This window comes from Dendrobates tinctorius, unplaced genomic scaffold (genome assembly GCF_039654945.1).
Source record: "Dendrobates tinctorius isolate UK_male_01 unplaced genomic scaffold, ASM3965494v1 ptg000079l, whole genome shotgun sequence".
NCBI lineage: Eukaryota > Metazoa > Chordata > Amphibia > Anura > Dendrobatidae > Dendrobates > Dendrobates tinctorius.
In genome coordinates, this window is record NW_027361747.1 from 8,809,828 (window position 1) to 9,386,543 (window position 576,716).

Sequence of the window (576,716 nt, forward strand, 5' to 3'; positions counted from 1 at the left end):
TTAAATATGGGCAACCAAATAATAGGATGTTCTGGAAGCTGAATCCTTTTTGGTTAAAGTTAATGGCGACTCCAGATAGAACGATCGATCAGTTGCATTGCTTCATCTCGTCCCACCCAGAGCCTCAAGATATCAATTTTTTTTTTTTGAGGTTGCTTATCTTACATGATTTCTTATATTAAAAAGGTAACCTCAAAGGAGGATGATGAAATGGAGCGGCGATTGAAAGATTCAGAGGCTACACATATATCTAACCAAACTAGCGGTAACAGGACTGAGTGGTTGGCTGCTCAGAGGTTATATGCTCAGCATAAGGACACTAAGTCCAAGCGTAAACTATTCTTTACTCGCCAGTCGTATTTTGAGCTGGGAAACCAGGCAAGCAAACTTTTAGCCTATTTGGTGAGCCAACATAACACCTCAAATACAATACTACAGATTCGTAAGCCGGATGATTCATTGGTATCTTCAACCAAAGAAATACTTGGCTGTTTTTATGATTATTACAGGTCATTAAATGAATCTAAAAGTGACTGTGACAGCTTGTGGTGTTTAGACTATCTGTCATATGTGATATTCCCTACATTAGATCCTGAACAACGGGCCCTTATGAACGCTGAATTTACTGTGGAGGAGATAGAAAATGCCATAATAGACATGCCCTCCGAGAAGGCCCCAGGGCCGGATGGATTCCCTATTGAATTGTACAGGAAATATAGGGATATATTAACGCCAATTTTAGTTAAAGTATTTCGGGGAATTTGGGAAGGGAAATCTATGCCTGAATCCTTTTATGAAGCTAATATCATAGTGCTTAAGAAGGAGGGGAAGGACCCTTTGGAATGTGGATCCTACCGCCCTATCTCGTTAGTAAATGTGGACTATAAAATTTTTACTAAAATTCTAGTTACTAGACTGAATTTGATTATAATGAGCCTTATACATTCTTATCAAACAGGCTTTATGCCTGGTAAGAACATTTCCATTAACATCAGACGGGTCCAGTCAATAGCCCAATATAGCTCTCTAATGCCAGACAAGTGGGCACTGGCATCGCTAGATGCTGCCAAAGCGTTTGACTCTCTTGAGTGGCCTTTCCTCTCTGCGTGCTTGCAAAGATATGGCTTTGGGGATAAATTAATCAAATGGATCAAAATACTATATATGAAGCCCAAAGCCCGTATTATAGTGGACAACTCCGTGTCTGAGCCTTTTCCATTGCGTAGGGGGACTCGTCAAGGGTGCCCCCTCTCCCCGGCCCTATTTGCCCTTGCGATTGAGGCATTGGCAATACATATTAGATCTTCCTCTGGTATTAAAGGTATAAATATAGCGGGTCGGGTAGATACCATTGGTCTATATGCTGACGATATGGTAATATTCATGGATGAAGCGGAGGAGACTCTACCACAAGTAATTGCCATTATAGATAGATTCAGTAAATACTCAGGTCTTTATATAAATTGGGAGAAGTCCGCTCTGCTACCCCTTTCTCACGCCCCAATGCCCCAGTTAGAAGCTCTCTCCTCGCTGCCTATTGTATCTAGTTTTAATTATTTAGGTATATATATATCTCAAAATAGTATGCTTGACTCACAACTCAATATTCACCCATTGCTGGAACTAGTTAAAATGAAATTCACAACTTGGAGCAAACTCCCACCGTCTGTGGCTGGACGTATAAACCTAATTAAAATGATATTACTCCCCAAGCTTAACTATTCCCTTCAGCATAGTGCTGTAATAGTACCCAAATCCTTCTTTGTAAATCTCAATTCCCAGATCATATCTTTCATCTGGGGGAAAACTAGGCCCAAACTTAAATTGACCACCCTGGAGAGACCAAAACAGGGAGATGGGGCGGCATTACCAGATTTTTTCTTATACTATTTGGCTGGGCAAGCTAAAGCTTTAAATAAATGGATGCCGGGTAGTTGCCTCCTCAATTCGGAAAGCCACCTACTCCATGCTGCGCGAACTGACTGCCCACTAGGTTTCCTTGAGTTGGAGAGGACTAATGTCCCTCGTCTACTACCCTTGCTCCGACTGGCGCGATTAGTATGGAGACAGATTAAGAAAGCGATTGGGTTTAAATATTTTATAGCTGAAATGCCCCTATGGAATAATGACTATTTCCCAGAACTACTGAACCACCCATCCACTGTTTTTTGGATGCAACATAATGTTTCCTCGATGGGAGACTTGTATGACCAGGGGTCTTGGTGTCTTTTGAGCAATTACAGGTTGCACATGATATACCGAGATCCCAGTTTTTTTCGTTATTTACAGCTGAGATCGGCTCTTCAATCACACATGAGATGTAGGGGTGTGGACCATACTATTTCATCTCTGCCTCTGATAGGAATCCTTAATTCGCAGGGTCCCCAGGGTCTCATCTCCTCTTTATACACGTACATGCTGTCGGTGGGAACGGAATCTGCTATAAGCTCTATTAGAAGGAAATGGGACAGACTCATCTCTGATGCTCAGGGAGAGGAGTGGGAGGAGATCCTGGAATCTCCGATCGGAGCATCACCATCTATTAATAATAGAATGATACAATTATATATATAATCAATCATACTTAACTCCGACACGACTTTTCAGGATGGGTCGACTTCAATCATCAGAATGTCTGCGATGTCGTTCACCAGATGCGGATTTTGTTCATATGATCTGGCAATGTCCCATTATTTTACAGTACTGGAAAGAGGTGACCCTGCTTTTTTCATCCTTGATGCAGGCCCCGATTCCTCTTGTACCACTGATCTGCTTGTTTGGGGTATGGGATGAGGAGAATTGGGGTCATTATGATGGGAATTTTCTGCGTGAAACACTATTTATGGCACAGAAGGTGTTGGCACTACGGTGGATGGGGGGGTTCATGTCCCTCCCTTAGAATGTGGATTGACCTGGTGAACTCGATTGTTCTATACGAACGTACGCTTTATCAAAATAGGGGATGCCCGGGCAAATTTGAGAATATCTGGGAGAGGTGGAATTCCTCTCACCTTACTTTGCAAAATTGAGACATCATATGTGAGATAACATGATATAAGATATTAGGCTGCACAGTAGTAGGTGTGGCGCCCCTGAGGGTTCAGTCGCCACAGAGGTACTGCACCTCCTCCTGAGGTGTGGTGCCCCACCATCCAGGTTAGGTGGAGACGCTTGACCACACTCCAACACCGGCATCCCACACAACATAGTAGTGTAGCAAAGCACCTTTGGTGGCTCCCTGCTTGGAACACGAAGAGTGCTGGGAGGTGTGTGGAGCTTAGTCTGCACCAGAGAGCGGGAGATTATTAGGACTAGGTCAGACAGTGAGAGAAGATCCCCTGAGTGGGATGGATGGAAGAAGGTGCTGCAGCAGTCTCCTGTGACCTGGAGCTGCTGGCACTGGAAAGAGATGTAGAAAGCCTGATTCTCCATAAGGAAGAAAGATTTGTACGGAACGTAAGGAGAAGAAGAGAATTAAGGACTAGGGTCAGAGCAGGGCCCTTCCTCAAGTTCGAAGCGCATGGCCGGGGTCCGGTCCCCGAGGTTGTATGGATACTAATGGTACTGCAGCAGACACCGGAGGAATAGAAGTTGTCACCACTTTATTCCCACACAAGACTTGGGGGCACAACAGCAATGTGAGTGAGCCGGGACTTGGTAGTAAGGAGTCCCCGAAGCAGGCTACAGCTGTCTGCCATACAAGTAGAATTCAAAGGAACATCTTAAAGGAGGAACTTGGGTTTAACACACAACCACAAGTACTTCATTACAAGCGTTAGAAAGGAGACGTTCAGAGAAGGCATATGTTGGAGGAGTGTTGGAATGGAGTACTTCATCTTGCCTGGAGTTTGGCTGAGCCCCTGACCTGGAGGACATGGCACCGAGGCGGGCACCTGTATGCACAACAGACTGTGAGTAAAGCTTTGGAACTACATGCCCTGGTGTCCTCCGCTTATTCCTGCGCCAACCCACTCAGCACTGCTACATCTCTGTGCCTAGCACTGCACCATTACGCTCTCCTCACTAGCTCTTCATCTACACTGCCTTGGGACTACGGCCCTACCTGTGGAGGGCCACAACATCATTGCTGCACCACACCATCTGTCCCAGAGAAGCAACCCTTCAGTGCTGGTCAAATTGACCAGAAACCACAGGTGGTGTCACAAATCATTCACTTATAAACTTTAATCAACTGCCACACTATTCCTTTTACATGCAAGGAGAAGAAAAGAGCAAACGGGTGAATGAAGTAAAAAATTCATCATTTTTATTAATTTAGTACATACAAGTATAATAACAAGTAATAATAATAGATAAGATCATAGAAACGACAATACCACAGGATGAGAGAACAGAAGCCACCCAGGCAAATAACAGCCACCAAGTGTGGAATGGCATACAAGTGCATACAATTCAGTTATAAATGCCACCACACTACATCCACCTGTATATCACTACACCGCAATGTGTAAATGTAGTGCACCAAGGGCGCTAAATGCGCCAAGTATGGAGAGCGGTATCTTACCCGGGATGGAAGCAGGAGCTGGAAAAGCCCGGGGCCAGGTAGGGGAAAGCCCGACGCGCGTTTCACGTGTCTAAACACACGCTTTCTCAAGCTTTCTCCTGCTTCCATCCCTGGTAAGATACCGCTCTCCATACTTGGCGCATTTAGCGCCCTTGGTGCACTACATTTACACATTGCGGTGTAGTGATATACAGGTGGATGTAGTGTGGTGGCATTTATAACTGAATTGTATGCACTTGTATGCCATTCCACACTTGGTGGTTGTTATTTGCCTGGGTGGCTTCTGTTCTCTCATCCTGTGGTATTGTCGTTTCTATGATCTTATCTATTATTATTACTTGTTATTATACTTGTATGTACTAAATTAATAAAAATGATGAATTTTTTACTTCATTCACCTGTTTGCTCTTTTCTTCTCCTTGCATGTACAGATTGTTCTTGGAGTGGGTGTTGTTGGCTCTTTGCTTAAGGGGGGCTGTTTATCCAGCCTCACCTTCTTTTTGACATTTTGATTATGTCACTGGGGTATATATGCTTACTATTCCTTTTACATGGACGCCCAGGGCCACAGACCAGGTCACCACTACCGTGACACTTCCCTCTGAGATACCGGCCCAGTACCGAGTACCCCACTGCCCTATCGGGTGACCCATAGGCACCAGTTGATATAGTTGTAGTTGTAGTTTAGGAATGTTCTTTATTATCTGAATGAATAATATGATAACAACTGGTGAAAGTCAACTGATATACATGCTTCACAATGTATAACCGGCTGTTTTCTGTATATTTGTAAGGGCTATGCGTGTATTTTATTATCATAAGCCAATATGTATGTTATTCTCCTTTTTGTTCAATAAACTAATTTTAAAAAAAAAATGATCACAAGGCTCGGTGTTCCCCATGTGCCATCACCACTTCATTCAAGTGATCAGCAGGGATCACAGCAGTTGGATCTTTGACTATCAGACATGGGAATGCATGTATATATTATCACCATTTTTATATTCTATGGACATGTCATTCATCAGATCAGTGGGGGTCTGGCACCGACATCCCACCGTTCAGCTCTTTGCAATGCAGGCAGTCAATCTGTTTCTATTATTTGATTTCAATTTTTTTGTCAATTATTATTCTTTCCTAGTAAAAGTATTTGGGGGCGCCAACAATTAGACAAATCTTTTTGTGCTGTGCTTAAATCAATGAAGTCATTTTGAATGTCCTGGAAGTAATTTTTTTTTGCAATCCCCTAAAAATTACCCCAAAGTCTTGCAGTAGCCTAACACTAAAACAACATTACATCTGTAAAGTGGAGGTATAAACGACATAGCATCCAGGCAGGAGGGAGAAAAGGAGAAAACAGGACATAATTAGCAGCCAAAGGCAAACAGTTATTTCTAACAGCAGACAATTTGTTTTAGCAGTTGTGGAGCTTGTAATAAATTGCACCTCTGACCCTTGTTCTGCACAGAATCCTAACACGTCCTAAACCTGGTAATTGACTCCCTCCAAACAGGAGCATGAATGGACGTATTCTCCGCATCTGCTGCAGGAAGCAATATGGTTCTGTTCATTTGCTGGGGTTTCTGACAGATTAGCCACTGTACACATAACAAGTTTAACCCATTGCTTACTTCTAAATATTTAAGGAAAAAAAAGGAAAAGCTGACAGCACTGTACATAAAAGGGTACGTTCATATGCTGCTCCTGGGCTCCTTATGTGGTCCTTATGGAAGATAAGGATGAGAGAAAGGGGATGCAGAAACTGTTATATGCCCCTTCCCCTTTAAGTCCGTCCCGGTTAATGTATGTATTTTGATGTACCTATTTCTGCTACATGTTTCTATGTAATGTATATATACTGATTAGATGCTGCTATGTGTTCTTGAGCATTGTACATATGTGTGGAGATTAAGGAGAGCGTAATACCCCTAATCGGACTCTAGATGGGGCACACTATAGTTTATTAGTAAGAGCCCTGTACATAGTAAATCTAGGAGGAGCCAGCCGTGGATAATCTAGGGGATTTCCTGTTTTCTTGTCAGTGAAGCTAGGGAGCCGAGACAGGCTAGTCGGGCCTGTAAACCCAGAACGGCCAGAGGGCCCATGTAGGGCGGCTGTACTCCATAATGCTCAAGGAAGATAGCCCAGCCATCCAGGACCTGTAGCGAGCAGCAGAGACAGCAGCAAAGACAACAGCAGTCTGACAACAGTGTGGAGTTTGAGAAGTGGACCTAAGCAGTGAAGGGACGAAGGTCGCTAATCATGTGGCAGATCATTGCGTGGGCTTATGCCCTCAGATGTGGGGCGAAACGGCTGAGGGAACCCCTAAGCGCAGAGAGTCTGAACAGGGAGGATGCTGCGTTACCACAAGAGGCGGTACAACCCCGTAATGTATTGAAGGACGTAGAAGGAAGTGCAGGGAAAGTAGAGAATGTGGACTATCTGTAAACTTTATGCTGATGCTGTATCTGAAAAGGATGTGCTGTGAAAACAAGAAAGTAAAGGGTTACGTTTTAAGTTTGAAATGGACTCTGTCTCTTTATGCGCAACAACGATAGCAGTGGAACTTCAGCCAGCCCGATGGGACTCTGACGGTGCAGAAGATGAAGCAGAAGGTATGCTGCAGAAGGGACAGTGTATTCATGTGACGGGAGACCAGGGCGTGTTAATGTACACACTCTGAGCCACGACTACGGCCCTGGCCCTCCCTCACAAGAGCACAAAAAACAGCTGACTTCATGTGGACGACACTCCGTCTTTCATAATTGGTTTCCTACAGTATGTTTTCAGGCATTACACTCCAAGGGTGTGTGAAGTTTCGGCCAATCAGCTGCAGCATGCGGCCACATCCCAAGCCTCAATTCACATGAGCGTTTTAAAAAATCATCCAATTTTAGTCCAGAAAAAAATGGACGATTTTCATCTCAATTGTTATCTGTATACAATCCTTTTTTATATACCAGCACTTATTAATCATTTACAAGATGAAATACATTTTCCTACGTTGAGGAATGGCAATATATCTGTAAAGACAGGCTGCTATATGGTTAATCTTCAGTATATGGCATCAGATTATTTTTTGCACATCCTTAGATTTGAATAGGTGAGTCTTATCGACATGCTGCAGTTTTTTACATGCATTGATTTGGTGCATGAAGAAAAACTCTCGTCTGAACAGCTGATTGAATAACATTGGTACTTGTGATGTCAATTTTTTCAGACCGCATTCAGCCTGAAGAGACGGTCATGTGAACTTGACCCAAGGGCTCGTGTACATAATCAATTCTTCTGTCCGAGATATGATATTCTATTGCCTGATTTTTCCCTCAGACCGAGTGGTCCACAAAAAGAAATATTGATATGTCCGATTTAGATCCCAGTTTCGGATCAAAATCATCAATGCAAGTCTATGGATCCATGAAAAAAATAGGACCGCACTCAGATGACATCCAAATGCTGTCCGATTTTCAGGGACTGACAGAATGAAGAAGGTGGGAACCTTTTTTGTTTTTTCTCACCATGTCTGTTAAAAACATACCACACTGATCAATCTCTGAACAAAGTCTGATCAGAATAGTCGGTTTTCTCAGATGTGTAGAGACCCTACCCTACGGGTTAGCTCACACTAGCATATAACTCGGATGAGTGCTATCTGATGTTTTATCCGCGATATCGCCTATCGTGTGGGCAGCACGGTGGCTCAGTGGTTATTATTGCAGGGCTGGCGTCCTGAGTTCAAATCCCACCAAGGACAACATCTGCAAGGAGTTTGTGTATTTTTCTTGTTTTTATCTAGGTTTCCTCCCGGTTCTCCGATTTCCTCCAACGACATACTGAAAGGGAATCTAGATGGTGATCCCTAATGGGGACAGCGATGATAATGTCTGTAAAGTGCTGCGGAATATGATAGCGCTATATAAGCAATGTATAATAAGTAAATAGATGATAAATTGCAATCTTGGTAAACCTTTTGTATGGGGTGTCTGTCAGTAGGATATACCCTCAGCTATTAACACAGACATGCAGTTCATAGAAAGTTGAACATCAGTCTTAATGAATCGATCACTGTATGTTAAATGTAGAGAATATCGTCTTAGCATTTGTTTTTGCCAGGGAAAAAAATGTGTTTTTCCAGCACCAGCAAAGTGAACAAAATTTCTGAAATCTCAGGCACATGCTTCCTATTGCGGTAATAAACCTGTGGAGAGGAACTCAGAAGAAAAAAAATAAGGGTGAGACCACACATAACAGCTGGCCTCATGTGGACGAGGCTCTGTCACGCTGTGACAGTCTTAATTTAAGGAAAGAGGGCCTGACTCTGGAACTGGGACCCTAACTATCCCTGTTCCAGGGGGTACTCTTAAAGGTAGAGAGTCTCCAACCTTACGATGCTCCTGGTAATGTCCTAAGGCCTCTTTCACACATCCGGTTTTCGCCGTCAGGTGCAATCCAGCATGTGTGTGAAAAAACGGATCGGGGTTTTTCTTTACCGCCGGATGCGTTTTTTCTCATTGATTATAACATGCGCCGGATCGCGCCGCATGTGCCTGCGTTTGTTATGATTTTTGCCGGATCCGGCTTTAATATGGTGTCCGGCTGCCGGACAGAACGCATGCTGTAACGTTTTTTCGTCCGGCGTAAAAAAACGGACAAGCGCAGATGCGGCGCTGCCGGCACTGTGTCAGCATGAAAGCGTATGAGGACTTCCGGCCGCCGGATCAGTGTATCGCCTGATCCGGCCACCGCTTTCAGGCTTTTGCCCTCTGCGCATGCCCGGATTGATTCTCACTCTCTCTCTCGCTCTCCCCCTCTCCTTCCCCTGTTCTGCACTGCTCTACTTCCATCGTGACAGGCGCCGTAAGTTGAACCCATACTGCGCGACTTCATGCCCCGTGACAAGCGCCGGAACTTCAGCCGCATCTCACTCTGGTGCATCCGTTCATGGCCGCTTCCGGCACTCCGGCTTTTCGCCGCACACCGCCGGAATGTCCCCGACGGAAGTGTGAAAGTAGCCTAAGCTGTCCCTTCCCACTCCCCTAGGAGACCTGGGACAGATATGTTAGTGTATAAACATGTAAGACAAACAGAGAAAACAAAAAGCAACTTACATGCAAAATCACTCACCAAGGGTAAAGAGGAATAAAGGGAAGGATAGGAAGGTGGGAATAGGATAACGGAGAAAAGATACGCCCAAAAACAGCATGCAACAATCTCCAGCAGTAACTACGAATTCCCAACTTCAGTACACCAACTCCAGCAAGCCAGGAAGCAAATCTATCACTGTCGGGAATGAAAGGGTCTGGCCAGGTTTTATAGAGGGAGGAAATGAGCAGGTCAGGAGCAGCTGTGAGATGAAGCTGCAGGTCTCTAACCAGCATACAAAGAGTCGTTTACCTCTTCAACGCCACAAAAAATGAAGTCCATTTAATATGAGGAACAAAACACACAGTCTAAATGGAAGACCTGCGATTTACAATACACAATGATCACCTAACCCCAGATCTCCTAGGAGGACGAGATACATTCGTGACAGGCTCCATGCATCACAATGTTTAATTGCTAGACAATTCCTTTTCACAATCGTTTGACCATTGGCACTACAAGGATGGGTGAAGCATTCATTGCTCTGTTTATCACAGCATGTGGCCAATCTCAAAGAGTTGTACTGTCTTATCAGAACAAGCTCACTGACGGATTTTCAGTTAACTCGGCTGGCAACAGATGCATCAAAGAAGCTACGGAAGGAAAATGATGCAAGATTTTTTTTTTTAGAGCCCCGATTGCAAAATGATTAGCAGACAAAAATATATGCATTCAAGTAAACTTTTGCCCCAGAAGATGTTTATATTCTTATGTGTCCACACACCTGGATGCACCAAGACAAGTAAAAGTAAGCCAACAAAGAGGTGGTATAAAGTAAAACTAAAGTGTCTATTGCTTACTAATGTGTATCATCCAGCACAAGCAACGTTGATAAATTTTATTCATCTTGTCTGAATTTTTGATGTGCAATCACAAAACTGTCAAATTATTTGTAATATAGTTCTTCTGGACTAAATAGTTACATTTCTTTGATCCTGATAGGTTCTGAATTTTCAGACATTCTGGAATGTGGGTTGGTCATAAAAAATGATATAACACTTAAACATGATGTTCTCACTGTTTGTTAATAGGATGAATCTCGTCATTTTCTCTGCTCAGTCATTTGCATCTTTTCTGTAAGATTCCAGTTCATTCTGAAACTCCTTGTTACAATTTCTGGACTACAAAATGGCAGATTATAGGAATCTTCCTGTATATTTTTACTGTGTCAAAGTAAAGTTATAATATGTATGAAGAAATCATTTACTAAATAGCTTGATGAAAGACAGAGCTGGAATCCAGCCCTTCTCACAGAAGTAACTTGTTAAGCAGTATGCAATGCAGCTGCTCTCGGAGTAAAACATTACCGTCAATCATTACCCTGAGCTCTACCAAAGTTTCGATGTGAATTATGTCATTAGGCTCCGTGTTAATCTAGAGCCACAGCATGCTTCATAGAAAAAAAATAAAAGTCCTTTTCTAAATATTCTGTGCATACATCACATCATTACCGGTAAATCTTTTCCTGGTGCGATTAGATTCCGGGCACACCTCTATAACCGAAATCTGGCAACTTCCAGGTGGAGTAAAGTTTGTTTACTCCCAGTAGCCGCGTTTTCAGTAAGGCCGCCAGACGCCATTAACCTGCAAATTAATCCTACATATATAGGGTAGTAACATTTGGGGACATGACAGGTTCCCTTTAAGGTTGGGTTTATTTCACAAATTTAAGATGCAACCAAAAGCAGTACTGTGCCCAACTTTAAGGCAGTTGTAAAAAAAAAATACTGCCAAGTAAGAATGCTTTCAGAAATTGAAGTGATAATAGTTTATTTTTATCAATTAACAAAATGTCCAGTAAATGAACAAGTCCAAATCAAATAATATTTTGTGTGACCGCCCCTCGCCTTCAAAGCATCAATTATTCTAGGTACACATCCACACAGTAAAGAAACTCAGCGAGAGGGTTGTTCCAATTATTTTTAGAACTAATCACATCTTCTGTGGATGTAGTATTGCACAAATCCTTCTTTATCTTCATGTACAGTGGGTACGGAAAGTATTCAGACCCCTTTACATTTTTCACTCTTTGTTTCATTGCAGCCATTTGGTAAATTCAAAAAGTTATTTTTTTTCTCATTAATGTACACTCTGCAACCCATCTTGACTGAAAAAAACAGAAATGTAGACATTTTTGCAAAATTATTAAAAAAGAAAAACTGAAATATCACATGATCATAAGTATTCAGACCCTTTGCTCAGACACTCATATTTAAGCTATGTGCTGTCCATTTCCTTGTGATTCTCTTTGAGATGGTTCTACTCCTTCATTGGGGTCCAGCTGTGTTTAATTAAACTGATAGGACTTGATTTAGAAAAGCACACACCTGTCTACTATATATAAGACTTCACAGCTCACAGTGCATGTCAGACTAAATGAGAATCATGAGGTCAAAGGAACTGACCAAGAAGCTCAGAGACAGAATTGTGGCAAGGCACACATCTGGTCAAGGTTGCAAAAGAATTTCTGCAGTCCTCAAGGTTCCTAAGAGCACAGTGGCCTCCATAATCCTTAAATGGGGAAGATGTTTGGGACCACCAGAAGTCTTCCTAGACCTGGCCGTCCAGCCAAACTGAGCAATCATGGAAGAAGAGCCTTGGTGAGAGAGGTAAAGAAGAACCCCAAGATCACTGTGGCTGAGCTCCACAGATGCAGTTGGGCGATGGGAGAAAGTTACACAAAGTCAACTATCACTGCAGCCCTCCACCAGTCAGGTCTTTACTGCAGAGTGGCCAGACGGAAGCCTCTCCTCAGTGCAAGACATATGAAAGCCTGCATAGAGTTTGCTAACACAATCCCAACAGTGAAACATGGTGGTGGCAGCATTATGCTATGGAGGTGTTTTTTAGCTGTAGGGACAGGACGACTGGTTGCAATTGAAGGAAACATGAATGCGGCCATGTACAGAGATATCCTGGATAAAAACTTCTTCCAGAGTGCTCTGGACCTCAAACTTGTTGCATCATTCCCAAGAAGACTCATGGCTGTGTAAGGAGTGTACCGGGACCGTGTGAGGCTCCACTCCCTTTTCTCGTCTATTGCCTTGTATATATAGATATTATTTATCTGTATGAGTATTGTTGCCTTATAATGCTCCTAGAATGTATATGATATATTGTATTTTAGGGAGATTGCAGTAATCTTATTTGGCCACTAGATGAGGCATGTTAGTAAACTTAGGATAGGAAGTTATTTAGGAGGAGCCAACCGTGGATATGATAGAGGGCTTTTCCTGGTTATAGTCAGTGGGGCCGTAGAGCCCATATAGTGTGGCTGCCTCCGCAACGTTTAAGTGAGAAGCTCAGCTGTCCAGGGTCAGTGGGACAGAAGGGCAGCAGTCATAACAGCAGTGGGAACAGAAGCTGTAGCCGAAGCCACAGCAGAACAGGGGCGCATCATGTGGCATCATGTGGCATCTTACTTCATGGGCAGATGCCCTCTTGTCTGGGGAGAAACGAACGAGGGAACTCCTGAATGTAGTGAATGTAGTGAAGCTCAACAGGGAGAACGCTGAGGTACCGGATGGAACTGTACGACCTGGGCACCCACTGAAAGACGTAAGGAATAGTACAGGGAAAGTGAAGTTTGTGAACTATATGGAACCCTATACTGATGCTGTATCTGATAAGAACGTGCTGCAAAAGGAAAGAAGTAAAGCTATTCATTTACAGTTGTAATTGGACTGTGTCTCTGCTTGTGCGCAATCATGTGGATGGGGTCTTCAGCAACACAGAGATGACCCTGAAGGTGCAGAGAGCAGAAAGGTAAGTACACTGACAAAAGGACATTGTATGTGACGGGAGACCAGGGTGCGCAAGAGCCATTAGTCTCAGCCACGAATATGGCCCTGGCGCTCCCTCACAGCTGTACTAGCTCAAAAGGGAGCTTCTACTCAATACTGAGCAAAGGATCTGAATACTTATGGCCATTTGATATTTCAGTTTTTCTTTTTTAATAAATTTGAAAAAAATTCTACATTTCTGGGTTTTTTTCAGTCAAGATGGGGTGCAGAGTGTACATTAATGAGAAAAAGAGAACTTTTTTTTAAGTTATCAAATGGATGCAATGAAACAAAGAGTGAAAAATTTAAAGGGGTCTGAATAATTTCCGTACCCGCTGTAATCCTACAAAGACTGGAAGATGTTGAGATCAGGTCTCTGTGGGGGCCATATCATCACGTCTAGGATGCTTTATTCTTCTTTATTCTGAAGATAGTTCTCAATGACATTGCTTGTATGTTTGGGGTAATTGTCCTGCTGCAGAATAAATTTGGAGCCAATCAGATGTCTCCCAGATGGCATTGATGACACCATTATTCTCTCTATACCCAGTATGATGACTCCTGCAGCTCACTATATACAGTATGCTGTTCCAAATGCCCTTTATATACAATTGGATGGCCTTATAACCCTATTGTGCAAAGAATGATGTCCCCACAACCCCTCTATACACAGTATGATGGCCCGCAAAGCCCGCATATGCACAGTATGATTTCCCACAGCCACTCTATACATAGTATGATGGTCCCCACAGCTCATATACACAGTATGATGTCCCCACAATCCCTCTACACACAGTATGATGGCCCACAAAGCCCCCATATGCACAGTATGATGTCGCCACAGCCCCTCTATACACATTATGAGGGCCTCCACTGCTCATTATACACAGCATGATAACCTCACAGCTCTTTCTATACAATATAATTGTTCCCAAACCCTCATACAGTATGATGTCTTCTCAGCCCCCTATACACAGTATGTTGGCTCTTACAGTCCTCCCATACATAGTTTAATGTCCTCACAGCTCTTTTATACACAAAATAATGTCCCCACAGCTCTTTATACACAGTATGATGGTTACAACAGCTCCCGATACACAACATGATGTCCTCACAGCCTCTCTATATGCAGTATGATGGCCCCACAGCTCCCTATACACATTATAATGACCTCACAGTTCTCTATACACAATATGATGGCAACCAATGCTCAATATATACATTATGATATCCCTAACATCTCCCTATTCGCAGTATGATGGCACTGCAGACCACTCATGTACTGTATGATGGTCCTTACAGTCCCATATATATATACAGCATGATGGCCCCACACCTCCTTATATAGAATATGATGGCCACCACATCTCACTTTATACAGTATAATGGACCCACACCTCCCTATATAGAGTAGGATGGCTACTACATCTCTCTTTATACAGCATAATAGACCCACACCTCCCTATATACACCTCGTTTGAGGTGCACTCCGTCCGCATCTACTCCCCCTCCAACCTCCAGCTGGTTGTCATCTACCGCCCCCCAGAACTAGCCATCTCCACCTTTCTCGACCACTTCACCACCTGGCTACTTCATTTCCTCTCTGCTGACATCCCCACTATCATCATGGGTGACTTCAACATCCCCATTGATGCTTCCACCCCAGCTGCCTCTAAACTTTTATCGCTCACTGTCTCCTTTAGCCTAAAGGGGCCTTTACACTTAGCAATATCGCTAGCGATATCGCTAAAGCGTCACCGATTTCGTGACGCAGCAGCGATATTGCTAGCGATATTGCTATGTGTGATACTTACCTCCGACCGGCTCCCCCGCTGTCTGTCGCTGATCGCGCGAGATCGTGCCGCTCCATTTCTCATCGGGGGCTTCCTGCTGGGCTTCCTGCTGGCGCCGACGAGCGACGCGTGGACGCGGGCGGGAGGACGTCAGGATCTCCGCGTCTGAAAGGTAAGTAACGACCGCTGCTGCGTCGCTACATCGCTGTGAGATCTGCCTGTGTGGCAGCTCACTAGCGACCATTTAGCGATGCACCAGCGATCCTGACCGGGTCGTATCGTTGTCGAGATCGCTGGTGCATCGCTAAATGTAAAGGGGCCTTAACTCAATGGTCCTCCGTGGCCACTCACAAAGATGGTCACACACTGGACCTTATCTTCACCTGCCTCTGTTCCCTTACTAATCTCACTAACTCACCCCTCCTCCTGTCTGACCACAACCTACTGATATTCTCTTCCCTCTCTTCTTCTAGTGCTCAACCCCCACTCCACAAACTCACTCACCCTCGCAGAAATCTCAAACACCTCAATTTACAATCGCTCTCTGCGTCCCTCCTCCCTCTTACAGACATATCTTCACTTCATAACACAGATTCTGCTGCCACGCTTTATAACACAACAATAACAGCAGCACTTGATTTGGCCGCCCCCCTCACGCATAGCAAAACTCGTACAATCAACAGACAGCCCTGGTTGATCAGCCTCACCAAAGAACTGAGACGGGCTTCCAGGGTTGCTGAGCAGAGATGGGACAAAGCCCGCTCTGCTGAGCACTTAGCCACATACAAGCAGTCCCTCACCAGCTTCAAGTCCACGCTCACTGCGTCAAAACCAACTTCTCATCTCTCATTTCCTCCCTGTCTCACAACCCTAAACAGCTTTTCAACACTTTCAATTCTCTACTCCATCCCCCAGCACCTCCTCCTTCTCCTTTCATTACCGCTGAAGACTTTGCCTCTTTCTTTAATCAGACGGTTAATACGATCAGAGAAAGCTTTGGTCCACAGCCCCCAATGCCCTTTTTAGCTGTTCAGCCCTGTTCCTCCAAAACCAACTTCTCCACCATGTCAGAAGATCAGCTCTCCATCCTCCTATCAAGATCACACCTCACCACTTGCATGCTTGACCCGCTCCCGTCCCACCTCATCCCTAACCTCGCCACAGTCTTCATCCCTACTCTAACACACCTCTTCAACCTCTCACTTACAAATGGTGTGTTCCCCTCATCCTTCAAACATGCCTCAATCACACACATCCTCAAAAATACCTCCCTTGACCCATCCTCTGTGTCTAGCTACCGCCCGATATCTCTTCCACCTTATGCCTCAAAACTACTATAACAGCATGTCCATCTTGAACTGTCCTCCCACCTCTCCTCCTGCTCCCTCTTTGAATGCTTACAATCAGGCTTCCGACTGCATCACTCAACTGAAACTGCCCTAACTAAAGTCACCAATGACCTACTAACCGCCAAGCGACACTACTCTGTCCTCCTCCTGGACCTGTCTTCTGCCTTCAACACTGTGGACCATTCCCTCCTACTACAGATTCTCTCATCTCTTGGCATCACAGGCTTGGCCCTATCCTGGATCTCATCATATCTAACAAACCGAACATACAGTGTCTCCCTCTCCCACACCACCTCCTCACCTCGCCCCCTGTCTGTTGGTGTTCCTCAAGGCTCAGTTCTAGGACCCCTACTCTTCTCCATCTACACCTTCGGCCTGGGACAGCTTATAGAATCCCATGGTTTGCAGTATCATTCTATGCCGATGACACGCAGATCTACCTATCTGGACCTGACCTCACCTCCTTACTTACCAAAGTCCCACAATGTCTGTCTGTTATTTCAGCTTTCTCCTCTGCTCGCTTTCTAAAACTGAACATGGACAAAACAGAATTCATAATCTTTCCCCCATCTCACTCTATCCCTACACCAGACCTATCCATCAATGTCAATGGCTGCTCACTTTCCCCAGTCCCGCATGCTCGGTGCCTCAGGGTGATCCTCGACTCTGCCCTCTCTTTCAAGCCACATATCCAAACCCTTGCCTCCTCCTGCTGTCTCAAACTCAAAAATATTTCCCGGATCCGTGAATTCCTTGACCATGAAACAACAAAAACACTAGTGCACTCCCTTATCATCTCCCGCCTCGACTACTGCAACCTCCTACTCTCTGGCCTTCCCTCTAGCACTGTGGCACCACTCCAATCCATCCTACACTCTGCTGCCCGACTAATCCACCTGTCTCCCCGTTATTCTCCAGCCCCTCCTCTCTGCCAAGCCCTTCATTGGCTTCCTATCGTCCAGAGGCTCCAGTTCTAAACCTTAACTATGGCATACAAAGCCATCCACAACCTGTCTCCTCCATACATCTGTGACATGGTCTCCCGGTACTTACCTACATGCAACCTTCAATCCTCTCAAGATCTCTTTTTCTACTCCCCACTTATCTCTTCTTCCCAGAACCGCATACAAGACTTCTCCCGTGCTTCCCCCAAACTCTGGAACTCTCTACCCCAACACATCAGACTCTCGCCTACCATGGAAACCTTTAAAAAGAACCTGAAGACCCACCTCTTCCGACAAGCCTACAACCTGCAGTGATCCTCAGTCTACTGAACCACCGCACGACCAGCTCTACCCTCTCCTAGTGTATCCTCACCCATCCCCTGTAGACTGTGAGCCCTTGCGGGCATGGTCCTCTCTCCTTCTGTAGTTTTGTGTGTCTTGTATTGCTCATGTTTATTGTACTTGTCTATATTTGCCCCTTTTCACATGTAATGCGCCATGGAATAAATGGCGTTATAAAAATGTATAATAATAATAATGATGGCCCCCGCACTTCTCTTAATATGGAATATGGGCCCGCGATAGCCCCATATATTCATTATGAGGCCCTAATATTGCTCCTACAAGTAATAAGCGATAATATAAATAACTACTCACTTATCTGCTCAGATCTCTTCAGCGTGTGGTCTAAGGCTCGGTGCTGCAGTCGTTATCCAGTGACATTATCGTGCCTGCTGTGTCCAGACTGAGATGCACAGGCTGAATGGTGAAGCAGGGAACCCTCCGCTCTCTCCTCCACCACTGTATTCAATGATGCAGAATGCTATGAAAAACAGATGCACAGCATGGGAGGATGGCTTGATCTAATTCAGCATTCCCCTGACTCAGTGGTCCCTTTACGGACACCTTTGAGAAGCCAGGGCAAACCAAAGGATTCTTTGGTCCTCCGGTGGGCCAAACTCTGTATAGACACCATGTCACCAAACAGCAGAGTGAGTATCTGAAGCCCTCTATACAGGCCCACTCACTGATTCCAAGATTGCACACACCTGTGATGCTAATTAGTGGACACACCTTGATTTAACATGTCCCTTTTGTCACATTATTTTCAGGGGTACCATCATTTCTGTCCAGGCCTATTTCATGAGTTTTATTTTTTTTTTAATTCTGTGGAAGCATGGTTGAAAAGCAATGTCTGACTTTCATTTGTTCATTATCATAGATTTTTTATTTATTATTACTTTTGCCAGATTCAAGTTATTTCTGTGACCATTGTCGGTTTATCTGTCATTAAACGAGGGGTACCAACAATTTTGACCACGTGTGTATATCCATTTAAAAAACTGAATCCGTTTGTCTGATTTATGAGACTCGGATCATGTCGTATTCGCATTCCTTTGATGTTTCAGACTTGCTCATTGAAGTCTACATGAAGTGATGTAACATTCATAGCGACAAATTACACATTGCTATGTGGCCTGTTAGGTGAAAGGAATCTGTGGTCATCTTGTAGTCGCAAAGTGTGAAATTAGTGATTGTTGTTGTGGACTGAAGAGTTGCCTTATGCTCATCAAATTGTTAGGAAACTTAAATCTTATGTGTATGGTAGGCTGTGCAGTAAGTCTGGATAAGATCGTTACCACTGAACTTTCATTCCAATGCCACTGGAACCATCTTACAAATGGCAAAGCAATTCACTAAAACGAAATACACACCTGTGAGCAATCAGTGTAATATGAGTGTTTTTGCTATTTGTTACAATGATTATGTAATTTTTATTCAAATTTTGCTGTGAATCTATTTAAATGATTAATTGAGTACACACTGCCCATTTGCCCTGAACAAAGCCGGAAGGACGAAACCCTGTTTAGGGCAAGTTACAAGAGTTGTGCTGTTTTATGGATGTTGTTTTGTGGATGCGGACAGTGATCCACGGATGTTTTAAGTGGAGACACCACTTGTGAGACCCTTCTACACAGTATAAAAACACCTGAAAGTGACCTATTATTTAAATCAACTTTTTGCGTTACATGTATTAAAAAAAAATGTAAAAAATTTTTTCACATTATTTTCTTTATATACAAAAAACAAATAGTAATCCCGCAATCTTCACACTTATCACTGGAACTTTGTTTAGCCTCATACTTCCTATTCTTTCAGGAGAATCTTACAGGACCCACATTATCAAAGGCTGGATTACAATGACAGGTATCACCTTTATGCACAACTGAAAACATCACTCACAATAGGTGATGGCACACCTGACCCTGCTCCTCCTATGCTCACAAACACCTTAGGCACATGCTCATTTGACATTTCAATACAAAACAGAGTTGAGATCGGACCATTGGTGCTATGCACCAATGTTATTTCCTGAAACAATGGGAAGTCTAAAAATGCCCCAGTGGCCAGTGTGAAAACTGCAAGATTTATTCTTTTTTAATACAGATTGTGACATGTAAAAATATTGTAAAAAAAATACATTTAGCACAAAAATGTGATTTAAAGACTAGGTCCTTTTCTGATGATACATTGATTTCATAGCAGATCACTGAGCCCAGAAGCTTTATCAGTGCCTAATAAGAACTTCCATAGAATTCCAAATAGAGGGAAAAGGAGAAAAGGAGACACAGTTCCACTACTAACCATCTGACACAAAAATCTTAGCCCAATGTTTTACCTAATTTCAGCTTTCCTGGATGCATTTCTGTTATCCAGCTTATATTGGATGAAACGAGATACAGATGTAAATTTTCCTAAACAAAAGCCAAAGATATCACAATGCAGAATTTTCATTCTCAACACACCAAAAGCCATTGAGTTTGTATATTTAGGTGTTGAGTCACACTATTCTGCATCAGGATATACTGTATTTTTCATTTCCAAAAATTCTACATCTATATACCTGTTCTGCTCGGGGCTCACATTATATGCAGTACATATAGAATATATAGGTGTACAGATAAGTTCTTTCCATAAAGTCAGGTAAATAAAGCTATGGCAATTAGTGCAGGGGAGCTGGATGTTCTGCTATTCCTAGTCTGTATGAAAGCTGCAATTGTTGTTCACAGATGGCTATCTATAAATGACTAGGAATGTTCACACTGTAAAGCGTGATGGAGCATCTGTCAGGATAAAATGAGGGAGTAGTACAGGAGTGGATGACGGGCAGGAACCACCAGTTAATAGAATACTGGTCAACAAATCATATATAAACCAACCCTGGGACTGGTCGCAGACAGGGCAAGCAATGATGTGGCTATGACTTCCAAGAAATAGCAATGACTGTTAATGATGAGAGCAGTTATATGCAGGAGCTGAAGATGTGACTTCCAGTCCACAGACTAATAGAAATAGAAAAAAACATTTTGTGCATATGAATGATAGCTAAAGATGCTGCTGTGCTGGATAGTATTCAACATGGAAATAATATAAATGGTAATTGTCATTTCAACAAACTTTGCTTGTATAAGCAAATATAAGAAACTTTGTAATGCCACACATGGTTCTTTCTTCATTTATGAGCCATTTCTCTTTCCCCTGCCTCCTCAATTTAGCATCTATTCTGAAAAAAATGTTAGCACCACACTGGATGCCGATACAGTTGAAAGCAGTGATCAAAGAGGGAGCATCAGCTGATGCTTCATCCTCCATAATTTTTCCTTGGTGTCTGATGTCTCAGTGAAATGTGCTGTACTTCTGAAGGCTTGTTGCAGAGACCTTAGCAGCAGGGGGATGAGGAGAGGTGAGTATTGCATTTTTTTAATCAGTAAATATATTATGTTGACCATAATACTGTATGAAGCTCTGTGGGGGGTGCATTATACTATATGGAGGACTATGGGAAGTGCAGTATACTATATGAGGACTATAAGGTGCATTATACTATATGGAGAACTATGGGAGGTGCTTTATACTATATGGATGACCTTGGTATGCATTATACTATATGAAGGACTATAAGGAGTGCATTATACTATAAGGAGGTCTATGGGGTACATTATACTCTATGGAGGATTATGGGATGCGTTATATGGATGTATATGGGGTGCTTTATACTGTATTGAGGATCATGGGGAGTGTATTATACTATATGGAGAACTTTGAGGGTGCGTTATACTTTATGGAGAACTATAGGGTGCATAATACTATATGGAGGACTATGGGGTGCATTATACCATATAGAGGACTATGGGAGGTGCATTATACTATATGGAGGACTAGGGGGAGCGCATTATACTTTTTGGAGGACTATGGGGTGCATTATACTATATGGACAACTATGGGATTCATTATTGTCACAGACCCGCCGCTGACATCGGTATGTCACGGACGGAGGGATGCAACGCACTGCCGACACATGGCTATCACAGGCACAGGGGGCTTATCTTAGTTATCCCACCGCTGGCACCACATGATAAAAAAAAAAAATTATCGCAGGGGGTTATTTTGGTTGTCCCACCACTGCCCACAATACTTCACGAAACTTTCAGTTCCACTTTGGAACTCGCAGCTCTCTGGCACCCCTCTTACCCTCAGGTCAGTCAGGGAACTACACCTGGGAAAATTGGTCACCGGCCGGCTGCTTCAATGAGGTCTGGCCACGCGGCTCGCTGCAGTGAGGGAATTATAAAATGCTCTGGCCGCAGCCACCCAATTAACTTATAAAATCCCTTCCGTCACTCTCTGCAGTACCCAGATAACACTTTGCCGCCACCAGCTCCAGAGTTTCTCTGATTAAGTTATAAACTTAATAGAGTGGTTCGAAGCCAACCCAAATCAGTAGCAATTATCTTAAAGGCACGTGTTCACTTTTAGAGCATGAAGACAGACTAATAAAGTTATAATTTATTCCCCAAAAGGGGGGCAGTGATTACACAGATAAAAGATGCTACAAAGTTGAGATATTAGGTATGTACAATGCAAATATAAAATAAATGGGATTAACATAGAAATCAACACTTACAGTTTCCTAATGGTTTTTAGGCTAACCATGTTGGGAGGCGGGGCCACATGTCGCCCTGCATCTGGGGTCCTTTTGGCATCAAACCTCCAGCTCGAATGAACAATTTTAGGGAGGGAGTGCCTTATAGCTTTGGGTTTGTGACATCACGAAAGGGGTGGTTTGGGAATGTTCCTCCCCTTCTCTTGGAGCTAGAATCTGACTACTAAACTTATAATGACTATATCTCACAGAGGGTACCTCGTATAAACACGCATATGGTATCATTTTCTTTAGTTTATCGGAGGGTATAAATCAAGACCAAACATGGAGTAATTATGTCACACCGTTTATTAGAAATCCAATTCTCGGTTTCTGTGGATGCTAGAACCATGAAAATGATGGGCCAGAACGCTAGGCCCATGCATTTTGCAGAAATGTAATTTTCATATCTCTGCCGCATGTAGTTTTCGCGATCCAGCCTCTTGAATGTTACCCATACTTGTTTCCAGCCGCATGGTGCTTCAAACAAAAGACATTCTTTTCCTGGCTGTGCAGGGAGGCGGGAAGCGGGAGAGAGAATTCTCACTGGGATCTCAGGTTACACAGAACTGCAGCTGCTTTGTGTGATAGCTAAGGAAGGGAAGGGGGGTCAAGAACCAACACTGACATAGCATGTGAATAGGAGCATGTAGAGAATGGAAGATGCTGGAATGTTCCAGGGATGTCATATCTTACTTATCATTACAATTATACTATATGGACGACTGTGGGGTGTATTATACTATATGAAGGACTATAAGGAGTGCATTATACTCTATGGAGGACTATGAGGTGTCCATTATACAATATCAAGGACTATGGGGGGTGTATTATACAATATCAAGGACTATGGAGAGTGCATTATATCAAATGGAGGACTATGGGTGGTGAATTATACAATATGGAGGTTCACGGGGAGTGCATAATACTATATGAAGGACAATAGGTGCAATATACTATATGGAGAACTATACTATAGGATGCATTATACTATATGGAAGACTATGAGATGCATTATATTATATGAAGGACTATGGGATGCATTATACCATATGGAGGCTTATGGGGTGTATTACACAATATTGAGGACTATGGGGAATGAATTATACTATATGGAGAACTTTGGGGGTGCATTATACTATATGGAGAACTATGGGTAGTGCATTTTACTCTATAGAGGACTATGGGATGCATTATACTACATGGAGGACTATGGGGTGCATTATATTATAAGGGTGACTATTGGGTGCATTATACTGTATGGAGGAATATGGGGTTGCATTATACTATATGAAGGGTTATGGAGTGCTTTATACTGTATGGAGGACTGTGGTGAGTGCATTATATGATATGGATGACTATGGGGTGCATTATACTGTATGGAAGTTTATGAGAAGTGCATTATACTATATGGAGGACTATGGGAAATGCACTATACTGTATGGAGGACTATGAGAAGTACAGTATACTAAATTAAGGACTATGAGAAGTGCATTATACTATATGGAAGGCAATATGGGGACCATTATACAATATGGATGGCTATTTGAGTCCCATTATACTATACAAAAGGCTATGGGATATAATATTTGGAGGGCTATGTGGGGGCCTTTATAATATTTGGAGAGCTATGGGTGCCATTACAATATTTGGTGGGTTATGCGAGGGTCATTGTACTTTATGCAAGCAATTATACTGTGTGAAGATTACACAGTGTGAAGATTTGTGTGGAAGCCATTATACTGTTTGGAGGGCAAGTGTGGGCCATTGTACAGTATGCAGCAGTGTGGGGAATGGAAGGCTGTGTGGGGGTCACAATTGGGGGATCATACTGTCTTGGGGGTCACCATATTTTGCCAGGAAAGTTGAGGTGGGTTACTGTAGGGTCATCATAATGTGCATCTGGAGGGTACTGTAGAGGAAATCACTGTGGGGTATTCAGCATTTGTGGGGTACTTTTGTTAGCATCTTATTTTATGGGTGCAATGAAAGGGGAACCTAGGGTTCAGGAGGAAACTTAAAGACTGAAAAGTTGTGTCACCCTTCCAAATATTAATTATTATTATTTTTTCTTTTTAGAGGGGAGAGCAATTAGAACTACAGCTATGGGTCCCCATGATTCCATTTATTCCCGTGGTGAAGGTCATATCATTACTTTCAGGACTCCTTGGGCCAGGTGTCCACGATCCGGAACTAGCAGCGCTTTGGGCATAGTGTATTTTCGCTGCTTTCAAAGTGATGCATTCTATTGTACGCAGGAGAATCCTCATGTGTTCACTGAACTGTGTGGATTTACTGCATCCAATACATTGTATTTATGTAATTTCTATGCAGAGTCTGGCGACGCATGTCCGTATCCGTGGGTGAGCTGCGGGCGTCTCTGGGCGCATAGTGGACATGGGATTTCTTGAAAACCCATCCACTATGCTGTAACATCTGGATGCTGTGGTTTTGACACTGCATGAATATGCAGCATCCAACCCACAACAACTCCGAATCATGGGCACATACTCTTGTTCTTCTTTATGCTGAAGATAGTTCTTAATGTCATTGGCTGTGTTTGAGATCGTTGTCCTGCTGCAGAATAAATTTGGAGATCATCAGATTCCTCCCTGATGGTATAGCATGATGGATAAGTATGCATATTATACAAATAAAAACCTTGACTGTTGCATTTCAGTGTCATATTGCCTGTTAAAATTCATTTTTTAATTTAAGAAACAAATCCATGGTGGATAACGTATTTATTTATTTTACTATTTCCATTAGTAATTTCAAAACATAATGGCATACATATACTTCTCCATCTAATATTTTTGTCTTTTTTCTTAACATACTTAATATCTTCTTAGCTGGGAGAAATAATAGTTAGTTTGCCATTGTGTATATTAATAGATAAGGTCATTTAGTTTGGGAAAGAAAGTGCCCACTGTAAAAAAAAAAAAAAGTAATGCACTAGTTAGTATTGGTACATTCGCCCTCTTGTGGTGAGATTATAAATTGCAAAACAACTATTCACATTTAGACTTTGTACTTTCAAGAGCAATTTAGAGTAACCTTGAATACAAATCATCCCACTTTGTATCTGCATGTTATACTGTGGTAGAGCAAGTATTTGAGTGGCCGGGCAGAAACTTGACTTCCAGTTTTCTTTATAGACATTGTCCAACTGATCTTCTAGTGGTGTCCCAGCAGTTGGTCTGTTAGTATATTTGGATATAGTGTACTCACTTATCACATACAGCAGTGCATTAGTATAGTGTACTCACTTATCATGTATAGCACAGTCCCTTAGTATATAGTGTACTCACTTATTATGTATAGCACAGTCCCTTAGTATATAATGCACTCATTTATGTATAGTACAGTCTCTTAGTATATACAGTTGTGGCCAAAAGTATTGACACCCCTGCAATTCTGTCAGATAATACTCAGTTTCTTCCTGAAAATGATTGCAAACACAAATCCTTTGGTATTATCTTCATTTAATTTGTCTTAAATGAAAAAACACAAAAATAATTGTCCTAAAGCCAAATTGGATATAATTCCACACCAAGCATAAAAAAGAGGGTGGACAAAAGTATTGGCACTGTTCGAAAAATCATGTGATGCTTCTCTAATTTGTGTAATTAACAGCGCCTGTAACTTACCTGTGGCACCTAACAGGTGTTGGCAATAACGAAATCACACTTGCAGCCAGTTGACATGGATTAAAGTTGACTCAACCTCTGTCCTGTGTCCTTGTGTGTACCACATTGAGCATGGAGAAAATAAAGAAGACCAAACAACTGTCTGAGGACTTGAGAAACCAAATTGTGAGAAAGCATGAGCAATCTCAAGGCTACAAGTCCATCTCCAAAGACCTGAATGTTCCTGTGTCTACCGTGCGCAGTGTCATCAAGAAGTTTAAAGCCCATGGCACTGTGGATAACCTCCCTAGATGTGGACGGAAAAGAAAAATTGACAAGAGATTTCAACGCAAGATTGTGCGGATGTTGGATAAAGAACCTCGACTAACATCCAAACAAGTTCAAGCTGCCCTGCAGTCCGAGGGTACAGCAGTGTCAACCCATACTATCCGTCAGCGTCTGAATGAAAAGGGACTGTATGGTAGGAGACCCAGGAAGACCCCACTTCTTACCCCCAGATATAAAAAAGCCAGGCTGGAGTTTGCCAAAACTTACCTGAAAAAGCCTAAAACGTTTTGGAAGAATGTTCTCTGGTCAGATGAGACAAAAGTAGAGCTTTTTGGGCAAAGGCATCAACATAGAGTTTACAGGAGAAAAAAAGAGGCATTGAAAGAAAAAAACACGGTCCCTACAGTCAAACATGGAGGAGGTTCCCTGATGTTTTGGGGTTGCTTTGCTGCCTCTGGCACTGGACTGCTTGACCGTGTGCATGGCATTATGAAGTCTGAAGACTACCAACAAATTTTGCAGCATAATGTAGGGCCCAGTGTGAGAAAGCTGGGTCTCCCTCAGAGGTCATGGGTCTTCCAGCAGGACAATGACCCAAAACACACTTCAAAAAGCACTAGAAAATGGTTTGAGAGAAAGCACTGGAGACTTCTAAGGTGGCCAGCAATGAGTCCAGACCTGAATCCCATAGAACACCTGTGGAGAGATCTAAAAATGGCAGTTTGGAGAAGGCACCCTTCAAATATCAGGGACCTGGAGCAGTTTGCCAAAGAAGAATGGTCTAAAATTCCAGCAGAGCATTGTAAGAAACTCATTGATGATTACCGGAAGTGGTTGGTCGCAGTTATTTTGGCTAAAGGTTGTGCAACCAAGTATTAGGCTGAGGGTGCCAATACTTTATTCTGGCCCATTTTTGGAGTTTTGTGTGAAATAATCAATGTTTTGCTTTTTGCTTCATTCTCTTTTGTGTTTTTTATTTAAGACAAATTAAATGAAGATAATAATACCAAAGAATTTGTGATTGCAATCATTTTCAGGAAGAAACTGAGTATTATCTGACAGAATTGCAGGGGTGTCAATAATTTTGGCCACAACTGTAGTGTACTCACTTATTATGTATAGCGATGTCCTAAGTTACATAGTTTCCTCTTGTATTATGTATAACACCGTCCCTTATTACGTACCATACTCTCTAATTATATATGGTGCCGTCCCTTATTATATAGCCTCCTCTACTGGTATGTACAATGCTGTCTCTTACATAGTGTATTCTTGTTATTTTTGTTATTCACATTGCCCTCTCTTATTACATAGTCCCCTCTCTTGTTAGATATAAAATGACTGCTGATGGAGAAACCGGTGACCAGACGACTAGTCCATCAGCTCCTCCATTAGAAAGAAGCTTTCCCATGCTCCATCAGCTATCATTGCATTATACATCTAACAAGGGAGGACAGTATGTATCAAAGACTGGGCTCTATATAATCCGATACATAAGGAACTGTGCTGTACATAACAAGAAAGGGCACTGTGTAATAAGGGACAGCAATATACATAATAAAGGAAACTATGCAATATATATACTGTATATATACACTATATATATATATATATATATACACTATCGTTCAAAAGTTTAGAGTGACTTAGAAATTTCCTTATTTTTTAAAGAAAAGCGCAATTTTTTTTCCAATGAAGCTAACATTAAATGATTCAGAAACACACTATATACATTGTTAATGTGGTAAATCACTATTCTAGCTGCAAACGTCTGGTTTGTAATGCAATATCTTCATAGGTGTATAGAGGCCAATTTCCAACAACCATCACTGATTAGAGAACCTATAAACCTGACCTTCCTTTGAGCTAGTTGAGAATCTGGAGCATTACATTTGTTGGTTCCATTAAACTCTCAAAATGGCCAGAAAAAAAGAACTTTCATGTGAAACTCAACAGTCTATTCTTGTTCTTAGAAATGAAAGCTATTCCATATGTGAAATTGCCAAGAAACTGAAGATTTCCTACAACGGTGTACTACTCCCTTCAGAGGAGAGCACAAACAGGCTCTAACCAGAGTAGAAAGAGAAGTGGGATGTCCCGCTGCACAACTGAGCAACAAGACAAGTACATTAGAGTCTGTAGTTTGAGAAATCGATGCCTCACAGGTCCTCAACTGGCAGCTTCATTAAATAGTACATGCAAAACGCCAGTGTCAACGTCTACAGTGATGAGGCGACTCCGGGATCCTGGCCTTCAGGGCAGCGTGGCAAAGAAAAAGCCATATCTGAGACTGGTTAGTGAAAGGAAAAGATTAATATGGGCAAAAGAACACAGACATTGGACAGAGGAAGATTGGTAAAAAGTGTTATGGACAGACGAATCCAAGTTTGAGGTGCTTGGATCACACAGAAGAACATTTGTGAGACGCAGAACTGAAAAGATGCTGGAAGAATGCCTGACACCATCTGTCAAGCATGGTGGAGGTAATGTGATGGTCTGGGGTTGCTTTGGTGCTGGTAAAGTGGGAGATTTGTACAAGGTAAAAGGGATTTTGAACAAGGAAGGCTATCACTCCATTTTGCAATGCCATGCCATACCCTGTGGACAGCGCTTGATTGGAGCCAATTTCATCCTACAACAGGACAATGACCCAAAGCACACCTCCAAATTATGCAAGAACTATTTAGGGAAGAAACAGGCAGCTGGTATTCTATCTGTAATGGATTGGCCGGCGCAGTCACCAGATCTCAACCCCATTGAGCTGTTGTGGGAGCAGCTTGACCGTATGGTACGCAAAAAGTGCCCATTAAGCCAAACCAACTTGTGGGAGATGTTTCTGGAAGCATGGGGTGACATTTCTCCAGATTACCTCAGCAAATTAACTGCTAGAATGCCAAAGGTCTGCAATGCTGTAATTGCTGCAAAGGGAGCATTCTTTGACAATAGTAAAGTTTGAAAGAGAAAATTATTTCAAATAAAAATCTTTTTTTTGAACCTTGTCAATGTCTGGACTAGATTTTAAATTCATTTGGCAACTCATTTGATTAATAAAAGTATGAGTTTTCATGGCAAACACAAAATTGTCGGGGTGACCCCAAACTTTTGAACGGTAGTGTATACATATATAAAGCTCTGAAAAAATTAAGAGACCACTGCAAAAATTTACAGTTTGTCTAATTTATCTCTTTCATAAGTATATTTTTGAGTAAAATGTAAATTGCTCTTTTATTCTATAAACTACTGACAACATGTCTTTGAATTTCCAAGCACTAAATTTTCTATTTATTTTCAGTAAATGAGAAATGGTCAAAATAACAAGAAAATGCAGTGATTGCAGACCTCAAATAATGCTAAGAAAACAAGTTCATAATCATTTAGAAACAACAATACTAATGTTTTAACTCAGAAAGAGTTCAGAAATCAATATTTTGTGGAATAAACATGATTTTATTCACAGCTTTCATGCGTCTTGGCATGCTTTCCACTAATCTTTCACACTGCTTTGGGTGACCTTATGCCAAATTTAAGCAGTTCTTCTTTGTTTGATGGCTTGTGACTATCCATCTTCCTCTTGATTACATTCCAGAGGTTTTCAATGGGGTTCAGGTCTGGAGATTGGGCTGGCCATGACAGTGATTTGATGTGGTGGTCCTTCATCCATACATTGACTGACCTAGCTGTGTGGCATGGCTCATTGTCCTGCTGAAAAAAACAGTCCTCAGAGTTGGGAAACATTGCCTCAGCAGAAGGAATCAACTGTTTTTCCAGGATAACCTTGTATGCGGCTTCAGTCATACATCCTTTGCAAAGATTAACCTGCCCAATTCAAGCCTTGCAGAAGCATCCCCAAATCATCACCGATCCTTCACCAAATTTCACAGTGGGTGCAAGACACTGTGGCTTGTACGCCTCTCCAGGTGTCCGTATAACCATTAGACAACCAGTTGTTGGGCAAAGCTGAAACTTAGACTCATCAGAGAAGATTACCTTACTCCAGTCCTCTATGGTCCAATCATTATGGTTTTTGGCAAACTTCAGTCTTGCTCTCCTTTGCTTCTCATTGATGAAAGGCTTTTTTCTAGCTTTACATGACTTGAGCCCTGCCTCTAGGAGCCTGTTACGAACTGATCTTGCCATGCACTTCACCCCAGCTGCCATTTGCCATTCCTTTTGTAGGTCACTTGATGTCATCCTGCAGTTGCTGAGTGACATTCGAATAAGATGACGGTCATCCCGGTCAGTGGAGAGTCGTTTTCGCCCTCTGCCGGTCTGTAGCTTTGTTGTCCCCAATGTCTGCTGCTTGACCTTGTTGTAATGGACTGCCGTCTTTGAAATTTTAAGGATGGAGGCAACATGACGCTCATGAATACCTCTGCTAGTAAAGCCAGAATTGAGCCTTTCTTTTCCCCACTCAAGACTTTTCTTTTCAACTCCTTTGGCATGGTTTAAAAGTTATTTTTTCATTCCTATTACTTTTGGGATATTACTAGCACTTTTTTTGCCATTCAGCTTGTCCTATTGCAAGAGGATTGTGAACACCACAGCAAGGTTTTTTATACTTTCCTTCATTAAATAAGATTTGGTTCAGGTGATCACCTAATCAGAAGCACATTAAGTAGAATGAGGTATATATACTCTGGCTGAAATTCAACTGACACTGGAATGGAATGGCTGTCAGACATGTAGAGAAGCTGATTTTTATAAAACTCTGCAGTGGTCTCTTAATCTTTGTCAGAGCTGTATATATATATAAATGCAGCTTTGTCACCATAAAAGGGGGGCCCAGACACATTTCTTACACAGGGGGCCTAAGCTGTCAATGTCCGCCCGATATTAAAATTTGGTATCCTGAAATAGGTTATAAATGTTTGTGAGAAAGCTCAAACATACAATTAGCCTTCATTCTGCTGCTCTTCTTCATTACTGATATGGTTGAGAATACAATAATTCTTCCCAGTTAGGCTACCTCTTGCCTTTTTTTTCTTGCCTTTCTGTATGTATATTCTTATTACTATATAACCGCAGCTCCACTGCTTGATAGATTTTCACATCAGAAATACTATGTCTGAACTTCATGTTTTAAAGCCATTGTTACATTCTTTTTTTTTCTTTTACAGAGGTAGATGGTACCTTTAGGCCACATTCACATGTTCAATATTATGTCAGTATTTGTAAGCCAAAACCAGAAGTGGGTGATAAATACCGAATTGGTGACGTGTTTCTATTATACTTTTTCTGATTGTTCCACTCCTGGTTTTGACTTACAAATACTAATATACTGATATAAAATACAGACCAAATACTGAATGTGAGGACATGATCTAAGAAACAAGAATGCTCAGTTGTATCACAGAATTATGGAATTGAGAGCTTTGTAAAGTTATTTGGACTTCAATTTAATTCCAGGTATTTTGGTTAACCGGGTATTCCCATCACCAAGCTCCTATCCCAATACGTAGTAGGTGTAATAATATTAGCAAATTCCTACAATTAGAAATGTACTATAGTTTTTCTGATTCACTATTTAGCTTACCCCATGTGCAGGGCATTGCAGTAGCTTAAGTATCCATGGCTACGACCACTCATATAGTGACATTTAGTTAGTTGTCAGTGTATACCTAAACTACTACAATGCCCTGCACATAGATTATCAGATGAACTATACTACATTTCTAATTGGAGGTATTTGCTAATATAATTATTATACCACCTACTACATATTGGGATAGGATCTTGAAGATGGGAATATTACTTTAGGCACAGTCAGTGTACCAAGTTAACGCCGATGTCATTTTTCGCAATTATCTGTGACTTTTCACTTCACATCATATTATTGCAGATTAGAGATAAGTGGATAGATTTGTGCAATTTTCTGATCTTCCTGGATTCCAGGCTCAACTTATGATTTGCTATGCTGGCGTGTCATCACCTATGCACCATTCATACGACATCACACAAGTTGACAAATCAAACGCCACATCAGCGATCCCAGGAGGTCAGGAAATTTGTGCAGTCTCTATCCTACATATAGTATAATGATCTGTGCCGGCAATCTGATCAGCTGTTTCTCACACTGAATGAGTTCAGAAGGCACAGGAAGAATTGTCTCATAAGTGGAGAAAAATTAATTCTCTCATAAGATACTGTCACGGGGTTACGACGACGGAGCAGAGACAGAAGACCGCAGCGTCTGGTTGCTCCTACTCCGGCGCTGAGAAGAAGCACTTCTTCATCCTATTAAACATATTTATTTCTTCCAGCAGAACAGGGGTTAACCGGCCATGTTGGAAATCGCTGTTCTCAGCTGTGCTCGGTTAGCCACTCCTTTTCCCTATATAATCTGGGCTTTATTACTAATCCTCGTCAGAGTTAGCTTTTCCTGCATGGCTAAAGGAGGGAGAGAAGTCGGTATGAGTAGGAGTGTTGGAGGAGTTATAAACGACTGTTGTTTGGTTTGTACGCTTAGTAATTCCTTATCCTTCCCCATTTTGGTTTCTTCCCCTTCCTACACACCCCGGTGGATTCTTCTATTATATGTAAGTGAATAATTTTTGTGTGGAGTTTTCAATTACCCCTTGAGTTTGTTGCCCTGTTTGTCGGGTTGGTGTAATGCGGTACACAGTAACGCCCCCTCTTCCCTGGGTGGGGGAAGAGAACAGACGGAGGGCTAACTTAGGAGATAAGGCAAGGGCGGAGGCCCCGGCGTCTTCGCCATCTGAAGTATCCCGGGGAACAGGACGAGCTAGGGTGCCCCCTAGTGTTAGGTCCAGGAAAGGAGCCCCTGGTCCGCAGTCACCTGACAGCTGTGTTGCATTTACCATTGATCCATACAAAACTTGTTGGAAGAACATTTCCTTTTCTATCACAATTATTCATGGACAAGAAGGGAATATCTGTGCCTAAGTTCAAAACTAATTGTAACTTCCATAGAAGTGAATGGACATGAATATGGACGTGAATGAACAGCATATTGGTGGGGCGGGGACTTGCTCTTCATGTGAGAAGTCGGTTGGCTGTGCTTCTCTGCCACCATTAGCCTCAATTATCCTGCACAGAGCCCGAACCAGCTAATTCCTTTACCAGGATCAGATGTCTGAAGGTCCCAGGAGTCAGGGGTGAGCTTCTGCCAGACTCAGAGAGACAGACATGGGCCGCAAAAGGCAGAAAGATGTTGGAGCCTGCAGCAGTGCCTCAGTCCAAGATGGTGCTAAGAGAGAGGAGGAGGCGGGAAGAAGAAACACAGCCTTTGCACAGAGGCTGGAAGTCTCAGCCCGGCTGAACAGGTATGTGAGGGGCATAGAGACAGATGAAGAAGGAAATGGAGGGAGTGAGAAGCACAGAGATGAGGAGGAAGACGATGAGGAGATGCCTGTGCTGAATGCAGAGCTGGAGCAGGAGGAAGAGGGGGATGGTGACACTGTGCAGTTAGCTGAAAGTGCAGATGTAGCAGAGCCCACCCTGCGGGATGTATTCCAAGCTGTCTTATACTGCAAGACTGCCTTAACTGCTCTAACAAAGCAAGTGAATTGCTTGAAAGAAGAAATGGGAGGCATGAAAACATCTATGCAGAAAGTTACAGCCAGATTAACTGAGGTGGAGGACAGAGTTGGTGTAACAGAAGATCACTTAACCTCAGTGCAAAAGACACAACAACAGCACACTCAGAGGATCACGGTAGTAGCCAATAAAAATGATGACCTGGAAAACCGGTCACGTAGGAACAATTTGCGCATTGTGGGCATCCCTGAGAGAGCTGAGGGTGCTGACCCCACAACCTTTATTGAAACCTGGCTGCTGGACAAGTTTGGTGCTGATAACTTGTCGAGAGTGTTTGCGGTGGAGCATGCCCATCGCATACCCATGAGACCCCCAGTGCCGGGAGATGGACCTCGCACGATGCTAGCCAGAATCCTGAATTGCAGAGACAGGGACACTATCTTACGAAAGGCTGCAAAGTTGACAGATCTTAACCTGGAGGGCAAACTAATCGAAATATACCCGGATTACTCAGCCGAGGTGCAAAAGTTGCGACTGCGGTATGGCGAAGTGAAGAAACAGCTCCGCACTTTGCATTTGAAATACTCTACAATTTATCCTGCTAAATTAAGAGTGGAAGCTTTTGGAAAGGTCATTTTTTTCCCGTCACCGGTTGAGGCTGCTTCGTGGTTGGAGCGCAACCGGAGCAAATTGAGAGAAGATAATGGCAATATGACCACATGACCCTGCTAGACTGATCACTGGACAGGGTTGTGGCACTGCTTTACTCTGCGAAATAGGAGCGCAGAGGAGGGGGAGAACTCCCCACTGGGATTGTCACGGGGGGCTTAGTTCAACTAAGGCTGTAACTCCCGGGGCCCCTGTGATGTCCCTATAACTAGGGGAAACCCTGTCTGGCCCTCAACCCAGGGTTTTTGCTGATGGTGCAAATGCCTGAGCCTCCACCCTTTCCTTATCTCCTGCTCAGCCCTGCACTTAACCCTCCACCCTCCACCCAGTGAGGAGTCACAACACCAAAGCCCCCACACAAATATGACAGACAGGGGGAACTTAAACTGCACTGCGCCGCACACACAGAGGAATAAACAGTAATGTGAACAGGGCACAACTAAACACAAATATGGGAAGGAGAAAGGATAACAACGGATCATACGCCACCAGACACGAATCTCTCTCTCTGCAACACCTCCACTCCAGACCGGAACCACTTGGTATGAAACACAAGCTATAATCGGCGACGCCCATAGGCCAGCATGACTATTTAAAGACCGTGGGCGTGACTAACCATCCAACCTGGTCTCCAGCAGGATTAACCCCCGAGAGCCTGAAGATCAAGCCGGCGCCACTGAGGCTATAGTGGCTGGAGGTGGAACTACCTCTGCCTGCCGGACGCAGTGGTGTGAACAGCGTCCGACATGACAGGGATCTACGTATTATGGTTAATTGTTTGACTAATGGTTCGGGACTATGCATACTGTTGACAATATGGTGGAGAGGCTGCCAATGATGGAGGAGGACACGACGCATGTTGAAGTGCGGAATACTGAGAAGTTGCTCAGGTTCTTTGAGCTCCCACTCTCACGTTGGGGAGAGAGTGACAACTGCAAAAGGGGAAGGGTGGGGGGAGGGGAAGCGGAGAGGGATGGGGGGAGGTGGGTGGGGCAGATTTGTAGGGAGATGGGGGTTTTCATGCTGTTTGACCGGGTATGATTGGGACCACAATGTAATGATGTTACTTGATGATGATGGATTGTTCTTTCTAATGCACATTGAGTAACCGTACTGTTCGGATGTTAAGTTGGAATGTACGTGGTATATCTGATAAGGTTAAGAGGGCGGCTGTTCTGAATCATATCAAATCCTGTGAACCTATGATCGCGTGCTTGCAGGAGACACAACTCACTAGAGACACTATGCAATGGTTGTCAAGAGCCTGGATACTAAAGACATATCATTCTACTTATTCCTCGTACTCCAGGGGGGTGTCAGTCCTAATACACAAAAACACACATTATGAAGAGCTGGAAGTGCATGTAGACAGTGAAGGCAGTATGTATGGATTGCTTGCAGATTGTTCGGACACAAAATGATTTTATTGGCTTTATATATCCCTCCACCTTACTCTAAAAAGAAACTACAAGCAGTACTGGAACTGACGGGCAGATGGGGGGAGACTCCATTGTTGATTATGGGAGATGTTAACAACACTATGAATGATTATTGGGATAAAGTACGACCGGCAGGTACGGAAGCTGGACAGGACAGGATGACTGCCTTTGGCAAGTATGTAGGGGAACTTAGGCTGGTAGATCTGTGGAGAGTATGAAATGAGGGTAAGAGGACTTTTTCATGTCATTCGGCAACACATGGAACACTGTCGAGGATAGACCTGGCTTTGGGGGATACCGCTATGGACGGGATGGTGGGGGAGGTGGAATACCTACAGAGGACTCTCTCGGATCATGGTCCTATGGTGGTCATGCTTCTGGTGAGATCTGCTCAGGGTCAGAGGGGAGGTTGGCGTCTTCACCCGGAGTGGCTTAAAGTGGTGGACATGGGTGGCATAACCAAAGAGCTAGAGCACTTCTTCCAAATGAACGAAGGGAGTACTGAGGCCACAATGGTATGGGATGCCATGAAGGCGTTTACGAGGGGACTTTTTATAAGTGAGATTGCGAGGTGTAAGACCAAAACTAAATTGGCAGATCAACAAATAAAGGATGACCTGACAAGAGCGGAGGCAGACATGATTTTGGCGCCAACGAGTGAAGCTCACAATAGACTAAAATTGGCTCAGGAGGCAGTTGATAAACTGCACATGATGCAAGCTGAGAGGAAAAGGGCATTTCAGCAAGCTCAATTCTCTGAAGAAGGAGAGAGAGTAGGTCACTTGTTGGCGGTGATATCTGCGGCACAAAGGGAGTCTTCCAGGGTGTATAAACTGAGAGATCAAACAGGGGCGACTCTGACAGACACAAAGGACATACTGGAGATCTTCAGGCATATTACATGGCACTGTACACTTCGAGAGCATGGGACACAGAGGGGGATGTGGAGAAATTTTTGGAAGGCATTTCACTACCTAAATTGTCTGAGGAAGATAGGTTGAGGTTGGAAGAACCTGTGAGTGTGGAGGAGGTGGAATGTGCAATACTGTCTATGCCCAATAACAAATCACCGGGAGCTGATGGTCTACCTGGGGAGGTGTACAGGGAGTTAGTGGAACTGCTGGCTCCGAAATTGAAATCTGTGCTTGATGAGGCTTTAGTGGCGGGGGCACTGCCGAGATCAATGGAGGAAGCGGTGATAGTAGTTCTGCCGAAGGAGGGAAAAGATCCCATGGATGCGGAGTCGTACAGGCCCATTTCATTGTTGACAACGGATGTCAAAATACTCGCTAAGATCCTGGCCACCCGGCTCACCGGGGTTGCGCATACCATTATACACGAGGACCAGTCGGGCTTTATGCCTAACCGCTCCACGGCTGTTAACTTAGGAAGATTATTTCTTAATATGCATCTGCCTGCTGATAATGGTGGCAGGAGAATAGTGATATCATTGAACGCTAGGAAAGCATTTGATAGCGTGGAATGGCAATACTTATGGAAAATCATGGAACTGATGGGATTCGGCCCCGCGTTCATGGCCTGGGTGAAGTTATTGTACTAATCCCCAAAGGAGGTAGTTAGGGTGAATGGAGAACAGTCCGGGATGTTTGACTTGCATAGGGGCACAAGGCAGGGGTGTCCGCTGTCCCCGCTATTGTTCGCGGTGGCAGTGGAGCCCCTGGAGGCCAAGATCAGAGCTGAGAGGGGAGTGGTCGGATTTAAATTTGGGAAGCTGGAAGAAAAAATATCATTGTATGCCGACGACATCCTGTTGTTTTTGGAAAGTGCAGGAGAGACACTGGGGTGCACGATGGATGTAATTAAACAATTTGGGAGCATTTCGGGACTGGAGATAAATTGGCACAAGTCTAATGTCATGGCTGTGGATAGAGCAATAGAAGCGGAGGAGATAGATGAGAGGGGGAAACAACTCCAGCTAGTTTCACAGTTTAAATACCTAGGGATATGGGTAGCTCTTCCACTGTCCCGATTCACGGGTCTGAATTTGGTTCCTCTGCTAGAGAAATTTAAAGGGAAAATAGGTGCATGGTGCAAATTGGCTTTAACGGTAACGGGTAGAACTAACCTGATTAAGATGGTCCTTATGCCACAACTAATGTACGTTTTGCACAATTCGCCGATATGGCTACCAAAAAAACGGTTTCGGGGCATTGATTCTATCTTCAGATCCTTGATATGGGGCAAGAAGCAGGCACGGATTAAATTTGGAACTCTGCAAAAAGGAAAGGAAGAGGGAGGACTAGCCGCACCAAATCCATGGGTCTATTTCTTGGCAGTACAGGGCCAGCATGTCAGGGGATGGAGAGAGCTCGATTGTGGAGGAGCAGCTCACCGGGTGCTGGTACATGTGACGGGGAGACGCCCACTTATCCAGGGTCTAGAGGATGGTACCTTTAAGAAACTGGGAGCACCATATCCTACCATAGGCATGATTCAGAAGGTATGGGACACCATTAAAAGGATCAGAGGGGTGGATGAGCTGACTAGGTACTCACCGGTGTGGGACAATGAGCATCTGCCGGAACTTAATAAGCTGCGTCAAATGGGCAATTGGAAGGCGAAAGGAGTAAGATATGTGTGCCAACTGCAGAGTGGAACGGACCTGAAGACCTTTGAGACATTGAGAGAGGAATTTGATTTACCTTCGGTATGGGGGTTTCAATACTATATGCTTCGACATGCTTGGAGGGCACAGTGTAGATTGGGAGCCATGACGGTTCAGGGCGACATTGTACTAGACTTTATGTGTATGAAGGGAGGGACGAGGGGAGTTATATCGAGCATATATCATGATCTACTACACTCCTATCTGGGGGACAATCACCTCACTGCAAAGAGTAAATGGGAAAGGGAGGTGGGTACCCTCACAACAGAACAATGGGAGGCTATTCTTGAATATGTCCCGAAGATCTCTCTAAGCGAGCAGGCACGGCTCTCCCAATTATATGTAATACATAGAACATACAAAACACCGCTGGTCCCATTCAAGGCGGGCTTGAGGGGAGACTCTAGCTGCCCTAGATGTGGCACAGACCAGGCCGGACTGGTACATATGTTATGGTCGTGTCCGCGGCTGGTGGCATACTGGCTGGTCGTTATCAACAAAATTGAGAGAGCTTATGCATGTACGCTCGACAGGAATCCAGTGCTGTGTGTTTTGGGGGAGGTGGATGGGATACCTGTCTCAGAACATTACAAAGTGGCAATAGCGAGGTTGCTGTATGTGGCACGCAAACTAATAGCACGAAAATGGAAGGATTCGGAACCCCCCACTAGGAGGGAATTTATTGCTCAGACATCTACGGTAATGCATTTAGAGGAAAGCATTTACAGGCGAAGGCATGGTGAAAGCACTTTCGAAAAAATATGGTCCGCCTGGATGGCGGTGATATGATTGCTAAGACTCTCAAGTATACCCGGCACAAGGAGTATTGGGGGAGGGGGGGATGGCTTTGATTGTATTACTACAAGATATGTGAATTGTTACATGTATATTGATATCCACTGTTTATTGTTTAAAATCTTTTGAAACCTAAATAAAAATAACTGGTTTAAAAAAAAGAACAGCATATTGGTAATGCATAAACTATGAATAGTTGACTTGGAAATATCCCTTTAAGGCCTCTTTCACACTTCAGTTGTTTGACGTCAGTTGAAATCCGCCGATTTTAGCAAAAAACAGATCCGTCATTTTTTGGGCGGAATCCGTTTTTTTTCCCATAGACTTATATTAGCGGCGGATTGTGACGGATGGTCATCCGTGCATCTGTTTTTTGACGGATCCGTTATAATTTTAGAAGCCGCCATCTGAAGTGGACGGACAAAGGAACGTATTTTTCAGCAGTGGTGTGGTAAAGGTAGGTACGCGGGATGCAGTGACGAGGCGAGAGACGGATCAAGCTTTAAGGTGTAACTTTTATATATATATAGATGCCGAAAGGGGCTATCTTGAGCAATCAAACAAGGTAACAACAGTTGTCCTCGCAGGGACCAATCACAGAAATACACTGATTATATGAACACGACTAACCCGGTGAAGGCCGGTCACTATAGGGCCGCGGTATGGCCGACTACTATGTGTCACTTAGCCCTCCTGACGTCTGATGGCGGGCTGTTCGATGGTGCTTCGGCGTCGCAGCCACTGGGCCCAGCCGACGAGGATCTGGCGAAGTCTTCGGGCGTTCCTACGCCCAGGCGAGGCAGAGGCACAACAGTCCCCTGGAGAGTTAGTTGGTGGGATTCCCCCCAGCAGAGGCGGCGTGACACCACCTGAGAGCGGGAGAATGGAGGCCGCAGCCACCGGACAGGGACAGCCAGCGGTGATGCTGAGTGGCGGCAGGTAGGCCACTGCCACAGCCCAAGGCTGTGCTAGAGGAACCGCGGATGGCAATGGGTAGGCCCCAGCCGCGGGCAGGGGTGCGGCGGTTGTGACCGCGGTGGGCGGCGGGCAGGCCACAGCCGCGGGCTGGAGTGAAGAGGCAGCGGCTGCGGGCGGCAGCAGACAGGCTGCAGCCGTGGGCTGGAGTGAAGCTGCAACGGCCGCGGGCGGTCGGGCGGTGTTCCTCTGCTGGACGGCTCGGTGCCATCTCCCGTCTGCCCACAGTGAGTCTCTCTTCCGTCCCTCCTGTCGCTGTCCTCCTCTCTGGTTGCTGTTGGAGGCTCTGGCTCTCAGGCAACCTCTCGGTCTCCTGCTTCTCCCCTGGTCTGCTGACTCACTCCGGCTCACATCTCCCGCCCCTTTTATATAAGCTTCTCCCCCAACCATTCTGGAAGCCTCTGCAGTCCGCCCTCTAATTGTCCCCCGGAAACAGTCCCCCTAGGAACCTTGGTGATGGTCCCCTTGGTTCCAGCCCAGACACGCGGCGGGGGCCCCTCCTCCTACACTGGAACCGCTTTCTTTAACTGAGCATGCCCAGAAGATTTTACCATGCAAGCAATTTAACCCTAAATGCCGTTCTGGAACAGACCAAAAAATCTCTCTCTCCACTAAACGGATCTGGTGCATCCGTTTTTTACAAAGAGGAAACGGATCCATTTTTTTTTACACATTGGTGGATTTCAATTGTTGTCAAAAAACTGGTGTGAAAGAGGCCTAAGAACAAGTAATGATAATTTCCCAAATTATATTAACTTTTCTAACAAGAATATGCTTTTTAAATTATTTAAGGTATAGTCATATTATCAGTATTCTGTCAGTCTGCATTGCCAGAGTTAGCTTCATTGCTGCATGGTTCATGAGTTTGGTGGAAAGTTGTTTTTGGAGAAGGCATTTGGTGTATTTATCTGACTGTTGCATGGTTTATGTTGGGTGCTAATTTTCTCCATGTACTTTGGTTTTTCCCCCATACTCCACTCCCCATTTTTTGTACTCTGTTTGTGTGTGCATATTTTTATGATTGGTATTTTCGCATAGTTCGTCTGTCGCTTCAGTATCTGATACACTGGAAGGGTTATGGTCTTGAAGAGGTCCTTCATACTGTTGTAGGTTTACAGCGAGAGAGAGAGGAGCCAGAAGACCGAGTTGTCCGATTTCTCCTACTCCTGCATTTACTAGAAGTACTTCTCCGTCTTATTAAATGGTGCAGCTTTCCTCTAGCAGTGCAGGGGTTAATATGCTCAGCTTACCTGCATTAAGGCTCTCAGCTGTACACTGTTGTCCACTCCCCTCTCCTATATAAACTGGACTCTGGCATGGAGGCATTGCCAGAGCAAGCTTCAGTGTTGCATGGTTCGGGAGTTGGTGGAAAATTCTTGTTTGAGAAGGCGGATTTATCTAAGACTGTTGCGTGGTTTAGGTTGTGTGCTAATCCTCTCTTCCTACTTTGGTGCTTACCCCATCCTCCACTCCCCATTTTTTTACTCTGTTATTCGTGTATGCGTATTTGTATGATTAGTATTTTCTTTTATCCCTATTCGTATTACCTTGTTAGCCTTGTTGGTGTACTGATATATACCACTACTCCCCTCTTCCCTGGGTGGGGAGAGGGAACAGACTGAGGGAGGATTCAGGAGCTCAGCAAGGTATGTGGCCCCCGTGTCTTCATCATTAGGGTACCATTACACGTAGCGATGCACCAGCGATCCCGACAACGATATGGATCGCTGGTGCATCGCTAAGTGGTCGTTAGTGAGCTGCCACACAGGCAGATCTCACCAGCAACATGGCAGTGGTCGGGGGTCGCTTCTTACCTGTCAGACGAGGCGATCCTGACGTCCTCCCGCCCGCATCCACGCGTCGCTCGTTGGCGCCACAGGAAGCCCAGCAGGAATTGGCCGACGAGAAATGGTCCAGGTCGTTCTCGCGCGATCAGCGATCATCGCGGGGGAGCCGGTCGGAGGTAAGTGTCACATGTAGCAATATCGCTGCAGTGTCACAAAAAACCCAGTGACGTTACAGTGATATTGCTAGCGATATCGCTACGTGTAACGGGCCCTTTAGAAGTAATCCTGGGAACAGGGATAGGCCGGCCCCAGCGTTAGGGACAGGATAGGAGCCCCTGGTCCCAGAATACCTGACAGCAGAGTCATGACAAAGTGTCAGTGTCTTTATTTCAAATAAATCACTTTATTCAGGGTATTTTTTATTTACAAAATGACTATGGGGTTAGTACTGGGGGTGTCATATAAATGCCTCTCCATTACTAACAGCATGTTAGCTGTCAATACCAAGCTGACATCAACTCAAAACCTATTACTCCACTTGCCAGCGCACAGGGCAAGTTGGAAGAGCAGAGGCTAAGCACCAGAATTTCTTGCGTGGCTGAGAGCTCATGTTTATGGCCCATTCCTAGCCTAATAATATCAGCCCACAGCTGTTTGTCTAGCCTTTGCTGGTTATTAATTATAAGGGGCCCCACATCATTTTTTTGTGGGGGTCACCCATTTTGCTAACCAATAAAGGCTAAGTATACAGCTGTGAACTGATATTAATAGCCTGGGAAGCTCCATGTTTATTACTCCCTACCCAGGCTAAAAGGCATTAGCCTCAAGCTGTCCGCTTTCCCTATGCAGGTTATCAAAATTTCAGTGGAACCTAAGCAATTTATTTATTTAATTTATTGATTTATTACTTAAATACATGTACAGTATACTGCACTAATTATATATGTCACTTAACAAAATTCTATCTATCTATGCAAAGGTGTAGCAAGGGGTTCAACTCAGGGGGGTCAAATTATCTGAGTTAACCCCTAACCAGAAAACCTGATCACAGCAACCCAGGTGGTGTACTCTAGTTGTGGGTATTGGGGACCCTGCTGTGATTAAGAAAAAGTCTATAGATGTCAGTTCTGCAGAACATGTAATAGATTACAGTACAGTTATAGATAATGACTTACAGATGACGTTCTTTCTGATAGTCGTTTCCATCTTACTCAGACCGGCATGACAACTTGTCTTCAGAGATTATAAGAAAAACACATCTGACTTCTCACATTTCCAGGACCGTCCCAATGTATCCCCAACCTGTACAAATCCCTCATCCTACTGAGCCGCTGCTTCTGTACATGTCACTATTACTGCATCTATTGTGTGGTACAAAAGCAAGGATCCTCTTACTGCTACACAAAGTCGTGCCACCACTGTGCTACTTACAGGGGTTGGACAAAATAATGGAAACACCTAACGTTTTGGCATCATAATCATTGAACATGCTATAAACATGCAAACCGTGACATATGGTAATGTTTTGTAGTTGATTATTTGTGTTATATGATATGTGTATGTAAATTAATTGTTTGTTTTGCAGAATTGTAAGAACATTGATGAGAACTTGATACCAATGGCAGACCTCTCGGATTTTAAAAGAGGCCAAATTGTTGGTGCTCGTATGGCAGGCGCTATTGTAACAGAAAGTGCCTGAATGCTTGGCGTGTCAAGTGGTACTGTCTCCAAAGTAATGACTGCGTTTGAAAGAGAAGTAAAAACGTCCGCAGCAAAGCACAGCTCCGGCCGAAAGTCGAAGTTGACTGAGAGAGACCGTCGGACTCTAAAGCGAATTTTGAGAGAGGATCTCAATGAACACCTACAGAACCCAGTTTCCATGAAAACTGTTCGTCGGGAGCTGCACAAATCTGGATTCCACGGAAGAGCTGCAATTAGAAAACCGCTGCTCTCAATGACAAATGTTTCCAAGCATTTAAAGTGGTGTAGAAACCTCCAGAATTGGTCCCTCGAGCAGTGGAAACATGTGATATTCTCAGACGAATCATCGTTTACCCTATTTCCAACCTCCGGCCGAGTGTAAGTTTGGAGACAGCCGAAAGAAGTATTCCATCCAGACTGTCTTCTCCCAATCGTAAAACATGGCGGAGGTTCTGTGATGAACTGGGGTGCTATTTCGTGGAGGTCCGATGGGCCAATGATATCCCTTCATGGAAGAATTAATTATTAATTATTAATTATTTAGGCATTTTGGGCGACCAAGTGCATCCTATGGTTCAAGCACTGTTCCCGGAGGGGAACGCCATCTTTCAGGATGATAATGCACCAATTCATACAGCTAGAATCATTAAAGCATGGCACGAGGAACATTCTAATTATTATTATTATGCATTTATTATTATTATGCATTTATATAGCGCCATTTATTCCATGGCGCTTTACATGTGAAAAGGGGAAATATAGACAAGTATAGTAAACATGTGTAAGACAAGGGACACACAAGTACATAAGGAGAGGGGACCCTGCCCGCGAGGGCTCACAGTCTACAGGGATGGGTGAGGATACAGTAGGAGAGGGTAGAGCAGGTCATGCTGTGGTTCAGAAGACCGAGGATCATTGCAGGCTGTAGGCTTGTCGGAACAGGTGGGTCTTCAGGTTCTTCTTGAAGGTTTCCGTTGATGGTGAGAGTCTGATATGTTGCGGCAGGGAGGTCCAGAGTATGGGGGAAGCACGGGAGAAGTCTTGTATGCGGTTCTGGGAAGAAGAGATAAGGGGGAGTAGAGAAGGAGATCTTGAGATGATCGAAGGTTGCGTGCGGGTAGGTACCTAGAGACCATGTCACAGATGTATGGAGGAGACAGGTTGTGGATGGCTTTGTATGTCATGGTTAGGGTTTTGAATTGGAGCCTCTGGGCGATAGGAAGCCAGTGAAGGGCCTGGCATAGGGGGGAGGCTGGGGAATAGCGGGGAGACAGGTGGATTAGTCGGGCAGCAGAGTGTAGGATGGATTGGAGCGGAGCCAGAGAGTAGGAGGTTGCAGTAGTCGAGGCGGGAGATGATAAGAGCATGCACTAGTGTTTTTGTGGTTTCATGGTTGAGGAATGAGCAGATCCGGGAAATATTTTTGAGTTTGAGGCCGCAGGAGGCGAGGGCTTGGATATGTGGTTTCAAAGAGAGCGCAGAGTCGAGGAACACCCCAAGGCACCGAGCGTACGGGACTGGGGAAAGAGAGCAGCCATTGACATTGATGGATAGGTCTGGTGGAGGGGTAGAGTGAGATGGGGGAAAGATGATGAATTCTGTTTTGTCCATGTTCAGTTTGAGAAAGTGAGCAGAGAAGAAGGCTGATATAGCAGACAGACATTGTGGGATTTCAGTCAGTAAGGAGGCAAGGTTGGGTCCAGATAGGTAGATCTGCGTGTCATCGGCATAGAGGTGATGCTGCAAACTGTGGGATTCTATGAGCTGTCCCAAGCCGAAGGTATAGATGGAGAATAGTAGGGGTCCTAGGACAGAGCCTTGGGGAACACCGACAGACAGGGGGCGAGGTGAGGAGGTGGTGTGTGAGAGGGAGACACTAAATGTTCGGTCTGTTAGGTATGATGAGATCCAGGATAGGGCCAGGTCTGTGATGGCAAGATGTGATTCTAATGAAGTTGATCATCTCATCTGGCCCCCACAATCCCCAGACCTCAACATTATTGAGCATTTATGGTCGATTTTAGAGATTCAAGTTAGACGTCAATTTCCGCCGCCATCATCGCTCAAAGAATTGGAGGGTGTTTTAACTGAAGAATGGGCTACAATTCCTTTGGAAACAATTCACACCTTGTATGAATCCATACCTCGGAGAATTGAGGCTGTAATCGCCGCAAAAGGTGGATCTAGACCATATTAAACTAACTTTTGTTGATGTTTTCCAGATGTTTCCATTATTTTGTCCAACCCCTGTACATAATAGAATGTCTCTTTTGTGCACTCACAGTAGCTTCCACACTCTTTAATGGTTTCCACAGTAACTAACACTCTGTCTAAAATCCCCCACAGTAGTCCCCAGTATATGGCAGCACCCACAGTAACTCTGACGCTGTATATAGGCCCCCACACTGTATGATAGCCCCCACAGTAGCCTTTAAACTGTACTGTATTATGGCCCTAGCATTAGCTCCTCATGCTGTATATTTACCCTGCATTAGCTCCCATGTTGTATAATGGCCCACAAATTAGCTCTCATGCTGAATAATGGCCCCTGCATTAGCTCCCATGCTATATACAGGGTGTCACGCCGTTCCGACATACTCACACGGCCTTCGCTTCCACACAGTCTCTGCATACTCACCCGGTCATCGCTCCCGCGCCGCAGCCCCCCGCCGCCTGACAGCCATGGCAGTCACCTGTGACAGGTGCGCATCCGACGGCGTCTCTGCATGCAATGCGCATGTGCCATAGGCCGCGGCCGCACCTCCCTTCTGCTTCTTGTGCTCCGGCTATGCCCTGACCCAGAAGCACCCCCTGACCAATGGCAGACCAGACAGGGGCATATCAGGCTGCTTCCCCCTGAGGGAGTCGCCTGATCGTTGTGTTTCCTAGCATACTGGGGCTCCCTTCTTCGTGTGCTCTGTGCAGTCTCCCAGTCCCGTTCTTGTTTACTCCCTGCAGCAGCCTCGCAGTCCTGCTATCCTTGTCCCCTGCTGTACTCCGCAGTCCGACTCCAGTCCTGACTTCGGTGTTCCTGTTCTATCCTGCTCCAGTCCTTCCGTCCTACTCTAGTCCTGCCTCCGGTGTTCCTGTTCCATCCTGCTCCAGTCCTTCCGTCCTACTCCAGTCCTGCCTCCGGTGTTCCTGCTCCAGCCATCCCTCCACGTTCCAGTCTACAGTCTTACTCCACTCCTGTCTCCTGTGTTCCAGCTCTGTCCTGTCATCTACACTTCAGTCCCACACTCCTACTTCAGTCCATCCTGAGCCGCCCCTCTTGGTACCGGCTACCGTGGTACTCGAACCCCTGGGCCTGCTCCTAACGGTCCCTGTATAGGGGTCGGTTCCACCTGGCAGCTGCCCGGGGCCCCTCGGTGCCACGGCCCAGAGGGTCCACTCCTGGAGATTCTGGCTCCAGACCTGCCTGGCGCCACCCCTATCGCTGATGCAACTTATCAGCATCATAGCCGCAGATACAGTTGAAAGAAGTGATGGAGGAGAGTGTGACTTAGCAGGTGCGCGATGATGACACTTCATCACTCGCCACTCTGTGCCAGCAGTGGAGCCAATGAGACCGGAGCAGAACCTGCAGCAGCACGTGAACAAAGAGGAGAGGTGAGTATTGTGTGTTTGAGAGTGTGGGGGCTGCATTATAGTGTGTGTGCACTATACTGTGTTGGGGGTAGCTGCACTGTATTGTGTGTTGGGGAGCTATACTGTGTGTTGGGGTAGTTGCACTGTACTGTGTGTTGGGGGGAGCTGCATTGTACTGTGCACCCCTGGTACGTCTTCTCTTTTTATCCCTTCTCTCCCTTTGTGGGTCTTGTTGCCCAGACTGAGCATATGTTCAGGGGCCTACACCTCTATGTGATCTTCTATACGCAAATACTGGCTGTTTGTGTTTTCTTCTATTTGGCTCTTTATCATATACTGTATATTCATCCTAAACTTTGTTGCAATTTATTTTTTTAATAAAAAGTTTTAAAACAAGGCTTTCAGGTTTGGCACCCTGCATCTACAATACGAAATGATAGGACCCTGACCCCGGCTATAGGACTACATCACATGGTGTGCGTACATATTTTTCTGTATAATATGTATATATATATATATATTTATATATATATATATACACACACACTGTATATATATTGTAGTGCCACAGTAGCACGCTGTGCACTGTGCAGTGATGAGGCAGTGACCCAACAAAGTTCCAACACAAAAGTTTCTTTAATGTGTCACAGCATTGTATGTCCAATTCACACAGGTGCATAGCAATTAATGTTCAGTTCACACGAGTACATATCCTTAGTGTCCAATTCATAGCACTATATAGTACCCAGTATCCTCCGAATAGCAGCCGCGGACATATACTCTGGGTTACACAGTCACAACACACGCCGGTCTACTTTCATGACCGGTTGCCATGGGAAAATGCACCGCCATGTCAATGTCTCTTTACTCATAGCTTTTCCACAGTACATGATATCCCTCAGCTTGCAGCCGTTACACATGCTAGTCCTCCTTTGAGCACAGGATAGTCTACCTCCGGGCACAAGACCGTCCACGTCCGAGACCAATTACCGTGGGTGACTGCCCCAATATATAAGCTGTGGGTGCCAGGCTATTCAGCTGCCTTGGCCATTTTGGCTCAGCTGGCCTGTGTTGCCTCACACAGGTTGAGCGCTGCAACGCTGACTTCTCTGCACAAACTGACTCTGGCCCTCACACACCCATACCCTTTACTGCAGGGATTTTAACTGGGATCTGTGGCCTTCAGCCACATTGAAAACCCGGGCTTGGAATGAAACAGACTGCACGACTACCATCCTGCAGACTGTTTCAAAATACAAAAACTCCAGAGCAGGTTTTACCAAACTCTGCCTTGGACATGAGCATGCCCAAGTCTTACACTTATTTTTAGTCTGCATCGCAATCACAGCTACGCCTGTGACTGCAATGCACTCTCGCGGCTTCAGGTGCCAAACCTTTTAGGCATATACCAAACCTCAATATAACAGCAAAAAAATGAAGGCAGCACTCCATTGAGACAAAATTTAGAAAATTGTGTTATAATAGCCCATTGGGACTCCGCAACGTCTCAATTCTAATGGAAAAAAGTTCATAGTAGAACTGAAACGTCACTGAGCCCCAATGGGCTATTAAAACAAAAAAAAATTATTTTGTCTCAATGGAGTGCTGTCTTCATTTTTTTGCTACTATATATTTATATACACACATATATAAAGAGGGACAGGGACTTTCTAATTTGTGCTGTCTTCACATCTATCAGTGCAGTGCATGATACTGACCACTCATGTCAGTCCCTCTATCTGAGGCACAATGAGATTTATGGCAGCTGCTTTGAAGTCTTTTATAGATCCTGTGATGCTCCAAGACAAGATAAGACACCATCCAGGACTTGTCAGGAGGGGAGCAGCATCCTGAAAGCTCTTCACTGTACAGACACCTCCGACCCTGGGTGCAGGCAGCAGCCTGAGCTCCTACTTACAGCACCATCCTGTCTTTTGCCCTGCTCCTCTCTGGTGGGAAGAACCTGGTGCCCTGCACGGAGACTTCTCTCCTGCAGACACAGAGTGCAATGTGGACTTGTCTGCAGTTGGCCGAAGGCAGCTTACAGGTCAGGTACAGTGCTGATATTCAGCGCCCCATAGGTGGGCATATGCTCATATGCTCCCCGGTCTACAGGACAGACAGGGGTGCAGGGAGATCTTGTCTCCCTGCATGTACTAACGTGGAGCTTAACTATATCGGCGTGCTGGGCATGCCGATATAGTTAACAGTGGCAGTAACTCCGGGTGGGCCCCTTAGAGAGCGAAGCCCAGGGCGTCCGCACCTTCTGCCTTCACGGTAGCTACGCTACTTTATATATGTATTAAAGAATATTTACTTTGAAAACTATCTTTGAATGACATAGAAAATTACACTATGAAAAAGCTAATGTTAAAATTGCATTACATACGGATCGCATTCGGATGTCATACGGATGCTAGATGAGAAAAATCTTGTACTTGCATGAAAATCATATACCACTTGCATGATAGTCGTCCGACTTTTCTGAATAAACATTGGACCAAATTTTTAAACGCTAATGCGCCTTAGCTGTAATAGAGACACTATCTGGAAGCTAAAGGTAGGAGACGTCTGGATGGCAAACATCTGAGCCTACAAGAGAAAGAAGGTACCCCACAGCAGAACAGTTTTATTTTTAGCTTGAGTCGGGCATAGCTATAGCAGTACAGAGGTAGCAGCTGTATCTGCGCCATGATATAGTAGACTGTTATGATTGAGTCACCGTAGGAGGCAAAAACAGAAATGCTAGCTAAGTCCTGAAAACCAGAGAAGTTGGCAACTATCAGATTGCAGACCCCTGAACCTATCAACACAACTAGCAGTAGCCGTGGGGGGTTCCTACGATGACCTAGACCCCTCGATCACAGCCGGAGAGATAAATAGGCCTAAAGAAGGAAAGGGGAAATCTAACTGCCCCAGAGCAGACCCCAAAGCAACAGGCAGCCCCCCACATATAATGACGGTGAAGCAAGATGAAAACACTTACACAGACAGAAAGACAGGCTGAGCAAAGACGGGGCCCAAAAACCACCTAGATAGGAACGGACAGGAAAGCCGCTGTCTGCAATCTGCCAAAACCCTATCAGAGACAAAAGCCAACAAGCTGATATAAAAAAGGCCCTGAAGCAACTAAGCTTCAAAAACTAAATCAGCACTCAGGTACCTTCAGAAGACAGAGCTCACGGAACACTGCACACTCCAGCAGGGAGTGGCAGAATCCAAAAAGCAAGAAAAACAAAAACAAATCTTAGATGCAAAAGGCAAAACAGAAAACTTAGCTTTAGGAGAGCAGGAATCAGACTGGTGTCCAAGAGTCCACAGAGAAATCACCCGCAGGGCAGAAAGGGCATAGGCTGCCTTAAATCCAGTCAGTGACTCCACTCAGCCAATCGTCTTCATTAGTCCCAGGTGTCTGATAATCAGGCTCACTACCTTCCTTCACTAGAATAGGGAGTTCACGAGGCCTCAGTGACGGAGGGGAAAATGAACTCACAACAGTACCCCGCCTTGAGGAGGGGTCACCGAACCCTCAACAACGCTACCAGGGCGATCAGGGTGAGCCCGATGAAAGGCACGCACCAATCTTTTGGCATGAATATCAGAGGCAGAGACCCAGGAATTATCCTCCTGACCATAACCCTTCCACTTAACCAAATACTGGAGTCTCCGTCTAGCCAGACGGGAATCCAGAATTTTCTCTACCTCATATTCCAAGTTACCTTCAACCAATACAGGGTCCGGAGGAGCCACCACAGGCACAACTGGCTCAACAAACCTCTTCAACAAGGACTTATGGAACACATTATGGATCTTAAATGTGACAGGAAGAGCCAAACGAAAAGAGACCGGATTAATAATCTCCAAAATCTTGTAAGGTCCAATAAATCTAGGCTTAAACTTAGGAGAAGCCACCTTCATAGCAATATTCTTTGATGATAACCACACCATATCACCAATCTTAAACTGGGGACCAATGGTCCTATGTCGATTGGAAAACCGCTGGGCCTCTTCCTGGGAGAGAGATAACTTATCCACCACTTGGTCCCAGATCTGGTGCATTCTCTCCACCACAGTGTCAACACCTGGGCAGGCAGAAGGCTCCACCTGCCCTGAAGAAAATCGAGGGTGAAAACCAAAGTTACAAAAAAAAGGTGACATCAAAGTGGCAGAACTAGCTCTATTATTTACAGCAAATTCGGCCAAGGGCAAAAATGAAACTCAATCATCCTGATCAGCGGAAATAAAACATCTCAAATACGACTCCAAGGTCTGGTTTGTTCTCTCTGTCTGCCCATTGGTCTGAGGGTGAAAAGCAGAGGAGAAGGACAACTGAATTCCCAACTTGGAACAGAACGTCCTCCAAAATTTAGACACAAATTGAACTCCTCTGTCAGATACAATGTTCTCAGGAATCCCGTGCAAGCGAACCACCTGTTGCAAAAACAGAGGCACCAACTCAGAGGAAGATGGCAACTTAGGGAGTGGTACAAGATGAACCATCTTAGAGAACCTATCACAAATCACCCAAATAACAGTCATTCTTTGAGAGACCGGCATATCAGAGATGAAATCCATTGAAATATGGGTCCATGGCCTCCTGGGGACCGGCAAAGGCATCAACAACCCACTAGAGCGAGAACAAGATTTAGACCGGGAGCAAGTCCCACAGGACTGCACAAAATTCCTGACATCATGAGACAAGGTGGGCCACCAAAAAGAGCGACTCACCAGATCTCTAGTACCAAAAATACCTGGATGTCCAGCCAATGCAGAGCAATGAACTTCAGACATCACTCTCTTCTTCCACTGGTCAGGAACATATAACTTTCCACTGGGGCAACGCTCAGGTTTGTCCTCCTGGAACTCTTGCAGAGCAAGTCTCAAATCGGGCGAGATGGCAGAAAGAACTACCCCTTCGCCTAAGATGGTGGCAGGCTTGGTCACCACAGGAGAATTAGCAAAGAAACTCCTAGAGAGGGCGTCTGCCTTGACATTCTTAGTTCCAGGAAGGAAAGAGACCACAAAATCAAAACGTGTAAAAAACAAGGCCCACCTAGCCTGTCTAGGGTTCAAGCGTTTAGCCGACTCTAGGTAAATCAAATTTTTGTGGTCAGTGAGGACCACAACTTGATGTTTGGCTCCCTCCAACCAATGTCTCCTCTCCTCAAATGCCCATTTCATGGCCAACAGTTCCCGATTCCCCACATCATAGTTACGTTCAGATGAAGAGAACTTACGGGAAAAGAAAGCACAGGGATTCATTTTAGATGTTACCGGATCCTTTTGGGACAACACCACTCCTGCACCAATCTCAGAAGCATCCACCTCTACCTGGAACGGGAGTGAGACATCAGGTTGCCGCAGAACCGGGGCGGAGGTAAATCTACGCTTCAGCTCCTGAAAGGAAGCAACCGCCTCCGGAGACCAATTCAACATATCCGCACCCTTCCTGGTCAGGTCAGTCAATGGTTTGGCAATACTAGAAAATTTTGCTATAAATTTCCGATAAAAATTAGCAAAACCCAAAAACTTCTGGAGGGCCTTCAAAGAAGTGGGCTGAACCCAATCATAAATGGCCTGTACCTTGGCCGGGTCCATTTCAACAGTTGACGGCGACAAAATAAATCCCAAAAAAGAAATTCTCTGTACTCCAAAAAGGCATTTTGATCCTTTGACATACAGAGAATTCTCTCTCAAGATCCGGAACATAGTCCAAACATGTTCCACATGAGAATCCCAATCCTTGGAGAAGATCAAAATATCATCCAGATAGATAATCAAAAATTTATCGACAAAGTCTCGGAAAATATCGTTCATGAAGCACTGGAAGACAGAAGGGGCATTAGTGAGCCCAAAAGGCATCACCGGGTACTCAAAATGTCCCTCCGGAGTATTAAACGCCGTCTTCCATTCATCCCCCTGCTTAATGCGGATAAGATTATACGCCCCCCTGAGGTCAAGCTTGGTAAACCAGCAAGCACCTCTGACTCTAGAGAATAGATCCGAAATCAGGGGTAACGGATACTGATATTTAATAGTAATTTTATTGAGGGCACGATAATCAATACAAGGCCTTAAAGAACCATCCTTCTTGGCCACAAAAAAAACCCGGCACCTAAGGGTGAAGAGGATGGTCTAATATGACCCTTCTCCAACGCCTCCTTAATATAGGACCGCATAGCCTCGTGCTCGGGTACAGATAAATTGAAGAGCCGACCCTTAGGAAATTTACACCCCCGGTTTAGTTCAATTGCACAGTCATAACTCCTATGAGGAGGCAAGGACGCAGACTCATTCTCACTAAATACATCATAGTAGTCCGCCAAATAGTCAGGAACCTCATGCGACTGAGAGGTGGAAAAAAACGGAGCCTCACTAAAGGTACACCGGCAACCCCAACTCACCACAGACACAGACTTCCAATCCAAAACTGGATTATGAATCTGCAACCAGGGAAACCCCAGAACAACGGCATCATGCAGACCATGCAACACCAAAAATCTGCAATTTTCTTGGTGGTCTGGGGCGACCCACATGACCAACTGGGTCCAAAACTGAGGTTTATTTTTAGCCAGAGGGGTAGCATCAATCCCCCTCAAAGGGATAGGCGTCTGCAGAGGTGTCAACGGAAATCCACAACGTTTAGCAAAATCCAAGTCCATTAGGTTTAGCGCTGCTCCCGAATCCACAAAAGCCTTGGCGGAAAATGTGGACAGGGAACAGATCAGAGTAATCGCCAAAAGAAACTTAGGCTGAATCCCACCAACAGAAAACGTGTGTGCAAAGCGTTTCTCACGTTTAGGACAAACAGAAATAACATGTGAGGCATCCCCACAGAAAAAACACAGCTTATTACGCCTTCTGAATTCCTGACGTTGCGCCTTAGACAAAACTCTATCACATTGCATAGGTTCAGACGTCTGTTCAACCGGTGGCAACACCTCTCGTGTAATCCTGCGTTCACGTAAACGCCGATCAACCTGAATGGCTAAAGACATAGAATCGTCCAGACCAGAGGGAACAGGAAATCCCACCATAGTATCTTTTACGGCTTCTGACAAACCCTTCCGAAAGAGAGCAGCCAAGAAACTATCATTCCAGGTAGTAAGGACCGCCCACTTTCGGAACTTTTGACAGTACAACTCTGCAGATTCTCGACCCTGGTTCAATGCTAACAGGGTCTTTTCAGCCTGATCAATAGCATTAGGTTCGTTGTACAGCAACCCCAAGGCTTGAAAAAATGCGTTCACATTAGTCAGAATAGATTCACCTGGTTTCAAAGAAAACGCCCAATCCTGGGGATCGCCGCGCAGCAAAGAGATGACAATTTTAACCTGCTGCACGGGGCTCCCTGACGAGTTAGGCTTCAAAGCAAAAAATAATTTACAATTATTTTTGAAACTCAAAAATTTAGATCGATCCCCAAAAAATACATCAGGTGTGGGGATCTTTGGTTCAACAGCATGTGAACAAGCAAGATAGGCGGAAATTCCTCACACTTCAGCAGCGAGCTGCTCCACACGATCAGACACTTGCTTTATCTCCATTGAGAAAAAAAAAATTCCCCCTATGGCCTCAGAGATATAGAGGAAAGAATATACACTTTTTTTTTTTTTAAACACAATTCTTTCCTGCTATTGAGTACCCCAGGATCTGCGGTTGGGCGGGTGATTCTGTTATGATTGAGTCACCGTAGGAGGCAAAAACAGAAATGCTAGCTAAGTCCTGAAAACCAGAGAAGTTGGCAACTATCAGATTGCAGACCCCTGAACCTATCAACACAACTAGCAGTAGCCGTGGGGGGTTCCTATGATGACCTAGACCCCTCGATCACAGCCGGAGAGATAAATAGGCCTAAAGAAGGAAAGGGGAAATCTAACTGCCCCAGAGCAGACCCCAAAGCAACAGGCAGCCCCCCACATATAATGACGGTGAAGCAAGATGAAAACACTTACACAGACAGAAAGACAGGCTGAGCAAAGACGGGGCCCCAAAACCACCTAGATAGGAACGGACAGGAAAGCCGCTGTCTGCAATCTGCCAAAACCCTATCAGAGACAAAAGCCAACAAGCTGATATAAAAATGGCCCTGAAGCAACTAAGCTTCAAAAACTAAATCAGCACTCAGGTACCTTCAGAAGACAGAGCTCACGGAACACTGCACACTCCAGCAGGGAGTGGCAGAATCCAAAAAGCAAGAAAAACAAAAACAAATCTTAGATGCAAAAGCCAAAACAGAAAACTTAGCTTTAGGAGAGCAGGAATCAGACTGGTGTCCAAGAGTCCACAGAGAAATCACCCGCAGGGCAGAAAGGGCGTAGGCTGCCTTAAATCCAGTCAGTGACTCCACTCAGCCAATCGTCTTCATTAGTCCCAGGTGTCTGATAATCAGGCTCACTACCTTCCTTCACTAGAATAGGGAGTTCACCAGGCCTCAGAGACGGAGGGGAAAATGAACTCACAACAGTAGAGCCTACTACATCTGAAGACTTCAGTATTACAAATGGCACATGGTAGATGAGGGGACCTAATACGGATTTTACATTGAGCCTCAAGCTTAGGCCACGATCACATGTTCAGTATTTGATCAATAATTTGCATCAGTATTTGTAAGCCAAAATCAGGAGTGGGTGAAAAATGCTGAAGTGGTGACATGTTTCCATTATACTTTTTCTCTGATTTTTCCACAACTGATTTTGGCTTACAAAAACTGATATAAAATACTGAGCAAATACTGAATGTGTGCACGTGGTCTTGGAAAAATGGTCTAGGAAAAATTTCCATTAAATGTAATTGGAGGCTAACAAATGCCTACCCTTTGGATTTATAGCATCTAGACCATGGAAAACTAAACCTTCCTTTGTTTGAGTAGTTATTGGCACATAGGCATGTCGTCAGATTTTTTTTTATGACATTATGTGGTTTCCACCCAGAAATGGAAGCATGTTGTGCTCCTTGGAGATACATCAAATATATTTCCTAATCCCTATAAAAGCAATGTGATAGATTGCAGAATCTAACCATTGGCCTGGGGTCCCATGGCAGTGAAAGTACATAAGTTTTTCCAGTATCTATATCAAGTACAGAAGAAAGGATGTTGACTTTGAGGACCTCGATGGGTAAATGTCAGTGGGGGGTCGACTGCATTCCAATCATTTCTGCTTCTTGAAGAATTTTTTTCTGTCCATCTTACACTTTGGGATAAAACATGGATTTAAATTGAAGAACTGCAAGCTTTTGTCTCTTTAGTAGGGCCAAAGAAAATCAGAGATGAACAATATTTGTACAAGGAGGTGCATATCAATTTATCAACTGTTTACAGACAATTGCCCATTACATTTTTATGGAGGATAAACATTTTCTTTTACCAGGAAAAAAGATGTTTAACTATATTGATTCCACTTTATAAACTTTGATCAAACAGACCTCTCCTCAGGAAAGTGATTGTTATTGCTTTATACTCATGTTATAGTATGTTCTGTTTTAGATTAGGGCCAACCAAGTAAAGTTTATGTCCTTATAAATTATTTACACTGTGTTCTAATGAAAACCTTTCACTTGTCAGGAGTTGATGTATGGAGCTAGCTCAGGATCTAGGCCCGTCCCATTCCCAACAGGGCCCATGCAGGTGAAGGGCCACCTCTTGGCTTTTGAATGGATAGATAGAATTAATTTCAATTTCTATTCATGATCTGAACTATGCTTCTTCTCTTTTCTTTGGAAATCTTCTTCATGGCTGCTCCTCAATTCAAACTAGTGACCTTTTGCTTGGCAATCAATGTAATAACACACTGAGCTATTAGGGGATATGAGAACAGGTTCTACTTTGTAATAAACAGGAAAAAAAATATATTTTTCCACCATCAAGAGAAAAACCGTAACGATGCACTGACATGACTTGAATCTGCATAACTAATCATATGCTAAGTAGTTGCAAGTCAAATTTATGTATGAGATAGCCAAGATGATTGTCTATAAAATGGTGGTAGTCACACGCTCGAAGCTGAAGTGGATGGTGAGATATGGAGCCTGAAATTCAAAAGTTAAAAACATTGTTACCCTTTTGCTCCTTGCTGTATACCCGGAAGGAGCCCAGGGTAAGAGACATATATGCCAGGATGGGGCCCAGGATAAGGGACATATATACTAGGATAGGGAACATATATACCAGGATGGGCCCAGAATGAGGAAGATATATACCAGGATGGGGAACAACATATATACCAGGATGGGGAACATATATAACAGTAAAACAAATAAGAAAGGAAAAAAGAACAGCACTAAGGCACACCTACTCACTGGTGGAGACTATTCCCTCTGAGCCTAATGTTGCGGATCAGAAAAATTAATAATGATAATATTATTTTTGGACAACAAATGCAGGATTTGAAGTTGCGTTTTTTGGATAGGGGCTATCCCTTGTCTATATTAGAGGAAGCGGCGGAACGTGTTGCCAGTTTGTCGCAAGCAGATATTTTGAGAATAAGTGGGAATAGTAATTGGTTCAAGGGTAAAAAACACTGATATGGTTCAGGATAAGTGTTTTAATTTTTGTTTCAAACATAGTCCTCTTGATAGAGCTATTCATGCGTCAATTTGGAAGAACTGGCACGTGTTGGAGGCAGACAAGGATCTGAATAAATTTTGTAAAATTAAACCTCAATTTACTTATAAAAGGACCAATAATCTCACTGATCTTTTGGTGCATAACCGGATTTCAAAATCGCATGATAATTGGTTAACAGTGAATCCTCCCAAAGGGAGCTTTAAATGTGGGGATTGCAGTTTTTGTCATTTGCCTTTAACTGGGAATTCTTTACAGGTTGGTCATATTCATCACTGGTACGTGATTTAATTACCTGCAAAACTAAGTTTCTAGTTTATATCTTATTTTGTCCATGTTTTTTCTATTAGGTATATTGGGAAGACAATAAGACCGTTATTTATGCGTTTCTGTGAACATTTTCGTTCTATTTCAACAGGAAAGGTGTCTTTAAAATTGATAAAACATATACAGGAGAAGCATCAATCCAATCCACAATATTTGCACTTTGCAGGTTTGGAAGTGGTCAAGTTCCCACCGTGTGGTGGAGATCATAATAAATTGCTGTTGAGACGTGAGGCAAAATGGATCATCAAGGCAAATGCGCAAGGACCATTAGGACTGAATGAAAGATTGGATCTTTCTGTTTTTCTGTGATATATAAATTTTGTGATAAAATATCTTGTTGCAATCAGTGATTTGTGTATATAATTACGGTTGTCTTTTTTAAAATTGTTTTTACTTATTTGTTATGCTGTTTTTGTATGCTAATTTTGGAAGACGTGGCCTTTATAAGGAAATGTCGTTTAATTTGTACAACTGGACCCGTGGAAGCATGTGTAACACAAAACGGCCGTCGTCCTGTTCTACTGCATGCCTGCACGTACCTAGCCCGTGTAAAACCTTGTCCATATCTTTGGCTTAATAAAGTACTATGGTTTTTTAAATGTATCCGGTGAGTGCTGGTCCCAGGATGAGAAACATACCGTATACACCAGAATGAAGGTCATCATGTATACCAGGATGGGGAACACATATATATACAGTTATATATATATATATATACTAAGATAGGCCCATGATGAGGGACATTACTACATAATCGGGCAGGGGGGAAACTGATAGGTTAAAAACGGGAAGACTGATTACTAGCGAATTACAGTAAGTAGACAAATCCTGGGCAGCCACTTAAAGTAAAATGTGTTGATTCAACCCAAGTTATAGACATGAAATGTTTAGCTAGCCAGGATAGAGACCCTGTTCACTTTTTCGAAGGACAGTGTTAATCTCCATATGGCTCCACCACTTCATAGTCTCCACAATGTTAAATGAACTGAGCAACGAGTAGACCGGAAGGTGAAGTGTGTTGGATGTGGTGGTAAGTCCGCTAGAATGACTAGCTAAAAAATTATTATACCATGAATATAGGTATATGGTGTATATATTCATAATTATCAGCTGTCTAGATCAGTTCTGCAGAATATTTAATCACTGCACAAGAAATAGTTAAAATTTCACTAGATAGCAGGAAGATATTTCTAAAAATGAACTGCCCATCAGCACAAATGACTACGTATCAAGTCAGTTGAGAAGAGGAAACAGAAGTGCTCTGTGCTATGAAAACAATGATTGATGGTTGACAATACTAGCTTATAAAAGTTTCAAACCTGCCAGCTGATTCACGCTGCCCAAACCATGATCAGCATGAAGAAGATACTGTGTAGCGCCCGCATCTCTGCCTGCAGTCCGTCTCTCCCTGCAGAGACAACAGCGTACTCACCGTACTCATTTATACATTACACTACACAGCTGCAGCATTACAGAACATACATTACATTCCACATTATAACACGAACACGGGCAAGGGGAGTGGGACACAAATTAGTCTTGGTACACCCCTTACACTTCTCCCTTCTTTTAAGAATGGTGGTCCCCGACCATATAGTGCTAGAAAGAGGAATAAAACTTTAATATATACAGCGAAATACTCCACACAGGGAGGTAAACGATCAAATAAGGTATGAAGTCTGTTAGCTCAGCAGAGGGTGCCGGAAATCACCCTCCGCTGCCACAGAAAGTCTTTTGGCTCAAATAAGAGTCTGTTTTCCTATAACAACTCTAAAACAGGTGCCTGGCTACAGTCCTCCAGTTAGCACCTCAAGTCCTTATTTAACTTATTGAATCATCTGGACCTTCCCATCAGGTCACCAGTCCTTGTGGGTTTTTCCCCCTCCCTCCCTTGCATGGAGTATGGCCATTTAAACATATGTGTGCTGCACTTTCCTAGGAATAAAACTTAAATTAGGCATGAGAAGTGTAAGACACAGTCTGTCACAGCAGCCATATGCAGTCCGCTTCAGTCCCAGGGCACATACCTTTGAGAGTTAAAGTCCTGCCATCCAGCAGGAGAAGCGCAACGAGCGCAAAAGAACTGGGATGGGGTTAATCAAAATCTCAAACCGGCCATATTGCACCCGACTCTGGTGTTCCAGGGCTCCTTTACCCACAGGGACGTGGAACAGTCCTGTTTTCCATTCCTTAGGTGCAACAAGCACAACTTTCCCTTTAAAGTTCAGGCATCACTTCAGCAACACGCGTCCTGTGCCACTTTATCCCACATCAGTCCTTGTGCCCGTGCTCCAACTGATGACAACTCTGAAGCCGCAGATGTCATGTGCTGCAATGACAAGGCAGTGGCAGAATTTGGCCATGCAGTGACAAGGGAACAGGGGGCTGACTTCACCTGTTTCAGGCCCACATAGAGTTCCAGGTCATCCTCCTGGCATAGTGTGACAGCCACTGCAAAATACCCCAGAGGGCTATCCTCTTTGAAAAAGGAGATCCAATCTCCTTCCCTCAGGGGCCTCCTGTACTTAGCTGAGGCGGCATTCAAGTATACCTTAGCGTTGGCGCCCACTTCACGAATAAATCCATATCCATGGTCGGTGTCTGTGTAAACCAGCTGCCCACTGGTGTGACGTCCGGCCATAGAGCCCCCTCCTGGTTGGCAGAGCGCTGCCCATACCCCTTTCTCCCGCTGCTTCTTGATGTCAACGATCCCCGCGATCCATGCGGCCTGGCCAGGGGTTGGGAAAGGGCCCTCTGCTTCCAGATGGTACCATGATGAGCCGAGGGACGGGGCGTGACCGGGCATGGGCTTAGGTTCTGGGGACTGGGATTGAAGCTCACTCACTACCTCCTGCCTCGGCTTCCTAGCCGCCACCGCTCCGCAACGGTCAGATCCTTCCACCACAGCAGCTGCACACTCTGGCTCCTCTACTTCCAGCTCAGGCTCCTCCGGGGCAAGTTCAGCTTCCTGTTCACCAGCCTCCTCCAACTCCCGATGACATTCCGGCTCCGGTGGATGCCAGCTCCGCTCCTCCACAGGTACGGGGGATCCGTTAGTCCAGTAGTCAACGGCGACTCCACTCAGCCTTCCGGGTCAGGTCTTTTCCTCCTCTCGATGCGGCCTATGCCACCGCAGGACCGTGTGCAAGAGTGGTCCATCGCTGCCGGTGCTGTGTCTTGCAATGGTACCGCACGGCTGCACACAGGGTTTTCTTCTGGACTCCACCCGTTCCAGGGTGGAGCTGTTTCCAGCTGCTCCGCCCGTTCTGCAGGAAACCATTGCCAGGAGCGAGGCTTTCTTCTCTTCCATCACACCCACTATGGGCGGGCACTATTCACCGGGGCAGGCATCTCCAGCTTAGGCAGCAGACTCTTCCCTGACAGAATTGCGTGCTATTTTCAGGTCAGGACGCCCACGAAGAGTGGGGTTAAAGTTGTCCTCCATCTTCGCGCCATTTTCAGCCATATTCAGAGTCGCCATCTTTTTCACAATCAGGGTATCAGTCACATTCAGGTATCAGTCACATTAAAGGCATCTTCACATTTCAATGTATTTGTCATATTCAATGCACGTTTCTTTATCACGTTAAAAGCATCCCCGCATTGCAAGGTTACCGAATCCTGTCAAACTACGCCAAGTGTAATGGGGACCAGAGCTGTAGTCATGGCTGATGGTGGTGGCTCTGTCACACCCTGGCCTCCCGCCATACACACAATGTCCCTTCTTCAGCATACCTTTTTGTCCACTTGCTTGTCCAACAGGGTCCTCTCTGGTCTGCTGAGGATCTCTTTCCTGAAGCGTACTTGATACTATTAATTTTTTCTTTAAAAAAATGCACATCATTAACATTGCAACAGCCGTTACTCTACTTATAGAGAAAAAAAAAGGAAAAATCCCTTGGCACAAACTTTGATCAGCAATACCGAAAGTATTGGAAAGTATTGGAAGTGCACACGTTACTTTTGCAAACAAAGTGCACCAAAAATTTAGCAGGGATGTTCAGCGCAAAATGTAATTGGTATGAGCACATGTAAAAGGCACAAAAAATAGGTGCACCAAAAATGCAACTGGTGAGTGGAGGATTGGTGTTGGGTGGATGAGGAGGACCTGGAACAGGGATCAGGAAATGTTCGTGATGTTGTAAGGGTTGATCACAGTTTACTGTATTGTTGGAGATTTGTAATGTAATATATGATCTGTCCAGTGGATGGCAGCGGCGCGAGGCCTGAGTTAGATCACAGGGGTTTTGGCAGTTGGTGAGCGGTTGGGGCGAGGCGAAGAAGAGACCGGAAGGAAGTGGAGGTGCTGATCCTTTGGAAAAGTCTGGATAGAGCGGTGCAACTCTGGATCTGTTGTTAGTGACTCCGGGACACATTCTCGGCTTCACACTAGCATCTTAGGCTAGGTCATTTGAGGCCTCATCTCTAAGGACTTAGGGAGGCCCTGCATTGGAGACATCGGCATTCCCTAAGAGTTTCAAGATGGCATTTCTGATTATTCCGGCAAAGAACCTTCTACTTCAGCCTCAGGATGTACCTATACAAATCTTTCATCTGAGTATAAATGCACTTACATAAATAATGTTATAGAGGTATAGCTAGGAAAAAAAAAGCCTCTTCTGTAAGAAACATTTTGAAAACTGCGATTAGGCGATAACTAAAGTTCTGGCACAACACTGTTGTTTTATTGATTTATGCATAGAAAGGGTTACTCACCTTGTATTTTGCTAGCATATAACTGTTAATTCTGTTTAAGTGTACCTGCGTATGTTGCATGACCGCCACTCAGTATATGAAGGCGATACAAAGGAAACATGAGTTCTTTTTGGAATCCTAGGGAAATCTTATTCAGGGTGACGATTAATTATAATTCTTCACAGTAGAGGGGAGGTATCGGTTCACAGGCTCACAGCTATGACACAGTTCAGTTGTGAGCTGAAGTTGATCACAGGGATTTTAGTCAAACATCTTTTCTTTTCTTCATCACAGAAAATCACTTCTCTTCATTCAATGTTCCATCAACATATATGAAAGTCTCTTCACAGATAACTTCTCTTCACAAATAGCTTTTATTTACACACAGTGTTTTAACCTAAGCAGAACTGTACTCTACACATGCAGTGAAGTGAGGGGAGGGTGATGAGTCCGGTGCTGTAGCTCTCTCACTTCTATCTTGAGGTAATAAAGATGCCCCTGGCTGTCCTGATTGCTTAAATGATAACAGCAATTGCTACCCAGGAAGAAATGGTCCATACATCTTGTCTGATTTCAGTCTGACAGGAGACTCTCTTAAGGGCCTGTCACACTAAGCGATATCGCTAGCAATATCGCTATAACTTGTGACGTTATAGCGATATTGCTAGCGATATCACTGTGTCTGATACTTACCTACGACCGGCTCCCCCGCTGGTTACCGCTGATCGCGCGAGAACGTCCTGGACCGCTTCTCGTCGTCAGCTTCCTACGGCGCTTCCTGTGGAGAGACGAGCGACGAGCGTGGAGCCGGGCAGGAGGACGCAGGATCGCCTAGTGTGACAGGTAAGTAGCGACCCCCGTCCCCAGCGATGTCGCTGGTGAGATCTGCCTGTTTGGCAGCTCACTAGAGACCACTTAGCGATGTACCAGCGATCCTGACCGCGTCATATCGCTGGTCGGGATCGCTGGTACATCGCTAAGTGTGACAGTACCTTAACTCACAACTTTCCCTTGGGTGTCCAGGAAACAATAACAACTTTCCCAGTATCCCCTGGGGCTGAGCTATCCACTCCTTGTGTGCTATAACTATGTTAACCCCCATAGTTGCTGGATAATTCTAAATCAACAGTGCAGCTTTTGTTACATGTATACTCTTAGTCGGTGTTATTGAGAGAGTAACTGCTGTCATTGTATTTGTTACTTAGACACTAATTACCTACCATCCTTTCCTTTGTTTTTATAAACTGGATAGTAAATATTTATATTATATTATCTAATCTTTGTGCACGTCTGCTGATTGCTGCTGTACCCCTCGTCCACCTTTCACTGTGATCACAGATCAGTCACATAGAGCACAGTATAGCAGGCAGCACAGGATAAGAACACAGCACAGAAGATAGGACATTCAGGATCGCCGGAGGATCGCAGCCACTTGCCATCAATTATCTCGGCACATAACGGAGCTCACACCAGATCTGAGAAAAATGTTGTACAGATCAGTCATCTTTTTAAATTAAGCTTAGGTCAGTAGCTATTGATCAGCCAATCAGCATCAAAAGGGTTAATAAACAGAGGTGACCCTGTGATCACAACATCCCTTTTCACTGCTATGATTTCTCAGACAGCAGCAATCATAGCTTGCCACATTCTATTTTTTCCCAAACTTTATTGCTAACACGTCATGATTGGCTGGTCAGAATTGACTGGCCAATCACAGCGATCACCAATGCAGGGAGGTGGCAAATTGCAGCAATTACCTACACATGGCCAATCTGTTCCTCTGTTATTGAGAAATCAGTGTTTCTATTGATATGCAAATGAATCTGAAGATCTATTTGTAGTGAATCTTGCATTGAACAGGGGGTTGGACACGATGACCCTGGAGGTCCCTTCCAACTCTAACATTCTATAATTCTATGATCCTATGCAGTCAGTGAAGCAAGAAGAGACACAGCTGGACGGGGAATAGAGCTGGAGTGACAGAGGCTTTAGATCTAAGGCAACTTTTGAGCCTGATTTGCATATGAATTCAATCACTGATTTCTGAGTAATGAGGGACAGACTGGCCATGTGGAATTATTGCTAGACTTGTTAGAGCCAGAGTGTGCAGCTGCTGTGGTGGAAGGATCTGACCGTTGCGGAGCGGTGGCGGCTAGGAAGCCGAGGCAGGAGGTAGTGAGTGAGCTTCAATCCCAGTCCCCAGAACCTAAGCCCATGCCCGGTCACGCCCCGTCCCTCGGCTCATCATGGTACCATCTGGAAGCAGAGGGCCCTTTCCCAACCCCTGGCCAGGCCGCATGGATCGCGGGGATCGTTGACATCAAGAAGCAGCGGGAGAAAGGGGTATGGGCAGCGCTCTGCCAACCAGGAGGGGGCTCTATGGCCGGACGTCACACCAGTGGGCAGCTGGTTTACACAGACACCGACCATTGCTATATGCCCATGTAAATAGTTTGAGGGTGAAATCCTGCTGACAGATTCCCATTAAGAAAACTGCATATTGATACTGACACTAACATGTTAACTTAATGAATATACACTATTAAGAAAATATTCCGAGGTCCATTTTTCACATGCATATCCTGTCTGTGTTTTGCATGGGCAGTACATGTATGCATTAAAGTCTATGTGAATGTTGAAAGGTCTGCTATTTTTTTTTTTCAGACAGCATGCCCATTTTAGATACAAGTCTATAGACCTGTTAAAATCATATACAGTATATGGATGTCAACAGCGTACAGTCCGGGTGCCGTCCGTGATTAACATTGTAATGGGTAGGAGACGCATATGATGAAAAGCATTTTTTTTTGGGGGGGGGGGGGGCAAAATGAAAATTTGATCCAGCACACCGATGGAACTCAGTCTGATTTATTTATGTACATAGAAAAAGCCTAAAGTCTGAATAAGGCGTACCGTACATGTGTGGTGGAATAGTCTGATCTTATAACGAATAACATGCCGTAAGTGTATTGCGGTTACATCTGTATTCCAGAAAGCAAGACGAAAAGGTTCTTTTGTTTCTGAATGTATAGTCACAAATAGAGATGAGCGACTTTTCCTTTTTTAGGGTCGAGTCGGGTTTCATGAAACCCGACTTTCGCAAAAGTCGGGTCGAACGGAATCGGCCGACTATAGCGAAAAGTCGGAGGCCGACTGAAACACGAAACAATGCAAGTTAATGGGGAAGCAAAGTCGGCAGGGAGTGGAAGACAGTAAACACACCTACAGTACCCATTTCAGTGCCAAAAACATCAATTCTTATTACTGAAGCTTGTCAACCTTAATTTACTTCATAATAATAGTTACGCATTGAAAACTGGGGGTGATTTGGCTAAAGTTGTGGGGGGGTTGGGCTGGCTCCAGGTTTTCGTGTGCCCTGGGCCAAAAAGTGTCAGTGCGCCCCTTTAACACATACCACAACTCATGATGCTCCGATACGGCACAGAAATATAGGTATAGTACAATGACAAATACTTCACTGCTTACATGACATGACTGATCTATTTTAAATTGTACAATAGCTCAAAAAAAGGACAGTATATTACTCCATACAGTATTATGGCCACCACATTGTGCGCCATACAGAATAATGACCCCCATATATTTCTCCATACAGGCTAATTGGTCACATATAATGTTCCATACAGTATATGATGAGCTCCACATAATGCTACAGTATATGATGGTCCCCATGGACGCTGCTCCAGTGTGTTATGGGCCCAAATAATGCTCCATATATAATAGGCCCCATTTGTAATGCTCTAGTGTATAATGTGCCCCATAGATGCTGCTCCAGTGTCTGATCTGCCCCATTTAGAATGCTCCAGTATATGATGGGTCCCATGGATGATGCTCCAGTGTGTTATGGGCCCAAATAATGCTCCATATATAATGGGCTCCATTTCTATTGCTCCAGTGTATAATGGGCCCTGTAAATGCTGCTCCAGTGTCTGATGTCCCCCATTTGGAATGTTTCAGTATATGATGGGCCCCATTTTTAATTAACCCAGGCATGGTATGTGAAAAGAGCTCCATGGAGTAATCTGAAGTGTATGCTGCCACATCCTTCACTTTTGGTGTGGGTGAAGTACACAAGGAAAAGGGTTGCTCCTGACCAGAAGCCTGCACTGATGACTCAGTGCTTGCATTTTTTTAAACTTCAGAAGAGGAGGCGATAGAGCTGGAGGCTGTTTTAGCAATGTAAGCCAAAAACAGTTCCTGATGCTCCGGCTTTAAAAGCAGTCTACCTACTCCCAGAAAAGGGAGCCTTACAGGCCTTCCAGAGCTACACCATGATGCAGGCTCAACACCTCCTGCCTTAGCTGCTATTGTGTTTTTGGCACTACCAGCAGATGCACCACCATCAGTACCAGGTAGCCCCCCCACTCCCACGTCCGCATCATCTTCCACCATACTTCCTCATGTTTTGGAAAATGGACCCAAAATACCAGCAGATATATGGTACTGTATCAGAAGCGTACAGCTCTATACAGTCTAGGGATAACAGTAAATCTCCGTATATATTTCATGAGTCATACACAGACGCTCACAGACTCAGTATGGAATACACAATAAAATAAAAAGTTGAAAAACTTTCACCAGATACAAACTATCACCAGATACAAGGTATATTCAGTGGGGCAAAAAAGTATTTAGTCAGTCAGCAATAGTGCAAGTTCCACCACTTAAAAAGATGAGAGGCGTCTGTAATTTACATCATAGGTAGACCTCAACTATGGGAGACAAACTGAGAAAAAAAAATCCAGAAAATCACATTGTCTGTTTTTTTTTTCATTTTATTTGCATATTATGGTGGAAAATAAGTATTTGGTCAGAAACAAAATTTCATCTCAATACTTTGTGATATATCCTTGGGTGGCAATGACAGAGGTCAAACGTTTTCTGTAAGTCTTCACAAGGTTGCCACACACTGTTGTTGGTATGTTGGCCCATTCCTCCATGCAGATCTCCTCTAGAGCAGTGATGTTTTTGGCTTTTCGCTTGGCAACACGGACTTTCAACTCCCTCCAAAGGTTTTCTATAGGGTTGAGATCTGGAGACTGGCTAGGCCACTCCAGGACCTTGAAATGCTTCTTACGAAGCCACTCCTTCGTTGCCCTGGCGGTGTGCTTTGGATCATTGTCATGTTGAAAGACCCAGCCATGTTTCATCTTCAATGCCCTTGCTGATGGAAGGAGGTTTGCACTCAAAATCTCACGATACATGGCCCCATTCATTCTTTCATGTACCCGGATCAGTCGTCCTGGCCCCTTTGCAGAGAAACAGCCCCAAAGCATGATGTTTCCACCACCATGCTTTAAAGTAGGTATGGTGTTTGATGGATGCAACTCAGTATTCTTTTTCCTCCAAACACGACAAGTTGTGTTTCTACCAAACAGTTCCAGTTTGGTTTCATCAGACCATAGGACATTCTCCCAAAACTCCTCTGGATCATCCAAATGCTCTCTAGCAAACTTCATACGGGCCCGGACATGTACAGGCTTAAGCAGTGGGACACGTCTGGCACTGCAGGATCTGAGTCCATGGTGGCGTAGTGTGTTACTTATGGTAGGCCTTGTTACATTGGTCCCAGCTCTCTGCAGTTCATTCACTAGGTCCCCCCGCGTGGTTCTGGGATTTGTGCTCACCGTTCTTGTGATCATTCTGACCCCACGGGGTGGGATTTTGCGTGGAGCACCAGATCGAGGGAGATTATCAGTGGTCTTGTATGTCTTCCATTTTCTAATTATTGCTCCCACAGTTGATTTCTTCACTCCAAGCTGGTTGGCTATTGCAGATTCAGTCTTCCCAGCCTGGTGCAGGGCTACAATTTTGTTTCTGGTGTCCTTTGACAGCTCTTTGGTCTTCACCATAGTGGAGTTTGGAGTCAGACTGTTTGAGGGTGTGCACAGGTGTCTTTTTATACTGATAACAAGTTTAAACAGGTGCCATTACTACAGGTAATGAGTGGAGGAAAGAGGAGACTCTTAAAGAAGAAGTTACAGGTCTGTGAGAGCCAGAAATCTTGATTGCTTGTTTCTGACCAAATACTTATTTTCCACCATAATATGCAAATAAAATGAAAAAAAAACAGACAATGTGATTTTCTGGATTTTTTTTTCTCAGTTTGTCTCCCATAGTTGAGGTCTACCTATGATGTAAATTACAGACGCCTCTCATCTTTTTAAGTGGTGGAACTTGCACTATTGCTGACTGACTAAATACTTTTTTGCCCCACTGTATAGTATAGTGTAAACATTAGGAATCTCCATATATATTTCAGGAGGCAGACACAAATGCTCTCAGGCCCAGTATGGATTACACAAAAATGAAAAGCTGTAAATGGGTAATGTAACACAAGCGTACAGCTATATACAGTGTTGGGGTAATCTTAAATCTCCAAAAATATTTCCAGAGTAACAGAGAGATGCTCACAGGCTCATTATGGATTACACCAGAATCTAAATAGCAAAAAAGGTTACTGTATCAGAAGCATACAGCTGTATACAGTATTGGCCAAATTTGAAATCTCGGTATATATTTCCGGAGTCACCCTCAGACGCTCACTCAGTCTGGGATTGACCATAATAAAAAATGTTGTAAAAAAGGTACTGGATAACAAGATAGCAAGTATATATATTATATGGTACAATTGAAATCTCTGTATACATAGTCCCGTAGTCACTCTAAGATGCTCACTCAGTATGGATTTGACTGTAATACTAAATGTCGAACAAAGGTACTGTATAACAAGATACAAGCTGTATCGAGTATAGAGTAAAAATTGGTATCTCCGATTCACTGTATATATAGAAGGTGTAAACCACACACGCTCACTCCCAATGGATGATACCGTAATAACAAATTTTTAACAAAGGTACAATATCAGCACATATCAGGTGTATCCAGTCTAGGGGTAATTGTAAATTTCCATCTTTACTTCCGGAGTCAGACACAGACACTCACAGGCTCACTACGTATTGCACCAGAATTTAAAAAGTACAAAAAGGGAAAGGTATTCGAAGCATACAACAGTATACAGTGTTATGGTACTTTTAAATCTTCGTTTATATTTCAAGCTCAGTAAGCCAGTCCAGACTCTCCGCTACTGGAATCATTCATGGATACAAGTACAGACGGAAAGTTGAGTGTTAGCAACCAAGTATTAGGCTGAGGGTGCTAATACTTTTGTCTGGCCCATTTTTGGAGTTTTGTGTGAAATAATCAATGTTTAGCTTTTTGCTTCATTCTCTTTTGTGTTTTTTCATTTAAGACAAATTAAATGAAGATAATAATTCCAAAGAATTTGTGTTTGCAATCATTTTCAGGAAGAAACTGAGTATTATCTGACAGAATTGCAGGGGTGTCAATACTTTTGGCCACAACTGTATTTGACCATAATCCAACAAGCAGATATACGGAACTGTATCAGAAGTGTACAGCTGCATGCGTTTTTTGTGTAACTAACAATCTCCGTATATGTATTTACCGAGTGTCACACACACACACGCTGACTCTGTATAGATGTGACTGTAATGCGAACGGCAGATATACAATACTGTTTGAGAATCGGACAGCTCTATACGGTGTCTGTATGGAAAATTGTCAATATCCGTCTATTTGTATACGGAGTGACACACGCTGTCTCTGTCTGGTTTTGACCGTAATCAAACAGCAGATTTACGAAACTGTTTGAAAAGTGGACAGCTCGCTAAGGTGTAGGTCTGGAAAAATGGAAAATCTCCTCGGCTTGTTTTTCCAGAGTCACACACAGATAGCTTCTATTTGTCCGTGATACAAGGCGGTACACGGTAGTGTGTGAGGAGCATACACCGCTATACGTTGTGTGAAAAAATGAACGCTCTGTAACTCACCAGAACAAAATAATAAAAGTTGGAGTGCTTTGAAAAAAGCAGTTTGAACAGCAGTGTGCACACAGCAATGCAGCTATCAGGTATCTTTAAAAGGCAGCCTAATCACCACCAGCGCTGCTCCACTCAACAAAAATCCTCCCTTTTCACTGCACACTAACTGTACAGTGAAAAGCGCTATCAGCAGAAGCAATTTTTTTTTCTTCTTCCCTGCCTAATGCTCTCCCTATTCAGAATCAGCAGCACCTCTCCCTATTCCAAGATCGGCAGAAGTAAGATGGCGGTCACGGCCTTTTATACCCACTGTGACGCCATACAAAGCCAGCCAATCACTTCAATGCCCTTCTCTAAGATGGTGGTGGCCGCTGCCCATGTCATCACGTTGCCCACAGTGTGCGTCCACCTTCATTGGCTGAGAAAAGGAGCTGGAAGCATTATTTGAAACACGAATTTGGCGCTCGGCGACCTCATGGCCGACCTCACGCTATGGTCAGGTTTCGATCGGCGAAACCCGACTTTAGCTAAAGCCGGCGTTTTTTTTTATTTGACCAACAAATAGTAACTTGTAATATTTTCTTTATAAGTCTACTCCCATTATAACTTTCAGAGCATTAAATGTCAATCCGCCATATTACGGAATTTTGATATCCTCGCTCACCCTCCAACTTATGGAAACGGTCATACAGTAATGAGCTCATCTAATATAATCTGCATGTTTTTGACCACACATTTGCCATTAAATCAGTCTCTATATTAATGTAATAATATGACTGTGTCTACTTATGACTTATTTATAGAAGATTTGCAGTGCAGGTGTATTGTGCAATATTTGATTAGTTTCTGCTCAAAGTATCAGAGATGATAATAGCAACGAGATCCATTTATTGATCGTATTTGTCATTCACTGCTACAGTCCATATGACAGTTAAAAAATTATGCTATGATGATCTAAAAAATTATGTTATGATGATCTAAAAAATTATGTTATGATGACCAAATGATTGTAATATTTTTTCTGAAGGTCTCTTTATCTATTTTCGTTAGATGTTCATTTGTTTTTCTTGGATTTGTGCTTGTCTGTATATTTTGATGTAATGACAATTGTTTTTAATTGATACATGTATTCACACTGTTTAAACAACAGCTGTGGAAGGAGGAGGTTTTGAATGACGTGATTGCTTCATAAATCCGTCACCTCCTTCCACAAAATGACCAGTTGAAGCGCTTTGATAGCCCGAAACGGCCGTTATCAGCTGTTTTTCCTCTCCTGATATCACTCCCCCGGCCGACATGTACCGCATGTGCCAATAAATCAAGCTTTATTCACACCAGCTCATGGAGTGCGGTCTCTATTTCCTTTTGGATATATTCGCATTGTGGATTTCCAGACCAGCACCCGAAGCTGCCAGCATCAAGTGCTCCGGATACCGCACACCACCAGAAGTTACATGGTAACAGCAGTGCCGTCTGCGTTTTTCTCTTTTTTTTTCCTCTTTTTTTTTCCTCTTTCTTCACATGTTATAAATATATATATATAAATATATACACTGTATATATTCGTGTATAAGCCGAGATTTTCAGTCCATTTTTTTTAGCTGAAAGTCCCCCTCTCAGCTTATACACGAGTTATATATCTGGGGGTCAGCGGGGGAGGGGGAGCGGGGGTGTCAGAGATCATACTGATGCCCCCTGGCGCATCTCTGCAGCCCCCCGCTTCTCCCGCAGTCTCCCTTCATTCAGCGGTCATGTGGTACCACTCATTAAACTCATGAATATGCACTATTCATGACTTTAATGAGCAGTACCACATGACCGCTGAAGGAAGGGAGACCGTGGGAGAAGCAAGGGGGGCTTCAGAGACCGCGTCAGGAGGGGGTAAGTATATCCAATATTCACATGTCCCCGGTCCTTTGCTGCTTGCTGCTGTCTGTTGCGCCCTCTGTCAGTGACGTTTAGGCTGAAGAGGGCGCGATGATGTGGTTAGTGCGCGCCGTGCCCTCTGTGGCCTGAACAGTCACTGACAGAGGCCGCGGTAGACAGCAGCGATGGAACGGGGACAGGTGAATATCTCAGGTACTGGGTCCTGAGCCAGCGGCGACACCTGCACCTGACCCACCATAGCGCACAGGTGTCTGTGCCTGTTCAGGACCCGACACCTGGCCCCCAGGGACAAGAGGTGAGTATATCATTTTTTTTGCAGCGGCAGCATATGGGGCATAATCTATGGAGCATCTTATGGGGGCATAATCTATGGAGCATTTTATGGGGGTATAATCTATGGAGCATTTTATGGGGACATAATCTATGGAGCATCTTATGGGGGCATAATCTATGGAGCATCTTATGGGGCAGCATATGGGGGCATATTCTATGGGGCATTTTATGGGGGCATAATCTATGGAGCATCTTATGGGGCATAATCTATGGAGCATCTTATGGGGCACAATCTATGGAGCATCTTATGGGCATAATCTATGGAGCATTTTATGGACCCATAACCTTTATGGAGCATTATATGGGGGGTATTTTCTATGGAGCATCTTATGGGGGCATAATCTATGGAGCATCTTATGGGGGCATAATCTATGGGGCACTTATGGGGGCATAATCTATGGAGCATCTTATGGGGGCATAATCTATGGAGCATCTTATGGGGGCATAATCTATTGGGCATTTTATGGGGGCATAATCTATTGAGCAGCATATGGGGCATAATCTATGGAGCATTTTATGGGGGCATAATCTATGGGGCATTTATGGGGGCATAATCTTAGGAGCATCTTATGGGGGCATAATCTATGGAGCATCTTATGGGGGCATAATCTATGGAGCATCTTATGTGGGCATAATTTATGGAGCATCTTATGGGGCCATAACCTTTATGGAGCATTATATGGGGTGTATCTTGTATGGAGCATCTTATGGGGCCATAACCTTTATGGAGCAGCATATGTGGCATATTATTCTATGAAGCATCTTATGGGGCCATTATTAACCTTTGTGCAGCATTATATGGGGTGTATTTTGTATGGAGCATCTTATCCGGCTCATCATGAACTGTTGGAGCATTATATGGGGCTCCTGATTCAATATGGATATTCAAAAACATTTAACCTACTGATGTCTCAATTTATTTTACTTTTATTGGTATCTATTTTTATTTTTTAAATTTACCAGTAGCTGCTGCATTTTCCACCCTAGGCTTATACACGAGTCAATAAGTTTTCCCAGTTTTTTGTCACAAAATTAGGGGAATCAGCTTATAATCTGGTTGGCTTATACACAATGTGATGCAGTAACCCCTGTGACAGCTAGGGGGCGCTGTATGGGCTTCCCAGGACATGCATGCAGGCGTTTCCTTTATTGTGATTGGGAAATGTTGAGCGATAGGATTGTAAATGGCTGATATGTATCACCGGGGTGGGTGCCCTGTGATGGAAGCCGAATCATGTTGTGATTAGCAGATCTACTGATAATGGGTTTTTTGTTTTATATGGGGCGGCTTTCAGATGACTTGGTGAGTCGGGTGGGACCAGTCACCTACAAACCCACCCAGGGGCATTTGTCTGAACACCCAGGATAAAGCCTGTGTGTGTGTGGCTGTGTGAAATAAGACCTTTAGTGAGGTCATAGCCTTTTGATCACCTGTGGGTGTGGCTACGGACCATATAATGTGCCTGAGGTAGGTCACATGGAGAAGAGAGTGTGTACCTGAGTGGCTCAGAGTGCAAGGTCCTGGTGAGGCCAGTGTGTTGGGAGTCCCTGGGAGAAGGGACGGATCCCTGAATAGCACCCGCTGAGGCCCTGGACCTGGTCAGGCCGGTGTGTTGGGAGTCCCTGGGAGTAGGGACGGATCCCTGAATAGCACCAGGACAGGCCATGTGTGTTTGCAGAGTCAGTGACGGCACTGCAATGGGGGAGCTACTGTCCATCTGTGGATCTGGACTGTCAGGTGGCCTGGTGAGCAAGGCGTTGTCTGGGACGGTGATCCCAGTTCGGCAGCTTCCCTGAGAGAGAGGACTACCAAAGAGTCAGCATCTGGAGCCGGAGCTCCTGCGAGGTAACCCCAGACATGGAGATATAACTGTTCGTGCCCGTGATGTTCTATGGACACTAATGAACTGAGAGAGCGGAGCTCTACTACGATCATTAAGGATTAATCTGTCTGATGCAAGACTGTATTCTTTGTGTTGCCTAACATGGTTTATGCTGTTTAATAAACCACATGGACTGTTTAAGTGAAAAGTGTTCCTGTGTGACGTGAATCCGCTGCCAAATGAGTGTCCCCCCAATACACTCAGTGAGCGCTACCTTACAACGAGTATATAGGGTGTGTGTATATATTATATATATATAATATATACACATATATATATATGCTGCTACAAAAATAAAGGGAACACTATTCCATTTGCAACAGGCTGTTTGTGTTCCCTTTATTTCTTTGAGCAGTATATATATATGCATATATATTTATGTATTTTACTCATTTATATAGCACCAATAATTCTACAGCGCTTTATAGACATTATCGGCACTGTCCCCGATGGGGCTCACAATCTAAATTTCCTATCAGTATGTCTTTGGAATGTCGGAGGAAACCGGAGTACCCGGAGGAAACCCACGCAAACATGGGGAGAACATACAAACTCCTTGCATATATTTATATATATATATATATATATATATATATATATATATATATATCTCCTTCAAACCACATATCCAAACCCTTTCCACTTCCTGCCGACTTCAACTCAAAAATATTTCACGCATCCGTTCATTCCTCACCCAAGAATCTGCAAAAACCCTAGTCCATGCCCTCATCATCTCTCGTCTTGACTACTGCAACCTCATGCTCTGTGGCCTCCCCTCAAACACTCTCGCACCCCTCCAATCTATTCTAAACTCTGCTGCCCGACTAATCCACCTGTCCCCCCGCTATTCCCCAGCTTCTCCCCTCTGTCAATCCCTTCACTGGCTCCCAATTGCCCAGAGACTCCATTACAAAACCCTAACCATGACATACAAAGCCATCCACAACTTGTCTCCTCCATACATCTGTGACCTCGTCTCCCGGTACTTTCCTGCACGCAACCTCCGATCCTCACAAGATCTCCTTCTCTACTCCCGTCTTATCTCCTCTTCCCACAATCGCATACAAGATTTCTCTCGCGCATCACCCCTACTCTGGAACTCTCTACCACAACATATCAGACTCTCACCTACCATCGAAACCTTCAAAAAGAGCCTGAAGACCCACCTCTTCCGACAAGCCTATAACCTGCAGTAACCACCGATCGACCAAACCGCTGCACGACCAGCTCTACCCTCGCCTACTGTATTATCACCCATCCCTTGAAGATTGTGAGCCCTCGCGGGCAGGGTCCTCTCTCCTCCTGTACCAGTTATGACTTGTATTGTTTAAGATTATTGTACTTGTTTTTATGTATACCGCTCCTCACATGTAAAGCGCCATGGAATAAATGGCGCTAGAACAATAAATAATAATAATAATAATATATATATATATTGTGGTGTAGTTACCACTATGTCAGCTAGGGGGCGCTGTGTGGGTGTCCCAGGACGGGTGTACAGGCACATTCAGTGTGGTAACAGGAGCAGGGTCCTAAATGACCATTATGGGTCTCAAGGTGGGTGGCCTTGGGATGCAGGCTCCAGGGTGTATTGATCAGCAGAGGTACTGCTGATCTTTCTGTTACACTCTGTCAGGGAAGCCTGTGTGTGTCTATACAACCTTTAGTGATGTCATAGCCATGTGATCACCTGTGGGTGTGGTTACAGGGCTATGTAATTGAGGTGTTTGGCACATGTGAGAGAGTGTGAGAGTGAGTCTGTCTGAGTGTGGACAGACTTCCATGTGTCCAGGTGGGACACTACAGAGAGTGTATATGGGGAGGACTACAGCTCCCAGCATGTGCTGAGACTCTCAGTCCGAGTCTGAAGCCACGGACATTTCTGTTCCTTTGCCTGAAGTGAAGGTTACATTTCAGTGTTATGCTGTCTATGGTTTATGGAGTAATAAACCTGGTGAAATTTTAAAGGAACGTGCCTCATGTTTGTCTCCCGCTGCACCTAAGCGAGTCGAATCCCTACAATTGGTGACAGACTGCGGGCAGCGACTCCCAGAAGCACGTGTGGCAGTGCTGGCGATTCTGAGCCAGGAGAGCAGACGGTCTGACAACCGTGAGTAATACTGACCGAGGTCAGAGAAAGTGACTGTGTTAATATTTGTGGGATACCTCTGAGGAGAAGAGGCGTCCAGGAACTGTGTGGCCGACACAGATAACAGACAGGAGTCTGTGGTGCACTGACCAGGGTCAGTGAGAGACTGTGTCCCTGGAGGGGTCAGTGTTGGGAGGAGCCCTGAAGCACGTGCTATGACCTTGGACCTGGTGAGGCGTGTGTTGGGCAGTCTCAGGTGGAGACGGATGTCCTGAAGAGCACTCGCTGAGCCCCTGGACCTGGTGAGACCGGTGTGTTGGGAAACCCTGGGAGGAGGGCTGCTCCCTGAATAGCACCCGGTGTGCGCCTGTGTGTTGGACGGTCTCAGGCGGAGACGGTACGTCCTGAACAGCACACGGACAGGACATGAGAGACTGTGCATGTGTTTTTTTTTTTTGTTTTTTTTTCCTCTGCAAAACCTGAAGGTGCTTGCTGTGGCTCAGTGGGGTCACGAAGGTCTCGCAGCACAGGGACCTGGTGTTTTTCCTTTTTTGGGATCTGCCCTGGGAGCATTGGTAGCAGACGCTGTCTGTCTACACCATCCTGCTGCAGCTTTATTGCATGTGACTAAGCGGATACAGTAGTTGTGGCTTTACACAACTATTAAGGGTGAGTACCCTGTATTATTGCTGCATAACCCATTATACCTGCACTGGTAAGGCCCTATGGGTGCACTTTTGTGGCTTTTTTATCTTTGAGGGTGACAAGCGGCTTCCAGTAACCCGGCGGGGTTACGAAGGTGACAAGCGGCTTCCGGTGGATCGGCGGGTCCACGAAGATGGCGCAGCAGGAGCTGCAGTGACACCAGCCGCTGTGTATGTGTGTGAACAGCAGCCGGAGGTGCCGGTGATCAGTGACAGCAGGAGCTGTGGTGGTGCCAGCAAAGACTTGTGTGGTATCGTTAAAAGATAAACTGTACTGTGTGAACTGTGGCCTAAGAGGTTCTGCAGGACGGACATGGGGAAATCCCAAAAGGGGGCGGTGACCCAAAAGGGAGTGCTAACCAAAAAAGGGGTGGAGTCCCAAAAGGGGGCAGTGACACAAATTGGAGTGGTAACCCAAAAAGGGGTGGAGTCACAAAAGGGGGCGGTGACCCAAATTGGAGTGGTAACCCAAAAAGGGGTGGGGTCCCAAAAGGGGGCGGTGACCCAAATTGGAGTGGCAACCCAAAGTGGGGTGGTAGTCCAGAAAGTGGCCAAGTGTGAAGAAGTGACAGCACTGGGTGTCTCAGTAGGTATGTCTGGAGTACCGCAGTTTATGTGCAGGTCTTTTTCAGAATGTGGAATATCCTTTCCGGGGAGTAATGATGGGCCACAGATGTGTACAGTGATGCTGCACCGGGAAGGAGCCTTTGGTCGGCTGGAATCAGAGAGTCAGGTGACTCTGACAGGAACTCCTCTCGTTTTCTCTCTGACCGAGAAAAACATCAGGGTTCGCTGTAAACACGGGGTCACGGTGAACTACACAGTAGACAGAGTAGTGTTTGAGGGGACCAAAGGTGGTGAGTGCCAAGGTAGAGGAATACCACGGGACTTAGTCTATGCCTGGGAGAGGGGCCGGGACTTTCTTTTGTTTGATGACGTTTGGTCTGACGATGGAGATGCTTCGACTGTGGGGCAAGCGGACACTGAGACAGTGACGGCTCCTGACATGGACAGGTCAGAGGTAGAACTGACCAGAGGAATAAGTACATCTGCCCAACTGACGGACCTGACGTCTCGTGATAAGACAGATGGTGGGCTGGGAGATGAGACGACTGGACTAGACACATTGGTGCTGGACGGTAACTGGAGGGTTCACTCGACTGGGGTGACTGACCCAGTGGTACCCTTTAACGATATAATTAAAGAGGTAGTAGTGAGACACGTGATGGACAAAAGAGAGCAGGATCGTGAGATACAGCTGATAAAGGAGACTGTAACAGAACATGTCGAACGGGAAAGAGTCCTAAGGCAAGCAGCTGAGCACAGAGTGGATGAGCTGGAGAAGGAAGTCTCTGAGCTCAGAGGTCACCTGTCAGCGTGTAAAACCATGAACAAGACCCTGTTGGAAGATATGGAGGTGCTCAGAGAGGCCCAAGAGAAGCATCAACAGGAGATTCTCAGGAGAGAGGATTAGCGTCGCTACCTGGCAGAGGAGCGAGATAAAGTTCTGCAAGAACTCAGTGGAGTAGTAAAAGGTCTTCTGCAGAAGAAGTGGATGGGCGAAGACGTACAGCGGCTGTGCCCGACTGATAGCAAGGCAGAACTGCCAAAGCCCATCTTGGAAAAGGGTCCTGAAGACTGTAAATCTCAGGAAGATGGTGAGCCAAGAGCTGCACAAGACAGTCACCCGGTCTTGGCAGATACCTTGAGGGAAGTGTCCGTGGGGAACCCAGAGCCATCTGTCCAGGATGAGAGCAAGTCCATGACCTTCAAGTGCGTGATGGAGGTACCCGAAGACGTGCGAGAAGCGTGTGCCAGCGAAGGTGTGCATGAGACCTTTAAAAAGGCAGTAAAGGCCTATAGTGTGAGCTGGGCACCAGAAACAGACCAGTTGGTGATACTGGCAGAAACAGAAGACACAGAGAGAAGGGTGGCTGTCCTGAAGGAGATGCACCTACAATGTCTCCGCACGAAACAGATGCTCGTGAAGCGTAATTGGAAAGCCGCTCGACGTCTGGAGCTTGCAAGGGAAGCACAAAGTCGGCTGGGCTTTGTGGAAGACATAATTCCGGTGCCCAGAAATCTGGTGGGGAAAGTCGTTGGCAGACTTGGAAAGGTGATGCAGGAGATGGTGAATCGATCCTGTGTGAAGAGAGTGAGGATCCCACCTGCTGGTGAAATCCAAGTCGTTATTGAAGATGACATGGTTCCTGTCATTGTGGTTGGTTCGGTGGAAAGCATTGGGAAGCTTCGCATGCTCCTGGAATATCGGGTAGCGTACCTGAAGGAGATTGAGCAGCTAAGACAGGATCGACTGCAGATGAATGAGCAGATAGAGAACGTCAGGTGGCGTCCCCCTCCAACCCAAGGTGTAAGGACCCGAAGGGATCCTCCAAGGAATGAAAGGACAGGTAGTCGAAGGCAAGAACGTCGAGAGTCCGCAAGTGGCCGTTCTAATCTTAGTAACATAGGCACGAGACTCGGTGGTGGACATAGCGACAGAGGGTCAGACTCAGACCAGCCAGTTGGCCCAGCTGGACGTGGGACTCATGACCGTGCGAACTGGGAGAGCCAGCCAGTGAGAGAAAGGTCGCGTGATGAAGCACACTGCAGACAGGTGGAGACTAAAGAGTGTCTGGTCACACTGATGGACGTTGACGGAAAGGCCAAAGCCCAAGGCCGAGATGCTGACCGCTGGGGGCAGGGGAGGCCTAACGTAAATATGCAGTATGACTACCGAAACAGACGGAGATGGTCCTCCCGACTGGTAGGGCAAGGTGACATGGGTGCCAGGTCTCAAGATCCCTGGGTGATGTCATGTGTTCAACCCCACAAGTTTGAACAGAGGGGGGAGGTATGTGGTGTAGTTACCACTATGTCAGCTAGGGGGCGCTGTGTGGGTGTCCCAGGACGGGTGTACAGGCACATTCAGTGTGGTAACAGGAGCAGGGTCCTAAATGACCATTATGGGTCTCAAGGTGGGTGGCCTTGGGATGCAGGCTCCAGGGTGTATTGATCAGCAGAGGTACTGCTGATCTTTCTGTTACACTGTGTCAGGGAAGCCTGTGTGTGTCTATACAACCTTTAGTGATGTCATAGCCATGTGATCACCTGTGGGCGTGGTTACAGGGCTATGTAATTGAGGTGTTTGGCACATGTGAGAGAGTGTGAGAGTGAGTCTGTCTGAGTGTGGACAGACTTCCATGTGTCCAGGTGGGACACTACAGAGAGTGTATATGGGGAGGACTACAGCTCCCAGCATGTGCTGAGACTCTCAGTCCGAGTCTGAAGCAACGGACATTTCTGTTCCTTTGCCTGAAGTGAAGGTTACATTTCAGTGTTATGCTGTCTATGGTTTATGGAGTAATAAACCTGGTGAAATTTTAAAGGAACGTGCCTCATGTTTGTCTCCCGCTGCACCTAAGCGAGTCGAATCCCTACAATATATATATAGATACATATACAGTATATATACACTGCTCAAAAAATAAAGGGAACACTTAAAGAACAGAATATAACTCCAAGTGAATCAAACTTCTGTGAAATCAAACTGTCCACTTAGGAAGCAACACTGGTTGACAATCAATTTCACATGCGGTTGTGCAAATGGAATAGAAAACAGATGGAAATTATTGGCAATTATCAAGACACACTCAATAAAGGAGTGGTTCTGCTGGTGGGGACCACAGACCACATCTCAGTACCAGTGCTTTCTGGCTGATGTTTTGGTCACTTTGGAATGTTGGTTGTGCTTCAACACTCATGGTAGCATGAGACGGACTCTACAACCCAAACAAGTGGCTCAGGTAGCGCAGATCATCCAGGATGGCACATCAATGCGAGCTGTGGCAAAAGGTTTGCTGTGTCTGTCAGCGTAGTGTCCAGAGGCTGGAGGCGCTACCTGGAGACAGGTCAGTATACCAGGAGACGTGGAGGGGGCCGTAGGAGGGCAACAACCCAGGAGCAGGACCGTTACCTCAGCCTTTGTGCAAGGATGAACAGGAGGAGCACTGCTAGAGCCCTGCAAAATGACCTCCAGCAGGCCACAAATGTGCATGTATTAGTTATAAACCTAGCACTCAACTTTGGTATATTCAGAAGAATATTTACCGCATGTGGTGGATACCGTATCCGGAGGCACGTTTGCCCCATCTACTGGCTACAATAAGCACATCTTGCAGGCTGTAGAACGGATCGCCCCAATTAAGAGCATATGAAGCTACACAATAGGTATACTACCTATTGCCACGTTATCTAGTACAGCACGTAACTGAAGGTCAAAATTTGACCGAAATGTTTGTTTGCGTACTACAATAAATATTCTTCTGAATATACCAAAGTTGAGTGCTAGGTTTATAACTAATAGCTACATGGTTTGGGAACCTAACCTTTAGCACCATTCCCTAGTTGTGCTCACGGTGTTTTCTCTAGAAATGTGCATGTGTCTGCACAGTTAGAAACCGATTCCATGAGGATGGTCTGAGGGCCCGACGTCCACAGATGGGGGTTGTGCTCACAGCCCAACACCGTGCACAACACTTGGCATTTACCACAAAACACCAGGATTGGCAAATTCACCACTAGCGCCCTGTGCTCTTCACAGATGAAAGCAGGTTCACACTGAACACATGTGACAGACGTGACAGAGTCTGGAGATGCCTGCAACATCCTTTAGCATGAACGGTTTGGCAGTGGGTCAGTAATGGTGTGGGGTGGCTTTTCTTTGGAGGGCTGTACAGCCCTCCATGTGCTCGCCAGAGGTAGCCTGACTGCCATTAAGTACCGAGATGAGATCCTTAGACCCCTTGTGAGACCATATGCTGGTGCGGTTGGCCCTGGGTTTCTCTTAATGCAAGACAATGCCAGACCTCATGTGGCTAGAAATGTGTCAGCAGTTCCTGCAAGATGAAGGCATTTAAGCTATGGACTAGCCCACCCGTTCCCCAGACCTGAATCCGATTGAGCACATCTGGGACATCATGTCTCGCTCCATCCACCATCACGTTGCACCACAGACTGTCCAGGAGTTGGCGGATGCTTTAGTCCAGGTCTGGGAGGAGATCCCTCAGGAGAGCATCTGCCATCAGTACCATGCCCAGGTGTTGTAGGGAGGTTATACAGGCACGTGGAGGCCACACACACTACTGAGCATCATTTCCTTGTCTTAAGGAATTTCCACTGAAGTTGGATCAGTCTGTAATTTGATTTTCCACTTTGATTTTGAGTATCATTCCAAATTGATATCTCCATGGGATATTAAGTTTGATTTACGTTGATCATTTTTATGTTTTATTGTTCTCATTACATCCCATTATGTAATGAAAAAAGATTTTCAACTGGAATATTTCATTTAGTAATATCTAGGATGCAGTATTTTAGTGTTCGCTTAATTTTCGTGAGCAAGCAGTGTGTGTATATATATATTATATATATATATATATATATATACACACAGTATATACTCTATATACAGTATGTATAAAGAATTGCATAGGATGCATCATACACATCCTGTGAAAATTCGGAGGAAGAGCATTATAGAGTACACACCATGGAAAAATTAAGAGTGAGGGCCACCTGGTGACACTCTAAAGATTTTTAGAGAGGGCCGCCTGATGACCTTATAAGGATTTTGAGTGGGGTCACCTGATGACTCTGATGATATGATAGAGGAAGAGAAGGAGGACAAGAGAAAGAAGAAACCATGAACTGTACACCCTTTTTTGGATGGGAAGGTGTGCATTGGAATACACCAGAAAAAAAGGAACATTTAAATTGGCTTTATGTTACACTGCTGTCATCAGGTAGGGTCTGGGCCAATACAGACGATGTTCATTGTGATAAGAGCCAGCCTGTCAGCATTTTCAGTTGACAGGCCAGCGGATGCACCTAGAGTATCAGTTATAATACGCCCGGCGGCATTAAAAACCCTTTCTGACCACACGCTAGTGGCAGGGCAGGCCAGCACCTCAAAGGCGTAGAGGCAGGGGTGGGATTCAAATTTTTAAAAACAGGTTCTGTGTTTGTAGGAAAACCACACCCATTTAAGCCACACCCATATTAAGCCACACCCATTTACACACCTTTTTCTCAAACATATACAAGTAGGGGCGCAGTCAAACAGTAGAAAAAAAATAAATTGGAATGAAATCAGAACAGTGCATATTCTGGCCAGTCCCCAATAGGCAGGTAAATGTCCCCAATAGGCAGCATAGGTCCCCAATAGGCAGGTAAATGTCCCCAAAAGGCAGGTAAATGTCCCCAATAGGCAGCACAGGTCCCCAATAGGCAGCATTGGCCCCCAATAGGCAGGTAAATGTCCCTAATAGGCAGCACAGGTCCCCTATAGGCAGCATTGGTCCCCAATAGGCAGCACAGGTCCCCAATAGGCAGGAAAATGTTCCCAATAGGCAGCACAGGTCCCCAATAGGCAGGTCCTGTCTAGTCTGGGTGCACCAATTGTTTAGTGCGTATAGAATACCATACTAACTTCTTGACAGCATATACTGAACTGGCGTTGATGTGGTACAGTACACAGTGACAGGCTGCATCTGAAGTAAGTCTCGCGGTTGACCAGGCCTCCTGGATGGCCCCCAGGCCCTGCACCGCATGCACCGTACGTCCTGCTCCACTGTGCACACACACACACTGGCAGCAAACCACCGCACGGTCCGCACCGGTGACCGGGCCGGGGTGATGAAGATGATCTGGCACAGGCAGGCCGCAGACTCGAGTCCAGCGCAGCTCACACTGGGTAGCGGCGCGTGGTGACTCCTCCAGCTCCAGATACTCAATAGCCGCTCTGCACTGCCGCAGGTATCAGTGCGCGGGGGCCGCCGGGGTCTGCTCAGTCCCAGTCAGTGCACATATCAGTGCGCTGTGTCTGGCGGGCAGGGCTAGGAAGCAGAGCAAGAGTCCTCCTCTGCTCCTCCTGCAACAAAGTACCAGATTGCGGCTCTGGATCTCCCGTGTTCGGGAAACCGGCTGCTTTTTTAACAACCAGTTCCACCGAACCGGGGAGAACCGGCTGAATCCCACCCCTGCTTAGAGGCCAAGTTCATGCCACGTGTACATCTTATATATCCAATAGCTGTACGGCACAGAGGAATCATGGATGACGCTGGTATGATTGGCTAGGTACTCTTTGACCATTTTCAAAAAGTTTTCCCTCCTTGTCAGACTACATCAGGGCCAGGGTGCTGGGAGGGTCTAACGAAACTGTCCCAGACCTTTGATAGTGTTCCCCTGCCTCTGTTGAACCTGGTGTGTGTCTCCCTCGTCTCTCCTTCTTGGTTGCCCAAGGATCTATGACCTCTGATGCGAGCATTGTCAGATGGGAATTTTTGTACTAATTGTTCAACTATGTGGTTCCTCCTAAGGAATATGTTTGCTAACTAATACAGGTGTTGAATTAAAACCACTTTGACATCTCTACACCACCTTTAGATCTTTATTATGGATACTCTATTAGCAGCGTAGCTTTATCAACTTTTTTCCCCAAGTTGAAATTTTACTAGAAGAAGCGGTGTCCATTATGTGTATTATAATACAAGAGAGATAGATATATAGATAGATAGATAACTGCTATCCAGTATGACTTTGGTATGGTTTCCCATTTTATTGAGTAAGATGTTACCCAATACAAGTGTTATCAATATATAATTTTACATATACAGTTGTGGCCAAAAGTATTGACACCCCTGCAATTCTGTCAGATAATACTCAGTTTCTTCCTGAAAATGATTGCAAACACAAATTCTTTGGTTTTATTATCTTCATTTAATTTGTCTTAAATGAAAAAAAAAAAAAAAAAAGAATTGTCCTAAAGCCGAATTGGATATAATTCCACACCAAACATAAAAAAAGAGGGTGGACAAAAGTATTGGCACTGTTCGAAAAATCATGTGATGCTTCTCTAATTTGTGTAATTAACAGCACCTGTAACTTACCTGTGGCACCTAACAGGTGTTGGCAATAACTAAATCACACTTGCAGCCAGTTGACATGGATTAAAGTTAACTTAACCTCTGTCCTTGTGTCCTTGTGTGTACCACATTGAGCATGGAGAAAAGAAAGAAGACCAAAGAACTGTTTGAGGACTTGAGAAACCAAATTGTGAGGAAGCATGAGCAATCTCAAGGCTACAAGTCCATCTCCAAAGACCAGAATGTTCCTGTGTCTACCGTGCGCAGTGTCATCAAGAAGTTTAAAGCCCATGGCACTGTGGCTAACCTCCCTAGATATGGACGGAAAAGAAAAATTGACAAGAGATTTCAATGCAAGATTGTGCGGATGTTGGATAAAGAACCTCGACTAACATCCAAACAAGTTCAAGCTGCCCTGCAGTCCGAGGGTACAACAGTGTCAACCCGTACTATCAGTCAGCGTCTGAATGAAAAGGGACTGTATGGTAGGAGACCCAGGAAGACCCCACTTCTTACCCCGAGACATAAAAAAGACAGGCTGGAGTTTGCCAAAACTTACCTGAAAAAGCCTAAAACGTTTTGGAAGAATGTTCTCTGGTCAGATGAGACAAAAGTAGAGATTTTTGGGCAAAGGCATCAACATAGAGTTTACAGGAGAAAAAAGAGGCATTCAAAGAAAAGAACACGGTCCCTACAGTCAAACATGGCAAAGGTTCCCTGATGTTTTGGGGTTGCTTTGCTGCCTCTGGCACTGGACTGCTTGACCGTGTGCATGGCATTATGAAGTCTGAAGGCTACCAACAAATTTTGCAGCATAATGTAGGGCCCAGTGTGAGAAAGCTGGGTCTCCCTCAGAGGTCATAGGTCTTCCAGCAGGGCAATGACCCAAAACACACTTCAAAAAGCACTAGAAAATGGTTTGAGAGAAAGCACTGGAGACTTCTAAGGTGGCCAGCAATGATTCCAGACCTGAATCCCATAGAACACCTGTGGAGAGATCTAAAAATGGCAGTTTGGAGAAGGCACCCTTCAAATATCAGGGACTTGGAGCAGTTTGCCAAAGAAGAATGGTCTAAAATTCCAGCAGAGCATTGTAAGAAACTCATTGATGGTTACCGGAAGCGGTTGGTCGCAGTTATTTTGGCTAAAGGTTGTGCAACCAAGTATTAGGCTGAGGGTGCCAATACTTTTGTCTGGCCCATTTTTGGAGTTTTGTGTGAAATGATCAATGTTTTGCTTTTTGCTGCATTTAATTTGTCTTACATGAAAAAAACACAAAAGAGAATGAAGATAATACCAAAGAATTTGGGTTTGCAATCATTTTCAGGAAGAAACTGAGTATTATCTGACAGAATTGCAGGGGTGTCAATACTTTTGGCCACAACTGTACATAAGAGGTCACACCAGGCACATTGAGCCACAGTAACATCTGCAAATAGTTTAAAGAATTTCTGTTCTGCTTTCTTTTTCTTTATACTTCTTCAAAGAACAATCTCATAGCAACAGGCACTCATCACATTGTCAGCCGTGTTTTGCACTTAGTCTGATGATTTCCATCGTAAACCCCCTACTTCGTTTCACTTTAGACTTTCTCCAAGATGCGTGGAATGCTTCCGAAAAGTCATGTAATCCAGAGAACTAAAGGATGTGAATTTGAAGAAGACAGAAAAAATTAATATTGAGAGAAGCAAAAGAGATCTGTCACTTCCACATCATACTACCTGGGCCTTTCTCTATCTGGTTTCTGATATTGCACCTCTTATCAATTTAATTAAATAAGACAGATCTACTATAGCAAACACAGGTCCCAGATTATGTACTGTTTCTGGAAGGAAAGCACACCCTTGGTTTTTAATTATGGGCAATCTCTTTAACCCCTTAGTGACAGAGCCTTTTTGCAGCTTAATGACCAGGCCAATTTTTATAATTCTGACCACTGTCATTTTATGAGGTTATAACTCTGTAACCCTTTAACGGATCCCGCTGATTCTGAAACTGTTTTTTTGTGACATATTTTACTTCATGTTAGTGGTAAAATTTCTTCTATATGACTTGTGTTTAGTTATGATAAGACGGAAATATGGTGAAAATTTAGAAAATTTTGCAATTTTCAAACTTTAAATGTTTATGCCCTTAAATAAGAGAGATATGTCACACAAATTTCTTAATAAATAACATTTCCAACATGTCTACTTTACATCAGCACAATTTTAGAAACAAAATTTATTTTTGTTAGGAAGTTATCAGGGTTAAAAGTTGACCAGTGATCTCATTTTTACATCAAAATTTACAAAACCATTTTTTTTAGGGACCACATCATATTTAAAGTCATTTTGAGGGGTGTACATGACCAAAAATACCCAAAAGTGACACCATTTTAAAAACTGGACCCCTCAAGGTGCTCAAACCACATTCAAGAAGTTTATTAACCCATTACATGCGTCACAGGAACTGAAGCAATATGGAAGGAAAAAATTAACATTCAACTTTTTTTTGCAAAAATTTACTTCAGAACCAATTTTTTTTATTTTCACAAATGTTAAAAGAGAACATGAACCACCAAATTTGTTGTGCAATTTCTCCTGAATATGCTGATACCCCATATGTGGAAGTAAACCACTTTTTGGGCACACAGCAGAGCTTGCAAGGGAGGAGCGCCGTTTGACTTTTTAACGCAGAATTGACTGGAATTGAGATCGGACGCCATGTTGCATTTGGAGAGCCCCTGAAGTGCCTAAACAGTGGAAACCCCCAAACAAGTGACCCCATTTTGGAAACTAGACCTCTTAAGGAACTTATCTAGATGTGTGGTGAGCACTTTGAACTTCCAAGTGCGTCACAGAAGTTTATAACGTAGAGCCGTGAAAATAAAAAAAAAATTTCCACAAAAATGATCTTTTCGCCCCCAAATTTTTATTTTTACAAGGGTAACAGGAGAAATTAGACCACAAAAGTTGCTGTGCAAATTGTCCTGAGTACACCCATACCCTATATGTGGGGGTAAACCACTGTTTGGGCGCACGGCAGAACTCAGAAGGGAAGGAGCACCATTTGATGTTTTCAATGCAAAATTGGCTGGAATTGAGATTGGACGCCATGTCGCATTTGGAAAGCCCCGATGTACCTAAACAGTGAAAAACCCCCACAAGTGACACCATTTTGGAAACTAGACCCGTTAAGGAACTTATCTAGATGTGTGGTGAGCACTTTGAGCCCCCAGAAGTTTATAATGCAAAGCAGTGAAAATAAAAAATCATGCAAAAATTATTTTTTAGCCAGCTACTTTTTATTTTCCCAAGGGTAACAGGAGAAATTGGACCACAAAAGTTGTTGTGCAACTGATACCCCATATGTGGTGGGGGAACCACTGTTTGGACGTATGGGAGAGCTCGGAAGGGAAGGAACGCCATTTTGGAATGCAGATGGAATGTTCTGCGGGAGTCATATTGCGTTTGCAGAGCTCCTGATGTGCCTAAACAGTAGAAACCCCCCCACAAGTGAACCCATTTTGGAAACTAGACCCCCGAAGGAGCTTACCTACATGTGTGGTGAGCACTTTGAACCCCCAAGTGCTTCACAGAAGTTTATAACGCAGAGCCGTGAAAATAAAAAAATCTTTTTAACAAAAGTGATTTTTTAGCCCCAATTTTTTTATTTGCCCAAGGGTAACAGGAGAAATTAGACCCCCAAAGTTGGAGTTGGTAAATAGAGGAAACCCCTCAATTCTAGCTCCAATCCTAACCCAAACCCCAACCCTAACCCTAAAGCTAATCCGTAACCCTAATCCTAACACTAATCCCAACACTAACCCTAACCCTAATTCCAACCTTAACCCTAATTCTAACCCTAACCCTAATTCCAACCCAAATCCTAATTCCAACCCTACCCCTAATTCTAACCCTAATTCTAATTATAAACCTAACCCTAATGGAAAAATGAAAATAAATATAATTTATTTATTTCATTATATTTCCCTAACTAAGGGGGTGATAAAGGGGGGGTTATTTACTATTTTTTTATTTTGATCACTGTGATAGGGTTTATCACAGTGATTAAAATACACAATGAATGAATGGAATCTGCCGGCCGGAGGAGGCAGGAGGGCCCGGGAGGTACCAGGGGGGGGATCGGGGACCCTATTTCTCTCTTCTCTGATGTGCGATCACATTAGAGGAGAGAGAAATTAAATGCAAAATCGCAGCTTTTTTTGCGGTCGCCACTATATGGTTAATAATGCCGATCGCAAAAGCGGGGTCGGTAAAAACCGACCCGAATCATGTTCTCTGGAATATTGGCTACCCCCGGCAGCCTGGACCCCGGAGAAAATCTGACTCTGGGGAGCGCTATTTACTTTCTCCACAGTGCCGTGAATTCACGGCGCTGTGGTTTAAGTACCCTTAACTACTGCCGTTAAAAGGCGTATCGGCGGTCATTAAGGGGTTAATTCTTGGTTTTGGCCTTCATACCAAACCTTTTTTTCACTCTTCTGTTGTTGTCACATTCCAGGAGCCATAACTTTCTTTTTTATGTAAGGTTTTTTTTTTTCCTAATGATTTCTTTTTGATTTGGAGCTCATAGAACTGAACAAACTTTTATTAACTCTTTATGGGAAGGAATTTAAACAAAACAACAATTAAGTACACTTTTTTGTTTTTTAAATGTTATGCTATTTGCCATGCCGCAAAAATAAAGTGTTAACGTTATTCTGTGAGTCAGTACGAATTTGGTGATACCAAATTTATATACTTTTATTTTTTTTATTATTTTTTTATAATGAATACAATCTTTAAAAAAAAAATATTTGTTTTAGCATTGCCATATTCTAAGAGCCAGAAGTTTCATAATTTTCCATCAAAAAGTCTCATATTTTGCAAAACAAGATTTAGTTTTGTGTCATTAATTGGTGGTATATGTGACATTTTGATGACTTTTTATTAAGTTTGGGAGGTAAAAAGACCAAAAAATACAGCAATTCAAATGTTTGCTAATTCTTTTTAAGCATTTTTAAACATCAAATAAAAAGTAATAAATTAGTTTAAGATTAACACACTGGTGCCAGTCCACTTGGACAGAGAAGGAAGGTCCACTATTCCCAGATGCAGCTGGTGAATAACAGGCTCTGTGCTGGTGCCTGTTTAAAAGAGCTAAAGCTGATAAGAAAAGAAATACACCGCGCTATACTGGGAAATGAAAAAATAATATAACTGAGTACTCACTTGCTGATATATGAAAAAATCACGTGGTGGTGAATGTATAGCAGTATCCTGAGACTATTCATCTTGTCATTGATGTATATTGCCTTTCATTTGGATGACAAAACTGCTGAGTAGATAATATAGGGTTAAATACTCACTTGAGTATGTCAGAACCATTTAAAAAACATGCTGTAAATGTAGCCCTTGCTAGGTATTAAGATTGGAATGTTGCAGCCTGTTTCTGATGTAAAAAAATATAATAGTTGAAAAAGATAATGAAACACCAAAAAAGAGGGGAATAAATAGATGTTTGGGACGATAACTGAATGCTGACCTTACTGCATGCCAATTTCAACAGGCAAGGTCAGAATGATTTATCCTGTACAAAACAAATGATGGCACAGGTCCTGCAAAGTGAATGAGCGTTAGTGACAGCTTGTGCCCGCTAGTGGAACGGGGTGCTTGATTCTGGTGCACTTACTTGCAGGGCCAGTGCTCAGTGAGGCAAGCTTGGGTGCTCAGCGTGGGGGCTGCTGCTACTCCGTATGGAAGTGGAGGGTTGATGAACCCTAATGAAGAGAGTAGCTATCTCTCGAAACGCGTCAGTATTGTGCCGCCTTTGAGCCACCGTCTTATCCCCAGTATGACTTCACGCTAGCCCCGCCCCATCACACGCCGACTCCCTCAGCGTTGGTCTTGGCCGGAGCGTGCAAGGCAACGGCAGTCTCCACTTGCATACGGAGTAACAGCAGCAGCCCCCACGCTGAGCACCCAAGCCTGCCTCACTGAGCACTGGCCCTGCAAGTAAGTGCACCAGAATCAATCATTCTGACCTTGCCTGTTGAAATTGGCATGCAGTAAGGTCAGCATTCAGTTATCGTCCCAAACATCTATTTATTCTCCTCTTTTTTAGTGTTTCATTTCATTTTTCAACTATTATATTTTTTTTACATCAGAAACAGGCTGCAACATTCCAATCTTAATACCTAGCAACGGCTACATTTACAGCATGTTTTTTAGATGGTTCTGACATACTCAAGTGAGTAAATTAAGCTTAGCTCATTTTTTTTTTCTCTGAAACACACTAACAGGCTCACCCCTATTTAACCCTATATTATCTACTCAGCAGTTTTGGCATCCAAATGAAAGGCAATATACATCAATGACAAGGTGAATAGTCTCAGGATACTGCTATACATCCACCACCACGTGATTTTTTTCATATATCAGCAAGTGAGTACTCAGTTATATTATTTTTTCATTTCCCAGTATAGCGCGGTGTATTTCTTTTCTTATCATTTTTAAACATCAATCACATATCAGTATAATTGTCATGTTATCTTTATTCAGAGGGTCAGCACATCTCAACAATAACAAATTTATGTAGATATTTTTTAAATTTTACTACTTTTTCATAAAGCATTCAATTTTTTAATATTTTTTTTTGCGTCAGCGTATTCTAACCTCCATTATTTTTTTTTTTCCATAGATGGAGGTGTATATCTGCTTGTTTTCTTGCCGTACAAGTTGCAGTTTTTACTGGTAACACTTTTTGGTACATACAACTTTTTGGTCACTGTTTAAGTCTATTTTTGGTAGGAGGCATGAACATTAGGGATGAGCAAGCACTAAATTGCTCGGATGCTCATTTTGAGTAACAAGTATAAATGGAGTCAATGAGAAATTCAAGCATTTCTCCAGCAGGCCCTACAAGGATGAAATGGATGGAAAAAGTGCTGAATGGAAGGAGGACAGGATGGGGAAGACCCATGGAAGCATCAATAGACCCTTGAAGGCAACAGCTGGTGGACCTCATTAGAATATTTTGAAAGTGCAGCATGTGAAATCTCTGCTTTGCAATCCAACTTGGCATTTCTTCTCAGTCTTCTTTGGTGGCATATAATTTTACTCCTCCCTACCACATTCTGCTAATCACAGATCAGCAGCTGATCTAGCAATCTATAAGTCTAAGATGCTCCTGTGCTGTGATTGGCAGTGTCTGGAAGGGTGGATTTAAAGCCCAGAGAAGACTGTGAATAGTTGGCCATTTGGAATGCAAAGCAAAGATTTCACATCTTGTCCTCCACAATGAACAAATTTGAATATCTCTGTAATTGACATAATATTAAAAAGAGCAGCAGAAGCAGGGGAACTCAAGGAATTTTACAAGGTATTTATCTCATTTTTTGAGCATGTGACATGTCCTCTTAACTTTAAATTAATGACATGTCAATTGTACTATACTGTTAGATATACTAGTGCATAGCCAATATTGATTGGACGCTAGTGATGAGCGAGTATACTCGTTGCTCGGTTGTCCTCCGAGTATTTTGGCGTGCTCGGAGATTTAGTTTTCGTCTCAGCTGTATGATTTGCGGCTGCTGGACAGGCTGAATACATGTGAGGAATGCCTGTTTGTTAGGGAATCGCCACATGTATTCATCCTGTCTACAAGTTGCAAATCATGCAGATGAGACAACGAAATCTAAATCTCCGAGCACACCAAAAAAATTGGAGGTCACCCGAGCAACGAGTATACTCGCTCATCACTATTGGACGCAACTTTAAAGGGAATCTGTCACCTATTTTTAACCCTATTAGCTGCCAACACCGCCATCAGGGGCTTATCTACAGCATTCTCTAATGCTGTAGATAAGCCCCCGATGTAACCTGAAAGATAAGAAAAATGAGTTAGATTATACTAACCCGGGGGTCCGGTCCGGTCCGATGGGTGTCGTGGTCCGGTCCGGCGCGTCTCATCTTCTAGGGTCTCAGGATGCTCGGGCTCCACTCCACTTCTGATTGGAAACTAGTGCATTACCAAACTAAGGTTGAGCATTGCCTTCCCTTTATGCGGCTATTTTTTAGCCAATACCACTTTATTTCAATGCGCTTGGTCAAACATGATAGTCTGAGCGGTTGTTAGGGAAATACATGCACTTCTAAGGGATTTGATCAATAGCATTGCATTAGTGTGTTATATAGGCCAGATACTGTTTGTGGGCTTTTTGTGCAATTTCTCACAGGTAAATTAGATCATATATATTTATTATAATTGGCTGATATATGGTTTATACCATCTCTTCCTGTGCATATAGCATATGTGGCTTTAATATTGTTTATTTTTCTGCTATTAATTGCCAATATTTGTATTTTTGGTGTGTGCATTTATTTATGAATGTGAGCCAGTTTACATGCAAAAACCTTTTATACTGTGGCATGCTATCTACATACATATTTGGTCTGTTATTGAGATGTTTTTATGTGGAGGTGAAGTTATGAGGGTTTGGTTCTATTGTGAACCTAGATGTTCAAGTCACATGTGTGACTAACTTTTAATGTTTTTAACAATTGGGTGTTTAGTTGTTTGTGTCTAAATAAATAAAGATTGTTACAAATTTTTGCTAAATCTTATATTGGGTGATCCCCATTGTGTGGCCTATTCCTTTCCTCTCTCTCTTCAATCAGCATCAATTTTGTATAGGTCTGGTTGGATCCCCATTAATGTCAGTGGTGCCCCCGTGTGTTTAATTTTCATCTTCCAGCGATGACGTCCTCCTTCTTACTTCTGCCGCGGCTCCTGCGCAGGCGTACTTTGTCTGCCCTATTGAGGGCAGAGCAGAGTACTGCAGTGCGCAGGTGCCGGGAAAGGTCATAGAGGTCCGGCGCCTGCGCACTGCAGTACTTTACTCTGCTCTCAATAGGGCAGATAAAGTACGCCTGTGCAGGAGCCGCGACAGAAGTAAGAAGGAGGACGTCATCGCTAGAAGATGGGAGGCGCCGGACCGCGACACACACCGCACCACACCCCCCGGTGAGTATTATATAAATCGTTTTTCTTATCTTTGAGGTTACATTGTGGGCTTATCTACAGCATTACAGAATGCTGCAGATAAGCCCCTGATGGCGGTGCCGGCAGCTCATAGGCCAAAAAATAGGTGACAGATTCCCTTTAACTCATTTTATTGTATCACCTCCAAATAATGCAGTCTTTGAATTTTCTTCATAAGACTAAAAAAAAGTGTTCATCCGTGATATAAACCCTTCTTCATGTTCCAATTTTTCATTTATGAGATTTACAATAGCAGATGTCAGAGAGATAAAACAAGTTGGACTATCCAGCAAATGTGATTGAGTCTAAATATAATTCTTTTTCTGTTTTTTTTCTCATGCTTCAGACAACTTTTAACACCATAAGGACACTGACAATTTTTGCCCATTTTTACCTTCTTGCACTCAGCCATATCTTTTTATTATTACTTGCAGTTGCTGGATGAGCCCTTATTATTATAGCTGCTATCACTCAGCAGAAAAACAGGTTCTAGACAAGAAAAAAAACCAAGGAATAAAACCCAGTTATTTATTAACCCCTTCGTGATGGAGCCAATTTACAGCTTAATGACCAGGCCAATTTTTACAATTCTGACCACTGTCACTTTATGAGGTTATAACTCTGGAACGCTTTAATGGATCCTGCTGATTCTGAGATTGTTTTTTCGTGACATATTATACTTGATGTTAATGGGAAAATTTATTTCTTTGATATGACTTGTGTTTACTTATGAAAAAAACGGAAATATGGCGAAAAGTTTTTAAATTTTTAAACTTTCAAACTTTTAATTTCTACGCCCTTAAATCAGAGAGATATGTCACACAAAATACTTAATAAATACACTGTTCAAAAAAATAAAGGAAACACTTAAACAACAGAATATAACTCCAAGTAAATCAAACTTCTGTGAAATCAAACTGTCCACTTAGGAAGCAACACTGATTGACAATCAATTTCACATTCTGTTGTGCAAATGGAATAGACAACAGATGGAAATTATTGGCAATTATCAAGACACACTCAATGGTGACCACAGACCACATCTCCGTACCAATGCTTTCTGGCTGATGTTTTGGTCACTTTTGAATGTTGGTTGTGCTTTCACACTCGTGGTAGCATGAGACAGACTCTACAACCCACACAAGTGGCTCAGGTAGTGCAGCTCATTCAGGATGGCACATCAATGCGAGCTGTGGCAAGAAGGTTTGCTGTGTCTCTCAGCGTAGTGTCCCGAGGCTAGAGGCATTACGAGGAGACAGGCCAGTACACCAGGAGACATGGAGGGGGCCGTAGGAGGGCAACAATCCAGCAGCTGGACTGCTACCTCAGCCTTTGTGCGAGGAGGAACAGGAGGAGCACTGCTAGAGCCCTGCAAAATGACCTCCAGCAGGCCACAAATGTGCATGTGTCTGCTCAAACGGTTAGAAACAAGCTCCATGAGGATGGTCTGAGTGCCTGACATCCACAGATGGAGACCCCCTGATGTTCCTAAATAGTGGAAACCCCTCAATTCTAACTCAACCCTAACCCAACACCCCCATAACCCTAATCCCAACCCTAACCATAACTCTAACCACAACCCTAACCCCAACCCACCCCTAATCCTAATCCCAACCCTAATCATAACCCTAACCACAACCTTAACCCCAACAAACCCCTAACCCTAATCCCAACTCTAACACCAACCATAACCCTAACCCCAAACCTAACCCCAACACACCCCTATCCCTAATTCCAACCCTAACCCTAATTTCAACCCTAACCCTAATTCCAACCCTAACCCTAACTTTAGCCTAACTCTAACCCTAGTGGAAAAATGAAAAAAAAAATATTTTCTTTATTTCATTATTTTTCCCTAACTAAGGAGGTGTTAAAGGGGGGGTTTATTTACTATTTTTTTTATCACAGTGATGAAAATGTACCTTGAATGAATTAATTAAATCTTGCCGGGTGCTGGCCGGCAGATCTCGGCAGGTGCACTGTATATGTGACCACCATTTTCTTCCTGGAAGAAGATGGCGGCACCCATGGAGGGGAAGCACGCGGCCCGAGGACCACCGGGAGGTACCGGGGACCCTATTTCTCTCTCCTCTGATGTGCGATCACATCAGAGGAGAGAGAAATTAAATGACACATCGGACTTTTTTTTTTTCTGCGGTCGCTGTTATATGGTTAATGACGCCGATCGCAAAAGTGGGGTCAGTAAAAACCAACCCAAATCATGTTCTCTGGGGTCTCGGCTACCCCCTGCAGCCGAGACCCCGGATAAAATTCGACTCTGGGGGGTGCTATGCATTTTTTCCACAGCGCCATTAATTAACAGCGCTGTGGTATAAGTACTCTTAACTACAGGTCTTTTGCAGACTCCAACAGGTTTTCTTCAAGAATGGTCCTGTATTTGGCTCCATGCATCTTCTTTTAAATACTAGAGTAGGACTGTCCCACAAAGGTTGCCGTGGCGTGGCGGGATGGCTTGTACATTATTTTGATCAAAATTATGTTTACTAAATACCCTTATTATTATTATTACTTTTATGCATTATTTGCAGTTTATTTTTTACTTTTTATTTCAGGATATTTGTGCTTTTTGCTTTCCATATAGTACATGATGGGCCCCATATAATGCTCCAAACAGTACATGATGGGCCCAATATATTGATTCAAACTCCAAACAGAATGGGCCCCGTATAATGCTCCATATATAATGGGCCCCATATGAGGCTCCAAATATGAGCTCCATATGATGTTCCATATATATTATGGGCCCCATATGATGCTCCATATATAATGGGCCCCTTATGATGTTCCAGTATATAATGGGCCGCATATTATGCTTCACAGCATAATGCATAGCAGTCTATATACAGTATACAGGTGATAGTGCAAGTGCTATACATACACAAAGTTTCCATATTGGGACTCACCCAGGTATGGAGATGGAAGAAGGATGAACAGCTGAGGAAGTGAGTAAAGTATCTAGTGTCCAGTGGTTTCCACCTCTCCAGTACTGTTTTTTGCCCCATTCATTAGTGTGTATCTAGGCTTTCCGCAGCTGAGTGCATGGACCCATTATACGGATATTTATAGGGACAGGTGCATGGTTACTAAAACTCATGCAGACCATTAAGGTCAGATGTACAGTTGCTAAGGGTACCGTTACACCTAGCGATGCACCAGCGATCCCGACCAGCGATATGACGCGGTCAGGAACGCTGGTGCATCGCTAGGTGGTTGCTAGTGAGCTGCCACACAGGCAGATCTCACCAGCGACATCGCTGGGGACGGGGGTTGCTACTTACCTGTCAGACGCGGCGATCCTGACGTCCTCCCGCCCGGCTCCAAGCGTCGCTCGTCGGCGCCACAGGAAGCGCCGCAGGAAGTGACCGACGAGGAATGGTCCAGGAGCTTCTCGCGCGATCAGCGATAACCAGCGGGGGAGCCGGTCAGAGGTAAGTATCACATGTAGCGATATCGCTAGCAATATCGCTGCAATGTCACAAAATCGGTGACTTTACAGCGATATTGCTAGCGATATCGCAGTGTGTAACGGGGGCTTTACACTTATGAAGATGTAAGTGACAGGCTTATACTTGTAACAAGCACACACCATGTTTCACTACTTTCAGTAATTATTTTTGGAAAATTCCAATGCACAGAAATTCTTAAAATTTGTCTGCCCATATCCATAGACTGTACATAGACCTTTCAAACACCATTAACCTCATTAATTGTAGCGCATCTTTTACTTTTATCAAGTCACCAAAATGAATATAGACTTCTGGCCAGACCCCAAAGTGAAGTCAGACATAAATCACAGCACTGAGAATAATTACAGTTGTCCTTCTAAATCATTTTGATGTACAAACTGAATTGCAAACCGAGACTAATCATATAAAGGTGCCCACTGCTTTTATAGTTAGATACGAGTCCTGTCCCAATACCAACATAAAATTACTCTTGACAAGTCTATTTCTCAAGTTTTCACTCTTCGTAAATCTGTGACCTCTTTCCGACCACGCTTTTAAGGTCAGTATCCTCCAGGAACATATTTTTTTTTTTTAGTGTATGACTTCGAGACAAATCTGCTTAATTTTTTTTCCCCAATGACAACCTTGTGCATTTCAGGTTTCTGCATTACTCTCTACTCCTTGTTAGCCCAAGTAAAGCTGGCCGACAGCTATCTGTGCTAACTCAAATACACATAAAAACATGTCTTCTCTTTGGGGAGACAGGAGTAAGGGCCCCGTCACACATAGCGATCTCGCTAGCGAGATCGCTGCTGAGTCACAAGTTTTGTGACACAACAGCGATCTCACCAGCGAGATCGCTGTGTGTGACAGCGATCAGCGACAGGCCCCCCTGCCGGTATCGCTGATCGCTGTAGGAAAGCCCAGGACTTTTCTTTGGTCGCTGGTCTCCCGCTGGCCAGCACGCATCACTGCGTGTGACAGGCGGGAGACCAGCGATCTGCTGGTAACTAACGTACACATCGGGTATCCAAGGGACGGGAGTCCCTTAGATACCCGATGTGTACGTTAGTTACCAGCTCCCTGCATCAGCGCGCTGGTAACTAACGAACACAGCGAAGCCGCGCACTCGGCGTCGCTGTGCTGATCGCTGGTGAAGCTGTCTGTTTGACAGCTCACCAGCGATCACATAGCGACTCACCAGCGATCCTGACATGTTGATATCGTTGTCGGGATCGCTGGTGAGTCGCTATGTGTGACTCCAGCTTAAGTCACTTACAGAATCATCTGACAAGAGGTTATCTGCCGGCAGAACAAAAGAAATTGGGCAACTGAATTGTAACTGCTGAAGCTTACCTACCCCAACATCATTTGTTGAAGGAGAATTAGGAGGCCCCTAAAGATAATAGATTGCTGGACAAATTCTGTTAAATATTTCTCGGCCGGTTTCTTAAAAAATTCTAAATTAGGACCATCCCATAGGGTAGATATTTTGGTACTTCATTGTTTTAGAAATATAAAAGGTTTGTGCCACTGAAATTCTAAAATATCCTTTACTCTGTATATGCAGGATAAGAGAAGTAGGACTGCACAGTACGGTGGAAGTCATAACTTTATATACATAGTGCATTGTTGACAGTTTTAAGGTTAAAAGAAGATACAAGTCCCTCGTTACTTAGGTTAAAATAATTAAACATCCACAGTGTTACGGGGATCTGTCAGTGGACACCTAGCAGCTCAAAAAAGGGCTACCATGGACAGGGCTTTGCATTAGCTATTTTGACTATCATATCTCCAGGGAGTCATGGCCTTTACCCATTAAAATTTACATTTCCAAAATTAACATGTTACCAACTTTAAAGGGATGTGGATTTAAACAGAAATCCTGGCGTGAGTCCTCGCAGTAGTTGCTGGCTGGTGGTGCAGGCTAGCAAGAATGGTCAGGCTGCCAGGACAGAACCAAAAGGGCATACAAGGTGCAAAATAGAAAGACAGAAGAATGGTATGAGGTTAGGAAAGGAATAATATAGGCTGAACAAGGACAAAGCAAGCTGCAACTAGAGGCAGTATGAACTATGCATTGGGCAGGAAATTGACTTTTATAAATTTAAATAGGGAACAGCCCTATGCATCAGTACTAACTAGCCAGGAATTAACTACCAAGCTTCTTGGCTAGGCAGAACCACAAGTCTCAGTAGTAAGCAGATCTACCATATAGTCACCCTGAATCACCCGACTGAAGCGGAAATAGAGTGGACAGGCACCAGCACAGATGTCACACACAGATTCCAGTCGCAGTTTCAAGAAGTTGTTGCAGATATCTGCTTCGTACATGTGTAAGGGTACCAGGGTGGTAGTTGTGGCAATGCACTGTTCTGTTCCCACACCCTGGTGCCCCACAGATAAAATGCAATGTCCCTTCCGCTGCATGTGCAGTGTGCGCAGCAGTGCACTCACGGTTACTGTCAGGATCCTCTCAGGTTCTGTCATTCTGGCTCCATGTTTCCAAGTTCCACAAAACATCTCAGAGTCACAGTTCTTTTCCAACAGTTTAACTGTACTATTCAGAAAGGCATTCATCACACTGGCAGCACAGGTTAAACACAAACATCTTATCTTTCCCTGCCGTCAGGCAGCCTCTATCCTTCCTAGCAGCTCTGTCTCCCTTCTCCCGGAAATCACTGCCGTATCTTTTGGACAGTCTGTGTCCCATCTGTGCCTTCATCGTCACCAGCTCCCTGTCAGCCCCTCATCCAGTTCAAATTGGGAAAGGTGCCAGGAACGCCATCTCATCTGCTCCCACCCCGGTCGTAGTTCCCGGATCCTTCTTGGGGATGGTTCTGTTGAGCTGGTGCCTGATTGCACTATTCTCCACCTGGGGCCGCTTACTGCTATAGCAACTTTATCCCAATGGCCGGCTGTTTGCTTCCTCTACTGCTCACACCTTGCCCTGGGCAAGCCTGCCCAGGTTCTGCTCACTATGCAGGAAGTCCCTCTCCTATATTCCTGGCTCTGCACTACCCTGCCCTGTAACTCCTCCTAACTGCTAAACCCCTATGCTAACCAACACTCTTATCTATTCTATCCTATTCTCTACGAGGCCCCCCTCTACTCTAATCCCCGATGGTCCTATGCTATTTCCTAATCTATCCCTAAGCTTATGCACAATACATAACAAATGCATCACATTACAGTACACACACACATTACTAAACCATTAATGAACGACGAGGTGCCGCATGTAATATGTGAACAGTGTCCAGGGGAGCGAAGGCAAGTGAGGGTCCTCCGCCACCTCCTTACATATGACACAAGTATTCTTTCCAACAAATGTTTCCAACCAGATCATTTCATTTATAAGTCACTATATCAAAATGACAATAAGTCAGAAGTTTACATACACCAAGATGATGATGCCTTAAACAGTTTGAAAAAATCCAGAAAATGATGTCATAGCTTTAAAATCTTCCGATAGGCTAAGTGACATAATTGGAGTAAATTAGAGGAGTACATGTGGCAGTATTTTAAATTCTACCTTTAATGCCTACTTGCCTCGTTTCTTGACATCATGGAAAAATCAAAACAAATCCGCCCAGACCTCCTCAAGTCTCATGCATGCTTGAGAGCAATTTCCAAATGCCTTAAGGTATCACATTCATCCATTCAAAAATAGTCTGCAAATGTAACCACCATGGGAACACAAGTCATCATAACATTCAGGAATGAGACAAGTTCTGTCTCCTAGAGGTGAATGTGTTTTGGTTCAATAAATACAAAATTATTCCAAGATCAGCAAATGATCTTGGTAAAAATGATCCTGTAACAGGAAGACTTTTGCTAGATAAACCTGGGACTGATTTCTATAAAGCTGCAAGTGTGGGGGCGACACATAATCAGTAGTTATAGTAGAGATCAATACAAAAAGGGTTTGAATAAGGGTCTAAATTGAAGAAGAGTCAAAAATATGACTATTAAAAAGTCTAAATCACCAAATGGCTCAAATATGAAATTAAAAATAATATCACATGAGACCGCATTTATTTTGCATATCGTATAGAGCAGGGCTTCTCAAACCTTTCCTACTCGGAACTCACCAGATAACCAAGTTGATAACTTGGCTTCACAAAACAAATGAGTTGGGCTTCACAATTTATGGCCAAAAGCCAGGTCAAAATATTTTTTTTTCCTTTTTATTTATCTCCCATATGGACAAAATAAATCAGTTATTTTGCTAAACCAGATATTTCTGCAGACATACAAAAGACAGTGCAATATAGAGTAAGGTACGGAAATATTCAGACATTGACACAAGTTTTGGCATTTTAGCTGTTTACTAAAACATATTCAAGATACAGTTATATAGTCAATATACAGTGGCTTGCGAAAGTATTCACCCCCTTGGCTTTTTGCCTATTTTGTTATAATACAACCTGTGTTTAATTATTTTTGCAATCCAGTTTATGTGTAATGCATTAGCACTAAATAGTCTAAGTTGGTAAAGTGAAGTGAGAACTATATAGGCATAAATTAAATTGATGGGATCAAATAACTAAAAAATGGCATGTGCATATGTATTCACCCCTTTTGCTATGAAGCACCTACAAAATTCTGGTGCAAGCAATTACCTTCATAAGTCACATGCTTAGTGAAAGGAAATCCACCTGTGTGCAATCTAAGCGTGACCTGGTCTGTCATTACATACGTACCTTTTCTGAAAAGCCACAGAGCACCATCAAATCCATCCCAGAGCACCATCATATTCATTAAATGGAAAGAACATGGTACCAGAACAAATCTGCCAAAAGAGGGCCGCTCACCAAACTCTCAGACTAGGCAAAGAGGGCATTAATCAGAGGCAACACAGAGACCAAGAGTAAGGGCCCCGTCGCACATAGCGACTCACCAGCGATCCCGATAATGATATCAACTTGTCAGGATCGCTGGTGAGCTGTCAAACAGGCAGCTTCACCAGCGATCAGCACCAGCGACGCCGAGCGGGCGCATCGCTGTGTACGTTAGTTACCAGCGCGCTGATGCAGGGAGCTGGTAACCAGGGTACACATCAGGTTTCTAAGCGGCGCGCGTCACTTAGAAACCCGATGTTTAGCTTGGTTACCAGCTCCCTGCATCAGCGCGCTGGTAACTAAGGTACACATCGGGTTTCTAAGCACCGCGCGCTGCTTAGAAACCCGACGTTTACCTTGGTTATCCGCACACTGATCGCTGGTCGTTGCTCTCCCTCTTGCCACACGCAGCGATGTGTGCTGGACAGCGGGAGACCAACAACCCAAAAAAAGTCCTGACCTTTCAGGAATGATCAGCGATAACCAGCAGGGGGGCCAGTTGCTGATAAGTGTCACACACAGCGATCTCGCTGGTGAGATTGCTGTTGCGTCACAAAACTTGTGACTCAGCAGCGATCTCGCTAGCCAGATTGCTGTGTGTGACGGGGGCTTAACCCTGAAGGAGCTGCAGAGTTCCCAATCAGAGATTGGAGTATCTGTCCATATGACCATAATGAGCCGTACTTTCCATAGAGATGGCTTTTATGGAAGCGTGGGCAGAAACAACCTTTACTTACACTAAAAATGTTAAAGCTAATTTTGAATTTGCCAAAAAACATGTGGGAGAATCCTCAAATGTATGGATGAAGGTGCTATTGTCGGATGAGGCAAAAATTTTACTTTTTGGTCACCAAGGTAAATGCTATGTCTGGCGCCAACCAACACAGCTCATCACCCCAAGAACAACATCCCCACAGTAAAATGTGGTGGCAGCATCATGTTTTGGGGATTTTTTTGGCAGCAGGGACAGGTAACAAGATCTGAGTTGAAGGGAAGGTGGATGGTGCTAAATACAGGGATATTCTTAAGCAAAACCTTTTTCAGTCTGTCAGTGATTTAAGACTGGGAAAGAGGTTCTCTTTCCAACAAGACAATAACTTGAAGCATACTGCTAAAGCAACACTCAAGTGGTTTAAGGGGAAATGTGTAAATGTGGAGTGGTTTAGTCAAAGCCCAGACCTTAATCCAATTGAGAATCTTCGGTCAGACTTGAAGATTGCTGTTCACCAGAGGAAACCATCTAACTTGAAGGATCTGAAGCAGTTTTGCCTTGAGGAATGGGCAAAAATCCCAGTGGCAAGATGCAGAAAGCTCAGAGACTTATCCAAAGCAACTTGCAGCTGTAATTGCTACAAAAGAAGGCTCTACAAAATACTGACTTTAGGGGGTTATAGTTATGAACACTGAAGTTTTCATTTATTTTGTCCTATTTATTGTTTGCTTCAAAATAGAAATAAAACGAAATGTTCACAGTTGTATACATGCTCTTTACATGATCTGACGCAACCCCTAAAGAAAAAAAACTGTGAAATTTTAGGTTGCTAGGTAGAAAAATGTAAAGGAAGAAGTGTGTGTGTGTGTGTATTAATACTTTTGCAAGCCACTGTAGGTCTAAAGTGCAGACTCTCTGCTTTAGGCCCGGGGTCACACTTGCGAGAAACCCACACAAGTCTCGCGTCTCAATACCCGGCACTGCCGCCAGCAATCGGGACCGGAGTGCGGCTGCATGTATTTCTAAGCAGCTAGGCGCTCCGATCCCGAGTGCCAGCGGCAGTGCCGGGTTTTGAGACGCGAGACTCGTGCGAGTTTCTTGCAAGTGTGACCCCGGCCTTAATTTGAGGGTATTCATATCCTAACTGGAGTAAGGGTTTAGGAATTACAACTCTTTAATATGCAGTTGCCTCTTCTTACAGGGACCAAAAGTAACTGGACAGTTCTCAAAAGCGCTTTAATGGACTGCATGCCCTCTTTAATGCCCTCATGTGGCATTTACATTTGCAAACTGTAGCTGTGAACCCTTAACATGCGGTCAAAGGAGCTCTCATTGGAAGAGAAACAGACAAACATTAGGCTGAAAAAAAGAAATCGATCAGAGAGTAAGTAGAAATGTTAGGACTGGCCAAATCAACAGTTTGGTACATTCTGCAAAAAAAAGAGCGCACAGGTGAGATTCGGAATTGAAAAAGACCTGGATATCCACGGAAGACAATATTGGTGGATGATCGCAGAATCCTTTCTATGGTAAAGGAGGTAGGTGTTTCATTATCTAAGTCTACTATAAAGAGAAGACTTCATGACTGCAAATACAGAGGGTTCACCTCAAGGTGCAACCCATTAATTAGCCTTAAAAATAGAAAGGCCAGATTAGACTTTGTAAAAAAAAAAATCTAAAGTTCTGAAAAGGCATTCATTGAACAGATGATACTAACAACCTGTACCAGTTATGGGAAGAAGAAATTATGGTGAAAGCCTGGAGCAGCTCATGATCCGAAGCACAAAACATCCTCTGTAAAACATGGTGGAGGCAGTGTTATAGAATGGGCATGCATGGCTTCCAATGCAACCTTCAAAAATGAAGATTCTTAGCACATAAATTGGCCAATTTATGTGTGCCCATCAACCACGACATGGTGACACTTCTCTGATGGGCAATTACTCTGATACTTAGCAAACATGCCTATCCTGGGCTATAAGCCTACATTTTAAATGGGCAAGTAGAATACAACACTGATTAAAAGCACCCTTGGGGTGATGGGAGGAGTGCAGAGTCAGAAAAGGAGGCAGTCACTAGCTCCAATAGCAAACTACAGAAAACCTGTATTTGTAACGCCTATGCTATTAGATCTGGTGTGCTGTCCAGAAAGTAAGTGCACCCCATAAAGACAGACACCTAAAGTTACCCAGCCATCATTAAAGGGGCCTGGCTACACGCTGCATAAAAATGGAACAATGTGCTATAGTAGGGTGAAAAAATGTATAAAATGTATGAGTTATTGGTTGATATTTTGGCTAAAATATGCAAGCTCACAAACCATGTCAAGGGTCCTCATTTTCTTATGAGTTCCTAAACTAAAATCAAAACCAATTCACTGATAAGAACACAAAATAAAAATAAAAAAATCACAGAAAATGTCAGCCTTACTTACCGACATCAGATCACAATACCAAAGTACAACAAGATGCAGCACACTCCAATCATAAAGGCGTTTTATAGTCACAGCAATTAGGATCCTGATCATGACCCGGAAAAAGCCAGAGAGAGCGAAACCCAAGGTCAGGCCGAATGAGCAGCGTGCAGCTACTTTTTTAATGTTTAACGTTTTTATTAAATTGTCTTATGATTATATGGAATTTAACATTTTACTACTTAGGTGGTCTGTACTATCGTATATGTCTTTTTCAGGTTTGTGGTGTTCGGAGAAAGTCCTTTGACTTCATGAACTTGTTACAGATATACCTTCTTGGAGGAGATAAGACAAGACCAATGCTAAGAATCTCCTATTGAACTTTCTCACCTGTATAATCAGTGATGGTTGTGGCTACATCATGACCAACCTAAATTGTGCCAATATGGTATGTCTCCCCACCCCCAATATGCCACCGACCGTGACATAATATAAATCAATGCAGACAACTTTACTATATGGAAACCAGAAATTTATGATAGTGACCAAGAACACAGTCGTCATATCCAATGATTACTTCCAGCAGGACAACATAAGAATTTATATGTTCTCCCCATGTTTGAGTGGGTTTCCGATCCTGCCACACTCTGAAGACATACTGAAAGGATAACTGACTTTATATTTAGATAAAAGATTGAAGGAAACTTTGTGTGATACCTGTATGCATTGCTATGGAATGTGTTTGTGCTACGCAGGCAACGTGAAACTGAAGTGTTCAGTGGAATTGGGTTTCCATAAAGATATGATTATAAACCAATGGTCTATACATAGACATCTTGATCTGCAAGCTAATAAATACATTTCAGATGTCATTGATTTTGGTGCCAGGGAGAAGAGGGCCAGACTGGTCCAGACAAACAAATCAAGGAATTTTGTTTACATAGTAAGGAAAATCATCAAGTGCAGAAAGAAAATAAATCACATTCTCAGAGATTTTCTCTTACTCAGTATCCCAGATACTTTTACTAATTAAATGCATTCAGATGCCAACCATGCCAGGATTCAGGGCAACAAAACATCTGCAGGATGGTTATAGAGCTGTTACAGTTCAAGATGAATATGATTAAATAAGTGAGTGACTATGGGAATCAAAAAAGTGACCTGCACTTCCAAAAAAGTAAAAGACAAGTGTGAACGGGTGCTAGCTAAGAAAGCCACTCTATATAACTAACAAATGAAAGCTGCACTCTGAATCGTTATAACATGTAAACATTGAATATATTAAATTGGAACTGCATTACTGTTGTAGAAAACATGTTAAAAAAATGAAGGTACTCAGCACACAAATTGGCCAATTTGTGCGAGCCCAACAGCCAGCAGCAAAGTGAACTTCTTTGTAGGGACCCTAAACCTAACATGATGCCTCTCCCGTGCAAAACAAACGTTAAAAAGTTTCAAACAAATTTTCAAAAAATTGCCCATCACAACTGCAGCGTTCAAGGACATGCTAAGGTTTACTTTGTTTTATTTTTGTTTCAGATTTATCAAAATAAAGTTAAATTAACTTTTTAATAAACTTCATAGTAACATAGTTAGCAAGGCCGAAAAAAAACATTTGTGCATCCAGTTCAGTATATATTCCTTCAGAATAAATCCCCAGAACTACGTCCTTCTAAAGAACCAAAGTTCGAGTTTCAATTCTTCACTATTTTCCAGACAAAAGTTTACTATGAGTGTAAAATAATATTCTTGGTTACATTCACAGCCAAAAAGAAGATACAATTGTATCCAGTCCAAGTAATGCAATGTTTACTTTACATGATTGTTCAGCTATATAGTCATGTAGACGGACTTCAAATAGAAATATGAGAAACTTAGTAACATGTTTTAATTATGCTCTATTTTCCAAGTTTCAGCATCAGTCCAGTGGGTCAGTCCGCTTCACTACTACAGAGAAGGGGACTAACAGGCCGGCTTCACATTTGCGTTCGGCAGAGCTGCGGAGGGCTGCGTATTTCCTCCGTGAAGCTCTGCCCACTGCCGCACCTCCTCTGGTCAGCTTCGCCTATGTCTGCATGCGGCCTGCGTACCTATCTTTAACATTGGGTACGCAGGCAGTGCGGATGTATGCGGATGCGTCGGCTTGCGTCGTTTTGACGCTGCGGCGACCTGTGTTGAATGCAACGTGTTGCATTTTGTTGCGGTCGCCGCGTGATTCTATGTGTGACCTGAAGTCTCTTTTACAATGCGAGTATATGGGGTCTTGTTCTGATGCCCCATAGGCTTACATTGTAAAAACTAATTCCAGGTCACACAGCACTGTGACGAGGTCAGCTTACGCTGAGTCGACTTTTTCTTTAGAGTGGACCCTCTGGGTCGTGGCACCCACCCACCTAGGGCGAACTCACCTTGTGAGGCACCACCCCCTATACAGGGAGTGTCAGGGGCAAGACAAGGGGGTGGAGCCACCACGACTGCTGGCACCAGACGGCCGGCTCAAGTAGACACTAGGTACGAGTGCAGGAAACAGGACAAGACAAGACGTAAGTTCAAGGTATCTTCATTAAGGCAAATTCAGGATAACATTCAGTGCAAAAACGTGATAACAAGCAAACACGGCAAGGTGCGTGCATGGCACGCCAAGGTCCATGGCATGGTACGTGCCAGGTGGCACACCTGGGTACAGGCAAGGGCTCAATGGCATCGGACTCTGGACAACTGGCAACGATCAACAGGATCAGGGCATCAGGATGCGGACATCAGCTCCGGACATCAGGCCGCACTCATCAGGCTTACAATCTCTGGCAGCGATCGGCAGGTTCCGGGCTTCCGGCAGGCAAACCAGGGTTCAGGCAAGGAGGCACGACAGATCTCCAGGCATGGTGCGTGTTAGGGAACACGCCAAGGTCCAAGGCAAGATTCCAGGCAGGGTGCGTGCTAGGGGCACACCAGGGTTCAGGGCAAGGCAAGGTGCGTGTGTAGGGGACATGCCAGGGTTCAAAGTTCAACATGCAAGACAGGGTGCGTGTGTAGAGACACGCCAAGGCACAAGGGACAAGACAGAGTGCTGCGCATGCAGAGAGACACGCCAGGGGTTCAAGGCAAGAGTCCTGCGCGTGCAGAGAGACACGCCAGGGTCAGGTTCAAGGCAAAGTCCTGCGCGTGCAGAGGGGCACGCCAGGGTCAGGTTCCAAGGCAGAGTCCTGCGCATGTAGAGACACGCCAGGGTCAGGGTTCAAGACAGTCCTGCGCGTGCAGAGACATGCCAGGGTCAAGGTTCAAGGCAGAGTCCTGCGCGTGCAGAGAGACACGTCAGGGTCAGGTTAAAAGCAGAGTCCTGCACGTGCAGAGGACACGCTAGGGACAGAGTACAGGCAAGGACCTGTACGTGCGAGAGGGCACGACAGGGTACATGGCAAGACCTGCACGTACTTTTACATAAGCACGGGGAGGTATGCCACGGGGCAGGTGAGGGCCTGCGTGTGCTAAGAGAAGCACGGAGAGCACAGTGCAGAAACAGCGTGAGTGCAAGGAAGCAGAGAGCACGGCTGGGGCACTGGCTAGCTGGACGGGCTGCAGCACAAACAGGCGGGTAAGACTCCAGTGAACCCGGCTGGGGCATAGCAGGCGACACAGCTGTCACTGACCGACGAGCACGGCTGAGGCACAAGCAGGAGGCTAGAAAGGCAAGGCGCATGCAAAGGGCACACGAAGAAACAAGGCAAGGCGAGGCGAGAAACAAGACAAGACAGGGTACAAAACACGGAGCGGAACATAGGCAGAAACAGAGAGCCAGGTCAGAGCGAGAACAGAGCTAGAAGCGGAGCGTAGGCCGAAGCCCAGAGCCGGGTCAAGGGAGAACCTTGAGACTAGCGTGGAAATGTGCAAGAGAGCACGATAGGACAGAGTCTAGCAGCGGAGCGTAGGCCAAAGCCCAGAGCCAGGTCAAGGGAGCACCTTGAGACTAGACATGGAAATGTGCAAGAGAGCACCATAGGACAGAGTATGGAAAACCAGGCAGAGAAAAGAAACATGAGAAGCACTACAAGGCTCAGAATAGCAAAGACCAGACATGGCGAAAGAGGCAAAGGCAGAGAACAGTGGAAGTACTACAAGGCAAAGCAAGGCAAGGACAAACATGGCACAAGAGACAACACAAGACATGGCACGAGACAAGAGGCAGAATACAAGCACAGAGCGTGTGCAGAGACGCACTTCAGAGCAGAGTGCAGGGGCACAGAATACAGGGAGCGAGCCAAGCAGCCATGCAGGGAAGCAACACGATACTCAGGCCCCACCCATAGAAAGGGGAGGTCTGATATAGCACCACAGCACCTGCACTTCCGGGTGAGGATCAGGGATGGACTTCCATTTCAGATCCTCCAGGATCATAGAGAGAGTTGCTAGATCAGACTGGGCTGAACCATAGAGAAAGTCACATGATCAGGGGTTCCAGGATTACATACAGGATTGCAGAATCAGACAGCGCTGGAACATAGGAAAGGTCACATGATCAGGGGTTCCAGGAATTCAGAGGATTGCAGAATCAGAGCAGAGACGGATGGTTACCTAGCAACGGCGTGCAGCCATGAGGTAAGGCGTGCGTGCACACCGCTCCAGGCATCTTGCAGCACGAGACATAACGGGCATGAGAATTCAGTGCACACCGCTCCAGGAGTCATGCGGCATAACAGACATGGCGGGCATGACAGGCATAACGGACATGACAGGCATAACGGACATGGCGGGCATGACAGGCATAACGGACATGACAGGCATAACGGACATGGTGGGCATAACAAGCACAGTGCAACATGGAGAGTCTGCAGTGCAGTGACGTTATTCAGAAGAGGAGCAGAACGGCGCTGGTACAAGTTTAGGGGAAAAAAATTTCACGGGAAGGCTTCCTTAAAGTATATTGTGGCGTCCCTGAGGCTCAGTCACCACAGAGGTACTGCACCTCCTCCTGAGGTGTGGTGCCCCACCATCCAGGTAAGGTGGAAACACCTGACCACGCTCCAACACCTGCACCCCACACCACAAAGTACATAGCACATAGCATAGTATAGCATAGCATAGCACATAGCATAGTATAGCATAGCATAGTACAAAGCACATAGCAAAGCACCTTCGGCGGATCCCTGCTTGGAGTATAGCAAAGTACCCCTTGGTGACTCCCTGCTTGGAACACGAAACGTGCTGGGAGGTGGGTGGAGTTTAGTTCACACCAAAAGAGAGGGAAGAGTTGAGTCAGTCAGTCAGTCTTACACTCAGTCAGTGAGTGAGGATGTAGAAGGACAGAATGTGAGAGAGAAGATCCCCGGGAGAGGGATGGAAGAAGGAAGTGCTGCAGCAGGCCACAGTGATCTGGGTCTGCTGGCCACAGGAAAGAGATAGAGAAAGGAAGCTTTATTCTCCATTGGGAAGAAGGATTAGCACGGAACGTGAGGAGAATAAGAGAACAAGGACCAGTGTTAGAGGAGAACCCTTTTCAAGTTCTAAGCGCAAGGCCGGGGTCTGGTCCCCGAGGTTGTACGGATACTAATGGTCCTGCAGCAGACACCGGAGGAATAGAAGATAGAAGTAGTGACCACTTTATTCCCACACAAGACTTGGGGGCACAACAGCAACATATTAGTGAGCCGGGACTTAGTAGCAAGGAGTCCCCGAAGCAGGCTACAGCTGTCTGCCGTACAAGTAGAGTTCTTAAGAACATCTGACAGGGGGAACTCCAGTGTAAGGCTGGTTTCACATTAGCGCTTTTTAAGCGCACGCACGGCCGGGGGTAGCTCTGCCCCCGAGCCGGCTCTCTGCCCGGCGTGCCCGCCCCTTGCTTGTAGCGCCGCCTCCTAGCGCACAGCGGCGCCTGCGATCGGCGCACCCTATCTTTAGCATAGGGTGCGCAGATCGTGCGCAGGCCGTGCGCTAGTTGCTCTTTGACCTGCGCTGCGCACTTTTGACGGTGCGCCGTGCGCGCCAAAATCAAACTTTTCGGATTTTGGCGCGCACGGCGCACCGTCAAAAGTGCGCAGCGCAGGTCAAAGCGCAACTAGCGCACGGCCTGCGCACGATCTGCGCACCCTATGCTAAAGATAGGGTGCGCTGATCACAGGCGCCGCTGTGCGCTAGGAGGCGGCGCTACAAGCAAGGGGCGGGCACGCCGGGCAGAGAGCCGGCTCGGGGGCGGAGCTACCTCAGGCCGTGCGTGCGCTTAAAAAGCGCTAATGTGAAACCAGCCTAACTCAGTACTAGGAGTACTTCACTCAAAGGCGCTATAAGAGGAGACGTTCAGAAAAGGCACATATGTTGGCGGAGTGTTGGAAGGGAGTCTTCCATCTGGCCTGGAGGTTGACTGAGTCCCTAACCCGGAGGACACGGCATGGAAGCGGGCACCTGTTTGCACAACAGACTGTGAGTAAAGCTTTGGAACTACATGCCCTGGTGTCCTCCACTTATTCCTGCGCCAACCTGCCCAGCACTGCTACATCCCTCGCGCCTGACACTACATCATCTAAGTGTCACTTCACCTACACTGCCTGGGACTACAGCCCTGCCTGTGGAGTGCTACAACATCACTGCTGCTCCACAACATCTGTCCCAGAGGATCTGTCTGCAGCGACGGCTTACATTTTTATTGCCGAATACCACAGGTGGCGTCACGAATCACTTATAAACTTTCACTACCATAAGCACACTGAACATTCTCCTTTTTACAATGAGCGCCCAGGGCCACGGGCCGGGTCCCAGCTGCCGTGACATCTCCCATCGAAGCTCATCGGGACCGGTACCGAGTACCCCACAGCCCTGGGTGTGAGGGCGTCCCATTTTGGCATCACAAACAGGATGACGAGACCCGATGCCTTTGGGTTCTGCGTGCCTGAGATCTGTTGGACTTAAAACTTTTGGAAATGTGCAGAAGACGTAATTTGATAGACTGAAATGAAAGCTAAAAATGGCCGCCGGCGTGGTGAAGGGCGTGATCATATGGGTGGTCCTAAGAAAAGACCACGAACTGTCCTGGGCCTTCCCTGTCTGAACTTCTATGCGACAGCGACATGGCCCACCCCCCGAGGGGTTCGTATACTGGCTTGGTATGGAGGAGTTGGGAGAAGACGCCGCCCCCAGAAGCAGGAACGGAAGCCAGTGGCGGGAAAAGAGCCGGAGAGGGAAGAACGCCAGAACGCCATATTGGAAGAATGGAGGAGGCCTGCGGAGCGCAAAGAGGTTGAGTTGAATCTCCACGGCGCCATGGCTGAAGGCTCTGACCCGGCTTCCAGGATGAAGCGCCAGCAGCTGGAGGACGAGATTGCCCAGCTGACGCAGTTTACGACTGAGGCAGGAAGCTTTATGGACCTTGGATCTGCAGCGCACCCAGGAGGGGCCTACACCCGCGGTACCCCAGTTACCGGTACCTACCATCTCTGCCTCGGATCTCCCCAGGCAAACCCTGTAGAGCCTGCGACAGCTGCAATACCACCGTCAGCATCCCCTGCAATCTCTCCATTGGCACCACCTCCGATATCCACCTGGACAACAACCCCGACCCCCGCTGCCACCAGGACCCACACCGTACTGGCACCGGAGCCGAGACTGCACCACCGGGAGGCACCGGGTATAGATGCTGGCCCTCCTAACGGGCTACCCCCCGAATTCTCATTGTCAGAGGCAGACCTGCTGGAGCTTGAAATGGGGGTGTTAGATGAGTCATCCGGGGGCACCAGGCTGACGGAGATGGGGAGATGGAAGAAATCCCTGCTGAGGAGGGTGTGGTTGGAACAGGCACGCGCCATACGACACCTTCAGGGCTTGGGAGAGTCTAGGCCGCTTTGGGACAGTGAAACGCGTCATGGGTTCTCTTGGCCACAGCTACAAAACCCCTGTGTAGCCTCCTACCAACGCCAACAGGCCACGGCATCCCTAGATGTTAGACCAAGGACCAGAACAGTGGTACCCGCTGAGGATGAAGAGTCTTACCCATTGGTACCAGCTGCCACTCCTACCGACTTACTGGTGGCGGAGACATCATCATCAACAGCCGATATGCCTACCCCAGCTGTACCAATCCAGCGTCCCTTGGTACAAATTTCCACTGAGGATCAGCAATTCCTCAGTCCATCTGGACACCCAAAGCATCTCCCCTGGAAGCAGCCCAAGCAACCAGCTTCCAGAACCCCAGGAGGGGATAACTAGCCTAATAACTAACTTTGTTACCTTGGAGGATATTTGCACCCTTTGCTCTTGTTTTCTATTTTTCTTTTTGGTTATCATGTTTTTGTTTCTTCCCAGTTTGATTGGCAGCCTTTACACTTGAACTGTGGAGGTCATAGACGCTGAGTGATCCCGAACTGTTAATGTACATAGTTTGCACCTCTTTAGGTGCTTTCTCTTGGTTTTACATAGGAACCTGCCCTTGGAACAAGGACTACCTCATAATAAGGACATTTCCAGACATGATGGCCGGTCCAATGTCTACTCTTTGCACTTATTGATAATGCTTAGTATTTTTGAACAAGAAACTAGAAAGTGAAAGTATTAATGACAGATTTCATAGGGTTTAATTGAGAAAGAAATACAGTGAATATTTTACAATGATTGAACAAAGATGTGAGAATTGAATAAAAATATGCAGATGACGAATCAGGCAATAGCGGTTGTCACTCCTAAGACAAAAGGAAAGAAGAGAGTAGAAAATGTGAAAGATAACAGAAATGTGTTGCTAGAAAATGTGTTACTCCAGCTGATAGTGAATTTGCTTTTATAGCACTTTAAATTAGGTAGTATAACTTTAAATATAGATAGACAGTTAAATTGCTTGTAACGTTCAAGAATGACTGCCTCTCATATTGAGATTAGATAAGAACTGTTTATTAGCATTATAAAATTTTGTATGTTCCTGTATTGACAACTTTGTTTCCTTGCAGCCCGCGGATGTGCTGTGTTTAACGGGGGGAGGGTATGTGGTGCCCCTGAGGCTCAGTCGCCAGAGGTACTGCACCTCCTCCTGAGGTGTGGTGCCCCACCATCCAGGTAAGGTGGAAACACCTGACCACGCTCCAACACCTGCACCCCACACCACAAAGTAGTGTAGCAAAGCACCTTCAGTGGCTCCCTGCTTGGATTATAGCAAAGCACACCTTGGTGACTCCCTGCTTGGAACACGAAACGTGCTGGGAAGTGGGTGGAGTTTAGTTCACACCAAAAGAGCGGGAAGAGTTGAGTCAGTCAGTCAGTCTTACACTCAGCCAGTGAGTGAGGATGTAGGACAGAATGCGAGGCAGAGAAGATCCCCGGGAGAGGGATGGAAGAAAGAAGTGCTGCAGCAGGCCAGTGATCTGGGTCTGCTGGCACAGGAAAGAGATAGAGAAAGGAACCTTTATTCTCCATTGGGAAGGATTAGCATGGAACGTGAGAATAAGAGAACAAGGACCAGGGTTAGAGAACCCTTTTCAAGTTCTAAGTGCAAGGCCGGGGTCTGGTCCCCGAGGTTCTATGGATACTAATGGTCCTGCAGCAGACACCGGAGGAAAAGAAGTAGTGACTACTTCATTCCCACACAAGACTTGGGGGCACAACAGCAACATATTAGTGAGCCGGGACTTAGTAGCAAGGAGTCCCCGAAGCAGGCTACAGCTGTCTGCCGTACAAATAGAGTTCATAGGAACATCTGACAGGAGGAACTCCAGTGTAACTCAGTACTAGGAGTACTTCACTCAAAGGCGCTATAAGAGGAGACGTTCAGAAAAGGCACATATGTTGGCGGAGTGTTGGAAGGGAGTCTTCCATCTGGCCTGGAGGTTCACTGAGTCCCTAACCCTGGAGGACACGGCACGGAAGCGGGCACCTGTTTGCATAAGACTGAGTAAAGCTTTGGAACTACATGCCCTGGTGTCTTCCACTTATTCCTGCGCCAACCTGCCCAGCACTGCTACATCCCTCACGCCTGACACTATATCATCTAAGTGTCACTTCACCTACACTGCCCTGGGACTACAGCCCTGCCTGTGGAGGGCAATAACATCACTGCTGCACCACACCATCTGTCCCAGAGGATCTGTCTGCAGCGTCGGGTTACATCTCTATTGCCGAATACCACAGGTGGCATCACGAATCACTTATAAACTTTCACTACCATAAGCACACTGAACACTCTCCTTTTTACAATGGGCGCCCAGGGCCACAGGCCGGGTCTCAGCTGCCGTGACATCTCCCATCAAAGCTCATCGGGCCCAGTACCGAGTACCCCACAGACCTGGGTGTGAGGGCGTCCCAATATCATATATAACGTAAAATACTACAGAAAAGGTTGCTTTGCAATTGATATGCATTACTTTTTTTATTGTGTAGAAACACGTTACTTTTGTGGAAGCGACTGCGCCCCCTAGTTATTCTTCTATATCCATCTTCAATATTGGAGGCAATGGTGGACCAGCCCTTTTACGGTCATTCTCCCTGACCCAGTTTGGATGTACGATGGTGATGCAGCTCAACAATATACAGTACCTTGCGAAAGTATTCGGCCCCCTGGAACTTTTCAACCTTTTCCCACATATCATGCTTCAAACATAAAGATACCAAATGTAAATTTTTGGTGAAGAATCAACAAGTGGGACACAATTGTGAAGTTGAACGAAATTTATTGGTTATTTTAAATTTTTGTGGAAATTCAAAAACTGAAAAGTGGAGCGTGCAATATTATTCGGCTCCTTTAACTTAATACTTTGTTGCACCACCTTTTGCTGTGATTACAGCTGCAAGTCGCTTGGGGTATGTCTCTATCAGATTTGTACATCGAGAGACTGAAATTCTTGCCCATTCTTCCTTGGCAAACAGCTCGAGCTCAGTGAGGTTTGATGGAGATCGTTTGTGAGCAGCAGTTTTCAGCTCTTTCCACAGATTCTCGATTGGATTCAGGTCTGGACTTAGACTTGGCCATTCTAACACCTGGATATGTTTATTTGTGAACCATTGCATTGTAGATTTTGCTTTATGTTTGGGATCATTGTCTTGTAGGAAGACAAATCTCCGTCCCAGTCTCGGGTCTTTTGCAGACTCCAACAGGTTTTCTTCAAGAATGGTCCTGTATTTGGCTCCATCGATCTTCCCATCAATTTTAACCATCTTCCCTGTCCCTGCTGAAGAAAAGCAGGCCCAAAGCATGATGCTGCCACCACCATGTTTGACAGTGGGAATGGTGTGTTCAGGGTGATGAGCAATGTTGCCTTTACGCCAAACATATTGTTTGGCATTGTTGCCAAAAAGTTCAATTTTGGTTTCATCTGACTAGAGCACCTTTTTCCACATGTTTGGTGCGTCTCCCAGGTGGCTTGTTGCAAACTTTAAACAACACTTTTTATGCATATCTTTGAGAAATGACTTTCTTCTTGCCACTCTTCAATAAAGGCCAGATTTGTGCAGTGTACGGCTGATTGTTGTCCTATGGACAAACTATCCCACCCCAGCTGTAGATCTCTGCAGTTCATCCAGAGTGATCATGGGCCTCTTGGCTGCATCTCTGATCAGTCTTCTCCTTGTTTGAGATGAAAGTTTAGAGGGACGGCCGGGTCTTGATAGATTTGCAGTGATACGATACTAGTTCCATTTCAATATGATCGCTTGCACAGTGCTCCTTGGAATGTTTAAAGTTTTGGAAATCATTTTGTATCCAAATCCGGCTTTCAACTTCTCCACAACAGTATCACGGACATGCCTGTTGTGTTCCTTGGTCTTCATGATGCTCTCTGTGCTTGAAAAAGAACCCTGAGACTATCACAGAGCAGGTTCATTTATATGGAGACTTGATTACACACAGGTGGATATTTATCATCAGTTGGAATACATGTATACACATAGTATAGGTATATATAATACAATCTGTGCTTTGGTCTGATGAGTCCAAATTTGAGATCTTTGGTTCCAACCACCGTGTCTTTGTGCGACACAGAAAAGGTGAACGGATGGACTGGTTCCCACCGTGAAGCATGGAGGAGGAGGTATGGCGGTGCTTTGCTGGTGACACTATTGAGGATTTATTCAAAATTGAAGGCATAGTGAACCAGCATGGCTACCACAGCATCTTGCAGCGGCATGCTATTCCATCCGGTTTGCGTTTAGTTGGACCATCATTTATTTTTCACAGGACAATGACCCCAAACACACCTCCAGGCTGTGTAAGGGCTATTTGACCAAGAAGGAGAGTGATGGGGTGCTAAGCCAGATGACCTGGCCTTCACAGTCACCAGACCTGAACCCAATCGAGATGGTTTGGGGTGAGCTGGACCGCAGAGTGAAGGCAAAAGGGTCAACAAGTGCTAAGCATCTCTGGGAACTTCTTCAAGACTGTTGGAAGACCATTTCCGGTGACTACCTCTTGAAGCTCATCAACAGAATGCCAAGAGTATGCAAAGCAGTAATCAAAGCAAAAGGTGGCTACTTTGAAGAACCTAGAATATAAGACATGTAAAGAACTAAAAGAGTTGTTGAGCTGATAATACAGATGTTTTGGAAAAGGCTCAGATTGCTATAAAAAAACAAAACTTGCAACTTTTTATCTCGGTTTCCTGTTTCTCATGAATATTGTCAGAGTAAAGAGGTCAGTGCCTAACTAGCCAATCACTGGCCACAATGAGTCTGAACCAAAGATTTCTTCAGTGTGGAATACTAGCCACTTGTGATGTGTAGAGACAAGACACGGAATCAGAGACTGGTGAGGACCTGGACCGGAATGAAACCTGCGGGCAGCATTGAGGGCGAGGTATTGATGGTTTTATACCAGTCTTCTTGACTTTCAGGGCTGAATACGAAGTCAGATTATTAATGATACTCCATACATATTTATGGCTTTGTGTTAGCAAAAATATACATGGACCAGGCACAATAAGTGAGGAGATCAAATTTTATTACAAAGAATCAAAGTTTACAGAAAACTGGGCCATTCCAGTCACCCACACACAGCCTTAGATGTATGTGAACATTGAGCGATTCTGGCACAGAAAGTCTACTGGCATCTCACAAATGTTTCATTTAGTTAGGCCCTCCCTTCACATGTCCGTGTTTCAGGTGTGTGTTGTATCCATTTGGTTTCCCCAAGGATGCCACACGTACCCAAAATAACCTTTACTGCTGTGCACGTTTTTTTTTTTACCGGCATCACAGATGACAAAGGCCAATACAAGTCTATGGGTACGTGTTTAACATTGAAAAGTATAGGAGAAGCTTTGGTACGGATTTTTCTTAAGCCATACTGGAAACCAATGGATAAAACACTGATCCAAAACACTGATGACATCGGCACTGGTTTTATATGGATGTCTGAAGGGGGCCTTACAAGACAGATGCAGAAAAGGTGAGAATGTCCAACAAGCACAAGGTGCCTACATAACGGAGAAACGGAGGTCAAATCCTACCAGACTATAATACAGGTCCAGATTTATACGGTCCCTTACTATAGGAAACAACACAATCATCTAAATGTGTTACGCAGCTGAAACTGAAACCTGCAGCATAATAAACCCTCCTTCCTGCAGCACAGCATTTTACCATAATTACATGTAAATTCCCAGCCAGGATGTTATTCCAGGTGCATCCCCTACAAGAGCAAACTCAATCACAGGAGTCTATAGTGTTGTAGTTGGACTTTCCTTCACCCAAGGAAATGTTTCAGTTGTCACTAATAGCCCTATGTCTTAATGGCCTCCCTAGAGCAGAGTAGCTTGTTGGCGCCGTGCTTGTCATCTAGCACAAGTGCCCTACCAGCTCCCTGTAGCTACAACCCTGCCACTAGTGCTAAACATTTTAAGGTCTAACAGAACTAGATTGGCCATAATTCTGTTTTTTTAAAAATAACTACAAGGGACGGAGAAGATGTGGCCCTGGGTCCTGACTGGTCGCTACAATAAATATTTTGTAGGTTGGCGGACTCCTTTACAGATTTTTTATTTTTGCACAGAGAACCAAGAACATGACAGATGAGATAGATATACATATATACAAAGAAATAATGCCCTAAATGCTGACCAATGGGACTGGAGATGTAGAGGGTCAAAAGGTCTATGCTTGGCAATAGGAATATACATACGTACAAGGCCCAACCTTGAGGTACTTAGTCTGAGATCAGCGATGTTCTAGTACTCACTGGTGCTCTAGCAATGTATGAGTACAGCTCTCACTCATACCACACTACAATATGCCAATGTGACATACCTAGGGGTAGAATTCACAATTAAATCCCCTGAGATGGGCACAATGATGCAGCAGAATGGGGCACTGAAGTTTTGCACCTCGATTTTTTGTCATCTATCAAAAAGAATTATATACAATCCTTTGTAGTTAATGTGATAATTGGAGCAGTTATACAGTTATAATATACAAAGTTACTGCCAATTTCTGACAAGCATAACGTGGCTGCAAATTGTGCTGGTCCGATCGCCAGAAATCACTAAAAAAAATCACCAATATTACGCATAGATGAAAACGGACTACATCACAGGTTTTTAGTTTAATGAGCGCATGCATACTTAGTACATATTAGTATTAAGACTTTATTATGACAACTCTTCCTTCCTTGTGTTACCGTACCACACTACTAAGGTGTCAGGAAGACTCGAAAACTGGTGTATGTTCAGCTCCTTAATGAGAATGTAAAAGATTAGAAAAGAGGACTGAGGCATTTTCTTTTATATTAATCGGCAAATGCCAAAAACAAGTATAAGTGTGTATCTATATACAGTGGCAAGTAAAATTTTGGGTACCCCTGGGCAAAATTACAGTTAAGCGAGTTGAAGGTGAAATGAAAATGATCTCTAAAAGGCCTAAAGTTAAAGATGACACATTTCCTTTGTATTTTAGACAAAAACAAAATTGTAATTTTTTTACATTTTAAGAATTATAAAAAAGAACTGGATATTCCTGTGGAAGACCCGCTGGCGATCGGAATGGCTAGAACTTTATATATAGCACGGAAAACTATTGCCTTGCACTGGAAGCAATCTGCACCCCCGACGGTGGAGGAGTTTATTAATAGAGTCAATAGTTCTACAGTGGGGCAAAAAAGTATTTAGTCAGTCAGCAATAGTGCAAGTTCCACCACTTAAAAAGATGAGAGGCGTCTGTAATTTACATCATAGGTAGACCTCAACTATGGGAGACAAACTGAGAAAAAAAAATCCAGAAAATCACATTGTCTGGTTTTTTTTCATTTTATTTGCATATTATGGTGGAAAATAAGTATTTGGTCAGAAACAAAATTTCATCTCAATACTTTGTGATATATCCTTTGTTGGCAATGACAGAGGTCAAACGTTTTCTGTAAGTCTTCACAAGGTTGCCACACACTGTTGTTGGTATGTTGGCCCATTCCTCCATGCAGATCTCCTCTAGAGCAGTGATGTTTTTGGCTTTTCGCTTGGCAACACGGACTTTCAACTCCCTCCAAAGGTTTTCTATAGGGTTGAGATCTGGAGACTGGCTAGGCCACTCCAGGACCTTGAAATGCTTCTTACGAAGCCACTCCTTCGTTGCCCTGGCGGTGTGCTTTGGATCATTGTCATGTTGAAAGACCCAGCCACGTTTCATATTCAATGCCCTTGCTGATGGAAGGAGGTTTGCACTCAAAATCTCACGATACATGGCCCCATTCATTCTTCATGTACCCGGATCAGTCGTCCTGGCCCCTTTGCAGAGAAACAGCCCCAAAGCATGATGTTTCCACCACCATGCTTTACAGTAGGTATGGTGTTTGATGGATGCAACTCAGTATTCTTTTTCCTCCAAACACGACAAGTTGTGTTTCTACCAAACAGTTCCAGTTTGGTTTCATCAGACCATAGGACATTCTCCCAAAACTCCTCTGGATCATCCAAATGCTCTCTAGCAAACTTCAGACGGGCCCGGACATGTACAGGCTTAAGCAGTGGGACACGTCTGGCACTGCAGGATCTGAGTCCATGGTGGCGTAGTGTGTTACTTATGGTAGGCCTTGTTACATTGGTCCCAGCTCTCTGCAGTTCATTCACTAGGTCCCCCCGCGTGGTTCTGGGATTTTTGCTCACCGTTCTTGTGATCATTCTGACCCCACGGGGTGGGATTTTGCGTGGAGCACCAGATCGAGGGAGATTATCAGTGGTCTTGTATGTCTTCCATTTTCTAATTATTGCTCCCACAGTTGATTTCTTCACTCCAAGCTGGTTGGCTATTGCAGATTCAGTCTTCCCAGCCTGGTGCAGGGCTACAATTTTGTTTCTGGTGTCCTTTGACAGCTCTTTGGTCTTCACCATAGTGGAGTTTGGAGTCAGACTGTTTGAGGGTGTGCACAGGTGTCTTTTTATACTGATAACAAGTTTAAACAGGTGCCATTACTACAGGTAATGAGTGGAGGAAAGAGGAGACTCTTAAAGAAGAAGTTACAGGTCTGTGAGAGCCAGAAATCTTGATTGCTTGTTTCTGACCAAATACTTATTTTCCACCATAATATGCAAATAAAATGAAAAAAAAACCAGACAATGTGTATTTCTGGATTTTTTTTTCTCATTTTGTCTCCCATAGTTGAGGTCTACCTATGATGTAAATTACAGACGCCTCTCATCTTTTTAAGTGGTGGAACTTGCACTATTGCTGACTGACTAAATACTTTTTTTCCCCACTGTATAAGGCTGGAAAAAAAGTGTATATTAAAAGAAAGGCTATCGGAAAATTTGATAAAATCTGGAGCCCCTGGCTTAATACCCCGGGTTTGCCATCCCAAATTTTGCCGCTGGAATATCTGTTCCCTATGCTTCGGTAATTATGGTACCCCTTATTCCCTCTTGGTTCCATATGATCTCTCGCTTTATGAATAGGTTTCATGAATATGTCTAGTGCTCATTTTGTACTATGTGCCTGACTGTTCATAGTTCTATGCTGTACAAGTCTTATCTTGTTTCATATTGTCCACCTTAAGAATTGTTTTTTTTTTGTTTTTTTCTGTACGATACATTTATAGGTCACATTCTAAGGGACCCACGGTTACATTAGCTATAATTTGATAATGGGGGGGGGGGTTGGGTATAAGAGGTATGTCTCAAATCTGTATGTTAAAACTGTGTGTGCCTTGTCTCGATTTTGTAAGTTAAAACTGTTTAATAAAAATAATCTGAATTAAAGAATTACAAAAAAGAAAATGGGTGGATACAAAAGTTTGGGCACCCTTGGAGAATTTGTGTGCTCAGATACCTTTGACTAAGGTTTCAGACCTTAATTAGCCTGTTAGATTCATGGCTTATTCACCATCATTGTTAGGAAAGGCCAGGTGATATAAAATTTCCCATCTTTATAAAAACCCAGCCTCCTCTAACCTTGTACCAAAAAACAGCAGCCATGGGTTCTTCTATGCAGCTGCACAGCACTCTGAAAATGGTGGCGGTCCACAAAGCAGGAGAAGGGTATACAAAGATAGCAAAGCATGTTCAAGTTGCCCTTTCCTCAGTTCGAAATGTAATTAAGACGTGGCAGTTTACAGGAACAGTGGAGGTTAAGATAAGGTCTGGAAGACCAAGCAAAATTTCAGCGAGAGCTGCTCATAGGATCGCTAGAGAGGCAAATCAGAACGTCCACTTGACAGCATCCTTGTATCTACATGCATTTTTTTACATGCTGACTATATTTATTTAAGCACTTTCTCTTTATTGCCCTCAATCTGTGCCGTTATCTTGTGGACATCACTTAATTCAGCATCCCCTCTGAGTATTTTATCTAAAAAAGCATGCATGAGGTCCGTGAACTGGAAGGGAAAATCTGGGTTCATCAGTGTCAGGATCAGGAGTCTCAAGAGGTATAGCTGATTGGAAAAGCATGGTAGGATAGAAGAGAGTAGGAGTCTGATAGCTGTGCTAGTGTGAGTTTTCCTTCATTATGTATCGCTCTGCTGTGTTACTTTTTGCATCATTATCAATCTTCTAAAGAGAGCGCTCTCTGCACTACACGTTGATCTTGGAGAGATCAAGCTGTTTAGGGAAGAGAAAGCCACCTTGAACAGTTTTAACGTAACAGTGGAGTGCAGTGTATTGGAGAGGCAGTCACTGCTGCTTAAAGATGAGAATTCTGGTCCTCACCCTAGCAGAAGCCTCAGCCTTCATTCTCCCAAGCTGAACATGAAGTCTCTGCCTCAGGCTGCAAGATAACACTTCTTTTGAGGTGGAAGATCAAGTTCAATGCTGAGGGAGCAACACTGAGCCATTAGGCATGCTGGGAATGTGATGACTTTCTACAGAAAGTACACCATTTGCACACCATATGTATGACATGCAAATTATCAATATTACTTTATCTATTTTTTTGTGCAAATTATATGTACAAAATTATTTATTTCTGATTTAATAAAAATGTCAGGGCTTTGTCTGGTATTGCAACTCATGTCCAGAATAAAGCCATGGCAGGCACTGTGCATCTAGAACAGTTCTCCAGGGGAAGTATCCTAGCAAATTGTTCCTTACCTCTGCTTATCCCAAGAGTAGGATCCCACCTAACAGTACCCTACCTCTGCTTATCCCAATGAAAGGATGCCATCTAATTAGTTCCTTATCTCTACTTATTCAAAGGTGAAGATCCGACCTGTCAGCACCCTACCTCTGCTTATCCAAATAGGAGGATCCCACCTAACAGCTCCTTCCTTGTATTTATCCTAAGGGGAGGATCCCACCGCACAACTCCTTACCTCTACTTATCCCGATAAAAGGTTGCCACCTAATTAGTTCCTTACCTCTGCTTATCCCAAGGCGAGAGTCCCACCTAACAGTTCCTTTATACTGCTTATAAAAGGAGGAGGAATCATCCAAAATACTCTTATTTCAGGTGAGAGATCAAAACAAACAGCTGCATAGCTTTGCATATACCAGGGGAAGGATCCCATCATACGGCTGCTCATCTCTACATATACCAGGGGGAGGATCCGTCAGACGGCTGCTCATCTATACTTATACCAGGGGGGGATCCCATCAGACGGCTGCCCATCTCTACATATACCAAGTGGAGGATCCCATCAGACGGCTGCTCATCTCTACTTATACCAGGGGGAGGATCCCATCAGACGGCTGCTCATCTCTACTTATACCAGGGGGAGGATCCCATCAGACGGCTGCTCATCTCTACTTATACCAGGGGGAGGATCCCATCAGACGGCTGCTCATCTCTACTTATACCAGGGGGAGGATCCCACCAGACGGCTGCTCATCTCTACTTATACCAGGGGGAGGATCCCACCAGACGGCTGCTCATCTCTACTTATACCAGGGGGAGGATCCCATCAGACGGCTGCTCATCTCTACTTATACCAGGGGGAGGATCTCATCAGACGGCTGCTCATCTCTACTTATACCAGGGGGAGGATCCCATCAGACGGCTGCTCATCTCTACTTATACCAGGGGGAGGATCCCATCAGACGGCTGCTCATCTCTACTTATACCAGGGGGAGGATCCCATCAGACGGCTGCTCATCTCTACTTATACCAGGGGGAGGATCCCATCAGACGGCTGCTCATCTCTACTTATACCAGGGGGAGGATCCCATCAGACGGCTGCTCATCTCTACTTATACCAGGGGGAGGATCCCACCAGACGGCTGCTCATCTCTACTTATACCAGGGGGAGGATCCCATCAGACGGCTGCTCATCTCTACTTATACCAGGGGGAGGATCCCATCAGACGGCTGCTCATCTCTACTTATACCAGGGGGAGGATCTCATCAGACGGCTGCTCATCTCTACTTATACCAGGGGGAGGATCCCATCAGACGGCTGCTCATCTCTACTTATACCAGGGGGAGGATCCCATCAGACGGCTGCTCATCTCTACTTATACCAGGGGGAGGATCCCACCAGACGGCTGCTCATCTCTACTTATACCAGGGGGAGGATCCCATCAGACGGCTGCCCATCTCTACTTATACCAGAGGGAGGATCCCATCAGACAGCTACTTATCTCTGCTTATACCAGAGGGAGGATCCCATCAGACAGCTCCTTCTCTGCTTCCTGGCTACTTGTGAGCATATATAGGCAGTGCAATATTAGGGTAAGCTGCAGTAACTCTTGGATTTTTAGGTTTTGAACAACATTATTCTTTAAATGGATACTAAACATCAGGCAAAATATTCTCTAAATATATACTACAATTTTGTCATTTCTACAGCATAATTAAAGTTAATTTTATATAAAAAAAAAAAAGCAAACAAAAACAATGCCAAAGCAGAGCTAAAATGGTGGACACTGAAGCCAAGCTCTGGTTGGTCCATGTGAACCAATAATTGAAATATATAGATTGGACAACAAAGAATATTTTAAGCAATGTAAACAGTTTTTAACAATTACATAACTATATATTTATATGGAAAAGCAAAGACACAAAACAGATGTAAAAGCTGTGCAATATGTATTGTCAGGCTATAGGATTCGTAATATTTTAAGAAGGGGAATAAAAGGATGGATTGATTGGCAGACTAATACAGATAATAGAACAGAATATTTCCTATAATTGTACAATTTCTCTATTTTAATTTTACATTGTGCAAGTGTTCATGTACAGCATATTATTCCCCTATATCGCACAGAATTAAAGATTTCAGCTTATCAAATGTTGATTTGAGTAAGGTAGAGTGTGAACACGGCCAGAGCGACAACACACACAGGCATTATTATATAATTCCTGTATTTCTGCCATACAGACGGCTGGATTTCCACTTCCTCTTTCTTTCTGTTCTTCCTCTTCTTTCCTTTCAGGCGATTCTCAAAAGCTTCTAGTTCAGCCTATAGACAGAACAAAATGCAATTAAAGGATTTGCGTCTTTACTGCTAGACTCACACCATTGGAAGAGTGTAAATATAAGGGGCATTTTAGGGCTTTGCTAAATAGTACAAGGTTGCATCGAGTATGGTTTGTAATCGAGGTTGGGTCACCAAGTATGACTTGCTCCATACCAGGGCATAACAGGAGAGTGACTTTTTCAGATACCATACAAAAGACCAGTCTTATGTTGGGTTTACAGGTAATGACCACCAGTCCATTACATACAAGATAATCTGTGGTCATTTAATGGCCTATTAAACCAGTCAACCGCGTGGCATAGAAGAAGCGTGGTTCTGACACAAAAACAGATGTTAGACTGTCTCTATGGCTTGATGTGTTAAAGCATTAAATTGCAAAACTATTAAATTGGTACATTGGATGATAAGAGACCCTTATTATGGCTTGGTTTTCTACTGATATATGTGAACTGTATTTCTGAAAATGTTATTTAAAGAGTTTGTCCACTACTTTAGCATTGATGACCGCTCTTTAGGAGGTCATCAATGTCTGATCGATTGGGGTCCAACACCTGGCACCCCCACTGATCAGCTGTTACCGGTGTACTCAATTGCCGTAAGTACTCAATTGCAGAGCTGCTCCATCTTTTGATAGTGGCTATACTATGGTGCTGACTGATTATGATTACTGTAGATTACTCACTGCAAAGATTTTCTGCCTGACAGTGTACACAATTAGTATTGCACTGACCACAGTATTGGTATTTGGTTCACAGATGACAGCAGTGATTCAAATTAAGCCACTGTTTGCTTTGCAGCAGAGCTCGACTTATATTTGTACAATGTCTTTTGTGACATTGTGTGTTCTTAACCTCTTTCCTACATTAGACCTACTATTCCGTCCATGTGACCTGGACCTAAGTCCCAAGGACGGAATAGTACGTCATAGCGTTCAGCGGCGCCCCCCGTGGGGAGCGCCGCTGGTCGCGGCTGGGTGTCAGCTGATTATCACAGCTGACACCCAGCACTGTGTGTCATGGGTGGTCACGGACCGCCCCGGGCACATTAACCCCCGGGCACACTGCGATCAAACATGATCGCAGTGTACCGGAGGATCAGGGAAGCATCGGCAGGGAGGGGGCTCCCTCCGTGCTTCCTTGAGACCCCCGCAGCCGCGCGATGTGCAGCGCTGCTGCGGGGGCCTCCTTCCCTGCAGGTCCCCGGATCCAATATGGCGGCAGGGACCTTCGGGGGCCTGCAGGGAGGCGTCTTTCTCAGTGCCTGCAGAGCGCAGGCATGAGAAAGCCTCCAGCAGTGCCTGCAGATCGCCGATATGACACACTGTTGCTCAAGGTGTCAGATCAGCGATCTGACATATTACTACAGAGGTCTTAAACACACGGCGCCTGAGGCAGGCATCTGCAGCCCGCGGTGCACCACGTCTCACTCCCTGAGGCAGGGGGAAGGCGCTCATTCAGGAGCCTGCGATTCGCGATGGCTGTGTTCTGTGTGCACTCTCTGCACAGGATCTGGGATGTGGTCACAGGAGGGGGAGGAGTCAGGGGTCACATGATCAGGGGCCTCCGTGTATGCAAGACGCTGCTGTCTGTGCTGATTGTCATGGTGCTGGATGAGGTAAAGTTTCTGTGTGGGGTCAGGAGGGGTTTACAGGGTGGATGTAGCAGAGCTGTGTGTGTACGGAGCGGAGCAGTGTGTGTATGATGTGTATGGAGTCATGTGTGTGTTTGGAGCAGAGCCTTGTGTACAAGGTGTATGGAGCAGAGCCAAGCCGTGTGTACAGAGCCGCATGTGAACTAGGTGTATGGAGCAGAGCCATGTGTGTACAGAGCCACATGTGAACGAGGTGTAAGGAGCAGAGCTGTGTGTGCGAAGTGTGCGGAGCAGAGCCGCGTGTGAACGAGGTGTACGGAGTGGAACCGTGTGTATACAGAACGGAGCAGAGCCGTGTGTGTACGAGGTGTATGGAGTGGAGCCGTGTGTGTACGAGGTGTACGGAGCGGAGACGTGTGTGTACGAGCTGTGCGGAGCGGAGCCGTGTATGAGGTGTGCGGAGCTGTGTACGAGGTGTACGGAGCGGAGCCGTGTGTGTACGAGGTGTACGGACCGGAGCCGTGTGTGTTTGAAGCGGAGACGTGTGTGTACGAGGTGTATTAAGTTTGAAAGGAATGCGGCCCCCCAGTTCATATTTTTCTCATGTGCGGCCCATTTACTCTGCCGAGTTTGAGACCCCTGTATTACAATAATGTCCCCCCCCCCCCCCCCCCGGGACAATGTAATAAAGTAAAAAAAAAAAAAAAAGATGTAAAAATAATTTATAAAAAAAAATCGCTAAATAAATTAAAAAAAAAATATTCCCTAATAAATTCATTTTTTGAAAAAAACAAAACAAAACAATAAAAGTACACATAGTTGGTATTGCCGCGTCCATAACGACCCACCCTATAACACTGTCCCACTAGTTAACCCCTTGAATAAAAAACGAGGCAAATAATGCTTTATCATCATACCGCCAAACAAAAAGTGCAATAACGCGCCATCAAAAAGATGGATATAAATAACCGTAGTACCGCTGAAACCGTCATCTTGACCCGCAAAAAACTAGCCGCCATACAGCGTTATCAGCGAAAAAATAAAGTTATAGCTCGTAGGATAAAGCGATGCAAAAAACGGTAATTAGACCTACCGGTAATTGTGTTTCCAGGAATCCATCCTGACAGCACACCTGGAGGACGTCCTCATCCGCAGTGGGACAGGAAACCACGAGAGTTTAAAGGGATCCTCCCCTTACCATCCCACAGTGATTTCACAAAGTAACACCTCTGGATGGATTCAAACAAAATTTTTTTTATTTAAATCAACATTCTCCATACACTTGTTACATCACAATTGCATGGATGCGTTTGTCGGTGAGGGAACTAATAGTGCTGTCAGGATGGATTCCTGGAAACACAATTACCGGTAGGTCTAATTACCGTTTTCCAGGTCACCACCTGACAGCACACCTGGAGTAGTACCAAAGAATAGTGGTCTTAGGGTGGGACTACCGCATGGAGTACCTTTCTCCCAAATGCCAATTGTGCGGAGGCCACGTCTAATTTATAGTGTTTAGAGAACGTACTGAAACTGGCCCAAGATGCGGCTCTGCAGATTTGTTCTGCCGAGGCTCCACCCCTCTCTGCCCATGATGTGGCCATGGCCCTAGTTGAGTGGGCTCTAAGACTCCCCGGGCGGCTCTGACCCTGTGCTCTATACGTTGTGCTAATAACGGATTTAATCAACCTTGCTATTGTGGATTTTGATGCCTTTTTACCCTTATTAGGGCCTCTAAACTGGACAAAGAGGTTACTATCCTGCCTCCAGGGCCTGGTTGCGTCCAGGTACCTGAGCACTGTTTCCCTGACATCCAGGTTATGGTAAGCTTTCTCCTTGCTATTTTTAGGAAACTGACAAAACGAGGGGAGCACTACCTCCTGATTCATGTTCGAGTCTGAAATCACCTTGGGGAGAAAAGCCGGGTCGAGTTTTAGGACTAACCGGTCGTCAAATATTTGTAAGTAGGGATCTTGAACCGATAGGGCCTGAAGTTCCCCTAATCTTTTGGCTGACGTAACTGCCACTAAAAATACTGTCTTCAGAGAGAGGTTACCGATAGATATTTCCACCCCTAGCTGGTATGGCTGTCTACATAGCGCGTTAAGGACTAGGTTAAGGTCCCAAGGAGGGACGGTCCTTCTTATCAAGGGCTTAAGTCTCTGCACAGCCCTTGAAAACCGGGCTATCCAGGGGTGAGCCGATAGGGTTGTGTCATAGAACACGCTTAAGGCCGAAATCTGCACTCTCAGGGTGCTGGGTCTGAGGCCTTTCTTGAACCCTGCCTGTAAGAAGTCAAGGATCTTCAGGATCTGGGGTCGGTCAGTATCGACTGTCGCCTCTCCACAAAAGCTGCAAAATTTTTTCAAAATTTTGTTATATATTGCTGCTGTTACGGGCTTCCTACTTGCTTGTAGAGTGGATATAACTTTATCCGATAGACCCTTTGTTCTTAGGACCTGCCGCTCAGGATCCAGGCTGATAGCTTGAGGGCTTCTGGCCTTTGTGGAAGACCGGACCCTGGTGAAGAAGGTCTTCTCTTTTTGGCAGAAGAATGGGATCTTCCCGTGATATCTTTCTGAGCAGAGGAAACCAGCTTCTTCTTGGGCAATAGGGAACCACCAATATGACCCTGGCTCTGTCCTCGTAGATCTTCCTGAGAACCTTTGGGATGAGAGCTAGAGGCGGGAAAGCGTACAGTAGGCCCCTGTTCCAGGACTGCGATAGAGCATCTATCCCTGTCTGGTTTCCTGCCGGGTTTAGGGAGAAGGCTTTGACCTTTGCATTCCCCTTGTCAGCAAACAGATCTACTTCTGGTTGTCCGGAGCGATCGCACAGGCTGCTGAACACTTCTTCGTTGAGTTCCCAGTCCGTTGCGGTTATTCTTCTTCTGCTGAGAAAGTCCGCCACCTGGTTGCTGGTGCCCTCCAGATGTACTGCTGAGACAGAGAGGACCTCTCTTTCCGCCCATCTGAAGATCTGCTCCGCCAAGCCCTGTAGTGCCGGGTGTTTCGGTCTGCCCTGATGGCAGAGAAAGGCTACTGTCGTGATATTGTCCGAAAATATTTTGACATGCTTGTTTTTCACCAGAGGCCAAGCAGCGAGTAGTACCTTCCAGACCGCCAGTAGCTCTCTGAAGTTGGAGGACCTGTTGCTGTTCTCCCGACTCCATCGCCCCTGATAGTACTCTCCTCCGATATGTCCCCCTGTCCCCCCCAGCCATATAGACTTGCGTCTGTGGTTACTACGATCTCTGGGGACTGAATCCACGAGACACCGGTTTTTAGGTTTCTCGGGATGGTCCACCACAGCAGCGACCTTCTGACCTGGGGAATTAATTGTATCTTCCTGTCTAGTGAGCCCTGTCTTCTGTCCCAGGACGCTAGGACTGCCTGTTGTAGTCTGCGGTAGTGGAACTGACTCCACCTGACACAGGAGATACACGAAGTCATCAGCCCCAGAATCCTCATTGCGTCTCTGATCGACACCCGGTTCTTTGAGAACTGGCGGATCTTTTTTGGTATGCTGGTCTGCTTTTCTTCTGGAAGACAGGACATTCTTCTTTCCGAATCTAGCATGACCCCTAAAAATTTTATTCTGGGCTTGGGTACAAGATCTGATTTTGACCAGATTATTATCCAACCCAACCTTTGCAGTGTGGCGATTGAGGATTGACAGTCGACTACGATCACGACGTCGTCTAAGTACGGGACCACCGTGATGTTTTGGGCTCTTAGGTAGGCCACGACTTCTACCATTACCTTCGTGAAAACTCTTGGGGCTGATGCTAGGCCAAAGGGGAGACAGCGAAACTGGTAGTGGTGAACCCTGCCCTCCTTCTCGACCGCGAACCTGAGGTATCTTTGGTGGTCTGGATGGATGGGGACATGGTAATATGCGCTTTTTAGATCTAACATGCACATTACCACCGCTTCTCCCAGGAGTGGAATCGTGGATCTTATTGATTCCATCTTGAAGCGTTTGTATGATACCCACTTGTTTAAGGGTTTGAGATTTATTATGGTCCTGGTCTCCCCTGACGGTTTTTTTATCGCGAAGAGGCTCGAGTAGTGTCCCCTTCCCTCTTCTTGCGTGGGAACTGGTATGATTGCCTCCATCTCTAGGAGGTCCTGGATATCTAACCACATTGGGGAGGCCGGACCAAGTCGAGAGCTGGTTACTAGGAACCTGTTTGAGGGTAGGGAATCAAATTCTATCTTGTATCCCTGAGAAATTACTTGCAGTACCCAGGGGCTGGTGGTAACCTCTCGCCATTCTTCCCTGAACCTGAGCAGTCGGCCCCCTACATTTGTGGCGTCATTTCTTCCGGGAGCTAGACCCTGGGCCGGAGAAGATGGTATCTCTGCTCCTATTTCTACCCTCACCCCCTTTGGGGTAGCTCCATCGACCTGACTTCCCCTTCCCTCTGTAGTCCGTTCTCTGGCTGTAACGGGGTCTACGAAAGGGCTGATACCTTTTACGTTTTTCTTCAGGGAACCCCTTTTTTTCATCTGACGCTTTCTCTAAGATATCGTCAAGCACAGGTCCGAAGACTCTACCTCCCGAGAAGGGAATTGAGCACAGCTTATTCTTTGACTGCATGACACCCGACCAACTTTTAAGCCAGATAGCTCTTCTGGCTGTGTTGGATAATGATTGGGTTCTGGCCGTAAATCTAACAGACTTTGCTGAGGCGTCAGCCAAAAACCCCATGGCTAATTTTAGCAAGGGAAGGGATTTTAGAATAGTTTCCCTCGGAGTTCTATCTGATAAATGCTCCTCTAAATCGTCTATCCATAGATGCATGGAGCGTGCAACCGATGTCGCGGCTATATTTGTGTTTATGACTGCCGCTGAACTTTCCCAGGCTCTTTTCAAGAGCCCGTCTGCCTTCCGATCTAGGGGCTCCTTTAAACTTGAGGAGTCCTCAAACGGAATGACTGTCTTTTTTGATACCCTTGCTACTGGGATATCGATTTTAGGGACCTCTTCCCAGACCTTGACCTCTTCTGGGTCAAACGGCAGGCGAAGCCTAAAGTCTCGGGGAATAGACAATTTTTTCTCTGCTTCCTCCCATTCATCCAATGTCATGGCCCGTATATGGGTATTTACTGGGAAGACCATTGAGGTCTGGGAGCGCAGCCCCCCGAACATCTCATCTTGCATCGAGACGGTAGTCGGGGGTTCCTCTATCTGCATAGTCTGGCGGGCTGCCCCTAATAGCTCGTCCGTATCGCCGGATGCAAAGAGGTAATTTCTTCCCCTCTCCGGGTGCTCTCTGATCTCCTCCTCCTCCTCTGCATCTGATTCGGACCGGATGTCCTCAGAAGACGTGCCCGACTCCCTCTGCCTCTTTCTGGATGCCTGAGGGTTCATCTGCGGGACTTGGGACATGGCTCCGGATACCGAGGCCTGTACTTCCTCTCTAATCATTGCCCTCATGTTCGACATGAGCGTAGCCTGTTCTTCCCCCCTTTGTACATGCGACGCAGAGGGTTTTTTGCCATGTGCCCTTTAGCTTCTTAGAGCAGACTGGACACTTCTTATCCTTCTTCCTTTCTGAGGTGGAGGTTCCCCCCTGGAACACAAAGTACGTGTTCTATGGGGTCTGTCTTACTGGGGCCCTGTCATGACCTCATTTGAGGCTACTCACGTGACCCTGGCTCTCCGTGCCTGTCTCAGTCTTCGCCTGGTCCTCCATCTTTAAATAGATAAGGTTCCCTGTGGCCGCCTGAGGAGACACCAGAACGTGTAAGTGGTCCAGGGGTGGTATCCGGTTCTTACACTGCAGGGCCCAGCATACCGCTCTCTCTCCTGCCGCGCTGCCGATCCGCTCCACCGCCAAAGTCTGCCCCCTCTCTGAGATGGTGCCGGCCCTTCCTGAATGCTGGGCTGTCGTTTTGAATGCCGCGGCCGGAAGTGACGTCCGGGCTCGGTGACGCGACCGGAAGTGACGACCGGGCCTGGTGACGCGACCGGAAGTGCGTCTGGGCTGGAAGTCCCGCCTGTCCTGGATGACGCGCGCGCCCTGCCTGGTATGGTGCTCTGGTCCCAGGCCGTACAGCGCCGGGGCAGCAGGATGGGGGAGAGGTGCGGCGATCCTCTGCCGGGGTCCGCTTGCGGGGCACGTGGAGTCCGTAGAGGCGGCCCCGGTACCTCCATCGGTGGTGGCAGTGGCGTCCGGGGTCGAGGGCCTCCGTCGGGAGGAAGCGACCCCTACTCCAGGAGCAGCGCTACACTGGAGGAGCTGAGGGACCCTGTGCCGGGTTTCAGCCTGCAGAGCTTCCAGGTAGGAAGGGAAAGGCTGTGCCCCCCCGATCCTGACCTTCTGCGCGGAACGGCTGGATCTTCCTCTCGTCGTTCCTATCCGCAGTGGGACAGGAAAAAACACTGTGGGATGGTAAGGGGAGGATCCCTTTAAACTCTCGTGGTTTCCTGTCCCACTGCGGATGAGAAGGACGTCCTCCAGGTGTGCTGTCAGGTGGTGACCTGGAAATAATTTTTTATATAAAATTGTTTTCATTGCATAAAAGCGCCAAAACAAAAATAAAACGACAAATGAGGTATTGCTGTAACCATCCTGACCCAAAGAATAAAACCGCCTTATCAATTTTACCACACACGGAACGGTGTAAACGCACGCCCAAAAGAAATTCATGAAATGCTGGTTTTTGTTCAATCTGCGTCCCAAAAATTGTAATAAAAAGCGATCAAAAAATGTCACGTGCCCGAAAATTGTACCAACAGAAACGTCAACTCATCCTGCAAAAAATAAGACCTCACATGACTCGGTGGGTCAAAATGTGTGAAAATTATAGCTCTCAAAATGTGGTGATGCAAAAACTATTTTCACAATAAAAAGCGTCTTTTAGCGTATGACAGCTGCCAAAAATAAAAACCGCCATAAACAGTAAATCAAACCCCCGTTATCACCCCCTTAGGCTAGTTTCACACTTGCTTTTTTTTGCAGCGCGTTTTTCCCGCAAAAAAACGCATTGAAAAAACGCATACATAAGCATACAACTGCTGCGTTTTTTTCAAGCATTTTTATGAGCATGCATGAAAAAAACGCAGCGTTTTTATGCGTTTGTATGCGTTTTTAGTGCGTTTTTACCGCGTTTGCGTTTTTTTCCAACATTTTTAGGTGGCCCCTCACACTACCCAAACCATGACTTTACTAACCCTAACCCTGACCCTAACCCTAACCCTGACCCTAACCCTTAACCAAATCATACTTAACCCTAACCCAAACCCTAAACCCTAACTAACCCTAACCCTAACCCTGACCCTAACCCTGACCCTAACCCTTAACCAAACCATACTTAACCCTAATCCTGACCCTAACCCTGACCCTAACCCTTAACAAAACCATACTTAACCCTAATCCTGACCCTAACCCTGACCCTAATCCTTAACAAAACCGTACTTAACCCTAACCCTGACCCTGACCCTGACCCTTAACAAAACCATACTTAACCCTAATCCTGACCCTAACCCTGACCCTAACCCTTAACAAAACCATACTTAACCCTAACCCTGACCCTAACCCTGACCCCAACCCTAACCCTGACCCTAACCCTGACCCTAACCCTTAACAAAACCATACTTAACCCTAATCCTGACCCTAACCCTTAACCAAACCATACTTAACCCTAACCCTGACCCAAACCCCAACCCTAACCCTGACCCTAACCCTAAACCCCCTTAACTAACCCTAACTCTAACCCAAACCCCTAAATTCCATGGTTAAAAAAAAAAAACGCATATGCAAAAAAACGCATACATGAGCATGCCAGTGCGCACATATGCGCATCCATAGGCTATAATGGCCATTTTTAGCGCAAAACGTGCGCATATGTGCGCATGCGCTTTTTTGCAGGGCCAAAAAATGCAACATGCTGCGTCTGGAAAATACCAACGCACACCCCAAAAAAACGCAGCGCATGAAAATCGCATACATGCGCTTACCAGTGCGCAGGTATGCGCACCCATGTTAAATATAGGGGAAAAAACGCATGCGCAGGTATGCATTTTTTTCCAGCGCTAAAAAACGCAAATGTGAAACCAGCCTTAGTTAGGCAAAAATAATAAAATAAAAAAAAATTATTTCCATTTTCCCATTAGGGTTAGGGGTGTGTTGAGGTTAGGGTTGGAGTCAGAATTGGGGGTTTCCACTGTTTTGGCACATCAGGGGTTCTCCAAATGCAACATGGCGTCCGATCTCAATTCCATCCAAAATAGTCAAATTGCGCTGCTTCCCTTTCGAGCTCTGCCATGCGCCCAAATAGTGGTTTACCCCCACATGTGGGGTATCAGCATACTCAGGACAAATTGCACAATAACTTTTGGGGTCCTGTTACTCTTGGGAAAACAAAAATTGGGGGTGGAAAGGTCATTTTTGTGAAAAAAATATGATTTTTTAATTGTACGGCTGTACGTTATAAACTTCTGTGAAGCCCTTGGGGGTTCAAAGTGCCCAGCACATATCTAGATAAGTTCCTTGAGGGGGTCTAGCTTCCAAAATGGGGTCACTTGTGGGGGGTTTCCACTGTTTAGGCACATCAAGAGCTCTCCAAACTACACATGGCATACGATCTGAATTCCAGCCAATTTTGCAGTGAAAAATTCAAACGGCGCTCCTTCCCTTCTAAGCTCTGCCGTGCGCCGAAACAGTGGTTCCCCCTCACATATCAGGTATCAGCGTACTCAGGACAAATTGCACAATAACTTTTGCAGTCTAATTTCTCCTATTACCCTTGGTAAAATAAAAAATTGAACCTGAAGTAATTTTTTTTGTGAAAAAAAGTTAAATGTTCGTTTTTTTTTTTTAAACATTCAAAAAATTCCTGTGAAGCACCTGAAGGGTTAATATACTTCTTGAATCTGGTTTTGAGCACTTTGAGGGGTGCAGTTTTTAGAATGGTGTCACTTTTGGGTATTTTCTATCATATAGACCCCTCAAAGTGACTTCAAATGTGATGTGGTCCTTAAAAATAAAATGGTGTTGTAAAAATGAGAAATCGCTGGTCAACTTTTAACCCTTATAACTTCCTAACAAAAAAAAATTTTGGTTCCCAAATAGTGCTGATGTAAAGTAAACATGTGGGAAATGTTACTTAAGTTTTTTGAGTGCCATATCTCTGTGATTTAAGAAAAGTTGGAAAATTGCGAAATTTTCAAAATTTTCGCCAAATTTCCGTTTTTTCCACAAATAAACGCAAGTTATATGAATGAAATTTTACCTCTAACATGTAGTACAATATGTCATGAGAAAACAATGTCAGAATCACCAGGATCCATGGAAGCGTTCCAGAGTTATTACCTCATAAAGGGACAGTGGTCAGAAATGTAAAAACTGGCTCGGGCATTAACATGCAAACCGCCCTTGGGAGTAAAGGGGTTAAACTTAACCTGACGGCTGATAAATGCTGCCTGTGGATCGTGCAGAAAGTATCTGGCACTGACTGTATGATCTCAGCCAGATATGTTAAACTATTTAAACTGTATGTGTATAAATATATATATATACAGTGGGGGAAAAAAAGTATTTAGTCAGTCAGCAATAGTGCAAGTTCCACCACTTAAAAAGATGAGAGGCGTCTGTAATTTACATCATAGGTAGACCTCAACTATGGGAGACAAACTGAGAAAAAAAAATCCAGAAAATCACATTGTCTGTTTTTTTTTCATTTTATTTGCATATTATGGTGGAAAATAAGTATTTGGTCAGAAACAAGCAATCAAGATTTCTGGCTCTCACAGACCTGTAACTTCTTCTTTAAGAGTCTCCTCTTTCCTCCACTCATTACCTGTAGTAATGGCACCTGTTTAAACTTGTTATCAGTATAAAAAGACACCTCAAACAGTCTGACTCCAAACTCCACTATGGTGAAGACCAAAGAGCTGTCAAAGGACACCAGAAACAAAATTGTAGCCCTGCACCAGGCTGGGAAGACTGAATCTGCAATAGCCAACCAGCTTGGAGTGAAGAAATCAACTGTGGGAGCAATAATTAGAAAATGGAAGACATACAAGACCACTGATAATCTCCCTCGATCTGGTGCTCCACGCAAAATCCCACCCCGTGGGGTCAGAATGATCACAAGAACGGTGAGCAAAAATCCCAGAACCACGCGGGGGGACCTAGTGAATGAACTGCAGAGAGCTGGGACCAATGTAACAAGGCCTACCATAAGTAACACACTACGCCACCATGGACTCAGATCCTGCAGTGCCAGACGTGTCCCACTGCTTAAGCCTGTACATGTCCGGGCCCGTCTGAAGTTTGCTAGAGAGCATTTGGATGATCCAGAGGAGTTTTGGGAGAATGTCCTATGGTCTGATGAAACCAAACTGGAACTGTTTGGTAGAAACACAACTTGTCGTGTTTGGAGGAAAAAGAATACTGAGTTGCATCCATCAAACACCATACCTACTGTAAAGCATGGTGGTGGAAACATCATGCTTTGGGGCTGTTTCTCTGCAAAGGGGCCAGGACGACTGATCCGGGTACATGAAAGAATGAATGGGGCCATGTATCGTGAGATTTTGAGTGCAAACCTCCTTCCATCAGCAAGGGCATTGAAGATGAAACGTGGCTGGGTCTTTCAACATGACAATGATCCAAAGCACACCGCCAGGGCAACGAAGGAGTGGCTTCGTAAGAAGCATTTCAAGGTCCTGGAGTGGCCTAGCCAGTCTCCAGATCTCAACCCTATAGAAAACCGTTGGAGGGAGTTGAAAGTCCGTGTTGCCAAGCGAAAAGCCAAAAACATCAATGCTCTAGAGGAGATCTGCATGGAGGAATGGGCCAACATACCAACAACAGTGTGTGGCAACCTTGTGAAGACTTACAAAAAACGTTTTGACCTCTGTCATTGCCAACAAAGGATATATCACAAAGTATTGAGATGAAATTTTGTTTCTGACCAAATACTTATTTTCCACCATAATATGCAAATAAAATGAAAAAAAAACAGACAATGTGGTTTTCTGGATTTTTTTTTCTCAGTTTGTCCCCCATAGTTGAGGTCTACCTATGATGTAAATTACAGACGCCTCTCATCTTTTTAAGTGGTGGAACTTGCACTATTGCTGACTGACTAAATACTTTTTTTCCCCACTGTGTGTGTGTATATATATATATATATATATATATATATATATATATATATAAATATAGATATATATATATATATATATATATATATATATAGATATATATACATACTGTACATACACACACACAGTTAGGTCCATATATACTTGGACAGAGACAACATTTTTCTAATTTTGGTTCTAGACATTACCACAATGAATTTTAAACAAAACAATTCAGATGCAGTTGAAGTTCAGACTTTCAGCTTTCATTTGAGGGTATCCACATTAAAATTGGATGAAGGGTTTAGGAGTTTCAGCTCCTTAACATGTGCCACCCGGTTTTTAAAGGAACCAAAAGTAATTGGACAATTGACTCCAAGGCTATTTCATGGATGGGTGTGGGCAATCCCTTCATTATGTCATTCTCAATTAAGCAGATAAAAGGCCTGGAGTTGATCTGAGGTGTGGTGCTTGCATTTGGAAGGTTTTGCTGTGAAACAAACATGCGGTCAAAGGAGCGCTCTATGCAGGTGAAACAAGCCATCCTTAAGCTGCAAAAACTGAAAAAAAACCATCCGAGAAATTGCTACAACATTAGGAGTGGCAAAATCTACAGTTTGGTACATCCTGAGAAAGAAAGAAAGCACTGGTGAACTCATCAATGCAAAAAGACCTGGGCGCCCACGGAAGACAACAGTGGTGGATGATCGCAGAATAATCTCAATGGTGAAGAGAAACCCCTTCACAACAGCCAACCAAGTGAACAACACTCTCCAGGAGGTAGACGCATCAATATCCAAATCTACCATAAAGAGAAGACTGCATTAAAGTAAATACAGAGGGTTCACTGCACGGTGCACTCATAAGCATCAAGAATAAAAAGGCTAGACTGGAATTGGCTAAAAAACATCTAAAAAAGCCAGCACAGTTCTGGAAGAACATTCTTTGGACAGATGAAACCAAGATCAACTTCTACCAGAATGATGGAAAGAGAAAAGTATGGTGAAGGCGTGGTACAGCTCATGATCGAAAGCATACCACATCATCTGTAAAACACGGCGGAGGCAGTGTGATGGCTTGGGCATGCATGGCTGCCAGTGGCACAGGGTCACTAGTGTTTATTGATGATGTGACACAGGACAGAAGCAGCCGAATGAATTCTGAGGTATTCAGAGCCATACTGTGTGCTCAGATCCAGCCAAACTGATTGGCCGCCGTTTCATACTACAGATGGACAATGAGCCAAAACATAAAGCCAAAGCAACCCAGGAGTTTATTAAAGCAAAGAAGTGGAATATTCTTGAATGGCCAAGTCAGTCACCTGATCTCAACCCAATTGAGCATGCATTTCACTTGTTAAAGACTAAACTTCAGACAGAAAGGCCGACAAACAAACAGCAACTGAAAACCACCGCAGTGAAGGCCTGGCAGAGCATCAAAAAGGAGGAAACACAGCGTCTGGTGATGTCCATGAGTTCAAGACTTCAGGCAGTCATTGCCAACAAAGGGTTTTCAACCAAGTACTAGAAACGAACATTTTATTTACAATTATTTAATCTTTCCAATTACTTTTGGTCCCTTTAAAAACAGGGTGGCACATGTTAAGGAGCTGAAACTCCTAAACCCTTCATCCAATTTTAATGTGGATACCCTCAAATGAAAGCTGAAAGTCTAAACTTCAACTGCATCTGAATTGTTTTGTTTAAAAATTTATTGTGGTAATGTCTAGAACCAAAATTAGAAAAATGTCTGTCCAAATATATATGGACATTATATATATATATATATATATATATATATATATATATATATATATATATATATATCCCCAAGAATGTAGACCAGCTCACTCCTGTGAACCACCTGGAACCTCAGCTGACCTGGTTAACTCCGTTGTGCCCGGATCTGGATGTAGGAGTTCATCCATACAAATATGAACAACGACAAAGCAAAGTCCAGCAATAACGTGAGCAATCCAGGATGCTGTTAAAAAATTTTTTGCTTTTATTCATAAATTCATTAAAATGCAATGGTCCAAGCAGTTCAAAACAGCAATAACGCAGGAAAGTCATGCAGATAGGACTACGCGTTTCAGCGGTAGAACCCGCCTTCTTCACGGTCCAGAATCTAATCTGCTTTCCAAACATGGAACCTTATATACATCCCACTCCCATCAGGGTAATTATAAACATATGTGAGAGACTTAAAAACATGTGCTATAAAAGCAGATCAAACATATAAACTATCCACATATTGATCAGTATACAACATGCATAAAGATTATAAGGAAAGAATTCAACATATTTGAGAAAAGTACATTAGGAATGTCCGATAACCTGACCATAAGATTTAAGGCCCTGTGCACACAGTGCAGACTCCGTGCAGTTCCGCAGCAGATTTGGCCCTGCAGAACCGCAGCAGAAAAGCAACAGAACTGCACGTGATGCACAGTACCATTTAAGGCTATGTAAAACAAAAAAGGCTGTGCACATGCTGCAGATTTTTCTGCGCAGATCTGGTGCAGAATAAAAGAAGCAGCGTATCGCTTCTCCTGTGCGGCTCTGCTGCAGATCTCCACCTGCTCCATTATAGAAATCTGCAGGGGAAATCCGCACAAAAACTGCACCAAATCTGCGACAAATCTGCAGGCAAAACGCAGATCATCTTACCTAAAGATTTAGCAAAATCTACGCAGAAAATTCCACAGCAGAATCCGCACCGTGTGCACATAGCCCCAGTGGTACAAAAACATAGAACAATAATATTAACCAGCATTATATAATACCAATATATCAATAGTGCATAATGATATCCAGGCGGTTATTAAAGCCCTGTGGCATGCGAGTCCCCAACTCAAATATCCACCTACTTTCTCTTGCAAGCACTTTTTTATGAAAATCTCCCCCTCTCAATGGTTTTTTTACATGCTCTATGCCCATAAAGGAGAAACCGCGTAAATCCCCATTATGTTTTTTTGAAAAATGTCGGGATACTACTGATGCACCAACCATAGGCAAATTACTAGCGTCTGATAGGTGTTTGCGGATTCTAGTTTTAAGGGGGTTCATCGTGCAACCTACATATTGCATACGGCATATATTGCAATTAATTAGATACACTACATTCTCCGTATTACAGTTTATAAAAGAACAAACATTAAACTGTTTTTTATTGGAGATAGATGTAAATATTTTAGATTTATTAGCAAAACCGCAGCACTTACAGATATTGGCACCGCATTTAAAAAATCCTGTTGTTTTTAACCAATTGCTAGGGGAAATTTTATCCGGATCTTTGAACATGCTGGGTGATAATAGTGTAGCTAAAGTCGGGGCTCTTCTTGCCACAAAGGCAATATCATTATTTTCCACAATATTTTTCAAAATATCATTCTGAGATAACAAGGGAAGATATTTTTTGATGATTTTAACAATAGAATTAAACTGAGGACTATAATTGGTACTGAAAACCACCCTAGATTTTTTAGAGTCAAACTGTCTTTTTTTCTCAGTAGATTCCAACAGCTTAACCCTATCCATGCCTGCTACCATTTTCCTGGCTCTGTCCAAGGACCAATTAGGATACCCCCTTTTTTTTTTAAATTATTACAGGTCATTTCAATTCCTTCCTCCAATTTGTCACTAGATGTAGTGTTCCTTTTTAGTCTAATAAGCTCCCCCACAGGAATATTCTGAATGACATGTTTGGGGTGATTAGAGGAAGCCATTAAAATACTATTGCATGCAATGGATTTTTTATAGGGAGATATCAGAACCCCATCATTGTCCAGATCTGCGGTCAGTTTCAAATCCAAGAAGTTAATTGATACCTCATGACCACTACTAGTAAATTTTAGATTGAAATCATTCAAATCCAAATAAGAAAAGAAACTTTTTGCAGACGAGAGACTACCCCTCCAGACAAATATCAGATCATCAATAAATCTCCCCAGCCACACAATATTATCCTTAACAACAAAAGTCCCATAAATGAGGGATATGAAGGAGACAAGGGACAACCCAGCTCCAACACCCTAAAGCAAGCTCAATAACATGTAGTACTTAGGAGAAAGAACATGAGAGCACGCAATAAATTCCATATAGAAAAAATATAAATTTTTTATTATTAAATAGTTTACAAAAGATGGATAAAACAAGATGTGCTCATAAACAATATGGACCATAAATCCCATGTACCGACCAAATCCCCTCCAGATGGAAAACCAGGTGAGAATATACTGGCGGCCTTAAATCATGTCCAGGAACTAAAAATCACCCCAGCAAATATAGAATCCACAAATCACGATAGCGGTAACTGGTATTACCAGTATCAATACACGCTAACAGCAGGGATCAAAGTGCTGGTGGACATGATAGATGACCATCAGAAAAGAGCCACCCCAGCTGATGTAAAATAAGTAGTCATGGAGGTAGAGGCTAGTAATACAAATGCCAAAAAATACACTGCCAATAGTATCAAAGAGCGCTGGTGGAGGCTAGTAATACAAATGCCCAAAATACACTGCCAATAGTATCAAAGAGCGCTGGTAGTGGTACAAAGTCAAATAAATAACAACTCACCAGGGAGGGGAAAGGGGGGGGGTCCAGTAGTGGGGTCTCCGACGCGCGTTTCGCGACGTCCCCCGCCGCTTTATCAAGGAGGAAAGTGAATAGGAAGATCCCAGTAGGGCCTTCAAATAGCCCCTGACCCCGGTCACATGACCGGCGTCAGCCAATCAAAATGGCCTAAGCGGCGCATGCGCCGTGGTGTCCGCAGGTCCTATACTGCAGTCCGGCGTCCACACACTGCGCATGCGTCGGTACCCGAGGCATAGCGCACTGTGTAAAAGGACGCCAACCGCAGCATGGAGAAGCACACAGCACGGCGATGCGCACAGCCATATAACGATTGAACTAGGACACAGTGTATGTAATCCCTGATCCAAGATTCCCTAGCAAGGGGCCAGGATGACATAAGAATGAGCCCCATAGTATCAGGAGCAATGATGCTGTATGAAAGTCCTAAAAAACACTATAAACAATGATCCACAAATAAACCCCCCCATCCGATAATATGTATATAGTATTGTACATTATATTAATTATAGGGAGTGAACAGAAGATCATTAATACATAAAGAGTGAAATACAACAATATACAGCAAAAAATTCAAATAAACAGCAATTTCGATGTTATTCAACCCCTGAATGGATGTTCTTGATTGTAGACAAGGGAAATCAGATCCAATATATAGGGCTACTTGAGGCAAAACCGGGACATATAAGATGATACTGAAAATAACAAAACACATATCTCAGAATTAAAAACAATAAGATTAGGAAAAAGATAGATTAAAAACAACCACTAAGGAAAAACATAGGAAATATAGAGTCCTGCGGGACATAAAAAAGACTGGGGAAACCATGTTACAATTCATTCAGGTTGGGTCAGAGAAGAAAAGGTAATCTCACATAAAGTGAGATGTTGTAAATGACCAGGGATCAGAAAAGGGAAACGGACAACCACAGAATTTTATTTGGCAAAATGGAATGTCACAAAAATGGAATAAAGCTCAAGGACTCATTCAGTCCCCTAGGTCTCATGGTGTCTAATCGGACAATCCACTTAACCTCCATTTGCCCAAGGATCTTTCTATGGTCCCCACCCCTTATGCCCATATGCAGAGCATCAATCCCCCTGATCTTTAATAGACTTGCCTCACAGTTATGATAAGCCCGGAAGTGTCTGGGGATGGTTTTCAATTCAGTGGGATCAGACATCGCCCTGGCTGCGCCAATGTCCCGCACATGTTCACGTGTCCGCACCCTCAGCTCCCTCGTGGTGAGGCCCACATAAATTTTAGGGCACGGACAGGTTGCATAGTAGACAACGTTAGACGTCCCACATGATATCCGTTGTCTAATTGTGAACTCCCTATTACCATCAGAGGAGCTGAAGGTGGAACAGCGTAGGACATTAGCACAAGCCAGGCAATGTCCACACTGAAAAGATCCCCAGACCGGGCCACTAGTCCCAAAGAAATTTCTGGGGGTGGGTACATAGTGGCTCCGAACCAAGAGATCCCTTAAGTTCCTGGATCTACGTGGCGTCATGGAAGGGGAGTGTCCAAGGACGGTCCTCAGGGCTGGTTCTGTCTCCAAAATGGACCAATACTTTTGTAGAATGGTACGCATATTGGACCATTCATGATTGTATGTTGATATAAAACGTATAGGTCCATCCTTATCTCGTCTGCCAGTCTTCATAGTAGATTGTAGGAGACCATTGCGCGGGGTACATCTTGCTCGATCATAACCCCTCTTAATGCACCTACGGCTGTAGCCCCTTTTGAGAAAGCGGTCCCTCATATCTTGGGCTTGTTTTTCAAATCGATCATTGGTGGAGCAGATGCGTCGCATGCGGAGGAACTGTCCGACCGGGATGGCCCGCACAGTAGCCGGATCATGGGCCGAAGATGCATGTAATAAAGAATTGACAGAGGTGGGTTTCCTAAAGACGTCCGTCTGGATACGCCGATCAATGTCGATCTCCAGACGGACGTCCAGGAAATCCACAACCCTGCCATCATGCTTATATGTCAAGCGAATATTATAATTATTGACATTTAATGACCTCATGAAATTCCCGAGCAGGTCGACCCCACCATCCCACAAAAATAAAATATCGTCAATAAAGCGGTACCAGCACAGCACATGGGAAGCGTCACGTGGGCCCCCGTCGCCAAAGAGATCCCTCTCCCAAGCCCCCAAAAAGAGGTTGGCGTACGAAGGCGCACAAGCCGCCCCCATGGCTGTGCCCCGCTTCTGCAAATAAAATTGGTCCTTGAAAACAAAAAAATTGTGGGTTAAGATGAAGTCGACCAGCTCAAGTACCAGCTCACATAGCGGGCCATCCAGGTCGGAGGCCCCCAAAAACAGGCGAACAGCATCCACTCCAACCGAATGATCGATACATGTATAGAGGCTCTCTACATCGGCAGTGACGAGAAGAGTGGACGGTTCCACAAGGATGCCATCAACCCGAACCAGGACATCCGTCGTGTCACGTATATAGGATGGCAGTGCTTCTACTAATGGCTTAAGATAAAAATCAATAAAGCGACATACGGGCTCACACATACTGCCAATCCCCGACACTATAGGACGTCCTGGGGGGTCGAGGGCATCCTTGTGGACCTTGGGTAAAAGATAAAAAGTGGGGGTTCTGGGGAATTTTACCACCAAGCCCTCAAAGACCTTCTTAGTTATAACACCGCCTTCAAATGCCCTCTCCAGGATCAGTCTGAGTTCATGCAAAAAACGACTCCCTGGATCAGAGGGTAGTTTTTTATATGTTTCTGGGTCCCTCAATTGGCGAAACACTTCTTTCTCATATTTCTGACTAGGCCATACCACTATGTTCCCCCCCTTATCAGCAGGTTTAAACACGACATCCTCCAATGATTGTAATTGGGAGATCGCCAACCGCTGTTTATGAGTTAGGTTATCCAATTTACGTCGTGGGGATAGTTTTTTAAAATCCTCACTCACCAATTTGGTAAAAATATCCACAGAGGGACACAGCGACAAGGGAGGGAACCTAGTGGATTTAGGCCCAAATGAGGGGGGGAACTTACTCATAGATGGACCGTCCTGTTCAGCAAGCAACTCCTCCAAATCACGAAGAGCCTCTATACATGTATCGATCATTCGGTTGGAGTGGATGCTGTTCGCCTGTTTTTGGGGGCCTCCGACCTGGATGGCCCGCTATGTGAGCTGGTACTTGAGCTGGTCGACTTCATCTTAACCCACAATTTTTTTGTTTTCAAGGACCAATTTTATTTGCAGAAGCGGGGCACAGCCATGGGGGCGGCTTGTGCGCCTTCGTACGCCAACCTCTTTTTGGGGGCTTGGGAGAGGGATCTCTTTGGCGACGGGGGCCCACGTGACGCTTCCCATGTGCTGTGCTGGTACCGCTTTATTGACGATATTTTATTTTTGTGGGATGGTGGGGTCGACCTGCTCGGGAATTTCATGAGGTCATTAAATGTCAATAATTATAATATTCGCTTGACATATAAGCATGATGGCAGGGTTGTGGATTTCCTGGACGTCCGTCTGGAGATCGACATTGATCGGCGTATCCAGACGGACGTCTTTAGGAAACCCACCTCTGTCAATTCTTTATTACATGCATCTTCGGCCCATGATCCGGCTACTGTGCGGGCCATCCCGGTCGGACAGTTCCTCCGCATGCGACGCATCTGCTCCACCAATGATCGATTTGAAAAACAAGCCCAAGATATGAGGGACCGCTTTCTCAAAAGGGGCTACAGCCGTAGGTGCATTAAGAGGGGTTATGATCGAGCAAGATGTACCCCGCGCAATGGTCTCCTACAATCTACTATGAAGACTGGCAGACGAGATAAGGATGGACCTATACGTTTTATATCAACATACAATCATGAATTGTCCAATATGCGTACCATTCTACAAAAGTATTGGTCCATTTTGGAGACAGAACCAGCCCTGAGGACCGTCCTTGGACACTCCCCTTCCATGACGCCACGTAGATCCAGGAACTTAAGGGATCTCTTGGTTCGGAGCCACTATGTACCCACCCCCAGAAATTTCTTTGGGACTAGTGGCCCGGTCTGGGGATCTTTTCAGTGTGGACATTGCCTGGCTTGTGCTAATGTCCTACGCTGTTCCACCTTCAGCTCCTCTGATGGTAATAGGGAGTTCACAATTAGACAACGGATATCATGTGGGACGTCTAACGTTGTCTACTATGCAACCTGTCCGTGCCCTAAAATTTATGTGGGCCTCACCACGAGGGAGCTGAGGGTGCGGACACGTGAACATGTGCGGGACATTGGCGCAGCCAGGGCGATGTCTGATCCCACTGAATTGAAAACCATCCCCAGACACTTCCGGGCTTATCATAACTGTGAGGCAAGTCTATTAAAGATCAGGGGGATTGATGCTCTGCATATGGGCATAAGGGGTGGGGACCATAGAAAGATCCTTGGGCAAATGGAGGTTAAGTGGATTGTCCGATTGGACACCATGAGACCTAGGGGACTGAATGAGTCCTTGAGCTTTATTCCATTTTTGTGACATTCCATTTTGCCAAATAAAATTCTGTGGTTGTCCGTTTCCCTTTTCTGATCCCTGGTCATTTACAACATCTCACTTTATGTGAGATTACCTTTTCTTCTCTGACCCAACCTGAATGAATTGTAACATGGTTTCCCCAGTCTTTTTTATGTCCCGCAGGACTCTATATTTCCTATGTTTTTCCTTAGTGGTTGTTTTTAATCTATCTTTTTCCTAATCTTATTGTTTTTAATTCTGAGATATGTGTTTTGTTATTTTCAGTATCATCTTATATGTCCCGGTTTTGCCTCAAGTAGCCCTATATATTGGATCTGATTTCCCTTGTCTACAATCAAGAACATCCATTCAGGGGTTGAATAACATCGAAATTGCTGTTTATTTGAATTTTTTGCTGTATATTGTTGTATTTCACTCTTTATGTATTAATGATCTTCTGTTCACTCCCTATAATTAATATAATGTACGATACTATATACATATTATCGGATGGGGGGGTTTATTTGTGGATCATTGTTTATAGTGTTTTTTAGGACTTTCATACAGCATCATTGCTCCTGATACTATGGGGCTCATTCTTATGTCATCCTGGCCCCTTGCTAGGGAATCTTGGATCAGGGATTACATACACTGTGTCCTAGTTCAATCGTTATATGGCTGTGCGCATCGCCGTGCTGTGTGCTTCTCCATGCTGCGGTTGGCGTCCTTTTACACAGTGCGCTATGCCTCGGGTACCGACGCATGCGCAGTGTGTGGACGCCGGACTGCAGTATAGGACCTGCGGACACCACGGCGCATGCGCCGCTTAGGCCATTTTGATTGGCTGACGCCGGTCATGTGACCGGGGTCAGGGGCTATTTGAAGGCCCTACTGGGATCTTCCTATTCACTTTCCTCCTTGATAAAGCGGCGGGGGACGTCGCGAAACGCGCGTCGGAGACCCCACTACTGGACCCCCCCCCTTTCCCCTCCCTGGTGAGTTGTTATTTATTTGACTTTGTACCACTACCAGCGCTCTTTGATACTATTGGCAGTGTATTTTGGGCATTTGTATTACTAGCCTCCACCAGCGCTCTTTGATACTATTGGCAGTGTATTTTTTGGCATTTGTATTACTAGCCTCTACCTCCATGACTACTTATTTTACATCAGCTGGGGTGGCTCTTTTCTGATGGTCATCTATCATGTCCACCAGCACTTTGATCCCTGCTGTTAGCGTGTATTGATACTGGTAATACCAGTTACCGCTATCGTGATTTGTGGATTCTATATTTGCTGGGGTGATTTTTAGTTCCTGGACATGATTTGAGGCCGCCAGTATATTCTCACCTGGTTTTCCATCTGGAGGGGATTTGGTCGGTACATGGGATTTATGGTCCATATTGTTTATGAGCACATCTTGTTTTATCCATCTTTTGTAAACTATTTAATAATAATAATAAAAAATTTATATTTTTTCTATATGGAATTTATTGCGTGCTCTCATGTTCTTTCTCCTAAGTACTACAATATTATCCTTGTATGGGTTATCAATATTAAAGATATAATTTTCTTCCCACACAGACATAACCAGGTTAGCTAGGGAAGGTGAAAACTTGGCACCCATGCTCACACCCTGTGTCTGGAGGAAATATCTCTCATCAAACACAAAATAGTTGTGGCGTAAAAGAAATTGAATTGAGGAGACAATAAACCTCTGAATGGAATCCTCATAATTGCTGTATCTGGACAAATAATATGTGATGCATCGTAACGCGACGTGATGGGGGATAGAAGGATATAACCCCACCACATCGCAAGATAACCACACATAATCAGATTGCCAATGAAATTTTTCCATAATCTGTATTATACTTTTGGAATCTTTAAGATGACTTGGTGTTAATGGCACTAAAGGTTGAAGATAAAACTCAACCCACTCCCCTAGTTTCTCACTAAATGATCCGATCCCAGACACGATAGGTCTGAGAGGGGGAGGAAAAACCTCTTTATGAACTTTAGGGAGTGAGTGGTATATTGGGACAATCGGTGTTTCACAAAAAATAAATTTTTTAATTCTGTCTGAAATAGCACCCATACTAATTCCCACCTGTAATAGATGTAATAATTCAGAGTTAAATGAATTAGTTGGATTAGATGGCAATTCAATATAGGTGCTACTGTTTTCTAAATCCAGCAAGTTCATTTTCTTATATAAACCAGCATTGAGAGCCACAATAGCGCCCCCCTTGTCTGCCTGGACAATAAGGAGATCGCCATTAGCCCTCAATTCATCAATTGCCCTATGTTCAGAAATACTCAGATTAAATTTAACCTCTTGATGTTCTACTTGATTATAAAGAGACACAAGCTCACTTTCAATTGTTTCCTGGAAAAAATCAAGGAAAGGAGGTCTCGATTTTACTGGGTAGAACATGGGATTACGAGTCTGAAACCTGTCATTTAGATTAACACCGATTGTCCCAATATACCACTCACTCCCTAAAGTTCATAAAGAGGTTTTTCCTCCCCCTCTCAGACCTATCGTGTCTGGGATCGGATCATTTAGCGAGAAACTAGGGGAGTGGGTTGATTTTTATCTTCAACCTTTAGTGCCATTAACACCAAGTCATCTTAAAGATTCCAAAAGTATAATACAGATTATGGAAAAATTTCATTGGCAATCTGATTATGTGTGGTTATCTTGCGATGTGGTGGGGTTATATCCTTCTATCCCCCATCACGTCGCGTTATGATGCATCACATATTATTTGTCCAGATACAGTAATTATGAGGATTCCATTCAGAGGTTTATTGTCTCCTCAATTCAATTTCTTTTACGCCACAACTATTTTGTGTTTGATGAGAGATATTTCCTCCAGACACAGGGTGTGAGCATGGGTGCCAAGTTTTCACCTTCCCTAGCTAACCTGGTTATGTCTGTGTGGGAAGAAAATTATATCTTTAATATTGATAACCCATACAAGGATAATATTGTTTGGCTGGGGAGATTTATTGATGATCTGATATTTGTCTGGAGGGGTGGTCTCTCGTCTGCAAAAAGTTTCTTTTCTTATTTGGATTTGAATGATTTCAATCTAAAATTTACTAGTAGTGGTCATGAGGTATCAATTAACTTCTTGGATTTGAAACTGACCGCAGATCTGGACAATGATGGGGTTCTGATATCTCCCTATAAAAAATCCATTGCATGCAATAGTATTTTAATGGCTTCCTCTAATCACCCCAAACATGTCATTCAGAATATTCCTGTGGGGGAGCTTATTAGACTAAAAAGGAACACTACATCTAGTGACAAATTGGAGGAAGGAATTGAAATGACCTGTAATCATTTAAAAAAAAAGGGGGTATCCTAATTGGTCCTTGGACAGAGCCAGGAAAATGGTAGCAGGCATGGATAGGGTTAAGCTGTTGGAATCTACTGAGAAAAAAAAGACAGTTTGACTCTAAAAAATCTAGGGTGGTTTTCAGTACCAATTATAGTCCTCAGTTTAATTCTATTGTTAAAATCATCAAAAAATATCTTCCCTTGTTATCTCAGAATGATATTTTGAAAAATATTGTGGAAAATAATGATATTGCCTTTGTGGCAAGAAGAGCCCCGACTTTAGCTACACTATTATCACCCAGCATGTTCAAAGATCCAGATAAAATTTCCCCTAGCAATTGGTTAAAAACAACAGGATTTTTTAAATGCGGTGCCAATATCTGTAAGTGCTGCGGTTTTGCTAATAAATCTAAAATATTTACATCTATCTCCAATAAAAAACAGTTTAATGTTTGTTCTTTTATAAACTGTAATACGGAGAATGTAGTGTATCTAATTAATTGCAATATATGCCGTATGCAATATGTAGGTTGCACGATGAACCCCCTTAAAACTAGAATCCGCAAACACCTATCAGACGCTAGTAATTTGCCTATGGTTGGTGCATCAGTAGTATCCCGACATTTTTCAAAAAAACATAATGGGGATTTACGCGGTTTCTCCTTTATGGGCATAGAGCATGTAAAAAAACCATTGAGAGGGGGAGATTTTCATAAAAAAGTGCTTGCAAGAGAAAGTAGGTGGATATTTGAGTTGGGGACTCGCATGCCACAGGGCTTTAATAACCGCCTGGATATCATTATGCACTATTGATATATTGGTATTATATAATACTGGTTAATATTATTGTTCTATGTTTTTGTACCACTGGGGCTATGTGCACACGGTGCCGATTCTGCTGTGGAATTTTCCGCGTAGATTTTGCTAAATCGTTAGGTAAGATGATCTGCGTTTTGCCTGCAGATTTGTCGCAGATTTGGTGCAGTTTTTGTGCGGATTTCCCCTGCAGATTTCTATAATGGAGCAGGTGGAGATCTGCAGCAGAGCCGCACAGGAGAAGCGATACGCTGCTTCTTTTATTCTGCACCAGATCTGCGCAGAAAAATCTGCAGCATGTGCACAGCCTTTTTTGTTTTACATAGCCTTAAATGGTACTGTGCATCACGTGCAGTTCTGTTGCTTTTCTGCTGCGGTTCTGCAGGGCCAAATCTGCTGCGGAAATGCACGGAGTCTGCACTGTGTGCACAGGGCCTTAAATCTTATGGTCAGGTTATCGGACATTCCTAATGTACTTTTCTCCAATATGTTGAATTCTTTCCTTATAATCTTTATGCATGTTGTATACTGATCAATATGTGGATAGTTTATATGTTTGATCTGCTTTTATAGCACATGTTTTTAAGTCTCTCACATATGTTTATAATTACCCTGATGGGAGTGGGATGTATATAAGGTTCCATGTTTGGAAAGCAGATTAGATTCTGGACCGTGAAGAAGGCGGGTTCTACCGCTGAAACGCGTAGTCCTATCTGCACCACTTTCCTGCGTTATTGCTGTTTTGAACTGCTTGGACCATTGCATTTTAATGGATTTATGAATAAAAAGCAAAATTTTTTAACAGCATCCTGGATTGCTCACGTTATTGCTGGACTTTGCTTTGTCGTTGTTCATATTGTTCATATATATATATATATATATATATATATATATATATATATATTACACAGACATATACACTGCAGTATTTCAGAGAGAAATGTCCTTTAAAAGGCGGATAGGCAGGCTGAGCCGACTCCAATTGAAGACACCACGTGCCCTAGATATTTGATTTCTGTCTGAAGCAAATGACACTTTCAGGGCTTCAGCTTCAGACCGTGGGCCTGTAGACACGTTATCACTTGTTGTACTCTTTGTAGATGGTGCTCAATGGGGGGTGCATGAACGATGACATCGTCCACATAGATCAAGATGGTTTCAAAATTCAGCTCTCCCAAACAGTGCTCCATTATCCACTGAAATGTCCCAGGTGCATTGGCGAGTCCGAAATGCCTTCTATTTAACTCGTACAGGCCCATTGGTAAAATGAAAGCCATCTTAGGCTTGTCTCATTCAGCCACTGGAACTTGCCAGTTGCCACTTGCCAGATCTAAGGTGAAGAAATAGTTGACCTGTCAAAGAGCCATCAGAGACTCTTCCATTCTAGGCAAAGGGTAAGCGCGTCTGACAAGGTGACACTAATCAACTTGAGTTAGGCTCAGAATCTCAAGCTTCTGTCCTTTCTTTCGAATGAGCACTTTCAGTGAGGCCCATGGACACTGACTTTCCCACACTACTCAGCATCTGTGTTACCATGGCTTTTACTTCTTGGTACAGGTTAGGGGGAATTTGTCAATATTGTTCACGGATTGGAGGAGTGTCTCTGGTCGGAATCTCGTGTTCAATGCGGGTTGTACATCCAAAATCGTCTTAATTTCTGGAGAAAGCAGCTTAAAACTCCTCACTGGTGTCCACACATTCAGAAATCTACAAGCCATTAACCCTCAGACACTTTCAGACTCCTTACACTCATCACAGTCCCAAATCTCCTCTTTTTCCTGTCCTGATCTGGCTTTTCATCACTACAACGACACCCTTGACCAAGTAGCTACCTTCACCCTCAGAACCTCCAAGCACAGAGTAAAACAGCCCTGGCTCACATCGCAAACTCAACTTCTCCAGCGATGCTCTAGGAGTGTTCAACGCCTATGGAGAAAAACACGCACACCAGAAGACTTCATTCACTTCAAATTTATGTTAACCCCTTCACGACCAACGACGCCACATAGGCGTCATGAAACCTGGTTCAAATCTGACCAGTGACGTCTATGTGGCATCATGACTTTAAAGCCCCCCTGCGGGTCGGGCGACCTAGGTCACTGAAAGGTCACCCGACCCGCAGATACAGGGGGCTTTGTAATTCACCACAGGGGGCGTGGCTTCGCCCCCACGTGGCTACGATCGCTCTGATTGGCTGTTAAAAGTGAAACAGCCAATCAGAGCGATAGTAATATTTCATCAATGAAAATTGATGAAATATTACAATCCAGCCATGTCCGACGCTGCTGTAGCATTGGACATGGCTGGAGACACTGATTCCACCCCCCTCCCCACCGGCGATCGCCCCCCGCAACTAAATGACAGCGGAGTCCCTCGGGTCCGGATGATGGGCGCCGCCATCTTAGAAAATGGCGGGTGCATGCGCAGTGCGCCCGCCTGAATCTGCCGGCTGCAGATTCCATTCTTTCATTTTGATCACTCTCACAGTGATCAAAATGAAAGAAAAAGTAAATAAACCTCCCGATTATCACCCCCATAGGTAGGCAGAACTAATAAAATAAAGAAAATGTTTTTATTTTTATTTTTCCATTAGGGTTAGGGTTGAAAAGAGGGTTAGGGTTAGGGTTGAAAAGAGGGTTAGGGTTGAAAAGAGGGTTAGGGTTAGGGTTGAAAAGAGGGTTAGGGTTGAAAAGAGGGTTAGGGTTGAAAAGAGGGTTAGGGTTGAAAAGAGGGTTAGGGTTAGGGTTGGAAAGAGGGTTAGGGTTGGAAAGAGGGTTAGGGTTGGAAAGAGGGTTAGGGTTGGAAAGAGGGTTAGGGTTGGAAAGAGGGTTAGGGTTGGAAAGAGGGTTAGGGTTGGAAAGAGGGTTAGGGTTGGAATTAGGGTTATGGTTAGGGTTGGGATTAGGGTTAGGGGTATGTTGGGGTTAGGGTTGGAATTAGGGTTAGGGATGTGTTGGGGTTAGGGCTGTGGTTAGGGGTGTGTTGGGGTTAGGGCTGGAGTTAGAATTGAGGGGCTTCCACTGTTTAGGCACATCAGGGGGTCTCCAAACGCGACATGGTGCAACCATTGATTCCAGCCAATTTTGCGTTCAAAAAGTTAAACGGTGCTTCCTCCCTTCCAAGCCCCGACGTGTGCCCAAACAGTGGTTTACCCCAACATATGGGGTATCAGCGTACTCAGGAAAAATAGCACAACAACTTTGGGGGTCTAATTTCTCCTGATACCCTTGGGAAAATAAAAAATTGGGGGCTAAAAAAATATTTTTGTGGAAAATTTTTTTTTTTTATTTTCACGTCTCTGTGTTATAAACTTCTGTGAAGCACTTGGGGTCCAAAGTGCTCACCAGGCATCTAGATAAGTTACTTGGGAGGTCTAGTTTCCAAAATGGGGTCAATTGTGGGGGGTTTCTATTGTTTAGGCACATCAGGGGCTCTGCAAACGTAATGACGTCCGCAGACCATTCCATCAAAGTCTGCATTTCAAAACGCCACTACTTCCATTCCGAGCCCTTACGTGTGACCAAACAATAGTTCCCCCCATAAATGGGGCACCAGCGTACTCAGGACAAACTGTACAACAACTTTTGGGGTCCAATTTATCCTGCTACCCTTGTGAAAAAAAAAATTGCTGGCTAAAAATCATTTTTTTTGAGGAAAAAATTTTTTTTTTTATTTTCACGTCTCTGCCTTATAAACTTCTGTGAAGCACTTGGGGGTTCAAGGTGCTCACCACACATCTAGATAAGTTCCTTGGGGGGTCTAGTTTCCAAAATGGGGTCACTTGTGGGGGGGGTTCCACAGTTTAGGTACATCAGGGGTTCTGCATATGTAACATGATGCCCGCAGACCATTCCATCAAAGTCAGCATTTCAAAATGTCACTACTTCCCTTCCGAGCCCCGACGTGTGCCCAAACAGTGGTTCCCCCCCACATATGGGGTATCAGCGTACTCAGGACAAACTGGACAACAAATATTGGGGTCTAATTTATCCTGGTACCCTTGTGAAAATAAAAAATTGCGCACTAAAAAATAATTTTTTGAGGGAAATTTTTTTTTTTTTATTTTCACGGCTCTGCGTCATAAACTTTTGTGAAGCACTTGAGGGTTCAAGGTGCTCACCACACATCTAGATAAGTTCCTTAGGGGGTCTAGTTTACAAAATGGGGTCATTTGTGGGGAGCTCCAATGTTTAGGCACACAGGGCCTCTCCAAAGACGACATGGTGTCCGCTAACGATTGGAAGTAATTGCATTTCAAAAAGTCAAATGGCGCTCCTTCCCTTCTGAGCCCTGCCGTGTGCCCAAACAGTGGTTCCCCCCCACATATGGGGTGCCAGCGTACTCAGGACAAACTGGACAACAAGATTTGTGGTCCAATTTCTCCTGTTAGCCTTGTGAAAATTAAAAATAGTGTGCTAAAAATCTTTTTTGAGGAAAAAATTTTTTTTTTTATTTTCACTGCTCTGTGTTATAAACTTTTGTGATGCACTTGGGGGTTCAAAGTGCTCCCTACACATCTAGATAAGTTCCTTAGGGGGTCTAGTTTCCAAAATGGGGTCACTTGTGGGGGAGCTCCAATGTTTAGGTGCACAGGGGCTCTCCAAATGCGACATGGTGTCCGATAACGATTGGAGCTAATTTTCCATTCAAAAAGTCAAATGGTGCTCCTTGCCTTCCGGGCCCTGCCGTGCACCCAAACAGTGGTTTATGACCACATATGAGGTATCTGTGTACTCAGGAGAAATTGCTCAACAAATTTTAGGATCCATTTTATCCTGTTGCCCATGTGAAAATGAAAAAACTGAGGCTAAAAGAAAATTTTTGTGAAAAAAAAGTATTTTTTTTTTTTTACAGATCAATTTGTGAAGTACCTGGGGGTTCAAAGTGATCACTATGCATCTAGATAAGTTCCTTGGGGGGTCTATTTTCTAAAATGGGGTCACTTGTGGAGGAGCTCCAATGTTTATACACACAGGGGCTCTCCAAACACGACATAGCAACCGCTAAATATTCCAGCATATTTTCCATTCAAAAAGTCAAATGGCGCTCCTTCCCTTCTGAGCCGTGCCGTGCGCCCAAACAGTGGTTTATGACCACATATGAGGTATCGTTGTATTCAGGAGAAATTGCTCAACAAATTTTAGGATCCATTTTATCCTGTTTCCCATGTGAAAATGAAAAAATTGATGCTAAAAGAAAATTTTTGTTGGAAAAATTAAAATGTCCATTTTTTCTTTCCACATTGCTTTAGTTCCTGTGAAACACCTGAAGGGTTAATAATCTTCTTGAATGTAGTTTTGAGTAGCTTGAGGGGTGCAGTTTTTAGAATGGTGTAACTTTTGGGTATTTTCTGCCATATAGACCCCTCAAAGTGACTTCAAATGTGAGGTGGTCCCTAAAAAAAATGGTTTTGTAAATTTTATTGTAAAAATGAGAAATCGCTGGTCAACTTTTAACCTTTATAACTTCCTAACAAAAAAATATTTTGTTTCCAAAATTGTGCTGATGTAAAGTAGACATCTGGGAAATTTTATTTAGTATCTATTTTGTGTCACATAACTCTCTGGTTTAACAGAATAAAAATTCAAAATTTGAAAATTGCAAAATTTTCTAAATTTTCGCCAAATTTCTGATTTTTTGACAAATAAACGCAAAAATTATCAACCTAAATTTACCACTAACATGAAGCGTATGTGCGTATATGCATGAAGCATATGTCACGAAAAAACAATCTCAGAATCGCTAGGATCCGTTGAAGCGTTCCTGAGTTATTACCTCATAAAGGGACACTGGTCAGAATTGCAAAAAATGGCCTGGTCATTAAGGTCAAAATAGGCTTGGTCATGAAGGGGTTAAGAACCTATAACACTGCCCTTCACCTCGTGAAACAGACCTACTTCACCACCCTGATCTCCTCACTAGCCAACAACCCCAAGAAACTTTTTGACACTTTTCACTCCCTCCTCCGGCCAAAAGCACAAGCCCCTATCACAGACATTTGTACTGATGACCTGGCCTCCCACTTTATAGTAAAAATGGATAATAACCGTCAGGAAATCTGCTCCCAACCAAGTGCTGTGACTCCCATCCCTTCCTGCATCTCCCCTGGCTCACTTTCCACATTTGATCCCATCACAGAAGAAGTCTCCAGACTCCTCTCTTCCGACTACATGCACTACCAACCCCATTCCCTCACCTCTCCTCCAGTCTCTCCAGTTGCCACAACTCGCCTAACTGCAATCTTTAATCTCTCCCTCTCCTCGTGCATTTTCCCATCCTCCTTCAAACACGCCATCGTTACTCCATTACTAAAGAAACCCGCTCTCGACCCATCCTGCACAAACAACTACAGACCAGTCTCCAATCTCCCTTTCATCTCTAAAATTTTGGAGCGCCTAGTTTACTCCTGCCTTACCCGTTACCTCTCCACTCACACCCTTCTAGACCCTTCACAGTCCGGTTTCCGCCCCCTACATTCGACTGAAACTGCACTCATCAAAGTGACCAATGACCTTCTGACAGCAAAACGTAACGGTGACCACTCTCTGCTCATTCTTCTCGACCTATCTGCAGCTTTCGACACTGTTGACCACCATCTCCTACTCTCTAGGCTCCAGTCACTAGGCATTAAGGACACTGCTCTCTCCTGGTTCTCTTCCTATCTTTCTGACCGCTCCTTCAGTGTTTTGTTCTCTGGCTCCACGTCATCTCCTCTTCCTCTCACTGTCGGGGTACCTCAGGGCTCAGTCCTTGGCCCCCTTCTCTTCTCTCTCTACACGACCCCAATTGGACAGACCATCAGCAGATTTTAGTACCATCTTTATGCTGACACACAACTATATACGTCATCCCCAGACCTTACCCCCGCTGTACTACAGAACGCCAGTGACTGTCTGTCCGCAGTCTCCAACATCATGTCCGCTCTCTATCTGAAACTCAATCTCTCCAAAACTGAACTTCTGCTCCCGCCGTCTACTAACCTCCCTAAATCTGACATTTCCCTCTCCGTGGGTGGCACCATAATAACACCATGGCAGCAGGCGCACTGACTGGGTGTTATGTTTGACACCAATCTCTCCTTCACATCCCATATACAATCTCTTGCCTGCTCTTGCCGCTTACACCTAAAGAACATCTCTAGAATTTGCCCTTTTCTCACCATGGAAACAACAAAAACCCTCACTGTAGCATTGAGCCACTCCCACCTGGACTACTGCAATGATCTATTAATTGGCCTCCCCGTTACTAGTCTATCCCCTCTGTCTCCAGTCCATACTTAATGCAGCAGCCAGGGTCATCCATCTGGCTAATCGGTACTCAGACACGTCCGCTCTTCGACAGTCCTTACATTGGCTGCTCATTCATTATAGGATCCAATTCAAAGTACTTGTTCTCACCCACAAAGCTCTCCACAGTGCAGCACCCCCCTACATCTCCTCCCTCATTTCTGTCTATCGGTCTAACCGACCGCTGCGCTCTGCAAATGACTTTCGACTAACCTCTGCAGTAATCTGCACCTCCCACTCCCGACTCCAAGACTTCTCCCGCGCTGCGCCAATCTTCTGGAATGCTCTACACAATAAATTAGGACTATCCACAATTGGCATAGTTTCAGGTGCTCCTTCAAAACACATTTGTTCAGAGCAGCCTATCACGTTCACTAATCAGAGTCATTCTATGTGTAAGTGTGCATGTGTAGCCCATTCACTATCTCCATCTATCCCTCACTCCCTCAAGATGGCTGGACCATCATTGTAAATAAACCATTGTAAATACACACCTGTACTTTGTATCTCCCCCAGCCTCATTGTAGATTGTAAGCTCTCACGAGCAGGGTCGGCTTATTTTGCTTTAATTATTGTATAGTTAATGTTGTTACTTATGACTTGTGTTTTGAAACTGTTAAACTGTAAAGTGCTGCGGAATATGTTGCACTATTGCTGTTCATTTATTTACTGCAGGGCATTTGCTTAATATCTTGGGTTTTGTCTGTTTAGTGGCCAATGTAAACGTGTGCTTACATGCTGCATGCATACCAACTTGTTTTCCAGTTCTTCTCTTTAGGTTTTTCGGCTTAATAAGAGACTAGAAACAAAGCAGTAATCACAACCTTAAGTCTGTTCTCACGATGAGCTTTTGGTGAGTCTCTGAACCATTTTTGCACCTATTAAGTAAAATAGGCTGCTTGCCGGATTTTATTGTGTTTGTGTGTATGGTTTTATCGCGTTTTTGTGTTTTTTTGTATCTTCTTGGTGTTGTGGTTTAAATAACGCTGCTTTGTATTTGATCCTTCCTTGTATTTGGCTTTGACCAAAATGTTCTTGATATTCATTTGCGGATTTCATGAGTTTTTAAGAGTCTCTGCTGCGGAAACTCATGTGTTTTTCACCTGTGGATTTTCAGCATCTAATGCAAGTCTATGGGGAAAATCTGCAATTAAAACTCTGCATACCAGCAAGAAAACTTTACATGTGGCAGATTTGAAACACGTACCGCAGGTCGGTTTATACGGAGTAAAAAAGAAGCACGGTGGGCAGGAGATTTCTAAAAATCCCATCCACTTTGCTATAACAGTAAGATGCCACGTTTTTGAAGCAGCGAAGATACTCAATGCCAAAAGCTTTGCACACGGCCTAAAGGGATGCTGTCAGCCAAAAATTACTGTCTAAACCCAGCCCAGTTCACCTTTGTTATGGCCTAACAGCTGAGTGCAATCTGCATTGTCTTCTGGCTCCATTAAGATCAGAGCTGTAAATTAAAAAAGAAGGAAGCAAAGATAGAGGAAAAAAAAAGTAGGTGGGATGGTGCACCAAACTTTTTGGCCACGCAAACGTTGCACATAGTACCTGTGCTTGGTTTGAACAGTCATTTTGTGCTGACAAACTCCCAGTAACTGATTTAAAATCAGAAATTCAGCAATGCTTCTCCTGTAACTCAGGTTCACACCAAGTGCTGTAAAGACTTCTTTACATGAGAGCAGATTGTATAAGATCCTAATAGCGATGTTGTAAAATATCAATACTACAATAACAGCCCACGTAGGCACAAAGCACACACTACAAGTCACAGGAAACCTCCTGAGAGGTGATAGGACAAATCTTTCATTAATGTAAATTATAGGGATGAAGTACAGTGTGTACAAAGGCTAGTGATCCCTCAAAGATTAACGACCTGAAAACAAAGCAAATAACTCTGGGGAAATATGGTTTCTGTTACACAACATTTGGTTTTGATCAATCTGAATGGGGGGAACATGATTTCTTTTATCTGGAGAGGATAAGAAAGAAAAAGTATGGCTAGTACCAGATGTAAGCTCCGGATCGCTCCCCATCAGTTACAGGCCCGTGGACGTGCGCTCGCATTTGCATTTATTTTTGCATTCCTGATGCAGGAGACACCGGTTTTAAATACAATCATGTTCTGCGGCTCGATGAGAAAATGCAAAATGGTACGTAGCTCTGAATATTTTATATATCATGATTATACCGGAGTGACATTACTGATGAATAAATCTAAGGTCTCTAGGCCATCCTTGTAGCCGTAGGATCATCTGCATGATGAATGTTATAACGTTCTTGTCCTGTTACACGAAGCCTGCAGAGAAGCATTGCAGTGCTGCCCTCATGCCCCAAAAGGGTGCTCTGCTTTGCTTTAAAATTTAACAGGAGGGCATGCTTAGAAAAGACAAAAAGACATTCTGACCACTGGATATTCCCCCAGCTTTAGGTATCTCAGATGAACAAGATGTCAAAGTGATGACTCCTGACAACCCGTCACCTGACCCTGCAGCCAGTCAGTGATCAGATCACTGGTGATCAGCTCAGGTCTAACTCTAGGGCAGGGGTCCCATTCTGGTGGCTTCTTTTTTTTTTCCTTTTACAAACCTGGACCGCCTTGAAAATCCACTTTAAAACTTCTTTTGTGCACATAGCAGTCTATTAATATCCCGGACCATCCACAATTCTCATGCTCTGTCACTTGCCAAACACTATTTTTATTTTTTTTTTTTAATAGGCGGTTCCTCTTCATCAGCAATCTGCCAGCACTATAGGAGCTGGAATGTTCTTTTCCTCAATTACCAAAAAGCATTACTACTTCCCAGCCTTGATTTGAAAGCTCTTCTCTCCTCTGAGCAAGCCAGAGAATAGTACAACCTGTTTTGTGCTGGAGTACAATGCAAATTTAAATACAAAATTACTAAAAGTGCACAAACAAATTTAGTAGTACTGGCAAGTAGTGTAAAAAATTGCAGATTTTATCTCAAACTAGCTGAAGAGCCCGGTGCTGCCCGGGCATAGTAACTAATTGTGGTTAGTTATAGCAAATTATAATTATCCTCCATCCCATAGTCCCGTGCCCATGTACCCATCATACATATCCTCCATCCCATAGTCCCATGCCCATATACCCATCATACATAGCCTACATGACATAGTCCGGTGCCCAAATACCCATCACACATATCCGCCATCCCATAGTCCCGTGCTGCACTCTCAAAATTTGATATGCTGAAAAAAAGGCAAAAATAGAGATAAATCTAGCAAGTGCTGCATAAAATTCTATAGATCACAATGGCTTAGCTGTGCGGTGCTACAGAATGGAGATACTTTTTGTGACAATTATTACCCTTTTCAAAAACAATAATAATAATAATAATCTTTATTTATATAGCGCTAACATATTCCGCAGCGCTTTACAGTTTAACAGTTTCAAAACACAAGTCATAAGTAACAATGTTAACAATACAGTAATTAAAGTAAAATAAGACGACCCTGCTCGTGAGAGCTTACAATCTACAAAGAGGTGGGGGAGATACAAAGTACAGGTGTGTATTTACAATGATGTATTTACATTGATGGTCCAGCCATCTTGAGAAGGTGGGGGACAGAGATAGTGAATGGGCTACATACTCACACTTGCACATAAAAGGACTTTGATTAGTGAACGTGATAGGCTGCTCTGAATAGATGTGTTTTGAGAGAGCGCCTAAAACTGTGCAAATTGTGGATAGTCATAATTTCTTGAGGTAGAGCATTCCAGAGGATTGGCGAAGCCCGGGAAAAGTCTTGTAGTCGGGAGTGGTTTGTGCGGATTAGTGCAGAGGTTAGTCGAAAGTCTTTTGCAGAGCGCAGCGGTCAGCTAGGCCGATAGACAGAAATGAGGGAGGAGATGTAGGGGGGTGCTGCACTGTGGAGAGCTTTGTGGGTGAGAACAAGTACTTTGAATTGGACCCAATAATGAATGGGCAGCTAATGTAAGGACTGGCAAAGAGCGAACCCGTCCGAGTACCGATTAGCCAGGTAGTTGACCCTGGCTGCTGCATTAAGTATGGACTGGAGAGGGGAAAGTCGAGTAGCAGGGAAGTCAATTAATAGAGCATTGCAGTAGTCCAGGTGGGAGTGGATCAATGCGACAGTGAGGGGTTTGTTGTTTCCATGGTGAGAAAAGGGCGAATTCTGCAGATGTTCTTTAGGTGTAAGCGGGCAAGACATTGTATATGGGATGTGAAGGAGAGGTTGGTGTCAAACATAACACCCAGACAGTGCGCCTGCTGCCGGGGTGTTATTATGGTGCCACCCACGGAGAGGGAAATGTCAGATTTAGGGAGGTTAGTAGATGGCGGGAGCAGAAGTAGTTCAGTTTTTGAGAGGTTAAGTTTCAGATAGAGAGCGGACATGGTGTTGGAGACTGTGGACAGACAGTCACTGGCGTTCTGTAGTTCAGCGTGGGTAAGGTCTGGGGATGACATATATAGTTGTGTACCATCAGCATAAAGATGGTACTGAAAGCCAAATCTGCTGATGGTCTGTCCAATTGGGGCCGTGTAGAGTGTAGAGAGAGAAGAGAAGGGGGCCAAGGACTGAGCCCTGAGGTACCCCGACAGCTAGAGGAAGAGGAGATGACGTGGAGCCAGCAAACAAAACACTGAAGGAGCGGTCAGAGAGATAGGAAGAGAACCAGGAGAGAGCGATGTCCTTAATACCTAGTGGCTGGAGCCTAGAGAGTAGGAGACGGTGGTCAACAGTGTCGAAAGCTGCAGAAAGGTCGAGAAGAATGAGCACAGAGTGTTCACCGTTACATTTTGCTGTCAGGTCACTTTGGTGAGTGCAGTTTCAGTCGACTGTAGGGGTTGGAAGCCAGACTGTGAAGAGTCTAGGAGGGATTGAGTGGAGAGTTAACGGGTAAGGCTAGGCCTAGAGTTAACCAGGCGCTCCAAGAGTTTAGAGATGAAGGGGAGATTGGAGACTGGTCTGTAGTTGTTTGTGCAGGATGGGTCGAGGGCAGGTTTCTATACTTTTATAGTACTATACTTTTATTGTATTATTATTTATTGTGTACACCGTACGACACAAGCAAAAGTACAGCAACCAGAAGCTGCAATGGTGCATGGCCCCCACCTGGAACAGAGTGAACCCTTTACTATCTAGAACCTTCCTGAAGACAGCAGAGAGGACAGATTTGTGGTGGGGCTGAGGTAATCTACACAATCTGCCTCATCCTGTACTATAACTGGGAGGATGGCGAGTGTCCGGATGACGTCGCAGGACTATTACTTTCATCTGAGTCACAACAACTTCACCCAAACGATGTGACTTGGTAGCAACGATGTCAAAGTTCTCCAGCAGTAACATAAGCCTGAGCCGAGTCATCACGTGGAGTAATGGCGGCCTCGGGCCTGACAATATTAGTAGCCTGGATCGTGTCTTCCCCCTCAGGCCATTATTTCATCTGATAAATTATCAGTACGGGCCAGCGAGAAGAAACTACTACTACTTCCCCCAACAAGACTAACAGGAAGAGAATCTCCCCTACAGATCTGGATGCTCTAGGTCAAAACCACAATTGTGAAAAACATGGACGGGCGAATGTCAGTGGCATCCCCCCCCCGCTCTTACCACTACCGTTGCCTTGTCTTCCCGTATTTTACTCAGTACTAAAGGGGAAGAGAGATATTGGTGGGAAGGCGTAGGCCAAATGATAACCCCAGGGTATCGTGAAAGTGTCTGGCGCTACTGGGCCTCCCCGGGGATCGATCGAGCAGAAGGTTTCAAGCTTCCAGTTCTGACTGTTCGCAAATAAGTCTATTTGTGGCCGGCCCCAGAGTTTCACGATCTGGTTGAAGATTAACTGGCCTAGTTCCCACTCCCCCTGTTTTAGACGTGTCCTGCTTAAAAAGTCCTCCGTTCGATTTTCTACACCTTTTATGTGAAGGGCTGTCAGGGATTCTAGATTGTGCTCTGCCAGGTGGAAGATGGATTTTGTTACCTCCATCAGTGGTCGAGATCTGGTACCCCCCTGGTGGTTTAGGTATGCCACCACTACCTGGTTGTCTGAGAAGACCCTTGTGTGATGGGAAGGAAGGGAGTCCAGAAAATCAATGAGAGCTAGTTTTACTGCCAGCAGCTCCCTCATATTAGAGGAAGCGGACTTTCTTCCCTGGTACCAGGCCCCCTGTGCCACTTGGTTGTCTAGATGTGCACCCCACCCCCAGGGGCTTGCGTCTGTAGTTAGGATCTTTGTCGCAGGCAATGTCCAAGGAACCCCCTTGACTAGGTTGGCTGGAATTGTCCACCACGTTAAGGAATGTTTTGTCTCTGGTGAGATGTTTAACTGCATGTCTAAATTCCCGGGTAGGGAAGTGTTTGCGTCTAATATTTCCCATTGTAAGTCTCGAGTATGGCTCTGAGCCCACTGAATTGCTGGCATGCAGGCTGTCATGGATCCTAACAGCGACATCGCTTTTCTCAGGGTAGTGTTTGGGGAGGCTATCATTTGTGACGCCATTTGTGTCATTTTTTGAACCTTTGCCTGCTGCAGATAACATTTCTGTTCGATTGAATCCAGTGTTATCCCCAAATAATCCTGCACCTGACTTGGTACGAGTTTGGACTTGGGCAAGTTCAGCATCCACCCTAGACTCAGTAGGGACCTCATGACTATGTCCAATTGTTGTTTGCAGTGGTGAGAGGTGACCCCTATTATTAAGAGATCGTCCAGGTATGGGACTATCAGAATGTTTTGCTCTCTTATGTGGGCCATTACCTCTGACATTACCTTTGTAAATACCCTTGGAGCAATGGCTAGCCCGAAGGGGAGGGCTCTGAACTGATAATGCCTTAACTCCCCCTGAATCGTCACCGCCACTCTGAGGTATTTCCTGTGGTCTCTGTGAATAGGCACATAATAATATGCGTCCCTCAAGTCTAATACGGCCATGAAGCAAGCTGGGGGAAGCATTTTTATACAAGATTTTATCGTCTCCATATTGAAGTGCTGAATTTCTAGAAATTTGTTCAGCCTTTTCAGATTTATGATCACCCTGTACGAACCATCTGGTTTCTTGCGAAGGAAAAGAGGGGAGTAGAAGCCTTTGCCCGTCTTGGTAGGGGACTTCTTGTAATACGTTTTTCTCCCTTAGGTTCTCTATTTCTTGTTGTAGAGCCAGCTGCTCTTGTGATGTCCTTTGAGAGGTTATCACGAAAGAGTTGTTTGGGAGGGAAATTAATTTCAGCCTCAGACCTTCCTTCCGCGCACCCCCATCCTCCGGTGTACTGCGCGTCCGGCGCAGGTTTCCTGCGGCCTCCCGGCGCTGCACACCTGGCTCCGGTGGCCGCCGCCGCACCCCCACTGTGCGCTGCAGAGGCCTGCCCGCTTCGCGGCTCTCGGTGGCCCCACCTCCGTCCCAGGTATGGCAGGCTCTGCTGTAAGGCCCTTGGTGACCGCCACCCGCCGCCACCTGCCCGGCCCCTTATCAGATCGGCTGGGCTCTCCTGTATTGAACGCCGTCACTATACTGAAGGAGGCCCCTTTTTTTTTTTTTCCCTTTTTTCCTGGGATCGGCAGACTTCCTGGATTCTTCACTGCCTCTCCCCATTCACCCTCAAGGCCCGCCGACCCCGATGGTGGTGCTTCGGGGGGGAGCCTGTTCAAAGCCTCGACCCAGCCGAGGCAGGGAGCCCCGCTGCCTATCGCTGGTCTGGATCGGTCCCTGGAATCCTGCAACGACTTCCACTTACGTGCTGTAGGTTCCCCGTCAGGGACAGGAAACCAACTGATGTGCGAGAGAGGTACCGCCTTTTTCATCTGTAGATTTCCTGTCCCTGAGGGCGGATCCCTCTCTCTCCGTGGTGCCGTCATGGGGGAAAGAGAAAACAGTCTTCGTTGCCCATGGCAACCAATCAGGGCTCAGCTTTCATTTCTCAGACAGCTCTGCGCTGTGATTGGTTGCTAAGGACAGTTTCTCTTTCACACAGTCTTGATAAATCTGCCTTAGTTTAGGGTGATGATCGCCGAGGTCAGGCCCTCACAGTCAGGATGTTGTATCCCGGTGATGTGCCGTAATATAACATGGAATACCCCAGCAGATATCTGTATTCAGTCATCTCCCTGAGCAACGGCGGCGGCCATAATTGTGTGTGATGTGGAGACGGCGATCTGTGTACAGAATCTGCAGAATACGTCGGCCCTATGGTGTAATAATAAAGCCTGTGACCTGTGCATGTATCCAAAGAATTTGTATTGTGCTGCCTGCAGTACGGCGCGGAGTTCATCCAGCGATAATATCTATCAAACAACACTCAGTGGGAGCCGCGTTACTGCCGGAAACATCTGGACAGCAGCTGCGAAGCTCAGCAGACGTTTAGAGGCGGCACATGTCTACAAATTGTGGCCTTTCACCTAAACTACTGCACGGCAACACCCGCTGCCACCCCTGTCAGTGACACCTACTGCCCTCCCAGCAACACCCGCTGCCACCTCTGTCAGTGACACCTACTGCCACCTCTGTTAGTGACACCTACTGCCACCTCTGTTAGTGACACCTACTGCCCTCCCAGCAACACCCACAACCACCACTGCCAGCGACACCTACTGTCCGCCCAGCAACACCCACAACCACCACTGTCCGTGTCCCCTACTGCCCTCCCAGCAACACCCACAACCACCACTGTCAGTGACACCTATTGCCCTCACCAACACCACACACAACCACCACTGCCAGTGACATCTACTGCCTTCCCAGCAACACCCACAAAAACCACTACCAGTGACACCCACTAACCTCACCAGCAACACACACAATCACCAATGTCAGTGACACCTACTGCCCTCCCGGCAACAAACACAACCACCACTTACAGCGACACCCACTGCCCTCCCAGCAACACCCACAAAAACCACTGCCAGCGACACCCACTGCCCTAACCAGCAACACACACAACCACCACTGCCAGCAACACCTACTGCCCTCACCAGCAACACCCACAACCACCACTGCCAGCGACAACCACTGCCCTCACTAGCAACACACACAACCACCATTGCCAGCGACACCTACTGCCCTCCCAGCAACTCCCACAAACACCACTGTCAGTGACAACTATTGCCCTCACCAACAACACACACAACCACCACTTCCAGTGACATCTACTGCCCTCCCAGCAACACCCACAAAAACCACTACCAGTGACACCCACTACCCTCACCAGCAACACACACAACCACCACTGCCAGCAATACCTACTGCCCTCACAGGCAACACACACAACCACCAGTGCCAGCAACAACCACTGCTCTCACCAGCAATACCCACAACCACCACTGCCAGCGACCACTGCCCCCGCTAGCAACACACACAACCACCACTGCAAGCGACACCCACTGCCCTCACCAGCAACACACACAACTACCAATGCTAGCGACACCGACAGCCCTCACTAGCAACACACATAACCACCAGTGCCAGCGACACTCACTGTCGCAACAATCAGTGACACCAACTACAGCTATCACCACCCACCATTACCAGCAACATCCACTGCCACCAATGGCATCAATACCCACTGCTGCCACCACCACTTATTGTCTCCACCACCAGCAACATCCACTGCTGTCACCTCCAGCAAAACCCACTTACCACCCCCAGCTAAACTAACTGCTGCCACCGCCAGGGACACCCACTGCCACAAGTGACACTGACTTCTAGCGTCAGCCAGCAGCACTCTATCGCCTTCACCATCTGCCACCTCCACTAGCAACACCCACTGCCGCCTTTGTCAGCAACACCTACAACCATTACTACCAGCAAAAACCCCAGTCACCACCACTAGTAAAATCCACTACCACCACCAGCAAAATCTACCGCTGCCATCGCAAACGCCACCCACTGAAAACAGTATCAGTGACACTAACATCGGGCCTACTCCAGCAACACTCTGCTGCCTTTACAATCTGCCACCTCTGTCAGCGACCCCCACTGCTACATCCGCCAGCGACATCCACTGCTACATCCACCAGCGACACCCACCAGGGACACTCGCTGATGCTCCCTCCACCAGATGAGTCTACCTGTTAATCAGGTGCCTAAACACATTGTAACTGATAAAGTATATGTGCACGTTGGATCTCAAATGGAAGCACGATCCAATTCTCACCTCGACCTTTTTTGGTAAAATCTCATCCACAATAATGCGTCTCTAATGCGCGGCAGATTTTGATGGAAAATCTGCTTCATTTGTGCCCTGTGTGCACAACCCTCAGCGTAGAATTGCAAAACTTTTTAAAAAAAGTCCTCTGCTCCAAAACTGAAATATACAGTATATGATCCATATTTACAGCAGGGGTGTGAATATGGTTGATTGTATGCTCGCTCTGGCCTACAGACCGCTGATAGCTGGGGGGGCGGTGGGGGCACTGGAAATGTCACTTTTCCTTTTCCCAGCCCTTTAATAGATTTCAATTGCTTCTGTAACTAATTTTCTGTATTTCAAAGTTATGTGCAGCAACATAATCATTTTTGAGTGACTAAATGAATTTGATATATAAAAGAAAGCAAATTTCTAGTTCTAGTTTTGTGCACGCAGCCCCTATGCAGACCTATTCATCTCTGAGGTTGCAGATTACCAACAAACTAAATAGGGTAAATTTCAGTGGTGTCCATAGAATCCAGAAGTCCCATATCAAAGGTCTGAATTTGTGGCACCGGCAGACATTAAATAAGCCATCAGGTTCCCATCGTCACATTGTGGGGGGTGCTAGAAAGTCTCCCCGTCTACCCATTTAGATGCCATGGTTGCTGTGTTAGGCCTCTTTCACACTTCAGTTTTTTGCATCAGTTCAAATCCGCCAAAAAGTCAGACAAGCGGATCCGTTCGGAACTGATGTGAACGGATGGCACAGGATCCGTTTTCAGACGGATCCTGAAAATGAGGAAATTTAAAGGAGAGAGAGATAGAGCACTGTCCGCACTGGCTACAGTGTATCAGTCTGGAGTCACAGAGCATTGTCTACACTGGATACATTGTATCAGTCTGGAGTCATAGAGCATTGTCTGCACTGGATACAGTGTATCAGTCTGGAGTCACAGAGCATTGTCTGCACTGGATACAGTATCAGTCTGGAGTCACAGAGCATTGTCTGCACTGGATACAGTATCAGTCTGGAGTCACAGAGCATTGTCTGCACTGGATACAGTATCAGTCTGGAGTCACAGAGCATTGTCTGCACTGGATACAGTATCAGTCTGGAGTCACAGAGCACTGTCCGCACTGGCTACAGTGTATCAGTCTGGAGTCACAGAGCATTGTCTGCACTGGATACAGTATCAGTCTGGAGTCACAGAGCATTGTCCGCACTGGCTACAGTGTATCAGTCTGGAGTCACAGAGCATTGTCTGCACTGGATACAGTGTATCAGTCTGGAGTCACAGAGCACTGTCCGCACTGGCTACAGTGTATCAGTCTGGAGTCACAGAGCATTGTCTGCACTGGCTACAGTGTATCAGTCTGGAGTCACAGAGCATTGTCTGCACTGGATACAGTATCAGTCTGGAGTCACAGAGCATTGTCTGCACTGGATACAGTGTATCAGTCTGGAGTCACAGAGCACTGTCCGCACTGGCTACAGTGTATCAGTCTGGAGTCACAGAGCATTGTCTGCACTGGATACAGTATCAGTCTGGAGTCACAGAGCATTGTCTGCACTGGATACAGTGTATCAGTCTGGAGTCACAGAGCATTGTCTGCACTGGATACAGTGTATCAGTCTGGAGTCACGGAGCATTGTCTGCACTGGATAAACAAAACAAATACACGATATGCAACAAGCTGACGGACGTTGCGGTTGACATTACCTGCTGTCTGCGCTTCTCTTCTTCATTTGCTGCCCTTTCTTCTTCTTCTTTCATCTGTCAGGGTTAATAGAAAAGGAATACAGTAATTTGTGGCTTTTTCATTGCTTCAGTAAGAATGCTACAACTTTCTGGGAGTCAGGAATATCCGGAGGGTATATTATTATGTTCAGGATAGGACTGTAACCCCTTCATGACCAAGTGACTTAACACTTTTGCTCTTATGTTTTCTCCCATTCTTTCAAGAGCAATAATATTTTTAATTTTTTTTTTTTATTTCTCTGCCAAAATAGCCACATGAGGGCTGTTTTTTCAGGGACTAGTTGTGGCTTTAAATGACATTTATTTTACCATTTAATGCACTGGAAAATGGAAATGCAGTAACATTGCAAACAAAACAAAACCCTGTGATTCAGCTATTTTATTTTTTTGGTGGGTGGGGAGGTTGTATTTAAGATGTTCATTCAATGTGTGGCAAAAATGACCCGAATGACCTGGCAGTATGATTCTCCATGTCAGTACGGCGACAGTGATACCAAACACGGTTATTAGGCTTTTTTTTTTTTTACTTATTACTCATTTTCAGACTTGTGACTTTAATTTTTCCATCTATGGAGCTTTTTGAGGATGTTTTATCCTGGGCAATCTGATTTTCATTTTAGGTACATGAAACACTTTATTCTTTTTTATTGCAAGCTTTTAGAGAGGTGCAACAATTCTGGTGTCTTGATTTTATTCTTATTACCATGTCGTGGTCATACCAAATATGCTTTTAATAAAAGATTTTATTGTAGATGTGAGAAAAGGGGTGTAATTAGAATTTTTACATAGATTTTTAAAAAATATATATTTTTATTTAACGTTATTTTTTTGATCCCCTGAATGGAAGTTGATCCTGTAATAAGCTCATCACTTATACTACATACTGCAATACAGACAAACAGTTTCATCTGCAAAACCATGCAGCCCTTACAATAGGATGTGGGTGTTTGCAATTACAAATCGTGACCGCTCTGTCTGGCTTTGTGATGAATTCACACAGCAGATTTTATTGTGCTGAAATTACGTTTCCGAGACTGTAAATCAGTCGTTTCAGCTCCATAACTGCAGAACTCTTTGCAGCAAAATCTGCAGCGTGTGAATCCACTGTTCAACATTGCGACAAATTATTGCTCCCGCGGTCACACGCCGACACAAAATATCATTGCTGGAGCTGCAAAAACAAGAATGGGCAAAAAACTACAGCAGCAGCGGCACCAGAAGGGCAGGGAATAGGCGAGTACTTCTGGGGGTGTGCGGTCTAAAACTACAAGTCTGCAGTCACTTGTGAATCCTCACATTGCGCACACTGAGTGCTGTGAGGACTTTCCAGTGTCGGTCATGTGACCATAAGTGTGTGACATCGCTCAATGCAAGTGTATTGGCTGCATCCATCTAGTGCAAATCACATACTTACACCCACATGACTGCTGCTCCCGAGGCCGGCACTGGAGAATTCTCATAGCTCACAGTGTGCGCAATGTGAAGATTAACAAGTCTGCAGTCACAGAGTGACTGTAGATTGTAATTTTACATTGGACAACCCCTTTAATAGGCCTCCTTACTCAACTAGCTAAATCGTTCATCTGACAGCTTTCACCCCTAACGCCCCCATGCACAAAACCGCTCGGCTGAGCGCTCCTGTGTTTTTAAGGAAACTCCTTTGGCAACAGCTTATCTCACAGAGACCAAAAGAATCCAACAGGTCAGATCCTTCTTTTATCCAGGAAGAGTTGCAAGTCGCCAATACTTATTAGACTATCAATTTCTCCGATACGGATGATGGTATCAGCCAGGTTTAGTCTAATGTGTATGGGGGCCATTACCCTATTTGGATTTCCAGGGGCCGAAAACCCTTAAAACATTAGTACTTATTAAAAGTAAACATATTATTTTTATTAAGAAGAAGAGTAATTTTTTTTTTTTAAATCTAATAACTTAAAGGGAATCTGTCACCCCATTTTCGGCCTATAAGCTGCGGCCACTGCCATCAGGGGCTTATCTACAGTAATAAAAAAAAGCAGAGTGTAAAAGAAAATCCCCTCTCCTTCTCTGCATCGATGACGTCACATAGTTAGTGCTGCAGTCAATCACTGAACTCATCAGCTTGTACAATCTGCATGACTAATGGGGTAAAACAGCAGAACATCGGACATCTGACCACCGAACTATGGACTTGGTACCTGGTTTTTAGCTATGACACGCTATGTTTTTACCCTCACTACTGGATTTATATTATTTCACTAATAAAGTAAAGGCTTTACCCCATGGAGCTAGATCTTCCTCCTCTATAATCTACATGTGCAGCGCCGCTGAGCTCAGCGATTGGCTGCAGTGTTGTCAATATGATGTCATGACTGCAACCAAACAACAGACATTGGGACAGCGGTGGAGAGCTGGTGCTGGAACCATTTTGCTACCATCTCAGGACATAGCAGAAAAATTCCTAAAAGAGGAAAACCTCTTTAAGCCCATAAGGAAAGTTCCTACCATATGTAGCTCATGTAACAAAAACCATATTAAAAGGAATTTACCTCCACAGCTTTTTTCCTTATTTCCAGGCACAGCGAATCACACTCTACAGAAACCTGACCTTCCCGCGCACTGTTACATTGTAGCTCCTAGGATGGGAACAAGCAAAACACAATGCTTTGATCAATGGTTCATAAGGGTCAGTTTATGAAACAAGCGCCGCATACTTAAAATATTCACGGCTTTAATGTCTGCACGTAAAAAATTGTCATAAATTATAGTAAAGATTATATTTAAAGAAAAAAAAAAAAAAAAAGGGAGAACAAGTCATATCTCCTCTGAAAGAAAACACAGAATTCCTGTTAACTCCATAGGGTATTTAGCAAATGTATGCATTTCTTCAGTGTTGCTGCAATAACCTCAGGAGGGGTGGGAGACCCGTTCTTGATATGTAGAGCTGACCGTCTACAAGACTTCTGACTGACCAAATCTGGCTTTTAGTTGTTCATTCAAAGTATGGATATAAGTGCAATAAAATGCTCCGATCTTTTGAAGGGAGGTCTATGTTAGAGTAAAAATCCTTTAAACGAATGGCAGAACAAAGCAGCCGCTTTCACCAGAACCACAGACCAATGAACCAGATGGGACCAAGTATTCATCCAAGAAGGAAGGGTCAGTAGAAGACCATCAAATATAACGTGCCTCCAGATGCGGTGTCCACTGGCCACCGGACACCACATCTGGAGGCAAAGAGTTTGCCCCTCTCCTATATACTGACAAGCTCATTACCTTAGGCCTCTTTCACACTTCAGTTTTTTGCATCAGTTATAATCCGCCAAAAATGCGGACAAGCGGATCCGATGTGAACGGATGGCACAGGATCCGTTTTCAGACGGATCCTGAAAATGAAGAAATTTAAAGGAATCGCTGGCCGGGAAGGAGAAAGAGAGAAAGAGAGAAAGAGAGAGAAAGAGAGAGAAAGAGAGAAAGAGAGAGAAAGAGAGAAAGAGAGAGAGAGAGAGAGAAAGAGAGAGAGAGAGAGAGAGAGAGAGAGAGAGAGAGAGAGAGAGAGAGAGAGAGAGAGAGAGAGAGAGAGAGAGAGAGAATTTTTTTATTTTTGTCCGGCACCCAGAAAGAATTTCGGGTTAAATGAGTGTCTGGAGGATCCGCCAGAGAAAAAAAACGTTACAAGCTCCGTTCTGAAATCTTTGAGGATGGTGACGGACAGCAACTTTTGGCGGATCCTCACAAAAAACGGATGCAACGGACAGCAATCCGTCACAATCCGCCATTAATGCAAGTCAATGGGAAAAAAACGGATCCTCAAAAAAAAATTGAGGATCCGTTTTTTTTTTCAAAACCTGGCGGATTGTGACTGATTGTAAAAAACGGAAGTGTGAAAGAGGCCTTAGAGAGATTATTCTCCTCAACGCTTAAAGTACCATCGTCATTTCTGATAGATGCCTATAAGCTCTACACAATCTATATACCACACGTAACTGAAGAAGGTCACATTGACCGAAACGTCTTTTTTCGTGTACTACAATAAACCGCCTTGCAGATACCTTTAAGTTGAGTGCTAGGTTTATATTTGTTCCTTTAACCCTAGAACGCATACCTGGGGCCTCGCAGGCCTGCCAGGTTACTTGTTTTCTATTTTCTGTAAAAGTACTTTAGTTAGAATTTTGAAAATCTAGGTAATCCTCAGGTATATAGTTGTTAGTAATTTCCAGTTATTCATATATTTTTATGTTACAGACATTTCGGTATAGCAACCTTTTTTTGGGACTACCCCATATTCACGCACCTGGGGCCTTTTAGGCCTGTACTAGGTTTACATGTGATACTCAGTCTTTTTGTCTGTATTGCTGCTGGGGAAGAACTTTTATGACTCTGCTATTGCTGGGAAGAGTGTGGGTTCTGCATGACAATTGTCCTAATTGCTGGAGAGACTTTGGAGGAAGAAGTCAGCTTTCTTTTGTCTGGAAATAGAAACTTTCTGAGCTCCAAAACCAGAGGCTTCTACTGCACTACAAGAAAGTGATCTGTTGGAGGTAAGAGGAGGGCGGCTGCACTTTACCTGCTTTATATCGCTTGGTGTGCCGGGACCCTAACAAAGAGTCTTATCACATACTGTTTACAGTGCACAAGCCTGATTGTAATCTTTTTTTTCTTTTCTTTTTAGTTTACGGACATCTAAAATTACAATGGCACAGTCTACTTCCAGGGGATTGACTGACCATGAAATCGAGGTGATTGTTTTCAGTAGTGATGAAGAAAGTGAAATTTCTTTGTCTGATGAAGAGTACATGCCACCAGCTAATGTATCAACTTCATCGTCCAGCGATTCTTCAGATGATGAAGAAGTAGTGGATCCAGCAGAACGTTCAAATAGAACATCTAAAACGAATATTTTTTGGAACAGTACTGCTGCGGCTCCTGCACGCACCCCATCACATAACATTATTAGAGTTGCTCAAGGAGCTGTCGGAATTCCCCAATTCATGTCCAAAAGAGATGTTTTCTGTAAATTTGTTTCAGATGATATTGCAGATGAGGTAGTTTTGTGTACTAACGTAGAAGGAAAATGTATCGCGTCAGGAAGAAAAAAAACATGGAAAAATATAACTAAAGAGGAACTATATGCTTATATTGGCCTTACTCTTCTGGCAGGGTCGACAAAATCATACGATGTTCCAATCAGAGAGTTATTTCAGAACCCATTTGCAGATCCACACTACAAAGCTACTATGTCCATTCATAGTTATGAACTTTTGATGCCTACTATGATGGAGAGAAGCAGCATGATATGCTTATCAAGGCAAACTACAGAGGCAATGATCCGATGTGAAATACGCTTTCTGGAACATCCAGAGCAAAGAGAAAAAAAAAAGAAAGCGCTGCTATATTTCTCCAGAAAAGAAGGAAAGAAAATCGGAGCGTTTCTGTTCTACTTGCGGACAAAATGTATGCAAGGAACATTCAGCCGAAAAAATGATATGCGAGAATTGTCGGGGGAATATGTAAAGTTACAAATAAATATTCCTGCACCAAGTTTGCTACAACCAAAAAAAAAATGTTTTCATAAAAAAATTGTATATAGAATGCCTATATTTGGCGTGCTCGCTTACTTACTTTTTTGTTGTTTTATGCACATAATTCTGTTTTGAAATATACACATCTTAGGCTGTGTTCCCAGTAGCGCTGGGGTTCGCCAGAAGGGGATCCATAATGGATCTGACCTCCTGGTAACTCCAGCTAAGGCTGCCGGAATGGCGGGATTCCTTAGCTGGGGTCACCAGAAGGTCAGATCCATTACGGATCACCTCCTGGCAGACCCCAGCGCTAGTGGGAATGCATCCTTACTTTGCAATTGTAAAATAAATTTTGAAAAGTATTTTTATTTGAGTTATTCCGTGTTATTTGCACACAGGCCTAAAAGGCCCTAGGTGCGTGAATATGGGGTAGTCCCAAAAAAAGGTTGTTATACCGAAATGCCTATAACATAAAAATATATGAACAGCTGGAAATTACTAACAACTATATACCTGAGGAATACCTAGAGTTTCAAAATTCTAATTTCTAACTAAAGTAATTTTACAGAAAATAGAAAACAAGTAACCTGGCAGGCCTGCGAGGCCCCAGGTATGCGTCCGCCAGCCTTAGCTGGGGTCACCAGGAGGTCAGATCCATTACGGAATCCCGTCCTGGCGGACCCCAGCGCTAATGGGAATGCATCCTTACTTTGCAATAAACTTTGAAAAGTATTTTTGAGTTATTCCATGATAATTGTAAACAGGCCTAAAAGGCCCCAGGTGCGTGAATGTGTAGATTTCTATGGGTATGCGTTCTAGGGTTAACGGTTTGGGAACCTAAGCTTAGCACCATCTTGAGTTGTGCTCACGGTGTTCTTACTATAGTAGAAGACCATTGACACCCAGGAACGCAGAGCTTTAATCACGTTTGGAGAGGGGCCACAGTTTCATTATGAACTCTATTTCAATGGCGCTAAAACAGGACATTCCCCTATGCATTCTTGTCCACTTGGGAGATGAATAAAAAAGGGGGGATGGCTTAGTTATTAAAATGAACCAGTCAGCCAGCCTCTCTCACCTACAGCACTAGTCTCCTGCGCAAAGCACAAACCAGAATTGCGAGAACCAAGGATCAACACTGAAACAGACATATTTGAGCTTTGGTAATAAAAGGATAACCTCTAATATATGACATGAATGTGAATAAACAGGTGTAATTGATACATTTGTAACAGCAATATTAAACAGTTTTTAACTCCTTTGTGCACCCTGAGGTACATGAAACATCAGCATCAGGGTGCATGTGTATATAGCGCTTGCCACATACAGGTGTCTGCAACAGAGGGCAGAAGACTGCAGTGTCTAGTTTCATGAACTGGTTAGAAGTACTTCACCATCGTATTAAACAGTGCAGGTTTTTTCCTTGCTGGTAGTGCAAAAGTTAATCTGTTCAATTGAAGCTCCTGGAAATTCCCTACTTGGATTGTCTCAGCTGTTCAGTGTTTGCCACTCCCCTCTGCTATATATGCTAGCCTCTAGCACTTAGGAATTGCCAGTGTTAGCTCTTACTGCCTGATTTGGAGTTGGAGGTGTAATTTGTGGTTGGAGTAGGTGTTTGAAGATTTATTCAGGAGATTGCTGCTTAAGAGTTTTGTTTGTGCGCTCATTCTCATCCTCTTCTAATTGTTTTCTCCTTCCTTAAACTTCTGTGTCCCACTCTGTTAGGTGTGTGAAGCTTGTATGGTTGCTATTTTCATTTATCCCTGTCCTTCCTCTCTTGTTTGTCTGGTTAGTGTTACCCTATACACTTCAGCTTTCCACTACCCTGTGTGGGGGAGGAGACAGGTAAGGGTTGATATAGGAGTATAGCAAGGCTTGGGAACCAGTCATGTCCACCTTCAGGAGTAATTCACGAGTCAGGGAGAGAATAGGGCACCCCCTAGTTCTAGGTAACTGGTTAGTACCCATAGACCCAACAACTTTGTGAAAACAGGGCAAGTACCAGCTGTGTTAAAACAGCAGGCACCTGCCTCCAACTTCAGTAAATGCTTCTGTTTAACCATTTAGCGGGTGGCTTTCAGTACGTCGCTGCCATCTTGGGTCTCCTAGGAGCGCAGTCTGCGGCTGAAATTTAAAGGAGTTTTTCAATTTCACAATACACTGCAATACTCTAGTATTGCAGCACTCTAGTATTGCAGCATACAATATACTTCATCAAACCATGACAGGTTCAATGGCTGTAAAATAAAAATAGCCCTCATGGCTGTGTTGACATAAAAATGCTGCCCTCTGCTGAAGAGGTTAAAACATTTTTTTTGTTTTTTTAATCAAATGTATGGCTTTCTTTTAACCAACAAATGTCCAACTGTACAAAAAATAAAAATCTATACAAAAAAGTACCTACTATGGCAATGTATAATTCCGCATTTGAACAGGAGAACAGCTTACAGTGTATTCTCAGCCCGTAATGTGTAAACCTGATTTGGACCTGCCAGCTATTCAATGAAAACGGCCTGCATTTTCCCATGGATGTCTAATACTCTTCCCATCATTAGATCTTTTATTTTGTACATCGTGGCACAGTACCAAGCCACAATGACATTACATTACTTTTTCCGAATACAGAAGTGCTGGAAAACAGTTTAAAGATCGTGACTTTTAAGACTTGTTAGATTAGTCTGATGACAGAAGGCAATAAAATAAATCCATGTAAAGAATTATCAAAAAGGGGAAACCAGGACAAGGGCCAATATCAAGATTAGAGGCACACAGGAAATCCATGTGCTGACTTCAGAGCTGCAGACTGAGGAACGGCTCCATAGACTTTAGAGCACTGGTCAGTTAAGCGATTCTCTTTTGTTTCAGTGACTGGTGTGGGTGTCAGAACCTGGACCCTCAAAACTTTATCTAAAAACCTCAAGACATATCGCATGCACTTTGAAAGTGCAGCTATATGAAGATTACCTGACTTCTGATAACAGGCTCTCATGTCTGTACATGTGGCCTTTATATGACTTGCATTTTTTTTTTTATTATTATTTTTTTTTTTTACCAATTTTCCCTTTTGCAACTTCTCTCTCTCAGCTAGTGGGCTGAGACTAGCCTCTTTGATATCTCCTATGCATTGGGCATGATATGAGAGATTCCTGCTCTACATGGACGATCTATATCGCAGTACTGAGAAGAGTAGCTGTGAGTCCAGTAATGGGGTGAGATGAACACTAGCTAGAAAGCAGCAGCATGGTTCAGCTTCTCCCTGCCTCTTTCTCACATGGCTCCTCCCTCCTCCACCAACTTTCATAGGCAACGGTAATCTGATCCCTCCCCTGGTTAAGAACCAAGATGGATTTTAGCGGTTTTATTTTTTTGTTCAGAGCTAATGATTTGCTCAGGAGGCGGGGTGAAAGAAGAAGAATTGGCTCATAAGTGCAGAATAAAATAGATTTCTCCAATTGTGAAATATAATAACTTTCATATATTCATTTATGCAAAGTTTAAAGCAAAAAAACACAAATTTAAAGAGTACCTATCACCAATCTGGAGCTGTCTCCATAAAACAATGGGCAACCCCAGATTGGTGAAATTTTTCACAAAAGTAGCTCTAGTGTACCCCGATAGGGCCAGACTTTCTAGAAAATTCCATCCAGAACTTCTGGGTTGTGGGATCCTGGCAGCATGAAATCCCACAAATCCACACGGCTGCTCACAGTGACTAAACGAGATCCGGCTCTTTCCACTAATCCAGGGCTGCTGCATACTTTCTTAGGCTGTTACCGGACAGTAACCGCTGTACTGACGTTATGTTTGGTAACAGCTTAAAGGTAACCGGTCAACTTGGAAAAATCTATTTACCTAAAGAAATAGGGTTAATAGGTCATGGTGTCACAATGCTGCCGACTGGGAGAGAATGAACTTAGTTGCTCCTGGGAAATGCCGGCTTTCAGTCATTAATGCGTACATGGAGTGGTTACAGTACTGTGCCGGCTGTAAGCACACCCCAACACATTGACAACCAGCTCTTCAGTGTGTATGTGCAGAGCGAGCAGTAAATTAAAATGCCGGGGTGTGCTTACAGCAATCACTCACTGTTTACTGAGCAGTGTCTGTAGCCGCTGCAGACCACGACTCTATGACTGAAAGCCGGTGACTCCTAGGAGGAATTAAGCTCATTTTCTCTAGATGCACTTTCAGTAATACGGCTCAGCAGCATAGTAACACTATATACCTGCAAAGTAACCCCAAATCTGCAGTAAAATAGCATTTGTCAAGGTGACAGGTTCACTTTTAGAAAGTACGCTGCCATGCTAGACTAGAGGAAAGAGACACATCCTGCTTTTCCACTGCAACAGTAGGTTGTAGGATCCCGCACTGCATGTCTGGATAACATAACCCGGACGTTCAAGTTCATCTTTGCAAGAAAGGAGTACATTAAGGATAATTCTGTGAGGTTTTTGGTGCTGGGTTATGCATACTGCCACGGCTTTATTAAATAAAAAAGGGCAGCCCCGGATTGGCTATACGTACTCTTTATAGGAAGTCTATCACCAGGAATTTGCTATGTAATCTGACATCACCATCAAGTAGGGAAAGAGCGTCTGATTCCAGTGATGTGTAATTTACTAGGCGGTGTTTTGTGGTTTCAATAAAATCAGTGTTTTATAAGCAGGAGAGTAAAGTCCTACGACACCCCGACCACTGATCATGGTACTCTGGAAGATGCTAAGCAGAGGTGTGGGCGAGCTGATACACAGCTGTGCATTCAGACCATTGCTTCATCTACAGCCTGGAAGCTGCCAAGCAGAGGTGTCGGCGAGATGTTACACAGCTGTGCATTCTGACCATTGCTACATCTACAGCATAGAAAACAGAGATTCTATCAAAACTGCTGCACCCAGTAACATCCAGTGACATTGCTGGAATCAGGGTCTCTTCTGTCCTTACATCATTCTGTTGTCAGATTACAGAGTAAAAACCTAGTGACAGATTCACTTGAAAGGGAACCTGTCATTAGAAAAGAAAAAAGCTATTAACCTGCAGATATGGGGTAATTCTACAAGTTAATAGCGTTATTAACCTACCCGGTGGCCGCACTTATCTGAATGATTGATGCTGGGAGAAAATGAACTATATTCACCCAGTTTCAGTCATGGGGGTGGCACCGATGCAGGTTCAGTCATTCCACTGAGTATACAGAGCGACGGCTGTAACCGCGCCCCCGACCCTGACTGACAGCAGGCCCCAATGCAAAGCGACTGTCAGTCAGGGCCCGAAACCAGCACCGCCCCCGTGACTCAAACCGAATGCTGTGGGGGAGGGGATAAAGTTCATTTTCTCCCGGCAGTGTTTGGCTAAGTGGAGGCACAGGGCAGGTTAATAGGGTTTGTTCTGGTGACAGGTTGCCTTTCAGTGCCAAATAGTCTTTGTGAAATTACATGAAATAGCTGCAAAGATACTTACCAGAAGGAAGATTAAATCGATTGTATAGGTTGGGCAGCCTCAGCGCGACCAGTTTAAGTGGTGCACACACTACCCTATAGTTACATCATTTATTGCTATCTTACATTATCTGACCATACTATAAGGATTTAATGAGACATTCTGAAGCACAGTACTCACCTTTTTAATTCTACGGCACGGACATCTCAGCTTAACTTTCTGGGTGCAATGAGGCAAACAATTCCCTTGATGACAGATCTCTTTGCAACGATGTCCACACAGCAGCTAGACGGTCACAAAGTAGAAGGATTAAGAAAACTTATTTTTTTTTGTTGATAAACTCTTAATCTTTATTAATTATTTTGTGATAAAGATTGGGAATTAATATGGTACAAAAATAAGTATCTTAATTTTCTGAAAAATGGGGACAAGCAGACAAGGAAATTGTATTCTTGCCATTTATATTTCAATGTAGTAAATGTAAATCTCTCACTTTCTTGATGTCATATCTGAGAATAAGGGCCCTACTTTTACCTTAATGTTTCTTACATTTAGCAGGGATTTGAGCTTCAGTATCATTATACTGACAAAGTGTCAGCCCAATCGAGTTCATGACATTTACCAAAAATGTTGTAGCCGTCCTAACTGCCCGATGCATCACCCTGTAGGATCCCATACTACAACCCTATTGTCTCTCCAAAGGCAGGCATGTTAAAGGACCATTGCTGACATTTACCTACACGTACATTTTAATAAGATTTAAAAAAAGTTCTCCAGCCATAATAAACCCAGGCGAGGCCCGTGATTGGCTGCAGCGGTCAGGTGACAACGGCACATTATTGGCTATTTCTCTGATGACGCACTGTTTTTCTCACCTGACTGCCGCAGCCAATCACAAGCTTCAGTGGCAGTATAACAGTGCAGACCACGAGAATAGCCTGCGCTTTGGATCACTTGGGATGACAACAGGTGAGTATGTCTGAATTTGTTATGTTTAACCCCTTAGTGACAGCCAATTTGCAGCTTAATGACCGAGCCAATTTTTACAATTCTGACCACTGTCACTTTATGAGGTTAGAACTCTGGAACGCTTTAACGGATCCCGCTGATTCTGAGATTGTTTTTTCGTGACACATTGTACTTCATGTTAGTGGTAACATTTCTTCGATATGACTTGCGTTTATTTATGAATAAAACGGAAATATGGCAAAAATGTTTAAAATTTTGCAATTTTCACACTTTTAATTTTTATGCCCTTAAATCAGAGAGTTATGTCACAAAAAATACTTAATAAATAACATTTCCCACATGTCTACTTTACATCAGCACAATTTTGGAAACAAATTTTTTCTTAGGACGTTATAAGGGTTAAAAGTTGACCAGCGATTTCTCATTTTTACAACAAAATTTACAAAACCATTTTTTTAGGGACCACATCACATTTGAAGTCACTTTGAGGGATGTACGTGGCAGAAAATACCCCAAAGAGACACCATTCTAAAAACCGCACACCTCAAAGTACTCAAAACCACATTCAAGAAGTTTAATAACCCTTTACATGCTTAATAGGAACTGAATAAATATGGAAGGAAAAAATTAACATTTAACTTTTTTTCACAAACATTTTACTTCAGAACCAATTTTTTTATTTTCACAAGTGTGGGGGTAAACCACTGTTTGGGCGCACGGAAGAGCTTGGAAAGGAAGGAGCGCCATTTGACTTTTTCAACGCAGAATTGGCTGGAATTGAGATCAGACGCCATGTCGCGTTTGGAGAGCCGCTGATGTGCCCAAACAGTGGAAACCCCCAATTCTAACTCCAACACACCCCTAACCTTAATCCCAATCCTTCCCACAACCCTAACCCCAACACATCCCTAAACCCTAATCCCTAGCCCCAACCCTAACCTTAGCCTAACTCTAACCCTAATGGGAAAATGGAAATACTTTTTTTTTTTATTTTATTGTTTGTCCCTAACTAACGGGATTGATAAAGGGGGATTTGATTTACTATATTTTTTATTTTGATCACTGTGATAGGGTCTATCTCAGTGATCAAAATCAACCAATAGGAAAAATCTATTGCTGCCGGCTGGCAGATCTCGGCAGGTGCACTGCGCATGCGCCCGTCATTTTCTCCCGGAAGAAGACGGCGGCGGCCCGGGGGACTTCAGGGGGTATGCAAGGACACCAGTGGTACAGAGGGGTGATCGGGGTACCCTACTTCTCTCTCCTCTGATGTGCGATCACAACAGAGGAGAGAGAAATTAAATGGAAAATCTGACTGATTTTTGCGGCAGCCGCTAAGCAACCGCCCCCTGCCGGCTCCCTGCCCGCCCCATCCGGTCATCGCCGCCTACTAGCGCACATGGACGCTTGCGATCTGCGCACCCTATCTTTAGCATAGGGTGTGCTGGCTGTGCGCTGCGCACTTTTGAAGGTGCGCCGAACACAGCATGTTGCATTTCGGTGCCCACGGCGCACCTTCAAAAGTGCGCAGCGCACGGCAAAATCCTGCTAGCGCACGATCTGCGCACCCTATGCTAAAGATAGGGTGCGCAGATCGCAAGCGTCCATGTGCACTAGTAGGCGGCGATGAACGGATGGGGCGGGCAGGGAGCCGGGCTTAGCGGCTGCCGCAAAAATCAGTCAGATTTTCCATTTAATTTCTCTCTCCTCTGTTGTGATCGCACATCAGAGGAGAGAGAAGTAGGGTACCCCGATCACCCCCCTGTACCACTGGTGTCCTTGCATACCCCCTGAAGTCCCCCGGGCCGCCGCCGTCTTCTTCCGGGAGAAAATGACGGGCGCATGCGCAGTGCACCCGCCGAGATCTGCCAGCCGGCAGCAATAGGGGGGCGGGGCTTAGTGGCGGCCGTGCGCAGGCCGTCGCTACGCCATAAAGAGCAAATGTGAAACCAGCCTAAGAATGGCCATCGTAACACCGGGGTCAGTAAAATCCCACCCAAATCATGTTCTCTGCAGTCTCGGCTACCCCCAGTAGCTGAGACCCTGGAGAAATTCCACTGCTGGGGGGCGCTATAACCTTAAACCTCAGCGCCGTTAAAAAGCAACGCTGTGGTTTAAGTACCCTTAACTGCCGCCGTTAAATGGCGAATCCGCATTCGTTAAGGGGTTAAAGTTGATAATGTCCAAAGCAACAATTTTATTAAAGTCAGACAACAATTTTAACAGATCTGATATATATAAATAAAAAGGAAAAATAGATAGTAATGTGTTTATTCTTTGGAGCAAATTTAAAAGGATGGGTCGGACACTAAAAATCTTGTATTCTTAGTGTGTCTATACATATATTTGCGCTCCAGAACGCCAAATCTTCAATACAATTTACAATCAATTGTGTTCTACACTATTTGACTCTTTGTTCTAAACTGAGTGGAAAACCATGTTTCAGTGTCAAGTCCAGGTGGGAATGTAGTCTGAAGCGATTAGATTAATACCGCCCGATATCTACGGCTCAGTTTGCTTCCTTCCACAGGAAATCTGGCAGCTACCATCAAATGACACCATGAGAAAATGCAAAGGAAAGACCTTTTACGAAATTAAGGTCTTGAATATGCAGAGACCTGCTCCAGCATGATGGAAAGAAAACTCTGATCAAGAAAGTGAAAACCACAAAAGGAAAAAAGATATCACAACTGCAGCCAAGACAAATAGTTCATGTCTGGAGAGGAGTAGTAATGACATCTCCGCAGCTATGCTCCACAACCACACTCATCCACCAGAAACGTGAGCTTACACCAGTGCCAATACACGCAGCTAATTGCCACAGACTCATCACTCGAATAACACTTGTTTCCTCAGGTCAATGTTATATTGTAAGGGGATTCTGGTCTAAATACTTACACAGGTTTTTCGGGACTTTGCTGGGGCGTACTCAGTGGGAAATGTTATGTCAAGCACGCAGTAAACTTATTCTGTAATGATCCCAACAGGGCCTATAATACAGAATTGCCATATTCGCACAAAGATAATTTAGACCAGTGATTGTCAAACTGTGAGGAGCCAACCAGTTATGGGTGAGGCACTGCTGGGTTGGCAGTTTAGAAAGCAATCATAATGCATGCATCTGTATATAGTTACACAATCCATGGTTTAGTGATAAAGCTCCATTTTCTCCTTGTTTTAGTGTTTCACTAGGTTCAAGAGACACAATTTACGATGGGTTGACATGGACTATGATTAGTATCGTTATTCACCTATCCTGGATCCAGCGCCGAGTTCTCCTCCTTCCTCAGTGTCTCTCTGTTCTTCGGGTTGTCGTTCATGCTATGTGCTCAGGCCTTATAGGATGACTCCGGCCCCTGAGTATTCAGGTAGTTGGGAGTCCACATTGCTACCATGCCTTCCTGCTTTAATCAAGGTTTTCTGACAAACCCACATCTGCATGGTACCTCTGCTGGTCAGCTCCGCGTTGGTCTTTACGACTAAAACAGGTCTGCTACATTTCTCAGTAACTGCTCTACTGTTGCCATCAATTCTGCTTCATTGAATCTTCTCCATCGACAAAACAACTTTGAAACACCTCTGAGCTCAGGTGTTTAACTGATATTTGACAAGTCTTCTCCACTTTCTTGCGGATTACAACTCTTCTGCCTATTGCTGTAATCTCACCTCTGCTCCATCAGATCCCATGATTCCAGAATGCTCATCCATTGGTCCATCTGGATCTCTTAGCTGCATTAAAGTCATTTTTCTGCACTTTATAATTATTTCTCTTATCTGGACCAAGGGTCTCAAGGATCCACCTCACCATATGACACATAACATGTTGATGGGCAGGAATCACTATGTTCTTCCAGTACAAAAATATACAATAGCTGTCATTTAGACAGCCCTTATTCATATGACTTATTACAGATGTTTCTGTGAAAGCAGAAAACTGCTCCAAAGATCAATTCCAACTTTGAAGGAATCTCCTGGTTCCTGCACTTTTTGGGTTGATAATCAAGTTCAAAAAGTACTATGTAATTGAAACTGAAGGAGAAAAACAAAAAAAAAACAAAAAACAAACAACTGTCCATGGTGGACTTGCCTACACAATTGCTATATCCCAATTTTATCAGGATATGTTCCCATAGCAGCTTTTCTATGCAGATGTCCACCAGCAGGATTCCATTATAGAAAAATTGTGGTTTCCCACCCATTACAAAGAATAAAACCTGCGGTGGGATCCATAGCACAAATTGACGTGCTGCGCTGGTTAACTTACGCTGCGGTCTTGCTTTGCAACACAAGCTTTAAAATCTCATTAACATCGTTGTTATTGTACATATGCGGCTGGTTTTCTGCATGAAGCTTCACAACAAAAGATCCTTTGTGTGTACCGCCCATAAGAACATACCCTAGAACGAATATGGGATGAGTTTCCCATAAATATCTCGAAAAACTAACAGAAGGCTGTGATGAAGGCAAAGTCTAATTAAAACAGGGCAAGGATAGAAAAAAATCTAAACTTTTCAAACACTGACATAAAGGAGAGAAGAGGAAAAAATGCCAATTTACAATTCTGACCACTGTCCCTTTATGAGGTAATAACTCTGAAACGCTTCCATGGATCCCACTGATTTGTGAAAAAAACGGAAATTTGGCGTAAATTTTGAAAATGTCACAATTTTCCAACTTTGAATTTTTATGCCCTTAAATCAGAGATATAGTACACAAAAAAAATTAATAAGTAACATTTCCCACATGTTTACTTTACACCAGCACAATTTTGGAACCAAATTTTTTTTTGTTAGGAAGTTATAAGGGTTAAAAATTGACCAGCGATTTCTCATTTTTGCAACACCATTTTATTTTTACAGACCACATCACATTTGAAGCCACTTTGAGGGGTCTATATGATAGAAAATACCCAAAAGTGACACCATTCTAAAAACTGCACCCCTTAAGGTGCTCAAAACCACATTCAAGAAGTTTATTAACCCTTCAGGTGCTTCACAGGAATTTTTTGAATATTTAAAAAAATGAACATTTAACTTTTTTTCACATAAAAAATACTTCAGGTTCAATTTTTGTTATTTTACCAAGTGTAACAGGAGAAATTGGACTGCAAAAGTTATTGTGCAATTTGTTCTGAGTATGCTGATACCTGATATGTGGGTGGGAACCACTGTTTCGGCGCATGGCAGAGCTCAGAAGGGAAGGAGCGCCGTTTGACTTTTTCAATGCAAAATTGGCTGGAATTCAGATCGGACGCCATGTCACATTTGGAGAGCCCCTGATGTACCTAAACAGTGGAAACCCCCCCACAAGTGATCCCATTTTGGAAACTAGACCCCCCAAGGAACTTATCTAGATGTGTGGTGAGAACTTTGAACCCATAAGGGCTTCACAGAAGTTTATAACGTACAGCGGTAAAATTAAAAAATCATATTTTTTCCACAAAAATTATCTTTTCACTCCCAATTTTTATTTTCCCAAGGGAAACAGGACCCTAAAAGTTATTGTGCAATTTGTCCTGAGTACGCTGATACACCATATGTGGGTGTAAATGATTATTTGGGCGCATGGTAGAGCTCAGAAGGGAAGCAGCGCCATTTGACTTTTTTGGCTGGAACTGAGATCGGACACCATGTCACGTTTGGAAAGCCCCTGATGTACCAAAACACTGGAAACTCCCCAGAAATGACACCATTTTGGAAACTAGACCCCCCCCCCCCCAAGGAACTAATATAGATGTGTGGTGAGCACTTTGAACCCCCCACTGCTTCACAGAAGTTTATAATGCCCGGGCGTGAAAATTTAAAAAAAAAAAAAAAAAAAAAATAATTCGCATTTTTTCCCACAAACATGATGTTTTAGTCCCCAATTTTTTATTTTCCCAAGGGTACCAGGAGAAATTTGGACCCCAAAAGTTGTCCAATTTGTCCTGTGTACGCAGATACCTCATACGTGGGAGAAAACTACTGTATGGGCACACGTCGGGGCTCGGAAGAGAAGTAGTGACATTTTGTAATGCAGACTTTGATGGAATGGTCTGTGGGTGTTATCTGCGTTTGGAGAGCCTTTGATGTGCCTAAACTATTGAATCTCCCCACAAGTGACCCCATTTTGGAAATTAGACCCCCCACAGAACTTATCTAGATGAGTGGTGAGCACTTTGAACCCCTAAGTGCTTCACAGAAGTTTATAACGCCCGGGCGTGAAAATAAAAAAAAAATATTTTTGCCCCCAATTTTTTATTTTCCGAAGGGTAACATGAGAAATTGGACCCTAAAAGTTGTTCTGCAATTTGTCCTGAGTAGGCTGATACCCCATATGTGGGGGTAAAACACTGTTTGGGTGCTTGGCAGAGCTTGGAAGGGAAGGACCACCATTTGACTTTTTCAACGCAGAATTGGCTGGAATTGAGATCAGACGCCATGTTGCGTTTGGAGAGCACCTGATGTGCCCAAACAGTGGAAACCCCCCAATTATAATTCCAACCCTAACCCCCAACACACCCCTATCCCTAATCTCAGCCCTAACCCTAATGGGAAAATGGAAATAAATACATTTTTTTTTAATTTTATTATTTTTCCCTAACTAAGGGGGTGATAACGGGGGGTTTGATTTACTATATATGGTGGGTTTTTATTTTTGGCAGCTGTCATACGCTAAAAGACGCTTTTTGTTGTAAAAATAGTTTTTGCATCACCACATATTGAGAGCTATAATTTTTCCATATTTTGACCCACCGAGTCATGTGAAGTCTTATTTTTTGCGGGACGAGTTGACGTTTTTACTGGTATCATTTTCGGGCATGTGACATCTTTTGATCGTTTTTTATTCCGATTTTTGGGACGCAGAATGAACAAAAACCAGCATTTCATGAATTTCTTTTAGGGGGTGCGTTTACACTGTTCCCCGTGTGGTAAAATTGATAAAATTGTCTTTTTTATGTTTTGGCGCTTTTATGCAATGAAAACAATTTTATATAAAAAATTATTATTTTTGCATCGCTTTATTCTGCGAGCTATAACTTTATTTTTTTCGCTGATGATGCTGTGTGGTGGCTCGTTTTTTGCGGGACAAGACGACGTTTTCAGCGGCACCATGGACATTTATATGCGTCTTTTTGATCGCGCGTTATCGCACTTTTTGTTTGGCGGTATGATAACAAATCATTATTTTTTGCTTCGTTTTTTTAATTTTAATTTTTAAGGGGTTCGCTAAAGGGGTTAACTAATGGGACAGTTTTATAGGGCAGGTCGTTACGGACGCAGCGATACCAAATGTGTGTACTTTTATTTTTTTTTATTTCCAAAAAATGAATTTATTAGGGAAAATCAGACAAAATGAAAATTCTGCAGTGGTCCCAAAAGTTGTCATGGGAGATTTCAACTATCCAGACATTTGTTGGGAATCTCTCTCGGGCAAAACTAACAGGTCAAGGAAATTCTTATTCTTATTCTGAAAAGAGGGAAGAATAGGAAGCATTTAAGGAAGCCAGGATGGATGAACACAAAACTTAAGCTTAAGCACATGCTAAAAAGGAAGAAAAAAATGTTTATAAAATGGAAAGGGGGAGGCATATCTAAAGAAGGATATAATGCTGTCTGCAGAACCTGCAGGGCACAAATCATATTATCTAAAGCTGACAATGAATTGAGGCTTGCAAGAGATGTCAAAAGCAATAATAAAGGATTTTGGGGATAAGTCAAAAGTAAAAGAAAAGTCAAAGATGTTATAGGATTTTTACAGGATGAAAATGATGAAATGGTAAGACAGGATGTTGAGAAGGCCGAACTTTTAAATTCCTATTTTGCATCTGTTTTCTCTCAGAAAGAAAATGTAACATCAACTGTTCTTCACTGTCCTATTAAGGGAATAGAAGAATCCAAGATATCTATAAACAGAAAGATAGTGAGGAAACACTTAGCTAACCTAAATGAATTCAAGTCTCCAGGTCCAGATGAATTACACTCCAGAGTACTGAAGGAGATAGCAGAAGAAATTTTTGAACCCCTCTCCATAATCTTTGAAAATTCTTGGAGAACAGGAGAAGTCCCAGAAGACTGGAGAAGAGCAAATGTTGTTCCTATCTTCAAAAAGGGGAAGAAGGTGGACCCAGGCAACTATAGGCCGGTGAGTCTGACTTCTATACCAGGAAAGATCTTTGAACAAATTATTAAACAACATGTATGTCAGTACCTGGATAAGAATGAAGTGATTAAACAGAGTCAGCATGGGTTTGTAACTAATAAGTCATGTCAGACTAACTTAATTTCCTTCTATGATGGAATCACTGATTGGGTGGATCAAGGAAATGCTGTAGATATAGTATATCTTGACTTCAGCAAAGCATTTGACAAAGTCTCTCATACAATCCTTATTGAAAAAATGACTAAGTATGGAATGGACAAGGCAACTGTTAGGTGGATTCATAACTGGCTTAGTGATCGGACCCAAAGAGTGGTCGTAAATGGCTGCACATCCAGTTGGAAGAATGTCTCAAGTGGGGTACCACAGGGCTCTGTCTTGGGCCCTGTATTGTTCAACATCTTTATCAACGATTTAGATGAAGGAATTGAGGGTAAACTGATTAAATTTGCTGATGACACAAAGCTAGGAGGGATAGCTAATACTAGAGAAGAGAGAGAGAGGATTCAAAAAGATATAAATAAACTGGAGAAGTGGGCAGCAACTAACAGAATGGTTTTTAACAGGGAAAAATGCAAAGTACTACATCTGGGCAATAAAAATGAAAAAAGCATATACAGAATGGGAGGAATAGGCCTAAGCAACAGCACATGTGAAAAAGACTTGGGTATACTATAATAGATCACAGACTGAATATGAGTCAACAGTGTGATGCAGCAGCAAAAAAGGCAAATGCAATTCTAGGATGTATTAACAGAAGCATACAGTCTAGATCACGTGAAGTCATTATTTCCCTCTACTCCTCTTTGGTCAGACCTCATCTGGAATATTGTGTCCAGTTTTGACCACCACATTTTAAAAAAGACATCAACAAACTGGAGCAAGTCCAGAAAAGAGCGACCAGAATGGTGACCGTTCTGCAAACCCTGTCGTATGAGGAAAGGTTGCAGGATTTGGGAATGTTTAGTTTGCAAAAGAGAAGACTGAGAGGAGACTTAATAGCGGTCTACAAATATCTAAAGGGCTGTCACATTGTAGAAGGATCAACTTTATTCTCATTTGCACAAGGAAAGACTAGAAGCAATGGAATGAAACTGAATGGGAAGAGACACAGATTAGATATTAGAAAAAACTTTTTGACAGTTAGAGTGATCAATGAGTGGAACAAGCTGCCACGAGAAGTGGTGAGTTCTCCTTCAATGGAAGTCTTCAAACAGAGGCTGGACAGACATCTGACTGGGATGATTTAGCGAACCCTCTTTGAGCAGGGGGTTGAACCAGATGGCCCAGGAGGTCCCTTCCAACTCTACGATTCTATATATATATATCTATCTATATATATATATATATATATATATCTATATATATCTCTATCTATCTATATATATATATTACATTATATACATATATATATATATATATATATATATATATATATATATATATATATATACATACACACACATACATACACACACGCACACACGGTATATATATATTTAAATTACAAAAAGGAAAATGGGCAGATGCAAAAGTTTGGGTAGCCTTGGAGATGTGTGTGCTCTGATAACTTTGACCAAAGTTCCAGACCTTAATTAGCCTGTTAGGGTCAGGGCTTGTTTACTATCTTAAGGGCTTGTCACACTAAGCGATATCCCTAGCAATATCGCCATAACGTCACTGTTTTTTGTGACGTTATAGCGATATTGCTAGCGATATCGCTATGTGTGATAATTACCTCCGACTGCTCCCCCGCTGGTTATCGTTGATCGCGCGAGAACGTCCTGGGCGTTTCTCGTCATCAGCTTCCTGCTGTGGAGACAAGCGACGCGTGGACGCGGGCGGGAGGACGTCAGGATCGCCTCGTCTGAAAGGTAAGTAGCGACCCCCGACCCCTGCGATGTCGCTGGTGAGATCTGCCTGTGTGGCAGCTCACTAGCGACCACTTAGCGATGCACCAGCAATCCTGACCGTGTGATATCGCTGGTCGGGATCGCTGGTGCATCGCTAAGTGTGACAGTACCTTTAGTTAGGAAAGGCCAGGTGATGCAAATTTCCCAGCGTTCTAAAAACCCAACCTTTTCTAGCCCTGTGCCAAAAAACCCCCCCCCAGCAGCCATGGGTTCTTCTAAGCAGCTGTCTAGCACTCTGAAAATGAAAATGGTGGAAGCCCACAAAGAAGGAGAAGGCTATAAGAAAATAGAAAAGCAAAATTTGAGTGAGAGATGCTTGTAAATTTGCTAGAGAAGCAAATCACAATCCTGGTTTGACTGCAAAAGACCTTCAGAAATAAGTAGCAGACTCTGGAGTTGTGGTACATTGTTCTACTGTTCAGAGACTCAGACCGCTCTCTTCACCTCTTTCGGTTCCGCACGCTTAGTGTGGCACACACAGACATAATGCAAAAGATCGGGTCAACGTCGCCCGTTTAATCTGGTTTCAGGTGTGATTTTCATTTTGCCCACACCTGTTCTTGCCACAGGTGCATGAAGGTGCCAACAATTTTGTCCGGCCCATTTTTGGTGGTTTGTGTACAATTTTCCTTTTTTTTCTTGTTTTTTTGTAGCGTTCCAATACACACCACAGAAATAAACATGGGTATAACAAAACGCGCAACAGAAATAATTTTCTGGAACAATTTCATGGTTGTCAAAACATTCGGTTATGACTGTATATCCCTAGAGTACACAGTACATATAGCAAAAATGGGCATAGAGACCAACTCAAACAAATGTAGCACTTTTGCAAAGAACGCTTTGTATGAAGATACCTGGGTTGAAGAAATCCGTCTTGTGGTTGTATAATCTGTTTGCAGCTTTGAGTTTAATGAGATTCTTGTGCTTTGGGGCAGGCCGTTTTTTTGGTGCTTTGGCTCACTGTCATCCTTGTGGGTTCAAATGAGAGGTCACTGAACCGTCCGTGACCTGCCTCCTATGTTAAATACTGCTATTGCACAGTTAATATTGTGGTCTTCACAAAAAAAAAAAAAAAGAAACCTACAGCAAAATGGAGCCAGCGCAATAGCATTTATTGCTTGCCAGAGCATGCACAGTCGCATCTATCGGGAAGCCGTGGATAAGCCTCTATGAGCTTTACACATCTTGCCACTGGGATTTTTGCCCATTACTCAAGGTAAAACTGCTCCAGCTCCTTCATCTAAGATGGTTTCCTCTAGTGAACAGCAACCTTCAAGCCTGACCACAGATTCCGAATTGGAATAAGGTCCAAAATTTGACTAGGCCTCTCCAAAACAATTACACGCTTCCCCTTAAGCCACTCACAAGTTGCTTTGGGTCATTGTTTTGTTGGAAGGTGAATCTGCGTCCCATTTTCCCTGTTCTTGCTGCCAAAAAACTTCCCCAAAACATAATGCTGCCACCACGTTTCACTGTGGGGATGGTGTTGTTGGGGTGATCAGCTGTATTCAATAAACATAGATGATGTCCAGTGGATTAAGAGAGAAAAAAATAACTTTTAATGCAAAAATGGTTAAAATTCCATATAAAATTATGTCCAGAACAATGCACACACTGGCTCAATGTCACTAATGATCGACGCGTTTTGACTTTAAGTCTTAGTCATGATCTAACGTTCTGGTGAAGTAACCATGAATTTATAGTAGTCTTGAGTTTTCATTGGTGCTCTATTTGCATATAGTTTGCAGCACTAATCAAAAATAGCATATATGTTTGTTAATGAAAAATACAAAAATATATGACAATGAAAAATAGACTGCAATAAACAAATATTAATTGGTTAATTCACCAGAACTTTAGCTCATGACTAAGACTTAAAGTTGAAACGTGTCGATCATTAGGGGCATTGAACCAGTGTGTGCACCATGTTCTTTCTATTTGATGATAATGGATTTGATGGTGTTCAGGGGATCATCAGATATTGGGATATTTTTTTTTTTTTAAACCAATCCCTGACTTGTACTTCTCCACAATTTTGTCAATGACTTGTTTGGAGATCTTCTTAGTCTTCATGGTGTTGTTTGGTTAGTGGTGCCTCTTACTTAATGGTGTTACAGCCTCTGTGGCCTTCTGAAAAAGTGTGTATATACGGACAGGTCATGGGACACTTAGACTGCACATAGGTGGACTTTCTTTCACCAAGCATGTGACTTATGAAGCTACAGAATTTTCCGGCGTCTAAGACGACTTTTTAACCCCTGAAAATCTTCTGAAAAGTCAGGGGTCATCTGATACACCGGGTGTTATCTTATAGGGAGGGTGTGGAGCAATCTGCAGTCGCCACATATGGTGGGGAGAGGGGTCCCAATGACGAGGTGAGGGGGTGCCTCACTGGGAAAGTGTAAGTGAAGCAAGCTGCTGCAGGGGTCCGGGACGCCGGGGTAGGGAAAAGAAAAAAAAAAAAGAAGAGAGAAAGCAGTGCTGTGCCCATAAAAACACACCTCTGTCACCCGTCTGGCTCACCCTTGTTTCCCATTACCTCCTTCTCTGCCTCTCGGGTCTTGCACATGCGTGCTTGTGCCGCTTCACTGCCGTCCTCAGGAGCAAGATCTGAGAAGTAGGATACAAGGGCGGGCCAGACGAGTGAAAGAGGAGCGTTTTTCTGGGCACAGCGCCATGCTCTCTTTTCCATACCCTGTCATCCTGGATGCCTGCAGCTTGCTTCACTTACACCTTCCCATTGAGGCACCCCCTCACCTCATCATCAGGACAACTCCCCCCACCATAGGCGATGACCACAGATTGCTCTATACCTGCTCTATAAGACGACACCCGACATATACGACGACCCCCGACTTTTGAGAAGATTTTATATGTTAACTAGAAAAGCTGGGGTCGACGTATGTGCCGGAAAATACGGCAATTGCTTGCACCAGAAATATTTAAGGGCTTCATAGCAAAAAGGGTGAATACATGTGCAGATGCCAATTTTTAGTTATTTGATACCCTAAATTTAATTTAAGTCCATATTTTTCTTACTTCACTAAGTTAGACTACTTAGTGATGATGCATCACACACATCAGATTACAAAAATATTTAAACAAAGGTTATAATGTAAGCAAAAAGGTAAAAAGCCAAGGGAATGAATAAGTTCAGGGTTCTATATTTTGTGATTATAGGAAACCAGATAAAAGACATTTCACTGCTACGAAAAAAAATCAATTGATAAACTGACGAGCCAATTTCTATTTGTAACACTAGTAGATGATCGAGAAGAACTTTCTCACGCACGTTAAACACTTGAAACACGTGAACCTTGTTTTAATAGCAAAAGACAAAATGTACCTCAGACAAACACTATGAACTGTCTGTACATACTTTACGAGGCACGATGTGCCCTCCGCCAATTTATGGGAGAACATGCTTTGTGCTAATTTGTAACCGCGGCAGGTAATGTCTTCCAGAATGTGCATTTACATTTTTTTGCAGTCAAAAATACTTTCTAACTATCAGAGTTAGCAGTAAATCCGGTAACAGATTGTACATCTGGAGAAATAATACTAAATTAAGGATTGTGGTGACTGAGCCAAGAAGTTACCAAATGAAACAATTGTACCATATGACATTTACCACAATACTCATTTGTCTTCAATAAAGGTAAAACAGATTCACTGTGACTAATATCATTAGAGCTGTAATGGTCATCTTAAGGCCCCGTCACACTAAGCGACTTACCAGCGATCCCGACACCGATATCAAGGTGTCAGGATCGCTGGTAAATCGCTATGTGATCGCTGGTGAGCTGTCACACTGACAGCTTCACCAGCGATTAGCACAGCGATGCCGAGCGCCCGGCATCGCTGGCCATCCTGTAAAAAATAGAATCAAAATAAAAAATATAGTTATTCTCACCTTCCGACGTCCCGTTCAGCCATCCCGCCTCTCTCCACGCTCCGGTCCCAGCGATCCTTTTCACGAATGACCGCGAGATGTCACGGTCTCGCGGGATAACAAAGTCTCGCGGTCATTCGTGCAAAGGATCACTGGGACCGGAGCGTGGAGAGAGGCAGGATGGCTGATCGCGACGTCGGAAGGAGAGAATAACTATATTTTTTATTTTTTTAATTATTTTTTACACCTGATCGCTGGTCTCCCGCCTGTCACACACAGCGATGCGTGCTGGCCAGCGGGAGACCAGCGACCAAAGAAATGTCCAGAGGTTTCTTCCAGCGATCAGCGATACCGGCAGGGGGGCCGCTTGCTGATCGCTGTCACACACAGCGATCTCGCTGGTGAGATCGCTGTTATGTCACAAAAGTTGTGACTCAGCAGCGATCTCGCTACCGAGATTGCTTAGTGAGACGGGGCCGTTAGTGGGAAAATAAATCCAAAATACAATAATAATGAAGGTCAGAAAAATCTTCCAAATGTGCGCTAGTTCCAGGTTACATTGAAGGAGGTTTTCCAGGAACCACATTTTATTGTAAAAGTGTGACTACACACAATGCTCGGCGTCTCTAATTTGCACCCTCACAAAATTGCTTACTGCTGCAGAGATTCAGCTCCTATTTAAGTGACTCGGACTGGACACTTCTGGTCCTGTCCCATTGCACACGTGAGCTGGAGGCAGATTCTCAGGGAGATCTATATCCCGCCCATAGATCTTAACAGCTCGTTTACATACAAGAAAAATGCGGATTTCTCTGGAATAAGATATCAGAGCACAGATATCAGGGTATCATTTTAATTTGAATTTTTATGCCCTGCATTTCCATATAAACGGTTTAGGTGAGTTTACCCTACTGACAGATGCCCTTTAAAAGACATTGGCTTCTATCTACACAAGTTTAAAATTAGCAGTCAAGTTCATTAAAAAGTAGCTGTCGTTTTATTTCATAAATCAACAGTGCACATGGAAAAAAGAAACTTTGTAATATATATTAAAAGAAAAATCTGCTTCTTTCTTTGCCAGGATGGATCTTTCATGTTCAAAACTCTCAATATCTGAGTAAATTCTATATACAATGAAGACAGATTGTTACATTACCGAAGTGGGGAGGACGGTGGCTCAGTGGATAGCACTCCAGCATTGCAGCGCTGGGGTCCTGGGTTTAAAATCCCACCAAGGACAACATCTGCAAGGAGTTTGTATGTTCTCCCCGTGTTTGTGTGAGTTTCCTCCGGGTTCTCCAGTTTCCTCCCACATTCCAAAGACATACTAAAAGGGAATTTAGAATTTGAGTCCCATCGGGGACAGTGATGATAATGTCTATAAAGCGAGGTGGAATTAATAGCGCTATATAAATGAGTAAAATAAATAAAATAAATTAATAGGAGATGGCAGTTACTGCTCATAATATTCTATGTAGATGGCAGCAAGTGAGGGGAAGGTAGAGCTAGAAGCCGAGCAAAAGAAGATTTCTCCGAAAGGATATATTACAAATTTGCTTATTTTCAGGCGCATTATTGATTTAAGAAATAAAAATTAAAACGACAGTTACTTTTTAAATAGAGGTTGCTGAGGAACGCCAGTGACAAATAATGTGCCAATATTAAAGTGGTTTTAATAAAGCAATGATTCAATTAGCTATAGTGATTAGCACACCTGCTGAGGTTATAGTAATTAACTGCAATTAAAATGGGACATATCACAGCCCCCTAGAGAGGTTTCAATGTGCCAGTCACATTCTCAAAGGTCTACAGGACTACGACACGGATTGCCAGTGAGCAGTGGCTTTTATAAACTTTAAAGTCCCCCCCTATGTGGTATACACTTATAGTGCTCTCTCTCAAGGCAGGTGTCCCCTCCCCCCCCCAGAATTTATTGGTAAGAGAAAGGGATCAATCATCTCATGTCATGAACCCTATTTCACGATCCACCTTCAGTTCCTGTTTTGGAACTTGCAGCTCTCTGGCGCCCCCTTACCCTCAAGTCAGTCAGGGAACTACACCTGGGATAAGTAGTCGCTAGAAGGGCTGCCTTGCTGTGTACTGACTATTGGCTCTCTGCATGTATATTCCCAGTCACAGTAAGGAATTATACATGTAAAACCTCCTTTCCGTCCCTCACAGAATCTACCAAATACCCCAGAACACACTTTGCTGCCACCAGCTCCTAGTTCTTATATTAAATCAATATTGGGTCAGGAGCCAACTCACCAGTAGCATAGTTTTAGCACGGAGGACGTGGGGGGTACATTTAGAGCAAGGAGCCCAAAGCTAGTAAAGTTTTATTCCAGAAAAGATAGACAGTGTTTACAAAAATATAAAAAGATGTTACAAATGAGAGAATTACAATATATACAGGCAATTACAAAATAACATGGATTAAAAGAAAGAACCTACATATCTCAGTCAATGGCATGCCATGTGGGGAGAGGGTGAGGGGTTCCCAAAGGCAAAGATTCAGTCCACAGCATAAATGTTAAATGCTGTCTCCCCCCAGGTGTGAACAACCTGCAAAACGGCTGTTCCTGTTTTATAGTTAGCCCACAAACTTAGGGACCTCCCATGTGCTGACCTCTCTGGGTGGCTGGATACATCCCCTTTGGAAAGTTTTGAAAAATCTTCTATTGGTCATAACTCTTAGGGAGAAGATCGTAGGGGGATGTCGGAAGTATTATATGTCTGCTTACAACATCAATCAATCAAATTTATTATCGCCAAGTACATATTACATATATACAAGGAATTCTTTGTGGCAAAGAGGCAACATAATATATAACAACAGATACAACAAGTAACATCTAACAAGACAGATACAGTATATAGTCTACACATGACGATTTAATTGTTAAACAGAGAGTGGATAGAAGCTGTTCATATGGCGGTTGGTGCTGCATTTGGGGACTCTGAAGCGACGTCCTGAAGGGAGTAGTTGGAATGAGGAGTGTCCCGGGTGAGAGGGATCGGATGAAATTTTCAATGCGTGGGATCGAATACTCTTATCATAAAGATCCTGAATTTCAGGCAGGAGGGAACCTATAATTCTCTCTGCTGTTCTGAAAGTCCTTTGTAAGCGGAGTTTGTTATGCGCAGTGGCTCCCCCATACCAGACTATCAGAGAGGAACAAATCACAGATCTGATGACAGCATTAAAGAATAAGATCAGCAGATTCTTAGACAAACCATATCTTTTCAGCTGACGTAGGAAGAACATCCTCTGTTGTGCTTTTCTTATAACAGCATCCACGTTTTTCCCCCATTTAAGATCATGAGAGATGATAACACCAAGGAATTTGGTCTCTGTGACCCTAAGAACCACTTCGTCGTGGATGTAGATTGGAAGTATCTCATGTTGATCTTTCCTAAAATCCACAACCATCTCAGCAGTTTTTTTAGTATTGAGTACAAGATTATTGGCTTTACACCAGTCACATATTCTTTTCACCTCACCCCGATACAAGTCTTCAGCATTTCCCCTGATGAGACCAATCAGTGTCATATCATCGGCAAATTTCAAGATTTTTACTGAGTCTGCTGAAGAGATGCAATCATTCGTATAGAGAGAAAACAGTAACGGGGACAAAACACACCCCTGAGGTGCCCCGATGTTTGTGACCAAGGTGTCCGAAGTGAATGGTCCAACTTTTACACTCTGTATCCTGGCTGTCAGGAAGTTATAAATCCACAAGCATAAGTTGAGAGGGACTCCAAGAGCTACCATTTTCTTATGAAGTAAATTCGGATCAATGGTATTGAACGCTGAGCTAAAGTCCATGAAAAGAATCCGGACATATGAGTGCAGTTCATCTGTATGATCCAAAATGTACTTCAGTGCCAGATTGACAGTGTCGTTTGCCGAACGATTCTCCTTATAGGCAAACTGAAGCGGGTCCCATAGCTTCTGCGTGAATTTTATCAGGTGGGACATCATAATTCTTTCGAAGACTTTCATAGCTACAGATGTGAGTGCTACTGGTCTATAGTCGTTCAACTCAGAGGATCCCACTTTCTTGGGGACAGGGATAATTGTGGAACTTTTCCAACACTGAGGTACAACGCACTCTTTCAGTGACACATTATATATATTTGTCAGTATAGGGGCAAGTTGGGTAGTACATACTTTCAGACACATTGGAGATACACCATCAGGGCCAGGTGCCTTTTTGACCTTAAGTCCCTTCAGGATGCGTATCACCTCTGCCTCGGGGATCACTACTTGGGTATTGCACAATGAATGATCTTTATATGAACAGACTGAGGAGCTTAGAGATGAATAGCCACTGTGTGTAGAGCTTGCCTCAAATCTGCAGTAGAATTCATTTAACTCTGCTGCCAGACTTCTGCTGGGGTTCACTATAGTGGAGTGGCTTTTATACTTGGTGACCTCTCTTAATCCTCTCCATGCAGATCTAGTATCTTTTGATGAGAACCTTTCCTCCAGAATCTTTGCATACTCGTGTTTGGCTAACTTGATCTCTTTAGATAGCGAGTTCCTAAGTTTCTTGAATTCAGTAATATCGCCTGCTTTATAAGCCTCCTCTTTTCTCTTACGGATCAACCTGACTTTATTTGTCAACCACGGCTTGTTGTTTCCCCGAAAGTGGACAGATTTGGATGGAATAAACGTGTGTTCACAAAAACGGATATATGAGGACACTGCATCAACCCATTCATCCAGACCCGAGCATGTTTCCTGGAATACCTCCCAGTCCGTGCATTCAAAGCATGCTTGTAGTTGAAATTTGGCCTCCTCAGACCATGTCTTCTTTGTATAAACTGTAGGTTTGGATGTTTCCAACCTTTGCCTGTAGGCTGGAATTAAATGAATTAGACAATGATCTGAAAAGCCCACTGCTGCTCTCCTCACTGCCCTGTAGGCCCCTTTTATGACTGTATAGCAGTGATCAAGCGTATTGTTCTCTCTTGTGAAGCAGTTTATATGTTGAGTAAATTTGGGGAGATCCAGGTTGAGTTTTCTTTTGTTAAAGTCCCCCATTACGATCACAAATGCTTCTGGAGATCCTTTCTCCCATTCTGATATTTTCCAAGCTAATTCACCAATAGCAGCTTTAACAGATGCTTGAGGGGTAATATATACTGCAACCAGAACCATAGATGAAAACTCTCTTGGAGAGTAAAATGGTCTACAATTGAGTGCAAGGTACTCTAGATCTGGAGAGCAACCTTTTCCCAGTATGTTAACATCACAGCACCAGCTAGTGTTGATGTAGAGACATACCCCACCCCCCCTTTGTTTACCTGAAGCTACACAATCATGGTCAGCTCTGTAGATAACAAAACCAGGTAGATCCAGACTACAATCAGGGATGGTCTCATTCAACCAGGTCTCAGTAAAACAAAGAGCAGCTGAATTGGCCATATCAGATCTCATGTTACAAAGTAAGCTCAGATCCTCCATTTTGTTAGATAAGGAACAGACATTAGCCAAGTGGAGTGAAGGAAGAGCTGTTCTGAACCCTCTCCTCCGAAGGCGTGCCAGGACGCTACCTCTCTTGCAGTACACCTCCACAGGTTTCACAGAAGTAATGGATTTTATGTACTCAATTGTTGAATTAGCAATCATGCTCCAAGAAGGGGAGTCCATGAGAAATTGCGGATGATTCCAGAATAATAAATCGTCCCTTGAAATCATAAGAGTAGGTTTACAGAGTGCAGTGGCCATGATTACACTCAGCTTGTAGCTATAAAGACTGAACAGTCACAGCTTAGCAGAGTTAAATGTACAACTTTCCATAAAGGGTGCTCCCAGCACTGCTGGGGGGGAGGGCATGGGTGCAACAAGACAGGGACATCAGAGGACACGCCAACAGTCAGTCCAAACCTGCCCAGCTCACCCCTTCAGCTCCACCTGGACCACAAGATCTCCAGAACATCTCCAGCACCGCACACTCCACCAGTTTTCCTATCCCGGGATCATCTGCTTGCTGGAAATGGGTACAAGTTGTAGGAAAGTTGGCAGGCAGCCAGCAGCTTCACTCTCTCCCAGCTGAAACCAGGCACGGAGCTCCACGAGGACAGAAAGACACCGGTCCCAGCTGGTCGCAGTTTCCACACTACTCCCAGCTCTGCCGAATCCTGTAGCCCTACAGCTCCACATGGACCACAAGATCTCCAGAACAACTCCAGCACCGCACACTCCACCTGGTTTCCTATCCTGGGATCATCTGCTTGCCGGAAATGGGTACAAGTTGTAGGAAAGTTGGCAGGCAGCCAGCAGCTTCACTCTCTCCCAGCTGAATCCAGGCACGGAGCTCCACGAGGACAGAAAGACACCGGTCCCAGCTGATCGCAGTGTCCACACTACTCCCAGCTCTGCCGAATCCTGTAGCTACGCAATGGTGAGTGAACCAAAGGGAGAATTAACACTTAAATGGGGAAAAAACTAAAAAACTCAGGAGCCTCATGCCAGAGCAGCCATCTCTCGGCGCTCCTCCTCCTACTACTCATCATCATCTTCCATTTGAGACTAAACATCTTATCTCTAGGTATTACGGGGAAGCAGATACCTGTTTCTCAGTTCCTAGTGAGCGAGGAGATGCAAAAACGCTGTGGTGAATAGCTCTAATGATGTAGATCTCAAAAATATAGGTTTCTTGTATATATAAATAATCTGCGCCATTATATTTGATCTTAGATACACAATGGAACCATGTGCTTCTAAACAAGGCTGGTTTTGCCCATACCAAACCACATTCCCAAGGGAGGGGGAAAGAGTGGTATAGAATTACACAGGCACACTGAGGAGGTATGCAGCTGTGAAGGGGGGATGTTTGTGAGCTCAGTGTACTTTACAAACCAATGGGGGGGAAGGGCAGCGTGTCATTCAAAACCAAAGGAGATGTAGCAGAGCTCTGTATGTGTGACTAGAACACTAAAAAAATACATTATATTCTTGGCATCTCATCATATAGAGGTTTGTCTCATGACCTTATTGGCTTACAACCTGCATCATCTGTTACCTGGCTTACTGGGGTTCATAGAATCATAGAATCATAGAATCGTAGAGTTGGAAGGGACCTCCTGGGCCATCTGGTCCAACCCCCTGCTCAAAGCAGGATTCGCTAAATCATCCCAGTCAGATGTCTGTCCAGCCTCTGTTTGAAGACTTCCATTGAAGGAGAACTCACCACTTCTCATGGCAGCCTGTTCCACTCATTGATCACTCTAACTGTCAAAAAGTTTTTTCTAATATCTAATCTGTGTCTCCTCCCATTCAGTTTCATCCCATTGCTTTTAGTCTTTCCTTGTGCAAATGAGAATAAAGTTGATCCTTCTACAATGTGACAGCCCTTTAGATATTTGTAGACAGCAATTAAGTCTCCTCTCAGTCTTCTCTTTTGCAAACTAAACATTCCCAAATCCTGCAACCTTTCCTCATAAGACAGGGTTTGCAGACCGGTCACCATTCTGGTCGCTCTTTTCTGAACTTGCTCCAGTTTGTTGATGTCTTTTTTAAAATGTGGTGCCCAAAACTGGACACAATATTCCAGATGAGGTCTGACCAAAGAGGAGTAGAGGGAAATAATGACTTCACGTGATCTAGACTGTATGCTTCTGTTAATACATCCTAGAACTGCATTTGCCTTTTTTGCTGCTGCATCACACTGTTGACTCATATTCAGTCTGTGATCTATTAGTATACCCAAGTCTTTTTCACATGTGCTGTCACTTAGCCCTATTCCTCCCATTCTATATATGCTTTTTTCATTTTTATTGCCCAGATGTAGTACTTTGCATTTCTCCCTGTTAAAAACCATTCTGTTAGTTACTGCCCACTTCTCCAGTTTATTTAAATCTTTTTGAATCCTCTCTCTCTCTTCTCTAGTATTAGCTATCCCTCCTAGCTTTGTGTCATCAGCAAATTTAATCAGTTTACCCTCAATTCCTTCATCTAAATCGTTGATAAAGATGTTGAACAATACAGGGCCCAGGACAGAGCCCTGTGGTACCCCACTTGAGACATTCTTCCAACTGGATGTGCAGCCATTTACGACCACTCTTTGGGTCCGATCACTAAGCCAGCTATGAATCCACCTAACAGTTGCCTTGTCCATTCCATACTTAGTCATTTTTTCAATAAGGATTGTATGAGAGACTTTGTCAAATGCTTTGCTGAAGTCAAGATATACTATATCTACAGCATTTCCTTGATCCACCCAATCAGTGATACCGTCATAGAAGGAAATTAAGTTAGTCTGACATGACTTATTAGTTACAAACCCATGCTGACTCTGTTTGATCACTTCATTCTTATCCAGGTATTGACTTACATGTTGTTTAATAATTTGTTCAAAGATCTTTCCTGGTATAGAAGTCAGACTCACCGGCCTATAGTTGCCTGGGTCCACCTTCTTCCCTTTTTTGAAGATAGGAACAACATTTGCTCTTCTCCAGTCTTCTGGCACTTCTCCTGTTCTCCAAGAATTTTCAAAGATTATGGAGAGTGGTTCAGAAATTTCTTCTGCTATCTCCTTCAGTACTCTGGGGTGTAATTCATCTGGACCTGGAGACTTGAATTCATTTAGGTTAGCTAAGTGTTTCCTCACTATCTTTCTGTTTATAGATATCCTGGATTCTTCTATTCCCTTAATAGGACAGTGAATAACAGTTGGTGTTACATTTCCTTTCTGAGAGAAAACAGATGCAAAATAGGAATTTAAAAGTTCAGCCTTCTCAACATCCTGTCTTACCATTTCATCATTTTCATCCTGTAAAAATCCTATAGCATCTTTGACTTTTCTTTTACTTTTGACATATCCCCAAAATCCTTTATTATTGCTTTTGACATCTCTTGCAAGCCTCAATTCATTTTCAGCTTTAGCTAATCTGATTTGTGCCCTGCAGATTCTGCAGACAGCATTATATTCTTCTTTAGATATGCCTCCCTCTTTCCATTTTATAAACATTTTTTTCTTCCTTTTTAGCATGTGCTTAAGTTCTGTGTTCACCCATCCTGGTTTCCTTAAATGCTTCCTATTCTTCCCTCTTTTCGGAATTGTTAACAACTGTGCTTTGAGAATTTCATTTTTCAAGATTTCCCATCCTTCCTGGACATTTTTGTCTTTAAGGATATCCAGCCATTGGATCCCTCCAATTATCTTTCTGAATCCCTTAAAATCTGCCTTTCTGAAATCTAACCTTGACGTCTGAGTCTTCACAGGTCTTCCGCCTCTAGTTATCCAAAATTCTAAAATAGCATGGTCGCTACCTCCTAGGGTTCCAGCCACTTTTACCTCCTCAACCATTTCCTCCCTGTTTATAAGGATTAGATCCAAGGTAGCAGTTCCCCTTGTTTTCTCCCCTACCTTTTGGAAGATAAAGTTGTCAGCAAGAGAGGATAAGAATTTCCTTGACCTGTTAGTTTTGCCTGAGAGAGATTCCCAACAAATGTCTGGATAGTTGAAATCTCCCATGACAACTATGTCATATTTTTTGGAGAACTTGGCCATTTGATGCATAAAGAGTTCATCCATATCTTCAGCTTGCACAGGCGGCCTGTAGTAAATGCCTACAATGGTGTCCTTTCCATTGTTCTGTCCTTGTATTCTTACCCAAACAGTTTCCACAGAACTCCCAGTCTCTGAAGCTTCAATCTCTGTGCAGATATACTCGTTTCTAACATACAATGCAACACCTCCTCCTCGTTTATCAAGTCTGTGTCTTGCAAATAAGTTGTATCCTTCTAGTCTTGTATTCCAATCATGTGTATCATCCCACCAAGTTTCAGTGATTCCAATGACATCATATTTCTTTTCCTGTGTTAGTAGTTCCAATTCTCCTTGTTTGTTGCCCATGCTTTGTGCATTAGTATAGAAACATTTTAGTTTGTGATTGGTTTCTCTTTCTCCAATATTTTTATTAATTAGATTCTTTCGTCTTTGTTCTTCCTTTCCACTTCTATTAGCAGAGTTCTCAATAGCATCTGTCAGGTGTATGGCTTTTTCTGGTCTTTTGCTTCCCTTCCCATGTTGTTCTAGTTTAAAGCTCTCCTTACAAGTGTAGCAAGGCGACTTCCAAATACATGCTTTCCAGTCTTCGTAAGGTGCACCCCATCTCTAGCAAGTAGTCCATCGTATAAGTAGTTCACTCCGTGATCCAGAAATCCAAATTGTTGCTGACGGCACCATCGACGTAGCCAGTTGTTCACCTGCAGAATCTTATTCCACCTCCTTGTTCCATGGCCATCCACTGGGAGGATGGAAGAGAAGACCACCTGCGCTCCCAGTTCTTTCACTTTCTTGCCTAAGTCTTCAAAGTCTCTGCAGATGGTTTCCAGGTTGTTTCTTGCGGTGTCATTTGTCCCCACATGTAGTAGCAGGAATGGGTAGTCATCTGTAGGTCTGAAGAGTCCTGATATCCTGTCAGACACATCTTTAATTTTTGCACCTGGAAGACAGCACATTTCTCTTGAAGTTATATCCGGTCTGCAGATAGCGGCCTCTGTTCCTCTCAACAGGGAATCCCCCATGACCACCACTCTCCGTTTCTTCTTCACAACATTTTTCTTTCTCCATCCAGGAGGACTCTGAAGGCGTACAAGGTTGCTGTTTGTTGGCAAAGTCTTATCCTGATGTATTTCTTCATCATTTTCCTGCGTGAGAGCCTGGTACTGGTTTCTGAGCAGTATGGGTGCTGACTGCCTCCTGATCCTCCTGCTTCTCTGGGTCACATGTCTCCATTCCTCTGTTTCTTCAGGTGCACTTCGAATTTCTTCTCTTTCTGTAACATGAAGAGATAATTCTGCTCTGTCCAAGAACTCTTCACCTTCCTTAATGATCTTCAACGTAGCCAACCTCTCTTCGAGATTTTGCAACTTTTCCTCCAACAGGGACACAAGCTTGCATTTGTGGCATGTGAAATTTGGCTTTTCCACTGGTAAGTCTGTGAACATGTAGCAAGAAATGCAGCTCACCAAATGGCTCCTGGCCTCTTCCATCTTGAGATTTCTTAAAAACGATGAAAGATGAGCCAAAATTCGGCGCGCGTTTTTTCCGATTTCCTCTTTTCAGCTGCAACGGCCAAAACCCAGTGATCGTAGAGCTCGCGGAGACTCTTCACTTATCCCAGAAGGCACTGGGAATATGCAAATGATCTCCTCAAGACTCTTCCCCTGGTTTTCCGATTTCCTCTTTTCAGCTGCAACGGCCAAAACCCAGTGATCGTAGAGCTCGCGGAGACTCTTCACTTATCCCAGAAGGCACTGGGAATATGCAAATGATCTCCTCAAGACTCTTCCCCTGGTTTTCCGATTTCCTCTTTTCAGCTGCAACGGCCAAAACCCAGTGATCGTAGAGCTCGCGGAGACTCTTCACTTATCCCAGAAGGCACTGGGAATATGCAAATGATCTCCTCAAGACTCTTCCCCTGGTTTTCCGATTTCCTCTTTTCAGCTGCAACGGCCAAAACCCAGTGATCGTAGAGCTCGCGGAGACTCTTCACTTATCCCAGAAGGCACTGGGAATATGCAAATGATCTCCTCAAGACTCTTCCCCTTCCCCTGGGTTATGTCACAATGATTAGTGCTGTGCATGTCACTGGACCTAGTCCCCTGTGCAGGCAAGCACAGTACTAGGTTTATGGAAATAAAAAGTTTAAAAGTAATGAATACAAAATTGTGTAGCTAATGCATAGAAATGTAAAGTAGTAAGTAGTAAAACAAAAGATCTCTGATATCATAGAAACTTGAGCCAATTGATAGTTTACATTGTGATATTTGAATTCAACACAACAAAATTATTAAGAAATAGCACATTCATTTCTGAACCAGACAACTTTTGAAAGTCTGCAGATTAGTAGAAAGGTTTGCAGGAGGATGCAGCACGCCCTGCCTGTGTCTGTGAGGTTGTTCACTGTGCTCCTCACTCCTCTTCCCCTTTCCCCTATAGACAAAGTTTAACAGGCTCTGTGACCTGATACCTCAGTTAGCCTGTCTGGCTTTGACCAAGTTGGATTTGAGCTGTTCTTTCAGAGTCTATGGCGAGTTCAAGAAGAAGAGGCACATAAGTGGAGAAAGATGATAAAGTTTTGTACTAATGATTTACACAAAGTTTGTTGAAGCGAATGACCATTTTAACCCTTCATCAAGTGCTATGGGTATGTTATAACAAACATTTTCCAAAGCATTTGTGAAAAGTAAAGTTTGAAAAACAAAACTTATTGCAACCAAAGTGTTGATTTTCTACGGTTAATCAGATTATCCTTAGGATTTTGTGCCTCTGACTACTTACATTGTTCTTTAATAAACTCCACAATGTTATCGAAAAACACAGTCCACAATATGTCAGCAGGAAAGAAGCAAAGATAACGGCAGTGTAATTCTCAGAATGTTTCCTAATGCATTAGTGCAAGATCTGATAAACTAATCCAAAAGGCACAAAACACTTTCTTTTCTTATTGATTCCCTAAAAATAGCTTATGTAGAGCAGGAAGGTCAGTTGGCACATAACTGCAAAAATAGCTGCCCCAACTAAGCGGAAAATATCTTTTTAGTTAACTTAGAAACTAATTAGATCAGAAGTCAAAGACTATGAGAAACCCCTAAAGCACTGCCTGGCTTACATGAGAAGATTTATTTGCATTATTTAAGAGCTGAGGAGCTTCAAGAATTTGGTTAGTGCGGTTCCATATTCCATTCGATAACCAATTTTGGATGACAGAGTCTATGTGGGACATTCTTCAGCAAGAAATGTGTACAGATTCTCAGCTTTGAAAGAAAAAAAAAAAAAAACCCAGAACAAATAAAACAAAAAACATAATTTTCTGCTACTATGTCAAGAAATGTTTATGCTACATGTCTATGTGTGGCCACCCAGTGGTTGTGATGTGAATTGCAGCCTAAAAAGAACACTCAAGTGCCTAACCGATTCAAGAGATGGTAAGGTTATAGGTGGCTGCTAAGAGGTTAGAGTGGTTTTTTTTCACATGACCTGCCTTCTGGGTAAATGGACTAATAATTGTGAAAAAGGAGTATTGTACTGATACATCCTATTTGGGAAGATGATCCTACAATTAGATATACCAGTATGTCATTGTCATTGTGCTGGCACAGGAGCTTTGCCCAGTGTGATTACTGTGTGAGCTCAGCTTAAAAGGTTATACCCCCGAAAAAGCAAGTTATTCCCAATCCACAAAATAGCTGATTACTAGATGATCACTGGGTTCCGATCCTGGGATCACCAGAAATCCAGAGATGGGGGCTCTGGAACCATAAGAATGGTTTGCAGCCTTGTCCTGAATTAAGTACATATGAGCAGCCTCTCCTCCATTCATGGATACTGCACACCTCTGTCCAGGACTTGGCCGCAGAGCTCCTTGCTGGAAGTCTCAGCCAGTGGGACCACCCCAATCAACATGTTATCTCCCATCCCAAGGATCAAAGAGAACCTGCTTTTTTGCAATAACCCTTTAACTGACAGTCAAGCTTCTGCAGCAACAGCCAGGTTAAGAGCCAGTACTGATCATGGTTGTTGTACCCTCTAGAAGGCATAGTCAATATTGACGGTGGCATTTAGAATGGTAGTGAGAGGGTGGGGAAAGCCTATTTAACCCCAGTGGCACCACTGTGCCATGATCCCAGAGTGTTGATGGCTGTCACAGCAATCTAAGTTCAAACATTGACCTCCGTGTCTGCCAGTTATGGAGCCTGAATGGCCCTGCGATAAGTAATAGGTCTACTGTCAGTGTGACACTAGAGGTCTCGTACACTGTAAAACAGGATATTTGGGTTGCTTACCGTAAAATCTGTTTCTCGGAGCCTTCATTGGGGGACACAGAGACCTTGGGTGTATGCTGCTGCCACTAGGAGGCTGACACTATGCACAAAAAAAGATAGCTCCTCCTCCGCAGTGTACACCCCACCGACCGGCAGAGAATTCCTCAGTTAGTGAGAAAGCAGTAGGAGAAGTAACAGAATAGGTTGACAACATAAACAACTCAACCGTAACCATTCAACCAAAGTAAGAACAGGAGCTGTAAAACATGGGAGGGTGCTGTGTCCCCCAATGAAGGCTCCGAGAAACAGATTTTACGGTAAGCAACCCAAAAATCCTGTTTTCTCGTTCGCCTTATTGGGGGACACAGAGAGCTTGGGACGTCCCAAAGCAGTCCCTGGGGTGGGAAACAAACTTCCATCAGGCCAGCGGACTCACCACCGCGGCCTGCAGAATCCGTCTACCTAGGCTGGCATCCGCCGAAGCGTAGGTGTGGACTCTGTAGAATTTCACAAACGTGTGAACCGATGACCATGTTGCAGCTTTGCAAAGCTGCAGTGCGGAAGCTCTGTGGCGCACCGCCCAGGAGGCACCCACTGCTCGAGTAGAGTGGGCCCTGATACCCGGAGGGGCTCCGCGACGCTTAACACGGTAGGCTTCCAGGATAGCCGATCTGATCCAGCGAGCAATGGTGGCTTTTGACGCCGGGTGACCTTTCCGCGCTCCATCAGGGATAATGAAAAGAGACTCTGTCTTTCGCAAGGAAGTCGTCCTAGACAGATAGACTCTTACCGCCCTAACCAGGTCCAGCTTGTTCAAGAACCGCTCTCGGGGATGAGTTGGATTCGGACAAAAGGACGGGAGCACGATATCCTCGTTGAGGTGAAACGAGGACACCACCTTCGGAAGGAACGAGGGCGGAGGCCGCAGAACTACCTTATCCTGGTGGAGAACCGGAAAGGGAGAGCGGCACGAAAGAGCTGCCAATTCCGACACGCGCCGGACGGAGGTGATGGCCACCAGAAAGGCTACCTTCCAAGAAAGGAGAGAAAGGGAAATATCCCTGAGGGGTTCAAAGGGCGGACCTTGCAGAACCTCAAGAACCAGATTAAGATCCCATGGATCCACGGGCGCCCGGTACGGCGGGACCGTGTGAGCCACGCCCTGAAGAAAGGTCTTAACCTGAGGACGGGAAGCCAACGTTTTCTGAAACTTGACCCTTCAGGGAACTGAGGGCAAGCCCCGCATCCAATCCTGCCTGAAGAAACGCTAGGACTGAAGGGAGCGAAAAGGACATGGGCGCGACGTCATTGGTCTCACACCAAGTGAAATAGGCCTTCCAAGTACGGCAGTAAATCTTGGAAGATGATGGCTTTCTGGCTCGGATCATGGTCTGAATTACGTGGTCGGAAAATCCTGCTCGTTTCAGAACCTCGGTCTCAACAGCCACGCCGTTAAATTGAGCGGCCGAGAATTGGGGTGGCAAATCGGACCCTGAGACAGCAGATCTGTTCTGTCTGGAAGCTTCCAGGGGGCGTCCGCGAGAAGGTTGACAATGTCCGCGAACCAAGACCTTCTGGGCCAATTCGGGGCGATGAGAATGACCGGAAGTCCTTCTGCCTTGATCTTCTTCAACAGCTTGGGAAGAAGAGGCAGAGGAGGGAACAGGTAGGGAAGTTCGAACTGGGACCAAGGAACGGCCAGGGCGTCAGCACCCACTGCCAGAGGGTCCCGAGACCTGGACACGAATTGTGGGACTTTCCTGTTGAGGCGAGACGCCATGAGGTCTACATCCGGGGTTCCCCACCGAAGGCAGAGCAGATGAAACACTTCCGGATGTAGGGACCATTCTCCCGCCGCGAGACCCTCGCGGCTGAGAAAATCGGCGGCCCAGTTGTCTACGCCGGGAATGTGAACCGCGGAAATTGTCGGGACGGAAATCTCCGCCCAACGAAGAATCTTGGACACCTCCACCAGGGCTGAGACACTCCGTGTTCCCCCTTGGCGGTTGACATATGCCACCGCTGTGGCGTTGTCTGTCTGAATCCGTACCGGCAGTCCCTTGAGGAGCCTTTCCCAGTGGACCAGAGCAAGATGGATCGCTCGAATCTCCAGAACGTTGATCGGTAGCGCTGATTCCCGATCCGACCATCGACCCTGAACAGTGTGGTTGCGGAACACAGCACCCCAACCGAGGAGACTGGCATCTGTGGTTACTATCTGCCAGTGAATGGGAAGGAAGGATCGACCCGATAGAATGAGAGGTGACGACAACCACCAGTTGAGAGACCGCTTGATCCGGTAAGAAAGATGGACAGGGCGATCCAGGGACCGAGGCGACCAGTTCCACTTCGACAGAATGGCCTGCTGGAGAGGCCTGGCGTGAAATTGGGCAAAGGGAACTGCCTCTATCGCCGCGACCATCTTTCCCAGGACCCTCATGGCTGTACGGAGGGATGGGAATCGCGAGGTCTGCAGCGATCGTACTTCCTGCTGCAGAGAGAGAATCTTTTCTTGTGGGAGAAAGACCCTTGACCGACGAGTGTCGAACAGAAGACCTAGAAAGACCAGGCGTTGGGTAGGAACCAGACAGGACTTTTTCCTGTTGACGATCCACCCGAAATTGGAAAGAGTGTCCAGGACGATTGACAAACTTTGGTGAGCCTGTTGGAATGAGGGAGCCTTGATCAGAATATCGTCTAGGTACGGGAAAAGAACGAGGCCTCTGACTCAACAAAGCCATCAACGCAGCCATGATCTTCATGAAGACTCTGGGAGCGGTGGCAAGACCGAAGGGCAGTGCGACAAACTGGTAGTGGTGCTGTCGAATCGCAAAGCGCAGGAACTTCTGATGTCCGGAGAAAATTGGAACATGTAAATAGGCATCTTGGATGTCTATTGAGCACATGAATTCCTGCTCCTCCATGGAGGCGATGACCGAGCGAAGCGACTCCATGCGGAAGTGGCGAAGGCGGACCCTCTTGTTGAGCAGCTTGAGATCCAAGATGGGTCGAACTGCGCCGTCTTTTTTCGGCACTACAAACAGGTTCGAGTAGAACCCCGTGAAGCGCTCCGATTCGGGAACGGGCACAATCACCCCGGAACTGAGGAGAGCGGCGATAGCTGTAGAGAACCCCGGGATCAAGGCTGGATCCTTTGGAGGCCGGGATTCGAAGAAACGATCCCGTGGGAGAGAGACGAACTCTATCTTGTATCCTGAGGATACGACCTCCCTGACCCAGGCGTCCTCCACGGCGGCCAGCCAAACGTCCCTGAAGGAAAGAAGTCGACCTCCCAATTGGAAAGGCCCTTCGCGTGCCCGATGATAGTCATGCTGAAGTAGACCGTCCAGATCTAGATCTGGACGGTCTGCCCTGGGAGGAGTGGGGTCGCCAGGAAGGAGTGGGTCTGAAGGAAACTTTCCTTCTCTCCTGGCGAGCCTGCGGTCTCTGTTGGCTGGAGGAGTTGTCCGCCGTATTGAAACGGCGGAAAGTCCGAAAGGGTCGAAACTGACGCCTTAGTGGGGGTCTGCGAGGCTTGGACTGAGGGAGGAGTGAACTCGTGCCTCCGGTGGCATCCTTAATAATCTGGTCCAATTGGGACCCAAAGAGGCACACCCCCTGAAAAGGCAGGTTAGTGAGGGACTTTTTAGAAGACAAGTCCGCTTGCCATGCATTTAGCCAAAGTGTACGTCGAATTGCAATAACGTTGCTTGATGCCTGAACTGCACAGGATGCAGCATCCAAGGAAGCGGAGAGAAGATAGTCCCCAGCATGGGAGATCTGATTGGCGAGATTGGCCAAATGCTCCGGTTGCGCCTTATCTAAGATGCCCTGCCGAAGGTCGTCTGCCCACGTGGCTATGGTCTTTGCTGTCCAGGATGAAGCAAAGATTGGACACACCGCCGCTGAAGCCGCTTCAAAGGCAGACTTCGCCAGGGATTCTATAATCCTGTCATTAGAATCCTTTAGGGACGCCACGCCTGAAAGCGGGAGAACCGTGTTATTGGATAGCCTGGACACGGGCGGATCGACCGAGGGAGAGGCCGACCAGTTGTCCGTGAGCTCCTTAGCAAATGGGTAGAGTATGCCGAGACGTTTTCCTCTTTGAAAGCGTCTGATCGGATCCTCTCTTTCCTTGGTAAAAATTTTCCCAAACTGGGAATGGAAAGGAAAAACCCTGGAGGGAGTTTCTGCCCGTCTGAACGAAACCTCCTGATCTTAGGATTTCGCAGGGGAGTCAGCAATATCGAAGGTATGATGGATCGCAGCAATGAGGTCCTGCACTGTGACCTTCATGCTTGCATCCTAGTCTGAATCCAGCTCTAAAATCCCCTCAGATGACCTGTCCGAAAGCGCTTCCCCTGACTCGGGAGAGGAGGCCCGAGAGGGAGACTGGTGAGAAGGGCTATGCGGTGAGATGGGACTAGGAGAGGATTCCGGCTGGGAATCTTGCCTGGGTCTTTTGCGACTACCGCTGGCTGATTCAGATGGAACAATTTGGGACCTGCTTGGCCCTGCTGAAGAGTCCAGGGGCAACTTATCAAGAACGGCCACCAGGGACTGAGACACCCTGGTGAGGTCTGCCACTGATTGAGATAGCGAGGAGGCCCAGCCAGGCATGGGGGGCTCACTCTCACCTGGGGCCGCAGATGGCTCCTGGACGGCGTCAGGCTGAATTGGATTGCTACAATCCAGGCAGAGGGGAGTGGACTGGCCTGAGGGAAGTTTGCGATTGCACGAAGAACATGCAAAGTACTTGACTAAAGTGCAGGGGGGGGGGCGGTAGAGCGGGTACGATCAGACTTAGACATAGTGAAAAGCTGAGGTAATGCCGGAAGGTTGGGGGACAGAGGGCGGAGAAGGGTCAGTCTGCAGTGCAGAGCTACTCACGGTCCGGTGTCCCCAGAAGCGATGCTCTGCGACCTGTCAGTGGATGCAGGTCAGAGCGAAATCCGGCCGACAGACCTCCTGAAAAAAACCAGCTGGAGAAGATGCTGTCCAGTGAGGAGCTGGTGCCCGGCTAACAGGCTGGGAAAATGGCGCCGTCCTGAGAAAAAGCGCGCCTTAGGAGAGGAGGGAGGGCGGAGCACCACGCAGGGTTAACGATTCACCGCCCTCTAGCCAATAACAGGCTGGGCAGGTGAAGGACAGGCGGTGGGAGGGCCTGGGAAGAGCGGGAGAGAAGCCCGCTTAGAAGAAAGGGGCGGGGGGCGTGGCCGCGACGCAGCGGTGGGCCCGAACTGAAGCCGGGGCCTAAATTAGTTGCGGCGGCCGCCTGTCAGCAGGGGGTCGGCGCGGAGGTCCAAAAAAGTGGGACGCCGCAGTCGCAAGTCGCTCCCAATGGGAAAAAACCCTGTGCTCCCTGTACCCAGAAAGGGGGGAGGGAAGGGGGGGGATGCCCAGCAACATTGAGCTGCCTATAGCCTTGTGGCGACTGCGAGCGACCGCAGCGCCTACCCCTGTGACCATTGAAGAGGTGACCGTCGGGAATGGGCAGCCAGGTAAATAAATATGAAGCCGGGGCCTAATACTCACCCATCCACGATCCGTTACCTGTCTGAAGAAGTCTTGCGTCTCATCCAACCGACAGGCTCTGGTAGGCGAGTGGGAGGGAGACTGGCGACAAGGACCCCTGGAGTCGCTGGCACGTCTTGGTGTCGGCGTCCGTCTGGCTGGTCCTGCCGCGGAGAACTGCAAGGATACGGGGTGGCAGTACACGCCGTACTTGCAGACTCCATGTGGGAGTACAGATGTGACTTTTCACTCTGTATCCCTCCGTAGAACCTGAAAAGGAACGACGCACGACGAGGTAGATATGGGTCTAATAAAAGACCCGTGTCCACCTCCTACTGACACTAAGCTAAACTGAGGAATTCTCTGCCGGTCGGTGGGGTGTACACTGCGGAGGAGGAGCTATCTTTTTTTGTGCATAGTGTCAGCCTCCTAGTGGCAGCAGCATACACCCAAGGTCTCTGTGTCCCCCAATAAGGCGAACGAGAAAACACGAATACTGCAAAGCATTAGTCCAGTGATCAGACTATTGAGTTGCTCAAGTACCATATTGGAACTAGGTAAAAAAAAATTAAATAAAAATAAATGTGTAAAAATGTAAAATAAACAGCAAAATACATTATGGATTTTTTTTCCCAATTTTTCAAGTAAAAAGAAAAACAAAAATGTATACTTATTTCGTATCACCATGTCCCGAACAACCTACCACTGTAAAAACAGTCGTTATTTAAAGCTGCCACTCAAGCCATGCTGCCTAAAACCTGCGAGAAGCATGAATCACAGAGCCTGGCTGCATTTCAGGGAAAATATAGTTTAAGATCCAGCTGGGGACCATATGTAGAGATGAGACTAGTCCGGCGCCATCCCCGGATGGCTTTCCCCAGCGCCACTCCAGATGATCGACACAAAGAAGAGGACCTGTCCATCACCTGGAGTGGTAGAGGCTGGCCATGACGGTGCCAAAAGTCATCTACACTTTCTCTGAAAGGCTGGAGCAATACGAGGCTCTGATTCACGCTGCTCGTGGGAAAAAAAAGGAATTCCAACATTGTTTGCTGGGTTTTGTTTTGTAAATTTGTAAACATTTAAAATAAATGCTTGAGTCGAAGGAGAACATAGAAACGTCTTGAGAATGTTGTCCTTGGTGGCATTTGTACCCAGGACCCCAATACTGCAAAGCCACAGAGTGATAAACCAGGAAGCCATATTGGAAACACATACAAAATTGGAGGAAGGAAGATTAGGACCCTATGCACGGGGGGGGGGGGGGGGTACATTGGAGCTTAATCAACCCCTACACCTTACAGAACAGTAACAGATGGCAGACTATACACCATCCTCAGCCAGACCTTACCTCTTTTGGACACTGATTTTTGCATGAAATTAACGTATTCTTTTCGTTCTCGCCAGCCAAAGTCAGTTTTCTAAACCAAAGAAAAAGGTATTAAATTATTATTGAGAAATCCAAACTGCCAATAGCCATGGTCATCATAATGAATTCCTGCGGCGACAGAAGGCGAGAAAAACATCCTGCAACGACGTGTCTCACACTGCTGTCAGCGCACCCAGGGGCGGACAACACATTGGTGCAACCTGTGCAGTTGCAGAGGTGCCCACGGTAAAGGGGCCACTTACACCTAAAAGAAGAAAACAGCTACTGCCACAGAGACATTATTGGACTGAAAAGATCCCATATACTGCTCTTACACAGAGGCCCTCTTCCGTCTGTGCCCACTCCAAAGTGCATGTTTTGGGGTACACAAACGACTGGGAGCCAAGACATCATCTGAACACTGCTGTAATTACAAGCCATGTGATAATCATAACAGGGTTTGCTTTTTATTGTTTTATGAAGTGTGCAAGATAATGGAGGCAGGTGTAGTTTACTCCATCCCTTTAAGGCTAAGTTCACACTAGGCTTTTTTTATGCAAATTTTCAGCTGTGTTTTACAGTACCAGCAAAGTCTATGAGATTTCAGAAATCTCCTGCACACGTTTTTTTTGTCATCAGGATTTTGTGCTTTGCATGTTTTTTTGCACAATAGAGCACATCACTTCTTTCAGCATTTTTCACCCACTGACTTGAATGGGTGGTGAAAGAACGCACCCAAAACACAAGTATCAGTTTTTGCTACATTTTTTGTGCCTAAACCTGATTCTATAGAAAAGGACTTTTTTTTCCCAATACTAAACTTTATCAGCATGCACAAGAAACAAATCTAGCATGCCAAAACCGCCGCAAAAAACACAAGGAAAACATGCTGTTTTTCTGCAGCTTCTTTCCTGCCAAGAGATCAGGTTTTGCTGCAGAAAAAAAAACACTGAAAAAAAAAAAAAAAAAAGTCTAGTGTGAACTTACCATGAGACAATATTTTATTTCCATTTCCCTTTCACTTTCATTGTGCCATAACACAAATATTTGGCTTGCAGAGACCAGCGCCGCCCCTGCAATAGATGTCACTTGCGGGAGCGGTGCTGGTCTCTGCAAACAGGGTAGTTTTACAACATACTCTCAAGCTATGTTTACACGTTGCGATTTTCTTGCTCTGTTTTTTTTTTCCACCAAAGAAAGCAATGAGTTAGGGCCCCGTCACACATAGCGACTCACCAGCGATCCCGACAACGATCTGACCTTGTCAGGATCGCTCGTGTGTCACTACATGATCGCTGGTGAGCTGCCAAACAGGCAGATCTCAGCAGCGATCAGGACAGCGACACGCGGGTAACAAGCGACGCATGTCGCTTAGTTACCCGCAGTGTACGTTAAGATACCAGCACGCTGGTGCAGGGAGCTGGTAACCAAGGTAAACATCGGGTTTACTTGGTTACCAGGCTCCAGCTCGCTGGTCTCCCGCCTGTCACATGCAGCGATGCGTGCTGGCCAGCGGGAGACCAACGATCAAAAAAATGTCCAGGCCATTCGAGCACGATCAGCGATACCCGGCGGGGGGGCCGGTCGCTGATAAGTGTCACACACAGCGATCTCGCTGGTGAGATCGCTGTTGCATCACAAAACTTGTAACTCAGCATCGATCTCGCTAGCGAGATCGCTGTGTGTGACGGGGGCTTTAGTGAAAAAAAGCTGGTAGTTTTAGTACAGTTTAAATTAGTGATATTTGTTAACGTAAACAAAGCCTGATCAGCTCTATGCACTGCCAATGTCTTAAGTAAACTATGCAAAACGAATGCAGTTGTGATTTTTTTCATATGAACTTTGGTGGCTTAACACCTTGCATTGTTCATGCTTGATCCTGAAAACGCAGCAAGAAAGGCAGCAAAAAATCCTGCTTTTTGCTTGCAGCTTTTTTACTGCCAAGAGAATAGGTTTTAACTGCAGAAAAAAATGCAAACAAGCCATGTGTGTATATAGCTCTGGTGACATCTCGTTACTACTGATCTGAGTTGGAGAGAAGATGCTGTCTTTGTGCACATTACACAGCGCACAGCTGAGGGACGAGCCCCTGAAATGAAGGTCACTAATGATGTTTCGTTTCAGGGAGGAGACAGAGGTTGCGGCTCAGTCCTCTGATGACACTTCGTCTGAGTATCCCCGTATGAAGTTAGACAGTGTAATTTGAGAAGGATACGGAAATTTTAATTCAAGTAAATTACAAAATAGTTTATATTATAGCACTAAATAAACAGTGCTCCGCATTTGATTGTTAACCTAGTAAATGCTGCTGTCAATCTCGGACAGCGGCATTTAACATGCGCCGACATGCACACACGTCAATCTCTGATGTGATTGTGTGTCGCCGATAGTTGTCCTGACAGCCGAGGGTCAGCTGATGACCCCCCAGTGCCTGTTATTAAGAAGCTCCTTAGAAAGCCTGTGACCAAGCTTCAAAGGAGACCGCGATTTCTGCTAGATGCCAACAATAACAGTGAAAAGTGTATAAAAAAAAGCCCTAAAAGTTGAAATTACCCACCTTTTTCCCATTGAAAAAAGGAGATTTTGGTGTACTCACCGTAAATCTCTTTCTCGTAGCCTCTAATTGGGGGACACTGAACCATGGGTGTTATGCTGCTGTCCATTAGGAGGCGACACTATGCATTATCTGAAAAAGATTAACTATGGCTCCTCCTCTGCAGTATACACCCCTGGACGGCGTCAGCCTTCTCCAGTTTCGTGCAAAAGCATTAGGAGAACGTTAACAGAAATAACATAACCATGCCTGTAATAAGGCCACCATGTAAGAGCTCCAAGAACAATATGAGAACTCAACCGTAACAATGGCCCGTAAGGGCAACAGGGTGGGAGCTGTGTCTCCCAATTAGAGGCTAAGAGAAAGAGATTTTACGGTGAGTACACAAAAATCTCCTTTACTCTGTCGCCTCATTGGGCGACACAGAACCATGGGACGTCCCAAAGCAGTCCCTGGGTGGGAAGCAATGGACGAATATTGTGCAGACAGGTCCCTAAACTTGGGGCACTGCCGCCTGCAGAACCAGTCTACCAAGGCTCGCATCCGCTGAGGACTGGGTATGAACTCTGTAGTGTTTCGTAAACGTGTGTAAGCTAGTCCAAGTGGCCGCCTTACACACCTGTTGTGCCGAATGGCCCAGGAGGCCCCTACTGCCCGCGTAGAGTGTGTCGTGATACCGGCCGGAAGAGGAAAATTGTTAAGGCGGTAAGCCTCTTGTATGGTGGACTTGATCCACCTGGCAAGGGTAGCTTTGGAAGCCGGCAGACCCTTGCGAACGCCTTCCGGAAGAAGGAAAAGGGAATCAGACTTCCGGAAGGGTGCAGTCCTAGACACGTATACACGCAATGCCCTGACGAGGTCAAGCGTATGCAGAGCCTTCTCCACTCTATGAACCAGAAACGGGCAAAGGGATGGCAGTGAAATTTCCTCATTGAGGTGGAAGTTGGACACAACCTTCTTAAGGATGGATGGGACTGTACTGAGAACCACCTTGTCCTGGTGAAAGGCTAGGAAGGGCCGTCTGCAGGAGAGTGCTGACAATTCAGACACCCTGCGAAGCGAGGTGATTGCCACCAGAAAAAAACACCTTCTGTGATAGAATGCGGAGTGGGACTTCCTTAAGGGGTTCGAAAGGTGTTGCCTGCAATGCTGTCAGGACCAGGTAGAGGTCCCACGTTTTCAGTGGACATCTGTAGGGGGGAACCAATAGGGAAACCCCCTGGAGAAAGGTCCTTATTTGCGGCTTGTTAGCGATGCGCCTCTGAAAAAGCACTGAGAGCGCTAACACCTGGCGTCCAGGCCCGATTGGAGAAAGCCAAGGACTTTTGGGAGGGAATAAGGGAGTGGAATCTGGCCGCAAGATTCGCACCAGGTGAAGAAAGCTCTCCAGGTACGGTAATAAATCTTGGCGGAGGCTGGCTTCCGTGCCCTGACCATGGTTCTAATGACGTCCGTTGAGAGTCCTGCCTGGGTTAGAACCCAGGTCTCAAGGGCCACGCCGTAAAATTGAGAGCCCCTGAGTTCTGGTGGAAGAACGGGCCTTGTGACAGAAGATCGGGACTGTCGGGGAGACGCCATGGGACGTCTGCTGTAAGTTGTACGACGTCGGCGTACCATGTACGTCTGGGCCAGTCTGGCGCGATCAGGATGGTTGGAACTCCCTCGTGTTTGATCTTCCTCACGACTCTGGATATCAGGGGGAGAGGTGGAAAGATGTACAGAAGCTGGAACTGGGTCCAGTCCTGAACCAGGGCATCTGCTCCGAGCGACCGTGGATCGCGTGTCCTGGCCATGAAGTTGGAGACCTTGGCATTGAGATGGGATGCCATTAGGTCCACGTCCGGGGTCCCCCAGCGATGGTAGATCTGTCGAAAGATTTCGGGATGGAGAGACCACTCTCCCGAGTCCATTCCTTGTCTGCTTAGGAAGTCGGCTTCCCAGTTGTCCACACCCGGAATGTGGACCGCAGAGAGTACCGACCTCGTGTCTTCCGCCCAATGGAGGATATGTGCCACTTCTCTCATCGCCTGGGTACTGCGGGTCCCGCCTTGGTGACTCACATATGCCACTGCCGTGGCATTGTCCGACTGTACTCTGATATGAGAGGCTGCCAGTAAGTGACGAAAGGCTCTCAATGCCAGGAAGATGGCCCGAATTTCCAAGACGTTGATGGGCATGTTCGCTTCCACTGGCGACCACTTGCCCTGTGCCCTGTGATGCAGGTGCACCGCACCCCAATCTGTCAGGCTCGCGTCGGTGGTCAGGACCTTCCATTGACCTGAGGGAAAGGATTTTCCCGTTGCCAGTGAGGTTGGCTTGAGCCACCAGTGCAGGGACCTCCTGGTTGCCAATGTTAGCCGGAACTCCCTGTCGAGGGAGAAAGGATTCCAGTCCCAGGACTTGAGGATGGCTAGTTGAAGAGGCCTGAGGTGAAACTGGGCAAATGGTACCGCCTCCATTGCTGCTGCCATCCTGCCAAGGACTCTCATGGCAAACCGGAGAGATCGGGGGGGGATTGCGGAGGAGCATGTGAACTCCTAGACGGAGAGCCAGTGTCTTGTCTCTGGGAAGGAGCACCAGACCCCTGGAGGTGTCAAATATCATCCCCAGGAAGGTCAGAGACTGACTCGGGGTAGTCGATGACTTTTGTAAGTTGACTAACCAGCCCAGGCGACTCAGAGTGTTGATTGTGATTGAGACACTGACCTCGCAGTCCTTGAAGGTGGAAGCCTTGATGAGAAGGTCGTCCAGGTATGGAACGACTACTATGCCTCTGGAGTGTAGAACGTCCATGGTGGCAGCCATGACCTTGGTAAATGTTCTGGGAGCCGTGGCGAGTCCAAACGGGAGAGCCGCGAACTGGTAGTGGTCCTGGTCGATTGCGAACCTGAGAAATCTCTGATGGGTGGGAGCAATTGGTATATGCAGGTATGCGTCCTGTATGTCTATGGAGGCGAGATATTGTCCTTGCTCCATGGACGCAATGATGGACCGAAGGGACTCCATGCGAAAATGACGAATTCGTACATACTTGTTGAGTTGTTTTAGGTCTAGTATGGGCTGGACGCTGCCTCCTTTCTTGGGGACTACGAAGAGATTGGAGTAGAACCCTCGGAAACGTTCAGCCGCGGGAACCGGTACTACGACTCCTGCTTGAAGGAGAGAGGAAACCGCTTGGTGGAAAGCACGAGCCTTTTCTGGCGGTTTTGGTGGAACAGAGAGGAAGAACCAGTTCGGTAGCCTGGAAGTGAACTCTATCTTGTATCCGGAAGACACTATTTCCCTGACCCACCTGTCTTCTGTAATAGGCAGCCAGACTTGCTGAAAGAGTAGAAGTCGTCCGCCTATGGGTGGGGTGTCTTCCGGAGTTCGTGAGTCATGATGAGGAGAAATTCTGAGGTTTTCCTCCTTTGGGCTTTGCCTGGCCTGTTTTCAACTGCCAGTTCCTGTCTGGCCTCTGCGCAGCCCGTGGGTTGTCTCTGCGTGGAGAGCGGTTACTATTTTGTGCTGGACGCGAGGCGGACCAGCCCGAAGAATTCCGAAAGAATCCGAATTGTGTTTGGTTACGCCGTTTGAACGTGCGTTTAGGTTTTAGTTGAGGGAGAGAGGTACTCTTACCCCCAGTAGCATTGGATATCATGGTGCCCAACTTTTCACCGAAAAGCCGTCCACTGAGGTACGGGAGATGTGTGAGGGACTTCTTTGAGGCCGCATCCGCTTTCCATTCCCGCAGCCAGAGGATACGCCGAATCGTGATGGCGTTTGATGCTATCCCCGCTACACCTCTTGCGGAATCCAGGGCTGCATGAAGCATGTAATCTGCTACCACTGCTTTGAACCGCTTGGTCCGACAGCTCATGATTTGAAGCTTGGAGGCCAGTTTGCAATTTTTTGGCCCAAGCCAGAATGGCCTTGGCCGCCCATACTGAAGCGAACGCGGGAGCCAGGGAGGCCCCTGCCGCCTCGAAAACTGAACGAGCCATGCGTTCTACCTGCCGGTCTACCGCGTCCCTGAGGGTTGAGCTATCTGGCAGTGATAGGAGGGTCTGTGCTGCTAGCCTAGAGACTGGGGGGTCCACTTCGGGTGGATCTGTCCACTCCTTGGTGTCCTTTTGCTTTGTGGGAAGGGGTACCTAGCCTCCAAATATTTGCGATTGGTGAATTTCTTCTCAGGCTGCGAAAACTGCATAGTAAGGATCACCTGAAATTCCGGGTGGTTAGAGAAGACCTTAGGTGGTTTCAGAACACCTTCAAAGCAAATCTTGTGTTCTGGGGCTTCCGGAGTTGGATCGGAAATGTCCAGCACCCGATGGATGGAAGAGATTATGTCCTCAATTAGCGCTGTATTACTAGGGGGACAAGGGACCAGAGACCGCTCCGTTTCTTTGTCTGAGTCGGAGTCACAGATGCCTTCTGAATCCTGCGTATCGCTGAGGCATTCCCTGGTGGGCGAGCTGGGGCGAAGGCCTTCTGTCGTCGGGGATCGCTGTGGAGATCTGCGTTGTCTGTCTCTGGTAGGGGACGGTCTAGGTGACCTGGAACTACGGTGTCTCTCCCTAGAGGGGGATGACCGTGTGCTATGGGATGACGCAGAGGAACGCGACGTGTGGGTGCGCTTACGTCTGGGAGAGCCAGAAACGGCCTGTCCCTGAGTGGAGCTGTCCCTTTGCTGGGTAACGCTCATAGCCGAGACATGACCCTGCAGAGCCTGGAGCAATGTGAAGGTTAGGTTATCTATGGACTGCGACATCTGGGTAGCCCATTCAGGTGTTGAAGTAGCCGCTGAAGCATTGGTAGGAGCCTCTTGGGGTTCTGACCCAGTATTCTGGATACAGTCCTGACAGTGCGGGTATGTGCTGCCACTGGGGAGAGTGGTTTTGCAGGCTGTGCAGAATGCATAAAAGCAGTCCTGCCTGGTTCTCTTGGACCTTGAGCCCGGCATAGTGCACAGAGTGCGGGAGGGCTGGCTATGAGAGGGCCCTACAGGGGTGGCTATGCAGGGAAAAACCTATAGGAGAGCCTTACAGGGAATCCGGATTCACAGCCGAGTAAAAAATCCGAGCTGTGATCTTACCCCACCAGCGTGCCCCTAGGTCCAGCGTCGAAGATCCACAGTCCTGTGCCCCCCAGAGACTGGCTGGCGTGGTGCTGCTGATGCCTGCAGCAGAAATGGCCATCGAGAGGATGAGGAGGGAGAAGAAGGGGGCGGAGAGCTGAGAAAGAGCGCGCAGAGATGTGTAAAAATGCGCCCTTTCTGTCTCGATCCGCCCCTTCTATGACACTGTAGAGTGTCATATTTGTCATCCGGGGGGCGGGCCGGGGGGGGCGGAGAGGAGGCCGAAGCCATGGCCTAAATTAGTTACCGATGCCCAGAAATGGCTCCAGGCCGGCGCGGAAGTCCGGGAGGGGGTCAGATCTGAACCGGACCCCCCCGGATTGAAAGGCAGGATAGCGGTGAGGCCATAATCGGAAGCGGGGCCCTGTGATGGGTCCCCCTGAGCTGCTATGGAGCTGGTGCTGCCGCAGAGACAGGGGCGCAGGGAGCCCTGTGTCTGTATGTGCCATGCCTGCCTGCACCCCCCCCGGCCCTGACAGGAGCCCGCAGCTGGGCTGGGGTCCCTGGATACTGTGAGCTACAGATTGCCGTGGTACAGACCCTACCTGAGGGGTCTCAACCTAATTCCCCCAGAGGGGGATTAGGGAGGGTGCTGCTGTCACCATCAGGGGGCTTCCTCCTCGCCTCAACCTCAACTCAAGACCAAAAGGAATTGGGGAAGGAGGGGGGTCTCGACTTCGAACCAGCACCCGCAGCACTGGGGAAGGAGCGACATGGGGAACAGCCATCTCAACCGGGCACCCCATTATAGGGGGCCGAGGAAGGAGCCATGCCGGGAGTCTCACAGGAGACCCACTTTTCTTCATCTGTCATCCGGAAAAAAAAAAAAAAAAACGTAGTGAAAAAGAGAAAAAAATTCTTTAGGTGTGTCTCCTATGCGACACGAAGCAAAAACTGGAGAAGGCTGACGCCGTACAGGGGTGTATACTGCAGAGGAGGAGCCAGAGTTAATCTTTTTCAGATTATGCATAGTGTCACCTCCTAGTGGACAGCAGCATAACACCCATGGTTCTGTGTCCCCCAATGAGGCAACAGAGTAAAAGATATTAAAATTATTGAAAAAAATATACGTGGCATCAGTGTTCAGAAAAGTGTGATTTAGTAAAATATGAAAACAATTAACCTGATCAATAAACACCGTAAATGGAAAAAGAAGGACGCCAAAATTACAATTTTTTTGGTAGCTGCAATTCTACAAAATTGCTGTAGCAAGTGATCAAAAAGTCACATCTATCCTAAAATGGTATTAATAAAAATGTCATCTCGCCCGGCAAAAAATAAGCCATTGTTCCATCAGCCGAAAAATAAAAAAACTAAAATAATAAAACTGGACATGTTGGAAATTGGCGTAATCATATTGATGAGGAGAACCATATTACATAGTCATTTTTACCACAAAATATACTCTGCAAAAACAATTCCCAAAAAACTGTCAGAATTGCGTTTTTTCATCATTTTACAGGAAACTATATGGTTAAATGAATTGTGTCATTCAAAAGTACCAGTTACCCCACAAAAAACAAGATTGGATATGTCTATATAAAAAGTAATTGGACAATTATCTCAATATCATTTTAATGGGCTATATGGGATGTTCCCTCGTTAATTTTTCATCAATTAAGCAGGTAAAAGGCCTGAAGCTGATTCCAGCTGTAGCATTTGATTTGGAAGCGGTTGCTGTGAACCCACAACATGCAGTCAAAGGAGGTCTCAATGGAATAGAAAAACTATTATTAAGCTGAAAAAAAGAAGACATCCATCAGAGAGATAGTAGTAATGTTAGGAGTGGCCAAATCAACAGTTTGGTACATTTTGCAAAAATGAAAAGGTTTGGGAGCTCAAAAAGGCCTAGATGTCCACAAAAACAAGAGAAGTGGATGCTCGCAGAATCCTTTCCATGGTGAAAAAAAACCTTCACATCCCCCAAGTGAAAACACTCTCCAGGGAGTTGGTGCTTCAGTATCCAAGTCTACCATAAAGAGAAGATGAGCAAATACAGAGGGTTCACCACAAGGTGCAAACCATTAATCAGGCTTAAAAATAGAAAGTCCAGATTAGACTATGCCAAAAAACATCAAAGAAGCCAGTCCAGTTCTGGAAAAGCATTCTGTAGACAGAGGAAATTAAAATCAACCTGTACCAGAATGAGGAGATGGAATATGGAGAAGGTTTGGAGTGGCTCATAATCCAAAGCACACCACATCCTTACATGGTGGAAGCAGTGTGATGGCTTGGACATGCATGGCTTCTTATGGCACTGGGTCACTAGTGTTTTTTGATGATGTGACTGAAGACAGAAGCAGACAGATGAATTCAGAAGAATTCTGAAGTGTACAGGGCGATACTTTCTGGTTGATTGGACGGCACTTCTCAGCACAGATGGATAATGACCCAAAAACATACTGCTAAAGCAACCCAGCAGTGTTTTTGAGGCATAGAAGTGGAAGAGTGGAGTGGCAATGGCCGAGTCAGTCAATCAGATCTCAACCCCATTGAGTAGTATTTCACATGCTTAAGACAAAACTTGAGTCAGAAAAACCCACACGTAAAGGCCTGGCAAAAAATCATAAGGTAGGAAAACCAGCGTTGGGTGATGTCCATGGCTTCCAGACGTCAGGCTGTCATTGCCTGCAAAGGGTTCTCTACAAAGTATTAAAAATGAATATTATACATGATAAAGCTAATTTGTCCAATTACTTTTGAGCCAATGAAATGAGAAGGTTTTGAAGAAAAATGTGAATGTAGCCCATTCACTATCTGAGAATAACCCTTCATTAAACTCCACCGCACCCAACAGCACCACAAATACTGACTGGTGATCAGCTCATGCAGCCTATATCTATCCCCCAACCCCCTCAAGATGGCTGGACCATCACTGTAAATACGCACCTTTACTTTGTGTCTACCCCCCCACCTATTGTGTCGTCCTATTTTGCTTTAATCATTGTATTATCTTTAACGTTATTACTTATGACTTGTGTATGAACTGTTAAACCGTAAAGCCCTGCAAAATATGTTGGTGCTATATAAATAAAGATTATTATTTTGTCGCAATTCCTAAAAGTTTCACAGGATATTTTTGCTCAACCCCTTTGATTAAACCTGAAAGTCTACATTTCAATTGCATTTCAGTTGTTTTATTTTAAATAAAAAAACAGTGGCCTGCAGAGCTGAAATCACCAAGATTCGGCCACTGTCCAAATATTTTTGTCCCTAAATGTATATTGCTAGCATACACAAAGTACAATCGGTAGTAAAGACTCGTCTTACCTGCACTCGATGTACAGACTACTAATTTTGCAGTGGCACTTAGTCCTGATCATCTGAATACATGGTGGACAGTCCTCAGGGTGACACGGTAAGGTGCAGTGATGGGGGCACCCTGCTGGCCGTGGCTTTGTGCATCCTTCTTCACACATAAAACACTCTCGACCACACTAGAAGACATACGTGGTTATATTGTAAGATCTAGGTTTTTAAAAGTATGTTTTAGCCCTTCATGTTTTGATAATTGATTTTTGCCTTGAATGGCGACAGTAAAAAATTTCCCATGTCATCTACTTTCACATATCAACATGTTAGGTTATCGCTGGAACTTGATGGACGCATGTCTACCTTCACAAGTTATAAGTATGAAGACATGGACTTTAAACCATTTTATATTTCATTCGATGGCAAATTTTCAAAACAGGTAATGTGTAGAGCGGACGTAAGCCATGTATTTATCCTATCCGGTACATGGCGTAATGACATTTCAGAATATTATACACCAATTGTCACCTTCTCTTTGTTGCCATTATCTTCGGTAACGTTATGACATTCTCTTGCACAAGAGTGATTGCCACACGGAAGCAGGCGGCCACATGGTCTTTTGCAGGAAAATGGGCCAGCAGCATGGCAGGGTAAGAGGCTCACCTGAGGGGACCAAAACCAACCCAACGATTAGCTTATGCATCAATTAAAACATTCTACTTTACTATTGCTAATGACAGGTTGAAAATGATTCACCAAGACATGATATATGATCCTTATGATAGACATAAGTTGAGCTGATGTTGAAGTAGTGGTCACACCGGAGCGGTGGTGTCTGTGAGGCCAAATACACCTTCAACCCCATAAATAGACACCAGTATTAAGAGTGGTGCATCGTAGGTGGGGTTGTCCCATGTAAATCACAAATTAACTTCCATATATGACAGCGCTATAGACAGACTGTGACGGCACATGCCTACTTACAAGGGATATCTCCCGCCAGTCAAGCTATAGATGGAGAACCATATATGAAGGAGGAGGTAGCAAGATAATCTGCATACGTTTTCTCCATAGAATAATGCATGAAAACAAGTCTCTACCTACCCCATGTCTCTTCAAATCAGTCAGTCAATCCTCAATTTTTACTACAAGGTAAAAAGTAACACTCGATTGCCAATTTATTTGCAAATTTCCAGGAGGAATAACATAGGAAGGAGCCAACAGGGAGATCTAGGAAAAATGCTCTTCTATTGTTTATGGTTGCAAGAGTACAAATCAGAATCTAGAAAAATACAGGTAGAATATTTTTGTATAAAGAAAAAAAAAAACACGCAACTACATGTAAGGACGAGGCCTGTTTTGGCTTTAAAGGGAAGGTGCCGTGTTTTTTCATAACTTAATGTAAAAAAGAAAATAGTATAAACAGATATTGTCCCCTAAGCTTGACTCAGTGGTGTGTATGGATTTTGTTTTTTTTTGTAGTAATGCAGCCACTGGGGGCTGCCATCTTACCTCTCTGGCTGCTGAACGACACTTTCCATGCTCATTTACGGCAGTCCATGGGCATAAGAGACAATAGTCAGCTGCCGACCCTATCTCTTTCATTGCAGCAGCATCAGGAGTGAACTGGGCACTCCTCTGTGGGCAGCTCAATTCACAGCTATAGGTGTGGCCAGGCGCCATCTTATTAGAGCCCAGTGCGTTCCTTTTAGATTAGCTCCATTTACACTCCATTGCAAGCCCTGGAAGCTGTACTATTCCAGCATAACAGGGCTTGGATGTTCACTCTGCACATACCAGCTGTAGGAGAGGAACCAGGACGAGCTGCTGGAGACCGAGCTGCTCTTTCCAAAACACACGGCCAGCTGCAGCCCCTGCTCTTGCAAAACATAGGAGCTGCTCCCTGCTGTTTCAAAACACTTGGCAATCTGCTGGACATCTAATCCTCTCCTGTGTGATACTGACTGCCGAGCCGTGTATCTAATCCTATCCTGTGTGATACTGACTGCTGAGCCGTGTATCTAATCCTCTCTTGTGTGATACTGACTGCTGAGCCGTGCATCTAATCCTCTCTTGTGTGATACTGCCTGCTGAGCCGTGTATCTAATCCTATCCTGTGTGATACTGACTGCTGAGCCGTGTATCTAATCCTCTCCAGTGTGATACTGACTGCTGAGCCATGTAGCTAATCCTATCCTGTGTGATACTGATTGCTGAGCCGTGTATCTTATCCTATCCTGTGTGATACTGACTGCTGAGCCGTGTATCTAATACTATTCTGTGTGATACTGCCTGCTGAGCCGTGTATCTAATCCTATCCTGTGTGATACTGACTGCTGAGCCATGTATCTAATCCTATCCTGTGTGATACTGCCTGCTGAGCCGTGTATCTTATCCTATCCTGTGTGATACTGCCTGCTGAGCCGTGTATCTAATACTATTCTGTGTGATACTGCCTGCTGAGCTGTGTATCTAATCTTATCCTGTGTGATACTGACTGCTGAGCCGTGTATCTAATCCTATCCTGTGTGATACTGTGTGCTGAGCCGTGTATCTAATCCTATCCTGTGTGATACTGACTGCTGAGCCGTGTATCTAATCCTCTCCTGTGTGATACTGACTGCTGAGCCGTGCATCTAATCCTCTCCTGTGTGATACTGCCTGCTGAGCCGTGTATCTAATCCTATCCTGTGTGATACTGACTGCTGAGCCGTGTAGCTAATCCTATCCTGTGTGATACTGATTGCTGAGCCGTGTATCTTATCCTATCCTGTGTGATACTGACTGCTGAGCAGTGTATCTTATCCTATCCTGTGTGATACTGACTGCTGAGCCGTGTATCTTATCCTATCCTGTGTGATACTGACTGCTGAGCCGTGTATCTAATACTATTCTGTGTGATACTGCCTGCTGAGCCGTGTATCTAATCCTATCCTGTGTGATACTGACTGCTGAGCCGTGTATCTATTCCTATCCTGTGTGATACTGACTGCTGAGCCGTGTATCTAATCCTATCCTGTGTGATACTGTGTGCTGAGCCGTGTATCTAATCCTATCCTGTGTGATACTGCCTGCTGAGCCATGTATCTAATCCTATCCTGTGTGATACTGCCTGCTGAGCCGTGTATCTAATCCTATCCTGTGTGATACTGACTGCTGAGCCGTGTATCTAATCCTATCCCGTGTGATACTGCTCTCCTGAAATACACTGTGCTGCTGTCACCCTGCTCCTCCCCCATATATCTCCCTCTGTGACCCCCAATAGACCAGCACACTGCTCTCCTGAAATACTCTGTGCTGCTGTCACCCTGCTCCTCCACCATATATCTCCCTCTGTGCCCCCCATAGACCAGCACCCTGCTCTCCTGAAATACTCTGTGCTGCTGTCACCCTGCTCCCAGAATCCTTGCTGTCTGCCATCCTCGGTGACCGAAGACCCCATTCCTCTCCTCAGATCCCGTCCTGGCGATGTGTGAAAGCGAGGCGACAGGGGCCTGATATATGGTGGAAGGAGCAGGGCGACAGCAGCACAGAGTATTTCAGGAGAGCAGTGTGCTGGTCTATGGGGGGCACCCTGTTCGGTGCCAGGGACTGTACATAGAGCGCTGTGTTTTATACACATGGATGGACCGTCTGCTTGTCTGCTCCACAGAAATCCAGGAAACATTTCTGCTGATTGGTGACCTGTTCTGATCCAGACTTTGCATGCAAAGACAGTCAGTAACTTTGCAGGCCCCAGCAAAATGGCTGCTCACTATGTTCCTAAATGTCATCCTCTCTTTTCTCTTAGCAAACACCCAGAAGGGGAGGAGAGGAGTGACACCACACCCATGTCAGCAGATTCCGCCCATAATTACTGCAGGGCAGTAATGTGAGCTAGTTGCACTAGGTTTTTGTGCCAAACTTCAGTAGCTGCTCCCCCTAGTGTTAGCAAGTGGAAATGCCAAACTTTTTAAAATTATTTTTCATATTTTACAAAATTAAAAGCAAATGATAATATTTTTTAAGAAAATGTAAACATTAATTCTTCACATTTTTTCAATTGCTGAAAAAAAAATTTTTGGATGGCACCTTCCTTTTAAGTAATTTTGGCTCTGCGGAGGACTATTATTCAGGGCTGTGGAGTCGGTAAGCCAAACCTGCGACTCCGACTCCTCAATTTCCCTTACACCGACTCCGACTCCAACTCCGACTCCCACACATATTGCTTATATTTGAGTGAAAAATTTATTGTAGTACAATGTGAACCTCAGACATTTAATCATTTTTATGATCCAATAATCAAGATATTTAGATAGAACAGAATATATATTGGTGTACTACCCGGTTTTCATTCTTTTTGGTACAGATACGATATGGATAGACAGATATGGATAAATGGATAGATAGAACAGATTTCTAATCTGCTTTTGCTATTGAAAACATTATCTATGAGCTCAAAAACCTTTCAGGTGATGCGGTTTTTTAAAAAGATGATCAGCTTTTGCAGCTGAAAAACGTATCCTCAAAAAACACAGGAAAAACGCTGTGTGTGAATGTAGCCTTAGATCAGGAATAGAACAGCCATTTATAGGACATTTCATAACTTTCCCAAACTCCTATGAAAAAATATTCAGCACATCCTGCATTGAATTACTGTACCCAATTTATTATATATTTTAGGAGTCGGAGTTGCTCCATTTTATACCGACTCCAACTCCGACTCCACCAAAATGAGCACCGACTCCACGACTCCGACTCCACAGCCCTGCTATTATTATTATTTATTTATATAGCGCCATTAATTCCATGGTGCTGTACATGAGAAGGGGGGTTACATACAAAGTTATAGATATCGTTAACAGTAAACAAATTTACAATGACAGACTGGTACAGAGGGGAGAGGACCCTGTCCTTGCGAACTTACATTCTACAGGATAATGGGAAAGAGACAGAAGGTTGGGGGTGCAGCAGCTCTGGTGGTGATGAGGCGGCAGCTCAGGCGGTGGTGAGGCGGCAGAATGGTTATTGCAGGCGGTAAGCTTTCCTGAAAAGATGGGTTTTCAGGTTTCGTTTGAAGGATCCGAGTGTGGTGGATAATCGGACGTGTTGAGGCATGGAATTCCAGAGGATGGGGGATATTTGGGAGAAATCTTGTAGGCGGTTGTGTGAGGAACGAATAAGTGTGGAGGAGAGTAGGAGGTCTTGGGAGGATCGAAGATTACGTGAGGGAAGATATTGGGAGATTAGTTCAGATATATAGGGAGGGGACAGGTTGTGGATGGCTTTGTAGGTCAGTGTTACTAGTTTGAACTGAATTCGTTGGGGAATTGGGAGCCAATAGCGGGATTTGCAGAGGGGGAGACAGGGGAGTAGCGAGGAGAGAGGTGGATTAGTCGGGCAACAAAGTTGAGGACAGACTGGAGTGGCGCAAGAGAGTTAGCAGGGAGGCCACAGAGGAGAGTGTTGCAGTAGTCAAGGCGGGAGATGATGAGGGCATGTACAAGAGTTTTAGTAGATTGAGGGCTGAGAAAGGGACGGATTCTGGAAATATTTTTGAGTTGGAGGCGACAGGAGGTGGCAAGAGTTTGGAGGTGTGGTTTGAAGGACAGGGCAGAGTCAAGAGTTACTCTGAGGCAGCGGATTTCATGTGCAGGAGAGAGCGTGATGTCGTTTACCATAATAGATAGATCGGGTAGGGAAGATACGTGAGATGGAGGAAAGATAATGAGTTCAGTTTTGTCTACATTGAGTTTTAGGAAGTGAGAGGTGAAAAAGGAGGATATGGCTGATAGACACTCCAGTATTCTGGACAGCAGAGAGGTGACATCTGGGCCAGAGAGGTAGATCTGAGTGTCATCCGCATATAGGTGGTACTGGAAGCCATGGGATTTTATGAGTTTTCCTAGGCCAAGGGTATAGATGAAAAAAAGTAGGGGCTCCAGGACAGAGCCTTGGGGGATTCTAACAGAGAGAGAGAGGGCGGGATGAGGAGGTAGTGTGGGATTGGGAAACGCTGAATGTGCGGTCAGGAAGGTATGAGGCAATCCAGGACAGGGAAAGGTCTTTGATGCCAAGGGAAGAAAGAATCTGTAGCAGTAGGCAGTGGTTGACTGTGTCGAAGGCAGAGGACAGGTCGAGAAGGAGGAAGATGGAGAACTGTATGTTAGCTTTGGCTGTGAGTAAGTCATTAGTAATTTTGGTCAGGGCAGTTTCAGAGAAGTGGTGGGGGTGGAAGCCAGATTGCAGAATGTCAAGGAGGGAGTTAGATGAGAGGTGGGAGGAAAGTTGAGCATGGAAATGCTGTTCAAGGAGTTTGGAAGCAAACGGGAGCAGTGATATGGGGCGATAGCTGAGCACAGCAGTTGAGTCAAGGTTTGTTTTTTTTTGAGGATGGGTGTAATGGTGGCATGTTTGAAGGCAGAGGGGAAGGTACCAGAAGATAACGATAGGTTGAAGAGATGGGTTAGGGCTGGGATGAGCGTGTTAGTGAGGTTGGGGAGCAGGTGGGAAGGGATGGGGTCAAGTGCACAGGTGGTGAGGTGTGGTTTGGAAAGGAGATGAGTAAGCTCACCTTCAGTTATGTTGGAGAGGGAGGTTATTAGGGAAGAGCAGAGGTCTGGTATGTGGGGTGTGCAATAGGCAGGAAGTGTACATGTTCTATTCTTACGCGTACCACTGCATGACGTTTACATCCTTCATGGAGCACAAGTTCACAAGTGCTCATTAAGTCTTATAACATTAAGGGACTAAAATTACAGATCTGCACTAGAGTTGGTGGCCGATTCACAGGACCAGTGAGCTCCTCTGACCTTCCAACACCTCCGGCTCCTCTCTTGTTTAGACAGCCTGTCAGAAAGTGATCACTGCAGCATGACGCAGGTGACGTCACGACCAGCCACTCAACAGAAGAGTCCCGATGCCCTTAGAAAAGAGGTGATTCTCTGAGCTCCCGTCCAGTTGTCAGAGACTACTGTTGCGGTCTTTGGACCAAGTCTTGCACATCAATCAGCACCAAATCTAGTCTATCACCCATTGTACATAGACCAGGGGTGTGCGGCTTTATCTTGTCTAGGTGATGCGTTTCAGCTGTCAATCCTAACTGACCTACTAGTCATCAACTATCCTGTTAACACGCAATACCACCTCACAACCGGGATACACCTTTATGTTCTCAATTAAATTAGCTTTACTTACATAAAAGTTGGCGCTCACATTGCCAGTGTAAGATGGTGTCTTTATGGAAAATATTTTAATTATTACTCCTGCCAATATTTTAATTATCACTCCTGCCATGGGCTGCACTTTGTTCATGTGTAACTAAACTTTAGGTAATAAGTGTACCCATTGGATAAAGCTGCAGTTATTTCATTTTTAACTTTTCCTCTTGGGCATTTTACATGACCTGAGAAGTGTATAATATTCCCTTTCAATGGTCATGTATGTTCAAAATGCTCCAAGTCGTAGCAAACAAAGGGAGATTTCTTACATTTCACAATACACAAATTGTATTGCAAAAGGTCATTTGATTAACGTGAATAAACAAGAATACAAGTAATAAATTACTCATCTCGTCTGCTGACCCAACGTAAAACCTAAATGCCCAATTAAGCTTTCACAAAATGCCGCTTTGTAAAAACCACTGATACCTCACATATTGCCAAAAATCAAAGGCAGACGTACTAGGAGAGGAACTCTAGAAACACACTGCCTCTGCCGGAGATTTGATAGGTGATTAGGTCATATCCTGTAGCTTACAGGAAGTCAGAGACTGACTTCCTGTGTACGCACTAGAGCAAGTGCTTGATTGGTGGTCCGACTAAAATCACATAATACAGTTGTCCAAAAAGAAAGACTCAAAATGTATGGATGAAACACATGACATTATATATGTGCAAATAAAAATCTCTGCAGTGCTGCAGTAATTCTGTGGAATCAGGGCTGACGGATGAATGAACTTTGGGAACGCTGTCACCCGTTGACCAGTTGTCCTTCACTAAGCCACTTTTGGTAGGTGCTGCACACTTAGAAACCTTGGTCCTTGTCAAAGTTGCTCAATTCTTGCACTCGGTTTTTGTGACTCCAACATATAATTTTAAAGAACGGACTGTTACATAATATATGCATCCCCTGGACACCGATATTTTTTTCTGAAGTATATGCGTTCTTTATATTGTCTTTGTCACTGGTGGCCAATTTTTAGGGCTCTAATAAAAGCAGAGAAAAAGAGACAACCAATAAGACGATTCCTCTGATAGGGTTGGCCTCAAGATGGAATTTTCTTAAAGCAACACGTCCAGCCATAATTCCAAAGATTATATGCAAATCACTAGGTAAAGATAATTATCTTCCGTTAATATTCCTCTGCTCTTGCTACTCTCTATCAGGTCAGAATGTGATCTGTATGTCCGTCTCAGCTACAGTGTCTAGGTAGTCAGAGACACCCCCCCTGTCACATCATTGGTTCACACTTCAGCTCTCGCTCCTCCCCCGCCTTTTCTGGTTGGTGTATAAGACAAGTTTATTATAGCAAGGAGAGACATGAAGGACAGAATCAAGGGCAGACATATCATTGGTGCCACCTGTGCAAGCTGCACAAGGCCCAAGAGATAAAGGGGCCCATTTCTGTCTCCAAAGAAGGTGCAATTGTTCATTATTATGACCCTTTGGACTATAAAGTGCCCATATATTGTTCTTGCTGAGGGGCCCTCTTCTGTCTGTGGGCAGAATAATAGTATAGTACAAACAGATTAAATATATTTTTTTTTTTTTTTAAGGTCTGGGCAACGATTATGTGGAAATCTATCATAATCCTAGACATGCTACTAAACAGCCACAACGTCTTTTGCTAAAAACCCAAAATCAATGATTAGCGACACAGATATTGAGAAATTTGATCTCAAGATGTTTAGTGACATGCTTACCTCGTGTTTGCCAAGGCACTCCCTGAAAAACAAACAAACAAAAAAAACAATTCAAGGATTTGTTGAAACAGAAAAAAAGCATGATGGACAATACATATCTGAGATCTGACCACAAGTTTGTCATGAACAGAGCAGCAGACTGGTCTCTGACAGAGCCTGTGTACAAGGAGGAACAGAAGAGCCCAGATCTGGATGCATGAGGGGTTGGCTCCAAACCATACAGGGAGCGGTGTTGTTGATCTTCATTAAGTGTTAAAGAAACTTTTCAGTTTGTCACAATAGTTGCACTGATATCCAATACTCATACTAATACTAGCCTATATAACACCATTGTGCCACTGTGCCTTAATAAAACATGCATGCCCTGGTCCAACCAAACAGCTGCATCAAAAAATGAATTAAAATCAAAGAACATGATACTTACCGACTAAACAAAATATCATACATGTAGATAAATATTTGCATACAGTATATATCTGTGTACACATATACACACATCACCTAACTAAACCAGATCTCACACTTTGCACTGATGAGGGGGTGACAAAACATCGTGCCTGCAGATAAGAGATTCTGATTTTATCCTAACTAGTCATGTGGCAAGGCTTGTTAGTGTCGATTTTGACTTTTAGGATTGCTACTTCCTATAGGTGGCACTAGAGTTCAAGTTCTCTTTCACTTTGAAGAGACAATTTGCATTTCATTTCCCAGAGGAGCATGGCATGGTTTTTAAAGTCTCCTGACATTGGCATGGTGCCTTCTACAAGGAGAAACGTTACCACTTGGATTTAAAGCAATTGGTGAAATCTCGAATACAAAGAGTAAAATTTGTGGTGACATGACAAGCATATATTGTGCTGCAGAGATTTTCAATCCAAATGTGCTACGTTTACGCCCTTGTGTGCACATTCTAAAACACCAATCTCTCAGCAGTTCTATGCTTCCTCATCAAAAGTAAGGATAGAGGCCCTGATCATAATGCTGTGATTGTATTTGTATAGGCCGTGGTTTTTATAAAAAATAACTATAAATTTGGTTCAGCGTTGAAGTCCTTGATATTCTTAATATTCAGGCTCCACATGGCACTGCCCCATGATTACAAGTTGTCTCTATACTAGGGAATGTGCGCACGTCGTCTTCATCAGGCAGGGCTGCTCCAAAACCTTCCTGAAAAAGCACTCAGAAATTACTCAAAAGACTGAATATATGCATTTATATGTAAAACCTACTTGCTGTTCACATGTTGTCTTTTAAAGGGAACCTGTCACCTCTTTTTTGCTCTACCAGCTAAAAATAGCAGTTAATTGAGTGTCAGCTATGCATTCCACAACTTCTTCTGAAACCCCCTGACTCCCCATGTATCACTCATATACCTTTTTTATTGTTCACGTGCTGTATGGTAATGTGTTCGGTCCGGTCCGATGGGTGTTGCTTTGGTTCCCTCACCCCACCTCAACTTGCTGTACGCATTCCTTGCCGTGAATATTGCAGATCGCGTAGAGATTTCGCATGTGCGCATTCAAATGGGATCTCACGTGTGCACAGTATGCTTTGCCCAACAGTGTGCAAAGCCGAAAAGCAGTAGTGCGCATGCGCCGTAGAAGCCAAAGAAGAAAGGTGACGAAGAGGGAGGACAGAAGAGAGAGAACCAGAGCGTGAGGGTGCCGAAGAATGAGGATAGACGCATACAAATGCATGAGGGAGCCAAAGAATGAGGGTGCCAAAAAGCGAGGATAGAAGAGGGACTTTTACATCCCCATCCCAGCCATAAAAAAAAATCTAGCTAAATGATGGCCAAATATTTTCCATTTTGCTTGATTTGTGCACATTGAATAAAAAACACGGGTATTACATACCTGGTAATGTGTTTTTTCATGAGACATGACGGCACCACGAGAGAGGGGATCCGCCCAGCGAGGACAGGAAACCTTCAAGATAAAAGGGGCGGCTCCTCTCTCCGCATCAGTTGTTTTACAGAGCACGAGAGGAACTCCGCAGGTTAGTGTACACATAAATAATACAACTTTAATACTGTTAAATTTCCGACACCAAGGGAGTGTATAATACTAATAATGCACCCAACTAATGACGTGATCAATAGGGCGGGAATATAAGGGTGCCGTCATGTCTCATGAAAAAACACATTACCAGGTATGTAATACCCGTGTTTTTCCATTCTACATGACGGCACCACGAGAGAGTTACAGAGATTTGTATTCTCTTTAGGGGGGGAATCACTGCTTGTAACACTCTTCTCCCGAATGTGAGATCAGAGGTAGCAGATAGGTCTAATCTGTAATGCTTGAAAAAGGTAGACGGAGAGGACCAAGCGGCCGCCTTACAGATTTGGTCGATGGAGGCGTCCGCTCTCTCCGCCCAGGACGTTGCCATGGCCCTCGTGGAATGGGCTTTTAGGCCCTCTGGAACAGCCCTGCCTGCACTACCATATGCTAGTATGATGGCCTCTCTCACCCATCTAGCTATAGTTTGCTTAGAGGCTTTAAGGCCCTTCCTTGCCCCCTGGTATGAAACAAACAGGGCCCTCTGTTTCCTCCAGGGTTTTGTCATCTCTAAATATTGTAGGATACATCTCCTAACATCTAAGCAATGTAGCCTCTCCTCCTCGTTACCGGGGTTAGGACAAAAGGATGGCAAGACTACTTCCTGAGCTCTGTGGAATTTCGACACTACCTTAGGGAGGTATGCTGGGTCTAATCTTAAGACAACTCTATCGTCCATAACCTGAGTGTATGGCGGGTCTGCTGACAGTGCGTGTAAGTCCCCCACCCTACGTGCCGATGTAAGTGCCACTAATAAGGCTGTTTTTAAAGTTAACACTTTATCTGATGTCACGTCTAGTGGTTCAAATGGACTTTCTGTTAGAGATGATAGGACTAAGTTTAGATCCCAGGGAGGAGGTTTAGGAGATGGGACAGAGTTAGCCCTAGTACAGGCCCGGATAAACCTGGCCACCCATCTATCATTTGCTAGGTCATAGTTGAATAATGCTGCCAGGGCTGAAACGTGTACTTTGAGGGTGCTGACAGCTAAGCCCAAGTCTAAACCCCTTTGCAGAAACTCTAGCACTGCCCTCACCGGTTCTTCTCCCTCCCGTATTGGGCCTGAGGTGGACAAAAATTTTCTCCATATTCTCCCGTATATTTTTGTAGTCACTGGCTTTCTGTTACTGATTAGGGTGGAAATTAACCTTTGTGAAAACCCTTTTTTCTCTAACAGTGACCTTTCAAATTCCAGGCTGTCAAATGCAACCTGGAGTTCGGAGGGTGATTGAAGGGACCCTGTGTTAGGAGGTCGTGGTCCTCTGGGAGTACCCATGGGTCCGTCACTGACATCACTCTTAGCCAGTAGAACCACGGCCTTTTTGGCCAAAAGGGAGCTATCATAATTACTCTGGCTCGGTCCTCCCTGATCTTCTTCAGGACTAACGGAATGAGGCATATCGGGGGGAAGGCGTACAGGAGACCTGATGTCCATTTTATCCTGAAGACGTCTACCGCCAGTGGCATGTCTGCTGGACTTAGAGAGCAGAACTTTTGAACCTTTCTGTTGGTTTTTGAGGCGAAGAGATCTATTATGGGTTTCCCCCACATAAGCATAATCCGTTGAAAAATGGACTCTTTTAGGCACCATTCGCCTTGCTTCAACCGGTTCCTGCTCAGAAAGTCTGCCTTCAGGTTGTCCACACCTCGGATATGCAGGGCCGATAATGAGAGAAACTGACGTTCCGCTAGAGTCAGTATTCTTCCCGCTATTTTCATTAATGACCGAGAACGGGTGCCCCCCTGATGGTTCACATATGCTACTGCTGTACGATTGTCTGATAGGACTTTCACGTGATGTCCTGTCAGGTGTGTCAGTAAACCTTCCAGCGCCCTTTCGATGGCTAGCAGCTCCCACTCGTTTGATAGATCTTTTTCGTCCTGAGCCCAAGGATTTTGAAGCCATAGGGTGTCTAGATGGGCTCCCCAGCCCCAGGGGCTGGCATCTGTCGTGACTACTCTGGAGGCTGTATATGTCCAGGGTACTCCCCTTGGAGAGGACTCTATCTGTAACCACCACCTGAGTGACTGGAGTACAGGGTCCGGGATGGTGAGCTTTTGCTCTAACTGCCCCTGAAGCCTCAGATCGTTTTGTAACACACACCACTGAAGTTCCCTTGTGTGAAACTGAGCCCATTTTATTGCTGGTATGCAGGAAGTTAGGGATCCCAACACTGACATGGCTTTTCTCAGAGTCATTACTGGCTTTCTTAATGTTGTCCTGATTAGGTTTTTGATTTTTTCTTCTTTTTCCTCTGGGAGGCGACATTCCTGCACCACCGAGTCTATTGTTAGGCCCAAAAAATTCTGGATCATTGTTGGTTCCAGTTTGGATTTTTTGAGGTTCAGTTGCCAACCCAGAGTCTGAAGTGTCTCCATCACTATCTTGACTTGTTCCTGACAGTGAGAGAAATCTCTCCCCACTATCAGGAAGTCGTCCAGATATGGTATTACCAGGGCATCTTTTTCCCTGAGATGTGCCGAGACCTCCGCAATTAATTTCGTGAAGACCCGGGGGGCTATTGCTACCCCAAAGGGCAGAGCCCTGTATTGAAAGTGATGCCACTAAGATTTTATCTGGACTGCCACCCTGAGATATTTGCGGTCTTGCTGCCGGATCGGGACATGATAGTAAGCATCCTTGAGATCCAGGACCGCCATGTAACACCGAGGAAAGAGGAGTTTCACTGCAGATCTTATGGTTTCCATCTTGAATGATGGGACTATCAAATATCTGTTGAGGCCTTTCAGATTTATAATTGTCCTCCAGGAATTGTCTGGTTTCTTTATTAGAAATAGGGGGGAGTAAAAGCCTTCCTTTTTTTCTTTTTCCGGAACTTCTTCCAGTACGAGTTTCTGTATGAGTGACAATACCTCCTCTTCCAGACTCTCTTGTCTTTCTTGAGAAGATTGCACTGGAGTCTGAATGAATTTTTGTGGTGGCCAATGGTGGAACTTTAGTTCCAGACCTGACCCTACTATCTGTCGGATCCAGGTGCTGGATGAGATTCTCTCCCAGGCTGGGAGGAAGTGAGAGAGCCTTCCCCCCACCTGAGAAGGACCGTCACTGGGAGGGTTTTTTGGCTTCCCTGGAGGGCTTGCCGAAATAGAAGCCTCTCCCTCCTCTGTATCGCCTGTCAGAATTGTTTTTGTCTCGATCTCTGAATTGTTGCTTTCTGAATTTTCGGCCCCTCTGAAAGGAGCGCCGAAACGCTTGAAATGGTTATTTTGGAAAATTTTTCTTTGTATCACCCGCTTTTTCCAATACGTCATCCAATGCAGGTCCGAACAAGAAATTTCCCTCACATGGCAGAGAGCACAGTTTCATCTTTGCCTGAGTGTCCCCCGGCCAGCATTTTAGCCATACTGCGCGCCGTCCTACATTGGTTAAGGCTGCTGACTTTGCTGCTAGTCTGGCCGAGTCTGCAGAAGCCTCTGCGAGAAAGTCTGCCGCCGCTCTAATAGCCGGTAATGCTTCCAGAATTGACTCTCTGGGAACTCCACGTTCTAGTTGATCCTCCAAGTTGTCTACCCATATCTTTAGAGACCTAGCCACACACGTAGCTGAGATAGCCGGTCTTAGCGCCCCAGCCGAGGTTTCCCAGGCTGTCTTAAGGCAATTGTCCATCTTCCGGTCCAGCGGTTCTTTCAGAAACCCCAGATCCTCAAAGGGTAGGGAGGTTTTCCTGGCGACTTTTGATATCGCTACATCGATTTTGGGAGCCCTATCCCAGGATGAGGATGCCTCTTCCTCAAAGGGATACCTCCTCTTCAGAGAATTAGATATCTGGGACTTTTTCTCTGGTTTTTCCCATTCGCGTTTTATGAGCTCTTCTATTTGCTCATTAATAGGGAAGGTCTTACGCTTTTTCTTTTGTAGTCCACTGAACATGAGTTCTTGGGCTGTCTTTTTTGCTCGCTCCTCTACCAGCCCCATGGTAGATCTGATTGCTTTAATAAGTTCATCCGTAGATTCTCCTGGGAACGTATCTTCCCCATCTGAGCTACTATCTGAATAGTGCGTTTTATCTGAGTCCTCCTCTGATCCTGTATAGTCTTCTTGAGAGACCCCTGAGGGGCTGGATCTATCCCTAGTTTTCCTATCTGCATCCGCAGATTGTAATGCACTTACTGACTTACAAACCTCTGTTTGAATTAGGGACCTCAGACTATCCGAGAATGAGGGAGTCTCCTCCGCTATTGTTTTGTTAATACACTCCTGGCATAACTTTTTATTCCAGGCTGTTCCTACGGGACTTTTGCATAAAGCACATTCTTTATTCTTAGATTTTCCCCTACTTTTCTTAGGGACTTTCTATACTCCACCCCGCCAATGTATGTAAGAGAGGGAGGAGAGGGAAGAGAGGAGACAAGAGAAAGAGAACAGACATTAGAGTACTGGACTTTCTCGTAGTTCACTCACCACTCGGACGCTTTCACAAAACGGGTACCGGATCTGGAGGCTGACTGGTCTTCTCACTGTCTCCTAAGGAGACTAGGGACCCCTCCTTCTTGCGTTGACGATCCGCCCGTGCGCTGCCCGAGCGGCTTCCACTGCTGCTGCGGCGTATCTGGCTCTTTTCGTGTGAGCGTGACCGCCTTTCCTTCGCTTCCTGGCGTGGTTGTATATGCTCTGGCGAGGGGCTCTCCATCCTGCCGTATATGTCTGCTGCTATCCTGTGCTGAGAGCAGTCACACCCGACCATGTAATAGTGTAGTGACGCCAGCCACTACCGGTTTAAATAGCAGCCCCCAGCTTCCAGCTGCTTAGCAGGAGCCAAATGAGAGCAGTCTCTTTTTTTTTTTTTTTAAATTGGACCGCCTGGGCCCCGTATCTCGCTTGCGCCCTCTGCGCGCGCGCGACACTACCTGTGTCCGCGCGCCCCCTAGAGACTGCGCACACCCCTGTGTCTCTGCTGCGCGCGCCACCTCTACTTCCGGGTCGCCGCTTACCAATTCCGGTTTAGCGTCGGCTTCCTCCCAGCAAGGCCCCGCCATGCGCGCTCCAATGCGCGTGTCCTTGCCGCCCTGGTGTGCTCAGCGGCGCGAACCCCGGTTTTCCGGTGAGCGCCTGGGCCCCATACCGGTCACCTGCGCTCTCCCTCTTACCTGAGGAGAAAGGATGGACGATCCACTATACCACCAACGTATACACCAGGTAAACCTTCCAGAGCCGGATTCTACGGGGACTGGCGTCTGGTCTCAACAGGGTGGGTACACCAATGTGGCACCCCCGAGGAGCAATATCTTCGCCCAGGCACCGATGTGTCACATGGGCTGCATGGCCACCATACGTCAACAGGGAGGGAACACGGAACGTGGCCTCCGTGGACGTTTTACGGGGTACATTTACATCTTGGAGGGTACACCGCCTGTGGTCTCCAAGGTATCCAGCTTCACCCGGGCATCTGCCCCATGGGCTGTGGCCATGCACTCGCTCAGGGGGGACATAGGAATATATGACCCCCGAGGCGACTACCGGTATCTGGTATCAGGTGTAGCAGACCGGTGCCTGCTATTTGATCACCCGACCCAGGCATCCTCTTCTTTCTTCCAATCATCAAGAGGTTTTCATCTTGAGGGCTTCCCATCGAGGACAGGAAACCAACTGATGCGGAGAGAGGAGCCGCCCCTTTTATCTTGAAGGTTTCCTGTCCTCGCTGGGCGGATCCCCTCTCTCGTGGTGCCGTCATGTAGAATGGAAAAAAATGATTGCGGTTTCTAGTGAATCTGAAATTGTGAAATTTTAAGAGAATTTGACTGTTTCCGAATTGATTTACTCAACTGTAAGCTGTACCTCAGAATTAGTCAGATAAATATTGGAACTAATATATGAAGTGACTTCATTTTTAATGCAGATTAATATTTTACATAATATGCAACCAGAACTATTGTTGGTAAAATAACAGACATCGTACTAGAAATCAGCGGTCACTATTGTAGCCAATCTAGGCGAGACAAAATTGCCCAGTGGAGGTGTGAACAGGTCTGTAACAGTTAAGAGATGGCAGCACGATCACATCAGTTACCATGAAAGCAGATCCCCAACAATGCAGACGTTTCCTTCCATACAGATTTGATAAAACATCAGTCTAAAGCCTCCGGTGATGGCTCTAAACTAGACATGAAGGACATACAAACGTGGAGCAGCTGGAGACCTGGGCTATGACTTATAATCAACAGCCAACAGGACTTGGAAGTGCAAAAGACGCATCAGTCCAGGAGATCTGGTAACTTTATTATATATGTTATAATATTTATTTTCTTCAAATCTTAAAAAAATGTAGAAACTGCTGTTGACCAATAAAGACAGAAGAGCGAAGTCGACATCTGAAATCCATGAATCACAGAGCAAAGTTCCGTTGCGCCTGTCACAGGAGGACAGCCAGACATCTCATCATCATCATAAAGCATCATCCGAGAGAGGAAGCGATAAAGGCTTGTAAAGGATATTAATGTAATGTAAACCCGAGTCTCTGCATAAATAATCCCCAATGTATCGCAGAATAGAAAGACCAGACATAACCCACACACTCATCCACAACAATGGGAATATTACATGCGAGGCTGCGTACAAGGAACTACAGATCAATCAATATCACATCAAACTGACTTCATTATTGGGATTACACCGTAACTGGGAAATTACGACTACGTAGATCGTCTCATGCAACTAAATCTGAGGACGTTGTAGGCATTGTGAGCAATTACACGATAAGAATACAAAGTAAATTGTACTGAGTAAGATACAAGTTGTATACAGAGGTGGTAGCTTCAGAGCCTAGGACTTACATAGGCGTGGGAACATTGCAGGGAGGACACGGCAATGCGGTCTGGATGAAGGCTGGCTCACAAGGTTGCTCCCATGGACCGGCAGGCTGATGCTAACAAATACAAGCCATTGATAAAGGTTCATTGCACTTTCATACATCTCATTTGTTAGATCATGTATGTAATAAATATACAATCCACAAATCATTACTTAAAAAAAAGTTATTACTGCCTGTTGTCAAGTGTTATCAGTCTCCAGCAACAGAGATGCTAAGACGGATCAGGAAGTGGAGGCATTTTTTTTTTTAACTCTTTAATTATGCTCTTTAGTTAAATAGCAATTACATATAAAAGAAAGAGTGTTTTCAGTTAGGGGGCAGGCAAGCTATTGGACACTGGTAGGTGCACTGCATGTTGGGAAGTGAGGATAAGGAAGTTCCTACACCTACAGTGCTGGCAGAGTACTAAAACAGCAACCACCCACTCAAAGAAAGACAGGACATGAGAATTAGGACAGTTGCTGTACATATTAGACAGGTATGTGCACCAAGAGCAGTTTTAAATTGTTGTGGAAGATGAGGGAAGTTTTTACTCTAGTTTTGGTGGAAAGGACAGTTATGCTTTAAAGGTTTATTCCCATCTACAAATCCTATCATGATATGTAGTACTGTATTTTACGGTTTATAAGAAGCACCCCAAATTTTGAGGGGGAAAAATAGCACAAAAACTTTTTTTTTTTTTTTAATAAAATGGTGCTGCTTCTTTCAAACCAGGTGTCTTATTGCTTACCAGGGGTGGTGGCTGCTGTGATGCGGGGGTCCCAGGGTCGCTGCTGGCGGAGGCAGGAGTGGGGTGATGCTGCGGACCCCAGACTGGAAGAAAGGGGTGTTCAGTGGTGCAGGCTGCAGTGGAGCAGGGTCCCAGCTGGAGGAGGCAACAGTGGCGCTGCAGGTGTTCAGTGGTGCGGGGGCTCCGCCGACATTTTGTGAAAGCCCAGAACCCCCACAGTTAAATATATGGTGGACTCTGGGAAAATGACTGCCAGGGCAGCGCATGCACAGATGGAGATCTTGGCGCTGAGATCTCATCTCCCGAGATCTTGGTGCCATCTGCCCCTGCGCCGCATCCACGTCTATCTCGGCTTTCCTCCATCTGCGCCAAGTAAGAAGCCAGACCCCGGAAGAAGAATGGCCACCGCCAAATGCCACCACCGCAGGGCTACCGCTCGTCGCAGTAACACACCACCACAGGACCACCGATCACCACAATCCACCACCGCACACTGCAGGACCACCGCAACACCCCCATCTCCGGGCCCGCAGCATTGTCCCCTCGGTAAGAACAGTGTTCTGTTTATAAGATGCACCCCCATTTTCCCCCTAATTTCGGGGATCATAAAAGTGTGTCTTATAATCCGAAAAATATGGTAATAATAATAGCACATACCTCCAATTAGAATGTAGTATACTTATTCTGATTAACTAGGTTGTTTACCCAATGTGCAGGGCATTACAGGACCTTAGGTATCTCCATGGTTATGACCACTAAGAACTGTCACTATATGAGTGGTCGTAACCCATGGATAACTAAGCTACTGCAATGCCTGCACATGAGGTAAGCTACATATCTTATCAGAAAAACTATACTACATTTCTAATTGGAGGTATTTGCTAATATTATTATTGAAACTACTACATATTGAGATATGATCTTGGAGATAAGAATACTCCTTTAAAGATAATATTGCAAATAAATACATGAAAACGTAGATTGTACTACCACTATTCCTCACAGTCATAGAAAGGCGATACATTCTGCACAGTTCCTAAACTGGGGATCTACTTTGGCTGTGCAGGTGCCAGCTTGTGAAGGGAATAAAGGAGTCAATTATGATTGACGAAATATACGCTGTCTTGGAGAGTCTAAGCAAAACAAAACAAAAAAAATTGTAAAATCTTTGATACCCCACCGTCACGAAATGAATAATACTGAAAACCACTTTGTTGCTTTTATGTGAGTTCTGTACTAATCACTTACTGTATCCAGAGGGGAGATAGTTTTCCAATTTCTTAAAGAGACCAGGTTACAGCTGTCCATAATAATATATTAGGAGCAGTCTCAGTGTGAGACACGCAAACAGACACTTTTGAAAACTCTACTAAATGTTTTACTACAGTGCTGAATTCACAGCAACACTGCTCAGTACTGCAGTATAATGTCCTTCATTCAGCTGTTGCTTCTGACAGTGTGCTATAAAGAGATGGAAGCAGGATCTCCTCTACTCTGTGTACTTTATCCTAAATCGTAATATTGATTTATACAGGTTGGAAGAAGTTGGATTTAAAATCAGCCATTGATGCAACTGAAGCATTTTGCCCCCTCCTCACCCCCTCATTTACATCGCTTACGGTTATCTATATAAAATTGAATGTATATGTGTATCACCAACCAATCACGAGCATCTTTCATTTCACCAGAGCTGTTTAAAAGCAATTGTGCTGATTGGTTGCTATGAGCAACAGTTTTCCTAGCAACCAATCACTAAGCATCTTTCATTTCACCAGAGCTGTTTAAAAGCAATTGTGCTGATTGGTTGCTATGAGCAACAGTTTTCCTAGCAACCAATCACTAAGCGTCTTTCATTTCACCAGAGCTGTTTAATAGATGAAAGCTGAGCTGTGATTGATTACTAAGAGCAACAGCTTTCCCACTCCATAACACCTCAGCAGACACCGACTGGGTGGGAGAAATCTAGCATCCCCCGGTAACATAAGCTCCCAGACATTGTCTGCTCCCCAGAAAGGAGCAGAGAGCACATGACAGAAATGAATCCCCCCTTCCTCCCCATATACCCATCACAAATCATCCATCACACAGGCACATCTTCCCTCTTAAAGGGATCTCCAGTATGGAAGTCAGGGCAAATCCCTCAGCGCTCTGATTCTGACCCCAGGGTTCTATTAAAGGGATTATTGGTATGGAAGTCAGGGCAAATCGATCCAGTGCTTTGGTTCTGACCCCAGCCCTCTCTTAAAGGGATCTCTGGTATGAAAGTTAGGGCAATTCCACTCAGCGTTCTGGTTCTGACCCCAGGCTCTCTTAAAAGGATCACCGGTATGGAAGTAAGGGAAATTGCCTTGAAATGCTCTGGTACTGACCCATGCTCTCTTAAAGGGAACTCCTGTATGGAAGATAGGGCAAATCCCTCAGCAGTCTGATTCTGACCACAGGATTCTATTAAAGGGATCCCTGGTATGGAAGTTAGAGCAATTCCACGCAGCACTCTGGTTCTGACCCCAGGCCCCTCTTAAAGGGATTCCCGGTATGGAAGTGAGGGCAAATCCACTCTGTGCTCTGATTCTGACCCCAGGCCTCTCTTAAAAGGATCTCCTGTATGGAAGTTAGGGTAAATCCCTCAGCGCTCTGATTCTCACCCCAGGTTTCTATTAAAGGGATCATTGGTATGGAAGTCAGGGCAAATCCACTCAGCGCTGTGGTCCTGATGCCAGGCCTCTCTCAAAGGGATCCCCGGTATGGAAGTTAGGACCGTTCGACTCACCGCTCTGGTTCTGACCCCTGACTGACAGGATGATGTGAGATATTAGGGGTAGTAGTCCGGTGGCACTGACGGAATGATGTGGGATATTAGGGGTAGTAGTCCGGTAGCTCCGGCTGATGGGATGATGTGGGATATTAGGCATAGTAGTCCAGTGGCTCTGACGGGATGATGAGGGATATTAGGGGTAGTAGTCCGGTGGATGTGACTGACGGGTCGATGTGGGATATTATAGTGAATGTGGCTATGCAGAGTGGGCGGGGCTCTACACTCAGCTTTATATGTAGATAGATAGATAGATAGAATCATTATAATTTGTTATAACTAACCGTAGTTAGGTACTATGCCCGGGCAACGACGGGTTCTTCAGCTAGTATACAATAAGAACAAACTAATCACATAAATCTTTCTTTCTAAAAATGAAGATTTTACCAGGTCTTTCTGCTTAATAAGAGCCTCATCATGACAAGACACCGGGCACAGGTGACCACACTTCTGGAACGTTTTCTGACAAATCTGTCGACAAGGTGGGCACGGACCGAAGTGGCATCTGTGTTGCTCTCTGGCCTCATGGTGGCATGTGGATGGGTTCCTAAGTGAAGAAGACAATATAGGCCCCATTTTTGTAGATACACAAATTAATAAATGCGTTTTAAACACATTAAATAGTTCAGAAAAAACATCATGCTGGCAACTTGTATTAATGGTATATCAAATGATAGTCTTTGGCGTCATGGATCCCCAGGGCTGCCATCAGGAATTTCAGGGCCCCATACTGGCAAAATTTTCCAGCTGCCTTAAAACTCCGCCCAGGCTCATCCTCCACCCCTTGAACCTTCCACTGTTCCACCGCCACTCTTGGAAAAACTCCACTTCTGCACCACGTCCTCAATCAATCACACATTAACAGTTCCCAGCAAACACCATATCATTTACATAGCCTTCAGCTTTTGTTTTGGCCAAAAGATGTTTTAAGCTGCCACAAGGAGACTCTTTTGGCCGGGACTGCTATACTCCAACCTATTTACGCTGAGTTCACATCTAGTGCTTTTTTTGCGTTGTTAAACGCGCGATTTTGCAACGAAAACGCAAAAGATAAAGAAGCATCCCATGCAATCCTATGGCATTCTGCACATGTTGTGCTAATGCTGTGTATTTTTCCGCGGCAGAATTACATCACAGAAAAAGAGGGATTTTTGGTTCTTACCGTAAAATCTCTTTCTTGGAGCCTTCATTGGGGGGCACAGATTACCATGGGTGTATGCTGCTGCTGCTAGGAGGCTGACACTATGCAAAATAAGAAAACTTAGCTCCTCCCCGGCAGTATACACCCACCGACAGGCAGGAAGTACCTCAGTTGGTGAAAAAGCAGTAGGAGAATAACTCTTAACATGTACCAACCCAACAAGGGGCTCGTAGGCCCAACACGGTACCACTTAAACAGGGAGGGTGCTGTGTCCCCCAATGAAGGCTCCAAGAAAGAGATTTTACGGTAGGAACCAAAAATTCCTCTTTCTTTATCACTTCATTGGGGGACACAGATTACCATGGGACGTCCCAAAGCAGTCCCAAGGGTGGGAAAAGCACTTCGGGAACGAGAAGGAAGGACTTAGGTCGGTCGGTGTGCTGCCGCCGCCTGCAGAACCTTCCTACCCAAGCCCGCCCGCATCAGACGAGGCCTGGGTATGAACTTTGTAGAACCTCGCAAATGTGTGCAAGGATGACCAGGTCGCAGCCTTGCAAAGTTGTAAAGCCGAAGCCTGGTGTCAGACAGCCCAAGAAGCCCCTACAGCTCGGGTGGAGTGAGCTCTCACTCCCGGAGGGGGCCGTTTTTTCTGAACGCGGTAAGCTTCCAGTATAGTAGAACGAATCCAGCGAGCTATTGTGGATTTGGATGCCGGGAGCCCTTTCCGGCGACCTTCAGAGATGACAAGCAGGGAATCGGATTGACGAAAGGAAGAGGTCCTGGTAAGATAGACACGCAAAGCTCTCACTACATCCAATTTGTGGAGCGACTTTTCCAGCGGGTGGACAGGCGAAGGGCAAAAGGAGGGGAGGACGATGTCCTCATTGATGTGGAAGGAAGATACCATCTTGGGAAGGAAGGAGGGAACAGGCCTGAGAACGACCTTATCCTGATGAAGAATTAGGTACGGGGAACGACAGGATAAAGCCGCCAGCTCAGAAACTCTCCTAATGGATGTAATGGCAAACAGAAAAGTCACCTTCCATGAGAGAAGGGAAAGAGGAATGTCCTGGATAGGCTCGAAAGGCGCACTTAGGAGAGCGCCGAGAACGAGATTAAGATCCCACAGATCTATTGGAGAATGGTGAGGAGGGACAATGTGGGCAACTCCCTGGATAAAGGTCTTGACTTGAGGCAAGGGGGCCAGATCCTTCTGGAAAAGAGCTGAAACCTGGCCTTTGAGAGTACTGAGGGACGGGCCTGCATCTAGGCCGGATTGAAGGAAACCAAGTAGGGATGGAATAGAGAACGACAATGGAAAAACATTGTTGTCGTCGCACCAACGGAAAAAGGCCTTCCAGTACCTATGGTAAATGAGGGAGGATGCTGGTTTTCTAGCTCTAATCATGGTCTGAATGACCTGGTTGGAAAAACCTGATTGTCTAGAATCGCGGCCTCAGCCATGCCGTTAAACTCAGAGACTGAGAACTCTGGTGGTAAAGGGGGCCTTGTGAGAGAAGATCTGGACGGTCAGGAAGTCTCCAGGGGATGTCCGAAAGCATGTTCACCAGCTCCGCATACCAAGGACGTCTTGGCCAGTCTGGGGCTACCAGAATTACTGGGATGCCTTCTGATTTTATTTTCTTGACCACCCTTGGAATCAAGGCCAGTGGAAGAAACAAGTAAGGGAGTCAGAACTGAGACCACGGGATTACCGGAGCATCGAAACCGACAGCCAGAGGGTCCCTGGACCTGGCTACGAAGCGGGGAACTTTGTGGTTCATCCGAGATGCAATGAGGTCGACGTCTGGAGTGCCCCAACGCTGGCATATCTGATTGAAAACCGTGGGGTGGAGAGACCATTCGCTGGATGCTAGGCCCTGGGACTTAGGAAGTCGGCTGCCCAATTTTCCACCAGCCGTGGCGTTGTCTGATTGGATTCGGACTGGTTTGTCCGCGAGAAGAGGCTGCCAGCTGAGGAGAGCAAGGAAGATCACTCTGATTTCCAGCAGGTTGATGGGGAGCAAAGACTCTTGGGGGTTCCAACGCCCTTGGGCGGCCTTCCGCTGGAAAACCGCTCCCCACTCAAGAAGACTGGCATCGGTGGTGATGACTTGCCACTGAAGATGAAGAAAGGACCTCTCTTGCAGGACTGACAAAGGCATTGTCCACCAAGTTAGGGATTGCCTCACTCTGGGAGGCAGGATTATGGGAGGATTTGGAGGTAGGCATCTTGTATGTCTACAGAGCAGAGAAACTCCCCGGGCTCCATTGAGGCGATTACCGAGTAAAGGGACTCCATCTTGAAGTGGAGGATCCTCACGTGGCGATTGAGTAGTTTGAGGTCCAAGATTGGACGAAGAGAGCCGTCTTTTTTTTTTCTTTTTCGGGACTACGAAGAGATTTGAGTAGAACCCCGAAAACCGTTCGTTTGGAGGAACGGGAACAATTACTCCGGTGGATAGGAGGGAAGAGACGGCCTGGAGGAACCCTGGGGTGAGGGACGGTTATTTGGGAGGATGAGACAGAAAGGAATTTTCTGAGGAAGGAAAGGGGCGAAAGGACCTAAACTGATGAGGAGCTTTTCTGTTGAAAAAACGTCTAGGCCGAGACTGAGGAAGGGAGGTACTTTTACCTCCGGTGGCATCAGAAATTATCTGATCCAGCCTGGCGCCAAAGAGCCTAGAACCCTGAAAGGCTAGGTTAGTGAGTGACTTCTTAGAGGTGGAGTCCACACTCCATGTCTTCAACCAAGGGATACGACATATGGCAACTATGTTGCTGTTAGCTCTTGCTGAACACCCGGCTGCATCCAAAGAGGCGGCCAAGAGGTATTTACCAGCATGATTAATTTGGTCAGCCAACTCTGCTAGCTCGTCCTGAGGAGCTGACGCTAAAATGCCCTTGCGAAGAATTTTTGCCCAGGCTGAAATGGCTTTCGCTACCAATGCGGAGGCGAAACTGGGACAGAGAGAGGCGCCAGTTGCCTCAAAAATCAATTTGGCCAGCGATTCGATCTGCCTGTCCGTTGAATCCTTAAGTGATGCGGCATCCAGAAGGGATAGAACCATTTTTGAGGAAAGACGGGAGACTGGTGGTTCCACCTCGGGAGCTTTGGCCCATTTCGTGATAAGGTCCGCATTAAAGGGATATAGCACGTCTAGGTGCCTGGGTCCAGGGAACCGCTTTTCAGGATGCTCCCAGTGTTTGATTAACGTAGTCACGAACTCATTGTGATAAGGAAAGGTTCGGGAGGGAGGTTTCGCTCGTTTGAAGGGGACAGAGCATTCTTGTGGGGGCGTCTTGTCCTCCTTTATTTTGAGCGTTTGGGTAATCGCCGATATGAGACTATCTACCATGTCCTGTGTTTTGGACATGTGGTCTGAATCTGAGTCAGACCCCGATTGGGAGTCTACGTTTGACCCTATGTCGTCCTCTGAAGAAGGGGACAGAGGCGAGGAGAGCAGCCTGGATGATGCGGAGGGGCCTTGTGAGCTGGAAGAAAAGCCAGACAGGGCCCGCTTCCTGGAACTCCTACCCGGTCTGTCCCTCTGGAGGTCGCAGTCAGATGTGGATGACTCACCGTGAGAGGCGGTCGGAGCACAGGTGGCTGTAGATAGCTGTGGTAATTGTTCTAAGACCTGGACCAGGGCCTGAAACACTTTAGTCAGGTCCACGACCGACTGAGACATTGCAACAGCCCATTCTGGGGGCGGGGGGGAGCTCTCATCCCGGGGTTCAGTGTGCTCCTGAGGGGCAGACATAGTAGAAGGACTGCAGGACGGGCAGAAAGGTAACGACTGACCAGATGCCCACTGCCTTTTACAGCGCGCGCAGGCGTAGTGAGTAGCGGTGGGCCTAGAATAGGGAGCCCTTGCAGGGTCGGGCATATGTGGAGTCTGTAGCAGTATAGCAGAAGGTATCTGGTGAAAGTACTGCAGTGAAGGGAGTGAGTACTGCCGAGGGGAGCTAATTAAACTGTGTTCCAAATTATTATGCAAAAAGTTTAGGAGTGATAAGGTTAGAATTTTTTTTTGTTTGTCATTTAAACTCATTGATGGTGATGTGTGTTAGGGCTCTTTATATCACTGAAAGCAATTGCAGATACCTGTGCAAATTAGTTTGGCAGTTGTGTCCAAATAAAGGCAAGACTACTTAAGAAGGCTGTTCCACATTATTAAGCAGCCTACATTTTTTGCCAAAATGGGAAAGAAAAAGGATGTGTCGGCTGCTGAGAAGCAACAAATTGTGGAGTATTTAGATCAAGGCATGACTACAATCAACATTGCCAAGACACTTCATCGTGATCATCGCACAATCAAGAAGTATGTAGCTGATTCCCAGCACACACGTGAGCGTGCTGATAAGGGAAAATTGAGGACTATTTCCAACAGGCAATTGCGTCAGATTAAAAGGGCAGTTGCAAAAATGCCTTGTCATAGCAGCAGACAAGTTTTTGAAGCTGCTGGTGCCTCCAACGTCCCCCGAACAACAAGATGCAGGGTCCTTCAGAGGTTTGCAGCTGTGCGTAAGCCATCCTGTCGACCACCTCTATCCACTGCACACAAGCAGAAACGGCTCCAGTGGGCCAAACGATACATGAAGACTGACTTCCAAACTGTTTTGTTCACCGATGAGTGCCGTGCAACGCTCGATGGTCCAGATGGATGGAGTGGAGGATGGCTGGTTGATGGACACCCCATGAAAACAGGCGCCAACAAGGAGGAGGTGGAGTAATGTTTTGGGCTGGAATCATGGGGAGAGAGATTGTCGGCCCCTTTAGGATCCCTGAAGGGGTAAAGATGAACTCCATAATCTATGTGGAGTTTTTAAAACAGCACTTCCTACCATGGTTCAAGAGGAAGAGCCGTGCTTTCTGCAGCAAGATCATTTTCATGCATGATAATGCACCGTCTCATGCTGCAAATAACACATCTGCATCTCTGGCTGCTATGGGCATAAAAGAGGACAAACTTATGGTGTGGCCACCATCTTCCCCTGACCTCAACCCCATTGAGAACCTCTGGAGCATCATCAAAAGGAGTGTCTATGATGGCGGGAGGCAGTTCACATCTAAGCAACAGCTCTGGGAGGGTATTCTGTCCACATGCAAAACAATTGAAGCACAAACCATCCAAAAACTGACAAATTCAATGGACGAGAGAGTTTAGAAGCTTCTTTCCAACAAGGGGTCCTATGTGCAAATGTAACATCACCTAGAATAAAGTTTTGACTTGAAAACTGTTTGATTTCATTTTCTAATAAGCTGATAATGCTTATAATTTCACAATTGACCATTTTTTTGTTCAAAATAAAAATAAAAAGGTTGAAAACTCTGCTGTGCATAATAATTTGGAACATGCATTTTGAGTGTTTCTTATTTTTAAAAATATACTGTTTTCATAGGCAGTTTGTTCAAAAACATTGCAATTATACTAGAATATTAGATGACTGGAAAATAACAATGACTGCAATTCATATAGGTAATTTAGAGAAAATATGAGGAAATATTTTTTGCATAATAATTTGGAACACAGTGTAGAGCCCCAGGAAAAGCAGAGCCTGCTGTAGCCTTATGCACAGGAGAACCGAGTAGATGTGTCCCCCAGCAGAGCTGCTTGCAAAGAGGAACGCGAGATTCCAGTATAAGGACCTGAACGGTGGGTGGGGCTTTGTGGGCGTGCCGCGCTAGTGGGTGGGGCTTAGCTACAAAGTGAAAGCAGCTCTGTGATAGGCTAGAAAGAAGCGCGAAGAGCGTGCGCAGAGCGGGGGGCATGAGCCAATGATGCTGCCTGCCCACAAACGAAAGTGAAAGTGCCAAACCGCCCGTAGACTGGCTTGCTGCCCCCCGATGCCCGTGACGCCGCCGATAACAGTAGGTACTGGCAGTAGCTGTGGGGGACCTTTGCTGAGCTCCCGGCTGCGGCCAGTGAACCAAGAACCTGGCGAGGCGCGCGCCTGGGAGAAGAAAGGGTGCAAATTTTTATTTATTTTTTTTAAAGGGAGTGCGGGCATTGAGGGGTTAACAGCGGCGCCGATGGCTACTATGTGAAGGAGCACGGGGCCGATGAGGGCAGTCAGACCACTTACCTGACGTCCACTTCTTGAACGCGAAGAGGATGAAAACAGGGGCCCCACGAATAGGGGACAGGCCGCTGGGAAGGAAGATCCTCTATACCCGCACTGCGTCCGAACAGTGCAGAAGACGGCGTCAACCCCTTGCTAGAAGGGGGAAGGCCACCGCCGGTGACCACCATCTTCCTCTCAGCCCTCTCCCGGGAGAGGGGTGAGGATGGGAATTGGCTAGGACCGGCCACCTGACATCAGCCCGTAGCACCCGAATGGTGATAGGGAAAGGGTCCTGCCTGCGGTACTGAGAGGTGCGATGTGGGCGACACCACATTGCTCGCTCAGCCGCCTGATATGGGAAGGCAGGGTGAGAAATTACACCCTGTTTCCCGACGCTGTATCTAGAAAACAAATGGAAAAGATTAATAAAACAACTAAAACCTGTAAGGAAAAAATGATAGTTAACTGCGGATCTGGGGAGATCCTGGTCCGCCTCCTACAGACACTAAGCACAAACTGAGGTACTTCCTGCCTGTCGGTGGGTGCATACTGCCGGGGAGGAGCTAAGTTTTCTTATTTTGCATAGTGTCAGCCTCCTAGCAGCAGCAGCATACACCCATGGTAATCTGTGTCCCCCCAATGAAGCGATAAAGAAATACGCAGCATGCTCATTCTTTGTGCGGAATCGCGGGAAAATCCGCACACAAAAGAATGCGTTGTTCCGCTTACTTTGCATGTGGCTGTGTCCAACATACGAAAAGTAAGTGGAACATTTGCGGATGGTACCCATGGTCTGGGGGCGAGGAGATTCTCCTCCAGGCTCTGGGTACCATATCCTTGTTAAAAAAAGAATTAAAATAAAAAAATCATCGCAAGGCATCCCAGGGAACGGGACTTGCAGGGAGCATCGCGATGATGGGGAACCCTGCGCTGGACGCTGGAAGGCGAGAAAAACATTTTTTAATTTTTTTATTATTTTAAACTTTATATCTTTTTACTACTGATGCCGCATAGGCAGCCTCAATAGTAAAAAGTTGGTCACACTCGTCAAACACTATGTTTGACAAGTGTGCCCAACCTGTCAATCAGTTCTCCAAGCGATGCTACAGATCGCTTGGAAAACGCTAGCATTCTGCAAGCCAATTACGCTTGCAAATCGCTAGTTTTTCCGTGGGAAATATGCGGGAATTTAAAATGCGGATTTCTCGCATATTTCCCATGGAATGGAATTCCGGATTTCCCGCGAATATTTCCGGGGGAATTCCACACGTGTGTACATAGCCTAAACATTTCTTAAAATGCCCAAAATTCTTTTTAGGTATATTTTTATTTATATTTCTTTAAGGGAATGTGTCACATACATTTTTTTAAATGACCAATAATACCACATAAAAGGGAGACCATGACCAGACCACACATTAACACCATATAGTGACCAAATACTACAATACTGATCATTAAATAAAAAAACTCTAAAAAGAGCTCTATATATAGTGTACACTGTATAGTGTCAGTGTACAGGTTATAAACTGACTCACCGGTGACAGCTCTAGTGAAGTCCTTCATCTTTGCTTTTCTTCTTCATACAGCGTAGGTAGCCATCACTTCTTACTGCCAGGATTCTTCTCTGCATAAAATAACAGTTTTCTAGAGCCCCGCTTGCAGAGCACATTCCCCACTTCCCCCCCCCCCCCCAACTTGTAGACTACTCAGCTGCATATAGACATGCACACACCATCAGTCAGTACCATTAGTTATTATGCAACCCACCATTCCAAATATAAATTGTAATCCACCACTTTGCATCCACTAACTATAAATAGCCACTTTCCCTACCCAATATAAAAATTAGATCCTGTACTCTTTCCCCCAATTTTGTTACCAGTCACATTCCTGCATCCTCAAAGCCTCTCCCCACTCTAATTCCCACTCCTCCGATTATATTTCCATGCCGCCCTCCATCCCAATTTATGTCATGTCCCCTCTCTTTCCCACCCTCACTTCATCATTTGATCTTGCCATCTTCAATACAGCATCATTTACTGTCCCCCATAGTCAATTCATAATTTACTCTAACCCACCCTCAATTCATCATTTGCTCTCCCCACCCTCCACCCTCAATTCATCAATTGCTGTCCACCATCCCCAAATCATCATCATTTGCTCTCTCCCACACCTTTAATTCATCATCATTTTCTGCCTCCCATCCTCAATCATTTGCTGTCCCCCACCCTCAATTCATCATTATTTGAGCTCCTCCACCTCAATACTTTGTACGTTTTTCATACTAACGTCTCCTACGATTGCTCTGCAGACACAGCTACACTTCTGGCATCATGGCGGCGTGGCGCACGTACATGCCGGCGCATACGCCATGACGTCATCGCGCATGCACCATCACCAATGCGTCACAGAAGAGGCGGAGAGACTCCCTTGAAGCTGTACAGCTCCAGTAATGCTCCCTGCGCTGCAGATGGCAGCACGCCGGCACACAATTCTTCATTATACCCTGGGTCCCTGTGAGTAGAAGCACAAGAAGGGGGCCCTATACAACAGTAAGGGCAGTAATGCCCTGATGGCGGCCCTGTGGATCCAGGTGACTGAGCTCCCAGTCAGGTTTTGTTCCTTTGGTGATAGATGTACACATTATAGATAGCTGTGGATACATGAAGCACAGGAGGAATACCATATGACATACCTGCATAGCTCCTTACAACGAGGAGGTTTGGTGCTACGCTCTCGGCCACAAGGAACAGTGAGAAGAGTTTTCCCACAGCTGCATTTCACATCTACTGTCTCAGGACATGGATAGCAGCTTCCTACAATAATAAAAGAAAAAAAAAAAAAAAGTGTCGAGTAGCCGACCTTTTTCCCACCGATAAAATCTTCAATCCAATGAAGAACATTTCCTCTCAGGTTGGAACAGTAAAGAAAGTAATAACTATTGCTTGACACTTTCTCTCCTCTGCGGTGTCCACATTTGACAACCAGAAGTGCAGTTAACTTGGTTATCACACTTTTGAGTTATAGAGATTGTCGATCTTTTAATGGGAATTTTTGCTATTTTATCTGAGGGAAGCATGAGGTAGAGGCAGACACACTGATTTGAGCAATGTGTCACTTAATAAGTTGTGTGCTGTAGTTTCTATACTATCAATGTTTTATCAGCAGGAGATTATCACTACAGGACTAGGGGTTTCGTGCCTCCTGGTCCAACCATGCCCCCAGCACTTATAGCAGCTTACTGTCAAAATACAATGTACATAGAAAGCTGTTGTGTGGGCAGGATCAACTTTCTAAGCTCTGCTACATCTAAAGCTGAGAAAACTCTGGTTGTAACAAAACAGCTGCACCCAGTAAACTAAAGTGACACATCGCTGGAATCAGGGTCTCTTTCCCTACATTATGCTGCTCTCAGCTGTAATAGTAAAAACCTGGTGACCGATTCCCTTTAAAAGGATCATCAATGGTAAAAACCATGCTCAAAAACAGCCATATTTATTTCAGCTGACTGTCACAGTCATGGCCAAAAATGTTGACACCCTTGAAATGGTTTTAGAAGATTACGCATTTCTCCCAGAAAATAATTGTAATTACCCATGTTTATTTCCTTTGTGTGTATTGTAACGACACAAAAGAAAACAAAAAACAGAAAATTGGACATAATGTCACACAAAACCTCGAAAATGGGCTGGGCAAAATTGTTGGCACTTTTTCAAAATTGTGTGTAAACACCTTTGTTTCAAGCATATGATGCTAGTTTAAACTCACCTGTGGCAAGTAACAGGTGTGGGCAATATGAAACACACTTGAAACCAAATGAAAAGGGGAGAAGTTGACTGAATCTTTGCATTGTGTGTCTGTGTGCCACACTAAGCATGGAGAACAGAAAGAGAAGAGAACTATCTGAGGACTTGAGAACCAAAACTGTTGAAAAATATCAACAATCTAAAGGCTACAAAAGTCCATCTCCATAGATATTGATGTTTCTTTGTCCACAGTGTGCAACATAAATCAAGAAGTTTACAACCCAAGGCACTGTAGCTAATCTCCCAGGACGTGGACAGCAGAGAAAAAAAATGATGAAAGGTTGCAATGCAGGATAGTCCAGATGGTGGCTAAGCAGCCCCAATCTATTTCCAAAGAAATTCAAGCTGTCCTGCAGGCTCAGGGTGCATCAGTGTCAGTGCAAACTATCCATCGACATTTGAATTAAATGAAACTACGGCGGGAAGTCCAGGAGGACCCCACTGCTGACATAGAGACCTAAAAAAGCTAGACTGCATTTCTGCCAAAATGTATGTTAGCAAGCCAAAATTCTTCTGGGAAAGAGTCTTGTGGGCAGATAAGACCAAGAAAGAGCTTTTTCTGTTTAACAAAAACAAAATGAGGCCTTCAAAGAATAGAACACAATACCTACAGTCAAATATGGTGGAGGCTCAAAGATGTTATGGGGTTCTTTTTCTGCCTCTGGCACTGGGTGCCTTGACTGTTTGCAAGGCATCATGACATCTGAAGATTACCAAAGGATTTTGGGTCGCAATGTAGTGTCCAGTGTCAGAAAACTGGGTTTGCTTCCAGCAGGACAATGACCCCAAACATACTTCAAGAACAACCCAGAAATGAATGGAAACAAAGTGCTAGAGAGTTCTGAAGTGGCTAGCAACGAGTTTGGATCTAAATCCTATTGAACACCTTTGGATAGATCTTACAATGGCTGTTGGGAGAAGGCACCCTTCAAGTATGGGAGACCTGGAGCAGTTTGCAAAAGAGTGGTCTAAAATTCCATTTGAAAGGTGTAATAAGCTTGTTGATGGTTATAGGAAACAATTGATTGCAGTTATTTATTCCAAAGGGTGTGCAACAAAATATTGAGGGTGCCAACAATTTTGTCTAACCTATGTTTGGGGGAGAAATACTTCATTTTCTCAAACAATTTCAAGGCTACCAACAATTTTGGCCATGACTGTATGTATACATCTATCTCCATATTTATCTATACACATTTTTGCACTAGCTATTGAACTCTTTCTATGCTCAGGTGGCAAGAATTTTTATTGGTACTTTATACAGCATCTTCAATAAAATGGTGCTCTAATGCAGGTATGCACACACGCTAGCGCCATCAACATACAACAGTGCCCGCGCGCCGACCATAGGGAAACGGAGACAGACGGCGCATGTGCACTGCTATGTTGACATTGTAGTACAATTCTTCAATATTTTCATTTTTATCTGACATAATTCATCATTTTACTCTGTACATAAGTCTATTGCAGCTGCCCTATTGAATTTATTACTGTGAAGTGCAGATCGCATTACATAATTATGGAGCATCATGCAAAACCTGCCATTTTCTCCCTTTCTTTCATCAAATCGTTTCATATGTCCTAGTCAGATTAGGAGAAATGTCAGTCACTGAACTCTAAAGGAAGTCTATTCTGAACACAGACCACAGAGGCTGAGACTTTCATGTGGTTCATTATCTTTGTGACCTTTAAAAAAATGGATCCCATTATTAGTTGTATCACATTTAAGATGGAGGCTCTCATAACCTTCAGATGCCGCAGTTCCACACTGTCAGGCATTCCGCCAGTGACAGCCCCATAAATTAGAGCAGAGTGTTAATTTAACTTGAACGAAATGAGAGAATCAATGTTGCTTCAAAGATTAGAACCATAACATTTTGGCTTCTGCATACATTCCTGATTTGCCTGGCGCAGGGTGGCGCTAGGACAGCGCCGACATGTTAACAAGCTGATACAGAAAAGGGGAGGACGATTACAAAACAGAGTCCAACTCCAAGCTCGCTACTAATAAATACTGTTAGAGAAACCACATAAAATACTAATGGGGGTCTCCTGATGCTTGACCTCACCAAGCAGAAGGAACAGGCTAGACTCAATGTTGGCCTTCGCAAGCACAACAGTAATTAGTAACCACATCTAATAAACACAACCCAGAGAAGACTTCCGTGCCCTTCAGGAGGTCGAGAAAGCTTGATTGCTCAAAAAGAATTCAGATTTTTTCCACTCTAGTTTTCTCTAAAGCTGCCCAGATGTACCGGATTTTTGGTGGGTTTGCCTACAACTCCCTGACGTGTGCCTTTGGAGCAAACAGAAATCAGACAATGTTTTGTTGTATCCAGGGCTGTGGAGTCGGAGTCAGTATCTGAGTCCATTTTGGTGGATTCGGTATAAAAAGGACCTACTGACTCCTAAAATATGTAATAAATTGGGTACAGTAGTTCAGTGTAGGATGTGCTGAAAACATTTTCATAAGAATTTGGTAAGGTTATGAAATGTCCTATAGATGTCAGTTTTGTTCCTGATCTAGGGATCTCAGCTTTTAGTTGAGATGAATCTGTGCTACACTTTATGTACATGCTCAGTAGTCACCAGTGCTGTGGAGTCGTAGCTGAGATGAATCTGTGCTGCACTTTATATACATGCTCAGTAGTGACCAGTGCTGTGGAGTCGTGGATGAGATGAATCTGTGCTGCACTTTATGTACATGCTCAGTAGTGACCAGTGCTGTGGAGTCATAGAGGAGATGAATCTGTACTGCACTTTATGTACATGCTCAGTAGTGATCAGTGCTGTGGAGTTGTAGATGAGATGAATCTGTGCTGCACTTTATGTACATGCTCAGTAGTGACCAGCGCTGTGGAGTCATAGATGAGATGAATCTGTGCTGCACTTTATGTACATGCTCAGTAGTCACCAGTGCTGTGGAGTCGTAGCTGAGATGAATCTGTGCTGCACTTTATATACATGCTCAGTAGTGACCAGTGCTGTGGAGTCGTGGATGAGATGAATCTGTGCTGCACTTTATGTACATGCTCAGTAGTCACCAGTGCTGTGGAGTCATAGATGAGATGAATCTGTGCTGCACTTTATGTACATGCTCAGTAGTGATCAGTGCTGTGGAGTCGTAGTGGAGATGAATCTGTTCTGCACTTTATGTACATGCTCAGTACTGACCAGTGCTGTGGAGTTGTAGATGAGATGAATCTGTGCTGCACTTTATGTATGACCAGTGCTGTGGAATTGTAGATGAGATGAATCTGTGCTGCACTTTATGTACATGCTCAGTAGTGACCAGTGCTGTGGAGTTGTAGATGAGATGAATCTGTGCTGCACTTTATGTACATGCTCAGTAGTGACCAGTGCTGTGGAGTCGTAGTTGAGATGAATCTGTGCTGCACTTTATGTACATGCTCAGTAGTGACCAGTGCTGTGGAGTCGCAGAGGAATCTGTGCTGCACTTTATGTACATGCTCAGTAGTGACCAGTGCTGTGGAGTAGGAGTCAGGGAAATTGAGGAGTTTGATGTTTGGCTTACTGACTCCACAGCCCTGGTTGTATCTGATCCCTTCATCCTCTACAAACATCAGGGGTCAGACTCATCTGCCATCCAAAGAGTAAAATTAAAAGAAAAATGCCCACAGGAAAATTGCCCACACGGAAAATTGCCAATTGCATCATCACAAAGTTTCAGATCTATGATATTTGAGGTGCAAGGTGAGGATGTTCACATGATATGTGAAAAATGCCCACAGAAGATTGCCCACAGACATAAATACCCACAGGAAAACAGTAGCGAGTTATAGGTGAGATGCTCTGCAAGACAGAGAGTAGCATTGATCTATAGGTTAAATGCTTTGCAGGACAGGCAGGGGGATAGTATGCAAGTATACGTGAGATGCTCTGCAGGCCAGAAGAATAATCTAGAATTATAGGTGAGATGCTCTGCAGGACATAGAATAGTATAGAATTATAGGTTAAATGCTCTGAAGGACGGGGGATAGTATACAGGTATAGGTGAGATGCTCTGCAGGGCAGGAGAATAATATACAATTCTAGGTAAGATGCTCTGCAGCACAGAAGCACATTTGCTTCTGCTTTTTGAGGGCAGGAGTCATGATAATGTTCTGTTGGCTCTTGAACTACGTTGTCATCTTTTGTTTTGAGAATTGAATTGCACTTTGAAGAGCGATGCAGTCGGCATTTCCAAGTCACCACTGCGTTGATAGTATGAAATGCAAGATATTCAAACCCCAAGTAAATCATAACTTTGCTGTTCCTCTGGCTAGAATACTTTAGATGAACTCAAAATACACTTTTATTGAAAACAAAAAATTAAAATTAAAAAATATGGGGATAGATCTATTAAAGTACATGCTTTAACTAACCAAAACACAATTGGCTGGCACAGCAGGAAAGCCAATGTTCACTGGGGTTGTACCAAAAGGAATGACAGGATTGCCAATTGGAAACAATGGGGGTGGGGGAGCGCTGGAAGGAACATGTGAAATAATGTCAACAAGGAAACCCAGTTGACATCCATGGGCTCCATTCAAATACAATACAGCAGAACACAGGCAGCAAAGAAAATGCAGAATGGATTTCAAAGGTCTCTGGGCCCAGCTTACTTCTCCGGGTTCTATATGTTCGGTTCACTCATACCTAGTCCCAGAATACAGATTCTCTTCTTACGAGTTGTCATTCCACTGTCAGTGTGGTGTGTATGGGCCTAGAGACCCTTATTCAAATCCATTCTGCATTTTCTTTCATCCTATGCCTGCCTACACCTGCAGTATATGTGTATGATACATAACTACGTAGGATCTGTTCACTCTTAGGGTGTGTGCACTAGGGTGACCGGATCTCATATGGGGGGGAAAAAAATGTCAGAATCTTGTTCGTCTGGACCCCACAAAACGATTCCCCTTTCCAGATATTGAGATAGCCAAAATTTGAGCTCGATCAAACGACGTTAACCCGTGCCGCTCGTCGCTCAAAGTTTGAAAAAATCCAAATTGAGGTATTTTAAGATTTAGGTATTTTGCATAGTCTGTTAGACTATAAAGAATGTGACAACAACATTGCAGAAATAGCCCTGACCAAATTTTCGAACCATTTGTGGTATTTGAATGCAGAGTTGGTGGGATTATCGTTTTTTTGATCCCACCATTACAGACAATGAAAAGTTGTTAATGGCTAATAAATTGCTCAGTAGCACAGATGAACCATCAGAGCACGCTAACCTACGAGTTGATAATTTTACATAGTTATCTAATCTATTCTAGAGCTTTTGTTAAAGTAGTTTTTGAAACGTCAGAATATAATGCTCGGCATTTGCTTACAACTTGCAGGACAAATTGCTTTTGTTCTTCATCTTTTGTCAGAAGGTCGTTAAAGTCGGTTACTTCCTACCTCTTAATTTTTCTTTCCTAACTTTTGGATTTACAACCCTAGCGTGCTCTGATGGTTCATCTGTGCTACTGAGCAATTTATTAGCCATTAACAACTTTTCATTGTCTGTAATGGTGGGATCAAAAAACGATAATCCCAACTCTGCATTCAAATACCACAAATGGTTCGAAAATTTGGTCAGGGCTATTTCTGCAATGTTGTTGTCACATTGTTTATAGTCTAACAGACTATGCAAAATACCTAAATCTTAAAATACCTCAATTTGGATTTTTTCAAACTTTGAGCGACGAGCGGCACGGGTTAACGTCGTTTGATCGAGCTCAAATTTTGGCTATCTCAATATCTGGAAAGGGGAATCGTTTTGTGGGGTCCAGACGGACAAAATTCCGACATCGATTTTTTGCGGTCACCCTAGTGTGCACACACTGCAGATTTTTTCTGCAGAAAAATCTGCATCGCTTGGCAGAAACGGCAGGGTAAAACGCATGCAGTTTTCCCTGCCGATTCCTATAACTTTGTCCAGCGGAATTGATGCAGATTCTATTGCAGTTTGGACTGAAGAGAGAGAGAGAGAATTTTGTATGTTCGTTCTTCCCGGAATGAAACTGCAGCTGCGGTTCCGCAAAAAAGAAGTGACATGCTGCGGAAAATAAACCGCAGCAATCTGCGCGGAAATTTCCGCAGCATGTGTACAGCGGATTTAGTTTTCCATAGGTTTACATGGTACTGTAAACCGCATGGAAAACTGCTGTGGAGCCGCAGGACCAAAACCGCTGCGGATCCGCAGCAAAAACCGCAACGAGGGCACACACCCTTACTCTTGGTAGTCGTAAGTGGACAGGGAAGGAAGTGCAGGCGCCAGATTTACTGCCACTGAAATCAATAGGAGAGCGGCGCTGCTCTGGCACTTCCGGGTCCTCTGTTGGTCAGTGACATCACTATGGAGACACATGAGTCAGTGGGTGCTCTTGTCTGCTGGCCTGGCCGTCTTTCGAGAGCCCGCAAAAACCAGGGCTCATCCCACTGAACGCCTGCACTCGATCCCCACGGGTAGAACACCACAGACAACACAGGGTGAGGGGAACACACATTGGTAAGACTATTGGTTCACCAACAGAAAAAAACACAGAGGTGCAATGTCTGTGATCGCAGCGATGAAGGCCACGACCAGGCACAGGGGTACAGGTGCCTGCTTCTACTGATCTCCGTCCTCACTGAAGATGCAGATCCAGATGACATGCATGGTGTTGCAGAGACCCGTCGGGTCCCTGCACTGCGATACATGCTGCACTGCGATACATGCAGTGGCTGTGAGCTGACGTCGGAGGTGCAGCCACAGGGAGTGGCACATGACAACGGCGCACAATCCGATGTCAGCTGCTGGGCTGTGCAGTGGATACAAAAGACACAGGGCGATGTGGGAGCAGAGGAAAGGTGAGTAGATTTAATTATGCATTAGGAGCAGAACGGGGACACATACACTAGGATTGGGGACTATGTAAACCAGGATGGGGACATATATACCAGGAAGGGGGCATATATACCAGCATGGAGACCATGTGGACCATACATACCAGGATGGGGACCATATATACCAGGATGCGTACATATTCACCAGGATGATGGGCATATATACCAGGATGGGGGACATTTTACTACATAATGAATGGGGCAATTCATAAGGCTTTATAGAATTTAGAACACTACAGGGGCCCATACATCTGACCAACGTGTGTGTGGGGGGGCAGGTCCAAATTTGGCACTGGGGCCCATCGGACTCCAGTTACACCACTGCAAAAACATTCTCAGCAAGAACACAAGGTGGTACAAGTGGCAGAATTTCACCTTTCTGCTGTGCCTTCTGGGCTTCAAGGAACAACTATCTCTGCCAGCAGCTCAATGCTTTTGGTGAGCTCCCACTGAGATGATAATGTATTAGATGTGACCTGCAGTCCCATGTAACGCCACAGATAATACAGTGATACTTTTGTGAGTACTGACAGCAGTGATGGCTCCTCTGCATCACACTGCTCCTGGTTCTGCATGTGCTGCTGTTTTGGGCTGGTGGGAGGAGTAAGGCAGAATCAGTGAGAGATGAGAGCAGACTATATCTATTGCTGATAATGACAAACTGCTACAAACACAGATCTTCATTTTTGCGGTTTTGCACTAGATCAACTCTAAATCACAAGTTAATCATATATCATGTGAACATCCTCACCTTGCACCTCAAAAATCATAGATCTTCAACTTTATGCTGCTGCAATTGGCAATTTTCTGTGTGGGCAATTTTCCGTGTGGGCAATTTTCAGGGAACCAAATTAAAAATAGAGGAATGTATTCACAGCAGATTTTTGCAGCAAATCCATTGTGAATCCACATGTGTTACTGTATGGTCACCAAGGATTCCTCTCCTGAAATAGGTGAACCAAAAAGGTAAAAATAAAAATTAACAGAAGTTTACATGCTGCAGGCTTACCGGGGTTGTCCAAGATTTTTATACTGATGACCTACCCTTAAGAGTAGGTCACCAATATTTGATTGGTGAAGGTGCCACACACAATTAGCTGTTTCTGGGGCCAGCGAAAGCTGGATGTGCTCAGTTGCGCAGCTGTAAGCATTAGGTTTGGATTTGGGTTCTTGCTACTCTGCTTAATTTTTTAATCTATGATGTAATTAAAAGTTAATTTTCAATAGTATCCTCTAGGTTGGATGTGTGAACAGCACAGCTCCATCAACTACATAGTGGCTGTGGCTAGTTATTCCACATTCACACCCCATTGATTCAAATGGGGCAGACATGCAGCATTCGGCCACGTCATCTACAGTGATCATGGAGCTGTGCAGCTCTGCATCTAAGCACCGAGAACAGCTGATCAGCAAGGTGCTGGGTATCACACACCCGCGGATCAGATATTGATGACCTAACCTAAGGATGGGCCATCAATGTAAAAATGTATTTATTTATTTTACTCATTTATATACCGTCATTAATTCCACAGCACTTTACAGACATTATTGGCTCTGTCCCCGATGGGGCGCACAATCTGAATTCCCTATCAGTATGTCTTTGGAGTGTGGGAGGAAACCGGAGTACCCGGAGGAAACCCATGCTAACACGGGGAAAACATACAAACTCTTTGCAGATGTTGTCCTTGGTGGGATTTGAACCCACGACCCCAGTGCTGCAAGGCTGCAGTGCTAATCACTGAGCCACTGCCCAAAACTCTGGACAACTCTTTTAAAAATCCTCGTTGCATGTCAATTTTGGGATTTGCAGTATATGGATGAGATTTGTGGTGTCACATTCGCTTACCTGGCAATGTAAAGCAGATTTTACCTATGCAAATCTGGAAAAACTCCACAGCAATTCCGATTTGCGTGGACCTACCCCCTAATAGGTTCCTTACAAAATAAAGTTGAACAAACCTGAATGAGTTGAGGCAGGCATGTATTTGGGGGAGTCAGGAAGGCACATTGGGCCGATGGCTAACTAAAGTGTATCGGCATGTCCTAAAGTATGGGCATGCTCCAAATATCCTGTGCGAAAGTAGATAAAAACACAGACACCAGTGACAGAACACAGCCAATTTATGAGAGGTTCCCACATATTAACAGTCAATGGGATCCAAGTGGTTGAACCTTGCTGATCTAATATGTATCACCTATGCCGTTCATATGATCTGAAAAACCCAACAATGGAACAAGCATTTTAATATTGTATTAGTTGTAATAGTACTTGGACATGTCGTATGTTTTGTTCGTCAGGTGCATATCACAACTAAAGAATGCTTGCAGTTTTGCAAAAATGTTTCCCACATTGGAAAAGAGGTTTTAACGCATAAATAATTTTATACCCAAAAGGATTTAGCTTACCTCTGTGGCAGACGGAAGGGCATTTGTGATTACGACACCCGAGGGTACGTCCACATTGCTGATCGCAGCCGAGGCAGTTTCCGACGCAACACTAGACAAAAATAAATCAAATTACAAGAGAAATCTATGAAGAGCGAGACAAACAACATTTCTTGTGTTACCATACCTTTAATATTCACAATTAAAAACAAAATGTAAATCAGAATTAATCCCCCCCCCCAATACACATGCGTTTTGTGAAAGTAAACATATGGCCAATAGTCTGACCCAAGCAGAACAAGATGTGAAGGAAGTAGGACGATCAGAAGTCATACGTGTCATTAATACATTTCCTTGTCAATGTCGCCTCTTAGGCCTGTTTCACACTTCAGTTATTTGACGCCAATCAAAATGCGCCGTAAGTAAATAGCGCCCCCCCAGTGTCGGATTTTCTCCGGGGTCTCGGCTGCGGGGGGTAGCCGAGACCCCAGAGAACATGAATCAGGGCGGTTTTTGCCGACCCCGCTTTTGCGATTGCCGTTATTAACACTATAACGGCGACCGCAAAGAAAAAAAAAGCCGCGATAAACTATCATAGTGATCAAAATAAAAAAAATAGTAAATCCCCCCCCCCCCCATTTAGGCAAACATAATGAAATAAATAAAATATTTTTTTTTTCATTTTTCCATTAGGGTTAGGGCTAGGGCTAAAGCTAGGGTTAGGGCTAGGATTAGGGTTGGGGTTAGGGTTGGCGCAAGAATTGAGGGATTTCCACTATTTACCAACTTTGGGGGTCTAAAAATTGGGGGCTTAAAATCACTTTTGTGGAAATAAAAAATACTTTTTATTTTCACGGCTCTACGTTATAAACTTCTGTGAAGCACTTGGGGGTTCAAAGTGCTCACCACACATCTAGATAAGCTCCTTGGGGGTCTAGTTTCCAAAATGGGGTCACTTGTGGGGGGTTTCCACTGTTTAGGTACATCAGGGGCTCTACAAATGCAACATGACGCCCGCAGACCATTCCATCAAAGTCTGCATTCCAAAAAGGCACTCCTTCCATTCCCAGCTCTCCCATGCGCCCAAACAATGATTTATCCCCACATATGGGGCATCAGCGTACTCAGGACAAATTGCACAACAACTTTTATGGTCCAATTTCTCCTGTTGCCCTTAAGAAAATAAAAAATAGCGGGCTAAAAAATGATTTTTGAGGGAAAAAAATGATTATTTTCACGGCTCTGCGATAATAAACCTCTGTGAAGCACTTGGGGGTTCAAAGTGCTCACCACATATCTAAATAAGCTCCTTCAGGGGTCTAGTTTCCAAAATGGTGTCACTTGTGGGTTTTTTTTCCACTGTTTAGGCACATCAGGGGCTCTCCAAAAGCGACATGGCGTCCAATATCAATTCCAGCCAATTCTGCATTGAAAAAGTCAAACGGTACTCCTTACCCCCACATACTGGGTATCAGCGTACTCAGGACAAATCGCACAACAACTGTGGGGGTATGATTTCTCCTGTTACCCTTGTAAAAATAAGAATTTGGGGGCGAAAATATCATTTTTGTGGAAAAAAAATGATTTTTTATTTTCACGGCTCTACGTTATAAACTTCTGTGAAGCACTTGAAGTTTCAAAGTGCCCACCACACATCTAGATAAGTTCCTTAAGGGGTCTAGTTTCCAAAACGGAGTCACTTGTTGGGGGTTTCCACTGTTTAGGAACATTAGGGGCTCTCCGAACACAACATGGCATCCGATCTCAATTGCAGCCAATTCTGCGCTGAAAAAGTCAAAAGGCGCTCCCTCCCTTGCGAGCTCTACCATGCGCTGAAAAAGTGGTTTATCCCCACATATGGAGTATTGGCGGATTCAGGAGAAATTGCACAACAAATTTTGTGGTTTATTTTCTCTTTTACCACTTATGAAAATAAAAAAAATTGGCTCTGAAGTAAACTTTTTGCAAAAAAAAGTTAAAAGTTAATTTTTTCCTTCCACATTGCTTTAGTTCCTGTGAAGCACGTAAAAGGTTAATAAACTTCTTGAATGTGGTTTTGAGCACCTTGAGGGGTCTAGTTTTTAGAATGGTGTCACTTTTGGGTATTTTCTGTCATGTACACCCCTCAAAAGGACTTTAAATATGATGTGGTCCCTAAAAAAAAATGGTTTTGTAAATTTTGTTGTAAAAATTAGAAATTGCTTGTCAACTTTTAACCCTTATAACTTCCTAACAAAAAAAAAATTTGTTTCCAAAATTGTGCTGATGTAAAGTAGACATGTGGGAAATGTTATTTATTAAGAAATTTATGTGACACATCTCTCTGATTTAAGGGCATAAAAATTAAAAGTTTTAAAATTGCAAAATTTTTGCCATATTTCATTTTTTTTCATAAATAAACACAAGACATATCAAAGAAATTTTGCCACTAACATGAAGTACAATATGTCACGAAAAAACAATCTCAGAATCAATGGGATCCGTTAAAGCGTTCCAGAGTTATAACCTCATAAAGTGACAGTGGTCAGAATTTTAAAAATTGGCCTGGTCATTTAGCAGTAAAATGGCTCTGTCACTAAGGGGTTAAACTGCGCATGCCCAGAAGATTTTCCTTGTCATGCAGTTTAACCCTAAACGGCGTTCCGGGAGCGGCGTAAAAAGTCTCTCTCTCGACATCTGTTCCTTTAAATTTCATGCACTCAGCGGCTGCAGCGGATCCGTCGAAGAAACGGATCCAGTGCATCTGTTTGTTGCAAAACGAAAACGGATCCGTTTTTTCACACTTTGATGGTTTGCAACTGACGTCAAACAACTGAAGTGTAAAACAGGCCTTATTCACAAGAACTAAATACATTAAGAGATCCACACTCAAAATGCTGTTAAACATCAGTTATGGGGTCAACAACTGTCCTGATTGAATGCAGACGTGACAACATATGCAACTGCTCCTCTACTCATCCCTTTAAGTAGAACCTCACGTCTTAAAGTGACAATCAGGGTGCACAGACTGGCAGAAGGGGGTAATAATATGAGAAAAGTTTCGGTGCCCACCCTCCCTCCTTTGGTACACTGGAGGCTGTACAGGTTGATGGTAAAATGCTGTGAACTTCCTTCCTGATGTCGCCCACCCTTCTCTTAGGCCAAGTTCATATTTACATTAGGTACTTTTATGTTCTGTTTATTAACAAAATCCATACATGGATGGATCCATCACATTGTGGATTCACAAACGGCACCGTATGGACTAACTGTCTACTGGTGTAGGTTGGGTTATCGTGGTGGCAGTCACTTTACTGGAAAAATAGTGCAGTTTACACATCACTTCCTGTAAAAAATGCAGAACTCTGCAATGCCGGCTCCTACCAGATCTCTGGCACAAATAGGAACAAAGGATCAATGACACACAAAGCCAGCAGGTACAGCTTTACATGCTGCACCCCGATTATTGCACCCAGGTCTAACTGAAACCAGAAAATCATTAATGTGATTCCAAGATGTAAGCACAGGATGTGAGAGATTTATAGCTATTGGAAGTAAACAACGGAGGTTCATATCGAATGAAAGCAGGCAGAGATCTTGAAAAACAGCAAAGAATCAATACAGATAGTATATTGGAAAATACTCAGAAATTCTGGAAAAATGTGATATTACAATATGTAAGGCATGTTCAAAAGTCTGATCTGAAACCTCAAACAAAAAATTAAATGACGGTAAATACACTCACCAACAATAAAATTGCAAAACCAAGAAGGAAAAAAATCGTGGAGTTGTGGAAATCACAGGATGGATAGACCTGGTAATGACAGGTTCCACGACCAATTCAATGCAACGCCGAGCTGTTACTCTACCTGGAATGAAGACTAGAGGGGTCCAGCTACCATTACATTATGCACCTCACACTATAATCCCAGTGTGATGATCCCTCATGAAGGTCTCTTCATGGCGTTGCCCACATGGTCTCCAGACCAATTTCCAGCTACTATCGTGTCCAAAAGAAAAGCAGGACTTCTCTCTAAAGAGTATCTACCTTCATTACAGCCTTGCTCTGCGTCGTGATAGCTTTGGAGCGGTGGCATGAGGTTACAGGAACGCCTGTAGCTGGATGCCTGGCTCATAGCCCAATGAAAACTTCTTCAGATTGTCTGTGTAGACTCTGACGCTTTAGGCTTGCTATGGTACATTTCACCTGCAGTACAGAATAGCGCTATCGTGGAAACAGTAGTACAGTCGTGTCTCCAAGGTGTCTCAGAAGCAATTTTTCAACATGAAAACAATAGGCCGCGTGCTACTGTAATCAGACTAGAATGACCAGACGTGCTACCACAGCCTGCAGCATCTCTGGACTTTTCTCCCATTGAGCACAGCTGGGACATAATCGGTCAGCAATTGCAAAAGAAACCGACAGCATCGGATCTTGATGATTTGCCCAAATGCACTCAGGGAGGCAGAACATTCCTCAGGGAACCATTAATAACCTCAGTAATAATATGCAAATCTGTGTCGGTGTATGTATTTCTGTGTGTGGAGTTCATAGGGCATTTGCACACACACGTTAAGTACCGTATTTTGCGGATCATAAGACGCAACGGATTATAAAACGCACCCCAAATTTTGAGGAGAAAAACAGGAAAAAAATATATTTTTTTAAATAAAACGGTGATGCTTCTTATAGTCCATGCGTCGTATTGCTTACCGGGGGGGTGGTGGCTGCGGTGAAGCGGGGTCCCAGGGTCGCCACTGGAGGAGGCAAGAGTGGAGCATTGCTGCAGGCCGCAGGCTGAGGGGGTGTTCGAATGTGCGGTGCGGCGTGCCGCTGCGGGTGTTCGGTGCTGGGGGGCTCTGCCGACATCTTGTGAAAGCCCAGAGCCCCCGCAGTTGCATGGTTTCCTATGCGGTAGACTGGACTTCGGGAAAATGGCTTCCGGCCAGGGGTAACACATGCACAGATGGCGATCTCGGTACTAAGATCTTGGGAGGTGAGATCTCTTCTCCCGTTATCTTGGTGCCGAGATATCCATTTGCACATGCGCCGTCCACCGGCAGCCATTTTCCTGGAGTCCAGTCCACCACATAGGAAACCATACAACTGCGGGGGCTCGGTTTTCACAAGATATCGGCACAGCCCCCGCAGAACCGAATATTCGCAGCACCAAAGACCGGAACAGCACGCCGCACTGCACATCCGAACACCCCCTCATCCCAGCCTGCGGCCGGTAAGGTATATCCGCATTATAAGATGCACCCATATTTCCCCAAAAAATTTTTGGGGAAAAAAGCGCGTCTTATAATCCGAAAAATACGGTATTTTCAGCAGAAATTTCTGCGCCAAAAACGCTGCTAAAATACCCGTTTTTGATGCGGTTTTTAATATGTTTTTTCCCTCCATTCATATGATTGGGTGAAAAACGCTGCAAAAAAACTCACAGAACTCAGATCCTGCAGATTGAAAACCATTTCAAATCTGCAAGGAAAAAATTAAGCAGCGTGTGCATGAGATTTCAGGAAACTCATTCACCTGGCTGGTGCTGTAAACTGTAGCATTTTGGACACAAATTGTGGCGGCAAACACTGACTGTGTGCACATACCTATACACTATACTGAATAAATTGGGATATTTTGAAAATTGTTTCCATTTTTTCATCATTTTCATATCTTCAACATGTCTATCCAATCTGTGGTGTTCACGATTCCACAACTTTTCTTTCTTGGTGTTGCAATTTCAACGTTGAGGAGTGTAAAAGAACAAAAGGTTTCCATAAGAATGATCTTATAGTGATAATGTATGTTTAGTATTTATCTAGTGATCTACTAAGAAAAAAAAAAAAAAAAAAAAAAAAAAAAAAAAAAAAGGTAAAACATTGCATAGACTTTAAAGCAGGGGTGGGGAATCTCTTTTCTGCCGAGGGCCATTTGGATATTTATTCCATCCTTCGGGGGCCGTACAAACTCCGCCCACAAAGTAGATCCTGACTCTGGCTCTGGTTTCAGGACGTAATCTTTCATTGCATGCGTTTCAGTGTTCAGTAGTGAACACTGCGTGTGTGTGCTAACAGAGCAAGAAGAAATTAATGAGCTTGTGGCAATCAAAATACAACTTCCTGCCCAAGAATGCTGTCCCTGAGAATGTGCCCGGGGACCTGATAAAAGGTCATCAAGGGCCATAAATGGCTCGGGGGCCTGAGGTTCCCCACCCCTGCTTAAAGTGAGGACATTATTGATTGGCCATTTCTAGAATATAAACGCAAATAAAAACAAAAGTTGGATTTTGGTGATATTTTTCCACTTTTTATGGTGCCTGTAAATGTCATAATGGAATAAATCCAGGCTTTCTTCTAAGCTATCCTTATAAATCAGTTGCGAGTTCTGATAGTAAAATAAAGCAATTAAGGGAAGATTTGGATGATTATACTTGAGGAATCTCAGTTTTGCTCCAACAAAGAAGAAGCCATGAACTTGAAAAGATTTTCTCATCTCAAATGTCTTTGTTCATCCTGCAATCTTCGAACCGAACCGCACATTTATAGTGATGACACAACACGTGATTCAACCCATCACAACCAAATTTTTGTACCATAGAAATGACCACCAATGGCGACAGAAGTAAATAGGGCAATGGTGAGGGTCCTTCAATGGACAGTGAGCAACACTGAGGTCCTGGCAGTCAGGGTATGTGCACACGCAGATTTTTGGCTCTGCGGATTTTGTAGTAAAGACCGCAGATATATGCGGTTTTGCCCTGCGATTTTACACCTCATAATGGATGAGGTGTGAAACTGCTGCGTTTCTGCACTAAAGAATTGACATGCTGCGAATTGTAAACCGCAGCAAAACCACGCGGAAAAATCCACAGCATGTGCACTGCGTTTTTTTATTTCCATAGGAAATAAAGGTACTGTACAACGCAGCTGCAGAAACGCTGCGGAATCACAGCAGAATCCGCACCGTGTGCACATACCCTCAGAGCTCCACTCTTAATATATCCCATTATGCTTACCACCCATTAACGTATATTTTAATTGTGTGAGACCATCTTTTTTCGTTTTTGTTTTTTTTATATATATATATATAGGCCTCCGATGGGCTGAGGAAGAATACCACCTAGTTCTACTTGCCACTAATTAACCCCTTCATTCCAGAGTGATTTTGGTTAGTGCTTTTGTTTTTCTCTCTGCTCTTTATCCCAGAGCAAGAACTTCCTTTTCTAAAATTTTCCATCGAATTAGGAGTAAGAAGGTTTACATTTTGAGGGACAAGATTACATTTTGAATGACACTTAATTTTACCATATAATGTACTAGAAAACCGGGGAAAAAAAATGAAAAATGCTGAAGAAAAACACAGCGATTCTGTCTTTATTTTGTGGGTTTTGTTCTTATGATGTTCATTGTGCAATAAAAATGTACTTTACTTTAGTCAGTACGATTACGGTGATTCTAGACATATATGGTTAATTTTGCATTTAAAGGGGCTGTCTACTACTAGGACAATCCCTTCTTGATATAAAGGTTTGGCCCCAATAAAATAAAAAACCCCTATACTCCTCTCCCGTGTCAGCGCCGTTGGCACTCTCGTGCGATGTTGTGAAAGAGTGACCCCAGCGCTGGCGTCACTGTCCCCACCTACGTATGGACTGAACATGAAGAGGAAGTCAGATCAGCTGAGCCTTTTTATTTAGTGCTAATTTTTATCAAGGGGGCGTGAATCATAAGATTTTTATGAGGGCGTGTCTTTAGCTGCTCTGCATTATTACCCTGTGAGCATGCCCCTTGGAAAAGACCATAAAAATTAGCCCCAAATAAAAATGCCCATATTTCTGGAACCGTATTGTGGATTCTTAGAAAATAAGAAAACAAAATGCTCAGGGGAGCAATGTGAATAAAAAATGAGCAAAAACTGGGTATTTTTGAAATGGTCCTCTTTAAAAGTGTATGGCACACGTCATGTATCTAGTTACTAGTTACTGTATCTTTCTAGAAAGGGATTGCTTGGTGCTTTTGTAAGCAGGTTGCAGGATGCAGTGACAGACAGGAGGCAGAGCAAGGGTTAACAATTTTAAGAGTTTTAATTAAACAGGGGTTTAACCCCTCGCAGGGAGATGAATGGTTAAACAAAGGAATGAACAATTCAGGTGTAAATTATATGCAGAGTTAATGAAAAAGGTAATGGAAGTTCTTTTGTACACTTATTGTGTCAGAAGTTTTGACGACTGTAGATGCTGCTTGAAAGTCAATAGCGCCAACAGCTGGTGCGGTGTTTGTCCAAAAAGGTCCTGCTGGTAACGGTGGTCTGTCCTCTGGTGGCAGTGGTCGGTGTCCGGTACTTTCCAATGGGCCCCTAGTCCATGAGTGGCTGCGACCAACGCAGACAAGGCCGAAATGCTGTCAGGGTCCTGGTCGACCAGTGTGGCAATGTCCAGCAATGTGGGCAGCAACAAACAGTCCTGCACCCTGCCTGGCTCTTAAGCTTACGTGCGGCGCTTAGCTGAATAGGGTTCCCGTCTCTCTCAGTCACTGTGGCAGCGTCCCGGCGTATGGCCGGCCCAGTTTCGTCTCTGCCCGGCTGCGCACCTCATGGAGCACGCTGCGCACACACCTTGCCCCTCTCACGGCAGGCGGGAAACTGGCCAATGCTGCGCGCGCTTTCACTTTTAACCACACCCCAGCTTCCAGGTCAGAGCACCGGTCCGGTCCTTTTTTCCTTTCCCCGGGAAACAAGGGACGCAGCCTTAACAGTTCCGGACCCGGCTCTGCACAGGTACCCGCAGCCCGGTCTTTCTCCTTACACTCCCCCTCTCCTTTAGCTCGCCATTCCACAGGTGAGACCTCCTTGTGCTCCTTTATGTTCTTCGGGGGTGGGTCAGATGCCTACAATTTTGGAACCATTTCTGCCTGTCTTGCACTACATTTTGCCAAAGAAAATTGTTCTGCGCATACCACAGAGGTGGGACACCAGCGTGGTCACACTGAGTACTTTGAGGCTCCTCTTGAATTTGCTCGTTAGTACTCGGAATTTCAGGTTGAGTGGTAGACCCAGGTAGGGTCGTAGAGAACGGGAGTACGTCCAGGTTCAATGGAGCAACTATATCAGGAGTTTCAGGCCTACGTACCTTCCCTTGGACAGGCGGGCAGCGAAGTATCCATTTCAGAGAACGAGGCAAGTGGTCCTTCCTCACCACCATCAGGAACCATGGGAGTGAGCGTTTCAGGGACACTTGGCACTTTCTCCCCTCCTTTGGGATCTTGTGACAGGCAAGGTCGCGATATACTTTGGTGGACTACTCAGGTAGATGCCCCTTCTGCACCTTCAGGGTAAATCTCATTGTGTCCAATTCGGCGTTTCACCCGATTCGCCTCCACGCGTCTGAGTACCGCAGACATCTCACTGTAGGCAGACGATGCCTTCTCCCTCACTTCTCGGCGTCCGACATCGTGGCTCTGTCTTGCTCTGGGTGCAGCTCCCCTCCGCTCACCATACCATTTCTTCCAGGTACCATGTTCTCTCCAGTGAGCATGACCTTCAGAGGGGTCAGCAAATATTTTCTGTTGGCAGTTTCGTGTAGGGCAACTCCTTGACAGGTGTCCCATTTTCCGACACGTCCAACATTCACTTCTGCGCCTGCCTGGGGAGCGCTTTGGTCGGGATCCCCGTCCTCCACAAGAGGCATACCCCGTCTGTAATCGCCCTTCATCCAAGGATATGAAATCAGATACTGGGGCTGCTGCTGGGGTTGCTCTTACGCATGAACAAGGTAACTGCAGTTCTTTTGTACAATTATTGTGTCAGAAATTTCTCCTACTGTAAATGCTGCTTGAAAGTCAATAGCGCCAACAGCTGGCGAGGTGCTTGTCCAAGAAGGTCCTGCTGGTAACGGTGGTCTTTCTTCTGGCAGCAGTTGTCAGTGTCCGGTACCTTCCACTGGGTCCCTAGTCCATAAGTGGCTGCGGCCAATGCAGACAAGGACGCAATGCTGTCAGTGTCCTGGTCGAACGGTGTGGCAACGTCCGGCAATGTGGGAAACAACAAACAGTCCTGCACCCTGCCCTGGCTCTTAAGCTTAAGGTACCGTCACACCTAGCGACGCTATAACGATCCCGACAGCGATACGACACGACACGGATCGTTGCCGCATCGCTATGTGGTCGCTATTGAGATGTCAGACAGTCCAATCTACCCAACAACGGAGCAACGATCTAGCGTGTCATAGCGACCTTTGTAACGATGTCGGGAACGCTAATCCCCACCTTGTCTTGCTTCTGAGTCGCTAACGAGGTCGTTAGGCTAGGTGTCAAACGTGACGATACAAGCGACTCAGCGGGACATGAGCGACCAAAGAAATGTCCAGACATTTCGGGCACGATCAGCGATACCCAGCAGGGGGGCTGGTCGCTGGTCACTGTCACACACAGCGATCTCGCTAGTAAGATCGCTATAACGTCACAGTTCTAGTGACTCAGCAGCGATCTCATTAGCGATCTCGCTTAGTGTGACAGGGCCTTTACATGCGGCGTTCAGCTAAACAGGGTTCCCGTCTCTTTCCCTGTCACTGCGGCAGCGTCCTGGCGTATGGCCGGCCCAGTTTCGTCTCGGCCTAGCTGCGCACCTCGCGGAGCACGCTGTGCACGCACCTTGCGGAGCACGCACCTTGCCCCTCTCACGGCTGGCAGGAAACTGCCCAATGCTGTAAATAACTCATGAAAGAATAAAGTAATGTTAAAACCAAGCACACCATTGTTTTTCTTGTGAAATTCTCATTCTCATTTTATTTAGGTGTATCCATATAAATGGCCCACCCTGTAATCTCTAGATTTTCTGCATTCTGCAGTTATTTAGGGGATGTGACCTTTGATTCCCATCTAAGAGGACTGGCACACGGGCTCACACACTGATTGAAATGTTTGCCATGAACCTGCGCGGAAGAAGAATTGATTGATGCATTATTTGTTTGCTGAGTGCCGTTGCACAGTATGTATACAGCCATCACAGCACACTTGCACCCGTGCATACACTGATAGATCATCACGTGTCCTATACGCTGTGAATGGAGCAGCAGGGCTGGTGTACTGAAACAGGCAAATCAAGACCCCTATTCTTGTGATCGGTGGGGGTCCAGTCGTGGGTCCCTCCGTGATCAGGTACTTATCACCTATACTGATATTAGTTAATGGGTTGTGATTGTGTGACAACCCCTCTAAATGCTGATTATAAAGGAGAGGTTACAGTGAGTGATAATATTGAATGTCGGACCACATAAATCTTTTCTGAGAAAACTCCTTGAAGTTGTAAATTCCACAGGAGCCGGAAATGGTTTGTACAAGGGAGTGATGCTGATTTATGGGTAGTGACTGTCAAAATGTGATTAATATCCCTCTTTCCAGAATCCTGGAGACTGAAGACTGGAAGAAGCCACAATGTGTGAAACTCAGACATACATCTTGAAAATTGCTCCTTGAGCCTTTGCCTTATTATAAAATGATTTATTCCTAAATGAGGTGTAATGACTGTGGGGAACACCAGTCATGGCTCCCAGTGAGTGGTCCGTGAATGATGGTGCGCGCATGTGTGCAACTACTTTACAATGTGTAACACTAAACCAGGAAGGGATACAATGGGAAATGGGGCAATGTGATTACAAGTCTTGTTTCCCAATCATCCTCTGTAATAAAAGTCTAAGATTTCCTCCTCCTTAAATCCCAGGCGTCTGTAACCCCTCACTGATGATTGCAACATAACCAGACACTTAATAGACTTCGGGAGGAGGAAATATCTGAATGTGAGGAAAGAGCATGATCCAGAATTAAACATATTACATGTGGATAATTGTAAAAAAGGATTGTCAGGTAATAATGGTTGTTCCAGCTCATTATCACACCAGGATTTATGGACTTAGAAAGTACAAGAATGATCATCAGTGAAATTAAATAGGATTCTTCGTTTATACTTTTTTTTTTATCAAATAGGTTTTTATTAGTCAGAATTCAAAATACAGTACAAGCGGTAAATCTTTCATAAACACTAGATTTACAAAAATGAACATTCCGATTCCCCCCCACCACCTCCCTCCCATGTGGACAGCATATATAACATCATTTCTCCATATGATTCCTCTTACACCATAATTTACCATTAGTCATTCTCTTTACCTATATTGTCGATCAAACCATACAAAACAGAAATGTACCTATGTTCGGGTATTAAGGGTCTATCCACAACACCAACGTTGTACTATGTAGCACATTCCCGTCAGTTAACTGTACCGTATTGTAACCAGGGGTTCCACAACTTCTCATAGGTTTTACAATTGCCTCTTAACATATGTCCTCTCCTCCAGCTGAATGATACAAGACACCTGTTCCACAAATTCTCTCCCAGAAGGAGGTTCTTCCATGATGCAGTACCTCGCAATCAGTTTCCTTGCTACATATAGCAGCCTGGCTATAGCCAGTTTTGCACTATCAACTATTCCAATTTCCTCCACATATCCCAGTATGCAGACCAGTGGGTTTTTGGGTATAACACATCCGTAAGCCCCTTCTATTCTGTTAATGACACTAACCCAGAATGTGGATAGCCTGGGACATTTCCACATCATATGAAGGATTCCGGCATCAGACCCCCCACATCTTGGACAGTCAGAGTTGTCTCTCAGCCCCATTTTAACCATCAGAAGGGGGGAGCGGTATACACGATGGATCACATAGAGATGGGACAACCTAGCTGGTTCACTCATAGTGAGTTTGGGGACATATGGGACAAGGTCCTAGAATATCTCGTCAGTCATCGCCCCAATCTCTCCCTCCCATTTGGATCTAGCTTTAATTGGGAACCCCATCAAATGAGTATGCAATATATCTTTGTAGGTGCTAGAGATTACCCCCTTCGTAAGTCCATCACCACCACATACATAGTCCAACACTATGTCAGACTGCATCTGCAGGTCCCTGGAAAGTTTTGAGCCGTAATGGCATGCCGTACCTGACAGTAATGGTACCACTCAGAATCCGGCAACTGAAACTCACTCTGCAGCCGCACAAACGGTCTCAGCTCCCCGTTATCAATAATTTGAGACATTAATGTCAGCTCCCTACGTTTCCAGCCTTCCAGGTTCCAAGTTTCCGAATCTCTGGGAGGTTACTATTATCCCATATAGCTGTGAATCTAGTCAACCCGGTCACCCGTTTCACCTTCTTTAGTCTGTTCCACAGGTCTTGTAAAAGTCGCAGAGTGGGACACCCGTCTCCCATTACACCCATCTTCCCATCTTCTAGGCCAAGTATCAACGGGCTTCTATTTAGTACGTATTCCAGGACTCCTCTGATGACGCCTGCCTTCTCTTGATTAGACCACCCTCTGAGATGTTGACTTTGGGCAGCCAAAAAATACAGTTCCGGATTTGGCAGTGCCAGTCCCCCCTCATCCTTTGGTCTCTGCAAGGTTTCAAGTCTTATTCTAGGATGTTTCTTACCCCATACCAAGGCTCTAAATAGTGAATTCACCGCTCCGAACCTCTTCCGCGGAACCCAGATTGGGGAGTTGTGCAATATATATACTATATATATATATATATATATATATATATATATATATAAGCTTGGGCATTAAAACCATTTTTAGTAGATTAATCCGTCCCACCACTGATAAGTGTAATTTGTTCCAAGCATCCACCTTAGTTCTTAGTATTGCCAGTAGAGGTACCAGATTAGAATTAAGGTACTCAGTCACCGGCAAGGAAACCTGTACCCCCAAATATTTAAATATTTCCACACATTGTAGTTTGTTGGCCCCTATGTCTTCCTGAGTCCACACCACCTCCTTGTCCACTTTAAATAGGCTTGATTTAAACCAATTAATGGTCAGTCCTGAGATCTCACCGAACCCCTCAATGGTCTGCACAGCGTGATCCAATGAAGCTGAGGGATCCCCTAGAAACAACAGAACGTCATCGGCATACAAGGCCACCTTTTCCTTCAAATCGCCATATTGAAACCCCTTTATTGCCTTGTTACGTCTAATAGCAGCCGCCAATGGCTCTATCGCAATAGCTAATAGTAGCGGTGACAGTGGACAGCCCTGCCTCGTTCCCCTATGCAGCTGTATTCCCGCGGACATTACCCCATTAATCTTGACTCTAGCTGTGGGTTGAGTATACAATAGTTGAATCCACGCTGTAAATTGAGGACCAAAGCCCATACTATGTAGCACTCTCCACAGGTATGACCACTCTACAGAGTCAAAGGCTTTATGAGCATCAAGTGAGGCTATCACCCTCCCACCTGGGTTATCGACTGGCAACTGCAGATTGAGGTACAGTCTGCGTATATTGGCTGCGGTTGATCTGTTGGGCATAAACCCAGATTGATCCATGTGGATCAATGTATCTATAACACCAGTTAGTCGATTTGCCAACAATTTAGCCAGTATTTTCACATCAGCTGTCAGCAAGGATATTGGCCTGTATGAGTCTGGAATTCCTGGATTCTTACCCTCCTTAGGAATCACCACTATCACCGCCTCCCGCATAAATGCAGGCAAAATCCCTTCTTTCATAGCCTCCTCAAACACTATTAATAGCTTAGGTAACAGAATTTCTTCTAGATGTTTGTATATTTCCACAGGAAGACCATCTGCACCCGGGGCCCTCTGATTAGTCATGCCATGCAGAGCCATCTCCAACTCCTCTATTGTGATAGGAGACTCCAACTTATCCCTATCTTCCATAGATAGTGCCGGAAACAGTCCTGCTCCTAGAAATGCCTCCATCCCCCACTCCCCTCCCATTCGACTCGATGAATAGAGGTTCTGGTAAAATTCTGCGAAGACCTCCAGAATTTCAGGTGTCTCAGTAACCCTTGTCCCCTTTGCAGTATCCATACCATGTATAAATGAGCTGCCTCTCTGGGCTGCAGCTATGATTGACAATAGATGACCAACTTTTTCCCCTTCTTCGTAGAATCTAAAGGGCATGTCACACTAAGAGATATCGCTAGCAATATCGCTATAACTAGTGACGTTATAGCGATATTGCTAGCGATATAGCTGTGTCTGATACTTACCTACGACCGGCTCCCCCGCTGGTTATCGCTGATCGCGCGAGAACAGGCTGGACTGTTTCTCGTCGTCAGCTTCCTGCGGCGCTTCCTGCTGTGAGGACGAGCGACGCGTGGAGCCGGGCGGGAGGACGCAGAATCGCCTCGTGTGACAGGTAAGTAGCGACCTCCGTCCCCAGCGATGTCGCTAGTGAGATCTGCCTATGTGGCAGCTCACTAGCGACCACTTAGCGATGTACCAGCGATCCTGACCGCGTCATATCGCTGGTCGGGATCGCTGGTACATCGCTAAGTGTGACAGTACCTTAATCTCCTGAAAAGCCTGCTTCTTAGTTGCTTTATCTAGTAGTAACCTATTGACCCTTTCATGTGCCTGCCTAAGAGTCTGTTGAGTGTCGGGTATAGCGTGCTGTGCCACTTCTATTTCCACCCTAGTTAGAGCTTGCAGACTATCCACCTCATCTTGCCTAGTATGTGACTTTCTCCTACATATATCCCTGTATAGAAGTCCCCTGAGATATGCCTTCATGGCGTCCCGTACCACCAGAGGGTGAGCACGATCATCATTATGGACAAAGAATTCCCCAATCTCCCTCATAATGTCTTGCAAATTTATATGTTGTATCCAGGCCGGATGTAGCTTCCATTCTTCCCCTTATCCCCCCTCTCAAACGCTCCCGTTTAATGGACACAAGGATGGGACTGTGGTCCGAGATCACTCTTGGTAAGTATTGCACATCCCCAACAACTGCATTCATCAACTCATTAGCCAATGCCATGTCAATTCGAGATAGGGTATTATAAGAAGCAAAATAGCAAGAGAAGCACTGTTTCCCATCATTTCCTACTCTCCATATGTCCATCAAACCCATTTCCCGAACTAAACTGCCAAATGGAGTTATAGTGTCACTCAGTACTCCCATTGGCCTCCTACTCCTGTCCCAATAAGAGTCTATTACATTATTATAATCACCCACTATCAAAAAAGCAGTACCCCCCCCCCCTTTCTGAGAATTCCCAAGTCTCCCTCAACTTAGTACTCAAGTAAGGAGGTGGAATATAAATAGCAGCAATGCACATAAGGTGGCCAAATATTTTACATTTGATGACTACATACTGCCCATCCGGGTCAATACGCACCTCCATTTCCTCATATGGTATTGAAGTATGAATTAGCACAGAGTCCCCCCTTGCATAGCTAGAGAAAGTAGAGTGGTAGGCCCTCTGCATCCATCGCCTATTCAAAAGTCTCGTTGTGTCCGGTAAAAGAGGAGTCTCCAGGAGGCACACCACCGATGGACCCTGATCTTGTATGTATTTGAATATAGCTGCCCTCCTAGTTTTATCAGACAAACCCCTGACGTTCCAACTTAGTACTTTAATTTCCCCCCCTTCCATAATGTTGATAAATTGATTTATTAATCGGTGTAGTTTTCCCCCTTGCTGTCCAAACCCATCCCTCTTCCCTCCCCTTCACCCATCTCACCCACTTCTGTCCTCTCCTCCCCCTTCCTAGTGCATATACTCTCAAAGAGAGCTGGGTGGATCTGGTCTCTGGTCTCTGGCCACCCTCCCCTCCCGCCTCCCCCACCACTCTGCTTCTACATTCATCTAATTGCATATGTAGAACAGCAATCTTCCCAGCTGCCCCCCCCCAGCCCTGTTATGCAGGATAGAAAATCTCATTGTATAACATCATCAATAATATAATAAAACATATAAACATTTCCAATTTTGGAAACTTATAACAGTATTCATCCCCGCCGTGCCTAACATTAGGCAACCACCACGTCTCAATCATCTTGCCCCGTCCGAGCCTCAATCTCAACCATATGTCAGTAGATCAAAAAGAAAAAACAAGAAAAACAATTCTTCAACAGGAAAAACCAGAGTAAGGACTCCCTGCGAGGCACTGAAAGATGCAATATGTCCTCAGCCGACCTTCTCAGGCATAGTCCACTTGACTAGTCAATCAATTCCAGCTCATGTCTTCCCCAGGAGTTTATGCACATTAATGTCAATCCATTGGTTGGCTTCTACCGGATCAATGAAAAATTGCACTTTATCAAGCGCCACCACTCTTAATTTGGCCGGGAAATCATGGAGTATTGCACTCCCAACTCTCTAAGACGCTTCTTCACTCCTCCAGATTGCATGCGTTGTTTTTGAACCGTAATAGAAAAGTCTGGGTAAATAGCTACTTTTTCACCATTCATGGCAAGTTCCCCAATCTCTCTTGCCCTCCTTAGAATGATGTCTCTATCCCTATAATGGAGAAGCTTAGCAAGCATAGTGCGTGGTCCCCTACCCGGTGGCTGTGGCTGCATGGGAACTCTATGTGCGCGCTCATTCTTCGTTTATACTTGGCATTTGCAAGATATTACAAGCTGCAGATCAAGGCAAAGAACTAATGTATTAAACAAGTCCAGACTAGAGTTGGGAGAATCTATTTGCTCCTGGTCACAGATTAGTGACGTGGACGATGTAATTGAGCATACCTACTGGCCTCCTGGCTTTCGCAGACCTTCTTTTGAGTAGGTGGGGTGGCACACCAGCTGCCCTGGAGTGACAGTTCTCTGCCTACATGCACGTATAGATATCAAAGAAATAATTTTCGGATTAACCGTGCGCTGCTAGACAAAACGACTCCTATCCAGATTATGTACTTGTATACTTTTATTTTCCCAACGCGTTTCGAAGTTTCAAACTTCTTCCTCAGGGGATGATATGTCATATCATCCCCTGAGGAAGAAGTTTGAAACTTCGAAACGCGTTGGGAAAATAAAAGTATACAAGTACATAATCTGGATAGGAGTCGTTTTGTCTAGCAGCGCACGGTTAATCCGAAAATTATTTCTTTGATATCTGATGATTTATGGTCACAGCGTGGCCATTTGGATGTGCAGCAGCTTTGACTTCTATTCCTTTATGCCTCCAACTCTCCTGCTATTGGTGAGTATAACAGCTTGAACTATATCTCTTTTACCTGGGTAAGACCCTATTGCGCTCTTTCTCTTTTAGTTTTAACCACTTACATGCACGTATAGGGAGAGACCAGCTAGTCATTGGCAGTGGGAAAGGAGAATCCGCCAGGGACCCGCCTGTCTGACTAGTCTCCACTGCGGCTTGGTCCCTGGCAGCTTTTTAAGTAAGTTTTTCTTTGAAATGACGAAGCGTTTCAGAGTCAAACATACCTGGCTGAGATCATACAACCTCGTGGATTATATTGTTTGTGACGATGGAATTATTACTGATGGACCCGATTACAGCCAGGGGATCTGATCAGTGACGCTAGTGTCGGTTATGTCATGACGGGTCCATCAGTAATAACTGTCAATGCTGTACAGCTCCAGCACAGATGAGAATGGAGGTGGACATACACTTACTGTCGTAGGGATGACCGCTATCGCTTCCGATTTCCTTTCCACAGGGACACTTGGTTCCTGTGTTCTCCATGAGAAACATCGGGTAGCGGCAGAAATCCTCAAAGGATAAACTGAATTAGAAATCACAAGACCCTTATGTCCCTGGAGAATGGTGGAGAGTCGGGAGGACCCATATTAGATGGTCGGAAGATCCAGCCAAAATTAGAGATTTGTGAATCTATTGTGAATGAGGGCCTAAAGCAACACACATCAATGTTATGTCATTTTAAACCAAATGTTGCGTATGAGTGTAAGGTGCCGAACGGCATTTTTATAATGTGTCAGATGTCAACTGAAAGAAAATAAATGGGTAGATAAATTCCTTTTTTTTACTCTATATATTTTTGCATTTTTTGGGGTCAAAAGTATAAAAGAGGTACAAAACTTTCTTTACATCTCCAGCAGCGCACTTCATTACTAAAATGTAGTTTTCCAAGATATTTATAACTGATAACACATGGCTACAGGTATGCATTTTCAATATTTACAGTAATATACATTTTTTTATTTGCTTCAAAATATTATCATATTTTATGACTGTTGTACTGGTAATGTGCTATGTGAACTTTAATGTTACAGCGCCTCTACTGGCCAAAGTATAGAAAAAAGATTCCTCGCAGTTTTAATGTGGTGGTTAACAGGGATTTAAATGGAAGGACAGCCACTTGTTATAAATAGTTGTGTTCAGTCATTTAAATTGTTCTTGTTTGTTTGGTTTATTGAAAATAGAAAGTTAGATATTTTTTGAAAGCGAAAGGAAAAGAAAAAAAATGGGAAAAAAAAATCAAACAAAAATTGTGGCAAAAAGGTACAATTTTCGACCGATGTTTTTAATAAAGTTTGGTTCAGGAGCCCCTGGCTGGGGAGCAGTGCACTATATTACACATATTGGTGTGCTCACTCCTACACTGCATTATGGCACATTACTGACACTGGTGTCATCATGTACTAAACTCAAAGGGCCCAGCTCATTAAAGCTTTTACGCCAGTACTGTGCATGGAGAGGGGCCGGAACATGGCGACTGTCAAACCCATGATGAATGGTGGCAGCATTCTCCATGCCACAAATGTTACTCAGGCAAGGACTGGAGCAGGATTTGTGGCAAGGCACACTCAGATGTATGCCACTCGTCTGGTCCTCCAGACTAATGAAGAGGTGTGAACAACGCTGGACTTGATGATTCAGGCCTAAAGTCTGTATTAAGTGCTCCACGTTCAAACTGTTATAGACTGCTACTTGATATGAGCAGATCTGCTCAAGATCCCTTTATCCCTGACCTGGGCAAATTGCGGCCCACATGCCACATGTGACCCTCTGGCTGTATCAGTCCGGCCCGCGGACCGAGACAGCTGTGGGGCGGGAAACCAGAGGTCCACAGGCCACACCGTGCCTGCCCGCTCGCTGTCTCCGTTGTCTCGCTAGGCGCAGTCAGCATTGGTGGAGGAGGGGCCTCCGGCTACTTCCTCCACCAATCAGCATATGAAGCAGATTACATCATTTCATCGCGTCAGCTGTGTACCGCTGGAAAGTCAGCGCACCGGAGGCAGGGAGAAGAGCAGCGCGCCAGGGAGCGGGACGGAGGTGAGCATGTGTTGGTCTTTTTTTCCATGTGTATGAACATGGGGATTCTATGAGGGTGACATGCAGCACATGGGGAGGCTGTGCGAGGCTCATGCTGTACACGGGGAGGCTGTGCGAGGCTCATGCTGTACACGGGGAGGCTGTGCGAGGCTCATGCTGTACACGGGGAGGCTGTGCGAGGCTCATGCTGTACACGGGGAGGCTGTGCGAGGCTCATGCTGTACACGGGGAGGCTGTGCGAGGCTCATGCTGTACACGGGGAGGCTGTGCGAGGCTCATGCTGTACACGGGGAGGCTGTGCGAGGCTCATGCTGTACACGGGGAGGCTGTGCGAGGCTCATGCTGTACACGGGGAGGCTGTGCGAGGCTCATGCTGTACACGGGGAGGCTGTGCGAGGCTCATGCTGTACACAGGGAGGCTGTGCGAGGCTCATGCTGTACACGGGGAGGCTGTGCGAGGCTCATGCTGTACACGAGGAGGCTGTGCGAGGCTCATGCTGTACACGGGGAGGCTGTGCGAGGCTCATGCTGTACACGGGGAGGCTGTGCGAGGCTCATGCTGTACACGGAGAGGCTGTGTGAGGCTCATGCTGTACACGGAGAGGCTGTGCGAGGCTCATGCTGTACACGGGGAGGCTGTGCGAGGCTCATGCTGTACAGGGGGAGGCTGTGCGAGGCTCATGCTGTACAGGGGAGGCTGTGTGAGGCTCATGCTGTACACGGGGAGGCTGTGTGAGGGTCATGTTGTACACGGAGAGGCTGTGTGAGGCTCATGTTGTACACGGAGAGGCTGTGCGAGGCTCATGCTGTACACGGAGAGGCTGTGCGAGGCTCATGCTGTACAGGGGGAGGCTGTGCGAGGCTCATGCTGTACAGGGGGAGGCTGTGCGAGGCTCATGCTGTACAGGGGGAGGCTGTGCGAGGCTCATGCTGTACAGGGGGAGGCTGTGTGAGGCTCATGCTGTACACGGGGAGGCTGTGAGGCTCATGCTGTACACGGGGAGGCTGTGTGAGGCTCATGCTGTATATGGGGAAGCTGTGTGAGGTTCATGCTGTACAGGGGGAGGCTGTGTGAGGCTCATGCTGTACACGGGGAGGCTGTGTGAGGCTCATGCTGTACACGGGGAGGCTGTGTGAGGCTCATGCTGTACACGGGGAGGCTGTGTGAGGCTCATGCTGTACACGGGGAGGCTGTGTGAGGCTCATGCTGTATATGGGGAGGCTGTGTGAGGCTCATGCTGTATATGGGGAGGCTGTGTGAGGCTCATGCTGTATATGGGGAAGCTGTGTGAGGTTCATGCTGTACACGGGGAGGCTGTGTGAGGCTCATGCTGTATATGGGGAGGCTGTGTGAGGCTCATGCTGTATATGGGGAGGCTGTGTGAGGCTCATGCTGTATATGGGGAGGCTGTGTGAGGCTCATGCTGTATATGGGGAAGCTTTGTGAGGTTCATGCTGTACACGGGGAGGCTGTGTGAGGCTCATGCTGTATATGGGGAGGCTGTGTGAGGCTCATGCTGTATATGGGGAGGCTGTGTGAGGCTCATGCTGTATATGGGGAGGCTGTGTGGGGCTCATGCTGTATATGGGGAGGCTGTGTGAGGTTCATGCTGTATATGGGGAAGCTGTGTGAAGTTCATGCTGTACACGGGGAGGCTGTGTGAGGCTCATGCTGTATATGGGGAGGCTTGTGAGGCTCATGCTGTATATAAGTGGCTGTGGTGGGTTCATATCATATACAGAAGGGGCTGTACTTGGGTTCAAAGCTATATAGGGGGTGTCAGCATACTTAATTCTGCTCAATATTAAGTGATACAATTAAAATTAATTAATATTGAGTAGAATTAATTTCAAGCTATTGGTTCGGCCCTCCACAAAAGTCACGGTCTTTCATGTGGCCCCTCTGGAAAACTAACTGCCCACCCTTGCCTTATCCACATTTAGATTTTATATTACGGAGCCATATTTTATGAGACCATGGAGGCAAAAATGCAGAAATACTGCTCTGTAAAGAAGTTTATCGGTCAGTAAAATGTAATCAGAGTGGATTTCAACACATTCTCTCATCCTTTGCAACTTCTCCCAGATATATCTATGGGTCTCAAACCCCATTAGTTCAATAAAAATAAAAAATCCATAAAAAAAAAATCCCTGAGGTCACACTCTGATAAACTGAAAAAATAATGAAAAAGGGATGTCAGGTTCACATTACATTCAGAAAATGTGTTGTAAGGTCCATTACTTGTCAAGTAACAAATGGCTATGACTGCCATGTTGTTTGTCCTATATGTTAAAGGGGCAGTCCAGTCACAATATATTTTTAGGTCAAACTATCCAATTGTGGGGGTCTGACACCCAGCACTAATATCAGCTCCAGCAGCAGCCGGTTGCAAATAATGAAAGCAGCTGAACTGTGCAGCTCCATTCAATGTGTAGCAGCTGCTGCCGGATACTGCAGATCAGCTCCTTTTCTTTCAAAGGAAATCTCTCAGTACGATTAAACCCCCATCTCTAAAAAATGCATATATGAGCCTGCAAGTCTTTGAAAAGAAAATCAATTGACACCTTTATATTTTCTATCTGTTGCTGCATTAAATGAGAAATTAGTTATAATTTACATGTAAATTAGGTGTTACGTGCTCAATAGGTGACAGAGCACTTCCTGAGCCTCTGATGGCAAAGTTGTTTCCCCTTCCCCAGCAGCTGCCTTGTTAAAGGGAACCTATCAGCAGGATTGTGCTCAGCATCCTACAGACAGTGTTAGGTCGGCGTCGTTATACTGATTACAATGACACCTGGTGATGAAATCCGTCTTGTGGTTGTTGTTTAATCTTTATTTTCAGTTTTGAGTTAATGATATGCTCGTGCTCCGGGGCGGTCTGTTGGGGGGGGGGGGGTCTTCATGTGGTGCTCTGCTTAGGTATTCATAATGCAGACTGCCAAACAGGTCACTGATCCCTTTGGGTCACTTCCCTTCCCCTTGCCTCTAGCAGTTAAAACTCAAAAACCTAAGATTGGTCATAACTACTTAATGGACAGTCCTAGGGAGGCGGTTTTGGCACCATCAGATCCAGTCGGGCCCCTGGAACGTGTTGAGACCAAACACAGCTTTGCTACCTTGCTCCTAATAGTCATTCTGTGTAGCTCGCCACCCTGGCGTGCTAGAACAGAGACCCTGGAAGGCATTCAGCCCCTTCCAGAGATGAAATCCTAGCTGTTTGAACAAAGCAATTAGACTGCATGGTATCCACATTGCAAGAATGCCCTTTTGTCCTGACCTTAGCTGGTTCAAGGTGTGAGATTTGTCACTCACAGTCTTTTAATGCTTGACCCCTGTTGAGCTAGGTGTCCTGGGGTTTTATAATTCCATGCCAAATAGGATACAACAACCCCAGTTTTAATGAATCAGGCTCATAGTCTCCATATGGCCCTCTCTAAAGGGCATGTCACACTAAGCGATATCGCTAGCAATATCGCTATAACTTGTGACGTTATAGCGATATTGCTAGCGATATCGCTGTGTCTGATACTTACCTACAACCCGCTCCCCCGCTGGTTATCGCTGATCGCGCGAGAACAGGCAGGACTGTTTCTCGTCGTCAGCTTCCTGCGGCGCTTCCTGCTGTGCCGACGAGCGACGAGCGTGTATGCGGGCGGGAGGACGTCAGGATCGCCTGGTGTGACAGGTAAGTAGCGACCCCCGTCCCCAGCGATGTCGCTGGTGAGATCTGCCTTTGTGGCAGCTCACTAGCTACCACTTAGCGATGTACCAGCGATCCTGACCGCGTCATATCGCTGGTCGGGATCGCTGGTACATCGCTAAGTGTGACAGTACCTTAAGGCTAGTTTTACACTAGTGTATGGAAGGGCTTAGGAGGGATGCGGACTTCCTTCGTGAAGCTCCGCCCCCTGCCGAGCCCCCTCCGTTCAGCTCCGCCTACATCGGCATACGTACCCTATCTTTAGCATTGGGTACGCAGGCCATGCCGATGTATGCGGATGCCTCTGCATGCATCATTTTGACGGTGCAGAGACCTGCGCCGAACGCAACATGTTGGATTTTGTTGTGGTCGCCGCACTGTCAAAGCAACGCATGCAGAGGCATCTGCATACATCGGCATGGCCTGCGTACCAAATGCTAAAGATAGGGTACGCAGGCCGCATCCAGACGTAGGCGGAGCTGAACAGAGGAAGCTTAACTCTGCAACATTTCAGAGTAAAATATACACCCTGTAAGTGGTGACAGCTGACAGCTGACAGGTTCTCTTTAATGATTGATTTTTATCATATACTAGATTATGGCCCGATGCTATCGCATCGGGAGGATGCCATAGCATCACACCTCTTGCCATGTTAACCCTCAACACACACTCCTCTCACCTTTCACCATCTCCACTCACTCTTTCACTCCACATACGACCCCTTCTCTCACTCCGTCTCTCATACTCACGCCGTCATCGCCGCTGCTCCACGATCCCCGACATCTTCTTCCACCGGCGCCATCCTGGATCCAGATGTTGTCCACGCCGGCGACATGTTCTTGCGGCGACGCCATCTTGAGTATCGTGAAATCCCGCGATAGTCAAGATGGCGTCGCCGGAAGAACATGTCGCCGGCGTGGACGTCGGGATCCAAAATGGCGTCGACGAAATCTCGCGAGTTTTCGCCGATGCCATTTTGGATCCCGACGTCGTCCTCGCCGGCGACATGTTCTTGCGGCAACGCCATCTTGACTATCGCGGGATTTCGCCGATCCAAAATGGCGTCGCCGCAAGAACATGTCGCCGGCGTGGAGGACGTCTGGATCCAGGATGGCGCCGGCGGAAGATGATGTCGGGGATCGTGGATCAGCGGCGATGACGGCGTGAGTATGAGAGACGGAGTGAGAGAAAGGGTCGTATGTGGAGTGAAAGAGTGAGTGGACGTGAGTGGAGATGGTGAAAGGTGAGTGGAGTGTGTGTGTTGAGGGTTAACATGGAAAGAGGTGTGCGGTGCCGTCACCGGTTACAACTGGACGGAAGTTGTTACAACCGGAAGTTGCTTAGGGCATTTATTATTATAGATAGATACACCAGCGTATTGTTGCGGCGCCAAATTTTTATGTGCATCACTTTTATGAATATGGTGGATGGCATGCTTAGTGCATATACCCCATTAAAAATAAAACAGAAAAATTATTAATTGCTGTTAATCCTCCTCATCTCTGCCCATTCCTTACCAGTACATTTTTAGCAATCGGTTTGTCAAATGTTCCAGGCGTCACTCCAGTCCCGCTCTGCCATGCCACCTTGTGACTGCAACTTCGGGCAGATGGGAAGTCAGAGGTAATGGTCCCCAGCTCTCAGTGTAAGTCTATGAGCCTCGTTCTGGCCTTGCTCTGGCTCTCATAGACTTACACTGAGTAGTGATGTCCGGCCACCCAGCAAACGCTGGATTGATCCAGCAGGTCACAAACTGCTGAAGACTGGCCGGAACTGTGTCAATAACAGATAAAGACGGCGGCTGGTGTCTATAACACTGGGGGCAGGGAACTTAGATTAGTGACACCACTCCAGTGCTCCAAGAAAAAGAAAAATGGTGCAGTGGTGCTTTACAGGGGTTCTCCACTACAAGTACCATCCCTTCTCAACCTGAAAGTTTTCCTGTTAAAATCAAAACACTTACACTCACCTCCCGTATCTGCGCCATTCCAGGAGTGTCGGCACTCACGTTCCTGAGGCTCACGTGAGGCTGCTACATCATGTGATCCCTGCATCCAAACAGCACCGGCGTCACTGTCCTCTCCTTCAGACATGTAAGTTATCAAGAAGAATTGAGAGAACAGCCGCAGCGCTCACTTCCTGTTGATTACTTATTTTTCTGAAGGATAGGGAAGCCGGCACTGATTGGGCACAAGGCTCGCTTCACGTAACAACCTCACGTGAGCCTCGGGAAAGTGAGTGCCGTCACCACTGGAAATACACTGGCACTGGCGCCTAGTATAAGCGTTTTACATTTTAAGGGGAGCAATGCTTATCATATTTTGTTTCAAGTCCTTAACCTTCAAGATGTCTGCTTGCTGTCAATCGGTGGAACATAAAGTATCAAGTCAAGTATACAACAAGCTTTTATTTTGCAATAGCAGTTGAAAATGCAAAACACAGAGTTCCATATTTCTCCAGTCCTACCTTTCTCTTGCACTGGTGCCTCTGGCAATCCCGGGTTTTGGGGCATTTGGTTTCGCATAGATAAGGCTTATGACAAGGCATTCGTTTGGTGTGCTTGCCACAACGACACTGCTTCTCGACCTCCTTCAATAGAGAAATATTAGAGTGTTAGCCCACGACTGATAATGGGTTTTATACTTAAGGCCCCGTCACACACAGCGATCTCACTAGAGAGATCGCTGATTTTGTGACGCCACAGCGAGATCGCTGTTTGTGACGGGGATCAGCGACCAGCCCCCCTCTCGGATATCGCTGATCGTTCTCGGTCGGCCTGTGCCATTTTTTGATCGCTGGTCTCCCGATGGCCAGCACGCATCGCTGCATGTGGCAGCGAGAGACCAGCGATCAGCGACACTGGTTTCTAATGTAAACATCGGGTATCTAAGAGCCGCGCGGCTCCTGAATACCCGCTGTTTACATTGGAAACCAGCTTGCTCGCTGGTCCTTATCGCTGGAGGGGCTGTCTATGTGACAGCTCACCAGCGATCAGCCTAACGATGTCCGAGCGATCCCATCCATGTCGGATCGTTGGTGGGATCGCTGGGACCTCATTATGTGTAACGGGGCCTTTAAGGAAAGAGTCTTGCTGCCAATTACTGATGTTCTGCACAAACTGAATTGGGCACAGCCGTGCGACTCAGTGAAAGAAAATCAAAACAACTTTGTGTATATTGCATCAATTTACCAAGAAGTACTAAAGAAGCAGTCACCTTGAAAATCAATAGCTGCTTATACCTAAAGGGAAACCACTCTACTAAATGAACTTATAAGTAATAATTTCTGTGACCTTCCTGCAAAACCCAACCCAACCCAACTCTGTAACCATTCTGTACTAGTACAATACATCTAAATAAAAGAACATTGTGGTCATGAGCCCCCTCTCCTGCCAATCTACAGATAGTAAATTAACAGGCAAAAGGGACTCCGTGGGGTTTGTCATCTATATGAAGCTGCAGACGGAAAATGATGGGAATTTTTTTTTTTTTTTTTTAAGCCAAATGATTTGCAAAGTTAATACTTCCTTTGAGCATCCAGCCCAGCAGTCACATGAAGTAGCCAAGAAACCACTTCCATCAATGTACAAAAGGAGTGAGTCTGTAGTAGATGGACATTACATTATAATGGACCAGGACTGTTTAATGAGCACTGAAGAGCAGTGCAATCACATATTATCAGCTGGCATGTTTTTGTCTGTAGATTCCCAAAAATATTTTTCCAATAATAGGGTGCCGACATACCCCAATAATGAGCATACGAGCGTAAAATATTAATAAATTACCAGAAATAAAATTGCCGTATTCGGGACGTGCTGTTAAAGCAGAAGATCACTAAAGAAACAGGTAACTGATCAACTCAGACCTAATCGCCCAGAGCACACCGTGATTTTTAAGGAATTGTTGCATATTTCTATGGAAGTACCGTATTTTCTGCTTTGTAAGACGCACTTTTTTTCCCCCAAATTTGGGGGGAAAATAGGGGTGCGTCTTACAATGTGGATATAACTTATCTGTGCTGCCGCTGCGGGTGTCCGATGCTTGCCGCCGCGCTCTGTCCGCCGAGTGCTGCCGCCGCCACGCTCTGTCCCCCGCTGAGTGGGGGGGGGTCTACTGTTCCATCCATGCTTTCTTGTCTGTGCAGTGGATTGCTTCCTGGAAAATGGCCACCGCGCAAGCCCAGATGAAATCTCATCGCCCGAGATTTCAGTACCGAGATCTCCATCTGCGGCAGCACCAGGTACAAAGCGCCGGGACATAGTACAGCGGCAGCATAGGACACCAGCAGCGGCTAGCCGCACATCAAAACACCCCTTCATCCTAGCACTCCTGCCTCTTCCAGCCGCAACCCTGGCACCCCACTTCCCACCACCCCCGGTAAGCAAAAAGATGCCTGGATTATAAGAAGCACCACCATTTTATTAAAAAAAGCTTTTTCCTATTTTTCTCCTCAAAATTTGGGGTGCGTCTTATAATCCGGAGCGTCTTATAAAGTGAAAAATACGGTATATTGCACACATACAGTGAGGGAAATAATGAACAGTCTATAATTTTAACCCCTTCATGACCCAGCCTATTTTGACCTTAATGATCTTGCCATTTTTTCCAATTCTGACTAGTGTACCTTTATGAGGTAATAACTCAGGAACACTTCAACGGATCCTAGCGATGCTGAGATTGTTTTTTGTAACATATTGGGCTTCATGTTAGTGGTAAATTTAGGTCGATAATTTTTGCGCTTATTTGTGAAAAAAACGGAAATTTGGCGAAAATTTCGCAATTTTTAATTTTTATTCTGTTAAAACAGAGTTACATGACACAAAATAGTTAATCAATAACATTTCCCACATGTCTACTTTACATCAGCACAATATTGGAAACAAATTTTTTGTTAGGAAGTTATAAGGGTTAAAAGTTGACCAGCGATTTCTCATTTTTACAACAAAATTTACAAAACCATATTTTTAGGGACCATCTCACATTTGAAGTCACTTTGAGGGGTCTATATGGCAGAAAATACCCAAAAGTGACACCATTCTAAAAACTGCACCCCTCAAGCTACTCAAAACTACATTCAAGATTATTAACCCTTCAGGTGCTTTACACCGATACCTCATATGTTGTCATAAACCACTGTTTGGGCGCACGGCAGGGCTCATAAGGGAAGGAGCGCCATTTGACTTTTTGAATGGAAAATATGCTGGAATATTTAGCGGTTGTCATGTCGCGTTTGGAAAGTCCCTGTGTGCCTAAACATTGGAGCTCCCCCACAAGTGACCCCTTTTTGGAAACTAGACCCCGAAGGATCTTATCTAGATGCATAGTGAGCACTTTGAACCCCCAGGTGCTTCACAAATTGATCCGTAAAAAAAAGTACTTTTTTTTTTCACAAAAATTTTCATTTAGCCTCAGTTTTTTCATTTTCACATGGACAACAGGGTAAAATGGATGCTAAAATTTGTTGTGCAATTTCTCCTGAGTACACTGATACCTCATATGTGGTCATAAACCACTGTTTGGGCCAGGGCTGTGGAGTCGGTAAGCCACAGTTGCGACTCCGACTCCTGGATTTTATCAGGCTCCGACTCCTTCATAAATGGCCAATTCATAACAACAAATTTACTGTTGTAAAATATTAAACATCGTGCTTATTCAGTTTCTCACCATCATATAAGTAATCAGACCACTTAGAGCAAAAACTACATTTATTAGAATACAATTAGAATATAGCAAATACAGTTTAGAAAAGTTTATAAAAGTTAAGTAAATATGCAATAAACACTTTTATGCAGTTAATAAGAAGAAATCTATAAATTTGTCCTCATAAAAAGTATTGCCTCTGTCAGATCCTCCATCATGGATGCCCTCAAATCGGATCTAATAATTTTGAGAGCAGAGAACAACCTCTCTACACTAACTTGTGTTGGTGGCAAAGCAGTAACCACTCGGGCAACATCTCTGACAATGTCAGGATACAGAGGAATCGCTTGTTGCACTGTTATTTTTGATGAACGGTCAAATTTCTCAATTTCTTTTAGTGCACATGAAAAATTGTGCTGAAATGTACTGGCTGTGTTCCTTGATGGGGATGACTCTTCTTCTATGCGGGAACGCTTTGCACGGTCCTTGTGATCCAAATATTTTTCGAAATTAAATTCTTCATCAGTTGATGATGAGGGTGAAGATGTGGCAGGACGACCAAATTCTTCTTGTTCCTCCTGACTGTTCTGCAACCCTTTCATCCTTACTGCTATTTCAAACAGAGCTTCTTTTCCTTTACTTAGCTGTTGATCATCTAGAAGAATCCGATGCATTGGGTCTACATAAACAGCTGCCAAAAGAATGTTATTTTGTAATAGTAGCTCCTCTCTCCGTTTCATTGATGTAGCAATGCCACTTGCAATTAACCCTCCTCTTTGGGACAGGCGAAACATCAGGTTCTTCCACTCCTTTAAGAAAATACCTGGAGTTAAGTCCTCTGCTTGTAATTTTTTAGTCACTGTAAATGGGTGCTCTAGCAATTTTTCCAGCTCAGTCACCTGATTCCACTGACTTTCATTTAGCGTCAGTTGAGGGTTAGCCATGTCTACAAGAAAGGTTTTCAGTTCAACCAAGCGCTGAATCATTAAGTACTGCCCTATCGTGTGGCTTGATCAATAATTGCCCCTTTTCCAGCACGTCTCTTCAAAATTGAGTCAACTTTAGGGGTTCTGGCAACAGTAGCCAATTTTCTCACCTTGCCAATCAGTGCAGCAGCATGTCCTTCTTGCAGACTGTCTCTTATAGCCAGCTGTAGCGTATGCACAACACAGCGCATGTGATGAATGAAAGAACATATTGACACAGTTTCAACAAGATCATCTAAACTATCATGTTGCTGTTCATCTGAAGCAACTTCAGTTTGCTCCTCAGTTACAATACTGTGTTCCTCTATTTCAAACATTTCTGTGTCTGTGGACCCAGAATGTTCTTCTAGCTGCTGGTCACCATCATTACTCTCATTCATTAGCTTAATAGTACTTATCATATTTGAAGCATTGTCAGTTACGAAAGAAAGAACTTGCTCTTTTTTAAGTTCATAGTCTTGCAGAACCTTTTCCACCAAGACCTGGAGAAACTCACTGGTGTGATGAGCTTTGGTGTCTTTTACTGCCAATGTCTTGGTAACTATTTCATTTTTGTCACAAACAAATCGGACATTGATGGCAAAATAGTTCACTCTGTGACGTGTGCAGGCATCCATTTTAAGAAACAGAAAGCGTCCCTTGAGAGTTTTTTTAAGTTCTTCCTTTTGTTTAAAAGCTTCTTCGATTACTAATTTTCTAATACTCTCTCTCTCTCTCCAGAGAAACACCAAGCTTGCAGGCCATTTCCCCATTCAGACACATAAAAGCTGGTCGTGAAAATAATGAAATAGGCACACTATCCTTTACAACAAGCTCTATGATCTGTTTTTTAAATGTATCTACTGTCATTGTCACAGTAACTTTGTCACTGACAAAATATCTTGCAACTGATGGCTGCAAAGTTCTCTGCTCCTTTGTTTGGCTGGAAGAGCTGGGCACTGGTTCATTGGTTTGGATGCAGTCTTTCTCATCCACTGCTTTCAGTACTTCTGAATGAAAGCGCTGTAAATGTCTCTTTAGATTAGAAGCTCTGGTAGGAGCATTTTTATCTTTGCCTGAATATGCACTCATCTTGGCTTCACAGCATTTGTTTTCGTCTGGATCATTTGTCATACACTGACAGACATAATGTTTTCTATCTTGAGTGATGGTGACATGTTCAAATACAGCTGATTTAATGTGATGCTTCTTTGACATTCTCAGGTTTTTAATTCTGCATTCACAATCCAAATGACAATTGTTTTTTAACCTAAAAACAATTGTACAAAATTATTGCCAGGTCGTACAACTGATATAGTGGTCAGTAATACTGTTATTACTCCTCATGTACTCACAGTTAACTGATGCAAAGTTTGTTGAAAGGATAATACTTCTTACAGTCTTCCTCTTCTGAGTAGCAGGCAGCTGTGAGATGCTTGGAAGACGCACACCTAGTATGATCTAGTCTAGAGGAGGAGCTTTACTACTAAGAATTTGCAACACATTTTCACTTTCAGTTTCATACATTGTAAGTAGGGGGGTTGGGGCAGCATGAGGTTAACCAAGTATAAGATTAGATAAGGGCAGTGGAGAACAGTGACACACAAGAAGTAAGAAATGTCTCTATCTCCAGCAGAACTGCTTATCACTGTTGTTCATAGTTTGATAGAACATATATATTTGAGTAACATTTATAAAATTCATATGAAAGTTCAATTATGAAATATTAATACACTTTTTTTTTAAAGCTGGAGTCGGTACATTTCTACCGACTCCGACTCCAACCAAAACTAACTCCGACTCCATGACTCCGACTCCACAGCCCTGGTTTGGGCGCATGGCAGGGCTCAGAAGGGAAGGAGCGCCATTTGACTTTTTGAACGTAAAATATGCTGGAATATTTAGCGGTTGCAATGTCGCGTTTGGAGAGTCCCTGTGTGCCTAAACATTGGAGCTCCCCCACAAGTGACCCCATTTGGAAACTAGACCCCCGAAGGAACTTATCTAGATGTGTGGTGAGCACTTTGAATCCCCAAGTGCTTCACAGAAGCTTATAACGCAGGGGAGAGAAAAGAAAAAATCATTTTTTTCCTCAAAAATGATTTTTTAGCCCGCTATTTTTTATTTTCACAAAGCTAACAGGAGAAATTGGACACCAAAAGTTGTTGTCCAGTTTGTCCTGAGTACGCTGGTACCCCATATGTTGGGGGAACCACTGTTTGGGCGCACGGCAGAGCTCAGAAGGGAAGGAGCGCCATTTGACTTTTAAAATGGAAAATTAGCTCCAATCGTTAGCGTACACCATGTCGTGTTTGGAGAGCCCCTGTGTGCCTAAACTTTGGAGCTTTCCCATTTTGGAAACTAGAACCCCTAAGGAACTTATCAAGATGCATAGTGAGGACTTTGAAGCCCCAGGTGCTTCACAGAAGTTTATAATGCAGAGCCGTAAAACTAAAAATATTTTTTTTCCCCTCAAAAAATGATTTTTTAGCCCGCTAATATTTATTTTCACAATGGTACAGGAGAAATTGGACCCCTAAAGTTGTTGTCCAGTTTCTCCTGAGTACGCTGGTACCCCATATGTGGGGGGGGGGGACCACTGTTTGGGCACACGTCGGGGCTCGGAAGGGAAGTAGTGACGGTTTGAAATGCTGACTTGATGGAATGGTCTGCGGGTGTTATGTTACGTTTGCAGAGCCCCTGATGTGCCTAAACAGTGGAAAACCCCCCACAAGTGACCCTATTTTGGAAACTAGACCACCCAAGGAACTTATCTAGATGTGTGGTGAGCACTTTGAATCCCCAAGTGCTTCACAGAAGTTTATAATGCAGAGCCATAAAAAGAAAAAATAATTTTTTTTTCCACAAAAATAATTATTTTAGCCCCCAATTTTTTATTTTCAAGAGGGTAACAGGAGAATTTTTTCTAAGTATGCTGATGCCCCATATGTGGGGGTAAATCACAGTTTGGGCACACGTTGGGGCTCGGAATGGAGGGATCACTGTTTGAATTTTTGAACGCAAAATTGGCTGGAATAAATGGTGGCGCAATGTCGCGTTTGGGCCCCCCTGATGTGCCTAAACAGTGGAAACCCCTAAATTCTAACTCCAACCCTAATGACCACACACCCCTAACCCTAATCATAACCCTAACCACAACCCTAACCCCAACACACCCCTAATCCCAACTCTATCCCTAATCCCATCCCCAACCCACCCCTAACCTTAACCCTAATTCCAACCCTAACCCTAATTCCAACCCTAACCCTAATTCCAACCCTAATGGAAAAATAAAAATATTTTCTTTATTTTATTATGTGTACCTGCCTATGGGGGTGATAAAGGGGGGTGTATTTACTTTTCTTTTATTTTGATCACTGTGAGAGTTTATGACAGTGATCAAAATAAATGAATGAATCTGCCGGACGGCATACTCCGGCGGGTGCACTGCGCATGCGCCCGCCATTTTCCAAGATGGCGGCGCCCATGAATCGGGACATAGGGATGGCCAGAGGGACAGGAGGTACCGGGGAGGGTGAGGGGGATCGGAAGGCTGGGGGGAGCGGAGGGAAGCTGATGATGACTACGGATGCCGATCGCTGCCGTCAGTCGGTGGCGGCAGCATCGGCCATGGCTGGATTGCAATATTTCATCAAATTTCATTGATGAAATATTACTATCGCTCTGATTGGCTGTTGAAAGTGAAACAGCCAATCAGTGCGATTGTAGCCACGTGGGGGATAAGCCACCCCCCCGTGGTGAAGCACAAAGGGTCCTTTGTGTGCGGGTCGGGTGACCTTTCATTGACCCCGGTCACCCGACCCGCAGGAGGGTGATTATAGCATGACGCATATGGGGGCGTCATGGGTCGTTTGGGCACGACTTTTCATGACGCCTACGCAGGCGTCATGGGTCGGGAAGGGGTTAAGGGTAGGTTAATTTTAACATTGAGAGATAGAATATCAAAAACAAAATCCAGAAAATCACATTGTATAAATTATATAAAAATTTATTTGCATTTTGCAGTGAGAAATAAGTATTTGATCCCTCTGGCAAACAAGACTTAATACTTGGTGGAAAAACCCTTGATGGCAAGCACAGCAGTCAGATGTTGTTTGTAGTTGACGATGAAGTTTGCCCACATGTGAGGAGGAATTTTGGTCCACTCCTCTTTGCAGATAATCTCTAAATCATTAAGATTTTGAGGCTGTCGCTTGGCAACTCGGAGCTTCAACTCTCTCCATAACTTTTCTATGGGATTAAGGTCTGAAGATTGGCTAGGCCACTCCATGACCTTAATGAGCTTCTTTTTGAGCCACTCCTTTTGTTGCCTTTGCTGTATGTTTTGGGTCATTGTCTTGCTGGAAGACCCAGCCATGACCCATTTTTAATGTGCTGACGGAGGGAAGGAGGTTGTCACTCAGGATTTTATAGTACATGGCTCCATCAATGCCCTTAGCAGAGGAACACTCCCAAAACATGTTTCCACCTCCATGCTTGACAGTGGGGACAGTGTTCTTTGGGTCATAGGTAGTGATGAGCGAGTATACTCGTTGCTCGGGTTTTCTCCGAGTATTTTGGCGTGCTCGGAGATTTAGTTTTCATCGTCTCATCTGCATGATTTGCGACTTGCAGACAGGCTGAATACATGTGGGAATTCCCTAACAAACAGGCATTCCACACATGTATTCAGCCTGTCTGCAAGTCGCAAATCATGCAGATGAGACGATGAAAACAATCACTGAGCAGACCAAAATACTCGGAGGACACCCGAGCAACGAGTATACTCGCTCATCACTAGTCATAGGCAGCATTTCAACACGGCGAGTTGAGTTAATGCCAAAGAGGTCAATTTTTGTCTCATCTGACCACAGCACCTTCTCCCAATCACTCACAGAATCATCATGATGTTCAATGGCAAACTTCAGATGGGCCTGCACATGTGCTTTCTTGAGCAGGGGGACCTTGTGGGCACTGCAGGATTTTATACCTTTTTCTTTTTAAATTCCTTTATTGATCCTCAGGACACAAAGAATGTACAACATACACAATGGCTTATGATAACAAGCATTATACATCGCACACGTTTCCGTCCATTGTAAAATATAATACAGAGAAATTGCACACTCTTATAAACAAGGTGATATGTACATATCTTTCCAAGCACACATGAAGGATAATTGCTTATACATTTTCCAGCATGTATATCAATCCAATTTCACAAACCCTGTCATATCACTCAGAAATAAAATCTAATTAAAATTCCAAAACGAAAACTACCACTACATCAACTAGTATCTACTATTTCCACAGCCTGGTCTCCTATATCATATTATGTCGCGTGTGATGTTTCAGCCTTGTAAAGTGAGGTGAGAGGAATTCCACCTCTCCCAAATCTTTTCAAATTTACACGGACATACCCTATTTTGGTATAACGTGCGCTCATATGGAACAATCAAATTTAACAACTCGATCCAGAATCTAAGGGAAGGACATGAACCCCCCCCATCTACTGCAATGCCAGCACCTTCCGTGCCATAAACAGCGTCTCGCGCAGGAAGACCCCAGTATAGCGATCCAAGTCTCCTCCCCCCACACTCCGAATAAGCAGACCAATGGCTCTAGAGGGACAGTGGCCTGCACCAGGGATGTCAGTAGTGTAGTCATCTCTTTCCAGTAATGTAGGATAATGGGACACTGCCACATCATATGAATAAAATCAGCATCTGGCGAGTGACATCGCATACATTCTGATGACTGAAGCCAACCCATCCTAAAAAGTCGCAACGGAGTCAAATATGATTGATTATATATAATTGTATCATTCTGTTATTAAGAGATGGTGATACTCCGGTCGGAGACTCCAGAATCTCCTTCCACTCCTCTCTTTGCGTATTAGGGATGAGTCGTTCCCACTTCCTCTCAACAGAGCCTATGGCCGATTCTGCCCCTACTGATAGCATGTACGTATACAGAGAGGATATGAGACCCTGGGGAACCTGCGAATTAAGGATTCCTATCAGAGGTAAAGATGAAATAGTACGGTCCACACCCCTATCCCTCATATGCGATTGAAGAGCCAATCTCAACAGCAAATAACGAAAAAATTGAGAATTCGGAATATCATGTGTGGCCTGTAATTGTTCAAAAGATTTTAAGATCCCTTGGTCATACAGGTCTCCCATTGAAGAGACACCATGCTGAATCCAAAAAACAGTGGACGGATGATCCAACAACCCCGGAAAATAGTTGTTATTCCACAGGGGCATCTCAGCTATAAAATCTTTAAACCCAATTACGTTCTTGATTTGTCTCCATATTAATTGTGCCAGCCGGAGCAGGGGTAACAGACATGGAACATTAGTTTTCTCCAACTCCAGGAAACCTAATGGGCAATCCGCTTGTGCAGCAAGTGACTTTCAGAATTGGGGAGACAATTACCCGGCATCCATTTACTTAAAGCTTTAGCCTGCCCGGCCAAGTAATATAGGAAAAAATCTGGCAACGCCGCCCCACCTCCCTTCTTGGGTCTTTGTAAAGTGGAAAGTTTAAGTTTGGGCCTAGTTTTCCCCCATATAAAGGATGTGACCAGGGAACTGAGATTAACAAAAAAGGACTTGGGCACCGCTACCGCACTGTGCTGAAGCAAGTAGCTAAATTTAGGGAGTAATATCATTTTAATCAGATTAATGCGGTCAGCCACAAACAATGGGAGCCTACTCCAGGATGCAAATTTCACTCCAACTAGTTCCAACAATGGGTTGGACATTAAGTTGTAGATCAAGCGTACTATTGTTAGATATATGGATGCCCAAATATTTAAAACTAGATGCAGTAGGTAGCGAGGAGAGAGCCTCCAGCTGGGGCATTGGGGCATGGGAAAGGGGTAACAGGGCAGACTTCTCCCAATTTATATATAAACCTGAATATTTACTGAATCTATCTATAAGGGATATTACCTGTGGCAAAGTTTCTTCCACATCATTCAAGAATATCACCATATCATCGGCATAAAGGCCTATGGTATCTACCTGACCTGCTATAACTATACCTCGGATGTTAGGGGAGGACCTTATACGTATTGCTAGTGCCTCTATCGCAAGGGCGAAGAGGGCCGGGGAATGAGGGCAACCCTGACGGGTCCCCCTATGCAATGCGAAAGACTCAGATATAGAATTATTTATTATAATACGGGCCTTGGGTTTCATATATAGTACTTTGATCCATGTTATAAATTTATTGCCAAAGCCATACCTTTGCAAACATGCAGAGAGGAAAGGCCATTCAAGAGAGTCAAAAGCCTTGGCAGCATCCAACAATGCCAATGTCCATTTGTTGTCTGGCATTAGGGAGCTATATTGGACTATTGACTGGACTCTTCTGATGTTAATGGAAGTACTCTTACCAGGCATAAAGCCCGTTTGATCAGGATGATATAAGATTCAATATAATTGAATTCAGTCTAGTAGCTAGAATCTTGGTGAAAATATTATAGTCCACATTCACTAGCGAAATGGGACGATAGGATCCACATTCCAAAGGGTCCTTCCCCTCCTTCCTCAGCACTATGATGTTAGCCTCGTAAAAGGACTCAGGCATAGAATTCCCTTCCCAAATTCCCCGAAATACCTTCACCAAAAGTGGCGTCAATATATCTCGGTACTTCCAATATAATTCAATAGGGAACCCATCAGGTCCAGGGGCCTTCCCAGAAGCCATGTCTGTCATGGCCTTTTCTATCTCCTCTGCAGTGAACACAGCGTCCATAAGGGCCCGCTGCTCAGGATCTAATGTGGGGAATGATACATCAAATAAATAGTCTAGGCACCCCAAAGTGTCAAAGTCACTTTTAGATTCAAATAATGACCTTAGTATTCCTGAAAACAGCCAAGAATCTCCTCGGTCGAAGACAACAGTATACCATCTGCCCTACGAATCTGTAATATCGTGTTGGAAGTGTTATGTTGTCGCACCAGATAGGCCAAAAATTTGCCCGTCTGGTTCCCCAATTCGAAATAGGATTGACGAGTAAAGAATAGTTTACGTTTAGATTTAGTGTCCACAGGCTGAGTATATAACCTCTGGGCAGCCAACCACTCACTCCTGTTCCCACTGGTTTGGTTAGATATATATGTAGCCTCTGAATCTTTCAGTCGTTGCTCCACCTCATCATCCCTCTCCGAAGTTACCCGCTAAATATAAGAGATCGTGGAGGACAAACAGCCCCTCAGATGCGCCTTAAGGGCATCCCAAAATAAATTAATATCTTGAGGTTCCGGGTGGGACGCGATGAAACAGTGGAACTGACCAATCGTTCTGTCTGGGGGTCCCATCAATTTTAACCAGAAAGGATTCAACTTCCAAGCTATCCCTTGGTTTACGTGACCATATTTGAGTTTAAGGATAACCGGACGATGGTCTGAGATCCCCCTGCTTCCATGTTCTATATCAGTCACCCACATTGCCAGACCGGTAGAACCAAATATGTAGTCTATGCGTGATAGAGAGCGTTTAATGGATGAGTGGCAGGTATATTCCCTTAACTCAGGGTGACACCCTCCACAAATCCAACCACCCGCCACCCCCCATGAATAATGACAACGGGGTTGTAGCCGGTGGAGAGGACCCCCCAGTCGCTCCATCATCCAACCTTAATTTATCGAGACAATTGTTCATAACCATGTTAAAGTCTCCCATATAAATAACATCAGCGTCTGGGTAATTAATCGCAAAACTCATTGCCTTCTGCTGAATGATATGCGGGCCGGGGGAGGATTATAAATACATAAGACCACATATTTCCTGGTATTTATCATTGCATGGACAAAAATAAAACAACCCTCAGGGTCCCTCCGAATCTCCCTAGCTTCCCATCTAACATCTTTATGTACCAACAGTGAGACCCCTCTTGAGTAGCTGGTGTGGAATGTATGGACAGACCATTGTACCCAAGGCTTCTGTACGCACCGCGCTGTATCCCTAGTCAGGTGTGTCTCCACCAAGGCCACAATGTGAGGGCGATAATGTCTGATCTGTGAGAAAACCCTCGATTTTTTTTTTTTTTTTTTTTTTTTTTTTTTTTTAGAGGTTTTTATACCCCTCACATTCCATGTCATGCATATCAACTCCGACCCCATGTTTTACTCCGCTGAATATAATGCATAATATTACCCGGGCAAAATTTAGAGACATCACCTAGAAACTGAAATTGTTGTCGACTGCGATGACCATCTAAAAAATACAAAAAACCACAGTGGAAAAAAAAAAAAAAAGTAAAAAAACAACTAACAACGCGGGAGCAGAGTCCTGTACTCCCATCACAAAGCAAACTAGGGGATACCATCACTGAATTCAGTGTCCGGTATTGTTGGGATCTTGGACGCTTTCGAATAGAGCTCCAATCAGCCGATTAATAGAAAAAATACCAACTGGCCATAGATAGGTTAGGATTCCTTTGCAGCAAACCCTTTGGGAGACCGCAGCCACTCCGCCGGATCTGTAAAAATTAAAGTAGAACCCTCGTGGACCACCCGGAGCCGGGCCAGGCAAATCATTGAGTACATAACATTCCTCTCCCGTAGATGTCTTTTGACCTCCGTAAACTGTGCCCGTTGTTTCTGGAGTTCCATAGGGAAGTCTGGGAAAATCGAAATCGTGGCATTGTTGAACTTGATAGGACTCCTGTCTCGCCAGACGCAGAGCCACATCTCTATCCCTGCAGTTGAGGAGACGCGCCAGAAAAGGTCTAGGTGGGGCTCCAGGAGGTAGAGGCCTAGTAGGGAACCAGTGAGCCCTTTCCACCGCAAAGATAGGGGAGAATTCATCTCCCAAAGTGGTTTAAAGCCAATCTTCTAGGAATTGCTCCAGATATTGTCCTTCCGAGCGCTCCGGTAGACCAACAATTTGAATGTTATTCCGACGCATCCTATTCTCCAGGTCATCTGCTTTTTGCCTCCACGCGTTCATAGAGCCTGCCACCTTCATTAGTTTGGCTTCCATGGGTGTAATGGCATCTTCTACCTGGGATACCCGCGCTTCCACCTCTGTAATGCAGCCCTTCATGGCTTGCACGTCTTGTCGGAGGCGTCCAACCTCGGTGTGTACGTCCTCTATATTCCCAGACAGAGACATCCTGGTTAAGGAGATGGCCTGCATGAGTTGTTCAGATGCCTGCTTAAGGGTTAATTCTTCTTGCTCACTGGGGCGGTTCTTACGCTGTGACTGTGAAGGATTATTTTGAACCTTCAGCATGGTCCACTCTGGCATATTCCTTCAGCCTTTCAGCCGCTGTTCCAGACCCCTTGGAACGACTCATTTTAATAGCAATGGGGCACAGCCGGATATCAGGGACAGCACACTCCGGAGTCCCCTGGGTCGAGGTTAAAATGGAGTAAGATTATCAGATGGTGGCTGCAGGGTTTCAGGAGCAGCACAGACCCACGATGTCACACAGGGAAGCAATGTCCAGCACCAAGCGGCAGACAAGGGCCCTTATAGCCCAGGGAGAAGTCCCCAGCACCCCACAGGGACAGCAGTCTGAGAGGGAGGGATCCAAGTCCCTACAGTAATGACGCTGGCAGGCCAAGTGACGTAGCAAAGAGGGGGAGCGGGGCCCAATCTTTCAGGGCACTCACCGCTTGCCCCTCACAAATATTCAGGATGTCTGTTCACCGTCCTCCAGCGCAACAGGGATGGGAACCCGGCGCCGCAGCTCTCACAGGCAGAGCGCGTGCCTCCAAGATGGCTGTCGCCCCATGCAGGCCCCGCCGGCCGCCCCGCTCTCCACAGCCTCACCGCACTCCGGATTCCAGCCCCGCACTCCCGCGGGGGGCCAGGAGCACCACAGAGTCCAGGGGGGTCCAAAAAAGCAGCGACCGCGCCGCCGAGGTAAGGGTCCGCAGGCCAGATATGACCAGGATGGCAGGAGCTCCCTTCAGACGCGTCCTCTCACGCCGCTACATAGCCACGCCCCCCAGGATTTTATACCTTTATGGCATAATGTGTTATCAATGGTTTTCTTGGTGACTGTGATCCCAGGTGCCTTGTGATCATTTACAAGTTCCCCCAATGTAGTTGTAGGCTGATCTCTCACCTTCCTCATGATCAAGGATACCCCACGAGGTGAGATTTTGTATGGTGCTCCAGATCGACGTCGATTGACAGTTATTTTGTATTTCTTCCATTTTCTTACTATTGCTTCAACTGTTGTCTCCTTCTCACCCACCGTCTTACTTATGGTTTTGTAGCCCATTTCAGCTTTGTGCAGGTGTATGATCTTGTCTCTGACATCCTTAGAAAGCTCTTTGGTCTTGCCCATGTTGTAAATATTAGAGTTTGACTGATTGAGTCTGTGGACAGGAGTATTTCATAAAGGTGACTATGTAAGACAGCTGTCTTTAATGCAGGTAACGAGTTGATTGGGAGCATCTAACTGGTCTGTAACCAGAACTCTTAATGGTTGGTAGGGGATCAAATACTTATTTCTCACTGAAAAATGCAAATACATTTATATAACTTATACAATGTTATTTTCTGAATTTTATTTTTGATATTCTCTCAATGTTAAATTAAGCTACCATTAAAATTGTAGACTGTTCAGGTCTTTTCCAGTGGGCAAACTTACAAAATCAGCAGGTGATCAAATAATTATTTCCCCCACTGTACATATAGCCATACGCTGTACATACAGCCATATGTTTGGTGGCATCAGAGGTGAAGCCTAAAGAATATGATCTGTAAAACCATGGCTCAACGTTCTATAACTTCTACATCCATTAATAATAACAAACTGCTCTATTATCTGGAAATTCTTATATTAAATAGTCATTAATGAAAATGCTTCTTACATCACTGTAGGAAAGCCAAAAAAAACAATTAGATGAAAATTGGTGCAAATGTTAACCTACCTGTCTGCACGTCTCACAGGGGCCTCTATGGCAGCGCTGAGAACACTTGTGCATCCCGCACTCCAGCACCTTGTCACAGCTGTCACCACAAGTAGAGACATCTTCTGTACAGGGCAAGGTGTATTCTGACGGAGAAAAAACAAGCTTGTAAATATTCCGGGAGCAAACATAATCCAATAGACACAGAATAGATACAGAATTCTTCTTATCTATCAGAACCGTACTTGTTTTTCCACATGGACACAATCGATTCCCGGAACGAGGGCACTGCCCGCAAGGTCCAGCATGGCAAACCTGTTCACAGGTGTGGTTCCCGCAAGGTAAAATTTTCCCACAGACCTGAAATAATAAGTAAAATGTATCAATGCCTCTGTACGATTGGTAAACATCACTATATGCAAGTCAAATAGAAACCCTAACGTAATACAATGCATGTGCTACTTGTGATGCATTATGGCTGTAGAGAAACTTCATATCTCTGCAAGGTAAGGAGAAAATTATAAAAGAGGCTATCAGTTTTGAAAACGCCCAAATCACAAGAAACAGGTCCCAGGAAATGACTGTATGGGATCCCCATTGTCGACACCTCTCTGATGCAAGTATCATTGGGAGAAGTAAAAAAATATCGGAAATCTTCAGTTTTATCACCCTGATGTGATGAAAAGAGTAATGTCTTCTCATATAAAGCTGTTTTGCAAATTTGAAACTCACGAAAACATTTCTTTACGAAAAGCAAATGGAAGCATGCAATGTACAATCCTGCATATGAATATTGCTGAGCAACATGTAATCTAGTGGTGGTGTAAGGACTCACAATATCACACTGCCATGTCGGGCTGGCACATAACCGTTCAGCAACCTTTCTCCTACACAGGCATTGTTGCTTGCTGACTCTTGGGCACGGCAGACAGTCTCCTGAAAATAGAAGTTAGACATCTTGCATGTTTTATTGGAAATTGCCAGATTGTCCACAATAATGCCAGAGTACAAAGAAAGCAGGCCGGGATTCACACTAGCTTCCACGAGCCTTGTAGGAAGCAAATGTTTTGAAATGATCACCAGAGTCTCTATAGGCCGATAGCAAAAAGTGTTTAAAGGGGTCCAAAAGTGGCTAGATAGAAGGGATCATCGTAAAATAAAAAATAAAATCCTATTTATTTCTCCAAACCCCCATTGTCACTCCTGCTCTGCTGCTGACTGTTTCCACCATGACCAGAAGTGAGAACATTGTGTCTGTACAGTTATCTAACTACTGAGATAACCGACTGTCAGCGACTGATGGATGTGAAGACATCTCAGCAGAAGTAATTATGTCCCGTCTGTAAGGGGTACTTCACACTAAGTGAGATCGCTGATGCGTCACCGATTTTGTGACCTCGCCAGCGATCTCGTTACGTGTGACACTTAGCAGCGACCAGGCCCCCGCTGCGATGTTGCTCGAATGTCCTGGGCCATTTTTTGATCGCTGGTGTCCCGCTGGCCAGTGCACATCGCTGTGTTTGAAACCGACGAGCGGCCTCGTTAGCGACTCAGAAATCATGGACGCAGGCGGGAGTCGTCAGAATCGCTGCTGTGTGACACTAAACAACGCACTAGCGATCCCGCCGAGATTGTTGCTGCGTCGTTGGGTAAATTTGACTGTTTGGCAGCTTACTAGCGACCATTTAGCGACACACCAGCGATCCTAACCAGGTCGTATCATTGTCGGGATCGCTGGTGCGTCACTTAGTGTAATGGTAGGCATCTGACCTTGTGGAGGCTTCACGTGATTGCATGGATGGGATGTGTCAATACTGCTGGACACCACAGGAAAAACGTCGCTGGACTGGGCGTACTTTGGGGATGTAAGTAACACTGCTTTACAAAAATTCTTTGAATTTGGTCCCTTAGTAAAAGGGGTGGAAAACCCATCTTAAGCAGACCAGAGGTGTCACATCTCATGCGCTCACCCTGCAAATAAGTTTATCATCTCGTTGTTTGCTGCATAAGAACATGGCCACACAGATTACTTGGACATGGATACACCCAGATGGATAACAGTACTTCTTTATGCAGGGGTCCCAGAGCCCCTCTGTGACAGACTTGTTCATGAGTAGATTACACAATTCTTCACTTCCAGCTACATTTAAAAATAGAAATGTTTTGGAAATACTGTGCGTCCTTCATAGGGCTGCGCATCAAATAGGGAGCACAAGGTACAATTTCCAGCCTGGCTGGGAATATCATTGTAAAGTAATCTAAGCAGGCATGTGGTCAGTGGCGCACCACAAGCACAGATTACTTGCCATGGTTAGCGTTCTTTCAAATGAGACGACTGGCGAGGCTTGATGAAGGACGCAACGTACATCCGAAAAGTGTCTGTCCTACTTATACAAGAACAAGAAGAAGGCAGAAGATGGTCAATCAGGAGTTCTGTACAGATGGGGGGAGTTTATCTCAAATCCAGCACAAGATACTGTACATGCAGACTGACAAGGATTGTGCTGCAGGTTTAACCCAGTGTATGAGGAAATGTCTGCAGAAGTATGAGCATATTGCGAATCTGAACGTGCAAGCCATGGTTAGATTTCGCAGATTTTTTTTTTTTTTAAATTTTTTAATGCTACATATGAATGAGATTTTCAAAAACCACATCCACATGTAATATACTTCAAATTTAACCTCAAAATTATAAAGAAATATTTGAAAATTTGCAAGTATCTTAGTCACCATTTTTAATTTCAGACACAACGTTTCAGGGGTATGCTCACATGGCGTGGGTTTCCAGCAGTGGATACTGTAGGTAAATACAAGAATAGGGCCTAAAGAATATGTATTAATCCAATGAATGCAAACTACCTTTATGACATGGATTTGCACACTTGTGTTGCCCACACAGCAGCATTCTCCCACATGGCTGCTGACAGGACCACTCTTTGGTGCTGCATCGTCGAGGAACAGGCTTTGCCTTCTTACAATAGCAAGTGGTGGTCACCATCTTTGGGCAAGGTGGACATGGACCTAAGAGAGAACAAAGTAGGCAACGTATTCATTTTATGTATTCTTACTGTAAAATTACTTAATGAGTTTTAATTGCAACTTCTAGCAGTATATGCATGAATGCTGAAGACTAGCTTATAGGGTACCCCCATCGTATCTCCATGAGCTATATCAGAAATGTCCGGCAGATGTGGGTCCACTCTCTGCACACCTACTTCAAATATTGCATTAAAGCACCACTCTTGCAGGTTTTTTTTTTATTATTTCATAGCTGGAGTGATAACACTAATAAATGTATATTCCTTGTTCTAGTATTATAGTCACCAACCGCTATCTTCAGATGTTTCCTGTGTCACTCCGGTTACACTTCAGAATCTTGTGACCGCAACATCTGATTGACCAGAAATCAGAGGTAAAGGTCACAAGCTCTGTGTAAGTTTATGAGAGCCTTTTTCAGGCTTTGCTCTTGCTCTCATAGACTTAGGCCGGTTTCACATTAGCGCTTTTTAAGCGCACGCACGGCCGGGGGTAGCTCCGCCCCCGAGCCGGCTCTCTGCCCGGCGTGCCCGCCCCTTGCTTGTAGCGCCGCCTCCTAGCGCACAGCGGCGCACCCTATCTTTAGCATAGGGTGCGCAGATCGTGCGCAGGCCGTGCGCTAGTTGCGCTTTGACCTGCGCTGCGCACTTTTGACGGTGCGCCGTGCGCGCCAAAATCAAACTTTTCGGATTTTGGCGCGCACGGCGCACCGTCAAAAGTGCGCAGCGCAGGTCAAAGCGCAACTAGCGCACGGCCTGCGCACCCTATTCTAAAGATAGGGTGCGCCGATCGCAGGCGCCGCTGTGCGCTAGGAGGCGGCGCTACAAGCAAGGGGCGGGCACGCCGGGCAGAGAGCCGGCTCGGGGGCGGAGCTACCCCCGGCCGTGCGTGCGCTTAAAAAGCGCTAATGTGAAACCAGCCTTACTACTTGGTGTAACTTCTGAAAGCGATCCGGCAGATCACAAACTGCTGGAGACCGACTGGAGTGGTGCCAATAAAAGATAAAGATGGCAGCTGGTGGGTATAATACTAGGGGCAGGGAACTTACATTAGTGGCACCACTCCAGCGGTAAAATAAAAACAAACAGCTGGAGTGGTGCTTTAAATTGGCCAGATCTCCATTAATTCTCGAAACGCAAAACTCTCCAAATCCCGCTGCAGTTAAGAGGAAGGTAGAACTAAGGCACAACGATGGGTCCTGGATGTTTAAATATCTGAATTTTTTTAGCATCTTTTTAAAGGGAGTCTGTCAGCACCAAGTTACTGCGCAAACCAGGTACAGGCACTCAGTGCTCCCCTGAGGTTTACAAGCAGTTCAGTGCACCTTCCCACCTCCTTGCCTTCTATCCATATCTGCCCTCCTCTTCCATGATTGATAGCTGCCTTTACAAGCAAGAGAGAAGGCAGAAGGTGCACTGAACTGTCTGGCCACACTAAGGAAGTACAAGCACATGTGCTTGGTTTGCTCAGTCATTTTGTGCAGACAGACTCCCTTTTAAGTGAGCTGAAGGAGGGACCAACAGGGTATTTATTCAAGGGATCACACAAACCATGATTAGTCTAGTAGATTACAAGCAGCCACCTCATTGTAGTTTTACATGCAGTGAAAATCTTTGCAGGTAAATAATGTCCGGTTCACCAGCTTACCTGGATGGCATAACAGCAGGCATTTGTGCCCACATGAGGGCTTAAATTCTTTTTCACAGACTTGTCCACAGGAATGAGGGACAAGCCACGGGTCTAAAGGGGGGTCTTCTACCTTTTCACAGTAACAGTAATACCTGGCAGGGGTCTGTGATCGCTTATATTCATATCGACATTTTGGGCTAAAAGATACGAGAAAAAGAGAGAAAGAAAAATATGAGAATTAAAAGTAAACATGGATTTTTGTGAGTACTCACCGTAAAATCCTTTTCTCCGAGACGCTCATTGGGGGACACAGAGACTGTGGGTGTGTGCTTCTGCCGTCTGGAGGCTGACACTAAGTATACAAAAAAAGAGTTAGCTCCTCCTCCGCCACATACACCCTCGCCCCCAGACCGGGCGTAACTCAGTTTAGTGCATAAGCAGTAGGAGAACGCGCCTTAAATTCAGGCAAGAAATTATACGTCTGGAAAAGGGACCACACTGATCCTTACATAAGGATTTGTATAACTAAAAATAAGCAAAAGCCAACTGGCTAGTAGGGTGGGTGCTGTGTCCCCCAATGAGCGTCTCGGAGAAAAGGATTTTACGGTGAGTACTCACAAAAATCCATGTTTCTCCTTCGACTCATTGGGGGACACAGAGACTGTGGGACGTTCTAAAGCAGTCCCTGGGCGGGATCTTAGCTCACCCAATCCATGCTATTTTGCGCCCCTGATTAGAGGTGCGCAACTGCTGCCTGGAGAATCTTTCTTCCCAGGCTTGCATCCGAGGATGCCTGGGTATGTACGTTATAATGTTTGACAAACGTATGCAAGCTGGACCAGGTAGCTGCTTTGCACACCTGTTCCGCTGAAGCTTGGTGTCGCAGTGCCCATGAGGCACCCACTGCTCGAGCCGAGTGTGCCTTGATCCCTGCCGGAACCGGCGTGCCACTGATTTCATAAGATTCTTGGATCGTCAGGTGAACCCATCTGGCCAAAGTCGCTTTGGACGCAGCGAGCCCCTTCCGCCGCCCTTCTGGGATCACGAATAGAGAGTCTGTCTGGCGGAAAGGTGCTGTCCTTGTCACATACCTCCTAAGAGCTCTTACCAGATCCAAGGTGTGCAATGCCTTTTCTACCCTGTGCACCGGTGCCGGGCAAAACGAGGGTAAAACAATGTCTTCGTTGATATGGAATGCAGAGACAACCTTCGGCAAGAAGGGAGGAGCTGGCCTTAAAACTACCTTATCCTTATAAAAAGTCAGGAACGGCGGCTTACAAGATAAAGCCGCCAATTCCGAAACCCGCCTAATAGACGTAATAGCTACCAGAAAAATGACCTTCCTGGACAGGTAAGGTAAGGAGACTTCTTGTAACGGTTCGAAAGGAGGCTCCTGAAGGGCCCTGAGCACCAAGTTCAGGTCCCATGATTCCGTCGGCGCCTTATAGGGGGGTACTAAATGTGCGACCCCCTGCATAAACGTCCTAACCTGCCAGACCGAAGCGACCTTTCGTTGGAAAAGCACCGACAGGGCCGAGATTTGCGTTCTGAGCGAACTCGGAGCCAATCCTGAGTCCAGCCCTGCCTGCAGAAAAGCCAGTACGTTGGGGATCGAAAAAACCAGAGGAGCCACTCCACGATCCCTACACCAACGGAAAAAAAACTTCCCAAGTCCGATGATATACTCTCGCCGAGGAAGGCTTTCGGGCACTCACCATCGTGGCCACCACATCGCGCCTGAATCCTGCCTGTGTTAACAGCCAAGATTCAATGGCCACGCCGTCAAACACAGGGCCCCTAAGTTCGGATGGTAGATCGGCCCCTGGGACAGCAAGTCCGGCCGATCTAGGAGACGCCAGGGTACGTCCACCACTAGCTGAACCAGATCTGCATACCAGGCCCGCCGAGGCCAGTCTGGGGCCAGCAGAATTGCTGGAACCTTCTCTCTCCTTAACTTTCTGATGACTCTTGGAAGCAGAGGTAGCGGGGGGAACAAGTACGGGAGACGAAACTGGCTCCACGGAAGCACCAGAGCGTCTGCTGCGATTGCCTGCGGGTCGAGGGATCGAGCGACGAACCTTTGTACTTTGGCGTTCTCTCTGGATGCCATAAGGTCCACGTCTGGTGTCCCCCACCGTTGGCAGATCTGTTGAAAAACCTCGGGGTGCAGGGACCATTTCCCTGCCGCGACCCCCTGTCGGCTGAGAAAATCTGCCGCCCAGTTTTCGACTCCCGGAATGTGCACTGCTGAAATTACCACGTGGTTCTTCTCGGCCCAACGCAGTACCAGCCCAACCTCGCGCATGGCTGCTTGGCTGCGCGTGCCCCCTTGATGGTTTACATACGCTACTGCTGTAGCATTGTCCGACTGAATGCGCACCGGCCGGTGTCTCAGCAAACACTGAAACTGTTGCAGGGCCAATCGTATTGCCCGTATCTCCAGAATGTTGATCGGGAGAATTACCTCCTGAATGGACCACCGCCCCTGGGCTGTGTGACTCTGGAAAACTGCTCCCCAACCCTGCAGGCTTGCATCGGTCGTCACCACCAACCACTGTTCCGGGGGAAAGGGTTTCCCCTGGACCAGAGACGAGTCGCGAGTCCACCATCGGAGTGATCGTCGGACCAGCGGAGACAAATTGCACCGATGACTGAGGGATAGCAGCCTTCGGTCCCATGCTGACAAGAGCGCATGCTGAAGCGGACGGAGATGGAACTGGGCAAACGGGATTGCCTCCATCGCCGCCACCATTCTGCCCAACACACTCATGCCGTACCGGATGGATCTGGAGCCCGGCTGTAGAAGGTTCCGTACCCCCTGTTTGATCCTTCGCGCCTTGTCCTGAGGGAGGATCACCAGCCCCCGGGAGGTGTTGAAAACCATGCCTAGGAACACGATTCTCTGGGCTGGAACCAAGGACGACTTGTTCCGATTGATCAACCAGCCTAGACGGGCCAGGGTATCCAGCGTGATACTGACATTCTCCTGGCACGCCTGAAACGACGGCCCCTTTACCAAAAGGTCGTCCAGGTAAGGTAGTACCGTTATGCCCCGAGCATGCAGTATGGCCATAACCACCGCCATTATCTTCGTAAAGACTCTGGGGGCAGTGGCCAGACCGAAGGGCAGAGCAACAAATTGAAAATGTCGCCCTCCGATCGCAAAACGCAGGAACCTCTGGTGTGGAGGAAAAATCGGAATGTGCAGATATGCATCCTGCACATCGATCGAGGCTAGGAACTCCCCTGGATCCATGGCTGCAATGACCGAACGGAGGGATTCCATCCGGAACCGCCTGACTCTGATGAATTTGTTCAGGATTTTTAGATCCAGTACTGGCCTTACTGTCCCGTCTTTTTTGGGGACCGAAAACAGGTTGGAGTAAAAACCTTGTGTCTCTTCGCTTTTCGGCACTGGGACAATGACCCCGTTGCGCTGTAGTGTCATTATGGCCTGTAACAAACCCTCCGCCTGCGATTCTGTTCCGGAAAGCCGGGAACGGAAGAATCGCCGTGGCGGGAGTCCGACAAACTCTATCTTGTACCCGGACGATATCAATTCTGCCACCCAAGCGTCGCGTGCCACTGCGACCCAAACGAGGCTGAACCTTAGTAGGCGTCCGCCCACTCTGTCGTCCGTAGGTACGAAGCGCCTTCGAGTCATTTTGCTGGAGGCTTTTGGGATCTGGCCCCCCTCGTTCTGGGCAAACGGCCTCGGCCTCTACCCAGCGGATTGGCTCTGTAAGAGGTTTGCCTTTCCCTAATCTGACCATCATTTGCGGAGGTGGATGCTCTGGCCGAAGTCCCCCTCCAGGGGTTACGAAAGGGCCGAAAACGCCTCTGTGTCTGCCTGAATGCTGGCCAAGTCCTCTGCTGCGGGAGGAAACTACTCCTCCCCCCTGTGGCTTCTGAGATAAGCTTATCAAGCTTCTCACCGAACAACCGATTGCCCTGAAAAGGCAATGAGGTCAAGGATTTTTTAGAGATAGAATCCGCTTTCCACAATCTCAGCCATAATGCTCGCCTAACGGCGATCGCATTTGCTGCTGCCACAGCAGAACACTCGGCCGCGTCCAGAGAGGCGCTGACGAGAAAATCACTTGCCCCTGAAATCTGATTTGTCACCTCCAAGACCTCCGCAGGCAGATCTCTGTCTTGGAGGGCCTTATGCAGAGCGTCCGCCCATGAAACCATGGCCTTAGCCACCCAAGTAGCCGCAAAGGAGGGGGCCAGGGCCGACCCCGCTGCCTCATACACCGAGCGGGCAAGCCCCTCTATAAGGCGATCAGTTGGGTCCTTGATAGAAGAACCGCTGGGTATCGACAATAGCGATCTTGATGCTAAACGTGATACCGGTGGGTCCACTACTGGCGACTCCACCCATCCTTTATGGAGTTCAGGAGGAAACGGATACTTTGCTTGCAGCGCTTTTTGCATTGCAAAACGCTTATCCGGGTGTTCCCTATGTTTCTGGACTAGCTCCTCGAACTCCGGATGCGTGGCAAACCTTCTATGCGGTCGCCTGGTCTTCTTGAAGGAGACCTTGTGACCTGAGGCCGTGGACACATCGTCCTCGATCTCTAATGTCTGGTTGACTGCCTCAATGAGGCTGCCCACCGAGTCTTGGTATCCTAGGCTTTCTGGATTCCAGGCCTCCTCCTCCTCCTCGCCCTCATCCTGCTCGCTTCCTGAGCTCGGTGACGGGGAACGAGATGCCCTAATAGCCGCCGCCGAAGCCCCGGGGGGCCCGGCCGACGGGGAACGAGCTCTCTTGCCATGAGCTTGTCTGGTGCTGGAGCGGCCTCTAACGGTCGGAGGGTCCTGAGACGTGGACGAGCTGTCTTCCGCTGGCAGACCACCATCCTTGTCCCTGCCCGGGCCTCGAAGAGACTCAATTGCCCTTGTAAGGGACATCATAGAGTGTGATAAAGACACCGCCCATTCTGGGGGGTCCTGACCTCTGGGCTCTGCAACAATGGGGGGCTCCTGGGCTCGCTCCGACTCGCAGGCTTCACAAAATTTACCCGGCTGCGCCTTAGGCAGCCTGACCCCACAGGAAACGCAAACAGCGTATAGGAAAGAGTGAGCTTTCCCTTTGCCAGACATATTGCAAGGTAGGGTAGGAGGAGGAGGATAACCCCTTCCTTGACTACTAGTGCGGCACTCGAAACGGGGTTGCACTCACCCACCGGTAATGTCCCACCTTGCGTCTCTTCCACGGGGCGTGCGGCGTTACTCGCCGGGGCACTTGCGGCGCACTCCTGGAGATAGGCGGCGGCTTCCGGCCGCACTTCGGCGAGGAAATGCGAGGAGGGGGAGGGGGGCGGGAGCTCCCCGGTAACTGTGCGCGCCCGCCGCTCTCCGCCCCCGGAAGTTAGTGGGCGGGGCTTCCGGCTACCCCCGGAAGTCGGCGGGCGGGCGGGCGCGCGGAACCTCGGACCTCCCCATACAGCGGGGGTCGCGGCCGCCGACGGGGCTCTGGCCGCACTCCGCTCCCATTAACAAAGGTGAGCCGGGCCGCCGTGGGGGCTCTCTTGTGGTGCTCTCAACCCCATCCCTGGGCAGGGAGGGGGAGGCTACTGCACCGGGACGCTTCGATCCCTTGGCTCACCTGCGCCTCCAACTCCACCCCTGGTCTCACTACCTAGGGGTGGTAGGGGCATTAATGAATTCCCACGTTGCAGAAGAGGAACAACGTGGAGGATCACTCACACGTGCTCGCCCGTTGGGGTTCATGGGGAAACCGAATCCTCTTATCAGGATGCGTTGCCGCCTCTTTAAAAAATAACAAAGAAAAATGGTTGTCTGGGGAAAAGTCCCAGATGTGTCCCTCGGTGCGGGAGAGGAAACACGTGGAGGGCTACTCACACGTGGTCGCCCGTTGATGATTTGGGGAGATCGGACCCTCTCTATAGGATCCGTCGCCCCTATCTTATCTTCATAGAAAGGGAAGAGAAAAAAAAAAAAAAAAAAAACTAGTCTGGAGCTCCAGACTGCGTGTGCCTCCATCAGACACTAAGCAAAAAACTGAGTGACGCCCGGTCTGGGGGCGAGGGTGTATGCGGCGGAGGAGGAGCTAACTCTTTTTTTGTAAACTTAGTGTCAGCCTCCAGACGGCAGAAGCACACACCCACAGTCTCTGTGTCCCCCAATGAGTCGAAGGAGAAAAGGATAACAGCAAGAACCATATAATCTTCCTTGAACCCAATAACCACATTCACGGCTTTACTAAATCAGACACGACATTTCATGCGTATAACGTGTTCAACATACAACACTGTTATAAACTTATAATCAGAAAGAATAGATTCCGGAGAAGATTGCTTTTCATAGCTCATTACATATTCTCAGGATTTAAGTGCTCGCACTTACCAGGGCCAAGGATAATCTTTCTTTTCAAAGTCGTCATCTGTCAGTGAAGACACGAGGAATATGCTGTCCTTGGCCCACTTCTGGATGCACGGCATGTGGAATATGCAGTAACAGCCAAAGCAGCTCCAGACCTACAAACAAGACATGTAGCATTAGAGACAGACTATTGATCTCATATGGACAGACTCATTCATATATCAACACCAGCACAGGACGGAAGCTCGATGTTCGATGTTCAGAGAAAAGCTAATAGGATGGAGTGGTGGTACATACACCTAGCAGTGGTCAATGATACTACAGCCGTCTTATAGCACTCCACAACCGAGTCATTAAATGGAAGCTTTCATCAGAAAGTGACCTTTTGGTTAAATCAGGTTTTTGTGTTAAATGTATTATTTTTATTTCTTTGCCATTATTTGGGGGTTTTATTATTAAAATTGATTTCTTTTAGAATCTTTCCTATTGTTTCAAGAAACAACACATGTACATAGACACAATAGTCGTATCCCAGCCCTATCTTTTGTACTAAAAGCACATAATGAGCGTGTGTAAAGGGAGGGGAGCAGGATCAGCCATAACATCAACCATTGTGATTGATTGATCCTGTGTTATCAGTTATATGTAGAGGTGTTACCAATCATTGAGATCCTGCCTCTGCTGATAAGAAAACTCTTTCTGAAAGAACAGGAATTACGAGTCCAAAAAAGCGACAGTGGCCAGTGTGAAAATTGCAAGCTTACTAACTTTTTTTTCATAAAAAACAGTGCTATCAAAAAAACAGGGATTTTTGTGTGTACTCACCGTAAAATCCTTTTCTCCGAGCCAATCATTGGGGAACACAGGACCATGGGTGTTATGCTGCTGCCACTAGGAGGACACTAAGCAAATGCGCAAAGAAAATTGGCTCCTTCACCGCAGTATACACCCTCTGCTGGCTCTATCCTGAACCAGTTCGGTGCTAAAGCAGTAGGAGTTCACAGGTAGCCAACAAAGAATTCAACATGTCAAAAACACCAAGAACAACTACAAGCTAAAAAGCTAACAGGGTGGGTGCTGTGTCCCCCAATGATTGGCTCGGAGAAAAGGATTTTACGGTGAGTGAGTACACCCAAAAATCCCTGTTTCTCCTTTGCCTCATTGGGGGACAAAGGACCATGGGACGCCCTAAAGCAGTCCCTGGGTGGGAAACAGCACAACAGCTGAAACCTTAACTACCCAGCGATTAATCTGGTCTACAGATGCGCTACTGTCGATTGCAGAACTGGTCTGCCAAGGGCAGCATCTGAAAAGGCTTGAGAATGAATGTCGTAATACTTAACAAACGTGTGAAGATTGGACCAAGTTTCAGCCATGTAGACCTGCTGTACTAACGCCTGGTGCCGAAAGGCCCAGGAAGCCCTCACTGACTGAAGGGAGTTTACCATGAGCCTCTCCACATAGGCTGACATCTGACACGATAAGCTTTGTGAAGTGCAGAGCGGATCTTTTTGGCTATTGTAGCTTTTTAAGCAGGTAGGCCTTTTCTATGTCGCTCTGGAAACACAAAGAGGGAATCAGATTTGCGGAAATGCGCTGTTCTGGAAATGTATTTCATGAGTACTTTCGCCAAATTCAAAGAGTGGAGAGCTTTGTCAGTATGATGACCCAGAGCTGAGCAGGACGAGGGCAAGACTATGTCTTCATACAGATGAAGAGAAGAAATGACCTTAGACATGCAGGCTGGAAACGTCCTTAGCCCACCTTGCCCTGGTGAAAGACCAGAAACGGAGGTTTGCAAGACAGAGCCGCCAATTCAGAGACCCGCCTGCTGGATGTTACTACCCCGAGAAAAGCAACTTCCCAAGAAAGAAGGTTGAGTGATACGTCCTGCAGGAGTTTGAAGGGGGCCACTTGTAAGGCACCTGAGACCAGATTAACATCCAAGGGCTCCGAAGGCATCTTGTAGGGAGGAACAAGGTGCGGAACTCCATGTATGAAGGTGTTAACCTGAGATTTGGAAGGTATTTTTTGCTGTAACAGAATGGAGAATTTGAAAGAAGACAGTGCCAGGTTTGAATCAAATCCTGCTTGGAGAAACTCCAACACGGACAAAATAGCAAACACAAGCGGGGAACATCCATGGTTTTTTGTTTTTTTTTACACCAAGAGAAAAAAGGGGTCTTCCCAAATATGATGGTAAATACGCCTGTAGGTAAATTTCCGGGTGTTGACGATGATGGCGGACGCTACTTGTCACGAGCAACCAGCCTGGGCTAGAATCCAGGATTCAATGCCCAGGCTGTTAAGCTCAGCACTCTCGAGTTCTGGCGGTAAATGGGCACCTGAGAGAGGAGGTCTAGGCGGTCCGGTAACCGCCAGGGAACGCCGGCAACTACCAGTTGCACTAGTTCCGCGCACCACGATCAGCGTGGCCAGTCTGGTGCGGCGAGAATCACCAGGATACCCTTCGCCTTATTCTTTTGAATGACGCTTGGGATAAGCAGAAGCCGCCAAAAAATGTAAAATGGAAGCGAAGGTGATGGTACTGAAGCACCAGAGCTTCTGATTCGATGGCTAATGGATGTTGGGAGTGAGCAACGAATGCCGGAACTTCGGTGTTTAGCCTGAAGGCCATGTGATCCACATCTGGAGTACTCCAGCCCCCAGATGAAGGGACCACTCTCCCGAGGTCACACCTTGACAGCTGAGGGAATCTGCCGTCCAATTCTCTACTTCCGGGATATGAACTGACGGAAAGGCTGAATGGGGAGTCTTGACCCACCGCGAAATGTATGCTACTTCGAGCATCACTTTTCTGCACCATGTGCCCCCTTGCCATTAATGTACGCCCCCACTGTGGCATTGTCCGCCTGGATCCGAATGAGACAGCCGGCCAAAAGTCGATGGAAACAATGAAGGGCCATCCTGATTGCCCGAATCTCGAGGATATTGATTGGGGGACGCGATTCCTGAATGGACCAGCGTCCCTGGGCAGTATGGGATGGAAAAACGCACCCCAACCAGTGGACCGGAAGAAACAACGTTCCTTGACGCAGTGAGGATGTTGACGTCCACCTCCTGAGAGACCGCTAATCCGGGGGAACAGGCGAAAAAGGTGGTCCAGGGATGCTGGGTTAATGTCCCAAGCTGACGGTAATGCCTCAATAGAGGATGGAGATGAAGTTAGATAAATGGTATTGCCTCGATCAACACCACCAGTTTCCCAAGGACCTGCATACTGGACCGCAGGGAGTGGGGAGTGGCCGGGCTCCCCTGATCCACGTCGAGCTCTTTCCTGGAGGGGGAATAACCAACCCTCGTGGAAGACTACATAATCGGCGTCAATTTCTTTCCTGGAGGGAGAATTACGATCCCTCGGGGAAGAGTCTATGATCAACCCCAAAAAGGACTAGTCTAGATTCACTAGCCAACCCAGACGAGAGAGGGGAAGAGAGAGTGTCCACCGTGACAATGACACCTTCCGCACAGGCCTGCAGAGACAATCCCTTGATGAGGAGGTCGTTTAGGAAGGGTAGAATCACCACGCCCTGGGAGTGCAGAGCGGACATAACCGCATGGTTCAGATTTATTCGAAGCCACGCGTGCAGAGCAGAATGGGTTAGCAGTCCATCACCTTAACCACTCGGCCACGTCGTCCTTGAGAAAACGGAACTGCACGCGCCTCTGTCCTCAAAAGACGCGACTAAGAAGCATGTTGGCTGGGAAGACGCAAATTCTATTTTTGTGTCCAGGGGACACCAGATCTCTGACCCCTTGGTCTTAAATGACCGCCAGTGGGACCTGTTGAAAGAGCAGACAGCCGTCTACCCTGCCTGTGTCTTCCGGATACCGGAGTCATAGCGCAGAAAACATATGGGAAAAGGTACCCTTGGATCTGGACTGAAAGGACCTGTGTCTCCAGGAATGAGGGCTTGAATGCCAGTTTGAGTATCCCTATTCCTGCGTGGGGAAATTAGAGATTTCCTGGAAGAGGAGTTTGCTCGCCAATCCTGGAGCCCTTGGGGCTCTCCTGATGGTAACGACGTTAGCAGCTGTAAGTGCGACACAGCCGCATCTAGGGAGGCATGCACAGCATAATTACCGCCGGGGCAATCTGGTAAGCGAGACTGACCGCCTAGGGAGGTAGGTTAATGTCTTGATCAGACTTAGCTAGAGCTTCTACCCGGAATCGCCAGTCAGGGAAACTTCAATGCCTCTGAACAATGTCCGTAACTCAGGGTGGTTGGCAAAAAACCCTGTGAGAACGTTTGGTCCTATAGAAAGATACGGCTTGGTCCGGACTGCTGCGTCTACGTTCAGGATTTTATTAACCTCGTCAATGAGAGACTCTAGAGACTACTGGTAGTCTAGGGACTACGGCCACATCAGACTCGTATTCTGAGTCGTGTTAGCAGAAAGCCCCTGGTGAGGGGAAGCATGAAGCAGAGTCTGAGGACACCGAGGCATGAGTGTCAGGGGGGACGATTTCTAGAAGATTGTGTAACTTCTGCCGCAGTCCGGTATCCGTCTGAAGAGGACTCTCGTGAGGCGGAAGAATCTTACCCTTGGCCAGAGAGGCCATGTACTGTAATCAGAAATGAGGCCCATTAGGGTGGACTAGACCCACTAGGGTCAGCATTAGCAGGGGGCTCCTGTAGGCATAAGGGGTCGCAGGCTGCACAGACTGCCTTACGGTGTCTGTGTGGTAGTGCACTACGTGCTGTACTTGAGGTATACACCACTGTGTTTTAACAGACTTCTCAGATTACTTGAATGAGATATATTGCACATCTTTTGATGCTGCTGCGGGGAAGGGGTTAAGCGCTGTGTAGCAGCTTACCCAGGTCCTGAGTCCGTGCACCAGAGAAGGTAGTGTAGTCACACTGAGCATGAACTAGGATGATGTTTGGGGGATGTGCGTTGCCTTAGGTTAGCGCTGTCCTCAGCGCTGAATGCCGCCGGGTCGTATGCTGCAGCCGCTTCCGTGCCAGCTCATGAGGCGGTCGTGGAGGGAGCAAGATGGCCAACGAGAATCTCAGGGATGCTTCTCGTTCTGTGCGAGAAGCGCAAAGAAAGTGGGAGGAGGCACCACCGCGCATCATAGGCCGAAGCCGGGGTGCTCAATTTTCCGGCACTGGCCGACACCGATGCAAGAAATGGTCGGATGTCGCGCCCCCCCGCCCGCTGCAGGATGATCCCCCTTATGCCAGCGCCACCCCCCAGAATTGGGGGGGGTTCAAGAATAAGATGGCACTTCTCGTAAGAAACGAGAAGCGCCAGCAGAAGGGGACGGAGTCAGGGCCAGAGGGCAGGATGTGGCTGCAGCACTGCTCGCTCAGAGCGAGAGGCGCTTAAAAGATGGGCGGAGCAGCCGGGTGGGCGGAACGTGACCTACCCCGGTCAGAAGCCGGGCGCTAAATTTTCGGCCGCGGCGGTATCGTGGCAAAGAGTGATAACGTCGGCAGCTGGCGGCTTGGTGTAATAACCCCCTGGGGACCCGGACACATGAAAAGACCATCAGAGGAACCCCTATCTCACCCTGCCGACCGCAGGTGCTGCGCTGCTGAAAGGGGATGCAGCAGAGCTGGGTGCGTGAAGCAGAGCCGGGTGGGTGCCAAGGGCAGCATTTACCAGAACCTGGTTGTGGGCTGCACAGATCCTCCTCAATCAACTTTCCCTTTGATAGGGAGGTGGAGAGGTCTCGTTTGCCTCCAGTCACGTTGTGGTGCAATCCCGTAGAAAAAAAGATAAAAAAGTAAAAGGTAAAATAATAACGTTGGGGTCTGAAGCCAGACCCTAGTGCCTCCTACAGACACTAAGTAAGAACTGGTTCAGGATAGAGCCAGCAGAGGGTGTATACTGTGGAGGAGGAGCCAATTTTCTTTGTGCATTTGCTTGGAGTCCTCCTAGTGGCAGCAGCATAACACCCATGGTCCTGTGTCCCCCAATGAGGCGAAGGAGAAAAAAAAGATTTCCAAATATTTTTCTAAAAATACATGTACAACAAATCCTTGATTGAAACACTAGGTCATTTTCTGATGATAGCTTCACTTTAAAGGGAGTAGCCAACCATAACAACCTATCACCTAGCCACTGGATAAGTGATAAGTTGCTAATCGCTGAGACTTTCATCAATTCATGTTCACAATTTTACATCAGTATTTCTAAGCCAAAAATCAGGAGTGGATGATAAATCCAAAAGTGGTGACGTGTTTCTATTATACTTTTCCTCCGATTTCACTCCCGATTCTGGGATGCAAATAAACCACAATGTAGGTAACGTAACAAGTAGATAATCACCATGCACATACTGAATAACCTACCAATAAATATGAAGAACCACAAACCAATCAAAAATATTTATTAATATGAAAATATATAATTTTTATACATAAAGGTTAAAAACACATTAGAAATGGTGGGAGGCCATACACAATGAAAGTCCACAGTGAAACGTATAGAGAGTGTGTATGATATAAATAACAATGTTATATTCCCTAAACAATACTTATCTATAATAATAAATGCCCTAAGCAGCTTCCGGTTGTAACAACTTCCGTCCAGTTGTAACCGGTGACGTCACCGCACACCTCTTTCAATGTTAACCCTCAACACACACACTCCTCTCACCTTTCACCATCTCCACTCACTCTTTCACTCCACATACGACCCTTTCTCTCACTCCGTCTCTCATACTCACGCCGTCATCGCCGCTGATCCACGATCCCCGACATCTTCTTCCGCCGGCGCCATCCTGGATCCAGACGTCCTCCACGCCGGCGACATGTTCTTGCGGCGACGCCATTTTGGATCAGCGAAATCCCGCGATAGTCAAGATGGCGTCGCCGCAAGAACATGTCGCCGGCGTGGAGGACGTCAGGATCCAAAATGGCGTCGGCGAAATCTCGCGAGATTTCGCCGACGCCATTTTGGATCCCGACGGCATCCATGTCGGCGACATGTTCCTGCAGCGACGCTATTTTGGATCAGCGAAATCCCGCGATAGTCAAGATGGCGTCGCCGCAAGAACATGTCGCCGGTGAGGACGACGTCGGGATCCAAAATGGCGTCGGAGGAAACTCGTGACATTTCGCCGACGCCATTTTGGATCCCGACGTCGTCCACACCGGCGACATGTTCTTCCGGCGACGCCATCTTGAGTATCGCCCGGATTTCACGATACTCAAGATGGCGTCGCCGCAAGAACATGTCGCCGGCGTGGACAACGTCTGGATCCAGGATGGTGCCGGCGGAAGAAGATGTCGGGGATCGTGGAGCAGCGGCTATGACGGCGTGAGTATGAGAGACGGAGTGAGAGAAGAGGTCGTATGTGGAGTGAAAGAGTGAGTGGAGATGGTGAAAGGTGAGAGGAGTGTGTGTGTTGAGGATTAACATGGAAAGAGGTGTGATGCGATAGCATCGGGCCATAATCTAGTAGGTCTATATATAGATATAGCAGCAGGACCATTATTTATATAAATACATTCCAAATAGATGGATAAATAATAAGTAAAATAAAACCTCAGCAGACATCAAGGAATCAGGAATACCATACAAAGAGGGAAAAACACAAGATAAGAGACCCCAAGATTCTTATCCTTTGAGTCCTGTATTATTCCCGATTTACATGGTATGTCTGCTTCTTTGATGTCTGCTGAGGTTTATTATTTATTACCATTTTTAATGTGTTTTTAGCTTTTATGTACCCATAAAATTATACCTCTTATATTAAGAAATATTTCTGATTGGTTTGTGGTTATTCACGTTTATTGGAAGACTAGATGGTGGTCCGATTCTAACGCATCGGATATTCTAGAATATATATGCAGTTTATTTTTGAAGCTTTAATAATAATAATAACATAGTAACAAAGTTTTGAAGGCTGAAGGAAGACCTTATGTCCATCTAGTTCAGCCTATTTTTAGTGCAGCTGTTCTGCATTGTTGATCCTGGGGAAGGCAAAAAACCCACAGAGTAGAAGCCAATTTTCTCCATAGGGAAAAAAATTCCTTCCCCTAAGCTGGGTCAACAATCTACCTATAATATTCTGTTATTCGTAACCTTCTATACTGTTACTCACAAGAAAAGCATCCATTCCTTTCTTAAATTCATTCAGTGAGTTGGCCATCACCACTTCCTCAGGAAGAGAATTCCAGATCCTCACTGCTCTTACCGTGAAAAACCCTCTTCTATGCTGGTGCAGAAATTGTCTTTCCTCCAAACAAAGAGAATGCCCCCTTGTTCTTGTCACAGTCCTTGGTACAAACAGTTCATTGGAGAGATCTCTGTATTGCCCTCTGATATACTTGTACATATATATTAAGTCTCCCCTAAGTCTTCTCTTTTCTAGAGTAAATAGACCTAATTTTGATAACCTTTCTGGGTATTGTAGTGAACCAACTCCATTTATCATTTTAGTAGCGCCTTTGAACCCTTTCAAGTTCAGTAATGTCTTTCTTGAGCACCGGCGTCCAAAATTGCAAACAATACTCCAAGTGTGGTCTGACGAGTGATTTGTACAGAGGGAGAATTATGTTTTCATCTCGTGTCCACAGACCTCTTCTAATGCATCCCATGACCCTATTTGCTTTGGTGGCAGCTGCCTGACACTGGGCACTCCAATTTAGCTTCTTATTGACTAAGATGCCCAAGTCTTTTTCCATGTCTGATTTCCCCAGCAGTTTCCCATTTAGTAAGTAATTGTAGCATCTGTTTCTCCTTCCCATGTGCATAACCTTACACTTATCTGTGTTAAACCTCATTTGCCATTTTGGTACGCAATAATGCACCCCCCAATCCTGATATGTATGGTTCTCTCACCCCCAATCCTGATATGCCTGCTACCCCTCAACCCCCTATCCTGGTGTGCATGGTCCCCTGACCCCCCAATCCTGGAATGCATGGTCCTCTCACCCCCCAATCCTGGTATGCATGGTCCTCTCACCGTACATTCCTGGTATGCATGGTCTTCTTACTCCCCTTTCGGGGTATGCATGGTCCCCCCCCCCCCCAATCCTGGTATGCATGGTCATCTTACCCTCCTTTTGGGGTATGCATGGTCCCCTCACCCCCCTTTCGTGGCATGCATGGTCCCCTCACCCCCTTTTCTTGGCATGCATGGTCCCCTCACCCCCCTTTCTTGGCATGCATGGTCCCCTCACCCCCCAATCCTGGTATGCATGGTCCCCTCACCCCCCAATCCTGGTATGCATGGTCCCCTCACCCCCCAATCCTGGTATGCATGGTCCCCTCACCCCCCTTTCCTGGTATGCATGGTCCCCTCACCCCCCAAATCTGGTATGTATGCTCACCTCACCCCCCTTTCCTGGTATGCATGGTCCCCTCACCCCCCAAACCTGGTATGTATGCTCACCGTCACCCCCTTTCCTGGCATGCATGGTCCCCTCACCCCCCAATCCTGATATGCATGGTCCCCTCACCCCCCAATCCTGATATGCATGGTCCCCTCACCCCCCAATCCTGATATGCATGGTCCCCTCACCCCCCAATCCTGATATGCATGGTCCCCTCACCCCCCAATCCTGATATGCATGGTCCCCTCACCCCCCAATCCTGATATGCATGGTCCCCTCACCCCCAATCCTGATATGCATGGACCCCTCCCCCCCCCCCCAATCCTGATATGCATGGACCCCTCCCCCCCCCCCCAATCCTGATATGCATGGTCCCCTCCCCCCCCCCCAATCCTGGTATGCATGGTCCCCTCACCCCCCAATCCTGGTATGCATGGTCCCCTCACCCCCCAATTCTAGTATGCATGGTCCCCTCACCCCCAAATCCTAGTATGCATGGTCCCCTCACCCCCAAATCCTAGTATGCATGGTCCCCTCACCCCCAAATCCTGGTATGCATGGTCCCCTCACCCCCCCCAATCCTGGTATGCATGGTCCCCTCACCCCCCAATCCTGGTATGCATGGTCCCCTCACCCCCCAATCCTGGTATGCATGGTCCCCTCACCCCCCAATTCTAGTATGCATGGTCCCCTCACCCCCAAATCCTAGTATGCATGGTCCCCTCACCCCCAAATCCTAGTATGCATGGTCCCCTCACCCCCAAATCCTAGTATGCATGGTCCCCTCACCCCCAAATCCTAGTATGCATGGTCCCCTCACCCCCTATCCTGGTATGCATGGTCCCCTCACCCCCCAAATCCTGGTATGCATGGTCCCCTCACCCCCCTTTCCGTGTAGCCGCGACCAATCAGCGTCGCGGCCCTCTGTCCGCGACCAATCAGCAACGCGGCCCTGTAGCCGCGACCAATCACTGCCGCGGCCCTGTACAAAAATATTACAAAAATCTTTACACGCTCCCGGCCTCGCATTCCCAGTAATGCTTTGCGGCTTAGACCGCTGATGACGTCGGTCTTCTTTCTCGCTCTCGTGAGAGTGATGTCGGTCTTCTTTCTCGCTCTCGCGAGAGTGACGTCATCAGCGGTCTAAGCTGCAAAACATTACTGGGAACGCGAGGCTGGGCCCGTGGAAAGAAGACAGGAGGCCGTCGGAAGGTGAGAATAACTTTTTTTTATTTTAATTCTCTTTTTTTATAGATTAAGGCCGCGACCAATCAGTGGCCAATTTCGGTTAGAGACAGACACGATAAGGCGTATATATATATATATATATATATATATATATAGATTACAAATACTAAAAGTGTGAATATGGCCTCACTCTTGCAATTGGGTCTGCCAGGATTTAAGAAAGCCACAAGTTATGATGCTAATGTGAACAGGGCCTACATAGCACATTTTCATATACTGTAATCCCCTTTTCCACATCAGAGTACATTGCTTAGCTGAAGCGATATCTGTATGGCACGGTTGTCCTTCTATACTTGTATATGTAGGAGAATGTGGCCCTTTGTAAGTGAGCATGGTTGGGGTGGTTGGTTAGGTCTGCAATGCTTTCCTCACATACCAGACAATTGCATGGCGAGCTTTAAACCAATAAAATCTAGACTATCCACCATGGAATTAGAACTGCTAGGTAATTTCAGAAAAACCACAGTCATTGGGCGAAAATTAGGATGTCACAATTTCCAGACATAAATGTACAATCACAACTCAGTACTTACAGCTTGATTCCTCTTCACTGAGGCAATGCATATCAGGCAAGTCACAGCTCCAGACTGAAAGGCCTCATTCACATATTGTGTAGTGCGAGCTAAGTCACTGGTATCACCATCTGAAATGAAGAGCAAAAATACATTTGTAGTCAAGAAAGCCACATATTACATGTGCAATGCAGTTCCTTTCACGGCAGTGCTGTATAGAGGCAGGAACCAGGTTAGTCCTACTTAAACATAATTATTTTTTGCAGCTTACACAAATAACTCAAACTTTATCCTCTGGTTTGTAGCCGGATCATCCATATCAGTCCATAGCAAATTCTGTTGCTGTGGGCAATTGCACCGCCGTATCACTTGTGGGTGTGTCAATGGCTTCGCCTTCTGTGGCTCCTGCTCTGATGCTTGTAAACCAAACAGTGACGCAACCAAACTAAACTGAAACGTTAAATGGGAATTGTGGACATGGGCCACTCCTAAGACCTGGAGTGGAAGGAGAGATCCGTTCCACTACCATCCTGAAGATCCCTCCAAAATTAATAGCCCATGTCAGGTTTTCTTAAATCTGACTTTTTTCAAATGGTTTGACCAAATCCACACGCTCTTTTCTCTTTGCATTGTAAGCACAGCTGTGACTGTAATTCACAATGTACTCTAGCAGGTGTAATATGATTCTCTGGGCATCCTGGAGGACAGATAGCAACCCTCGTATAGGATTTCCCTCACTGCATCACACATGTAACAGGACAACATGTCACTGACACTTTCTGCAAACAATGAGGAAAGATGTATTACGGTAAATGGATATGTACCACAATGTTGTTTTGCCAAAAACTGTCCTAACTGCCTTGTATCAGATCATTTTTGGACACATTTAGCCTCATGTTTAAAATTTTCAACTGGAATCTGTCAGTAGGATCACCCTTCCTAAGCCGTCTATATGAGCATGTATGTTATAGGAGGCGGAATAAAATTATCCCTTGATAGCTGTGATCTAATGTCTAGAGAAATCAACATTTGTTCTAAATGTAAATGAACTGTTAAGATCTATGGTCTGGACATAGATCTCCCCGAAAATCTGCCTCCAGAGATTATTTTACATGACAGGGGGTTTACCGTTGAAAGACAGAATGACTGACAGCCTGCTCTCCTACTGGAGAAAAGTCTAATTGGCTTCTTGGGAGACCATCACAGAAATAAATTCTCCAGACTCCCTAACGAACCAGGCAACAAAGAAGAAGCCGATCGTATGAACTATCTCCCCTAACATGTAAATGAGAAAAAGGTAAACTTAAGGGCAAGACGGGTCAATTACTTAGACCCATGTCTGCCTGAGAATGACGCAACTGGGTGTCAGCTGCCCAGGTGCAGCCTGGTGAGTTGTGTGCTTTCATTTTTTCTAAGTTGTATTCTTAGTTTCCGCCTCCAGGTGGCAGCATATTATCCCATGGTTACTGTGTCTCCCATAAAAGCAACTGAGACACCACAATTCAGGCATTTTGATGATTTTTCTTATTACACTGTTTACTGATCGTCTTAATTTAATATTTTGAAAAATTAGAAAATGTGATTTTATTTACTTCCTCATTTTAACGTGGGTAAAAAGGGGGTGAATTAAAAGTTTATAATTAAAATAAGGATTCAAGGGGTAACATTTCTACTTGCAGAGAGTGACTTGTGAAGTCTGACGTGCCAAGGAGAGACTTTAAGCCCCCTCTAGGTACTAGAGTTCTGGTCCTCTTCCTCTCTGAAGAGGCAATTTGCATATTTAAAACAAAAAATTCAGATTTTTTTTGGTTTACCACTGTATTTTGTAGTCCCTTTAGGAGACATGAACCAGCGATCGCCTACAGCAAAAATCATGACAAGCAAGGGGTCTTCAGCAGACCACTGGCTGTAACGGCAACCAATTGAAACCCCGCAATTGCTTCTCTGGGGCATCGATTGGTGGCTAGAACAGTGCGCGCCCAGGGATGTGTGCTGCAAATACAGCCGTCATGGATTGACAGCGGCATTTAACTGGTTAAAAGCCACATGTGGAGCTCACGCTACGCAAGGCTGTTAGAGGCAAATGATAGCAGAATAATACTCCCATCATTTGCCAGCAAAGCCTGGCTGCCAGCAAAGCACATAAGTTGAGGAGTTAAAAATGTTGCACTATTTGCCTTCTATGTGTTACAATGTCTATAGTTGGCTGCAACACGAGTTAACTGAGATTCCATCAGCGAGCCCGCTATGATGGTGTGACCCACAGTTTATAACTCTGATCTGTCTTTTCTGAGCTCCTTTCAGCTGATCACAAACCATTTAACAAGTATGGGGCCCCATGAGAAATGGTGCCAGGAAAACAGAAGGACCAGGCAGCATGAATTAAATTGCCCAATTTATTTGTTCTCTAGCAGAGGACTATGGATGCAGCTTTTCACCATCTTTCCACTGAAAACATGAACACTTAACCCTGCCAAGTATGCATGTGTGCGGAAGAGCTGGAAGCGAGAACTGCTGACTGACAGCTGTCTCACGTACATGGCCGCCTTCACACCACGGGACCCTTCTGTAGTACAGACACAAGTTACCTGTTTGGTTGGTGTAAGTGGTAAACGTTAAAGCCAATATTCTTTTCTGTTTCCCTTCATTATCTTCCTCTCCGTCACCATAGTCCTCATCATCAGAAGAGCTGTAATTATCTGCAAGTTTCTTGACCACTGCCTGGTTGGCTTTCTGAATATCTTCAAACTTCTTAGAGGTGTCAGCTGGAAAGAAAGTGCCCAATTACCGGGTTATTCTTATAGTAATGACTAATAATACTGTGAGAAAATACCAATACAGCATATAACAATAGTAAAGCATAGCAGGCTTTAGATATTGAAGACCTATGCTCAGAATAGGTCATTGATATAGTTGCCGTTCTCGGAGACTGAAAGCTCCGCTCCTACTGAGTGAACAAGGCCGCAGTACCCAAGAACAGCCACTACACAGCATACGGCGCCGGGCTGTTCTGCTCCACACACTGTGTATATCCGTCACAACGAGAACTGCAGACAGCTGACCGTGGGGGTGCCAGACCAGAGCCAGCATGATAATGACGACCTATCCAGTATTGAGGTCATCCATATCTAGGCCCTGGACAATTTAATGCCTGGTTTAATAAATTCTTCTTTGTGAAAGTTCTAAAAAGTATTTGTTCTTAGAACACGGTCAATGTAAGAATACATGTTAATGGGAAATGTAAAGGGTTGTCCGGCCTTAGGGTACAAGTCTGAAGTCACTTGTGAATGCAGACTGTGAGCACGTTTATGGTTTGCCTACATATGGTCATGCGCAGACTAGACCTGCACAGCTTTGCACAATACACTTGGATACGACTAGTTGGAATGTGTCCATAAGCATGCAAATTCTATATTTGCAGACACATGACTGCCCGCTCCCGTCACTGGAGAATCGTCGCAGTGTGCACAGAGAGTGACTGAAGACTTTTACCTTAAAAGGGGTTGCCCACTATTTGGACTTCTCCTTCTTGATCACATATTTCACCTCCCGTACCGACGCCATTCCAGCGGTGTGAGCACCCCATCGTCCAATCAGCGCCGGCATCACTGTCACCAGCTTCAGATAAACTGAACATGAAGAAGTAGTCCGGGCTGCAGCTCCTTCCTCTTCATGTTCAATTAGACAGGGGGCGAGGACAGGGACGCCAGCACAGATTGGGCCCCAGGGTCATGTGTAGCAACAACGGCATGGGAGCCCCGGGGAGAGCGAGTGTCGACACCACGGGAATGATGCCAGTACAAGAGGGGTTATAAGCTTTTTTTTTTTTTTTTTTTATTTTAATGGAACCAAGCGTGAGGTACGACAAGGAATTGATGGCATATCTCTAAAGCCCCCGTCACACTAAGCGAGATCGCTAGCGAGATCGCTGCTGAGTCACAAGTTTTGTGAGGCAACAGCGACCTCAGCAGCGATCTCGCTACGTTTGACAGGTAGCAGCAACCAGGCCCCTGATGTAAGAACGCTGGTCATGTCGGAACGACCTGGACATTTTTTTTGATCGTTGAGGTCCCGCTGGGTAGCATGCATCGGTGTGTTTGAAACCTCACCAACGACCTCGTTACCGACTCAGAAGCGAGACACATAGGCGTGGGTTTGCGTTGATTCGAGGTCTGAATCGTCAGAGTAGCTGCTATGTGACAGGGTCCCAACGACCGCCGACATCGTTACAAAGGTCGCTACGGGTCGCCAAATCGTTGCTGCGTCGTTGGGAAGATCTGACTGTTTGGCATCTCACCAGCGACCACATAGCGACGCATCAACGATCCCTACCAGGGTGTATCGCTGTCGGGATCGCTGTAGCGTCGCTGAGTGAGACGGGAGCTTAAGAGAATGAGGAATCAACACAGCTGTGTCTCCTAAGTTTTCCATGCACTGCGGGATCTTGGCCACCCGGATGTGTACAAAGCTGCAAATCCTTCCACATTGGTCGGCCAGGGTGCCGAAGTGCAGGGAAAACCAGTGAAGGATGAAAAACCAGCACAGCAACACATTCATTTTCATGATCAGTAGAAATCATAAAGTGATCACATACTGCAACAATAAGATTGCCAACTAAAGAATGGAAAATCCCTATAATAAATATATTTTCCCCATTTCATATATCAATAGTACCCATGAAAAAAAACAAACTTTGGAATCTATCTTATAAAGAGAAACCAGCTTCTTTCTCTGCCTGATCTTTCATTTTCAAAATTCTCAATATCCAGGTAAAAGCTGGGATTCGGTGAAGACAGATTGTACATTACTGAGATAGAATCGTATCAGTAGCAACGGCCATCTCCTATGTAGAAAGGAGGAGCTAGAGGCAGAGCTCCTTCCTTGCACATACAGAGGCTTGCGAAAGTATTCAGCCCCCTTGACATTTTATTTATTTTGTTACACTACAACCTGTGTTTAAATATTTTTGTAATCTGATTTGTGTGTGATGGATCAGCACTTAATAGTCTAAGTTGGTGAAATGAGAAAAATATAGGCATAAATTACATTTGTGTGATTAAATAACTAAAAATTGACATGATAAAAGAAAAAAAAAAAATCCAGCCTGATGCCAGCGCTCTCGAAAAAAGTGAAATCTGAGAGATTTTTATTCTGAAGTATAGCAGTAAGAACAAACAATACGTTTCGGCTTAAAAATATACATCTATACCAAAACAATGACCATGTCTTTATAAACCCTTTTTTACAACTGGAAAGGGAGGGGTGTTTGTTACTAGCTCCAATCCTTCACTTAATTTGCATACTCCTCTTAATTGGTTTAACTCTTTAGCAGGGGTAAAGGCCCTTTAACATTTAGCGATGCACCAGCGATCCGACCAGCGATCTGACCCGGTCAGGATCGCTGGTGCATCGCTAAATGATCGCTAGTGAGCTGTCACACAGGCAGATCTCACAGCGATGCAGCAGCGACGCAGCGCACGATACTCACCTTTCACACACAGCGATCCTGACGTCCTCCCACCCGCCTCCATGCGTCGCTCGTCGTCACAGCAGGAAGCCCAGCAGGAAGCTGACGAAGAGAAATGGTGCCGGACATTCTCGCGCGACCAGCGATGAGCAGCGGGGAGCCGGTCGCTGGTAAGTATCACACATAGCGATATCGCTAGCAATATCGCTATAACGTTACAAAACCAGTGACGTTTTAGCGATATTGCTAGCGATATCGCTTAGTGTAAAACCCCCTTAAGTAAAAGATATAATTCACATTCCTTAAGAGGTTAAACTCTAGTGGAAAAAATATAAAAAATAAATGAATAAAAAAAAAAAAACCCTAAAAAACCTAATCTCTATATCAATAGGTATAGCATCTCTAAACTTTCTCAATCACACCATTCGGACCATTCGGGTACAAGGTTTGTAACCGAAAATCCAAAAAGATTCCTTTTTGTTTAATGTTTCATTGTGATTAAGCACTCCGGAAGGTGTCATTTCTACTGGTGTAACTGTTGTTTGGAATTTTTTGCTGTGCTTTAATAACATGTGACGCGATAAACTATGCTGAAAAAAAACGATTTTAGTATTATGACGGTGTCCATTCATTCTTGCTCTGACAGTTCGTGTGGTGCGGCCAACATATTGGAGGCCGCAACAACACGTGATTACGGAAATAACACAGTCACTGCCGCAGGATAGATGCTGCTTAATCTCAAAAACCTCACCCGTGCTATGAAGTGATCGAGCAAGCCCCATGTTGTAAGATGTTGCATGTATAGCAATTCCTTAGTCCACAGTTGTAGACGCCCGGAGATGAATTTCTAGAGACAGCTTTTAAAAACCCACAAGTGAGATCTGTGGGGTTTTTTAAGTTGCTGGGCGCTATTAAATTTCTTATTTTGCTTTTCGGCTTAAAAAAAAGCCTTCATCAGGTGTATTATACATCTATACCAAAACAATGACCATGTCTTTATAAACCCTTTTTACAACTGGAAAGGGAGGTCCCACCAGGACACGTTCCGGGGAAACCTCTATAATACCTTTACAAACAGAAACACATCCTGCCCAGAACCTCCCCCAAACGCAATACCTCCAATAGGTGGCACTAAAGTTCTAGTCCTCTTCCTCTCTGAAGAGACAACATGTTATTAAAGCACAGCAAAAAATTCCAAACAACAGTTACACCAGTAGAAATGACACCTTCCGGAGTGCTTAATCGCAATCAAACATTAAACAAAAATGAATCTTTTTGGATTTTTGGTTACAAACCTTGTACCCGAATGGTCTGAATGGTGTGATTGAGAAAGTTTAGAGATGCTATACCTATTGATATAGAGATTAGATTTTTTAGGGGGTTTTTTTTATTCATTTATTTTTTATATTTTTTCCACTAGAGTTTAACCTCTTAAGGAATGTGAATTATATCTTTTACTTACCCCTGCTAAAGAGTTAAACCAATTAAGAGGAGTATGCAAATTAAGTGAAGGATTGGAGCTAGTAACAAACACCCCTCCCTTTCCAGTTGTAAAAAAAGGGTTTATAAAGACATGGTCATTGTTTTGGTACAGATGTATATTTTACCTGATGAAGGCTTTTTTAAGCCGAAACGCGTTGTTTGTTTTTACTGCTATACTTCAGAATAAAAATCTTTTTAAAAAATTTTTTGAAGTAAACCGATCTCTCACATTTCAATTTTTTTTGGGAGCGCCGGCATCAGACTGGATTTTTTTTCTTTTATCCTGTACCTGCGGACGACTGAGGATCGCCCCGTTGACCAGGAGCCATGCTGCAAACCGATTAATTAGGACCTTGGTTTGGGACATTCCCCCAGGGCAAATATGTTGTTCCTTCAACCTCAACTTGGTGAGTGCATCAGTTTTGTATTTTTATTTGAGACATTTTTAGCCCCTTAACCCCCAAGGGTGGTTTGCACGTTAATGACCGGGTCAATTTTTACAATTCTGACCACTGTCCCTTTATGAGGTAATAACTCTGAAACGCTTCCATGAATCTCGGTGATTCTGACATTGTTTTCTCGTGACATATTGTACTTCATGATTGAAATTTTACCACTTTCAAATAACTTGTGTTTATTTGTGAAAAAAACAGAAATTTGGCGAAAATTTTGAAAATTTCGCAATTTTCCAACTTTGAATTTTTATGCCCTTAAATCACAGAGATACAGCACACAAAAAACTTAATAAATAACATTTCCCACATGTTTACTTTACATCAGCACAATTTTGGAACCAAAACTTTTTTTTCGCTAGGAAGTTATAAGGGTTAAAAGTTGACCAGCGATTTCTCATTTTTGCAACACCATTTTATTTTTACGGACCACATCACATTTGAAGCCACTTTGAGGGGTCTATATGATAGAAAATACCCAAAAGTGACGCCATTCTAAAAACTGCACCCCTTAAGGTGCTCAAAACCACATTCAAGAAGTTTATTAACCCTTCAGGTGCATCACAGGAATTTTTTGAATCTTTAAAAAAAAATGAACATTTAACTTTTTTTCACAAAAAAAATACTTCAGGTTCAATTTTTTTATTTTACCAAGGGTAACAGGAGAAATTGGACTGCAAAAGTTATTGTGCAGTTTGTCCAGAGTACGCTGATACCTGATATGTGGGGGGGGGGGGGACCACTGTTTTGGTGTATGGCAGAGCTCAGAAGGGAAGGAGCGCCGTTTGACTTTTTCAATACAAAATTAGCTGGAATTCAGATCGGACGCCATGTCACGTTTGGAGAGCCCCTGATGTGCCTAAACAGTGGAAACCCCCCACAAGTGACCCCATTTTGGAAGCTAGACCCCCCAAGGAACTTATCTAGATATATGGCGAGAACTTTGAACCAACAAGTGCTTCACAGACGTTTATAACGTACAGCGGTACAATTAAAAAATCATTTTTTCCCCCCCCAAAAAAAGGATCTTTTCACCCTCAATTCTTATTTTTCCAAGGGTAACAGGACCCTAAAAGTTATTGTGCAATTTGTCCTGAGTACGCTGATACCCCATATGTGGGTGTAAATGACTATTTGGTCGCATGGCAGAGCTCGGAAGGGAAGCAGCGCCATATGACATTTTTGGCTGGAATTGAGATCGGACACCATGTCGCTTTGGGAAGCCCCTGATGTACCAAAACAGCGGAAACTCCCCACAAATGACACCATTTTGGAAACTAGACCCCCCAAAGGAACTTATCTAGCTGTGTGGTGAGTACTTAGAACCCCCCAGTGCTTCACAGAAGTTTATAATGCCCGGGCGTGAAAATAAAAAAATCGTATTTTTTCCACAAACATGATCATTTAGTCCCCAATTTTTTTTATTTTCCCAAGGGTAACAGGAGAAATTGGACCCCAAAAGTTGTTGTTCAATTTGTCCTGAGTACACTGATACCTCATATGTGGGAGAAAACTACTGTATGGGCACACGTCGGGGCTCGGAAGGGAAGTAGTGACGTTTTGGAATGCAGACTTTGATGGAATGGTCTGCGGGTGTCATGTTGCCCTTGGAGAGCCCCTGATGTACCTAAACAGTGGAAATCCCCCACAAATGACACCATTTTGGAAACTAGACCCCCTAAGGAACTTATCTAGATGTGTGGTGAGCACTTTGAACCCCCAAGGGCTTCACAGAAGTTTATAATGCCCGGGCGTGAAAATAAAAAAAATCGTATTTTTTCCACAAACGTGATCATTTAGTCCCCAATTTTTTATTTTCCCAAGGGTACCAGGAGAAATTGGACCCCAAAAGTTGTTGTTCAATTTGTCCTGAGTACGCTGATACCTCATCAGGGCTGTGGAGTCGGAGTTGGAGTCGGTATAAAATGGACCGACTCCTAAAATATATAATAAATTGGGTACAGTAGTTCAATGCAGAATATGCTGAATATTTTTTCATAGGAATTTGGGAAAGTTATGAAATGTCCTATAAATGACTGTTCTATTCCTGATCTAAGGCTACATTCACACACAGCGTTTTTCCTGCGTTTTTTGAGGATACGTTTTTCAGTTGCAAAAGCAGATCATCTTTTTAAAAAAAACGCATCACCTGAAAGGTTTTTGAGCTCATAGATAATGTTTTCAATAGCAAAAGCAGATTAGAAATCTGCTCTATATATTTATCCATATCTGTCTATCCATATCTTATCTGTACCAAAAAGAATGAAAGCCGGATAGCACACAGACTAACACTCCTTTTTTTAGCACCAGTCAGGTACACCTCATAGCTGCCCAAAATGACGCCCAGGACAGGCATTGCTCGTCTTCAGTAACATCAACAGCAACTGATAGTTGGAATAAATAGACTGCATTCATCACCACATCTTCTTAAGGTGCAGGCTTTATTTTCAAGTGTAGGGGTGTGAAGTATGAGGTTCTGCAGCAACTGAGGTGTGCAGTATGAAATTCTGCGGAACAGTATGAGGTTCTGCCCCCGCTATGCCCATAGTGTGAATGTAGCCTGAGGATCTAGGCTTTATCTTAGCCGAGATAAGTCATTGTGTGTGTGTGTGTGTGTGTGTGTGTGTATAATATATATATATATATACATATACACACACACAGTACAGTTTGGACACACCTTCTCAATCAAAGCGTTTTCTTTATTTTCATGACTATGAAAATTGTAGATTCACTCTGAAGGCATCAAAACTATGAATTAACACATGTGGAATTATATAATGAACAAAAAAGTGTGAAACAACTGAAAATACTGTGTCTTATATTCTAGGTTCTTCAAAGTAGCCACCTTTTGCTTTGATTTCTGCTTTGCACACTCTTGGCATTCTCTTGATGAGCTTCAAGAGGTAGTCACCGGAAATGGTTTTCACCACAGGTGTGCCGTCAGGTTTAATAAGTGGAATTTCTTGCCTTATAAATGAGGTTGGGACCATCAGTTGTGTTGTGCAGAAGTCTGGTGGATACACAGCTGATAGTCCTACTGAATAGACTGTTAGAATTTGTATTATGCTGAGTAAAGAAAAACGAGTGGCCATCATTACTTTAAGAAATGAAGGTAGTCAGTCCGAAAAATTGGGAAAACTTTGAAAGTGTCCCCAAGTGCATTGGCAAAAACCATCAAGCGCTACAAAGAAACTGGCTCACATGAGGACCGCCCCAGGAAAGGAAGACCAAGAGTCACCTCTGCTGCGGAGGATAAGTTCATCCTAGTCACCAGCCTCAGAAATCGCAGGTTAACAGCAGCTCAGATTATAGACCAGGTCAATGCCACACAGAGTTCTAGCAGCAGACACATCTCTACAACAACTGTTAAGAGGAGACTGCTAGGAAATCACTGCTAAGGACAGGCAACAAGCAGAAGAGACTTGTTTGGGCTAGAGAACACAAGGAATGGACATTAGACCAGTGGAAATCTGTGCTTTGGTCTGATGAGTCCAAATTTGAGATCTTTGGTTCCAACCACCATGTCTTTGTGCGACGCAGAAAAGGTGAACGGATGGACTCTACATGCCTGGTTCCCACCGTGAAGCATGGAGGAGAAGGTGTGATGGTGTGGGGGTGCTGTGCTGGTGACACTGTTGGGGATTTATTCAAAATTGAAGGCATACTGAACCAGCATGGCTACCACAGCCTCTTGCAGCTGCATGCTATTCCATCCGGTTTGTGTTTAGTTGGACCATTATTTATTTTTCAACAGGACAATGGCCTCAAACACACCTCCAGGCTGTGTAAGGGCTATTTGACCAAGAAGGAGAGTGATGGGGTGCTACGCCAGATGACCTGGCCTCCACAGTCACCAGACCTGAACCCAATCAAGATGGTTTGGGGTGAGCTGGACCGCAGAGTGAAGGCAGAAGGGCCAACAAGTGCTAAGCATCTCTGGGAACTCCTTCAAGGCTGTTGGAAGACCATTTCTGGTGACTACCACTTGAAGCTCATCAAGAGAATGCCAAGAGTGTGCAAAGCAGTAATCAAAGCAAAAGGTGGCTACTTTGAAGAATCTAGAATATAAGACATATTTTCAGTTGTTTCACACTTTAATTATATAATTCCACATGTGTTAATTCATTGTTTTGATGCCTTCAGAATGAATCTACAATTTTCATAGTCATGAAAATAAAGAAAACTCTTTGAATGAGAAGGTGTGTCCAAACTTTGGTCTGTACCGTATACATGTACACAGTGTATTACATATTTACAATTTATTACAGTTTTTTGTGTTCTAAAGTTGTATTCCAATAAATAGATATTATGTTCTATCTAAATATCTTGATTATTGGATCACAGAAATGATTAAATGTCTGATGTTCACATTGTACTACAATTAATTTTTCACTTAAATATAAGCAATATATGTGGGAGTCGGAGTCGAAGTTGGAGTCGGTGTAAGGGAAATTGAGGAGTCGGAGTCGCAGGTTTGGCTTACTGACTACACAGCCCTGCCTCATATGTGGGAGAAAACTACTGTATGGGCACACGTCAGGGCTCAGAAGGAAAGTAGTGACGTTTTGGAATGCAGACTTTGATGGAATGGTCTGCGGGTGTCATGTTGCCTTTGGAGAGCCGCTTATGTACCTAAACAGTGGAAACCCCGCACAAATGACACCATTTTGGAAACTAGACCCCTAAGGAACTTCTCTAGATGTGTGGTGAGCACTTTGAACCCCCAAGGGCTTCACAGAAGTTTATAACGCCCGGGCGTGAAAATAAAAAAATCATTTTTTTTCCACAAAAATGATATTTTTGCCCCCAATTTTTTATTTTCCTAAGGGCAACAGGAGAAATTGGACCCCACAAGTTGTTTTGCAATTTGTCCAGAGTAGGCTGATACCCCATATGTGGGGGTAAAACACTGTTTGGGCGCATGGCAGAGCTTGGAAGGGAAGGAGCACCATTTGACTTTTTCAACGCAGAATTGGCTGGAATTGAAATCAGACGCCATGTTGCATTTCGAGAGCACCTGATGTGCCCAAACAGTGGAAACCCCCAATTCTAACTCCAACCCTAGCCCCAACACACCCCTAACCCTAATCTCAGCCCTAACCCTAGCCCTGGCCCTAACCCTAATGGGAAAATGGAAATACTTTTTTTTATTTTATTATATTTCCCTAACTAAGGGGGTGATAACGGGGGGTTTGATTTCCTATTTATGGCGGTTTTTATTTTTGGCAGCTGTAACACGCTAAAAGACGCTTTTTATTGTAAAAATAGTTTTTGCATTACCACATTTTGAGAGCTATAATTTTTCCATATTTTGACCCACCGAGTCAGGTGAGATCTTATTTTTTGCGGGACGAGTTGACGTTTTTATTGGTACCATTTTCAGGCACATGATATCTTTTGATCGCTTTTTATTCCGATTTTTGGGACGCAGAATGAACAAAAACCAGCGCTTCATGAATTTCTTTTGGGGGGGGTGCGTTTACACCGTTCTGCGTGCGGTAAAATTCATAAAGCGGTTTTATTCTTCGCTTTATTCTGCGAGCTATAACTTATTTTTTCGCTGATGACGCTGTATGGTGGCTCTTTTTTTGCGGGACAAGATGACGTTTTCAGTGGTACCATGGATATTTATATGCGTCTTTTTGATCGCGCGTTATTGCACTTTTTTTTCGGCAGTATGATAATAAATCATTTTTTGCTTCGTTTTTTATTTTTATTTTTTTAAGGGGTTTGCTAAAGGGGTTAACTAATAGGACAGTTTTATAAGACGGGACAGTTTTATAAGGCGGGTCGTTACGGACGCGGCGATACCAAATATATGCACTTTTATTGTTTTTTTGGTTTTTTTATTTCCAAAAATTGAATTTATTAGGAAATTTTTTTTTTTTTATTTGGCGACTTTTAAAATTATTTTTACACTTTTTTTTTTTTAAACTTTATTGGGTTGTCCCAGGGGGGACATCACAGATCACTGTGACAGATCAGCGATCTGTCACAGGCATAGACGCAGACTTCCTCATGTCTGCGCTTTGCAGGCACTGAGGAAGTCAGCTCCCTGCAGGCCCCCGAAGGTCCCCGTCGCCATCTTGGATTCGGGGACCTACAGGGATGGAGCCCCCCGCAGCAGCGCTGCACAATGCGCTGCTGTGGGGGGCTCAGGGAAGCACGGAGGAAGCCACCTCCCTGCCGATGCTTCCCTTTAACCCCCGGTACACCGCGATCGTGTTTGATCGCGGTGTGCAAGGGGTTAACGTGTCGGGGGCGGTCCGTGACCGCCCCTCACACATTGTGCCGGGTGTCAGCTGTGATAATCAGCTGACACCCGGCTGCGATCAGCGGCGCTTACCACGTGGGCGCCACTGATCGCCATGACATAATATTCCGTCCATGGGACTTAGGTCCCAGGTCACATGGACGGAATATTACGTCCATTGTAGGAAAGGGGTTAATATTGCACTTAGATCCTATGCGGTGCTGTCCCTTTTATATTCCCTATCCTCAGGGTACTATATAAAAATTGACATGTGCATATGTATTCAATCCTTTTGCTATGAAGCCCCTAAACATTTCTGATGCAAGCAATTACCTTCATAAGTCACATGCTTAGTGAAAACAAGTCCCCCTGTGTGCAATCTAAGTGTCCCATAGTCTGTCAGTATATGCACTTTACCTTTTCTGAAAGGCCACAAAGGCAGCAACACCATTAAAGGAACCTGCCAGCAGGATTTACCCCTCTAATGTGCTAGACAAGCAGAATCAGTCTCCTGGTATTGTAGACAATCAGGTCTTTATTATCAATAAGTGATTATGTAGTTGCCGCAAAACTGAAGTTTCATGTCAGCGCCATCACTCATCCCTGCCCTTTGGTGGCTGACAAACCAACATGTTCATGGAAGGCAGAGAAGAGGAGGAGGAGAGGGACGACTTGTTCTCCTTCTCCCTGCACATATTGGTTTGTCAACCACGCTGCTGTAAGTTTGATACTAGCAAAGTGCAGGTGCGCTCATGTAGTTGCTCGGTATTTCCCTCTGCTGAGCAGAGTGGTCTTTTGCGTGATCAGTGTGGATCTTGGACCCGGACCACCACTAATTTGCTGTACATGTTAGGAAGGTACCAGAATTTTAAATAAAAAATAACAATGAAATGAATGATATTACCATTACCCACATCACTTTGTGTACATGCACAAACAAGAGTATAGCTACGATATTGCAACAGGTTAGAATATAAAAGCACAATGAATATAAATATATAGAATATAAAAGCACAATCTTCCCTTTTTGGGAAAATGAAGGTGACTGGAAACCAGTTCTTACCATTAACACCCAGTGACTGAACAGGCCTGCTGACAGATGCATAGGACATGTTTCCTCTTCCAGCGCTGGACCAAGGAGCACTTGAAAAGGCAGCATTTCTGGCAGGTCCTGGTGCAGAGGACGGATCACCATTTATAGGGACCCCACGACCCCTTGCTCGCCCTCTACCACCTTGGCGCCAAGGAGCTTCCATTGTGCTTCTTGTTGCAGCTTGTTCAGCCCCTGAAAGACATCCCAATGATGCATTACATAAATGAGCAGTTAGTGGACTTGTGGTGAATAAATATACTTTCCCCCGCATTTAAATTGCTGATATAGAGCGGGAGAGAAACTTTTGGGCAGTAATAATCTGAAGTGTTGACATCTTTCATAAGATTGCAAGAGAGGCAAATCAGATTCCACACTTGACTGCAAAAGACCTTCTGAAAGATTTATCAGACTCTGGAGTTGTGGTACATTGTTCTACTGTTCAGAGATACCTGCACAAATACGGCCTTCATAGAAAAGTCATCAGAAGAAAACCTCTCCATAAAATTCAGCGTCATACATATGCACAAGAACATTTAAACAAGCCTGATGAATTTTGGAAACATTTACTGTGGAACGATGAGGTTAAAGGGAATCTGTCACCACTTTTTTCGCTGATCATGTAAAAATACCATTCAATTACGGTAAGTGTCAGCTATGCATTAAAACAGTACTTTTGATACCCCTTGACTCCCCACCTTTGATCAATAAATACAGCGGTGTTTGTAAATTTTCTCGGTCCGGTCTGATGGGCGGGGCTTATTGTCCATCTCTTCCTCTCTCCTGTCCTGCTCTACGCATTTCTTTCTTATAATTGATGCGTTCGCGTACTGTTACCGCGCGTGCGAAATCAAAAGGCATTGCGCGCGTGCGCGCTATAATTTGCCCAACAGTGGGCAAAGCATAAAATCAGTATATACGTACTGCGATGCAAATTGTGTGTTCCCTCACACATCACAATACTTCCAGGCACAGAACGTAATGGCATATGCGCAATAATGATTTTATGCTTTGCCCACTCTTGGGCAAAGCATACTGTGCATGCGCGAAAGGCCATTCGATTACGCAAGCGTGGTAACAGTACGCAAACGCAGGGATTACAATGGGTAAAGCAAGACGGGGGGGGAGCCAGACAATAAGCCCCGCCCATTGGACAGGACCGAGCAGATTTACATACACCGTGGGAGGAATATAAACGGTATTTATTGATCAAAGGTGGGGAGTCAAGGGGTATCAAAAGTACTGTTATAATGCATAGTTGACACTGAATTGAATGATATTTTTACATGATATGCGAAAAAAGTGGAGACAGATTCCTGTTGTGAGCTCATTTTCGGGTTTGCCTCTGGCTTCTGGTGAGGGTTATGGAGCTGGCTGTGCTGACAGAGTAGTGAGTTCTCTATCTGGACTCCCTCTGTTGGTGAAGGGAGGTAATGAAGCTGATCTAAATGGCACAGACTGGCCACCTGAGGAAGAGGACTGCGATAGGACATCAGGAGTTTCTGATTGGATTTAAGGCAGCCGACTCCCTAGTTTCTTGCTGGTGATTTTTCCTGACTGTGGCTTCTGGTTTCCAGTTTGGTTCCTGCCTTCCTAAAGCTAAGTTTTCTCTGCTATTGTTCATATGAGTTTTAGTCTGGTTTACTTAGTTTTTGTGTTCAGCCAGCCCTGGCTGGGACTGGGCTGAATCCCCATTTTGTCTCTGATCAGTTGATCTCTTTATTTGAAGTCTAGCGACTTCAGGGCCTTTTTCTATCAGACGTGTTAGACAGTTTTTTAGCAGGGTTTTTTGCGTGATTGCAGACAGCAGCTTTTCTTTCCTGTCCTTTCTAGTTAGCGAGGGCCCCATTGTTTGCTCAGCCTATCTTTCTATCTGTGTCTGTGCTTTCATCTTGTTTCACTGACAATACATGTTGGGGGCTGTCTATTGCTTTGGGGTCTGCTCTGGGGCAGTTTAGATTTTCCCTTTCTTTCTTTAGGCTTATTTAGTTCTCCGGCCGTGACGAGGCGTCTAGGACCACCATAGGCACGCTCCACGGCTACTGCTAGTTGTTGTGGATAGGATCAGGGGTCTGCAATCCGCTAGTTACCAACCTCTCCGGTCTTCTGGGCTTAGCTTGCTTTTTGTTTTTTCCTCCTCGGTGACTCATTCATAACAGATTCCCTTTAATATGGAACTCTTTGGCCACATTGATCAAAAGGTATGTGTGGAGAAAAATGGGCACACAATTTCAAGAAAAGAACATCCTGCCAACCATTAAGCAGGGGGTGGATCAATCATGCTTTGGTGTTGTGTTGCAGCTAATGGCACAAGGAACATTTCATGGGTAGAGGAAAGAATGGATTCAATGACATTTCAACAAATTCTTGATGCAAACATAACACCATCTGTAAAAAAGCTGAAGCTGAAAAGAGGATGGCATCTACAAGTGGATAATGATCCTAAACACACGTCAAAATCCACAATAGACTACCTCAAAAGGCGGAAGCTGAAGGTGTTACAATGGCCCTCAAAGTCCCCTCATCTGAACATCATTGAAAATCTGTGGCTAGACCTGAAAATAGCAGAACAAGCAAGACAACCCAGGAATCTCACAGAACTGGAAGAATTTTCCAAGGAAGAATAGATGAAAATCACAAACAAAAATTGAAAGATTATTGTCTGGCTACAAAAAGCGTTTACAACGTGTGATACTTTCAAAAGGGGGTGCTATTAGGTACTAACCATGATGGGTGCCCAAACTTTTACATCAACCCATTTTCCTTTTGGTAGTTTTTAAAATGTAAACATTTGTTTTGCCTTTTTTTTTTAATCATGTACTTTTTATTAAGGCAATACAGTTTGACACAAACTTCAGACAGATACCAAAATTACAAAGCAGATTGAAACATTTTCATTTAACATGAACTAGCCCCTTTACCCAGTACCCCACTCCCCTCTCCCACATTTCATTTGCCTTAAATGCAAAGGAATTGTGTCACCTTTAACTTTAGGCCTTTTACAGATCATTTCATCTTCAATTTCCTTAACTGTTCACAATAACAATAATTTTGACCAGGGGTGCCCAAACTTTTACATGCCACTGTACAGTCATGGCCAAAAGTTTAGAGAATGACACAAATATTAATTTTTACAAAGTCTACTGCTTCATTTTTTCTAATGGCAATTTGCATATACTCCAGAATGTTATAAAGAGTGATCAGCTTAACAGCAATTACTTGCAAGGTCAATATTTGCCTAGAAAATTAACTTTATCCCCCAAAACACATTTCAACATCATTGCAGCCCTGCCTTAAAAGGACCAGCTAACATCGTTTCAGTGATTGCTCCATTAACACAGGTGTGGGTATTGATGAGGACAGGGCTGGAGATCAATCTGTCATGATTAAGTAAGAATGACACCACTGGACACTTTAAAAGGAGGCTGGTGCTTGGCATCATTGTTTCTCTTCTGTTAACCATGGTTATCTCTAAAGAAACACGTGCAGTCATCATTGCACTGCACAAAAATGGCCTAACAGGGAAGAGTATTGCAGCTAGAAAGATTGCACCTCAGTCAACAATCTATCGCATCATCAAGAACTTCAAGGAGAGAGGTTCCCTTGTTGCCAAAAAGGCTCCAGGGCGCCCAAGAAAGACCAGCAAGCGCCAGGACCGTCTCTTAAAAGTGTTTCAGCTGCGGGATCGGGCTACTAGCAGTGCAGAGCTTGCTCAGGAATGGCAGCAGGCAGGTGTGAGTGCATCTGCACGCACTGTGAGGCGGAGACTGTTGGAGCAAGGCCTGGTCTCAAGGAGGGCAGCAAAGAAGCCACTTCTCTCCAGAAAAAACATCATGGACAGACTGATATTCTGCAAGAGGTACAGGGAGTGGACTGCTGAGGACTGGGGTAAAGTCATTTTCTCTGATGAATCCCCTTTTCGATTGTTTGGGACATCTGGAAAACGGCTTATTCGGAGAAGACCAGGTGAGCGCTACCACCAGTCTTGTCTCATGCCAACTGTCAAGCATCCTGAAACCATTCATGTGTGGGGTTGCTTCTCAGCCAAGGGAATGGGCTCTCTCTCAGTCTTGCCTAAAAACACAGCCATGAATAAAGAATGGTACCAGAATGTCCTCCAAGAGCAACTTCTCCCAACCGTCCAAGAGCAGTTTGGCGATCAACAATGCCTTTTTCAACATGATGGAGCACCTTGCCATAAAGCAAAGGTGATAACTAAATGGCTCAGGGAACAAAACATAGAGTTTTTGGGACCATGGCCTGGAAACTCCCCAGATCTTAATCCCATTGAGAACTTGTTGGCAATCAAGAGACGGGTGGACAAACAAAAACCTTCAAATTCAGACAAAATTAAAGCATTGATTTTGCAAGAATGGACTGCTATCAGTCAGGATTTGATCCAGAAGTTGATTGAGAGCATGCCAGGGAGAATTGCTGAGGTCCTGAAGAAGAAGGGTCAACACTGCAAATATTGACTTGCTGCATTAACTCATTCTAACTGTCAAAATAACCTTTTGTTACTCATAATATGATTGCAATTATATTTCTGTATGTGATGAAAACATCTGACAAACACATAAAAACCAGAGGGCAGCAGATCATGTGAAAATATAATATTTGTGTCATTCTCTAAACTTTTGGCCATGACTGTAGACTAAGTTTGAGAGAAGGGCCCTCACTCCTGTAAACAGTAGAACTATGTGTTACTTTGTATTGTATTTGTCTGTACATGTCACCACTAGTAATGAGCGAGTATACTCGTTGCTCAGGTGTCCTCCCGAGTATTTTGGCATGCTCGGAGATTTAGTTTGTGTCGAGGTAGCTCCATGATTTGCGGCTACTTGACAGCCTGAATACATGTGGGGATTCCCTAACAAACAGGCAACCCTCACATGTATTCAGGCTGTCCAGCAGCCACAAATCATGCTTCGCAACAAACTAAGTCTCCGAGCAAGCCAAAATACTCGGAGGACAACCAAGAAACGAGTATACTCGCTCATCACTAGTCACCACCATATGTAAAGTACTGCAGAATATCTTGACGCTATCTAAATAAAATTCTTATTATCCCAGCAAAGGATGACACTCCATCCCCAAGGTAACGCATAATATACAGCCCGACTGAATAACAGATACACAGGGTTATTTGCATGACCATAATGATCCATCAGTCTAAAGTTGCCGGTCAGGAAGGTTGTGTACTTAACGCATCCCATGCAATCCTATAGGATTCCGCATTGCTGTGCTAATGCTGCGGATTTTTCCGCTGCGGAATCGCATAGTGGAAAAACACACAGCATGTTCATTCTTTGGCTATCTGCACATGTTCTTAATTGCCACGGAAATTTCCACGGCAATTCCGTAACTCCCTGCCGTTGGAAATACGCATGTGGAATTGGCATGTGTATTCCCGCTAAACACTAGCGTTTTGCAAGTGATCTTTAGCATCGCTTGGAAAACTGATCGACAGGTTGGTCACACTTGTCAAACATAGTGTTTGACAAGTGTGACCAACTTTTTACTACTGATGCTGCCTATGAAGTATCAATAGTAAAAAGATATGTTAAAAATAATAATAATAAAAAAAAAAAATCGTGATCTTCTCACCTTCCGGCATCCCCCGCAGCCTTCCCGATCCTTGCGATGCTCCCGGCAACTCCCTTCCCAGCGATGCCTTACGACAATGACCCACATGACGTAGCATCACGCGAGACCGCTACGTCATGACAGGTTATTGTCGCAAGGCATCACTGGGAAGGGAGTTGCCGGGAGCATCGCAAGGATCGGGAAGGCTGCGGGGGATGCCGGAAGGTGAGAAGATCACGATTTTTTATTTTAATTTTTTTAACAGGATTATGGTACCCAGGGCCTGGAGGACAGTGTCCTCTCCTCCAAACCCTGGGTACCATCCGCACATGCGCCACTTACTTTGTGCATGGTGGGCTTAGCCACATACAAAGAATGAGCATGCTGCGTATTTTTCCGCGATGCAATTCCGCCGTGGAAAAATACGCAGCATTAGCACAGCATTAACAACACGAAGAGCAACCCAATAAATTACTAAAACGGCAAAAACTCCAATCAATATTAGTCAACCACAACAAAGCACAGTTCAAATTGCCAAAAATTACAAATTTTATTATGCACAATTTGCTACACATTAATGTCCAGAAAATACAGTAACATAACAGGGATGCTGCTGTCCAAACAGGGGATAAAATTAACATGAACATTTACTGTAGGCAGCATCAATAGTAAAAAGGTGGTCACACTTGTCAAGCGCTATGCTTGACAAGTGTGATCAACCCATCAATAACCTTTCCAAGCGATGCTTGAAATCGCTTGGAAAGTGCAAGCATTCTGCAAGCTAAATACGCTTGCAAAACGCGGCAGGAATTGCAGAAATTTCCGAACGTGTGCACTTAGCCAAAGAATGAACATGCCATGTATTTTTCCGCTATTCGATTCCACAGCGGAAAAATCTGCAGCATTAGCACAGCAATACGGAATCCCAATGGTTGGATCATTATGAGTTGGTCCATTATATGCCGACCCCACAGCCCCGCGGCCAGACCCCACAGCCAGACCCCACAGCCCCGCGGCCAGACCCCACAGCCCCGCGGCCAGACCCCACAGCCCCGCGGCCAGACCCCACAGCCCCGCGGCCAGACCCCACAGCCCCGCGGCCAGACCCCACAGCCCCGCGGCCAGACCCAACAGCCCCGCGGCCAGACCCAACAGCCCCGCGGCCAGACCCAACAGCCCCGCGGCCAGACCCAACAGCCCCGCGGCCAGACCCAACAGCCCCGCGGCCAGACCCAACAGCCCCGCAGCCAGACCCCACAGCCAGACTCCACAACCATCAGTTACTTCCTCATATAAAGGAGAGTGGCCTATCTCAGGAGGAACCCATTAATGACCCCAATGCTTGGGTTTCTTTGTAGGGTAATGGGCGCTTCAGTCAGCAGTGTGATTAGTGGCTGCCACATGTACAAGTGACCTGAGATTATACAGAAAATATGCCAGCACCACGTCACTATGTGTACCATCTATTTATATAATTGCCTTGTAATATTTTCACTTCCTGTTCTGTCCAGATGTCACCGTATTCCAGAATTCCAAGCGGGTGAAGTTTTCCGACCGCCATAATGGGACACCCAAGTAATGGGTGTCTAAATATGGAAACTGCTGCTAGTACCAACCTATTGCACGGTACCCCCAGTGGAACACTGTCGCACTACACACACACAAACACTCACCCTCTTCCACGATAACACCAGCAGAACACTGTCGCACTGCGTCTGCACGAATACCGCGCAGGCGCAGTGAATCATTCGGCTGATCCCGGCGGCAGATGCGCGACGTGTCTACAGGCAGAGGAAGACGGTCACATTAAAGGGGTTTTCCCACGAATGGAAGTTCATTTTAAAAATTGTCTGTGTCTGACCGTGTACGGAGCATACCACATCTCCTGGGCAGGGGAGGAAGCAAAAGACAATACTGACATTACAGTAGGGGATCACAGAGAATTCATTTTGTGAGGTAAAATATTTCACTGACTGTTTTTAAACAATATTTTATCTCACAAAATGTATCCTCCTGCAATCCCCTACTGTAATTGTCTTTTGCTTCCTCCCCTGCCCAGGAGCTGTGGTATGCACCGCACACGGTCAGACACAGACAATTTTTAAAATGAACTTTCGTTCGTGGGAAAACCCCTTTAGGCTGTGTGCACACGATGCAGATATCCAGCGGATCCGCAGAGGATTTTACCGCGCAGAAACGTTGCATATCCGCATTGTGATGTACAGTAGCATTTAAATCAATGGAAAAAAAAAAACTGCTGTGCAGACGCTGCGGATTTTTCGCAGCATGTCACTTCTTTTGTGCGGTTTTCCACCTCCCCAGTCTTCAAATCCGCAGGGGGAAAACCGCATGAAAACCGCAAGAAAACCGCAGGAAAAATGGAAGAAATCCGCAGGAAAAATGCAGGTCATTTCACCTGCGGATTTCTTCAATTCTGCGCGGAAAAATCCACAGGGCAAAAAAGTACGTGTGCACTCAGCCTATAGAAATTCCTCTTGACATGCTGGGCACTGACTGTTTAGTGATGGGGAACACAGGTCATACAAGAGAGGACATGAGAGGAGAAGACAGCAGGGGGGGGAGACAGACAGAGCACAGGGGGGGGGAGACAGACAGAGCACAGGGGGGGGGAGACAGACAGAGCACAGGGGGGGGGAGACAGACAGAGCACAGGGGGGGGGAGACAGACAGAGCACAGGGGGGGGGAGACAGACAGAGCACAGGGGGGGGGAGACAGACAGAGCACAGGGGGGGGGAGACAGACAGAGCACAGGGGGGGGGAGACAGACAGAGCACAGGGGGGGGGAGACAGACAGAGCACAGGGGGGGGAGACAGACAGAGCACAGGGGGGGGAGACAGACAGAGCACAGGGGGGGGGGAGACAGACAGAGCACAGGGGGGGGGAGACAGACAGAGCACAGGGGGGGGGGGGAGACAGACAGAGCACAGGGGGGGGGAGACAGACAGAGCACAGGGGGGGGGGGACAGACAGAGCACAGGGGGGGGGGGACAGACAGAGCACAGGGGGGGGGGGACAGACAGAGCACAGGGGGGGGGGGACAGACAGAGCACAGGGGGGGGGGGACAGACAGAGCACAGGGGGGGGGGAGACAGACAGAGCACAGGGGGGGGGAGACAGACAGAGCACAGGGGGGGGGAGACAGACAGAGCACAGGGGGGGGGAGACAGACAGAGCACAGGGGGGGGGAGACAGACAGAGCACAGGGGGGGGGAGACAGACAGAGCACAGGGGGGGGGAGACAGACAGAGCACAGGGGGGGGGAGACAGACAGAGCACAGGGGGGGGGAGACAGACAGAGCACAGGGGGGGGGAGACAGACAGAGCACAGGGGGGGGAGACAGACAGAGCACACGGGGGGGGAGACAGACAGAGCACGGGGGGGGGAGACAGACAGAGCACGGGGGGGGGAGACAGACAGAGCACAGGGGGGGGGGAGACAGACAGAGCACAGGGGGGGGGGAGACAGACAGAGCACAGGGGGGGGGAGACAGACAGAGCACAGGGGGGGGGAGACAGACAGAGCACAGGGGGGGGGAGACAGACAGAGCACAGGGGGGGAGACAGACAGAGCACAGGGGGGGAGACAGACAGAGCACAGGGGGGGAGACAGACAGAGCACAGGGGGGGGGAGACAGACAGAGCACAGGGGGGGGGAGACAGACAGAGCACAGGGGGGGGGAGACAGACAGAGCACAGGGGGGGGGAGACAGACAGAGCACAGGGGGGGGGAGACAGACAGAGCACAGGGGGGGGAGACAGACAGAGCACGGGGGGGGAGACAGAGAGCACAGGGGGGGGAGACAGACAGAGCACAGGGGGGGGAGACAGACAGAGCACAGGGGGGGGAGACAGACAGAGCACAGGGGGGGGAGACAGACAGAGCACAGGGGGGGGAGACAGACAGAGCACAGGGGGGGGAGACAGACAGAGCACAGGGGGGGGGAGACAGACAGAGCACGGGGGGGGGAGACAGACAGAGCACAGGGGGGGGAGACAGACAGAGCACAGGGGGGGGAGACAGACAGAGCACAGGGGGGGGAGACAGACAGAGCACAGGGGGGGAGACAGACAGAGCACAGGGGGGGAGACAGACAGAGCACAGGGGGGGAGACAGACAGAGCACAGGGGGGGAGACAGACAGAGCACAGGGGGGGAGACAGACAGAGCACAGGGGGGGAGACAGACAGAGCACAGGGGGGGAGACAGACAGAGCACAGGGGGGGAGACAGACAGAGCACAGGGGGGGAGACAGACAGAGCACAGGGGGGGGGAGACAGACAGAGCACAGGGGGGGGGAGACAGACAGAGCACAGGGGGGGGGAGACAGACAGAGCACAGGGGGGGGAGACAGACAGAGCACAGGGGGGGGGAGACAGACAGAGCACAGGGGGGGGAGACAGACAGAGCACAGGGGGGGGAGACAGACAGAGCACAGGGGGGGGGAGACAGACAGAGCACAGGGGGGGGAGACAGACAGAGCACAGGGGGGGGGAGACAGACAGAGCACAGGGGGGGGGAGACAGACAGAGCACAGGGGGGGGGAGACAGACAGAGCACAGGGGGGGGGAGACAGACAGAGCACAGGGGGGGGGAGACAGACAGAGCACAGGGGGGGGGAGACAGACAGAGCACAGGGGGGGGGAGACAGACAGAGCACAGGGGGGGGGAGACAGACAGAGCACAGGGGGGGGGAGACAGACAGAGCACAGGGGGGGGGAGACAGACAGAGCACAGGGGGGGGGAGACAGACAGAGCACAGGGGGGGGGAGACAGACAGAGCACAGGGGGGGGGAGACAGACAGAGCACAGGGGGGGGGAGACAGACAGAGCACAGGGGGGGAGACAGACAGAGCACAGGGGGGGAGACAGACAGAGCACAGGGGGGGAGACAGACAGAGCACAGGGGGGGAGACAGACAGAGCACAGGGGGGGAGACAGACAGAGCACAGGGGGGGAGACAGACAGAGCACAGGGGGGGAGACAGACAGAGCACAGGGGGGGAGACAGACAGAGCACAGGGGGGGAGACAGACAGAGCACAGGGGGGGAGACAGACAGAGCACAGGGGGGGAGACAGACAGAGCACAGGGGGGGGGAGACAGACAGAGCACAGGGGGGGGGAGACAGACAGAGCACAGGGGGGGGGAGACAGACAGAGCACAGGGGGGGGGAGACAGACAGAGCACAGGGGGGGGGAGACAGACAGAGCACAGGGGGGGGAGACAGACAGAGCACAGGGGGGGGAGACAGACAGAGCACAGGGGGGGGAGACAGACAGAGCACAGGGGGGGGGAGACAGACAGAGCACAGGGGGGGGAGACAGACAGAGCACAGGGGGGGGAGACAGACAGAGCACAGGGGGGGGGGAGACAGACAGAGCACAGGGGGGGGGGGACAGACAGAGCACAGGGGGGGGGAGACAGACAGAGCACAGGGGGGGGGAGACAGACAGAGCACAGGGGGGGGGGAGACAGACAGAGCACAGGGGGGGGGAGACAGACAGAGCACAGGGGGGGGGAGACAGACAGAGCACAGGGGGGGGGAGACAGACAGAGCACAGGGGGGGGGAGACAGACAGAGCACAGGGGGGGGGAGACAGACAGAGCACAGGGGGGGGGAGACAGACAGAGCACAGGGGGGGGAGACAGACAGAGCACAGGGGGGGGGAGACAGACAGAGCACAGGGGGGGGGAGACAGACAGAGCACAGGGGGGGGGAGACAGACAGAGCACAGGGGGGGGGAGACAGACAGAGCACGGGGGGGGGGAGACAGACAGAGCACGGGGGGGGGGAGACAGACAGAGCACAGGGGGGGGGGAGACAGACAGAGCACAGGGGGGGGGGAGACAGACAGAGCACAGGGGGGGAGACAGACAGAGCACAGGGGGGGAGACAGACAGAGCACAGGGGGGGAGACAGACAGAGCACAGGGGGGGAGACAGACAGAGCACAGGGGGGGAGACAGACAGAGCACAGGGGGGGAGACAGACAGAGCACAGGGGGGGAGACAGACAGAGCACAGGGGGGGAGACAGACAGAGCACAGGGGGGGGGAGACAGACAGAGCACAGGGGGGAGAGAGCTCAAACGGGACAGCACATGAGGGGAGAACACAGCACAGGAAGGAGAGAGACAGCAGACAAGGAGGACAGCATATGGGGTAGACAGGTCAAAGAAGAGAGCACAGACGGGAGAAGTCAGCACATGGGGAAAGAGAGAGTGGATAGGTGGGTAGGCACATGCGGGGTGGGGGGGATTCTCAACGCTACAAAGCCTGCCCCCATCGTACTACAATGTATCACCTGTCAGGCCCCATACATCACCCCAGCTATATACTCCATATACACCGTCTGGCGCTTTTCTCCCCTTACCAGTCACTCCATAGACGTCTAACAGCCGTGGATACAGCACTGAGAGCACGGCCGGCTTTCCACAGCGTAGTAGTCACCAGCAAAACTGCGGCAGAAATCGGGTACTACTACATTTCCCGGCATGCAATGAGTAGACGGCGCCGCTTTCTCTATCAGACTGCTAGAACGGTGAGGACTACAAGGCCCAGCATGCACTGCTCCGTGCACCCTGCGATGACGTGTCTCACGCCCATAGCAAAGCGGCTGGAAGTGCGGCTCCCGTCGTGCACCGCGGCGCAGTGTGTGGAGCCCTTGAGCTGTGTCTGCTACAGGTCTCCCAGTGGCGGCGGTGAGTACAGCGTGCGGACAGTGCTGGGGCCCCGCCGGTACCGGGACACTTTACCGTGGACTCCTGGTTCATGTTGTGCAAAGAGGGATGGGAATCTGCATACATAGCAATTCCTTAAGAGAAGCTTATTGTTGCTGCTTCCTGGAGGCTGACTGCACATTGTTTGGTTTTCGTATCAGATAGAGCATAAGGGGCCATTACCTACCTAACTCCTGTCTGGTCCTGCGGTCACATCAGTCACCTGATCACTGAGGCCAATCACTGGCTGCAGCGGTACAGATCACCACCTAGGGGAATGATTTGCTTTAAGAATCACATCACTAAAACCAGCACATGACCCCTGCAGTGGCTACACTGGTGCCGGTGAGGATTTGAAGGCTGTGCCAGTTTTTAAAGTGAAAATACCTTTAACACGAGTATATAAGTATGGCTCATCATGTGTTACCCAGCTGAAGTGGGGCGATGGGGACCAGACACCGTGAGAGGCTTCCCTGCGTCGTCCCATAGACTATCCTGGCATGGTTAGGCCTGCTCACTGCACATCAGTCCTGCCACAGAATGGGGCGATGGGGACCAGACACCGTGAGAGGCTTCCCTGCGTCGTCCCATAGACTATCCTGCATGGTGAGGCCTGACCACTGCACATCAGTCCTGCCGCAGAGTGGGGTGATGGGGACCAGACACCGTGAGAGGCTTCCATGCGTCGTCCCATAGACTATCCTGGCATGGTGAGGCCTGACCACTGCACATCAGTCCTGCCGCAGAGTGAGGTGATGGGGACCAGACACCGTGAGAGGCTTCCCTGCGTCGTCCCATAGACTATCCTGGCATGGTGAGGCCTGACCACTGCACATCAGTCCTGCCGCAGAGTGGGGTGATGGGGACCAGACACCGTGAGAGGCTTCCATGCGTCGTCCCATAGACTATCCTGGCATGGTGAGGCCTGCCCACTGCACATCAGTCCTGCCACAGAGTGGGGTGATGGGGACCAGACACCGTGAGAGGCTTCCATGCGTCGTCCCATAGACTATCCTGGCATGGTGAGGCCTGCCCACTGCACATCAGTCCTGCCACAGAGTGGGGTGATGGGGACCAGACACCGTGAGAGGCTTCCATGCGTCGTCCCATAGACTATCCTGGCATGGTGAGGCCTGCCCACTGCACATCAGTCCTGCCACAGAGTGGGGTGATGGGGACCAGACACCGTGAGAGGCTTCCATGCGTCGTCCCATAGACTATCCTGGCATGGTGGGGCCTGCCCACTGCACATCAGTCCTGCCGCAGAGTGGGGTGATGGGGACCAGACACCGTGAGAGGCTTCCATGCGTCGTCCCATAGACTATCCTGGCATGGTGAGGCCTGCCCACTGCACATCAGTCCTGCCACAGAGTGGGGTGATGGGGACCAGACACCGTGAGAGGCTTCCATGCGTCGTCCCATAGACTATCCTGGCATGGTGGGGCCTGCCCACTGCACATCAGTCCTGCCGCAGAGTGGGGTGATGGGGACCAGACACCGTGAGAGGCTTCCATGCGTCGTCCCATAGACTATCCTGGCATGGTGAGGCCTGCTCACTGCACATCAGTCCTGCCGCAGAGTGGGGTGATGGGGACCAGACACCGTGAGAGGCTTCCATGCGTCGTCCCATAGACTATCCTGGCATGGTGGGGCCTGCCCACTGCACATCAGTCCTGCCGCAGAGTGGGGTGATGGGGACCAGACACCGTGAGAGGCTTCCATGCGTCGTCCCATAGACTATCCTGGCATGGTGAGGCCTGCCCACTGCACATCAGTCCTGCCACAGAGTGGGGTGATGGGGACCAGACACCACGAGAGGCTTCCCTGCGTCGTCCCATAGACTATCCTGGCATGGTGGGGCCTGCCCACTGCACATCAGTCCTGCCGCAGAGTGGGGTGATGGGGACCAGACACCGTGAGAGGCTTCCATGCGTCGTCCCATAGACTATCCTGGCATGGTGAGGCCTGCCCACTGCACATCAGTCCTGCCGCAGAGTGGGGTGATGGGGACCAGACACCGTGAGAGGCTTCCATGCGTCGTCCCATAGACTATCCTGGCATGGTGGGGCCTGACCACTGCACATCAGTCCTGTCACAGAGTGGGGCGATGGGGACCAGACACCGTGAGAGGCTTCCCTGCGTCGTCCCATAGACTATCCTGGCATGGTGGGGCCTGCCCACTGCACATCAGTCCTGCCACAGAGTGGGGTGATGGGGACCAGACACCACGAGAGGCTTCCCTGCGTCGTCCCATAGACTATCCTGGCATGGTGAGGCCTGACCACTGCACATCAGTCCTGTCACAGAGTGGGGCGATGGGGACCAGACACTGTGAGAGGCTTCCATGCGTCGTCCCATAGACTATCCTGGCATGGTGAGGCCTGCCCACTGCACATCAGTCCTGTCGCATAGTGGGCACTCTGTGGCAGATCTGTCCAGTCAGTTGCTCACCAGATTGTGGGTGCCAGCTATCCAGCTCACGATATAAGGGCAAGTGCACCCACGAGGAGCGAACCCGTAGAGATTTCTGGGAGGAAGATTAATCTTGAAATTCTGGTCTTTTTTTACTTGTCTTTTTTTTTTTGTCAGTTTCCTGAGCTTTTTTTAGCATTTATGTGGCATCTTTCTGTTACTGGCATTTTCCAGACACACTTTTTTTTTTTTAAGCTCCAATCAAGAAAAGATGCCGCTAGACGTGTTTCATGTAAAAACGCTGAAAAAAAAAGCCCGGCCGTCTTTTCTGCATCCCAATTGATTCATATTAAAAAGTGCAGAGCGTCTTCAGGGCAGAAAACTCCGAAAGAAAGGTCCAGTCACTGGTCGTCATTTCTTTTAAAGGGGTTATCCAGGATTAAATCATTTTTTTTCTCTATGGGCCTAAGAGGTAACGGGCAAATAGTTGCTACCTACCTAACTGCCTGTTATGCCCGGTGCTGATCTCTGCCAGCACACAGCGGTCACAGAGCTTTCCATCCGGCAATTTAGCAGCTTTTGCTGACATGCTCTTTTCTCTGCTCTGTCCATAGTGTGTGACAGCTGACGACATGCTGACTGACAGCTGGCTCTCCACTGCTTAACTGCAGGGAGCTGACTGTCAATCAGCATGTTGCCCACAGTCATACCCTTTCAACAGAGCAGCCTGGAAGAAGAAGAGCTTCTCTGTTGATGTGGAGCATCTCTTAGCCAACTCCAAGTACAGCAGACAAGTAATTGCCTCTGTTACTACCTGCCTATTAGTTTTTAGGCCCATAGTGAAGAAAAAAAAAATCTAATATATAAAGCTCAATGTGGGTGTGTGTACGTATATATGTGTGTATGTCCGGGATTAGTATCCGCACCGTCGCAGCTACACAAAATTTGGCACAGTCACACGTCTGGACCCCGAGAGTGCCCGAGGATATGTTGTGAGGCGAAATTTTAACCCCGCGCGTTCCAATTCACCAAACAATTTTGCCCCTATCTAAATAATGGGGGAAAAGTGTGTGTATCAAGCCCCGCCGCTCATTATGATGTCATAATGGTTGACTATGGGATGGCGGATGTGTGATGGGTATATGGACACTGGACTATGGGATGGAGGATATGTATGATGGGTATATGGGCATGGGACTATGGGATGGCGGATATGTATGATGGGTATATGGGCACGGGACTATGGCATGGCGGATATGTATGATGGGTATATGGGCACGGGACTATGGGATGGAGGATATGTATGATGGGTATATGGGCACGGGACTATGGGATGGAGGATATGTATGATGGGTATATGGGCATGGGACTATGGGATGGAGATGTGTGATGGGTATATGGGCACTCGACTATGGGATGGAGGATATGTATGATGGGTATATGGGCATGGGACTATGGGATGGAGATGTGTGATGGGTATATGGGCACTCGACTATGGGATGGAGGATATGTATGATGGGTATATGGGCATGGAACTATGGGATGGAGGATATGTATGATGGGTATATGGGCACTCGACTATGGGATGGAGGATATGTATGATGGGTATATGGGCATGGGACTATGGGATGGAGATGTGTGATGGGGGTATGGGTACTCGACTATGGGATGGAGGATATGTATGATGGGTATATGGGCATGGGACTATGGGATGGAGATGTGTGATGGGTATATGGGCACTCGACTATGTGATGGAGGATATGTATGATGGGTATATGGGCATGGAACTATGGGATGGAGAATATGTATGATGGGTATAAGGGCACGGGCCTATGGGATGGTGGATAATTATAATTTCCTAGAACTAACCACAGATAGTTACTATGCCCGGGCAGCACCGGGCTCTCCAGCTAGTTATATAATATAATAGTGCTGAACAACCCCTTTAACTGCTCGGCAGCTTTAGAAACATAGCCTTACTCAACTTTATGTTGCTACTGATGGATATTAACTATTGAGCTGCTGCTGCAGTCTGAAGGAATACAGAGTTGCATGCTATCCTGTAGACTGTAGCTGTCACTCGATACTAAAAAGTGACCAGTCTTTGCAATTCGCGCCTGCTCACCAGAGTATTCCGATTTTAGGACTTTGTTTTTAATCCTCTATACTGGTCCAGAAATCTGGGCGTTTTTATTTGGTGCTAGATTTTTTTGGTCTTTACAAGGAGGCGTGGCTGACGTGATTCACTGGCGGCATGTCTTTAGGCTACTTTCCATTACACCCCCTTGGAAAGACAAAAAATATTTGCACCAAATGGAACGGACCATTTGCCGGATTGAAAAAAAGCTAATTAAAAAAAAAAAAATACTCGGAGGAGCAACAAAATTAAAATTAGAGCAAAAATTGCCCACTTTTAGGTTTGACAGGTTCTCTTCAAAGATATCCTGGCCGACCCCAACCACTGCAGTAACAGTATGTGCATGAATATTTCTTGGATCCGATAAGGTGTCTGATGTGCCGTACTAACACTGCAATCCTGGCATAACGTCAGCATGGCGGCTCTTCCCTAGGACTAGTTCTTGCTCAGAACCTAGAATTTCTATGAGTTAGTAGAGTTAGTAAAGATCACTTATTTTATAAGCACAGATAATCAGCAGAGCGATCACTGAGGAGGAGAAATCTGTACCCTCACAGTCACGTCAGCCTGGACTATTCATCTACATCTGTATCTACAAAAAAACAACAGGAATTGAAGCTTGAGGGAGATAATTTGCATGTTCCTGGTGCATTCTAGGAAGAGTGAAGAGTCGCCGCAAGTCTGAGGATCTTTGGGTGTAGGTGGATTGAGCTGCTTGAAGGAAATCGTCAAATCGTGCACCACAGAACCTCATTTTCAACATGGAGTTGGAGATTACCCATATGGTGTGCTGCAATGTGTGCTATGTTTACAGACTTGTCAGCAGAAAAGACAAACTTTACATGCCAGATATGCAAGCTGGTGACTGTTAGAGGAAAAGGTGCAAAGTCTTCAGGAGAGAATAGGCTACACTGCAGCTCATCAAAAAAGATGAGGGTTTCCTTGACAGAGCAGAAGAATCTCTTCAGAGTGTTGCAAGAGAAGAGCTTTTCAGTGTTCCTGCAGAAGCTAATGACAGAGTAGAAGTAACTAGTCAGAATGATCCAAGAGAAGCACCTTTCAAAGTACCTGCAGAAGAAGAGAAATGGAATCATGTGACCCAAAGAAGCAGGAGGATGAGGAGGCAGTTAGGACTCATACCGCTGAAGAACCGCTACCAAGCTCTCACGTAGGACAACTATGAAGATGTGCATCAAAAAAGTGCTTTGTTCACAAAGAAAACTCCTGTAAGAAATCAGAAGCATCTTGAGGGAGAAGCAGAAGTGCTGTGGTGAAGAAGAAAAGGAGAGTGGTGGTCATGGGGGATTCCATACTGAGAGGAACAGAAGCCACTATATGCTGACCGAAGATTACCTCACGAGAAGTGCGCGGTCTTCCAGATGCTCAAATCAAAGATGTCTGGTCAAGACTCTAGTGCTACAGATGATCAATTATGTCTACTAATACACGTAGGACCAAATGACAGGAAAAAAGGACCTTGAGACTATATGTAGAGACTGTGAATACATAGGCCGAAAAGTGAAGAAACTGGGAGCGAAGGTAGTCTTCTCATCCATCCTCCCAGTAAATGGACATGGACCGAAAAGATTGAACTGGATTCTACATGTGAACAACTGGTTACGTTGATGGTGCAGTGAGCAGTGTGTTTGCCTTTTTTGACAATGGAGTGAATTACCTGTATGATGGACTCCTTGCTAGAGATGGGTTGCATATTTAGTAGATTCTTTGCTACACTGATCAGGAGATATTTAAATTGCTTTAGAGCAATATGGGATGGGAAATATATGGCCAGAAAAAAATATGCAGCTAATTAATTTTATTGAGAACCCTGCTATTAGAAGTGGAAATAAAGAACAAATTCTGAACGAAAATAGAGGAACAAGAGAAACCGGCTACAAACTAAAATGTGTCTATACAAATGCACAGAGCATGGAAAACAAATAAGGAGAATTGGAGCTGCTAACACAGCAAGGGAGATATGATGTTATAGGCATCACTGAAACTTTGTGGGATGATACACCTACAGTCATGGCCAAAAGTTTTGAGAATGACACAAATATATTTTCACATGATCTGCTGCCCTCTGGTTTTTATGTGTGTTTGTCAGATGTTTTTATCACATACAGAAATATAATTGCAATCATATTATGAGTAACAAAAGGTTATATTGACAGTTAGAATGAGTTAATGCAGCAAGTCAATATTTGCAGTGTTGACCCTTCTTCTTCAGGACCTCAGCAATTCTCCCTGGCATGCTCTCAATCAACTTCTGGATCAAATCCTGACTGATAGCAGTCCATTCTTGCAAAATCAATGCTTTTATTTTGTCTGAATATGAAGGTTTTTGTTTGTCCACCCATCTCTTGATGACTGACCACAAGTTCTCAATGGGATTAAGATCTGGGGAGTTTCCAGGCCATGGTCCCAAAATCTCTGTTTTGTTCCCTGAGCCATTTAGTTAACACCTTTGCTTTATGGCAAGGTGCTCCATGATGTTGAAAAAGGCACTGTTGATCGCCAAACTGCTCTTGGACGGTTGGGAGAAGTTGCTCTTGGAGGACATTATGGTACCATTCTTAATTCACGGCTGTGTTTTTAGGCAAGACTGAGAGAGCCCATTCCCTTGGCTGAGAAGCAACCCCACACATGAATGGTTTCAGGATGCTTGACAGTTGGCATGAGACAAGACTGGTGGTAGCGCTCACCTGGTCTTCTCCGAATAAGCCGTTTTCCAGATGTCCCAAACAATCGAAAAGGGGATTCATCAGAGAAAATGACTTTACCCCAGTCCTCAGCAGTCCACTCCCTGTACCTCTTGCAGAATATCAGTCTGTCCATGATGTTTTTTCTGGAGAGAAGTGGCTTCTTTGCTGCCCTCCTTGAGACCAGGCCTTGCTCCAAGAGTCTCCGCCTCACAGTGCGTGCAAATGCACTCACACCTGCCTGCTGCCATTCCTGAGCAAGCTCTGCACTGCTGGTAGCCCGATCCACAGCTGAAACACTTTTAAGAGACGGTCCTGGCGCTTGCTGGTCTTTCTTGGGCGCCCTGGAGCCTTTTTGGCAACAAGGGAACCTCTCTCCTTGAAGTTCTTGATGATGCGATAGATTGTTGACTGAGGTGCAATCTTTCTAGCTGCGATACTCTTCCCTGTTAGGCCATTTTTGTGCAGTGCAATGATGACTGCACGTGTTTCTTTAGAGATAACCATGGTTAACAGAAGAGAAACAATGATGCCAAGCACCAGCCTCCTTTTAAAGTGTCCAGTGGTGTCATTCTTACTTAATCATGACAGATTGATCTCCAGCCCTGTCCTCATCAATACCCACACCTGTGTTAATGGAGCAATCACTGAAACGATGTTAGCTGGTCCTTTTAAGGCAGGGCTGCAATGATGTTGAAATGTGTTTTGGGGGATAAAGTTAATTTTCTAGGCAAATATTGACTTTGCAAGTAATTGCTGTTAAGCTGATCACTCTTTATAACATTCTGGAGTATATGCAAATTGCCATTAGAAAAAATGAAGCAGTAGACTTTGTAAAAATTAATATTTGTGTCATTCTCAAAACTTTTGGCCATGACTGTAATTGGAATACAAACCTTGAAGACTACAACTTATTTATTAGAAACAAGATTAACAAAAGGGGAGGAGGTATTGCATTGTATGTTAAAACGTATATCTCCTCTGAGATCCAAGCTTCAGAGAATGGTAGCTCTGCAGAAACTGTGTAAGAATGCAAGGCGTGAACAGAAAAACACCTACAATAGTGTCATACTATAGGCCACCTGGACAGACTGAAGATATGGATGAACTTTTCTACATCAGATGTTCTTGAAAAAAATGAGCCTGGAAGATTTTAACTATCTAGATATTTGTTGGGAATTTCAGGCAAAAGTAATGGGTCCAGAAAATTCTTATTTTTTTGCTGACAACTTTGTCTTTCAAAAGGTAGAAGAGAGAACCAGAGCATCTGCAATATTGGACCTAATTCTTACCAACAGGGAGGAAATGGTTGAGGAATGAAAGGTGGCCGGTAATTTAGGTGGGAGCAATCATGCTTTCCCCAAATTTTGGATTACAAGAGGCGGAAGACTAGCGAGGACTCAGAATTTAAAGTTGGACTTGAGAAAGGCAGATTTTAATGGACTAAGAAAGAGGGTAGGTCCCAATGGCTCAACGTTCTAAAGGACAGAAATGTCCAAGGAGGATGGGAGATTGTGCAGTAAATTGAAAGTGGCAACATCGGGTAACAATCCCTAAAAGAAGAAAGAAGCATGAACACAGAACTTAAATACTTGCTGCTAAAAATTGTATATTAATTGTAAAGAAGGGGGGGCATATCGAAAGAAGAATATAATGCTGTTTGCAGTGAATGCACAGCAAGTGTTAGAAGAGATAAAGCCAGTAATGAAGTGAGGCTTGCAAGGGAGACCAAAAGCAATAAAAAAGGATTTGGGGGGGTATGTCAAAAGCAAAACAAAAGTCAAAGATGCTATAGGACTTTTACTGGATGAAAAGGTTGAAATGTTAAAAAATGTTGAGAAGGTTGAACTTTTAATTTCCTATTTTGCATCTGTGTTCTCTAAGAAAGCAAATGTAACATCAACTGATCTTCACAGTGCTATTGAAGGAATAAACAAATCCACACTATCCATAAACAGATGGTGAGGGGAAACTTAGCTAATTTAAATTAATTTAAATCTGGTCCTGATGATTTACATCCTAGGGTGCTAAAAAATTTAATAGAGGAAATTGCAGAACCACTAGTCAGAATCTTTGAAAAATCCTGGAGAACAGAAGTCCCAGAAGATTGGAGAAGGGCAAATGTTGTCCCTATCTTCTAAAAAGTTAAGAAGATGGAGCCAGGATGTCATGCTCACGCCCTGACTGGTGGGCGTGAGCCAGGGGGTTGTGGCCTCACTGTGCCACAAACCAGACTACCCTGGAAGGGGTGTGACTAAGACAGCTGACTTGGTTTTCACTGGAGCCTCTGATGGTGAGGTCAGGCTTGTGCGGCAGGCAGCTGCCAGATGCCACTCCAGGGTGGTGTGTGGCTGTGGCTGCTGATCCCACTTGGAGAGGCAGGGGCACAGCTGAGACACAGGGCAGGCAGGAGTGGTGTATGAAGGAACAGGGAGAGACCTGTTCACACAGCAGGTACTGGTACAGGCAGGAAGGAATGGTGTATGAAGGACCAGGTAGGGACCTGTTCACACGGCAGGTGCGGGTACTGGTACGGTAAAGAAGGGATGGAGTATGAAGGAACAGGTTTGGACCTGTTCACACAGGAGAATTGCAAGGCTGCGGAGAAGAGCTGTAGAGCAGCAAGAGGTTCTGCAGCAGCAGAACCAGAACAAAGCAGAACCGCAGTAGTGCGGAGCACAGGCAGCCTCTATAGTACAGAGCAGGCAGTCGCAAGAGTGCGGAGCACGAGTAGACAGAGGACACAAGGAAAGACACAGCGGGGAAAGAAGCCAAAGACAAGGAGACTGACAGACAGAGGTAGGACAGAGTTCAGACAAGGTAATAGTGCGAGACAAGGTACAGGACCAAGGACACAGGAACCAGAGTAACAGAGGTGCAGAGCAAGGCTAGGAGTAATAGCACAGGGACCAGGATATACTGCCTCCTAGAGGACGTCAAGACAGGTACAAGACAAAGCTAGAACATAGACTAGGAGTCTCTGCTTCCTGGAGGGCAGAGAGACAAGTACAAAGCAAAGCTAGGAGAAAAGCCTCCAGAGAAGGAGAAACACACAGCAAGACCTGGCAGCTCAGTAGCAAGACACTAACTGAGTTAACACATTGCACAGGCAAGGTTCCACTGGGTGAAGCTGCCCTAATTGGGCAGGGACTTATTAGACAGGTGCACCCTGACGCCATAAGAAGCAGAGAGTTCTTGGGCCGCCCCCCTATGCACAGAGCCAGAAAGCATGCAGAGAGCAGACAGGAAGCAGGAGGCACAGAGCATGGAGCTGGCAGCAGAAAGAAATCACAGCATGACCTGGAGCAGTGAGTAAGATGGTGTGCGGGGGATTGGTGGCCATGCAATGATGCCAGCAGGGTTGTTACACAGGAAATTACAGTTCAGTGAGCCTTACTTCTGTACCAGGAAATATCTTTGAACAAATTATTAACCCCTTAATGACCGGAGCTTTTTTGGTTTTGCGTTTTCGTTTTTTGCACCCCTTCTTTCCAGAGCCATAACTTTTTTATTTTTCTGTCAATATGGCCATATGAGGGCTTATTTTTTGCGGGTCGAGTTGTACTTTTCAGCGATACCATTGGTTTTACCATGTCATGTAACAGAAAATGGGGGGAAAAAAAATCCAAGTGTGGTGAAATTGCAAAATAAAGTGCAATCTTACACTTGTTTTTTGTTTGGCTTTTTTGCTAGGTTCACCTAATGCTAAAACTGACCTGCCATTATGATTCTTCAGGTCATTACAAGTTCATAGACCCCAAATATGTCTAGGATCTTTTTTATCGAAGTAGTGAAAAAATTGCGCCATTTTCCGAGACCGGTAGTGTCTCCATTTTTCGTGATCTCTTGTTGGGTGTGGGCTTATTTTTTGCGTGCTGAGCTGACGTTTTTAATGATGCCACTTTTGTGCAGATAAGTTCTTTTGATCGCTCGTTATTGCATTTTAATGCAATGTCGCTGTGACCAAAAAAAGCGTAATTCTGGCGGTTTGATTTTTTTTTTTTACGCTACTCCGTTTAGCGATCAAGTTAATCCTTTTTTATTGATCAGGAGATCCTGAATGCGGCAATAACAAATGTGTAGGTTTGACTTTTTTTTTTTTTTAATTTTGATTGCGGCGAAAGGTGGGTGATTTTGAAATTTTTGTTTTATTTTATATTTTTAAACACTTTTTTTTACTTTTAGCATGCTTCAATAGCCTCCATGGGAGGCTAGAGGCATCCACTACTCGATCGGCTCTGCTACATAGAGGTGATGAACAGTTCACCTTTATATAGCTGAATTACAGCATTGCTATGAGTGCCGACCACAGGGGGGTGCTCATAGCAATCCGTCATCAACAACCATAGAGGTCTCAAGTAGACCTCTGGTTGTGCTGGTAACGCATCGCTGACCCCCAATCACGTATCTGGCGGCTGGAAGTGCTTGTTAAATGCCACTGTCAGTGTTTGACAGCGGCATTTAACTAGTTAATAGGTGCGGATCGCAATTCCGCTAGCACCTTTTGCGGGCACATGTCAGCTATTGAAAAGAGCTGACATGTTGCGGCTTTGAGGTGGGCTTACCGCTGGAGCCCACCACAAAGCGGGGGATACTGCCAGCTGACGTACTATTCCGTCAGCTGGCAGTAAGGGGTTACACAACTTGTATGTTAATTCTTGGATAAGAGTACAGTAATTAACCAGCGCCAGCATGGGTTTGTAGCAAACAAGTCATGCCAGCCTTATCTAATTTCCTTCCATGATGGAATTACTGACTTCGTGGATCAGGGAAATGTGGTAGATATAGTATATCTTGACCTCAAAGCATTTCATAAAGTATTTCATACTATCCTTATTGAAAAAATGACCAAATATGGAATTGACAAGGCTGTGGTTAGATGGATTCATAACTGGCTCAGTGATCGTACTCAAATAGTGGTAATAAATGGTTTCACATCCAATTGGAAGAGTGTTTCAAGTGGGGTACCACAAGGCTGTGTCCTGGCCCTAGTGTTGTTCAACATCTTTCTAAATGATCTAGATAAGAGAACTGAAGGTAAACTAACAAATTTGCAGACTATGCAAAGCTAGGAGGTATAGCTATCACTAGAGAAGACAGAGGATTTACATTTACAGAATGGGAGAATAGAGCTAAGCAACATCATGTGTGAAAGACTTGGGTATACTAATAGATCACAGACTGCATATGAGTCAACAGTGTAATGCAGCAGCAAAAAAAGGCAAACACAGTTCTAGGATGTATTAAGAGAAGCATAGAGTCTAGATCACGTGAAGTAATTATCCCCCTCTACTACTCCTTGGTCAGTCCACATCTAGAATACTGTGTCCAGTTCTGTGCACCACATTTTACAAAAGACATTGAAAAATTGGAGCAAGATCAGAGAAGAGCTACCAAGAAGGTAAGCGGACTGCAAACTATGTCCGACGAGGAACAATTAAAGGATCTGGGAATGTTTAGCTACCAAAAAAAGGCTAAGGGGAGACTTAATAGCTGTCTACAAATATCTGAAGGGATGTCACACTGTAGAATGCTTATCCTTATTCTCATTTGCACATGGAAACATGAGAATCTATGGAATGAAACCTGAGAAGATACGGATTAGATATTAGAAAAAAGTTATTGACAGGGTAATCAATGAGTGGAACAGGCGGCCACGTGAGGTGGTGAGTTCTCTTTCAATGGAAGTCTTCAAACAGAGACTGCGCAGACCTCTGTCTGAAGATGGTTTAATGAATCCTGCATTGAGCAGGGGGTTGGAAACTATGACCCTGGAGGTCCCTTCCAGCTTTAACATTCTATGATTCTACTTAAAGAACAACCTTTAGTTAGGTGGAGAAGTGTAGGGGACAAAGTCAGTAAGCTGCATTTTTAGCTGTAGTAAAAGAAAAATTGTAGGGAATTGCTATTTAAAAGGATTGTGCACTTAGACTGATTTAATTTGTGTTCAACACAGTTTTCATTTTGATGATCATGTATTAGTGACTTTGCTTTAGCTGTTAGAAGTCAAACCCATGCAGAAAGCCCTCCATGGCTTCCATATACTGTAATAGGGCAAGGAAAGAGGGTTAAACTTCATTTTAGCGACTTCCAAACCAGGTGATTTTAGTTTAAAATGACTATTAATTTTTTCAAGTAATGTCCTGAAAACCAGGAAAAAAAAATTAAATTGCAGTGAAAACAATAAATTGTTTTGTCTTTATGGCGTTCATTCTGCTGTAAGAATTACTGTATTTTTCGCTTTATAAGACGCTCCGGATTATAAGACGCACCACAAATTTTGAGGAGAAAAAGAAAAAAATATTTTTTAATAAAATGGTGGTGCCTCTTATAATCCTTGCATCTTATTGCTTACCGGGGTTGGTGGCTGTGGTGTAGCGGGGTCCTAGGCTCGCTGCTGGAGGAGGCAGGCGTGGAGTGATGCTGCAGGCCGCATTCAGGAATGAGGGGGGGCTCCGATGTGTGCCGTTGCTGCTGCAGGGTCTTGTGCTGCTGCCGGGTTTCTCCGCTTGTCCGGCGGTTGCTGGCCGGTGCTGCGGGTGTCTTCGGTGCCCAGCGGTGCGGCGTTGTGTGCCCGTCGATGCCCGGGGCTCTGCCGACATTGTGCGACAGGCCATAGCTCCGGCATTTCCTCGTCTCCCTGTGTGCTGTGGTGCCTGTCAAAAAAAAAAAATGGCCACCGGCGCATGCGCAGATGGGATCTCGGGACCCAGTTCTCGAGAGATGAGATCTGAAATCTCATCTCGAGAGAGCTGTGTCCCGAGATCCCATCTGCGCTCGCGTGGCGGCATTTTTTTTTACCGGCATCACCGCGCACACACAGGGAACCCAGGGAAAATGGCCGCCGGCGCGTTCGCAGATGGGATCTCGGGACCCAGCTCTCGAGAGATGAGATTTCAGATCTCATCTCTTGAGAACTGGGTCCCGAGATCCCATCTACGCACGCGCCGGTGGCCATTTTTTTACCGGCACACAGGGAACCGAGGAAATGCCGGGTCTCTGGCCTGTCGCACAATGTCGGCAGAGCCCCGGGCATCGACGGGCACACAACGCGTCATCGGAGACAACCGCAGCACCGGCCAGCAACCGCCGGACGCCTTCGATCACAGCCTAGGTAAGGTATGTCCGCTTTGTAAGACGCACCCCCGTTTTCCCCCCAAATTTGGGGGGAAAAAAGTGCGTCTTACAAAGCGGAAAATACGGTAACCTTGCACCATGATTTGTCAGATCATTATGATTATTGCTAGATCAGACTTGTATAGTTTTGTTTTTGTAAGTGGTAAATAAAAATGTTATATAGATAAAAGTATGATTTTTTTATATATGCAGTGATACCAATTATGCTTGAGGTATTGTTGTTTTTAATCTGTGGAGAAGAGTAGTAATTTTATTTTGATTCATTGTTTTTTTTTTTTCTCCTTTTATATTAATTGAAATTTTTTTTTTTTTTTTTTTAACTCTTAGGCTGTGTGCCCCGTAGCGATTTTTAGGCATTTTTGCCGCGATTTTCGGCGCGAAAACGTTTAAAAATCGTGTACAGAACACCCCCCATGCATTCCTATGGCATTCCGCACATGCTGTGCTAATGCTGCGCTTTTTTCCGTGGCGGAATCGCATCGCGGAAAAAATCACAGAATGCTCATTCTTTTGTGCGGAATCGCAAAGAATTGCCACAATTCCGCACCCATAGGAATGCATGAGAATCGCTTACTTCCCGCATGTGGCTAGGCCCACCATGCGGGAAGTTAAGCGTCTCATGTGCGGTTGGTACCCATGGTGTGGAGGAGAGGACACAGTCCTCCAGGCCCTGGGTACCATACCCCTGTAAAAAAAAGAATAAAAAATAAAAAATCGGGGTATATTTACCTTCCGGCGTCCCGTACTGCATTCCCGGCCTAGCGTTCCCAGTAATGCCTTGCGGCAAGGCCCTGTGATGACGTACTCTCGCGTGACTCTAGCGGTCTCGCGAGATCGCTATAGCAACGCGAGACTACGTCATCACAGGTCTCGCAAGGCATTACTGGGAACGCTGTGGCCCGGGATGGCAGCGCGGGACGCCGGAAGGTAAATATACCCCGATTTTTTTTTATTTTTTTTAGCATTTTAACATTCTATCTTTTACTACTGATGCCGCATAGGCGGCCTCAATAGTAAAAAGCTGCTCACACTTGTCAAACACTATGTTTTACGAGTGTGACCAACCTGTCAATCACTTTCCAAGCGACGCTTCAAATCGCTTGGAAAGTGCTTGAATATCGCACGCGAAAATCGCGGCAAAATCGCGATCATAATCGCGGTGACATCGCGCGGAAAAAAACGCGCGATTTCTGGGAAGGAGTCCGGTTTTTAGTGTCCGGAATAAAACGCTACGTGGGCACATAGCCTTAAGAGGACTAGCTTAATTAGCCTTTTAGGTCCCTTTATGCTATAGCAAACCATCAAACCACTGGTACCCTATGATTGTGTCTGTGTGGGAAGGGATATTGGAGCCCGCGTGCACTGGCAATTGTGCCATTTTTATTGCATTGATTAGACCCTTTAATAGCAGCGATCAGAGCTAACTGCAGTCACTGCTATTTCCAGAGAAGCTGGCTGTGTAACATAGTTGCTATCTGCCGGGTATTGTGCTGGCATCGCAGCCGAGGCCCTAGCGCACTCCACAAATTTGCATGTGATGCATTATTATGTCACACCTTGTGAAGGAGTGAAAAAGAATTTGCCTTCCAAATATTCTGTAACTCCTAATAATTTATAGCCGGTCACCTGGGGAAGTGCGCTTAGAGGGGCAATCGTAACAAAGGACTTCCCAAACCAACTGTTGTATTCCTAATAATATGAAGACCAAAGATCATTTCGTCATGTATGACCAGCGGGTGCTTTACCTGCACAGCTTCACCCAATGTGACCAAAGACTCGTGGGTTAATTATGCAATGGATGGATATCATTTCTCTTTTTATTTTTTATTTTCAGGGCTCTTGGCTTCCACTGAAAAGTTATTGAAACCCTTCTCTTTGTGTAAAAAGGTAGGTTTGTGGGCAACATTATATTTTTTTCCATTTATGAATATTTCTTGTTTTTTACCCCAAACTCCAAAGTACATATATATATATGGTAATTAGTTATCTGACTTTACATTCATTATGTGCCATCAAACATTTATTATAAAGGTGTTTATACTTTTTTTTTCCAACAACCTTTTCCTGAATACAGTTCTTGCAATAATTGGACTGTTGTCCCCTAGTGAGTTTGGCAGAGAGCTGAATTTCTAAGAAAAGTCTTGACTGGCTGCTACAGGCTTAAAGCGGTTGTCCACCACTTTAGCATTCATGAGCTATCCTTAGTATAGGTCATCAATATCTGATCGGTCAAGGTCTGGCACAGTCACCGATCAGCTGTTCCCGATGGCGGCGGCTGCCTGCCGGAAATGCTCGCTTACGGAGCTGGGCATCTTCTGATATTGGTCAAGACTGGCTACTACACACCCGCATCCCATTGATTTGAATACGAGGCAGATTAGTATCTATTGCAGCCACTATCAAAAGACGGGCAGCTCTGCAAGTGAGTACTTCTGGCCACTGCCACCAAGAACATCTGATTGGCGGGGTGCCAGATGTCGGACCCTGACCGATCAGACATTGGTGACCTACCTAAGGATACCTCTTTAATGTAGTATGATGTGACTGTTCAAATGGGAGCCTATTTTACAGAGCTGCTGACCAATAAAGGAGGGGTGGAGACAGAGGTGAAGGGAATCCTGAGTATGTCATCCTCAAATCCCATGAGTTTTGGACATTTCTGTCCCCCATTTTTTGTGACTTGTACACATGCGTGTTGTTTGGTGTCAACACTGAAAGTGCTAGAGATATTTTGCAGGTTTGCATTTCTAATTTCAAGTGTAGCTACACTTACCAGAGCACACAAACCTATTTAGTAGCATTTACAATAAATATTTTTTTTTCTTGGCCTACAGGATGCCAGCATGCATGGTGAAGGGATGTCCTTCTGGTGGGCGACATCATGAAGAAGGGGTTACCCTTCACGTGTTTCCCAAGAACAAAGAGATGATCAAATGTTGGCTGGCACAAACCGGACAGAATTTCGGTGATCTTGATGAATTTGCAGAGAAAGTACTTGAAGGAAAAAAATCAGACAAATATCGAATGTGCTCTAAACATTTCTCTCCAGGCTCCTATGTCGTAGCTGAAGGCTGGAGAAAAGCTTTAAGAAAAGATGCCATCCCTACCATTTTTGATATCCTCCCATCCCCGGCTCTCCCATCCTTCCAGAAACGACCATTCAAGAGACAGAGGTTGGAAGATTCAGTTACTCCAATGCTGATGACTGTTTATGAAGATCCTGGTCCTTCTTCTGGTTTTTGTTATCATTGTGGGCAAAGGATTCTTGCAAATACCACAATGAGATCTATTGGGGTGGGAACTGATTTTTATGTGTGGAGGAAGGATTGCTTTACCCAGTCAGACCCTAAAATGGGCTGCAGAAATGTATCTACAGAAACAAAGCTGAAAAGGTATCACAAGCGAGTACAATGTAGGATACGAGTGAAAACCTCAAACTCTGATTTGTCACCGATTCCTCTTGAAAACTCTGTAGATGAAGGTTCTCCTGTGTTACAATATGTTGTCCCATCACATGATTATCAAACCCAAATCTCCGAATCTGAAAGTCAGCAAACGAATTACAGCGAACCTGAATCCACAGATGGAGAAGTATCTCCCACTCCAGGTGTCTTCCAGTTTACATCTGAAACTTCTTTATCAATGGATATTGACTCTAATCATTTCAGCAAGAAACATGAAATTGACTCCACCTTCCTACCCTCCAAAGAGTTTTCCACAGAGCCCGAAGAAATGTATAACTGTGATCCAGATTTACGTGAAGTTGGCCTTACGTCAAGCCAAAGCGATCCCATAAAGGAACAGAAATTCATGGTATTTGAAAGCTGTCTTGATGCCCTGATCTATAAAGTACCTTGTCAATATCAAGGACGATGTTGGAAAGCAATAAGAGAAATAGAGAAAAAAAGGATTGGGTCTTTTATAAGCATCTATGTAACATGTATAGATAGTCACTACTACTGTCTATGGGAAAGCCAACCCAAAATTGGGCATGTGCCAGTAGGAAATCTCCTTCTGTCTTCTGCAGTATTGTGCAGTGGGTCATCTTTTATGAAGACACAGCACTTGTTCGGTTTGCTCGGACTTTTGAATATCAGTAAAGTCACATACTTTAAGAACCAGGTGCAATATTTATTTCCCTCTATAAATCAACAGTGGAAAGAAGAGCAGAGAAAAAACTTCAAAATGTTGGCTGCAAATCCTGTGTGTTTGACTGGTGACAGCAAATATTATTTCCCCGGTGACAGCACTAAATATTGCGTATACACCATGATGGATGCAATATCTAAAAAGATGATTGGTTTTCATATTGAACGAGTAAGGGCTGCAGTGCCATCTTCCTCTTTGGAAAAACGAGCTTGCAAAAAGGTCCTCCGGAACCTGCTCGATCAAAAACTGCACGTGAAGATGGTATGCACAGCACGTCGCATTGGCTTAAGAAAAATGATAAAACGGGAATTTTCTACTATTATTCATCAAGTTGATGCTTGGCAGTTGGCCAAGTCTGTGGGTAAGAAAATAGAACGAGCAAGTCGTAAAAAGAATTGTTCGGCTTTATCATCATGGGTCAGCCCCATCAAGTCACACCTTTGGTGGTGCGTCAGAACCAGTGATGAGAAACCAGAGGTCTTGGTGCAGAAATGGAATTCTCTATTGCATCATGTAGTGAACACACATTCATGGCAAGCAAGGAATGGATATGAACATTGCCGGCATGATCACATCCCACAGGATGCCTGTCGCCGTCGAAAATGGCTCTGTAAGGGAGGCAACGCGCACAACTACCTTAAGACAATAGTGCTCAATAAAAAGCTTCAGAAAGACCTCAGACATATGTGTCAGTTGTGCAACAGCACTGAGCTTGAGGTCTACCATGGTGCTACTTCAAAATACCAACCCAAAAGAGACCCCTTTTTTGTTGAAGACTTAGTGGCAAGAACCCAGTTAGCGATATTGGATCACAACAACAATGTTAAGCATATACAGGCGATGGTGAGGCACGCAACAAACACATGTGATCCTTTGTATACCCAAAGGATTTGTAATGTAGAGAACATTGCACGAAAACACTGGTTTCAGAGAACGCTGTACGAGGCGAGCAACCATGAATTTTTATTTGCAATTATGAGAGATGTCTTAGTGTTCGCAAGTAGAAGTCAGCACACAGACGTCCCTATAGGGGTTAGGACTTAGCTTCCTTGCCAAAAAAAGCCATTCAGATCTGACTGAGTCACATTCAAGGATGTGTTATATTCTCTTTACAGCTTTTGTACGGTTTTTATTTCTATTTTTTTATGAATTAACTGTTAGTTTATTACAGTTGGTCAATGTGAATCTGTCATGTCCAGAAATACTATTTATCTGCAGATATGAGAGTAATCTGAAGGTAAATAACATTTAAAGTCCTGACTGCCTTACCGTAAGTGCGGATACAGGAAGAAAATGAACTCGTGTCCACCCTGTGACCACTTATTTACAGTTATAGGGGTGATGCAGGCAGCAATTAGAGTCGCCGCTTACTTTACAGTGTGCACACTATGAAGGCACCCCTGCACTTTGATTCACACCCTACTTACACATATGCTGCACACACACGCACTGCAGAGCTGATTGTCAATCAAAATGCCACCCCTATGACTTTAAGCGAGTGGCTGCAGGGAGGATATACATTTCTTTTCTCTCTGTAGCTTCTGCTACAGGAAGACAGCCAGGATTTTAAAACAATTAACCTTATGTCTTAATCCAAATTGTGTTTCTGGCAGGGCTGTGGAGTCGGTAAGCCAATCCTGCGACTCCGACTCCTCAATTTCCCTTACACCGACTCCACGACTCCGACTCCCACATATATTGCTTATATTTAAGTGAAAAATGTATTGTAGTACAATGTGAACATCAGACATTTAATCATTTTTATGATCCAATAATCAAGATATTTAGATCGAACATAATTTATTTATTGGAATACAACTTTAGAACACAAAAATCTGTAATAAATTGTAAATATATAATACACTGTGTAATATCGATTACATATATACAGTACAGACCAAAAGTTTGGACACACCTTCTCATTCAAAGAGTTTTCTTTATTTTCATGACTATGAAAATTGTAGATTCATTCTGAAGGCATGAAAACTATGAATTAACACATGTGGAATTATATAATTAACAAAAAAGTGTGAAACAACTGAAAATGTCTTATATTCTAGGTTCTTCAAAGTAGCCACCTTTTGCTTTGATTACTGCTTTGCACCAGGGCTGTGGAGTCGGTAAGCCAAACCTGCGACTCCGACTCCTCAATTTCCCTTACACCGACTCCAACTCCGACTCCACGACTCCGACTCCCACACATATTGCTTATATTTAAGTGAAAAATTTATTGTAGTACAATGTGAACCTCAGACATTTAATCATTTTTAGGATCCAATAATCAAGATATTTAGATAGAACAGAATATATATTGGTGTACTACCCGGTTTTCATTCTTTTGGGTACAGATACGATATGGATAGACAGATATGGATAAATGGATAGATAGAGCAGATTTCTAATCTGCTTTTGCTATTGAGTAACATTATCTATGAGCTCAAAAACCTTTCAGGTGATGCAGTTTTTTAAAAAGATGATCAACTTTTGCAGCTGAAAAACGTATCCTCAAAAAACACAGGAAAAACGCTGTGTGTGAATGTAGCCTTAGATCAGGAATATAACAGCCATTTATAGGACATTTCATAACTTTCCCAAACTCCAATGAAAAAATATTCAGCACATCCTGCATTGAATTACTGTACCCAATTTATTATATATTTTAGGAGTCGGTCCATTTTATACCGACTCCGACTCCACGACTCCGACTCCACAGCCCTGCTTTGCACACTCTTGGCATTCTCTTGATGAGCTTCAAGAGGTAGTCACCGGAAATGGTCTTCCAACAGTCTTGAAGGCGTTCCCAGAGATGCTTAGCACTTGTTGGCCCTTTTGCCTTCACTCTGCGGTCCAGCTCACCCCAAACCATCTTGATTGGGTTCAAGTCTGGTGACTGTGAAGGCCAGGTCATCTGGTGTAGCACCCCATCACTCTCCTTCTTGGTCACATAGCCCTTACACAGCCTGGAGGTGTGTTTGGGGTCATTTTCCTGTTGAAAAATAAATGATGGTCCAACTAAACGCAAACCGGATGAAATAGCATGCCGCTGCAAGATGCTGTGGTAGCCATACTGGTTCAGTATGCCTTCAATTTTGAATAAATTCCCAACAGTGTCACCAGCAAAGCACCCCCACACCATCACACCTCCTCCTCCATGCTTCACGGTGGGAACCAGGCATGTAGAGTCCATCCGTCTAATGTCCATTCCTTGTGTTCTTTAGCCCTAACAAGTCTGCTTGTTGCCTGTCCTTAGCAGTGGTTTCCTAGCAGCTATTATACCTTGAAGGCCTGCTGCACAAAAGTCTCCTCTTAACAGTTGTTGTAGAGATGTGTCTGCTGCTAGAACTCTGTGTGGCATTGACCTGGTCTCTAATCTGAGCTGCTGTTAACCTGCGATTTCTGAGGCTGGTGACTCGGATGAACTTATCCTCTGCAGCAGAGGTGACTCTTGGTCTTCCTTTCCTGGGGCGGTCCTCATGTGAGTCAGTTTCTTTGTAGCGCTTGATGGTTTTTGCCACTGCACTTGGGGACACTTTTAAAGTTTTCCCAATTTTTCGGACTGACTGACCTTTATTTCTTAAAGTAATGATGGCCACTCGTTTTTCTTTACTTAGCTGCTTTTTTCTTGCCATAATACAAATTCTAACAGACTATTCAGAAGGACTATCACCTGTGTATACACCAGACTTCTGCACAACACAACTGATGGTCCAAACCTCATTTATAAGGCAAGAAATCCCACTTATTAAACCTGACAGGGCACACCTGTGAAGTAAAAACCATTTCCGGTGACTACCTCTTGAAGCTCATCAAGAGAATGCCAAGAGTGTGCAAAGCAGTAATCAAAGCAAAAGGTGGCTACTTTGAAGAACCTAGAATATAAGACATACAGTATTTTCAGATGTTTCACACTTTTTTGTTAATTATATAATTCCACATGTGTTAATTCATAATTTTGATGCCTTCAGAGTGAATCTACAATTTTCATAGTAATGCAAATAAAGAAAACTCTTTGAATGAGAAGGTGTGTCCAAACTTTTGGTCTGTACTGTGTGTGTGTATATATGTGTATATACAGTATATACAGTGGGGCAAAAAAGTATTTAGTCAGTCAGCAATAGTGCAAGTTCCACCACTTAAAAAGATGAGAGGCGTCTGTAATTTACATCATAGGTAGACCTCAACTATGGGAGACAAACTGAGAAAAAAAAATCCAGAAAATCACATTGTCTGTTTTTGTTTCATTTTATTTGCATATTATGGTGGAAAATAAGCATTTGGTCAGAAACAAAATTTCATCTCAATACTTTGTGATATATCCTTTGTTGGCAGTGACAGAGGTCAAACGTTTTCTGTAAGTCTTCACAAGGTTGCCACACACTGTTGTTGGTATGTTGGCCCATTCCTCCATGCAGATCTCCTCTAGAGCAGTGATGTTTTTGGCTTTTCGCTTGGCAACACGGACTTTCAACTCCCTCCAAAGGTTTTCTATAGGGTTGAGATCTGGAGACTGGCTAGGCCACTCCAGGACCTTGAAATGCTTCTTACGAAGCCACTCCTTCGTTGCCCTGGCGGTGTGCTTTGGATCATTGTCATGTTGAAAGACCCAGCCACGTTTCATCTTCAATGCCCTTGCTGATGGAAGGAGGTTTGCACTCAAAATCTCACGATACATGGCCCCATTCATTCTTTCATGTACCCGGATCAGTCGTCCTGGCCCCTTTGCAGAGAAACAGCCCCAAAGCATGATGTTTCCACCACCATGCTTTACAGTAGGTATGGTGTTTGATGGATGCAACTCAGTATTCTTTTTCCTCCAAGCACGACAAGTTGTGTTTCTACCAAACAGTTCCAGTTTGGTTTCATCAGACCATAGGACATTCTCCCAAAACTCCTCTGGATCATCCAAATGCTCTCTAGTAAACTTCAGACGGGCCCGGACATGTACAGGCTTAAGCAGTGGGACACGTCTGGCACTGCAGGATCTGAGTCCATGGTGGCGTAGTGTGTTACTTATGGTAGGCCTTGTTACATTGGTCCCAGCTCTCTGCAGTTCATTCACTAGGTCCCCCCGCGTGGTTCTGGGATTTTTGCTCACCGTTCTTGTGATCATTCTGACCCCACGGGGTGGGATTTTGCGTGGAGCACCAGATCGAGGGAGATTATCAGTGGTCTTGTATGTCTTCCATTTTCTAATTATTGCTCCCACAGTTGATTTCTTCACTCCAAGCTGGTTGGCTATTGCAGATTCAGTCTTCCCAGCCTGGTGCAGGGCTACAATTTTGTTTCTGGTGTCCTTTGACAGCTCTTTGGTCTTCACCATAGTGGAGTTTGGAGTCAGACTGTTTGAGGGTGTGCACAGGTGTCTTTTTATACTGATAACAAGTTTAAACAGGTGCCATTACTACAGGTAATGAGTGGAGGAAAGAGGAGACTCTTAAAGAAGAAGTTACAGGTCTGTGAGAGCCAGAAATCTTGATTGCTTGTTTCTGACCAAATACTTATTTTCCACCATAATATGCAAATAAAATGAAACAAAACCAGACAATGTGATTTTCTGGATTTTTTTTTTCTCAGTTTGTCTCCCATAGTTGAGGTCTACCTATGATGTAAATTACAGACGCCTCTCATCTTTTTAAGTGGTGGAACTTGCACTATTGCTGACTGACTAAATACTTTTTTGCCCCACTGTGTATATGTGTGTGTGTGTATATATATATATATATATATATATATATATATATATATATATATATATATATATATATATATACACTAACCGAAGAGCCCGGCGCTGCCCGGGCATAGTAACTAACTGTGGTTAGTTATAACAAATTATAATTATCCACCATCCACCATCCCATAGGCCCGTGCCCATATACCCATCATACATATCCTCCATCCCATAGGCCCGTGCCCATATACCCATCAAACCTCCTCCATCCCATAGGCCCGTGCCCATATACCCATTATACATATCCTCCATCCCATAGTCGAGTGCCCATATACCCGTCATACATATCCTCTATCCCATAGTCCCGTGCCCATATACCCATCAAACATCCTCCATCCCATAGGCCCGTGCCCATATACCCATTATACATATCCTCCATCCCATAGACGAGTGCCCATATACCCGTCATACATATCCTCCATCCCATAGTCCCATGCCCATATACCCATCACACATCCTCCATCCCATAGGCCCGTGCCCATATACCCATCATACATATCCGCCATCCCATAGTCGAATGCCCATATACCCATCACACATCCTCCATCCCATAGTCCCATGCCCATATACCCATCATACATATTCGCCATCCCATAGTCGAGTGCCTATATACCCATCACACATCCTTCATCTCATAGTCCCATACCCATCATACATATCCGCCATCCCATAGTCCTGTGCCCATATACCCGTCATACATATCCGCCATCCCATAGTCCTGTGCCCATATACCCGTCATACATATCCGCCATCCCATAGTCCTGTGCCCATATACCCGTCATACATATCCTCCATCCCATAGTCCAGTGCCCATATACCCGTCATACACATACTCCATCCCATAGTCAACCGTTATGACATCATAATGAGCGGCAGGGCTTGCAACCTATGATGACATCAGCATCGCCATGGCAACCATTATGACATAATGAGTCGGGGCTTGACGCGCGCACACTTTTTCCCCAGTATGTAGACAGGGGCAAAATTATTTGGTAAATTGGAACGCGCGGGGTTAAAATTTCGCCTCACAACATAGCTTAGGACGCTCTCGGGGTCCAGACTTGTGACTGTGCCAAATTTTGTGGCTGTAGCTGCGACGGTGCGGATGCCTATCCCGGACATACACACACACACATACATACATACACACTTTGAGCTATATATATATACACTCACTGGCCACTTTATTAGGTACACCATGCTAGTAAGGGGTTGGACCCCCTTTTGCCTTCAGAACTGCCTCAATTCTTCGTGGCAGAGATTCAACAAGGTGCTGGAAGCATTCCTCAGAGATTTTGGACCATATTGACATGATGGCATCACACAGTTGGCGCAGATTTGTCGGCTGCACATCCCTGATGCGAATCTCCCGTTCCACCACATCCCAAAGATGCTCTATTGGATTGAGATCTGGTGACTGAGGAGGCCATTTGAGTACAGTAAACTCATTGTCATGTTCAAGAAACCAATCTGAGATGATTCGAGCTTTATGACATGGCGCATTATCCTGCTGAAAGTAGCCATCAGATGTTGGGTACATTGTGGTCATAAAGGGATGGACATGGTCAGCAACAATACTCAGGTAGGCTGTGGCGTTGCAACGATGCTCAATTGGTACCAAGGGGCCCAAAGAGTGCCCAGAAAAAATTCCCCACACCATGACACCACCACCACCAGCCTGAACCGTTGATACAAGGCAGGATGGATCCATGCTTTCATGTTGTTTACGCCAAATTCTGACCCTACCATCCGAATGTCGCAGCAGAAATCGAGACTCATCAGACCAGGCAACGTTTTTCCAATCTTCTACTGTCCAATTTCGATGAGCTTGTGCAAATTGTAGCCTCAGTTTCCTGTTCTTAGCTGAGAGGAGTGGTACCCAGTGTGGTCTTCTGCTGCTGTAGCCCATCTGCCTCAAAGTTCGACGCACTGTGCGTTCAGAGATGCTCTTCTGCCTACCTTGGTTGTAACGGGTGGCAATTTGAGTCACTGTTGCCTTTCTATCAGCTCGAACCAGTCTGCCCATTCTCCTCTGACCTCTGGCATCAACATGGCATTTCCGGCCACAGAACTGCCGCTCACTGGATTTTTTTTTCTTTTTCGGACCATTCTCTGTAAACCCTAGAGATGGTTGTGCGTGAAAATCCCAGTAGATCAGCAGTTTCTGAAATTCTCAGACCAGCCCTTCTGGCACCAACAATCATGCCACGTTCAAAGGCACTCAAATCACCTTTCTTCCCCATACTGATGCTCGATTTGAACTGCAGGAGATTGTCTTGACCATGTCTACATGCCTAAATGCACTGAGTTGCCGCCATGTGATTGGCTGATTAGAAATTAAGTCTTAACACACAGTTGGACAGGTGTACCTAATAAAGTGGCCAGTGAGTGTGTGTATATATATATATATATATATATATATATATATATATATATATATATATATATACACACAACGCTATGACTTATCTCAGCTAAGACAAAGCCTAGATGCTACATTCACATGGGCGTAGCCAGGATCAAACCTAGAGGGGGGGGCAGAACCTCATACTGCACACCTCAGCTGCTGCAGAACCTCATACTGCACACCCCTACACTTGAAAATAAAGCCTGCACCTTAAGATGTGATGAATGCAGTCTATTCCAACTATCAATTGATGTTGATGTGTTACTGAAGACGAGCAATGCCTGTCCTGTGCGTCCTTTTGGGCAGCTATGAGGTGTACCTGACTGGTGCTAAAAAAAAAAAAAGGAGTGTTAGTCTGTGTGCTATCCGGCTTTCATTCATTTTGGTACAGATACAATATGGATAGACAGATAATAAATGGATGGATAGAGTAGATTTCTAATCTGCTTTTGCTATTGAAAACATTATCTATGAGCTCAAAAACCTTTCAGGTGATGCGGTTTTTTAAAAAGCTGATCTGCTTTTGCAGCTGAAAAACGTATCCTCAAAAAACGCAGGAAAAACGCTGTGTGAATGTAGCCTTAGAACTGGAATAGAACAGCCATTTATAGGACATTTCATAACTTTCCCAAATTCCTATGAAAAAATATTCAGCACATTCTGCATTGAATTACTGTACCCAATTTATTATATATTTTAGGGGTCGGAGTCAGTCCACTTTATACTGACTCCAACTCCACCAAAATGAGCACCGACTCCATGACTCTGACACCACAGCCCTGGTTTCTGGACCAGACTTTTTCGCCTTTTAAATATAAAGTATCTAAATAAACCAACATATTATCTATATTGTGGCTTTTGTATTTATTTGAAGAGGATTGTTTATCATAATAGAAAAAAGAAACCAGCATTTTTTCCAAATGCAGAATTGCTATTATATAGGTCAACTTAAACAGTGTTGTTTGCGCTTATATTTTTTTAAGTTGAACTGGAAAGTAATAATTCTTTAATGCTTAAAGAAATCTTAGCAAAGCCGAAACATGCGTCGGGGCAGGCGCTTTACACAGGAGGTCCTGCTGCCATATTGGTATGTGTTATCTCTTTCTTATCTGTGCTGTCCTTGCTGGATGTTGCAAGTGTTTTGTTGTATCTATATACTTACCTGCATCTACTATATACCTACACTACTATTTGCACCACCAGCTACAACCATACATTATACCTACAGTGTCTATGGATAATTATATATTACACTTTGATTTATATTTTATTCATTTTTACTACCATGCAGCATGTTTCCCTATTTTATCTTTGGCACATGTCATTTTTATTAACTTATCTATATGTTGCGCCCATCCTTTTATTATGTGTCACCATCCCCCCCCACACACACAATTTTTAATTCTTGAATGATAAAATAACATTTTTATGAGCATTACTTATCTTACTGACTCTATCCATGTCTTGTTTTTTTTGGAGGTTGTTTATACCTCCCTGTGCAGAGTCACAACATAGAAAATTCAAGAATATCTACAAATTCAGATGCTGCAAGTTTAAGGCTATGTGCCCACGGTGCGTGTTAAAACGCACACCAAAAAACGGACTCCTTCCCAGAAATCGCGCGATTTTACCGCGATTATGATCGCGATGTTGCCGCGATTTTCGTGTGCGATATTCAAGCACTTTCCAAGCGATTTGAAGCATCGCTTGGAAAGTGATTGACAGGTTGGTCACACTCGTCAAACATAGTGTTTGACAAGTGTTACCAGGTTTTTACTATTGAGGCCGCCTATGCGGCATCAATAGTAAAAGATAGGATGCTAAAAAAAGATAAAAAAATCGGGGTATATTTACCTTCCGGCGTCCCGCGCTGCATTCCCGGGTCACAGCGTTCCCAGCATTACTGGGAACGCTTAGGCCGGGAATGCAGCGCCGGAAGGTAAATATACCCCGATTTTTTTTTATTCTTTTTTAACGGGTATGGTACCCAGGGCCTGGAGGACAGTCTCCTCTCCTCCACACCGTGGGTACCAACCGCACATGAGACGCTTAACTTCCCGCATGGTGGGCATAGCCACATGCGGGAAGTAAGCGATTCTCATGCATTCCTATGGGTGCCGAATCGCGGCAATTCTTTGCGATTCCGCACAAAAGAATGAGCATGCTGCGATTTTTTCCGCGATGCGATTCCGCCGCGGAAAAAAGCGCAGCATTAGCACAGCATGTGCGGAATGCCATAGGAATGCATGGGGGGCGTTCTGTACACGATTTTTAAACGTTTTCGCGCCGAAAATCGCGGCAAAAACGCTTAAAAATCGCTACGTGGGCACACAGCCTAACAGTCTGCCTGCAAGAAAACAATATGCTACTGCAATTATGCACCTGGCAAAAGTCCTGCCTGAGTGTTTTTTTTTTGGGGGTTTTTTATCAGTGGCAGATGAGTAAAGGGGGTTTTACACATAGCGATATCGCTATAACGTCACCGATTTTGTGACGTTATAGCGATATCGCTATGTGTGATACTTACCTCCGACCGGCTCCCCCGCTGTCCATCGCTGATCGCGCGTGAATGTCCGGCTCCATTTCTCGTCAGCTTCCTGCTGTGATTACGAACGACGTGTGGAGGCGGATGGGAGGACGTCAGGATCGCTGTGTGTGAAAGGTGAGTATCGTGCGCTGCGTCGCTGCTGCATCGCTGTGAGGTCTGCCTGTGTGACAGCTCACTAGCGATCATTTAGCGATGCACCAGCGATCCTGACCAGGTCGGATCGCTGATGCATCGCTAAATGTAAAGGGCCCTTAAAGGACAGAGGAATTACTTTTAACCCCTTAGTGACGGAGCCAATGTGCAGCTTAACGACCAGGCCACTTTTTACAATTCTGACCACTGTCACTTTGAGGTTATAACTCTGGAACTCTTTAACGGATGCCGCTGATTCTGGGATTATTTTTTCATGACATATTTTACTTCATGTTAGTGGTAAAATTTCTTCTATATGAAAAAAACAGAAATATGGTGAAAAGTTTTACAATTTTGCAATTTTCAAACTTTTAATTTTTATGCCCTTAAATCAGAGAGATATGTCACAAAAAATACTTATTAAATAACATTTCCCACATGTCTGCTTTACATCAGCACAATTTTGAAACCTTTTTTTTTTTTTAGGAAATTATAAGGGTTAAAAGTTGACCAGCGGTTTCTAATTTTTCCAACAAAATTTACAAAACCATTTGTTTTAGGGACCACCTCACATTTGAAGTCACTTTGAGAGGTCAATATGACAGAAAATATCCAAAACTGACACCATACTAAAAACTGCACCCATCAATGTACTCAAAAGCACAGTCAAGTAGTTTATTAACCCTTTACGTGCTTTACAGGAACTGAAGCAATGTGGTAGGAAAAAATTAATATTTAACTTTTTTTTTTTTTTTTTTTTACTTCAGAACCAATTTTTTTATTTTCACAAGTGTGAAGAGAAAGTGAACAACAAAAGTTGTTGTGCAATTTCTCCTGAATACGCCGATACCCCATATGTGGGGGTAAACCACTGGTTGGGCGCACGGCAGGGCTTGGAAGGGAAGGAGCACAGTTTGACTTTTTCAACGCACAATTTTCAACGCAGAATTTCTCCTCTGATGTGCGATCACATCAGAGGAGAGAAATTAAATGCAAAATCACGGCTTTTTTTGTGGTCAACAACGGCGATCGCAAAAGCGGGGTCGGTAAAAACCGACCTGTATCATGTTCTGTGGGGTCGTGGCTACCCCCCGGCTTTGAACAGCCACTCTGTACTGGCAGTCACTTTAACCCACGTTGGGTGCAGACTGTTTTATACAACCAGCACTTGCCTCTAACTGCTGCTGTTTATCCACTTAGAAGCCGCTGTTTATCTCGGGCAGTGGCATTTAAAGTGGCATTTTAATGCAATGTCGTGGCAACCAAAAAACGTAATTCTGGAGTTTTGATTTTTTTTTCCCGCTATGCCATTTAGCGATCAGGTTAATCCTTTTTTTATTGATCGGGTGATTCTGAACGTGTTTGTTTGCTTTACTTTGAATGGAGCGAAAGGGGGGTGAATTAAACTTGTGTTTTTTTTTTGTTTTTTTAATATTTTTAAAACTATTTTTCTTAAACTTTTGGCATGCTTCAAGCTGCCACAACTCGATTGCCTCTGCTACATAGAGGTGATGCTCAGATCGCCTCTATGTAGCAGAATTGCAGACTTACTGTGAGCGCCGACCAGCGATAGCAATCTGGCATCAACAACCATAGAGGTCCCTCTGGTTGTCATGCCGACACCGGTGACCCGCGATCATGTGACGCGGGTCACCGGTGAACGAATTTCCAGCCAGATGCGCTTGTTAAATGCCGCTGTTAGAGACTGAGAGCAAGAATGAGGTCTCATTGTCATACAATTACAGACAAAAAAAAACATTTACCTGTGGCCAAACATTTCTGTGGTCCAGGACACAACATAGACAATATGAAAGTTGTAATTTTAAAAGGCAATTTCAAATCACAGAAACATTGCAGGGTGTGGGAACATAAATTCATTACTATCTTTGATTCTGTTCACACAGGACTCTATTTGTCAGGAGGATTTATGGCCCATTACCAAATCTGAGCTATTTTGATCTCGCCTGCATATGGGCTACATAGAACTTTCACACCACTTATCTAATCTTACCTAATTAAGGATTCTCTCTTCAAATCAGGGTTTGTTTATTGAAAGGTCCATGTATAACACCATGCCTGTGCTCTTTCCTGTATATAAATTAGGTTTCTTCAAATATTTTGTCATATCAGCCTGATGAAGGGACGTAAGCAGTCCCGAAAGCTTGCTTTGTAACAACATTCACTATTATTTGTTAGCCATTAAAAGGTATCCTACCCACAAGATTCCTATTTTGTTTCTCTCACTGAGAGCACTATATATATTTTGTTCTACTGGCTAACACGGTACCAAACCACTTTTTTTCGTTTTATGGCAGATTTGTAACACTCCATGTATGTTCTAACCACCAACGATATTCTACACAGCTTTGTGCATCAGTCATTAGGACTTCAGCATAGACCTTTTGTATCTATTTTTGTATCTATGCTGTGATTATTTAGGGCCATCAACCATTGGTGTGTGAGACCCCTGCATCCTGGTGATTGAGACACTAAGGAGAAAACGAGGTGCTTTTTCATTTGGGGGTATATGATATATCAACATATACATTTTATCATTGTCCATATTTGTTGCACATTACACTTTGGATTGTTTAGGCTTCACTTCCAATTTAATTTTTTTTTATTTGAAACAATATATTAAAAGTTAACTTTTAACTTATTGTGCTATATTGGACATACAGTCATGGCCAAAAGTTTTGAGAATGACACAAATATTATATTTTCACATGATCTGCTGCCTCCTGGTTTTTGTGTGTTTGTCAGATGTTTTTATCACATACAGAAATATAATTGCAATCATATTATGAGTAGCAAAAGGTTATATTGACAGAATGAGTTAATGCAGCAAGTCAATATTTGCAGTGTTGACCCTTCTTCAGGACCTCAGCAATTCTCCCTGGCATGCTCTCAATCAACTTCTGGATCAAATCCTGACTGATAGCAGTCCATTCTTGCAAAATCAATGCTTTTATTTTGTCTGAATTTGAAGGTTTTTGTTTGTCCACCCGTCTCTTGATGATTGACCACAAGTTCTCAATGGGATTAAGATCTGGGGAGTTTCCAGGCCATGGTCCCAAAATCTCTATGTTTTGTTCCCTGAGCTATTTAGTTATCACCTTTCCTTTATGGCAAGGTGCTCCATCATGTTGAAAAAGGCATTGTTGATCGTCAAACTGCTCTTGGACGGTTGGGAGAAGTTGCTCTTGGAGGACATTCTGGTACCATTCTTTATTCATGGCTGTGTTTTTAGGCAAGACTGAGAGAGAGCCCATTCCCTTGGCTGAGAAGCCACCCCACACATTAATGGTTTCAGGATGCTTGACAGTTGGCATGAGACAAGACTGGTGGTAGCGCTCACCTGGTCTTCTCCGAATAAGCCGTTTTCCAGATGTCCCAAATAATCGAAAAGGGGATTCATCAGAGAAAAGGACTTTACCCCAGTCCTCAGCAGTCCACTCCCTGTACCTCTTGCAGAATATCAGTCTGTCCATGATGTTTTTCCTGGAGAGAAGTGGCTTCTTTGCTGCCCTCCTTGAGACCAGGCCTTGCTCCAAGAGTCTCCACCTCACAGTGCGTGCAGATGCTCTCACACTTGCCTGCTGCCATTCCTGCGCAAGCTCTGCACTGCTTGTAGCCCGATCCCGCAGCTGAAACACTTTTAAGAGACGGTCCTGGAGCTTGCTGGTCTTTCTTGTGCGCCCTGGAGCCTTTTTGGCAACAAGGGAACCTCTCTCCTTGAAGTTCTTGATGATGCGATAGATTGTTGACTGAGGTGCAATCTTTCTAGCTGCGATACTCTTCCCTGTTAGGCCATTTTTGTGCAGTGCAATGATGACTAAACGTGTTTCTTTAGAGAGAACCATGGTTAACAGAAGAGAAACAATGATGCCAAGCACCAGCCTCCTTTTAAAGTGTCCAGTGGTGTCATTCTTACTTAATCATGACAGATTGATCTCCAGCCCTGTCCTCATCAACACCCACACCTGTGTTAATGGAGCAATCACTGAAACGATGTTAGCTGGTCCTTTTAAGGCAGGGCTGCAATGATGTTGAAATGTGTTTTGGGGGATAAAGTTTATTTTCTAGGCAAATATTGACTTTGCAAGTAATTGCTGTTAAGCTGATCACTCTTTATAACATTCTGGAGTATATGCAAATTGCCATTAGAAAAAATGAAGCAGTAGACTTTGTAAAATTTAATATTTGTGTCATTCTCAACTTTTGGCCATGACTGTACTATACCTGATTACCACATATTTTGGCTATAGGAATTGGATTTTAATGGACTTTAAATAAAAAAAAATGATTTTATTGAACCCTTTGCTGGTTTTCTTCACTTTTTCTCATGAAGCCTAAAGCCACATTTATTCTAAAATACCCTGGAGTAAGATGAACAAAGTTTATTAAGGACAGATAGTTTTTCCTGGTGTATACTCTGAACATAGTGTAGACATGCAATGTGAACTTAGTCTGTTATTTATTTCTTTACATTTTCAGAGACTGAAATTAATATTTGAGACCCATATCTATTTGTTGGTGGTGTCTGTTTGCTTATGTTACCCATAAATTTGACCAGCATTGACCAAATTAGTAGTAATCGGTCTGCCAGACTGGAAGGTACACATCTTCACTATCCTTTGTAGACCAGTTTCTTTGCTTTATGATTACTCTACAATTTGCTTTTCCCCTTCTGTTTTATTTTCTCTCTTCCTTTCCTCTCTTATATTCCTCTCATCCACTAACGACTCCTTATTTCAGCTTTTGTTGTTCTCCCATTTCCTTCTTAACCCCTTCACCCCCAAGGGTGGTTTGCACGTTCATGACGGGCCAATTTTTACAATTCTGACCACTGTACCTTTACGAGGTCATAACTCTGGAACGCTTCCATGGATCCCGGTGATTCTGACATTGTTTTCTCGTGACATATTGTACTTCATGTTAGTGGTAAAATTTCATTCAAATAACTTGCGTTTATTTGTGAAAAAAACGGAAATTTGGCAAAAATTTTGAAAATTTCGCAATTTTCCAACTTTGAAATTTTATGCCCTTAAATCAGAGATACGGCACACAAAAAACTTGATAACTAACATTTCCCACATGTTTACTTTACATCAGCACAATTTTGGAACCAAAATTTTTTTTTGTTAGGAAGTTATAAGGGTTAAAAGTTGACCAGCGATTTCTCATTTTTACAACACCATTTTATTTTTAGGACCACATCACATTTGAAGCCACTTTGAGGGGTCTATATGATAGAAAATACCCAAAAGTGACACCATTCTAAAAACTGCACCCCTTAAGGTGCTCAAAACCACATTCAAGAAGTTTATTAACCCATTAGGTGCGTCACAGGAATGTTTTTGAATATTTAAAAAGAAATGAACATCTAACTTTTTTTCACAAAAAAATACTTCAGGTTCAATTTTTTTTATTTTACCAAGGGTAACAGGAGAAATTGGACTGCAAAAGTTATTGTGCAATTTGTCCTGAGTACGCAGATACCTGATTTGTGGGGGGGAACGACTGTTTCGGCGCATGGCAGAGCTCAGAATGGAAGGAGCGCCGTTTGACTTTTTCAATGCAAAATTGGCTGGAATTCAGATCGGACGCCATGTCACATTTGGAAAGCCCTGATGTACCTAAACAGTGGAAACCCCCTACAAGTGACCCCATTTTGGAAACTAGACCCCCCAAGGAACTTATCTAGATATGTGGTGAGAACTTGAACCCACAAGGGCTTCACAGAAGTTTATAACGTACAGCGGTACAATTTAAAAAATCATATTTTTTCCACAAAAATGATCTTTTCACCCCAATTTTTATTTTCCCAAGGGTAACAGGACCCTAAAAGTTATTGTGCAATTTGTCCTGAGTATGCTGATACCCCACATGGGGGGGTAAACCACTATTTGGGCGCATGGCAGAGCTCGGAAGGGAAGCAGCACCATTTGACGTTTTTGGCTGGAATTGAGATCGGACATCGTCGCGATTGGAAAACCCCTGATGTACCAAAACAGTGGAAACCCCCCACAAATGACACCATTTTGGAAACTAGACCCCCTAAGGAACTTATCTAGATGTGTGGTGAGCACTTTGAACCCCCCCAGTGCTTCACAGAAGTTTATAACGCCCGGGCGTGAAAATAAAAAATTCGTATTTTTTCCACAAACATGATCTTTTAGTCACCATTTTTTTTATTTTCCCAAGGGTAACAGGAGAAATTGAACCCCAAAAGTTGTTGTCCAATTTGTCCTGAGTACGCTGACACCCCATATGTGGGAGAAAACTACTGTATGGACACACGTGAGGGCTCGGAAGGGAAGTAGTGACGTTTTGGAATGCAGACATTGATGGAATGGTCTGCGGGTGTCATGTTGCCTTTGGAGAGCCCCTGATGTACCTAAACTATTGAAACTCCCCACAAGTGACCCCATTTTGGACACTAGACCCCCCACGGAACTTATCTAGATGTGTGGTGAGCACTTTGAACCCCCAAGTGCTTCACAGAAGTTTATAACGCTCGGACGTGAAAATAAAAAAATCATTTTTTTCCACAAAAATGATATTTTTGCCCCCAATTTTTTATTTTTCTAAGGGTAACAGGAGAAATTGGACCCCAAAAATTGTTTTGCAATTTGTCCTGAGTAGGCTGATACCCTACATGTGGGGGTAAAACACTGTTTGGGCGCATGGCAGAGCTTGGAAGGGAAGGAGCACCATTTGACTTTTTCAACTCAGAATTGGCTGGAATTGAGATCAGACGCCATGTTGCATTTGGAGAGCCCCTGATGTGCCCAAGCAGTGGAAACCCCCAATTCTAACTCCAACCCTAACCCCAACACACCCCTAACCCTAATCTCAGCCCTAACCCTAACGCTAGCCCTAACCCTAATGGAAAAATGGAAATAAATACATTTTTTTTTATTTTATTATTTTTCCCTAACTAAGGGGATGATAACGGGGGGTTTGACTTACTATTTATGGCGGTTTTTATGTTTGGCAGCTGTCGCACGCTAAAAGACGCTTTTTATTGTAAAAATAGTTTTTGCATCACCACATATTGAGAGCTATAATTTTTCCGTATTTTGACCCACCGAGTCATGTGAGGTCTTATTTTTTGCGGGACGAGTTGACGTTTTTATCGGTACCATTTTCGGGCATGTTACATTTTTTTGATCGCTTTTTATTCCGATTTTTGGGACGCAGAATGAACAAAAACCAGCGTTTCATGAATTTCTTTTGGGGGGGTGCGTTTACACCGTTCCGCGTGCGGTAAAATTGATAAAGCGGTTTTATTCTTCAGGTCAGTACGGTTACAGCAATACCTCATTTAGGTCTTTTTTTATGTTTTGTCGGTTTTATGCAATGAAAACTATTTTATATAAAAAATAATTATTTTTGCATCGCTTTATTCTGTGAGCTATAACTTTTTTATTTTTTCGCTGATGATGCTGTGTTGTGGCTCGTTTTTTGCGGGACAAGATGACGTTTTCAGCGGTACCATGGATATTTATATGCGTCTTTTTGATCGCGCGTTATTACACTTTTTGTTTGGCGGTATGATAATAAATCATTGTTTTTTGCTTCGTTTTTTATTTTTATTTCTTAAGGGGTTCGCTAAAGGGGTTAACTAATGGGACAGTTTTATAGGGCGGGTCGTTACGGACACGGCGATACCTAATATGTGTACTTTTATTGTTTTTTGTTTTTTTTTTCTATTTTCAAAAAATGAATTTATTGGGAAATATTTTTTTTTTTTTTTTTACTAATTTATTTGGCGATTTTTTTTTTTTTTTTTTTTTTTTTTTTAAATTATTTTTACACTTTTTTTTATTTTTTTTTTTACTTTATTACATAGTCCCAGGTGGGACATCACTGTCCTGTGACAGATCGCTGATCTGTCACATCACAGATCACTGTGACAGATCAGCGATCTGTCACAGGCAGTGCCGAAGGCTTCCTCATGCCTGCGCTTTGCAGGCACTGAGGAAGCCAGCTTCCTGCAGGCCCCCGAAGGCCCCCGTCGCCATCTTGGATCCGGGGGCCTGTAGGGAAAGATCCCCCCGCAGCAGCGCTGCACATTGCGCTGCAGGGGGGCTCAGGGAAGCACGGAGGGAGCCCCCTCCCTGCCGATGCTTCCCTTTAACTCCCGGTACACCGCGATCATGTTTGATCGCGGTGTGCAAGGGGTTAACGTGTCGGGGGCGGTCCGTGACCGCCCCTGACACATTGTGCCGGGTGTCAGCTGTGATAATCAGCTGACACCCGGCCGCGATCAGCGGCGCTCACCACGTGGGCATCGCTGAGACGTACTATCCCGTCCACGGTCATACGGGCCCGGGTACCGTGGACTGGATAGTACGTCGGATGTCAGGAAGGGGTTAAATGGATTTTCTCAACTTGGAAATTGAACTTTGAAAGGTTTAGACAGGATGGAGTGGTGGCCACACATGCTTGCCTTGTTTTACTTATTGCCTGTGGGACAGCGGGAGACACGACGCTCAGTCTATAGCCATTGGATCGAACAGTGACCCACATGCCAACTACCAATCCATTTTTGTGTGGCATTTTAGATTCCTCCGGATTAATGTGGCTCCCAGTCGTTGGACCCCTGTGATCCATTAGTGACCACCAGTCGTTACTTTGATGTCCATCAAAGAGTAACAGAATCCATGAACTGCCACTACTCTCAGACCTTACCTGTCACTTTATCATCAGTTTGGTGTTGTGTTGCCACGTGTTTGTTTTTGGTGTGACTTTCCACTTGTTCTTTTACTTTCCTTCCACATGTAGAATAATTATACAGATTGTGGTAGTAGAATACATATTATGGTAGATCGGCTCACTCGGCTGCACACGGAAGTAGGCATGTGAACACTGCACACTGCGGCTTTAAATATACACTTGGTTTATTAGACATATCATAAGCCAAGTTTAAGCACAAAAATAAACACGGCCCTCTGGGCAAAACGGCAAAATAAATCAAATTGGTAGCACTAGATACAGTCCTTGCATTAGTGGATCAGCCCACCCAGGGTTAACAAACACGTCTCTGGAGTGTTCCTCTCCAGCCACTGACACCCCCCTGACTTTGGAGGCCAGCTACTTAAGCCCCAGACCATGTGTCTTCTCCACAAATGTGACTGATCACATGACTGTGACATCACACAGGTCTGTCAGCACATAGTTATGCTGACTCTGCAGGTGGAGATAAGGTGTATACCCTCCCACCCACTCTATGGATGTCCACATAAAAAAACAGCCTATTATGCAACTTAGCTTAACCCCTTTCTGCCATGAGACGTACTATCCCGTCCATGTGCCCTGGGACTTAATTCCCAGGGATGGGATAGTACGTCATAGCGATCAGCGGTGCCCACGTGGTGAGCGTCGCTGATCGCGGCCGGGTGTCAGCTGATTATCACAGCTGACACCCGGCACAATGTGTCAGGGGCGGTCACGGACTGCTACACCGCGATCAAACACGATAGTGGTGTACCGGGGGTTAAAGGAAAGCATCGGCAGGGAGGGGGCTCCCTGCTGCGGGGGGCTCTTTCCCTACAGGCCCCCGGATCCAAGATGGCGACGGGGGCCTGTAGGGAGCTGACTTCCTCACTGCCTGCAAAGCGCAGGCATGAGGAAGTCTGCAGCAGTGCCTGTGACAGATCGCCGATCTGTCACAGGACAGTGATGTCCCACCTGGGACAATGTAATAAAGTTAAAAAAAGTGTAAAGATAATTTTAAAAAAATCGCTAAATAAATTAGTAAAAAAAAAAAAAAAAATATTCCCCAATAAATTCATTTTTTGAAAATAAAAAAAACAATAAAAGTACACATATTTGGTATCGCCGCGTCCGTAACAACCCGCCCTATAAAACTGTCCCATTAGTTATCCCCTTTAGCGAACCCCTTAAAAAATAAAAAGCGAAGCAAAAAATTAATGATTTATTATCATACCACCGAACAAAAAGTGCAATAACACGCGATCAAAAAGATGCATATAAATATCCATGGTACCGCTGAAAACGTCAGCTTGTCCCGCAAAAAAAGAGCTGCCATACAGCATCATCCGCAAAAAATAAAAAAGTTGTAGCTCGCAGAATAAAGCGATGCAAAAATAATTATTTTTTATATAAAATAGTTTTCATTGCATAAAACCGACAAAACATAAAAACACGACGTAAATGAGGTATCGCTGTAACCGTACTGACCCGAAGAATAAAAGCGCTTTATCAATTTTACCGCACGCAGAACGGTGTAAACGCACCACCCCAAAAGAAATTCATGAAACGCTGGTTCATTCTGCGACCCAAAAATTGGAATAAAAAGCGATCAAAAAAGGTCACGTGCCCGAAAATGGTACCAATAAAAACATCAACTCGTCCCGCAAAAAATAAGACCTCACATGACTCGGTGGGTCAAAATACGGAAAACTTATTATAGCTCTCAATATGTGTTGATGCAAAAACTATTTTTACAATAAAAAGCGTCTTTTACCGTGTGACAGCTGCCAAACATAAAAGCTGCCATAAATAGTAAATCAAACCCCCCGTTATCACCCCCTTAGTTAGGGAAAAATAATAAAATAAAAAAAATGTATTTATTTCCATTTTCCGGTTAGGGCTGAGATTAGGGTTAGGGGTGTGTTGGGGTTAGGGTTGGAGTTAGAATTGGGGGTTTCCACTGTTTGGGCACATCAGGTGCTCTCCAAATGCAACATGGCGTCTGATCTCAATTCCAGCCAATTCTGCGTTGAAAAAGTCAAATGGTGCTCCTTCCCTTCCAAGCTCTGCCATGCACCCAAACTGTGTTTTACCCCCACATGTAGGGTATCCGCGTACTCAGGACAAATTGCAAAACAACTTTTGGGGTCCAATTTCTCCTGTTACCCTTAGAAAAATAAAAAATTGGGGGCAAAAATATCATTTTTGTGGAAAAAAATGATTTTTTTATTTTCACGCCCAAGCGTTATAAACTTCTGTGAAGCACTTGGGGGTTCAAAGTGCTCACCACACATCTAGATAAGTTCCGTGGGGGGTCTAGTTTCCAAAACGGGGTCACTTGTGGGGAGTTTCAATAGTTTAGGTACATCAGGGGCTCTCCAAACACACATGACACCCTGTGAGAATCATGTGGGAATAGTGGATGAGGGCATGTATATCTCACCCAGATACCTTTCCTATGTGGCCTAGTCTGGTCAGTATCGCACCTGGTTACTAATGAATAATGGGAGGCGGTTATACGAGGGGCGATCCAAAAGTAATGATAATCGGTTATTTCTATTGGACACAGAAATTAAAATAAAATGTTTTCTTCTCTCTTAGGTACCCACTAGTCCAGGAAAAAAAAATCACTTAAATAGGCCACGATTCCCAGGAGATACATTCATTTGAATATGAACTGCCAAGGAGTGAACATCAAAATGGAAAAAAACGAGCTCAGAGCTGTCATCAAATACCTCTGCTTGAAAAAAATGTCTACCAAAGACATACACAGCGACTTGGTGGAAACATTGGGGGACTCTTCTCCTACATATTCCACAGTTGCACGCTGGGCCAAGGAATTTAAGCTGGGAAGAACATCGACGGAAGATGAACATCGCGAAGGACGCCCATCCACGTCCCTCCAATGAAGAAAACGTGAAAAAAGTTGAAGAAGTTGTGTTGGCAGATCGAAGAGTGACTATCAGGCATGTAGCTGAGGTCACAGGGATCTCATATGGCAGTATTCAAAGAATCCTTGCAAAAGAATTGCATATGAGAAAGGTCTCCGCGCGTTGGGTGCCAAAAATGTTAACCGACGAGCAAAAGAAGAAACGAGTTGACATTTCAATAGCAAGTCTCGAAAAGTTCCAAGCAGACAAGGAGAATTTTTTGTCACGTTTTTTGAACAAGGATGAGACCTGGATCCACCACTTTGATCCCGAAACTAAACAACAATCGATGACATGGAAACGAGCCGACGAACCGACGCCGAAGAAATTCAAAGTGTCAAGCTCAGCAGGTTATGGCGTCCGTTTTTTGGGACGCTGAAGGAATTATTATGGTGGACTATTTGGAGAAGGGAGCCACTATTACGGGCTCCTACTACGCAGAACAAATAAGAAGATTACAGGAGGCTATCAAGGAGAAAAGGCGCGGCAAACTGCGGGCTGGAGTGCTGTTTCACCAAGATAACGCACCGGCTCACAAAGCTGCAGTTGCCATGGCTACCATTCAAGAAGCGGCCTTTGAACTGGTGGAACACCCCCCTATTCGCCAGATCTAGCCCCCAGTGACATCTTTCTCTTTCCTCGGCTCAAGGAACACCTCCGGGGCAAGAAATTTGACGACAGTAGCGACGTGATAACCGCTGTTGGGGAGTTTTTTGTGGGTCAAGATCAAGAATTTTTTTCGAAGGGAATTCTAAGTTTAGAAAAGAGATGGACTAAATGTATAGACTTGTTAGGAGACTATGTAGAAAAATAAAAAAAATTTTGGACTATATTCATCGTGTTTATTATTGATTATCATTACTTTTGGATCGCCCCTCGTAAAAGGATGCCAGGTGGTTGTGTGAGTGTCTCAGCCTGGGAATACAGAGAGCCTGTCTGTGTGAGAGATATGTGAGTGAAAGCAGTGCCCACTGCATCTGTGGTTTGGCTGGACGGGATAAACCCACCAGTTGGTAGCTAGGTTGTACTTTGTTTAGTTAGTGCCGGACAGGCAAGGATTTGTTTTGTTTTTTTTCTTTATGCATTGCTTGCACCTTTAATAAACCTGACCCAGTGACCTTTGATCCCAGCAAAGGCGATCCCGGAGTGTTTTATCACATTGTGGTGGAGAACGCGGGCATCACGTGGGAAGCATGAGCATGGAGGACGTGGTGAAAGCGCTGGTACAGTCCACCGCCGTCCAGCAAGAAGCTAATCGGGTGATGATGGCCCAGCTGAAGGAGTTGATGGACATGACAGCTACCGATCGTTCGCTTCTCCAGCAGGTGGCGCAGCGTCTGGCAAGCTTACCTGAGGTTAACCTGGAAGCCGAGTCGAGAGTGATTCACGTGAGTCGGTACTGGCAGAAGATGACGACCGAAGATGACGTTGAGGCATACCTGACCACGTTTGAACGGACGGCGGTGCGAGAAAAATGGCCGAAGGCACGATGGGCCGGCCTGATTGCCCCGTTTCTTTCCGATGAGGCCCAAAAGGTTTATTATGACTTAGAACCTGAAGCCGCACAGGACTTTGACAAACTGAAAGCCGAGATCTAGGCCCGGCTGGGAGTGACGACCGCTGTCCGTGCACAGAGAGTGCATCAATGGACTTATCAGCCGGATAAACCACCGTGGTCACAGATGTTCGACCTGATCCACGTGACGAAGAAGTGGCTACAACCCGAGGTGTTGACAGCACCAGAGATAATCCAGAGAGTCGCCATGGACAAGTACCTGAGAGCTCTACCACCAGCCCTGAGGAAGTGGGTAAGCCATGGAAATCCTACGACGGCAGATCAACTGGTGGATCTGGTTGAACGTTACTCCATGGCGGAAGGACTCCGAGACGACACTACCCCACCTTGTTCTTCATCATCTCCACGTGGAACCGGTAAGACTGTTCCAGGGAGTAGGGGAGAAGGAAAAATCCATAAGACAGTGGGGGAGGAAAACGGGACTGCCCGCACTGCGAGGCCGAGAGTAACGAACTATGGTCTAAGCAAGGGGCCTGTTGGGTGTTTCCGCTGCCAAGAGATGGGACACATTGCTGCAAACTGTCCGGTCACTACTGAACCCATGCAGTGCAACGTCACAGACGCTAAAAACCGCATGTCTATGGTTGCAGGGGTAGTGAGTGTGAATGCTGGTCAGAAGGATGTGGAAAAACACTTGTGTGATTTAACTGTTGATGGAAAAAATGTGGTGGCATTGTTAGACTCGGGAAGTGTGGTGACTCTGGTGAAGGCCAGTCTGGTGTCAGCCCCAACTGGACCATCAGACAAATTTTCTGTAACGTGTGTGCATGGAGACACCTGCTCGTACCTCACCATGGTCATATGCATTACTACTTCCTATGAGTCTGTGCAACATAAAGTGGGACCCATCCCTACGTTATTGCATGATGTTATCTTGGGCCGGGATTTTCCCCACTTCTGGAAATTGTGGGAGAATCAGTTGATACCCCAGGATAATAGTGTGCATGATTCTTCTCCCAGGGCGCGTGTGGGTCCCGAACCCCTGGAAGAGGTCTCCCCGGAAGACTCGGGGGAAGGGTCTGCTGGAAATGACCTGCAGTTCCCGTTTTCAGTCATGGTGGGTGATATGGAGGAGACCGGGGAAGAGGAGGAGGCCGACAGCCGTCCACCTCCCCGTTTGCCGGATTTGGAAGTTCAGAAAGATGACTTCCAAAGCGAGCAAATCAAGGATCCTACCCTTTCTCAGGCTAGTACAAATGTAAAAGTGATACATGGGGTACCCGTAGAACCTGGTTCTAGGCTGGCATATCCTTAAATGGTCCTGGAGAATGATTTACTCTATCAGATAGAGAAAAAGGGGGAAGACACGGTGCAACTATTAGTCGTGCCAAAACCCTACCGGCAGCAGGTGCTGGACCTGGCCCACGGACATGTGATGGGAGGTCACCTGGGAGTCCAGAAAACCACCGAAAGGATATTACACTGTTTTGTTTGGCCAGGCATGCATCACGATATTCGTGTATATTGTGAGTCTTGTCCTGACTGCCAAGCCTCTGCACCTAAGCCCAGGTTCTGTAGCCCTTTGGTACCCCTGCCTATTATTGAGGTCCCGTTTGAGAGGATTGGGATGGATTTAGTTGGGCCCCTTCCACGGTCTGCACGTGGACACCAACATATCTTGGTCATCTTGGATTATGCCACTCGTTACCCGGAGGCCATCCCTTTGCGTAACACGGCCACCAAGACGATTGCCAAGGAACTGGTGCATGTGTTTAGTCGGGTCTGTATACCAAAACAGATACTCACCGACCAGGGGACCCCCTTTATGTCCAGGATAATGAAGGAGCTCTGCCAGTTGTTACAAATCGAACCGTTACGCACATCCGTGTATCACCCTCAAACAGACGGGTTGGTCAAACGGTTCAATAAAACTCTGAAGCAGATGCTGAGAAAGGTGATAGACAAGGATGGGAAGAACTGGGACTATTTACTTCCATATTTGCTTTTTGCTATCAGGGAAGTACCCCAGTCTTCCACGGGATTCTCACCTTTCGAGTTATTGTACGCCCGACGTCCTCGCGGACTGTTAGACGTTGCAAAAGAAACCTGGGAGGGTCAGGTCACTCCGTTTAAAACGGTGATAGATCACGTATCCCAAATGCAGGACCGGATTGCGGCTGTTATGCCTATCGTCAAAGAACACATGATGCAGGCTCAAGGAGCCCAAAAAAGAATCTATGATAGGGGTGCCAAGATCCGTACGTTTGCACCCGGGGATAGGGTGTTGATCCTGGTTCCCACGGTGGACAGTAAGTTCCTAGCAAAGTGGCAGGGCCCCTTTGAGATAAAGGAAAGAGTTGGTGAAGTAAACTACAAAGTATACCAGGCAGGTAAACGGAAACCTGAACAGGTTTGTCATGTAAATCTGATAAAACCCTGGAAAGATCGGTCTGCCTTGTCAGCGGAGCTGGCCCGTCCCGTCTGCTCGCATACCGTACCGGAGGTACGGGTTGCAGAGACTCTCTCGGAGCGGCAAAAGACTGAGGTCAGGCAGTTTCTACTTCACAACCCAAAGTTTTTCTCAGAAAAACCAAGGCAGACTACGCTAATGAAACATGACATCATAACAGAACCTGGTCACAGTTCACGTGAAACCCTACAGAATTCCGGAAGCGCACCGTGAAGCCGTTTCCCGAGAAGTGAAGGCAATGTTAGAGTTAGGTGTCATTGAGGAATCGCACAGTGCTTGGTCCAGTCCGATTGTGTTAATTCCTAAACCGGACGGCACCATCCGGTTCTGCAATGACTTCAGGAAACTGAATGCAGTCTCAAAATTTGATGCCTACCCTATGCCCCGGGTCGACGAGTTAATAGATCGGTTAGGAAAAGCCCAGTATATTACGACCCTAGATCTAACAAAGGGGTATTGGCAGATCCCTCTGGCGGAGGCTGCCAGAGAAAAGACGGCATTTGCTGCGTCAGAAGGTTTATTTCAGTATGTGTATATGCCGTTTGGACTGCACTGGGCACCGGCGACCTTCCAGAGACTAATGGATCGAGTCCTGAGGCCACATAGGCAGTACGCTTCGGCCTATTTGGATGACATTGTCATTTACAGCTTGGACTGGGAGACTCATCTCCAGAAAGTACAAGCTGTGATTAACGACCTGCGGGAGGCAGGTCTAACTGCGAACCCCAAGAAATGTCATATCGGGCTAGAAGAAGCCCAGTATTTGGGGTATGTAATTGGGAGGGGTATTGTTAAACCCCAGCTCGATAAGATTGAGGCGGTTCAGGACTGGCCGCAACCTGTCAACAAGAAGCAGGTGCAAGCCTTCCTGGGGATCGCCGGCTATTATCGCCGGTTCATACCCAATTTTGCAGCCATCGCTACCCCCCTGACGGATCTTACAAAAGGAAAAGACTCCATCATGATTAAATGAAGTTTAGCAGCTGAAGAAGCCTTCCATAGCCTAAAACGGGCACTTTGCTCTCAACCCGTACTGGTGACTCTGGACTTCTGCAGCGAGTTTGTGGTACAAACTGATGCCTCTGATACCGGTATCGGGGCCGTACTCTCACAAGTGAGGGACAGAGTGGAACACCCAGTCCTCTATCTCAGCAGGAAGCTGAATAAACATGAGCAAAGGTATGCAGTTGTAGAAAAAGAGTGCCTAGCCATTAAGTGGGCTCTAGAGGCCCTCAAATATTACCTGGTGGGCCGAAAGTTCAGGCTGATCACTGACCATGCTCCTCTCAAGTGGATGCACATGCACAAGGAACGGAATAGCCGGGTGACCCGGTGGTTCCTTGCCCTGCAGGCCTACACTTTTACGGTGGAGCACCACCCAGGGGCACAGATGGGGAATGCAGATGCCCTGTCCTGAGTGCACTGTTTGGCGGGTGTCATTGCTCGGCCGGAGTGGTCTGAGCAGAGGGGGGGGGATATGTGAGACTCATGTGGGAATAGTGGATGAGGGCAGGTATATCTCGCCCAGATACCTTTCCTATGTGGCCTAGACTGGTCAGTATCGCACCTGGTTACTAATGAATAATGGGAGGCGGTTATAAAAGGATGCCAGGTGGTTGTGTGAGTGTCTCAGCCTGGGAACACAGAGAGCCTGTCTGTGTGAGAGACGCACGTGAGTGAAAGCAGTGCCCACTGCATCTGTGGTTTGGCTGGATGGGAGAAGCCCGCCAGTTGGTAACTAGGTTGTACTTTGTTTAGTTAGTGCTGGACAGGCAAGGATTTGTTTTGTTTTTTTCTTTATGCATTGCTTGCACCTTTTAATAAACCTGACCCAGTGTCAGTTATACCCGGACCCCGGCTGTGCGCTTGAGTTTCATGCTGAACGCACGTGACCTTTGACCCCAGCAAAGGCGATCCTGGAGTGTTTTATCACACACCCGCAGACCAATCCATCAAAGTCTGCATTACAAAACGTCACTACTGAGCCCCGACGTGTGCCCATACAGTCGTTTTCTCCCACATATGAGGTATCAGCGTACTCAGGACAAATTGGACAACAACTTTTGGGGTCCAATTTCTCCTTGTACCCTTGGGAAAATAAAAAAATTGGTGACTAAAAGATCATGTTTGTGGAAAAAATACGATTTTTTTTATTTTCATGCCTGGGCGTTATAAACTTCTGTGAAGCACTGGGAGGTTCAAAGTGCTCACCACACATCTAGATAAGTTCCTTGGGGGATCTAGTTTCCAAAATGGTGTCATTTGTGGGGGGTTTCTACTGTTTTGGTACATCAGGGGTTTTCCAATCGCGACGATGTCCGATCTCAATTCCAGCCAAAAACGTCAAATGGCGCTGCTTCCCTTCCGAGCTCTGCCATGCGCCCAAATAGTGGTTTACCCCCACATGTGGGGTATCAGCACACTCAGGACAAATTGCACAATATCTTTTAGGGTCCTGTTACCCTTGGAAAAATAAGAATTGAGGGTGAAAAGATCATTTTTGTGGAAAAAATGATTTTTTAATTGTACCACTGTACGTTATAAACTTCTGTGAAGCCCTTGTGGGTTCAAAGTTCTCACCACATATCTAGATAAGTTCCTCGGGGGGTCTAGTTTCCAAAATGGGGTCATTTGTGGGGGGTTTCCACTGTTTAGGTACATCAGGGGCTCTCCAAACGCGACATGGCATCCGATCTGAATTCCAGCCAATTTTGCATTGAAAAAGTCAAATGGCGCTCCTTTCCTTCTGAGGTCTGCCATGCGCCGAAACAGTGGTTCCCCCCCACATATCAGGTATCAGCATACTCAGGACAAATTGCACAATAACTTTTGCAGTCCAATTTCTCCTGTTATATTGGTAAAATAAAAAAAAATTGAACCTGAAGTAATTTTTTTGTGAAAAAAAGTTAAATGTTCATTTTTTTTTTAAATATTCAAAAAATTCATGTGACGCACCTGAAGGGTTAATAAACTTCTTGAATGTGGTTTTGAGCACCTTAAGGGGTGCAATTTTTAGAATGTTGTCACTTTTGGGTATTTTCTATCATATAGACCCCTCAAAGTGGCTTCAAATGTGATGTGGTCCGTAAAAATAAAATGGTGTTGCAAAAATGAGAAATCGCTGGTCAACTTTTAACCCTTATAACTTCCTAACAAAAAAAAATTTTGGTTCCAAAATTGTGCTGATGTCAAGTAAACATGTGGGAAATGTTATTTATTAAGTTGTTTGTGTGCCGTATCTCTGTGATTTAAGGGCATAGAAATTCAAATTTGGAAAATTGCGAAATTTTCGCCAAATTTCCGTTTTTTTCACAAATAAACGCAAGTTATATGAATGAAATTTTACCACTAACATGAAGTACAATATGTCACGAGAAAACAATGTCAGAATCACCAGGATCCATGGAAGTGTTTCAGAGTTTTAACCTCATAAAGGGACAGTGATCAGAATTGTAAAAATTGGCCCGGTCATGAACGTGCAAACCACCCTTGGGGCTTAAGGGGTTAAAGGGGTTGTCCGGGCTTTTCACATAATCTCAGTGCATATCTGAGCTGCAGAATGTTGACAATAAGTAATTTACCTTCTGTGGCCAGTCTGCACGGTTACCAAGATATGATCTCTTGCTTGTAAGAAAAACATCCGGGGGGTGTGTGTTCTGGCATTGAAATGAGAACTGGTCATTTCCTCCTCACTAGTTTCACTTTCCATAGATCACTGTTCAGCGTGTGTCTGGGAGAGGAGCAGCTGGGTGGTCTGCTCTCTGCACTGAGCCTGCTAGAGGGGGAGGATTTGTTACTGTGAGAGGAGGGCTTCTTCATGTGGTCGGGGAGGGCCTGTAGCTATGGAGGGTGGGGTTGTTGCTATAGATGGCATGTTTTTAGTAGAGTAGGAGGAAACGACCAGTTCTCATTTCAATGCCAGAACACACCCCCCCGGACGTTTTTCTTACAAGCAAGAGCTGATATCTAGCAAACCCTGCAAACTGGCCACAAAAGGTAAATTACTTATTGTCAGCATTCTGCAGCCCAGATATGCACTGAGATTATGTGAAAAGCCCGGACAACCCCTTTAAACTTCACAGCACGTAGTGTGCTGGAGGAAAAATATTCAGGGTTTTACATCACTGACGTCATTAAGCGTAGTGACACATATCTATCCTCCAGTACTTTACCAGTGACTTTGTCACAAGATGCACACAGTGGGCAAATTTACGAGACCTGTCCAATTTTTATGCAGTGTAAGCATAGACTATACAGTTGATCAATCACAGGCTGCAGCAGTGACCTACCTCAGCTGAGTGAACATTTCCAGGGTATGAAGGACTAGGCACCAGAACAGGACCTGCATGAGCTCATTGATTCTTTTCTTACTTTTATCAGCTCCGATATGTTTTATCTAAAGGGTTATACCCAAATAAAACAAGTTATTTTCTATTCATACGATAGTGCGTAACTTGCTGAGTGCTGGGGGTTCAACTAGTACCATCAATGATCTCTAGAATAAGGCTCTGCAGCCTCATACTGAATGGAGCAGAGATGTGCATTATCTGTCTCTGCTCCATTTATTGTCTATGGGATTTCCAAATACAGTGCTCAGCTACTTCTGGCAGTGCCATAGACAGAATGGAACAGAGGTTGAACATGGATAAGTAACAACACTTTAATACATTTTAACAACTTGGTGAAGTAGTCTTTTGAAATCTAATGATGAGCACATTAATGTATCAGTGTCAAAATACAAATTCACTTTATTTGTACATATTTTACAGTGTTTGACAAATAACATTTTATTCATAAAAATGCATTTTTTTTTCAGTAAACCCAAAGCATAATAAAATGTACAGTATTCCTAAGTAGATGCCTGGTAGTATACATATCATTAAGTATGGTCCTTCTATGATCAGGTGCAAGTTAATGTTACCCATTATTTTCCATTTGACTAATTTAAGTAATTTCAATTTACATAGCAGATTGCAAAATAATAGTGAAGATTGCTATGGCATAGCTCTCAGCTCATTTTTGTCATCACTTGTAAAATAGATTTTATGTACACCTTTGTGGATTGTCCACTTCATCTGTATTTTAACAAATGCATAGGAAATGTGTTTGTTACATCCAGGCCCTCTGTTTCCATATTGGTCACAGTGCAGCACCTCACCTTTGCTAAGTGTCGTAGGTAAGTAACGTGTAACGTGGCAGTCTTGTTTAATTCCTGGGACTTCTGATGCTGCTCAGTCGGGGAGCTATGGGACTAATACCTGGCTTGTTGTGATTTACTCCTTTCTGTAAGTCATGGGTGGGACTGTCTTCTATTTAAACTTCTGAACCTTTGACTCCCAGTGTCAGTTAATAGAGCTCTTTCTCTTGTTCACATCTTAGTGCTATTTCTGCTGTTGTGCTTTTTTGATCGACCCATTTTTTTTACCTTAGCTTATTTGACCACCTGCTTACTTTCCAATGTGTCCTCAACTAAACTTCTTACTGCCAGCTTTCTCTACTGTAGAAGCTGACTCTGTGGCTCCAACCTAGGGTTCCCTGTGTAAATCCAGAGCCATGGAAAGATAAAGACCAGGATAACCCCTGTGATCTCATAGACTGAGTGCCTTGTGCTAAGCCTTTCTGTTAAAGCCCTATTAACAGTTGCCAGAATTCTTTGAACAGTGTCCCCGACACACGGTTTAAACGCTCATAAATGGTTAACCATTAATAAATTTATCATTATATGTTAAAGAACGCACCTCAGCCACTATAATCATAGGTCAAAGCAATGCTATTTTGCATATAAATGAAATTAATTACAAGTGAGATAGCAAAACAAGACTAGTACTTGGGTATTCTAGATACAAGTATGCTGAGCAGCAGTACTCAATATCAAGCAGCAGCCACAAGAAGCAAATATAATATTGAGTGTTTAAAAACTTGTGAGAACAAATATAGTATTCTGCTCTGGGCTGTGCAATGTAAAAATAGGTTTTATGGTAGCTGGAAAAGGTTAAAAGGTGAAAACATTATTAAATTAATATGTCGGGCTTGTCCAGCTTAGAAAAAATATCTTAGAGGTGATCCTAATAACATGTATAGATATGTTTAATACTAAGAACTGGCAAAGGATTTGACCTCTCCAAGAACTGTACAAAAGACCAAAGAATATTTACACGTAGGCGAAAACCTTTTTCGTTATCAAAATGAAAAAGGGTTCTTTACAGTTCGAATTGTCAAGCTATTAAATACCCCTCACAAAGTGGTAGTAATGCTAGATTATTAGCATTTAATAAAGATCTACATTTTTATCTAATGATAATTAATTTAGTAGTGAATTGAAAAGGTTGAAATTGATGGACTTGCCTTGCAATCTAAGTGGCAGAGTAACGTTCATGGTAACTTGTGTTGTTGAGATGGGCATTCTGTTGGGTATGTCATACTGTAGATCTACTCAATTTTAATTTTTTAGCAAACTATTCTTTTAAGAAAGTTCTTATACATAAAATATATTTTTTTAAAGTTCATCTTTTTTGTATACTGTTCTTTAACTCTTCAACACCATTTGTCCAGCATTGTCCAGTCATAAATATACTATTAAAATGAAGGACAGATTCAAGACTGAACAAAAATCTCTGGTGACTGTTCACTATACCATTGTACTTTAATACCATGAGTGATGGTTATTTGAAATCATTTAATGATAAGTCCCTCAGCCAGTTGGGCATTCACCAAATTATTCATTTGGAGGAGGCTCTCCTTCTTTTGGTGCCTCTGTTTCTACAGTTCCGACAACTTCAGGTGCAGGCTTTAACATTTCTTCTATTTGGGTCACCCTCTTTTTAAGTTTCTGTTGTGCAGAGTCATATTCTGCCAATAGTCTTGCAAATTTTGTTTGCAGATTGTCAACTAAACCTTCCATGTGAGCAACTTTCTCTTCAATGTCTTTGGGATCTGCTCCTGCACTAGCAATGTCCATGTCTAGTAGACCATCTTTCATTAGAATTTGTCTTCCCTTTTCCTCAAGCATGGCCTTAGCATCCGGATATTCAGTGAGAGCTTCCATTAAGTCATCTTTGGATAAGCAAAAAAGATCAGAATATCCAATACTCTTAATGTTTGCTGTTCTTCTATTACCAGCTTTACTGCCCTTGATGTTTAGAATACTGATCTCTCCAAAATAGCTGCCATCGCTCAACACTACGAATTGTGTAATTCCATCATCTGCCACGACAGCAAGTTTACCTTCTTTGATGATATACATTTCTCGTCCAATGTCTCCTTTCCTACATATGTAATCCCCAGGACTGTAAACCTGAGGTTGTAGCTTTAATACAAGTTCAATCAAGAGTCCAGCTTCGCAATCTGCAAAGATTTGGACTTTCTTTAGCGTGTCTAGATGGACATTGATGGCAATTTCTGCTCTTAACTTGTCGGGAAGGTACTTCAACACTTCTCTTTCATCAACGGCTTTCTTGTTTGTCCACAAATAATCAAACCACTTAATCACTCGTTTTTCTAAGTCTTTGCTGACTTTACGGAAGTGCATATACTGTTTAATCGCATCTATCCTACTCTGGAACTCTGCTCTGGCAGCATTCATGTTTGAAATCATGGATCCGACATTACCGACGATGGTAGCGAAAATCAATACTCCTACTAAGAAATCGGCAACAACAAACCAAAACTCAGAATCTTGCATGGGAGGAGGAGTTTCCCCAATAGTAGTTAGAGTCAGGGTTGACCAGTAAAGACTATATACATATTTTCTAGCTAAACGGCCATATTCGGGGTGTGAAGTGTTAGGGTAAACCCATGTATCTTGTCCAAATCCTATAGCTTTAGAGATGGAATAATAGACACAAGCATTCCAGTGAATGATGATGACGATATACATGATGAGGTTAGAAATCCTGAAGATGTTGGGGTAGTTGGTCCTTGTTTCAGTTCGTTGGAAAAACTCAAACATGCGAGCAACTCGTAGCAATTTATTAAGTCTGAGCTCTGGATAGTTTAGTCCAAATTTAAAATACAGTATATCTGTCGGTATAATAGACATCACATCCAGCTTAAACTGTAAAGTCTTTTTATACTTGTCCCTAAGTTTTCCTTCATCGCTGACCAGAAGGCCTTGTTCCAAATAGCCTTGAATGAGAAGAAATGGTGTTAATAAAGTAGAACGTCTAAGATGAACATAAATAAACATCTGTGTGCTGTCCATATACAATATCCAAGAAGTATCATTTCTCCTTGCGGAGAATAACATGCTAAGCATGTCAAGATGAGGAGACTTAAAACCGCAATGCTCCTCTGGGAAATATGCTAATTATGCAAATTGTCTCTTCAGAGAGTAAGAGGACTAGAACTCTAGTGCCACCTATTGGAAGTAGCAATCCTAAAAGTCAATGTCGACCCTTTAACGAGCCTTGTTACATGACTTGGGATAAAAGCCAAGCCAGAATCTCAATTTGCAGACACTGTGTTTCGGGGTACTGCCCCTCGTCAGTGCAAACTTTGTATACCATAGGGGGCTGCTGTATACCATGGGGGTACTGTATACCATGAGGGGGTGCTGTATACCATGCAGTGCTGTGTACCTTGGGGGGTGCTGTGCTGTATACCATGGGGGGTGCTGTGCTGTATACCATGCGGTGTTGTATACCATGGGGGGTGCTGTGCTGTATACCATAGGGGGCTGTATGCCATGCGGTGCTGTATAACATGGGGGTGCTGTGCTGTATACTATGGAGGCTATATACCATGCGATGCTGTATACCATGGGGGTGCTGGGCTGTATACCATGGGGATGCTGTGCTGAATACCATGGGGGGCTGTATACCATGCGATGCTGTATACCATGGAGGATGCTGTGCTGTATACCACGGAGGAGTGCTGTGTTGTATACCATGCGGTGCTGTGCCGTATACCATGTGATGCTGTGCTATATAACATGTGGTGCTGTGCTATATACTATGCGGCTGCGTTATATACCATGCGATGCTGTATACCATGGGGGGTGCTGTGCTGTATACCATGGGGGGTGCTGTGTTGTATGCCGTGGGGGGTGCTATGCTGTATACCATGGGGGGATGTACACCCCATACGGTGCTGTGCTGTATACCATGTGATGCTGTGCGATGCTGTGCTATATGCCGTGTGATGCTATGCTATATACCATGTGGTGCTGTGCTATATACCATGTGGTGCTGTGCTATATACTATGCGGTTGTGTTATATACCATGGAGTGCACATTATATTCTATGGGGGAGGCTGTGTTATATAATATGGGGGGCGACATTATATTCTATGGTGTAGCAAGTCAGACACCTGCTCTCTGCTCCTTTCATTCTCTATGTGGGGTGGAGTTATGGGAGTGGTGGGACTGTGGACAATTTAAGGGATGGAGCCTGTGCTGGTCTCAAGAGAACTTATCTGTGTTGTCCTCTTCTAAGCTCCAACTGGATATTTATTGCGATTTCTTTTTGGAGAATCAGTCCTTATCCTACTTTCAGTACCCACTGCCCATTACTTCTATATACAGGGTGGGCCATTTATATGGATACACCTAAATAAAATGGGAATGGTTGGTGATATCAACTTCCTGTTTTTGGCACATTAGTATATGGGGGAGGGGGAAACTTTTCAAGATGGGTGGTGACCATGGCAGCTATTTTGAAGTTGGCCATTTTGGTTCCAACTTTATTTTTTCCAATGGGAAGAGGGTCATGTGACACATCAAACTTATTGAGAATTTCACAAGAAAAACAATAGTGTGCTTGGTTTTAACGTAACTTTATTCTTTCATGAGTTATTTTCAAGTCTCTTTGTTTACAGCCATTGACATGTCGCAGAGGTTAACACGTGAGGAGCAGATAGAAATTGTGTTGATGTCTGGTGAACGCAGTACCCGGGTCATTGCAACTGATTCCCATGCAAGACACTCTATGCAAGAAAACTGTCACCATTCCCATTTTATTTAGGTGTATCCATATAAATGGCCCACCCAAAAAAGTTTGCCTCATCACTGAACATAATGTTCTGTGTAAACTGACGGTCCTGTTCCAATTTTTGTTTTGCCTATTCTGCAAACTCAGCATGCCGATCTGGGTCACCAACCATTCACATTTTATTTAGGTGTATCGATATAAATGGCCCATCCTGTAGTGTCACTAGCCTCTTCAACTCTGGGTTAATATGACACTGTTTTTCTCTCATCCCTTACCCTTGCCCATTTTCTATTTGTTTTAATTGTTGTTTTTTGTCTACTCAATAAAATGACTTGTTTTAATACATAGCATGGACTCAGATTTCTCCTTATACGTAAAATGGACATAAGCAGTATATGGACGTAAAAAACAGACACATGGGTGACATACGGATTGCATACGCATGACAATAGTGATGAAAACCTACCCCACACAATCTTTTAGACCTTGGTTGAAATCACTATTTTATCAAGAAACATGAGCCTTTTTGGTAGATGTCGTGTTCCATATTCTGATATGTCACCTCTGAGACTAAATCATTAAGTCTTATTAAACTTAAATGGGTTATCCAGGACTTTGTTTATTTATTTTTTTTTCTTCAAATGGTACTAAGAACTTACGGGCAGGTAGTTGCTAGCTACTTCCCTGTTCTGCTCGACAATGATTTCTTCTGGCTCAGACCGATCATGGGCTGCTCCTGCAGTCAATTATCCTGCTTCTTGTGACTTCATGTAATAAAATTTTGATATTTTTTGTTTTGTGACTCAAGCTTACTAGGAGGGTGTATCCATCCACAGAATCAAATTTACTATAATCTAGGCCGGAAAGTGGAGTAAATGATAGAATATGATTTACTCCACCTTGTAACTGGATGACTATACTGATCATGTAGTGAGGCCGTACTGGGCCGCAGGCCATCAAAGGGAGGACGACATGACAGGGTTGAGGGGAACTATAGGAAGGTGACATGTAAAGAAAGGGTTAAATGTTTGAATAATAACAAGGGGACGAGGCTTTGGAGGGGTAGGAGGGGCACAGGAGGGAGGCGGGGGGGACTATAAGAGGGGGTCACCATCTTAGTGGGGCAACCATTTTAGGTACCCCATTACAGTAGGAACAAGCTCAGATCCTACCTTAAATCATGGACGTCGAAGCGATCCTTCAGCAGCTGAGAACGGCTGCGAGCTCCAGGGGCGCAGGATGGCTGCAGGCATCACTACAGGGCCTGTTGCAGGAAGGGGGGACCACTCATCCACAAAGTCAGGGCGACGGGCAACGGCCTCGGAGAGCCAGGCCTCCGGAGCGCCTCAGCCCAGAGGTAACCCCCCGGGTCCGGCGCCGTGTTAGGAGCCCCTCCGGGGACCCTCCAGCTGGTGCCTCGTGCCGCAGGCCTAGGACACGGGGACTGAGAGCTGGGAGGAATCCTGTGTCGAGGCGGGACCTGCAGCAGGGGGAGGTGTTGGCTTCCCCCTCCACACATTCGTCTATGGCCGCTGGGGAACCTGGAGATGGTGCGGCTGGTGCCCAGCAAGGAAAGGGTGCAGCTCGGCAGAATCGTCAGGGAGCACGGGGGCCGGGTTCCACGGTGCCTTCACCCAGGAGCAGGAGGGGAGGATCCGCCCACACAGCAGCTGCGCACGGGGACAGGAGAGCAGAGAGAGCAAGACCACCCAGTGTGCACCAGGCTGCACGGCTGAACGAGGGGACGGCTGCGCTGGGGGAAGGGAGCGCTGAGCCAGCAGGACAATCCAGCGTGCACCAGGCTGCACGGCTGACTGAGAGGACTGCAGCTTTACATGATCAACAACACAGAGCTGCTGGTGAGTGGCAGAGTGCTACACCCGCCCACCATATGGCTGCTGCTGCTACTGCTGCAGTGATTCTGGGAGATAGACAAAGCCTTATGCCTGAGTGGGATGGTGGAGAGGGTGGGGGTGCGGGGTATCAAGGGGGTTTCCAGCATGAAGGGGGGGGTGCTGCAGCTGGGAGGGGGGTGGTGGGTCCCATGGCCCATGGACAGCATACTAATTGCCCAGCACTGTCAGGAAGACAGGATGGGTCAAGTCAGCGTCTGACGCCCACGATGGACGCAGCGGTCACACCTGGCCGGCTGCATGGAGCTCCGCCGGAAGCTATTGCCATGGGCAGAAGATCGTCAGGCGTGGACCAAGGACATCAGGACCCCGGATCGACGGCCGCTGGGAACACAGCACCCAGGCAGCTAGGTGAGAGGAACTCCGTTAATTACTTGCAGCCGTCATTAGCCTCTGATGTGAATGCGCGTGGGGAGTTGTCTGCGGGGGGAGCTAGTGCCGGCATGGGGTTGTTTGTTTCAAGGTCTGAGAGAATTGGTTAGATCATGGGATGCGGGGAGAGGTCTGGGGGAGCCGTCGCCGCTGTCAGCTTGGCTAGGGCCAACGAGGGATAGGGAGTTACTGGAGAGCAGAGTTTCTACGGGTCCATTATCAGGGAGTAACGGGCCGCCGGGTTCATTAGGGCCAATACCAGGCGCTGAGGTGCGGGAGGTACTGGTGGGGGTCGAGTCAGTGGGAAGAGGGGCGATAGGCGAGGGGGGTGAGAAGGAAAAAGATGACGCTGTGCGCTTAGATGACGCTGCGAAAGGGGAGGTATACGTTTGTTTCGAAGGGCCTTTAGGGGCGCACTTGAAGCAGGAGGTTATGGAAAGGATTTGGAAGGGGGAGTACGTGGAAATTTTTTCGTTGCTCCCATTGGATCGCTTTAACTTGGACAGGGTTCGGAGGGATGATTCTAAAAAAGAGGATGAGGAAAAGAGGAGGTTTCGGCTCATCCCCCGAACATTCTCAAATTGGTTGCAGGCATTTGCTATACTAGCTAGTGTAATTGGGGAGAAGTCACCGGAAAATTGTTCATCCCTTTTTTGTTACATGGATGCCATTGGGGAGGCTTACAGAGTGTATGGGGGTCAAGGTTGGCTTAGGTATGATGAACAATTCCGCCAGCGGAAGGCAGTTAGACCTAGTATCCGCTGGGACCACAAGGATATAGCACTATGGATGAGAGTAACGGCTCCAGTCAAATCAGGACAGGGAACACAGCTTTTTTCTGGGGGCATCGGGGGTTCGGGGCAGTCAGGGCACTCTGTGGCATTGCCAAAGGGACTGTGCTTCTCCTTTAACGACGGCGTTTGTAAATTCGGGACAAAATGTAAGTTCAAACATGAGTGTTCTTCATGTGGAGGCAGCCACGGGGCGGCAAAGTGCTTTAGGGGTGGGAAACAAAGAGGGTCTGACGGATTTGAAAAAAGAGGTGACTCCAGTGCGCCTGTCAGAGACGGTGCAGTATCTAAATGAGTACCCGGATAAAGAGGCAGCGGTTTTGTTACGTGATGGTTTTTGGGACGGGTTTCGGATCCCCTTTGTTGATGTTGAGGTGAAGTTGTCAGCCAAGAATTTGAAGTCGGCCAGAGAATTCCCTGAAGTGGTCACAGAAAAGTTGAATAAAGAGGTAGCCTTGGGGAGGATGGCCGGGCCATTTGGATCCCCGCCAGCGGTTAACTTGAGAGTTTCACCATTGGGGGTAGTGCCAAAAAAGTTCAGGTTGATACATCATCTCTTATTCCCAAAGGGTTTGTCAGTTAATGATGGGATCGACCCGCTGATGTGTTCGGTTTCATACACATCATTTGATTTGGCGTTGAATTGGGTCAGGGAATGCGGCCAGGGAGCCCAGTTGGCAAAGACGGACATTGAAGCGGCTTTTCGCTTGCTTCCGGTTCACCCGGACAGCATGCACTTGTTGGGGTGTTTTTGGAACGGGGGGTTTTATGTTGATCGTTGTTTGCCGATGGGGTGTTCGTTGTCATGTGCGTATTTTGAAATGTTTAGCACATTTTTGGAATGGGTGGTTAAGGAAGTGTCCGGCCTTGGCTCCTGTATTCATTACTTGGACGACTTTTTGTTTATGGGTTCGGCGCAGTCGAATGCGTGTTCTGTTTTGCTTCACACAATGGAGAGCGTGGCAAAAAAATTTGGAGTCCCATTGGCAACGGAAAAAACCGTAGGCCCAGTCACATCACTGAGTTTCTTGGGTATCGAGATTGATTCCGTTGCTATGGAATGTAGGATCCCAGAGGATAAGGTTTTGGATATGAGGGCTGCGGTAAACCGGATGTGTGGTTTGAAGAAGGCAACGTTGAGAGAGGTTCAATCGCTGCTTGGCAAGCTTAACTTTGCTTGTCGGATTATGCCAATGGGGAGAGCCTTTTGCAGGAGGCTTTCTTTGGCTACGGTTGGGATTACATCGCCGTCGCATTTTATACGGCTGAGAAGGGAGTTAAAAGCTGACCTCAGAGTTTGGGCGCTTTTTTTGGAATCTTACAACGGGAAGTCGATTTGGATGGAACCAGTGGTGTCGGCTGACTCACTGGGTATGCTAATTTCAACCGGTAATCAAGGTTTTTGCTTATTTTTCTGCGGTATGTGGTTGGTGGAACGATGGCCAACGGAGTTGATGGCCAATCAGGTCGTGTGTGAGATCTTCACGGTGGTGGTGGCTCTATCATTATGGGGAAAGTTGGTATGCAACAAAAAAATTTGTTTCCATTGCGAGTCGTTGGGAGCGGTAAAGACCATAAATTCATTGTCATCCCCCGATCAGATCATTGTCAAGATTTTGCAGCACTTGGTGTGGGTGGGTTTGAGTTGCAACCTCTGGGTTGTGGCCGAGTCCCAACCTACAGTAAGGTATCCTATTCTTGAAGCTCTTTTTTGTTCGCAGTGGGATCAATTTCGGGAACTGGCGCCTCAAGCGGAATCCGCGGGGTTGGTCTGCCCGGAGGAATTATGGAGCCTTCTGTCAGGGCAGTAAGAGAATTGTTTTACAGGTCGCTGGCAGCGGGAACATGGTCTCATTATTCCAAAACTTGGCGGGTTTGGGAAGATTGGAAGCTAAAGTTAGATGGGGGCTTGGAAGATGAGAGCAAATTACTGTTATTATTGGGTCATAGTTGGGAATCGGGTTGGTCGGTTCCGAAGCTTAATAATTTTTTGTCAGGATTGGCTTTTGGTTTTAAGTTTAGGGGGTTGCGCGACCTAACTAAGTCATTTTTGGTTTTGCAAGCAGTAAAGGGATGGAGGAGAAACTGGAGGGTTTCGGACAGGAGGCGTCCGGTATCTTATGAGGTACTGTTAGTATTAGGCGAGCATCTGAAAGATGTATGTGCCTCGCTGGAGGAGGTTGTCTTGTTTAAATTGGCATTTTCTTTGGCGTTCTTCGGGGCATTTCGGTTGGGGGAATTGGTGAGTCCTTCCCGTTTTAAAAAAGGGGGGCTGCTTAGACAAGATGTGGACGTGTTTGGGGATCGGTTGGAAATAACTCTGCGGTTTTCTAAGACGGATAGGGATGGTAAGGGTTGTAGGGTGGTACTTTGTGAGGTGAGCGGGTCTCCGTTATGCCCTGTGAGTTGCATGAGGATTTTCGGAACAGGAGGGAGATCGTTTACAGACCCGTTGTTGGTTCATGGAAATGGTTCATTCCTGTCTCGCTTTCAATTCGTAACGATATTCAGGCGGTGTTTGGAAAGAGGGGGCTTGCCAGCAAGGGAATACAGTGGTCACTCATTTCGGATTGGGGCGGCTACGGAGGCCGCAAGGAGGGGATTGGGTGAGGACATGGTAAGGAGGATTGGTCGGTGGGAATCGGTGAGGTTTCGTTCATATGTACGACCTAATTTGGTTTAGTGTTTGGCCACAAGGTCTACTTATTGTGGTTATGGTGTTTTGTTTTCTTATTTGTTTCAGAGTCGGGACAGCTGCTCGTGTGGATAATGGGTCACTCTTTTGTATTCTGGGCAGCGTTGAGAGCTGACGTCCGTCCGGATGGGAGGCAGCTTGGTGTGCCAAGGACTTTAGCAATCTTGAGATGGATCGGTAAACGGGGCATGGTGTGGAAGCAGCTATTACCTGAGTTTCATAGGTTCGTTCGCCTAGATCGAGTTCCAGAGGTGCTGCTAATCCATTTAGGGGGTAACGATTTGGGGAAGCGTCCATGCAGGGATCTAATAAGGGATATTGAGTTTGACATGTTGAGGCTGTGGTCCATGTTTCCCAAGCTTTTGGTGGTCTGGTCGGACATCGTCCCCAGGAAGGTGTGGCGCGGGGCGAGATCGGTCCGAGGGGTGAATAAGGCTAGGATAAAGGTTAATCGCACAGTGTCCCATTTTATGGCAAGGAATGGGGCAATAGTGGTGCGCCACATGGATTTGGAATCGGGGAAGGGGATTATTGGAGGAAGGATGGGATTCATCTGAATGCGATGGGATTGGACTTATGGTGTTTGGCAATCCAAGAGGGCATAGAGAAAGGCTTAAATGTGTGGCGGGACACAAATGTTTGAGGGGTCAGAACATTTGCGTTGGTGGCGTGGCGGGAGTGGTCCTCGAGGTTGGTAGTGCCAGGAAACGGCGGTTTGGAGGGGGGGGAATCTGTAAGGTCCTGGACTCCCCCTTGGGCGGATTAATGTGGAGCAGAACATAATGGTCACACTGAGGAATGGAAGCGGAAATAAGCGGTATTTCGGGAGGATATTGTCCGGTTGAATCTATTAGGGTCTCTGAGCTGGTGCTTCACGGCTAGAGGCAGGACTCGTACTGGGGACAAGGTTTATGGGGTCATTGACCTGTGACAGTTACAATTTTAGGGCCTCGAGGACCGCCCCTCCTTTGGGAACATTGTTTTGTAAATGTTTTGTTAAAATGTTAATAAAAGGCTGCTGTGGCCAATTTATCCAATAATGGTGTGCGAGTCATCATTTAATGGGTTCGGCAATCATAAAGCAGATGGGGGATTCTATAGGCATCGCGAATACCCATTGTCAAGTGAGGCCGTACTGGGCCGCAGGCCATCAAAGGGAGGACGACATGACAGGGTTGAGGGGAACTATAGGAAGGTGACATGTAAAGAAAGGGTTAAATGTTTGAATAATAACAAGGGGACGAGGCTTTGGAGGGGTAGGAGGGGCACAGGAGGGAGGCGGGGGGGACTATAAGAGGGGGTCACCATCTTAGTGGGGCAACCATTTTAGGTGCCCCATTACAGTAGGAACAAGCTCCCACCCACCCGCCCGTGTTTGTGGTTATGGTGGAATTGTCTACAGGATCCATAGATATGGGGTGTATAGTGGGCTAAGAATTCTGATTTCCTAACAAATGTTTTGCATTTCTGTGTATTTGTCATGGCAGCTCGGCGTGGCGGGAGTGGTCCTCGAGGTTGGTGGTGCCAGGAAACGGCGGTTTGGAGGAGGGGGGATCTGTAAGGTCCTGGACTCCCCCTTGGGCGGATTAATGTGGAATAGAACATAATGGTCACACTGAGGAATGGAAGCGGAAATACGCGGGTATTTCGGGAGGATATTGTCCGGTTGAGTCTATTAGGGTCTCTGAGCTGGTACTTCACGGCTAGAGGCAGGACTCGTACTGGGGACAAGGTTTATAGGGTCATTGACCTGTGGCAGTTACAATTTTAGGGCCTCGAGGACCGCCCCTCCTTTGGGAACATTGTTTTGTAAATGTTTTGTTAAAATGTTAATAAAAGGCTGCTGTGGCCAATTTATCCAATAAAGGTGTGCGAGTCATCATTTAATGGGTTCGGCAATCATAAAGCAGATGGGGGATTCTATAGGCATCGCGAATACCCATTGTCATGACATTACAGTACCTTTTTTGTGAGGGGGGGATGTTGATGAAGGGGTCACACAGAGAGAGAGAGAGGGAATAGGCAGGAAAGGGGTTAGAAACCATCTTTACTGCAGTTTATGGAGGGCAGAGAACAGAGGGGACCAAACACAGAAGGTTGCACATACAGTATGAGAGGTTAACTTTTAACTCCTCTTCAGCACAGGACAAAATACTGGATCCAAAAGGGGAGAAATAGGTTTCCCTCTTAGGCTAAGTTCACATGTAGCGTAACTCCCGCGGAAGTTACCACGATAATTCCAGAATTCCATTCCGCGGGAAAATCGCATTTTAAATTCCCGCTATTTTCCCGTGGAAAAACTAGGATTTGCAAGCATAATTAGCTTGCAGAATGCTAGCGTTTTCCATCGATCTGTAGCATCACTTGGAGAACTGATTGACAGGTTGGTCACACTTGTCAAGCACAGTGTTTGACTAGTGTGACCAACTTTTTACTATTGAGGCTGCCTATGCAGCATCAGTAGTAAAAAGATCAAATGTTAAAAATAATAATAAAAAAATCGGTTTATATTCACCTTCCAGCGTCCCGCACAGCGTCCCCAGGCCTCCAAGATGCTCCGGCAGGTCCCATTCCCAGTGGGCATTGCGGCAATGACCTTTGATGACATCGCAGTCTCGCGAGACCGCTACAGTATCGCGACACAGCGACGTCAGCAAAGGTCATTATCGCAATGCATTACTGGGAACGGGACCTGCCGCGTGTATCGCTGAAGCCTGGGGATGCTGCGCGGAAGGTGAATACAACCCGTTTTTTTATTTTAATTCTATTTTTTTACAGGGATATGGTACCCACAGCCCGGAGGACAGTTTCCTCTCCTCCGGACCGTGGGTACCATCCTCAAATGTTCTGCTTACTTTTCTCAAGGTGGGCAAAGCCACATGCGGAAAGTAAGCAGAACAATGCATCCCTATGTGGGCGGAATTGCCGCGATTCCGCAAAATAATGAGCATGCTCCGTATTTTACCGCGATGCTATTCCGCCGCGGGAAAATCCGCAGCATTAGTACAGCATTGCGGAATCCCATAGGATTGCATGGGATGCTGTTTTTTTGCGTTTTCGCGGCAAAATCGCACGTTAAAAACCGCTGCTAAAACGTGAAAAAAACGCGACGTGTGAACGCAACCTTACACTCAGAAGGGAAACCAGAGTTCCTGATAACTCTGAAGAACAGAAAATGCAGGGGGCAGAGAAGCTTTTAGTTTTTATGAAGATGCAACAACTGCTTATTTGCTACTCTTCTGACACTTAAAGAGGTTGTCCACTACTTTAGCATTTTTTAACCTTTCCTTCCTTATATAAGACCCGGCACCCCCTGTTCCCGTCAAACAGGTGTTATCGGTGTTGGCGGCGGCCGGAGACACTCATTTGCGGACCTGGCTGTCTTCTCACAGTGGCCACTGCAGGCTACTGCATATCCCCCTCCTATTGATTTGAATAGGATGCGGATGTGTAGTACCAAGCCTCGGCCACTCTCAGAAGACCGCCAGCTCTGCTAATGAGTACTTCCGGCAGTTCGCTTCCGCCAACATCAATAACAGCTTATCGGTGGAGGTGCCGGGTGTCGGACCCCGACCGATCAGACATTGATGACCTATCCTGTGCTAAAGTAGTGGGCAACTTCTTTAAACAGCCTTTCAAGCTGTACTCTGGCTGTTAGGGGTTTATTAGAAGCAGTACCTGTGACCTAGAGACCACAGCTTTGGCACAGTTCACTTCCTGACCGTTCTCTCTTGTGTCACCCAGCTTCCCTGTGAAGGAACAGCTTCTCCTCCTTGCTATTCCTGCACAGCTCCTGCTCAGGTTTCAGCTGTTCCTTTCAATCATGGTGTTCTGCAGCGCTCTTCTTCCTATAATGCTGGCTCCACCAAAGATAAAGAGCACTGCCGGGAGCAGAACTAAAATCAACTGCTTGATTTTGGTACAATCTGACCTCCAGCGACAAATTCATTTGACTAATTGCTTATCCCTATTGCTCAGTGACATTAGTTTGGGGGAGATTAGGGTAATGGTTCTTTTCTCCAACAACAATTTTGGTTACAACCACCAGGTTCTGTCAAACAGTTATACTTACAAACACTGAAAGAAACCCGTTAATTATTATTATTAAATAAACCTTTATAAATGTTAGTGTAGTGTTACGGTGTTAATATATCCTGTCATGTTGCAAGGCTAGTTAAACTGTCAATATTGCCTTTTTGGATTTCTACTTCCAATAGGAGGCACTAGAGTTCCAATCGAAGAGGATATTTGCATATTTAAATACCCAGAGGGGCATTGCATAACCTATAAGTCTCCCTATACCGACTTGGCACCCTCCATAACGAGAAATGTTTCCACTAAGACCACATCAGAAGCCTCTCACCTAGCTTAGTCAAACCAGCTGCTTTTCACTGAAGAGGGGCACACACCCCAAAACACTTGTTTGTAAATGGAGTTTCCGCTTTGGCTTTTTATCCTAAGGCTGGTTTCACATTAGCGTTGAAACAACGCTGCGCGCTGCGTCGGTAAGCCCCGCCCTGATTCGGCTCCCTGCCCGCCCCATCCGGGATCACCGCCTACTATCGCATTTGCACGCATGCGATCTGCGCACCCTATCTTTAGCATAGGGTGCACAGATCATGCGCTGCCAGTGTGAAAGTAGCGTGCTGCACACTTTTGACGGTGCGCCATGCGCGCCGAAATGCAGCATGTTGCATTTCGGCGCGCACGGCGCACCGTCAAAAGTGCGCAGCACGCTACTTTCACACTGGCAGCGCATGATCTGCGCACCCTATGCTAAAGATAGGGTACGCTGATCGCATGCATGCAAATGCGATAGTAGGCGGTGATCCCGGATGGGGCGGGCAGGGAGCCGGATCGGGGCGGGGCTTACCGACGCAGTGCGCAGCGTTGTTTCAACGCTAATGTGAAACCAGCCTTAGTCATATGGCAAGACTCCTAAAAAGTCGATATTGCCTTTTAGTATTACCACCCCCAATAGATGGCACTAAAGTTCTAGTCCTCTCGATTCTTTGAAGACAATATTTGTTAATATACTCACCGATCACCGTTGTGCTCCTCTTCTGAGCTATGTGTTGGCAATTCAGACTCTCTGGATCACATAACGTTCTATATGTGAGCTGGAAGTCTGTTTTACCATGTAAGACTATGGGGCCTTGTTCTGACGCTTCATAGGCTTAGATTGTAAAAGTCAGGTCACACAGAGCGCAGTGTGGCCATGAGAGTCTGAAGAACGATGACGTCACCGAAAAGAGGAGCAGAGCGACACTGGAGAAGACAGCTGTAGATGAGTATATTAACACACGCACACTGCATTACACTAACATTTACACAGGTTTAGGGAGTCAAATAGGGAGTGCTTCTTTAAAGATAATTCAAGATATACAGGGAATTCGTATTTATTTTATATATAATCCATGAACCAGGTGATCGCTATGGGTTTTTATACTGTCTGTGTTTATGGAAATTAATAAACTGTGAACTTTTAAATGTGAACATAATAATCTGCATTGCTAGTGTGGAAATATAGGTAGCAAGTTTACCCATTAACAAAATTGTACTTAAATATACCCCTAATAGGTTCTCCTGATGTTAATTTTACTTCTTTATTTCTAACAATAATCAAAACCAAATTAATATTTAGCACAAGTGTCCTAAATGTTGTCATTTGTAAATTTGGGGTCTTCAAAATTATTTCAGCAAAAAAAAAAAAAAAACTAAAGAAAGGAAATCATGCTTTATTGGTTTCATGCTATTGTCAACATTAATGATTGTCTTCTCATTGTGTCTGTGCTTGCTGGACGGTAGTAAAAATCTAAGGGCCCCATCACACACAGCGAGATGGCTGATTTTGTGATGCATCTTTCCAGCGACATCGCTGTGTGTGACGGGGATCAGCGACCGGCCCCCCTGCCGGGTATCGCTGATCGTGCAGGATCGTCCTGGGCCATTTTTTGATAGTTGGTCTCCCGCTGGCCAGCGCGCATCGCTGCGTGTGGCAGCAAGAGATCAGCGATGCTGGTTTCCAACATAAACATCGGGTAACTAAGAGCCGCACGGTTCTTGGGTACCCGCTGCTTACCCTAGATACCACGCTGGTATCTAGGATAAACAGCTGGTATCCAAGAGCCGTGCGGTTCTTAGATACCCGCTGTTTACATTGGAAACCAGCTTGCTCGCTGGTCCTGATCGCTGGAGGGGCTGTCTAACGATGTCCCAGCGATCCCTTCCATGTCGGATCGTTGGTGGGATCGCTGGGACATTATGTGTAACGGGGCCTTCTTAAGAGCACGTTAGAGCCAGATTTAAACAATTGAAACAAACTTCATTGCAAAGTTCCAAATCCACTGTGAGGTTTCACATTATTTCTGCAAAATAATATGCATGCAGTGAATTCCATGTGGATATTTTAGAATCCCATCCAGATATAATGTATTGCAAATTATGGCAGATCTATGCTGCAGAACCTGCACTAAAAATCTTCAACCACTCTGCCACTTCTGAAGTCACCCTAAGGTCACGTTCACACGTTGAGTATTTAGTCAGTATTTTACATCAGTATTGGTAAGCCAAAACCAGGAGTGGAATAATTTGAGGAAAACTATAATAGAAACACGTCACCACGTCTGTATTTTTCACCCACTCCTGGTTTTGGCTTACAAATGCTGATGTAAAATACTGACCAAATACTGAACGTGTGAAAGCGGCCTTATACTGGCTCCATACATTCGACATTTAGGGTCTGAGTACGGAATGCGATGTCTGGACTGATGGCAGGTCTCTTGTTTAGAACTCAACAGCTTCATATGTGCCTATGAGACTGATGGATTTTGTTCCAGAGACCCATGGCCAATTATTGTACAGAGTATGAATGACTGATGAGTGAAACCAGGCTTACAATTTTTGTATGACTAATTGTATCTTCTATAGATAGGATTAATCAGACAGTATATACAAACAAAAAGAAGCCCAATGTACTGTGTACTGAAAGTCTAGATGTACCAATATTATAACATGAAATGAATAAGTTAGGAAAAGCTCTGCACCAAAATAAAATGCAAATCCTACATACCTAAAATGTGCCAAGAAATAAAAGTGTAAAAAACAAAAATATTCTTTGTTCAAACATAAATTGAACGGACATAGTTAAAAATTAATTGCACAGTGTGAAGAGTCTGCATCAAAACATGCATTGGGGCAGTCACCACACAAGCGGGAAAAGTCTTTATGGCCTGTTTTAACTCCTTAACCTACTTTACATCTTATTGCAAAGACAGACTGTCGTATAATCCATCCATATCGGCCCCTCGCTCCTTTTCTCTCCTATGTATAGCACTCACGCTCTTTTCACATTGTTAAATTGCACAGATCCAGTCAGTCCCACCATTCAACATAAGAGACGCTCTCACAAATCACTTAACCATCTGCTCACTCTTTTTATCCTCCTTCTTCTAGTCGCAGGAGACATTGCTCTCAACCCTGGTCCCCCATGGTATAGAAAGTCAAACCCCCAAACTGCTACACTCAGAAACCCCTCTAATCTTATTAATATTCCCTGCATGCCATCTGTCTCTCTTAATTGTGCCCTTTGGAATTCTCGCTCAGTGTGTAACAAATTTTCCTTCACTCATGACTTTTTCCTTTCTAACTCTCTTAACCTCCTGGCTCTTACTGAAACCTGGATCCAGCAGTCAGACACTACCGCTGCTGCTGCTCTTTCATATGGTGGACTACACTTCTCTCATACCCCAAGATCAGACAATAGAGCAGGTGGAGGCGTTGGTCTGCTCCTATCACCAAAATGTACCTTTCTGGTTATCCCTCAACTACCCTCACTAGTCTTCCTTTCTTTTGAGGTCCATGCCGTCAGACCCTACACCCCCTTCTCCATGCGAATGGCGGTGGTATATCGTCCTCCCAGCCCCTCCCATCAGTTCCTGGATCATTTTGCCACTTGGCTTCCACATTTTCTCTCCTGTGACATCCCTACCCTCATCATGGGAGATTTCAACATCCCCATTGCTCTTCCCCTCTCCCCATCTGCTACTCACTTTTTATCTCTAACCTCCTCGTTTGGCCTTTTGCAGCTTACTAATTCTCCAACGCATGAAGATGGAAACTCCCTCGACTTGGTCTTCTCTCGGCTTTGTGCAGTGGATGATTTTGCAAACTCCCCTCTCCCGCTCTCTGACCACAATCTTACTTCATTCTCTATCGAGAACTGCGAGGCTACTCAGGTCACCCCCACTGTCCATACTTATAGAAACATACAGGCCATTAACACCCAGAAACTTATGAAGAACTTGCAGTCTTCATTGGCCCCTATCTCCTCCCTCTCATGTCCTGATTCTGCATTGAAGCATTACAATGAAACACTTCAAAGTGCCCTGGATGAATTTGCACCCCCTATAAATAGAACACCACAACACAGCCGGCGACAACCCTGGCACACCCTGCAAACACATTTCCTGCAGTGGTACTCCAGGTGTGCCGAACGTCTGTGGAGAAAATCCAGTCTACACAAAGATTTCATCCATTATAAGTTTATGCTTAGAACATACAACACTGCCCTTCACCTCTCCAAACAAACCTATTTTAACACCCTCATCACCTCACTGTCCAATAACCTGAAACGTCTCTTTGACATTTTTCATTCTCTACTCAACCCAAGAGTACAGGCCCCAACCATGGAGCTCTGAGCTGACGATCTGGCCAATTACTTTAAAGAAAAAATTGACCAGATTCGACAGGAAATTATCTCTCAATCACCTCATACCATGCACCGTCCTCCCTCCCCCACTGCATCTAGCTCACTCTCTGATTTTGAACCAGTCACAGAAGAAGTAAGCAGGCTCCTTGCATCTTCTCGCCCAACCACTTGCACCAGTGACTCATTTCCGTCACATCTCCTCCAGTCCCTTTCCCCTGCAGTCACCCCTCACCTAACTAAAATATTTAACCTCTCTCTCTCTTCTGGTATCTCTCCTTCCTCATTTAAGCATGCCATCATACATCCACTACTTAAAAAACCATCCCTCGACCAAAACTGTGCCACTAACTATAGACCTGTCTCTAATCTTCCCTTCATCTCTAAACTCCTGGAACACCTGGTCCACTCCCATCTTATCCGCTATCTCTTTGATAACTCTCTTCTCGACCCTCTCCAATCCGGTTTCCGCTCTTTACACACTACTGAAACTGCCCTCACTAAAGTCTCTAATGATCTACTAACAGCTAAATCAAATGGTCATTACTCCATGCTAATTCTCTTGGATCTCTCTGCAGCATTCGACACTGTGGATCATCAGCTCCTTCTCACTATGCTCCGTTCCATTGGCCTCAAGGACACCATTCTCTCCTGGTTCTCCTCCTATCTCTCTGACCGCTCCTTTACTGTATCTTTTGCCGGTTCCTCCTCCTCTCACCTTCCCCTTACTGTTGGGTTTCCTCAAGGATCGGTTCTAGGCCCCCTCCTCTTCTCCTTGTACACTGCCCCTATTGGTCAAACAATCAGTAGATTTGGTTTCCAGTTCCATCTCTATGCTGATGACACCCAATTATACGCTTCTTCTCCTGACATCACGCCAGCCTTTCTAGAAAACACCGGCGATTGTCTAAACGCTGTGTAACATCATGTCCTCACTATATCTGAAATTGAACCTGTCAAAGACTGAACTCCTTGTGTTTCCTCCCTCTACTAATGTACCTATACCCGACATTGCCATTTCTGTGTGTGGTTCCACTATTACTCCCCAGCAACATGCCCGGTGTCTTGGGGTCATACTTGACTCCGAGCTTTCCTTTGCCCCCCCACATTCGATCACTGGCTCGCTCTTGTCATCTGCACCTCAAAAACATTTCTAGAATTCAACCCTTTCTTACTTTTGACTCTGCAAAAACTCTTACTGTTTCTCTTATTCATTCTCGTCTTGACTATTGTAACTCTTCTAATCGGTCTCCCTCTTACTAAACCCTCCCCTCCCAATCTGTCTTGAATGCTGCAGCCAGGATCATATTCCTCACCAATCGTTACAGCGATGTCTCTACCTTGTGCCAGTCATTACACTGGCTACCCATCCACTCCAGAATTAAGTATAAACTTATTACCCTCACCCACAAAGCCCTCCATGGCTCAGCACCACCCTACATCTCCTCCCTTGTTTCAGTATACCACCCTACCCGTGCCCTCCATTCTGTTGATGACCTGAGGTTAGCATCCTCAATAATCAGAACCTCCCACTCCCGTCTCCAAGACTTTACACATGCTGTGCCAATTCTTTGGAATGCACTTCCCAGGTCAATACGATTAGTCCCCAATCCCCACAATTTTAAGCGTGCCCTGAAAACGCATTTATTCAGACTGGCCTATCGCCTCAACACATTAACCTAATCTATCCCTGTGTGGCACAGCCAAAAGTTTTACCATAACCAGGTTCCCCGCATCATGTTCCCACATGCTTTATGCATCCATTAGCCCTCTGCATCTGCACTGTTACACACTTAACATTATGGCTGGTCCATACAATCAGGGCAACTGTTACCACCCACCTTTCGTGTCTCCCCTTTTTTCCTCAAAGATTGTAAGCTTGCGAGCAGGGCCCTCATTCCTCTTGGTATTTGTTATAATCTATGTGATTATTGATATGCTGTAATGTCTATTGTCTGTACAAATCCCCTCTGAAATGTAAAGTGCTGGGGAATATGTCGGAGCTATAGAAATAAAATTTATTATTATAACACGTGAGATGATCGCATCGCCCTGCACGGACTGGCCGGCACCTCTCCTCACCTGAGCATGACAGCGTGATGTATTTCTGTGCAGCTGCCAAGCAAAGGTCTGCAGAGCAGACAGCCAGTACGAGGATTACGATGCGATCCTCAGGGACTCAGTCTTGCAGCATAGGTGCTATGAGGCATTAGGCTGCCAGCCCTGCTGATGCATTGTCGCTGCGACGGTGGTTAGCGCATGACAACGCTCTTTTAAAACAATAAAAGTTAGGACCCAATGAGAGGTTCGCTGTAACGTGGTAGTGGGCTTCATACAGTCTGATCAGAATGTTGAACTAAGAACCAATAGTTGTTAAGCAGACAGTTGACTATAAAAAAAAAAAAAAGGATTACAAAACAAAAAAAAAACTTCCCATTTCGTGTGCTCAGCAATGACACCCCATGGCAGACCTGAGAGAGATAACAAAAATTTAACAAACATAAAATTGCAACCATTTCACAGAGATGTCCAAGCCGACCACGAAAGTTAACACCTAATCAGGAGATATCTTCTGATTTAAAAAATCAACATGCAGGGTCACTGCAGTGAGGATTAAGTAAAAAGCCAAATGGTGTGTGTTTCCATGACATAATACAGAGTATACTGTAGAGGAATGATTTGCATGGGTGTCATCCACAAAGTAAGCCTCTTATAAGCCCATGCACAATAAAGCACACCTACAATTTGCCAGGACCCATGCTGAAAATAAGAAGACTATTGGGACTTCATACTCTGGAGTGATGGGACTAAGCTAAAAGTTTTTGGAACTGATGGCTTAAAACTGTATGATGTCATAAAGGTGAGGAGTATATAGAAAAATGCATGGTGCCTACTGTGAAACATGGTGGGGCACTGTCTTTATGTGGGGCTACATGAGTGCTGCTTATATCAGAAGCTACATTTCAGTGAAGGTATCATGAATTCACAGAAGTACTGCTCTATATTGAAAGAGAAGATGCTCCCATCACTCTGTGCCCTTGGTAGGTGTATCCTTTTACAACATAGCAATGATTGAAAGCACACATCTAAGGCCACTGTTGAATTTTTTAAGAAAACAGAGTGAAAGTGATTCAGTGGCCAAGTGTCTCCTGATCTGAACCAAATTGACCACCTATGGGAAATTCTGGAGAGACAGGTTGACCATTTTTTGCCATCCAGCATCCAGGCTTTAAAATAAGTCGTTCTTGAAGAATGGAAAGGGATATATGTTCCAATACCTCACTAACTTGTTCAGTTGATTCCCAGAAGACTTGGTGCGGTCCTTAAAAATCATGCAGGTCATACAAAATACTAAATGTAGTAGTTTTTTTATGTGGGTGTGTGCATTTTTCCATCAACTTGAGTAAAAGTGAAGATTTTGTCATGAAAGTTACATTATTAACTTTAATCTACATTTTATGGGTTAAAAAAGTTCTATGAAGCTAAGCCTTGTCAACATGTAAGAAATTGTTCTTGTGTTCAGTGACACTGATTAAAACCTTACTTTTCAAAGTGGGTGTACTCATTTATGCTTAGCACTATATGTTCTGTCTATTTATGTTTGAATAAATTATACTTTTATACTTTTTCCACTTTGAACATCTGGCACATTTTTTTGCATGTAGGATTTGTATAGATTGCTATGTTTACCTGTTCTTGTTCTTACAAACATATCTGCAATATAGATGACATCTGATAGGTAGTCAAGAAAGAACCATAATTCCAGGTAATCCAGCTGGAGTTCATCAAAACAAGCTCTGAAAAATAAAATAAGCTATGAAATGTTAAAAAAAAAATAAACTTGCTGTAGATTTGACAAATAGATAGATAAAAATAAATTGCAAAGGTAAAGTTTGCCATGCAACTGTTCAAAAATTAATGAAAAATAAAAAAAATAACTAAATTCAGTGAATGTTTACAAAACAACAATTAATTCTACTTTGAACACGTTCACACGTTCAGTATTTGGTCAGTGTTTTACATCAGTATTTACACACGTGGTCATAATTGTTGGTAACCCTCATTTAATGACAGAAAATCCCACAATGGTCACAGAAATAACTTGAATCTGACAAAAGTAATAATAAATCAAAAATCTATAAAAATGAACGAATGAAAGTCAGACATTGCTTATCAACCATGCTTCCACAGAAATTTAAAAAAAAAATAAAACTCCTGAAATAGGCCTGGACAGAAATGATGGTACCCCTGCAAATAATGTGACAAAAGGGACATGTTAAATCACGGTGTGTCCACTAATTAGCATCACAGGTGTCTACAATCTTGGAATCAGTGAGTGGCCTGTATAGAGGGCTTCAGATACTCACTCTGCTGTTTGGTGACATGGTGTGTATCACACTCAACATGGACCAGAGGAAGCGAAGGAAAGAGTTGTCTCCGTAGATTAGAAGAAAAATTATATACAAACATGTTAAAGGTAAAAGTTATAAGACCATCTCCAAGCAGCTTGATGTTCCTGTGACGACAGTTGCACATATAATGAAAGACAAGCTGGAGGGCACATCACATAAATATCTCAAATGTGACTGGGATCTACCAAAAGCATGGAAAACCTATAATGGAGATCACCAGAATGGTAATAAAGTGCAAAAATACAAGATTTTATTAGAGTATACAAAAGAATCCAATTTAAAAACATTTAAAATAACGATGCCCAATAGAAAAAGAGGGCACCGCCCCACAGACCTCAGGACAAAATACAGTAGTAATATTGATGGTAATTTGGCACCTTATAGAAGATTACTGGGCAGAAATAAAGGTTCACTCCTTGACAAATGAATATAGTCACAGCACAGATTAAACAATCAATACATTCATACAAAATAATGTCAAAGCAGCCAAAAAAAATCCGCTTATATATTCTAAAGAACACCAGTCGTTTTCTTAATGTAAACTGTATACAATTTGAATAGCCTCTAATATAAGATATGGGGTCTATGTACCAAAAACCCAAACCTCAAATGCATATAACCTGCTCTCATTGAGGCCATTTCTTTACTATAATTATGCCTGACACCAATTGGAGCTTAGTCATGTATTTGTTTTCTTTATTCATCAGCATTTGTTTACAGATGGAAAAATGAAGCATATAAAGAAAAGAACACTGTCCCTACTGTGAAACATGGAGGAGGCGCTGTTATGTTCTGGGGCTGCTTTGCTGCATCTGGCACAGGGTGTCTGGAATCTGTGCAGGGTACAATGAAATCTCAAGATGATCAAGGGATTCTAGAGAGAAATTTGTTGTCCAGTGTCAGAAAGCTTGGTCTCAGTAGCAGGTGATGGATCTTGCAACATGACAATGACCCAAAACACACAGCTAAAAACACCCAAGAATGGCTAAGAGGAAAACATTGAACTATTCTGAAGTGGGTTTCTATGAGCCCTGACGTAAATCCTATTGAGCATCTTTGGAAAGAGCTGAAACATGCCATCTGGAAAAGGCAACCTTCAATCACGAGACTTCTGGAGCAGTTTGCTCTTGAGGAGTGGGAAAAAATACCTGACAAGAGGTGCAGAAATATCATTGACAGTTAAAGGAATCATTTGATTGCAATGATTGCCTCAAAAGGTTGTGCAACAAAATATTAAGTTAAGGGTACATCATTTCAATCCAGGCCTATTTCATGAGGTTTTTTTTTTTAATTCTGTGGAAGCATGGTTGAAAAGCAATGTCTGACTTTCATTTGTTCATTATCATAGATTTTTTTATTTATTTTTTGCCAGATTCAAGTTATTTCTGTCTCCATTGTGGGTTTTTCTGTCATTAAACGAGGGGTACCAGCAATTTTGACCACGTGTGAATATAGCCAAAACCAGGAGTTGAACAGTTAGAGTAAAAGTATACAGTTGTGGCCAAAAGTATTGACACCCCTGCAATTCTGTCAGATAATACTCAGTTTCTTCCTGAAAATGATTGCAAACACAAATTCTTTGGTGGTATTATCTTCATTTAATTTGTCTTAAATGAAAAAACACAAAAGAGAATGAAGCAAAAAGCAAAACATTGATCATTTCACACAAAACTCCAAAAATGGGCCAGACAAAAGTATTGGCACCCTCAGCCTAATACTTGGCTGCACAACCTTTAGCCAAAATAACTGCGACCAACCACTTCCGGTAACCATCAATGAGTTTCTTACAATGCTCTGCTGGAATTTTAGACCATTTTTCTTTGGCAAACTGCTCCAGGTCCCTGATATTTGAAGGGTGCCTTCTCCAAACTGCCATTTTTAGATCTCTCCACAGGTGTTCTATGGGATTCAGGTCTGGACTCATTGCTGGCCACCTTAGAAGTCTCCAGTGCTTTCTCTCAAACCATTTTCTAGTACTTTTTGAAGTGTGTTTTGGGTCATTGTCCTGCTGGAAGACCCATGACCTCTGAGGGAGACCCAGCTTTCTCACACTGGGCCCTACATTATGCTGCAAAATTTGTTGGTAGTCTTCAGACTTCATAATGCCATGCACACGGTCAAGCAGTCCAGTGCCAGAGGCAGCAAAGCAACCCCAAAACATCAGGGAACCTCCGCCATGTTTGACTGTAGGGACCGTGTTCTGTTATGAATGAGTCACCGTAGGAGGCAAAAACAGAAATACTAGCTAAGTCCAGAAAACCAGAGAAGTTGGCAGCTATCGGATTGCAGACCCCTGAACATATCAACAACAACTAGCAGTAGCCGTGGGGGGTTCCTACGGGTCCTAGACCCCTCGATCACAGCCGGAGAACTAAATAGCCTGAAGACAGAAAGGCAAATCTAAACTGCCCCAGAGCAGACCCCAAAGCAATAGGCAGCCCAAACATAATGACGGTGAAGCAAGATGAAAAAACACTGACACAGATAGAAAGATAGGCTGAGCAAATGATGGGGCCCAAGCTAACTAAATAGGACAGGATAGAAAAGCTGCTGTCTGCAATCCGCCAAAACCCTATCAAAACAAGAGCCAACAGACTGATAGGGAAAAAGGCCCTGAAGACGCTAGGCTTCAAAAAGACTATATCAGTACTCAGGTATTTTCTGAAGACAGAGCAAAAAGGAATTCAGCTCACCCCAGTAGGGAATGGAAGAAATCCAGAAAAACAAGGCAAAACAAAACCAAAACACAAATGCAAAAAGCAGAGCAGAAAACTTAGCTTTTGAGGAGCAGGAATCAGACTGGTCTCCTAGAATCCCTCTGAGAAATCACCAGCAAGGCAGAAGGGCGTCGGCTGCCTTATATCCAGTCAGCAATTCCAGTCACCCAGTCATCATCGTCCTGCTCAGGTGCTTGGTAATCAGCCTCACTGCCTTCCTTCACCAGAAGAGGGAGTTCATCAGACCTCAGTGGTGAAGGGGAAAATGAACTCACAACAGTGTTCTTTTCTTTGAATGCCTCTTTTTTTCTCCTGTAAATTCTATGTTGATGCCTTTGCCCAAAAAAGCTCTACTTTTGTCTCATCTGACCAGAGAACATTCTTCTAAAACGTTTTAGGCTTTTTCAAGTAAGTTTTGGCAAACTCCAGCCTGGCTTTTTTATGTCTCGGGGTAAGAAGTGGGGTCTTCCTGGGTCTCCTACCATACAGTCCCTTTTCATTCAGACGCCGACGGATAGTACGGGTTGACACTGTTGTACCCTTGGACTGCAGGGCAGCTTGAACTTGCTTGGATGTTAGTCGAGGTTCTTTATCCAACATTCGCAACATCTTGCGTTGAAATCTCTTGTCAATTTTTCTTTTCCGTCCACATCTAGGGAGGTTAGCCACAGTGCCATGGGCTTTAAACTTCTTGATGACACTGCGCACGGTAGACACAGGAACATTCAGGTCTTTGGAGATGGACTTGTAACCTTGAGATTGCTCATGCTTCCTCACAATTTGGTTTCTCAAGTCCTCAGACAGTTCTTTGGTCTTCTTTCTTTTCTCCATGCTCAATGTGGTACACACAAGGACACAGGACAGAGGATGAGTCAACTTTAATCCATGTCAACTGGCTGCAAATGTGATTTAGTTATTGCCAACACCTGTTAGGTGCCACAGGTAAGTTACAGGTGCTGTTAATTACACAAATTAGAGAAGCATCACATGATTTTTCGAATAGTGCAAATACTTTTGTCCACCCTCTTTTTTATATTTGGTGTGGAATTAGATCCAATTTGGCTTTAGGACAATTCTTTTTGTGTTTTTTCATTTAAGACAAATTAAATGAAGATAATAATAACAAAGAATTTGTGTTTGCAATCATTTTCAGGAAGAAACTGAGTATTATCTGACAGAATTGCAGGGGTGTCAATACTTTTGGCCACAACTGTAATAGAAACATGTCACCACTTCTGCATTTTTCGTCCACTCCTGGTTTGGGTTTACAAATACTGATGTAAAATACTGAGCAAATGCAGTGCTGAATGTGTGAACGTGGCCCAAGTCTTACAACTAATGTTAGATGCGCAAACAGCCCTAGAGTGCAGACTAAATTGAATATACAAGGCTGCCAATTTATTAAACCAATTTCTGTTGTAAATTGCTTTGAAAAGTCACAATTTGTTTTTTCCAGAACTCAGATTCACTGACAAATTTTGCAAATTTTGTCTTTTCCTTGTCAGTTTCTCCTAGCTCTTACAAAATGTGGGTGGCTGTGCCATGACAGGGGTGATGGGGAATGTAACACTATAGATTGTCTAATTCATGATGACTTGCTCTGTTCCTTATGAAAGAAATACTACTCTAAGCTATGACTGGAGTAAGATTGGTGGCCAGGCTGGGTTTTCCAGCATAACAATAACCCGAAACAGACAACCAGTGCAACTAAGGAGTGGCTCCAAAAGAAGCATTTCAAAGGTGTTACAAAGATGAGATGTTCTTTAGTTATCACACTTACCTCACTGAGAGGGATTAATCAATCTTATTCATCATAGGGTGTTTAATTAATATAATACACCATAAAGGTGTTTACTCCAATATTATAAGTTCAGAAAAAAACACTGCACACGTACAAGAAAAGTAATGCTTCAGGTGAGTATTTATTTGTGGCGCCCCTGAGGCTCAGTCGCCACAGAGGTACTGCACCTTCTCCTAAGGTGTGGTTCCCCACCATCCAGGTAAGTTGGAGGCTCCTGACCACGCTCCAACACTCGCACCCCACACAATAGAGTAGTTCAACAAAACCACATTGTGGCTCCTTGCTTAGAGAGTAGCAGAGCACCTTTGGTGGTTCCCTGCTTGGAACACTAGAAGTGCTGGGAGGTGGGTGGAGTTTAGAATACATATAAAAGAGCGGGACGGTTCCAGGATAGAGGTTCAGTTGAGTTCAGAGGTTGAGTAGGAGAGAGGAAGCCACTCGGGAGGAGTGGGGATCCCTGGAAGAGGGATGGAGGAAGGAGTGCTGCAGCTGCCTCAGTGATTTGAGCCAGCTGGCATGAGAAAGGAAAGAAGGAGAAGGACATTGAACCGAAGCCTGAGCTTCCATAGAAGGGAAAAGACAAGTACGGAACGTAGGAGTAAATAGGAACACAGAGGACGTGGTTTAGAGGAAGAACCCTGCCTAGAAGTTCTAAGTGCAAGGCCGGGGCCCGGTCTCCATGGGGTATGGGCTTGCCCATAGAGAGCGGCTCGTCCTGAACCCACTGCATACACTGGGCATTGACTCTAAACTGGTATTTTAGCCATTGTTATGGCAACTACTACCTCCATCTTCCACATCTTTGCTTTGTAGATTTCATCTGCCAGTGTGATTCTCCCATCTACTACATGCTGCACACTAATGTTCTATTTTTATTACTCCACTGTTGTTCATATAAGCACCTTCAGATCTAGAAGCCTTTTCAGCCAACGTTATTACGGCTAATGCTTCCTTTTTTATCATCTTCAGGACCCAATAGGCTCTGTCTTATCATATTTTATTGCTGTGACACTACTTACCTGGTTTTCCCATGATGTTTTTTTGAAAAGGGTATGCCTTTTTTTTCCATTTCTCGCTGTAGCAACACCTCTGTACCTTGAACATGTCCGCCATTCTTTAACCCTTTCTCCATGTTTCTGGATGCCTCTCTCTGGATATATTTCCCTGTCACATCAATACAGTTGCTTATAAATCAACTTACGTTTTGGAGATGTTTATTGTAAATAATCGTATCTGTAAATATTGTATATATTTCTCTATGGTTTTTCTTATTGTTGTATTTTCTTTTTTTTCCAGCGACTATATGATAAAGGCCAATGATTGGCCGAAACGTCGTTTAAATTGTCGCTTCACCTATCAGCAATAAACACTCACCTGAAGCATTATTTTTCTTGTACGTGTGCAGTGGTTTTTTCTGAACTTATGCTTATGGGACCTCGGGTTCCTATCACTGGCACCGTTTCGCAAAAAGTCGAGTGCTAACCATTTTTTCCTCTTACTACTCCAATATTATGTATCCTATAGTGTGAATATGAAATCTCATACACCACCAGGGTGATTCACACATTGTATACCTCACTATGAGGATACATTGTCAATTTCTGCAGGTTTCTAATATACCATAGAGGTATTTAACATCACAAGCTCTTGGTTCAAAATTCATACATAGTCCATTGACCATAAAACTTCTCAACATAGGGATCTAGAAACATAATTGTGTGATGGTACAGTCCAATAATGGTGCGTGTAACACCTATTTATTCACAATAGCTCAATAGTGTCTTGCAATGAAATTGGAATCCAGCCTTTAATTTTAGGGACAGCGGTTGGGACTCCATTTCATTTACATTTAATATAACTCTGAGCTCAATAATCAATCGGGACTTAGTGGATCACAGTGGTGTTTATGATATAATAAATCACACACTGTGGTCCAATATACATCCTTATAGATATATGGTTAATTGATTTTAGTAATTATTATTTGAATAATTGAAAAATACTAATTAAGGTTACATTTTAAAATTCACATTGCCCTTCCCCTTCTTTTTGTTACTTCATTTTGGTGATGTCCATCAATGTGAATCTTGTCTGATGAGATCGGATCTTTTGTTGTATGTATGTATCTGTACAGTATGTAAGTGCCTGTGCATGCATGCCTCTGTATGTATGTGCTGCATGTATCTGTATGCATGTGCCTGTATGTATGTGCTTTGTGTATGCATGTATCTGCTCCTTTCATACATATCTGGGTTTGCTACATGTACAGTTGTGCTCAAAAGTTCACATACCCTAATGATTTTGGCCTGATAACATGCACAGAACTTGACACAAAAGGGTTTGAATGGTACTAAAGGTAACATCCTCACCTGTGGCCTGCTTACTTGTAATCAGTGTATGCATAAAAGCTCACTGAGTTTCTGGGATCCAGACAGACAGATACTCCGGTCTCTACTTGGGATCTCTGCAGCTCCTTCAGGGTTACCTTTGGTCTCTGTGCTGCCTTTCTGATTAATGCCCTTGTTGCCCGGACTGAGAGTTTTGGTGGGCGGCCCTCTCTTGGCAGGTTTGTTGTGGTACCTTGTTCTTTCCATTTGATGATAATGGATTTGATTGTCTCCGGGGGATCTTCAAAGATTGGAATATTTTTTATAACCCAACCCTGATTTGGACTTCTCAAAAACTTTGTCCCTGCCTTGTTTGGAGATCTTCATGGTGTTTGGTTAGTGATGCCTCTTGCTTAATGGTGTTGCAGCCTCTGTGGCCTTTCAGAAAAGTGTATATACCAACAGACATGTGACACTTAGATTGCACACAGGTGGACTTCCTTTCACTAAGCATGGGACTTATGAAGGTAGCTGTTTGAACCAGAAATTTTTAGGGGCTTCATAGCAAACAGGGTGAATACATATACACATGTCAATTTTTACTGTTTTGATCCCATAAATTTAATTTGTGCATATATTTTTCTCATTTCAATTCACGAACTTAGATTATTTAGTGCTGATGCATTAGACATCACACATAAATTGAATTACAAAAATATTTAAAGGGAACCTGTCACCAGGTTTGGCCGATATAAGATACGGCCACCGCCTTTCAGGGCTTATCTACAACATTCTGCTCCCTGGCATCGCGCTCCTGCGTAGGCATAGTTCTCTGCCCTGTTGATGGCAGAGCAAAGTACTGCAGTGTGCAGACGCTGGACCTCTCTGACCTGGTGCCTGCACACTGCAGTACTTTACAGGAGTACGATGCCGGGGAGCCATGAAGCAAGCAGGAAGGCGGCAATCATAAGAAGATGGTAGGCGCCGGTCCCGGACCTGCGACACCCACCGGACCAGATCGCCCCACGGGTGAGTTTAATAAAACTTATTTTCCTCCTGGTGCAGGTTGGATCAGGGGCTTATCTACAGCATTATGCCATTGCAAACCACTATATGTGTGTGTAATATACAATGTGTGTGTAGCATTCACATTTATAAATACTGGCAGTGCAGATGAGAATTTATACATGTACCGTAGTTTTCGGACCATAAGACGCACTTTTCCCCAAAAAATTTTTTGGGGAAAGTAGTGGGGGGGTGTCTTATGGTCGCAATATACTTACTTGCGACCATGGCTGGTGGCTGGTGCGGGTGCCGCGGGGCTCTGTGGTGCGGTGGTGGCAGCGGGCTGTGCTCTGGTGCAGGGGTAGCGGCTCTCTATGCCCCGGTTGGGCTCCGCCGGCATTTCCTCGAAGCCCAGAGGCCCCCGCACATCCGTTGCTGGCTGCTGCCATGTTGCGGTGGCCTCCGGGAACATGGACGCCGCGAAGATGGCCGCCGGTCTGGGGACGACGCATGCTAAGGTTCAGATCTCGTTGCCGAGATTTGAATCTCGTCTCCCGAGATCTCGGGACGAGATCTGAACCTGAGCATGCGCCGTCCCCGGATCGGCGGCCATCTTCCCAGCGTCCATGTTCCCGGAGGCCACCGTAACATGGCGGCAGCCAGCAGCGGATGTGTGGGGGCCTCCGGGCATCAAGGAAATGCCGGCGGAGCCGCTGCTCCTGCATCGGAGCCGTCGCCCCAGCACCGGAGCACATCCCGCCGCCACCACCGCACCACAGAGCCCACCTGCCCCAGCCCAGCACAGCTGCTCCAGCCCAGCACAGCTGCCCCAGCACAGCCCACCTGCCCCAGCACAGCCCACCTGCCCCTGCACAGTCCAGCTACCCCAGCACAGCCCAGCTGCCCCAGCCCAGCTGCCCCAGCACAGCTCAGCCCACCTAGCCCAGTTGCCCCAGCCCACCTAGCCCAGCTGCCCCAGCACAGCACAGCCCAGCCCAGCTTCCCCAGCACAACCAACCTGCCCCAGCATAGCACACGTGCCCCAGCACAGAGCTGCCGCCACCGCACCAGCCTGGACCACTGAATGACCCCTGTGACCACTCCTCCACATGTGCCGGATCCCTTCCCAGGTAAGCTGAATTCTGACTGTAAAGGTACTGTCACACGTAGCGATGTACCAGCGATCCCGACCAGCGATATGACGCGGTCAGGATCGCTGGTGCATCGCTAAGTGGTCGCTACTGAGCTGCCACACAGGCAGATCTCACCAGCGACATCGTTGGGGACGGGGGTCGCTACTTACCTGTCACACCAGGTAATCCTGCGTCCTCCCGCCCGGCTCCACGCGTCGCTCATCGTCACAGCAGGAAGCTGATGACAAGAAACAGTCCAGCCTGTTCTCGCGTGATCAGCGATAACCAGCGGGGGAGCGGGTTGTAGGTAAGTATCAGACACAGCGATATAGCTAGCATTATCGCTATAACATCACAAGTTATAGCGATATTGCTAGCGATATCGCTTAGTGTGACAGTACCTTAAGACGGACCCCCATTTGACACATTATTATTTTTTTCCCTATTTTCCTTCTGAAAATTTGGGGTGCGTCTTATTCTCCGGTGCATCTTATAGTCTGAAAAATATGGTAAATATGTCAGCAATCACCCAACGAACGAGCAAAATGCTGCTCATTCATCAAATGATTGGATTGTCTACTGTGGAACAAAAGTCATCGTTCATCCTCAGCCGGTGTGAAGAGTCCAGTAAACAACGACATGAATATTGTCGATCACGCTCGTTTAACGTTCTGAACTCAGTGCATATAAATGCAACCAAAATGTTTCTGTGTGATGGTGCAATATGTCAGCATTTGGGACCCCCACTTTAAACTTTCGCCTAGGGTCCCACTTTGTCTAAAACTAGCTGTAACCACGGCCCCGCACTGACCGACAGCCAGCTCAGCAGTGCGTCAATACAGAGCAGTCTGTGAAATGAAAAAAATATATATCTTGCTGTTGTTTTTTTTTTTATGACCTGATATCTTTCTGCTAGGGCTCAATGCGCTTATATGGTACCAAATTTAAATAGTACCCGTTTTAACTACTTAAAAGAGAGAGCCATATTTTTAATACTTTTCAGTTGATAGAGTTGTATGAGGATTTGTTTTTTTGTGGGACAAATTGTAGTTTTATTTACCATTTTGGGGTCTATGCAAATTTCTAATGTATTTTTATGACAGTTTTTGGGGAAGTGAAGTAACCAAGAAACAGCAATTCTACAACTACACTACCACTATTTTGTTTTCAGATTCACCATATTGGATAAATTATGCATGTAGCAAAATGTAATATGTTAACTGTTTTATATTTTGATTTAGACTTTTATATCATATACTGCATATTTTTTAGTATTTGTAACTTAATTAGTGCCCTTAGTGAATGTGAATCTGCAAAGACCTGATCTATATAATACATTGCAACACAAGCTTCATAGGCGCACTCATCACATCATGTGGGGGAAGAAAGTGTGGCCACAGTCACTCCTTTGGCTCCTCCTGTGCAAAAAACTGGAGACAGCAAGCAGCACCACAAGGCCCTGCCCAGCACCGCATCTCAGTTTCCACTATTCAGCCTGTGAGTATGCGGCTGGATGCAGCATGCATGATGACATCACTATGCCGCGCATGTTGTATGGAGCCTCAGCGCACAGATTGAAGCAGTGCTTCAGAGAGACTGCAGTTAGGTGAGTAGCTTTATTTTTTTTAATTAGTCAGAATTTGTACGGGGCCATAATGCTACGTGGAGAGACTACGGTGGATTGAAATTGTGTGGTGGCCATTCTACTATGTGAGAAGAAAAAACTTACACAAACTGTGTATGTAGGGTCTATATCACTTTCTGAGAAGCTCTAGGGTCCATTATAAAGTTTGTGGGAAGCTATGGGATCCATCGTGCTGTGTGAGTGGGGAGCCTTAGGGTCCATTATTCTGTGTGGGAGCTGTGAGCTCTAACATGCTGTGTGGTGAGCAACTGTGGGGTCCTTTATGCTGTGTGTGAGGAGCTATGGGGTCCATCATGCTGTGTGTGGTGAGTTTTGGGGTCCATTATGTTGTGTGGGGTCCATCATACTTTGTGTGGAGTGCTGTGTGGTCAGTTATGCTGCGGGGGAGACTATGGGGTCAAGTATACTGCGAGTGTCACAATCCATTTTTGGATTCATGTCAGCTTTGGTTCCACTATGTTTTAAATGTAGCCTTTTTCCTTTCAGAACCAATGGGGGTTAATGACAGTTTCCTTTGCTGGAAGCCTGCTGCAACTGCACACTGGCTAGGTCAGTTGATGTGGGTGGTGACCACTCTCACCATCCTTTAAATGGTCACCTGATGCATCAGCTGACTGTCGTGATAGAGCAATCTATGATCACCAAACCTGGAGTAAGGAGCTCACTGGCTGCAGTGGGGAATCGGCTGTTCGTGGAGTTCGTGGTCTGGGTGCCTTCCTTCTGCTGTACGGTGCTTTGCAGCAGAGAAGGCTATTAAGCTAAGATTGGTGTTTTTTTTTCCTCGTCTGTCTCGTGATTGTCACTATCCCCTGTGTTGTTTCATCTGCGGTGGTGTAGCTAGCATCCTTGCCGGCCAGTGCACAGTGCTAGGTGACAGCAAGAGATGAGGTTCCTGTTGGCGGTGAGGGGGAAGGACCCACTTAGCGTGTTAGGGGAGTGCAGAGTCAGGCTCAGATTCGAGCAGGAGGTGTCCATCCCTCATTTCCCTATCAATAGGGCCTTCTTCTCCCCATTTCCATCCCGTTGTTTGTGTCCTGCCGTCTGCTGACCGACCACCTGGTGGGATAGTGATAGTGAGGTATTTTGTGTGTGAGGGGCTGAGGGTTCATTATGCTGTGTGTGTGGTTGAGTTGTGGGTGCATCTTAAGCCCCGGTTACACACTGCGATATCGCTAGCAATATCGCTGTAAAGTCACCAATTTTGTGACGTTGCAGCGATATTGCTAGCGATATCGCTGCATGTGATACTTACCTCCGACCGGCTCCCCCGCTGGTTATCGCTGATCGCGCGAGAAGCTCCTGGACCATTCCTTGTCGGCCACTTCCTGCTACGCTTCCTGTTGTGGAGACGAGCGACGCGTGGAGCCGGGCGGGAGGACGTAGGATCGCCGCGTCTGACAGGTAAGTAGCGACCCCCGTCCCCAGCGATGTCGCTGGTGAGACCTGCCTGTGTGGCAGCTCACTAGCGACCACCTAGCGATGCACCAGCGATCCTGACCGCGTCATATCGCTGGTCGGGATCGCTGGTGCATCGCTAGGTGTAACGGTACCCTTACTCTCTGAGGGGGGCTATGGATTCAATCATACTGTGCGTGAGGAAGTTGTGGGACATCGTACTGTGTGGGTGTAACTTGGTGCATCATATTGTGTGTGAGGGCATCATACCGTGTTTAGAAACTGTTGATCTGTAAAAATGTTATATTGAGATCGAGGGTCACTTTATCTACCAGATATGGCTGATATTTTCATATAACATATGGAGTTTTTAGCTGTAAACGTTCACCTTGCAATAATCATGGTCCAGTTGTACATAACAGGCATTGTGATGCAAAAAAGCCAGTTGTAATATAAATTGCCTGCTGGATCAATAACAAAAATTGTTTTCTTCCTGCAGAAAGAAAATTAAAAAGTTATGTTGTACCTTATTACATACAAACATACTTGCTTATAGTCAACTCTTTAAAATTTGAAAGTGATCAAACAACAATTTTTGGGGTGCATCTTAGGTGTTGTCTAATCTTCTTTAGAAAGATGCCGAGATAGAGTATGTGTATAGCGTGGCGTGGGAAGGTAGCCATGGAGAGGCGTTCGTCTCCTGCTGCCCGTCAGGTTACATGAAAGTGGAGGCTCCTGACTGAGTGTATGGACTTGTGCAGGGCATTACCCCTGTTCAGGCCACATGTAATCGATGTTGCAGGTTTGCCAGGACCAGATGTTTCATAGTTCAATCAGGGAGACCACCTTTCAATAATAAACTCTTTACTGAATGGCAACTTGATAAGGGTTTGTAGTGCAGTGGTGTTCACACAGTGCAACAGGTAGGCAGGGACCCACAAAAGTTCAACGTAAAATGTCTTTATTTCAGAAAACTCACAAAAACAGGTATACTCCAGATCCTCAAAACAATCCGTGCCCAAACCACTGCACCACCGTATATATCTCTTGGATGCGTCAGAAACTTTGAAGTCCCTAGCTCTGTATTACCTTCACACAGTCCTGGATTGCACAGAGCCTCCTGCTCTGCAGCTTGCAAAACAAAACACTGACACACCCCAGACAAAACTGAGAGTTTGAATGGGAGTCGTGGACATAGAGCCACTCCCAAAACCCAGAGTTGGGGGAGGGATTCGCCCCACTACCAAACCTGCAAATCCTTCCAAAAATAAAAACCCATGTTGGAGTTTATTAAAATCTGACTTGGTCAACTACTTTGACCAAATCCCCACTTACTTTTACTCTACCTTGTAATCACAGACATTTTCTGTAATCACAATGCGCTCCAGCGCATCTAATATATCTCCACATCCTAGGAGACACATACCGGCCCTCATATATGATCCCCTCACTGCCTCACAGGTTATATACAAGGCATAGCAGGTACAAAGTCTTATGAATTGTGAGGCAGCGCCATTTGTTATATGCGAGGGTCGCGGGGTTAACAGAAAACCACAAAAAATGTGTGATAGGACTCACGGAAGCCCAGTACTTAGGATACATGATCGGACGCGTTGTTATCAAACCCCAAATAAATAAGATTGAGGCCATCCAAAACTGTCCCAAGCTGCTAAATACAGAATAGGTGAGGGCATTGTACTACCATCGGTTATACCCAATTTTGCCGGGAGATCAGTACCCCTAATCGACCTGTTAAAGGGTAAGAAGTCGGTTATGGTCCGTTGGAATCCTCAAGCGGAGGAAGCATTCCAGTCCCCGAAGTCGGTGTTATGTGGACAGCTGGTCTTTCATTGTGCAGACGGATGCCTCCAACGTGGCCCTAGGAGCGGTCCTGTCGCAGGAGGTGAATGGAGAGGAGCATCCGGTCACCTACCTATGTAGGCAACTCATCCCAGGCGAGAAAAATTATAGCGTAGTGGAGAAGGAGTGCCTCGCCATTAAGTGGGCCTTGGAGTCCCTACGCTATTATTTACTCTGTCGACTGTTTCGCTTGATGACAGACCATTCACGCTTGATCTGGATGAGAAATGCCAAGGAGAGGAATGCTCGGCTCACCAGATTGTTTCTCTCTCTGCAGAACTTTAATTTCACAGTGGGACATCGGGCGGGGAAGTCGCAGGGAAATGCGGATGCCCTGTCACAGGCCCCCTGTATGGTGACAAGTGTTCAACCCCACAAGTCTGAACAGAGGAGAGGTATGTGAGGCAGTGACAGGTGCTATATGCGAGGGTCGTTATGTGTCCCCCAGGATGCGCACAGAAGCGTATTGAGGCCGCAGGAGTGCACTGCAGTCACAGGCATAGCTGTGATTGCAATGCAAAATAAAAGTAAATTTGGTCTTGGGCAATCTATTTGTCCAAGGCAGATTTAAGAAAACTCAGCATGGGCTTTTATTCTTGGAGCGGACTACAGAATGGTAGTGGGGCGGTCCGCTTCCTCCAGGCCGGGTCTTACAAGTGGCCCAGGGCCATAGATTTAATTTAAAAACCCTTCATCAAAGGGTTGGGTTTGTCAGTTTTGGTTTGCAAACTTGGAGAGTAGGTGGCTCTGCAAAACTCAGCCTGTGTGGAGTAACACGGAGCCAAGCGTAGCCAAAAGGCCTGGCACTTCTCAGTGTAGCACGTTGGTGCAGTCGCCCCCGGCAACTGGACTTAGATACAGATATATTAGATAGGACTGCTCCGAGAAGGGTATGCCTTGACGCGGCGGAGTGGCTTAGCGTACATTTTTTTGCAAAAAAACGTATCAACAAAATACCCTGGTTTTGTTAACATCTTTTACTAGCACTTGCTACTTACAGTTACATATGTTTTACAGCAGAGTATTTATGCACGTTTGTCATACTGTGTTCTGTTTTTGTGTCTTAGTTCTTGGGTGGTGTGAACAGGGTCTTATGACCCGTTCAGTTTTTGTGCATGTGTCATGTGTTCTGAATCCATTGATTTCTTGCTTATGCAAGCTTTGGGAGATCCCCGCCTCTCTCCTTTGGGACATGCATAAAAAGCCATTTTGCCCAGCGAGCCCATACCGGGCAGCACCTTTCTGAACCCTGCTCATGAAGGTATTATTCACATGTTCAGGTTTTTAAATATATTAGATAGGACTGCTCCGAGAAGGGTATGCCTTGACGCGGCGGAGTGGCTTAGCGTACATTTTTTTGCAAAAAAACGTATCAACAAAATACCCTGGTTTTGTTAACATCTTTTACTAGCACTTGCTACTTACAGTTACATATGTTTTACAGCAGAGTATTTATGCACATTTGTCATACTGTGTTCTGTTTTTGTGTCTTAGTTCTTGGGTGGTGTGAACAGGGTCTTATGACCCGTTCAGTTTTTGTGCATGTGTCATGTGTTCTGAATCCATTGATTTCTTGCTTATGCAAGCTTTGGGAGATCCCCGCCTCTCTCCTTTGGGACATGCATAAAAAGCCATTTTGCCCAGCGAGCCCATACCGGGCAGCACCTTTCTGAACCCTGCTCATGAAGGTATTATTCACATGTTCAGGTTTTTAAATATATTAGATAGGACTGCTCCGAGAAGGGTATGCCTTGACGCGGCGGAGTGGCTTAGCGTACATTTTTTTTGCAAAAAAACGTATCAACAAAATACCCTGGTTTTGTTAACATCTTTTACTAGCACTTGCTACTTACAGTTACATATGTTTTACAGCAGAGTATTTATGCACGTTTGTCATACTGTGTTCTGTTTTTGTGTCTTAGTTCTTGGGTGGTGTGAACAGGGTCTTATGACCCGTTCAGTTTTTGTGCATGTGTCATGTGTTCTGAATCCACATGTAATCGATGTTGCAGGTTTGCCAGGACCAGATGTTTCATAGTTCAATCAGGGAGACCAACTTTCAATAATAAACTCTTTACTGAATGGCAACTTGATAAGGGTTTGTAGTGCAGTGGTGTTCACACAGTGCAACAGGTAGGCAGGGACCCACAAAAGTTCAACGTAAAATGTCTTTATTTCAGAAAACTCACAAAAACAGGTATACTCCAGATCCTCAAAACAATCCGTGCCCAAACCACTGCACCACCGTATATATCTCTTGGATGCGTCAGAAACTTTGAAGTCCCTAGCTCTGTATTACCTTCACACAGTCCTGGATTGCACAGAGCCTCCTGCTCTGCAGCTTGCAAAACAAAACACTGACACACCCCAGACAAAACTGAGAGTTTGAATGGAAGTCGTGGACATAGAGCCACTCCCAAAACCCAGAGTTGGGGGAGGGATTCGCCCCACTACCAAACCTGCAAATCCTTCCAAAAATAAAAACCCATGTTGGAGTTTATTAAAATCTGACTTGGTCAACTACGTTGACCAAATCCCCACTTACTTTTACTCTACCTTGTAATCACAGACATTTTCTGTAATCACAATGCGCTCCAGCGCATCTAATATATCTCCACATCCTAGGAGACACATACCGGCCCTCATATATGATCCTCTCACTGCCTCACAGGTTATATACAAGGCATAGCAGGTACAAAGTCTTATGAATTGTGAGGCAGCGCCATTTGTTATATGCGAGGGTCGCGGGGTTAACAGAAAACCACAAAAAATGTGCGATAGGACTCACGGATGCCCAGTACTTAGGATACATGATCGGATGCGTGGTTATCAAACCCCAAATAAATAAGATTGAGGCCATCCAAAACTGTCCCAAGCTGCTAAATACAGAATAGGTGAGGGCATTGTACTACCATCGGTTATACCCAATTTTGCCGGGAGATCAGTACCCCTAATCGACCTGTTAAAGGGTAAGAAGTCGGTTATGGTCCGTTGGAATCCTCAAGCGGAGGAAGCATTCCAGTCCCCGAAGTCGGTGTTATGTGGACAGCTGGTCTTTCATTGTGCAGACGGATGCCTCTAACGTGGCCCTAGGAGCGGTCCTGTCGCAGGAGGTGAATGGAGAGGAGCATCCGGTCACCTACCTATGTAGGCAACTCATCCCAGGCGAGAAAAATTATAGCGTAGTGGAGAAGGAGTGCCTCGCCATTAAGTGGGCCTTGGAGTCCCTACGCTATTATTTACTCTGTCGACTGTTTCGCTTGGTGACAGACCATTCACGCTTGATCTGGATGAGAAATGCCAAGGAGAGGAATGCTCGGCTCACCAGATTGTTTCTCTCTCTGCAGAACTTTAATTTCACAGTGGAACATCGGGCGGGGAAGTCGCAGGGAAATGCGGATGCCCTGTCACAGGCCCCCTGTATGGTGACAAGTGTTCAACCCCACAAGTCTGAACAGAGGAGAGGTATGTGAGGCAGTGACAGGTGCTATATGCGAGGGTCGTTATGTGTCCCCCAGGATGCGCACAGAAGCGTATTGAGGCCGCAGGAGTGCACTGCAGTCACAGGCATAGCTGTGATTGCAATGCAAAATAAAAGTAAATTTGGTCTTGGGCAATCTATTTGCCCAAGGCAGATTTAAGAAAACTCAGCATGGGCTTTTATTCTTGGAGCGGACTACAGAATGGTAGTGGGGCGGTCCGCTTCCTCCAGGCCGGGTCTTACAAGTGGCCCAGGGCCATAGATTTAATTTAAAAACCCTTCATCAAAGGGTTGGGTTTGTCAGTTTTGGTTTGCAAACTTGGAGAGTAGGTGGCTCTGCAAAACTCAGCCTGTGTGGAGTAACACGGAGCCAAGCGTAGCCAAAAGGCCTGGCACTTCTCAGTGTAGCACGTTGGTGCAGTCGCCCCCGGCAACTGGACTTAGATACAGACTATTTTGATTCCTGGCTTGCGATCCGGAGGATACCATTTGTTTTCCATATGTGAGTACGTTGGTCATTAAATAGACTTTGTTTTGAACTTTTCTGGGTCACTGCCTGTCTGTTGCACTGCACCAACCCCGCTGCACTACAGAATGTTTTCTTTACAACTTGAAGCATTTTCCACACAGTTTCCTTCCACTGTAGTCTATAGTGCCCTGTATGGCCACGGTTTCTTCTACTTCACCACAACCCAGCTTTAGTCCTGATTAACAAGTGTCATTTACTTGTCCTGACGTTCTACATCCTACTTTCCATTTAAGGTGCCAGTATGGCTGATAATGCTGACGCTCGGGATCTCCCGCCTGTGACACATTGCTTGTCCCACATATTCAGTCCTGCTTTAGGCCCCTTACCATCCAGCATTATAAGTTCAGCGTCTCATGGCTAGGCATCCACTCATAGGACCTGTCCTAGAAGGTCACTTTGTATCTTAGTCACTTATGCTCCAGATCTCTCTTTTCTTCGGTTTCTTAGGGTCACCCAGAATGTGGCACTGCTCACATGTTGCATTTCTGTGAGGTCACATGTCCCTGTGTACCCAATGTTAAAGATAGGTATGCAGGACGCATGCGGAAGTAGGCAGAGCTTAAGGGAAGAAGTGCGTAAGTAGGCGGAGCTTAATGGAGGACGTACTCATCCCTACGCACTCTAACCAGATGCAAGTGTGAACTTAGCCTAAGCTAGTCAATAAGCAGTACTCTATAAATAAAAATAACTCCATTCTTGTGTCACAACTCTGTTGTTGGGTGTCCCAGGACCAGGGGCTTCTTCCCTGTCCCTAACGCCCTAGCTCGCCCTGTTCTAAGGATTACTACTGATGGTGAACATGCCGGGACCACTTAACTTGCTTTAGCTCCTGAATTCACCCTCAGTCTGTACCCTTCCCCCACCCGGTGAAGAGGCGAATAGTAGGGTACCGTAATACACCAACCAGACTAAAAAGGTAATATGAACAGGGATAAAGGAAATTACCAAATGTACAAATATACACACATAAACATTAGAGATAATGGAGGATGGGGTTAAACCAAAGTAGGAGAAGAAAGGAAATTATCACATACTCAATACTCAAAACCTACCAACAGTCAAAAATAAATTCCTCAAATGCCCTCTCCAACAACAACTACCAACCACAACCTCCAACCATGCATCATAAGCTAGCTCTGACAATGAGTCTCAGCCGATTTATATAGGAGATGGGAGTGGCTAACAGTGAACAGCTGAGAGCCTTAACACAGCAAAGCTTGCAGGAGCTCTCAACTGAACAGATAAATCCCTGCACTGTTAAAAGAAACTTACAATTGCTCATTTTGCCTTTCTACCCAGTTAATTCTCTTTTCCATTAGGTCTATGACATCACATGATTAATAACTGACTAGCTGAATCCTTCTACGCTGCATGTAGAAAAAGGAAGTATCTTTTTTCTGTATGAATCTTTAGTCACTGCAAAAGTTCTTGGCAAGGGGACGAGGGAGCTGCTGGGTCAGGAGCTGAAGAGGCGAATGGTAAATGTAGGGACAAGAGACTTCCTGTTTCTGCACAGAGCAGATACAAGAGAAGAATTTACTGGGTAGAATGTCAAAATGAATAAATATTAGTACACAGTGCTGTGTAATATGATGTTTGCAATATATTATGAGGATAAGAATTTTGTTTCGAGTGCTTCTTTAAAGACGTTGTCTGCAATAGACTATCTTTTTGTTACATGATCAAAATGTCGTGCCACCACAGTAGAAACAAAGCATTACATGGCACATGTACTAATCAATGGGTTGTCTTCGTAAACCAGTTCAATTCAAATCATATTAGAGACATATTTTTATTATTCCATTTCTTAGAATGAATACAAGATGTAAGGCTTGAGTGTAAATATTTCTTAGTTCTAAACTGGGAAGTGTATTAGCATTCTTCTGCGTATGTAAATTATGAGCAGATTTATACAATCTCCTTATATTCTTTACTCTATATTGTACATCCTGTTTCTGATCACAGTGACCACTTACTCATCTTTTTTGTCTTTATCTTTGCCTTTATCTTTGTCCTTGCCAGATTTTTCTTTTTCCTTTTTGTTCTCTCTTTCTTTTCCCTTGTTATCCTTATCATTTTCCTTTTTGTCTTTTGCTACCTTTTCCTTGTCTTTCTTTTTTTCCTTGTCTTTTTTCTTTTCCTTTTTATGATCAGACTTGCTAAAAAAAAAAAAGAAGATATTTGAAAACATAGAATAGACCAGGATAATCGAAGGATCCACTTACAAATAATATGCAGCCTTTAAATCACCCCTGATTAGCTACATGTTTGCAGAGTGACAATCTTTTGATGTGCCCAGAATGATTAGTAACAGACTGTTCTGTGCACATAAAGAATCAGTGTTCCCCGCAGTACAAGTCCAGATGATGTGCTTCCCAGAAAGATGATTTTAAGTGAGCTTAAGGCTATGTGCCCACGTAGCGTTTTATTCCGGACACTAAAAACCGGACTCCTTCCCATAAATCGCGCGATTATGTTTGTGATTTTGCCGCAATTTTCGCATGCGATATTCAAGCTCTTTCCAAGCGATTTGAAGCATCGCTTGGAAAGTGATTGACACGTTGGTCACACTCGTCAAACATAGTGTTTGACAAGTGTGACCAGCTTTTTACTATTGAGGCCGCCTATGCGGCATCAATAGTAAAAGATAGAATGTTGAAATGCTAAAATTTTTTTTAAAAAAATTGGGGTATATTTACCTTTCGACGTCCCGCGCTGCATTCCCGGCCTCAGCGTTCCCAGTAATGCCTTGAGAGACCTGTGATAACGTTGGTCTCGTGTTGCTATAGCGATCTCGCGAGACCGCTAGAGTCACGCGAGACTACGTCATCACAGGACCGCGCCGCAAGGCATTACCGGGAACGCTGAGGCCAGGAATGCAGCACGTGACGCCGGAAGGTAAATATACCCCGATTTTTTATTCTTTTTTTACAGGGGTATGGTACCCAGGGCCTGGAGGACAGTCTCCTCTCCTCCACACCGTGGGTACCAACCGCACATAAGACGCTTAACTTCCCGCATGGTGGGCAAAGCCACATGCGGGAAGTAAGCGGTTCTCATGCATTCCTATGGGTGGGGAATCGCGGCAATTCTTTGCGATTCCGCACAAAAGAATGAGCATGCTGCAATTTTTTTCCACGATGCAATTCCGCTGTGGAAAAAAGCGCAGCATTAGCACTGCATGTGCGGAATGCCATAGGAATGCATGGGGGGCGTTCTGTGCACGATTTTTAAACGTTTTCGCAGCGTTTTCACGCCGAAAATCGCGGCAAAAACGCTTAAAAATCGCTACGTGGGCACACAGCCTAAAACTCTTTTAGACCAACAAACAAGGGTTTTGGTTGCAACTAGCACATGACCAGTGGCGTAACTACCACGGTCGCAGCAGTCGCCACTGCGACCGGGCCCGGGGGGAGTCAGAAGCCCGGCACGCAACAGTCCCGTTTTTGACCCCCCCACCTGCGTCCCGCCCCCCACCCGGGAGTCTATTTGTCCTGCACTGCACTGAGCCAGAGGCCCCCCCATACACCCCATCCTCGCTCTCCCAGACAGAGCCCCAACGCAGGCCCTTACAGCCTAGCCTGCAATGACATCGCTAGGCTATTCTCTAATGTGCATACAGGACCTGTGGTGAGGTCATAGGAGGGGAGGAGTCAGGGGTCACATGATCAGGGGCCTCTGTGTCTGCAGGACTCTGCTGTGCTGATTGTTATGGTGCACTGGTGGATGAGGGTAAGTTTATGTGTGGGGTCAGGAGGGGTTTACACAGGGTGGATGTAGCAGAGCTGTGTGTGTACAATTTTGGATGGAGTGAAGACGTGTGTGTACGGAGCGGAGCTGTGTGTGTACTTGGTGTACGAGGTGTATGGAGCGGAGCCGCTGTGTACGATGTGTACAGAGTGGAGCCGCGTGTGTATGAGGTGTACGGAGCGGAGCTGGATGTGTACAAGGTGTACAGAGCGGAGCCGCGTGTGTACGAGGTGTACGGAGCGGAGCCGCGTGTGTACGAGGTGTATGGAGCGGAGCCGCGTGTGTATGATGTTTGCGGAGTGGAGCCGCGTGTGTAAGAGGTGTGCAGAGCAGAGCCGCGTGTGTATGATGTTTGCGGAGTGGAGCCACGTGTGTACGAGGTGTGCGGAGCGGAGCCGTGTGTGTATGAGGTGTACGGAGCAGAGATGTGCATATATTTTGGCGTGGGGGGGCCCCATTTCAAAGTTTGCATCAGGGCCCATAACTTTGTAGTTACGCCACTGCACATGACGATGATATAGGAACTCAATTGTTTCTCATTAAGGATCCTTTTTCACTGTGTGAAAGGAGGGGTGTTCATACAAACAATAATTTGTGGGATAAATAGTTCCAGTTCCTGTCATTATTGTCGGCAGCACATCCGTTTGCATCGAGGATGTGCTGCCGATTAACAACAATTTGTATACCCACATAAAAGATGCGATCAGCCAATGATTTCCCATAATGTTAACTGAGAACTAAAAACAAACAAATGAGATCAGCTTTTAATTTCTGTAAATTTCAATGCATACTCTTTTTTTTCTTTTTTTTTATTCTTTTTTTCTTCCCTGAAAAAAAGAAGAATCATATGTTAGTTAGGCTACTTTAACACATAATTTATGATTGGTCCCATGGCATGATATGAGATCACTAGGATTTTTCACACAATTATAATATATGTATTCCTGGCAGATCATTTCTTTCAGCAACCTGCTGTTCAGGGAACTGCACAATAGTGTTATTCAAGTGGATGCGGCGGGACTTGATTTCCCTGCACAGCGGGAACCAGGAGCGGAAATGAGTAGGAAATGCAGTTATGGAGCTGTAGCACTTACATGGGGTTATCTGGCGCCATTCGGTGCCAATCATTCCCGCAGTGTAAGTATGCAGTGCTGATGATGCTATGGCCCCAGTCACCTGCTAACATGCATGATACTTGCCACTCATGATCGTGTCTGACTGGTCTCATTGGCACCACTCACTTTTTATGCAAAAATGGACATTGCCAGATAAAACTCTTTAACTAGCACAGGATTGTGGCAGTATCACTCCCAATGATTAATTAGTAAGGGATGTCATATTGCTAGGATATGCAATAACAATAATATCCCTATGAAGGAAGCCTGGGCTGGAATTGCATTGGGGACTGGAAGTGCATTCGGAAGAAACAATACACTTACCGCGACCCGCCCCCAATGCCCTTCTATCCTGATTTGCATATGACAATTAGATTTCTCGTGAGTTATCAGATCTCTGCACGAAAAGGCTATTCATTTGTATTTAGAGATAAGCATCTATACAGCCATCACACTACTTCTATATGGAAAATGTGCTGACAGGTTCCCTTTAAAGTTGATATTGATAATACAAACAACTAATATTAGATACTTACTCATCCTTATTGTTACTGTTATTAGTGTTACTGACGGCAGCTGTGCCAGGAAGATGGTGCTCACTGGGGAAAAAATGTAATATTGTTACTTAAAGCCAAAGACTTGAAAAAAGCAATGCAGATCCTCTGTTAATAAAAAAGATGCGCAGTATTTATGGTGGAACTCTAGGGATATGCATATCTTTTGTCAAAGTTTGCAACTTTCCTTACAACGGCTAATCTGTTCCTATCTGGCTTTCTCGATTTTTTGAGCCATGGCATTTCCTGCATTGGCCAAGGCTCCTAAACACTACTATCACGAGCCATCTGGAGCTTTGTATAAGAATCTCTTCCTCTGGTTCTTAGTGCGCAGGTAGAGTTTTCCTACAGTATTCATTCTCCTTTTCACAAGAGTTTGTTAATTGAAACTGAACTAACTTTCTTTTATAGGGGTTGCACAGGATTAATAAAAAAAACAAAAAACACAGGAAAGGTCCCATATCTGTTATGACCTCTGTCTGGTATTGCAGCTCTTCCCCATAGAATTGAATGGGGCATAACTGCAAATCTGAAACAACCAATGTACAAATGTGTTTATCTGGAGACAAAAACAGACCATTGTTCACGAATCCTGATCAAGTCTTTTAAGGATGCATAGACAACTAAGGACTTACCGGTGTGAGGATGCAGTGACCGTCGGTACCCGATTCCTGCTTGAGAATATGCTGTAGCAATTTACATGATCCTCTGGATGTGCCGTATCATTGCTTTCTCCTCGCTTACTTACAAGCCTGATATCCACAAGATAAATACTAGGTAATAACTTAAATATTTTAAAAATGTTGCAATATTTAAATGGCAAAATTGTAATTTGACGAGGCCTATGGAGGCTTTAAAGTGTAACATATAAGGAGGAACATATCATGTACTTATACTATATCCTGTATGTATTACACATTGCATTAATTTTATCATAAATACTTTAGCCCGGTCAGACAATGCCTACACTACACTGATAAATGACATGAACATTGTACCTGCTTTCACCATTTTCCATATTGTTGATCTCTTCATCCATGTCTTGAATGGAAACCTTTGGGACAGCAGCACCATAGGTGTGATATGTATTAATTAATTTGGCCATTGTTACTCCATTCTACGAGATAAAAAAAATCTATTACTGTTTGTTTTAAACCACATACATATAAAACGGGGCCTTTACAGTCCTGTGTTTAATAAATACGTTTGCTGTACTAAGTAGGTAATCATCACCTGTGTATCACCTCATGTTACCTGTGTATCACCTCATGTTACCTATGTATTACCTCATGGTACCTATGTATTACCTCATGGAACCTATGTATTACCTCATGGAACCTATGTATTACCTCATGTTACTGTGTATTGCAGACTATCTGTATTTTATGCTCTGTGCAGTTATATATTCTGAAATGCTCCTCTTATTGCATCCTATAGTTTCACACTTTCCTGTCACATCTGCAATCAATAAAAGAAGGTTACAATTTTACAGCCTCTTTTCCTAAAGAAAACAGGGGGTTTAGCTACATGTCTCATTACACACCCTGCTAACGTGAATGAGGACAGTATAGCATATAAATCTCCTTACACTGGTATGCCAGGTCAGGCATGTCACTTTCCACAAGAAGAAAAGTTACCACTTACATCCTAATTGCCAGAACACAGACTTTACCGGTTTCTAATTGTGCTCAGCACAGGCTCAGGCAGAACATCCAATAATGCTGAGACAGTACTGCCCTACGAGTGTATATTAGGAGGTGGCGGCCCTACGTGCTTGAATGGTACTAGGTCTGATCCAGCCTCTGCAAGTCAAGCTACAGAGTAGGAGATTTTGGATAAGGCAAAAAGAAAACCTTTGTGTAGGACCACATCTCAGGACATAGAAATGGCAATGGTCATTAATATGTTCAATTCATTTTATTTGTAGCAAATAAGATGTGTTTGAGTGTAAAAACCCATTCCTTAGAGGAGAAAGACTCCTCAGCTGAGGAAAGGAAATTGAGAGGACATTTGAGTTGAAGGCTAAGAAAACTCTCCTGGACTACTGAAATGGAGGACTTCTGTCCTGGGCAATAACTCCAATCTATGGTCCTGTGTAGCACTCCGAGTGTATGGACTAGACATAGGGTTGTTTCCCTGAATATTACTTCTCCTGTGTAGTGGTAAAGAATTATCATGTGTAACCTCACAAGTGTTCTGCTGCTACAAATTACTCTTCTGACATTCATGTCTCTACCCTAATTTGTGTGCACTTGGGCTAAACTTGTTATTGTCCATCAGGTCTATGACAAATTTTGGTTGCAGCATAAAAATCAGACAAAAGGAAAAGTCCATGATAGAAAGTGAGGTGGCAGAACAAATGACCCATAGAAGTACGGAGTAGTTCCTTTCACCATCAGTGAACCCCTGTGAGTGGCATATAGTGTGGCAGAATGTGGCATATGGTAGTCCACCAGAGACCAACAATGGAATAATAGGACAGCCTGCTTACAGTCGCTTTGCCATAAACCAAGCTATTGAGAGCTCTTTTAGTGGTCGAGATCTCAAACTCTCAAACCTTAGCTAAGTACTGCACTGTAAAGCCAACCATTTAAGGTGTGCGAGAGAGATAAGGATTTTGCAGTTTGAATTAATTGATGAGTCTGGCAGCGACTTATTCTGTTCTAGCCATAAAAAAACTTGTGAATGCTTAGCCAAATCGAGACACTTATGTAATGATTAAAGTATATCGGCACTTTAAAATCAATTTTTTCATCTCATTATTGCTTTAAAGCACCACTTCAGCATTTTTTTATTGCACCGCTGGAGTGGTGCTTTAAATATAAGTCCCCTGCCTAGCGTCGGACTAGCCTTTTTGGGCCATCATGTTGGATATAGTGGGGGCCCACTGATAACCGTGCTCTGTAGAAAGTGGCCCCGCGCTTCAGCATACAACCATTGTGTCACGCCGCTCTCACCTGAGGAAGGAACTCTGCACCCGATGTCACCACTTCCGTCGCCGCGTCCGCTCCGGGCGTCCTGTCAGGTGCGCACCTCTCGTACTTAGTTCCATGGCTGCACAGCGTTGCTAGTGCGCATGTGCACTCTTCTCGGTTCTAGCTGCAGCCTTGCCCTCTCTATGGTACTGGAGGACCCGACCCGGAAGTCCTAGCATGTATGCCCTATATCAGGCTACCTCTTCCTATGGGAGGTGCCTGATTATTGTTGTGCTTCCTGGATTGGTCTGCTTGGTCCTTGCCTGGCTGTGTGCTGTATTCAGCTCCTCTGCCTTGTGCTCTGTTCCTGTTCTCTGCCTTGCCGTGCTTCCCAATACGTGCTCCGTGCATACACTCTGCTCTGTGCTCTATTGTGCTTCATTGCACACGCTCTGCCTCTGCTCTGCGCTCTGTCATTGTCCCGTCACCGTCAGACGCGAGGCCTGCTGTTCCGCCCTCAGCCACTAGGAGGCGACAGACTGTCACGCCGCCCTCGGGCTCGGGGCATGCTGTCCAGGCCTCGGCCACCAGGAGGCGCCGGACTGATACATCGCCGTCGAACTCGGGGCCTGCTGTTCCTGCCTCGGTCACTGGGAGGCGCCGTGGTTCACGCCCGAGTGATGGCGGCAACAGTGAAAGGGCTTCTGCGCAGACGTCTAGTGGACGCAGACTCCGCTCCAATGTCAGTCATGAAGGGGTTGGTGCATCATCATCGGGTCTGGTCCTGGGGGCGGTCCTGATGACATCAGCAGGCCGGGAGCCTGTGAGAGATGACCTGATCCCTCAAATACTTTGGGACTGGACTTGCAAGCTGCCGGATATATTCTTGGTTCCCCTGTGTGCTACTTTGTGATTCTATAATTAACTCTGACCTCAGCCTGGATTCTGACTATTCTATTGCCTGCCGTTTTCGTACCTTTGCCTTACTCCCAACTACTGATGCTGACCTTGGCTTGGATTTCCTGACCTCTCTTCTGCCTGCTGATTCTGTACCTCTGCTATTCTCCTGGTTTGTGACCTTGGCCTGAATATTCGACTCTGCTACCGCCTGCCGTTTTTACACCTCTACCGCTCGCCTGGTTTCTGGCTACGTTTTTGGCTCCCTTCCTGCTTTTCTATTGGTGACCGTCCTGCTCTGGCTCACTGCTCCTATTCCGACAGCGCCTCCTGGGCTCTGCTGTAAATCCAGATCCCTGTAAAGGGTATCGGGGTCACTCGGGGCGCTGTCTTTTCGCTGCCCAGACTTGCAGACGGACGTTACATTATATCCGGCCCAAATAAAACTGCTTCTTCTATATATCCCCAACATATATAAAAGCAGTTTCCCTGAACTTTTTTTTTTTTCTTCTTCTCCTGCCTGAGCTGATTACTGGCCTAAAACACCTGTTACTAGCTTCAGAGCACAGCCTGGAAGATCATTCTCACCTTCCTGCTCAAGCATGCTGCAGTCAGGAGACTCCAAGCACAAAGCTGAATGTCAGAGATCCATACCCCGGGAACATCGGCCTCTGGGCAGCTCCTGCTATGGTTGCCCAGAGGCTCAGGTACTGTCCGCAGATGCGGCTAAAGTTTTATTACCTATTTCTCTGTATTTTGGTCAGAAATTTCTGTGTTTAAAAGCCTATGTGGATAGTGGGTCTGAAGGGAATTTTATGGACTCTTTGACTACTAAAAATCTTGGTGTTCCATTACTAAAACTTAATGTCCCAATTAAAACCACGGCTATTAATGGCATGTCCATTATTCAGCAGGGGGTTAAATTTGTTACTACCAAGATGCTATGTCCGTATGAGCATTACATACCGAGCGTATGTTTTTTTTTTTGTGATGGGTAATTTATCTTCTGCAGTGGTTTTGGGAATGCCTTGGTTACGTCAGCATAATCCTGTCATTGACTGGCACCTGGTAGGTGTGGTGCGCTGGAGTTCGCAATGTCAGGATAATTGCATATCAGTAGCAGTAAATCAAGTTAAGCTTAAAACCCCCTTCATACCGTTTGCTCTCAGGGACTATGAAGATGTCTTTTCTGTTATAGAGTCTGAGAGGTTACCCCCCCCCCCACAGAGAGTATGATTGCCCTATAGATCTGATTCCGGATGCCCGTCTTCCAAAAGGGAGAATATTTAATCTCTCTGGTCCAGAGCGTCAGGCCATGAACGACTATATAACAGACAGCCTAAAAAAAAAGGGTTTATTAGGCCATCTATTTCACCAGTCGGGGCTGGGTTCTTCTTTGTAGAGAAGAAAGATGGTGGTCTCAGACCCTGCATTGACTACCGGGAATTAAATGCAATCACTACAAAGAACCAGTATCCGTTTCCACTCATCCCTGATATCAGCTAACGGGAGCCCGTTGGTATACTAAACTTGACCTCCGGGGGGCATACAATCTAGTCCGCATAAGAGACGGGGATGAGTGGAAAACTGCCTTTAATACACCTCTTGGCCATTTTGAGTACCTTGTAATGCCGTTCGGACTCAGTAACGCACCTGCAGTGTTTCAACACTTTGTCAATGACATTTTCAGAAACATTTGTGGGGTGTATGTCGTCATGTATTTGGATGACATTTTGATTTACTCTGCTGACCCTGTGACACACGCTCGACACGTCCGTTCGGTACTGCAGAGACTGCGAGAAAACTCTTTGTTTGCTAAACTGGAGAAATGTGTTTTTTTTTGCTGAGGAGGTACAGTTTTTAGGGTACATGGTCTCAGGCAGAGGGTTCCGCATGGATCCTGCCAAGATCCAACCCATTAAGTCTTGGGTGCAACCCAAATCGCTGAAAGCGCTGCAACGATTTTTTGGGTTTGCTATTTACTACCGCAAGTTTATCAGGGGTTTCTCAGAGATTGCCAAGCCACTCACGGATCTGACCCGGAAAGGGGCGGACGTGGCCAATTGGAATCCTGAGGCAATTCAGGCATTTTCTACACTAAAGGAGTGCTTTGTGGCCAACCCGGTTTTGGTTCAACCTGACTTAAACCGCCCATTTATTGTAGAAGTGGATGCCTCCGAAGTCTGAGTGGGAGCAGTGCTATCGCAAGGCACTGCATCCCTCACTCAGCTTCGCCCGTGTGCTTTTTTTTTTTTCCCGCAAATTCTCTGCCACGGAGAAAAACTATGATATTGGCAATCGGGAATTATTGGCAATTAAATGGGCCTTCGAGGAATGGCGCCATTTCCTCGAAGGCGCCAAACACAAGGTCACTGTCATTACAGACCACAAGGACCTGACCTACCTGGAGTCAGCGAAAAGACTACATTCCAGGCAGGCCAGGTGGGCTTTGTTCTTCTCTAGGTATGATTTTTTTAATCACCTTTCGTCCTGGTACTAAAAATGTGAGGGCTGATGCCCTCTCTCGAAGTTTTTGTCCCACACAAACCAAGGACTGTGAACCAGTCCCGATATTGGCAAATGGGATCGTCGTGTCGGCAGTGTCCTTGGACCTTCTGGAGGAGATCCGTAGGTCTCCAGAACAAGCTCCTGACACTACACCCCCCAAAAAATTGTTCGTTCCAGCTACCTTTCGTCTACAAGTTCTTAAAGAATCACATGACTCTGTTCTGCCAGGCCATCCTGGTCTCAATAATCCCACCAGGCTGGTAACTAGGAACTTTTGGTGGCCGACGGTGGTCAAGGACTGTAAGTACTATGTTTCAGCGTGTGAGGTCTGTGCCCGTGCCAAGTCCCCCCATAATCGCCCTGCCAGCTGGCTTCAGTCCTTGCCCACCCCTGAGAGTCCATGGACCCACATCTCCATGGACTTCATTACAGACCTGCCGCCCTCAGATGGAAAAACGTGTATCTGGGTGGTAGTAGACTGGTTCAGCAAACAGTGTCATTTTATTCCCCTGTCTGGGTTACCTAACTCCGAAACTTTGAGTAAATTGTTCGTTGTGCATATTGTACGTCTTCACGGTGTTAGCAAATATTGTGTCCGACAGTGGTACCCAGTTGGTCTCAAAATTCTGGAGGAAGTTCTGTAAACGCATTGGTGTTGAGTTGTCCTTCTCCTCGGCCTACCACCCTGAAACCAATGGTCAAACCGAACATACTAACAAGGCCCTGGAGCAATACCTTCGCTGTTATTTGTCAGGACATCAGTCCGATTGGGTGGAACATCTGCCATTGGCTGAGTTTGCGCTAAATAATCAATACCAGGACTCCATTAAGGACAACCCCCTTTTTTCTGTAACCATGGACTGCATCCGTGTTTTGGGTCATTCTCGGCCAGGATGCCGGAGCTCCCTGGGGTAGAGAAAAATATCCATCGCCTGAAAACAATTTGGTCTGAGGTAAATTCGAATTTGAAAGAAGCTCAGGTTAGACAGGCTTCGGCTGCAAACAGACGACGATCTAAGGGGCCGCACCTGGGAGTTGGAGACAAGGTTTGGCTCTCTACTAAAAACATCAAGCTTAAGGTACCGTCTGCCAAACTGGGTCCCAGGTTTATCGGCCCATACGAAATCATAGAGGTGGTTAATCCGGTAGCCTTCCGTTTAAAACTTCCGGAGTCATTCAAATTGCCTAACGTGTTCACCCTGTTTCGGTCGGGGGTACCCTGGAGTATGAAGTCCAGGGTATCTTTGACTCCCGTCTTGTCAGGGGCTCAGTACAGTATCTTGTACACTGGAAGGGCTACGGCCAGGAGAAAACTTTGCAAACATCTCTCCGGTTGGAGTCAATATCTGGAGAGTAGATGAGGATATCATCCAGATAGACTACTACCGAGGTGGTAAACATATCCCAGAAGATATCGTTCACAAAGTCTTGGATGACTGCCGGGGCATTACAGAGCCCGAAGGGCATCACCAGGTATTCTTAGTGCCGTCCCTGGTGTTAAATGCAGTCTTCCATTCGTCCCCCTCACGGATGCGAATCAGGTTGTAAGCCCCCCGCAGATCAAGTTTGGTAAACACTTTCACTCCCCGTAGCCTATCAAACAGCTCCGATATCAGGGGCAGAGGATACTTATTCTTAACGGTAATGGCGTTAAGACCCCTGTAATCGATGCAGGGATGTAGTTCCCCACTCTTCTTTTGGACAAAGAAGAATCCCGCCCCCGCTAGTGACACTGACTTCCTAATGAATCCTCTTGCCAGATTCTCCCTGATGTATTGAGACATGGCCTCTGTCTCCGGGAGAGCTAGGGGATAGACTCGACCCTGGGGAGGCTCAGCACCATGCAAGAAGTCAATAGGACAGTCATAGAGGCGGTGCAGCGGAAGGGTCTCCGTCGCCTTCTTGGAGAACACGTCTGCATACTGTTGATAGTGTTTGGGGAGAGAGGAAAGATTTGAGGGGACTTCGGTGGAAGCAACCTGAACGCACTCCCTCTGACATCTACCCTCACAGGTTTTACCCCAACCGAGAATCCTCCCCGAGGACCACTCTATATAGGAAGAGTGGAACCGCAACCAGGGAACCCCTAAAAGGACCTGATCGATACCCCCGGGCATGACGAGGAGGGATATTGTCTCCTGATGAGAAGGAGACACCGAGAGTATCAACGGGGCAGTCTGGTGGGTAATTTGTGAGGGTGGAGTTGCGCCGTTCACCACCCTGACTGTGACTGGCTTGGCCATCATAACCAGACGTATTGTGTGCCGTTGAGTGAAGGCAGAAGACATGAAATTGCCCTCCGCTCAGGAGTCCATACAAACCTCCACCGCCAAAGTAGATGAACCGACCTCAAGCGTTCCCTTAAAGGTCAGCTTGGAGGAAAACGCTGCTGATTCTAGTGAACCCCCTCCTATGTCCACTAGAGGCGAGCGTTTTCACGACCGCTGTGGGTACCGGTTGGCAAGGTGACCAGACTGCCAGCAAGCATGACAGACCACAGGTGCTCGAGCGGACTGGGACCAGGATCCCACACAAGGAGCCCCCTGAGGCTCGGACGCCCGATCGGGAGGTTCCAGGGGTTTAGCGAAACTAGGTGCCAACCTAAACCTCTACCTACACTGGGACCGCTTCATCCTTCGCTCTATGAAGCGAAGGTCTATACGGGTGGAGACGGTGATAAGCTCCCCCAGTGTGGCAGGAGCCTCCCTGGTGGCCAGAGCATCCTTCACATGGTCAGCCAAGCCTCTCCAGAATGCCGGAATGAGGACCTTATCTGGCCACCCCAACTCAGAGGCCAGTGTCCGGAACTGGATGGCGAAGTGGCTGACCATGGACGAGCCCTGTGATAATGCCAGCAGCCGGAGCGCGGTGTCATGGGTGACTTGCGGTCCCAGGAAGACCTGCTTCAGAGTGCCCAAGAACTGCGAGGCACTCTGTACCACATGATCACCTCGCTCTCACAGCGGTGTGGCCCACTCCAAAGCCCTGCCCGACAAGAGGGAAACGACAAATCCCACCTTAGCCCGCTCAGAGGGGAATCGTGCAGCCAGCAGCTCTAGCTGTATAGCGCACTGGCTCACGAAACCCCTACAAGAGGCACTATCGCCTGAGAACGTCTCGGGCAGCGGGAGGTGAGACAAAGTCGGGGGAGGGATGGCAGTGGTAACATCCGCAGCTGAGGCAGGACGCTCAAGAACTGCCAACCTACCCTCCAGCTGCCGGATGTATGCAAGGAGTCGCTGCTCGTCCGCCATTACTAGCCAGACCCTGGTGCTAGCATAATGTTAGGGCCTGCGGAATGCGCCAAATAATATAAAGCAGAGGCTAGATGCGTTCGCAACCCGGGGTCCACCGTGCAGAGATGGTAAACTGCTGCTAGTAATGGAGGACGTGATATGGCGGTATAATAAAGGAACACACGGGGTTAACTTCACCCTGTGTGTACCAAGGCGGACTCTATTACCTCACAGAGCCACACGGCCACCAAACAAAAATGCCGTGGCCTGTTAAACTCACAGAGCACAGCAGTGTGAACACTAGTGTATAGTCACAGGACTCTACCCCTGAGACACTGGGTCAGAGTCCCTCTAGACACACTAGTGCTCGGCACCGGAACTGCAGTGCCAGGAGGAAAACTATTAAATAGATAAAGCGCACTATGTGCGCACAGCACCGCTCCGGCGAACGCCACTAACCACCCGGACTAGGGAGGAAAGCGCTAAACTTGCGCACGGCGCCGCACAGGCGGTGACTACAACCTGCCGTGGTACGATAGTGCCCTGCAGTGGGTGACACCATCGGACGCTAGTGTGTGCAGAGTCTCAGGAGCACAGTGGCATGAGCACAGCTACCCTTTGGCACTGACTCTAACTTTGAATCCCTATAACAGGCACAACCAAGGGTAGGGGTTTCCAATGAGTCAGTCACCAGATACATGCATCCATCATCATACACACCATGAGAATCAGAGTCTATACTAACGCATGGCTGTGCGGCCATGCAACTCTTTTATAGCGGCGTCCTTCCGGGACCTTCCCAGTAGTGGACCAATCTGAGCGGGAACAGGACCTGCTCATGTGACCTCCGACCTCCAATGAGAAGTCGTCCCACGGGCATGCTCAGTAAGCAAAATACAGGACTTAGTCCCTGGAGCGTCTGCTTGCTGCTGATTCAAGCATGGTGTTTCAGCAGAGCCTGAAGGAGCAACCAGATGCCTAGCATTAGCCTGGGCAAGGTGCCTGGACCAATGTCTCTGCTGAGCAGGAATCTCTGCAGCCACAGAGGAATGGGAGGCCACAAAGGACAAGGCTTGAGATACCCACTGTGCAGTGGGGCAAGCTTGACACCTAACACACTACATACAGAGCTACTATGTTTAATGTCACTGATCATCCCTGTATTACCTGTACACTGATGCTATATACAGAGCTCCTGTTTATAATGTCACCAGTGAGTACTGTGTTAGCTGTACACTGACAATATACAGTAGAAATGTAGTGGCCCTGCCCACAAGTGCTTGTCCATGTGTTGATTGTTAAATGGACAATGCCAGTAAATATGTTAAGGGCATGGTTGATGTTTCTGGACACATGCTGGTACTGGGAGAAAAAGTGGCATCTGGGTACCGAGGGACGGCTGTTGCCATGAGTCGACAGAAATCCTCAGTGTCTACTAGAATAAATGGCAACATTTCCATGGCAAGCAGCCTGGAAATGTACCCATTTAGCATTTAGGCCTGTGGGTGGCTGATAACTTTGTTTTTTGTTCCAAGGCCTGGGGTAGGGAGAGCTGAACATTGTGCTGGGGCAAGGATTTGGAAGTGCCTGATGATGGTAAGTCAGAATGTGCAAGGATACGTGTAGGGCAGTAGGCATCTGTGCTAGTGTTTTGGCCAGGGGATTGGGAAGCCCCTAGCACAGGGTAAGAGGCAGTGGTGTCTCATGTTGGTACCAATCGTGGACCCAGGTGTTCGGCACACCAAATCTGGTGGTTAGATGACATGTGCCTGATCATGCTGGTGGTTGTGAGGTTCTTAGTGGTGACAATTTTAACCTGCTTCGTGGAGCTCCCCGAAGAGTTAGGCTTCAAGGCAAAAAATAATTTACTATTATTCTCAAAATTCAAAAATTTAGACCGATCCCCAAAAAACACATCAGGAGTAGGGATCTTTGGTTCAGCAGCATGTGAATGAGCAAGATAGGCGGAAATTCCCCGCACTTCAGCAGTGAGCTGCTCCACACGATCAGACAATTGCTTCATCTCCATTGAGAAAGAAAAAAAAATTCCCCCTACGGCCTCAGAGACATAGAGGAAAAAATATACACAAAAAAACAAAAAAAAAAAAATATTCTGACAAACTCCCCTTTTTTTTTTTTTTTACAATTCTCTCCTGCTATTGAGTACCCTAGGCTCTGCGGTATGGCTGGTGATTCTGTTATGAATGAGTCACCGAAGGAGGAAAAAGCAAAAATACAAGCTAAGTCCAGAAAACCGGAGAGATTGGTAGCTATCGGATTGCAGACCCCTGATCCTATCCACAACAACTAACAGTAGCCGTGGGGGGTTCCTACGATGCCCTAGACCCCTCGATCACAGCCGGTGAACTAAATAGGCCTAAAGAAAGAAAGGGGAAATCTAAACTGCCCCAGAGCAGACCCCAAAGCAATAGGCAGCCCCCAACATATAATGACGGTGAAGCAAGATGAAAACACTAACACAGATAGAAAGATAGGTTGAGCAAACGATGGGGCCCAAGCTAACTAAAAAGGACAGGATAGAAAAGCTGCTGTCTGCAATCCGTAAAAAACCCTCCAAAAAATGTCCCTACCGTCTGATAGGAAAAGCAGGCCCTGAAGTCGGGCAGGTCCCATATAGTGCATATAGTATAATGCACTGACCATGCAGCCCCCCTCATAGAGTATAATGCAGCCCCCTCATAGAGTATAATCCAGCACCATACACACAGTATAATGTAGCCCCGTCACAGAGCATAATTTAGCCCCCTCAAAGTATAATGCAGCCCCCTCATAGAGCATTATTCAGCCCCCTCATAGAGTATAATGCAGCACCACACACAGAGTATAATACTTTCTAATGTATAAACTGCTTCAGTGTGTTGAGGAGAGCCATAAGATCGAATACTTATTTAACCTCTGGAACTCTCTACCACAACATATCAGACTCTCACCTACCATCGAAACCTTCAAAAAGAGCCTGAAGACCTACCTCCTCCGACAAGCCTATAACCTGCAGTAACCACCGATCGACCAAACCGCTGCATGAACAGCTCTACCCTCGCCTTCTGTATTTTCACCCATCCCTTGTAAATTGTGAGCCTTCGTGGGCAGGGTCCTCTCTCCTCCTGTACCAGTTATGACTTGTATTGTTCAACATTATTGTACTTGTTTTTATGTATACCCCTCCCTACATGTAAAGCGCCATGGAATAAATGGCGATATAACAATAAATAATAATAATAATAATAATAATAATAACCTCAAGACATAAGAGATTGAGAGAAATGACCCACAAAGTGTATTATTTCACCTTACATAAGCTTGCTTGGATCAAAGTGTGACACTAAAGATGGCTGCCATTTCCTGTTTCACCAAACACCATGCTCTGGTATTCAAGATGAAGCCCACCCTGATGACCTCATGTACCTACCCACTCTGATGACCTCATGGATCCACCCATGATGACGCCCACCCTGATGACCTCATGGACCAACCTAGCCGGATGACTTCATGGATCTGCCCATGGACTAGTTCATTGCTCAACCCACTAACCAATGGAATACATCTGATCACTCCTATTTTAAAGCTAACCGAGCACCCTTACAGGGGTTATATAAATCTATGTTCGGATTAAATAAAGGTTTTGGAGCTGAGCCATAGATTGATCAAGGAGAGAGTACATCCGACTGTGTGTGTCTGGTGTTATTTCTTTAGTGCATGCACTTGATCAATATCCCTTGCCAGGAGTAGGCATCTAGTGAAGATTTCTTATTGTTCAACCTGACAAGTGCTTTGGTTGCAGTAAATTGACCTTTTAGGCCATGTTCCCACATAGCATAAATAGCGTTTTTTTGTGAAGAAAATCTGTGTTTACCAATCCAAACAAAGTCGATGTGATTTCATTAAAACGCCTACCCACTATGCCGTTCAAGATGCTGTTGAACTGTGTGTTTCTTTTTCATGTTTTTTTTTTTCATGTAAACCTCTATTGGAACCTTAAAAAAAGCAAATGTAAATAAATCGAAGTTATGTTTTTAAGTGTAGAATCAAAGCTTTTCCATACTAAAAAATGCATTAAAAACGCTGCTTGAAATCTGCACCAAAAACACATCACAAAGGGTAAAACGCATAAAAAACACAATTTCATTACAATAATCATAGAAGATTGCATATTTTGTAGGACACCTGCAGAAAGCATCCAGATAAAAAGCAGCAGAAAAAAATGTAGCTTTTATGTAACTTACGAACACAGCCTTAGGCCTCTTTCACACATCAGTTTTTTGCCTTCAGGCGCGATCCGGCTTTTTTTTGTAAAACCGGATCCGGCAAAATGCAATGCCGGATCCGGTTTTTCCCCATTGACTTGCATTAGCGCCGGATCGTGCCGGATGGCATTGCGTTTCATCCGTTTTTTGCCGGATCCGGCAACTTGTCTCATTCCGGCGTCTGGAAAAAACGGCTACTGTAACGTTTTTTGTCTCCGGCGAAAAAGCCGGAAGCGCCGGATCCGGCGCTTCCACCTTTTTGATACAATGAAAGTCTATGGGCGCCGGAATGCGCCGGATCCAGAAAAAGACGGATCCAGGCACCGGATCCGGTTTTTTTAAGTCTGCGCATGCTCAGATCCAATTGGCCAGCCCCCAGGAAAAGGTATAACCTGCTAGACGGATCCAGCAAAAAAACGGATCCGTTTCTACAGTTCTCCAAAATTTATGCCGGATCCGTTTTTTCTAAAAATAGCCGGATCCTGCCTGACGGCAAAAAACTGATGTGTGAAAGTAGCCTTAGTGTTTCTGATTTTAATGATTGTCACCTACTATTACAACCCCTTCCTGATCTAAATGTTTGGCACCAATAAAATAAAAAAAAGTATACTTTCCTCCCATCCCAGGGCTCTTGTGAGGTTGTTCTGACATGTAACCCTGACGCCCAATCAGTGCCGACCACCATGAAGAGGAAGTATAGGCTGAAGATGCAGGTTTTTGCTATATAATCTGACAGCAGCATGATGTAGGGACAGAGACCCTGATTCCAGCTATGTAATTGGGTGCAGCAGTTGTGATACAATCACAGTTTTCTCTGCTGCAGATCTAGTGGAAATAGGAATACTGACCTGTGTATAGACCCAACCATACCACTGACTAGCAGCTTTCGATCACTATACAATGTACATAGGAAGTTGTCAATCAGTGAAGGGGGTGGGATTACACAGAGCAGGAGGACTCCATGGCACTAGACAACCAGTCCTCTATAGATAATCTCCTTATGATAAAACACTGATTTTATTGAAACCGCAAAACACAGCACTGTAAGTGATATATCGCTGGAATCAGGGTCTCTGCCCCTACACGATGCTGCTCTCAGATTACGTAGCAAAAAAACTCTGACAGATTTCTTTTGAAGACAACATGCCAGCATGTTTTCATATATGGAAATAGTGGCATTGTTGTATATGTTTCAATAAAAATTATATCTTTTTTAAGTGATCCAGTGTACTACAATGAGAAATCTAGTGTTGTAACCATATGCAAATCCCACTATAAGTGCAAATAGATTTGTCACTGCACTTAGAAGAAGTGGTCCATGTGTTCATGTGCATTGACACACCCCGTGCACTTCCAGCCTGATTTGTATAGGGCTTCTGTGCTAGATTTCTCATGACTGCCATAACGTTTCTCTACAAAAAAAGTTATCATTTTATACCACAACTTCTAAGGCATGACAGCCACAGTCATCACTAGCACTTTATTATATTAGCAGCATGAGAACACTGAGTAAAGTCTATGACCATTTATCATTATGAACATAGCACAAAATGGCCATAGGTTTTACTCTAGGCTCTCGTGTAATAAAGAACTGAACCACAAGTGCTGGTGACTGCCTTGACTTGTCTTTTAGTTTTTCCTTTTCAACCAGTGACCACCATCTAAGACCTGCAGTTTGGGGTGAACAGGAGCAGTGGGCCATGCGGGATTTGTAGTGCCACAACAGTGATGTTCTATGTTTATCTATACTAGCTTTGCACGTGTGAAGAAGTACCAGGCTGTAACGTGTCTATGCAATAATGGGGCTCATTAGATACTTCACAGGAACAATCTAGCCCCCGCATTCTTTGAATGTCAAGACTGGCTACCCTATTTCGATTGGTCTCTTATATTATTAGATGAATATTATTATTTTCAGGACCTATTGGATAAGTTTCCAGTAAAGCTGACCATCAGAAACTGATGTGTGTTTAAGGTATACATCGACCCTATACTAATAGAAAAAATAAAAGTTGTATTTTACTAAATAGAAACCAATAGTTAGGGTTGCATTTGCATAAAGGCAATTGGTAAATAGGGATTGCCTGACAAACACGGGCAGTCTGACAGCCACAGAACATGCGGCCGTGGGGACGCAAACATCTATGGAACTATGGGCTGTGCATTATATTACATGTATGACTATGGGCTGTGCATTATATTACATGTATGACTATGGGCTGTGCATCATACTACATGGATAACTATGGGCTAGGCATCACACTACACATACTGCATGGATGACTATGGGCTATCCATCATACTACAAGGATGACTACGGGCTGTGCATTATATTACATACATTACTATGGGCTGTGCTTTATACTACATGGATGACTATGGGCTATGCATTATATTGCATGGATGACTATGGGATGTGCATTATACTACATGGATGACTATGGGCTGTGCATTACACAAAATGGATGACTATGGGCTGTGCATCATACTACATGGGTGACTATGGGCTATGCATTATATTACATAGATTAATATGGGCTGTGCTTTATACTACATAGAAGAATATGGGCTGTGCATTATATTACATGGATGACTATAGGCTCTGCATCATACTACATGTATGACTATGGTGCTATGAATGAGTCACCGTAGGAGGCAAAAACAGAAATGCTAGCTAAGTCCAGAAAACCAGAGACGTTGGCAGCTATCGGATTGCAGACCCCTGAAGCTATCAACAACAACTAGCAGTAGCCGTGGGGGTTCCTACGATGCCCTAGACCCCTCGATCACAGCCGGAGAACTGCCTAGCCTAAAGACAGAAAGGGAAATCTAAACTGCCCCAGAGCAGACCCCAAAGCAATAGGCAGCCCCCAACATATAATGACGGTGAAGCAAGAAGAAAAAACACTAACACAGATAGAAAGATAGACTGAGCAAATGATGGGGCCCAAGCTAACTAGATAGGACAGGATAGGAAGGCTGCTGTCTGTAATCCGCGAAAAACCCTATCAAAATAGGAGCCAACAGACTGACAGGGAAAAAGGCCCTGAAGACGCTAGGCTTCAAAAAGACTATGTCAGTACTCAGGTATTTTCTGAAGACATAGCAAACCGACAAAAAGGAATTCAGCTCACCCCAGCAGGGAATGGCAGAATCCAGAAAAGCAAGGCAAACTAAAACCAAAACACAAATGCAAAAAGGCAAAGCAGAAAACTTAGCTTTTGAGGAGCAGGAATCAGACTGGTCTCCTAGAATTCCACAGAGAAATCACCAGCGAGGCAGAAGGGCGTCGGCTGCCTTATATCCAGTCCGAGATCCCCGTCGCCCAGTCATCCTCTCCCAGCTCAGGTGCTTGGTAATCAGCCTCACTACCTTCCTTCACCAGAAGAGGGAGTTCATCAGACCTCAATGGTGAAGGGGAAAATGAACTCATAACAGTACCTCCCCCTTGAGGAGGGGTCACCGAACCCTCATCCACGCCACCAGGGCGATCAGGGTGAGCCCGATGAAAGGCACGCACCAATCTTTTGGCATGAATATCAGAGGCAGAGACCCAGGAATTATCCTCCTGACCATAACCCTTCCACTTAACCAAATACTGGAGTCTCCGTCTAGCCAGACGGGAATCCAGTATCTTCGCTACCTCATATTCCATGTTACCTTCAACCAATACAGGGTCCGGAGGTGCCACCCCAGGAACTACTGGTTCAACAAACCTCTTCAACAAGGACTTATGAAACACATTATGGATTTTAAATGTGACAGGAAGAGCCAACCGAAAAGAGACCGGATTAATGATCTCCAAAATCTTGTAAGGCCCAATAAATCTAGGCTTAAACTTAGGAGAAGCTACCTTCATAGCGATATTTTTTGATGATAACCAAACCATATCACCCACCTTAAACTGGGGATCAACGGTCCTATGTCGGTTGGAAAACCGCTGGGTCTTTTCCTGGGAGAGAGATAACTTATCCACCACTTGGTCCCAGATCTGGTGCATTCTCTCCACCACAGTGTCAACACCTGGGCAGGCAGAAGGCTCCACCTGCCCTGAAGAAAATCGAGGATGAAACCCAAAGTTTCAAAAAAAAAAAAGGTGACATCAAAGTGGCAGAACTAGCTCTATTATTTAAAGCAAATTCGGCCAAGGGCAAAAATGAAACCCAATCATCCTGATCAGCGGAAATAAAACATCTCAAATACGACTCCAAGGTCTGGTTTGTTCTCTCCGTCTGCCCATTGGTCTGAGGGTGAAACGCAGAGGAGAAGGACAACTGAATTCCCAGCTTGGAACAGAACGTCCTCCAAAATCTAGACACAAACTGAACTCCTCTGTCAGATACAATGTTCTCAGGAATCCCGTGCAAGCGAACCACCTGTTGCAAAAACAGGGGCACCAACTCAGAAGAAGATGGCAACTTAGGGAGTGGTACAAGATGAACCATCTTAGAGAACCTATCACAAATCACCCAAATAACAGTCATTCTCTGAGAGACAGGCATATCAGAGATGAAATCCATTGAAATATGGGTCCATGGTCTCCTGGGGACCGGCAAAGGCATCAACAACCCACTAGAGCGAGAACAAGGTTTAGACCGGGAGCAAGTCCCACAACACTGCACAAAATTCCTGACATCACGAGACAAGACGGGCCACCAAAAAGACCGACTCACCAGATCTCTAGTACCAAAAATACCTGGATGACCAGCCAATGCAGAGCAATGAACTTCAGACATCACTCTCTTCTTCTACTGGTGAGGAACATACAACTTTCCACTGGGACAACGCTCAGGTTTGTCCTCCTGGAACTCTTCCAGAGCACGTCTCAAATCGGGTGAGATGGCAGAAAGAACTACCCCTTCACCTAAGATGGTAGCAGGCTTGGTCACCACAGGAGAATCAGCAAAGAAGCTCCTAGAAAGAGCGTCAGCCTTGACATTCTTAGTGCCAGGCAGAAAAGAGACCACAAAATCAAAACGTGTAAAAAAACAAGGCCCATCTAGCCTGTCTAGGGTTCAAGCGTTTGGCCGACTCCAGGTAAATCAAATTCTTGTGGTCAGTGAGGACCACGACTTGATGTTTAGCTCCCTCCAACCAATGTCTCCACTCCTCAAATGCCCATTTCATGGCCAACAGTTCCCGATTCCCCACATCATAGTTACGTTCAGATGGGGAGAACTTTCGGGAAAAGAAAGCACAGGGATTCATTTTAGATGTTACAGGATCCTTTTGGGACAAAACAGCTCCTGCATCAATCTCAGAAGCGTCCACATCTACCTGGAACGGGAGTGAGACATCAGGTTGCCGCAAAACCGGGGCAGAAGTGAATCTTCGCTTCAGCTCCTGAAAGGAAGAAACAGCCTCCGGAGACCAATTCAACACATCAGCACCCTTCTTAGTCAGATCAGTCAATGGCTTGGCAATACTAGAAAATTTTGCTATAAATTTCCGATAAAAATTAGCAAAACCCAAAAACTTCTGAAGGGCCTTCAAAGAAGTGGGCTGAACCCAATCATAAATGGCCTGTACCTTGGCCGGATCCATTTCAATAGTTGACAGACAAAATAAATCCCAAAAATGAAATCCTCTGTACCCCAAAAAGGCATTTCGATCCTTTGACATACAGGGAATTCTCCCTCAAGATCCGGAACACCGTCCGAACATGTTCCACATGAGAATCCCAATCCTTGGAGAAGATCAAAATATCATCCAGATAGATAATCAAAAATGTATCCACAAAGTCTCGGGCATTAGTGAGCCCAAAAGGCATCACCCGGTACTCAAAATGTCCCTCTGGAGTATTAAACGCCGTCTTCCATTCATCCCCATGCTTAATGTGGATAAGATTATACGCCCCCTGAGGTCAAGCTTGGTAAACCAGTAAGCACCTTTAACTCTGGAGAATAGATCCGAAATCAGGGGTAACGGACACTGATATTTAATAGTAATTTTGTTGAGGGCACAATAATCAATACAAGGCCTTAATGAACCATCCTTTTTGGCCACGAAAAAAAAAACCCAGCACCTAATGGTGAAGAGGATGGTCTAATATGACCCTTCTCCAACGCCTCCTTAATATAGGATCGCATAGCCTCGTGCTCGGGTACAGATAAATTGAAGAGCCGACCCTTGGGAAATTTACACCCCGGGCTCAGTTCAATTGCACAGTCATAACTCCTATGAGGAGGCAAAGACGCAGACTCATTCTCACTAAATACATCATAAAAGTCCGCCAAATAGTCAGGAACATCATGCGACTGAGGAGAGGTGGAAAAAAACGGAGCCTCACTAAGGGCACACCGACAACCCCAACTCACCACAGACACAGATTTCCAGTCCAAAACTGGATTATGAATTTGCAACCAGGGAAACCCCAGAACAATGGTATCATGCAAATTATGCAACACCAAAAATCTGCAATTTTCTTGATGGTTTGGGGCGACCCGCATTACCACCTGGGTCCAAAACTGAGGTTTATTTTTTGCCAAAGGAGTAGCATCAATCCCCCTCAAAGGGATAGGCGTCCGCAGAGGTGTCATAGGAAATCCACAACGTTTAGCAAAATCCAAGTCCATTAGGTTCAGGGCTGCTCCCGAATCCACAAAAGCCTTGGCGGAAAATGTGGACAGGGAGCAGATCAGAGTAATTGCCAGAAGAAACTTAGGTTGAACACCACCCACAGAAAACGTGTGTGCAAAACGTTTCTATTGTTTAGGACAGACAGAAATAATATGCGAGGCATCTCCACAAAAAAAACATAGCTTATTACGCTTTCTGAACTCCTGACGTTGCTCCCTGGACAAAACTCTATCACATTGCATAGGTTCAGACACTTGTTCAACAGGTGGCCACACCTCTCGTGCAGTCCTGCGTTCACGTAAACGCCGATCAACTTGAATGGCTAATGACATAGAATCGTCCAGACCAGAGGGAACAGGAAATCCCACCATAGTATCTTTTACGGCTTCTGACAAACCCTTCCGAAAGAGAGCTGCCAAGGCATTCTCATTCCAGGCAGTAAGGACCGCCCACTTTCAGAATTTTTGACAGTACAATTCTGCAGAATCTCGACCCTGGCTCAATGCCAACAGGGTCTTTTCAGCCTGATCAATAGCATTAGGTTCGTCATACAACAACCCCAAGGCTTGAAAAAATGCATTCACATTAGTCAGACTAGGATCATCAGGTTTCAAAGAAAACACCCAATCCTGGGGATCGCCACGCAGCAAAGAGATGACAATTTTAACCTGCTGCGCGGAGCTCCCTGACGAGTTAGGCTTTAAGGCAAAAAATAATTTACAATTATTTTTGAAATTCAAAAATTTAGACCGATCCCCAAAAAATACATCAGGTGTAGGAATCTTTGGTTCAGCAGCATGTGAATGAGCAAGGTAGGCGGAAATTCCCCGCACTTCCGCAGCGAGCTGCTCCACACGATCAGACAATTGCTTTATCTCCATTGAGAGAAAAATAAATTCCCCCTACAGCCTCAGAGATATAGAGGAAAAAATATACACACTTTTTTTTTTTTTTAATTCTTTCCTGCTATTGAGTACCCTAGGATCTGCGGTAAGGCTGGTGATTCTGTTATGAATGAGTCACCGTAGGAGGCAAAAACAGAAATGCTAGCTAAGTCCAGAAAACCAGAGAAGTTGGCAGCTATCGGATTGCAGACCCCTGAACCTATCAACAACAACTAGCAGTAGCCGTGGGGGTTCCTACGATGCCCTAGACCCCTCGATCACAGCTGGAGAACTGCCTAGCCTAAAGACAGAAAGGGAAATCTAAACTGCCCCAGAGCAGACCCCAAAGCAATAGGCAGCCCCCAACATATAATGACGGTGAAGCAAGAAGAAAAAACACTAACACAGATAGAAAGATAGACTGAGCAAATGATGGGGCCCAAGCTAACTAGATAGGACAGGATAGGAAAGCTGCTGTCTGCAATCCGCGAAAAACCCTATCAAAATAAGAGCCAACAGACTGACAGGGAAAAAGGCCCTGAAGACGCTAGGCTTCAAAAAGACTATGTCAGTACTCAGGTATTTTCTGAAGACAGAGCAAACCGACAAAAAGGAATTCAGCTCACCCCAGCAGGGAATGGCAGAATCCAGAAAAGCAAGGCAAACTAAAACCAAAACACAAATGCAAAAAGGCAAAGCAGAAAACTTAGCTTTTGAGGAGCAGGAATCAGACTGGTCTCCTAGAATTCCACAGAGAAATCACCAGCGAGGCAGAAGGGCGTCGGCTGCCTTATATCCAGTCAGAGATCCCCGTCGCCCAGTCATCCTCTCCCAGCTCAGGTGCTTGGTAATCAGCCTCACTACCTTCCTTCACCAGAAGAGGGAGTTCATCAGACCTCAATGGTGAAGGGGAAAATGAACTCATAACACTATGGGCTGTGCATCACACTACATGGATGACTATGGGCTTTGCATCATACTACATGGATGACTATGGGTTATACATTATACTGCATGGATGACTATAGCATGTGCATTATACTACATGGAAGACTATGGGCTATGAATTAGACTACATGGATGACCATAGGCTGTGCATTATACTACATAGATGACTATGGGCTCATTAGAGATATCAGGGATTCCAAGGGATAGCCGTCGTGGAGCGGGGACGCCATTCCGCTGACCAGTAGGGAGATAACCTCCGCTGACAGGAAGGCTTTCAGTCACAGGGAACAGTACAGTTAGGTACTCATTTGTTTTTGCACATGTCACTTTAACGTCTGTGTCACTTGCACTCTTTTTGCACCTTTTCTTCTTGTTGCCTACCCAACTACCTCTATCTTGGCAACCTCTATAAAGCTCCTTTCCTGGACAACTGAGTGACCGTATGTTGCACCAATCCAGGGGTATATAGGAGATTTAGGGTTCAGCTGCCGTGGAGCAGGGGCGCCAATCTTGATTGTGTTTAGGGTGCCAACCTCCGCTGTCAGGTAGTTCAACAATAGGGCTCCTATTTAGGGCCATGGTAGGTGGCACGGTTGGTTGTTTCACAGTGTGGTTGTCTTGTTTTAGTTAAAGGTTTAATAAAGGTTATATTTTATATCTGACATTAAGCTGATGTAAGGCTCCTGGATAGTATTATTGATTTTGGACCTTACTTTTTCATAATAATTCCTACATTCAGGTACTGACTGGGACTGAAATTCAGCCCTGGCATATGAAATCACACAGGACAATGCTGTCCCACCTCCCCCATCCCCAAGCTCCAGATGGGATATATTACCCTGGATGGAGGAAAGCAAGATTTCCTATAAGACCAATATTTCTAATGATACCCGTGGCCTTCTGGGGTAAGTGACAGAGTCAGCGACTTTGTGCTCCATCACAACTCTTAACAGTATGGGTGTCTTGAGAAAACCGATTCTGTTAACAACGTAGCAGACAAGGCAGCCCATGACCAGACAGGCCCTTCTGGCATTTGCCATAATTGCCAGATGGCCAGTGGTCCCTGCCTGTGCATTATACTACATGGAAGACTATGGGCTATTAATTAGACTATATGGATGACTATGGGTTGTGCATTATACTACAAGGAGGACTATGGGCTTTGAATTAGACTACATGGATGACTATGGGCTGTGTATTATATTATATGGAGGACTATTGGGCTATGCATTATACTATATGTATGATTATGGGCTATGCATTATATTACATGGATGATAGGCTGTGCAGTATACTACATGAAAGACTATGGGCTATGAATTAGACTATATGGATGATTATGGGCTGTGCATTATACATGGATGGCTGTGGGCTTTGAATTAGACTACATGGATGATTATGCACTGTGCATTATAATACATGGATGACTATGAGATTTGCATTATATTACATGGATGACTATTGGGCTATGCATTATACTACATGCATGTCTATAGGCTGTGCATTATACTACATGGATGACTATGGGCTGGGTATTGTACTACATGGATGACTATGGGCATTGCATTATACATGGAGGACTATCAGCTGTGCACCATACTATATGAAGGACTATGGGTTGCGTATTATACTGTATGGAGGACTATGAGGAATACATTATTATATATTATTATTTATATAGCACCATTGATTCCATGGTGCTGTATATAGTGCTATGCGGGTGCATTATAATATAGGGGATTATGGGCTGTGCATTATACTATGGGGAGTGCATGATACTTCTTCTATGGAGCCCCATGACTTCTATGTTTGCCCCTGGTGAGTATAATGTTTTATTTCTTCTATACATTAAAAAACATCTACAGAAAGAAGGGGACATAAACCAGGATGGGGGATATATATACCAGGATGGGGCCAGGATGAGGGACATAAATACCAGGTTTGATTGCGCATATATATACCAGGATGAGGGACATACAGGTGCTTCTCACAAAATTAGAATATCATCAAAAAGTTAATTTATTTAAGTTCTTCAATACAAAAAGTGAAACTCATATATTATATAGAGTCATTACAGAGTGATGTATTTCATGTGTTTATTTCTGTTAATGTTGATGATTATGGCTTACAGCCAATGAAAACCCAAAAGTCATTCTTTCAGTAAATTAGAATAATTAACAAAAAACACCTACAAAGGCTTCCTAAGCGTTTAAAAACACCCCTTAGTCTGTTTCAGTAGGCTCCACGATCATGGGGAAGACTGCTGACTTGACAGATGTCCAGAAGGCAGTCATTGACACTCTCCACGGAGGGTAAGCCACAAAAGATCATTGCTAAAGAAGCTGGTTGTTCACAGAGTGCTGTATCTGTGACGACTCCTGGAGTGGACCCTCTGGGTCGTGGCACCAACCCTCCCAGGGTGAGCTGACCTAGTGAGGACCACCCCCTATACAGGGAGTGTCAGGGGCAAGCCCAAAGGGGTAAGGTACCACGACTGCTGGTACCAGGTGGCCGGCTCACAGGAGACACGAGTGAGTGTGTCTGCAGAAACGTGCAAGGCGTGGACACAGGGACACGCTGGGTACAGGACGGTACAGGGCGAGCGTACGGAGGCACGGAGAGTACTGGAGAACACAAGGCGTGTACACGGGAGTGCGCTAGATACAGGATAGTGCAAGACGGGTACATGAGAGCACGTATGGCGCGCACCGACTAGCACTCCCGAGTGCGAGCAAAGCAGGACGCGTGCAAAGGAGCACATCAGAGTACAGAGTTAAACAGAGCGCGTGCAGAGAAGTATGCCAGAGTGCAAGGCTAGGCAGAAGGTGTGCCAGGAGCACAACTGAGCATAGGGCAGAGTACAGGATCAGAACGTGTGCCAGGAGGCACAACAGAGCACAAGGCAGAGTACAGGATCAGAGCGTGTGCCAGGAGGCACTACAGAGCACAAGGCAGAGTACAGGATCAGAGCGTGTGCCAGGAGGCACAACTGAGCACAAGGCAGAGGACCTGAATACAGCGCACAGCCAGGCAAGGACAAGGCAGTCCAAGCAAGGAAGCACAACAATAATCAGACAAGTCCCATAGGAAGAGGTAGCCTGATATAGCACATGATCACTAGGACTTCTGGGTCAAGTCCTCCAATACCATAGAGAGGACAGAGCTGAGAAGAGTGTGCGTGCACACAAAGAACATTGTGCAAACATGAACCTAAGTACGAGAGCTGCGCGTGCGCACCCAATGGGACCCCCGGAGCGGCCGTGGCTACGGAAGCGGTGACGTTGGGACCGAAGTCCTGCCCCCAGGTGAGAGCAGTGTGACAGGCGACGTGACAGTATCCAAGCATATTAATGGAAAGTTGAGTGGAAGGAAAAAGTGTGGCATAAAAAGATGCACAAGCAACTGAGATAACCGCAGCCTTGAAAGGATTGTTAAGAAAATGTCATTCAAAAATTTAGGGGAGATTCACAAGGAGTGGACTGCTGCTGGAGTCATTGCTTCAAGAGCCACCACACACAGACATATCCAGAGCTACAGTACAAGTGTCGCATTCCTTGTGTCAAGCCACTCATGATCAATAGACACCGCCAGAAGTGTCTTGCCTGGGCCAAGGAGGAAAAGAACTGGACTGTTGCTCGGTGGTCCAAGGTGTTGTTTTTTTTTTAAAATGAAAGTAAATTTTGCATTTCATTTGGAAATCAAGGTCCCAGAGTCTGGAGGAAGAGTGGAGAGGCCACAATCCAAGCTGCTTGAGGTCTAGTGTGAAGTTTCCACAATTAGTGATGGTTTGGGGAGCCATGTCATCTGCTGGTGTAGGTCCACTGTGTTTTATCAATGCCAAAGTCAGCGCAGCCGTCTACCAGGAAATCTTAGAGCACTTCATGCTTCCCTCTGCTGACAAGCTTTTTGGAGATGGAAATTTCAATCTCTAGCAGGACTTGGCACCTGTCCACACTGCCAAAAGTACCAATACCTGGTTTACAAACAACAGTATCACTGTGATTGGTTGGCCAGCAAACTCCCTGACCTTAACCCCATAGAGATTCTATGAGGCATTGTCAAGAGGAAGATGAGAGACACCAGATCCAACAATGTAGACGAGCTGAAGGTTGCTATCAAAGAAACCTGGGCTTCCATTACACTTCAGCAGTGCCACAGGCTGATCGCCTCCATGCCAGGCCGCATTGATTCAGTAATTGATGCCAAATGAGCCCCGACCAACTATTGAGTGTATTTATTGAACATACATTTCAGTAGGCCAACATTTCAGATTTTAAAATCATTTTTTAAGCTGGTGTTATAAAGTATTCTAATTTACTGAGATAATGACTTTTGGATTTTCATTGGCTGTAAGCCATAATCATCAACATTAACAGAAATAAACACGTGAAATAGATCACTCTGTAATGACTCTATATGAGTTTCACTTTTTGTATTGAAGAACTGAAAAAACTTTTTGATGATATTGTAATTTTGTATCATTCCATGAAACATTCAAGTTGCAAATCTTTATTCATTGCATAGTGGAATGTGTTGAGACAATAAAACATAAGTGACCAATGAAAATCAAATTAATATCCCATGGAGGTCTGGATTTGGAATGATACTCAAAATCAAAGCGGTAAATCAAATTACCTGCTGATCCAACTTCAATGGAAATGCCTCAAGATAAAAAAATGATGCTCAGTAGAGTTTGTGGCCTCCACGTGCCTGTATGACCTCCCTACAACTCCTAGGCATGCTACTGATGAGGCTGCTTATGATCTCCTGAGGGATCTCCTCTCAGACCTGGATTAAAGCATTAGTCAATTCCTGGACAGTCTGTGGTGCAACATAGAGTTGGTGGATGGAATGAGACATGATGTCCCAGATGTGCTTGATTTGATTCAGATCTTGGTAACGGGCTGGACAGTCCATAGCATCAATGTCGTGACATCATGAAGGAACTGAGGATCTCATCCTGGTACCTAAAGGCAGTCAGGGTACCTCTGGCCAGCTAGCCATGCGGCCCTCCAAAGAAGTACCTCTCCACACCATTACTAACTCACTGCCAGACCAGTCATGCTGGAGGAAGTTGCAGGCAGCAGGACGTTCTCCACGGCGTCTCCAGACTCTGTCATGTCTGTCACATGTGCTCAGTGTGAACCTGCTCTCATTCGTGAAGAGCACAGGGCGCCAATGTCAAATCTGCTAATCTTGGTGTTCTCTGGAAAATGCCAATTGCCTTGCACGGTGTTGGGCTGTATGCACAACACCCACTTGTGAACATCGGGCCCTCATACCACACTCAAGGAGTCTTTTTCTAACAGTACTCATGTAGTCTTTTTCTGCCAGTTTCAGCAGACATATGGATGTTAATGGTCTACTGGAGGTAATTTTGCATGGTTCTGGCAGTGTTCCTCCTGTTCCTCCTTGCACAAAGGAGGAGGTAGCGGTCCTGCTGCTGGGTTGTTGTCCTCCTCCTATGGCCCCCTCAATATCTCCTGGTGTACTGGCCTGTCTCCTGGTATCTGCTCCATGCTCTGGACACACTGCTGACAGACACAGCTAGCCTTCTTGCCACAGCTCACATTGATGTGCCATCCAGGAAGACCTGCACTACCTGAGCAACTTTTGTGAGTTGTACTGTAGACACTGCCTCATTCTACTGTACAGTACCTCTAGGGGTGAGAGCAATGACAAAATGCAAAAGTGACCAAAACATCCAAAAAACCTGTTGTCTGCTCCATTTGCACAACCGCAGGAGAAATTGATTAACAATCGGTGTTTCGGTGTTGCATCATAACTAGACAGGTTGATTTCACTGAAGTGTGATTGCCTTGGAGTTACATTGTGTTGTTCAAGTGTTCCCTTTATTTCTCTGAACAGCGTGTGTAGATATACATATACATAGTGTGTGTGGGTGTGTGTGTGTGTGTGTGTGTATATATATATACAGTGGGGAAAAAAAGTATTTAGTCAGTCAGCAATAGTGCAAGTTCCACCACTTAAAAAGATGAGAAAAAAATCACATTGTCTGTTTTTTTTTCATTTTATTTGCATATTATGGTGGAAAATAAGTATTTGGTCAGAAACAAAATTTCATCTCAATACTTTGTGATATATCCTTTGTTGGCAATGACAGAGGTCAAACGTTTTCTGTAAGTCTTCACAAGGTTGCCACACACTGTTGTCGGTATGTTGGCCCATTCCTCCATGCTGATCTCCTCTAGAGCAGTGATGTTTTTGGCTTTTCGCTTGGCAACACGGACTTTCAACTCCCTCCAAAGGTTTTCTATAGGGTTGAGATCTGGAGACTGGCTAGGCCACTCCAGGACCTTGAAATGCTTCTTACGAAGCCACTCCTTCGTTGCCCTGGCGGTGTGCTTTGGATCATTGTCATGTTGAAAGACCCAGCCACGTTTCATCTTCAATGCCCTTGCTGATGGAAGGAGGTTTGCACTCAAAATCTCACGATACATGGCCCCATTCATTCTTTCATGTACCCGGATCAGTCGTCCTGGCCCCTTTGCAGAGAAACAGCCCCAAAGCATGATGTTTCCACCACCATGCTTTACAGTAGGTATGGTGTTTGATGGATGCAACTCAGTATTCTTTTTCCTCCAAACACGACAAGTTGTGTTTCTACCAAACAGTTCCAGTTTGGTTTCATCAGACCATAGGACATTCTCCCAAAACTCCTCTGGATCATCCAAATGCTCTCTAGCAAACTTCAGACGGGCCCGGACATGTACAGGCTTAAGCTGTGGGACACGTCTGGCACTGCAGGATCTGAGTCCATGGTGGCGTAGTGTATTACTTATGGTAGGCCTTGTTACATTGGTCCCAGCTCTCTGCAGTTCATTCACTAGGTCCCCCCGCGTGGTTCTGGGATTTTTGCTCACCGTTCTTGTGATCATTCTGACCCCACGGGGTGGGATTTTGCGTGGAGCACCAGATCGAGGGAGATTATCAGTGGTCTTGTATGTCTTCCATTTTCTAATTATTGCTCCCACAGTTGATTTCTTCACTCCAAGCTGGTTGGCTATTGCAGATTCAGTCTTCCCAGCCTGGTGCAGGGCTACAATTTTGTTTCTGGTGTCCTTTGACAGCTCTTTGGTCTTCACCATAGTGGAGTTTGGAGTCAGACTGTTTGAGGGTGTGCACAGGTGTCTTTTTATACTGATAACAAGTTTAAACAGGTGCCATTACTACAGGTAATGAGGGGAGGAAAGAGGAGACTCTTAAAGAAGAAGTTACAGGTCTGTGAGAGCCAGAAATCTTGATTGCTTGTTTCTGACCAAATACTTATTTTCCACCATAATATGCAAATAAAATGAAAAAAAAACAGACAATGTGATTTTCTGGATTTTTTTTTCTCAGTTTGTCTCCCATAGTTGAGGTCTACCTATGATGTAAATTACAGACGCCTCTCATCTTTTTAAGTGGTGGAACTTGCACTATTGCTGACTGACTAAATACTTTTTTTCCCCACTGTATATATATGTATATATATATATATATATATATATATATATATATATATATATATACATACCCATACTGCTCAAAAAGATAAAGGGAACACAAGCAGCCTGTTGCAAATGGAATAGTGTTCCCTTTTTTGAGAGCTAGATATATATGTTGCAGCTTTGATTATCCAGAAGAGCCAATTTGACTGGCAATTTTAATAGTGGTCATACAATTTGTTATAGATATTTGCATTTGATGGATATATTAGATTACCATATTCATAAAGACGTGCATTAACTATGATAATACATTGGCTTCACCTACTTTATTTAAATGTCTTCTAAAAGTGACAGATTAATAGACTCACTACCTTAATCAATAAATGTGATAACTTACTTGTTAGAGAAGATATGGGTAAAGTCATCTCTAAAGCAGATCTCTCACCTCCTTAATGTCTGTCTTCTCCAGCATTCTCAGCCAGGATATCCAGTATATTTTTTCCACAAATAAGTTCCAACCATATCCAAAGTCATGCAGTGATACAGGCCCATAAACTGCCTAGAATAAGACAATTTCCCCAATCTAAATATGGGCTACAAATTTTCCTGATGCAGCATAAGGTTTCCTGTAGGATTTGGAGATTGAGGCGGCTAGCACAGAGTTATCATTATCCTTTCTCCTGAGAAGCGGCTTATGTGGCTCATGAATATGTGAGAAGGGCCCATCTACTCAGAGGTCTTTATACTCACTACAAACAAATGTCTGGTGGTGATATGTGTCCCCATAGTCATACAAAATGGAATAGGTAATTTCAAATATTTCTAAAGCTAAATGTGCAAAGAAAATATTTTTTAAGTATTCATTCAAACTTTTGTTTATTTTGTGCATGAGGAAAAAACTGACCTTTTTTCGTCAATATGCTGGATCCGATTTTCATCCATTTTGGGCTCACGTGTCCATTTTTACCTTAAATGTGGTATTCATTTTTTCTCGTAAGCAAAAGAAAATAAAAATTTCACACCTCTCCTACCATTAAACATGGAAAAAAAAACAGTAAAGCATATTCAGGCTCCAATTCATCAAAGCTTTTGCAAAAAAAAAGTGGCATAACAGTTTTGAAAAGTTGCAAAATTTTGCCACAACTTGTACCGGTGCCAAAATTTTGCAGCTTTTAGCATTTTCACACCAGCTTCTCCAAGTTCCGCTGAAATTGGCAGAGAGGCACGAGGGTACAGTGGGGGCATTACATCACAGCTCGTCTAAGTCGTGATGAGCTGTGGAATTCCATACACTGACTGGAAGAACAGATAAAATCATACCTGCTATAAATAACTTTTCAAAACATCAAAATTAATGGGCAACTCCCCATATCATAGAGACCTACATAGAATACCGGAGTAAAAAATACCCAATAGAGACTAATTAAAGTCATACATATCAATAAAAATGTTGAGTTTTATTACACAATTTATACAAAATACAAAAATATTTTCCTGACAGAATGAGTCTATATCCAAGGTGAAGACACATCAGAAAGGCATTTCAAATTAATTTATCAGATCATAACCTTACACAGCCCCAGATGGATGTTTTAAGTAAGGGCCTCACTTTTGTCCCCTCTAATAAATGTAATTATTTTGTAGCAATGAAGCATCTTCAGCTTTTCCTGAGGAAGGTGGTTTTACGCAAAACTACATTTCAAACCAGAAGGTATTGATGCAACTACGCTGACTCCAGAACAAGAAGCTAATAATATATTGGAAGAATTGGAGATCGGCATGCCTCCCTCAAGTACAGGTACTTTTCCAACTTTTCTTACCCCTAGGTCGGCCCCGTTTCCCCCCTTCTCCACCTGTCCACAAGTAGATATCTTTAATAAATTGGCTCTGGAAGACTTTAAAAAGCTCCCCAGCAGAATGAATCATGTTAATTTGACTAAAACACAACATGATGCCATAAAAGATCTAAGGGATTTGAAGAATGTGGTAATTAAACAGGCGGATAAGGGGGAAACGTGGTACTTTGGCCATCTACCATGTACGAGAGGGAGGCATTCCAGCAGTTGAGGGACAAGGAGGCATATATCCAGCTTCCTGAGAATCCAATTCAAAAATTTTCAGCACAATTGTTCCAGATCCTGGATGAGGCAGTCACACAGGGTATTATTCCTAGAAAAATCTGTAATGGACTTTTGGTGGAAAATCTGATTATTCCTACGTTCTACTTGTTGCCAAAGGTACATAAAAATCCAACTGTACCCCCCGGGGCGTCCGATTGTCTCTGGCATTGGAGGGTTGTGTGATACTGTATGCAAATTTATTGATTACTATCTTCAACCATTGGTTGAGGCACTGCCCTCCTATGTCAGGGACACCACGGATGTCCTGCGGAAGATTGATGGTTTGTCACTTGACCGTGACATGCATTTGGCAACAGTAGACGTAGAATCGCTCTATACGAGCATCAGACATGTGGACGGCCTGGAGGCAGTAAGTTTTTTTTCTTAGCTCAAGCAATTATGAATCCGCATTATGCTCGCTGATTCTGGAGCTCCTTGAATATATTTTGACACATAATTTTTTAACTTTTAAAGACCGTTTTTTTTGCAGCAACGCGGCACTGTGATGGGCGTGGCCTGTGCGCCATCTTATACTAGCCTCTTTCTAGGTCACTGGGAGAGGGGCATTTTTGGAGGTGGGGTGCGGGCCGCATCCCATGCGCAGTGCTGGTTTAGATTTATAGGTGATGTTTTCATTATTTGGCAAGGGAGCAAGCCTGGTTTCTTGGACTTCATCGGTGAGCTTAATAGAAATGACTTGAACGTCAAATTAACATATAAGATCAACCCTCATGAGATTGATTTCTTGGATATTAAAATATTTGCCGTGCAACTACATTTTCGTCAGCAGATGGCAAGAACGAATATCAAATCCTGTCATATATATCATGCAGTACTAAATATGTGGTTTATTATGCACTATGTCTGTGTAAGTTAATCTACGTGGGTCTAACATCCCGCGAACTTCGAGTTCACACATGCGAACACGTAAGAGACATAGTGGCGGCAAAGGAATCACAAGATATTTCTGGTTTGAAGACAATTCCTAGACATTTCAAGCTGTGCCATGACTCAAACCCGATAGGCTTCTCGGTTCGTGGTATAGATCGTATCTACTGTGGAGCCAGAGGGGGAAATTACAAAAAGGCACTGGCACAGCTTGAATGCCGGTGGATAGTGACCTTAGGCACAATGTCCCCAGCGGGGCTCAATGAGCAGTTATCATTTACGCCATTCCTCTAATTGTCCTCTATTCTCATTTTTAACAATTTCTATCTGCATTTTTTTGTGCATGTTTTTATTTTTTATTTTCTATTTTATTAGCTTTCCATATGAGGTCTTTATCTCCTTACACACTTCAGGATTGTCCTATGATCATGTATTGGGGAATGAAGAAATGCAAGAAAATTATAGAAGACGTACGCATAATATTGGAGTCAATTGGCCTTCAATGTGATTAATGCTTGTGACATAGTATGCAATTTCTACTCATTTGTATTTGGGGTTTGTAATTTTCCTCTGTATACTGTTGCAGGGGGAAGAGAAAAAAATCTCTTTTTTTGTCTTAATATATTGTATATTGACTTCTGCATTAGCTGTTAATATGTGTTCTTTATATATTATCATTTGATCAATAGATAGGTAGGGGTTAAAACCCTCTGTGCCTGTATACACTTACGTCTTTTCACTTTCTGGTCCAACTATCAGATCATGGGGTTAATACTCCATTTGATTTACTAATAGACACTTTCTTGAGTAGTTAAATCACATGGGGGCTTTTTTATTGGCTTCACGCATGCGCAATAGTGACCTGTCGCGCCGCTACGATCCTCCTCACGGTCTTGCTGTGTGTGTACGCAGTCATGGTAACATCCACTGCGCTGATGCACACCGCTTTCCGGGACGACCGGTAGGCCGGAGTCACACTAGCGATAAAATCGGACGAATGCAATGCGATTAAAAATCGCATTTCATTCGTCCCAATGTTATTCAATGGTGCTGTTCCCATCATGCATTTTTTTATCGGATCCGTTCCTCGGACCGAGACAATCGCAGCATGCTGCGATTATCACTGATTGTCGGATCGGATTCGCCAATGCAAGTCTATGGATGCGATTAAATCGCAAGACTTCTCCAGGTCAACAAGAAAGAGCATCAGGCATTGGCATTGGATGTCAATTTGATGCTTAGATGCGAATAAAATTGGTTAATCGCCGGAAATTCTGATGACAGACGGATCCCTGGACAAGAAATCTTTGTGCGATTTCGTACCGTAAAAATCGGTCCGAATTTTTAATGTTTGTGTGTGACTCCAGCCGTAGTGACGTTACGGGACCCGCCGCAACCACCAGCAAGTGAAACCGACGTGGTCATGTGCTGACTCACATCACGAAGGTCCTGTATACCTGGAGCAGCTCACAGACGCCGGGAGCACGAGAGGCCGCTCACGTCTGCTCCACAGCTGGAGGTACACTGACAGGAGGCTGCCACCGGCCGGGGCAGTCCCTGTAACTCGTCTATACCCCTGTGTACAAAACCTCCCCCTCTTTTTCCAAGCGCTGGAACAAAAAGCGCTGTTTTAACCTGCACCGCTTACTGGAGTGAGGACTTCGCATCGCATTATCTTTACAGGTACCGCTCTCTGACTTGTACATTTACTATTGCGGCTACTCTTCACAGGCTGCAATTTGACTTTGACCTTTTTTTTTTTTTTTTAAGCTGCTATCAGGGAAAAGTACCCTGCAGTATATAACCTGTTCAGTGATTTCAGGTTTTTACCCTCACTCATGCCTTTTTAGTTTTTTATGATTGTTCAGGTTGGAACTAAGATTGCCACCAGCATCTATATATATATATATATATATATATATATATTTTTTTTTTTTTTTTCCCTTAAGCACTTCTTCTGAGGTCTTACAATTGTCTATTTCTAATTGCTATTTTCTCGCTATTATCCAGCTACATAAAGAGCACTTATAAGAGGTTTTTTTTCTTCCTTCTATAACCACCTAATTTAGATTTCCCTATTCTTTATGAGTGTTCCAAGTGCAAACTAATATTATGAGTTATTTTACCTTATTTCTTTGACACCCTTGTGACAGGTGTCTTAGTGTTTGCTGCTGGAATTACACTCAAACACAAGCGCCACTGAATCTCCATTTTATTGATATATAGATTATATATATATATATATATATATATATATATATATATATATATATAGTGATAAATGCATAGTGTGTGTGTATATGGGAATGGGAATCTCCGCAGATGATCGGGCAGTTAATAAAAATCTCTATACAAAGATTTAAACTGATATTACCGCCATATAGTAACCATATAGTGGTAGATACCGGTGCTCCAGGACACATAACAGCTATTATAGTACAGTCATAGATAATGACATACAGAGGACATTCTTTCTGATGAAATAGTTCACTTTTCCCAGTTTTCCATCTGGCCCAGACCGACATGACAGCTTCTCCAGCCAGGACTCATCTGCAGAGATTACAACAGAGACACATTTGACTTCTCATATTTCCAGCCCCGTCTCCATCTATTCCCAACATGCACAAACTCCTCATTTTAATGTCACCCCAATTCTGAGCCACTGCCATGTGTTCCTATTACTGATCTTCTTAGTACTTCACATAATAATGCCCACCACTGTTCCTCCTATAAATTAAAATGCCTCCTTTTTGCACTTTAGATGGTAAAATTATGCTCCAGAAAATATTAATGCCCTGTGCAAATGTCCTAGAAACAGTGCCCACGTTTTGTTGGAAGAAAGTAATAATGCCCCCAGTGCACCCATTTGACAGTAACAATACCTTGTGTCAATAATAATTTGGGGCATGTCTCCCCCCCTTCTTTTGAGTCTCTATTTTTCGACATATTTATAAATTTACATACCAGCCTTTACTCACATATCTTGGGGAACACACAATGTATCATATCTCCACCTTATATAAATGAACGAATTTTCTTTTGCTTGCACATAGAGTAATTGTTTCGTCCACTATGTCTTGGTTATGCAAATACATAGAGATTCAACAAATAGGATTAGGTCGCATTATAGGTAGCTGAGCAAGCAAGATAAAAGGAGCAGATTATTGACCTGGTGTGAGCATAATCCAACAATAGTGCAATTCCTGTCAGCGAAGGAGAGGAGCCAACAAAACATTTGTAGCAAGTTTCTACATTGAAAACACGAGACATTAGTGAAATATTACTAGTGGGTGTACAGACATACTTATCACATGTGTATCTACACTATATCCTATACAGTTAGGAAAGTAAGTATTTGATACACTGATGATTTTGCAAGTTTTCCCACCTGCAAAGGATGGAGAGGTGTGTAATCTTTATTGTAGGTACACTTCACCCGTGAGAGACAGAATCTAAAAATAAAAACCAGAAAATCACACACTGATTTTTACATAATTAATTTTATTGCATGAAAAAAGTATTTGATACAATAGAAAAACAGAACTTAATATTTGGTGCAGAGATCTTTGTTTGCAGATACAGAGGTCAAACGTTTCCTGTAGTTCTTGGCCAAGTTTGCACACACTGCAGCAGCGATTTTGGCCCACTCCTCCATACAGATCTTCTCCAGATCTTTCAGGTTTCAGGACTGTCGCTGGGTAACAGGTACTGGGACTGAAATTCAGCCCTGGCATTAGAAATCACACAAGCCCATGCTGTCCCCGTCCCCGATCACCAGATGGGATATATTACTAATATTACCTTGGATGGAGGAAAGCAAGATGTACTACAAGACCGATATGTCTAATGATACCCATGGCTTGCTGGGGTAAGTGACAGTCAGCGGCTTTGTGCTCTGTCACAACTCTTAACAGTATGGGTGTCTTGAGAACACTGAGGCTGCGTTCACACGTTGCGGTTTTTTCGCATTTTCGCGGTGGTTTTTAACACACGATTTTGCTGCAAAACGCAAAAAAAAGCATCCCATGCAATCCTATGGGATTCCGCAATGCTGTTGATTTTCCCGCGGCGGAATAGCATCGCGGTAAAATATGTAGCATGCTCATTATTTTGCGGAATCGTGGCGATTCCGTGCACATAGGAATGCATTGTTCTGCTTTACTTTCCGCATGTAGCTGTGCCCACCATGCGAAAAGTAAGAAGAACATTTGCGGATGGTACCCACGGTCCGGAGGAGAGGAGACTGTCCTCCAGGCTCTGGGCACCATATCCCTGTAAAAAATAGAATTAAAATAAAAAAATGGGTTATATTCATTTTCCGGTGTCCTGCGCAGCGTACCCAGGCCTCAGCGATACACACGGCAGGTCCCGTTCCCAGTGATGCATTGCGATAATGACCTTTGCTGACGTAGCTGTCTCGCGATACTATAGTGGTCTCACAAGACCGCGACATTATCAAAGGTCATTGCCGCAATGCATCACTGGGAACGGGATCTGCCGGCAGCATCGCAATGATCGGGGACGCTGCGCGGGACGTCGGAAGGTGAGGAAAAACACCATTTTTAATTATTTTTAACATTAGAACTTTTCACTACTGATGCTGCATGGGCAGTCTCAATAGTAAAAAGTTGGTCACACTCATCAAACACTATGTTTGACGAGTGTGACCAACCTGTCAATCAGTTTTCCAAGCGATGCTACAGATCGCTTGGAAAACACTAACATTCTGCAAGCTAATTACGCTTGCAAATCGCTAGCTTTTCCGTGGGAAAATCACGGGAATTTAAAATGTGGTTTTCTGCAGAATGGAATTCAGGAATTATCGCGAAAACTTTAGCGGGAGTTCCGCAACGTGTGACCTTAGCCTGATTCTGTTAACAACGTAGCAGACAAAGCATACTACAGCCAGACAGGCCCTTCGGGAATTTGCCAGAATTGTGAGATGGCCAGTCTGGCCCTGCTGGGCAATATTGAGTTTCAGCTTCATCCAAAGATTTTCTAATGGGTCAGGTCTGGAGACTGGCTAGGCCACTCCAGGACTTGAAATGCTTCTTATGGATGATAATGTGTGCAAACTGTAAAGTGCTGTGGAGTATGTTAGTGCTATATAAAAATAAATATTATATAATTATTTATACCCCAAAGAAAAATGGACATAGGAGCAGGTAATAAAAAAATGAATATATTCAAATTGTGGTGTTGCTATCAGTGTGTCAAGAGTGGGAGAAGAGGGTTGCATTGACAATCCAACACAATGGGCAGCACTTTGAACACATTTTATCAGTGGTCATAAACTTGTAAATAACTCATGAAAGAATAAAGATACGTTAAAACCAAACACACCATTGCTTTTCCTGTGAAATTCTCAATAATTTTAATGTGTCACATGACCCTCTTTCCATTGGAAAAAATAAAGTTAGATCCAAAATGGCCACTTCAAAATGGCCGTCATGGTCACCACCCATCTTGAAAACTTTCCCCCTCCCATATACTAATGTGCCACAAACAGGAACTTGATTTCACCAACCATTCCCATTTTATGTAGGTGTATCCATTAAAATGGCCCACCCTGTATAATACCACCATAAAAATTGAAAAACCCAATCACACAAATACGTTATATAAAAGTAATTAAATCTTTATTATGCAAAGTATAAAAACATTAGGCTAAAAAACAGATGCAGAAGGGGAAAATTTCAACTAAGACAAGATTGGTAATCAATCTATTATACGGAAATGTAAATAGATATACTAATAATTAAATTAATCATATGCCATGATTTTACCAGCACTCGGCATAACACATTACATAAATCATTTGTGTGTAATCATGGTCAAATTGAGTACAAGTACTTTGGTTCCACCTAGTGATTGTGTGCAAAAATGCAAAGTTTGAGGTAGATATAGTAAGAACTGCTGTCCCAAAAAATAAATATATAGAAGTATCATTAGTGTGTCACATTTGCTGATTTGTCAAAAAGTGCACATAACATATTTATAAGTAAAAATTATGACTCAAAATGCCTAAAAAAGTTAGAGAAAGTCAGCCAATGTAGCAAACTAGTTAGAGATATGGGGACACAGAGCAAGTAACAAAAACATCCAATGAAAAGACAATCAGGCAAGAACTAGTGTATACTGGTGCTTTGCCATACCAATCTACAATTTATAACATCCTGCATAGAACTCACAAAAAGCACATAGATTGAGTTAACAAATTTCCCACCGTCCCTCTTATGTGCGTCAGCTTCCTCAGAGAGCAAGGCCCTATCCTAGCCCCTTCCATAATGTTCCCCTTCCTGTAATAATGTCCTCTATCCTGAAACCTTTCTGTAATAAAGTCGTCTGTTGGAATAATACTTATTATTGTATACAGTATATTGCATCAACTACTATTTCCTACTGTTTAACCCCTTCCTGACATCAGACGTACTATCCCGTCCATGGGAGCCGGGCCCCTATGCCCATGGACAGGATAGTATGTCTACCGCGATCAGCGGCGCCCTCGTGGTGAGCGCCGCTGATCGCGGCCGGGTGTCAGCTGATTATCACAGCTGACACCGGCACAATGTGTCAGGGGCGGTCACGGACCACCCCCGACACGTTAACCCCTTGCACACCGCGATCAAACATGATCGCGGTGTACCGGGAGTTAAAGGGAAGCATCGGCAGGGAGGGGGCTCCCTCCATGCTTCCCTGAGCCCCCCACGGCAGCGCAATGTGCAGCGCTGCTGCCGGGGGCTCCTTTCCTGCAGGCCCCCGAATCCAAGATGGCGACGGGGGCCTTCGGGGGCCTGCAGGAAGCTGGCTTCCTCAGTGCCTGCAAAGCGCAGGCATGAGGAAGCCTTGTGCACTGCCTGTGACAGATCGCTGACCTGTCACAGTGATCTGTGATGTGACAGATCAGCGATCTGTCACAGAACAGTGATGTCCCACCTGGGACTATTTAATAAAGTGAAAAAAAAATAAAAATAAAGTGTTAAAATAATTTAAAAAAAATCGCCAAATAAATTACAAAAAAAAAAAATATTCCCCCAAATAAATCCATTTTTTGAAAATAAAAAAACAAAAAAACAATAAAAGTACACATATTAGGTATCGCCGCGTCCGTAACGACCCGCCCTATAAAACTGTCCCATTAGTTAACCCCTTTAGCGAACCCCTTAAAAAATAAAAATAAAAAACGAAGCAAAAAATAATGATTTATTATCATACCACCAAACAAAAAGTGTAATAACGCGCGATCAAAAAGACGCATATAAATATCCATGGTACCGCTGAAAACGTCATCTTATCCCGCAAAAAACGAGCCACCACACAGCATCATCAGCGAAAAAATAAAAAAGTTATAGCTCGCAGAATAAAGCGATGCAAAAATAATTATTTTTTATATAAAATAGTTTTCATTGCATAAAACCGACAAAACATAAAAAAAACCTAAATGAGGTATCGCTGTAACCGTACTGACCCGAAGAATAAAACCGCTTTATCAATTTTACCGCACGCGGAACGGTGTAAACGCACCCCCCCAAAAGAAATTCATGAAACGCTGGTTTTTGTTCATTCTGCGTCCCAAAAATCGGAATAAAAAGCGATCAAAAAATGTCACGTGCCCGAAAATGGTACCAATAAAAACGTCAACTCGTCCCGCAAAAAATAAGACCTCACATGACTCGGTGGGTCAAAATACGGAAAAATTATAGCTCTCAATATGTGGTGATGCAAAAACTATTTTTACAATAAAAAGCGTCTTTTAGCGTGCGACAGCCGCCAAACATAAAAACCGCCATAAATAGTAAATCAAACCCCCCGTTATCACCCCCTTAGTTAGGGAAAAATAATAAAATAAAAAAAATGTATTTATTTCCATTTTTCCATTAGGGTTAGGGCTAGGGCTAGGGTTAGGGCTAGGGTTAGGGCTAGGGTTGAGATTAGGGTTAGGGGTGTGTTGGGGTTCGGGTTGGAGTTAGAATTGGGGGTTTCCACTGTTTGGGCACATCAGGGGCTCTCCAAATGCAACATGGCGTCTGATTTCAATTCCAGCCAATTCTGAGTTGAAAAAGTCAAATGGTGCTCCTTCCCTTCCAAGCTCTGACATGCGCCCAAACAGTATTTTACCCCCACATGTAAGGTATCAGCCTACTCAGGACAAATTGCAAAACAATTTTTGGGGTCCAATTTCTCCTGTTACCCTTAGGAAAATAAAAAATTGGGGGCAAAAATATCATTTTTGTGGAAAAAAATGATTTTTTTTATTTTCATGTCCGAGCGTTATAAAATTCTGTGAAGCACTTGGGGGTTCAAAGTGCTCACCACACATCTAGATAAGTTCCGTGGGGGGTCTAGTGCCCAAAATGGGGTCACTTGTGGGGAGTTTCAATAGTTTAGGTACATCAGGGGCTCTCCAAACGCACATTACACCCGCAGACCATTCCATCAAAGTCTGCATTCCAAAACGTCACTACTTCCCTTCCGAGCCCCGACGTGTGTCCATACAGTAGTTTTCTCCCACATATGGGGCGTCAGCGTACTCAGGACAAATTGTACAACAACTTTTGGGGTTCAATTTCTCCTGTTACCCTTGGGAAAATAAAAAAATTGGGGACTAATTGATCATGTTTGTGGAAAAAATACGATTTTTTTATTTTCATGCCCGGGCATTATAAACTTCTGTGAAGCCCTTGGGGGTTCAAAGTGCTCACCTCACATCTAGATAAGTTCCTTAGGGGGTCTAGTTTTCAAAATGGGGTCATTTGTGGGGGTTTCCACTGTTTAGGTACATTAGGGGCTCTCAAAAGGCAACATGACACCCGCAGACCATTCCATCAAAGTCTGCATTCCAAAACATCACTACTTCCCTTCCGAGCCCCGAAGTGTGCCCATACAGTAGTTTTCTCTCACATATCAGCATACTCAGGACAAATTGGACAACAACTTTTGGGGTCCAATTTCTCCTGGTACCCTTGGGAAAATAAAAAAATGGTGACTAAAAGATCATGTTTGTGGAAAAAATATGAATTTTTTATTTTCACGCCCGGGGGGGTTCAAAGTGCTCACCACACATCTAGATAAGTTCCTTGGGGGGTCTAGTTTACAAAATGGTGTCATTTGTGGGGGTTTTCCACTATTTAGGTACATCAGGGGTTTTCCAATCGCTACATGGTGTCTGATCTCAATTCCAGCCAAAAACGTCAAATGGCGCTGCTTCCCTTCCGAGCTCTGCCATGCGCCCAAATAGTGGTTTACCCCCACATGTGGGGTATCAGCGTACTCAGGACAAATTGCACAATAACTTTTAGGTCCTGTTACCCTTGGAAAAATAAGAATTGAGGGTGAAAAGATCATTTTTGTGGAAAAAATATGATTTTTTAATTGTACGTCTTTATGTTATAAACTTCTGTGAAGCCCTTGGGGGTTCAAAGTTCTCACCACACATCTAGATAAGTTCCTTAGGGGGTCTAGTTTCCAAAATGGTGTCATTTGTGGGGGGTTTCCACTGTTTTGGTACATCAGGGGTTTTCCAATCGTGACATGGTGTCCGATCTCAATTCCAGCCAAAAACGTCAAATGGCGCTGCTTCCCTTCCGAGCTCTGCCATGCACCAAATAGTGGTTTACCCCCACATGTGGGGTATCAGCGTACTCAGGACAAATTGCACAATAACTTTTAGGGTCCTGTTACCCTTGGGAAAATAAAAATTGGGGTGAAAAGATCATTTTTGTGGAAAAATTATGATTTTTTAATTGTACCGCTGTACGTTATAAACTTCTGTAAAGCCCTTGTGGGTTCAAAGTTCTCACCACATATCTAGATAAGTTCCTTGGGGGGTCTAGTTTCCAAAATGGGGTCACTTGTAGGGGGTTTCCACTGTTTAGGTACATCAGGGACTCTCCAAACGTGACATGGCATCCGATCTGAATTCCAGACAATTTTGCATTGAAAAAGTCAAACGGCGCTCCTTCCATTCTGAGCTCTGCCATGCGTCAAAACAGTCGTTCCCCCCCACATATCAGGTATCAGCGTACTCAGGACAAATTGCACAATAACTTTTGCAGTCCAATTTCTCCTGTTACCCTTGGTAAAATAAAAAAAATTGAGCCTGAAGTACTTTTTTTGTGAAAAAAAGTTAGATGTTCATTTTTTTAAAATATTCAAAAAAATTCCTGTGACGCACCTAAAGGGTTAATAAACTTCTTGAATGTGGTTTTGAGCACCTTAAGGGGTGCAGTTTTTAGAATGGTGTCACTTTTGGGTATTTTCTATCATATAGACCCCTCAAAGTGGCTTCAAATGTGATGTGGTCCGTAAAAATAAAATGGTGTTGTAAAAATGAGAAATCGCTGGTCAACTTTTAACCCTTATAACTTCCTAACAAAAAAATTTTTGGTTCCAAAATTGTGCTGATGTAAAGTAAACATGTGGGAAATGTTAGTTATCAAGTTTTTTGTGTGCCGTATCTCTATGATTTAAGGGCATAAAAATTCAAAGTTGGAAAATTGCGAAATTTTCAAAATTTTCGCCAAATTTCCGTTTTTTCTCACAAATAAACGCAAGTTATTTGAATGAAATATTACCACTAGCATGAAGTACAATATGTCACGAGAAAACAATGTCAGAATCACTGGGATCCATGGAAGCTTTCCAGAGTTATGACCTCATAAAGGTACAGTGGTCAGAATTGTAAAAATTGGCCCGGTCATGAACGTGCAAACCACCCTTGGGGGTGAAGGGGTTAATAGTGCATGAGTTTCTATCTCCAGAAATAGTGTTATATTGTCATTAATTCATGACGGAGCTTCGAGCTGACGATCTGGCCAATTACTTCAAAGAAAAAATTGACCAGATCCGACAGGAATTTATCTCCCAATCCCCTCATACCATGCACTGTCCTCCCTCCCCCACTGCATCTAGCTCACTCTCTGATTTTGAACCAGTCACAGAAGAAGAAGTAAGCAGGCTCCTTGCATCTTCTCGCCCAACCACTTGCACCAGTGACCCATTTCCGTCACATCTACTCCAGCCCCTTTCGCCTGCTGTCACCCCTCACATAACTAAAATATTTAACCTCTCTCTCTCTTCTGGTATCTTTCCCTCCTCATTTAAGCATGCCGTCATACATCCACTACTTAAAAAACCATCCCTCGTTCAAAACTGTGCCGCTAACTATAGACCTGTCTCTAATCTTCCCTTCATCTCTAAACTCCTGGAATGCCTGGTCCACTCCCGTCTTATCCACTATCTCTTTGATAACTCTCTTCTCGACCCTCTCCAATCCGGTTTCCGCTCTTTACACTCTACTGAAACTGCCCTCACTAAAGGCTCTAATGATCTACTAACAGCTAAATCAAATGGTCATTACTCCATGCTAATTCTCTTGGATCTCTCTGCAGCATTTGACACTGTGGATCTTCAGCTCCTCCTTACTATGCTCCGTTCCATTGGCCTCAAGGACACCGTTCTCTCCTGGTTCTCCTCCTATCTCTCTGACCGCTCCTTTACTGTATCTTTTGCTGGCTCCTCCTCCTCTCACCTTCCCCTTACTGTTGGAGTTCCTCAAGGATCAGTCCTAGGCCCCCTCCTCTTCTCTTTGTTTGACCAATAGGGGCAGTATACAATCAGTAGATTTGGTTTCCAGTACCATCTTTATGCTGACGACACCCAATTATACGCTTCTTCTCCTGACATCACGCCAGCCTTTCTAGAAAACACCGGCGATTGTCTAAAAGCTGTGTCTAACATCATGTCTTCACTATATCTGAAACTGAACTTGTCAAAGACTGAACTCCTTGTGTTTCCTCCCGCTACTTATGTACCTATACCCGACATTGCCATTTCCGTGTGTGGTTCCACTATTACTCCCCAGCAACATGCCCGCTGTCTTGGGGTCATACTTGACTCCGAGCTTTCCTTTGTCCCCCACCTACGATCACTGGCACGCTCTTGTTATCTGCACCTCAAAAACATTTCTAGAATTCGACCTTTTCTTACTTTTGACTCCGCAAAAACTCTGACTGTTTCTCTTATTCATTCTCGTCTCGACTATTGTAACTCCCTTCTAATCGGTCTCCCTCTTACCAAACTCTACCCCCTCCAATCTGTCTTGAATGCTGCTGCCATGATCATATTCCTCGCCAATCCTTACACCGATGCCTCTATCTTGTGCCAGTCATTACACTGGCTACCCATCCACTCCAGAATCCAGTACAAACTTATTACCCTCACCCACAAAGCTCTTCATGGCTCAGCACCACCCTACATCTCCTCCCTTATTTCAGTATACCATCCTACCCGTGCTCTCCATTCTGCTGATGACCTGAGGTTAACATCCTCAATAATCAGAACCTCCCACTCCCGTCTCCAAGACTATACACGTGCTGCGCCAATTTTTTGGAATGCACTTCCCAGGTCAATGCGAGTAGTCCCCAATCCCCACATTTTTAAGCGTGCCCTGAAAACACATTTATTCAGACTGGCCTATCACCTCAACACATTAACCTAATCTATCCCTGTGTGGCACAGCCAAAAGTTTTGCTATAACTAGGTTCCCCGCATCATGTTCCCACATGCTTTATGCATCCATTAGCCCTCTGTGTCTGTACTGTTACACACTTAACATTATGGCTGGTCCATACAATCAGGGCAACTGTTACCAACCACCTTTCGCGTCTCCCCTTTTTTCCTCATAGATTGTAAGCTTGCGAGCAGGGCCCTCATTCCTCTTGGTATTTGTTATAATCTATGTGATTATTGTTATGCTCTAATGTCTATTGTCTGTATAAGTCCCCTCTGAAATGTAAAGTGCTGCGGAATATGTCGGCGCTATAGAAATAAAATTTATTATTATTATTATATTGTTAAAAAAGGAGCTTCCTGTTCACTCACTTTGTGTATAGCTGAAGCACACTTTTCCAGTTTCATTTTGCAAGCTGACAAACAACATGCTAAGATCCTAAGCTATAAGAAATACCAGTTGTAAGCTGTTTTATCTTTGTTCCTGAATAAATATATAGTCACTGTTGAACAGCTGGACAGTACAGAGGTTAATCCGCTGCTAACAGCTTATGGGTAGGGATGGGCGAACCCGAACTGTAAAGTTCAGGACCGTACCAAACACATAGTGTTCGGTCACAAGGTCCCGAACACAGGTTTAGATGGGAAATGCGTGTTACAGTTCAGGTCCAGTTCGGGTTTGGGTCCAGGGCCATTCTAATTATACTTGTCTGTCCAGCGACACGTCCTCCCGTCCCGCTGTCTCCCGGCTGCATCTGCTTCCGGGGCCGCTCATTAACTGCCGGCAGTATTCACTGCACTCGGCAGTCTTCGGCTTTTTCCTACAGTGTTTGTGTGGTGACGTCACCGCATGAACACTGCCGAAAAAGCTAGTTATGGGCCCAGAAACCCAAAACCCAAAGACCCAGAAAACATCCCAGAGAAGAGAAAACCACGGTGTACTAAAAAGAAGCAAAGATGGCCAACAGCAGCAACTCTATGAAGATCACAGTGACAAATCTGACTGAGCAGAACTACCAGTACTGAAAATTCAAGGTAAAAATGCTGCTGATAAGAGAGGGTATGTGGAAATACACACAGAAGTCTAGACTTGACCCATTCCCAGAAGACTGGGTAGAGGAGGATCAAAAAGCACAAAGCACTATCTCCCTCAGTTGATGATAATAATGATCAGATCAAAATTCCAAATACTTGCTAAAGGTCTAAACTATGTTAAAACCGAAATTTTTACCTCTTTAACTTCATTAGAGACTAGAAATGAGCGAAGATCGGCGACTCCCTTCTTATTTGGCAGGCTATAGCGCTTACCGAAGAAGGTGCATCGGGAACCCAAATACCTGGAGCATTATGCCCCATAATCAGTTGTTTGGTGCCGCAGCTGCATGTGTTGCGTCTGTGAAACAGTCACAACACATGGATGTGTTGTGACTGTGGGGCCGAACAGCTGATCATCGGAAACGCTCCGGGTATCCGGATTCCCTCTGCAGCTTGTTTGGTAAGCGCTATAACTTGCCGAATTATGAGGGAGCCAACGATGTTCGCTCATCTCTATTAGAGACGTCAATAGATTCACAAGACTACTGATGGTTAAACATTTTTTTTTCAGAAGAACAAACTATCAAAGTCCATCTAGATCTTTATCAATCGTGGATAATAATGCATCTTTATTATCCAATGAACAGAATGCCTTTCTGACTCTGTTTAATCTCCAGGATGTTAATGACAACTCAGACAAGATCCGAGACATTTACATGTTCCTTTCTGATTATGCTTAATTTTGTTCCATATTTACCATCATATATTATTAGTTATTCTAGGTTAGAATCGACAATATTGTCCAAATTTTTATTTTACTTTTATTTCTAGAATTTGATTTTCCAGCACTGGTGTTGTGATTTACCAGACGCAATAACGCCGGTCATTATAGTTCACGCGTATGTGCACACGGCATATGTCATGACAACCACCTTTAACCCCTTTCTGTCATGTGACGTACTATCCCGTCCATGTGCCCTGGGACTTAATTCCCAGGGACGGGATAGTATGTCACATCGATCAGCGGCGCCCACGTGGTGAGCGCCGCTGATCGCGGCCGGGTGTCAGCTGATTACCACAGCTGGAGGGTTTTCTAAGAGATACTATACTGGAGTATCTGAAGAAGAATAACCTTATGACCCAAAATCAACATGGGTTTACAAGGGACTGTTCCTGTCAGACTAATCTGATAAGCTTTTATGAAGAGGTAAGTTCCGGACTGGACCAAGGGAATGCAGTGGATGTGGTGTACATGGACTTTTCAAAAGCTTTTGATACGGTGCCACACAAAAGGTTGATACATAAAATGAGAACAATGGGGATAGGGGAAAATATGTGTAGGTGGGTTAAGAGCTGGCTCAGGGATAGGAAAACAAAGGGTGTTTATTAATGGAGCACACTCGGACTGGGTCACGGTTAGCAGTGGGGTACCACAGGGGTCAGTTTTGGGCCCTCTTCTTTTTAACATATTTATTAATGACCTTGTAGGGGGCATAGAGAGTAGAATTTCAATATTTGCAGATGACACTAAACTCTGCAGGGTAATCAATACAGAGGAGGACAATTTTATATTACAGGAGGATTTATGTAAACTAGAAGCTTGGGCTGATAAATGGCAAATGAGCTTTAATGGGGATAAATGTAAGGTCATGCACTTGGGTAGAACGAACAAGATGTATAATTATGTGCTTAATTGTAAAACACTGGGCAAAACTGTCACTGAAAAAGACCTGGGTGTATGGGTGGACGACAAACTCACATTTAGTGGCCAGTGTCAGGCAGCTGCTGCAAAGGCAAATAAAATAATCGGATGCATTAAAAGAGACATAGATGCTCATGAGGAGAACATAATTTTACCTCTATATAAGTCACTAGTGCGACCACACTTAGAATACTGTGTACAGTTCTGGTCTCCGGTGTATAAGAAAGACATAGCTGAACTGGAGCGGGTGCAGAGAAGAGCGACCAAGGTTATTAGGGAACTAGGGGGTCTGCAATACCAAGACAGGTTATTACTCTTGGGGTTATTTAGTTTGGAGAATCAAAGGCTTAGGGGTGATCTTATTACAATGTATAAATATATGCGGGGACAGTACAAAGACCTTTCTAATGATCTTTTTACTCTTAGACCTGTGACGAGGACTAGGGGGCATCCTCTACGTCTGGAGGAAAAAAGGTTTAAGCATACTCACAGACGCGGATTCTTTACTGTAAGAGCAGTGAGACTATGGAACTCTCTGCCATATGATGTTGTAATGAGTGATTCCCTACTAAAATTTAAGAAGGGACTGGATGCCTTTCTTGAAAAGTATAATATTGCAGGGTATATACACTAGTTTCCTTAATATTGCGTTGATCCAGGGAGCTAGTCTGATTGCCGTATGTGGAGTCCGGAAGGAATTTTTTTCCCCAATGTGAAGCTTACTGTTTGCCAGATGGGTTTTTTTTGCCTTCCTCTGGCTCAACATGTTAGGGTAAGTTAGGATAGAATATGGGTTGAACTAGATGGACTTAAAGTCTCCCTTCAACCTTAATAACTATGTTACTATGTTACTATGTTACATGACTCAGTGGGTCAAAATATGGAAAAATTATAGCTCTCGATATGTGGTGATGCAAAAACTATTTTTACAATAAAAAGCGTCTTTTAGTGTGTGACAGCTGCCAAAAATAAAAACCTGCTACAAATAGTAAATCAAACCCCCCGTTATCACGCCCTTAGTTAGGGAAAAATAATAAAATTAAAAGAAAATGTATTTATTTCCATTTTCCCATTAGGGTTAGGGCTAGGGCTAGAGTTAGGGCTAGGGCTAGGGTTAGGGCTAGAGTTAGGGCTGAGATTAGGGTCAGGGGTGTGTTGGGGTTAGGGTTGGAGTTATAATTGGGGGGTTTCCACTGTTTGGGCACATCAGGTGCTCTCCAAATGCTACATGGCGTCTGATCTCAATTCCAGCCAATTCTGCGTTGAAAAAGTCAAATGGTGCTCCTTCCCTTCCAAGCTCTGCCATGCGCCCAAACAGTGTTTTACCCCCACATATGGGGTATCAGCCTACTCAGGACAAATTGCAAAACAACTTTTGGGTCCAATTTCTCCTGTTACCCTTAGGAAAATAAAAAATTGGGGGCAAAAATATCATTTTTGTGGAAAAAAATGATTTTTTTTATTTTCACCCCCGGACGTTATAAACTTCTGTGAAGCACTTGGGGGTTCAAAGTGCTCACCACACATCTAGATAAGTTCCATGGAGGGTCTAGTTTCCAAAATGGGATCACTTGTGGGGAATTTCAATAGTTTAGGTACATCAGGGGCTCTCCAAACGCACATGACACCCACAGACCATTCCATCAAAGTCTGCATTCCAAAACGTCACTACTTCCTTTCCGAGCCTCGACGTGTGCCCATACAGTACTCAGGACAAATTGGACAACAACTTTTGGGATCCAATTTCTCCTGTTACCTTTGGGAAAATAAAAAAATTGGGGACTAAATGATCATGTTTGTGGAAAAAATACATTTTTTTTTATTTTCACGCCCGGGCGTTATAAACTTCTGTGAAGCCCTTGGGGGTTCAAATTACTCACCACACATCTAGATAAGTTCCTTAGGGGGTCTAGTTTCCAAAATGGTGTCATTTGTGGGGGGTTGCCACTGTTTAGGTACATTAGAGGCTCGCCAAATGCAACATGACACCCACAGAGCATTCCATCAAAGTCTGCATTCCAAAACGTCACTACTTTTCTTCCGAGCCCTGACGTGTGCCCATACAGTAGTTTTCTCCCACATATGGGGTATCAGCGTACTCAGGACAAATTGCACAACAACTTTTGGGGTCCATTTTCTCCTGGTACCCTTGGGAAAATGAAAAAATTGGGGACAAAAAGATCATGTTTGTGGAAAAAATATGATTTTTTTATTTTCACGCCCGGGCATTATAAACTTCTGTGATGCACGGGGGGGGGGGGTTCAAAGTGCTCACCACACATCTAGATAAGTTCCTTGGGGGGGTCTAGTTTCCAAAATGGTGCTTCCCTTCCGAGCTCTGCCATGCGCCCAAATAGTGGTTTACCCCCACATGTGGGGTATCAGCATACTCAGGACAAATTGCACAATAACTTTCAGGGTTCTGTTACCCTTGGAAAAATAAGAATTAAGGATGAAAAGATCATTTTTGTGGAAAAAATATGATTTTTTAATTGTACGGCTGTACGTTATAAACTTCTGTGAAGTCTGTGGGGGCACAAAGTTCTCACCACACATCTAGATAAGTTCCTTGGGGAGTCTAGTTTCCAAAATGGTGTCATTTGTGGGGGTTTCCACTGTTTTGGTACATCAGGGGTTTTCCAATCGCGACATGGCGTCCGATCTGAATTGCAGCCAATTTTGCATTGAAAAAGTCATGCGGCGCTCCTTCCCTTCTGAGCTCTGCCATGCGCCGAAACAGTGGTTCCCCCCACATATCAGGTATCAGCGTACTCAGGACAAACTGCACAATAACTTATGCAGTCCAATTTCTCCTGTTACCCTTGGTAGAATAAAAAAATTGAACCTGAAGTATTTTTTTTTGTGAAAAAGTTAAATGTTCTTTTTTTTTTTTTTTAAATATTCAAAAAATTCCTGTGATGCACCTAAAGGGTTAATAAACTTCTTGAATGTGGTTTTGAGCACCTTAAGGGATGCAGTTTTTAGAATGGTGTCACTTTTGGGTATTTTCAATCATATAGACTCCTCAAAGTGGCTTCAAATGTGATGTGGTCCGTAAAAATAAAATGGTGTTGCAAAAATGAGAAATCGCTGGTCAACTTTTAACCCTTATAACTTCCTAACAAAAAAAAATTTTGGTTCCAAAATTGTGCTGATGTAAAGTAAACATGTGGGAAATGTTACTTATTAAGTTTTTTGTGTGCCGTATCTCTGTGATTTAAGGGCATAAAAATTCAAAGTTGGAAAATTGCGAAATTTTAAAAATTTTCGCCAACCTTCTGTTTTTTTCACAAACGCAAGTTATTTGAAGAAATTTTACCACTAACATGATGTACAATATGTCACGAGAAAACGTTGTCAGAATCACCAGGATCCATGGAAGCGATTCAGAGTTATGACCTCATAACGGGACAGTGGTCAGAATTGTAAAAATTGGCCCGGTCATGAACGTGCAAACCACCCTTTTTGGTTAAGGCGTTAACAATCTAAGTTCCTCTTGGAGTTAACACAGCTGATGTTCTTGCAGCAGAAATCGGAGGGATAGGAAGCTGTAAATGCTCTGTTCCCACATAAGACTTGGAGGCACAACAGCAACATGTGAGCCAGAAGAAGAAGGCTACAGCTGTCTGCCATACGAGGGAGTTCTAAAAGAGAACAAGCAAGTAGAACATCAGTGTAACACAGTACTGCAAGTACCTCAGATAAGCGCTAGAAAGGAGACTACACAACCCATCTGCATAGAGAGATTCCTAATTTGCTTCCAAGCTGGCCAGCCTCTGTTCCATCTGTAATCTGGACCCTGGACTGCACTTACAAAGCACAGTAAAGGTAACAGAAACTGCACCCTGTTGTGTCCTTGCATTCTTCCTGCAAACCCCCCAGCACTGCTACATCTCTGTGCCAGACACTACACCCTCTTCCTCAACACCTATTACCACTGCTCTGGGACCACAGCTCCACCTGTGGGGAGCTATTACATCTTGCTGCCTTATACCATCTGTCCCAGAGGATCTGTCGGCTTAACCCCTACATTGCCGAGCACCACAGGTGGCGTCACGTATCATCCACTTATAAACTTTAACCAGCCACACTTAACCCCCTTTTACATGGACGCCCAGGGCCACGGACCGGGTCACTGCTACTGTGACACTTCCCTCTGAGATACCAGCCCGGTACCGAGTACCCCACTGCCCTGGCGGGCAGTCCATGTTGAAGCACGTGGTAGTGTGTGGCGCATTTTGTGTGTTCATATTATTATTATTATTATTTATTGTTATAGCGCCATTTATTCCATGGCGCTTTACAGGTAAGGAGGGGTATACATAAAAACAAGTACAATAATCTTAAACAATACAAATCATAACTGGTACAGGAGGAGAGAGGACCCTGCCCGCGAGGGCTCACAATCTACAAGGGATGGGTGATAATACAGTAGGCGAGGGTAGAGCTGGTCGTGCAGCGGTTTGGTCGATCAGTGGTTACTGCAGATTGTAGGCTTGTTGGAAGAGGTGGGTCTTCAGGCTCTTTTTGAAGGTTTCGATGGTAGGTGAGAGTCTGATAAGTTGTGGTAGAGAGTTCCAGAGTAGGGGTGATGCGCGAGAGAAATCTTGTATGCGATTGTGGGAAGAGGAGATAAGAGGGGAGTAGAGAAGGAGATCTTGTGAGGATCGAAGGTTGCGTGCAGGAAAGTACCGGGAGACGAGGTCACAGATGCATGGAGGAGACAGGTTGTGGATGGCTTTGTATGTCATGGTTAGGGTTTTGTAGTGGACTCTCTGGGCAATTGGGAGCCAGTGAAGGGATTGACAGAGGGGAGACGCTGGGGAATAGCGGGGGGACAGGTGGATTAGTCGGGCAGCAGAGTTTAGAATAGATTGGAGGGGTGCGAGAGTGTTTGAGGGGAGGCCACAGAGCAGGAGGTTGCAGTAGTCAAGGCGAGAGATGATGAGGGCATGGACTAGGGTTTTTGAAGATTCTTGGGTGAGGAATGAACGGATTCGTGAAATATTTTTGAGTTGAAGTCGGCAGGAAGTGGAAAGGGCTTGGATATGTGGTTTGAAGGAGAGATTAGCATCAAGGATTACTCCGAGGCAGCGAGCTTGTGGGACTGGGGAGAGTGGGCAGTCATTTACTGTAATTGATAGGTTCGTAGGGGGGGGTCACATGAGATGGGGGAAAGATGATGAATTCTGTTTTGTCCATGTTGAGTTTCAGAAATCTAGCGGAGAAGAAGGATGAAATAGTGGACAGACATTGAGGGATTCTGGTTAGTAGGGAGGTGATATCTGGTCCAGAGATGTAGATCTGTGTGTCATCAGCGTAGAGATGATACTGAAAGCCATGAGATTCTATGAGCTGTCCCAGGCCAAAGGTGTAAATAGAGAACAGCAGGGGCCCAAGGACTGAACCTTGTGGGACTCCGACAGATAGGGGGCGAGGTGAGGAGGTGGTGTGTGAGTGGGAGACGCTGAATGTCCGGTCCGTTAGGTATGATGAGATCCAGGATAGGGCCAAGTCTGTGATGCCGAGGGATGAGAAGGTCTGTAATAATAGGGAATGGTCCACTGTGTCAAAGGCAGCCGACAGGTCCAGGAGGAGGAGGACAGAGTAGTGTTGCTTGCTCTTGGCGGTTAAGAGGTCATTGGTGACCTTAGTAAGGGCAGTTTCAGTGGAGTGGTGTGACCGGAAGCCAGATTGTAAGCGGTCGAAGAGGGAGCAAGAAGAGAGATGGGAGGACAGTTCAAGGTAGACGTGTTGTTCCAGTAGCTTGGAGGCGTAGGGGAGAAGTGATATAGGGCGATAGCTAGATACAGAGGATGGGTCAAGAGAGGGCTTTTTGAGGATAGGTGTGATGGAGGCATGTTTAAAGCTTGAGGGGAAAACACCAGTTGTTAGTGATAGGTTGAAGAGATGGGTTAGGGTTGGGATGAAGACTGTGGTGAGGTTTGGTATGAAGTGGGATGGGATCGGGTCGAGTGCACAGGTGGTGAGATGTGATCTTGAGAGTAGAGTGGAGAGTCGATCTTCTGTAATGGTGGAGAAGTTGGTTTTGAAGGTGGAGGGCTGGGAAGTCGGGAGGAAGGGTTCTGGGGGTTGTTGACCAAAACTTTCTCTGATGTTATCAATCTTCTGCTTGAAAAATGAGGCAAAGTCTTCAGCTGAGATGAGTGGGGAGGGAGGAGGTGCTGGGGGGCGGAGGAGAGAATTGAAGGTGATGAATAACTGTTTAGGGTTGTGAGACAGGGAGGATATCAGAGATGAGAAGTAGGTTTGTTTAGCTGTGGCGAGTGTGGTCTTGAAAGTAGTGAGGGACTGTTTGAATGCGATGAAGTGCTCGTTGGAGTGGGATCTTTTCCATCTGCGCTCAGCAGCCCTGGAAGCTCGCCTCAGCTCTTTGGTCAGGCTGGTGTGCCAGGGCTGTCTGTTGATTTTGCGAGCTTTGGTATGTGTAAGTGGGGCAGCGGATTCCAAAGCTACAGCTATTGTGGTGTTATATAGAGCGGCAGCGTCATCCGCATTGTGTAAGGAACTTATATCTGCGAGAGGGAGAAGGGATTCAGAGAATGAGTGTAGGTCAAGGTGTTTAAGATTTCTGCGAGGGTGTGAGAGTTTGTGGGGTGGGGATTGTAGACATGGAGTGAAGAGGGAAGAGAATGTGAGAAGGTTGTGGTCAGAGAGAGGAAGAGGTGAGTTAGAGAGGTTAGATAGGGAGCAGAGGCGGGTGAAGATGAGGTCCAGTGTGTGGCCATCTTTGTGGGTGGCTGTAGAAGACCATTGAGTGAGGCCGAAGGAGGAAGTGAGAGATAGGAGTTTAGTGGCAGCTGAGAGGGAAGTGTCAATGGGGATGTTGAAGTCGCCCATGATGATAGTAGGGATGTCCGCGGAAAGGAAATGAAGTAACCAGGTGGTGAAGTGGTCAAAGAAGGTGGTGGCTGGCCCTGGGGGGCGGTAGATGACAGCCAGTTGGAGGTTGGAGGGGGAGTAGATGCGCACAGAGTGCACCTCAAAGGAAGGGAGGGTAACAGAGGGTGGCAGTGGGATTGGGGTGAAGGAGCAGGTATCTGACAGGAGAAAACCAACTTCTCCGCCATGTTTGCTGCTGGGGTGGGGTGTGTGAGAAAGGTGGAAGCCACCATATGAAAGTGCAGCAGGAGAGGCTGTGTCAGAAGGGGTGAGCCAGGTTTCGGTGATGGCGAGGAAGGAAAGTTTGGTAGTAACAAAAAGATCATGGATGTAGGAAAGCTTGTTGCAGACAGAGCGAGCGTTCCACAGAGCTCCTGTTAGTGGTGATAGAGCGTGGATGGGAGGTAGAAATGACTGTGGGAATGTGGTGAGGAGGACCAGGATTTGGGGAGATATCACCAGCAGTGAGAAGGAGCAGAGAAAGTGTTAGCAGGTGGGAGCAGGAGAGGGAATGAGGGGGCTGTCTGTGTTTGGAGACAGAGGATTGTATGTTAAGGAACAGTTTTGAGGCGGAGGTGAGGTGGATGGGGAGGATTGAAGAAGAGATGAACAGTTCCTTACTAGCAGTAGGGATTAGGGGAATTAGCAGAAAGTGAAGGATTATAGGGGTGAAAACAAACAGAAACATTGTTTACAGTGACTGTGTACAGTTACCTTCAGTTCCAATTCTGGTTTTAATTCTTAAATTAATCTTCACACTTCTAGAACACACTTATAGAAATCACACTGCAGACTGAAGTCTTTATGCAGACTTGTGCTCTGCAATATATGTACAACTAAGTGCAGTCAGGTGTGAAGCAGAGAGGAGTGGTCTCTACTCTTCTTGGTCAGACAATTAAGAGTGGACCAGATGCATATGATCAAGCCAGAGCAAACAAGGTCATAAATAACACTGGGGTAAGCTGGGGCTAGCTGAAAGGCATACCATGTGAATGCTAGGTGCAGAGGCAAGTCTATGTGCAAAGCTGGGTGATGCACTGTGTGCCCTTCATAGACAGACAGCAGGAGAGCTGGGTGGATGGATTCATATCCCCATGTGTGGTGAGTATCCCATGTCAGGGCCCCACCTTAGCAACTGTACGGTATATACTCTTTGGCGCCATCGCTCTAATTCTTTAAGTCCCCCTTGTTCACATCTGGCAGCTGTCAATTTGCCTCCAACACTTTTCCTTTCACTTTTTCCCCATTATGTAGATAGGGGCAAAATTGTTTGGTGAATTGGAACGCGCGGGGTTAAAATTTTGCCTCACAACATAGCCTATGACGCTCTCGGGGTCTTGACGTGTGACTTTGCAAAATTTTGTGGCTGTAGCTATGACGGTGCAGATGCCAATACATACACTTTTTCCCTATTATGTAGATAGGGGCAAAATTGTTTGGTGAATTGGAACACGCGGGGTTAAAATTTCGCCTCACAACATAGCCTATGATGCTTTTTTTTTAAAATTTTACCCTTTTTATTTTCTTTTTTTCAATTTCTTATATGCAATTTCTATTTTTATTTTTATTTTTTCATCATTTTTTAATTTTTCTATCCTTTTTTCAATATTTATTTTTAATTTTTCTTTTCCCTTATTTTATTTTTCTTATCTTCTCCCATTTTTCGTATTTCTATTTTCATTTTCTTTTTTTTAATTTTTTAATTTTTATTTATTTTTCAATTTTTTCTTTTTTCTAAAGAAATCTCTCTTTTTTTCATCAGTTTTTTCATTTTTTCATAGTTTTTTCATTTATCATTATTATTTTCCTTTTGATTTCTAGTTTCACCTTATTTTTCTTTTTCCTTTTATTTTTTATATTTTTTTCATTATTATTCTGATTCTTACATCTTTATTTTTATTTTACAAAAATGTTTTTATATATTTTGGTGTTCTCTTTATTTTCTATTTTTTCTTTTTTTCATTATAATTTTATTTATTTTTTCATTTTTTTTCATCACCTTTTCAACATAATTTTCAATATTTTTTCACCACTTTCGATTCCCCCCCTTCTTTGCATTATATACACCATTTGCCTTATTATTTTTATTCTAATTTCTTCCCCCCTTTCTTTTATTTCTTTTCATTTTTCCAAATTTTCCATTCTCCCACATTTTTCTTCCCCCCCTTTTTTCCTTCCTTTCTCCTTTTTTTCCACCCTTATATACATATCTAAAACAATTCCTTCATTCATTCTCATTCTGATCTTCTTAACTCTTTCTCTCCCCTCCCTCTCTTTCTCCTTTCCCTCACTTTCCATTCTTCTCCTCTCTTCCCTCCTTCCCCTTTCTATTCCTAACTACTTTACTTTTATCCACTATCATATCTCCACTTTGTGCTCCCACTCCTTGCGTCTTTCCTACCACCTTTTTAGCTTTGTTCTCTCCTGAGTAGTCTCCTCTACACTGCGCAGGTGCGACCAAGCCAGAACGTGCCGCCAGCTGTGTCACAGACATTATACTGCCACGCAGGCGCCCTTGGATGTCCCTGTCCTGCCTCCTAGAGCGCATGCCCCGCTGCGCTGTGTTTCTCCTTGCGCCTCTAGCCTCTTACTGACATCATGACGGAGGCGCGGTGCACCTCCCCTCCGCCAAGCCTCGTAATGGCCCCCTGCATTTATAAACCGCGCTGTCTGGGTCTTTATCCAGTCCACCGCAGACCCCTGCCTCCCACATGCCATAAGGTCAGTATAACAGCATCTCCTGGCGCTCCTGCCTCTCTTTATCTCCTGCATACTTATCATGTTTGTTTCTCCACAGCCCCTAATGGGACTCTGAAAAAAATCTCTTTACTTCTTTCTGAAACTGCTATCTGAGGTTAGTACTTGCTATGCCTTGTTCTGCCTCCCCCTTTTTTTGACCGCTCACTTCCACCACCCCCGTCTCTCTACAGCATTTCCTATTTAGCAGATGCAAATGTATTTTGCCAAACAGTATAAACGCCGAATCTGCTTATTTACATAAACACAATATGCTCTCTTGGATTTTTCAGTGATCCCTATGTTGTCCTTTTCTTTTGTACATATATTTGTGTAATATCTTCAGGGCCCCTTCTTTTGATTTTATCTGTACATAGCTATGTGTAATGTGGTTTTCTATTATTGTGTCTATCTTGTTGTAATTATTTTTCATATTTATTTTACAGTATGGTTTGAGAAAGACCTATGGTTAGGTCGAAACGTAACCATATAGAATACACTTCTTTTATCTGCGTTGAAACACTATTTGATTGTGAAGGGTTAAAACTAAAATCAGAGCTGAAGTTTCGTTTTATTCCTTCTCTGAAGGTTTCGTTTCTCCATTTGTGTTGCTGTAAGATACATTTTTGTAACTGGGATGGGCTGTCATGAAACCAGACTGTTCCCATCAGGTGCAAGATAAGGGAGGCGGGGGTGTAGAACTCTGAAGAATATGCCATTATACTATTTCCTATTTGGATACAGAACATATATGTAGTTTCCGGTTTTCTTGCAATATTATTGGCTTGTAAAGTGAAATGATGCTATTGGTGGTTGATAACTTTGCATAATTAAGCAAAAGATTATAAAAGAAGTGACTAAAATAAAGGGGACTAGTGATCTGTCTCGATCCTCCCGTACAGAGACCCCCATCTCCGTGTGGTCATTTGAGTTGCTAGCAACACTCTGTGGAATAATTTGGACATCACTGGCTCAACCGTGAAGGGTTAATTTAGCCCTCCCTCAATAGCTATGGGACGCCTCTGCCCCCGTAGGACAACAAGACAAAGGACCCTCGGAGCGGACACAGGTGCTGGAAAATTGGGACTGATCATCCCCCACAACAACCACAGTAAGTTGGCAGTTATACTGTTCAGACTGACCATTGGTGTGGTTTTCCTGTGCTTGATGCTGCAAAGAGGATCTGAGGTTTGTCCCCGTGGTGGGGTGATTCATGGGTGGAATCATATAGAGGTGCAGTCCCGTTGGCGGCCCAGTGCTCGAACCGTACCTCATAAGGGATGGACACCCCGGATTGACCAGTGATTGTGGCTCTCTCTATAATCAAAATATCCTGAAATCCTGAATTCACTGTTAGAGTCAGGCGTGGTGATGTGATCGAAGACTGGGTAGGATACGTAACTCAGGTATATATAGATAGAAATATATAACCAGAGGTGTCCGGAGGGATAGTCTGAGACGCCATCCTTTCACTGAGTACCGCGTTGAATTTTGGGCTTCCCAGAGGGGGTTGACCCTGTGGAACAGACTGATATGGCCGCTCTAGATCTTTGCACAACTGAAGTAAGGATATTTAGCTCTAAATGAGAGAATCCATGGAAGGAAAAGAAGAATTTTGTGGCTTGGCACATGAATTATGTGACAAAGGTGTTAGGAAGAACAGAGAAAGTGAATTCTGATTGTTTCTGTTACTGCTATGTTGAAGAAGGAAAAATTGTCTATTATGGCAAGTACTGGATGTTTTGTGGTTCAAGAAAGTGATTGTGGTGTGAGAATTGAGGAAGTGATTAAAGAAGGAACTGAGATTGAGACTAATGTGTCAGGCAGATAAATAGTTAAAAGTGAGGATTTGAAAGAAGAGGTCTCCCTGCTAGATGACAATTGTACAAGGAGACCGGGAGTAGCAGCCCCCACCTTTGCTGACGGTACCTATTATCATCAGCCTACAGCCTTAGTAGTGGTTCACCAGATCCAGAGGTAAAAGAAGAAAAGTTTTCAGAAGACTTTAACCCGCTCTGTTCAGCAGAGAGAGGAAAAAAAAGCAAGCTAGCAACTGCAGCTGCAGCTGCTCCAGTTCTCCCTCCAAACCCAGCTCCCCCTCCCACATCGCCCCCACCGCAGCTCGTTCACACACAGCAAACCCCAGCCCTCCCTGCTAATTCTTGTCTTCAATTCTGGCGCTGTGCCCGATTCGGACACTTTCAGAGAGATTGTCATACAGGCCGCTGTTTTAATCGGCGTAGATGGCAGACCCAATTAATATACTTTTATAAACCACATCCCTGTGGGACCCTTCCCCGAGGTTACTACTCAGTTTGTAATCTCTCCCACATGTCCAGTAAATTTACTAGGGGCAGATTTATTATCACAGTTCCGCTCCAGAATACAATTCCAAGATGATGGTCAGATGGCTCTTACGTTATATAATCCCTATGTAGATGAAGACAGTGAGGAAATCTGTATTTTTCAGGCCTTTCCCACAGATGCCACAAGGGGCCTAAAACAGTCCCAACCAGTCTGCAAAAAAGAAAAAATATGAGCAGGTGTCTATTGCCATTGTTGCCACTGTTAGTCTCCTCAAGCATCTGGCAGCACTGAACTGTCGGGTTTCTGCCTTGGTCAAGTGATATTCTTGGGTCACTGTCTCCTTCAGGGTGCCAGAGACCTTGCAGAAGAAAGAAAAATAGCTGTCAGCTCCCTTCCTTTCCCAAAAGATGAAACTAGATTAAACTGAACTCCAGCGTTTTCTTGGACTATGCACTTATTGTTGTCAGTGGATACCGGATGCATCCTGCATAATGCAACCCCTTTACAATGCCTTGAAAGACGTATAATGAACTATAAGGAAAGATGGCAGTGATGAGGATTACCTCCAATATGACTGTTCCCAACTTCTGACTGAAGAAACAGCTACTCCATCAAATGTCAGTGAGAATCCACTCCCAAATCCCGATCTGGTGTTATACATGGATGGTTCAAGATATGCTGACGAGTTTGGTAGATTCCACACGGGATATGCTGTTACCACAGAGGACACTGTAGTGCACGCAGCTTCACTCCCGCCCTCACAGTCAGCACAAGAATCAGTACTCCAGGCTCTTTCTACTGCATGTACTTTGGCCAAGAACAGACGGGCTAATATATACACGGACTCACGGTATGCATTTGGTATTGAGGAAGAAGAATCGGCTCCAGCTGCTAGTAAAATCTTCTTTAATGAAAAATAGTTAAAATGTACAATTCGAGAAGCTCTCCATATAACCACACCACAACAGAAGGTGACAGGCTACGCGTTTCGACCAAGCGGTCTTTTTCAAAGCCATGCTAAAGATCTACCCTAGATTGAATATATATGTGTGGTTGATGAATAAAACAGCATACAAAGATCACATGACATTACAAACCAATCAACTGAAACACACATATTCTAACACATATATGCACAATAAAATTAAGAATAGTGCAACAATAAATTGTGTCTTTTGTTGAGACCATTAGGATGTTTTGTATTTAGATGGTATATCCAAAATGCTTCTCGGGTGAGGAGGCATCGCCTGATGTCTCCTCCCCGAGATGACAGATTAACTCGTTCTATACCCTGAACTTTAAGGTGCGATGCATTATGGGCATGATGCTCAATAAAATGTTTGGAAACTGCTGAAATATTGCGTGTATAATTATTTGTACTACCAATATCGTGTAGGTGTTCCATTATTCTGATTTTGAGCTGTCTAGAAGTGCAGCCAACATATGATAAATCACATTGATCACAGTTAATGTTATACACTTTATTGCTGGAATTACAATTAATGTAATTTTTTATTTTAAAATGTGAAGTATGATTGTTAGTAAATTCCTGAGATATTTTAACATATTTGCACATCTTGCAGACATTGGCACCACATTTATAAAAACCTTTGGTAGTTAGCCAATTTTCTTTAGGTTTTTGATGCGTTAATGAAAACATACTGGGGGATAATATACTTCCCAAAGAAGGTGCTTTTCTGGACACTACATTAATACCCGATGACAAGATTTTGGCTAGTTTGTCATCTTCATAGAGAATGGGTAAGAATTTACAAATAATATTTTTAATAGATGAAAATTGCGGACTATATTGAAAACATATGTAAGGTTTTGTTCCCATATGCGCTGCCCTTATTTTGCTTTTTGAATTGGGTGCCAATAATTCATTCCGATTTTTAGTCTGCACTATTTTTTTTGTTCTGGTCAGAGTCCAGTTCGGATAGCTACGGTTTCTCAATTTATTAGTAACATGTCTGAATTCTTCTTGGCTAACTACCAAAGGTTTTTATAAATGTGGTGCCAATGTCTGCAAGATGTGCAAATATGTTCATATATCTCAGGAATTTACTAACAATAATCATACTTCACATTTAAAAAAAAAAATTACATTAATTGTAATTCCAGCAATAAAGTGTATAAAATTAACTGTGATCAATGTGATTTATCCTATGTTGGCTGCACTTCTAGACAGCTCAAAATCAGAATAATGGAACACCTACACGATATTGGTAGTACAAATAACATAAAATAAATATAATACACACGCAATATTTCAGCAGTTTCCAAACATTTTATTGAGCATCATGCCCGTAATGCATCGCACCTTAAAGTTCAGGGTATAGAACGAGTTAATCTGTCATCTCGGGGAGGAGACATCAGGCGATGCCTCCTCACCCGAGAAGCATTTTGGATATACCATCAAAATACAAGACATCCTAATGGTCTCATCAAAAGACACGATTTATTGTTGCACTATTGTTAATTTTATTGTGCATATATGTGTTAGAATATGTGTGTTTCAATTGATTGGTTTGTAATGTCATGTGATCTTTGTATGCTGTTTTATTCGTCAACCACACATATATATTGAATCTAGGGTAGATCTTTAGCATGGCTTTGAAAAAGACCGCTTGGTCGAAACGCGTAGCCTGTCTCCTTCTGTTGTGGTGTGGTTATATGGAGAGCTTCTCGAATTGTACATTTTAACTATTTTTCATTAAAGAAGATTTTACTAGCAGCTGGAGCAAATTCTTCTTCCTCCTGATCTTTGACGTGAGTCTACACGGAACTCCGAGTTTCTGTTTCCATTTTCTGGTGAGCTGGCTTCGTTTTCTATTTCTTATGCATTTGGTATTGCTCACTATTTTGGAGCTCTATGGGCCAGTCGAGGGTTTATTACTACTGCTGGAACCCCAGTGAAAAATGCTGAAGCTGTTAAAACCCTCATGGACTCAATCAAATTACCTACTCAGGTGGCCATTATCAAAGCTAAGGCGCACGGTTCTAGGACCAGTCCATAGACTGTTGGCAACACATTTGCGGATATGCAAGCAAAAGCCGCTGCTCTTTTACCCGTTGAACCAACCATACCAACTATGGTGACCACATGCTCTCAGCGTAAACAGTTACAAGAAGCATTGACCCTACAAGAACCTGATGATCTACGACAGACTGAAGTTTTCTGTCGGACCCTGCGAGACCGCTTAATGACAATGCAGAGAATGTCTCCAAAGGAAGAGGTGAAGCAATGGAAGACTGACGGGGCACGAATGGATAATGGTCTCTGGAAAAAGGACAAACTCGTGTGTCTCCCTAAGCAGATGTAACCTGCTATTGCCACATGGGCACATGGATCTACACATCGAGGAAAGAATCAGGCCCTCGCACTGGTACAAAAATTCTACTGGGCCCCGGTTCTCCAGTTGGCTGGAAGCATTCCCTGTTACCAACGTGACTGCAAAGACCACAGCGAAGAAACTGGTGATGGAAGTTATATGCAGATATGGGGTTCCAGAAGTTGTTGAAAGTGATCAAGATCTGGCCTTTTCTTCTCATGTGTACCAAGAAGTTCTGACAATGCTTGGATCCACTGTAGCCCTACATACTCTGTACCACCCACAATCCAGTGGGAAAGTTGAGAGGCTGAACGGAACACTGAAGGGGACAATTGACCAAAATGATGCAGGAGACTACGGCTCCATGGCCAGAGCTCCTACCCATTGTACTATACCACATTCGTACGACCCCTATTACAAAATATGATTTGTTGCTATATAAGATATTGTTTGGTGCTAGGCCCCCAGTTGCGAATTTCCAGCCTCAGCAGTTATCAGAAGAAACTAACCGTGCTGTTCAGTATGTTATTCAGCTTAGTAAAAATCTTGCTAACACCTATGTTTTAGTTTCTTCTTCTTTTCCAGATTCAGTAGAAACCGACACATGTCATAACCTGAAGCCTGGTGATTTGGTAGTCGTGAAAAGGCATGTCAGGAAGCATGGACTAGAACCCTTGTATGACGGTCCCTATCAAGTTCTCCTCATCACCCCTATATCAGTGAAACTAGAAGGAAGACCGACTTGGATTCACGCATCGCGCTGCAAGCTGGTTAAACAAGCCAATAGCAAATGAAGGGGACATAATGTTTTGGTTTTCCACATTTTCCATATTATTATTGGTAGAAGTTAAAGTTAGAAGATATTCAAAGACTCAGAGATCAATATGATAAAGACAATGATCGTAATAAGGACATTTGGTGGTCAGACACCTTCTCCTTTCTCAATCCAGCCAATTGGTTTAAGGGAATTGGGGGCTGGATTGCTGGGATCTTACAAAGCTTGTTACACATTGCTGCCTGTATCCTTGTTGTATATGTGATACTAAAACTTGTTCTTTGGTGTATTTCTGTATGTATTAGGAAATTCTGCACTAAGACAGCTAATGATGATACCAAAGGTGTCGTTGCCCCTGCTCTTCTCTGCACCGATCTAAAAAGGCTACTTCATGAAGATGTTGAAGCCAAGCACATGGCTACCTACAAAAGATCTCCACCACCGTCATCAAAAATTGTTATTCGTAAATTGCAGTATACAGGGGGGACGGGTGCGCCGTGACAGCCATGACTGGTAACACGGTATCAGTCATGTGAAGACCAGTACCCCTTGAGCTGTTAGCTTGGGATAGCACCTCTGATGCTGCATATGTGTTAAAAAATTTTATCTAGGGGGGAATGTGAAGGGTTAAAACTAAAATCAGAGCTGAAGTTTCGTTTTATCCATTCTCTGAAGGTTTTGTTTCTCCATTTTTGTTGCTGTAAGATACATTTTTGTAATTGGGATGGGCTGTCATGAAACCAAACTATTCCCATCAGGTGCAAGATAAGGGAGGCAAGGGTTTAGAACTCTGAAGAATATGTCATTATATTATTTCCTATTTGGATACGGACATATATGTAGTTTCCAGTTTTCTTGCAATATTATTGGCTTATAAAGTGAAATGATGCTATTGGTGGTTGATAACTTTGCATAATTAAGCCAAAGATTATAAAAGAAGTGACTAAAATAAAGGGGACTAGTGATCTGTCTCGATCATCCCGTACAGAGACCCCCGTCTCCGTGTGGTCATTTGAGTTTCTAGCAACACTCTGTGGAATAATTTGGACATTACTGGCTCAACCGTGAAGGGTTAATTTAGCCCTCCCTCAATAGCTACCCCGACATGATGAATTGAAAAATGAAAAAAGAATAAAAATCAATTTTTTGCAATAAGAAATCATTGTGCGTGCGACTATTTCCGTGACTTTTACTGGTGGATTACCCACACTCAGTCGGCACCCAAACAGCCAGAGTGCGCGTCTTTTTTCCTTTTTGCTCTCGGGGTCCAGACATGTGACTGTGCAAAATTTTGTGGCTGTAGCTACGACCGTGCAGATGCCAATACATACATACACTTTTTCCCCATTATGTAGATAGGGGTAAAATTGTTTGGTGAATTGGAATGCACGGGGTTAAAATTTTGCCTCCAAACATAGCCTATGACGCTCTCAGGGTCCAGACGTGTGACTGTGCCAAATTTTGTGGCTGTAGCTGCGACGGTGCGGATGCCAATCCCGGACATACATACATACACACACATCCACATTGAGCTTTATATATTAGATATTTATATATATATATATATATATATATATATATATATATATATACATGTCATCGAGACATATATGGGCCGCCCTCCCAGGGCTGTGGGGTACTCGGTACCGGGCCGGTGTCAGGGGGATGTGTCACAGCAGCGGTGACCCGGTCCGTGGCCCTGGGCGCCCAAGCAATGGGGAGATGTAGTTAATGGTAGAATAGTTTGTGACGCCACCCGTGTTGTTTGGCAAGTATGGTGTTAGGCCAATGCTGCATACAGATCTGCTGGGACTGATGGTAGGGTGCAGCAAAGATGTAAAAGCTCCCCACAGGTGGAGCTGTAGTCCCAGGGCAGTGTAGATGTAACCGGCACGGGGATGTAGCGGTGCTGGAAGCGTAGGGAACAGACAAGACACAGCGGTTGTAGTTTCTGTACCTTTACTGAGTATATGTAGTCCAGGGTCCTGATTATAGATGGTATTGGAGCAGGTTAGCCTGGAAGCAGATCAGGATTCTCTCTCTGCAGAAGGGCTGTGCAGTCTCCTTCTTAGCGCTTTGTAGTGTGAAGCACTCCAGTACTTAGTTACTCTGAAATGCCTCTTTTCAGATGTTCCTAGAACTAAACTTGTATGACAAACAGCTGTAGCCTCTATCGGGGACTCCTCTCTTGAGTCCTGGCTCTCTATTCAATTACTGTTGTGTCCCAAGTCTTTGGTGGGAGAAGGGCATTTACAGCCTCCTACTCCTCTGGTATCTGTGGCAGGACCGTTAGTATCCGTACCACCGTGGAGACCAGGCTCCAGTTCTGTGAGCTCTCAAGCTGGGGAGCTCGCCTTTTGCAGCTCAACCTCCAGCTTCATTCCACACGTCTGCACACTTCACCCTCCGCAGACTCTCTGACCCCTATTTCCTCCTGGCCCTCAGAGAGCACTCCTCACCTCAATCCTGGCTCAGAGCTCCCCCTGCTGGCCAGGAGTTGAACTGTGTTGCATGCATTAGGTTAACTGCTGGAGAGATCCATCACTGCTTCCAAGCCTGGCATTACCCTCCCCTGGAGGAAGGCAAAGCCAGTGTGGCGACCGTACTCCTGGGGGCACCACATTCCCCCCTAGTGCAAGTCAGCACTCCTTGGCTGAACAAGAAACATGAAAAACAACATATAAATAGTTATACCATAATAATTTGTACAAGATTTCTAAAAATGAAAAATGTACAAAAACCAAATGCTTCAAAAATGGTCCTATGATGATAAGTCCAGCATCAATGTCCATGGTCCATTCCTGGGCAAATGGTGAAAGTTTTTGACCACACAGAAGTCCTGTGGTTCAGTGTCCATAAAACAAATTCCAAGGGAAACTTTTACAGGTTACCTGTAGGCACAAAACTTGAAAAACAGTTACATATTTACATTTCAACAATTTCAACATTTACTGTTATGATTGAGTCACCGTAGGAGGCAAAAATAGAAATGCTAGCTAAGTCCAGAAAACCAGAGAAGTTGGCAGCTATCGGATTGCAGACCTCTGAACCTATCAACACAACTAGCAGTAGCCGTGGGGGGCTCCTACGATGCCCTAGGCCCCTCGATCACAGCCGGAGGACTACATAGCCTAAAGACAGAAAGGGAAATCTAAACTGCCCCAGAGCAGACCCCAAAGCAAAAGGCAGCCCCCCACATATAATGACGGTGAAGCAAGAAGAAAGAACAAAACACAGACAGAAAGATAGACTGAGCAAAGATGGGGCCCACGCTAGCTTAGATAGGAAAGGACAGGAAGGCTGCTGTCTGCAATCCGTGAAAAACCCTATGAAAATAAGAGCCAACAAACTGACAGTAAAAAGGCCCTGAAGACGCTAAGCTTCAAAAAAGCTATGTCAGTACTCAGGAATATTCTGAAGACAGAGCAACAGGCAAAAGGAGATTCAGCTCACCCCAGCAGGGAATGGCAGAATCCAGAAAAGCAAGGAAAACAAAACACTAATGCAAAAAGGCAAAGCAGAAATCTTAGCTTTAGATGAGCAGGAATCAGACTGGTTTCCTAGAAGTCCACAGAGAAATCACCCGCAGGCCAGAAGGGCGTCGGCAGCCTTATATCCAGTCATTAACTCCACTCAGCCAGTCATCATCATCAGCCCCAGGTGTTTGACAATCAGGCTCACTACCTTTCTTCACCAGAAGAGGGAGTTCCTCGGGCCTCAGTAGTGAAGGGGAAAATGAACTCACAACAATTTATATTTTACTTTATATGCGGAACCTAATTGGTAGTACACCATGTGTGGTACGAGTAGATCTGCATAACACTGGTGTTGTAGTGGTTCTAACTACCGGTGTAGTGTGTAACGCTCTAGATATGCTCCTGGTAATTCTACCTGGCACAGGGACACTAACTGGTCTGTGAACTCTTGGACTCACCACGGGCACGACAGGTTCACCACTGGCAGGGCGAGGGTTCTCTGACTCCACTGCTGGTGTGGCCTCTGCTGTCTGATTTTCTCGGTCTTCAGGGTTTTCTTGAGTTCTATACTCCTGTGCTTCTACTTGGGGAAATAACAACTCCGGCACCACAATTGCATCATTAACTCTAGTCCAATTCGCAGGGAACTCTCCCAGCACTGTACTGACTGTCTTTTCTTACCTTGCAGGTGGGATGTTATCTGATTCTCCCGCTTTTTCTTTCAACTGGTCAGGGCATAACTTCAAATGATCTCTGGATAGCGTTGCCGAAGTCTCACCTCCATCTTTGCTAACAAGGCATACTTTGGTATTATCGAAGTTGGAGGGCAGAATGGTGTAAGGTTCCTCTTCCCATTGATCATCCAGCTTATGCAGTCTTCTTTTTCTCTTGAGAACTTGTTCTCCCGGCGAAAAAGGAACAGCAGGTGCATTTTGGTTATAAAGTCTCTCCTGCTTCTGCCTTGCCTGAGCCAGACTCTTCTCCACACACTCCTGTACTCTTCTGTACTGCTGCTGCCTCTCCTTGTCCCTGTCAGCATCTGGTGACGTTACTTCAGGCGTCAGGACTTCCATGTCCAAGTCAATAGGCAGCTTACCAGGTCTTGCTCTCATCAGGTATGCTGGAGTACAGTTGGTAGAGTTCACTGGGATACGGTTGTAGAGGTCTACCAGATCGGGCAACTTTTCTGGCCACAGATTTCTCTCTTCCAAGGGCAATGTCTTCAGTAAATCAATCACTACCTGGTTCATCTTCTCGCACATGCCGTTGGTCTGTGGGTGATAAGGTGTTGTCCGGATCTTCTTACACCCATACAAGTTGCAGAATTCATAGAACACTTCTGCCTCGAAAGCTGGACCTTGATCTGTCAGTACCCTCTCAGGATAACCATGTGGTCTGCAGAAGTTCTGCTGGAATGCTCTGGCTGCGGTCCTGGCCGTTAGATCTTTGACAGGCACAACCACCAGGAATCTTGAATAGTGGTCCACTATGGAAAGGGCATAGAGGTAACCTGACCGGCTTGGAACCAGCTTCACATGGTCCAGGGCTAGCAACTCCAGTGGCTGTTTGGTGATGATTGGCTGTAGGGGAGCTCTCTGGCTGTCTCGATCCTTTCTGCGCAGGTTACACTGTCCACACTCCCAGCACCACCTCTCAATGGCTCTTCTCATGCTAGTCCAGTAGAACCTCTCTCGGAGCAATGTTTCCAACTTCTTCCATCCGAAGTGTCCAGCTCCATTGTGGTATGCTTCCAGGACCATTGATGCATCTCTCTTTGGGACCACCACCTGCCAGACCAGCTCATGTGTGCAGGCATTGATACTCCTCCGACACAGCTTCCCCTCATATATGAACAGCCGACCTTTCTCTTTCCACAACTGTTGGGTTTCTTCAGGAGCATTTGAATCTGGGCATGAGTCAGCTTGTAGCAGTAGCTCTTTCACCAGGCGGACTGCAGGGTCATTTTCTTGCGCTTCTGCCCAGTCATGATGGGGCAATGGATTCAGAGTGACTTCCTTCAAGCCAGACCGCTTGTTTCTCACTCCCTGAGCACATTGGGCCGCCAGTGGCCGATGGAAGGGAGGCAACTCTATCTCTTCAAGAGCCTCTGGGTCTTCTCCTGCATCTGGCAGATTAGGCATTCTGGACAGCGCACCAGCATTGGCATTCTTGTGCCCTGCCCTGTACTTGATGGTAAAATCATAATTGGATAACTGAGCCATCCATCGCTGCTCCAGTGCTCCTAGCTTGGCAGTGTCCAAGTGGGTCAATGGATTGTTGTCCGTAAAGATTGTAAATTTGGCCGAAGCTAGGTAATGCTTGAACGTTTTGGTGACAGCCCAGACTATGGCAAGGAACTCCAGCTTGAAAGAACTGTAATTATCAGGGTTCCTCTCAGTGGGACGCAGCTTCCTGCTGGCGTAGGAGATCACTCTTTCTTTTCCATTCTGTACCTGCGACAGTACTGCTCCTAATCCCACGTTGCTGGCATCCGTGTACAGCACAAAGGGTCTGTCATAATCTGGGTAGGCCAGAACTTCGTCACCTGTGAGAGCCATCTTTAATCTGGTGAAAGACCTCTCCAACTCTTCAGTCCATTCAAATGTGGAATTCTTCTGCTTGCCTTTCTTGGACTGCCCCACCAGAAGGATTTGCATGGGGGTTGCTATTTCAGTAAAGCCTTTGATGAATCTCCGGTAGCAGCCTACCAGTCCCAGGAATTGGCGTACTTCATGGAGGTTGTTGGGCTTCGTCCAGTCCTGGATGACTGTGACCTTGTCAGTATCTGGTGCCACACCTTCTGCACTGACCACGTGACCGAGGTACTGTACCTTAGGCTTCAGGAGGTGGCATTATGAAGGCTTCACTTTCAGGCCAAAATTGGACAAAGCTTCAAACACTTCAGCCAGGTGTTCCAGATGCTCTTCATAGGTTTTGGAGAAAATGATGGCATCATCCAGGTACAACAGGACTGTTTCAAAGTTCATGTGTCCCAGGCAGCACTCCATCAGCCGCTGAAATGTCCCTGGAGCAGTGCAGAGCCCAAATGGCATGTAATTGAACTCACAGAGACCCATTGGAGTAGTAAATGCGGTTTTCTCCTTATCTGCCTCTGCCACGGGAACCTGCCAATACCCACTGGTGAGATCCAAGGTGGAAAAGTAGTTAGCAGTTTTAAGTGCAGCTAATGACTCTTCAATTCTAGGTAATGGGTAGGCATCTTTATGTGGGATACTGTTAATTTTCCTGTAATCAACACACATTCTCATAGTACCATCCTTTTTCTTTACAAACACTATTGAAGCTGCCCATAGGCTACAACTGTCCCTAATGAACCCCGCTTCCTTCAGCTCTTTCAACATACTCTTAGCACATTGGTACTGTGTTGGGGGTATAGGCCTGTACCTCTCCTTTATGGGTGGATGGTCTCCAGTGGGGATATGATGTTGCACCCCTTTTGCCTGCCCAAAATCTAGTGGGTGTTTGCTGAATACCCGCTCATACTCTTGTGTCACTCTGTAAACCCCATATCTCTGGTATGAAGGTGTAGAGTCAGTTCCCACCTGCAGTTGCTGACACCACTCATCTGGCTGTTTCACAGAGCCATTGTCCTCCACCTGATCGGATAAGACCAAGGGCTCTGCTGCCTGCAATGAGTTGTTATTAACAGTGAGCAGCTTGGCAACTGTGGCGTACCGAGGTATTGTGGCTTCCTCCTCCCCACAAGTCAAAAGGCATACAGGTACTCTCCCCTTTTGTACATCAACCACCCCTCTGGCTGTCAGGACAGTGGGCCTGCTTTCGGAGTATACCGGTTCCACCAATGCCTGGTAATCCCTCCCTCTAAGGCCTATAGCTGCCCGACACCATATCAACATTTCACACCTGGGGGATAGTACAATGGGGAAGGCATCACTCACTCTGACGCTGCCAATCTCTCTGCCAGAGAGTTCTACCTGTTGGCTTTGCATCAGGGCTCGGATCTCCTTCTGCAGGACTCTTTGTTCACCGGAACCAGCAGTCTCAGCCACCTGTTGCAACAAGACAATAACCTCGGACAGACAGTTTTCAATTACATTTGTACCAAGAGTCATCATGGGATTACATTCAAGTCAATCAATATCAACAATTATCAGTCCCTGTGATTTTAGCTCTACCCGCCCCACTTTAACAGTAATTTCCTTGCATCCAATCTGTGGCAAGGTATGACCATTACTAGCAACTACTGTTATTTGATCAATTGGGCCACGGGTGAGTTCAGAATCAGCCCAGTACCTCTTGTACAAAATATACGGCATAGTGGTCACCTGGGAGCCAGTGTCCAGCAAAGCGTTCATGCTGATGCCGTCAATCACCACAGGGAGGATCGGTCTCCCTCCCACATACTTGGCTCTCCAGTTCCTTGGGCCTGGTGATCCTACTCCTGGGGGTTGGCCCTCTGCCCCAGGGGTTGCTCGTTTAAAGGACAGTACCTTGCAAGATGACCTGCCTTGTAGCAGCGGCGACAGATGGGACGTCCGTCCTGGTTGTAGCGATCGTTGTTCCTTCCTCGAAGTGGCGGGGTTCTCCTCCTCCGGAGCCACGGGACATCCTCTGGACTGGAAGCAAGCTGGATCTTTTCCTTGGAAGACACCTGCAGGGACTGTACGGCCTTGGTAAGTGCAGCCATTCCTTTGGTCAACTCCTGGACCTGAAGACGCAGCTCCTCTGTAGGGTCTTTATCCAGGGTCTGTGCATCAGCCTCCACAGGGATGGAAGGAAAGGATGTAGCCTCCTGATGGTAGGTGATCGCTGGGTGCCTAGGGGGCGCTGGACGGCTGTCGGTGGATTCCTGCAGTACCCGGATAGCTCTGTCCTTAAACTCAGCAAAGTTCAAATCAGGGTTTTGCAGGGTAATGATGCGTAACTGTCCTCTGTGGGTACTGGACAGGAGTCCTTCGATGAACTGCTCCTTTAACAGTTTGTCTTCCTCTTTCACACTATCAGAGTCAACTTGCTTAACTGCTCGCAGCGCCTCCTGCAGGCTGAGGGCATAGTCCCTGATACTGTCCTGCGCCCTCTGTTTACAGCCAAAGAACCTCATCTTGGTTTCAGCTGCAGTGCAGGTGTCAAAGGTGCTCCTCAGTTTGGCCAGGATCTTTGCAACACTGTCCTTATCAGTGTCCTGCCAGGCTTTCACCTCCCTTAGTGCTGCACCCGTTAACTGTCCAATCAGGATATTCACTTTCTGGTCTTCAGACAGAGGGTAAACTTTAAACAAGCTGCACAGTCTTTCTTTAAATTCACTCAGGGTATGTGACTCACCCGAGTACTGCGGTAGCCAAGCCGCTCCCGGTATGTAGGGCATGGACAGCGGCATTATGGGGACCGGTGCGGCAGGCGCTCCTCCTGGCGGTACCGCGGGACTGGCAACGGCGCCGGCCGCTGCATTGCCGTCTGGCACGGACATCTTCTCCCCCCAAGTGGACGTTGGCCAGGGCCGGGGGTTGTGTGAGCTCACCGGCGGCTGCTTCGCATGCCCGGCGCTCCGGGCTGTAGGCCTCAGCTCCTCCTCCTCTCGCGCGCTGTCCTCTCTTCCCGTGCGGCACTTCACTTCTTCGCGCTCTGCGGCAGGCTCCGCCCACGAAGGCCGCCCCTCTTTCTTCCCGCGAGCGCCAAGCAGAGCGGCAATGGCGGCTTCTGGCACCAAATTCACACAGTTCACAATCACAGTCTATGGCACACAGGACCCGGGGATACCGGGCTCCGTAACCCTGTTCGTGATGCCAAATTGGGCCGCCCTCCCAGGGCTGTGGGGTACTCGGTACCAGGCCGGTGTCAGGGGGATGTGTCGCAGCAGCAGTGACCCGGTCCGTGGCCCTGGGCGCCCAAGCAATGGGGAGATGTAGTTAATGGTAGAATAGTTTGTGACGCCACCCATGGTGTTTGTCAAGTAAGGTGTTAGGCCAACGCTGCATACAGATCCACTGGGACTGATGGTAGGGTGCAGCAAAGATGTAAAAGCTCCCCACAGGTGGAGCTGTAGTCCCAGGGCAGTGTAGATGTAACCGGCATGGGGATGTAGCGGTGCTGGAAGCGTAGGGAACAGACAAGACACAGCGGTTGTAGTTTCTGTTCCTTTACTGAGTATATGCAGTCCAGGGTCCTGATTACAGATGGTATTGGAGCAGATTAGCCTGGAAGCAGATCAGGATTTTCTCTCAGCAGAAGGGCTGTGCAGTCTCCTTCCTAGCACTTTGTAGTGTGAAGCACTCCAGTACTTAGTTACTCTGAAATGCCTCTTTTCAGATGTTCCTAGAACTATACTTGTATGACAAACAGCTGTAGCCTCTATCGGGGACTCCTCTCTTGAGCCCTGGCTCTCTATTCAATTACTGTTGTGTCCCAAGTCTTTGGTGGGAGAAGGGCATTTACAGCCTCCTACTCCTCTGGTATCTGTGGCAGGACCGTTAGTATCCGTACCACCGTGGAGACCAGGTTCCAGTTCTGTGCGCTCTCAAGCTGGGGAGCTCCCCTTCTGCAGCTCAACCTCCAGCTTCATTCCACACGTCTGCACACTTCACCCTCCGCAGACTCTCTGACCCCTACTTCCTCCTGGACCTCAGAGAGCACTCCTCACCTCAATCCTGGCTCAGAGCTCCCCCTGCTGGCCAGGAGTGGAACTGTGTTGCATGCATTAGGTTAACTGCTGGAGAGACCCATCACAGCTTCCAAGCCTGGCATTACCCTCCCCTGGAGGAAGTCAAAGCCAGTGTGGCGACCGTACTCCTGGGGGGGCGCCACATATAATTATATTTAATAGAGTTCTACATAGTAGAATAGCCGCAAAATCAATTGCCGGCTTTTGTAAAATCATTCCCCAACCCGACATGATATGACACATGGTTACATACAGTAAACCATTTCACTTCATGTATTTTTTTTATATGTCCCTGACTAATAATTAAATTAGGGTTTGTGTGTAAAATTTGGGACTTCTAGGTGTTAAATTAAGGGGTTAATTTGTTGGAAAAAATGCGTGGGCTCTCACGGCAAAATCGCAACCAGAGAGGTAAAGCAGGTGAGTGAGGGCATATTTTAATAGCCTTGAGAGAGACCATTGTTTTTGCCCCCCCCCCCGGCTACAAAAATCTGCCCACAGAAAAGGCGCATCTATAAAATGCGCCTTTTCTGGCACTTATCCTCTCTATTCCCATTGCCCTGTAGCTGTGGCTAATGGGTTAGTAACAAAGGGTTAATGTCACCATTTGATTGGAAAGTGACATTAAGCCGATTAATAATGGAGAGGTGTCAATAAGACACTGATCCATTATTAACCCTAGACTATGTGAATAAGGTCCTGGGAAAGAAAGGAAGAGTGGAAAAAAGGAGAGCGCTATCTAGGCATAGTGGATGAGTCAATTCAGTTTGGTGAGAAAAATACAACTTAAAACTTGCTCACCTTGTGTGGTTGTGCAAAGAGGCACAACACTGGGAACAGTTTGCAAACAAGGGTGATCCTTCCACCGGTGTGCTGACCATCTGTAATAGCATGGAGATAATTTTCCTTTCCCAGAAAGAAATTTTCCTCCACGTGATATTGCGAATAAAGAAGTTTCAGGGCGCTTCCTTCAAAGGATCTGAAGGCCTACACGGCTGAAACGAGTTGTGTTTTTTTATAACAAAAAATGTTTTAATTGTTTTTTAAAAAATGTTGCATTTTACTTAGCCAATAAAATATCATCTGATTTAACATCAGAGATACTCAGTTATTTGGCTTTATAACCTTCTTGCTCCAAATTGGTTCAAAGATCCTCTGAAGCAAGCGCCCTGAAACTTCTTTATTCATAACCCTAGACTATGAAAGGGTTAAAAAAACACACAAGCATTAATTAAAAAGTCTTTTAATGAAATAAAGACACTGAGTTTTTGACAAATTTTTATTACTCTGCTATTACAAAATAAAACCATGACCTGCAAAAAAAACCATAAAAAGCAACAATATCCTTACCTCTCCGCCGTTCAGTCATGTCCCACGCTGTAATCCTTCACAAGGGGTTAAATAGTTTACAATGAGGACCGGTGCTAATGCGACCAGCCCCACTGTAAACTACTGCAGAATGAATTAGTTCAGCTCTGCACAACCTCACTGGCTGCCTGGAGATGAACTAATAAGCATGGGAAAGTTTCTGACTTTTTCCCACGCTCATCAGTTCACCTCAGGTCAGCCGGGGATTCCCACTGACGTCACTGAGGCTGCACGGAGTCCTCTGGCTGACCTGAGGTGAACTAATGAGCGTGGGAAAAAATGCAGAAACTTTCCCATGGTAATTAGTTCATCTCAGGGCAGCCAGGGAGGCTGGGAAGAGATGAAATAATTCATTCTGGCAGTGGTTTACATGGGGCTGGTCGCATTAGCACCGGTCCCTGTGTAAACCACTTAACCCTTTCTGATGGATTGCAGCGGGGGGACCTGACTGAGCAGCGGAGAGGTAAGGATATGGTTGTTTTTTTTGTTTTATTCCTGTTACAGGGCCATGGTTTATTTTTGGATTAGCAGAGCAATAAATTTGGTCAAAAATTAGGTGTCTTTATTTCATTAAAATAATTTTTAATTAATGTCTGTGTGTGTTTTTTAACCGTTTAATAGTCTAGGGTTAATAATGGATAAGTGTCTAATTGACACCTCTCTATGATTAATCAGCTTATTGTCACCTTCCAATTGCAAGATGATATTAAGTCATTAATATTAACCCATTAGCCACCGCTACAGGGCAATGGGAATAGAGAGGATAAGTGCCAGAAAAGGCGCATCTTATAGATGCGCCTTTTCTGGGGTGTCTGGGGGCAGATTTTTGTAGCCAGGGTGGGCCAGAACAATGGTCCCTCTCAAGGCTATTAAAATCTGCCCTCACTCACCTGCTTTACCTCTCTGGTTGCGATTTTGCCGCAGGAGCCCATGCATTTTATTCCAAATAATTAACCCCTTAATTTAACACCTAGACATCCCAAATTTTGCACACAAACCCTACTTTAATTATGTCAGGAACATATAAAAAAAAGTACATGAAATGGTTTACTGTATGTAACCATGTGTCATTTCATGTCAGGTTGGGGAATGATTTTACAGAAACCGGCAATTGATTTTGCGGCTATTCTGCTATGTAGAACTGTATGAAATATAAATATATATATATTTGTGTGTCTCAATGACATGTGTAAATATATATATGTATTCTATGTGTATATATCTATTCTTTTGTTTCTTTATTAAATCTGTCTGTGTGATTTTACTGTATCGCGCCAGTGCCGGCTTTTCAAAAGGACACCGGGTGCGTATTTCTCGCAAGTCACACATGTGGTCCGTGTGTAATGCGTTTTTTTTGCGCACACATAGACTTGCATGGGCGTAGTACGCTGAGAATCGCAGCATGCTGCGATTGGCACAGACAGTAAACTATACATGAGAAATATGTCAGTCTGCATTGTGATTGTTATAAGTGTGTGCTAGAAGTGTGAAGATTAATTTAAGAATTAAAACCAGAAGGATGTATACAGACTGTGCCCTGCTACCTGCCACCATCGCACTCTAACAAGCATCTCTATTCTTCCGACAGGTATGTCCATCCACCCAGCTCTCCTGCTCTCCTGCTGTCTGTCTATGAAGGACACACAGTGCATCACCCAGCTTTGCACATAGACTTGCCTCTGCACCTAGCATTCACATGGTATGCCTTTCAGCTAACCCCAGCTTACCCCAGTGTTATTTATGACCTTGTTTACTCTGGCTTGATCATATACATCTGGTCCACTCTTAATTGTCTGACCAAAATGAGCAGAGACCACTCCTCTCTGCTTCACACCTGACTGCACTTAGTTGTACATATATTGCAGAGCACAAGTATGCATAGACTTCAGTCTGCATTGTGATTGCTATAAGTGTGTGCTAGAAGTGTGAAGATTAATTTAAGAATTAAAACCAGAATTGAACCAGAAGGGAACTGAAGGTAACTGTAAACAATGTTTCTGTTTGTTTTCACTTTCACCCCAATAATCCTTCACTTTCTGCTAATTCCCCTAATCCCTACTCCTAGTAAGGAACTGTTCATCTCTTCTTCAATCCTCCCCATCCACCTCACCTCCGCCTTAAAACTGTTCCTTAACATACAATCCTCTGTCTCCAAACACAGACAGCCCCCTCATGCCCTCTCCTGCTCCCACCTGCTAACACTTTCTCTGCTCCTTCTCACTGCTGGTGATATCTCTCCAAATCCTGGTCCTCCTCACCACATTCCCACAGTCATTTCTACCTCCCATCCACACTCTATCAACCTTCCGTAACCTCTCCAACCTTATACCCATTCACCCAGCCCCCGCTTCCCCAGTCCCACTAACAGGAGCTCTGTGGAACGCTCGCTCTGTCTGCAACAAGCTTTCCTACATCCATGATCTTTTTGTTACTACCAAACTCTCCTTCCTCGCCATCACCGAAACCTGGCTCACCCCTTCTGACACAGCCTCTCCTGCTGCACTTTCGTATGGCGGCTTCCACCTTTCTCACACCCCCCGCCCCAGCAGCAAACATGGTGGAGGAGTTGGTTTTCTCCTGTCAGATACCTGCTCCTTCACCCCAATCCCACTGCCACCCTCTGTTACCCTCCCTTCCTTTGAGGTGCACTCTGTGCGCATCTACTCCCCCTCCAACCTCCAACTGGCTGTCATCTACCGCCCCCCAGGGCCAGCCACCACCTTCTTTGACCACTTCACCACCTGGTTACTTCATTTCCTTTCCGCGGACATCCCTACTATCATCATGGGCGACTTCAACATCCCCATTGACACTTCCCTCTCAGCTGCCACTAAACTTCTATCTCTCACTTCCTCCTTCGGCCTCACTCAATGGTCTTCTACAGCCACCCACAAAGATGGCCACACACTGGACCTCATCTTCACCCGCCTCTGCTCCCTATCTAACCTCTCTAACTCACCTCTTCCTCTCTCTGACCACAACCTGCTCACATTCTCTTCCCTCTTCACTCCATGTCTACAATCCCCACCCCACAAACTTTCACACCCTCGCAGGAATCTTAAACACCTTGACCTACACTCATTCTCTGAATCCCTCCTCCCTCTTACAGATATAAGTTCCTTACACAATGCGGATGACGCTGCCGCTCTATATAACACCACAATAGCTGTAGCTTTGGAATCCGCTGCCCCACTTACACATACCAAAACTCGCAAAATCAACAGACAGCCCTGGCACACCAGCCTGACCAAAGAGCTGAGGCGAGCTTCCAGGGCTGCTGAGCGCAGATGGAAAAGATCCCACTCCAACGAGCACTTCATCGCATTCAAACAGTCCCTCACTACTTTCAAGACCACACTCGCCACAGCTAAACAAACCTACTTCTCATCTCTCATATCCTCCCTGTCTCACAACCCTAAACAGTTATTCAACACCTTCAATTCTCTCCTCCGCCCCCCAGCACCTCCTCCCTCCCCACTCATCTCAGCTGAAGACTTTGCCTCATTTTTCAAGCAGAAAATTGATAACATCAGGGACAGTTTTGGTCAACAACCCCCAGAGCCCTTCCTCCCGACTTCCCAGCCCTCCACCTTCAAAACCAACTTCTCCACCATTACAGAAGATCGACTCTCCACTCTACTCTCAAGATCACATCTCACCACCTGTGCACTCGACCCGATCCCATCCCACTTCATCCCAAACCTCACCACAGTCTTCATCCCAACCCTAACCCATCTCTTCAACCTATCACTAACAACTGGTGTTTTCCCCTCAAACTTTAAACATGCCTCCATCACACCTATCCTCAAAAAGCCCTCTCTTGACCCATCCTCTGTATCTAGCTATCGCCCTATATCACTTCTCCCATATGCCTCCAAGCTACTGGAACAACACGTCTACCTTGAACTGTCCTCCCATCTCTCTTCTTGCTCCCTCTTCGACCGCTTACAATCTGGCTTCCGGTCACACCACTCCACTGAAACTGCCCTTACTAAGGTCACCAATGACCTCTTAACTGCCAAGAGCAAGCGACACTACTCTGTCCTCCTCCTCCTGGACCTGTCGGCTGCCTTTGACACAGTGGACCATTCCCTATTATTACAGACCCTCTCATCCCTCGGCATCACAGACTTGGCCCTCTCCTGGATCTCATCATACCTAACAGACCGGACATTCAGCGTCTCCCACTCACACACCACCTCCTCACCTCGCCCCCTATCTGTCGGAGTCCCACAAGGTTCAGTCCTTGGGCCCCTGCTGTTCTCTATTTACACCTTTGGCCTGGGACAGCTCATAGAATCTCATGGCTTTCAGTATCATCTTTATGCTGATGACACACAGATCTACATCTCTGGACCAGATATCACCTCCCTACTAACCAGAATCCCTCAATGTCTGTCCACTATTTCATCCTTCTTCTCCACTAGATATCTGAAACTCAACATGGACAAAACAGAATTCATCATCTTTCCCCCATCTCACGTGACCCCCCTTACGAACCTATCATTTACAGTAAATGACTGCCCACTCTCCCCAGTCCCACAAGCTCGCTGCCTCGGAGTAATCCTTGATGCTGATCTCTCCTTCAAACCACATATCCAAACCCTTTCCACTTCCTGCCGACTTCAACTCAAAAATATTTCACGCATCCGTTCATTCCTCACCCAAGAATCTGCAAAAACCCTAGTCCATGCCCTCATCATCTCTCGCCTTGACTACTGCAACCTCATGCTCTGTGGCCTCCCCTCAAACACTCTCGCACCCCTCCAATCTATTCTAAACTCTGCTGCCCGACTAATCCACCTGTCCCCCCGCTATTCCCCAGCTTCTCCCCTCTGTCAATCCCTTCACTGGCTCCCAATTGCCCAGAGACTCCATTACAAAACCCTAACCATGACATACAAAGCCATCCACAACTTGTCTCCTCCATACATCTGTGACCTCGTCTCCCGGTACTTTCCTGCACGCAACCTCCGATCCTCACAAGATCTCCTTCTCTACTCCCCTCTTATCTCCTCTTCCCACGATCACATACAAGATTTCTCTCGCGCATCACCCCTACTCTGGAACTCTCTACCACAACATATCAGACTCTCACCTACCATCGAAACCTTCAAAAAGAGCCTGAAGACCCACCTCTTCCGACAAGCCTATAACCTGCAGTAACCACCGATCGACCAAACCGCTGCACGACCAGCTCTACCCTCGCCTACTGTATTATCACCCATCCCTTGAAGATTGTGAGCCCTCGCGGGCAGGGTCCTCTCTCCTCCTGTACCAGTTATGACTTGTATTGTTTAAGATTATTGTACTTGTTTTTATGTATACCCCTCCTCACATGTAAAGCGCCATGGAATAAATGGCGCTATAATAATAAATAATAATAAAATATACGGCTAATGGGAGCTACCCCATAGAGAATCATTGGTCCGTGTGCAATGCGTGTTTTTAACGCCTCTCACTCGTCCGTATTTCTCTCTAGTGTGATGCCGGCCTAAAATCATTAACAGTCACAACTGTGATTGGCTGTATATTTCTATATATACCTCGACGATACATTGATGTGAGATCCTATGATTAAGGGCGTCTAGTACGCCAGACATGAGTCAGGATCTGAGGTTTACTTTTAACCATATTTTATTTTTTTTCAGAAACACTATTTTGATTCTATCTGGATGGTTAGGCTATGTGCCCACGTTGCAGAAATGCTGCAGAAATGTCTGCAGCATTTCCGCAACTCCCTGCCACGGGTAAAACGCATGCGGAATTCATATGCGTTTTCCCGCAAGTGTTTTTAGCTTGCGGAATGCTTGTGCTTTCCAAGCGATTTGAAGCATCGCTTGGAAAAGTGATTGACAGGTTTGTCACACTTGTCATGCATAGTGCTTGACAAGTGTGACCAACTTTTTACGCCGTGATTGACAGGTTTGTCACACTTGTCATGGATAGTGCTTGACAAGTGTGACCAACTTTTTACTATTGATGTTGCCTATCAATAGGAAAAGATAGAATGTTAATAATAATTAAAAAAAATTAAAAATATGATTATTCTCACCTTCCGACGGCCCGCGGAGTCCTCAGTGACGCTGCTGGCAAGTTCCATTCCCAGGCATGCTTTGCGTAAAGGACCTTTGATGACATATCGGTCGCGTGACTGCGACGTCATCTGGGGTGATTCTCGCAAAGCACGCCTGGGGACAGAAGATGCCGGCAGCGTGACTGAGTGGCGGGAAGGACTCCGGGGGCCGCCGAAAGGTGAGTATATCCCGATTTTTAATTTTAATTCTATTTTTACAGGGATATGGTACCCAGGGCATGAAGGAGAGTCTCCTCTCCTCCAGACCCTATAGCCACATGCGTAAAGTGAGCGTTTCAATGCAATACTATGGCCACGATTCCACAGAAAAAATGAACATGCTGCGGATTTTACCGCTATGCGATTCTGCAGCGGTAAAATGCACAGCAACTGCAGAATCCCATAGGATTGCATGGGATGCGTTTTGTTAGCATTTTTTAAGCGTTTCCGCTGCGGAAAAAAGCAGAAAAAATGCTTAAAAAATGCAACGTGGACACACAGCCTTATACCAAAAATGACCTTTTCCCTTCCAAAGTCTTCAGCTGCGATCAACGGCTGGTACAGCACTCGCCAACGTTTACTCCACTGCTATGGATCTTCACATTCCAACAGCATGACCAGCTCCCAATAATCCCTTCCTCCCTCACCCTTTGATGTGGCGGTACAAAAGATGTTTGTCAGGCATTTGAGCATCAAAACTGCCTTTGTAAATGGTGGCAGTGAAGAGGACTTGTACATGACTCAACATGAGGGTTATATCAAAGAGGGTGTCTTTTTATATAGTGTACGTAAACATCTGGTTTCAACTGTATCTAGAGAGGCTATGTGTGGTCTCATATTGCAGACAGAGAGGCTATGTGGGGGCTCACACTGTATATTGAGATGCTATATGGGGCTCATACTGTATATAGATGGCTCACACTATGTATAGGAGCTAGGTGGTGCCTCATACAATATGTAGAGGATATGTGGTGGCTCATATTGTATGTGGGGACCCATGCTGTATTTAGGGGCTATGTTATATTATGTACAGTGGGGCAAAAAAGTATTTAGTCAGTCAGCAATAGTGCAAGTTCCACCACTTAAAAAGATGAGAGGCGTCTATAATTTACATCATAGGTAGACCTCAACTATGGGAGACAAACTGAGAAAAAAAAAATCCAGAAAATCACATTGTCTGTTTTTTTTTCATTTTATTTGCATATTATGGTGGAAAATAAGTATTTGGTCAGAAACAAAATTTCATCTCAATACTTTGTGATATATCCTTTGTTGGCAATGACAGAGGTCAAACGTTTTCTGTAAGTCTTCACAAGGTTGCCACACACTGTTGTTGGTATGTTGGCCCATTCCTCCATGCAGATCTCCTCTAGAGCAGTGATGTTTTTGGCTTTTCGCTTGGCAACACGGACTTTCAACTCCCTCCAAAGGTTTTCTATAGGGTTGAGATCTGGAGACTGGCTAGGCCACTCCAGGACCTTGAAATGCTTCTTACGAAGCCACTCCTTCGTTGCCCTGGCGGTGTGCTTTGGATCATTGTCATGTTGAAAGACCCAGCCACGTTTCATCTTCAATGCCCTTGCTGATGGAAAGAGGTTTGCACTCAAAATCTCACGATACATGGCCCCATTCATTCTTTCATGTACCCGGATCAGTCGTCCTGGCCCCTTTGCAGAGAAACAGCCCCAAAGCATGATGTTTCCACCACCATGCTTTACAGTAGGTATGGTGTTTGATGGATGCAACTCAGTATTCTTTTTCCTCCAAACACGACAAGTTGTGTTTCTACCAAACAGTTCCAGTTTGGTTTCATCAGACCATAGGACATTCTCCCAAAACTCCTCTGGATCATCCAAATGCTCTCTAGCAAACTTCAGACGGGCCCGGTCATGTACAGGCTTAAGCAGTGGGACACATCTGGCACTGCAGGATCTGAGTCCATGGTGGCGTAGTGTGTTACTTATGGTAGGCCTTGTTACATTGGTCCCAGCTCTCTGCAGTTCATTCACTAGGTCCCCCGCGTGGTTCTGGGATTTTTGCTCACCGTTCTTGTGATCATTCTGACCCCACGGGGTGGGATTTTGCGTGGAGCACCAGATCGAGGGAGATTATCAGTGGTCTTGTATGTCTTCCATTTTCTAATTATTGCTCCCACAGTTGATTTCTTCACTCCAAGCTGGTTGGCTATTGCAGATTCAGTCTTCCCAGCCTGGTGCAGGGCTACAATTTTGTTTCTGGTGTCCTTTGACAGCTCTTTGGTCTTCACCATAGTGGAGTTTGGAGTCAGACTGTTTGAGGGAGTGCACAGTTGTCTTTTTATACTGATAACAAGTTTAAACAGGTGCCATTACTACAGGTAATGAGTGGAGGAAAGAGGAGACTCTTAAAGAAGAAGTTACAGGTCTGTGAGAGCCAGAAATCTTGATTGCTTGTTTCTGACCAAATACTTATTTTCCACCATAATATGCAAATAAAATGATAAAAAACAGACAATGTGATTTTCTGGATTTTTTTTTCTCAGTTTGTCTCCCATAGTTGAGGTCTACCTATGATGTAAATTACAGACGCCTCTCATCTTTTTAAGTGGTGGAACTTGCACTATTGCTGACTGACTAAATACTTTTTTGCCCCACTGTACATGACACAACATGAGGGTTTTATCAATGAGGGTGTCTTTTTATATGGTTTATGTAAACTTCTGGTTTCAACTGTGTATAGAGAGGCTATGCGCAGGCTTATACTGTAAATAGGTGGTTATGTGGGGGCTAATACTGCAAATAGGTGGTTATGTGGGGGCTCATACTGTGTATAGGAGGCTATATGTGGGCTCATACTGTATTTAGAGGCTATGTAAGGGCTCATATTGTATATAGGAGGCTATGTGTGGTCTCATAAAGTATATAGGGAGCTCATACTGTATATAGTAGCTTTGTGGGGCTCATACTGTCTATAGGGGGTTATATGGGGTCTCATATTGTATATTGGAGACTATGTGTGCTCTCATACAGTATATAGGGACCTCATACTGTATATAGTATCTTTGTGGGGCTCATACTGTATATAGGGGGTTATGTGGGGTCTCATATTGTATATAGGAGGCTATGTGTGGTCTCATACAGTATGTAGGGAGCTCATACTGTATATAGTAGCTTTGTGGGGCTCATACTGTATATAGGGGGTTATGTGGGGTCTCATATTGTATATAGGAGGCTGTGTGTGGTCTCATACAGTACATAGGGAGCTCATACTGTCTATAGTAGCTTTGTGGGGCTCATACTGTATATAGGGGGTTATGTGGGGTTTCCATACTGTATATAGGAGGCTATATGTGGGCTCATACTGTATTTAGGGGCTATGTAAGGGCTCATATTGTATATAGAGAGGCTATGTGGGGGCTCATATTGTAGAAAGAGAGGCTATGTGTGGTCTCATACAGTATATAGGGAGCTCATTCTGCATATAGTAGCTTTGTGGGGCTCAAACTGTATATAGGGGGTTTTGTGGGGTCTCATATTGTATATAGGAGGCCAGGGGCGTAACTAGAACTGATTGGGCCCCATAGCAAACTTTTAAACGGGGCCCCCTCAAAGACACACCCCCTTACCGATGCATACTAGAGTCACATTAAGTAACAGAATTAGAAATAATGTAACACAATTATTCCTAATCCTGTAACTCAGTCAATACAATCAAATTAGTTAAGCATTGATAATTTTATATTTAAAGTTGCTGACCCAGCACCACATGGTATATAGCCCAGCCACATATGGTATACAGCACCCAGCACCACATGGTATATAGCACTCAGCACCACATGGTATATAGCACCCAGCACCACATGGTATACAGCACCCAACCACACATGGTATACAGCACCCAACACCACATGGTGTATATATAGCGCCCAGCACCACCTGGTATACAGCACCCAGCACCACCTGGTATACAGCACCCAGCACCACCTGGTATACAGCACCCAGCACCACATGGTATACAGCACCCAGGACCACATGGTATATAGCACCCAGCACCACATAGTATATAGCCCAGCCACACATGGTATACAGCACCACATGGTATATAGCGCCCAGCACGACATGGTATATAGCACCCAGCACCACATGGTATATAGCACCCAGCACCACCTGGTATATATAGCACCCAGCACCACATGGTATATATAGCACCCAGCACCACATGATATATATAGCGCCCAGCACCACATGTTATACAGCATCCAGCACCACCTGGTATATATAGCACCCAGCACCACATGGTATATATAGCACGCAGCACCACATGTTATACAGCGCCCAGCACCACATGATAAATATAGCGCCCAGCACCACATGGTTATAGCGCCCAGCACCACATGATATATATAGCACCTAGCACCACATGGTATATATAGAGCCCAGCACCACCTGGTATATATAGCGCCCAGCACCATATGGTATATAGCGCCCAGCACCACTTGGTATATATAGCACCCAGCACCACATGGTGTATATATAGCACCCAGCACCATATGATATATATATATAGCGCCCTGCACCACCTGGTATATAGTGCCCAGCACCACCTGGTATATATAGCGCCCTGCACCACCTGGTATATAGCGCCCAGCACCACATGGTATATAGCGCCCAGCACCACATGATATATATAGCGCCCAGCACCACATGGTATATATAGCACCCAGCACCACATGATATATATAGCACCCAGCACCACGTGGTATATATAGCGCCCAGGCCAGCACCACATGACATATATAGCACCCCCGCAGAGAATGGCCCCACAGTCCAGCACACAGACAACAATATATTAATAAAAAAAACAAACATTATCCTCAGCTCCTCCTCGTGCCTGCGCTGCTCCCAGCTCCTGTGTCCTGCTCCTCTGCCTGGCTATGTGGGTGCTCATACTGTACATAGGGGTTCATCCTGTATATAGAAGGCTGTGTGTGGCCTCATTCTGTATATTGATGGGCTGTGTGGGTCAGATACTGTACATAGGGGCTGTGTGGGCTCAAATTCTATATAAGGGGGCTGTGTGTGGGCTCATACAGTATATAGGGGATGTCAGCATATTTAATTCTGCTCAATGTCAAGTTATATAATAAATATTAATATAAAATAATAATAATAATAATGTATATGTTAATATTAATAATTAACATAATTAATTTCAGCCTATTGGTTCGACCCTCCACAACAGTCATTTTCTCATGTGCCGTCGGGAAAATTAACTGCCCACCCCTGATCTAAATGATTTACGACACGAGAAATAAATACACACGTTTCCAATAATATGACTACATATGCTATGAGTATATCTTTAAGGTTTCTTCACAATCAGCGGGGTTTTTTCCAGCCTTTTTTTTCCTCTGCGGAAAATAAATGCTGCATTATACAGTATCAGCCCGGAGAATGAGATTTCTAAATTCTCAATCAGACTTAGCATTTATTTTCTTGTTTTCTAAAATCTGCTTTGCTTTGCAGCAATTTTCACACATTCAAATTAATGAAAAAAAACAAAACACAGCAATAACGCGAATATTGTACGTAGCCTTTTTCCTGCTTCCACTCTGGTTTTGGGGTAGAAAAATATGCAACGTGTGAACAATCTCTTATCCTCGTTGTGGTCTAGTTAGAAATAAAATAGTACAGCCATAACAACATGGAGATTTAATTAATTCTATGGCGTTGCCGCTTTCAATATTGCGAGGCAGTATCTATTTGTGCAAAGCAGTCCGTTTAACCCCTTCACCTCTGGGCCATTTTTCCATTTTTTTGCTCCCCTTCTTCCCAGAGCCATAACTTTTTGATTTTCTATCAATATGGCCATGTGAGAGTTTGTTTTTTGCATTGTACTTTTGAACGGCGACATTGGTGTTACCATATAGTGCACCGAAAAACAGGAAAAAAAATTCCAAGTGCGGTGAAATTGCAAAAAATTGCACAATTTTTTGTGTTGTTTTTTTTTACCTTGTTCAGTAAATGCTAAAACTGACCTGCCGATATGATTCTCCAGGTCATTATGAGTTCACAGACACCAAACATGTATAGGTTCTGTTTTATGTAAGTAGGGAAAAAAAAAAAGTTTGTTAAAAAAAAGAAATGATGCCATTTTCCAAGACCTGTAGTGTGTCCATTTTTCGGAATCTGGGGCTGGGTGAGGGGTTATTTTTTGTGCGCCGAGTTGATGTTTTTATTGATACCATGTTGGGGTAGATACGATGTTTTGATCTCTTGTTGTTGCATTTATTGCGACCAAAAAACATAATTCTGGTGTTTTAATTTTTTTCTCATGTTTACTGATCGATTCCTTCTTTTTATATCCTGATAGATCGGGCGTTTCTGAACCCGTCGATACCAAATATATGTATTATTGTTTTATTTTCAATGGGGAAAAAGGGGGGTGATTTTAACTTTTATTTTTTTAATTTTGTAATATTTGTAAAAACTTTTTTTTACACATTTTACTTGTTTCACTAGTCTCTTTAGGAGACTTGAAGCTGCAATCGTCTGATTGCCTGTGCTACACAGAGCATGGCCTCAGGGTGGCGCTCATAGTAGTTTGGAAATGACAAAAAGGTCTTCTGCAGACACCGGGTTATCATGCCAACCCATCGACAACCTACGATCATGTGACAGCGGTGCTGATAGGAGGAGCTAGTGCTGTGCTTGTGCCGCGATCATGTTAAATGCCGCTATCAGAGCTGATTAAATCATCTGTTATGTGCCAGAAGCATGCAGGATCAGTGATGGAGGTTTACACGGCATATGATGCATGTATGTGATATGTCATAGAGGGGTAAGATTCTATTCCAAGATTCCATGATGACATCACTGCTATTGTGACATCACAGTTCACAGTCTCTACATATACAATGCACACAGTGTCACAGGTGTCATTATTTGGCTCCATAGCTCGTGGACTGTGCTCTCTTACAGTTGCTCGCTATGTCTGAATATCTTCTGGATAATCTTCAGGTAGACGCACTATTGGGGATTCTTATCAACCATCGCCCCAACACTGCGCTTCTACCACCCGATGGCGTCCTCAGCTTCACTCACCGGATGGTGATGGAGCTAGTACATGACTGCCTGACCAAGTACTACCAAGGTCACCTAAAGTCAGAGTATCTGACGGATTTAACTCGGAACATCAGGACATCACTACAGCAGGTAAGTGGCGGACGCTCCGCACAAATCTTCTCCATAATAATAGATAATAATAGCGGGATAGAAACTTCTTCTTTCCTCCAATATAAAACACAAGGAATCCCCAGATATGGCGCCATTGTATCTGCAGACAGAGGGGCAGATGTCACCTACAATGGCCGCCTCCTTCGCGCCCTCTCTCACCTCAGAATTTTCCTTTTTATAGGCTGAAAAAAGATTTCAAAATGGCGATTTGTCTTTTATTAAAGAACTCGCCCAAAAAGTCCTGACTGTACTGGAACGTCCGGCCCGCTCATCGGAACGCCTGGTAAGGAGCCGTCTTCTTCTCTTTCACACATCCTTGTTTTCTGATCTTCTCCAGATCACCAGTCAGATATCTGAAGATCTGATGTTAGATGTTACAGGCCTCCCTGTCAGCTCCTGGCAGGCGCAGCATATTAATGGCCGCCTATCTCCGCTGCCCCTCGCCTGTGATGGCGGTCTGTATTCTGCTGATGTATGTATATCCGCCTATGTCTATCACTATTATCAGAGTCTTCCTGCTTGTAAATGCTGCAGTTGAGATAACAGGCGATATTACAGAAATGTGCATACAAGTCTCCTATACAGTATATTAATCTGGACTTGTGGAGAGGAGCTGCAGTGTAAAGCAATTCCCCCAATAATGTAATTAATGAAGTACGAGATGTACCCATGATATAATGAGCGCAGGTAACACATCTCTGAGATACCACAGTGCAGAAAAGTCGAAGCTGAATCTTTCATTTTGCAATTTAATCACATAAGTTGCCCGATAATCACAAATTCCCAATTAAGGGTAATATACCACCAATAATAATGATAACTTTATGGTAGCCACAATCAAAAATTAGGTTCCACACAATGGTATAAATTGATAAAAACACATCTTTATTGACATGAAGCACAAACGACATATAAGTACATAAAAAAGGTGTCAAACCATTAAAAAAGGGACTGCAAAAGTCCATGGGAAGAACCCACAACAGCAACTTGTCCTAGACATTTAAGCACACCCAAGTATGAAATATGGAAGGGTGCAAGAAAAGGGGGAATAAAAAACCCCACAATGAAGGTAGTATACTAAATATTATTGTCAAGACCCGACATTAAATAATCACAACTAGCAACACCTTCCTATGTATATCTCCCAAATGGCGCTAGCCGCAGACAGGCTGAGCCAAAACAATGGTAAAATACCTTTAAATGTCAGCTGGAGGGAATCCCCGGGCGTCTGCCCCATGGTGCTTAAATGTCTAGGACAAGTTGCTGTTGTGGGTTCTTCCCATGGACTTTTGCAGTCCCTTTTTTAATGGTTTGACACCTTTTTTATGTACTTATATGTCGTTTGTGCTTCATGTCAATAAAGATGTGTTTTTGTCAATTTATACCATTGTGTGGTTCCTAATTTTTGATTGTGGTTACCATAAAGTTATCTTCATTTTGCAATTGTAGCTTACCTTATCCACATAAGTGAAAGAACTTTCTGAGAAACGTTACCAAGATGGCGCATTATCTGTATCGCTACAATTGCTGTATCTGTATATGCAGGTTTAGTGCTTCCTGATTGATGGATTTGGTGATTAAATGAAATCTTCCACATATTAAATATATATTTTATCACTATTAGAAAACAGCAGAAGGCGACACCAAAGATGGGCAAAATCTACACCCGGGAATGATCCCGCACCCTAATACGAGTCAGCGGGAACTGACCAGCGATCTGACCACAGGTAAGCCGAAATCTAATATCTCAGTCAGGAGAAATCTAACGTAGAAGTCATATACAAATCTGGATGGAAGTGCACTGGGGGCGTGGAGGAAAAAGCCGGAGTGCAGTGACACGCCCTCAGTGCACTTACAGGATAATTTGCATATGGATGCTCTGCTTGAGCTCTCTCTTCCCATCACTCGCATGTGCAGCGAGGGCGATGAGATCCTCATTCATGTGATGATTGGGGATTCCTCCATCATTTATATCACATTTATCAGTCTATGGATGCGCTGTTTGTCCTCATATTTACAATCCCCATACAATTAGTAATAATCCCATTTACAGACATTCCGCTATTTCTCCGCTATATTGTTGTATCATGTATGTAGGATTGATTTCATCTAATACATTTTATTTCTTCATTATTTTATCACTATTTTAGAAACACCTGTGCTGGCGAATCCTGACAGTGGAATCTGTGAGATCCCGGAGATCCAAGAACCTGCGGCTGTAAGTATCATAGAGGGAGATGTCTGTATACACCAGGTCATGGGGTGTGCAGGACACGTCCAGTATTATCCCCCATATATCCACGGAACATCTGTAATCTAAGTGTTAGATAAAAGCACTTATACTAAAGGGAATCTGTCACCAGGTTTGTGCTACCCATCTGAGAGCAGCATGATGTAGGGGCAGGGACCCTGATTTCAGCGGTCACTTACTTTACTGGGCGCAGCCGTTGTGATAAAATCACTCTATTCTATGCTACACATCTAGCAGTGCTCTGAATACTGAGCCATGTATAACTCCGCCCACACCACTGATTGGCCGCTTTCTGTGTACAGAACTCTTTGAATAGGCAGAAAGCCGCCAATCAGTGTTGGGGCAACAATGGGGCCATAGGACTACTTGGCACAGGACACCTAGTCCTCTAGTGATAATATCATGCTGATTAAACACTGATTTTAAGAAAACAACTATACAAAGCCTAGTAAGTGACACATCGCTGGAATCAGGTATTCAGCCCCTACATCATGCTGTTATTAGAATACATATAATACCCTGCTGACAGATTCCCTATACGTTCTCTGTGATCTCCCATAGCACTCAGCATGATCCCGGTATATGGAGGATCCCCCCTTTAATTACATCACTGACTGCGGAGCGTCCTACTTGTATCGTCCCCTACATTCAGTCAGTGTAAATTAGCTGGAACATATTATAGGCGGAAGATGTTTTTGTTTCTGGAGCTTTTTTCCTGCAGCTTTTTTTTTATCTGAATATCATTTCTTTTTTTTTATAGAGCGTGATCGACTCATTGATCCCATCGAGAAAGCCGCATATGAATGATTTTGAAACATCCAAACTGATCGGCAAAGGAGCTTTTGGGTGAGATTTCTGTTGGTATAATCCATATTTCTCAGGGTTTCCTATGACAACACTTCTGCCTCTGTGCTCTGTCATTCAGCGTTATCATAGGGAAATGATCTGAGTCCACACCACTGTCCGCATCTAAGGGCTCATACTCACTTGCAAGAAATACGGACGAGAGTGCAATCCGATAAAAAAATTGGATTGCACTCGGACCAATGTTATTCAATAGGTGACATCTCATTTGCGATTTTTTTTCTCAGCCGAAAGCGGACGGAGAAAAACATAGCAGCATGCTGCGTATCACGGACGAGCGCGCCAATGCACGTCAATGGGTGAGAGAGAAAAATCGGACAGCACTTGCATGGTGCGAGTGCTGTCTGATTTTTATGCACCAGTGTCCTTTGAAAAGCCGGCAATACATATGCAGCTATACAGTAAAATCACACTGACATGTCAGAATACACAACATAGAATACATGTATACACATAGAATAGGTGTATATACAGTATCTATAAAATAACGCTGTAAGCGTCACTATGTCCGAAGGCTTTATAGACTGCGCAAGTGCGATGCGCCTGCGCAGTCTGGCTCCAGACAGAATGAGGCATCCAGCGGTGAGGAGTATGTATGGTGCCCGGAGATGGCGGTACCATACACACTACATACCGCGATCTCGGGTGCCATACATACATACTTACCTGACCGTGAGGAGCGTTGCCACGGCGCTTCTCTTCGGCCGGAGACCGGGGCAGGAGTGCAGCCGGAATTGCCCATGCGCATAGCGCGATCCAGCACCATTTTACTGAAGACACATTTGCAGTGTGTCTTCAGCAATATGGCGCCGGACAGCGCTATTAGCGTGCACGTACTCCGGCGCCAGACTCCTCCACCGGCCTCCAGCAGAGCAGAACGCTGGAGCACAGGAAAGTAGGGTGAGCATACATTTTTTTTTGTATGTGTGCAGTTAAATAAGGGTGAGGGGGACCATAGATATCAGGATAAGGGGGTGAGGGGACCGTGCATACCAGGATTGGAGGGTGACAGGACCGTGCATACCAGGATAGGGGGGTGAGGGGACCGTGTATACCACGAAAAGGGGAGTGAGGGGACCGTGCATACCAAGAAAGGGAAGTGAGGGGACCGTGCATACCACGAAAGGGGAGTGAGAGGATCGTGCATACCACAAAAGGGGAGTGAGGGGACCACGCATACCACGAAAGGGGAGTGAGGGGACCACGCATACCACGAAAGGGGAGTGAGGGGACCACGCATACCACGAAAGGGGAGTGAGGGGACCGTGCATACCAGAAAGAGGGTGAGTGGACCGTGCATACCATGAAAGGGGGGTGAGGGGACCGTGCATACCACAAAAGGGGAGTGAGGGGATCGTGCATACCACAAAAGGGGAGTGAGGGGATCGTGCATACCACAAAAGGGGAGTGAGGGGACCATGCATACCACGAAAGGGGAGTGAGGGGACCGTGCATACCAGAAAGAGGGTGAGGGGACCGTGCATACCATGAAAGGGGGGTGAGGGGACCGTGCATACCACGAAAGGGGGGGCAAGGGGACCGTGCATGCCACGAAAGGGGGGGCAAGGGAACCGTGCATACCACGAAAGGGGGGTGAGGGGACCGTGCATACCACGAAAGGGGGGTGAGGGGACCGTGCATACTACGAAAGGGGGGCGAGGGGACCGTGCATACCACGAAAGGGGGGTGAGGGGACCGTGCATACCACGGAAGGGGGTGAGGGAACCGTGCATACCACGAAAAGGGGGTGAGAGGACCATGCATACCAGGAAAGGGGGGTGAGGGGACCATGTATACCACGAAAAGGGGGGTGAGGGGACCATGCATACCACGAAAAGGGGGGTGAGGGACCATGAATTCCAGGATTGTGGGATGAGGGGACTATGAATTCCAGGAAGGGGGGGTGAGAGGACCATGCATACCAGGAATGGGGGGTGAGGGGGACCATGTATACCAGGATTTGGGGGTGAGGGGTAGCATGTATACCAGAATAGGGGGGTGAGAGCACCATGCATACCAGGATAGGTGGGTGAGAGGACCATGCATACCATGAATGGAGGTGAGGAGACAATGCATACCAGGATGGGGGGTGAGAGGACCATGCATACCAGGATAGAGGAGTGAGGGGACCATGCATGCCAGGATTGGGGGGTGAGGGGACCATGCATACCAGGATTGGGGGGTGAGGGGACCATGCACACCAGGATTGGGGGATGAGGTGACCATGCATACCAGGATTGGGGGGTGAGAGGACCATGCATACCAGGATTGGGGGGTGATGTGACCATGTATACCAGGACTGGGGGGTGAGGGGGCCATGCATACCAGGATTGGGATGAAGGGTGCCATGCATACCAGGATAGGAGGAGGGGGTACCATACATGCCAGAATTGGGGGGTGAGGGGACCATGCATACCAGGATGAGGAATGGGGTGCCATGCATACCAGGATTGGGGGGTGAGGGTGCCATGCATACCAGGATAGGGATGAGGGGTGCCATGCATACCAGGATAGGAGGAGGGCAGCACATACCAGGATGGGAGACCATAGGTTCATAGCTAGTATATATGTATATGTATGTCACTGAGACACATAAATATATATATATATCTTTATATTTCATAGAGAGATACATAGTAGAATAGGTGATAATTCATTTGTCAGCTTTTGTAAAATCATTACAGAAACCGACAGGATATGAGACATGGTTTATACACAGTAAACCATTGCATATCCGTTAGATTTATATATGTTCCTAACTAATAATGTTAGTAGTGTGCGTGTAAAACTTTGGAGCTTTAGGTGTAAAATTAAAGGATTAATTCACGGAAGAAAATTGCGTGGGCTCCCTTGCAATTTTCTCCACCAGAGAGGGAAAGCCAGTGACTGAGGGCAGATATTAACAGCCTAGAGAACGACCATGGTTATTGCCCCCCTCCCCCCCGGGCTAAAAACATCTGCCCCAAGCCACCCCAGAAAAGTGCCGGAATAGGCGCATCTTTGTGACATCAAGCCCCGAGGTTAGTAATGAAGATGCTTCAATTAGACGCCCCCATTACCAACCCCAAATAGTCAAATAGTAAACAAAACACAGATACCTATTAAAAAATCCTTTATTGAAATAAGCACGCAAACTTCTTTATTGTTCTTAATTAAATCATACTTACAACTTCTGCTAATTCCCCGAAGCCCTCGTTCTGTAAAAAACATAAAATAATAAAGCAACAATATACCATACCTCTCCGGCGTTCTGTCCCATGCCATAATCCATATCTGGGGGATATGCAGTTTGCAACCAGGAAGTGCCAAATGCGCTTTTTCTCTGCATCCTTTTTTCTGCCTAGATATGCAGATATGGTGTAGAAAGTTCTGCTGCAAACCCGTAAGAAAAAGGATTCCAATAATATATTAGATTACATCCACTAGTGTACTAGACCTCATCTGTTCTTATGCTGCCACCTCCACCAGGGCTTCCCCGTCCTCCTCAGTAGACCTTGTTGCTTTCGGGTCTCCATAATGGAGCTGATAAGTGTAATTGGCTGCACACGGCCACGTGAGCATTGACACGATATTGACGTCAATGACATCTGCCCCCTCACGCATCCACCATGACCACGTGAGTCCAATCACTGGCCTCAGCTCCAAAAGGGTGCGCCAGGAGAACCAAAGACTGGCACCGAGGATGTAGGACAGTGATGGAGAGGTGCGAGCTTAGGATAGGTGGGTATAATGTGTTTCACTATCTTTGAACTACTTCCATCCTGTCTATTATTATGCCTTGGGGAATGGGAGGAGCATAATAAACGTCTTATAGCAATTGGAGGACTTTCAATTTGGACTAATTTTTTCTTGCACAGAATTGTATCTACTGGTCAAAAATAGCGAATCTGCCCAATCGAATTTCAATATAGTCTCTCATCTCTAATGTGACCTGGGTGAGGTCTCCGTCAGACACGGCATTGTGCAGACCACCCATAGTCGATCTATGTAGTGCTATTTTATCCTTTTCTAAAAATGGATTTGAAGTAACGGCCGGACTTCAAGAATTAGTACAAATCATATAATTATTTCTATAGACAGTGTTAATAAGGATTCATTATAAACTATGGATTCTCCTTCTCTCCAGGGCTGTCTACTTAGCACGCCATAAAGACTCACAGCAGATCTTTGCAATGAAGAAAATTGCCAAGTCGTCCCTGGATACTCCAGAAAGCGTGGATCGGGCCTTTCAGGAGAGGGACATCTTAACATTCGCTGATTGTCCCTTCGTGGTCTCCATGCTCTGCTCCTTTCCAACTAAATCTCACCTGTGTATGGTCACAGAGTATGTAGAAGGTAGGACATGTACCGGTACTTTATATTATATTCAGCCTTGTCTGCTTACATCTTATCACTGGTTATATAATTAGGATTTGTCCAACTAGTTGGTTACATCCCCACAGAGCATTTACTGTAGGTTATATATTACCAAGATGCTCAGAAATTCATTGATCTGTGTGCTGGGGAGCTATAGGACCAATGAGTTGGAGGGGGCCCGGAGCCATTTGACACTGGGCTCCATCCCTCCTCCTATCATCACAATCCTCAGAATGCGGATACTGCTGAACAGAATGGTGGATCAGGGAGCTGGAAGCTTAATGATCCACCCAGCCTGTGCTGGTGAGTCTGAGACTCCGTGCACTGCAGGTGCTAAGTCGTCGTAGCATCATGCCTGTAGTGTGGAGTCTCAGTGCTCACACCGCACAGACCTGAGCAGCGTGCTGGGGGAACAGGGTGAGATGAGTAGTGCTTTATTTAATAATACTGTGTGTGATGCTATGTGAGACTGTGAATGCCCCCATATTGATTTTCCAACTGTGAATGCCCATATTCCGAGTGGGGTCCTCATTGTGCTGTGAGGGTCTTTATTCTGTGTGGGGTTCCGCATTCTCTTTTTGGGTCCAAATTCTGTGTGGGGGTTTTGGAGGCTACCATACAGAATGCCAACATGTGGGGGCCATTATATTGGGTGATGGGCTGGGGAAGCCATTATATTATGTGGAGGGACTGTGGGCACCATCATACTGAGTAGGGGGCTGTGGCTGGCTTCATACTGAGTGGGGGCATCATACTGACACTGCTTACGTGGGGCAAAACTGTAGGGAGCAGTATTCACTGTGATGATAGCATAATCAGTGTGTGGGGTCACTTTTGGGAGCATCATACTTTAAAATGGCCATAATAGGTATATTGCTGGTGAAAACAAAAACGGGGCTCCATAGATATATGTATATACCTATATGCTTTTTTTTTTCGGGTGGCCTAATTACAACTTTCCTATGGGGTCCTGTGATTTTTATGTATGAGATCTCCCCTGTATGTCGGCACTGAGCATGTCAATAACTTCAGTATCTCCAACTGTAGACAAGATATAATATCACTCTGTTATTACTTACATGGAACACATTTCACCACTACTTTATACATTATATCTGTATATATTCTCTCCTGCCCAATATATCTGCTTACTTCTCATTATTCTGCACATCATGGTGATCTGTTTTATAAACCCCTCACCTGTCATATTTCCTTTTTTCTATAGGTGGAGACTGCGGGACCCTGCTAAAAACCAGGGGTCATTTACCTGTCCCCTTGGCGCGCTTGTACTTTGCAGAAGCCGTTCTTGCTGTGGAATACTTGCACAGCTGTGGTGTGATCCACAGAGACCTAAAGCCAGGGAAGTAAGTGCCTCCTATAGTATAATAAGGGGGGGGAGTTATTTATTATCACATGGTCTGTAAGGCTGAAACCATCTTTTCTTTTGCAGCCTCTTGATAACATCTGCTGGACACATTAAAGTTGCCGATTTTGGGGGTTCAAAAGTTGGTGTCATGATACCAAAATCCAACATCTACAAGCACTTAGAAGAGGACATCGCCAGAGAGTTCCTGGATCTTGAGGTCAGCATTACTTGCAGAAAACCAGACTGTTCTTGACAAATCTCATTACACTAGTTTCTTCTCTACGTTCTTCATTTCTAGAGAACATTTCCACTGATATTTTAGCTTCTGTCATTGTGTTTTTATAGCACAAACTTGTCATAATCATGGTATCATCAATCTAATATCTTTCTTCTCTTGGTTTCCAGGTCTTTGGCTCTCTCCGTTACATAGCCCCAGAGGTTATCATGGAAAAAGGCTATGGAAGACCTGTTGACTGGTGGTCAATGGGGATGATCCTACATACATTTCTTGTGGGATGTGTACCATTTTATCATAATTTAATTGAGTTTTATAAAAATGTTGCCAAGGGTAAGTAGAATAATCCGATTCATTGCTTTTATTGGTTACATTTGTTTAGTTATTTCCTTTGCTTTATTTTACAGTCCAATAAAGAGATTTTTTTCTGTAATTCTTTTTATATAACAGGAGACATAGTTTTGCATTGCAGTCGACCAGTTCCTCCCCTAGCTGCACAGTACCTCATCGCTGAACTGCTCAGAAAAAATCCTGCACAAAGACTTGGGACAGGTAACAATTTGCTTGTTACACGTAGGACATATCATTAATATTCTCGAGGATCATCACTTCACTATCAGCTCATCCTTTTCTTTTTCTCCATACTATGACTTTCAGTCTATTTCCTAAATGTTGATTCAGTTATATCATTAGTTCAGATTAAAATAAATGGTTCAGATATGGAGCAGTCTCTGACAATATCCACTTCACTTTTGTATTTCTTTTTCCAGGAGGAGCATTTGAGATCAAGGTTCATCCATTCCTGAAACACTTAGACTTTGATAACCTTCTAAGTCAGAAGCTAGAGCATGTTCCTCAGCTTGTGTCAGCCGTTGACACCAGCTTCTTTATTAGTAAGTTGAAGGAGACGTCATCAATACTAAGCGACTGTTTACCTCGTTTTCCCTAAGATGTGACCATCAATTCCTATTAATATTAGTGATAAATAATGACTGGGTTATACTGACAACCTCTAAAAATATTTTATTACTTATGTTTTGTAGATCACTCTGATATAAACAACTCAGAGGGTGAGGACAATGAGAGCCTTGACTTCCTAAATTTTACCTCATCTTCTGAAAGGCTTCTTAAAGTAAGTATGTGATCAATAAATCCAAAATATGTTAAAAAAAAGACCTGTAAAAGTAAAAAAAATTAATATCTTATTGTTGTCCGCATTTAGCTCTATACCACCTCTAACAGGATGATGAATGATGAGGATCCCAAGTCCCCTCCAGAATGTACAACAGCATCCAGCATAAACATCTCAGAAATGTGAGTAGATTATGGGGTCATTACTGGGAGCTCCAGGCTGACATATGTGCACAAAACCAAATATAGGACATAAATACCATAATATCAAATGCAGCATCCACCGCCTCATGGTTAGCGGTCATTGTGCTTTTGGATTTAGACACCACTGGTGATAACAGCCCATAATTGTGACCAGTCATGCAATTTTACTGCTGCCCACACTTTAACAGACATGTAGTATCATAGGCCAGACATTCTTGGTAGTTGTTTTCCGCTCCGCTCTATAAAAGGTAGATTTAAGCAGAAAACCTTCCCCACTATGATAGTAATGTGTCCTATTAGGTCTTATAGTCAGTGTTCTTATAGTGAGAGAACCCCTTTTATACTGCATTTACTTGTGATTTACACGTTTTCTTCTTCCAAACAGGCAGAAAGAACCTTTTCCTGTATCTAAAAGAGACGATGCTAAGAGCAGCTTGTCATTGTCGTCACCATTGTCGGGTATGTACATGTCTACAGCACCAATAATGTGAATGTTGACTTCAAGGCCCAAATACTTCAATGCAATGGGTCTCTTATGTTATCGATGTTTCATGGTTTCCAATTATGTTGACCATGGGTCCATACTGTATCCCTAATTCCCTAATTTTGGTCAGGAGTTTATTATATATTCTGTGAATTACGTTGTAGCATCCAGAAGACTAGTGATAAATGGCGACTGTCTTATTCTGACAAATTCTAATAATACTTCATTACCTATGTCTTGTAGATCACTCTGAGAAAAACAACCATCTGGTCTCAGAGGATAAGGATGAAATACGTGAGGACAATGACTTATTCTTAAAATTTACATCATCTTCTGAAGGGCTTTCTAAAGTAAGTATGTGATCAATAAATACAAAATATGTAAAAAAAGGCTTCTAAACATAAAAGAAAATATTTAATATCTTATATTGTCCACATTTAGCTCTGTACCACCGCTACTGGGATGATGAATGATGAGGATCCCAAGTCCCCTCCAGAGTGTACCCCAGCATCCAACACTAACATCTCAGAAATGTGAGTAGATTATGGCTGATATATGGGCACAACACCAAATATTGGACATAAATACCATAATTTCAAATGAAGCATCCATGGCCCCATGGTTAGCGGTAATTGTGCTTTTGGCATTAGAATCTGCTGGTGATAGCAGTCCATAATTGCGGCCAGTCATGCATTTTTAGTGCTGCCCACACAATAGGAGAGATGTAGTACTACATGTCAGACATTCTTGGCAGTTGTTTTCCGCTCCGATCAATGAAAGGTAGTTTTGAGCAGAAGATCTTCCCCACTATGACAGTCATATGTCCTAGTAGACCTTATATTCTGTGTTCTTATAGCAAGACAACCCTTTTTATACTGCATTTATTTGTGATTTACACATTTTTCTTCCTCCAATCAGGCAGAAAGAATCTGATTCTGTATCTAATAGAGACGATGCTATTAGCAGATTGTCATCCTCGTCCCCGTTGTCAGGTATGTACATGTCTACAGCACCAACAATGTGAATGTTGACTTCACAACTCAAAATATTTATGTACTGTTTTGTGCGGCGTGGGGCAGTAGTGGTGGGCAAGGCAATCATCTCCTTTTATGCCCCGGTGCGCTACATGAAAATGTGGGTCCTGGCTGGGTGTGTGGACTTGTGCTGTGTGGGCCGAAGGCCAGTGCAGGCGGCTTATAGCCAAATTTGTAGGCTCGCCAGGACCATAGGTTCTTTAGTTCAATGAGGGAGACCGCCATTTAAAAATAAAGTCTTTACTAAACGGTAGCTTAGTAAGGGTTATATACAAGGGAGAGCGGGTACAAAGTGTAATAGACGTTTCCTTTACAACATGAAGTATTTTTCCACACAGTATCCTTCCACTGTAGGTTACTGCAGGTCTAGAGGGGCACACTGTTTTCTCCCTACTTCACCACAATCCAGCTTTATTGCTACAGTTCTGATCAGCAAGTCCCCTTGCTTGCTCTGGGGTTCTGCATCCTTTTTCTTCCATTACTGGCGCCCTGAAACCCTTACACCCAGGACCCTCACTAGTCTGTCATACTCAGTCCTGCCTAGGCCCGGCACGTTCTGCGTAACATGCTCTAAAGTTCGTGACTTGACGTCCTCTCCAAGGACCCTTCTCCGGAAGACCACTCTGTCTTGTCAATACTTTTCTTCAGGATCTCACTATCCCATTCTTAGTCTCCTCTCGCTCCAGATCACCCTTATACATGGCAGCTCTGCTTACATTTGCACTTCCAACTCAAACTAACTAATCCACACAAAGCAGTCACTTGCCCTAACACTAACCACACCCCCTATGGGCTTGTCCCAAACATTATCCCTATCCTATCTTCCCCCATTTTCACTTCTTATGTTCTCTGTCCTATACACTATACTGTACGCTACGCACTACACTATAGTAACAGTACTTACCACACTCTATGTATTATACAGACAAACATCACAAAACATTACAGTTCACACTACACAATATACATTACATAATTGATGTCTCCAGGTGTAGGAATACGACAGCACAGTCCACTATCCTTACACTGCTATAGGTCTCCTATGTTATCCATGTTATGACAAAGCAGATCCTATCAGAATATATCGTTACTGAGTTTTATTTACTTTCTGATCAGAATTTCCAGCTCAAGAAGAAAGACAATCTGCAAGCAATCTGAGTAACGAGACAGAAAATGTAGAAAAGGGGGAAAAGAAGAGACGAGGTAAGTGTGAGAATCAGCTCCATGTTGTGCGATGTCAGTAAGTGAGAATAATCCATGTGGAGCAGATGTCATCTGTCAGTGATGGGATTATCACATATATGATGGCTGACAATGATCCCAGACCTCTGGGTGATAATATTCCTCTGCCGTCCGGCCACAGTGACCGCACAGTGATATAATGTCATATGGAGTCCCATCACTTACATTATATGTACTTCTCTTCTCATAGGTTCCATCTTCCGCCGGATCTCATCATCCTGCCGGCGTGGATTATCCAGGGCTGCGCGCGTATTTGCATGTTGTCACTGTTGCCCTAGAACCAACTAAAAGAAGGGAAACCTCTGCATTTAGCGCCCTGAAGTCCAGCAGATCCACCATCACTGCTGGACCTGTACAGAAGGACCTTCACCAGCTTCCTGTGACCTTCTGACTTTTACATCTCTACCCGGACATGTTTCGCCTCCAGCACCAGGCTCTGTGGTATTCATACTTCTCGCCTGATTTGACTTTTATTGATCACCTGGTATCTGACCCTCAGCCTTCTATTCTTATTTTTTTTTAATTTTATTTATGCGAGAAATGATAATATAACATATTTGACATTGCAAACCATCACATACAGCAATGAAATAAAGCATCACATTAAATAACTTCTGGATATGGCATGGATCCTCATTTATTAGTACATGAAGCAAACTACATAGCCCAATAAGATAAAATACTGAACATGTTATTTAAGTTGGTACCAAAAAGGACAGAACTTTTACTAAAAATCACATGAATATCGTAAGAGTCAAGTGAAATGCTAGGCAAGGATATTCTGAAATTCATACCGTGAGAACCCCCAGCTGCCTGCCGTGCAGCAGAAAGGTTCATCTAAATGTGGCCACTAAACATGCGCCTGTTGTTCCATCTTGAGGAATTCTAAATCCTTTTCCTCATTTTCTAATAGCAGCTGTCATATGATCGAGCAATATATCACCTGTTACTGCATACCATGCTTCTAGCACAAGCTGCAATATGTCGGGTGCACAACAGGAACATTAACGATTCGTATCAGACGCAGATTGTCTCACATTGGTATCACTGCAGAAAAGGTCTCTGCTGTCTCCTTACATTTCAGCACTGGCCTAGGCCATAAAATAGCTGGGGTATATTCTGGCCCAGAGGGTATTAACTTGCCTAGGCCACTTTAACCTCGGGTTTATTCTGGGTGGGGGGGTTAATCTGGCCTGTTACACCGGGTCATATGGGCGGGATAGTACGTCGGATGTCAGAAAGGAGTTAATGAGAAAAAAAATTAACTTTTTTGAATTTACCAAATGGCTGCAATGAAAGAAAGTGTGAAAAATTTAAAGGGGTCTGAATACTTTCCGTACCCACTGTATAGCGAAAATCACAATCTCCTATGCATGAGGTTGCAGACTTCTGAGATTGTTGTATTTATTAAAAGTAGAATTTTGTGTAAAGGTTGGAGAAACCACTTCTTATGTTATTTTGTGTTGTGTTCTTTAAATTGTTCTGCAGAAAGTTTGTAAATTTTGCTAATAAACCTAATTTGTGATAGGGGTTGAATAGTTTAGATTGCCACTGTAGATGCACACAGTAGCTGCCTGCAGTCACCACTAGAGGGAGCTGCCTCCACATCATGTTCGCTCAGTACAGTTAGGTCTCAAAGGGAACCTGTCACTTCGGGAATACGCTATTTACCCTCAGAAGTATAGGGTTAAACTGCAGGTAAATAGCGTCACAATGCTGCCTTACCAAAAGTGTGGCTACTCAGGGTAAATTTACTTTTTTGCTCTCAAGAGCCTGCAGCTTTCAATCATGAAAGCGCGCACGGCGCGCCTACTGTCACCACTCACAGCACCGCTCAGTATACTGTGGTTGTTTGCACACCCAGCCAGTTTGATTGACAGCTCGCTCTACACAGATGCCCTGCAGAGCAAGCTGTCAATCAAAGTGCCGTGGAGTGATTGCAGCCTCCGCTCACAGTATAGTGATCAGTGCGGTGACTGTAACCGCTCTGTGCCTGCCCCTTTGAATGAAAGCCCCCAGCACAGTATGATACTCTCAGTGCCTACCCATAGATTATGTTGCCCACAATTCCCCCCATAGTAAAATACCCCCACATTAGCCCCTCACCACACAGTATAATGCCTCTACAATGCTAAACATACAGTTTAATGCCCCCACAGGTTGAATTTCCTACAGTTGCCCACACACAAGCATCCCATTTGCCTGCGTGTAATCCCTGCTCCTCTGCGACTGCGACAGTCATCTGAGAATGTCATGTCCACAGTCCTTGCAGTTACTACATGAAATAGTGAAGCAAGGATCTGAAAGTTCCCTGTAACACCACTTTGTCAAATGTGTCTCTGTCCCGGGGACTCAGATAGAGGTGAAATTGAGACTTCAACCTTCCAGGATAGTGGGAGATGCGCGTTTCACCATAGTGGTGAAACGTGCGTCGAGGTGCTTGTTTGCCCCGTTCTGCACTCCTCCTTATTGTGCTCATACACCATGCCTCAAGTTATTGTCCTTAACTGATCTATATTGCTTATGTTACTGTTGGGACCACCTTTACATAGCATTTACTGTGGTTAGTATGATCTCTAATGACCTGGTGTATATGCTGGATATGTGCTTGATGCTGTTCCTGCATACTCTACTATATTGAATTGTTCTTTATACATTAACTGGTTATATTGTATACTATCTGCATCACCACAATCCCCTTGCGTGTATGCTGGTGGGGTGCTTGTATGCTGTTCCTGTATATGTTGCTGTATTGACTTATACTTTACACATTATTGAACTGCATTATATAATATTTTTCATATAATCTATATTAATGCAAATCCTTTAGTCATTATATAAATCTTGATATTGCTCTTAGATGCCCTGCCGCATTTATCTTATGCATTGCACATTACTTTTCATACTGTGTTGAGTCATGTTCAATGTCAAAATATTCTCTTATGCTATATATAAGAGAATATATAGCAACACTTTTTTCAACACTAAACTTTATCAGCATGCACGAGAGACAAATCTAGCACGCCAAAACTGCCACAAAAAAGACAGAAGAATAACCAAGGAAAACATGCTGAAAAAACACCTAGTACGAACTTACCCTAATTGTACAAACTCAATTGTTATTTTTATAATTGATGTAATAAACTTATTCTTGTTAGATTTTCTGGCACGATGTGGCGATTTTTCATTTACCCCCTCTAAATGAGATTTACGCATTCATGGTTTCTATACATCCTCTTGAAGAAACCTCTTTTGGCTCTACATAATAATTTCAGGGGCTATACCCATTTTTTGGGGGGAGAAAACATCCGTAGGTTAATAAATTAATATACTGTTTAACATTTATTTAGTGCCTTCATTGTTGATTTTCATATGCCGCTTTTAAAAAAAAGGTTTGCTCTTTTGCAACTGTCTGTACACAGAAATAGCGACTACAAGGAAGCATGGCATACCATATATGATTCTGCTCATTTGTCCCTAGGAGTCCAGTGGGCGGTACTACCTATTGATTGACAGCTATCTCTACAAGCACAGTCTAATATAGACAAGTTGACCTGAATCTTTCCCCACAAAAAGTATCTTCGGGTCCTTCTGTCCTTTTCCCGGCTGCCAACAGATAGCATTGCATCTATTATATGATAAGTTCCCTTTAAGCCCTAGCATTCCTACGTATGCTTGGATAATGCCCGGGTGTGTACTGTCCACATGTCATAACCATGTGCTTTGCAGGCAAAGATAAGAAAGGTATATAAGTATCACATGCCTATATGTAGATAAGAGGCTTGGGTGTTACTTTTACCATTGGAGATGAAAACAGAATACCATATTCCATTGTAAAATCACGCTAAACCCACCATTATACCCACCATTATATAGAGTATTAATTCTAGAAAAACATGTTGAACGAGAGGCTTAACCCCTTCACTACCAAGGGTGGTTTGCACGTTAACTACCGGGCCAATTTTTACAATTCTGACCACTGTACCTTTATGAGGTCATAACTCTGGAACGCTTTCATGGATCCTGGTGATTCTGACATTGTTTTCTCGTGACATATTGTACTTCATGTTCGTGGTAAAATTGCATTCAAATAACTTGCGTTTATTTGTGAAAAAAACGGAAATTTGGCGAAAATTTTGAAAATTTCGCAATTTTCCAACTTTGAATTTTTATGCCCTTAAATCACAGCGATACGGCACACAAAAAACTTAATACATAACATTTCCCACATGTTTACTTTACATCAGCACAATTTTGCAACCAAAATTTTTTTTTGCTAGGAAGTTATAAGGGTTAAAATTTGACCAGCGATTTCTCATTTTTGCAACACCATTTTATTTTTAGGGACCACTTCACATTTGAAGCCACTTTGAGGGGTCTATATGATAGAAAATACCCAAAAGTGACACCATTCTAAAAACTGCACCCCTCAAGGTGCTTAAAACCACATTCAAGAAGTTTATTAACCCTTTAGGTGCGTCACAGGAATTTTTTGAATATTAAAAAAAAATGAACATTTAACTTTTTTTCACAAAAAAAATACTTCAGGTTCAATTTTCTTTATTTTACCAAGGGTAACAGGAGAAATTGGACTGCAAAAGTTATTGTGCAATTTGTCCTGACTACGCTGATACCTGATATGTGGGGGGGAACCACTGTTTCGGCGCATGGCAGAGCTCAGAATGGAAGGAGCGCCGTTTGACTTTTTCAATGCAAAATTGGCTGGAATTCAGATCGGACGCCATGTCACGTTTGGCGAGCCCCTGATGTACCTAAACAGTGGAAACCCCCCCCAAGTGACCCCATTTTGGAAACTAGACCCCCCAAGGAACTTATCTAGATATGTGGTGAGAACTTTGAACCCACAAGGGCTTCACAGAAGTTTATAACGTACAGCGGTACAATTAAAAAATCATATTTTTTCCACAAAAATGATCTTTTCACCCACAATTTTTATTTTTCCAAGGGTAACAGGACCCTAAAAGTTTTTGTGCAATTTGTCCTGAGTACGCTGATACCCCATATGTGGGTGTAAATGACTATTTGGGCGCATAGCAGAGCTCGGAAGGGAAGCAGCGCCATTTGACGTTTTTGGCTAGAATTGAGATCGGACACCATGTCGCGATTGGAAAACCCCTGATGTACCAAAACAGTGGAAACCCCCCACAAATGACACCATTTTGGAATCTAGACCCCCCAAGGAACTTATCTAGATGTGTGGTGAGAACTTTGAACCCCCAAGGGCTTCACAGAAGTTTATAACGTACAGCAGTACAATTAAAAAATCATATTTTTTCCACAAAAATGATCTTTTCACCCTCAATTCTTATTTTTCCAAAAGTAACAGGACCCTAAAAGATATTGTGCAATTTATCCTGAGTACGCAGATACCCCACATGTGGGTGTAAACCACTATTTGGGCGTATGGCAGAGCTCGGAAGGGAAGCAGCGCCATTTGACGTTTTTGGCTGGAATTGAGATCGGACACCATGTCGCATTAGGAAAGCCCCTGATGTACCAAAACAGTAGAAACCCCCCACAAATGACACCATTTTGGAAACTAGACCCCCCAAGGAACTTATCTAGATGTGTGGTGAGCACTTTGAACCCCCCAGTGCTTCACTGAAGTTTATAACGTCCGGGCGTGAAAATAAAAAAATCGTATTTTTTCCACAAACATGATCTTTTAGTCCCTATTTTTTTATTTTCCCAAGGGTAACAGGAGAAATTGGACCCCAAAAGTTGTTGTCCAATTTGTCCTGAGTACGCTGATACCTCATATGTGGGAGAAAACTACTGTATGGGCACACGTCGGGGCTCGGAAGGGAAGTAGTGACGTTTTGGAATGCAGACTTTGATGGAATGGTCTGCGGGTGTCATGTTGCGTTTGGAGAGCCCCTGATGTACCTAAACAGTGGAAACCCCCCACAAGTGCCCCCATTTTGGAAACTAGACCCCCTAATGAACTTATCTAGATGTGTGGTGAGCACTTTGAACCCCCCCAGTGCTTCACAGAAGTTTATAACGACCGGGCGTGAAAATAAAAAAATCGTATTTTTTCCACAAACATGATCTTTTAGTCCCCATTTTTTTATTTTCCCAAGGGTAACAGGAGAAATTGGACCCCAAAAGTTGTTGTCCAATTTGTCCTGAGTACGCTGATACCTCATATGTGGGAGAAAACTACTGTATGGGCACACGTCGGGGCTCGGAAGGGAAGTAGTGACGTTTTGGAATGCAGACTTTGATGGAATGGTCTGCGGGTGTCATGTTGCGTTTGGAGAGCCCCTGATGTACCTAAACAGTGGAAACCCCCCACAAGTGACCCCATTTTGGAAACTAGACCCCCTAATGAACTTATCTAGATGTGTGGTGAGCACTTTGAACCCCCCAGTGCTTCACAGAAGTTTATAACGACCGGGCGTGAAAATAAAAATATCGTATTTTTTCAACAAACATCATCTTTTAGTCCCCATTTTTTTTATTTTCCCAAGGGTAACAGGAGAAATTGGACCCCAAAAGTTGTTGTCCAATTTGTCCTGAGTACGCTGATATCTCATATGTGGGAGAAAACTACTGTATGGGCACACGTCGGGGCTCGGAAGGGAAGTAGTGACGTTTTGGAATGCAGACTTTGATGGATTGGTATGCGGGTGTCATGTGCGTTTGGAGAGCCCCTGATGTACCTAAACTATTGAAACTCCCCACAAGTGACCCCATTTTGGAAACTAGACCCCCCACGGAGCTTATCTAGATGTGTGGAGAGCACTTTGAACCCCCAAGTGCTTCACAGAAGTTTATAACGCCTGGGCGTGAAAATAAAAAAAACATTTTTTTCCGCAAAATTATATTTTTGCCCCCAGTTTTTTATTTTCCTAAGGGTAACAGGAGAAATTGGACCCCAAAAGTTGTTTTGTAATTTGTCCTGAGTAGGCTGATACCCTACATGTGGGGGTAAAACACTGTTTGGGCACATGGCAGAGCTTGGAAGGGAAGGAGCACCATTTGACTTTTTCAACGCAGAATTGGCTGGAATTGAGATCAGACGCCATGTTGCCTTTGGAGAGCACCTGATGTGCCCAAACAGTGGAAACCCCCAATTATAACTCCAACCCTAACCTCAACACACCCCTAACCCTAATCTGAGCCCTAGCCCTAACCCTATCCCTAACCCTAACCCTAGCCTTAACCCTAGCCCTAGCCCTAACCCTAGCCCTAACCCTAGCCCTAACCCTAGCCCTAACCCTAACCCTAGCGGGAAAATGGAAATAAATACATTTTCTTTTAGTTTTACTATTTTTCTCTAACTAAGGGGGTGATAACGGGGGGTTTGATTTACGATTTATGGCGGTTTTTATGTTTGGCGGCTGTCGCACGCTAAAAGACGCTTTATATTGTAAAAATAGTTTTTGCATCACCACATATTGTGAGCTATAATTTTTCCATATTTTGACCCACCGAGTCATGTGAGGTCTTATTTTTTGCGGGACGAGTTGACGTTTTTATTGGTACCATTTTCGGGCACGTGACATTTTTTGATCGCTTTTTATTCCGATTTTTGGGATGCAGAATGAACAAAAACCAGCTTTTCATGAATTTCTTTTGGGGGGTGCGTTTACACCGTTCCGCGTGCGGTAAAATTGATAACGCGTTTTTATTCTTCGGGTCAGTACGGTTACAGCGATACCTCATTTAGGTCGTTTTTTTATGTTTTGTCGGTTTTTTGCAATGAAAACAATTTTATATAAAAAATAATTATTTTTGTATCGCTTTATTCTGCGAGCTATAACTTTTTTATTTTTTTGCGGATGATGCTGTATGGTGGCTCGTTTTTTGCGGGACAAGATGACGTTTTCAGCGGTACCATGGATATTTATATGCGTCTTTTTGATCGCGCGTTATTGCACTTTTTGTTCGGTGGTATGATAATAAATCATTATTTTTTGCTTCGTTTTTTATTTTTATTTTTTAAGGGGTTTGCTAAAGGGGTTAACTAATGGGACAGTTTTATAGGGCAGGTCATTACGGACGCGGCGATACCAAATATGTGTACTTTTATTGTTTTGGTTTTTTTTTATTTTCAAAAAATGGATTTATTGGGGAATATTTTTTTTTTTTTAACTAATTTATTTAGCGATTTTTTTTAAATTATTTTTAACACTTTTTTTTTTTTTTTTTTTACTTTATTACCTTGTCCCAGGTGGGACATCACTGTCCTGTGACAGATCGCTGATCTGTCACATCACAGATCACTGTGACAGATCAGCGATCTGTCACAGGCACTGCTGCAGACTTCCTCATGCCTGCGCTTTGCAGGCACTGAGGAAGCCAGCTTCCTCAGGCCCCCGAAGGCCCCCGTCGCCATCTTGGATTCGGGGGCCTGGAGGAAGGGAGTCCCCCGCAGCAGCGCTGCACATTGCGCTGCCGTGGGGGGCTCAGGGAAGCACGGAGGGAGCCCCCTCCCTGCCGATGCTTCCCTTTAACCCCCGGTACACCGCGATCGCGTTTGATCGCGGTGTGCAAGGGGTTAACGTGTCGGGGGCGGTCCGTGACCGCCCCTGACACATTGTGCCGGGTGTCAGCTATGATAATTAGCTGACACTCGGCCGCGATTAGCGGCGCTCACCACGTGGGCGCCGCTGATCGCGATGACGTAATATTCCGTCCATGGTAATTAGGTCCATGGTCACATGGACGGAATATTACGTCAATTGTAGGTAAGGGGTTAATTTGTCGAATACATTTTTATCTGAAAAGCATTTTTTTATTCTTGTACCATATTATGAGCCATAGTATGTCCAGTCTGATTGCTGAGAAAGGAGCTAATCTTTTCTTTCTCCAAATTTCATTTTGCAGCTGTTTCCCCATAAAGTAATTTACCCAGATGTTGATCTCTGGATTTACAGCTCAGCGACCTAATCATACGCCCGCTCTGCTTCCGCACCGCCCCTATGGGCAGCGGCTTTACTCTCTTCTGACATGCAAAGTGATTGCGCTTCAACAGGTGCCGTTCCCAAAGTGATATATTTGTGTCACATTGCACACATCCAGGGAGAGCGTTGGGTTAAAAATGCTAATTTGCGCCTGGTTGTTGCTAAAAAGAAGGAAAAGCTTTATTAAGCGGTCACCAACCTCACCATGAGGAATGGGATGGGGGCTATGTGTGGAGGTTCTGGGCACTAGGCGCAGTATAGGGGGTTAGTGTGCTGTAATCAGGGCCGGCTCCACATTTTTTGGGGGTCCTGGATGAAACAGTCTCAGTGGGCCGCTTTAACATATACCATAATTCATGATGCACAGCTACAGCAGAAAAATATAGGTATAGTACAATGATAAAGATTTCATTTCTTACATTACATGAGTGATATCAATAGCACAATACAGTATTATGGGCACCACATAGTCCTCCATACAGAATAATAAGCCCCATATATTGCTCCATACAGTATAATGAACATCAAATATTTCTCCATACAGAATAATGGGCCCCATATAATGCTCCATACAGAATAATGGACCCTATATATTGCTCCATACATACTGAGGCCCATATAATGCTCTATACACAATGAGCCTCATATATTGCTCGATACACAATGAGCGCCATATAGTGCTCCATACATAATGAGCCCCATACAGTGCTCCATACAGTATATGACGGGTCCCATATAATGCTCCAGTATATGCTGGGTCCCATATATTGCTCCTTATATAATGTGCCCCATATAATGCTACAGTGTATGATGGGCCTCAAATAACACTGCATACAGAATGGGCCCCATATATTGCTTCAAACATAATTTTTTTTTTTTTAATGTAAATACTCACCTCTCCTCACTGGCCGCTTTTCTGTTACAGACTCCTCAGCGTTGCTGTATTCTGGCTCTCTGCACTGTAACTGTCCAGGCAGAGGGCGTACAGACCTGACGTCATCATGCCCTCTCACCTGAAACGTCATGTTATGCGTTCTGACCACTGGCAGTGCTGGCTCTTCTCTTTTTTTATTGCAAATTGGTTTTGTGGCTGACCACCACTGTTGCCGTGCACGCTGGGTCATGTTCGCCATCTTTTCTGTGTTTATTGTGATTGATCTAGGCTGCTGTGCACACTCACGGCAGCCCCGCCCTGCCCCAGGCTTTATTTATTTTTGCATCCATGTCTGAGCCTGCATTGCCCTTCATCTGTGTTTGCTGGTTAGGCAGTGTGTGGAGGTCAAACCTGAGATGTCTGTGTTCAGACCTGGTTGGCCTTCATCTGCACCTGCTCCATCTGGCTGCACGGGAGTGATGCAGATATGCTTCAGGTATGGATTGCATTTGATATGGTCTTGCTTTTAAAACATTTAGGAGGCCGCAATGGCACAGTGAATAAATACACAGAGTCTGAAGGTGCGGAAGACGCTGCAGTGGTGGAGCGGGGAGAGGTAAGTATTGTAAGTACAGGGGCCCTGAGCACGGGGGGGTCCCATTCACAGGCGCTGGCACCGTGCCCCAATAGTGCGCCAGTCTTGCCGACAGCAAGTGGGTCCCCCCTGCCTGCTCAGGGACCGGCATTTGCTAGGGTGCTGACGCCGGTCACGGCTGTAATGTGTGTAGTTAATAACTACATGGCTGTTTTGCTTTGTATGAAGATAATAAAGCTGATTGTTTCCAGTTGGAGTGAAAGTCTTCTGTGCGTCAACCATGTATTCCAGGAGATGCCAATTTGCCCTCAAATTTGCACGCAGCTTATTGATAATGGGGAAAATATGAAGATATTGCATTGTTGTAGTATAATAATCCTGTAATCTCTGATGTTATCAGTTTACTTGCACAAAATACTGTGTGTAGGTGAGGCCCAATAATCTCCATGAGGCCTGGGTTTTATTATCTGTATTTACTGATTAGCTGTAGTTTGCATTGCACTTTATAGAATGACATCAGACTATAGTTTGCATCTCTTAGAGGTGGAGAAAACAACATGATAAAAGTTCCTTTCAAGCTGTGAAAGGGGTTTTCTCAGAAGGTAAATATGCCATTGATATTGGATCAGTGGGATCTCAAATCACAGAGACCCCTGAAAATCTTCAGAATAGAAAATGTCTCATCCTAATTGAAGTGAATGGCTGCATTATAAAATGTTTAGATCCTTTTGGTGCCGTTTACGCTGAACGACCTTTGGCTGTTAAGCAATCAGCTAAATGTTTTCAGATCAGCAACCATTTAATAGCTCCTTTAGGGTGTGTGCACACGTAAGCGTTTTTTAAGCGTTTTTACCAGCAAAAGCTCTTAAAAATCGCTTAAAAGAAGCATCCCATTAATTTTAATGAATTCTGCACTTTTTGTGCATATTGATGCATTTTTTTTTCCGCGAAAAAAACGCATCGCGGTAAAAAACGCAGCATGCTCATTTATTTTGCGGAAAAATCCACATTTCTAACTATTTTCTATGAGACTGGGGCCACTCTGGAAAAAAACGCATAAAAAACGTGCGTTTTCTGGGAAGGAGTCCGGTTTTCATACAGAAATTTTCTGCATACGTGTGCACATAGCCTAAGAGTTGCAGACTGCATCTATGTCTTACTATGACTAAAGGCCCTTTTACATTTAGCGATGCACCAGCGATCCGACCAGCGATCCGACCAGGTCAGGATCGCTGGTGCATCGCTAAATGATCGCTATTGAGCTGTCACACAGGCAGATCTCACAGCGATGCAGCAGCGATGCAGCGCACGATACTCACCTTTCACACACAGCGATCCTGACGTCCTCCCACCCGCCTCCATGCGTCGCTCCTCGGCGCCAGCAGAAAGCGCCCGACGAGAAATGGAGCAGGACATTCTCGCGCGATCAGCGATGGACAGCGGGGGAGCCGGTCGGAGGTAAGTATCACACATAGCGATATCGCTATAACGTCACAAAATCGGTGACGTTATAGCGATATCGCTAGTGATATCGCTATGTGTAAAACCCCCTTAACTATTCTCGGCATTGCATGTTCACACAGAGCAGTGCTGGGAACAAGGATTTTTATAATGAGCCTATCAGTCGATTCATGGCGCAAAAGGACGAGCAGCATGGATAATAGTCTGGGTGCGCGATACAGCCAGGTATGTTTTTTCCAAAATGCGCCAGTGTTTTAAAGAAAATATAGCTTAAAGAGGTTTTCCCATGGGATAACAGCCCCCCATAAAATGCATAAATGACAAAAAACAGACGACTCCGATTGTGGGTTAATTGGCCGTCAGGCTTTACTAGGTAATTCCAAATATATACAAGAAAACTATGAATTCAAATTTCGTAAAATTAAATATTCATAAAACTATAATGAGTAGTCATAAATAAGATATCAAAGCCCAGGTGGGCTTAAGAAAATTGATCCCACTCGGGCCCGCCGAAACAGAGGAGCCCCCCCAAACCCGACAGCCATTTTTCTATCACACTCTGGAAGTCCAGGTTTATGATATCCAGTCCTATCTCACTTTAAATGTATACCATCCCATCTATAAAAAACGAACAAAAACCATCCAGATTGGAGTGCCTAAAAGAAAAACCACCCACACTTGGCATAAATCTTGCCAAGGCGCGGTTAACCCTTTTCCTAATTTTTTCTAAATAACGGAGCTTCGGCTCTTTCCACAATAGACGGGGAACGACCTCAGAGAAGACGAAAACGGTTGAAGGAAATTTGGATCTGAAAAATTTAAAATCTTGTTTAATACGAGAAAGGAGATCCAGAGTTTTCGTCCTACCCAAATCGCCCCCCACTACGTGAAAAATCGCCAAGTCGGGGGGGGGGGGGGGAGTAGAAAAAAGTCTGTTGACCAAAGGAACTAAAGCTTCCCAGGATAAATCCTTCCTTCCGAACCACGAAATGAAAACTTCGGAAAAATTGAAAGACAAATTAGCAGAGTAGGGACGCTTATCTGCCCTCTTCTTTGCCCAAAACACCATGGAATCACCGATAATCCATACGCTCTTTGGAACTGAAAAGAAGAAAGAAAAAAAAAAAACCAAAATAAAAAACTGCCCCAAAAAGAGGCAGAAAGGGACTAAACTAACGCATGAGGGCGCACATAAGTGCGCATCCTGTGCGAGGCCCACCTCCCGATTTTTCGAATATTCCCTTCCGGAAGACCGACGTTTGAGGCAAACGTGGCCGCCCCTACCCTGAAGGAATGGGAAGAGATGTGGGAGTCCGCCAGCCCAAGGGCCGTGGTACATTTGCGCAACACCGCATTAAATTGAAAGATCATGACAGGGGAACCATCTAGATGAACAAAAAGCGGGGCAGTGCCGAGAGGACGAAATTTCAACCACCTGGCGACATTAGAGACCGGGCATAAAGGAGATTCGGGGATGGCCTTAAAACTTATGCAAGTCCCTCTACCTATTTCGTCAGTCTTCGAGTATCTAAGCAGGATCGAACAACCCCCCTTAGAGAAAGAAAAATCGTGAAATAACAAACCCGAGAAAGTTTGACGATTCTGACAAACTAGTTCACTCACTCTGAAAGCTCCAAAAAATGCAAAACGAAAACAAGCACGAAACAAAAACGTTTCGAACTCGCTGAAGCAAACCATCTGAAGCATATTACTAAGCTTAAGTAATAATTCCAGTGAAATGGCCTTCCTCCCATCAGGGCGGTAGGACTTTTTACGAAAGCCTTTAAAAAACTGCTGTATAGGGAATAAAGAAAAAAGTGAATGCTTCCCCAGGAGTTTAAGGAAGAAAGAGATCCCCGAAATTTGCTTGTGCAAATTAGAATAACTAAACTTATTCGCCAAGAGGCAATGCAAATAACCTAACACAAAATGTGTATCGACTTTACAGAAATCCACCTTTTTTTTTTTTTTACAACAATACACACACCTAGTATTCCATGCAGCCGAGTAAGTGGCCCATGTGGCAGCGGACACTGAAGATCGAATGTGCTCCGCTACTAAAGGATCAAATGAGTCCAAAGCTGTTCCGGGAATGATATAAGATCCATTTCCAACGACACAAGGTGTCCTGCTCCATCCAACCCGTTCTGGGAAGAAAGACAAGATTGAGAAGGAAAAGATTTAACTTCACAAAACTGTGCTTTTAACCAAACATTAGATTCCAAACATAAAAATACTCTTTCTCTTAACAACGAATTGACCAGAGGATTCTTTGAAGACAGATAGTTCAAGGCCATCACTACTCCTCTGTCATATGACAAAAGCATAAGTCTCTTGTTCCTAAAAATTTGTTTCCAAAGCGATAAAGACACAAAAATAGAAAAAATCTTACACGCTGTGTTAGAAAAATTGGGTGTGCCGCTATTCCACCAAGCCGGCCACAATGAAAAGACAAGTTGCGAACCCATAGATATTTGCATGAAACTAACGTTGGTCTCATCAAAAGAAAAAGAAAATTCCAGCGAGGAAGTAAACTCCTCCTGAATGCAACAATGCCCGTTGAACTGCTCAATGATACGTAACCAAACCCGAAGGTCATCCTTCGCGTCTCTGCAGAGTCGGATATAATGATGTTGCGAAACGATCCCTTTTGTGGCATCGTAAAGTTGCTTACAGAATGCCCTTCCCATTGGTATGATCCGCAGAGCAAAGTTCAAGCTGCCCAAGAGGGACTGCAGCTGTTTTAATGTGACATTATCCCCTCGCAAGGCATCTAGAATTTTTTCTCGGATATTGTTCCTTTTTTCCAAGGGAAGACTTAATTCCATATGTAGAGAATCAATGTGAATCCCTAAAAAATCGAGACTGGTGCAAGGAAAAACACAGTCTTTTCCGCCGCCAGCGGGAAACCGAAATGCTCCAATAATTAAAAAAAAAACGGAAATAAAAGAATAACAATCCCTAGAATTGGGGCTGCCCAAAAAAAGGAAGTCATCAAGATAATGGAGCACCCTCCCATGGGGGAAAAATTTGCAAGATGGCCCACTCAAGAAAAGAAGAAAATGTTTTGAAATAAAAACAGGAGAGTGCAAAGCCCATGGGAAGGCATCGATCAAAAAAGAAGGCGCCTTTAAAATGGAAACCCAGGGAGTTGAATCCGTCCGGCCAAACCG

General features: G+C 44.9%; 4 protein-coding genes across 6 annotated transcripts; 2 read left to right on the top strand and 2 right to left on the bottom strand.

Moving 5' to 3' along the window:
- Positions 1-126,628: 126,628 nt before the first annotated feature.
- Positions 126,629-362,929, bottom strand: NFXL1 (nuclear transcription factor, X-box binding like 1). 3 transcript variants are annotated; one of them, XM_073583468.1, is made up of 23 exons: positions 362,809-362,929; positions 350,271-350,492; positions 338,139-338,315; positions 335,572-335,681; positions 324,498-324,628; positions 318,144-318,322; positions 316,320-316,481; positions 314,296-314,396; positions 313,706-313,820; positions 313,482-313,606; positions 297,438-297,560; positions 271,240-271,330; positions 260,844-260,964; positions 251,323-251,482; positions 247,356-247,447; positions 238,504-238,525; positions 230,129-230,263; positions 229,619-229,785; positions 218,661-218,730; positions 183,274-183,378; positions 174,685-174,771; positions 172,115-172,168; positions 126,629-127,019 (listed from the first exon to the last, which is right to left on the bottom strand). In XM_073583468.1, the coding sequence occupies exons 2-23, from the start codon at positions 350,461-350,463 to the stop codon at positions 126,843-126,845; spliced, it is 2,697 nt and encodes an 898-aa protein (XP_073439569.1). In that variant the 5' UTR covers positions 350,464-350,492; positions 362,809-362,929; the 3' UTR covers positions 126,629-126,842. The 3 variants fall into 3 exon arrangements, with proteins under 3 accessions (XP_073439569.1, XP_073439567.1, XP_073439568.1); XM_073583466.1 differs by lacking the exon at positions 362,809-362,929 and adding an exon at positions 362,658-362,786; XM_073583467.1 differs by lacking the exon at positions 362,809-362,929 and adding an exon at positions 362,276-362,422.
- LOC141096735 (uncharacterized) lies at positions 362,468-382,328 on the top strand. The gene is made up of 3 exons (XM_073583469.1): positions 362,468-362,603; positions 378,844-378,896; positions 379,844-382,328. Exon 3 carries the CDS (start codon positions 379,845-379,847, stop codon positions 382,200-382,202), a length of 2,358 nt encoding a protein of 785 aa, XP_073439570.1. The 5' UTR covers positions 362,468-362,603; positions 378,844-378,896; position 379,844; the 3' UTR covers positions 382,203-382,328.
- A 30,018-nt stretch (positions 382,329-412,346) lies between these two features.
- Positions 412,347-456,651, bottom strand: CNGA1 (cyclic nucleotide gated channel subunit alpha 1). The gene is made up of 5 exons (XM_073583470.1): positions 456,303-456,651; positions 455,826-455,828; positions 448,845-448,949; positions 435,712-435,818; positions 412,347-415,740 (listed from the first exon to the last, which is right to left on the bottom strand). The coding sequence occupies exons 1-5, from the start codon at positions 456,515-456,517 to the stop codon at positions 414,332-414,334; spliced, it is 1,839 nt and encodes a 612-aa protein (XP_073439571.1). The 5' UTR covers positions 456,518-456,651; the 3' UTR covers positions 412,347-414,331.
- Positions 419,666-424,254, top strand: LOC141096706 (uncharacterized). Its single transcript, XM_073583415.1, has 2 exons — positions 419,666-419,807; positions 422,341-424,254. Exons 1-2 carry the CDS (start codon positions 419,666-419,668, stop codon positions 423,300-423,302), a joined length of 1,104 nt encoding a protein of 367 aa, XP_073439516.1. The 3' UTR covers positions 423,303-424,254.
- Positions 456,652-576,716: the final 120,065 nt, after the last annotated feature.

Excerpts from the sequence above, each read along its gene's own strand:
- NFXL1 (XM_073583466.1), bottom strand. The coding sequence starts at position 362,763 with ATGTGCAGTCAGCCTCCAGGAAGCAGCAACAATAAGCTTCTCTTAAGG. Across the intron at positions 318,323-324,497 it reads AAAGATTATCCTTGGCCCTG|CCCAAAATGTCGATATGAAT; the intron begins GTAAGTGCGAGC and ends CGTATCTTTTAG. Across the intron at positions 172,169-174,684 it reads TAAGGAAAAAAGCTGTGGAG|ATGAAAGAAGAAGAAGAAAG; the intron begins GTAAATTCCTTT and ends TAACCCTGACAG.
- LOC141096735 (XM_073583469.1), top strand. The coding sequence starts at position 379,845 with ATGCCAGCATGCATGGTGAAGGGATGTCCTTCTGGTGGGCGACATCAT.
- LOC141096706 (XM_073583415.1), top strand. The coding sequence starts at position 419,666 with ATGGACGCAGCGGTCACACCTGGCCGGCTGCATGGAGCTCCGCCGGAA. Across the intron at positions 419,808-422,340 it reads CACAGCACCCAGGCAGCTAG|TGGGATCAATTTCGGGAACT; the intron begins GTGAGAGGAACT and ends TTTTGTTCGCAG.
- CNGA1 (XM_073583470.1), bottom strand. The coding sequence starts at position 456,517 with ATGTTTTCAAATATCTTCTTTTTTTTTTTTAGCAAGTCTGATCATAAA. Across the intron at positions 435,819-448,844 it reads TGGACCATGATTATTGCAAG|AGCTTGTTTTGATGAACTCC; the intron begins GTGAACGTTTAC and ends TTTATTTTTCAG. Across the intron at positions 415,741-435,711 it reads GTTTGTAAGAACAAGAACAG|GCTATTTGGAACAAGGCCTT; the intron begins GTAAACATAGCA and ends TTCTCATTCAAG.